The sequence below is a fragment of the Oryx dammah genome, unplaced genomic scaffold (genome assembly GCF_014754425.2).
Source record: "Oryx dammah isolate SB20612 unplaced genomic scaffold, SCBI_Odam_1.1 HiC_scaffold_13, whole genome shotgun sequence".
NCBI lineage: Eukaryota > Metazoa > Chordata > Mammalia > Artiodactyla > Bovidae > Oryx > Oryx dammah.
In genome coordinates this window covers 17,803,454-18,343,589 of record NW_024070197.1, presented here as the reverse complement: position 1 = coordinate 18,343,589, position 540,136 = coordinate 17,803,454, and the positions used below count along the sequence as shown (strand labels likewise).

Sequence of the window (540,136 nt, the reverse complement as noted above, 5' to 3'; positions counted from 1 at the left end):
CCAACCAGTTCCCAGGTGATGCTGGGGCTGCTGTGCCACAGACCACACTATGAGAAACTTCCAGTCTAAACCATTTTATCTTCAGAACAGCTCCACTGGGTAGTAGAGAGAATGCATATTAGTTCCCCATTTTATATCTAGAAAAAATGAGAGGCAAGTGACAAACTTGGTGTGTTATGGCTATTTTATGACTTCTTGTGATTATTTCAGTGTAATAAATGGGAGCGATGACTTTTGCAGACTTTGGCAAATATTCGCTTACTACCTCTTATATGCTGGCCATTAGATACATAATGAATACCAAAACAACATACTGCTGTCCTTTTAAGGTCTTACCAAGTGCTTTTGTGTGTGCTGGGTGGGGTTGGGGGAAGGTGGTGTAGGATGTAGTTGAAGATACAGGTGTGGAGCATATGATGTGAGAGTCATAGGCCATTGTGTCAAAGACTTGATTTGTTCTTAAGTGCCATGAGAATTTGCCAAAGAAGACTTAAGTATGGCAGTGTAATTGATATTTTGATAAGACCATTTGATGCTTTGTGAAGAGTGGGTTGAAATGGGATCAGGAGTATAGAGTCAGAGTGGCCATTTTAGAGGCTTGAGTAATCACTAAAGCAAGGTGATAAAAGTTTAAGACATGTTAACATTTGAGATGGGTGGAAATGGATAGTTCTGGTTTTTATTTGGAAATGAGTTGACCTATGAGTTTCCTGATAACAGGAAAACATCAAATACTCTGCCAACTTTTAATGTGTAAGGCTAGCTGATTAAGGTAGGGGCCATGGAGAAGCAGTTTAGGAGGGAACAGAATCAAGAATTTGAGGTATGTTAGATCTGTAAAGCTTGTTTGACAATAAGTGGGAATCAGAGCAACTCTTAAGTTTTGCACCAGAAGCCTTCAAACAGTATTAATGACAGGTGATAGGATAAGATCCTTGAGGTAAAGTATAGTATTTAGAGGAAGCAAGAAAGCTAGATTTGAGCCTTGGTACTCTCCTAAGTCAGAGGAAAGAAAATCAGCTGATCTCCTTTGCTAATGAGGTACTACAGGCCTATCAGAAGCCAAGTAGAGATGATCATTCTGTTGATTTTACCACAAATTAAATGAGCCAGTGTCCTTAAAACTTGGCAGTATAGAGGCCACTGTAAACCTGTTCAAAAACCTTTTTAGTGCATTGTGGGGGGTCATAAGTCAGATTGGTTTAGCATAAGGTAGACTGATAAGAACTTGGATCTGTTACCAGGTTTAAAAACTGTTACTGCCACTGTTTTTGAGGCTTTGTGCAAGTTTTGTAACATTTGTACCTCAGCTGCCTTATCTGTATATCATCTCATAAAGTTGTAAGGAGTAAGTAATAATTCACATTTTTAAGTACTCAGCATATAAGTGCTTAACAGATGTTTGTCATCCCTAGAGTGCTTAACAGATGTTTATCATTCCTAGAGTTAAAGGGTAAAGGTAAAGATAGGAAGAGAGGCAGCACGTGTAGATCCTTTAAATGTTTCACTGGAAGCCCAGAGGTTGGTTAGTGTGAGGCAAATGTGAGGTAAAGGGAGTTTGGTTCTTTGGTTTGTTATTAAAGCTGGGTACAGTATATTTGTAAACTGGAAGGTAACTTTGGGACAGAAGTATTTGAGAAGATAGGAGAAGATGAGTTGTTACACAGATGACTCAGAAAGTGGTACTTTCTCTGAACAGGAGGGAAGAGAATACAGGTGTCAAAGCAAGCAGATCTGAGAATTTGGTGGTAGGGAGAATAAAAGGAGTTCCTGTTTGGTTAACTGTATTTTCTCAGTGGAGTATCAGATGAAACTGGTTAGAATGAAAGAGGAGGGAATGTGCAAGATTGGAGATGAAAGGAAGTCTGTCATACTGAATAACTGAAGCATGCTTATAGGTCCCCAATAAACTATCTTAATGCTCTGGAATATTTCAGTAAAAATTCCTTTTCCCTCAACAGTCACCCCTCATTTCAGACATTCCTAAGATGTGTCCAGTTTGCACTGCATGCCCTGGGGGTGGCTTTTCTCTAATTATTTTTCTACCCTTAGAAGATCAGGAGAGACATTTATTCAGATATCCTGCGACATAAATGCGAATTTTGAGTGTGTGTTATTGAATGAAAGTTCTGTAAGAAAGTGCTAGTCGCTCAGTTGTGTCCAACTCTGCGACGTTATGGACTGTAACCCACCAAGCTCCTCTGTCCGTGGAATTCAGGCAAGAATTGGAGTGAGTTGTTTCCTTCTCCAGGGGATCTTCCTGACCCAGGGATCAAACCCGGGTGTCCTGCATTGCAGGCAGATTCTTTACCATATGAGCCACCAGGGAAGCCCTATAAAAGTTCTATATAATGCGATTAAGTACAGATGGTTGGAGGAGTGAACTCCAGGGCATGTCTGCTTTAGCTGGTTAGAGTTAATTAGCATAGGCAGCCAGGGAGTTCCTAGCAATGCTGCATCAGGAATCGTAGAACATAGAATCTTTTAGAAAATGTGTAAAACAGGAGAAAACACCGGAGACCAAACTAAAATACACTGAAGGTTAAACATTTACACAATGTTTAATATAAATGTTTTTATTAAGGAATAGTGACTGAAAACCATGATATAGTCTACTTTGTGGAGTTAAAAGAACTCAGATTTTGAGAGACAAACTTTTGTGACTGAGTTACTGGGTTAAAGCACTGTAAGATCCTTATATTTCAGGAAGATGCTAGATGTTTAAGTGTACACGCTGAAAACAACCAGGGTAGCCACTAAGAAAGGGAAGCGGGGGTGGCAGGGGGAGAGGAAAAACTAGAGGAAGATAATGGAGTAAGGAAAACACACACACACACACACAAAACCCAATCCAAAGAAAGGCAGGAATGTGAGGAGGAAACAACAAAAGCAAAATGGAAGGAAAGTAGAAACCACATAATGAATAGTGGAAATAAATCTAAGAAACAATCCAGTAAATGTAAAAGGCTCAACTTTTCAGTTAAAATTAAGGATCATGAAATAGGATTCTTTTTTAAAAGTAGCTATAGGCTATTTGCAAGGGAAATCTCTAAAAAGATAAGGACAGAAAAGTGAAAAATACAGAAAAAGATATATTAAGCACATGGGAAATGGCAACCCACTCCAATATTCTTGCCTGGAGAATCCCATGGACAGAGAAGCCTTCAGGCTACAGTCCATGGGCTCGAGTGGGACACGACTTAGAGACTAAACCACCAAACCACCATCCAAAAGAAAGCTGTTGTATTTAAATTCCAGACAAAATAGTCTTTAAGGAAAACATTACTAGAGATAAAGTCACCAGAGAAGGATAAACATTTCAGTTGACTAAGAAGATAAAATTCTAGTTTTGTATTTTGCTGAATAATATAGCCTGAGATTATTAATAAAGAACTACAGAGAGAAACTGACACATTCACCAGGTATTTTAAAACTATTAGCAAAGTCAATTCGAGAGAAACAATCATTGCTATTATTTTTTAAATCCCTTATGATCGAATGGCTAAAGGGATGGGAGATGGCCCAAACTGTGTCATGGCCTAGATCTGGCTCTTTCTACTCTAGGAATTATTTCCTCACCCATCAATTATGGATAACCATTCAAGCCTGGCCTTCTTGTAGTGTTAAGTGTAAGTTGGAAGGCTTTTGAGAATCCTTTTACCTGAAGTACTTTCAAGTAGGAATCTGCCCTCTAACTCTGGAGAGTGCCAAAAGCATGAATAGAGTGGGATGGGAAAGCACAGGGCACATTTCATTACCCTCAGGTCACTTTCTCCACTGCCCTTCGGGTATTTTTACATGCAATAAAAATACATCATCTTCTACAGTGTGATAGGGAAGCTAACAAGGTGTAAAGTAACCATTTCTAAACAAATACACTTTGTACAAATTCGGAATAAAATATGAAGGAGAATGGTTAGCAAATGTCAGAGTGATAATCCTGAAGAGCTGGGATTATGGATGGTTCGGGGTTTTTTTCCCTTCACCTTTTCTCTTTCCAGAAGTGTAGGTGTATTGTGTAATAAAAGTGAACAACAAAAGTCCACATACTGCATTCCTTGTATAATTCCTGCTTGGCTTAGTTGGAGTCCTACTGTAGTGAGTTTGGTAGAATTTAAGCTTTCAAATCTGACTACATAAATGAAAAAGACATATACTGTCCCTTTTCAACTTAAGTTTATAATATACATGATATATGCTCTTTCATTGTTCTCTACCACTGCAAAAGTATATGACAGAAGAGGTGGACCAGCCAACTGGGTAAGTTTTCCATGCAGGTAACCATAATGGAACTAGAGAGAAAGTTCAAAACCTGCTGTTGAAATTTTCAGTGACTGAGGACTGTGTTTATTTCCTAGATCTGCCATAGCAAAACACCACAAAACAGGCCACCAAGTATTTTGATAAGCCACCAAGTCTGGTATTTTGCTCTTCTCTCTTAGTTATGGAGGCTAGAAAGTCCAAAACCCACAGGTGTGATCAGCACCCTGCTCCCTCTGAAGGTTCTCGGGAAGAATCCTTCCCTACCTCACAGCTTTTGTAGCCCCAGGCATCCCTTGACTTGTAGTTGCATCACTCCAGTCTCTTCATATGATCCTATTCCCTTTGTCTCCTCTCTATATGACAGGAGTTACTAGATGTAGAGCCCACCCTCATCCAGTGTGATCCCAGCTTAGCTTGATGATATCTGCAAAAACCGTGTTCCTGTTTCCAAATAAAGTCTCATTCATAACTACTGGGGCTAGGACTTAAACATATCTTTTGGGGGGCTTCCCTGGTGGTCCAGTGGTTGGGAATTCATCTGCCAACACAGAGGACACAGGTGCTTTCCCTCGCCCAGGAAGATCCCACACTCTGCAGGGCAACTAAGCCCATGTGCCACAACTACTGAGCCCGTGCTCCTCAACAAAACAAGCCCCATGCACCACAAGAGAAACTAGAGAACTAGAGAAAAGTTGCTGCAACTAGAGAAAAGCCTGTGTGCATCAACAATGACCCAGTGCAGCCAAAATAAATATTTTTTAATTAAATAAAACCATATCTTTTGGAAAGGCATACTCTAACCCACAACCTGGAAACCAGTAAACCTGGTTGAAACAGTAGTTTCTATGAAAATGATCTTAGATACGTATGTCCTAAAACTACCAGCATGAGTTAGAGTAAGTCTAGCTGAAATGCAAGTTTCTTTTTTAAAAAACAAAAGCTTAGATCCATAAGGTTTTTTCAAAACTGTATTTCCAAAATGAGTTTTCAACAGGTTACAGTAGTTTGAAGTACAGGAGGGGATATAAGCATATGACATAGCTCTCACACTTAAAGACTTTTATTAATATATGAAAATTACTCAGCCATTAAAAAGGATACATTTGAATCAGTTCTAATGAGGTGGATGAAACTGGAGCCTATTATATAGAGTGAAGTAAGTCAGAAAGAAAAACACCAATACAGTGTACTTATGCATATATATGGAATTCATAAAGATGGTAATGATAACCCTATATGTGAGACAGCAAGAGAGACACAGGTGTATAGAACAGTCTATTGGACTCTGTGGGAGAAGGCAAGGGTGGGATGATCTGAGAGAAAAGCATAGAACCATGTATATTATCATATGTGAAACAGTCCACCAGTCCAGGTTCAATGCATGAGACGGGATGCTCAGGGCTGCTGCACTGGGATGACCCAGAGGGATGGGATGGGGATGGAGGTGGGAGGGGGTTTCAGGATGGGAAACACAGGTACATCCATGGCTGATTTATGTCAATGTATGGCAAAAACCACTACAATATTGTAAAGTAGCCTACAATTAAATTTTTAAAAATGAGGGATACAAATGTGTAGGTAGGTAATAAAAAAAATAGCACCCACCCTTTCTCTGGGCTCCATGGATGTGAAGCATGGGAAATACGCAACATCAACTCTAGAGGCCTAGAGAGGAAGAGAAATCCTTAGAAAAAGCATGGTTAAATTAAGGCAAAAAATGGAGGCAGAACCTTTAGAGTTGGGGTTTAACACATTTGCAGTGTTTGTGACACATCTGGCATTTCCAAGGGCAAAATGAAATATAAGCACAAGTAGAGCAGAGAGTGGGTTAGGATGTTTGACCAGTGGTTGCACTGACGGCCGAAAAGTAGGGCTGTCATCTACCCTTTGCAGACATCCATCTGTTTCACATGTAACCAGAATCACTAAAAAAAACTTTCTGGCTGCATCCAGTCTTAGTGGCAGTACATCAGATCTTTATTGCATCATGCACACAGACTGCGTAGCACGCGGCCTTGGTTGCTCTATGTCATGCGATTGGATCTTAGTTCCCTGACCAGGGATCAAACCTACATCCCCTGCATTGTGAGGCAGATTCTTCACTTCTGCACCACCAGGGAAGTCCCAACAAGAACCAGTTTTTATTCTCCCTAACTTCATTTAATGGAAACAGTTAAATGGTTGCCTGGGTTGCTGAGTGAATTGGGAAATGCCAGTCTGATACATAATCTAGCAAGGAGAATGCCAAAGAGCAAATTTTTTGAGATCATGGAGTGATGCAGAAAGTGGTCTTTGGATAAACATGCAGCCCCTAAAAATCTGAATGATAATTTTGGTTATCTCATTGTTGCCTGAAGAATAAATGTCTATCATTCTTCAGTTCCTGAACAGTCTGAACTTCTTACTGTATTATTCAAGGTCTTTCATATTTTGTTCACTTTCTACTTTTCAAGTTTAATCTATCACTAACTTAGAGCATATACTTTATATGTCAACTGAACATAGATTGCCTAATATTCCCAGGACTTGCTTTGCTCTTTTCCATGTTAGCAATGTTTCTCATGCCTTTTCCTGTTTTTGGAATGTCCACCCATTATAATTCTCAGTTACCAGCTATCAAAATGTATTCATCAAAGCCTGAGATCAGCTATAACTCTTCCATCAAGCCTTTCCTAGTCCTCTCCGCCTTTTTTCTCTCAGAAATCATAGGTTACCAGTAATTGAGTCTTCTATAATATGTCAAAATTCACATCAAGTTTACGAAGTGTAGATACTTATTTCCATCTTACAGTTGAGGAAACAATTTACATAGCTAGTAGTTAATCATTTTTATTTATTAATTTTTTATAGATGGAAAATAGAAATTTACATAGTTAGGAATTAACCGTTAGTTTTCAAACCATTATTGTAATAGTGCATCTTTAGAGATAAATTGGGAAGCTAAAGGCTATTTATTCCAATCCCTTTCTGAGTGAACAGAGGCCAATAAAACAAAGCAATTGGACTCAGCAACTATAATTAGCAAGATGGATCTGGCAGAGTACCAAATGAATTAATCCTAACAGCTTGATAAGGTTTGCAAAAAAAAATGACATTGAAATTATGAAAGAGGGACCTCCCTGGTGGTCCAGTGGCTACGATTCCACACTCCCAGTGCAGGGGGCCCGGGTTCAACCTGTGGTCAGGGAACTAGAACCCACATGCTGCAACTAAGAGTTCACAAGCTGAAGCTAAAGATCCACATGGTGCAATGAAGATCAAGGACCCTGAGTGCACCAACTAACAGCTAGAGCAGCCAAAGAAATACATTTTTAAACAAAGCATCCGGCAAGGTCTAAATCCACTTGCATTAGTACTTTTTTCCCCACCGAACTAGGAATCTAGGTATAGAAGACAGCATCTTCAAACTGTTTCATCAGACCACCCCCACCAAAACAAATACACTCTTCACATCATGCTTAATGGTAAAATATTGAATAATTTCCTCTTAAGATTGGGAGCAAGGCAACAATGCCCACTGTCATCACTTACGTTGAGCAATTATATTAGAGGTCTTAGCCATTGTAATAAAAGAAAAACAGAAATAAAAGGCATATAGATTAGAAGGAAAACTATCTTTTTGCAGAGATATTTGATTATTTACCTTATCTGTCAAACCAAAAAAAAAAAGAAAACAAGTTTGGTCATACACTTAAATATAAATGCCAAAACCAAAGAGTGATTATTGGCAAACGTAAGAGTTTTGAGATTTAGGGACAGGCAAATGTTTCTTAGATCACAGAAGACAAAAAACATTAAAGGTTAAAAGTGATAAAGAGTTCATCAAAATTAAAAACTTGTCACCAAAAGACATCTTTAGGAAAATAGGCAAGGAACAGACTAGGAGAAAATATTCACAAAACATATATTGATACATGACAAAGGACTGGTAAAGAGGATACATAAAGAACTCTACAACTCAATAATTTTTAAAAATCCAATAAAAAATGGTCAAAAGATTTGTATATTTTGTAAAAATATGCAAACAGCCAAAAATCTTATGAAAGAGAATGCAACATCATTAATTAGCAGGCAGATGCAAATTAAAACCACTAAAATGCCACTGCACACATACCAGAATGGTTAAAATTAAAAAGGCTAATAACTCCAAAAATTGGATTTTTGTATAACTGGTACTCTCAGATATTGTTGGTGTGGCTGTAAAATGGAGGAAGATCTGGAAAGTTTCTTATAAAACTAAATATACATCATTTTATGACTCAACAATGCCACTCCTGGCTCTTTACCCAAGAGTCTGAAAACGAGGGGCTTCCCAGGTGTCTCTAAGTGGTAAAGAATCTGCCTGCCAATGCAGAAGATGTAAGAGACGTGGGTTCGATCCCTGGGTCTGGAAGATCCCCCAGAGGAGAGCATGGCAACTCACTCTTGCCTAGAGAGTCTCATGGACAGAGGAGCCTAGTGGGATGTAGCCAGGGGTCCATGGGGTCGCAAAAGAGTTGGACACACTGAAGCGACTTAGCACACATGAATGAAAACCATAATCACAGACTTGTAAAAGAATGCTACTGAAGTTTTTAGCCAAAACAACCCAAGTATACATCTTTATGAGAACTCATAAACCATAGGTTGTGTGCTGTGCTTAGTTGCTCAGTCATGTCCGATTCTTTGCAACCCCATGGACTATATAGCTTGTCAGGCTCTTCTGTCCATGGGATTCTCCAGGCAAGAATACTGGAGTCGGTTGCCATGCCCTCCTCCGGGAGATCTTCTCAACCCAGGGATCGAACCCAAGTCTCCTGCACTGCAGGCGGATTCTTTACTATCTGAGCCACCAGGGAAGCCCATAGGTTAGTAAGTAATACAATAAAACACTACCCAGTGATAAAAAGGAATGAATTTCTGATAGCTCCAACAATATTTTATATATATATATATAAAATCTCAAAAACATGCTTATTGAAAGGACACTTACACAAACAAGTATATTTTGTGTGATTTCATTTATATGAAACTCTAAAGAGGCAAAATTAACCAGCTGTCCCCCTCTAAAAAAGAACGGTATTTGCCTCTGGATGGCTGGGTGTGAGTTTCTATGACATCTGAGACATGAAGGCAATTCTTAAGGAGATAGTAAACTTCTGTATCTTGATGAAAGTTTGGATTACATATACACATTGGTCAAAACCAAGAAAGTACACTCAAAAATTTCTGCATTTTTCTTGTATGTACATTGAAACAGCAAAGATTGAACTCATTATTATGCTTGCTAAAACATTTAGGAGATACTGTACTGATGTCTACAGTTCACTGTGAAGTGCATATAATAATTAGATGGATTAATGGGTGCATAGAGAAATGGACAGATATACGATAAAGCTAGTGTAATAAAATGTGAAGGATAGGATATAGGTGGTGAGCATATGTTCAGTGTAAAACTCTCTCAAGTTGGCTGTATGTTTGAAATTTCTCATTAAACTATTGGAAAACAAACAGATTTTTAAAAGTTATCTTTGAATGCCACCAGGCAAGATACAACTTTAGTTAGATTACTGCAATCCCAGTCAAGTGAGATCTTTCTTGCTCCTTATTTTCTCTTCCCCTGGTTCAATTCCAGGTGAGCCAGAGACCAGCTACAGAGAGGGATAAAGTAAAGGAGTCAAATAACAGACTGGTATATCAGAGAATAAACTAATTTTTTATTCTTTCCAAGTTGCAGAAGGTGGAAAGTTTTTGATTTAGAAGAACTATGAAGTAGTGACTTCTTCCCAGGAATATTTTAATTAGCAAAAATGATTATACTTACTGAGAGTGATCTCAGATTTATTATCTTACAGTGACTGAAGAAGTTAATCTGCCAAGATATCATCCGTACTCAGTTGTATCTGACTCTTTGTGACCCCATGGATTGTAGCCCTCCAGGCTCCTCTGTCCATGGAATTTTCCAGGCAAGAATAGTGGAGTGGGTTGCCACTTCCTACTCTAGGGGATCTTCCCTGACCCAGGGATCGAACCGGTGTCTCCTAAGTCTTCTGCATTGGCAGGCAGATTCTTTACCATTAGTGCCACCTAGGAACCCCAAGATTTCATCCAGGAGCAGAAAGAGAACACAGGTGTATTCACAGTGGTAGTTAATAAAATCTTTTGTTTGCAAGCAATGTGTGGCATCTTATTCAATTTACTGTATTTGTTATTAGTTGATAATGGAGTTTCTGGCTACACAATGCTATCATTTGGAAATTACAATAGTCTTACCACCTCCTTTTCAATTCTTACATCTGTAATTATTTTACTTACCTAATTGCCAATCACAATTCTGTAGGCTCAAATAAAAGCCAATATCAGATTCCCAGGCTTCCTAGGTGGCTCAGTGGTAAAGAATCTGCCTTCCAAACAGGAGACATGGGTTCAAACCCTGGTCAGACATAACAACTAAACAACAAATCAGATACCCAGCTAGTCACAGCCAGATACATTTTATGAGTTGCTCAATAGTCTGCTACCGTGCAACCCACTCCAGTACTCTTGCCGGGAAGGTCCCATGGATGGAGGAGCCTGGTAGGCTGCTGTCCATGGGATCGCTAGGAGTCGGACACGACTTCACTTTCACTTTTCACTTTCATGCATAGGAGAAGGAAATGACAACCCACTCCAGTATTCTTGCCCGGAGAATCCCAGGGACGGAGAGCCAGGTGGGCTGCCGTCTATGGGGTCGCACAGAGTCGGACACGACTGAAGCGACTTAGCAGCAGTAGCAGCATGCAACAGATACACAAGAGAACCACAAGTGTTCCATAACCATTATATAAATACCAACACATCTATAATAACTGACATATTCACAGTTACCTACTAGCTCATTCAGCCAACAAAACCACAAGCCTATGGCACCACATCATTCTCTACCTCATATAAGTAATTCCATAGTCAGAAAATACCCACAAACCACTTCTTGTTACTTCTCCAGTCACATAAAGTGCAAACACAACTCACACCTAATCCAAAAAAATAGACACACCAGAGTAAACACTACAGGGCAACATGCCTCCATCCACTGCCACAATCGTTGCAGAGTAGCTCAAGGTCAGACACATCAGGTCAGGCACAGGGAACCGCCCCTCCACACCACTAGTTGTGTGCTAGGTCCAGTTTCACACCCTAGGGTTTCCCCAGGGATAAAAACCCATCCTACTCACAACCCTGGACTACAGGCCTCATCCAGGTCACATCCAGGGCTGACATCAGCATTCCTACCTGGAACGAAAGGCGGGTACTCAGCACACACAGGCTTGACATTCCTAGTTTCCTCCCTGGCTTTTGCAGGCCTCTCTCCGGCTACGGCATCATCGTTCAACAGGCTACACCTGGCTGTGCATGCGCACTTCTACACGCTGAACCACCCCGGAGTCTGGGGCATTTCTGACTCTGCAAATTTTGGGGGAATAGCTTGTGAAGGATAGGTGTTAACTGCCCTCTAAATGTTTGTTAGAATATACCTGTGAAGCCATCTGGTTCTGGACCTTTGTTTGTTGGGAGTTTTTTGCTTTTTAAATTACTTCTTCAATTTCAACTGTTAATTGGCCTGTTCATATTTCTTATTTCTTCCTGGTACAGTCTTGGGATAGTATTCATTTCTAGGAATTTGTCCATTTCTTTTTGTTCATTTTATTGGCATATTTGTTTGTATTTTGTTTGTAATCTCTTAAGACCCTTTATATTTTTATGGTGTCAGTGGTAACTTTTATTTCTGATTTTATTGATTTGGGCTCCCTTTTTCCCTTGATGAGTCTGGCTAAAGGTTTATTCATTTTATCTTTTCAAAGAATCAGCTCTTAGTTTCATTCATCTTTTGTATTGTTCTGTATTTTATTTCTGAGCTGATCTTTGTGATAACTTTCCTTCACCTACCTTTTCATTTGTTCTTTTTCTAGTTCCTTTAGGTGTAAAGTTAGGTTGTTTTTTTGAAATTTTGATGCCCACATTTTAACTTCTGATATTGGGAACTTGTGTGTTCTCTCTTTTCTGTTGATTGCCTCTGATAGAGGTTTGTCAATTTTATTTTTTTTTCATAGAATCAAAATTTTCTCTATATTTCTAATTTTCTCTTTCCTTAATTTCCACTCTACTTAATTTTGTTTGCTTTGGGTTTAACTGATACTTTTTAATACTTAGAACATTGATTTTGAAGGTAGAATTTCCCTCCCTTCTGTGTAGTTCTATTCAGCTGTCACTCACAAATTTCAGTATGCTGTATTTTCTTTATCATGTTAAAAGTTTTATTATTTTCATGATTTCTTCTTGACTTATGGATTCTTTAGACATATGGTATTTAAATATTATTTTGCAAATTTTTCCAAGTATTTTTATGTTTGAGTTCTAGCTGAATTCCATTGTGGTCAAATAATATATTTTAAGCCCTTTAAATTTACAGGGACTTATTTTATGGTCTATTGTGATGAATATCTTTTATGCAGTTGAAAAAAAAACATATCCTGCTGTGGTTGAATGAAGTGTCTTATAAATGTAAAGTTGATATAAACAGCAGGTCAAGTCTTTATTTTTGTGTCTACTTGTCCTATAAATGAAAGAGTGTTGAAATTTCCAGCTGTAATTAGAGATTTTTCATTTTTGTCTGATTTTGCTTCATATAGTTTATAACTCCAATAATATATATGTTTTTTGCCTTTTTATGCTGTTTATGAGGTTCTCGTGGCAAGAATACTGGAGTGGTTTGCCATTCCCTGCTCCAGTGGGCCACATTTTGTCAGAACTCTTCACTATGACCTGTCTGTCTTGGGTGGCTCTGCATAGCATGGCTCACAGCTCCACTGAGTTATGCAAGCCCCTATGCCATGACAAGGCAGTGATCCACGAAGGGGCAGGATGTTTAGATAACATCACTGACTCAATGGACATGAAGTTGGCCAAATTCCAAGACATAGTGAGGGACAGGGAGGCCTGGCGTGTTGTAGTCCATTGGGTTGCAAAGAGTCGGACATGACTTAGCGACTGAACAACAAAAATAGGTATGTTGGACCTCCTGGTGTTAATCCAGAGGTCATTACTGCTGTGTCACTGTTTTTTGTTTTCTTTTTCCTCTGAGCTTTGTTTTGGATACTTTCTTTTGTTGTGTATTCTAGACTTTTTCTACTCTCATGTCTAATCTGTTGTTAATTTCATACAGTTCAGATGTTGCAGTTTCATCTCTAGAAAGTCCATTTGAGGTGTGTGTGTGTGTTTTTTTTTTAAATCTTAAATTTCTCTCACCATGTCCATGTTTTCCTATACACTGGATCTTATTTATAATGATTCTTTTAAACATTTTTGCTGTTTTTCTTCTCTGTCATTTCTGCATCTATTTCTATGAACTAATGTCTTTCTGCCTCTTCAAACATCTATTAACTCTTTGTTTCAAATTTATTTATTTATTTGGCTGCTCCAGGTCTTAGTTACAGCAATATGGGATCTAGTTCCCAGCAATCAAACCCAGCCCCCCTGCATTGGGAGTGCAGAGTCTTAGCCACTGGACCACCAGGGAAGTCCCAAATGTCTGTAACTCTTGATTGGATGTTGGATATTCATTTGCTGTCAGCAGAGAGGTCTCTATTCTGCTTAGACTTCCCTTCTCTGTTTTGCAAAATATGGCCTTCTAAATACAAAATTATTTTCCTTCTAACTTTGTCATGTAAATTCTTATACAAAGGGCATTATTTTCCATTTTTAAGTGGTCATACAATGTTCTAAGTACAGTAAGAAACCACTGGGGAAAAAAGGTGTTAAGCAGATAATCTCACAGAGTTCCCTGGTAGTCTAATGGTTAGACTTCTGGGGTTTCACTGAAGTGGCCCAGGTTAAATCCATGTTTGGAGAACTGAGATCCCATAAGCTGCACAGTGTGGTCAAAAAACTCAAAACAAGCAAACAAAACAGAGACTGTCAAACACTGATCTGGCTTTGATACATCTGAGGTAGTGGTTAAAAATATACAGATACCTAAGACTTATCCTTAAACTAAGATTGTGGCATTCAGTCCATGATCACTTCATGGCAAATAGATGGGGAAACAATGGAAACAGGGACAGACTTTATTTTCTTGGTCTCCAAAATCACTGTAGATGGTGACTTCAGCCATGAAACTAAAAGACGCTTGCTTCTTGGAAGAAAAGCTATGACCAACCTAGACAGCATATTAAAAAGCAGAGACATTACTTTGCCAACAAAAGTCTGTCTAGTCAAAGCTATGGTTTTTCCAGTAGTCATGCATGGATATGAAAATTGGACCATGAAGAAAGCTGAGCAAAGAATTGATGTTTTTGAACTGTGATGCTGGAGAAGACTTGAGAGTCTCTTGGACTGCAAGGAGATCAAACCAGTCAATCCTAAAGGAAGTCGGTCCTGAATATTCATTGGAAAGACTGATGCTGAAGCTGAAGCTCCAATACTTTGGCCACCTGATGTGAAGAACTGACTCATTAGGAAAGACCCTGATGCTGAGAAAGATTGAAGGTAGGAGGAGAAGGGGACGACAGAGGATGAGATGGTTGGATGCAATCACCAATTCGATGGACTTGAGTTTAAGCAAGCTCTGGGAGTTGGTGGACAAGGAAGTCTGGCGTGATGCAGTCCATGGGGTTGCAAAGAGTTGGATACGACTCAGAGACTGAACTGATATTGCTAACTTACCCTTACAGATTCTGATTTACTTGGTCTGGGTTGGTCTCTGAAATTAATACTTGCAACAGGTTCCTGAGTTGATTTTAATTGAACATTCAAATTTTATAATCAATGACTTAATTTATTTTCATTGTTACAGATCTCACAAAATATGCTTTCATTATTCTCTTTGCCCTCTTTAAATTGTATAATAACTTTATCAAAATTCATTTCTAATGTACTTTATTTTCAGTTTATCACTTATCTCTGCTGTCCCCCCACCCCCACCTCCTAGTACAGGAAAACAATATTTGTTAGTTTTCTTGCTTTATTTTTCCAGGTTTGGAGACCAGGTATGATACAAAGAGATTATCTCCAGAAGAAAACATTTCTGAAATAAATGTATCTAAATGGAAGATAAAAAAGTGAAATGCTTGACCTTGAGAATTCCATCATTAAAAATAGCTGGCAGAGTAAAGTCAAGACTGAGAAACAAGAACTTCAAAATGAATATTTTAGCCAAATGAAAATCATATATGAAAATATATCTATTCACAGAAAAGATACATCTCTCACCCTATATCACAGATCACAGAATTGCCAGTAGAGAAACATTTATGAATGTAAAGAATGTGGGAATACCTTTATTTATGGCTCAGATCGAATCAAATGTGAGAAAAATTCATACTGGTGAGAAGCCTTATGCATCTAAGGTATATGGGAAGGCCTTTAGAATTTGTGAACAACCAGCTTGACATTTGAAAGTTTATAATGAAGTGAAACCGTTTGTATGTCTAGAATCTGGAAAGGCTTTTAGTTTTGGCAGAGACCTTAGAGTACACAAAAATATTCATTCAGGGGAGAAACCCTATGAATGTAAAGAATATGGGAAGGCATTTTGAATACATCAACTCACTCAACATATAAAAATTCATAGTGGAGTGAAATCCTATATATGTAAAAAATGTGGGAAAGCTTTTAGTTAGGTAAAGACCTTAAAGTACAAAAGAATATTCATTCTGGGAAGAAGTTCTATGAATGTCAGATCTGTGGGAAGACCTTCAACTCTTCCAGATACTTTAGAGTATACCAGAAAATTCATACTGATGAAAGGAATGCACACTGATGCATCACAGTGATGAAAGCAATGCAAGGAATGTGAAAATCTTTAAGATTATGTGCACAACCTGGTCAACATCAAAAAATTCATACAGATGAGAAATCTTATGAATGTAAGGAATATGGAAAAAACCCTTAAGACTTCATTCATACCTTAAAGCTCAACACAGCATTCATACTAATGAGAAACCCTTAAGAAGGTAGGAAGGCCTTTAGGCAGAGGGCACATCTTACTAAGCATCAAAGAATTCGTATTGGTGAGAAACCCTATGAATATAAGGAATGTGGAAAGACCTACAGATGGAGTTCAACACAATCAACATCAAAAACTGCACACTAAAGAGAACCTGTGAATTTAAGATACACAGAAGGGCCTTTGAAGTTCATTCAATACTTACAGATCATTAGATAATTCATAATGGTAAGAAACCAAAAATATGAATGTGTGGGGTGATATGGGATGGCTTTCGATAGAATGAACGTTAGTGAATGTACATTAGTAAGAAACCCTGTGAATTTAAGGAATTTGGGGATGCTTTTCACACTTTATTGAACATCAGACACTTAATAATGTTGAGTTTAAAAATGTAAGACATGCAGGAAGGCCCAATATTCATGTCTCTATGAACATCTGAGAATTCATAACCTTGTAGTGTTGATATAAAAGTGCTTTTTCTTTCACTCAGCTCTTAACAGAATATTAATATTAGGGGGAATGTTTGGGAATTTTTTTTGCCATTCTTACAATGTAAAAGATTTCTTGCCAGGTATCTTAATCTAATGAACATATAAAATACTTCCAAAACTGAGACAGTAGATAGGCCCTAGGCTGAGCAGCTGGAGTCTGTCCCCTGTGGACAGATATTCCAAGACAGAAATAATGGCAGAAGTGAAGAGGAGGTGAGGCCCGCCCATATAAAAGATAAAGAGAACATATTATTTCTCATTCTTGAGATCAAGGAGACCTTCCCAACTACACATATGCAGAAAGGCTCCTCAGAGTCCAAAAAGGCCATCCCATAGGCCTCTGACTGGAATCCATCTGAGCTAAGAGATGTGCACGCACACAGGAGAGGACCCCCAATTATATTAAATATAGACTCAGAGCCAGCAAGATGACTGACCAGAGGAAACCCAGAAGAAATGCTCCATATAAGGAATTTAAGCTACCATGAAAGCATGACACTCTCTGGGCCCACCTGTGTGCATTTATTCACATGGACTTTTCTTTCCTCCTAGTAATTCACTACTTTCCATCTCTGTTGACATTCATTTCCACAAACCAGACAAGCCAGGGCCTTGTCACTGGCCCTTATGGTCTAGTGGCTAGGACTCAGGACCCTCACTGCCTCTTCCTGACTTCAACCCCTGGCTAGGAAAGTGAGATCCTGCTTCAAGTTGCTGCAGGCCAAGGCCACCTGAGATCAAAACCACTCAACTCCTGTTGGATGTCTGTAAATTTGTATAATCTCTTAATCTACCAGTTGTGGAACTGAAAGAAAGCCTTTAGTCACAGCCCATACCTAGTCTATCACATCATCAAGATATGCAGCAATATACTTATTAGCTCTGTGCCTCAGTTGTAAAACAGTGATAATACCGATCTAATTGAGTTTTTATGAGGACCTGTAAATCTTTGTTAAGATTATTTAACAAATATTAGCTACTGTTGATCAGATAAGCAAGAGCATTACCATTAGTGAATTCTTAAGAGAAAGACACTATGTTGGTAATGATCTTAGAAAAGCTTCCAATTACCTCCATCCTCCTATTCAACTTTAGATGACTGAATAAAGTCCTGTAATACAGAGAACATGTGAGATAACTTCATTCTTGAAGAGCTGCATCAGGAAACTGGTGCTGGAATAAACACTCTGGAATCAGTGGCTGTAAATATATATTGAGAATATAGCTAATTGCTGAAGTAGAAAAGGGTATGAAGCAGTTTACTATTAATAAACTGCTAATAAGAGATACCCTATAATCTACACTCTCTGCTCACAACCCAGAATTTATTAGAAATGATCAAAAGGATAACTAAGAGAAAACTGTCCATTAGTAAACATTCCAAGTTGCCATTATGAAAATTTTCAAACATACAGGAAAGTTTAAAAAGTACAATGGACATGTATTTACCATCCTACCCTCCACCTAGTTCAAAAGCTAACAGTTTATTATATCTGGGTTATCTTCCTGTAAGTAATTTTCAACATAACCCTACTATAACCACATCTTCTAAAATGTATCATGTGACCTATGTTCAGATCTTCCCAGTTGTCCCAAGGTTGACTTTAATAGTTATTTACTTTCATTTTCTAAAAAATTATTTTATTATTGTTTTTTTTTTGGTCATACTGTGTGTCATATGGAATATAAATGGATCAAACCGACGCTCCCTGCATTGGAAGCACAGAGTCATAACCACTGGACTACTAGGGAAGGCCCTACTTTAAAAAAAAAAAATCTAAAGTAAACTCTAGGCTCAGAAATTGCATTTAGTGATCTATCTCTTTTAGTCTAGTTTAGTTTTTCACTTTTATTTTTCTTCATGAGTTTTCTTCTTAGAGTCCATGTCACCTTGCAGGATGGTCCATATTTTGGATTGTTGTGCTTGTTTCCTAATGTTGTCATTTAATTTATTCTGCCATCTATATTGGAAATTAACACATTATTGACCAGAGACGTAGTAATACATCTTTTGTTACCCAAACACTGTGGACCAGAGTGTTTCAATATTCTTTACATGACAAATAACTGGCCACAGGCGTTGGTTTCTGCAAAACTTCCTGGTCAGCAATTTGTTAAGGGTAGAGAAAAGATTAAGTTTGAATCAAACAATTTTACAGAATATTTCCTAAATGATGTATTTAGTATTGTCATATATCAAGGTACAGATTGAAATCATGAGGCTAAATTTGAACATATGGTTAAGGTGGTGACTATCAACTCTCTCCATTTTAGAGGGCCTTTTTTTATTCTTACAATTAGAAAGTAACTTATGAAGTGATTCTAACCTCCTCTTGGAAATTTATATTTTATTTGTTTGATTCACAGAGAAAATCAGAACAAAAATAGGATACCACTCAGATGAGTGATAATGCATTGCTACATATCAAAACCTTTAAAAGGTGACCAAAGTCCTCTTGCTGTTGATGTTGCTGTCATGTCTGACTCTTTGTGACCCCATGGACTATAACCAGGCTCCTCTGTCCATGGGATTTCTTAGACAAGAATACTGGAGTAGGTTGTAGGTTGCCATTTCCTTCTCCAGGGGATCTCTCTGACCCAGGGATCAAACCCACATCTCCTGCATTGGCAGGTGGATTCTTTACTGCTGAGGCACCAGGGAAGCCTCAGGTCTTAATTCTGGTCAATTATCTGGTTTCTTTTTCCACACTTGACCTGTCCTAGGAAAGCCATCTTACAAGAACACTAACACTCTTTTAACAAAATTTGGGAAATCAAGATATTGTTTTGAAACAGTGTCTGTCACATAGTGGACACTTGATAAAACTGATGATGTAATCAAAACCCAAGAAATTAGAAAAAGAACAAATTAACCTAACTACTGCAGAATGAAATCATTTATATGGTTAAGATTAGAAATCAGTGAAAGAATAAATAAAACCTATTAAATTTGTGTGGAAAAAACACCCATCTAAATTAGACTTATAAATTTGATCTATGAAAAGACAAGAAATATGGCAGCATTAATAAGGTAATATATATATTTATGGAAAATTTAAAAATAATAATACTAAAGAAAATATTTTCTTTTTTTTTTTGCTCCTTTTTATTAATTTATTTTAATCGGAGGCTAATTACTTTACCTCCATGGTTTTTGCCATACATTGACATTAATCAGCCACAGGAGTACATGAATTAAATGAATTAAAATTCATTCAAGGTAGAAATCTGCATAGTATAATATACATAGCAGAAGAATAAAAATTTGGTCCAAGTTCGCTCTAAAAACAATACTTATATCATCACTTAGAAACTCTAAGGATAATCTCTAGAAGAATTTTACAAGCTCATCCTAGAAGTCTAAACACTAGATGAAGACAGCTTCCAAAAAACCTAAATGAACTTAATCCGTGAATATGAATGAAAATATTCTAAGGAAAATGTTAGCAAAACAAAACCAAACATAGAGGAAAGCATGACTTGAGAGGCAGAACTTTGGACTGAAACAACCTGAATCCCAAGATTCTGAGCCAAACTTAGAGATAGCTCCATAAGAAGGGATGTCTAGTTGGAAGAGTGACAGAAGGGATTTTTGTGGGGCAGAGAAGTGGAAGAAATCCATGATACCAGTAGCTTCCAGCAAGTACTTAAATCCCAAGGAAAGGCAATCCTATCTTACTAGTGGAAGTCTGTTGTGAAGAAGATGGAGAAAATCCCATTGCTTTTTTCTTCTTTATTCTCTCACTGGTTGGCCCTGGAGTAAGACCGAGTTGTGGCAAGGACACAGCAGAATGAGAAGACTAAATAAAGCCCTGTTGCTGTAACTAGAGCCAGGAAGGGGTCCTCTGAGAACTAAAAAGTTCTAGGAAGATAGGGGAGAGGAGGCAACTCAAGTTAGAGATCCCTTAAAGTATATGAAGCCAAGGGTGCACACATGTAGATCTGACACTAGGCAGCACACCAAAGGCCTTGAGAATTGAACTAGAAGGTAGACCATAAACCAGGTCTCAGAGTGGGTCCTGGGTGAAGCACTTGAAAGATAAAGCACACTGGCACTGCAAATGCTTTGAAAACTGAACTGACATTGGAAGCCCAGGGCTCAGAAAGTACTTTAAAACTTACACACTGAAGCTGAATTCAACCTACTAAGATAAGCAAACCAAAATTATGCCCCTCACAGGATTTAAAATAGATTCAAAGAATCAAATTATTAAAAATGTCTAGCAAACAATAAAAATGTATTCTGCATACAACGGAATAGGACAATTTTAACAACTCACAATGGAGAAGAAAAAAAGGAAAAGACATCAACACTGAGATGATCCACATTCGAATTACCAAAGACTTTTAAACAGCAAAAGACCTTAAACTTACAGATTTAAGAAATGTAGCATATCACAAAAAAGATAAACTATAAGAAACCATTGCTGAGACACATCATAACCAAACTGCTGAAAATCAAAGAAAAAAAAAAACCAAAAGCTTCCAGAGAATACAGATGCATTTTACATATAGGAGAACAATGCCTTGAATAACAGAACTCTCATTGAAAGTATGAAGGCCCAAGGGTAGTGGAACATTTTTAAAATGCTTTAAGGAAAGAAATGTCAACCCCAATCTTTATCCAGTGAAAATGATCAAGAATGAAGAATAAAAGATATTAGATAAAGAAAGACAATGAGGATTTGCTACCAGCAGGCTTGCTCTAAAAGAAGCGCTAAACAACACTCTTTAGATGAAAGGAAAATGATACCAAAGGAAAACTTGAAACTTCAAGAATAAGAGCTTATAGAAATGGCAAATTGCTGAGTAAAAAATAAAATTGTTTTTTTCTTTTTATAAATATTTCCTGTGCTAAAAAGCAAGGAGTATAACACTGTGTCATGAGGCTTGCAATGTATGTAGATATAATAAATATAATAATCGTAATAAAAGCGGGGAGGCTAAAAAGACATATATGGTGGTAAGATTTCTTTTGCTAAACTTGGTAGGTTTTCAACCATTAATGCCTTATAAATACTTTTTTCTTCCTGGCACTTTCTTTTTTCCTTTCACAGTCTCAGGGACGCAAACGCAGCACTGAAATGTAACTCGAGGTGCACTGTGAATTACACATGCCGTGTGTGTCGTAACACTCTCCAAAGCGAGTCACCCCACGTTGAGAGAAGTCTGAGAGATCTCTGGCAGTATCTACCAGAACTGAAAACCCTTTATACACACCCTGGGATTGAGTGATTTCAGTCTTTGTATAAAATCAACAGAAAGACAAGCATACGCACACACACAGACAGCCATATACAAGAATATTTACAGCCACGTTTTTATTACAACACAAAATTATAAAAAAAATACAAATACCCATCAAGAGGATTGATAAATAGCAGTCTATTCTTAAAATGGAATAGTATACAGAATGTACATGAATACACTACTGCCACATGCAATAATGTATCAATCTTTAAAATGTTGAGTGAAACAGCACAAAAGAATTTTTAATGAATAACAAAATACATATATAGTTTGAAGAAGAAAACTATTTCATGTTAAAAACTGGGAAGTGGTCAACTTTGGGGGTAGTAACAACTACATTTTATTCTGAAGAGTGCAAGAAGTTTACTTCATATTTTCTTCCTCTTATGGAGGCTGATGCTTATAAGCATTTTGTATCTTGCCTCTGCATGTACTATATAAGCACTTAAAAAAATAAACTGAGTCAGGAGAACTCAAAAACTTAGAAAATTAGCTTCATTGCTGATAAAAAGTTCAATATCAATGATCACAGCCATTTCATATGCTAGTAAACATAGATAAATATTTATGGGGTACAGTACATTAAGTTAATAATTATTATTACATTTGTGATTAAAATTACCTCATATATATATTTAAGCATGCTTTAAAAAAGACAAAGTTTTACAATAACTTAGAAAGGCTTCACAAAGAAATCACATAATTTATTACTGCATTTCCATGTTTTCTCCCTTGTGAGTTCTCTGATGGACAATAAGATTTCTCTTATAACTGAAGGACTTACCACATTCATTACAAATATACGGTTTCTCCCCTGTGTGAGTTCTCTGATGTACAATGAGATTTGTCTTCTGGCGGAAGCACTTCCCACATTCACTACACTTGTATGGTTTCTCTCCTGTATGAGTTCTTTGATGATGAATGAGATATGATTTCCTGCTAAAGGCTTTCCCACACTGCGGGCATTCATAGGATTTCTGCCCTGTATGTATTTTCTGATGTACAGTGAGGGTTGCTTTCTGGCGAAAAGACTTCCCACATTCATTACAAATATAAGGTTTCTCTCCTGTGTGGATTCTCTGATGTAAATTGAGATTTGTCTTCTGACTGAAGGATTTTCCACATTCATTACATTCATATGGTTTCTCTCCTGTGTGAGTTCTGTGATGATCAATGAGGTACGACTTCATTCTAAAAGCCTTCCCACAGTGAGGACATTCATAGGATTTTTCCCCTGTATGTGTTCTCTGATGTGCCACGAGGGTTGTCTTCTGGCGGAAGGATTTTCCACATTCATTACAAATATAAGGTTTCTCTTCATTATGAGTCTTCTCATGAAGAGCAAGGGTTGTCTTCTGGGAGAAGGACTTCCCACATTCATTACAAATATAGGGTTTTTCCCCTGTATGAGTTCTTTGATGTACAGTAAGGTTTGCCTTCTGATGAAAGGACTTTCCACATTCTTTACAAATATAGGGTTTTTCTCCTGTATGAATTCTCTGATGTAGGGAGAGTGTTGTCTTCTGGCGGAAAGACTTCCCACAGTCGCTACACTCATATGGTTTCTCTCCTGTGTGAGTTCTCTGATGACGAATGAGGTGTGATTTCAATCTAAAGGCATTCCTACATTGTGGACATTCATATGATTTCTCCCCTGTATGTGTTCGCTGATGATCAGTGAGGGCTGTCTTTAGGCGGAAAGACTTACCACATTCATTACAAACAAAGGGTTTCTCTCCTGTGTGAGTTCTCTGATGATCAATGAGATAGGATTTCCTCCTAAATGAATTTCCACACTGATGACATTGATAGGGTTTTTCTTCTGTGTGAATTCCCTGATGCAGAATCAATACTGATTTCCTGCAAAAGGACTTCCCACATTCAATGCATGTATGCTTTTTTTCAATATTCGTTGTTCTTCTTCTTTTATTATAATCAGATGTGTTTCCCCTTCTATAAGTTCTACTATGTGTAATTGGGCCTCCTCTTTTAAAAAAGGCTTTCTCACAGTCATTATATTCAAATGACTGTGCTGGTGTTTCCATCTTATGATATTGCGTGATTGTTTCATTATGACTGATGGTCCTCCCACGTTGATTATGAGATTTGACTCCAGAGTGAGCTGTCTCTGGTTTAGTATTGAGGAGTGATTTCCCATACCCATTACACTCACTAAGTCTCCTTCTTGTAGGACTTAGATTACTGATGATTAATTCTGAAACATTTTTAAAAATCTTTTCATGAGTGTCATATTCAGGAGGTAGCTTTTTTGAATTAATAGAGTTTTTACTTAAAGTAAATGTCTTTTCACATGTACTACCATTCTCATTAACCAGCTTTTTGTGGTTGATTAATATAACTGATCTAGAATACTTATCTTGCTGTTCCTTGAATTTCAATAAAAAGTCTTCGGCTTTCCAGTTTTCTTCTAGAAAAGAATATAATTAATAACAACTTGTGAATCTTACATATTTTCTATGAAAAGGAACTGTATATGTGTATGAGGCCAGAAAAGATCAAGGACAAACTATTCCTTGCCTGGGAAAAGACATGGAATATAAATTAAACACTCTGTCTCAGTGTGGAAAAAGGTGAAAAATAAGTAATGAATGCTAGTAACATTTGCACTTTGTACCAGAACTTCATACAGAAAGTGAAACAAAGACAAGAAGCAGTAAAGAAAAGAGGCCCAAGAATAGTGGAAGAGGAATTCATGCTTGGATAGGTGGATTTAGAGGCAATAAACTGAACCTATGGCATTAAGATTTAAGTAGGATGAACAAGACAAATTAGTGGAAAAGCTAGTTCAGGGAAAATTTTAGAGGTAAGTGTTTAAGAGGACACAGATTAGAGCTTTTAAATGTTCATCCCTAGATTGTGAGGTAAAATACTTCCAGTTGTCCCACCACCCCGCTTCCACACAGCTATCGATACATCTTTCCAAGCATTAATTATTTTCCTAGCATTTAGAAAAAAAAATCCTATAGTCTACACTCTAATCCTCTATATAACTGGGAATCATTTTTTCTTGTGAGGGAAGTACAAAGAAAACACTCCCAATAGGAACTTTATTTTTATTAAAAACAAATGGGTTTTTTTTCCACCAAATTGTGCAGCATGCAAGATCTTAGTTCCCTGACCAGAGATTGAACTCATACCCTCTACAGTGGAAGCCCAGACTCTTAACCACTGAATCACCAGGGAAGTCCCCCAACAGGAACTTTGAAACAAACTAGTGTTTTGTTTACTGGTGTATTCAGATTGCTGTTATTATTTTCTTTCAAAATTGCTCAGTAAGAAAACACTCATGACAATTAATTATAACTATTCTTTTCAACTGCTAACTTAATTTTTGAGGTTTAAAGAAAGAATCAAGTCTTTGTCCGATACAGTAACATTCTTAACTCCAGTTTTCCATATGTGGACCAGAAAGATTGCTCCCTGTGGTTCTAGATCACTCATTAACCTTAGCCTTTATTTCTCTTATAAATTTATAATTATATTTGAGATCATCCATATCTAGTGAAACAATGTTAAATCTAGGCTCAAAAGTCTGTTTCTTCCTGAGTCCATTGCCTCCAGTACTAACATACAAGGAATTTCTCCTGTAAACAAAACTTTACATCACCTAAACTCACTTTTTATATTCGAACAAGTTTTCAGGGTTGTCCACATATCTGAAAAATCTCACCCATAACAAGTAAAGCCTCATATTTATTGCTGTATATATACTTCACTTATTCCTAATCACATGCTTTACTTACATTCTTTTAATCAGCTGACTTTTTTCCTAGTCTTATTTCTAATCATATTTAGAGAATCTTCAAGAAAATGCTACCACTCCAAGATATCAAAACCCTTCACATATGCCCCACCATCAATTTAAGGATTGTTTCTTTATAACTTGAAAACAATTACAGTTTATAAAAATAATTCTAACAAATCTTTTTATAAGCTTATACTGTATCATAAATATTTCATTAAAAATGCAAACTTTGACAATAATCCTTTCTCATAATTCTTTATTGAAATTCTTTATTGGTTATTTTCTTTGTATTCTTCTGAGTTTACATTAACACTGCAGATCATAGATAGGTAGTGTCTGTTAGAATCCACCACTTCAATCAGATGTACAGAGCCATGACCTGAGCAAATACTTCTGAAAGGACTTATCAGTACATGCTTTGTGAATGGAGGACAAAGAGATCTCCCCTATACAGTTCCACAAACAGAAAAAAAGCAACTGACTACTTAACATGTATACTACAGCAAAGAAAATACAAAGTATATTATCTTTGAAAGAATGAATCCTTAAACATAAACCATGTACAGTCAAGTATCAAATTACATAATCTTTAAGAGTTGTATGTGTTACAGTTATAAGCAACATGGGAATGAAGAAAAAGGAGAGGTGGATATGCTGGGGAGTAGTCAAGGAAGAGCAAGGATAAGAAATCATGACTTCAAAGATACACATTATATGGAAGGGTGAACACAGTGAAAAGTACAGACATGATAAACCTTACATGTATAGAGGACATTTAGGAGACTAGATCAAGTGGAAATTAGCAAGTTTCCACAAAAGAGAAAAACTTGAAAAGACCACATGATGGCTTACTATGGTAGTCCTTGTATAAAGGAGACTTTCAATGTCATATAATTAACAAAAAGAAGTAGGGAACAAGTATCTTGTTAGGAAAGTAACAATATAAGTTGAAAAAATTAGGGCAAAAATTATATCAAAGCCAAATTGTAATTACAGTTTCAAGACATGAAATATAGTAGCTGTCAATTTGTATGATATTTATGTAGAAGTGAGAAAACTACAGTGAAAAATGACAATATAGGAGGATGTAAATATATTTAACAGGCTTACAAACACAAACTGTGAAGAGGTTCCCAAAAGATTATGACAGAGACAATCAAGCTGGTATCACAGCAGAAACAAAATAATCTGGAAATAGTTAGTGGGAAAGAATTTAAAGCTAGGAAAGTTAGAATAGGTAAGACATCAGAGTGCGGAACTTATGAAGGACTAGAGTGAAGGTGGGAGAAATGTGCCAAGTATGTCAGTGCTAGAGGTATCATATAAAACAAAGAGTTTAAATTCTCAGAATGGATGATACTACTATAATTAAAAGATAGATCTCTTGATGACAAATTAGAGAAAGAAGACTGAGAGTCTAGAGAAATAATATACATTAAAAAAAAAAAGATTTGTGTGACTATTATGTATAAGGCACTGTTCCAGGCAATGTGGCCAGAGTATAAAGAGAACAGACTAAGCTGGAAATAATCACTTAGAGAATCAGGGTTAAGAACAAGTCAATGTTTTACCCAAAGTAAGGGACAGTTTCAGGTAAGATGATCATCCATATACAATGAACCATGAAAACTTACTGGAAGAAAATAGTAACTATGGAATTATCTGTCTTGGCCAAGGCAAGGGAATTAATAGCTAGACTTGTGGTGAGAATGGGAACTCAGAGTTAGCATAGCAAACAAATCTGGAATGATACTAAAGATTTGGAGATAAAATAGACAGCACCTGAGAAATAATAACCAAGAATATTTTCTTTCTTAAAGATAGATAAGAATGCCTAAAAGAAACCTATACAATGGCTAGATGATAAGGGACTGAGAAAGCTAGAAAAGGACAGAAATGGATGAAAAGATCTAAAAGAAGGAAGGCTTACAGTACATTTTGATTAAGAGTGGCAATTAGGCAATTAATTAGGCAATTAAGAGTGGCAAGCAAATTAGGAGTCTATTATATAGGGTGAGTGATATTTGAAAGTGTGATTTAAGATTTTTGCAGGCACAGTGGTCATTTCAAAGGTTAGGATCCTTTAAAAGGATACTACCAAAACATTTCAAAGGTGTCGCCCACCACACAATCACTTTAAATTTATTTTTCACTAGATTTCATCTGCCTGAGAGTCAGAAACTCACCTAAGCGGGTATGACCTTTAAATGATGTCCACGGTTCTTCTCCTCGTTCCAACTTGAGGATCACATCAGGCTTGGTCATGTGACACCCTGATTAAGGGAAGATTTGGATTAAGTTGCTTAGATGTTAATACATTTGAAAAATCAATAAGCTGAATTTCCGTTCTGCAAAGTAAGATACTTTGTGTAAAAGTAAACTTAACACCTTGTACTAGGCAAGTGAAGACACAATTATCCTTTGTTGTCAACCAAAAAGAATTCATCCCTGAAATCCAAGATCACGTGTATTTTAGGCACTCTGAAAGGAAATGCATGCTACTGAAAGTTTCAAAGAATTTTTCTTACCTACAGAAATGAGATGGCAATAGTTTTCCAACATTACATCCATGTAGAGTGTCTTCTGAGCAGGATCCAGGTGCTGCCACTCCTCCTGACTGAAGTCCACAGTCACATCTTTGAATGACACTGATCCCTGTAATGGTTTGGAACTGTGATCAGAAAATTGACCAGAAACTGGGGACTAGTTTTTTATTTTATACCTTATTTTATCTTTTGGCTGTCCTATACGGCATGTGGGATCTCAGCTCGCCACCCAGGGATTGAACCGGTGCTCCCTGCAGTGGAAGTACAGTCTTAACCACTGGACTGCCGGGTAAATCCTTGGGGACTAGTTTTGATCCTGCTCCTTTCTGGCATTCACATGAAACTTGTAAATAAAGCCTACCATTTTTCTTGTTTTGTGATTTAGATTGTAAGGGAAGCAACAACAACAAAAAATCAAAGTAGGAGTACTTGCCACCGTATTTACTTAATAACTCATTCTAAAAATGTATTGTGAAGTCACTTTGTAATCCCAAATTGCATTAGTTTACTTGGGTGCCAAGATATGCAACACACAATCTCTGCTCACAAGAAGTTACAGCTGCAAAGCATGGGACACATACTTTGTCAACCCAAATCTACAAGACTGGTGGTAAGGGTACTACAACAGAAGTATGTTACAGTGAATTACAAGGGCAGAACAATTTTTCAGGCTTCACTAATGAGGTAATTTTTTTTCTCCTTTAAGATTAATGTGTTATGCAGGAAGAATATGGTTTTAAAATGCATGGCTGCGAATGGAGAGAGTAGCATGATAACACATATACTACCATATGTAAAACAGATAGCCAATGAGAATTTGTTGTATGACTCAGGGAACTCCAACCTGGGCTCTGTGACAACCTAGAGGGGTGGAATGGGTGAGAGGTGGGAGGGAGGTTCAAGAGGGAGAGGACATATGTATACCTATGGCTGATTCATGTTGATGTATAGTATAAACCAACACATTATTGTAAAGCAACTATCCTTCAATTAAAAATAAATTCTAAAAAATGCATGAATGTGACATATCTAGCAATAATAGAGTGAACTGGTCAATAAAACAATTCCTCAGATGATAATTTTAAAATGTGTACACAATACATAATAAAAGTAATAGAAGGCACTGGAAGGACACCAAAGTAGGCAAAAATTGGAGGAGAATTTATTCTTAAATGATAACAATGAGTAAGAATTCTTAAGTTTGTGGCTATTTTGCATGAAGGTACCCACCCCAAAGTCCACAGCTCCGCAGGCAGAAAACCAGTTTACTTCCTCAAAGGTGACAGAGGATAGAATTGAGGACTGGTAGATGAGCTGAAGATTTAGTGACATTTATCTAGAAGTGAGAAAACTATTGGAAGAATGAGACTCCAAATCTGAGTATAAACTTTGCCAGAACTCTAGTTTGATAGTTAAGCTAAGCAATTAAGAGAGATCAAAGGAGACTTAGGAAAAAGCAAACAAGACACGAGAAAAGAGTTTTGAAAACCAGAAGTGTACCGAGTGAGATTCCGAGATTTCTGCATTTTTGATTAACAGCATTACACAACCTGCTTATAAGTTAAGCAGAACCTAGAGCCTTATTGGACTGAGGTGTCAGAAAATTGGGGCTAACAAAGCAGCAGGAAGCATAAAAGGGTGAAACACTAGAAGAAAGAGTACTGCAGAAAGTAAGCCCTCAAATCTAAACATTAATGTATACCAATTCTTTGAGAGCTAAAAGTACATGAACATCACCCATCACGGGACCAGAGTGAAAAAAGCAGCAGGAGGAAGCTGAAGAGATCTAACTATCAGCAGCTTCACACTTGGGGTGGAAGTAAGAGGACAGGGAGGGCAGGGTTTCAAGCTTGATTCCAAGCAAGTTAATTGTCTACTAGAAGAAAAACAAACAAAAATCCTCAAAAAACGAGACACACAGAATTTAGATTACTATAATACATTATTCAAGAGATCCTGGTTTCTAGCAAAAATTACCAGATGTGTAAACAGAAAAATAAGAGGGGGAATATAACCCATATTTAGAAAAAGATAGTTCATGGAAACTAATTCCTAGTGAGCCTAGATGTTGGATTTTGCAAAAAAAAAAAAAAAAAAAAAAAAGGCTTCAAAATAGCTGTTCTAAAGGCGTCCAAAGAAGTAATGAAAAATCTGGCAGGGAATCTCAAAACATAAACTGATAAAAAAACATGAACTGAAAATTCTAGACCTACCAAGTATAATAAATGAAATGAAAATTTCACCATATAGGCTCAGTAGCATAGGAAAAGGAACAAACATTAACCTTGTAAACGCAGACATACCTTGGAGACATCACAGTTTCAGTTCTAGACCACTGCAATAATTATTGCAATAAAGCCAGTCACAAAAATTCTTTGATTGTGCACTGCATATAAAAGTTACATGTACATTAGATTGTAGTCTTATTAAGTGTGCAATGGCATTATGTCTAAAAAACAATGTATATGTCTGTCTGAATTAAAAAATACTTAGATAAAATGCGTTGATCATCACTAGAGCTTTCTGTGAGTTGTAATCTTTTTGTAATAGTAACATCAAAGATCACTGACTACAGATGATAACAAATACAATAATAATGATAAAGTGAAATATTTCAGGAATAGCCATCTTGCCAGCGACATGAGCAAATACTAAATACTGTTGGGAAAATGGCACCTACAGACTTGCTCAACTCAGGATTGCTAAAAACCTTCAATTTGTAACAATGAAATATCTGCAAAGTGAAATTTAAAAAAGCATAATAAAGTATGACTATACTGATCAACAGAAATTAAGCCATCTGAATAGAAAGGAAATGAAAAAGAAAAAAATGAATAACAGATTCACAGAGATTTTTGGGTCAATTTCAAAGTAATGCAAGACAGATATAATTGGAGTCCCAGAGAAAGAGAAAAAAAAAGGTCTGAAAAAATTTTAAGGAAATAATGGCATAACATATTCAAAATAAGCAAAAATTTGACTTACACATTAAAAAAGCTTAATGAACCCCAAAAGAATAAAAACAAAAGAAAACTACACTCAGAAAATCCTAATCAAACTGCTAAAAGCCTAAGAGAACATCAACCAAGAATTCTGTACTCAGCAACATTCAGTTCAGTTCAGCAACATTACCTATTAAAAACAAAGGCTACATAAAGCTATATGAGCAGATAAAGTCTGAAAGAATTCATCACTAGCAAAACTGTACAACCAAAAATGGTAAAAAAAAAAAAAAAGGTCTTGAGGCTGAAGGTAAAAATGACACCAAACGATAACCAAGGTCTTTAGGAAAGAATGAAGAGTCAGAGAAAAGTTTTATATAAAAGACTATAAATATTCATTTCCTTTTTTTTTAAAAGTTTTTAGCAGCAATTGGTGAACATTTTTCTGCCGTTTCAGCATGAAAACAACCATGGAGAATTTATGAAATGAATGAGCAATGTTGTGTTTCAATAAAACTTCATGTTTGGACACTGAGATTTAAATTTCAAAAACTTAAATAGGTCAGAAATATTTTGATTTTGTATTTTTTCCAACATTTAAACTAGAAAAACTATTCTTAACTCACAGTCTGTACAAAAATAGGTAGCAGACTGGATTTAACCTAATGGCTGTAGACCCTTGGTTTAAAGCAAGCATTTTAACACCATTAATTACAAACAGAAATATCACATACGTGGAGAATCAAAAAGCAAACCATGGAAGTCAGTAAATGAAAATACAATGTTGCAAGCTGATATATTTTACCTTAAGTAATTCAGCATTATCTCTAATAAATCATGATAAATTAAAGATACTATTCTATAGAAGCTGCATACTATAATCCCTAAAGAAACCACAAAAAATAATGCAAGATGATATAACTACAGATACAACAGAGAAATGAAAATGAATAATGAAAATTCATTATTGTGTCAGTATTGACTGACACAAAGTAAAATAGAATGTAGGAACAGATGCATAAAAACAGGTTAGGAGGAATCTTAAATGTGTTAAGAAGCCCAATCTGAAAAGGCTACAGAATGTAAGATTTTGACTATGTGACATTCTGGAAAAGTCAAAACTACAGAAAAGATAAAAAGATCAGTGGTTGCCACTATTATAGAGGAGAGGGAGGGATGAGTAGGCAGAGGACAGAGGATTTTTAGAGCAGTGAAATTAAGTCTGTATACTATTATAATGGCAGATACATAACACTATATATTTGTCAAAATCTATAGAATAAACAGCACCAAAAATGAACCTTAATATAAACTATGAACTTTGGATGACAATGATGTATCAGTGTAGGCTCGCTGATTTTAACAACATACCACTCTGGTACAAGATACTAATATTAGGGAAGCCTTTGCATTTGTCAGGGTAGGGAATAAATGGAAACTCACTGTGCTTTCTACTTAATTTTTCTCTGAATGTAAAATTTAAAGTATATTTAAAAGATTTAAAATAAAACAGGTCAGGTAATCAGAAAACAAAGAGCAAAATAGCAGCCCTGACTCCAACTTTAGAACTAAACACTCCCATGTGGCTTGTGGGATCTTAGTTCCCTAACCAGGGATTGAATGCCTGCCCCCTGCATTGGAAGCATGGAATCTTAACCACTGGACTGCCAGGGAAGTCCCAAGACTGAGATTATAAAAAATGTATAAAAAAGCAGGACTCAAAATATATTCCCTGGTGGCTCAGACGGTAAAGCATCTGCCCACAGTGCAGGAGACCTGGGTTTGATCCCTGAGTCGGGAGGATCCCCTGGAGAAGGAAATGGCAGCCCACTCCAGTAATCTTGCCTGGAAAATCCATCCCATGGATGGAGAATCCTGGTAGGCTACAGTCCATAGGGTCGCAAAGAGTCAGACACGACTGAGCATTTTCATTTTCACTTCACTTTCAAAATATATTCTGTCATCAAGAGACATATTTTAAATACCACAGACACAAATATGTTTCAAATAAAAGGATGGAGAAGGACATAAAAACATTAAACATGGGAAAGCTGATGTGGCTATAGTAAAAGCAAACAGAACGGATTTCAAGGTGAGGTGAGGAGTATTACCACAACAAATAAAGAACATTTCCTGAGGATAAAACAGTAAATACATCAGGAAGATGTAACAATTACAACTGTATATGTACTTAAATAACAATTTCAAAACACTTGAGGCAAAAATTGATGAAAGAAAAGTGAGATTTCAGAAAAGTCCAAAATTGATGTTAATGTTGATCACTAACTGAGAGAACTAGACCAACGGGGGGAAAATCTGTAGCCATTCAGAATCTCTAGAGAATACTGACGCCTGATGCTGGTAAAGACTGAGGACAAGCGGAGAAGGGGGTGACAGAGGATGAGAGGGTTGGATGGCATCACTGACTTAATGGAGATGAGTTTGAGCAAACTTGCTGAGACAGTGAAGGACCGGGAAGCCTGGGGTGCTGCAGTTCATGGGGTCATAAAGAGTCAGACAGACTTAGCGACTTAAAAACAATAACAACAACTCATTGGATATTTATAAATAACCACTTTCAATATTTTGCACAACACATTTTTTTCAAGAGTAAATGGACTATGCACCAAGATAGATCATAAGGAAATCTCAACAGATTAAAGAAAAATCACATGAAGTATGTTTTCTGACCACACATGAACTAAATTAGATATCAATAAAGATAACATATCTAGACAAGTCCCAAATGTTTGGAAATTAAATGATACACTTCCAAGTAATCAATTTAGGGTCAAAGAAAAATAAAAAAGAAACCTTTCATAAAATATATTAGGCTAAATACAATTTTGAAGAATAGGATAAGAGAAAAACTTATAAGTTTAAATGCTTGCTTATATTAGGAAACAAGAAAGATTTAATATCAATAATTTAAACTTTTATCTTAAGTAGCTTTAAAAAAGAGTATGCTAAACTCAACGCAAGTAAAGGAAATGGTTTGGAAAAAAGGAAAAATCAGTAAAATAGGAAATAAATAAGCAACAGGGGGGAAAAAAATCAGTGAAACTAAAAGCCAGATACTTTAAAGTATCATTAAAATGTAAAACCTCTAGGGACTTCCCTGGTGGTCCAGTGGTTAAGAATCCGCCTTCCGATCCAGGGAACGTGGGTTCCATCCCTGGTCAGGGAACTAAGATCCTGCGTGCCATGGGGCAACTACGTTGGTGTTTCACACTATTAATAGAGAAGCCCATGTAGCAATAAAGACCTGCAACAGTACCAAGCACAGCCCCCAGCCCCTCACAAAAAAAGGTAAAACACCAGTCAGACACTGAAGAAGTAAAGAGGGGTGCCGCACATGGCCACTATCAGATCCTGCAGATATTAAATAAAACAAAGAGACTACAGCATAAACAAATTAAAGGCAATAAATTAGACAGTGTAGATCAAATGGACAAATCTTTTCACTTAAAAACATGGTACCAAAGAAAAAGAAGATCTGCAAACCCTCAACTATTAAAGATCTGAGTTTGCAATTCAAGAAGTTTCCACAAAGATTTTTCCAGGTCCAGAAGACTTCAAGGTAAGTCCTGTGAAACATTTAAGAGTTAATGATAATACTACACTAACTTTTTCTTAAAAATAAAGGACTGAGGAATACTTTCCTATTTCTTTTATGAGGTGAATCTTATACAGTTACCAAAACCAGAACAGACCAATAGCCTTGATGAATACCAATTAAAAACCAAAAAATAAGAGTGAATTGTATAAAGGGATAATATAAAAAGCATAACACATGAACAAGTGGTGCTTATCACTGGAATGCAAGATTGGTATAATACCTGACAATCAATAATATAATCCTCATTATATCAGAATATAGTAGGAAAAGCCTATGGTCATTTCAAATGAAAAAAAAAAAAAAAGCATTAGGCAAAATTTAACATCTGTTATACTTGTATTAAAAACTCTCAACATTAGAAATAGAACTCCTCAACTTAATGAAATGCAACTACAAAAGATTTATACATAATATCATACTTATTAGTTAAAGGTTGCTTTTCCCCTAAGATCAGGAGCAAGACAAGGATAGCTGCTCCCATCAGTTCTATAGAACACTGCAGACAATGCATAAAGAATGAAAAATACAAGGCAAACAGACTGGAAAGGGCGAAGGCAAACTGCATTCACAGACATAACCAGATATGTAGAAAGTACAGGAAATAATAAGTGAATTTATCACGGTCACAGCTCATTTATCTCAAAATATTTTAAAAAATCAATTCTATTTTATATACTAGCAACAAACAATTGAGAATGAAGTTAAAAAATAAAATTAGGAAAATATTTGCAAGACCTGTGCACTGGAAACTACAAAACACTGCTGAGAGAAATTTTAGAAGACCTAAGCAAACATGGAAATACACTAGGTCCATGGTTCAGAAGACTTACTACTGTTAACCTAACAATTATCTCTAACCAATTTATAAATCTTTGAAAACTTAATCACAATCTACTAGGTTGTTTTATAGAGACTGATGAGTTGATTTGAAAATTTATAGGAAAATGTAAAATACCTATTATACCTAAAACAATTTGGTAGGTTCACATTACCTGATACCAGGACTTAATACCCTAACTAAAACTGTTATCTTGGTCAAAGTATAAATACACAAATCAATTAAGCAGACTATAAAAAATGCTTACACACATGATCAACTGATTGTCAACAAAGGCTCCAATATAATTCAGTAGAAAAAGGATCTCTTTTCACAAAAGACTCTGGAAAAACTGGATATCCATTGAAAACAGAAAAAGGGAACTTAAACTCTTACCTTACAGAATGAAACTGACATGGATCACTCCTTTAAAATGAAAATCTAAAACCATAATACTTACATATTAAAAAATAAAATATGCATAATGCTGGAGTATGCAAAGACTTCTGAGGTAGTGCACAAAAAGCCCCATCATAAAAACTTAAAACCTGGTAAACTGGATTTTATCAAAATTAAAAACTTCAGCTCTGAAAGACACCACTAAGAAAATTAAAAATCAAGTCACAGACTGGGAAAGATATTCCCAGTATTTCTATCTTACAAAAGACTTGTATTGAGAATGTATAAAGAACTCTCATAATACAGGAATAAGAAGACAACCAAATCAACTGGCAAAAGATCTAAACAAATCCAGTAGCTATATATCAATGACAAATATGCGAAATAAAAAATACCCACCAATTTTAATTGTTAGGGAAACAAAAAATTTCAAAAGAATGAAATGCCAATACACACCTGCTAGAATTAACTAATGGAGAAGGCAATGGCACCCCACTCCAGTACTCTTGCCTGGAAAATCCCATGGGCAGAGGAGCCTGGTGGGCTGTAGTCCACATGTCGGACACGACTGAGTAACTTCACTTTCACTTTTCACTTTCATGCATTGGAGAAGGAATGGCAACCCACTCCAGTGTTCTTGCCTGGAGAATCCCAGGGATGGGGGAGCCTGGTGGGCTGCCGTCTATGGGGTCGCACAGAGTCGAACATGACTGAAGTGACTTAGAAGTAGCAGCAGAATTAACTAAAATTAAAGAGTGACCATACCAAGTGTTGGTGAAGATATGCAGCTATAATATAATAACTATCATACATTGCTAGTGGGAAAGTAAAATGGTACAACCACTTTGCTTAACAGTTTGGCAAGTTTTTTTTCAATAAAGTTAAACATATATTTTTCACACAATTTACTGATTTCAAATCTAGGCAGGTTTTATACAAAAGAAATGAAAATATAATCCACATATGAGCATATCACTGTAACAGTCAAAAAGTGAAAAAAAAAAGTCTATCAAAAAGTGAGGGTATAACTAAAAAATTGTGGTATATTCATATAATGGAATAACAGTAGTCAGCAATATAAGGAATATTCTGATACACACAACATGAATTTCAAAAGAAAATTACATTGAGTTAAATAGGCTAATCCCCTAAAAAGCAAATATTCTACTATTCCATTTACATGAAAGTCTAGAGGAGGCAAAACTAATTTACAGCGACAAAAGCAGGTATGATTAATAATACCTTAATAAAGGCCAATGGTGGCAGTAGAGCAACTGGTTGTAGGGGGGCATGAAAGAACTTTTTGAAGTAATAGAAATTTTGTAATCTTGATTGTTGTGGTAACTGAATAAATCTTTATACCTTTCTCAAAGTTCCTAAACTTATTCAACACTTAAAATGAGTTGCCTTTTATTCTGTATAGATTATACCTTAAAAATTTTTGATTAAAAAAAAAAGGTATGTTTGGGCTTCTTCAAAAATGGAAGAGTGGCTCTTATTTCACATTTACTGTAGATAACAGCTCTAAACTCCAGAAAAATAAAATCAATGCCTCAGTTTCCATGGGAGATGGATTTCAGGACCCCCTGTAGATACCCAAATCTCAAGATACTCAAGTCCCTTACATAAACTGTGTAGTATTTATATATAATCTATTTTATATTGTTCCATATACTTTAAATCATCTTGACTTACCATATGTAATACAATGTAAATGCTATGTAAATAGTTGCCACTGTCCAGCAATTTCAAATTTTGTATTTTGGAACATTCTGGGATTTTTTTTTTAACATTTTCAATCTGTGGTTGGTTGAATTTGTGGATGTGGAAGGGAAGCCCCATGAATATGGAGTGCTGACTATAAAAAACAACTATCTGAAGGCACTTAAAAGTGACCCAAACAAACAGAAACTGGAGGGAAGGTTTTATACTTAGGAGAAGAACGACAGGAGAATTGCCAATTCACACTACTTTCAGCCTAAACACAGTTCCCAAGTAGACATCAAGTATGGAAAATAAAATTCAGGTGGAAATCCATGGTCCTACTGGCTTGAAGAAACAAAAGATAGAATTTAGGACAACAACAGTAATTGGAAAAGAAGTAGGGAAATCCTGAAGAAATGAAAGCCAGAGGCAGGAGTTGGGGGGAGCCCAAAAACACTGAACAAACTTTATCCACACCTTTAGCTGATACCCCAGTTAGGCATTCATGGGTCAGAATTTGAGACCTCTGGTTAAATATAAAAGAAATCAAGCAGAGATTCGAGCTGCCACTAATCAGAGAGTCTGAAGTTTAAAGTTTGATTTCAGCCTACTTACCTGTCCAACAAAACAAATCAACTTCTATGGAAATTAACTGATAGAGGAAATTCTCTTCTGCTGTAAACAATTAAAAAATTGTAAAAAATAGATTAAACATATGTTTTTAAGCACTGGCTGACAGTGCTTAAAAACAGAGCACAGTAAGCTCGAAAGGGAACAAGGTAAGCTTTGACTGCCCAGCTTATAGCTTATAGGCAATTTCCAGGTTACAGCACAGGGAGGGTAAACACAGAGCCCAGCAGTCTTTCTGAGTGGAAGAAACAGAGATGGGAGTTTGAAGAGTCCAAGATGGCTAGAACTGCTAAGCAAAATACTGAAGAGGAGGGAGCAGCAGAGAGAGAGAGAGAGAGAGAGAGACAGAGGCCTCTCCAGACATATGTAGAGTGATAGCCTTGAATCTACAGCTGAATATCGATCTCAAAATACATGGGCTCACCATCAACACAATGAACGGGCAACTTACAGAATGGGAAAGTTTCTGCAAATGACCAATAAAGGGTCCAAATTACAGGCTTCCCAGGTGGCACAATGGTATAAAGAATCCACCTGCCAACGCAGGAGACACAGGAGGTGCAGCTTCAATCCCTGGGTCAGGAAGATCCCCTAGAGAAGGAAGTGGCAACCTGCTCTAATATTCTTGCCTAGAAAATTCCAAGGACAGAGGAGCCTGGTGGGCTATATAGTCTATGAGGTCACAAAGAGTCAAACATGACTGAACACATATACATCCAAACTATTAATATATAAGCAGCATACAAATTCAATATTAAAATAAAACCCCAAATAACCCAAGTAAATAACGGGCAGAAGACTGAACAGACATTTTTCCAAAGAAAACAGAGATGGCCAACAGGCATATGAAGATACTCAATATCACTAACATCGGAGAAATGCAAATCAAAACCATAATGAGATACCATCTCACACCTGTCAGAATGGCTATCATCAGAAAGACCACAGACTAACAAACACTGACAAGGATGTGGAGAAAAAGGAACCCTTACAGTCTGCTCGTGGGAATGTAAACTGGTGCAGCCACTGTGAAAAACAGTTGGAAGCTCTCAAAAAAACTAAAACTAGAACTGTCACGTGGCCTGGCAATTTCACTCCTGGGTAAAATGTAAAAACACTAATTCAGACAGACACATGCACCACCCCAACGTTCAGAGCTCTATTTATAGTGGCCAAGATGTGAAAGCCACCTAGGTGCCCGTCAACAGAGGAACGGATAAAGAAGACACAGTGAATAGCCACACACACACACACACAGGAATATGACTCAGCCATAAAAAAAAAAGAACGAAATTTTGCCACCTGCAACAACCTGGATAGATTTGGAAAGTATCATATTTAGTGAAGCAAGTCAGAGAAATACACAAATACTATATGTCATCATGAATGTGTGGAATCTAAAAAATAAAACAAATGTATATAACAAAACAGAAACAAGACTTAGAGACAGAGATAACTAGTGGATACCAGTGGGGAAAGGGAAGGAGGGAGGAGTAAGATAGGTGTAGCAGATTAAGAGGCATAAACTACTAGGCATAAAATAAATAAGCTACCAGAATATACTGCATAGCACATGGAATACAGCCAATAAGTGTAATAACTATAAATGGAGCTTAACCTTTAAAAACTGTGAATCACTATGTTGTACACCTGAAACGTATGTAATATTGTAAATCAGCTGAAGAAAATAAAGAAAAGGTGGGAGATGCTCCAGGTTAAAAAGCATTTAGGATATTCCCAAAAAATTAAAATTAAAAATAAATACTAATCATAAGAATGCCAGAACGGCTATAACAGTATCAAACAGAATAGATTTTAGAAAAAAGAATATTATCAGGGATTAAGAAAGGTACTTTATTTTAACTTATTTATTTATTTTCTGGCTGCACTGTGTGGCATGGGAGATCTTAGTTCCCCGACCAGGGACTGAGCCCATACCCCCTACAGAGGAAGCATGGAGTCTTAGCCACTAGGTCACCAGGGAAGTCCCAAGTAAGGCATTTTATAATGACAGAGGAGATCAATTCATAAAAAGACAGAACAATCCTAAATATAAATTCATCTAAAAACAGAAATTCAAAATATATTAAGTAAAAACTTATAGAACCAAAAGTTAAAATAGACACAATTATAGCCACATGAATCCTACATGTAGCTCAGTCGGTAAAGAATCTCCCTGTAATGCAGGAGACCTGCATTCAATTCGTGCATCAGGAAGATCCCCTGAAGAAGGAAATGACAACCCACTGCAGTATTCTTGCCTGGAGAATGCCATGGGCAGAGGAGCCTGGCAGGCTACAATCCACGGGGTTGTAAGAGTTGGACGTGACTTAGCGACTAAACCACCATCACTGTCCTGTCAGGAGCATGTGATGTCTGGCTGTCCTGCTTCAGTGATGCCAAGGGTGATCAGCAGTGTCATCCTATTCCATCCATTTAAAAAAGCTCAGTCAGACTTTCCATTAATAGTTTTGGGCTTCCCTGATGGCTCACCTGCAATGCGGGAGACCCAGGTTCGATCTCTGGGTTGGGAATATCCCCTGGAGAAGGGAATGGCTAACCACTCCAGTATTCTGGCCTGGAGAATTCCATGCCAGGAGGCTGAAGGGCTACAGTCCATGGGGTCACAAAGAGTTGGACACGACTGAGTGACTTTCACTTTCACAGCCACACTTGTAACTTTTAAGATTTTGACTTCCTTTTATGTCATTGGTATAACAGACTGAAAATCAATAAGGATACAGAAAATTTTACCATCATAATCAAGCAATTTGACTTGATTATTTACAGAATACACCATCCAACAACACTAGAATATACATCCTCTACAAGTACATATAGAACATTCATCAGATGGTACTATAACCTGTGGTACAAAAGAAGTCTATAAATTTAAGAATGAAATCATGTACAGCATGGTTCCTGATTATAACCAAATTAAACTGGAAATCAATAGGAGAAAGCTATTTGGAAAATCCCCAAATATTTGAAAATTAAACAGACTTCCTCTAAACAAATGAGTCAAAAAGGAAAGCATGAGATAAATTAGAAAATATTTTCAAATGAATAAAAATGAAAATACAACATGTCTAAATTTGTTAGAGGGAAATTTATAGCGTTAAATGTCCTACAGGGAAAAAAAAGTCCAATATCAATGATATAACCTTCCATGTACAAAATAAGAGGTAATTAAATCCAAAGTAATGAAAGGAAATACAAAGTATAAGAGCAGAAATGAAGTAACAGGAAACAGAAAAACAGGAAATCAATGAAACCAAAGGTTGCTGCTTTGAAAAAAATCAGCGAAATTGATAAATCTTTAGTCAACTGATCAAGGAAATAACTAAAAGTCACAAATAATCAACAACAGAATGAAAGAGGGGCACCATTACAGATTACATAAACATCAAAAGGATAAAAAGAGTAGATTTTTGAACAACTTTGTGCTGATAAATTTTATTACTTGGATGAAATGGACAAATTGCTTAAAAGACATAAATTATAAAAGCTCACTGAAGAGAAAAAAATCGATAGCATGAAAGTGAAAGTGTTAAGTCATTCAGTCGTGTCCAACTCTTTGTAACACCATGGACTATACAGTATGCCAGGCTCCTCTGTCCATGGAATTCTCCAGCCAAGAATACTGAAGTGAGTTGCCATTCCCTTCTCCAGTGGATCTTCCCAACTCAGTGACTGAATTCAGGTCTCCTGCATTGCTGGCAGCTTCTTTACTGTCTGAGCCACAAGGGAAGCCTGAATAGCATTAATAGCCACAATTCTATTAAGGAAATTGAACTGATAGTAAAAAATCTTCCCACAAACAAATCTTGAGGCTCAGATGGCTTCACTGGTGAATTCTAACAAACAGTTAAGGAAGAAATAATAACAATTCTACACAAATTCTTTCAGAAAATAAAAGGAGAGAATAGTTCTCAACTCATTCTATAAGTTAGCATTACCTTCATACCAAAACTAGACAACAACATTACAAGAAAAACTACAGACCAAATTATTTATGAACCACAGACAAAACAATCCTTAACAGTGTGTTAGTAAATTCACCAAGCAATATGTGAAAAATGAATATATGAGTCTATCATGACCAAGTGGGGTTTATCCTAGGGATAAGCTGGTTTAGCACTTCAAAAATCAGTCAATATAACTCATCATATTAATTTTAAAAGGGGGAAAACCATAGAATACATAAAAAACAACAGAAGCATAAAAACTTTTAACAAAATTCAACATTCATTTGTGATAAAAATGATCACTAATCAAGAATTTCTTCAACCTGATAAATCTGATAAAGAGCATTTATGTAAAACCAATGTTACACTTAGTCAAAAACTACATCCCTTTTCCCTTAGTCAGGAATAAGGCAAAGATATCTGTTCTCATTACTTATATCAACACTGCACTGAAAGTTCTAGACAATGTAGTAAAGCCAGACAGAAATAAAAGGACTATAGATTGGAAAGCAAAGATGGACAACAGTAATGTTACACATCTGACATGATTATGTGTGAAGAAAATCCTAAAGAATCTACCAAAAAATTACTAGAATAAGTTTAGAGAGAAGGTAGGTTAATAAACAAAAATCAAATTGCATTTTCATATACTAATCAACTACATTTTAGCAATAAACAATGGGAATTTGAAATAAAAATGAATAGTATTTACAACAACATAAAAAACACCTCAGTATTAATACAACAAACATTTGCAAGACTGGTACACTGAAAACAACAAAACATTATGGTTACCCACTCCAGTATTCTAGTCTGGAGAATTCCACAGATTACAGTCCATGGGGTCAAAAAGAGTCAAACACGACTGAGCGACTTTCCCTTTCTTTCTCTTTGGAATGTGAAAAAGCTCTGGAAATAGATACTGCTGATGGTATAATACCTTTACTCTTTTTTCAATCCTCCAACTGTTCACCCCAATGCTCACTTATGGATGTTCGTGTTTCTTATACTTTACTGTTTAACTGTGTGTGTGTGTCTGTGTGTGGTGAAACATATGTGACATAAAATTTTATCATTTTAACCATTTTTCAGTATAAAATTCTTTGCCATTAAGTACATTCACAATGTTATGTAACCATCACCAGTATCTACTGGAGTGGGTAGCCATTTCCTTCTCCAGGGGATCTTCCCAATCCAAGGATTGAACCCAGGTCTCCCGCATTGCAGGTGGGTTCTTTACCAGCTGAGCCACCAGGGAAGCCCAAACAGAAACTCTGCCAATAACACTCAACAGTTAACTCTTATCTTACAGTTTGCCTAGTATTAAACCCAAAGCACATTAGAATAATGTTTAAGACAATCCATTATGGGAGAGGAAGATATTAAAATACACATTAACAGTTTAAATTCAAGGATCTCTTGAAGGATCAGAGGGGAGAAATAAGAGGATTCTTGGTTTTTGTACAATCTGCCAAGCATAGCTCTCATCTCAAAACCTCAAGACAGGACTTCTTGACACTTAACTAACAGCAATCTGTCAATTCTATCTTCATCCTGACTGCTCTTTTCTTTGCAAGAAGGTGCATGCTGTATTATGTGCTGTGCTGTGCTTCGCTGCTCAGTCACGTCCTACTCTTTGAGACCCTATGGACTGTAGAATGCCAGGCTCCTCTGTCCATGGGGATCCTCCAGGCAAGAATACTGGAGTGGGTTGCCATGCCCTCTTCCATGCAGTACTATATTCTCATTTAATTTGAGGAAATGCATTTTTGTTCTAGCACTGTTTCTGGGAGAAGACTGAGAAAAGATGTTGAATGATTACACCCACTTAATATGTGAACACTGGTTAAAATTAGAAGGAGCACTCGTAGAAGGTAAAAGCTTATCTGACCAATAGAACAAGTGGGTACTGCCTTCCTGAAGGGGAAGGCAAACAGGAGGATTTTAGTGCAAGAAAAGCAAGTGCTCAAACAGTCTTTAAACAAACAAACAAAACTATTTCAGAAAAGGGAGAAGAGCCATCATCTCACCTGAGCCATGGTTTTGAGATTTACAAGAGATGACCAGTCTTCCTTTGGGCTCTTCTTTTGAAAAAGGGTGGCTCCTAAGAAGGCAAAACCAACATGAAAAGAAGCCACATGACACCACATACGTCTTTCAGCTCTCATGACTTACGACTCAATTAAAATCGACTCCATTTCCTTTGCTTTGGTGCTTGTCCAGTCTGTCCACACAAATACAGGGGGATAATGAGCTAAACAAATATTATTTCATCCCCAAAGCTAGAGATACAGGATATTGGGGCAAAAAGTTAGATTCTGGGCAAGCCACTCTCCTCTCTAGTACCACTTTTCTCTCCGAAGCTGCCTACTACTACTTCCAAGCTCTTCTCCATTAAGGCTCAACCTACATCATGACCAACAATACATGAAAATACCTGTCACCCCATACCCTGAGTACCACTGATACAAAGTTCTCGATGCTTGCTAAAGTATACATTGTGATTCTAGCTCTTATTTTTCTCATTATGAGAGAGGATAAGCTTCTGAAGTTTAAAAAAAAAACTCATCTTTTTTTAAAAAACTAAAAGACAAGCCAGACTGAGTCAGGCCACCAACTCCCTAGTCTACAGCCACCACCAGGCCCTGCAGACATTACCGCAGTCCATCTTTAGTTTCCTGCCTGTAAAAGGTCTCAAAATTTTTTCACTTTTCTAATAACTATTTTCTGGATTGATACTAGATATTTTTTAAAGGAAGGAAATTAATCCTGTAAATACCTAAAATAATTTTTATAGCTTTTTTTAATCATATACTTTATTTCCTTTACATATTTGAGTATATCTGGACTTCATATTTAGTTCCACTGATCTTTTCATTTAACTGCCAGGACTGCTCTGCAGTTATTATAGTTTTAAAGCATATTTTAGTATCAGGTAGGCCTACTCCCCACCTCCATTATTTTTCTTTAACTGCTTCTGTCTTGTTCATTATCTCCTAACAACTTTGGAAAGTTTAAAAATTTTACTGAAATTTTACAGAAACTTCATGAAATATCAGTTTTGACACCATGTGTCTTCTGGTTCTTAAATCTTTAATTTTTGAGTCTGTCAGGAACATCAAATTTTTTTTTTACAAACCATACAACCTTTGTATCTTGTATTTTGACAGCCACTTCCCATAGTTTTCTGATACACACAGTCTATTGATTTGTTAATGTCTTTTCCAGCAAACCTCTGAGTTTTTTGTTGTCATTATTTTTAACAGGATGGTAAATAAGAAGTTTTCCTACCTCAGTCTCAGCAGATGTCTCAAAGATGGTGAGCAAACAAGCTTTTAATTGTCCCTCATGCTAAAATAAAGTCTTAAAAAGTAGCTGACTATAAAGTTTTGCTACCATTAACTCCAAGGAGGAAGAGGCTCCTTCAAGAGGCTAGAAGAGGCTAAGAAAAGGGAATGTCTCTTTAAGAGAGCAAATTATTTTTAGAACAGTTTTCTAGGGAGAAGAAAATTAGATGCTTCTTCCTCCCTTATAACAAACAAGGAGCTCCTTAGACCCTAGGTGAGGTGAAGTCGCTCAGTCGTGTCCGACTCTTTGCGACCCCATGGACTGTAACCAACTAGGCCTTTCCATCCATAGGATTCTCCAGGCAAGAATACTGGAGTGGATTGCCATTTCCTTCTCCAGGGGATCTTCCTGACCCAGGAATCGAACCTGGGTCTCCCGCATTGGAGGCAGACGCTTTAACCTCTGAGCCACCAGGGAAGCCCCCTTAGACCCTAATTCTACCTCTACTATAAATCAAAGTAGTGAGAGAATTTGGGGGAGAAATGTACATGCTTCCAGGATATGCGGGAGTGGAGCGGTGGTGACTAAGGGGCTAATTCTCATCTGACCTCCAGATGGGGAATCCATGGATGATGGAGCATGCCTAGGTTGGCTTAGATACTGTCCAAGAGGACTGACAGGAGAGAACAAGACCTACAAGTAGGTGGGTCACTGCATGCCAAGAGAGGTATCTGGAGAAGTGGTTGTGCCCATAAAAAGGGAACTGTATCTGGAAGTTCCCAACAGTGGGATCTCTCAGAAGGTAAGGTATTTGTTGTTGTTCAATCACTGAGTTGTGTCCGACTCTTTGTAACCCCAGGAACTGCAGCATACCAGGCTTCCCTGTTCTTCACTATCTCCTGGAGTTCACTCAAACTCATGTTCATTGAGTTGGCCATGCCAAAGTAAGATATGACTTACACTATATTATAATGGTACCAGTCATGTTAGCCTGTTTTTGTCCTTGACTTATGATTTCTCTTTTTCAGCTCCCAATCCATTCCAGCTGAAGACTATCAACCTAGAAGGAATAAAGAGGGGACAAACAGAGGGATTAGAGAAGAAACCGATCACATTTTCTTTCACACAGCAGACTTCCAGCAGGAGGAAGCGTCTTTGCTTTTAAAACAAGTTTGAAGTACTGATTTCTACAGTGAACATTCTATTCCGCTAATGAGGCTGATCTCGTGTTTAAATGTTCAGCATCTTTGTAATGACTGAAGAAATTATTGAACCTTTATTGTCCAGAAATTCACCCAAATACAAACTTTGAGAGCAGCAGTTATGGGAGAAAGTTTTTTCTGTGCTCCCAACAGTGTTCTACTTATGTCAACATACTGGTCATTAGTCAGTATGGGGTTTCCCAATACAAGATGGTACCACCTGAAAATTAATTTTACCTCCTCCTCTCCAATTAAAAAATATGTATTTTTTTACTTGTCTATTTGCCAGAGTCAAATTTTACAGGCATATAAAATGGCCGATATTCTGACAATCTAAATAATACATAGTACTTACTAGTCTTGAATCTACTTTCTCAAGTGTTCCATCTCAGTCACACAATGAACCAGCCACATTCACAGTCACCGTGAATTGTGTACTTACTTGTGTGCACAAATACTTTAAAATGTGACATATTCACTGTTGTACCACCCACTACACAATCCCAATCCCAGAACCACACGTCATGCATAAACTCATAGAGCCCATTACCTACTTCTAGGCAAAGTAGTAAAATTTTACTCACAAACCTCTTACTGTTGCTACTCCAAAGTTGCACAGCCTCAAACACAGACCCGCACCTAATTTAAAAATTAGACCACACAGAGACCCTCTGACTTTCATAAACAATAGGTTCCATAACATCGCACAGAGTAACACATGTCCACACACACACAAGAATAGGCACAAAAAGCTACACAATCAGGAAGCCTGTATGTACCAGGCCGAGGTCACAGCCGCCTCGGGCTCCCTGTTCTACCTCGGCGTTCCCAGCACTTGCTCCCAGTTTCTTCCCCTGCCAAGGTTCTCGCTTCCCTCCTCGTTTTCTCTAGGGCCCGGATTCTCGCTTTCCTTCCTGGCCTTCTCTCAGTCCAGGTTCCCTCTTCTTTCCTTGGGGTTCCCAGCCCAGGTTCCCACCTCCCTCCTAGGCAATGCCCACCAGGTCCCAACATCACACACACCCGCCCAGCACCCACTGGACCTACTAGCCTCACCTTCGAAAAGGGACAGCCGTCTGCGCCTGCGCACTCCCGCGCGAGCTCTGCCTCCCAAGGGTCTCAGCGGCCTGTCTTCTCCGCCGTGGCCTCGGCGCGCGCCTTCTCGACATCCGGGCTTTTGCGGCCTTGAACTACATTTCCCACAGTCCCTGGGTGGCTTTTGAAAAGAACTTTGATCTTTGGTTCATCTCAGGTTCCCCTCCAAAGTCCTCGCAGTCGTCGCCCTCTTAGTGGTAACCGGAGTCTGGGCACGGCGGGCACTCGCAGTGAGGAAGCCCCCACCCTCTGGCTCACACTGGGCGTGTGGAGCCTCCGGGTAAAAAGTGCGTGTGAGCGTTTGTGGCCAATACGAGGCGGGGGTGTGTGCGGTGATGAGGCCGTGACAGGTGCAAAATGTGGGACCCATTGGCTCTGATGTGAGGTAGGTGACACTGTGGGGCTTGAGATCTCCCTTCAGAAGACGGTGCTGTTGTTAACCTCAGTGAGATGGAACCCAGTGTTAGTCGCTCAGTAGTGTCTGACTTTGCAGCCCTATGGATTTGCTTACCAGTCTCCTCTGCCCACGGAGTTCTCCAGGCAAGAATACTGAACTGGGTGGCCATGCCCTTCTCCAGGGGATCTTCCTGACCCAGGGATCCAACCGAGGTCTCCCGCATTGCTGGCGAATTCTTGACCAACTGAGCCACCAGGGAAGCCCAATGGGGCTTTTAATTCTGTGACCGGGTGGGAGTTTGGTTGTGTCTGGGACAGAGCTTCATTTCTGCAGTTCTAGGTTTAACATCGGGATGGAGGGGGTCTGTTGAAGATCTTCCGGAGAGAATATCTGCTCTTGTAAAGACAGGCCTTTACGATGCCTGTATTAACTGGAGTCTCACTGAAGCATACTCTACGCTGCCTTTGTCAGGGCACCCCCACCTCCAGTGCCCAGACTCCAGTGCTTAACACAAAAGTGGGTTATCAGTGGAGTGAGTGTTGCCCGCCGAGGGCCAACTTTAGTTTCTATCCTTTCCTAGGATCAGTATCCTTGTATCACTGCTTTCTTTTTCCCCTTACTTTATAGCCAGGACCCCAGCTGCAGAGAAATGGTCCTCCTGCTAAGGGCCTGGGCACAGTCCTTCTTGAATGGATAGCTGGATTCCCTCCTTGCTTTCAGTAAGGTTGGAATTTGTCCAGCTTCTCTGTGATCTTTTATGTATGTGTGTTTGGGATCTGGGAATAGGAGACATAAAATGAGAGAAATGTTCTAAATTAGCACATTGGGAGCTCAGAGACAAGATCATCTCATTTTTTTTTTTTTTAAACCCTCTTATTCAGCAACATTCTTTGGACTGTGAATTTCTTCTTAAGTGGAAACAAGAAGAGGACTAATAAATACTCTGAATTCTAAAAAAAAAAGCCATGGCCCATGTAAGTTGGTGTTTTGTTCCTCATTGAAGTAGTCCTTTTTTTCCCCCTTTATAGGTCATATGCATATTTGCATTCTTTATCTTGATATTGTTACCTAACTGAATATCATATAACTTGCCCGTGAGTGGGTAAGTTGCTGCCATGCATCCTCCTCCATATTTTCTGAAAGCTTTTTTAAAAAAAAAATAGAATTGGTATAATTTCTTTCTTAATTGTTGGATAGTTTTTACCAGCAAAAAGCATCTGTGGTAGGCAGAATAATGACTCCCCTCCAAAAAAACTGTCTACATGCTAATCCTAGAACCTGTGAACATGTTACCTTATATGGCAAAAGAGACTTTGTAGAAATGATTGAATTAATGCTTTTAAGATGGGAAGATTCTCTTGCGTTATCTGAAGAGTCAGGGTTAAAAGAGGATGTAAGTATGGAATATGTATGCTTCTGTTTAAAAAAAATACAGCATTACTGAACTTTGAAGATGGAGGAAGGGGTCCATAAGTCAAGGAATGTAAGTAACCTCTAGAAGCTAGAAAAGGCAAGGAAATTGAACTGGAGAGAGCTGCCAGAAAGATGCATTGTCTTGTCAAAACCTTGATTTAGTCTAGTAAAACCCTTGTTGGACTTCTGACCAACAGATAATAAATGTGTTCTTTGAAGCTTAAGCATTTGTGGTGATGTGCAGTAGCAGGAGAAAACTAATATACCATCTGAGTTTACAGTTTTCTTCATGGGGAGATTTTAATTTCTTTAATAGATAAATGGCTTTGGTATTTTACTTTTTCTTGAATTAGTGTAGTAATTTGTGCCTTTCAGGGAATTAACTTATTTCAACTTAGATGTCAAATTTTGGGGCATAAAGTTGTTCATAATATTCCCTTATTATCATTTTAATGCCTGTCAGATCTATAGTAATGCACCCTTTTAAATTCCTGATATTGATAATTTATGCCTTCTTTTCTTGATCAGTATATCAATTTTATTGTTCTTTCTGAAGAACTAGCTTTTAGTTTTAGTTTCTCCCTAGTTTGCCCTTGCAGTTTCACTGATTACTGATCTTACTTATTCTTTCCTTCACTCTGTATATTCTAGATTTAATTTTATCTTATTTTTCTAGCTTATTTTTATCTTATTTGCCTATCTTTAATTTTATCTTATTTTTCTAGCTTAAAATACTCTTCTTCCATCCATGAGTTGTTTAGAAGAGTGCTCTTTAACTTCCAAATATTGGGGGACTTTTTCAGATCTTTCTGATAGTTCATTTTTAATTCTGTGGTGGTCAAGAGATGTACTGTCATTTCTGTCCTTTTAAGTTTATTGAGATTTGTCTTATGGCCTGAATTGTGGACAATTTGGTGAAGGTTCCATGTGCAGTTTAAAAAAAGGGGTATTATACTGTCTTTTGGTAGAGTGTTTATCAGTTTTGTCTGTAGTGGTGATCAACTCTTCTATATCTTTACTGATTTTTTGTTGTTGTTGTTACTTGGTCTGTCAATTACTGAGAGAAGACTATTGAAACTTATAGATATAATTGTGGATCCGTCTGTTACAGTTCTGTTAATTTTTGCTTTATAATAATTTGAAGCTGTGTTATTAGATGCATGTTATATCCTCTCGACACACTGATTCCTTGATCATGAAATGTTCCTATTGATAATACGGTATTCTTGTCTTGAATTCTGTTCTCTTTAACATAAATACTTTAGCTTTTTTTTATCATTTTTTTCATAGCATCTATTTTTTTATCCCTATTAAAAAATTATTTATTTAGCTGCGTTGGACCTTAGTTTCAGCACACAGAATCTTTGTTGCATCTTGTAGGATCTTTCTATGTGTTGCACCGACTCACTAGCTGTGGTACAAGGGCTCAGTGTTTGCCACAAAGGGGGCTTAGTTGCTCAGTGGCATGCTGAACCTTAGTTCCCCAGCCAGGGATCAAACCCATGTCCCCTGAACTTCAAGGCAGATTCTTTACCACTGGGCTACCAGGGAAGTCCCGCCATCCTTTTATTTTAGCCTATTTTATGTATATCTCATATAACAGCACATAGTTTGATTCTACTTTTACCCAGTCTGACAATTGTTGCCTTCAAGTATCTAGACAGGGGTTAGCAAACTGTGGCATACTGGCCAAATGCAGCTCACAGCCTTTTCTTTATGGCCTTCAACCTGAGAATGGTTTTGCATTTCAGAAGGGTTATAAGTAAGTTAAGAAAAAAAGAATATCATGGGGGCTGTATGTGACACACAGACCTTGAACTCTGTATAGGGTAGATTGCTTATCTCTGCTTCACTTAGTTCTTCTGAGGTTTTATCTTGTTCCTTCACTTGGAGGATATTTCTCTGTCACCTCATTTTCCTCAGTCTACTGTTTTTAATTTCTTTTTTCTGATAGGTTAGTTACCTTTTCCAGCCTTGGAGAAGTGGTCTCGTAGGGGGTGTCCTCTGTGTTTCAGCAGTGCTCCCCACTCTGGCCACTAGAGCTATATGCTCTAGGTGTGCCCTGTATTTGGACTGTGTGGGTACTTCCGTTGTGGGAGGCTGACTACTGTGAGCAGTCTGGTAGGCGTGGCTGCCTTCTGGTCTGGTTGTCTAACAACCCTTTAAAATGTCTATGTCGATATATATTTATTTATTTGGATGTGCTGGGTCTTAGTTTTGGCACACGAGATCCAGTTCCCTGACCAGGGGTTGAATGCAGGACCCCTGCACTGAGAGCGTGGAGTCTTAGCCACTGGACTGGACTATCAGGGAAATTCATGGCCCTGTCTTATGCAGAGGCTGATGGGCACTGGTTGGCAGAGCTGGATCATGAGACTGCTGGCAATGGGGCCTCAGAGGATCTCAGAACTAATGTTGGCCCTCTGGCATGGTGAGGGGGCAGAGCTAGGTTCTGGAGTGGGTGGTTGTGAGGCTAGGGTCCCGGATCTGGTGTTGGCATGCTGGTGGATGGGAGCAGTTCCTGACATGGTCCTGAAAGCTGCTATTGGCCTGCTGGTGAGTGGGCTGTTGTATCAAGATCATGTTGAAAAGGACCAAATGAGGTGGGAGATATACTCTGTCCATCTTTGGAAAATATAGTCTGCACTGGATGTTTACTAAAAAAATTTGCATTAAAAAAATGCTTAGTCATAATGGGGAAGAAAAATCTTCAGGTCCCTTTTCTGAAGATGGAGATTGTCATAAGATATTCTGGAAAAATTTAAAAACTTTCACCTATTTAACTTAGTTGGAAACCTCTCTTTATTTTCTTAATTTCTAGATGAGTGACTAACAGTTTTCCACCCTATGCAAGAGGATGTGTGTGCAGAAACTGAATTGTTTAAGAGTATATGCGCACTCTTCTTCAGTCTCACTAAATTCATTTTTGACCCACACAAGCTTCCAGCCTGTATACTCACTGTATCATCCCTTTCCTGCATTGACTTCTTTAGCACTGCTTTTTCCTTTGAAAAATGTTTCTTATAATTTCAAAAATAGTACTGTGATTTGCCATTTTAGGGGCTGGTGATGTTCAAAGATGTGGCTATAGATGTCTCTCAGGAGGAATGGGAATGCCTGAACCCTGCGCAGAGGAATTTGTACAAAGATGTGATGTTGGAGAACTATAGCAACCTGGTTTCACTGGGTAAAGTTATCTCTCTCTAATAATTCAGAATCTGTTTCTTGGAGTTTCTGCTTTCTGTGCTATGAATTTTAGGGCTGCCTTTCAAATAACAAAATGAATTTTCACTTTGTGTAGAAATGAGCACAGTTAGATGGAGTTACACCTTCATTTTCTCTATCCTCATACTTTTCTCTGGCATTGACTTCCTTCCTTAAAAATTAGGGAGCAGAATTAAAATTCTATCCATTATAGCATAACATGGTCAAAGAAACCAGGCTTTGTCGTTTGTTTCACTTGCAGTGTACCAAACGTGCAAATGTTCTAGCACAGATAAAGCTAAACACATGGGTCCTGGGTGTAAAGCTCATTAACCTTCTCAATTAGTGTAATGGACTGAATCAAAATATATCACTTACATTTACAGTTCAAAGGGACATTATTCCATTTACTGTAAAGTTTGTACTCTCTTTTAAACAATTTGCATTTGGAAATTACATTCTAAGAACTTTACATTTACCATGGAAAAATATCTGAGAATAAGTATTTCAGAAACTCCTTTTTTTCTCAAAGGAAAATAAGAAGAGAAAGCTTATATAATTTAAATAACATTTTACTTTAAACATTATTTGTTTCTTATGATCCTGAGTTTTTCTGTATATGAGAATTGGACTCTTCTTTCTTCTCTAGACCTTATTAAGTATCTTCTTTTCCTACAGGCTTTTTAAAATAAATTCTGAAACACAACATTTGAATACTTTAATTTTAACCTCATCTCCATTTCTTTTTTTATAACCAGGACTTTCTATTTCTAAGCCAGCTGTGATCACTTCATTGGAGCAAGGGAAGGAGCCTTGGATGGTTATGAGGGAGGTGACAAGGGAACGGTGCCCAGGTGAGTGAGCAGGAAGTTGTTGCAAGGAGTAGGCCAACTGGTCAGACTGTTGGGCTGGTAAAGTTATTTTAGACAGACTAATTAGGGAAAATCTGGTTTAAAAACTTATTACAATGTTATAGTAATCAAACAGTGTTATACTGGCATAAAGACATATATAGATGAATGGAGTAGAAGAGAGTCTAGAAGTAAACCCTCAGATATATGACAAGATGATTTTGGATAAGAGTGCCAAGACCGTTCTATGAGAGAAAAGACTGTACTCTTGGTTTTGGGGAAACTGGATTCTCTACATGCAAAGGAATAAAATTGTATCTCTACCTTACACTATATACAAAAATTAACTCAAAATGGGTCAAACAAGTAAATCCAAGACCCCAAACTATAAACCACCTAGAAGAAAATATAGGGGGAAAATTTCATTAACTTTGGATTTGGCAGTAATTTCTAGGATATGACACCAAAGGACAGGTAGTCAAAAAAGACAAATAAATGTCAAAGTTAAAAAACTTCTGTCCATAAAAAGATGTAATCAATAGAGTATTAATTGTTTTTAAAAAATTCATGCAAGTTCTTTTTACTAGGAGATGAGAATACAATTTTTAAACGTTATAAGGATGGGTCTTCCCTGGTAGTTCAGTGACTAGGACTCCACATTCCCAGTGCAGGGGGACAAGCTTCAGTCCCTGGTCAGAGGGGTGTGGGGGGACTAGATCCCACATGCTGCAACTAAGACCTGGCACAGCCAAATAAATAAATAGATAAAGAAATATTTAAAAAAATAATTTAGCTTTAAAAAATAAATAAATATAAATAAATATTATAAAGATATTTTCAATCTAGTAGTGGATCAAGAACATATGAATATATATTCTAATACAATATTTAGGAAAAATTAAATTAATAAGAAATTGAGAAAATTAAAGAAACTGACTGCATTGAGGAGACAGATGATAGAGGAATGATTGGAAAGAAATGATTGGTCCTAAGTAAGACCTTAGGAAAGTATAAGGTCATTCATGAGGTCATAATGTTCATTCCACAAGACCAAGTTCATTCCACAAGTCAGAGGTCTTTGATGATGTCTGTAACTCACAGTACTCCAGAGCTATAAGAAGAGTTTTCTGTTATTTGAAGCCACCCAGTTTGTGGTACTTTGTTAGATCAGCTCTAAGAAATTAATACAGAGGGGGAACATGGAAAAGTAATATATACTCTCCTAAGTGTTTTGCTTTAAGATGTTATTTTTATTATTTTTTTTTACACCTGGTGAGGCCTTTCCTTTTGCATAGGTGTGGTGATTTCTTTTAAAAAAATTTTATCTTGAAATATTGATTCAGCCTTACCGTGAGTATTCCACTTGATCATGATACATATTATTTTTTTATTCACTTTTGGTTTTGATTGGTAAAATTTAATTGAAGATTTTTTTCATATAAGTTGATGGGAGATATTGGCCTGTAGCTTTTTTGTGTGTGCATGTATGTGTGCTGCCTTTGCCTAATTTTGGTGTAAGAATAATAGTGGCTTCATAAAGTAAGTTGACAAGTATTCCCCTTTCATCTTGTGTAAAACATTCTGTAAAGGTTTGGTAAAATTCTCCAGTGAAACCATGTGGATCTGGATATTTTTTTAAGCCTCTTTTAAATTATAAATTCAATTTGTATTAATATAATAGTTATAAGACTTCCCTGGTGGCTCAGCTGGTAAAAAATCCACTTGCCATGTGGGAGACCTGGGTTCAATCCCTGGGTTGAGAAGATGCCCTGGAGAAGGGAATGGCTTACCTACTCCAGTATTCTGGCCTGGAGAATTCCATGGACTAGTCCATGGATCGCAAAGAGTCAGACCCAGCTGAGTGACTTTCACTTTCTTTCTTTCTTTCACTTTAATAAGACTATTCAGATTTCCTGTTTCATCTTTGGTAGTTTTGGTAGTTTGTGATTTTCAGAGAATTGCTTCATTTCTTCTAAGTTGTCAAAGTCATGAGTGTAAGTTATATGTGGTAATTATTATTATCCTAATGATGGATTTTATATACATATATATAAATGTATATATATATATAAAATATCCATGTATATAAAGGACATACATGTCCTTATAATCCTTCAAAAAATATTTTCTTTGAGATTTTTAATTTCACTCTTGGATTATTTAGAAACGTTATTTGGAGGTGTTTGGAGATTTTCTCGTCTTTCTTTTATGGTTTGATTTTATTCTGGTCTCTTGTGAAAGTTAGAGGAGGCTATCTACAAGAGTCTTCCCTCACTTCTGACATAAATTCCACTTTCAAGGGACTCCCTGGTGATCCAGTGATTAAGAATCTGCCTTCCAATGCAGAGGGGGTGGGTTCAATCCGTGGTTGGGGAACTAGGATCCCACATGCCATGTGGTGCAGCCAAAAGACTTTTTTTTTAAAGTGGCACTTTCAAGGGTTCCCAAGACCACTGTAACATTTGATAAGTCACTAAAAGGATTCGTAGAACTCACTGAAAGCTATCATCCTCACAGTTAGTTTGTTATAGCAGGAGACAGATTAAAATTAGCCAAAGGAAGAAGTACACAGGGCAGAGCCTAGAGCCAGAGTTCCAAGTGTGGAACTTCCCGTTGTCCTCTCCCAGTGGAGTCATGGACAGTGCTAACTTTTCCCATCAGCTATGTGTAACAATATGCATTTGGGCATATTGCCAAATAGAGAAACTCACCTGAGCCTTAGTGTCCAGAATTTTTACCAGGGTTCCTTGTTGGCTACCCATGTGGCTGACCGTTAGTTTCTCGCCTCTTAGGAGGTAAAGCTGATACCTTTATTCTCCAGTCTTTTTGAAGGAAAGTTGATACCTCATGGCTGAAACCTTCCACCATAAATTTTATGATTAGATTTGTCTGGTGGCGTTGGCCCTCAGGTAAGCAAAAGACACTTTTTGTAGAGGTCACCTCCCTGGAGATGAAGACAAAAAAACCTTTCTTCAGGTAAGGTTAAATTCTTCATTATATATCATAGAACATATTCTATATGATTTTGATTCTTTCAAGATTCAAGATTTGCTTCATGACCCAGAATATGGTCTGTCCTGGGGAATGTTCAATGTATGTTTGAAAACACTGTGTATTCTGCTGTTGTTGGGTAACATGTGCCATGAATGATGATTACATCATATTTGTTAATGGTCTTGTTTGTTTCTTCCATATTCTTGCTGATTCTCTGTCCAGTAGTTCTATCAGTTGCTGAGATTAGGGTGTTTGAGTCCCCAGCTATAATTGTGATTAGTGTATATCTTTCAGCTCTGTCAGTTTTTCCTTCATGTGTTTTGAAGCTCTGTTAGTAATGCTTATTAATTTCTTTACTCTGAAATCTACTTTATCTGATACTAATGTAGCATTTCTATTTTCTTTTGATTATTTACATGATACATATTTTTGAAATGAGTTTCTTGTAGTCACCATGTAACTGGGTCATGTTATTTATTCATTGTGTCAGTCTCTGTCTCTTAATTGGTGATATAGATCATGTACACTTAAAATAACTATTGATGTATTAGGCTTAAGTCTGCCATTTTGTTATCTTCTGCTGGTTCCCCCTGTTTCTTGTTCTTCTGTTTCTTTTATCTTGCTTACCTGTGATTTGGGCTTCCCTGGTGGCTCAGTGGTTAAGAATCTGCCTGCCAATGCAACAGACACATGAGATGCTGGTTAGATCCCTGGGTCAGGAAGATCCCTGGAGAAGGAAATGACAACCACTTCAATATTCTTGCCTGGGAAATCCCATGGACAGAGGAGACTGGTGGGCTACAGTCCATGGGGTCGCAAAAGACTTGGACACAACTTAGAGACTAAACAACAACAACCTATGAGTTACTCAAACATTTTTAGAGTTCTATTTTGATTTATAGTATTTTTTAAAAATATACTTTTTTTATTTTTTTAATTTCAGTGTTTGTTCACACACACACACGCACACACACACACACACATTTATTTATTTATTTAACTTGCTGGCACTGAAATTTAACCATTTCAAGTGAAGTGTAGAAAGATTACATCCATTTAGGTCCTCTACTCTTTCGATTTTTTTTTTAATTGTTTAAAGTATGTCTTCTACATAGATTGATCACTATGTAAGATACTGTTAGAATTTTTGTTTCAACCATAAAATAAGGTAAAGAAGCTTGTGGAGTGGGATAGTCTATTATGTTTACTTTCATTTTTTCCCATTCTTGTCTTTCTTTTCTGAAGGTCTCGCCTTCTTCTATTATTATTTTCTTTGTATTTGGAGAGCTATTTTCAGCTCTTCTGTAAGGGCTACTTGCAATAACACACTCTCTTAGCTTTCCTTTGTCTGAGAATGCCTTTATTTCTACTTCATTCCTCAAAGATAGTTTCACTGTGTGTAGAATTTGAGGTTGACAGTTCTTTCTTTCAGCACTTAAAAAGTATTGTGCCATTTCCTGTTGCTCAACATGGTTTCAGATGACAAATCCAGTCTTTTGAATTGGTGTTCCTCACTATTTTAAAACATTTTTTTCTTTGTTTAGTTTTCAGAAATATGTGTTTTGGTTTGATTTCTATTTATCTATTTAGGAATTTTCTCAGTTTCTTCAGTCTATAGATTTGTGTTTTGTATGAAATTTGGGAAGTTTTCAACCATTATTTCTTTGAATACTTTTTCAGTCCCATAGTCTTTCTATCCTTCTGGGATTTGGATGATATGAACGTTGGATCTTTTGCTGTTGTCCCACAGGAACTGAGGCTCTTTTTAAAAAAGTCTTTTTATCTTTGTTGTTCAGGTTAATACAGTTTTTAGTTTCACTTAATCTAGTGTCTCTGTCATCTCCACTCTACTCTTGAGACCATTCAGGTTGTCTCTTATAACGGTTATTATATTTTTCATTCCATTTACTTTGTATAATTAGTAATCTTTTAAAATATTTTATTTTATTATCTTTTGTTGAGGAATAGTTGACTTACAACAGTAAATTCTTCTTTATGGCTAAGGAATATTTCATTTCTTATTACATCTTCTTTACCCATTCATCTGTTGATGGACACTTGGGTTGCTTCCACATCTTGGCTGTTGTGAACAATGCTGCTATGAACACTGGGGTGCATGTAGCTTTTGGAATTAGTTTGTGTGCATGTGTGTGTTTGTTTATTTTTAGATACATGCCCAGCAGTGGAATTGCTGGGTCATATGGTAGTTCTGTGTTTAATTTTCTAAGGAACCTCCATACTGTTTCCTCTAGTGGCTGCACTAATTTACATTCTCACCAACAGTGTACAAGGGTTCCCTTTTTTCCACCTCTCCCCCAACACTTGTTTCTTGTAGACTTTTTGATGACAGCAATTCTGACAGGTGTAAGGTGATACCTTGTTATGGTTTTTATTTTCATTTCTCTGATAATTACAGATGTTGAGTATTTTTCTTGTGCCTGTTGACCATCTGTATCGCTTCTCTAGAAAAAATTTTTTTCATGTCTTTTGCACATTTTTAATCAAGTTGTTTGTTTTTTTTGGTATTGAGTTATATGAGCTGCATATATGAGCTGTTTTGTATATGTATCTTGGATATTACCCTATTGGTCATATCACTTGCAAATATTTTCTCCCATTCAATGGGTTAACTTTTCATTTTGTTGATGGTTTCGTTTGCTGTGCAAAAGCTAAGTTTAATTAGGTCCCATTTGCTTATTTTTGTCTTTATTTCTTTTGCCTTTAGAGTCAGATCCAAAAATGTATTGCTTCGATTTATATCAAAGAGTGTTCTGCCTGTTTTCTTCTAGTTTTATGGATTCAGGTCTTACATTTAGGTCTTTAATCCATTTTGAGTTTATTTTTGTACATGGTATGATGAAATATTCTGACTCCATTGTTTTATGTATTGCTGTCCAGTTTTCTGAGTACCACTTATTGAAGATATGGTCTTTTCTCCATTGTATATCCTTCCCTTCCTTGTCATAGATTAATTGATGATAGGTGTGTATGTGATTGAGATTTTAAATTATCTTTTTAAAATGAACCTTAGAATTCCCATTTTTGTGATATTTGCCTTGATTTCTCTAAAGAAGAGGAAGATCATAAAGACAGTGTGAGGGCAGAGTACTTTGTTTTCATGTTTCCCCTACCACTAGACTTTTTCTTGTTGCAGTTTTCATTTATGATTTTTCTTAAGTAATTGCCATTACCTGATCTTTCCACCTGGTTTTCACACTCATTTCATCTACTGGTATAAATGAGGAGGGGAACAAATACAATTGATTTCTGGTAGCATCTAACTTGGCTGTCGAGATTAGTGGGGAATGTATATACTCCAGCAGCTAGTACCGTTGAGTTTTCTGGGTCCTGTCATAATGTTTTCTAGAGAGAATGGAATATTCTGTTTAATCTGAGGGTCTTGTCTGTCTGAATTAGTTAAGAACCAATGCTGTAGAACCATCAATTCTGTGTGTTTCTCCCTGATTTCTATCCCTTGCTATATCCCCAGAGGTAATCATTATTTTATATTGTTATGGTTCTTCTATTTAAAAACTAGTTTACCACATTTTTGTATGCCCTTATACACAATATTGTGTTTTGCTTGTTTCTTTTATGAAAATGATAATGAGTATGTGTCTTTTGTGATTTAGTTATTTTGTACCACATGGTTTTACAAATTTTCCCAAATTACTTTATACCTGATTTCATTTTCACAGCTATATAATATTCCATTCCATATTTTTCTGGTTGTTAATTCAGTTCAGTTCAGTTGCTCAGTCATGTCCAATTCTTTGCAACCCCATGAATCACAGCACACCAGGCCTCCCTGTCCATCACCAACACCTGGAGTTCACTCAGACTCGTCCATCAAGTCGGTGATGCCATCCGGCCATCTCATCCTCTGTTATCCCCTTCTCCTCCTGCCCCTAATCTCTCCCAGCATCAGAGTCTTTTCCAGTGAGTCACCTCTTCGCATGAGGTGGGCAAAGTATTGGAGTTTCAGCTTTAGCATCAGTTCTTACAATGAACACCCAGGACTGATCTCCTTTAGGATGGATTGGTTGGCTCTCCTTGCAGTCCAAGGGACTCTCAAGAGTCTTCTCCAACACCACAGTTCAAAACCATCAATTCTTAAAAGAAAACAAAAACAAAGCATCAATTCTTCAGCACTCAGCTTTCTTCACAGTCCAACTCTCACATCCATACATGACCACAGGAAAAACCATAGCCTTGACTAGATGGACCTTTGTTGGCAAAGTAATGTCTCTGCTTTGAATATGCTATCTAGGTTGGTCATAACTTTCCTTCCAAGGGGTAAGCGTCTTTTAATTTCATGGCTGCAATCACCATCTGCAGTGATTTTGGAGCCCCCCAAAAATAAAGTCTGCCACTGTTTCCCCATCTATTTCCCATGAAGTGATGGGACCGGATGCCATGATTTTCATTTCCTGAATGTTAAGCTTTAAGCCAACTTTTTCACTTTCCTCTTTCACTTTCATCAAGAGGCTTTTTAGTTCCTCTTCACTTTGCCATGAGGGTGGTGTCATCTGCATATCTGAGGTTATTGATATTTCTCCCGGCAATCTTGATTCCAGCTTGTGCTTCTTCCAGCCCACCGTTTCTCATGATGTACTCTGCATATAAGTTAAATAACCAGGGTGACAATATACAGCCTTGACGTACTCCTTTTCCTGTTTGGAACCAGTCTGTTGTTCCATGTCCAGTTCTAAGTGTTGCTTCCTGACCTGCATATAGTTGTCTCAAGAGGCAGGTCAGGTGGTCTGGTAGTCCCATCTCTTTCAGAATTTCCCACAGTTTATTGTGATCCACACAGTCAAAGGCTTTGGCATAGTCAGTAAAGCAGAAATAGATGTTTTTCTGGAACTGTCTTGCTTTTTTGATGATCCAGCAGATGTTGGCAATTTAGTCTCTGGTTCCTCTGCCTTTTCTAAAACCAGCTTGAACATCTGGAAGTTCACGGTTCACGTACTGGCTGGGATAATTTTGAGCATTACTGTACTAGCGTGTGAGATGAGTGCAATTGTGCAGCAGTTTGAGCATTCTTTGGCATTGCCTTTCTTTGGGATTGGAATGAAAACTGACCTTTTCCAGTCCTGTGGCTACTGCTGAGTTTTCCAAATTTGCTGGCATATTGAGTGCAGCACTTTCACAGCATCATCTTTCAGGATTTGAAATAGCTCAACTGGAATTCCATCACCTCCACTAGCTTTGTTCGTAGTGATGCTTTCTAAGGCCCACTTGACTTCACATTCCGGGATTTTGGCTCTAGGTGAGTGATCACACCGTTGTGATTATCTGGGTCATGAAGCTCTTTTTTGTACAGTTCTTCTGTGTATTCTCGCCACCTCTTCTTAATATCTTCTGCTTCTGTTAGGTCCACACCATTTCTGTCCTTTATCGAGCCCATCTTTGCATGAAATGTTCCCTTGGTAGCTCTAATTTTCTTGAAGAGGTCTCTAGTCTTTCCCATTCTGTTGTTTTCCTCTATTTCTTTGCATTGATCGCTGAGGAAGGCTTTCTTATCTCTCCTTGCTATTCTTTGGAACTCTGCATTCAGATGCTTATATCTTTCCTTTTCTCCTTTGCTTTTCACTTCTATTCTTTTCACAGCTATTTGTAAGGCCTCCTCAGACAGCCATTTTGCTTTTTTGAATTTCTTTTCCATGGGGATGGTCTTGATCCCTGTCTCCTGGACAATGTCATGAACCTCTGTCCATAGTTCATCAGACACTCTATCAGATCTAGTCCCTTAAATCTATTTCTCACTTCCACTGTATGATCATAAGGGATTTGATTTAGGTCATACTTGGATGATCTAGTGGTTTTCCCTACTTTCTTCAATTTAAGTCTGAATTTGGCAATAAGGAGTTCATGATCTGAGCCACAGTCAGCTCCTGGTCTTGTTTTTGCTGACTGTATAAAGCTTCTCCATCTTTGGCTGCAAAGAATATAATCAGTCTGAATTTGGTGTTGACCATCTGGTGATGTCCATGTGTAGAGTCTTTTCTTGTGTTGTTGGAAGAGGGTGTTTGCTATGACCAGTGCATTCTCTTGGCAAAACTCTATTAGCCTTTGCCCTGCTTCATTCCATACTCCAAGGCCAAATTTGCCTGTTACTCCAAGTTTTTCTTGACTTCCTTCTTTTGCATTCCAGTCCCCTATAATGAAAAGGATATCTTTCTGGTGTGTTAGTTCTAAAAGATGTTGTAGGTCTTCATAGAACCGTTCAACTTCAGCTTCTTCAGCGTTACTTGCTGGGGCATAAACTTCGATTACTGTGATATTGAATGGTTTGCCTTGGAAACGAACAGAGATCATTCTGTCGTTTTTGAGATTGCATCCAAGTACTGCATTTCGGACTCTTTTATTGACCCTGATGGCTACTCCATTTCTTCTAAGGGATTCCTGCCCACAGTAGTAGACATAATGGTCATCTGAGTTAAATTCCCCCATTCCCGTCCATTTTAGTTCGCTGATTCCTAGAATGTCGATGTTCACTCTTGCCATCTCCTGTTTACCACTTCCAATTTACCTTGATTCATGGACCTGACATTCCAGGTTCCTATGCAATATTGCTCTTTACAGCACTGGACCTTGCTTCTATCAGCAGTCACATCCACAACTGGGTATTGTTTTGCTTTGGCTTCATCCTTTCATTCTTTCTGGAGTTATTTCTCCACTGATCTCCAGTAGCATATTGGGCACCTACCGATCCAGGGAGTTCCTCTTTCAGTATCCTGTCATTTTGCCTTTTCATGCTGTTCTTGGGGTTCTCAAGGCAAGAATACTGAAGTGGTTTGCCATTCCCTTCTCCAGTGGACCACATTCTGTCAGACCTCTCCACCATGACCTGCCCGTCCTGGGTGGCCCCACATGGCATGGCTTAGTTTCATTGAGTTAGACAAGGCTGTGGTCCATGTGATCAGATTGGCTAGTTTACTGTGATGATGGTTTCAGTGTGTCTGCCCTCTGATCCCCTGTCACAACACCTACTGTTTTACTTGGGTTTCTCTTACCTTGGATGTGGGCTATCTCTTCACAGCTGGTCCAGCAAAGCACAGCCGCTGCTCCTTACCTTGGACTAGGGGTATCTCCTCCCAGCCGCCCCTTCTGACCTTGAACGTGGACTTGCCTTGTTAACTAGAATGTTCATAATTTTTTGCTAGTATATACAGTGGTACTATTAATATTCTTACTCATCTCCTGAAGCACATAGTATGTCATTTACTAGAACTGGAATTGCCAGGTCATAAAACACATACATCCTCAACTTCGTATTATAACAAATTGTTTTCCTACATGTTGGTACTAATTTACATTACCACTGGCAGTGTGTAATAATTCTGGGTCTTCAACATCTTGACAACAATTCAGATTCTTAGACATTAAAAATTTTAGTCTGATGAGTATAAAATGTTATCTCATATCTTAATTTGAGTTTCCTTGATTCCTGATGAGTTTGAGCATTCTTGCATATGACTACTTAACACTGGTGTTTCTTCTATGAAGTGCCTATTCAGATTTTTTGCCCATTTTTCTTGTAGGTTATCTTTTTTCTACTTAGACTTGTATCTTTTGTGTCTTGTTTAAGAAATTTATGTTGTTGTTTGTTGTTGTTTAGTCATTAAATCGTGTCCAACTCTTTTGTGACCCCATGGCTCCTCTGTCCATGGGATGTCCCAGGCAACAATACTGGAGTGGGTTGCCATTTCCTTTTCTAGGGCATCTTCTTAACTCAGGGATTGAACCTGTGTCTCCTACATTGCAAGCAGATTGCTTATCACTGAGCTACCGGGGAAGCCCTTTTTATGTATACATATATATTGTTTTTCATCACAAGCCTTACAGTTTTTCCATTTAGAGTTTATGTATTTATAGTGCATGGTAGGGGTCCAAGTTAATTTTTTTTCTAGCTATAGCTATTTTTTCTAATATGATTCAGTAATTCTTTTCTCACTGATCTGCAATGCTTCCTGTGTGGATCTGTGGATCAACATGAACGAACTTTGTGGATATTATGCTAAGTTAAATAAGCCAGTCACATATAGGAAAAAAACAGCAATATTGTAGGACTCTAGTGATATAAGGTACCTAGTAAAATCCATAGAAATAGAGTGTAGACTGGTGCTTGCCAGAAACTGGAATAGGGAAGAATGAAGAGTTATTAATGGGTACAGAGTTTCAGTTCTGCAGGGTGAAAAAGTTCTGGGGATTGGTTGTATAACAGTGTGCACATACTTAACACTACTACACTATACACTTAAAAGTAGTAAGATGGTAAATTTTATGTAGTGTGTATTTTATCACAATTTAAAAAATATTTTTAGAGGTATAGGTAAAATTTAAGACTTACCAGTATATGATTGGTATTTAAGCCAGACTGTTATTAAAGGAAAGGGTGTAGATTGAAGGCTGACCAGAGCCTGATTTCTGGGACATTCCAACATTTAGAGGTCAGAAAGTGGAAAAGAATGCATTAAGGTGAACTGAATATAAGTAGAGATGTAGGAGGATAACCAGGAAAATATGGTATAAAGCGAGCAACTGGATTGATCAGTTGTGTCAAATGCTAGTAATGAGTCAAACAGAGTGATGACTGGTATTTGAGCACTGATTTTGGTAATTTTGTTAGTGACTTTAACTAGGAATATTTCAACAGAGTTATGGGAGTTGAAATATTTGTTGGAGTGGATTACAGAGAAAATGACTAACATACAAAGTCACTTGATCTAAGACAGAATCAGGGAAAGGACAGTCTTTTCAATGAAGGGGGCTGATATCTATTGAAAAATAGGAATCTTGATTTCTGCCACACACTAGGTGGATTATAGGTCTAAATAAGAAAAAACTTCTAGAAGATGATATGAGTATATTTTATGACCTTGGAATCAGACTGTTTTAGAATTAACTATTTCTGTTTATCAAAACATTGTATTAACAGAGCAAAGGGGCCAGCCTCAGAATGGGACAAGATACTTGCATTATGTACTTGGTTATATATATAGTTGCATTATGTAGTTAGATATATATATCCAGAATATATTAAGGATTCCCTACAACTCGAACTAAATCCTAGAACTACCCAAATGTCCCTTGACTGAAGAATGGATAAACAAAATATGATTTATCTGTACAGTGAAATATAACTCAGTCATAAAAATAAATGAAGTACGGATACATGCTACAACATCATTGAACCCCGAGAACATAGTGAGAACGGACACAAAAGGTCACATATTGTATAGTTGCATGTTTATGAAATTTCTTGACAAATTCATAGAGACATAAAGCAGATTGGTGGTTTCCAGGGCATGGGGGTGAAGAGGAGAACAGAACATGACTGTGGATGTGAGGTTTCTTTTTGATGTGATGAAAATAATCTGGAATTAGAGATCTGATGGTTGCAGAACATTGGGAATGTACTACAAGTTATTGAGTTGTACACTTCAAAGTGGTTAAAATGATGGATTTTATATGTACTTTATCACTCCTAAATTAATAAAAATGAATGAAATACTTTGATAGGCAATTTATTAAAGAAGATATCCAATTGTCCAATAAATATGTGGCAAAGTGTTCAATCTTGTTTGTCATTAGGGAAATTAAAAGTTAAACCACAGTACAGTATCACAACACATCTGCCAGGATGCTTAGATATAAGAATATTGGCAATAACAAGTGTTGGTGAGGATATGAGGAACAGGAACTCTTTCAGAGTTTGATGGAATTGTAAATTAGAAAACTGTTGCATAATGTCAAATGGAGCTGAACAAATGCGTATCCTCTGATTTGATAATTTCACACCTAACAGAAAGGAGTCCTATTTCCACCAAAAGAAATGTGCATGAATGTTCTTATTAGTACTAATCATAATAGCCAGAAACTGGAAACAATGCAAATGATCATCATTAGGAAAATGGAAAAATAAATTGTTAGAATTGAATGCTTTATGTATCTGTTGGCCTCAAACTTTCTTTTCTGAAACAACCTCTGAAAAGCTCTACGATAAGACAGAATTTGTAATATCCTAGTTGTTACAAGAGACTAATGGTGTTATGACACAATGAATAAAACAGAATTAGACTCAAAATGTGATTTTAATGCTAATCAGAGGCCTTATGTAAGACTCATGATAAAGAGTTGGAGTTTTAAAATTTCAGTTTAATGAGAGGCAGGCTCTATTAGTTTAGATATAGGTTTGGCTGTATGTGACAGAGACCCCAAAATAATTGTAGCTTAAACTGTATAGCGGACTCATTTTCTCTTGGATTAAAGCCTAGGGTAGAGTGCCAACTCTGCTCTGCAGAACCATCATGTGACAGACATGACATCAAATGCACATTGCAGCTGGCTTTGCTGAGGAAGCAGGAAAATAACAGATACAAGGGGTGGGCCAGCCAACTCTTAAGAAAGTTCTCAGAAGGTACTGTATAATACTGCATTTCTTTAGGCAGAATCCAGTTGCATGGCATATTCTCCTGCAGAGTGCTGGGACAGGCAATGTTTATATTGGGCAGCCTGTTCTCAACTAAAACCCATGGGTTCAATCAGTGTATAAAAGGGAAATAATAGGTATTTGAGAATAATTAGCAGATACCACATAATCCTTTGGCCTGATGGAGAGTGTTAAAACATACAGACTCTTAGAGATTCTAATTCAGGTGATCTAGAATGTTTTGTAAACATCCATAATGGCAACAAAATCCCATGGTGATTCTCAAGTGGATCAAAATATGAGAACCACTGACCTGCTGGATGATGCTAAAGCTGAAACTCCAGTACTTTGGCCACCTCATGTGAAGAGTTGACTCGTTGGAAAAGACTGATGCTGGGAGGGATTGGGGGCAGGAGGAGAAGGGGACGACAGAGGATGAGATGGCTGGATGGCATCACTGATTCGATGGACGTGAGTCTGAGTGAACTCCGGGAGTTGGTGATGGACAGGGAGGCCTGGCGTGCTGCGGTTCATGGGGTCGCAAAGAGTCGGACACGACTGAGCGACTGAACTGAAGTGAACTGACCTGTTAATGAACTCTCTCACGTTTCTCTCAACGTTCACCTTACCCTTTTTCATTGTTGCATCATGGTATTTAAGAGCTCCTTAAGCCTTTCATTTCTTATGTGAATTATTTCCAATTATCTCTCTTTTTTGCCTTCCCTGATAGCTCAGTTTGTAAAGAATCTGCCTGCAATGCAGGAGACCCTGGGTCGGGATGATCCCCTGGAGAAGGGATAGGCTACCCACTCCAGTATTCTTGGGCTTCCCTAGTGGCTCTGCTGGTAAAGAATCTACCTGCAATGCGGGAGACCTGGGTTTGATCCCTGGGTTGGGAAGATCCTCTGGAGAGTATTTTGGCCTGGAGAATTCTATGGACTGTATAGTCCATGGGGTTGCAAAGAGTTGGACATGACTGAGCAACTTTCACTCTTTTCTATCAGAGATATTTCATTTCTCTTCTAATACAAAACAGAAATTAAAATGTGCTTCTTTATGTTTCAGATTTGGTGTCCAAGTGTGAGCCCAAGAAGTTATCTCCAAAAAGGAACATTTATGAGACAGAATCATCCCAGTGGGCTATCATGGACCCATTTAAAAATGGTAGTCCTGAGAAATCCATTTTCAGAGACATTCAGGCATGCAAAAATCAGTTTGAGAGACAACAGGGAAAACAGGAGGGCTATTTCAGGCAATTTGTTATCAACCATGAACACATGCCCATTTTTAGCCAACATATTTTGTTTACTCAGGAATTTTATAATAGACAGAAAATCTTTGAATGTAAAGAATGCAGGAAAAACTTCAGTTACCATTTATTCTTTAGTCATCACAAAGCTCATTCTAAAGGAAAACTTTCTGACTGTAAGGAATGTGCAGAAACTGATGATACATCATACCTTACTAAACAGAGAATTCAAAATAGTAACAAGTACAATGAATGTAAGGAATGTTGGAAGGCCCTTATTCATTATTCACAACTTAAACAACATTTGAGAATTCATAATGGTGAAAAATGTAAAGAATGTGGCAAGGTCTTTAATTATGGCTCAGAACTTTTTCTACATCAGAGAATTCACAATTGTGAGAAACCCGATGGATGTAAGGAATGTGGGAAGTCCTTTATGCAGCTGTCACAACTTATTCAACATCAGAGACTTCACACTGGTGAAAAACCCTACGAACGTAAACAACGTGGGAAGGCTTTTATTTGTGGCTTTCAACTTACTGAACATCTGCCACTCTGTACTGGTAAGAAACTCTTTGAATGTAAAGAATGTGAAAAGACTTTCAGGCATCGATCACCCATTACCATACATCAGAGACTTCATACTCACAAGAAACCTTATGAGTGTAAAGAATGTGGGAAGGCCTTTAATTATGGTTCAGAACTTATTCTACATCAGAGAATTCACACTGGTGAGAAACCCTATGAATGTAAGGAATGTGGGAAGGCATTTAGGCAACGATCTCAGCTTACTCAACATCAAAGACTTCACACTGGTGAAAAACCCTATGAATGTAAGCAATGTGGGAAGGCTTTTATTCGAGGCTTTCAACTTACTGAACATTTGAGACTCCATACTGGTGAAAAACCCTATGAATGTAAAGAATGTGGGAAGACTTTCAGGCATCGATCACACCTTACAATACATCAGAGAATTCATACTGGTGAGAAACCCTATGAATGTAAAGAATGTGGAAAGGCCTTTAGCTATCATTCAAGCTTCTCTCACCATCAGAAAATTCATTCCGGCAAAAAACCTTATGAATGTAGTGAATGTGGGAAGGCCTTTTGTGACGGCTTACAACTTACTCTACATCAGAGGATTCATACTGGTGAGAAACCCTATGAATGTAAAGAATGTGGAAAGACTTTTAGACAGTGCTCACACCTCAGAAGACATCAGAGAATTCACACTGGTGAAAAACCTCATGCATGTGTGATATGTGGTAAAGCTTTTAGACTTCATTCACACCTTATTCAACATCAGAGAATTCATACTGGTGAGAAGCCCTTTGAATGTAAGGAATGTGGAAAGGCCTTTAGCTATCATTCAAGCTTCTCACACCATCAAAGAATTCATTCTGGGAAGAAACCATATGAATATAAGAAGGCCATTAATCGTGGCTTACAATTTAACCTACATCAGACACTTCATACTGTTGAAACACCAGTACGTTTTCTTCTCCCCACATCTTAGTGTAGCATCAGAAAATTCTTTCTGAAGATATACATTTCCTTTTTTTCTTCAAGGAAAATGTTGGTAAAATACTGGGTTTCATTAGTATTGATTTATTTTAGTAATCTTTGAACTTTTTTTTAAAGTGGGAAAATGAAGAAGTTATTAAAAGGGAAAAAACGCTCTGATTTCAATGCTGTTTCTGAGTTATTGTAATTATTAGCATTGGAAGTAAATTTTATAAAACTGTGTTTTCTCTGAAACCAGTGAAGTGGGAAAGAAATAAAATGAAAACAATTTCTTCCTCTCCTACAAATCCCTGAGAAAACCTATATGTGTGTGTTGCTTCTTTCTTCGTGATGAAACATATCTGCACATTGCATGTATGTTTTGCATGTGTGTGTAAGTTTTTAGCCTCTATAGTGACATATTTCATAATATTTGCCTTTTTCATTTAAATAATCATGAACATTTTCCCAGGTCAATACATACAGATCTAAACCATTCTTTTTAAAGTTTCAGAATATTTCTAGTATGGGATGTAGGCCAATATTTTGAACCATCTCCTACTGTAGACATTTGTTTCTACTTTTCCACCAGAAATGATGGTGTAATAAACATTCTTACATTGTCATATTTCTATTGGTAAATTCCCAATCATGAGAGTATGTATATGTTTTGATATATTAATTTTGTAGTTGAAAATATTAGGAAATAAAAGCAATACTATAAAATTCAAAAATTACCCAAAATAGGGCTTCCCTGGTAGCTCAGTGGTAAAGAATCTGCCTGCCAATGCAGGACACATGGGTTTAATTCCTAATCTGGGAAGATCCCACATGCTGCAGAGCAACAAAGCCCTTCCACCACAATTACTGAAACTCTTGAGCCTGGGATCTGCAACTATTGAGTCCATGTGCTGAAACTACTGAAGCCCACATTCTGCAACTACCGAAGCCTGTAAGCCTAGAGCCTGCTGCAACAAGAGAAGCCACTACTCACTTCAACTAGTAAAGCCCACTTGCAATGGAAACCCAGGGCAACCAGTAACAAATACATTTTAAAAAATATTCAGGGCATCCCTGGTGGCTCATGGTTAAGAATCTGCCTGCCAATGTAGGAGACACAGATTTGATCTCTGATCAGGAAGATCCCACATGCCACCCAGCAACTAAGCCCATATGCCATAACTATTGAGTCGGTGCCCTAGAGCCCAGGAGGCATAACTACTGAAGTACACTTTCCCTAGAACCCATGCTCTGCAATGAGGCCACCACAATGTGAAGCCCACACATCGAACCTAGAGAGTAGCCCCTGCTCTCTGTAACTAGGGAAAAGCCCACACAGAAACAAAGACCAAGTATAGACAAAAATAAACAAATTATTTTTTAATTACCCAAAATAATTGAAAATTAAAACCTCTCCTAATGAGTCTTATAGTCATCTGCTTTTGTAACTAGAGCTGTCACTTCTATTCTTCCAGGAATTAAATTTTAAAAATTCTTTGGACAAAACTGGATTAATCATAATCCATGATTCATGATATTCTCATCAGTCCACATTTAGCCTACTTTTTAATACATTAGAGAGTTTTATAAGCATAGAAGGATCTATTTATTGGGGCAGGCCTGGAGCCTAGGTCCATGGGTGCCAGACTGGTACCTGGGTCTGTAGGGCCAGTATGATGCTGGGTTGGGCAGCCTGGAGCTTGGTGTTTGGGTTCACAGGGGTAGGCCTGATTCTGAATCATATTGGTTTACCTGGGGATTCACTGGGGAAGCTAGTGCTTGGGTCTGTGACGAGGATGGGTTTTCACTTCACTTTCCTTCCCTCCGTGCAGAGGGTGCATCGCTTCATGCTTCACTGCACAGGCTTGAGGAACAAGTAACACAGGTGGTCTGAAATTGTCCTTACTATCCTCTTCTGTCTATCTTTCATTTCTGTGCTCCACCCAAGTGTTGTAATTTCATGGGGAAGGTTGTTCAAATTGTTCAAATTTCTATGAGACAAGTACTATTCCACAATCTTACAGATGTTACTACTACAATTCACTATTTTTGATATGTACACACTTCTATGATTTTTCACATATGTATTTTTATATTTATGACCACAACAGTATACAAAACAATTGAAACACCCAAAGGAATTCCCTCATGCATTCCCTTTCTATTCAGACACCCCTAATCCCTGGCAACCACTGATATAGTTTACATTTTCCATAATGTATAAGTGAAACTATAAAGTATGTAACTTTTTGAGACTGGTTTCATCCATAATGTTGCACGTGTCAGTAGTCCATTTTTGTTGTTGTTGTTGTTGAGTAATTTTATTGAGTGGATATACCATGGTGTGTCCATTTATCCACTGAAGATCATTTGGGTTGTTCCAGTTTTTAGTAATTATAAATAATAATACTATAGACATGCATGAATAGGCTTTTGTGTGAACATGTGTTTTTTATTTCTCTACACTAAATATAAGTGGGACTGCTGGGTCACGAGAAGTATGTTTAACTTTTTAAGAAACCGCCAAATTGTTTTCCAGAGTGGTTTTACCACTTTGCATTCCCATTCGCAGTGTATCAAAGTTCTAGTTGTTCCACACCCTCACTGGTACTTGATATTGTCACACATCTATGATTTTGAAAAGTCCAAGATTATAAACTGATGAATACCTTGTTGGGACCTAACAAATGCCATGATAGGCTTCAGGGACTAAGGTAGGTCTCATGGGAAAAGCTGAGTCATTGCCCAGTGGGGTCATCCCCGCGGATGCCAGGACTTGTCTAATCAGCATACTCTCCATAACCTGGTTTGAGTTTATCAGAACGTAAAAGACATCCCCCTGCAGCCAACTGCCAATTAGTAAATACCAGGAAACCCCTGCAGCCAATAAAGATTAGCCAATTAGTAAATACTAGGAAACTCCTGCAGCCAATCAGCCCTTGCCAACTCTCTTCGTTCTAAAACCTATAAATACTGCTGTAAATCTGGGCTCGGGGCTCTTGCTCCACTCCACTGCATTGGATGTGGCGGGAGCCCTAGCTCAAGCTAGAAATAAAACCCCTTCATGCTTTTTGCATTGCTGTGGACGTCTTATTCTCTCAGTTTTGGGGACTCGGACTCTGGGCATAACATATCTCAAATGGTACAACATCCCAGATGAATATTAGAGACCAGTGTTGATATCTGTATTTTAACTGTTGCATATTACTTATAAGGCAGGGCATGACAAGTCTGACTCTATTGCTAGACCACAAATTAAGTGGAGATATTCAAGCACTACCTGGCAAGAATCTTTCAGGTTTGAGATGCACTATGCAGATGCTGGGGACATGACAAGTGAGGCAACATGCTTGTTCACATACACAGATTATCAGAAAGTACACAGGAGATGTAGGAACCATGTCTGTAGGATGGATTTGATTTGTAGTTGGACTGGAAATTTGATTTATAATTGCCATGAATTTGAGTAAGCTCCGGGAGTTGGTGGACAGGGATGTCTGGCTTGCTGCAGGCCATGGGTTCGCAGAGTCAGACACGACTGAGTGAACTGAACTGAATCGGACTGGAAAACCTCTAACAGTATCTCCATGATGCCTGAATGTCTGGCATTGAGTTTGATTGACATAAGCCAGAGGGATACATAAGATGCTGTTTGAAGTTGAAATTTTCCCTGAAGACCCCCGGAGTCAATTCGTTTACTCATATAAATGATTAGAGAGCCCACTTTGACTATGTGACCAGTGAACAAAGGGGCATCAAAGTCCTTTTGGGGGATTTCTGCCTCGAGCTCTCCCAAGATTCACATAAATCTTCGTGGTTCTATCTGGAGGTAGAGTGCAGTCTCTGTGTGAATAAGGACACTACGGAACTTGCACCTGAATGATTCTGACTCCCCCCAGCCAAATGCTTACCTATCTTTTCTCTTGGTAAGCTACATCTTTTGCTTTTAAATGAAAGCATTAAATAGTATATGGGCTTCCCTGGTGGCTCACTGGTAAAGAATTTGCCTGCCATGGCAAGAGATGTGGGTTAGATTCCTGGGTCAGAAGATCCCCTGGAAAAGGAAATGGCAACCCACTCCAGTATTCTTGCCTGGGAAATCCATGGACAGAGGATCCTGGAGGGCTACAGTCCATTGGGTCGCAAGAGTTGGACACAATTTAGTGACTCAACAACATTAAATATATATACTCTGTGGAGTTTTGTTAGTCCTTTTGAACTGATGAAATCTTTGTACATATTATTAATTCTCTTGTGTCCTAGGACCTTGCAGTTAGGTCTACAAAGAATGAATTTGCAAATTAATTCCTATCCTGTCATATATATTTAGGAATAAGTGGATTAGAATGCCAGAACCATGTCCACTCCTCAGAGCTGCACAAACATCACTGACCAAAGTTAGATGAAAAGTTCTCATTTCATATATTAATTAATTCATAAAATAAGGACCCATAAAAATCAATGAAAAAGAACACTTTCAACTTCTTCAAGAAATCTTCACACAGGAGACTGAAAGATAGCCCAATTCTGGTTCATGCCAAAATAAAAACCATTGGGCTTAATTTTCCTGAGAAGTAGCTTATATGTAAATAATTGTTCAAAAGCAAAACTTTAGACTTTCTTCAAGGCATTCCAGGTTACCACCTACAAGGGCATGGCTGTACTTAATGTACATTGGATTCTATATCTTGATTTCTGTCTGCACCTTAGTTCATGAAATGACTTTGCAGAGGACCTTTCAAAGATAGACTTAACTTCCTTCTACATTGTCCACAGTTGGTATTTTGGGGCTAATTTTTTTTTTCAAAATTGGGAAGTATACATTTGAGTAAGTAATCAAGTTGATACCTGTAACTTACTACCACAGAAGGAGAAAAATAAAAAATATGTATATGAACTCCTCACTGAGTTGGTATTTAGGTATGTCGTTGTAAACAAAATATACAGCCCAAACTTCAGCTGTATTTCAGGGCCAGTTTTTGCTCACATCAAGATCACCTAGTAGTCACCACACTTTTGCTCTTTGACTCTGGAATCCAAATATTCATACCTTTATTTTTACAATACAGATACTAAGAGATTATTTTCTTACTTTAATCCATCAATTTAAAAATGTAACCATTTATTCTTGAGGGTCAGAAATTTGAGAAGGCCTCAGCTGAGCAGTTACTGCTTGAGGGCAGAGGGTCTCTTACGTGGTTCCAGTTGGATGCCAGCAGTGCCTAGTCATCCAAAGACTTGACTTGCCCCAGATTGGTCATTGATATTTAGCAGATAATGGATAATGACTTGGTGCTTAGCTGGGGCTATTGACAACTGACTCTCTAGCATCATGATCTTGGTATGGTTGGACTTCTTTCATAGAAACAGCTTTCCCCAGAGTTAAGAGTTGAAAGCCTCATCTGTTGCCTTGTCAATCTTTCTTTCTTTAGTATGAATTCTTTGCTACTGTATAGACGTGAGTTATGACTAATCATTCTTACAATCATTTCATTTGAAGTATTCACATCCATTGTGAATTCCCTAGTGATGTAAAGATTTGAGCTGTGGTTCTAAGCTTTTCCATACTCATCATTTTCATATGACCAGTAAGATAATGTTCCATCCAGTTAGAATTCTCTCATGTTGAGCAAGGAAGACACTAGGTCCCTCTCTTCCTACAGCATGACTTTGATTTCAAATAGACAATCTTATGGCTGAAGGCAGTCTCACATTTATAACCTGTATCTAGTATTTAGGATTTGAGTTGTCGCTAAAAATCTTTGAATATCCACTCTATTTGAATTCCCAGTTTTCACAACATTCATAGTTTCCCTCTAGTATGCATTCTCACATTTGAACCATCACCATGTTGATAATATATACAGCTATCTTCCTTCAGAGTGAATTATCTCCTAACATCAAAGTTATGCATTGTTTGGTAGTACCGGTATACACATACCCCAGGGCCCGGCAATTTCATTCCTAAGTATATATGTGTAAAGTATATACACAAGAGAAATGAATATATGTACACCTAAATATAAATATGTTTGAAGAAGCATTATTTATTATGACCCTAAGCTGTAAACAATAAAAAAAGTCCATCAACAGTTGGATAAACTGAAGTTGTCCATAGATAAACTGAAATGTATTATATAATGAAATTTTATACAGAATGAAAATAAATAAATTTCTCCAACATGTACTAATGATGAGTTTTAAAGACATAGTGATGGATGAAACAAGTCATATATGAAAGAATACATGATGTATAATCTACTTTATATAAAGGTTTATAATATGCAAAAACTAATTTATAATGTTAGGAGTTAGAACTGTGGTTAACTGAGGAGATAACTTTTATTCCATATTTGCAGTAAGAAATACAGTCACACCTCCTTTCTTTTAAAGCAGTTCTGTTCACAGCGTGGTCCAGGGACCACGGTCAGGTAGCCTAGTGCTTAATACCGGGTCACAAAAAGTTATATGTTAAAATTTTAAATAAGCAATTTTAAATGTTTTTAGCAACTTAACTTCAGAATTTATATATGGTGAAGTTAATAAAATTTTAAGCTTGTATTTTCAGTGACTTTTATCATTTATCTCATAATTCTTTTTATGTGTTTTGTGGGCTAGCAAATAGTAGATAAATATGCTACAGTACTTTAAACTGTTTAATATTATTACACTTGCAAGCAACCTCATGTACAGGATTTACTATGACTTTAAAAATTTTCACCAGAAAAGTCACATGTTTTAGTGAATTCTCACAGTTTCTATCTTGTGAGTTTTTTGATGGACAATGAGGTTTGACTTACAACTGAAGAACTTCCCACATTCTTTACATTCATATGGTTTCTCTCCCGTGTGAGTTTTCTGATGGCGAATGAGGTTAGATTTCCTACTAAAGGCTTTCCCACACTGAGGACATCCATTGGATTTCTCTCCTGTATGTATTCTTTGATGAACAGTGAGGATTGCCTTCTGGCGGAAGGACTTCCCGCATTCATTACAAATATAGGGTTTCTCCCCTGTGTGAATTCTTTGATGGAGAGTGAGAGTTGTCTTTTGGCAGAAGGACTTCCCACATTCATTGCAAATATAGGGTTTCTCGCCTGTGTGAGTCCTCTGATGTACAGTGAGGGTTGTCTTCTGGATAAATGCCTTCCCACATTCATTACATTGATATGGTTTCTCCCCTGTGTGTGTTCTCTGATGATCAACGAGGTAAGACTTCTTTCTAAAAGCACTTCCACATTGAGTACATTCATAGGCCTTCTCTCCTGTATGTGTTTTGTGATGTCTAGTAAGGGTTGCCTTTTGTCGGAAGGACTTCCCACAATCCATACAAATGTAGGGTTTCCCCTCTAAGTGTGTTTTCTCATGAAGAGTGAGGGCTGTCTTTTGACGAAAGGCTTTTCCACATTGACTGCAAACATAAGGTTTCTCACCTGTGTGAATTCGTTGATGTTCAATGAGGTATGACTTCCTTCTAAAGTTATTCCCACAGTAAGGACAATGAAAGGGTTTCTCTTCTGTTTGAGATCTCTGATGCATGATAAAAATGGACTTCCTACAGAGGAATTTCCCATATTTGCTGTATGAGTGGGGCTTCTTCTCCATAATATTTTGTTGGTGGACATTGAGAGTTGACTTTTCAATGAAGGCTGTGCCATCTTTATTGTATTCACAGGATTTTTCTCCTCTATGAGCTCTGGTATGCGTAAGTAACGTTCCTTTCATAAGGAAGGGTTTTTCACATTCATTATGTTCAAATGGTTGCTCTGGAGTTTGAACCTTCCGATGTTGAATAAGCTCTTGTTTACCACTCAGACTCCTATCTGTTTGTTTACAGAGATTCACTGCTGTATGAATTTTCTCATGTTTAGTGTTAAGGAGTGATTTCTCCCATCCATTACTCTCACTAAACTTCTCTCTTACAGGACTTATATTTCTAATGACTAATTCTGAAATATTTTTTAAAACTTTTCCATCAGGTTTATATTCACGTAGTGTTGTTTTTGAAATAATACGGTTCTTGTCGATAGTAAATGTTTTCCCCCAAATGTTACTTCTCTCTTTTATTAGTCTTTTGTGGTTGATGGATATAACTGACCTAGAATGCCTGTCTTGGTATTCTTTGAATTTCACTAAAACATCTTCAGCTTTCCAATCTTCTTCTAGAAAAAATACAATTAACAATAGTAAGCCTCCATGTAAACATTATGGATAAGATAAATAATACAAACAATCCATGGTGGGCCTATCACACTACTTTAGTCTACAGCAAGGCTAAAATAAATTACCTCTGGGAGGGCAAATGTATGTAACAAACACAAACCCTGCTACACTGTTAAAATGAGGAAAAACTACCATAAGCAAACAACACATATCTTTGGGATGTTGTAAATATAAGCTACACTGAGCAGGTATGATAAAAGGGCAAGTAAGTAGAAGACAAAGGATAGTGGATAGTGAAAGCAGGACTGTTCTTGGAACAGGCAGATTCAGAGATAATGGAGTGAGCCTATCAAGGGTACTAACAGTAAGTACTGAAAATGTTCAGGTGATGATGAAAAACTATATATTTATTCCCTAATGACTAAATAAGTGTTATAAAATACTTCCATTTGTTTCTTCCTCACTTGTATTGAGCCCATCCATGGCAAATGAACTTTTTCAGTCACTCATTTCCTAGTGCTAACAGACACACTAGTCTATAGTCTTGACCCTAACTCTCCACATAACTTTAATTTTTTTCATTGAAAGGGGTATTGGGGAAACAAAATTCCCTTAGGAATTATAAAATAAACCAGAGGAAAAGGATATTTGCAACATGAATATAATCACTGTTGTATTCTGATTGCTGCTACCATCAATTTATTCTTCCAGAGATGATCAATAACTAAATTCTCCTGACCATCAATTATAACTCTTCCTCTTTTCAATTTGCTAAATTACTTTTTCAGTTTTAGGGAAGGATGAGTTCAAGTTTTCCTCCCAATGCAGTGCATATGTGCTAAGTTGCTTCAATTGTGTTCAGCTCTTTGTGACCCTATGGAGCATAGCCTGCCAGGCTTCTCTGTCCATGGAAGTCTCCAGGCAAGAATACTGGAATGGGTTGCTGTATCCTTCTCCTGGGGATCTTCCTGACCCAGAGATTGAACCCACGTCTCTTATGTCTTCTGCATTGGCAGGCAGGTTCTTTACCACTAGCACCCTCTGGGACTCTGCTATTCCCTACTGGAGCTATGAAAGACTGAGTTCTTTAATATATGTGTATGGCACTGGTTGACCTATTATTTTTCTTAAAACTTCTTGGCTATATCTTACTATTTTACCTTACTACCACCCATATCTGATGGGGCAATTTAAAATATGGATTCATCTTACTTATGACTTGCATCTTATTTACAATAGCCTTTTTATCACATCAAACAAGTCATGAAAATGTAAACAAGTGATACCGTATCTATCTTTAAAATTGCTCCACCAGATATGCATGGTAGGATCATGTATTTATAAAATAGAATACTACCATGAAATGTATATAATGGAATACTATTCAGCAAAAAAAAGGAAAAAACCAACTGAAACATAATGACAAACGAAATGAATACCAAATATTTTTTAGATATAAAACTTCATGCAAAAGAGTACATATTTCATTTATGTGTAGTTCTAGGACACACAAAACTAATCTGTATCAGTAATGGGAATTATACTGCCTTCCTGACAACTGGAACCTCCTCCAGGGACATTCTACTATCCAGTTTATCCAAAAGCCTTCACATATTCTCTCTACTCTTCAATGTCTGAAATTAGTATATAATTTTATAGTCTGAACCATCCATTTCAAATATCTTTCAACAAGATTTGTTGCTATTTTAATATATTATATGTAAAATGCTCAATTTGATAATAATGCCTTCCCAACTAAAACTTACATTCTTTGAAGTCAATATTTAATTAACTGTCTTCTTTGAAATCTTCTGAGTATACATTAACACACTTAAGAGTGGTGAAGGGATATGATCATCTTGGCATGTATATATAAAAAGAACTTACCGTTTAAATGATTTCTGAATGGATGAAAAAGATAATTTCCTTGCATACTATCATAGGCCATCAATCAGGTAACTATTGAATGTCTAGCCTCTCTTACAAGCTACAGTAAGGAAAAGTAAAAGAGAGGACCTTATTTTGAGGGAATTGTTAATCAGATGGGAAAAGAGGCCTCAGATAAAACCATGTCGAATAAGGTAGCAAATTACTAGATCATATCAGAGGATGGTTCTGTTTGTGTGTTACAGACACTAAGTATAATGTGAATGCAGAAAAACAGGAGCTGACATGCTCTGGAGTCAGCAAGGAATATTTCATGTGGAAGTAAAATTTGTAACTCAAGGATATGTAGTACTGTGTCGGAAAGAATATAATTCTTACTCAAAGAGAAGTCTTGACATTTGCCTTCGTCTTCTGGGAGGTAATCTCTAAATCCTTGGAATGTCATGTCTTAGAGGAGTATTTATTTGCCTGGGAACCTTTGGCCAGCTAGAAAGTAAAAATGTGATTTAGGTTGGGGGGGTTCTTTGAGTCACACCAACAATATGATTTAAGTGGGGGTTTGGGTCACAGAACATTAGTTCAGTCTCTTACAGGGATGGAAACTTAGATCAGCCACATGGGCAGTCAGGCATCCTATGTGACGGAGCCCTAATATAACCAACTCTGGACTCTAGGCTTGTGCAAAGCTTCCCTGGCTGGCAATATTCTATAAGAACTGTCACAGGGAAGTAACGCTGTCCCTGATTCCACAGAGAGCAGACAACTAGAAGCTCTGTGTTTGGTACTTTCCTGGACTTTGCTCTATGCACTTCTCCCCTTGGCTAATTTTAATTTGTATTTTTTTCTTACAGACCATGAACTGTGAGTATTACAGCTTTCAGTAAGTTTTGTAAGTTCTTATAGCAAACTACTGATGCAAATCTTGGGATTCCTGAATTTACAGTTGGTATCAGAAATAAGGATGCCTTTGTGTGTACTGTTTTCCTCTCTTATTTTGTAACTGGTTGACTTTCCAAGTATTGCTATAAGTATACAGCAGCTGTCACATAATGAAAGGTCCAGCTGTACATTTGGGAGACTAGAACAGAGATGAGCAGGAGTTCTCAGTCAAAAAAGGAAATACATGTGGAATGAACAGATGGGATATTATTGTCAGCCCTTGAAAAAGAAGGGATTTAAATTTCATATAATAAGGGGTATCTTTTTCTGCATATTGACTGAAAGAAAACTTAAAGAACTAGAAAAAAAAATCATAGCAGCAAATCCAAATAGTAACTACAGTAGTCCACACCTGAAATAACATGGTTCTTACTTTGGAAGATGCCACTGGCAAATAAGAATATGATAGGATGTAAAGATATTTCATGGAGTGAAATAAACACAAATTGTTGAAAGCTAATTTTTAAAATATAGCAGAGATGATGAAATCAACCTGATATTATAAGAAGCTGAGTTGACTCATTGGAAAAGACTCTGATGCTGGGAGGGATTGGGGGCAGGAGGAAAAGGGGACGACAGAGAAAGAGATGGCTGGATGGCATCATTGACTGGATGGATGTGAATCTTAGTAAACTCTGGGAGTTGGTGATGGACAGGGAGGCCTGGCGTGCTGTGATTCATGGGGTTGCAAAGAGTCAGACATGACTGAGCGACTGAACTGAACTGAACAGTAATAAAAGATATAGAAACAAAGATAAGATAAAGCTCAGTCGTGTCCAATTCTTTGCGACCCCATGGAAGGGGAAAGGAAGGAAAGAAAATGAAGACTTAAGAGGAAGATAAATATAACAATGATTACCCTTTTATATTTTAGATTTATGAATGCCTATAAATAGAAGACTATAATAAAAGAAGAAAGATAAAGAGCTGAAATGTTAAAGAAAGAGACCGAAAAAAAAGAAAGGCCTAAACCAACAGTTTCTAAGAGATTCTTATGGGAGGTCTATAAAGTCAAAACTATCTTTGTTAATAATAACATTTCACTGGGACTTCCTTGGTGGTCCAGTGGTTAAGACTCCGTGCTCCTATTGCAGAGGAAATGAGTGCAATTTCCCTGGTTGGGGAATTAAGATCCAGCATGCTGCATAGTGTGGCAAAAAAGTAATAATATAATAACACTTCATGATTAACAAAAATAATAGTATTTTAAATTATGTTCTTATTTATACTAATGACAAAAGCAATAGTGGGTGTCTTATGGAATTTTAATTTATAGAGGTGACAGAGTGATGACACAGAGATGCTCATGTTGTTAAAAGAAAATTTCCTACTACCATTCCTGAGAGGAGGACCTATGCCATGCCATGCAGGAGCACATGGGGAAGCACCAGGTTTGGTCAGGAAGCAGAAAGAAGCAAGGGGAAAGTCTACACCAGAGCCTTTACTGGGGCTTACATCCACAGAAAGGCAAGGCAGGGCAAACAGCTTAGGGTCAGTTAGTCTGAACAGTGTTGGCATGCCATGGGATATAGGGGTGATCTCCAGTTGTCTGATACCTGGTCCTGGTGACTCAGGGCAGAGAAAATATTGCCTTGGTGTCTGTGAGTCAGATAAAGGAGATGGTTGAGGATATGAAATTGCAACTGGTTTATTTGTATATGAAAAGTTGGCTCACCAACAAGTTGTTTGTTTACTATCTCTAGGAATTGGCTAGCTCTGGGAAGGGCAATCTCTCATTAGCTAGTAGGCTCCCTAAAGATGTCAAAACATCATAAAATATAAAATTTTTAAAAATGATTGATACAGTGGGTAAAATGCTGGCACATTCAGTCAGTTCAGTTCAGTTGCTCAGTTTTGTCTGACTCTTTGCGACCCCATGAATCGCAGCACGCCAGGCCTCCCTGTCCATCACCAACTCCCGGAGTTCACTCAGACTCACATCCATCGAGTCAGTGATGCCATCCAGCCATCTCATCCTCTGTAGTCCCCTTCTCCTCCTGCCCCCAATCCCTGCCAGCATCAGAGTCTTTTCCAATGAGTCAACTCTTTGCATGAGGTGGCCAAAGTACTGGAGTTTCAGCTTCATCAGTCCTTCCAAAGAAATCCCAGAGCTGATCTCCTTCAGAATGGACTGGTTGGATCTCCTTGCAGTCCAAGGGACTCTCAAAGAGTCTTCTCCAACACCACAGTTCAAAAGCATTGTATCAAAGCACTGGCACCAATCTACAATAGGAAACACTGCATTTCTAACTACCACACACAAGGGGAAAAAAAGCTTCACTAATTTTATTAATTTATTAGATTTCTACCCTTGAAAACATATATTTATAATGTTCTATGTAAGTTAAGGGTACCAACCCTCTGCCTGGTCAAAAATCTGCCTATAACTTATAGTTGGTCCTCAGTTCCTCCAAACCCACAGTTCTACATCTGTGGATTCAGCCAACTGTGGACCCTGTAATCATATAGAATTTGCTGTTGAGAAAAGTTGCATATAAGTGGATCTGCACAGTTCAAATGTGTATTGTTCAAGGGCCAATCATATTTTGTGAGGAAAAGTGCTGGTATAATTATTTGAGTTGAGAACTGAGTATCTACAATTTGTGGAACAGCAGTTTTACTTGAAAAAACACTGACTATTATTCAGTTGTGGGTATCTGGTAGACATTTTCTTGAACAATGCGAACCTGTCTATTCAAAGAAAACACCTGCCAATACTTGTTACCTATGATAAAGTTCAAGCTTTTAAGTATAAGTAATTATGTAGGAAAGCTTGTATTTGCTATGGCTTGCTCATCAATTTACCAATACTTAAAAGACTTTGTAATGAAATTCCTGGTAATACTAACACATGTGGGTTTGAGGTTTTTAAAAAATACGGTATATGGAAAGATGTAAAAATTTGGCAGACCTGTATATACCAGTGAACCGTTACTTTCCAGATGACCAATATATAGTATTACAAAACAATGCATGGGGAAAATATTTAAATAGACCACTGAATTTTATGTAATAGTCTACACCAAAGTTCATTGTTATAATTTCAGATTTTATATTGCAACTAACTGTTTAGAAATAACCAGTTGTTAAATGGTACTGTTTAGGAACTACCAATTAAGCTTGGGTGTGGTATTAATTTAGAATACCCATGACAATCTAAAAAGATTTTTAAAATTTCTCTGTCAAACTACATAAATGCACGAAGGAAGATTTTCTCCACATATTTCAATTAAAATAACATATTGCAACAGACTAAATGTAGAATCAGATGTGAAAATCAGCTATCTTCTGTTCAGCAAGATATTAAATAAACTTCAATCATCTAACAATGTCCCTTTGCTCATTTTTTTCTTTTGGAAAAGATTTTTTTTGGTAAAAAATATGATTTTTACATCAACATTAGTTTGTTATTTTTATACTGTTCTTTTTAAATGAAATAAATGAATATTTTAAATTTTTGTTTTAATTTTGAATAGGGTATACAAACATGCACAAAGTCCTTTTAATTCTTAAGAGTATAAATAAGACCTAAGACTAAAAAGTTTGAGAACTGCTGATTTAGACATTCAGATTCTGGTAACAGCAAAGAAGTCTGTATCAAAAGAACCTTCCAACTGATAACAGTGATAACTATGGACCAATTATAAAAGACTAACTTCCTTGAAGGCACTAAAGAATGATCAAAAGCAGGCAGAAACTGGAATGGATACAAACTTTGAAAGAAAGAAACCCTACTGCAATAAGATCTACATTTATCCAGGTCTTCCACTGTATATTCTGGCAGTTCATGCAGCACACAGGGGACAGATCTCAAGTAGAAATAGAAATAGAAAGTAGGAGTCATCATGTGCTGAAAAATAAGACATCAGAGTTCAGGAGTAGCAGAGTGGCTGTAAACTGAGGACAGAATCCAAGAAAGAAGAAAACATAGAAGGGAAGCCCCAACATTAGCATAGACCCCTCCACAAAATGTTGGTTAACTTCATTTCCACAGGGTAAGACTACAAAGAGCAGAAAGGGAAAAGAAAGCTGGAACACCGTAAGAATCAAGCAAAGATTTCAGCAGTTAACTCAACTCTACAAAAATAGATTTTATTAATAGTTCCAGTCCTGTGCCAAGTTAGAAGAATCTGATTAAAACTTCAGTCTTTCTATTGAAATCCCATAATGGCCATGTATTAGGAATAAAGGCTGTATCTGAGGACTTAAGAGCAATAACATAAAACTAAAGGCAAAACTGAAATGGAAATAAACATGACCTAAACATTTAAAGAGCTTCCCTGGTGGCTCAGCTGATAAAAGAACCGGCCTATAATGGGGAAGGAAATGGCAACCCACTCCAGTACTCTCGCCTAGAAAATTCCAAGGATGGAGGAGCCTGGTGGGCTACAGTCCATGGGGTCACAAAGAGTCGGACACGACTGAGCGACTTCACTTTCACTTTATAATGGGGAAGACCTGGGTTCGATCCCTGGGCTGGGAAGATCCCCTGGAAGAGGGAATGGCTACCCATTCCAGTATTCTGGCCTGGAGAATTCCATGGACTGTATAGTTAATGGGGGCACAAAGAGTCCAACATGACTGAGTGACTTTCACTTTTCAAACAACTTAAAAGCAACCTGACAAAATAATTCATGTGAGCCTCCAGTAACTTAACTAGAGATACCAAGGGAACATTTCATGCAAAGATGGGCACAATAAAGGACAGAAATGGTATGGATCTAATAAAGCAGAGGATATTAAGAAGAGGTGGCAAGAATACACAGAAGAACTATTCAAAAAAGATCTTAATAACCCAGATAACCACAATGGTGTGATCACTCACCTAGAGCCAGACTACCTGGAATGCAATATCAAGTGGGTCTTAGGAAGCATCACTATGAACAAAGTTAGTGGAGGTAATGGAATTCCAGCTAAGCTATTTCAAATCCTAAAAGATGATGCTGTGAAAGTGCTGCACTCAATATGCCAGCAAATACGGAAATCTCAGCAGTGGCCACAGGACTGGAAAAGATCAGTTTTCATTCCAATCCCAAAGAAAGGCAATGCCAAAGAATATTCAAACTACTACACAACTGCACTTATCTCACACACAAACAAAGTAATGCTCAAAATTCTCCAAGTGAGGCTTCAAAAGTACATGAACCAAGAGCCTCCAGATGTTCAATCTAGATTTAGAAAAGGCAGAAGAACCAGAGATCAAATTGTCAACATAAGTTGGTTCATAGAAAAAGCAAGCGAATTCCAGAAAAACATCTGCTTCCTTGACTATGCTAAAGGCTTTGACTGTGTGGATGGGAAAATTCTTAAAGAGATGGTAATACCAGACCACTAACCTGACTATTGAGAAATCAATAGTGTCAATCAGCACACATGACCTGTGTGCAGGTCATGAAGCAACAGTTAGAAACAGACATGGAACAATGGACTGCTTCCAAATTGGGAAAGGCGTACTTCAAGACTGTATATTGTTACCTTGCTTATTTAACTTATATGCAGAATACATTATGTGAATGAAGGACTGGATGAAGCACAAGCTGGAATCAAGATTGCCAGGAGATATATCAATAACCTCAGATATGCAGATGACACCACCGTTATGGCAGAAAGCAAAGAAGAGCTAAAGAGTCTCTTGATGAAGGTAAAAGAGGGGAGTGAAAAAACTGGCTTAAAACTCAACATTCAGAAAACTATGATCATGGCATCTGGTACCATCTCTTCATGGCAAATAGATAGGGAAACAATGGAAACAGGGACAGACTTTATTTTCTTGGGCTCCAAAATCAATGCATATGTTGACTGCAACCATGAAATTAAAATATGCTTGCTCCTTAGAAGAAAAGCTATGACCAATTTAGACAGCATATTAAAAAGCAGACACTACTTTGCTGATAAATGTCCATCTAATCAAAGCTATGGTTTTCCCAGTAGTCATGTATAGATGTGAGAGTTGGACCATAAAGAAAGCAAAGTGCCAAAGAACTGATGCTTTTGAACTGTGGTGTTGGAGAAGACTCTTGAGAGTCCCTTGGACACCAAGGAGATCAAACCAGTCAATCTTAAAGGAAGTCAGTCCTGAATATTTATTGGAAGGACTGATGTTGAAGCTCCAATACTTTGGCCACCTGATGTGAAGAACTGACTCCTTAGAAAAGACCCTGATGCTGGGAAAGATTGAAGGCAGGAGGTGAAGGGGATGACAGAGGATGAGATGGTTGGATGGCATCACCAACTGAATAGACATGAGTTTGAGCAAGCTCTGGCAGTTGGTGATGGACAGGGAAGCCTGCGGTGCTATGGTCCATGGGTTTGCAAAGAGCTGGATGTGACTGAGCAATTGAACTGAACTGATAAGATTAAAAGTCATCAACTCTCAGAAGAAGAAAAATGATCTAACATCTTCACAACATGTTACCTAAAGTTTTCCTGAGAAGAAACAGGAAAATGGAGAATAAAAGGCAGTCAGACCCTATGCTGAAATTAGAAGAAATTTTAAAATAGCTAAATTTAAAATAATTTATATATTTAAAATAGCTAAATAGATAAATATGTTTACAAGTCTATAAGAAAAGATGAAAATAACGGTGAAGAGATGAAATATTCAGGAGAAATAAGGAAATGCAAACTGAAAAAAAAAAACACAATATCTGAAATGTAAGATTCACTGGATGGGTTTAATAACAAATAAATATAAGGGAATAAAGAATCAGTACACTGGAAGTCAGACTAACAGAAATTACTCAAAGTGAATGAATTTTTAAAATCCTTAGTGAATTAGAGGGTGGGATGAAATTATTTAAAATATAACTGAGAATATAGCAGGAAAAAAACTGTATAAGTTCAGACCAAAATTTTCCAAAATTTGGTCTAAAATATGACCAACTTGCTAAATTCACTTACTAGTTCTAACAGTTCTTTTCTTTTAGATTCCTTAGGATTTACTATGTACACAAACATGTCACTTACAAAGGAAGACAGTTCCCTTTCTAATCTATAGCCTTTAACTTCTTTTTCTTGTCTTATTGTACTGACTTGTGTCCCACACTGTCTAACAGAATTTGTGATAATGGACATCCTTTCTTTGATTTTGCTCTTATTAGAGGACAAGCATTCAATCTTTCACTATTGAATGTGATGGCAGCTGTAAGTTTTTCAAAGATATTCTTTATGAAGTTGAGTAAATTCCCTTAGATTGCTAAAAAAAGATTTATAATAAACAGAAATTGAATTTTATTATTTTTCTGCATTTAATGAGATAATTATGTGGTTTTCTTTTTTTAACCTCTTTTTACCTTTACATGGTGAATTATATAGCTTGATTTTTGAATACCAAATAAACTTTACTTTCCTTGGACAAACTCCTTTTGGTCATGAGATATCATCCTTTTAAAATATTGCTAGATTCAGCTTTAGAGTAATATATTAAACTTTATAATATTAACATTATATAAATTATTATAAAAATCCCTATATTAAGGATTTTTATATCTTACTTCACAAAGGATGTTGGTGTGTAGTTTTCTATACTTATAGTACCTTTGAATATAAATAATACTGGTCTTATAAAGTAAGTTGGGAAGTGTTCTCCCCTACTCCATTGGTTGGAATAAAATTATTAGGGAATACCCTAACTGTTTTGGACTGCAGCATGCCAGGATTCCCTGTCCATCACTGTCTCCTGAGTTTGCTCAAACTCATGTCCATTGAGTTGGTGATGCAATCCAACCATCTCATCCTCTGTCACCCCCTTCTTCTCATGCCCTCAATCTTTCCCAGCATCTTTCCCAATGAGTTAGCTCTTTGCCTCAGGTGGCCAAAGAATTGGAGCTTCAGCTTTAGCATCAGTCCTTCCAGTGAACATTCAGGGTTGATTTCCTTGAGGATTGACTGGTTTGATCTCCTTGCTGTCCAAGGTACTCTCAAGAGTCTTCTGCAGCACCACAGTTGAGAAGCATAAATTCTTTGGTGCTCAGCCTTCTTTATAGTCAAACTCTCACATCCACAGGTGACTACTGTAAAAGCCATAGCTATGACCATATGGACCTCTGTCAGCAAAGTGATATCTCTGCTTTTTAATATACTGTCTAGCTTTTATCATAGATTTTCTTTCATGGAGCGAGTATCTTTTTATTTTCACGGCTGCAGTCACCATCTGCACTGAGTGTAGAGCCCAAGAAAATAAAATGTATGGTTTATTAATTTTATTAATTTAATGCATCAGCATTTAGCTTCACTTATTTCCTCTATTCTTCTTCTGTTATGTATCTCATTGATTTTTGCTTTAGTCAGTTTTTTCCTCTTACTAACTTTTGAGTTTAAATTTCTTTTCTTTTTCTAGTTACTTCAGGTGACAATTTAACCCCGTTTCAGGAGGCCCTGATTTAAAGCGATAAAAAGTTTTTAATGCTGCTATAATTACATCTCACAGATTTTGATGTTGTTTTAATTATCATTCAGTTCATAATACCTTCTAATTTACCTTAGGATTTCCTCCTTGATTCATGGGTTATTTGGAAATGTGATTAAATTCCAAATATTTGGGGAATTTAGAGAAATGCTTTTTGATTTCTAGATAAATTCTACTGTGATCACAACATAGACTATTAAAATTTCATAGAGAGGACAATTAGAAAGAAAATCTCTAAAAAGACACTTTAGGTAGTGAAAATGATAAAAAGCTGAGAAAAACTGAAGGATTTTGAAGCTGTTGGAATTGTTATGATTTCTGATGAAGCGTTCTGCTTTATCACTGTAATATTCCATGTTCTGAAATCTACTTTGATCTAGAGCCACTCCCATTTTCTTCTTAGTGTTTGCATGTGTAACAGAGTCATTCTGTTTTTGATATCTTATGACTGACAAATTCCTAGACCCACTCCCTTTTTGTCCCCTCTTGCCCCACACCTGGGCAAGCCAATAAGGGAGCTTGCATGCTTTCTATTGGTGCTGGCAAGAAGTTTAAACCATGTAAGCTCTAGACCATGTGTAGAAGCCCGACCTGACCACCTCCGTAATCACAGTAAACACCAAAGACAGACACCCTTCCTTGCTCTCTCAAGCCATTTTAGGACCAGCTTGGGAATCCTCCCTGCTCTCCCTGCTGCTGCGGCTAAGTTGTTTCAATTGTGTCTGACTCTGTGCAACCCCATAGATGGCAGCCCACCAGGCTCCCCCGTCCCTGGGATTCTCCAGGCAAGAACACTGGAGTGGGTTGCCATTTCCTTCTCCAATGCATGAAAAGTGAAAGTGAAGTCACTCAGTTGTGTCCGACCCTCAGCAACCCCATGGACTGCAACCTTCCAGGCTCCTCCGTTCATGGGATTTTCCAGGCAAGAGTACTGGAGTGGGTTGCCATTGCCTTCTCTGCCCTGCTCTCCCTAGAAAGCTTCATTATGTTAGATTTCAGTCCTGACATCTGTCACATATTTTGAGTGGGTGGGGGGAGGGGGGAGGATGATTTCATCCCCATACAGTCAGTAGTGTCCAACTCTTTGTGATCCCATGGACTGCAGCACGCCAGTCTTCCCTGTCCATCACCAACTCCTGGAGCTTGCTCAAACTTATGTCCATCAAGTTGGTGATGCCATCCAAACATCGCATCCTCTGTCATCCCCTTCACCTCCTGCCTTCAATCTTTCCCAGCATCAGAGTCTTTTCTAAGGAGTCAGTTCTTCACATCAGATGGCTAAAGTATTGGAGCTTCAGCTTCAGCATCAGTCCTTCCAATGAATATTCAGGACTAATTTCCTTTAGGATTGACTGGTTTAATCTCCTTTGTGTCCAAGGGACTCTCAAGAGACTTCTCCAACACCACAGTTCAAAAGCATCAATTCTTTGGCACTCCACTTTCTTTATGATCCAACTCTCACATCTATACATGCTGCTGCTGCTGCTGTAAGTCGCTTCAATCATGTCCGACTCTGTGCAACCCCACAGACAGCAGCCCATGAGGCTCCTCCGTCCCTGGGATTCTCCAGGCAAGAACACTGGAGTGGGTTGCCATTTCCTTCTCCAATGCATGAAAGTGAAAAGTGAAAGTGAAGTCGCTCAGTCGTGTCCAACTCTGAGCAACCCCATGGACTGCGGCCCACCAGGCTCCTCCATCCATGGGATTTTCCAGGCAAGAGTGCTGGAGTGGGCTGCCATTGCCTTCTCCACATGACTACTGGAAAAACCATAGCTTTGACTAGATGGACATTTATCAGCGAAGTAATGTCTCTGCTTTTTAACATGCTGTCTAAGTTGGTCATACCTTTTCTTCCAAGGAGCAAGTGTCTTTTAATTTCATGGATGCAGTCACCATCTGTAGTGATTTGAAGTCCAAGAAAATAAAGTCTGTCCCTGTTTCCATTGTTTCCCTATTTGTCATGAAGTGATAAGACTGGATGCCATGATCTTGGTTTTTTGAATGTTGAGTTTTAAGCCAGTTTTTTTCACTCCCCTCTTTCACCTTCATCAAGATGCTCTTTAGTTCTTTGGTTTCTGCCATAAGGGTGGTGTCATTTGCATATCTGAGGTTATTGGTATTTCTCCCAGAAATCTTGATTCCAGCTTGTGCTTCATCCAGCCCAGCATTTCCCATGATGTGAAAGTGAAAGTTGCTCAGTCATGTCCAACTCTTTATGACCCCATGGACTATAACATATACAGTCCATGGAATTCTCCAGGCCAGAATACTGGAGTGGGTAGTCTTTCCCTTCTCCAGGGGATCTTCAAAACCCAGGGATCAAACCGAGGTCTCCTGCATTGCAGGTGGATTCTTACCACCTGAACCACAAGAGAAGCCCTCACATGATGTACTCTGCACATAAGTTAAATACACAAGGTAACAAGATACAGCCTTGATATACTCCTTTCCAATATTGTAACCTGTCCGTTTTTCCATGTCTGGTTCTAACTGTTGCTTCTTGACCAGCATACAGATTTCTCAGGAGGCAGGTAAGGTGGTCTGGTATTCCCATCTCTTGAAGAATTTTCCACAGTCTGTTGTGATCCACACAGTCAAAGGCTTTAGTGTAGTCAATAAAGCAGAAGTAGATGTTTTTCTGGAATTCTTTTGCTTTTTCTATGATCCAGTGGATGTTGACAATTTGATCTCTGGTTCCTCTGCCTTTTTTAAATCCAGCTTGAACATCTGGAAGTTCTCGGTTCACTTACTGTTGAAACCTAGCATGGAGAATTTTGAGGATTATTTTGCTAGCATGTGAGATGAGTACAATTGTGTGGTAGTTTGAACATTCTTTGGCATTGCCTTTGGGATTGGAATGAAAATTGACCTTTTCCAGTCCTGTGGCCACAGCTGAGATTTCCCTATTTGCTGGCATATTGAGTGCAGCCCTTTCACAGCATCATCTTTTAGGATTTGAAATAGCTCAACTGGAATTCCATCACCTCCACTAGCTTTGTTCATAGTGATGTTTCCTAAGGCCCACTTGACTTCTCATTCCAGGATGTCTGGCTCTAGGTAAGTGATCACATCATCGTGGTTATCTGGATTATTAAGACCTTTTTCGTACAGTTCTTCTGTGTTTTCTTGCCACCTCTTCATAATATCTTCTGCTTCTGTTAAGTCCATACCATTTCTGTCCTTTATTGTGCCCATCTTTGCATGAAATATTCCCTTGGTGTATCTGATTTTCTTGAAGAGATCTGTAGTCTTTCCCATTGTATTGTTTTCCTCTATTTCTTTGCATTTATCATTGAGGAGGGCTTTCATCTCTCTCCTTGGTATTCTTTGGAACTCTGCATTAAGATGGTTATATCTTTCCTTTTCCTCTTTGCTTTTAGCTTCTCTTCTTTTCTCAGCTATTCGTAAGGTCTCCTCAGACAACCATTTTGCCTTTTTCATTTCTTTTTCTTAGGGATAATTATCCCCACACAGGGCAATCACGAAACCATAAAGTTTCTGTTTTTTCATCATTTTTTGTTTCCCCTACCCGCGTCTTTATATTTTAATATACAGGACATAGTTGGGTCTTCTTATTCACTTCAGATACAATATAGTCATCTTTAGAAGTTTCATTTGGCTTTATTTCAGTGTTTGCTATCTTGCCTCATTATATTCATTCTTGCTTTACATTCTTTATAATACTCAAGTCATTCATAATGGTGTTTTAATATCCTTGTCTACAAATTCTATTACTTCTACCATTTTTAGGTCTGTTTTTATTGAGTTTTTCCCTATTGAATGATTTGTTTCTTGTTTATGGGTCATATTTTCCTGCTTCTTCATATGTTTAATAATTTTTGATTGGTCATCAGACATTATCAATTTAATCTTGTTGAGTTTAAGATATGGTTGTACTTTTATAAAGAATGCTGGGTTTTTTAATTTAGGTGTTTTTTTGGCATTCTGTGGCATCCATAGTTACACCACTAGGACATCCCTTCAAAAAGAACTTACCATTCATGTGCAAGAACTGTTAGCACCTTCAGGATGCTCTTTAGGTTTTGAACCAAGTCAGGGTGTCCCCAGAGAATCCATACCCAGTGATGAATACTGAGCAGGTACTAGAGAGTGGCCATTTCTGTCCACGAGGATCCCTCTGATGAACAATTTTTGCTTCAGAGGACTTAGATTAATTGAGCCTTTGTCAGATCTGCATAATGGTCTGAGGCTCTCACTTCTCAGTCTCCTTTGTTTCCACATGTCTATACCATGGTCTGCTGGCTGTTTCTTACTTCTCCCCTTTATTTTTCATGGATGTCACTTCTAAAAAATCCATTCCACTCCCAACTCCATCTCAGCATCTCCTTGGAGGAACCAACAGACAAGTTATTTTTGCATTAGTTTAATCCTTTTGATGCTTTTTTTAAAAATATATACTTTCAGTTATTTATTTTTGGCTGTGCTAGGTCTTTGTTGCTACATGGGCTCTTCTCTAGTTGCAGTAAGCAGGGGTTATTCTCTAGTTGAGGTATGTGGGCTTTTCATTGTGGTGGCTTCTGTTGCTGCAGAACATAGGCTCTAGGGTGTGAGAGCTACAGCAGTTGCAACTCCCAGCTCTAGAGCACAGGCTCAATAGTTGTGGCGCTCAAGCTAGTTGCTCTGTGGCATTTGGGATCTTCCTGGATCAGGAATCCAACCTATGTCTCCTGCATTGGCAGGTGGACTCTTTACCACTGAGCCAGCAGGGAAGTCCTAATGCTTTTGATGCTTTTATATAAGCTCTTTTATGACAAATCTTGTAGTCTCTAATCTATGGCTAATCAGGCCACATTTGTTAGGTCTGACTTTTCTAGGGTCTACCTAATGTCCTATATATTAACATGTTCTCTCCCCTCTGGCTGAAGGGAAATAAAATGATTTCTGGTGCAAGAGGCTATGAGAATTGTTTGTCTCACAACACTGTGGTAACTGTATTTTCCTTAGAACATGTCTTTGCCTGCTTTCATGGGGTTTCACCTACATACATGCAGACTTATCTTTAGCCAAAGACTCAAGAGGAACCTTCTCCACATTTGGGGAACTCTTTCTCTGCATAGCTCTCTCTTTTTGGGAAGTGTGTCCTGCAAATTCTAGCCACCTCAATTTCCTTGAATGCCAATGTTGGTCCCTTAAGTCAGTGAAATTGCCAGGTTCTTTTTGGATTCCTCTCTCTGCACTACAGTCTGGATGTTACCACCATGTCAAAGCCTAGAATGAGGTACGGTGAATCTCATTTATTTCCCTTCTCTCAGGAATCCAGGCCTGTGGTACTTGTTGTTTAGTAGTTTTGTTCAGTTTTCTAGTTTTTTCCTGTAGGAGTATAATTCTAGACTCTGTTACTTCCTCAGGACTAGAAGCAGAAGTCTTCAGTTATAAAAATGCAGGCCCAAATGGTTCCTCAGACATTAAGGAAGCAACGATGCCAAGCTTACAAAAGTTCCATAAGAAAATAGATGAAGGTGAAACACCCCCAGTCTGATATGGCTGACACATTTCTGGATACAACTTTTCGATGACATTACAATAAAACTATAAACCACTGTCCTTGGTAAAATCATGCACTAAAGCTTTCTAAAATATTAGCAAACCAACTTCAGCAATCTATAAGATGAATAGTTCATCTTGTCCAACTGGGGTTCATCCCAGGAGCCAAAGGTTGGTTTAAAATTCAAATTAATCAATATAATTATATACAGTAACAGATTAAAAAAGAAATAAATCAACAGAAGCTGAAAAAGCATTTATTAAGATCAACATCCATTCATAATTAAAATTGTCCAAAAACTAGGAAAAGAACTCCCAGAATATAACAAAGAGCACTTATGAAAAATCTAAAGTTAATATTAAGCTTAAGAATGAAATATTAAATGTCTCCCTTCTAAATTTAGTGAACTGCAAAGAATGCTCACTCTCGCTACCTCTATTCAACATTGTACTATAGGTCATAGTCAGTACATCAGGGTAAGAAAAAGAAATGAAAACAAAAAAGTATGCAAATGTAGAAGTGAAATATATTTCCAGAAGGCCTACTTCATATGTAGAAAATGTAAAAAAAATACCAAAACAAACAATGGACAACAGTAACAACAATAAAATTTAATGCCATCAATACAAGTATACAAAGTCAATATCTAAAAGTCAGTTGTGGCTATTCATATTAACAAAAGCCTGGATAAAGAAAATTTTAAAAGCTCACTATTTACAATAGCATAAAAAATATTAAAAGTTTAGAGATAAACTTAATAAAATATGTGTAAGAGCTTCATAGTAAAAATAATAAAACACTGCTTATAGGATTAGAGAAGGTAACTAAAAGATTAAGATATAGTATTATGAGAGACTGTGAGACTCAATATTGCTAACAAGATGTTTGTTCTCACGAATAAAAATCCCAGCATATTTATTTTAAAAATCAAGAAGTTGATTCTAAAATGTAATTGAAAAAGAAAATGAAAATGACTTTGAATAGCCAAAACAATTTTTTAAAAAGGAGGAAGTTAAGAGGACTAATTCTGACATCAAGACTTATTATAAAACTATAATAACCAAATTAATCATTAAGTCCTATTAATACTAGGACTTAAATTTTATCAAAGGAAAAAATACTCTAGAAATGGACTGACACAAATACAATTAATTTCTGATAAGATCATCAGAGCAATTTAACTTATTATTATTTTTATTTTATTTTTTTAGCAATTTAATTCTACAAGTGATGCAACAAATGGAAGCAAACAGACTCTTAACCCTTACCTCATACTATAAATAAAACTTAACATGAGATGGGTCACAGAACTAATTTTAAAAAAGCAAAATATACATAACATTTTTAGAAGAAAATACAGGAAATTATCTTCATAACCTAGGGGGAAGCAAATATTTGAGAGATCAAAGAAGTAATGATAAAAGAAAAAAACTATAAACTGGACTTCATTGCAATTAAAAATTTGCTCCTATTGAAAGACTATTAAAATGAGTAGGCAAGCCACATTCTAGAGGAAATATTTGTAATACGTGTATCAAATAAAAGACATATTCAGAATATGTAAAGAATTCCTACTACTCAAGGAAAAAATACATAACCCAATAAAAGATGAGTAAAACATCTGAACAGATATGTCTGAAGATATAAAAAGCACTTGGAAAAGTTCTTAACATCATTAGTCATAAAAGAAATCTAAATTGAAACTGCTAAGATATACTACTATTCTTAACAGAATGATATTTCAGAATGACCAAAATGAAAATATTGATAACATCAAAATGTAGAGGAGAATGTGGGAGCAATCAAAATTCTCATAGATTGCTGGTAAACATTTAAAATGGTATGATAACTTTCAAAAACTGACAGTTTCTACAATGTGATATATAAACCTGCCTTACGAATGAACAATACCGTCTAATAGGTGTTTACTAAGCAGAAATAAAAACATATGTTCACACAAATATTTTTACAAGAATGTTCACAGTAGCTTTATTCATAATAGACCTAGGGACCTTGGTGGTCCAGTAGTTAAGATTCCACACTTCCACTACAGGGGGAGTGGGTTTGATCCCTGGTCAGGGAATTAATATCCACATGCCACACAGCATGGCCAAGCACAAAAACATAATAGCCCCAAACTGGAACATTTCAAATGTCTATCAATAGATGTATAAACAAACTAATATCTCCATACAACTGAATACTATTCTGCAACTTAAATAAGCTATTTTAATATAAATACTGAAACATGTATTAATACCTCAGACATTAAGCTGAGTGAAAGAAAGTAGACATGGGTCTGGTTCAAGATGGTGAAGTAGAAGGATGTGCGCTCATTTCCTCCAGCAAGAGAACCAAAATTGCAACTAGCGACTACCATTAACAGGAGGACAGTGGAACCCAGTAAGAAAAGATACACCAGGTCCAAAGACAAAGAAGCCACAGCAAGACAGTAGGGGGTACGCAATCATGATAAAATCAAATCCCATACCTGCTGGTTGGGTGACCCACAGACTGGAGAACGATAATACCAAAGAAGTTCTCACATTATTGTGAAGGTTCTGAACCCCACACATCAGGCTTCCTAGCCTGGGGATCCAACAGAGGGACTGAGAATCCCCAGGGAATCTGGCGTTGAGGGCCAGAGGGATTTGATTATAGGCTTTCCAGAGGACTGAGAGAAACAGAAACTTGTCTTAGAGGGCACAAACGAAATTTCACGAGCACCAAGACCCAGAGGAGAGGAGCAGTGATCACACAGGAGACTGAACCAAAACTACCTGCTAGTGTTGGAGGGCCACCTGTGGGGGTGTGGGTCGGCAGGGGCTCATCACAGGGACGGGGGCACTGGAAGGTCTCCCTTGGCATAAACCCTCTTGGAGTTTGCCACTAAGCCTATCATAGAGCCAGTAGATCCTGCGCTGGATTGCCTCAGGCCAAACAACTACCAGGGAGGGATGCAACCCCACTCATCAGCAAATAATTGGATTAAAGCTTTATTGAGCAAGGCTCTGCCCATCAGAGCAAGAACCAATTTTTTCCATCCAAGTCCCTCCCGTCAACAAGCATACACAAGCCTCTTAGCCTCATCCATCAGGGAGCAGACAAAGAATCAAGAAGCACAGTCTCACAGTGGCTAAAATAGAAACCAAATTACAGAAAGTTAACCATGATGAAAAAGCAGAAAGTTTTGTCCCAGATGAAGTGACAAGATAAATTCCCAGAAATACAAGTAAATGAAGTGGAGATAGGCAACCTTCCAGAAAAAGAATTCAGATTAATTATATGATGATCCAGGATCTTGGGAAAAGAATGGAGGCAAAGATTGAGAAGATACAAGAAATGTATAACAAAGACCTAGAAGAACTGAAGAACAGACAAACAGAGATGAATAATACACTAGAAAGAATCAATAGCAAAATAACTGACGCAGAAGAACGGATAAATGACCTGGAGGACAGAATGGTGGAAATCACTGCCAGAGAGCAGAATACAGAAAAAAAGAATGAAAAGAAATGAAGACAGCCTAAGAGACTTCTAGAACAACATTAAATGTACCAACATTCACATTATAGGGGTCCCAGAAGGAGAAGAGAGAAAGAAAGGACCTGAGAAAATATTTGAAGAGGTAATAGCTGAAAACTTCCCAAACACAGGAAAGGAAATAGTCAACCAAATCCAGGAAGCACAGAGTCACAGGAAGGATAAACCCAAGGAGGAACACACCGAGACATACAGTAATCAAACTGAAAAAAATTAAAGACAGAGATAAAATATTAAAAGAAACACGGGAAAAATGACAAATAATATACAAGGGAACTCCCATCAGGCTATCAGCTGATTTCTCAACAGAAACTCTATATCCCAGAAGGGAATGGCATGATATATTTAAAGTGATGAAAGGTAAGAACCTACAACCAAGATTACTCTACACAGCAAGACTCTCCATATTTGACAGAGAAATCAAAAGTTTTCCAGACAAGCAAAAGTTTAAGAGAATTCAGCACCACCAAACCAGCTTTACAACTAAGGCAAAAGGAACTTCTTTAGGCAGGAAACCTAAGAGAAGGAAAAGACCTACAGAAAAACCCGAAACAACTGAGAAAATGGTAATAGGATCATACATATTGATAATTACCTTAAATGTAAATGTATTAAATGCACCAACCAAGAGACATATACTGACTGCGTGGATGAAAACATGTGCATGTCTGCACTTCCACCCATCACATCACTTTGATTGACCCCCCCCCAAAATTGTATGTAGTTATTTTAGATTGTTAAGTTAATCATGTTCCCATTATGGTTTGCAATTGTAATTAGCTTTTATTTTTTGTCTGGCTATTGATTGTGAAACTGATAAACATCTTTTACTTTGTGATTATGTAACTGTCACTTAATACCATTGTATCATGATTGGTCAACAACTAGTCAAAAATAATAGAACTCTGTATCCCCGGAACTAGGACCAAATAGAAAAACCTGTAATCACTTTTTAAAATCCAGATGCGTATTGGAATTACCTTGAAATTTTTTGAAAAGTACAAATGTTCAGGTATTGCTCTTTTTGTCCAGAGCTCCAGATATGTTTCTAATGAGCAGTCATATTTAAAAACAACTGGACTATATGATGATCTTTTACTTTTATCTAGTTTGTTCCACTTTTTCTATTTCATATTCAGTGCTTCCTTTTCATTTATGTTCTCCAATTTCTCCATCTCTTCATTTTTTTGATGTTTTTCTCAAAATCAAGTGTAGTAGAAAACTTTTGTATACATATATATGTATAAAATATATATTTTAGAAAACTTATGAATTTTTGCCTAACTAAAAAAATTATGACATTTTGATTCCACTTGTTTGACTTAGTACGAATAGAATCTAGGTTTCTAATTAAAAAATAGGTATGCAACAAGCAACAAAGGTCTCTGTATAGCAGAGTGAACTATAGTCAATATCTTGTAATAATCTATGATGGAAAATAACTTCAAAAATAATACATGTGTATTTGTATAACTGAATTACCTTGCTGTGCACTTGAAAGATTGTAAAAGTGAATGTGAAAGTCTCTCAATCATGTCCCACTCTTTGCGACCCCATGGACTATACAGTCCATGGAATTCTCTTAGGCCAGAATACTGGAGTGGGTAGCCGTAGGGATCTTCCCAACCCAGGGAAGAAACATTGCAAGTCAACTACATTTCAATAAAGTAAATATATTTTTTAAAAAGTATACATGAAAAAAAATAAATAAATAAAAAGTATACATGAAAAAAGTCCAGAATAGACAGAACTAATCTGTGTTGGTAGAAATCCCAGTAGCGATTATCCTGGGGAGGGACTGCCATGGAAGAGGCCTGATGGAACTTAACAGGTTAGTAGGAGTGCCCTTTATCTTAATTACAGTGTGACACATGGGTTTCCACTTCTGTCAGAATACAAAGAACTTTACACTTAAGATCTCTATGGACATTATATCTACAAAGCATGGAGTGGATTCTCAGTAAAAAACTAGCAGCCAATAGCTCATAAGTCACACAAGGATTTATGTAGAGATTAATATTAAAAAAATTTAGATTTTAGAGGCATAGAAGTCAGCCATATATAGGTAGGTACTTCAGAGATCTTACGCCTTTAAAAATACATTCCTAAATGAGATGGCTACTATCAGGAAAAAAAGAAAATAATAATTGTTGATAAGGATGCAGAGAAACTGGAACCCTTGTGGCTTGTTGATGAGAATGTAAAATGGTGTAGTCACTGTGGAAAACAGTATGGCAATTCCTCTAAACATCAGACATAAATTACCAAATGATCCAGCAATTCTACTTTTGGGTATATACCCAAAAGAACTGAAAGCAATGACTCAAACAGATATTTGTACACCCATATTCATAGTAGCATTAATCACAGTAGCCAAAACGTGGAAGCAACCCAAGCGTTCACTGAGAGATGAATGGATAAGCAAATGTCACATGCATCTATAATTTAATATCACTCAGCCTTCAAAAGGAAGAAAAGCCTGATACATACTATACCATGGATGAAACTTGGGGACATTATGTTAAGTGAAATAAACTAGTCACAAAAAGGACAAATACCATATAATTTCACTTATATGAGGTATCTACCACAGTCAAATTCATAGAGACAGAAAGTAAAATATTGATTGTCGGGGGCTAGTGGTGGGGAGTAATAGGGAGTTATTGTTTAATGGGTACAGTTTTACTTCTGACAAATGAAGGGTTCTGGAGATGGATAATGGTGATGGTTGCGTAACTATGTACAAGTACTTAATACTATGCTTAAAAATGGTTAAGATGGTAAATTTTATATATATTTTACCACAATTAAAAAATACAGATCTCCAAAAATAGTCACAGATATCAACTACCTGAGTCCACTGGACATTATACAGACTCACCTAGGTAACTCTGACTTTGAAAAATTTTCTCTGTTGTCCATAGTTCTTTCCCTTGTTCCAATTTGCAGATCATATCAGGCTTAGTCATGTGAAACCCTGATAATAAAAAATAAGACTTGGTCTAAGAAGCTGTTGGGCTTTAAAACTATTGAAGGAAGAGAAAGATACAGCTTCAAGGTGGCTATTAGACAAGGCTATTAATGTCCTCACAAAGTTAATACCTTGCACTAGGCAAGTGGGGACATAATCATGCTTTCTATTAACAAAAAGAGATCATTCATCACCTCTGATCTTTGAAATTCAAAGTTCCACATGTTTCAGAAATTCTTGAAAGGAGATGCATAACACTGAAACATGTAAGGAATTTTCCTTACCCACAGAGATGAGATGACAATAGTTTTCCAACATGACATCTCTGTAGAGGGCCTTCTGAGCAGGGTCCAGTTGCTGCCACTCCTCCCGGGTGAAGTCCACAGTCACATCCTTGAATGAAACTGATCCCTGTAAGGGCATACTCCAGTTCATCCTAAGGTAATTGGAACTAGTGAGAACCAGACACTGGAGACCATGTTCAGTGGTCAGACCTGGTTTTCTTGTGTTTTGTACTGTAGAAAATTCTCTCTGGAAATACATTCAATTGTATTTACCTATTATCTCACGCTAAAAATATATGAGATCATGCTCTTTGCCTTGAATGTGATTGGTTGCTTGATGCAGTGAAACAAATAAAACCTTGACTTTGCTCATAAGAAGTTACAGGCTAAAAGAGAGGCATATGCATAAATATTTATACTCAATAGACATTACAGATGTGATGACAGAAATATGTATAAGGGAAAATACTATAGAGTATTCTAAGATTCTGGATTCTAAGATTTCACTGAAGACATAAAGATTTTGTACTCACAATGAATTTATTTTGTAGCACTACATGTCAGTGGGCTTTTAAAATTCATTGGGAGAGTAAAACCAGTTAGTAAATAGCGAAAAGTACAGTATGTTAGGAAAGAATCTTTGGGCTTAAGAAGAAAAAAGTTTATGGAGCAAAGTAGTAGGCATATTTATGTAATAATACTGGATTTTTTTCCCTACAGAGTAGTAGTCTTTAAAATGCTCTAGGTACACTCCCAACATATAAATCATTAGTTGGCATTAATAGCAATCCACACTGTTAACAATTAATGTTCTTGAATGTAAACTACTAGTATCTTCCTCCTTTTCAGTATACTGTCTTGTACATTTTGTACACATGTCTTTTGTAACACATGCCCTACTTTGGATCTACTGCTTTATGGAGAATTAAAAACAAAGAAATGTTAAGTCAGCACATATGTGAAAAAACTTGTACTTTAGAGGCAATATTCTTGAACACTAGAGAAAGCCTGAAGTGTGTTAGGTGGGAAAGACAAGTACCCACTGTTGGAGGTCTGTCTGAGATTAAAGTGGTATTAATGGTCTAGACAGGAGACAATTGTTTGTTCCATGGTAAGTTTCAATAGAATCGGTCATCAATTACTTATAGAGTAGAAAAAGAGAGAGGTATAGCTCTTAGGTCATCTGCATAGCAAGTGGATAGGTGCTGAGACTAGAAAAAGGAAATGGGAAGCAGGAGAAAGAATAAGCTGGACCAGAGGTGATAATGAGGTAAACCCAGGTTGTGTCCTCGAAATGTCTATGGAACATACAGGCAGTGATAGCTGTTGGAGGCTGGATTTACGATTCTGATACTCTGGATAAAGGTCTAGGATGGAGAGCAGTATCTGAGGGTCACTAGAATCACATCAGTATAACCTTTGGAGTGAATGTGATTGTACATACACAAAAAGAGACACAGAGGAGAACAGAACCAGTTGGCATCTGGGGAAAATCCAGAATGGCATTTTAAAGATTGGTAGATAAAGAGGAATTTTTCTGAAAGAAAAATATGGGAAGAAGAGAAAGTACCACCTTTGATTCAAGAGTAGACTGTTATCTCAAGAGTGAATGAACACATGCATCTTCTTCTCCTGCACCCACATATAAAAATTAGAAGAAAATAATAAGATAAGAATACATCTATAACAGCACTGAAGTACAGAAAGGTTTTTCACTGGTGGGGCACAGTTTGTAGGAATTGCTGACAAACATGGATAAAACAGAAAGATCAGAGAGGAATGTGAAATTTCAGTTTTCTATATAAGCTTGCAAGCAAATCCCTATCTTAAAAACCTTACAAAACAGGAAATCTAATCACAAAATAATAATGTGACCTATTAATTTTACCTCCCACCATACCATTGCAAAACCTAGGTCAGTGGAAATTATCAAGATTTTGCATGTCTGCTCCTTGACTTCTTATAAATCTAGATCTCCAATCAGTGTCTACACAAGATAGATTCATTCAAGTAATATATTCCCATTTAAATCAAGGTAATACATTTCTGTTCCAGCAGTACTTTCATGAGAAGACTATGAAAGGAGATAATGAATGATACATCCAATCAGTATGTGAACATGGGCTACAGCTAGAAAGTGCATTTGGGGAAGGCTGAAGTCTATCCTGTTGAAATGAGAGAAACTGGGAATAGGGCTGTAACTAGGGTGAAGCAGGTGAGACACATGGGCACAAAATTTAGGGCTGGACAGCCCTGAGAGTCCCTCTTAAATTTTGTATGTAGGCCACTTGCTTGCCCTACTGGAAACCAGTTTGATGGAAGTAAATCCCAATATCCAGAAAATTTAAGGATAGGGAAGCAAATGTTCACATAACCTAAAAACAAGTTATTTCAGAAAGAGAGGAAACATCATCTCACCTGAAGCATGGCTTTGATGTTTGCAGGAGATGAGCCTTCTCTTTTGTGCTCTTCTTTGGAAAAGGGAAGAGTCCTGAGAAGGCAAAGATGGGAAGATACAGGAGCCATGTGAAACCAGATTTGACTTAGATCTCTCAGAATAACTCAGTTAAATCAGCATCTATTTTCAATTTTGGCACTTGCTCACTGTGTACCCCACACAAATCCAGGACAGAGGTTAGTAGGGAAATAGACCAACCCTGTTCCCTTATGGAGGGAATGATGCTGAAGCTGAAACTCCAGTACGCTGGCCACCTCATGTGAAGAGCTGACTCATTGGAAAAGACTCTGATGCTGGGAGGGATTGGGGGCAGGAGGAGAAGGGGACGACAGAGGATGAGATGGCTGGATGGCATCAATGGACATGAATCTGAGTGAACTCTGGGAGTTGGTAATGGACAAGGAAGCGTGGCGTGCTGCGATTCATGGGGTCAGAAAGAGTCGGACACAACTGAGCGACTGAACTGAACTGAAATGTTCCCTTATCAATCCCAGAAACCTAATCTCCTGGTGAAGGAGAAGAGATTCTGGGGAATCTGTTGTAGCTTGGAGAGAAGGAATATTGTTTTTTTCCCTCTGCAGCTCCACCTAATGTCTCCTATGAGAGACAAATTTATCACATATTTCCAAATCGTTTTCATGGACTTCCTACCAGTTTACATTGTCATCAGCAGTGCATGAGAACACCTCCACAAATCCTAATGAATGCAGCTGAAAATGATTTTAATCTCTGCCTATCAGATATATATATGTATGAAAGCGAAAGTGAAGTCGCTCAGTTGTGTCTGAGCAACCCCATGGACTATAGCCTACCAGGGTACTCAGTCCATGGAATTTTCCAGGCAAGACTACTGGAGTGGGTTGCCATTTCCTTTTCCAGGATATATATGTCTAATTCACATATTTCTTATATGAGAATAAGCTCCTTTTCTTTTCTGTGAAGACATCTTATAGTATATTTGTTTTTCTCATGGTGGTGTTTATTTTCTAGTTGGTTGACATGATCTCCTTTTTCAATTTAATAAATTAACCTTTTACCTATTTTAAGTTGAAAATAATTTCTAGCTGCTCATGTGACTATTAAAATGTTTTTGCCTTGTGACGATTTCTTCCCTATATGTATTCTTTAGCAATACTATGTACTAAAGAATCCATATTTTCTCAGTTGATGTGAAATGCCATCTCTATCATTATTACATATCCCTACATACTTGAGGATAATTGGATTTTCTATTTAATTTCTCATACTTGAGAATATTTGAATTTTCTATTTAATTTCTCTACTTCATCTCTTTATTGATTCACTTGTACATTCTAATTAGCATAATTATTGAAAATTAACCATTATTTATTAGTAACTTATTAACAGTAGTTAAAGTATTAACTACTGAACAATACTTTTTAGTAATACAGGTATAGCTATAGAAATTGATCTTTCCACTTTGTAGGTTTCCAGGCAGAGAGGAGAATATTTTGCTTAATGAAGTCTGATGCACTGATTGTTACAGTGAATGTTTTAATTAGCAAAATAATATTTTAATTACTAAAATGAGATTGGCCTTACGATTAAAAGTATACCTAATACTTTTATATCATGGAATGCCTGAAGAGGCTATTGACCTTGCCATAGATTTCATCCAGAAACAGGAAACCTTATTCATATATCACTGTTGAAAGTGCTGCTAGTGTGTGCTCAGTAGTGTGCAACTCTGTGACTTCATGGACTGTAGCCCGCCAGGTTCCTCTGTCCATGGAATTTTCCTAGCAAGAATACTGGAGTGGGCTGCCATTTCCTTCTCCAGAGGATCTTCCCAACGCAGGGATGGAATCCCCATCTCTTGGGTCTCCTGCATTGGCAGACAGATTCTTTACCACTGTGCCACCCGGGAAGCTCCTTATGGCTCAGACAGGAAAGAATCCGCCTGCAGTGCAGGAGGCCTGGGTTCGATCCCTGCGTCGGGAAGATCCCCTAGCGACAGGAATGGCTACCCACTCCGGTATTCTTGCCTGGAGAATCCCATGGACAGAGAAGCCTGACCGGCTACACTCCATGGAGTCACAGAGTTGGACACGACTGAACGAATAATGAGTGCCTCCCTGTTGAACCTTCCCTTACTCTGGGAATTATGAAATCTTACTTCTCCCTTTCCAGTACTTATACTTCTATTTTATTTGCTCAGTTGCTACCGAGTTACAATTTTGGAGGCAAGCTTAAGGATCTCTATTCAGATAATCAAATCTTTACCTATCTAACTAGTGGTCAGAGTTTCCCAATCAAAAAAACTATCACAAAACAGTAACAGTAGGTTACAAACACACGCAGAGTTCAATTCTATCATTTCAGAAAAGCACCATAGCACAGGCACCCGCGAATCATTCACAATCTCTGACAGCACATAATAATTACAGGCAAAGTCACAAAATCACATCACAAATCATTTCCCCTCTCCATGGTCACCTGCGGTCTCAAACACGACTCACACCTAATCGGAAGAGAGGCACATGCAGAGGAATCCACACGCAGCAACGAGACTCATTCAGTTTTACACACAGTCAACCGCAACACTGCACAGAGCAGCAGCACGCATCCAAAACGCTGCAGGTTGGGTACAGGCGGTCGCCTCCATTTGCTACCCACACGCCCGCTGTGTGAGGCCCTGCTCCTCGCGATGGAACTCCCTCGGGGTCAAAAGAGACAAAAATTTCCCTTCGCAAAACTCGCTCCAGGTCACACAAGATTGTCACCTTCAGGGTCACGCCCACAAGCCACGCCCGAGGCCGCGCTCTCACAGGTCTGAGTGTCTGGTTTACCAAGGGCCCGGTTCCGGTTCCGTCCTCATAATTACAGGCCCGGTGTGGACTCCCGGCTTCCCCCCTAGGCTCCTCATCAGGTACCGCTTCCCTAGTCGCTCTCCTGGGCCGGAACTCCCAATTCGCGCCCCCTCCTCTGGGCCCCTAGGACCTACCAACCTCACCCCAGCCAAGGCTCAGTCGTCTGCGCCTGCGCACTCCCGAACTGGCTGGCGCTCCCAGGAATCCACGCGGCGGCGGGTTAGCAGTGGCGAGGTCTGGGCTGCCGGCGCTTGATGTTTCTGCCAGGGTCCGCTTTTCCGGGTTGGACTACGTTTCTCACAGGGCCTGAGGGCACGAATGCACTTCGTCCTCTGGTTCATTTCCCCCTAGCCTTGTAGTCATAGTTTGCCTAGTGGTGAGTGGCAGTGACTCGGGTCCGGATGCAGGAAGAGCTCACGGCTGGAGTCCTGAAGTTTCCCAGGCACGGATGCGGCAGGTAGAGGCGGGAGTCTTAGGCTTTGCAAGTCACCTGCTGAGGAAGGTGATTGTGGGTGTGACTGTGTGACTGCGTCAGCGTAAGATGCGGTTATAAGTGCTAAGAGAAAGAGCAAGAGCGAGCGTGTGAGGGTGCGGAGCCTCTGACTGGTCCAGGTTGAGCGCCTAAGAATGTGGGCGGGGCCTTATTAATAACCTTGGTCGGTGGCGACTGTGAGGCGTTATATACTGTGACTAAGTAGCCATTTGACAGCACTATTAGGCTAGAGTCTGATCTCTCCTAAGGACTTCCCAGGTGGCCCAGTTGCTAAGATTTTCAGGCTCCCAGTGCAGGGGGCGGGGCTTGATCCCCGGTCAGAAAAGTAGTTCCCACAAGCTACAAATAAGAACCTGCGCAGACACATAAATAAACATCAAGCTACCATGACCTTTATTTAAAAAACAAAACAAAAACTGGCCTAATGGGTCTTTTTCACTTTTAGTAGGGTAGAGCTTCATTTTTGTAGTTCTAGCGTTGAGGAATCCGTAGACAAGATCCCTGTGTGACTGTCTGTTCCTGTTAAGACTCAGGCCCTTGTTAACCACGGAGACCCTCAGTTTTAAAGCATGGCCCCTGTTGCCTTCATCAATGTACCCTGACTCTATTGTCTAGCTTAAGAGCTTGATACACAGGCATTCAGTACATTAAGTGTAGCCTGTGTTGGCACTAATTGTCAATTCCATGGTTTTCTTGGAATTTGTTGGAATTCTGGGTTTTCTTTCATTTGCCTGTGTTTTCACTTTTTAGAGCCACGTTACACCAGAATGCTAGCTGCACAAAAAATAGCATTCTGGGTCTTCAGTATATTGAAAGGTAGAATGAAGGTTGAAACTAAAAAAAAAACAAAAACAAAAACCCCACACTTTTATGTCTTTGTTAGGACGATTTTAGAGCTGGAATTACCCCTAAAGCAGGGTTCTGGGAAATCATGATATTAAGGCATCGAGAGTAAGATTTCTGCTTCCAAAGATTCCTCTTGGAAGCTCTGTGGTGGCAAGCTGCATACTGCAGACATACAGTATTTTCATAGCTTTGTCGACAGGAAATTTCGGTGAACATAGAAAGAGATTCTGGTCCTAGGCTACAGTCAACTGATTTTTCTTTATGATACAGGGAAGGGTCAGCAGTATTCCAGTCTTTCTCATCCTTCCATTGGGTATATTGAACACTGATGATGAAGGCTTGCTAGCAATGAAGATTGTGTTATTTAACCTGTCTTGGTATGAAAGGCCTGGTATGTCATGATTCCCTTTCTCCTCCAAGTTTTGCTGTATTGTAAAAGAAGAGCCGTGAAAGGAAAATAAGTGTTGCAGTCACACGTCTCAAATCCAAGCTAGAGGTCATTTTTGAGCTTTTTGTTTCATGGAATGAATTAAATGCCCTGCCAAATAGTGACCAATCCATTTACCTGGTCTCCAGGCTTTCTCTTCTTAGTTAATGATAGTTATTAGTACCATGAAGATGGATCCCCTTCTTTCCCAGTTCCTCATCAAATGCCCTTCCTACAGTTAACTTTTGTATAACTACTCACCAGCACCTTGCCCATGTGCTCTTTTTGCCTGAATAGATTTATGACACAGAAAGTCCTCCGTTACATGGTGATTTGTTAAGGAAGAGACCAATGCTTAGGCAGAATTACACATTAGATACTTTAGATTTTATTCAAAGACATGAATGGGGAAATGGCAAGGAAGGAGATTTGATTTCAGTAACAGTCTTCAGTAAAAACGGTCTTCTGTTTTGGAGGCCTTTAAGAATATTATCATCCCCTGGAGAAGGAAATGGCAACCCACTCCAGTATTCTTGCCTGGAGAATCCCATGGACAGAGGAGCCTGGCAGGCTACAAAGAGTTGGACACAACTTAGTGACTAAACCACCACCAAGAATATTATTGGGGATATGTACAGAGACATCTCTTTGAAGGGCAGACCTTTACCAAAGGTTTAGGAGATTTATGTGGTACCAACAAGTTCTTGTATAAGATTTGCCATCATTTTTTTCTGAGTCACATAATTGTGTAAACTGAGAGTCAGTACTATATAATGGTCTGAGTCTTGAACAGAGGTCAGCAAACCATGACCCTGTAAGCCAAATCCAGCTTGTAGCCTATTTTTTTGTATGGCCTGTGAACTAAGACTAGTTTTTAACATTTTTCTGTCACTGAAAGCATATCAAAAGGACAATATTTCATGACATGAAAATTACAGAAAATTCAGATTTCAACGTTCACAAATAAAGTTTAGAATTCGGTGAAAACATTCTGGGGAAATTTGTTTTCTCTCTTTTTATATTAGCATCTACATAATATCCTTGATTTTGTCTTTTGGCTCACAAAGTCTAACATATTTACTATCTGGTTCTGAGAGGGTAACAGGCAGAAGGGCAGGGGTCTCCAAATGGAAAAAACAGGCTGCAAGTGTCAGACATTTTTTATCCTTCTCTTAAGGGGCAGGAGGAAACAAACAAGTGATATATATTTTTTTCCCTTCTCTATACAAATTTAAAAAGAGGTTTCTCTTAAAATACTGTGTTGCCATAATGACACCTGGTTCCAGCTGAAGTGATCTTTTCTCAAATCTTGAGTTAACCAATGCACTTTTCTTATGGAAATGTTTGTCTTAAGCTATGTTAATATACTTATACTATGCATTTATCCCAGACTCTGTCTTCAAGTCAGTTCCGCCTAATGGCTCAGAACTGACTTGACAAAACAGTACGTTAAACTTAGACAATGTTCCCCTAATCTATGTAAACGAAACTATTTGTGTGGTAATCTGCCTTTCCACAAGATTCAAGTCAATCATTTTATGGCCAGTCTCTGAGTTTTAAGACATTCCTTTCTTTCTGCCCCCTTCTGAGGCCTATGTCAGAAGCTTTCTCTATCTCCTTTACACTTTAATAAAGCTTTATTACACAAGAGCTCTGAGCGATCAAGCCTCGTCTCTAGCCCTGGATTGAATTCTTCTCTGCAGGCCAAAAATGGTAACCCACTCCAGTATTCGTGCCTGGAAAATCCCATGGATGGAGAAGCCTGGTAGGCTACAGTCCATGGGGTTGCAAAGAGTCGGACACGACTGAGTGAGTTTCCTTTCCTGCAGGCCAAGAATCCTGGTGTCTTTTCGTGGTTCAGCAACAACTTTTCAGTTCTTTACAGAAAAATTTACTAACCTTTAATTGCGGAGTCCACATGGTGCTAGTGGTAAGGAACCTGCCTGCCAATGCAGGAGACGTAAGAAGTGTGGGTCTGATCTCTGGGTTCGGGAAAATCCCTTGGATGAGGGCATGGCAACCCACTCCAGCATTCATACCTGGAGAATCTGATAGAGGAGCCTGGAGGGATACAGTGTATGGGGTTGCAAAGTCAGGACACAACTGAGCGACTTAGCAGGCACATGTGCCACATCCTGTATGCCTTGTGTCCTCAGAATCTTTCTGGTCATTTAGGGCTTGCCTGGTAGCTCAGCTGGTAAAGAATTTGCCTGCAATGCAGGAGACCCCAGTTCGATTCCTGGATCAGGAAGATCTGCTAGAGAAGGGATAGCCTTCCAGGGCCCGAAACTGGGCTCTTGTCTAACACTCGGAAATGAATTGTCCGAGGAGACACATGTGCTGACAAAGCAAGAGATTTTATTGGGAAAGCGCACCCAGGTGGAGAGCAGGATGGTAAAGGAACCCAGGAGAACTCTGCCAGGTGGCTGCAGTCTCCGATTTTACGGTGATGGGATTAGTTTCTGGGTTGTCTTTAGCCAATCATTCTGACTCAGAGTCCTTCCTGGTGGTGTATGCCTTGTTCAGCCAAGATGGACGCCAGAGAGGATTCTGGGAGGTGGTTGGACATGTGGCGTCTCCTGTTGACCTTTTCTGAACTCTTCTGGTTGGTGGTGGCTTATTAGTTCCGTGTTCCTTACCAGGACCTCCTGTCGTAAAACCCAGGACCTCCTGTCGTAAAACCCAGGACCTCCTGTCGTAAAACAACTCATGCAAATGGTTACTATGATGCCTGGCCAGGGTGGGTGGTTTCAATCAGTGTGCTTCCCCTAACAACTCCCCCGAGAGACTTCATACTCAAGATACTTTTAGGGAATTGGGGCAGAGGTGTCTTTCTTTTGTAACTTCTTTCTGTTGTGCATGGGTGTAGGCCTGCCTAGCAGAGCAAAAGTCTCTCTACCAGATTTAAGTCAAGGTATTTTTTTGTCTGAAACCAGCATTCATCCTTGTAATAACAGCAATTTAGTTTGAAACTTTTGGCTCGTCTCAGAGACGAAATAGACAGGGGCCAAAAAGGAGACCTAACAGGATGGTCATCACTCATGCCCAGAAACAGCAGGCAACATTTGGGGTGAGCGCTGCAGAGTTTGTGACTTTTTTTTTTTGATTGGTTGCTGGTGAGGCAACAGAGCTGTGTTTCAAGAATCTTGTGTTTAGAATGAAGTTATCATCCTCCACCTGGGTGGGGGCTCCAGTTTCATAGAACTCAAAGACATTGTTATGCATATTTCTTTGAATAGGAACCAGGACCCTGTCTGGAGGCTGTACCACCCTTTGATTGTTTCTCCTCTGTTTCCCCTCCCTTCCCTTATTAGCAATTGTTTGAATCTACCCTTTGGAACTCAGGGAAGGTCAAGGAGGCTGAATGAAGCCTATATCTTACCTGTAAGAAATGGAGAACACAGAACAGATTTGTACTCCAGAGCATCACAGAGTTTTGCTCAGTTTTAATTTAGAGAACTAGGCAACTATGACTGTGATAACTTCTGTCAAAATGGGGCATAGGACAGTCTCAGCTTGGAGAATAGATACTGAATTGGAAGTATTTCTGAGTTCGAAGTTCTAGATCTGAGTCTTGTATGATTAAAATCTCAATTTCTTGGTCTGCCATTTTGGTGTAACAGACCCAATTAGAAGTGGTTGGAGGAGTGATAACTGCAATTTTAATAAAGAAAATAAATCTCATTTCTTTTTAGAAGAATAGGCCTGAAACCCAGTCTAGACCTGGCACTTTGGGAAGACTTGTAGCCAGGTAGCCAGTTGTCTAGTTTTATAAAAAGTAAGGTTGCATTTACTAGTTTCTAGAAGACATTGTTTTGAGAATAGTGGCATCCAAGCCTGACATAACTCAGGAACCTCAAGTGTTTAGCAATACAAGGTCTAATCTGAAAGTATACCCAGAATTTGGCCTTGGAATATGGAATGAAGCAGGGCAAAGGCTAATAGAGTTTTGCCAAGAGAACGCACTGGTCATAGCAAACACCCTCTTCCAACAACACAAGAGAAGACTCTACACATGGACATCACCAGATGGTGAAAATCAGATTGATTATATTCTTTGCAGCCAAAGATGGAGAAGCTCTATACAGTGAGGAAAAACAAGAGCGGGAGCTGACTGTGGCTCAGATCCTGAACTCCTTATTGCCAAATTCAGACTTAAATTGAAGAAAGTAGGGAAAACCACTAGACCATTCAGGTATGACCTAAATCAAATCCCTTACGATTATACAGTGGAAGTTTGAAATAGATTTAAGGGACTAGATCTGATACAGTGCCTGATGAACTATAGACGGAGGTTCCTGACATTGTACAGGAGACAGGGATCAAGACGATCCCCTTGGAGAGAAATGCAAAAAGCAAAATGGCTGTCTGAGGACGCCTTACAATTAGCTGTGAAAAGAACAGAAACGAAAAGCAAAAGAGAAAAGGAAAGATATAAGCATCTGAATGCAGAGTTCCAAAGAATAGCAAGGAGAGATAAGAAAGCCTTCCTCAGCGATCAATGCAAAAAATAGAGGAAAACAATAGAATGAGAAAGACTAGAGATCTTTTCAAGAAAATTAGATACCAAGGGAACATTTCATGCAAAGATGGGCTCGATAAAGGACAGAAATGGTGTGGACCTAACAGAAGCAGAAGATATTAAGAAGAGGTGGCGAGAATACATAGAAGAACTGTACAAAAAAGATCTTCACTACCCAGATAATGACGATGGTGTGATCACTAATCTAGAGCCACACATCCTGGAATGTGAAGTCAAGTGGGCCTTAGAAAGCATCACTACGAACAAAGCTAGTGGAGGTGATGGAATTCCAGTTAAGTTATTTCAAATCCTGAAAGATGATGCTGTGAAAGTGCTGCACTCAATATGCCAGCAAATTTGGAAAACTCAGCAGTAGCCACAGGACTGGAAAAGGTCAGTTTTCATTCCAATCCCAAAGAAAGGCAATGCCAAGGAATGCTCAAACTGCTGCACAATTGCACTCATCTCACACGCTAGTACAGTAATGCTCAAAATTATCCCAGCCAGTACGTGAATCGTGAACTTCCAGATGTTCAAGCTGGATTTAGAAAAGGCAGAGGAACTAGAGATCAAATTGCCAACATCCACTGGATCATGGAAAAAGCAAGAGAGTTCCAGAAAAACATCTATTTCTGCTTTATTGACTATGCCAAAGCCTTTGACTGTGTGGATCACAATAAACTGTGGAAAATTCTAAAAGAGATGGGACTACCAGACCACCTGACCTGCCTCTTGAGAAATCTGTATGCAGGTCAGGAAGCAACACTTAGAACTGGACATGGAACAACAGACTGGTTCCAAATTGGAAAAGGAGTATGTCAAGGCTGTATATTGTCACCCTGCTTATTTAACTTCTATGCAGAGTACATCATGAGAAACGCTGGGCTGGAAGAAGCACAAGCTGGAATCAAGATTGCTGGGAGAAATAACAATAACCTCAGATATGCAGATGACACCACCCTTATGGCAGAAAGTGAAGAACTAAAGAGCCTCTTAATGAAAGTTAAAGAGGAGAGTGAAAAAGTTGGCTTAAAGCTCAACATTCAGAAAACTGAGATCATGGCATCTGGCACCATCACTTCATGGGAAACAGATGGGGAAACAGTGGAAACAGTGGCAGACTTTATTTTTTGGGTTCCAAAATCACTGCAGATGGTGACTGCAGCCATGAAATTAAAAGACGCTTACTCCTTGGAAAGTGATGACCAACCTAGATAGCATATTCAAAAGCAGAGACATTACTTTGCCAACAAAGGTCCATCGAGTCAAGGCTATAGTTTTTCCAGTGGTCAAGTATGGATGTGAGAGCTGGACTGTGAAGAAAGCTGAGCGTGGAAGAATTGATGCTTTTGAACTGTGGTGTTGGAGAGGACTCTTGAGAGTCCCTTGGACTGCAATGAGGTCCAACCAGTCCATCCTAAAGGAGATCAGTCCTGGGTGTTCACTGGAAGGACTGATGCTGAAGCTGAAACTCCAGTACTTTGGCCAGCTCATGTGAAGAGTTGACTCATTGGAAAAGACCCTGATGCTGGCAGTGACTGGGGGCAGGAGAAGGGGATGACAGAGGATGACTTGGCTGGATGGCATCACCGACTCGATGGACATGAGTTTGGGTAAACTGTAGTTGGTGGTAGACAGGGAGGCCTGGCGTGCTGTGATTCATGGGGTCGCAAAGAGCTGGACACGACTGATTGAACTGAACTGAACTGAGTTATTTTCCAGGATGTCTGAACCATAGCTACTCTATTTTGACTTTTAATTGTAAAATTTTTCTCAATAGCCAAAGCAGATTTCATTGTTAATGACGTCAGTGTTTTTCTAGGTATGAGAAGGTGGAAGAATTGGGACTCATAAAATCTTCTCTTGAAAAGATCTAACTATCTGAAGTCCTATTCTTCCAGTTTTTTGCAGAGCATGGAGTGCCTCATTCCTGATTTTCACCCCGAACTCCTTTCAGGGGAGTTGAAGGTCAGCCGTTGCAGTGGTCATGACTTAATTTTTTGTGGATGTAGATGGCAAGTGTCAGTTTTCAGTTGGCGGAGCCCCTTTTTGCTCATAAACTTGACCATGATTCTGAGGGGGGCATTTCATGACCATTTTATCCCATGGTGCTGAGAATGCCCATTCTCAGGTTTGGCAAAGATTTTGTTGACAGGCCAGTCAATGTGGTGTTACTGGACTAGTCCATAAAACAGTATCCAAAATTTTCTAGACCACCTGTCTTACTAGCCTCTTAGTCCAGGAAAACATTCCCTCTTGTCTCTTTCCATATCTAGATTTACACTGTTACCATAATTGATCTCATATGGAACTATATATTATTTTATCAGAGGCCTCAGTCACACATTTGATAGTGTAAGAAACAGCAATTTTGTAAAACAGGTAAAATACAAATAACATAACCAGCAGTATTAGTAAAGTCACAAGTAAGACTTAAGAGCTTTCATTAGATGTAGCCCAGTACATCCCAGGTTATCTGATTTGGTCTACTCTGTAGAATCTTTATCTTTCAGGGAAATTATATACTGGCACCGTCTATAAGGCATATAGCCCAGTTTTTTAGTGTTACTAGACTAATTATCTTTAGTATGATTTAATTGTTTTCAACACAGAGGAGACTTGAGATGTAAATTACCATAGCCTGGTGTTATCTATATAAATCCATCTCATAATTGTGGGAGATTTTTCCCTCCTTTGTTGAAACATTGTTTCTTGCTCTGATTGAGTTTAAGTAATAGAAGAAAGCTCAAATTTATGGCCAGAGTCAGAGCAGGCATTATTAATTTGCCTGGTGAGGGGATCCCATCTAGTAATATCATGACTTGAATATGACTATATATTTTTTTTTTAAGTAAATTTTTTCAGGGCCAACCAGTTAGACTCTTGTAGTAGAGAAATTCACCAAGAACTAGACACAGGTAATTGGCCACAAACCCAACAACTGGATTGATTTCTAAAACTAGTATAGGATCAGGCCTATAATAGAAAAGCATTTGCTTTATATGTAAAGGTCTAAGTAGTCAAGAAAACATTATAAATGATCATATGAATCAGGTCCAGTATCTTGGGCAAGCTGTCTACCTCTGATGTAGACATTTTCTCATCTTGGTGTAGTGTAGTCTTTCCTCTGTTTGAGCATCATTTTAAGGTGAAATCAAGTCAGCTGTCTTCTCTATAGACCAATCCAGTGTAGGGGTCTTTGGAAGTGGGAATTAATCTAAGAGTTAATTTCCCTTCAGTTTCATTGTGCATGAGCTAGTTAAGAGTACCTGATAAAAAAAGTCCTTCCATCCAGGTTGAAGACAATCCCTTAAATTATGTCTTCCCAGTCCTGGTTACAAGTCATGAGGCATCTGATCTTCATCTAAAGATAGATTACTGAGATAAGCTTTAGGAACAAACTTAGGGTGTTCTTTAATAATTTAATTAAATTTTACATTAATATCACATAACAGCAAAGAACTATCTAAAAATTAGTCTTACTAGATGTAGACCTCTATTAACAAACTGGAATTTAACATTTATCGAATCATCTTTCTTTTTTCCTAAAATTACCCTCATTTTTATCAAATATAACCAAATTAAGGCTAGTTTGTTTGTAAAATAGGTCTGTTCCCACTAAGTTTGGTCTGATGATTAATATAACCATAATTGATCATAGACTTTTTATTTTGCTGAAACATTTATAGAGTCTCAGACTGAACTTTTAAAACAGGGCTGGGAAACTCACACCAAAGGCTTATCACAGATTTTGCCTAACAAATCTAGGTGAATTTTTCCCTTTTTAAGGTCTCCAAATAGGAAAAGGAGTACGTCAAGGCTGTATATTGTCACCCTGCTTATTTAACTTATATGCAGAGCACATCATGAGAAACGCTGGACTGGAAGAAACACAAGCTGGAATCTAGATTGCCGGGAGAAATATCAATAACCTCAGATATGCAGATGACACCACCCTTATGGCAGAAAGTGACGAGGAGCTAAAAAGCCTCTTGATGAAAGTGAAAGAGGAGAGCAAAAAAGTTGGCCTAAAGCTCAACATTCAGAAAACTAAGATCATGGCATCCGGTCCCATCACTTCATGGGAAATAGATGGGGAAACAGTGGAAACAGTGTCAGACTTTATTTTTTTGGTCTCCAAAATCACTGCAGATGGTGATTGCAGCCATGAAATTAAAAGACGCTTACTCCTTGGAAGAAAAGTTATGATCAACCTAGACAGCATATTCAAAAGCAGAGACATTACTTTACCGACTAAGGTCCGTCTAGTCAAGGCTATAGTTTTTCCAGTGGTCATGTATGGATGTAAGAGTTGGACTGTGAAGAAGGCTGAGCACCAAAGAATTGATGCTTTTGAACTGTGGTGTTGGAGAAGACTCTTGAGAGTCCCTTGGACTGCAAGGAGATCCAACCAGTCCATCCTAAAGGAGATCAACCCTGGGATTTCTTTGGAAGGAATGATGCTAAAGCTGAAACTCCAGTGTCGGGAGCCAGCGTGAGGAATTCCACACGTGAGAAGGTCATGAGGGAGGAAGCTGACATACGCTAGGCCGTGCTCAGACTTCAGGAGATCCCCCTGGCATTTCCTGAGCATCCACCCCCCAAAAATAAGAATCTGCCTGCTTTTCCACTCTTCTGATATTCTCTGGAAAAAGTCAATTCAGGGCTTTAGTCTTCTGCATTTGAAAGAGTGTTTCAATCCAAAAACCCCTCTGATGGCTTTCTAGCCTGCCTGCAGGACTCGTACAGCTGCGCATGTGATTGAGGCCTCCTGACCGCAGGAGGCACAGGAAGCTTAAAACATCCTAGGAATGTAAGGGCTTCCGAGGAGTCAAAGTCATTAGAATAGGACTGATTAAAAGTTTCATTTGTTGAGCCAATACTTGCTGCCAAATTTTCATATCCTTTATTTTTAGATATAGTTGGTATATAGAAAAACAAGTAGTAGACCTGGTATTAGCAACATTAGATCTTTGAGTTAAGTACCTTCTTTGTTATAACCCACTGAGCCTTTGTTCTATAGAGATGTAACTTTAGCGCTTTAAGGAGATGCAGATTAAAGAAAAACACTTAGGGGAAACGAAATTAACATTCATTAAGAGAGCCAAAAAGTGTTAACAAGCCTCTTGGCCAAAAGATAACGTAAATCACCTGAGACCTTTTGTATACAAAAAGATATACAGAAAGAGTCTGGGCTGTTAACACTATATAATTTTGTATTACCCATTGATCTCTTTGTATAATCAAAAGTATAAAAGGCCTTGAAGGACAATAGAAGGAGAGCCAGTCGCTGGACTGGTTTCCCCCGTGTCTCTTTACTTTAATTTCAGGCTGAATTTCCATCTGGGGCGCAGAGGCTCGCCAAGTCTACTTACTTGCCCTGGCTGTTAAGACCCACGCGAAAGGGAGCCTAACGCGAGGCACCTTAGATATTCAAGTGAGCGCCGGTGGCCCAACGTAGATGGTGCAAATTCCTTGTCTGGAATTTTATTGGTTTTCCGCGTAATCCAAGCTATTCAGCCCTCTTTCTCCACTTAATCTTCCTACTACACTATTTCTTCCTAATCTAATCTTATATTAATAAATAAATAAGTCTTTCCTCACTGACTCCGTCCACCCTTCGAATTCCCTGGATCCACCGGGGATGGACCCCGGCACTCCAGTACTTTGGCCACCTCATGCGAAGAGTTGACTCATTGGAAAAGACTGATGCTGGGAGGGATTGGGGGCAGGAAGAGAAGGGGATGACCGAGGATGAGATGGCTGGGTGGCATCACGGACTTGACGGACGTGAGTCTGAGTGAACTCCGGGAGATGGTGATGAACAGGGAGGCCTGGCGTGCTGCAATTCATGGGGTCGCAAAGAGTTGGACACGACTGAGTGACTGAACTGAACTGAACTGAAGGTCTCAAAAATTCCTTGAGATTTTTGTATCTGTTAGTGAGATAACCTTTTTAACTCATTTGATAAACTTATTGGAAACCTAAGAGTTTCCAATTTCTGGAGGAGTCAGATAGAGAGAAAATATAATTGTTTTGTTTATAACATATAATTTTACTAAAGTATTGTCATAATTAGTTTGAAAGTAAGGTTTTCTCTTCTCCCAGAAAACATACGATTTAAACCCATAATTTTACAGATAGAAACCATAAAAGTCATAAGCATATTTGCTGGTTCATACAGTCTTTTTGTTAACTTTTGTGAAGTCATCAGGTTTTCCATTAGAATACCAGGACATATCAGAATGTTAAGAACTTCATATAATTTTTAGGATATCTGTATTAGTAATTTTACCATATATTATAATGAGTAGATTATTACTCATTTGATATAATCTTTTTCATGTAATTTAACCAATCAAATAAACACAGTTAGTTTAATATCTCTCTTTGGGATGTTTCAGGGGCCCTCTGAAGCAACCCAAAGTTAGCTAGAGGTCAAAGGAACTTTAAAATAATTTGATTTAGGAAGTTTTGTCAAAAAACTCAATTAAAAGGGTTTAGAACATTTGGTCAGATTTAGTCAATGTTGATGGGTATATTATTTAGCTTGTTGATATGTCACAATGGGAGTATATACCCGAGGCTCAAAGTCTAATGAAAGTCGACTCCATCATATTGGACCTATTTGGCTCTAATCAGTTTTCCTATGGCTGTGTCTTTCTTAATAAAATCCATTTATCTAATTGTAATCCAATTTTAGAAAATCCTGTTCATGTGTAACTCTTTTTAGTATTTTTTCGTATCTTTTTTTATTTACTGAAAACACACTTTCTACTTTTTTTTAGCAACCAAGAACTTTTATATTAGCATTTTATAGATTGGTGAGCATAAATACCAGTGATAATTTCTAAAACCCTTGCTTTCTTAAAACATTTTAGGATGGCACCAAACATTATTTATTTATAGTCTCAAATCTCTTTAGTTTTTCTGTAAAAGGAAATCAGTGTTTACTAGTAAATGTTTCAAAATCTTATTTTATTTGGAAATGACCTATTTAATAGACTTCCAACACTTAAGTTTAGCACAACCCTTAGAAATTCAAATCACCTCAATCTGGAGAGACTATTTTAGACAGATTATTTCTAAAGCATACTTATTCTTAATAGAGCTTATCTAAAAGCTCGTATCTCATTTACATTTTTTAGAAGTTTTTTTACTTGAGGTAATTTTCTTGTTGACAAACTTGTAACTGATATGATAATATTTAATTTATACTAAACCTAGGTACAATGAAATATTTTACTTAATGTTAATTATTTTAAGACATGTCTATATTAGAGAGGTCAACAAACATTAATATCAGGTATTTAATACTTAATATTTACCAGTTCACATGAACCTGGAATTTATTGTTTAATTTATAATTATTTGATTTGTAAGCACTTACCTTCTTTAAAGACAATTAAATACAGCTCATTTATAAGTTAATCTCAAAATATTATCTAGAGACAAAGACATACTGATACATTTTAGACAGATACAATGCAAGATCTAGCTTCATTTTTTAAGCTTAGTCATGAATTAAATATTATAATATAAAATTTACTAGTTTATAAAAAACAGTTGGAGCAAATAAAATTTTTTAAGTTTTTTTCCCCATTTTTCCTCAGTGTCAGGAGTTAGAGATGGTCTAGATAAATGTTCCTGAGATCCCTGGTCTCAAGGCCCAGGGAAAGAAAATCAAGTTCTAATGAAATGGCGGCAGGTCTAAACCTAATGGTAGCCAGACAAAGCAAAATGGCCATCAAAAATCATAACACAGAACACAGAGTTAAAACACACATATAGACCTAGCAGTCTTCATCAGACATTCCCTTAAATACAAGGATACAGTCTTTCAGAAAACCTCCTATAGATACATAAAACTTCAGATCCAAGTACTAACAGAGTAAATGAAAATATCTCAGGTCTTCAAACATTTCAAAGGGAGGAAAGTAAGCCAGGTTGAAAGAAGAAGGGGGAGGCGGCGGGAGAGGGAGGCGAAAGGGGTGGTCTTAGAGATGTCTCCTGCCACCTGCAGATACCCAGGTGTTATGGGACTTTACCCTGGACCTCCAGAGAAGGGAGGACTGGAACTCGGCCCTACCAGAAACCAGATCAGAACAGAACCAGAATTCGAGTTCTCTGCCAAGAGGTGGTGATCAGTCTCCAATCCTCAGCTCAGGCTGTGGCCCTTCAACCAGATTTCTGTGTCCAGGACTGGGGGATTAGAAAAAAGGGGAAGGATAGGAAGGGTTAAGGAGAGGAAAGAGAGAGGAAAGAGAGAGGAAAGGGGAGAGAGGTCAATAAAGTCTCTTGTTCCTTACCAGTTGGGGCACTCTGGCCAGTTGTCTGCATCAGGAGACTAGGGACAAAACCGGTCCCAGTTGTGGCTGCTGGATCTGGTCCATTGGCAGACAAACTGGCCCCTGAGTACCCCGAGTGGTCAGGATGTCAGTCACAGGGAAGAAGAGTCTCACCAGAGTTGCCATTTGTTGCAGGAAGGGGGGCCCCTTCCAGGGCCCGAAACCGGGCTCTTGTCTAACACTCGGAAATGAATTGTCCGAGGAGACACATGTGCTGACAAAGCAAGAGAGTTTATTGGGAAAGGGCACCCGGGCGGAGAGCAGGAGGGCAAGGTAAGGGAACCCAGGAAAACAGCTCTGCCAGGTGGCTTGCAGTCTCCGGTTTTATGGTGATGGGATTAGTTTCTGGGTTGTCTTTAGCCAATCATTCTGACTCACAGTCCTTCCTGATGGTGTACCCTTGTTCAGCTGGGAGGTAGCTGGACATGTGGCGCCTCCTGTTGACCTTTCCTGAACTCTTCCGGTTGGTGGTGGCTTATAGTTCTGTGTTCCTTACAAGGACCTCCTGTGGTAAAACTCATGCAAATGGTTACTATGGTACCTGGCCAGGGTGGGTGGTTTCAATCAGTGTGCTTCCCCTAAAATACCCACTCCAGTATTCTTGAGCTTCCCTGGTGGTTCAGCTGGTAAAGAATTGGGCCACAATGCGGGAGAACTGGGCTTGATCCCTGGCTGGGAAAATCCCCTGGAGAAGGGAAAGGCTACCCACTCCAGTATTCTGGCCTGGAGAATTCCAAGGACTGTATAGTCTGTGGGGTCGCAAAGAGCCGAACATGACTGAGTGACTTGACTTCTTCCTTCCTTCCTTAATCTAGAGTATCTGGATTAAAATCTTGGTCTTGTAATCACTTTATATTTATGCATTCACTTTTTAAAAACTGGAATGTTTTGAATGTTTTCATACTTTTTCCAAGTTTTGAGGTATAATTGAACATAATTTTAACTAAAATTTTTTTTATAACCTTGCATTTAATGACTAGTAGTCATGAAAGGATATTCTATATTTTAAGCCAATCAGTTGTTGTTAAAGCCGAATCTTACCTGGGTAATTCCTTCTACTTGCTAAGGGGCTCGCATGTCTTGCCCAACTTTTCCTCCCCTCCAGGACCTTCTGGGAACGTGTGTCTGTGACATTTCACATGCAGACATGTTCAGGAATGTGCCAATGGCTTCTGCTGGGTGGAAATGCATCTGCTCAGATGTATTAATATTCAGGGGAATAATGCAGGAACTGGATAGTTCACATTATTATCTGGGTGCCACTGAATAAAAATATCTATGTATCTCCCTATTCAAAATCTACTTGATTTTAATTTAAATCTTTTTTTCCTGACATCTTTTTGGGATTCACCCATGTTATGCATGTAGCAGGCACCTTTTTGTTTGCTTTATATTCCATTATAGGATGTTGCACAGATTACTTTTCTCTCCTGATGTTGGAAATCTGAATTGTTTCGAATTTTTCTTTAAGAGATATTACTGCTGTGAACATTACTGTATTGTATGCTTAGGTTTTGTCAACATAAGCTTTCTTTCTTGCTGTGGGAAAATGTCCTGGGAAAGGATCGCTGGGTTATGTAATAAATCTATGTTTAGTTTTATAGACACTGATGAATGTATTTCTAGGGTGTTATGCTCTCATACCCACTGGATGAGAGTTCTAACTGTAATAAGTTAAGCATAATATTGTAATCTTTATGATAACCACTAAGAGAATAATGTATAATAGTATAAACTAATGGAGAAACTATTTGAGTAATACAACAGGAGGTAAGAATGGTAGAATAAAGGTATAAAGAAATAGGGACTTCCCTGGTGGTCCAGTGGTTAAGCATCCACCTCAAAATGTGGGGGACGTGGGTTTGATCCCTGGTCGGGGAACTAAGATCCCACATGCTGCAGGGAACTAAGCCAGGGTGCCACAACTACTGAACCCATATGCTGCTACTAAGACCCAAAATAAATATATTTTTTTAAAAAGGAGGTGCTTCTCTGCTGGTCCAGTGGCTAAGACTCCATGCTTCCAAAGCAGGGGTCCCAGGTTCGTACCGTGGTCAGGGAACATCCCACAACTAAGAGTTCACATGCTGCAGCTGTAGATCCCATGTACCTCAACAAAGAGGGGACACATAAAAGCAAATGTTAGTATACCCAACATTATTAGTAATTAAATGTAATGGAAGTGGATTAAACATTCTAATAAAAAGAAAATTGTTATCAGCCTGGATGAAAAGTACAAAATCAACTGTCTGCTTATAGCAGCTGACATATATTAAGTATAATGATACGAAAACTTGAAATATGAAAGAGGTATAATGTAAATACTAACTTGTGGAAAGTTGGTGTCCCTATATTAAGATCAGACCAAAAAAAAAAAATCTTACGAGAAATAACTGTTTTATAGTGTTTTATAAATGATATAAAGGGGGGTGTTTTATATGGGGGGATGTTTTATAATGATAAAAGTTTAAATCTAAAAAGAAGATACAGTAGTCATGAATTTGTACCTAATCACAGCTTCAGGATCTATTAATACAAACCAAAGATTAACAAAGGATGAATCGATAAATCCACTCATTGTTCATAACACTGTACAGGAGGCAGTGATCAAAACCATGCCAAAGAAAAAGAAATGGAAGAAGGTAAAATGGGGGACTTTCCCGGTAATCCAGTGGCTAAGGCTTCATGCTTCCAGTGTTGGGGGCCCAAGTTTGATCCCTGGTCAGGGAATTTAGATCCCATATTCCACAACTGAAAGATCCTGTGTGCTGCCACTAAAACCTGCCACACCAAATTAATTAATTAAAACCGAGAAGAAAACAAAGCGGTTGTCTGAGGAGGCCTTACAAATAGCTGAGGAAAGAAAAGAAGCAAAAGAGTAAGGGAGAAAGGACATACCCAACTGTATGCAGAGCTCTAGAGAATAGCAAGGAGAAATCAGAAGGCCTTCTTAAATGAACAGTGCAAAAAAAAAAAAAAAAAAAAACAGAGGAAAACAGTAGAATGGGAAAGACTAGAGATCTCTTCAAGAAAATTGGAAATACCAAGGGAACATTTCATGCAAGGATGGGCATGACAATGGACAGAAATGATAAGGACCTAACAAACAGAAGAGATTAAGAAGAGGTAGCAAGAATACACAGAAGAACTATACAAAAGGGGTCTTAATGACCCAGATAACCATGATGGTGTGGTCACTCACCTAAAGCCAGACATCATGGGCCTTAGGAAGCATTACTATGAACAAAGCTAGTGGAGGTGATGGAATTCCAGCTGAGCTATTTAAAATCCTAAAAGATGATGCTGTGAAAGTACTGCAATCGATATGTCAGAAAATTTGGAAAACTCAGCAGTGGTCACAGGACTGGAAAAGGTCAGTTTTCATTCCAATCCCAAAGAATAGCAATGCCAAAGAATGTTCAAACTGCCATACAACTGAGCTCATTTCACATGCTAGCAAGGTTATACTCAAAATCCTTCAAGCTAGACTTCAGCAATATGTGAACCAAGAGCTTCCAGACGTATAAGCTGGATTTTAAAAAGGCAGAGGAACCAGAGATCAAATGGCTAATATTCATTGGATCGTGGAGAAAGCAACGTAATTCCAGAAAAACATCTACTTCTGCTTCACTGACTACTCTAAAGCCTTTGACTGTAGGCATCACAACAAATTGTGGAAAATTCTTAAAAGAGATGGGAATACCTTTCTCCTGGGAAACCTGTATGCAGTTCAAGAAGCAACAATTAAAACTGACATGGAACAACAGACTGGTTCAAAATTGGGAAAGGAGTACCACAAGGCTGTATACTGTCACTCTGCTTATTTAATTTACATGCAGAGTACATCATACGAAATGCCAGGCTGGATGAATCACAAGCTAGAATCAAGATTGCTGGGAGAAATATCAACAACCTCAGGTATGCAGAGGATACTACTCTACTCTAATGGCAGAAAGTGAGAGGAACTTAGGTTGTTTCCACATCTTAGCTGTTGTGAATACTGCTGTGGTGAAGAAAGGAGTCAGATATCTCTTTAATATCCTGTTTTCATTTCCTTTGGATATATCTTATACTGCTATTTTACTTGATCAGTAACAGTCATAATTCTGCAAGCAGAATCAAAATGACACATACCTAACTAGACACACAGAGTCTCTCATTCATTAATATCACTTATGATCCAGTTTCACAGTCAACATATAATGGAACACATAAAAATCATGATAAGTATGACTTGGTACAGCACATTGTTTCCTATGATCTCACCCACTGCACAAAACCACAACATGGATCCTACCTGATATTCCTAACTCCACTGAGCCCTTCGCATAATTCCACAGAATTCCAAATCAAACTAAGAAACCACTTACTACATAGTCACATAGTTTCCCATACAAATCTTAATCATCCTACAAGGTTTGTCAGCTTCTTAGAAAGTTAAATATAAACTTAATCTATTATCAGCATTTTTTCCCTCTAGGTATTTCCCAAGGAGAAATGGAAACATGCCATTGTTATCCTAATATATAAAACCTGGAAATACACCTACCTCTCATAAAGAGAAAAATGAAAAAACAAATTGTGCCACATGTGCACATTGGAATGCTGTCCGGAAAGAAAAAAAAAAAGAACACAACATTAATAAATCTTAAAGTAACAAGGATGAGCTAAAGGAGACAATTAGAATTGGAGAACTGACAGAACTAAATTAAGACGACACATATCAGAACCATGGCTGTCTCCCTGTGAGACTGACTGGAAAAGGACACCAGGAAATGGAAGTTGAAGCAGTGATGATATAAAACACTCACGAGGGCGGGCGTACACTCGGTACACTGAGTGTCTGCTAAGTGCTGATCTGGGTGTTGAGGCGTTCTCAAGGGGCAAACCTGACAAAAACAACAAAATCCTTGGTCCTCTGGTTCACGACCTGGGGTCACGCCGGTCTAAGTGAGGTTCTCGCCCGTGCCCTCTCCTTCCCGAACTCCCTCCGCACGGCTTCAGCCCTTCTTAGCCTGGCCTCCCTGGGCATGGATTCACGATTCCCTCCCCGGCCCTTTTCAGCCGGGATCCTGAGTCCCTCTGCCCGGGGCTTCTGATTCTTACCGGGCCCTACCAGAGCCAGGCTTTTTTCGTTTGCTTCCTCTGCCCGCCCCGAGTTTCCGGTTCCCTTTACTGCCCTCCCCGGCCCAGGTTTGCAATTATTTCCTCGGCTTGGGCTTTCCTTCCTTCTACGACCTCGCCTAGCTAACAGAAGAGCATCATCACCTGGCTCTTTGGCGTCTGAAAGGACTGCCAGCTCCAACTCCTCGCCATCGGCGAGCGATCAGCACATCCTGGAATTCCCGGGAGTCTCGAGGCTAGGAGGGGTCTCAGCTGCTGGTGGGCTTCACGCTCTGCTCGGAGGTCTGGGCGTTTTCTGTGTTGGACTACGTTTCCCACAGGTCCCAGAGCCTCGAATGAACTTCGACCTTTGGCTCCCCCTTCTTGTGTCAGGATGGTTATTGGGTTATGCCTGGTGAGTTCAGGTGAACCTGGTCAGGCTGCAGGAGGGGCTAGCGGTGATCGGGGAGGCTGGGGTCAAGCTCGAGGAGGACGGATGGGGCCTGTGGAGCCAGGAGCCTGTGTCTGCGTGAGCGGAGGACGACCAAGGTTGCGGGTGCTATTGTTCGTGACTGCGTCTTTGTGGTGTTCTCGCTTGTGCGTGTGTGAGAGCCAGCGAGCCAATGAGAGCTAGAGTGTTTCTTGGGGTCCTGGGGTGGCGTGACTGGTATCTGATTGGGTTCGTGGCACTGTCCGTGGGGGCAGAGCTTACTGTGTGACCGTGGTTCACATCACCAAGGCAACGAGGGTGTGTGACTGACATTGTGACCACGTGGTCCGATACCATCTCTGTTGTGACTGTCAAGAAAATGGAGTTTGTTTTTTCAATTAGCTTGTTGAAATTTTGAGGTTTTTTTCAATGCACTAGGAATGTGTGCATCTTTTTTTAACACGTGTGTGTGTAAGCTGTATCAGCACGTCCAAGTACCCAGACTAATGCTTAACACAGAGAGGACATCGGTGAAGTGAATGTTGCCCACCCAGGGTATAATCGTAGGTTCCATGATTTCTTGGACTGTGTTTCCCTGGATTCTCTTCTGTCCTCACACCATATAGCTAATTGGATCTAGCTGTGAAGAAAAGCTCACTAGAGTGAAAGTCATGAATTTCATTCTTATAATGAAAGTTCCCAATAGAAAATTATGTCTGAAATCATGGGATTAGAATTTAGGCTCGCATCTGTTTTCAACACAGGTTTCCGAGAAGACTTGAAGGGGGAGAGGGACACAGGTGTATCATCCCTTCCTGGGTTAAACTCCCCTGGATGCATTATGGAGGCCATTTGCACGTTTCAGAACCACAACATTCCCTGTCCTGTGCCCTCCAGAAACTGCTGTGAACTTCGATTCCAGCTTTGGGCATAGGTGGCGCTTACCTTTTTCTCTGATACTGGCAAAAGTCAGCAGTATTCTAATTTCCCATTTCCATCTGGTTGTATTTGTGGTGGGTAATGGGTCATGTCTGTTGGTGGACTATGTGTTCATCACAACTTTTAGCCAGTCTGGAGTTTCACAAGTCCTTCTTGGTCCTGTAGTTCTGCAGTTTCTGAGGCGGAGAGCGTTGCTACTTGTTTAATAGCCCATACAAGGTCAGTTGCTTTTTGTTATCATACACTTTTGTTTTACAGAGTATTGCTTTCCTTCTCCTAAGTTTCTCTAATTGTGACTTATCCACTTTCCTGGTTCTAGGCCTCCCCTTCCCAATTAGTAACGGGGCCAGAGAGATGGATGCCTTATCTTTTTCCAGGCACCCTTTACCTTTCCAGTTAATATTCCCATACCCATTGGGTAAATCATTCAGTAATCCTGTGTGCTCTTCTTTGGAAAGGAAGGCACAAAAATAGAACTCGTGGAGGATAAATGAAGGGCTTATTTTAGAATATGATTTGTTAAGGAAGAGATCTGTGGCTAGGTATAACAACATAGCATATACCTTTGATTTCCAAATACAGCAAGTAGGAAGTGGTTTGACTTCAATCAGTAAGTGAAAAGGTTGACTTTGACATTTAGAAGTGGATATATGATTGGAGTTTTGTGAAGAGAAGTATGTGTGTACAAGGGGAGGGAGTTTTTCCAGAAAATCCATGGGGAGTGTTGAGTGATGATAACCAAGTCTTGTTTGAGATTTGGCAGTAGACTTAGTTTCAGACCATCTCTCAGTGTAGATTGTGATAGGCAGTGTGGTATAGTGGTATTTGAGTCTAAAGCAACACTAGTGGAAATATAACAAAAGCCGCTTATGTAATTTTATAATTTCTATTGAACACAGTTTAAAAAGTAGGAGGAAACAGTTGAAATTAATTTTGATAATGCATCTCATTTGAACCAATATATCTAAAATATTTCAACATAAAATGACATAAATAAATTGAAGTATTTTACATTCATAGCTTCCTACTAAGTTTTCAAAATCTGGTGCATATTTTATTGTTACAGCACGTCTCAATTTGGATACTAAATTTTCAGTGGTTAAGGTGAAGTATGCGTGCATGCATGTTAAGTTGCTTCAGTCGTGTCTGACTCTTTGGGACCACATGGACCATAGCCCGCCAGGCTCCTCTGTCCATGGGATTCTCCAGGCAAGAATACTGGAGTGGGTTGCCATGCCCTCCTCCAGAGGATTTTCCCAACCCAGGGATCAAGCCCACGTCTCCTAGGTCTTCTGCACTGGCAGGTGAGTTCTTCACCAGAAATACCACCTGGGAAGCTCAAGGTGAAATATACTCGCATCAAAACAATAACATTGTGTTTAACTGAAAAACATTTTATATTGCTTTTCTATTTTAATTAAAACTAAATTTAAAATTCTGTTGCTTGTTCAAATTCACTGTATTTCAAGGAGGTCAATAGTTATTCAGTTCAGTTCAGTCTCTCAGTTGTGTCGACTCTTTGCGACCCCATGAACCGTAGCTCACCAGGCCTCCCTGTCCATCACCACCTCCTGGAGTCTACCCAAACCTACGTCCATTGAGTCGGTGACGCCATCCAACCATCTCATCCTCTGTCGTCCCCTTCTCCTCTTGCCCTCAATCTTTCCCAGCATCAGGGTCTTTTCCAATGAGTCAGCTCTTGACATCAGGTGGCCAAAGTATTGGAGTTTCAGCTTCAACATCAGTCCTTCCAATGAACACCCAGGACTGATCTCCTTTAGGATGGACTGGTTGGACCTCCTTGCAGTCCAAGGGACTCTCAAGAATCTTCTCCTACACCACAGTTCAAAACCATCAATTCTTCGGCCCTCAGCTTTCTTCACAATCCAACTCTCACATCCATACATGACCACTGGAAAAACCATAGCCTTGATTAGATGGACCTTTGTTGACAAAGTAATGTCTCTGCTTTTTAATATGCTGTCTAAGTTGGTCAAAACTTTCTTTCCAAGGAAATTATTATTAGGCTCTCTGTTTTGTAATTTCTTGTTATAAAATGTTCATAATAATCACATTAGTGCCTTATGGATTTTATGAAGATTGAATACATTAATCTGGGCATAGCTCTAGAGCACTTACTAAATACCTTGTACTTAATTAAATTCTCAAGAAAAAAAAGTTGCTCTTATGTGGAGATTCTAAATATTCCTCATAAATTTCTTAACTAAAGAGTAATGAAAATATAAAGTTAATTTTAAGAGGACTTAGAAGGAATTTTTAATAGCCAGATTTGTGCAAATATCCATAATAGAAATTCTTAAGGCAATTTAATTCCATTTTGGTACTCATAAAGGACCACAGATCTGTTGAAATTATGTTCAAAATTATTCTATATAATTCCTAACTTTTTTTTTGTATGTTTGGTTTTGTTTGCAGAATATCTGTAACTTCATGGATTTATATAACTGTATATAATCTTAAAAACTAATTTAATCACATTACATAAATGAGATATAATACCATGCAGATAAGACAAACTTTTTACATAGGAAAAGAACATTCCTAATTGTTAATACTGTATATGAATCTGTTTTACTAAGATTGCATTTATAATCAATCTTATATAGCTAAAATGATATTAGTTTTTGAATAATAAAGTTAAAAAATTAAGCCATATATAATAAATATATCCCTGCAGAAGGGAATGGCAACCCATGCCAGTATTCTTGCCTGGAGAATTCCATGGACAGAGAACCCTAGCAGGGTCACAAAGAATCAGACACGACTGAGTACACAGCACAATAAGCACACATGCTGTACCAAATACATTTCTGCCTCTTTTACATACATTTTCTTATTTAGTCTGAAAATGCTACTACCATCTCTAATTTTGTTAATTCAAGTATGTGTATAGTGAATGTATCCTATTGCATTGGTGTGATAAAACAAAAGGATGTTCACAAGTTTGTAGAAGTAATTTATTTCAGTCACAAATTTCCTTCATGTTCCCGCCCATTTTGAAGATCTTTTGTGCTCATTATGTTCCTAAACAAAAGGAAAGCTTATCTCCAACTCTGTTAAATCTTTTATGTAGAAATAGCTCTTTTATAGATGGGGAAACAGTGGAAACAGTGTCAGACTTTATTTTTCTGGGCTCCAAAATCACTGCAGATGGTGACTGCAGCCATGAAATTAAAAGACTCCTTGGAAGGAAAGTTATGACCAACTTAGACAGCATATTCAAAAGCAGAGACATTACTTTGTCAACAAAGGTCCATCTAGTCAAGGCTATGGTTTGTCCAGTGGTCACGTATGGATGTGAGAGTTCGACTGTGAAGAAAGCTGAGCACTGAAGAATTGATGCTTTTGAACTGTGGTGTTGGAGAAGACTCTTGAGAGTCCCTTGGACTGCAAGGAGATCCAACCAGTCCATTCTGAAGGAGATCAGCCCTGGGATTTCTTTGGAAGGAATGATGCTAAAGCTGAAACTCCAGTACTTTGGCCACCTCATGCGAAGAGTTGACTCATTGGAAAAGACTCTGATGCTGGGAGGGATTGGGGGCAGGAGGAGAAGGGGACTACAGAGGATGAGATGGTTAGATGGCATCACTGACTCGATGGACATGAGTCTGAGTGAACTCCGGGAGTTGGTGATAGACAGGTAGGCCTGGCGTGCTGCGATTCATGGGGTCGCAAATAGTCGGACATGACTGAGCGACTGAACTGAACTGAAACTAATTAAGTGAAATCTATCTCCCCTATCGTGTAAATCTCTAATATTGCTCCTTGGGGTATAGACTTGACTATTACAGTCACCCTTGGATGACAGTGATTTTGACAAGGCTCTTTGAGTGTCTCTTTACCTGACCACACCAAGCTGTTAAGATTCCCTAATTGTGATTGATAGCACTATTATTTTCAGTAATGCCCTGGGGATACACTGCTTCACAGACTAAGGAAATCAAGTCAGTATTTGAGATTTGTTCTGACAATAGGAAGGGCTCCCCAAATATCTTTCTCTGATCCCTTCTGACAAACTAGCCTGCCTACAATTTAGCATTTATGTCCAATGAATTTTTTTCCAATGAATTTTTCAATCTTTATAGCCTTTCACTAACCCCAATAGCTTTTCACTAAAATTTCCAGTTTTTGAGAATGTCCTTACCCTTGAACTTCTGCACACTCCATTGCAAATGCAGAGGGATATAGAGGGGGTTGCTCAGTAGTCTTAGGTCTCAGCTTCCCTCTCTTGGCATGGAACTCCTACCCCATGAGCCAAGGCAAAGATGATTGGAACCCCAGTATTCTCAGCAGTGCCACACCCAAGGTACAGCGTACAGTTCTTACCTGGCTGCTAGGCAGTTGCATCGCTTAGTTGCATTTGCCTGAGGAAAGGTAGCTGGGGGCAGATGAGAAATGCTGATGTTCTACTCCTCCCAGGAAGATAGTTATCTGACTGGGAGAAGGGATTGAGGAGGAGTGAGGAAGTTTGTACTAGTTTGGAATAGAATCTTTTTCTCACTAGGATGGAGGGATAAGGAAGAGTGCAGATTAGATTCAGATACTTCAGACTTTTATAGTTCTTAGTAAGTTTTACTAGATTTTCTTGACAAATGTTTCTTCATTTGCTTTGTTTTTATATATAATTTTCACCAGTTTCAATGGAGACAATCTCCATAGAACTCCTCATGCTGTCATACCAGAAGTGGAATTCCTTGATCAATTCTTTACAGTTCTAACCATGGACCATGTAAGTTGCTGTTTCTCTCCTTTGTGAACATTTCATTTATCTGAATCTTCCAAGAAAACAGCTTTAAGAGCCTGCCCCCCACATCTTCATGAAAATCCCCATTTTCACTTTCTAGTGAGAGTTGGAGTCAAACAGCACACTGTACCTTCTATGTGCCTATCTCTTTTCCAAATAATGTTCAGTATTCCTATGTGTAGATTTTTTGTTCAGAGCAGTTATAGGGTAGAAATGGAATCCCCAGAGGGAGGCATTTACCATCCTTTTACATACTCTTGAGAAAAAAAGCAAATGGATCCATTTAATAACATATGAGCAAACTCTACTTCTGAACAGATGTGATTTTCCAGATAGATTGGATTTGATGTTGACTAGTCTCAGACATAAACAGTAGATTATTATTGATTTCAGAATTGGAGAAGACATTATCCAACCTATGTCTAAGGTGAAGTCGCTCAGTCGTGTCCGACTCTTTGCGACCCCGTGGACTGTAACCTGCTAGGCTTCTCTGTCCATGGGATTCTCCAGGCAAGAATACTGAAGTGGATTGCCATTTCCTTCTCCAGGGGATCTTCCTGACCCAGGGATCGAACCCTGGTCTCCCGCATCGAAGGCCAATGCTTTAATCTCTGAGCCACCAGGGAAGCCCAAATATAATTAAGGCAGATATATTTTCACCAAGCACACTACTCTGCAGCCACTAAAAAGCACTTAATAAATAATTTTTCATTAGAAGTTATAATTCTTATATAATGTGAAATGGTGATTAACAGTGATGAACTTGGGGTTGTAAGAAATTTTAAAATATTGTCCATACCCTATTTTCTAAGCTATATATTTTTCCTGTACCGAGGAGCAAGGATGTAGAAATTCATTATCATTGATAATTCATGCCACAGGCATGTGACATACAATGTTCATTTACAATGTTGTGTTAATTTCTGCTATATAGCAAAGTGATTCAGTTATACAAGTATATATTCTTTTTCATATTTTCATTATGGTTTATTACAGGATATTAATAGTTCCCTGTGCTATACAGTAGGCCCTTGTTGTTTATCCATTCTATATATAATAGTTTAATTCTTTTTAATCTTTTAGTCAAAAATGTTTCCTTCAATTTTACATGTAATATGTGGTTTCTTGTTTTAGGAATTGGTGACATTCAGGGATGTGGTCATCAGCTTCTCTCAGGAGGAGTGGGAATATCTGGATTCTGCTCAGAGGGACTTGTACTGGGATGTGATGATGGAAAATTACAGCAACTTGGTCTCATTGGGTAAATTTGGCTGTTCACATAATTTAGAATATGTTCTATAGACTATCAGTTGACATTCAGTTAACTCAATGCTATCTTTTAAGACACTAGATGAATTTCTTCTCCAAGTTTCCAAATGTATGGATTGAGCATGGTTTTGGAGATGACACCTCCTTTTAGAACCTTCATCATTCTTCATATAATTTGTATGAATTCCCTTTTTAGTTTCTTCATATAATTTCTGCCTTCCTTGATACCCAGAGAGCTAGATCTGATTACAGGATACATAGAGTATATCCTTTAAGGTATCTATTGTATTTTGTTTGAGCCCAGAATTGCTTTAAGTTCTTTATATTATTTCCTTACCCACCTCTGGGAGAACAGCTAACATACTGTCTTGATTTGATATGATTATCAAAAGAATATGTGTAATTTATGTTGTTAGACTGGCAAACAGAATTCATATTCATTGCCTGATACAAGTATTATCTTACACCTTCTATGAGGTTAAAGAACTCTGCATTTAACATTAAGTCAGAATTCTAGCAAGGACCTCTTAATGTTTTAGAAAGCTACTTGTTTTCCTCTCAGCTCATGTAGTTCTTGCCTTGTACCAGGCCCTGTTTTAAGCCCTTTTAATATACTGAGTTACCTAATTCTGTAACCCTATGACATAAATACTACTTGCATTATTTTTCTTTGGGGAGATTGCTAAAACGAATATTTAGGCTACCTCTCCAAGGTTACATGGCTAATTAGTGTCAGAAGCAGGTTTTATTATGTTACATTTCTGTCTTGTAAGCAGGGTGTTACATTTCTGTCTGTAAGCAGGGTGTTCCATTTCTAAGCCAGTTGTAACTACCTTACTGATGGAAAGAAAGTTGCTCTGGAGGGTTGTGTGGGATGTGACAAGTAAATGGGGCCAGGAAAGTAAAGACTTGATGAAACAAGGAAAGTCATCACCAGAATAAAAAGCCTAGCCTGTCCAAGAGGAGGCAAGCCCCTGTGATGTTTTGGGGAAACTCCATTTGACTGACCTCTTCTTTATGTGTCATTATGGATTTGTTGATTTTTATTCATTTAGTATACTTTAGCCCATCACAGCCTTTGATTGTTGATACCTAGCTATATAAATACTGAGGAATTCCTTATGGATTTTTGTGTACCATTGACTTGATTCTTTATTTCTTGCATATATTATTGCTTTCTGAAGTTTTCCTAGGCTCACTCTGTATCTTCCCTATCCTAAACCATAAACCTCAGTTGGTTAAAAGTGAGTTCTTCTGGTCTCCCATGTTTTATGTTTTGCTTCTTCTTTAAAAATACTAGCTATAAAAATAAAAATAAAAATTCTAACTATAAATTTTATGTAGTTGTTTACTTAACATATTTTAGTACACAAAGTATTTTTCCCCCTTTTTCGATTCTTGCATTGTCAAAATGGTGGTCTCCTTCAGATAATTTTTGTGTCTTTTGTCATGACTCATTAATATTATAACATTCTTGCTTCTGTCACAACCGTCAAGGGCATATCTTCTACCTTCCCTGCTCCAGGTTATGGCTCAGATCTTTATTTTAGGAGCCTTGGCTCATTACCTGGCTTACTGCCACAACTTAGGCAATAGGCATGCTTATGATTTTTTGTTTCATGGGAGGTAAGTCTTTGACAATTTTATCTCTTTCTAGCAAATTGTTCTTTTTTTTCCCCCCAACTTTTATGGCATCTAGGGTTTTCACTGTTTATTTACCTACAAAATAATTTATGTCAACATTTTCCAATTGATTAGCAGAGGAATCTTATATCATTTTAAAAAATACCCTCTGTGATGGTTCTTTCCTTTCTTTGTCATTTACATTTTATATTTGTTAATTATACTCTTTACATGTTTCTAATTCATCACTTTTTGATTCTGTACTTATTCAATTCTCCCCTCATCTTTTCTTTAGGTCACTTTGTTCTCTCTATCTTCTTGAATGGGATGTATGCATTGGTTATTTTCAATCTTTCATTTTTATTAATATAAACATTTAAATCCTTTCTTTGTGACTAATGTTGTTTCATGGATTTTCAATATGTAATATTTTCAGTGCCACTATTCTCAGAAATTTCAATACATTTCCACAACAACTGAACAGTTGTTTGATAGAAAGCTTCTTCATTTCTAAAAGGAAGTACTTTTAATTTACTGATAAGGCATTCATTTATGACTTTATTGTTGCAGTCAAATAAGATGTTTGCATTATTTCACCTTAATTATACATAACATAATTCGGTCACAGGAAATTATTTTTGTTCTTTATCATACAGTGTGTATCAGTCACTTTGGATTTTCCTCAGGTTGTTCCCTCATTGATTGCCATTCTCTAGCTAGGTCCAACAGATTGTTTGTTACAAAGTGCCTTACACTATTTCCCACCTCCACCTCCCTTTTTTCCCACCTCCTACCTCCACTTTTACATAGCATTTCAGCCACAGCTTTACTCAGAACTGCATAAGCCTTAAAATATGGTATATACCTATTATAATAATATAAAACACTGATATTTTGGGGGAAATATAGCAATGGTTAGCTTTGAGTATAAGAAAATGGAGTATTTGGGAAAGAGCATGAAGGAAAACATGTAAATATAAACTAGGATTTCAATAAGATAGATGAATAATAGTGACAGTGCTACTGAAGAGAAGTAAATAAAATATCATCTTTATTGATATATGGGATAAAGAAACTCATGAGTATGCATAGGAGGAAATTAATAGCAATGATGGAGATAATATGTGTAAGTAGAGAGACAATTAGAAAACAATCATTTATAAACACTTATATATATACATATATCTTACTATATTAGAAATTTCATATGTATATAAATTTGTGTATATAAAATCACTATAGTGTTGTGTGATATTTTTAAAAGCATGGAGGCATGCTGTAACTATTGCACTATTCTTATAGTTACTTTGATAGCTGTATTCTCCAGTGACATATTTGTAATATTTGCTTTTATTCTTAGATTCCTTTCAACCAGTGATTTACTTTTCTTGTAACTGTCAACTACTATGACCTTGAGCCTTGATATTCAGTGGCACATAAAATGATTTTGTCTTTTTGAAGTTTAAGGAATAAGGAAATAAACAGTATGACAACAGAGAAAATTTCAGAATACAAAATTGGAAAAAAAAATGGGTATGAAGGCAAGGAACTAGATATTGGAATAGAGATGGATATATGAGCTTACTTAGAGTCAGCTAGTAGTACATCATTTCTAAGGGTACTAACTCTTAGACCTGGACAATGAAAAGGAGATGGTATATAAGGAGTCCATTTCTGAGAAATGAAACATCTGTGGGTATCTCTAAATGATAGGAAATGTGGTTTGAAGTAGGAGGTGAAAAAAGATTAGGTGAAAGGGGATAATGGATTAAAGTACTGTCTTATAAGCAGAACCTTGTTATCCATGGTAAAGTATTGGGATGGTATTATAAAAGAAAAAAGAAAAATCTCAGAAAACTGTTAGAATGTATAGATTATCAAATTTTCATCTGTATTCGCAGCATCTCTACAAGACAGCCGATAACTGAATTCCATGTTTGTAAATGTTGATTCAGTTTATCTGGATTATGGATTAGTTCATGCACATCAGTGTTTGACAAGCTTACTAGGTGATAATCCAACACCAAAATTTCAGACCCACTGCCAATCCATATCTCTTATCACAGACTTCACATCCTTATGTTATGCTCTTATCCTTCTCTGAGCTCTCTTTACCTTTCTTCCAACTTTATAACTATTTTAATCATTCATTTATGCTGTGAAATATTTTCAGTTTTTCTACTGTGCATTTTATAACTTTTATTTTTGTGACACATGAAAAAAGAAGTTTTTTTTCCCTTTCTTTCAGACTTGGAATCCAAGTACGACACAAAGACTTTATCTGTAGAGAAGGACATTCTTGAGAAAAATAATTCTCAGTGGGAAGTAATAGAAAACAGTAAATTAGTTGGCCTTCAGAACTCCATTTTTAGAAGTGATTGGCAAAGCCAAAGGAAGATTGAAGTACAAAGACCTGAAGTGGGATGTTTCAGTCAAATAAAAATCATCTCTGAAAAGGTGCCCAGTTACAGAAATCACAAATTTCTTACATTACATCAGAGGCTTCATGATAGCAAGAAGCCCTTTAAATATAAGCAGTATGGGAAGGTCCTTAGTTGTGAATTAAGCGTTGATGAATATGAGAAAATACATAGTGGTAAAAAAACCTCTGAATGTAGTAAATATTGGGAAACTTTTGGAGTAGATGACCCCCATACCCTACAACTGAATATTCATACTGGTGTGAAACCTTGTAAATGTATGGAATGTGGAAATGTATTTAGTTTTTATGAAGCCCTTAGTGTACACCGTGATAATCAGAAGTGCTATAAATGTAAGGAATATGGAAGGACTTTTAGAAGAATTGAAGAAATCACTTCATTTCAAAGAATTCAGGATTATAAGAAACCCTATGAATGCACTTTCTGTGGGAAATCTTTTAGAGTACACGCACAACTTACTAGACATCAGAAAATCCATACTGATGAGAAACCTTACAAATGTATGGAATGTGGCAAGGATTTTCGATTTCATTCACAGCTAACCGAACATCAGAGAATTCATACTGGTGAGAAACCATACAAATGTATTCAATGTGAGAAGGTCTTTAGAATTAGTTCACAGCTTATTGAACATCAAAGAATTCATACTGGTGAAAAACCTTATGCATGTAAACAATGTGGGAAGACTTTTGGAGTCTGTAGAGAACTTGCTCGACATCAAAGAATTCATACTGGTAAGAAACCCTATGAATGCAAGGCATGTGGAAAGGTCTTTAGAAATAGTTCATCCCTGACCAGACATCAGAGAATTCATACTGGCGAGAAACCATATAAATGTAAGGAATGTGGGAAAGCTTTTGGAGTAGGTAGTGAACTTACTCGACATCAGAGAATTCACAGTGGTCAGAAACCTTATGAATGTAAAGAGTGTGGAAAGTTCTTTAGACTTACTTCAGCTCTTATTCAACATCAAAGAATTCATAGTGGTGAGAAACCATATGAATGTAAGGTATGTGAGAAGGCTTTTAGACACAGTTCAGCCCTTACTGAACATCAGAGAATTCATACTGGAGAGAAACCTTATGAATGTAAAGCATGTGGGAAGGCCTTTAGACACAGTTCATCCTTTACAAAACATCAGAGAACTCACAATGGTAAGAAACCCTATGAATGTAAGGAATGTGGTAATGCTTTTAGTATGAGCAGGCACCTTACTTGATCCTGAACAAGTTATACTAGGGAGGAGTCTTTTGAATGAAAGACATGTATAAAGCCTGTTTGTTTCTGAGTTTCACTGAAAAAAACCTATGTAATTATTGACAAGATTCACTCTTTTAAAACTGTTTTCAGAATTTATGGCCATTCTAGAAGCAGAATTGTTCATTCATAAGTGATAAATACTTTCAGCTTTGTTCAATATTGCCAAATATTTCTCCTTTTTATATCAATCAACATTCTGAATATCCATTCACATAGGATGGTCCCTGTTAATCCATTTTTTAAATGTGTGAGAAATGTATTCTCCTAATTATCAATTATTTGAGTTATTTTCATATGAGTTTATCCATGGATGTTTTGCTTACAGTTACTTTTGGTGCTTGTGTTTTTGTTTTTTTTTGGCTATTTATTGTTTGGGGCTTACTGTTCTGTAATATTGCTCAGATATATCTTTTGCATTCTAATTTTTTGCTTGTTATATATGGTATACTTATCTTCTCCAAAGAGCCAGAACTCTCAGATACTATGGTTTTAAAGTATTGTGGTCCTGCAAGGTGTTTGTGTAGATTTCTTTTCTATTGATTTTGTTTTAATGGTAGATGTTTAAACTTTCCATTATCATCAAATGTTTGAGTTCTTTTTGAGTTTCTATGTTGTTTTGACACAACAGATTTCCCTAAATACCTCCTGCAACACAATTCCTTTAAGGAACCTTTTCACCTCTAGGCAGTACCAGTCAGGATCCAAATGAAATGGCCTTTTAAATATTTCATAAAATATTCTAACCCAATCTTAGCAGTCTCTTAGTAGCTTTAAATGGAGGGGAAACTTTATAGCTATTGCAAGGATTATAAATTGATCACTAAACTTAAATAAAGAGGGTTTATAAACACTACTATTGCATGGCTTTGATTGGGTTTTATAATTATAATTTTCCCTGTTATTCCCACTCAGTGTTGTCTTACTGTGGTTGGCAGTTGGACTATCAGTAGACCTTTGATTTTAGTAGTCTCAGCTGACTCAGAAAAAACAAATGAAAAAGAAAATAAGACAGCTAATAAGGTTGCAAATCTTAACCACCCATCATCTCTTTCTTAGGAAAGTGGACCTGGTTGTTAATCAAAGTGATCAAAAGCCAAACTGGTTAACAGATTTTTTATAAGAATATTTACCTGTTATATTTACATATATTTACATCACTATCATTCATTAGATTCTAATTTTTGAGATTGATGTCCTGCCCAGTTTTGCATGATGTAGTAAGTAAGCTGTTTTCTAATTGGGTATTATTGAGCTATGCTTCCCTTATATATTCCTTATTAGTATTTTATTTAAGCTAGCAGTTAATAAAAGTATATAACTGATAGGTAGTTTATGTCCTACAGAATAAAAGAATGAGTCTCTGTTACTATCCTTATTAGGATACTTGCTATTTCATATCTTTGAAATAGTTCAATTGTATTATAATTATTAATATTGTTATTAATACCTCACTCTACTTCCTGAGCTATCATGTTACCACACTGGTGAGTTACTCTTCTGTCCTACTCTACCTGGTTATTCTAAGTTACCATCAGTGCTGATTAATTTCCCTCTTCTTGGGTAGTACTCCAGAACTACTTACCCCACAATTCTTCATGTGGTTTAATATCTTTTGCTTGCTTGAACAAATTAAAACAGTGAGCTATCTAAACCTTATATACAGACTTAAAATTAATGACAAGTAAACATGTGTCTTGATACGTATTTTTTGAAACGCTAATGAATAAATTAAAAAATTAATACAACATTCTTATTGTCTCCCTTATTTGTAATTATAGCTACATTTTGGTCATATATCATTAATATTTTTCTTTGAACTTTGTTATGAGCTCTGTCACTTCACAGTCTGCTAATCTGATAAACCAGAATATAATTATTGTTGTAAACTGTTGTTTTTGATTCTTGTTCATGGTGCTCAAATTGACAAAACTTTACTTGTTTCCATTTTCTTTTTTTTTTTTTCATTCCCTCCTTTATCCTTTCCACATGTTCCCTACACTACTTGGAAGCTTTGTTTTTTTTTTCCCTTCAAATACAAGGAGATGTTCCTGACCTATCCTGTTTATTGCTGCCATGAACCATGAAATTCACTACCCCAAAGAAGGAATTCTGGTTCAATTTAATGATGAAGATTTCTACTTTATAAAGGGAATGAGGAAAATAGAAAATCACCATAATTTTATAATTATATAAAAAAATCCATTGATGGATGGTAAATATGAAGGTGAAAGTATAAGGGGAAAATGGGATATTAGAACTATCTCATAATATCTCTCTCAAGGATTTAATTACAAAGACAAAACATTGCATACAGCCCCTTTACCCAAATAATCACCAACAGTGACACTGGCATCAAGGTGATTCACTAACTAAGAAGGGCAAATACTTGGGTAGTGTTCTCGGCAAAACATGCATGTGCTATGTGCTAAGTTGCTTCAGTCATGTCCGACTCTTTGTGGCCCAGTGGACCATAGCCCCCCAGGCTCCTCTGTTCATGGGATTCTCCAAGCAAGAATACTGGAGTGGGTTGCCATGCCGTCCTCCAAGGGATCTTCCCAACCCAGGGGTTGAACTGTGTCTCTTAGGTTTCCTGCATTGGCAGGCAGGTTCTTTACCACTAGTGCCACCTGGGAAGACCAAAACATGTATAACTATGTCCTAATAATGAGAGAACTGCAGCCAGATCCAAAATGCAGAACCTTAGTTCTCCAAAGTTTAAAACCTTTCCAGGTTATAAAAGGCAAGGGAACAAAATACAACATAGGATTGTGAATTCAATTTTTGGAAGATTAGTGGAGAAAACCTGATGGAAGCCAGTGAAGGCCTGTCATTTGTTTGATAGTATTGTGCCCAATGTTAATATCCTGGTTTCCATCATTATACTATGGTAATGTAAAATGTTAGTATTAGGCAAATTGGGACAATGGTATATGGAAGCTCTGCTTTCTTGCAATTTTTAAGCACAGAGTTTTTTTTTAACATTGTTTGCAGCCAAAAATGGGAATAATACAGGCTGGATTTACCTTCTGACCTAAAATAACAAAACACTAGATAAAATATGAGATATACATGATTTCAGACATTGGACACCAGACAACATAATGGTCATGCCTAACAAAGTATAAACAAACAAATGTGGTCCATACATTTGACCCAGTGTACTGCTTAGAGAGCATTTCCACATCTCAGCAGTGGGAGGGGTAATATAAAGAAACTTTGTAACCCCCTTAAGTAGAAAAGATGGACCTGAGAGTCCAGGGAGGCAGTGATGGCTAAAGTTGGCAGGGCAGAGTTTTTAGTCAAGTTCTAATCACTGCAGGGGATCAAGGAGACCACCTATGACCAGCAAAAGAAATGCTTAAGAGTAAAGGCAATCCTTGGAGCTCACACAGCGTCAGGAATTGTTTGTGTCCCCCTGAGCAAGAATGGTAAACTTCATAATTCACAAGGCACCGGTTAGATTACTCAAAAAGCTATTGCCTCAGTAGAGAGGCAAGTTAGCACTAGACTAAGGCTTTCCTGGTCCCACCCAGCAGAGCTTAAAGCAAATCTTGAACAAACTGTTCTCAACTATCATAAGTATATTCCAGAACAAAACTTGAGAATATTTATAGAAATGTAAAAATACCAAGGATATTGAGGGTAACTTTCATACTCCCTGGTAGTAAATCAGTTTTATAAGCAGACACACATGACTAAATAGAAAAATCAATAGAAACACATCCAGAAGTGACAAACATAGATTTTGTATTTGACTTACAAGATTTTGTATTTGTTAATAGATACTAGCAGTACAAAACTATATCCTGCATGTCCAAAAAGAAACAAGAGAGATTGATCTTGGTAAGTACTGATGTGGAAAATATTTAAGACTCAAATCTAGACGTTAAAAACAATAGTGTCTGAGAATACATTTAATAGGATTAATCGATTAAACACTCCAAAAGCAAGCATTAGCAAACTTGAATAAAAACTGTTAAACTGAAACAAAAACAGAATGAGAAGAGAGCTGTGGGACAACTTCATCTTGCCTAATTATGTATAGTAAAGATCCCGAAAGACAGGAAGAAGAATGGGCAGGGGGCAAAAAAATAATTGGAGAAATAATTCTGAAAACTTTCCAAATTTGATGAAAACTGTAAACACACAGATCTAAGTTCAACCCATTCCAAGCACAAGAAACAAGGCAGAGGGGGATGGGGGTGGGGTCGGGGGTGCAACTATTCCCAAGGACTCATAATTACATTGATTAAAATCCATGATAAAGAGAGAATCTTAGAAGCAGGAAAAAAAAATCTCACATGTGTAAAGAGCAAAGATAAGAAAGAAACTGCAAGTTGGAAAAATGAAGGTCAACTGGATTGACCTTGGGATTTGAGGAAAAACTCAGCCCAGTGGAGAGTTCCCTGGGGGAGAAGTGGGTGTTTTGTTGTTTTGTCTTCCCATATATTCCAACCTGAGCACCTGAGAAGCTTGAAATTAGAAATACCACCAAGTGCAAATAACTACCAAAACCCTAAACAATAACAAAAAATTAAAACGTCCAAAGTATACTTGCTTTTTCTATCCAAAGGGCTGAGAAGGTTGCTGACCTGCAGAACAAAACCCTATTGACAATGCCAACTCTACACTGGCTAAACACTTAAAAAATGCCAATCTTTCACACTATTATACATGACACCTAGCAGCACCATCCTCCCTTTTTGCCAGTAAGTATCTGCGGAGAGGCACATGCAGATGCCATGTGTGTGAACAGAGACCCGACAGCCATCCCTGCTAATGGGCATCTATAAAGACTGTATATGTGAGTGGAACACTGACTGCCACCCTAGCCAAAGGATTGTGAAACACACCTCATTTCCTGGCTGGCAGGTCCACTGAGAGGGTGTAAGTATGACTGGGGCATTGACTGTTGTGACACAGCACTTATTAGGTGGTATTCCTCCCCTTCTTATCTGGTAGGCATTTACAGAGGCAATATATAAACTATCACTCCAAATGGAGCAGTAACATGCCCCCAATGTTCACAGCAGCACTATAGTATTTATAACAACTAAGATACAGAAGCAACCTAAGTAAATGTCCAGATGAATGGATAAAGAATGGATAAAGGAGATGTGGGTTATACACACACACACACACACACACACATACATAACTAATATTGTAAATCAACTATAAATCAATAAGACACACACATATATATACACAATGGAACACTACTCAGCCATAGAAAAGAATGAAATTTTGCCATTTGGACCAATATGGATGGACCTAGAGGGGATTACACTTAGTGAAATAAGTCAGACAGAGAAAGATAAGTACTGTAGGATATCACTTATTAAATAAAACAGATGAATAAATATAACAAACACAGATACAGAGGAGTAGTGGTTACCAATGAGAAGAGGGAAGGGGGAGGAGCAATGCAAGGGTAGGGAATAAAGATACAAATTACTATGTATAAAATAAATAAATTGTGAAATCAGATTGATTATATTCTTTGCAGACAAAGATGGAGAAGCTCTATACAGTCAACAAAAACAACACCAGGAGCTGACTGTGGCTCAGATCATGAACTCCTTATTACCAAATTCAGACTCAAATTGAAGAAAGTAGGGAAAACCGCTAGACCATTCAGGTATGACTGAAATCAAATCCCTTATGATTATACAGTGGAAGTGACAAATAGATTTAAGGGCCTAGATCTGATAGATAGAGTGCCTGATGAACTATGGAATGAGGTTCGCGACATTGTGCAGGAGACAGGGATCAAGACCATCCCCATGGAAAAGAAATGCAAAAAGGCAAAATGGCCGTCTGGGGAGGCCTTACAAATAGCTGTGAAGAGAGGAGAAAAGGAAAGACATAAGCATCTGAATGCAGAGTTCCAGAGAATAGCAAGAAGAGATAAGAAAGCCTTCTTCAGCGATCAATGCAAAGAAATAGAGGAAAACAACAGAATGGGAAAGACTAGAGATCTCTTCAAGAAAATTAGAGATACCAAGGGAACATTTCATGCAAAGATGGGCTCAATAAAGGACAAAAATGGTATGGACCTAACAGAAGCAGAAGATATTAAGAAGAGGTAGAAAGAATACACAGAAAAACTGTACGAAAAAGACCTTCACTACCCAGATAATCATGATGGTGTGATCACTAATCTAGAGCCAGACATCCTGGAATGTGAAGTCAAGTGGGCCTTGGAAAGCATCACTATGAACAAAGCTAGTGGAGGTGATGGAATTCCAATTGAGCTGTTTCAAATCCTGAAAGATGATGCTGTGAAAGTGCTGCACTCAATATGCCAGCAAATTTGGAAAACTCAGCAGTGGCCACAGGGCTGGAAAAGGTCAGTTTTCATTCCAATCCCAAAGAAAGGCAATGCCAAAGAATGCTCAAACTACCACACAATTGCACTCATCTCACAAGCTAGTAAAGTAATGCTCAAAATTCTCCAAGCCAGGCTTCAGCAGTACGTGAACCGTGAACTCTCTGATGTTCAAGCTGGTTTTAGAAAAGGCAGAGGAACCAGAGATCAAATTGCCAATATCCACTGGATCATGGAAAAAGCAAGAGAGTTCCAGAAAAACATCCATTTCTGCTTTATTGACTATGCCAAAGCCTTTGACTGTGTGGATCACAAGAAACTGTGGGAAATTCTGAAAGAGATAGGAATACCAGACCACCTGACCTGCCTCTGGAGAAATCTGTATGCAGGTCAGGAAGCAACAGTTAGAACTGAACATGGAACAACAGACGGTTCCAAATAGGAAAAGGAGTACGTCAAGGCTGTATATTGTCACCCTGCTTATTTAACTTATATGTAGAGTACATCATGAGAAACGCTGGGCTGGAAGAAGCACAAGCTGGAATCAAGATTGCCGGGAGAAATATCAATAACCTCAGATATGCAGATGACACCACCCTTATGGCAGAAAGTGACGAGGAACTAAAAAGCCTCTTGATGAAAGTGAAAGTGGAGAGTGAAAAAGTTGGCCGAAAGCTCAACATTCAGAAAAAGAAGATCATGGCATCCAGTCCCATCACTTCATGGGAAATAGATGGGGAAACAGTGGAAACAGTGGCAGACTTTATTTTGGGGGGCTCCAAAATCACTGCAGATGGTGACTGCAGCCATGAAATTAAAAGATGCTTACTCCTTGGAAGAAAAGTTATGATCAACCTAGATAGTATATTCAAAAGCAGAGACATGACTTTGCCAACTAAGGTCCGTCTAGTCAAGGCTATGGTTTTTCCTGTGGTCATGTATGGATGTGAGAGTTGGACTGTGGAGGAGGCTGAGTGCTGAAGAATTGATGCTTTTGAACTGTGGTGTTGGAGAAGACTCTTGAGAGTCCCTTGGACTGCAAGGAGATCCAACCAGTCCACTCTGAAGGAGATCAGCCCTGGGATTTCTTTGGAAGGAATGATGCTAAAGCTGAAACTCCAGTACTTTGGCCACCTCATGCAAAGAGCTGACTCATTGGAAAAGACTCTGATGCTGGGAGGGATTGGGGGCAGGAGGAGAAGGGGACGACAGAGGATGAGATGGCTGGATGGCATCACTGACTCGATGGATGTGAGTCTGAGTGAACTCCGGGAGTTGGTGATGGACAGGGAGGCCTGGCGTGCTGCGATTCATGGGGCTGCAAAGAGTCGGACATGACTGAGCGACTGAACTGAACTGACTGAAGGATATATTGTGCAGCACAGGGAATATAACCAATATTTTATAGTAACTTTAAATGGAATACAATTTTTAAAAATTTTGGATCTCTATATAATATACCTATAACTAATACAATATTGTAAATCACTGCTGCTGCTAAGTCACTTCAGTCGTGTCCGACTCTGTGCGACCCCAGAGACAACAGCCCACCAGGCTCCCCCGTCCCTGGGAATCTCCAGGCAAGAACACTATAGATCAATACAACAGTATTTTTTTAAAATGAAATACCTAGGAATAAATTTCACCAAGGAGGTTAAAGACCTGTACACTGAAAACTATGACTTTGACAAAAAAACTGAAGGAGACATAAATAAATGGAAAAATATTCTGTGCTTATGGGTTGTAAGAATTAATATTTTTCAATATCCATATTACCCCCAAAGATTTTTCAGATTCAACACAACTATATAAAATTTCAATGGAATTTTTCACAGAAATATAAAATAATCCTGATTTTAAACTGTATTACAAAACCTTAGGAAATAAAACAGTATGGTATTGGCATAAAAACTGACATGTAAATCAATGGAACAGAATAGAGAGCCCAGCAACAAACCCACACATTGTTATAACAAACCCACACATTGTTATAATTAATGAGAAAGAAGACAAGAATATACAATGGGAAAAGGATATTCTCTTCCCTAAGTGGTGCTGGGAAAACTGGACACAAGGATATTCTCTTCCATAAATGGTGCTCAGAAAATTGGACACCACATGTAAATGAATGAAACTGAGCCACTGTCTTACACTGTACACAAAATCAACTCAAATGAATTAAGGGATTGAACATAAGACCTGAAATCACAAAATTCCTTAATGAAAAGGGGGTCAGCTTTCAAACTTCAGTCTTAGCAATGATTTTTTGGATTTGACAACAAAAGCAAAAATAAACAAGTGGGACTACCTCAAACTAAAAAGTTTCTGTACAACAATGGAAACAACAAAATGAAAAGGCAACCTATGGAATAGAAGAACATATTTGCAGATTACATATCATATGGGGGTTAAATGGAAAATATATAAAGTTCATACAACTCAATAGCAAAATAATAATCCAAATAAAAAATGTGTAGATGATCTTAATGGACTTTTTCCAAAGAATTCTAACAAATGACCCACAAGTACATGAAAAGATGTTCAACCTCACTAATCATCAGGGAAATACAACTCAAAACCAGAATGAGATACTATCTTACATCTGTTAAAATAGCTATTATGAAAACGACAAGAAATAACAAGTGTTGGTGGTGAAGAGGTGGAGAAAAGGGAACCCTCGTGCACTGTTAGTGAGGATGTGAATTGGCACAGCCACTAAGGAAAACAGAAGTTTCTCAAAAGTTTAAAAATACAATTATCAGAGAATTGAGTAATTTCATTTCTGGGTAATGATTGAAGGAAACAAAATCACTATCTCAAAATGATATCTAGGACTCTAGAGCCCTTGAGCCCTAACTACTAAATGAAGCCTGCACTCTGCAACAAGAGAAGCCACATGCATTGCAATGAGAACCTCATGCACTGTAACTAGAGAGTAGCCCCCCACTTGCCACAACTAGAGAAAGCCCATGTAAAGCAGGTAAGACCCAGTGCAGTCAAAAATAAAATTTTTAAATATATAATTTTAAAAATTAAAAAAAAAAAAAGAACTCAAACTACTTGATGTACAGCAAAAATGAAGGAACTGGCTCTTGGAATATTTCCCACTCAAAATGGGCCCCTGCACTATACTGATCTATATAGCAGACTACTGAACTCAAACTCACTTTAAAACAGTGCTCAGAGAGGAAATGACACTCACACCAGGACAAGAAGACATCAGAAATAAAAAGCTCTCCCAAGATTCAGAACCTAAACTATATGATTATTTATAGTGTTCTCTTGACATACTGGACTTTTGCATATGAATCAAATGTTTTCTATCACAGGCAAAATCCTATGCAGAATTTAAAAATTAATCCAACTGTTGGGCTTATAGTCAATTACCTATGTCCAGAGCCTCTGAGTTACCTTAGTGGATTTCTGCTCTCCAAGGCAATGAGTTGATAGCCCTTAGGACATTTATTGTAGAAGAAAGAAGTTATAGTTCTGTTTGGGCCACTATTGATATTACTAGATGGGACCCCCTCAGCTGGCCAGTCAATCATACTTGCTCTGACCCTAGCCATAAATATGAATTTTCTTTCAAAGTTACTCAAGCTCAGTGCAACGAGCTAAATTTCAGTGAAAGAATATAAATTCTCAATTATTAGGAGGGACCCTCCTGTTACAGGATGGCTTTATATAGCTAACAGGCTACGGTCATTTAAGTTTAACAGAATAATATGTTTGTTGGGAACAATTAAATCGTACTAAAGATAATCAGCTTAATAACACTAGGAAATTAGGCTGAGTGCCTTATGAACAATACTTATATATCTTTAAAGACAGCAACTGGTAAGGAATAGACTGGGTCAGATGACTAAGAATATACTGGGCCATGCTGAATGGAAGTTCTTGGTTTAAATTCTTAGTTATGACCTTATGCTACTGGTTGTTCTACTTATACTCTGCCAATTTTACAAAATTATCGTTTTTTGCATTACCAAATGTCTGACTGAGCCTCCAATAAAGATAATGATGACTATGCAACGTGAACAATTAACCAAATATAGTGTTATATATCGGAGAAGGAAATGGCAAACCACTCCATTATTCTTGCCTGGAGAATCCCATGGACGGAGGAGCCTGATAGGTTTTATGTATATATATATATATGTGATCAAAATGATTGTAGTAGTATAACTCTAGATATGGGAAGAAGCAACAAGAGGGAATCAATTCCTAGACGATAACTGACTAGTACAACAGATGAGGGTACAGTAGTTTTATGACTATCATTAAACATTGCCTAGTCCAATAATTCTACACTGGGGAAAGATTGAAGGCGGGAGGAAAAGGGGATGACAGAGGTTGAGATAGTTGGATGGCATCACCGACTCTATGGACATCAGTTTGAGTAAGCTCTGGGAGTTGGTGCAGTCTGTGCTGCAGTCCATGGGGTTGCAAATGTCAGACACAACTAAGCGACTGAACTGAACAACGACCTGATCTAGGAATGAGTCTTCTAGCATTGTGGGACAAATTGGTCACAAACGTCTCCCAAACATTGGTTGAATTTATTACCAAAAAGGGAGAATTGCAAATCACCATCCAGTTCTACAAGAATCAAGTCATTAGCCTCTATAGTTGTTGACTACAATAAAACATCCTAAGATCATAAAGTCCTTATTGCCAAATTCAGACTTAAATTGAAGAAAGTAGGGAAAACTACTAGAACATTCAGGTATGATTGAAGTCATATCCCTTACGATTATACAGTGGAAGTGAGAAATAGATTTAAGGGACTAGATCTGATAGACAGGGTGCCTGATGAACGATGGACAGAGGTTTGTGACATTGTATAGGAGACAGGGATCAAGACCATCCTCAAGAAAAAGAAATGCAAAAAAGCAAAATGGCTGTCTGAGGAGCCCTTACAAATAGCTGTGAAAAGAAGAGAACTGAAAAGCAAAGGAGAAAAGGAAAGATGTACCAATTTGAATGCAGAGTTCCAAAGAATAGCAAGGAGAGATAAGAAAACCTTCCTCAGTGATCAGTGCAAAGAAATAGAGGAAAACAATAGAATGGGAAAGACTAGGGATCTCTTCAAGAAACTTAGATACCAAGGGAACATTTCATGCAAAGATGGGCTCGATAAAGGACAAAAATGGTATGGACCTAACAGAAGCAGAAGATATTAAGAAGAGGTAGCAAGAATACACAGAAAAACTGTACGAAAAAGATCTTCATGACCCAGATAATCACAGTGGTGTAATCACTCACCTGGAGCCAGACATCTTGGAATATGAAGTCAAGTGGGCCTTAGGAAGCATCACTACGAACAAAACTAGTAGAGGTGATGGAATTCCAGTAAAGCTATTTCAAATCCTGAAAGATGATGCCATGAAAGTGCTGCACTCAATATGCCAGCAAATTTGGAAAACTCAGCAGTGGCCACAGGGCTGGAAAAAGTCAGCTTTCACTCCAATCCCAAAGAAAGGCAATGCCAAAGAATGCTCAAACTACCACACAATTGCACTCATCTCACAAGCTAGCAAAGTAATGCTGAAAATTCTCCAAGCCAGGCTTCAGCAGTACGTGAACCATGAACTTCCAGATGTTCAAGCTGGTTTTAGAAAAGGCAGGGGAACCAGAGATCAAATTGCCAATATCTGCTGGATCATCAAAAAAGCAAGAGAGTTCCAGAAAAACATCTATTTCTGCTTTATTGACTATGCCAAAGCCTTTGACTGTGTGGATCTCAATAAACTGTGGAAAATTCTGAAAGAGATGGGAATACCAGACCACCTGACTTGCCTCCTGAGAAATCTCTATCCAGATCAGGAAGCAACAGTTAGAACTGGACATGGAACAACAGACTGGTTCCAAATAGGAAAAGGAGTATGTCAAGGCTGTATATTGTCATCCTGCTTATTTATCTCATATGCAGAGTACATCATGAGAAATGCTAAGAGAAATATCAATAACCTCAGATATGCAGATGACACCACCCTTATGGCAGAAAGTGAAGAACTAAAGAGCCTCTTAAAGAAAGTGAAAGAGGAGAGTGAAAAAGTTGGCTTAAAGCTCAACATTCAGAAAACTGAGATCGTTACATCTGTCCCATCACTTCATGGCAAATAGATGGGGAAATAGTGGAAACAGTGACAGACTTTATTTTGAGGGGCTCCAAAATCACTGCAGATGGTGACTACAGCCATGAAATTAAGATGCTTACTCCTTGGAAGAAAAGTTACGACCAACCTAGACAGCATATTAAAAAGCAGAGACATTACATTTCCAATGAAGGTCCATCTAGTCAAGGCTATGGTTTTTCCAGTGGTCATGTATGGATGTGAGAGTTAGACTATAAAGAAAGCTGCGCACAGAATTGATGCTTTTGAACTGTGGTGTTGGAGAAGACTCTTGAGAGTCCCTTGGACTGCAAGGAGAGCCAACCAGTCCATTCTAAAGGAGATCAGTCCTGAGTGTTCACTGGAAGGGCTGATGTTGAAGCTGAAATCCCAATACCTTGGCCACCTGATGCAAAGAGCTGACTTGTTGGAAAAGACTCTGATGCTGGGAAAGATTGAAGGCAGGAGGAGAAGAGGACGACAGAGGATGAGATGATTGGATGGCATCACTGACTCGATGGACATGTGTTTGCGTAAAGTCCAGGAGTTGGTGATGGACCAGGAGGCCTGGTGTGCTGTGGTCCATGGGGTCGCCAAGAGTCAGACACAACTGAGCGATTGAACTGAACTGAACTGAACAGAAATTCAGGATCAGTCATTCTATGCTCTGTGAAAATGAGCCTTTATTTAGAACTATTTCACAAGAATTTTTTAATGAACTTGGATTTTTGCATCTTCCCATACTTAGGAAAGCACTAAAATCATTAACCAAGATATCTATTCTTCATGATTGGCAATAACCGTCTACCAAGATGTGTCTTTAATCACATGTACACCTTCAGAGTAATTTCTCAGAGCTTTCTGAGAGGCTGTCTCCCAGGCTATAGTGCTCAGTAAGTACTCAAATAAACTGAAACTCATGGCTATCATCACATTGTGTGTTTTTCAGTCAACATTACCACAAAAAGAATTGAAATGCTACTATTTATTTCATGCACCTATAGGTAAATTTTGTTTTGTTTACCAAATAACGTTCATACAATATACACTATTTAAAATCCTCTACTTTCATTTAATATAATACTTTTAATTCTCTTACCCTTCCTTTCTTAGTGGATGCATGGTTATATGATGGCTGCTGCATGAACAGCACTATATCCACTTTCCAGGCAGGAAGGAGAAAAGGAAGAAGGCTAAAAGAATACATGTCCACTGAGCCTTCCCCACATTCCCCCCTTTAAAGAACCGTCTAAGAAATCCCATCTAACAGCTTTTGTTTACATCTGAAACATGTAAAGTGTTTTTTTTTCCTATTTGTTGTTTGACACAGTGCCCCCTCAAACAAAATCAGAATTTTTATAGCAATAAAGGAGACAATGACTATTGCATTAATCACACATGACAAAATAACACTGTGTAATATTAAAAATATTCTCAAATAACTTTCAATTATGTGGAAAGTTATATCACTTAAATGAAAATATTTAAAATGCATGTATATACATGTGTATATTCATCTACATGATTGCATATGTGTACATATGTAAAACCAAAATACTCAACATACATATTAATTTTAAAAATTAGGAAGTGCAAAGAAAAATACTAGGCTTTAGTTTACTTCATGGGTCTCTGTTAGAAGTCTGTCAAGAAAGGAAAAAAACCAACTCCAGAAAAAATAAAGCATTTTAGAAATAAAGGGAAAATACCAAGCCATCTTATATATAACTTATAGATATCATAACCATTATTTTCTCCTTCTTGGAGATCTCTCTTGTTGAAGAATATATTAGCCAGGCAGCAATAGGGAAAGGATGGGGTTAAACCAAAGTATGATTGTTTTGCAGAAATTGTTAAATTACAGAAAGTTCTAAACACTAGATGTTTCAAAAAGGTTACAGTGCACACAAACAACCAAAACACTTTGCTTGCAGTTTTTGGCAACCTAGAGCAGCTTTTGTCTTTTTACCATGCCTGCCCTTTTAGTACTATGCATGTGCTGCAGGTTTAACACTTCCGCATCCAGCTTTGCACAGACAGTGCTTTGAGGGCTGGCTCCCTGTCTTCTTACTGTCACAACTAATAAATGCTTCTGCTTTAATCAAAAGTACTTTATGTGGGACTTCCCTGGTGGCTCAATGGTAAAAGAATCCGCCTGCCAATGCAGGAGACAGGGGTTCACTCCCTGATCTGGGAAGATTCTCACATACCTCCAAGTAACTAAGCCTGTGCCCAACAACTACTGAGCCTGTGCCCTAGAGCCCCGGCACTAACCACTGACCTTTCCGGTCGTAACTGCTGAAGTCAGTGGGCCCTAGAGCCCGGTGCTCTGCAATAAAAGAAGCCACCGCAGTGAGAAAACTGCTCTGCAACTAGACAGTAACCCCGCTCCCTGCAACTAGAGAAAAGCTCAAGCAACACGGAAGATGCAGCACAGCCAATAAATAAATAAAATTATTGTTTTTTTAAGTACTTGGTGTGTTCACTGGCTATGAACCACAAGGGACAGACTCATTAAGCCTGGTTAACAGACATAGATGAGTCTAGGAGATAACAAACCTTTCCTGAGGTCCAGATGACAAGGATATCTAGCTCACTTGCCCCTCCCTGATCAGGGCTTCTCAGAGGAGATCCCAGGCTTCCATCTCAACTACAATGCCATACAGAAGAGTCAGGGTCTTAACTGGCAAAGGGCAGAACTATCCTGTGTCTCATATATGAGTATATGTGACACACCGACACAGTCTCTCCAGATTCACCAATCAGAAGACACGAAAGTGTAACAGTCTCAGTCACAGACTCCCCCTCCCTTCCGCACAGTGCTGCACAGTCACAATCCTCACCAGGGCGCAGTCACAGAAGCACAATAACAAAGCTCCCTATGCATGCCCACAAACAGGAATATATACAGTCACACAGAAACAATCCACACACCCACCACAGGGGCACAGAGTCACAGGATAACCCACACTAGCACACAGTATTACACACGATCGCACATTAACAATCATACCTCGCAGACTCACCTGCATAAAGCTACACACACGGTACCACACACTGTCATAAGAACACACCCATCACAAGGACATCCTGTCATACATAATAACCGACACTTCCCTCTCCAACCTCGCCCGTTCAGCCTGAACAGACAATACTCAGTCTCCATCCCCGCCCAGACCTCTGGATGTTTCACCTCCAATCTCCCCTGCAAGGCGTCAGTCGTCAGGAACAGCTCAGAAACTAACACCCAGCTCCCGTACCGCTCCGCGCAGAGCCGCCGGCCTGAGAACGCGGCGACCTCTGGGAAAGGTAGTTCAGCACCGCATTCGCGAGGGACAATATGGCCTCGGGCTGGATCCTAACCAGAGATCCCCGCAATCACTCCCCTCCTCACCGCTTCTCCCCACCCCCTACCCTCAGACCGTGCCCTGGAATTTTCTGGCTCTGCCTTGCACCGTGGTTCCTAGTTGGAGTCACCCCCAACTAGGGGTGAGCTTGAACTGAGCTTATTACCACTGCCTTCTCCCAGAGGTAGCCGGCACAGGTAGAGTATTACCTAAGTCAGGAGTCTCGGGCAATATACACTCCTCCCCCAATCAGGGAGATAGTCCCACAAGCTCGGGTGGAGTTGAGAAGGCGCGAAAGCTGACTCGAACCACCGAAACTTCTGGGAAATGTAGTCCACAATCAGAAAAGTGGACGCCCGACCAATATCGACCGATTCCGCCCGGTATTGAGCCCGGGCTCGGTGGAGCCCAGGAGACCTCTGGGAATGCTAACCAGCCGGCAGTGCGCAGGCGCAGACTGTCTGGCTCGCCATCGTCGTCTTTGTCTGCTGGTGAGTTTGGTTTTGGTTCTGCGAAGCGTAGATCTGGGTTGCTGGACCTAGGTTTCTGGGCTTAGAGTCTGGTCAGGTAGGTTGTAGGGGAGATTTCGCGGAGCCTACGACCGGGCTAGGGAAACTGAAGGAGAGGACTCGCCTTCTGTGAAGTGCAGCAGTGTTCAAAGCTTCTGTGGATGGGGGCAGGGGTACAGAAGGCAACGGGGGCGGGTTCATCGGTGGGTGACCTAGGGTGTGAGGGAGAGTGAGAGGGTTGCAGAGTTGCAGCCTGTGTGGTTCCAACTTCGTGAGAGTGGGTGGCGTTGGGAACTTACTGGGATAGTACCATTTAAACCTCACTTTTCTAGTTTCTAAAATAATGATAAAAGGGTGCATTTCTCTGCAACATTCGTTTCTGTAAAAGACGAGAACGGGAAAAGGCTAAGCAGTTGAGCGATAAGTGATTTTTGTATAAAAGCAGACCCATTGTGGAGTAGAAAACAAAATCAGCATTTTTTTTTTAAAGAGGAAAGATTTCCGGGAAACTTGTTATTGGATGTCTAGACTCCCCAGAGGTATTGACTTTGCTTAATTCTTTGGAGGACTTCCGGTGAGGCTGCTTAGAGAAGTCCTGGGCTAAGGAACAACTTTAAGAGGTAGTTTCCACTGGTGCTGATAGCGCAGAATTGGGAAGCAAGTTGTCTGGTCTTGGACGCACAAATCAGAAAATCAATTTAAGACTCCCTGATTTGTCAGTGAGCATGGCAATCTGACTCCTAATTTTACCAGATTTTCCCCAAACCTTTGTAAATATAGTGAAACAAATTTTTCTTTTATCTGTAAAAAGAATTTCTTCCAGTATTTTAATCACACAACACATTTTTCAATAAAATGAGAACGTACCACAATACAAAAGTTCATATATAGAAATAATATTTTTGATACATACAGAAAATAATCAGTAATAGTTACAAAGAAGACTCTTTACAATAGCAACAAATCAGATAAAACACCTAGGGATAAACAGTAAAAGTATAAAAGCTTTATGAAGATATTTTTAAATGTCAATGAAAGACCCCAAAAAAGACTTGACCAAGTGGAAATATATACCATATGTTAGATAGATTTAAAAAGTGTGATGTATTTTGTTATATGAAGAAAGTAAAGTGTATGTTTGGTATAACATACTACCTTTTTTTTTTTTTTAGTAAGTGGGGGTAGGAGTGTATATTTGTAGTTGTATGAAGAAACTTTTAAAGTTTACACAGAAAATAAAAATGGTTGTGAGTGGATGTAGCAGCTGCTCCTGCTGCTGCTAAGTCACTTCAATCGTGTCCTACTCTGTATGACCCTGTAGACGGCAGTCCACCAGGTTCCCCCGTCTCTGGGATTCTCCAGGCAAGAACACTGGAGTGGGTTGCCAGCTAGGGCAGGAATAAAACTCACATTTTGGCTTGCCTGTTTTGTACATTTCCATTTTTAACTGAGATGGAGTAATTAGATTTCTCTGTTCACTCCATTCCTTTTCAGTTGTTTATCACTGACTCATTCTTGAATGTTTCCTTGGCTTCCATAATACTTCTCTCATTTTTACAATTCCAGTGAAAACCAAGGAACAAGGTCCCCTCTCCCCCCAAAAAATCTCCATTAGTGAGTGATGTTTGTTTGTCCCTCAAATATTAGTGTTCCTGAGTTTCCGACTTTGATCTTTTTCACTTCTAAGAACTCTTAGGAGCAACCAAATTCCACTATGGCTTCAGCTGTGACACACGACTAATGAATGACCATTCCTATTTGAGGCTTGTCCTGAGCTGCTCAGGCATATATCCAACTGTCTAATGGATAATTCCATCTGGAGGTTGCATAGGAACTTTAATCTCTTCATGTCCAGAATGTCATACTTAGCTCTTCCCTCCTGTGTGTTGCCTCCATCCTTTCTGCCATGTGTGTTACCTGTTTTCATCAGTTCATGGCACTATCCGGCCCTTATGTAAGTGCTGGATAGTGCCCACTATGTACCCACTATGTTGGAGTAAGGGAAGAGCTTCTGAGCAAGTTTGACCCTTTTATCTGTCACACCCCATTACAAATTGAAGATTATGGTCTTTTCAATACACATAATAAATGAGAAATATGTTTGCTGAACCATTGAATTGAAAGACCATTTAATTATAGGACACTTAATTTCTCTTAGAGTAATATAACCTGGATAAAATATTAGGCTTCTAAAAATTTTAAGAACTCTGAGCCATGAATAATTTCAGAGTCACTTCCTTTACATTTTATCCATATCACTCAAGGTTGGTGACTTCACATTTATGAGAAATGTGTTGTTATGGGGGAAAATGATATTCAAAACTGTGACTGTTCAATCAGGAACAAGGTGTCACTTGTAAGTGACACCTGCTCAAAGGTACTCATGCAGGTTGTGATTCTAGAGAACTCTAGCAACTCACTGATAGTTTCTCTGTATAACCTAAATTCTGAAAATAAGATACCTCTGTTTGCCATTTTTTTGAAATGTATGGAGCCTTTAAATGACAAGATGAGTTTGACCTGAGATGCAAATTACAAATACTCTTTTTCCATGTGCTCACATGTATGTGTAGGGGCTTCCTTGGTGGCTCAGAAGTTAAAGTGTCTGCCTGCAATGCGGGAGACCTGGGTTTGATCCCTGGGTCGGGAAGTTCCCCTGAAGAAGGAAATGGCAACCCACTCCAGTATTCTTGCCTAGAGAATCCCATGGACAGAGGAGCTTGATGGGCTTCAGTCCACGGGGTCGCAAAGAGTCGGACACGACTGAGCGACTTCACTTCACTTACATGTATGTGTATGTGTGTGCTCTGGCTTCTACGCCAAAGGGTCATCATTCCTTTGTTCTTTTTCACAAGTCAGCTTCTTTGTGCATCCCCAGGAGCTTTACTTTCCTTATCCTTCAACTCCACTGAGGGTCCTAAGTGCTCAACCTGAATTCTGAGATGCTGCTTTAACCTTCATCCAAGTCCTAAGTCAGTATTTCAAATTTTAAAGTAACCAGTTCAAATAAGAAGAGCAACTGATGATAGAGGAAGAAATGTAAAGGAGGTATTCTCTGGGTAAGAGAAAACCTAGCAGGTATGAATGGAATAAAGGTTCATTACAGTTGCTCAGTGAGTTTGCAACATCTGAAATGTTTTGAAAATTTCTTATCAGCTCTTGTCTTTTGGAGTGAAAATTGCTAGGCATCCTTTAGATACATAGGTACCATTTCTAAATTCTCTTCCTGGTTTGATGCTCTTCTTTTCTCAGATTCTGGAGGACTAGTTCTCTCTCTAACCTTGATTCTGGATGCCAGCCTCTCTACCTTATTTTCAGCCTCCATTTTATAACTTCTACAGTCTAAATTTCATGCTTCTTCCTCTCACCAATGTTCTCCATTTTTCACTTCTCCCTATATGTCTACACTCCTTTCCTTCAGCATTCGGTCTTTCTTGCCAAAGATTAGAGATCTGTAACCTTTCAAATCTACAAATGTAGATTATTTTCTTTAAAATTTTACTATCATATTTCTCCCTCTGTCTATTGTAATATACCTCAAAGTTGAATTTTACCCTTTTATCCTTGTTTTTTTATTGTCTTACTTCCAGATATCATAGTATATTTTGTAAATCTATAGTATACAGATATACAAGTATATATCTATATACTATGTACACAGATATACAAGTATATCTATATAGTATATCTGTATACTATCTGTATATATACTATATCTGTATACTATACTATAGAGTATGTCTATACTGTATTCTATACATAGTGTATCTCCAGATATCATCCACCTTCTGCTTTTTAACAATAATGCAGGCCTGGAAATTGGTGCTGTATTGTACTGTTATTTTTAAAATCTAATACATATACATGATAGACATTAAAACAATAGGTATATCTCCTGTTCCTGGCTCTCAGTTTTCTATTTCTGCTCCTCAGAAGCAGCCGCAGTAAACATTGTATGCTTCTAAATATTTTTATGATTATACAGGGAGACTTATCAGAGAGAGCATGACATGATTTGCCTGTGACAAGATTACTGTGGTTGCTGTGTAGAGAAGAGTGTTAACATATAACAAAATGTTCAAATGTCAGGCAAACTCAGTGTATTTTTTTTTTTTAATTTTATTTATTTGTTTTTGGTTGTACTGGGTCTTCATTGCTATTGGGCTTTTCTCTAGTTATGGTGAGCGGGCGCTACTCTTCGTTGTTTTGTGAGGGCTTCTCATTGCAGTAGCTTCCCTTGTTGTGGAGCATGGGTTCTAGGCACATGGGCTCCAGTAGTTGGGACATGTAGGCTCAGTAGCTGTGGCACATGGGATTAGTTGCTCTGCGGCATGTGGAATCTTCCCAGACCAGGGACTGAACCTGTGTCTTCTGCATTGGCAGGCGGATTCTTTGTCATTGAGCCACCAGGGAAACCCAGTGTATTCTTTTTAAATGGTGACCTGTTAAAAGCAGAAGTTGGCAAACTCTACCCTACTATGTGTTTTTGTGAAAAGTCATTTTCTTGTCCATTCATTTTCTTACGATCTGAAAATACTTTCAATGCCTGAATTGAATTGGTATCTGCAGATACATAATATGTAAGGCAATGAAACAGGACTAAAGAGTGTTAATCAATCATGGTAAAGCTAAGTGAAAGTCACTCAGTCGTGTCCAACTTTTTGTGATCCCATGTACTTATACAGTCCATGGAATTCTCCAGGCCAGAATACTGGAGTGAGTAGTCTTTCCCTTCTCCAGGGGATCTTCCCAACCCAGGGATCGAACCCAGGTTTCCTACATAGCAGGCAGATTCTTTACCAGCTGAGCCATAAGGGAAGCTCAAGAATACTGGAATAGGTAGCCTATCCCTTCTCCAGTGGATCTTCCTGACCCAGGAATCGAACCAGGGTCTCCTGCATTGCAGGCAGATTCTTTACCAACTGAGCTATCAGGGAAGCCGCTATATAGTAAAACTAAGTGGTAAACCAAAGCTAAATGGTAAACCAGCACATTTGGGAGTTTAAAGCTAAGTGACTATAATAAACGTCCATATGTGCTGGTTTAAGGAATGTAAGAATTGATTTATTGGCTTATTTCTTTATGTGATGAGTAGCATGGTACCTTTGGTCTTTGTGGTGCTTTAAGATCCAGACTTCTTCCAGGTTGTCTCTTTATCATTTAGTTGTGGTTAAAGCTGGATTAACAATGTATCCTGGTTCCAGCCTAGTAGAGGAGAGAGGAATCACCACTCCAGGGTAGAAGAGCATCAATAAATTTTTTTGTAAAGGGCCAGATAGAAAGTTTTTTAGGCTTTGTAATCCATAGGATCTCTGTTGCAACTACTCAGCTTAGGCATTGTAGCACAAAGTTAGTATACTTGGCATTAGAGCATTTTGCTTTATATTTTAAAACACTTTTTAAAGCACAAGATAAATGCTGTTGAAAGGACCAGTTTGCCTGGTATTCAGATAATGTTGCCTAGTTCAGTTCAGGACTGTCATTTTGCAGTATAAAAAATTCAGTTCTGGTTAAGTATCTGTGAAGGATGTTGATATAATCCCTGTAAAAATACAAGGAGGGCTTTAATTACCAGGAGAATGTAATTTCTGTATTTTCTTTTGACTTACTAGTTATATAGAACTTAGTTCTAATCTGTTGTACATCATACTTTTGCAAATTTAATGAATTTAAGAATTGGAAAATTTTAAATAAATAGTATTATTGTACTTTGTTAAAAGTTTAGTAAAATTCACATCTTAAACCACACATACCTTGGACTTTGGGGTGATAAAATGAGAGAATGAGTGCCTCTATTTTTTTCTATGTTTGTTTTTCTGTTTAAATTTTCTTTTCTGGTCTAAGTTTTCAGAGATTATATTTGCTAGGTTTACAAGTTTATTTGCATAGAATTGAACAAAATAGTCTATAATTCTTGTTTTCAAATAATCATTTTTTAATTTAATTTTGCTTTTATTCTTACTCATGAATCTATTATTACTTGTAGTTTTTGCTTGTAATAATCAATTTCTCTTCCTATCTTTTCTAATTTTTGTTTTTCTTTTGTTTACTTTTCCTTATTGTAATTCCTTAGTTTGAATATTTATTATTATTATTTCTTTTTAAAATGATGTAACCATTTATGCTAAAAATGTCCAAGCATTTTTTTCAAGTTCTGATATACATTGTGTTCTGAATAATATTCTGAATATTATGCAATATATTTTAATTTCCTCTTTGACCAAATAGTTTGTTCAAGCCAGTAGATTTTGAAATTTACAAGTGGAAATTTTTAATTTGTTTAATTTATGACTTTATTTTTAGGGTATTTCTTCCATCCTTTTCTACTTTGTGGAATATTTGAAGCTTTATAGGCCTACTATGTGGACTTATTTGAGAATGTCCTCTGAGCATTTTAAAAGATGTTTCAGGATTTTCAAAATACAGAATAAACTAGTTAATTCTATATTATAAATTAGTATATATTTTTATTTCATGTTTCCATTTCATATATATTCTCATATTTCATGGATTTGATCTCCTAGGTTGAGAGAGGTAGTCTTCTCAGTTGCTAATGTTTTTGTATCTTGGATTTCCATAGTTTATATATTCATGATTATCTTTATTTTATTTCTAGTCTTTATTTTCAGCATTTCTGATATATTATTTTAGAATATATATATATCTTACATACAGATAAACTGTATAGATCTTATATACAGTTTGGGGGGGATTTGCTATATCAGTTGGAGAAGGCAATGGCAACCCACTCCAGTACTCTTGCCTGGAAAATCCCATGGGAGGAGCCTGATGGGCTGTCGTCTATGGGGTGGCACAGAGTCAGACACGACTGAAGCGACTTAGCAGCAGCAGCAGCTATATCAGTTGTTAAACTTTAGCATGCATCAAAATCACCTGGAGAAGGCTTCTTTGGTGGTCCAGTGGTTAAGAATCTGCCTGCCAATGCAGGGGACATGAGTTCGATTCCTGCTCCCAGAAGATCCCACATGCCACAGAGCAACTAAGCTTGTGAACCACAACTACTAAGCCTGTAAGCCTAGAGCCTGTGCTCTGCAACAAGAGAAACCACCACAGTGAGACGCTCACGCACTGCAACTAGAGAGTAGCCCCCACTCACCCCAACCAGACAAAGCCTGGACAAAGCAATCAAAACTCAGCTCAGCCAAAGAATAAAATACATAAGTATATAATAAATCTTAAAAAAAACCACAATCACCTGAAGGGCTTGTTAAATACAGACTGCTGGGCCCTGCTGCTGCTGCTGCTAAGTCACTTCAGTCGTGTCCGACTCTGTGTGACCCCATAGACGGCAGCCCACCAGGCTACCCCATCCCTGGGATTTTCCAGGCAAGAACACTGGAGTGGGTTGCCATTTCCTTCTCCAATGCATGAAAGTGAAAAGTGAAAGGGAAGTTGCTCAGTCGTGTCTGACCTCAGCGACCCCATGGACTGTAGCCTTCCAGGCTCCTCTGTCCATGGGATTTTCCAGGCAGGAGTACTGGAGTGGTGTGCCATTGCTTTCTCCTGCTGGGCCCTACCCACAGTTTTTTTAGATTCAGGAGGTCTGGCTTGAGGCCTGAGAATTTTCTATATGAGCCCATCATAGTTCTTTTAATATTATTATTTTATTTGCATTTGTTGACAGGAACAGTATGATTGGTATTGATTCTGATTTAATTTTCTGTACTGTTTTAAATTCTTTTTTTTTTTTTTGCCACACGTCATGGCTTGTGGGATCTTGGTTCCCTGACAAGGAATTGAACCCATGCCCTCAGTAGTGAAAGCACAGAGTGCTAACCACTGGACTGCTAGTTAATTCCCTACTGTTTTAAATTCTGCCTCATCTTTATCTTTTGCGGTAGGATCTTTATTTGTTGTCAACATATATCTTCCTGAACATTTGGGAAGTTTATTTTTTTTCTTTCTTGTGTTTGCCTTTATATTCATAATTTTCTTAGTCTTCATCCTTGATTTTAGACAATATATATTTACTATCACCAGGAGTGATGTATAGTTTATACACTTTCAGTTCAGTTCAGTTCAGTTCAGTCGCTCAGTCATGTCCGACTCTTTGCGACCCCATGAATCGCAGCACGCCAGGCCTCCCTGTCCATCACCAACTCCCAGAGTTCACTCAGACTCACGTCCATCGAGTCCGTGATGCCATCCCGCCATCTCATCCTACGTCGTCCCCTTCTCCTCCTGCCCCCAATCTCTCCCAGCATCAGAGTCTTTTCCAATGAGTCAACTCTTCGCATGAGGTGTCCAAAGTACTGGAGCTTCAGCTTTAGCATCATTTCTTCCATAGAAATCCCAGGGTTGATCTCCTTCAGAATGGACTGGTTGGATCTCCTTGCAGTCCAAGCGACTCTCAGGAGTCTTCTCCAACACCACAGTTCAAAAGCATCAATTCTTTGGCGCTCAGCCTTCTTCACAGTCCAACCCTCACATCCATACATGACACAGGAAAAACCATAGCCTTGACTAGACAGACCTTAGTCAGCAAAGTAATGTCTCTGCTTTTGAATATGCTATCTAGGTTGGTAATAACTTTTCTTCCAAGGAGTAAACGTCTTTTGATTTCATGGCTGCAGTCACCATCTGCAGTGAGTTTGGAGCCCAAAAAAATAAAGTCTGACACTGTTTCTACTGTCTCCCCATCTATTTCCCATGAAGTGATGGGACTGGATGCCATGATGTTCTTTTTCTGAATGTTGAGCTTTAAGCCAACTTTTTCACTCTCCTCTTTCACTTTCATCAAAAGGCTTTTTAGTTCCTCGTCACTTTCTGCCATAAAGGTGGTGTCATCTGCATATCTGAGGTTATTGATATTTCTCCCAACAATCTTGATTCCAGCTTGTGTTTCTTCCAGTCCAGCGTTTCTCATGATGTACTCTGCATAGAAGTTAAATAAGAAGGGTGACAATATACAGCCTTGACATACTCCTTTTCCTATTTGGAACCAGTCTGTTGTTCCATGTCCAGTTTTAACTGTTGCTTCCTGACCTGCATACAGATTTCTCCAGAGGCAGATTAGGTGGTCTCGTATTCCCGTCTCTTTCAGAATTTTCCACAGTTTCTTGTGATCCACACAGTCAAAGGCTTTGGCATAGTCAATAAAGCAGAAATAGATGTTTTTCTGGAACTCTCTTGCTTTTTCCATGATCCAGCGGATGTTGGCAGTTTGATCTCTGGTTCCTCTGCCTTTATACACTTTACAATGTATATATTTTCAGTCTCCCTCTTCCCTTCATTAAGTTGTGATTATTATTCCAGCTTTAAATAGTAACAGTTGTACCCTTCTTATCACCCCTGTTGTGTGAATGAAATTCTTGGCATGTTTTCCTTTGTGCAGTGATCTATTTATCAAAATCTTATCCACTGTTCAATCTTGAAGTTCATTTTTATTGAACTGTCTCTTACTTCTAGCCCAACCTCTCTAATCCTTGTATTTCCCTTCTCAGATGCAAAGTAACTTGGATCTTATGTATTAACATATACTCTCTTAGGTTTGTGTTTTTCACTACATTGAAATGTAAATTCACTACATTGTAAATTCGAGGGTGCATGCTGAGTTGCTTCAGTCATGTCCGACTCTATGTGACCCTATGGAGTACAGCCTGCCAGGCTCCTCTGTCCATGGGGTTCTCTAGCCATTCATGTTTTAAGTCTATTCTAGTCTTTTCTCCCATTTTAAAAACTAAATTGTTTTTATATTTTTATTATTGAGTTTCAGCGGTTCTATATATTTTGGAGAAGCCCTTTATTAGTTCCTCCCAGTCTATGGGTTTTGTTTTTGTTTTCTTAATTGTTTTTTAAAGGGCATTAATTAGTTTTTAGTTTTGATGAAGTCTACCATTTTTTCTTTTATATTTCTTATTAATAGTTTTAATGCTCATGCTATGGTCTATGATTCATTTTGAGTGAATTTTTGCTTATGGTATGCAGTGAGTGTTGAGGTTATTTTTTTCTAATTTTGGAAATTACAGCATTGATAAGAGAGGCAGCATATTACTAGTCAGTTCTTAAAATGATTTATATGAAAATGAGGATAAAATTTTGAGATGGATAAATCAGAATATTGTCAAAGGTTTCCAGAGAGTGGGTGGAAAACAGTTATAAAAGAAAGGACTTAGGCCAAGAAAAGAGTCCTTGACCAAAAAGAGCTTGGGTGCCAGAATATCAGGCATAATGAAAGAAGAAAAATAAATGAAAACTGAAATTTGATGGCAATGACAGTTTCAGTATCCAGAAATAATAGTATCAGTAATCAAAATGAAAATCAAAATCAGATTTGGAAGCAAAGATGGCTATTTTCTGGCATATTTTCTTTTTTTTTTCCTTTCCCATTAAATGTATATGTACTTTGCTGTTTAGCCCATGTGAAACTCAGTTGTAAGTAGGTAAAAAAGCACTGTCTATAGTTATTATATAATTATTTATAGATTGATTCAAGTTAGAAGGCCCAAGTCTTCAAGGAAATCTCTGTAGGTATAACAAATTGGAGCTTTTAGAAGTCAAACAGGATTATAGCTATGCTTACTCCATTCTTCCTTACCCACCGTTCTTGCTTCATGTAGACAGCCACTTTAAACTCATTTGACTGTGTCTATTGGTGTTTATTCTTGCATTTCATATGGCTGTTTTACCTGTTTTAAATGCAGTTAATTTTAATCATTATCAACATGCTAATAAGAAGATGGGGCTCAGAAAATTTCCTGCATTCATTTTTCATATTTTCTGTGATGATTATAATCAGTGTCCATGAGTAGGTCTGTTAAAATGGTGAGCTTCACTGTATGCATTCAGTTGGATATATAAGTCTTTCTTTTCTATGACTCCAAATGTCAGGATCTATCGGGGTTCTTATGATTTTCTCATTTTTTCAGACAAGAACCCTTCCATATCTGACACCTGGCAACTACCAGCATTCCTGTAGTCTAGCAGTAGAAAGAAGTTGGGATTTTATACTATATATAAACTTTTACTTATCACCCTCTTTCAGTATGGCGCTCTCATCTACTTTGTCAAAACTAAATTTGGAGTTTCTCAGTTACACTTTTCTGGATAATAAATTCCTATTTCTTCCAGTTAGGAGAGTTGGGTGCATCAACTTCTCCTTATATAATAATTTTATAAGCCACTTTCAATTCTTACCCAATCCATCCATAAAGTTATAGAGCCTTTTTGTCAACAGCTGTGTCACAAATTACCTTGCATCTAAGTGGTATCCTCATCTACTAGCATTTTATTTAAGTTTTGTGGTTAATTTAGTCCTTTATTCGCTTTCCTTTCAAAATTTCCTAATACTTTCATCCATTGTTGTTTCTTCAGCCTTTCAGTTTTTATGAGTAATGCCTTTCATCCCCTTATTGTCATTTTAATGGAGCTTCAAGAAGATGTAGAAATAAATATCTTATTTAACCACACGTCCGTTTAATAATACTCCTATTCATTTTTTATCCCTTCATCCTACACTTTCCAGTGTTAGGTTTGTCTTTCATCCTGTCACCTGTTCTTTGTTTTCCCTTATTTTACTGATTTATAAAGTAAACATTTTTTTTCATTTAAAACCAGTTTAAGCTAATGCACTCATGGGTGTCATTTGTATTTGAGTTTTCTTTTATACTGTTAGATTATGTTTGAAATTAAAAGTATTTTTAAATTGCACTGTTTCTTATTCTTTTGGCTGTGCTGGGTCTTTGTTGCTGCACTGGGGCTTTCTCTAGTTGCAGTGGGTGGGTGACACTGTTCATTGCAATGAGTAGGCCTTTTAGTGCAGTGGCCTCTCCTGCTGCAGAGCATGGACTTTAGGCACTTGGGCTTCAGCAGTAGCAACATGGGGGCTCAGTAGTTGTGGCTTGTGGGCTTAGTTGCTCCAGGCATCAAACCCATGTCCCCTGCATTGGCAGGTGGACTCTTTAACAACTGGATCACAAGAGAAGTCCCTAAATTGCACATTTCTGAGATTTTATTTAAAATAGTGGAAAAGTTCACAAGTGTGATACTGATGATGATGATAGCTACCTTATTAGATGTTCACTACATGCCAGGCATTAAATATTTTACAGTTAGTTACTCTTTTAAATGATGTTTTTTTTGTACTCCCTTTCAGAAAAGGCCTGGGAAATTTATAAATAAATAAAGATACAACAGGAAAGACCTTTGAGTTAAATTGCATCCTTCTTTGTGAAAATACAGCTAAGGAAAAACTCAGAAAATACAACTAAAAAACTCAAACAACTTCATAAAATACAGCTAAAGAAAAACTCAGAAAAGTATTTCCTCTGAGCACAGACATCGATTCTTTAAGACTACTATTCTGTGTATGGGACTCAGTTTAAAAATTTGGACATAACTTGCACTTAAACATGAGAGAAGCTATCTAAGAAAGAACCATTACGAATATAATGAGGATGCTACATTTCATCCCAATTTTATAATCATCTGATCTCAGGATAACCAGTGTGAAAAGTCTTTCATCATAAATTCAACTTTGTTAGATATCTGAGAATTATTATTGGAGAGAAACCATCTGCATATATTGAATGTGGGAAAGCTTTCATCCATGTCACATGTCAAGAGATACTAAGGAATTCTTGTTTGAGAAAATACCTGTGCATGATAAGAATGTTGGAAAGCCTTCGGCCTAAATCAAATCTCCTTCAGCGTGATCAAATTCATACTGAAGAGAAACTATATGAATGCAATGAATGTGGAAAAACATTTAGTCTGAAGCAAAACCTCACAGAGCATAAGAAAATGCATACTGCAGAGAAATCACATGAATGTACTGAATGTGGTAAAGTGTTCTCTCGAGTCTCATCCCTTACTCTACATTTGAGAAGTCATACAGGAAAGAAATCATATCAATGTAATAAATGTGGGAAAGCCTTTAGCCAGAAAGGAAACTTGCTTACTCATCAAAAACATCATACTGGAGAGAAACCTTATGAATGTGGGAAAACTTCTATTCAGATGTCAAGCCTTATTAAACAACAGAGAAATCATATTGGAAACAAACCCTATGCATGTAAGGAATGTGGCAAAGCCTTCAGTGGCAAATCATATCTCTCTGAGCATGAGAAAATTCATACAGGAGAGAAACCCTTTGAATGTAACCAATGTGGAAGAGCCTTCAGCCAGAAGCAATACCTCGTCAAACATCAGAATATCCATAGTGGAAAGAAACCCTTTAAATGTAACGAGTGTGGAAAAGCCTTTAGCCAGAAAGAAAACCTCATTATCCATCAAAGAATTCATACTGGAGAGAAACCTTATGAATGTAAAGGGTGTGGGAAAGCTTTCATTCAGAAGTCAAGCCTCATTAGACACCAGAGAAGTCATACAGGAGAGAAACCTTATATATGTAAGGAATGTGGAAAAGCTTTCAGTGGCAAATCAAACCTCACGGAGCATGAGAAAATTCATATTGGAGAGAAACCCTATAAATGTAATGAATGTGGAACAATCTTTAGGCAGAAGCAGTACCTCATTAAACATCACAATATTCATACAGGAGAGAAACCCTATGAATGTAATAAATGTGGAAAAGCCTTCTCTCGAATCACATCACTTATTGTACATGTGAGAATTCATACAGGTGATAAGCCTTATGAATGTAAAATATGTGGGAAAGCCTTCTGTCAAAGCTCATCTCTTACTGTGCATATGAGAAGCCATACAGGTGAGAAGCCCTATGGTTGCAATGAATGTGGGAAAGCCTTCTCTCAGTTCTCAACTCTTGCTTTGCATATGAGAATCCATACTGGAGAAAAACCTTATCAGTGTAATGAATGTGGGAAAGCTTTTAGCCAGAAGTCACATCATATTAGACACCAGAGAATTCATACTCATTAAAGCTCTATGAATGTCTTAAATTTAGGAAAACCTTCAATAGAAGTCATACTAAACAGTATATCAGAAAAGTTCATTCTACAGTAAAGTGACGTGAATATGGAAAAACCTACAGCAACAACTCAAAATGTAATACACTGAGAATTTAATAACTATCATACTATCATGAAAACCTATACCCCCAATATCCCCACCACAAACATGTTCATGCTGGACTTTTAGGAGCATTTTCATTAAGGATCCAGTCATGGACATTAATCAGCATGGTTCTAGAAGGCCTACTTGATATATTCAGACAAAGATATACAAGGTGTGAAGATGTGAAACAAAGACAAAATTGTCATTTTTTTGTTACATGTTTTACTACATGTATAACCATCAAAATTACTTGCTCTTGATACACTAATAGAAAATAAAGATTGTGACAGGATGTTATATCTAGAAATACATGCATGTTTGTAAGGGGAATTGGCAGTTCATAGAGGTGGTAATCTCAAATTGGTAGAAAAATCTGGATAATTAAGAAAATGGTCTCAGGGTAAATGATTCTTCATGTGGAAAAATTAGATCTTTGCTGTTGTCATACATTATAAAGTATTTATTAAAACATTCAAAAGTATTGAAGACTAGAACTCAAAGAGCAAAACTTAATAATAAAAGGGTTTTGTAGGAGAATTTTTTTTTCAGACTTTGGAGTAGGAAAGAATTTTAAAAACACATTCCAGAATACCCACTCTTGAGTATATATACATATAGTGAAGAAACTGATACATGTACCCAGGGAGTCCTGTATCTTTAATGTTCATTGCAGCATGAGTTATATTAATATAGCAAAAAATTGGAGACAAATGTCTGTCACTTTGGAAATGGTTGATAAAATGTGATGTAGTCACCCTGTAGAATATTCTCTAGCAGTTAACAAATTAAATCTATATGTATTAACAGAAAGATTTGAAAATCATGTAGAGTGAAAATGAAGTGATGAATTTAGTGTAACTATACCTGTGTGAGTTTGAATTAAATCAACACTAACCAACACTAGTATTAAAGCATTGGTTATGGGTAAACATTTTTATGTAAAACTATGAAGAATGAATTGGAAGTATACACACTCAATTCCCAAAAGTGGTTGTCTCTAGAAAGAAAGGGAGTAGAAGGAAAATGGGGCCAATAATAGTGGTTGAACAATACTTCAGTTTTGTATCTAAATATCTATCTCATTAAAAAACATTCCAAATAAATATAACATTAGTTGATTCTGGATTGTAATAATATGAGTTTATTCTATTTATGCTGTTTCTTTTAAACTTCTGAAAATTAAAAAAGGGATAAGAGTAGAGAGGCTACATGGAATACATGTTATAATGGACTTACATTTCCAATTAGATGCAGATATTTTGCAAAAAGTATATTTCTAAAATCATATCTTTAAAATATGAAATAAAATTTAAAATTTTAATGGTAACTGAACAAATCCATTTATTTAAATTTATTCTCAAATGTCCTATCAGTAATCTCTGTGGTCTCTGAGATCATGATTTTGCCACAGGTGATTGAAACACATTAAGGATCATAGTACTTTATAATACATGCACAGACTTGTTAGAAATAATTAGTTTTTCAGAAACACTTATCAGAAATTTTAATAGGCCACATAACCAGTTCTGGTATTAGAAAGTAGACATTTTAAAAATGAAGAAAACATGTTACTCTTTTTTTTGTATGACACCAAGTAAAACAACTGTTGCATTTCAGCTTCAGTTTTTAACTCAAACTAGTTATTTTCTCTAATTTGCCAGACATAGTCAACTCCCCAACCCCATCTCTAGTTTGTTTCCTTGGGGAAAATGGAACTGAAAAGGGAGATCTCAGACCTAAAGAGAATTCTCTTATTAAAAGCAAATCTTTTGGAGGATTTTTTATTCTTTCCCACAATAACTTGATATATAGAAACAGTTAATGCTCTTTTTGAATAGTGATAAAAGTGAGTATGTAACATTTAAACCTTAGGCTCCTTTCAAATATATTGATTTCTTTTAAACTCAGAAAAATACTATGCTAATATAACTGTAGCACTGCACTGCTTGTTACTGGCATTTTTGAAATTTGGTTTTAAGATTGTAAATGCCATAGGTTGACTTTGTGAGGTAATGTATCCAAGTAACATATATGTGTATCTATGTGAATCTAAATATCTTCTTTTCTTCCATTTTTCATTAAACATTCTCTGATATTCCTTAAGTATTACACCCTTGTGCTGGTACATCTTTGAAGTCACAGAGCAACTAGGAACTCTAATCCAGACCAAACTAGGATTACCATTCGGTGCATATAGTTGGCCAGTGCCACGGCCCAGCAACAAGAATGATTATAATGGTCAGGTAGAGTAAGATAGGCAGATGCTGCATGGTGGTCTATGATAGTGTGTACTGTGTATTTATTCAGCCATCCTCCCTGCTGATTCAACTTGTTACTATTTACCATGATAGACAATACAAGTAAACACCCTTACAAGTGGCCCTTACATTTTAGGTCTTATTTCCAGGGGATAGATTATAGGCAAGAGACTGCTAGATCAAAGGATATGTGCTATTTAAAAATTTTAGTAGATGCTATCAGTTATTTTCAAAATAAGTTTCCTCCAGCTATACAGTAGGTGGTATTATACTAAAATTCATGTTTGTCTGATGAGTATAAACCTCACCTGTTCCTAGATTTGCTTCTTTGTAAACTTGCATATTGTTAGCCTGTATTCCTATGGGATTATTTATCTTTTTGTCAGTTTTGGAGATCTTTTTCCATATTAGATATTAGGAAATGTATGGGTCAGTTGTAAAGATACTTTAATCTCTACATTATATATGTTATTTCTTAGGTTTTCTTTCAAGTTGTCTATTTCCTTTTTGTAATATATTAATGTTTAACCCTTTTAGAATTGAATTTTTAATGTCATTTTGAGGGTTCATATTTTTTTCTTCCAGATGGGTTGCCAGTTTGTTAAACAAGCACAGTTTGTTAAAATAATCCAGCAGTCAGTTTAGGGTCAAACAGCTCTGACACCTGCATGTCCACCAGAAGCCATCACAGATTTGAAGTGGCAAACAGAAAGAGGAAGAGAGATAACAGAATAAGCTTTAACCTAGCATTAGGTTTATTATTAGCTTTGTCCTAACAAGAAAATATCTTTACAGCATGTTCATCAGAAAGTCTTGCAAGTGCTCAAGCAAGCACAGCTTCCACTGTCCCAGCACTGCACAGAGGAGAAAAGGTCAGAATGGGTGTGGTTCACCTCAGCACTGGGAGACTAACATTCTCATCCAGCACATTCATCAAGCAGGGCATCTGCATGGTGTGCCACCATCAAACAGGGTGCATTCACTTGTAACAGGGATAACCACTTAAGCACAGGGAAGTTACTCCCTTGGTTTCCCAAGACTTATGATGCCTTAGTTATATAGGCAGTGTGTACATGCCAGTTCACAGTTCATCCCATCCAGGTACAGGCCACATATGAGAGATTTCCAGTATTTTCTTCAAGGAATCTAGAAGAAAAACAAATGTAATCTTTCCAGGGATGGGTCTGTGGGAATGGCCTCTTATTACTTTGATACCATACTTTCCTATTCAACTAAAATTCTGCTATGTAATTCTTTACCCAAATGATCTTTTCTTTATTCTACTTTAACTGGCTTATATTTTGATTTACACCAAGACTTATTTATATTCTCTTGCTTCATTCATCTATTTTTCTATTCCTATACTAACATTAATGGATAATGTTAACATTAGCCTTATTGTATTTTATTACTGTAAGTCCCCTACTCCTTGCTGTTTTCCAGTTTTATTGGCTAATCTTTGTTTTCTTTCTCTATAAATGAAGGTAGGTCTTCTCAAATTATAAAAGCCCTTTGATATTCTAATTAGAATTGCCTTAAGTGTATACATTTGGGGGGAAATGACATTTATGATACTATCTTCCTGTCCCCAAACATAGTAAACCTTTAAAGTGAAGTCGCTCAGTCGTGTCTGACTCTGCGACCCCGTGGACTGTGGCCTACCAGGTTCCTCTGTCCATGGGATTCTCTAGGCAAGAATGCTGGAGTGGGTTGCCATTTCCTTCTCCAGGGGATCTTCCCGACCCAGGGATCGAAGCCGGGTCTCCCACATTGCAGGCAGATGCTTTACCCTCTGAGCCACCAGGGAAGCCAGTAAGCCTTTGCATAGGTTCAAATTGCAATTCTCATCCTTCAGCATGAGAATTCAGAACAGAGTAAAGCCCATCCCTGCAAAATACCATTAAAGATTTTTGTTAGTTGAGTTGAATAAGGAACCCCAGCCCAGCCCAGAATTCATGCGCTGAAGCCCTAGTGCCTAGTGTGATGGTATTTGGAGATAGGGCCTTAGGAAATTATGTTTATATGAGGTCAAGAGGATGGTACAGTCCTTGTGGGAGTAACGCCCTCATAAGGAATGTGGCATTGTGTGTATACCAAGAAAAGGCCATGTGAGCCGAGTGAGAAGGCATCTGTCTACAATCCAGGAAATGGACCTTTTCCAAATCTGCCAGCACTTGCTATTGGGGCTTCTCAGCCTCTATAACTGTGAGAAATAAATTGTTGTTTAAGCCACTCAGTCTATGGTATTTTGTTATAGTAGCCCAAACGAAGACAGTCCCCTTCCTGCTTATTTCTACCCTAGCCAGTTAAATGTGAGGTAACCTTGTCAGATGTTTTAACTCCGAGCTCCCAGATAGAGTAAGACAAGTGGAAGTGAAAGTTACTCAGTTGTATCCCACTCTTTGTGGCCCCATGGACTATACAGTCTGAGGAATTCTCCAGGTCAGAATGCTGGAGTGGGTAGCTCTTCCCTTCTCCAGGGGATCGTCCCAACCCAGGGATTGAACCCAGGGCTCCCACATTGCAGGCGGATTCTTTACCAGCTGAGCCACAGGGGAGGCCCAACAATACTAGAGTGGGTAAGCCTATCCCTTCTCCAGGGGATCTTCGTGACCCAGGGATGAAACAGGTCTCCTACGTTGCAGTAAGACAAAGCCACTTCCATCAGAACAGTGTAAAAATAGAAGAAGCCACAGAAGAGGAAACTAGATGGACAAGCAACATTTGAAAAGCTCATCCTCACAAATAACCAAGGAAATGCCAAATGTTGTCCGTCTGGTTTCCTCTTCTGTGGATTTTCTGTTTATATACTGTTAACCTACTTTTTCTATATATGTTTTTTGAATTTACAAGAGTTCTAGTTCAAATGAAGAAATGGCAACCCACTCCAATATTCTTACCTGAAGAATCCCATGGACAGGAGCCTGGTGGGCTACAGTCCATAGGGTTGAAAAGAGTCAGACATAATTGAAGTGACTTAGCAGCAGCAGCTAGTTCAACTGACTTTAGCAGAGTTCCTACTAAATCTAGAGTTCATAATAATGCACAAGATAGATCTAGAAGGTTCAAATCTGACTAAAGTTTGGTCAAGTAAAGACTCACAGAATTATCATAGAACTATTGGCATTGGAGCAAAGCAAGACCTTGAGGTTAATTAAACTAATATGGTATTAATGACCCAATTCAGAGACTGCTGGATGCAAACTATACATTTTTATTAGCAGTCCAAAAGGATGCCCCAAGTAGCAAGGGTTGGTAGTGGAGCAGTGGTCTCATGAAGATGCAAGCAAGGTGATGTTAATAAAATATTGACTCCACAGGGTTTTGGCCATATCCATTGAGTTAACAGAACAAAAACCTGGGGAATGGCAGCTATTTTTTAAAATTATACCCTCTCTAAAGCCCTTCACATGCACACTGGGGGCCTCATACAGCCAGTCATCTAGCAAGACAGTACCCTGACCTTTGTCCCACCCAACTACCAGGAGCTATTAGTCCCAAGCCCTTCATGGATATATGCCAGATTCCTGCTAAGAGGGGCCTCTATAGCTCCACATTCTACTAGTATCCACAGTGGTGCTCCGACTCCCTTTAAATGTTTGTCAGCTTCTGCTCATCTAACTGCCTGGTCATGTCTGGGGACTGGGCAACCCAGCAAACTTCTCTGCCATCCAGTGGTCTTTCATGAAGTATGAACCCCTCCCTTTTCAAGTTTGTCCTTCCTTAGGTACACTGCCTCAGTGCTAGAGACCCCTAAAAATCCCTTTTCATCTTAACAGTATAGCTCTATATAGTTACTATCACTGCTTAATAATTCTTTATATTAAGCTTCCCTGTTTAAATTACTGTGTAGTTTCCTGTCTTCTGGTTAAACACAGACTGCCCTGGCCCTGCTTTCCTCTTCTGCTGTGGCCTCTGCCTGTCTGCATAGAGGGTACAGCATGCATTTGCCTAGGCCACACTATGGGAGTGGGGATTAAGAGTGTTTTGGCCATTGTCAAGGTTCACCAGGTCAGTCTCTTTATTTCTGGAATCCAGTTGGAAATACCGTTGGACTCCCACACAGACCAGCCTCCAGTTTGCATTTATCTATAATAAAGGTAATATTTAGCCTCCATGTGTCTAAACTCCTTGTCCTAAATTTCCATTCAACAACAATTCATGGGAGGAAATAGGGTGATATAGACTTGGCCTCTTCAGAAGCCCTAGCTCACAATGTCACATGCACACTGATATATAAATATTTCAGACTATCCTATGCTATTATGATCTTGTCTTATAGTAATTTCCATAAATAAATAGCTTTTAGAAGGAGAAAAATCCAAACTTGCCACAACACGATCTATAAGAATAAATAAGAAAACAATGCTCACTCTCCAGACTAAGGGGACTTAATACCTCGACCCAAGACAGTTGGAACTTGGAAGAAGTTTCTGTTAGGCGGTAGTGAGATGGACAGAATTGGAAGTGTCATGAGAGAGGGCTGCAAATGATTAGTAAGTACTTCCTGTGATACTCAACCCACCATCCCAGTGGTCATACCCACATTTTACTCACTCACTGAGCCCCATTGGAGATTAAGAATTCAGTGATTAAGACAGATTAAGAAGCCAGTGGAGGACTTCCCTGGTGGTACAGTGGAAAAGAATCTGCCTGCCAATACAGGGGACACGGGTTCAATCCCTGGTCCTGGAAGATTACACATGCCTTGGAGCAACTAAGGCTGTGCGCCACAACTAGCGAGCCTGTGTGCCTAGAGCCTTGCTCCACAAGAGAATCCACCGCAATGAGAAAGCTGTGCACCAGATTGAAGAGTAGCCCCTGCTCACTGCAAGTAGAGAGAAAAGCCCACACAGAGCAGTGAAGACCCAAAATAATTTTATTTTATATACCAAAAATACAATTAATTTTTAAAAAAAGAAGCAGTGGAGATTTGGGTTCAAGATGTTAACACAAGAGGCTCTTCAATATACCACCTCCACAGGCACTCCAAATCTACAGCTACCTGTGGAATAAATACTTCTGAAAGAAATCCAGAAATTAGCTGAGAGACTTTTCTGAAAGAAATCTAGAAAGTAGCTAAGTGACTCCTACATATCAGGAAAAAGAAAAAATCCACAGTGAAACAGGTAGTAAAGTCTGAGACACAAACTTGCCATAAACCCCAACCCTGGCACTGCGACTCATCAATCAGGAAAGAACCTAACTCCTAGCTTTTCCCCGAGGAGTAAAGGATTTGGACCATGTATTTGGTACCCTAACTTTTAAGAATCCCAGCTGGGAGACAGGCCCCCAAAATATCTATCTCTGAAATTCAATGTCCACAAGACCCACAAGGTTATAGTGAGCTGGGAAAATTTTCTTAACTGTCTCATGAAGAATCACTGTGGCTATTCTCCCAGGGCTTGGCAGCAGACTAATTTTGTCTTTGAACCTTCATGCTAGATTTATAAGTGATCAACCCACCACCATTACACCACCATTCTGAACTTAACTAAATATTTACCTTTACCAGTGAGATTTATACTTTCATATGTTTTCCTGTTACTAATTAGCACCCTTTCTATCATCTTAAAGGATGCAAATACACCTCTTTTGGGGGAAGACTAGGAAAGATAGGTGTTTCTGTCTGCTCCCTCTGTACTAATAACCCCTGAAGGAACAGCCCGTTAACAACTGTTTTGTGTTTGCCATTGAACCCATGAACACAAGCCCCACTGGCCACCAGAGTCAGGCTATAAGGACTGTGTCCTCTGGTCAGCAGCCACCATCCCGGGCTGTCAGACTTTTGCACAAGCTCCTTTCATGAAGACTCCAGCAAACCGTGCAGGGGCAGAAAGAAAGTGAAGTCACTCAGTCGTGTCCGACTCTTGGTGACCCCATTGCCATTTCCTTCTCCAGGGGATCTTCCCGACCCAGGGATCGAACCCGGGTCTCCCACATTGTGAACAGACGCTTTACCGTCTGAGCCACCAGGGAAGTGCAGGGGCAGAGGGAGAGTGTAAGGATGGGGCCACCTGGTGAGCTAGTCTCTAGGGAGAGTTGCAGTTACCCTCTGGATATGTGTTAAATGAGAAGCATGCCCCTGAAGCCACAGCTTTTTTTTTTTTTTTTTCTTTTCCTTTTTTTCTTAGGCAGCACTGTGCAACATATGGGATCTTTTTTTCTTAAAGTAATGTATCTTTATATTTTAAAAAATGAAAAAGGTAGGGATATTACAGTGATATTCTCTTACTTTTTTCCCCTTCATGTGGTATCTTAATTCCCTAACCAGGGATCAAACCCACATCCCATGCATTGGGACTGCAGAGTCTTAACCACTGGACAACTAGGGAAGTCCCAGGCCACAGCTTTTGAGATGAGCAAATTAAGTGTCTTGCACAGACAGGAGTTTCAAATAAACAATGTCACAACTCCAGAAATTAGAAGAACAAATTAATTAAGCCCAGGAGGAAGGAAATTATAATAAAGACAGAGTAAAAAAGGCGGGGGGGGGGGGGAATCAACAAAATCAAGAGCCGGGTTTTTTTTTTTTTTTAAAAAAACCAAAATTGATAAAACTTGAGCTAGATAAAGAAAAATAGAGAAAAGACTCCTGGAAAATTCTACCAAATTTTAAAGAAATAATGTCAATATTTCTCAAACTCCTCCCAAAAACTGAGAAGAAATACTTTGAACAAATTCCAGGAGATAGTGAAGGAGAGAGGAGGCTAGTGTGCTGCAGTCCATGCGGTCGCAAAGAGTCGGACAGGACTTAGCCACTGAACAACAATTCACTTCTGTTTTCAATGGCCGATACTGCCCATCAAATTTTATTTCTTAGCTCTTTGACCCCAGGGTCTGGGCTGTAAGCAAGAGCAAACACTCTAGCAAACACTCTACTTAAAAAAGAAAGGAAAATAGTCCCTTTCAAACAGACTTTCTAAAGAAAGCGCTTTTATTTCTAACCCATAATCGATAATTTGTTTTACATGAAAGTCAAGCTTTAAATCATTTATTAGCTCAGTTGCTGCTAAGTCACTTCAGTCGTGTCTGACTGTGCGACTCCACAGACGGCAGCCCACCAGGCTCCCCCGTCCCTGGGATTCTCCAGGCAAGAACATTGGAGTGGATTGCCATTTCCTTCTCCAATGCGCGAAAGTGAAAGTGAAGTCGCTCAGTTGTGTCCGACTCTTAGTGACCCCATGGACTGCAGCCTACCAGGTTCCTCTGTCCATGGGATTTTCCAGGCAAGAGTACTGGAGTGGGTTGCCATTGCCTTAGCTCAGTAATGTAACCTTTGTTCCATCAAACCTTAACAATAACAACAAAAATACTTCAAGGAAAACCTACCCTTCTTGTTACCGTTTTACAATGATGCTCAGAGATTATTTTCCAAGATACAATCATACACACGGTGATACTCAATGAAATTATCAGTTACATAGACACACAAAATCCTGAATCCAGTTTCTCCCTCTCCCTCCTATCACCACACATGTCATACGCCCCCGAGTTTTCATTACTTGCCTCCTGCAAAGTGGCCTCACCGCCTCCCCTTCTCCTCACTCCCCGAACCACACAGAAATCAGTTAAGTAGCACAGAATAAGATCAGCCCCCTTCCTAGCAGCAGAAATTCCTTCCCGTTTCACGTTTAGGATTCCTCCGCCTTCAACCTCCCCAATCGCGTTGCAGATTCCTGGTACCCCCTTCCCTTCGGCCTCCCAGACTAGTTTTGAGTCTCACAAGTTCAGATCCCACAGTTCCTCTACACTGAAGAACCCCTAAACCAAACTCATGGCCGAACAAAGGCCAAAACGGCGACCCAGGAAGCTTGCGCATGCCTTGGGCAGTAACACTCCCAGAAGTCTCCGCGGTGCGACCAGGCGCAGGCTAAGACCAATTTCAAACGGTCCATTCACCGCTCGCTTTTCCTGCTCCCTAACTACATTTCCCAGAAGGCTCGGCTGTGCTCTTTCTCCCCGCTGGCGGTCTAGTTCTTTTCTTCCAGAGCCTGTTCGACTCCCGGGGATAGTAAGCAAATCCATTTTTAAACGTTTCACAGTGGACTTTCTTGGGAGTCACGGCCCGAGGCTAAGCCAGGCTCTGTGAGGCCTCCGGTGGGCGGTTTGATGAGGGGGATGCAACCCTTTAGGCGGGGCCGTAGCTGATTTCTGATAGAAATCCGGTTGACCGGTAGCCATCTTGTCAGCCACAGGGATGTCTCTGACTACACTTCCCAGAGGACTCCTCGACAAGAACGTGATTCTCGCGTGAGTTCAGCCTCAAAGTCACGCGCTGGCGGGACCCTCAGGTCCGCACCAGCTAGTGTTACCTTGTTGTGGAAGGTTCAGCTTCTTAGGAAGCTGGGAGACCTGAGGTGGGGAACCAGAGGAGACGGCGGGGCCGGAGCTTAGGCCTTGTACCGCTGCTGAAGAGGTGAGTTGGAAACTGTGTGATTGTGTTTGCGTTGGTGTAAGTGATGAATGACCACGTGATTGTGTCTGGCTCTTCCGGTCGTCAGCGTGTGTGAGGTTCCAGTGATAACCGTTTGCTTAACTGTCTGAGAACCTGTGACTGTGCCGATGTGACGGGATGCGTCCTGGTCATGTGCGTCACTTGCGGCATTGTATGTGGGGATGTGAGTAGCTTTTGAGTCGGTGAATGTGATAGCATTTGTCCCCTTAGAGGGGTGTGATTGTGCGACTGTGGGCTGCAGATACCTGTGGGGTACCTGTGGATACTGTGTGACTTATCTGGGGTGTGATTGTGAGCGTACGGCCATGTGCAGATGTGCAGTAGCCGTGACAGTGCCGGTGTGACTGTCCTCTTGCGAAAAGTGTGACTGTGCTATGTGACCCTGGGTATGCGGCCCTGTGTTTGGGTTGTGGGTTATCTCTAGCTGTATGACACCTGATGGTTTAAATTTGTGTGATTATGTTTGTGTGACTGGAAAATTGTATGAAATTTTTTCACTTATGCATATATATCTCTTTAAGCTGTATACAGTAGTTTCCCCCTATTTTTAAACTTTATATGAATGCCCCATACTGTCTTTTATCTCTTACTCTATTTGTTCAACTGTGTTTTTGAGAATACCCATATTATATTTTAATAGTTGTTCATTTGTTTTCTTTGCTATATGCCATCCATTAAACTATTATTCATCCCTTCTAGTAATGACAGACATTTGCGTTATTTCTAGTTTTTTTACTTTATAGACTGTGCTGCCATGAACATTCTTTTACATAGGTTATCATGCACGAGTTTACCTACCAGTGGAGTTCTAGGAGTGCTAGGTCATGTATCTTCCACTTTCCCAATAGTGCCAAGATATTTACCAAAGTGAGTGCCATGTTTATACTTTATATCTGTGTATCAAACATCTCATTGCTCCATGTCCCTACCAAAACGTGGTTCTGATAGTTTTTTTTAAACATTTTTATGATATATAGCATATATACAGTAAAGTGCACAAATCTTAAGTATATGGCCATAAAACAGTTTCCTGCTGCTGCTAAGTCGCTTCAGTCGTGTCCGACTCTGGGCGACCCCATAGATGGCAGCCCATGAGGCTCCCCGTCCCTGGGATTCTCCAGGCAAGAACACTGGAGTGGGTTGCCATTTCCTTCTCCAATGCATGGCAGTGAAGTCGCTCAGTCGTGTCTGACTCTTAGTGACCCCATGGACTGCGGCCCACCAGGCTCCTCCATCCATGGGATTTTCCGGGCAAGAGTGCTGGAGTGCTAGATCATCATAATGAATTTTGCCAGCACCTCAGAAGATTCACTCATGCCCTTCCCAGATATTCCTCTCCCAACATCAGTATTCAGAATTCTATACCCATTAATTAATTTGATCCATTCATGAATTTCATATTTAAATGGAATTATATACCATGTATTCCTTTGTGTCTGGTTTCTTTTGTTCCACATTATGTCTATGAAGCTCATCTATGTTGTTGAGTATAATTGTACTTAGTTCTCATTACATTTGGGGGTATATTACAATTTATTAAATCCACTGTTCAGTTACTCAGTCGTGTCTGACTCTTTGTGACCCCGTGGACTGCAGGACACCAGGCTTCCCTGTCCATCACCAACTCCCAGAGCCTGCTCAAACTCATGTCCATCTAGTTGGTGATGCCATCCAACCATCTCATCCACTGTCGTCCCCTTCTCCTCCTGCCTTCAATCTTTCGCAGCATCAGGGTCTTTTCCAGTGAGTCAGTTTTTCACATCAGATTGCCATATTATTGGAGCTTCAGCTTCAGTATCAGTCCCTCCAATGAATATTCAGGATTGATTTCCTTTAGGATTGACTGATTTGATCTCCTTGCAGTCCAAGGGATTCTCAAGAGTCTTCTTCAGGACCACAGTTCAAAAGCATCAATTCTTCAGCACTCAGCTTTCTTTATGGTCCAACTTTCATATCCATACATGACTACTGGAAACATCATACCTTTGATTAGATGGACCTTTGTCAGCAAACTAATGTATCTGCTTTTTAAAATGCTGTCTAGGTTTGTCATAGCTTTTCTTCCAAGGAGCAAAAGTCTTTTAATTTCATAGCTGCACTCACCATCTGCAGTGATTTGTAGCCAAAGAAAAGAAAGTCTGTCACTGTTTCCGTTGTTTCCCCATCTATTTGTCATGAAGTGATGGGACCAGATGCCATGATCTTAGTATTTTGAATGTGTACTTTTAAGCCAGCTTTTTCACTCTCCTCTTTAGTTCCTGTTCTCTTTCTGCCATAAGGGTGATGTCATCTGTATATATAAGGTTATTGATATTTCTTCCAGCAGTCTTGATTCTAGCTTGTGCTTCATCCAGCCTTGCATTTTGCATGATGTACTCTGCCTATACAAGTTAAATAAGCAGGGTGACAATATACAGCCTTGATGAACCCCTTTCCCAATTTGGAACCAGTCTGTTGTTCCATGTCTGGTTCTAACTGTTCCTTCTTGACCTGCATACAGATTTCTCAGGAGGCAGGTAAGGTGGTCTGGTATTCCCATCTCTTGAAGAATTTTCCACAGTTTGTTGTTATCCACACAGTCAACGACTTTGGTATAGTCAATAAAACAGAGGTGGATGTTCTTCTGGAACTCTCTTGCTTTATATTGTAATCCAGTGGATGTTGGCAATTTGATCTCTGGTTCCTCTGCCTTTTCTAAATCCAGCTTGAGCATCTGGAAGTTCTCGATTTACGTACTGTTGAAGCCTCTCTTGGAGAATTTTGAGCATTAATATTCTAGCGTGTGAGATGAGTGCAATTGTGCCGTAGTTTGAACATTCTTTGGCATTGCCTTTCTTTGGGATTGGAATGAAAACTGACCTTTTCCAGTCCTGGGGCCACTGCTGAGTTTTCCAAATTTGCTGGCATATTGAGTTCACAGCATCATCTTTTTAGGATTTGAAATAACTCAGCTGAAATTTCTTCACCTCCACTAGCTTTGTTTGTAGTGATGCTTCCTAAGGCCCATTTGACTTCTCACTCCAGGATGTCTAGTTGTAGGTGAGTGAACACACCATCGTGGTTATCTGGGTTGTTAAGATCTTTTTTGTATGGTGGTTCTGTGTATTCTTGCCACCTCTTAATATCTTGTACTTCTGTTAGGTCCGTACTTTTTCTGTCCTTTATTGTACCATCTTTGCATGAAATGTCCCCTTGGCATCTCTAATTTTCTGGAAGAGATCTCCAGTCTTTCCCATTCTATTGCTTTTCTCTATTTCTTTGCATTGATCACTGAGGACGCAGATAAGTTCCTGCTGTTCTTTGGAACTCTGCATTCAGATGGATATATTTTTTCTTTTCTCCTTTGCCTTTAGCTTCTCTTCTTTTCTCAGCTATTTGTAAGGCCTCCTCAAACAGCCGTTTTGCCTTTTTGCATTACTTTTTTGGGGGGATGGTTGATCACTGCCTCCCGAATGATGTCATGAACCTCCGTCCATAGTTCTTCAAGCATTCTATCAGATCTAATCCTTTGAATCTATTTGTCACTTCCACTGTATAATTGTAAGGGATTTGATTTAGGTTATACCTGAATGGTCTAGTGGTTTTCCCTAATTTCTTCAATTAAGTCTGAATTTTGCAATAAGGAATTCATGATCTGAGCCACAGGCAGCGCCTGGTCTTGTGTTTGCTTACTGTATAGAACTTCTCCATTTTTGGCTGCAAAGAATATAATCAGTCTGATTTCGGTATTGACCGTCTGATGATATCCATGTGTAGAGTCGTCTCATGTGTTGTTGGAAGAGGGTTTTGCTGTGACCAGTGTGTTCTCTTGGTAAAACTCTTAGCCTTTGCCCTGCTTCATTCTGTACTCCCAAGACCAAACTTGCCTGTACTCCCGGTATTTCTTGACTTCCTATTTTCGTCCGTGATTACACTGTTCAGGGACATTTAATAGTTTCCAGTTTGTGGCTATTACAAATTGTGTTGCTGCTATGAACATTCTACTGTGGTTTTGATGAACACATAAATGCTCTTCTCAGGGCTTCCCTGTTGGCCCAGTGGTAAAGAATTTGCCTGCAATGCAGGAGATGCAGGTTCAATCCCTGGGTGGAAAGATCCCCTGGAGAAGGAAATGGCAACCTACTCCAATAATCTTGCCTTGGGAAATCCCATGGACAGAAGAACCTAGAGGGCTACAGTCAATGGAGGCACAAAGAGTCAGACACGACTGAATAACTAAAGAACAACCAGGAGGATCCCACATGCCAGAGAGCAGCGAAGCCACAACTGTAGAGCCTGTGCTCAAGACCCTGGCAGCACCAACTGCTGAGCCCATGCACTGCAACTACTGAAGCCCAAGCACCCTAGAGCCGCACTCAGCAGCAGGGAAAGCCATTGCAGTAAGACTGGGCACAGCAACTAGATTGTAGCTCCCACTTGCTGCAACTAGAGAAAAGCCTGTGTAGAAGCAAAGATCCAGCACAAACCAAGCTAACTAGATAATCATTAAAATAAATGCTCGTCTCTTGAGTAAATATTTAGGAGTGGAATTGCTAGATCATTGGGTGACCCCCATGGACTGGAGCCCTCCAGCCTCCTCTGCGCATGGAATTCTTCAGGCAAGAATAATGGTGTAGGTAGCCATTCCCTTCTCCAGGGGAATCTTCCTGACCTAGGTCTCCCACATTGCAGGCAGATTCTTTACCCTCTGAGCCATCAGGGAAATCCTAGATCACTGGGCAGGCATATGTTTAATTGATACTACCAGTATCTTATGTTGTACCAATTTACACTCCATCCAGTAATGTATGAGAGTTTCAGTTGCTCTGCATCATGTCTGTTATTTGAAATTATCAATCTTTTAACTATTCTGGTGGCTATATAGCAGAGTTTCATCACAGTTTTTAATTTACTTTTCCCTGATGTGTTACACTGTTTAGCATCTTTTCCTATTTTTATTAGCCATTCAGACATACAGTTTTTAAAAGTGTCCTCTGGTCCTTTTAATTTTTTTTTCACTTTTAAGAAACTTTTTATTTTTATATTGTAAGCATAAGGCAAAGGATTCCAATACACTCTTCACTCAAGTGTCCACAGTACAATTAGGAGAACCAGGAGATTTACCCTGGTACACAACTTTTGCTAATTTACAGACTTCATTTAAATTTTGCTAATTGTCTTATCAGTGCCCTACTATGTTAAAGAATCCTATCTAAATGCCCAGATTGATTTAGTTGTCTTGTTTTATTAGTATTCTCCCATCTGACATAGTTCTTTAGTCCTTTTTATCTTTTATGACTGTGACACTTTTGAAGAGCACTGGCCAGTTATTTTGTTGAATATCTTTTTTTTTTAAATTATTTATTTTAATTGGAGGCTAATTACTTTACAATATTGTAGTGGTTTTTGCCAAACATCAACGTGAGTCAGCCATGGGTGCACAATGTGTTCCCCATCCAGAACCCTCCTCCCACCTCCGTCCCCATCCCATCCCTCTGGGTCATCCCAGTGCAGCAGCCCTGAGCACTCTGTCTCATGCATCAAACCTGGACCGGTGATCTGCTTCACATGATAATATCCACATTTCAATGCTACCCTCTCAAATCATCCCACCCTCACCTTCTCCCACAGAGTCCAAAAGACTGTTCTTTGCATCTGTGTCTCTTTTGCTGTCTCACATATAGGGTCATCATTACCATCTTTCTAAATTCCATATATATGTGTTAGTATACTATATTGGTGTTTTTCTTTCTGGCTTACTTCACTCTGTATAATAGGCTCCAGTTTCATCCACCTCATTAGAACTGATTCAAATGCATTCTTTTTAATGGCTGAGTAGTATTCCATTGTGTATATGTACCACAACTTTCTTATCCACTTGTCTGCCAGTGGATATCTAGGTTGCTTCCATGTCCTGGCTATTGTAAATAGTGTTGTGATGAGCATTGGGGTACACATGTCTCTTTCAATTCTGGTTTCCTTGGTGTGTATGCCCAGCAGTGGGATTGCTGGGTCGTATGATAGTTCTATTTCCAGGACTATTTTAAGGACTCTCCACACTGTTCTCCATAGTGGATGTACTAGTTTGCATTCCCACCAACAATGTAAGAGGGTTCCTTTTTCTCTGCACCCTCTCCAACATTTATTGTTTTGATAGCAGCCATTCTGACTGGCGTGAAATAGTACCTCACTGTGGTTTTGATTTGCATTTCTCTGATGAGTGATGTTGAGCATCTTTTCATGTATTTGTTAGCCATCTGTATGTTTCTTTATGTCTGTTTAGTTCTGTGGCCTATTTTTTTGAATGTCTTTAAATTTGAATTTGTCTGCTGTTTCCTCAGCTAAATTTAGACTATACCTTTTTGGCAAAAAGATCACAGAAATAATTTCTTCTTCTCAATGTGTCATATCAGAAGCTATATGATATCTCATTACTAGTAGTGTTAACTTAGGTTACTTGGTTAGGGTGATTTCTCCCTGGTTTCTCCTTTGTAAAATTACTGCTTTTCCCCTTTTGATTAGTAAGTATCAGATGGTTTTTTTAAAAAAATATTTATTTATTTGTTTGATTGTGCCAGGTCTTAGTTGTGGCATGTGGGATCTAGTTCTCTGACCAGGGATCGAACCTGGGCCCCCTGCATTGGGCAGATAGTCTTAGCCACTAGACCATCAGAGAAGTCCTTCAAATGGTTTTTCTTTTTGATCCCTGGGTCAGGAAGATCCCCTGGAGAAGGGAATGGCAACTCACTCCAGTATTCTTACCTGGAGAATTCCATGGACAGAGGAGCCTGGCGGGCTACAGTCCATGAGATCACAAGAGTCAGACATTACTTAGGACTAAACAAAAATAACAAATTATCTTTATAATGTCAATGGCATCTGTAAAGATATTCCCTTTTCATTACTGATTTTGTTCATTTGTATTATCCCTCTCTTTTTCATCGTGCTGTTGGTAATAGGTCTTTTATTTCCTTTCTCCTTGGTTTTCAACGGTTTGACTCTAACAATTTGCTTGGTTGTAGTTTTGCTTTTGTGTGTTTGTTTACCTTCTTGTATATTAGTCTTCTGTTTGCTGAGCTTCTTGAAACTCTTGTTAGGATTTTTAATCAATTTAATCAAATATTAATTCCTGTCCAGTCTCTTTTCTCCTCTGAAACTCCACTTACATGTGTGGTGATCTTTTAACTGTCCCATATATCTTTTACACTCATTTCTGTTATTTATTTATTATTTTCTCTTGTACTTCATGTGGATATTTTTTGTTGGCTTGTCTGAGTTCAGTAATCCTGGTTTCTCAAAACCATGCAGTAATTTATTTCTTAATTGGCTGAAATAGTCAATTTTGATTATTTTTTATGGATTTCAGTTGTGTTTAGTTGCTTCATCTTATCATCCATCCATTTGCCTGTCTTTTCCTTGGTTGTCTTCAACATTTTAGTTGTAGCTATTATTACTTTAAATGGTTTGCCTACTCCAGTATCTAAATTGTCTTTGGTTCTGCTTGTTTTCTGTTTTTATCTCCTTGCATGTCTGGTAATCTTTAATTGTATGAGAGATATTGTGTCTAAAACAATCATGGGGGCCAAAGCCAGTCACTAACTACTTCTGCTTTCTTATTATATAAGAAAAATTAAACTGCTTTTCGGGTCCCTATTATTAACAGACAAGTACAATTCCTAGCATACAGGAAATTTTCAGGATACTGCTGGAAATAATTTAAAACATTACATTTTTTGATTAAAAGATAGGTTTATTATTTAGATGAGTGCAAAATTCTCACAAATTTGAAGCTACTTCTTAGAGTGCGAGACTCTTCTCTATAGTGTTATCTTTTGACAGTGCTCTTTGCCTCGGTGTGGTTGTGTTGCAAGCATACTGTGGTCTTGGCTACAGAGATCATTGGCTTTAAAAGAGAGGAGCAGATCCTCCAGATGGAAGAATTCAGCCTGGGAGGTTACCATCTAGGGGAAAAGATGAAGAGCGTTGGGAATGTGACAAGCATTATATGAAGCTATTGAGATGAGAAGTTTCCTGCCCATTCTGCTTGACAGGTACAACACCTGAGGAAGTCCCTTTATAATCAGGGAAAGGCCAGGAAGACAGACTAGAAGAGGGGAATTAAAGTGAGGAGTATAGGAGAAGGAATTCTTTTCAAATCTTTCTGGATAACTGTTGATTGTTTAGTGTCTAGGACAGTACCTGGTATATGATAGGCTGTGCAGTTGAGAAAAATACTAAGAACTTAGTAAATAATAATACTTAGGTTCAAGGAATGCTTTCAGGTTTTAAGGAAGAGGCATTTATGGATTACTTTGGTTTTCATGTCTGGAATTTGTTTACCTGTGGGGGGATGCAGTGAGTAACTAGGGGTAGTGGTAAAAGTAGCTATTAAATAATTGATACTGTGATACCATGAAATTATTTCCTGAATGGCCAGTTTTACATGAAATTATTGACAATTGATGATCAAGGAGCTTGATGCATAGTGGAATGCTCACTGCCCCTTATACTTTTATAATGTTCAGTTTATTACATTCTTACAGCCTATAAAGAGACAGAAATTTTCTTAAGCATTTAGACATTGATCACAAATTCAGTTATCCCCCTAAAACAGTTTAGGCTTCTATTAGTAAAGGAAATAGACAGAATATACAGTTTTCACAAATGTTATTACTATACTTATAGTCAAAAGCTATTGTAAAGCAACAGTGATATGGATTTAGTCCGTTTCTATGTTATTTCTGTGATTTTACTTCCTCTCTGTTGTTATGCTGATCTTAATATCTTCCCCAAATTACTGTAAATTCTGTAAATTCTGTAAAATTACTTTGTTTGATTTTTTTGGATTACAGTTTTCTTAAGTCAAGATTCATTAACCCCAAAAGTTTTCTCAAACTAGACAAGACTAGAGGATCTGGTTTATCAATCAAATGTTTCTTGGTCAGGACTTTGGACCTGATTGTACAATCCAAGATCACTGAAAATTGGTTTGACTGATGTATATCCAAATTAAAATGCATATGACCAGCTTTTAGGAATTAATCATTCAGAATTCATACACAGGTAAAATGATACATTAACATGTACAAGGATATTTACTATAGCATTGTTTGTTATAGTGAAAGATAGGAAACAACCCAAATGATAATTGGCAGCAGATTGGTTGAATAAATTAAAGTGTATCCATTTAATAGAATCCAATGTAAGCAAAGAGAATTGATTATGTATCTTTGAACGTACTAGTTGGGATCTGGTCCAAGATACTTTTAAGTAAAAATAGCAATGTGTTTAACAGTGTATGGGCTTCCCTGCTGGCTCAGTGGTAAAGAATCCTCCTGCCAATGCAAGAGTCGCAGATTCAATCCCTGGGTCAAGAAGATTCCCTAGAGAAGGAAATGGCAACCCACTCTAATATTCTTCCCTGGGAAATCCCATTGGCAGAGGAGGCTGGAGGGGTACAGTCCATATGGACACAAAAGAAGACATGACTTAGTGACTAAACAACAACAACAACTTAAAAGTGTATATAATATGATGCCATCTGTAATTTTTAAAAAGTATATCTTTGTGTATATATGAGTGTACATACAGGGCTTCCCTGGTGGCTCACATGGTACAGAATCTGCTTGAGTCTATATACAAGCTATATTCTCTAAGCTATATCAAGTGGTCCAAATCTGTCCTGTTGTAGTCAAGGCCTGAGGTTTCTGGAGTAGGGGTAATTAGAGATTTGCCCATTCTTTTCACAAATCGCTCCAGTGTTTGTGTGAAGTAAGCAGAGGGGAAATGATCATACTGGGAGCTGTGAGGCAAGTGGCATCTTGTATAACTTCTTTCTGTCTTCTCCAGCTCTGCTTCTTTCCAAAAAAGGAGCCCAGGGAAGAACTGGTCCTTTTCTGCAAATATCAAAGCCATGGCTCAGGTGAGATGCTGTTTCTTTTTGCTCAGATAGAGTCATTTCTACCCCTAGTACATGTAAATATTTGCTTTCCTTATCACGATGCTTTTTGGTGTTTAAAAACAACAGCAGCCTTCAGATAGTTCGGTTATACATAGTGTCAAAGTTCTCTTACTTTTGCTCTAAAGAAAAGGTCTCTAATAAGCCAATTCAAAAATTGCTGTCTTGGTGGAGATATTTATAGAAAAATATAAGTGGTTAGATAATCATTAAAAAAAGGAAAGAATATCTGGTTAAAGATCTTTATACTCTTAGTTACAGGTAACTGTTCAAGGGCTAAGGGGTTAGATACCAAGTTTCTCTGAAGAAGTCTTAATCAAATTAAAATCCATTAGAAAATTGCTTATGGATTTCATCATAAATCCTGATTTGTTCCCACATACTGTGAATTGCATAATATAAAAACAATCTGAGACTAGGTTTGGAAAAAATTTTTTTGCACTGGTTAACTTGGTCACCCTTCAGGAACCTGACCCCTATTTCCTCCTAAAACAACCCAGTGCCCTCCACAGTTCCTTCTTTTAAATAACGTTTACAATCTCATTTAATAAGTCTTTCACTATCTTCTGTCAGATTTGTGTCAGAAATCTTGGCAGAACAGAAATGTGTTTTCCATTAGTTAATGAATCTAATTTTCTTCGACAGTGATTGATGGGATGGAGATTGGTAGGATAATTAGGGCACCTCATAGGGAAAAGCCCTGATCATCTCCATAAACCTAGATTTTCCAGGAAGAAAATCTGTGGGATGGTTTTGTTTGATGTCATTCTTAATATACGGAAAGGTCTCTTAATGTATGAGCCCTTCAGGTTTGGGGGTATGACTGGTGGTTATAAAAGTCTTATGTCAAAGCTCTGACACCCCACGAGACCATCCATGATAAATAGACTTCAGTAATGCCATTGTGTGAAGCTGGATCATGCTCTGTCAATTTCCTGTAGCTTAGGAACAACGGGTATTTACATTGAGCAATGGGCAGTTTTAGGTAAAATTGGACCAACATTGGGAAGGTCTTTAAAGATCACCTTCAGCCTCAGTGTCCGAAAGCAAAGAAGTCATTTATTTCCATATTACAAAACATTCAGGGAAAAAAGCATGCTTATAAAAAGAATTTAACAAGAAATAACTCTTATTATATAGTTTATAATAGTGTGACATTGGAATGGCTCAGTCTTGAATTATATGCAAATTTAATTTTCTAAGATAAAATATTTTTAAAAATTATTTTGTACATGTTCACGAGTAAAGTAGGGCTATTTCATTTTGGCCCCACTACCAGTTCCATTCCAAAAGCTGCCTTCAATTCTTGAATATTGATTATCAGTTTTACTCATTATTTTTTGACTTTCTGCAAAGTGGAAAGGACATTATACTCATACATTGCACCCTTCATTTCCTCTGATCATGTTATTATATCACAATTTTTGGTTAAATCGATAGTGTACACATTGTCACAACTGCAAATATCCCTCACTGCTGAGCCAGATCATGGCTTTATTCTGTTACAGCCTGTCATTTTTCCTGGGGTTAATCGCTTTTTCCCCTCATTTGCTTAGTTGTCCATGTATTTATATCCAAAATCTCCAAATCACTGCCACGTGCAAGTCAGTATGTTTCCTGTCTGATCAAATACATCAATTCTTTTTGAACATGGAAACTTCCATCCCTGTTCCCTTTTGCACCCTGCTCCCATTTTGTCTAGTTGCTCTCTAGGCCTGTTTCTCAAAGACTTCCCCTTTTTCCCCTGGGATTTTCCTTCTCTGTTTTCCTGTGTTAATTTACATATTTATTGAATCTCATGTTTTCCTCTTCTCTGGTTTACTCTCTGATTTTGGTAGAGCACAACCTCTGATAGTTTCCTGAGAAATTGTGCTTGAGTCTTTTCATGTCTGGGAGTTTCTTTTTTCAGTTGTCACAACAGAATGACGATTTGGTTATAGAATTCTAGGTCAGAATTTCTTTTCTTTTGGGTGGAGTGGCGTGCCATGGCAGTTTGTGAGATTTAGTGCCCCAACCAAGGATCAAACCTGTGCTCCCTGGTTCTGGGGGGCATTGGGAGCATGGAGTCTTAACCATTGGACTGCCAGGGAAGTCCCCAGAATTTCTTCACCAGCATGTTGAAGAATTGTTCTTACTATTTCTTATTTTTAGTGGTTTTCTTAAGAACCCCATTGCCTCTGTGATTCTTGATGGCTTTTTTATCCAGCCTGCTCTCCTCTGGATGCTTTTAATGTCTTCTCTTTTCCCTTATTCTGAAATTATACTCTTAGCTATTTTGGAAAAGAAACTCACATGTATTCATAACATAGCATTTGCAAAGTGTTTGTATATACTACTTCATTGAATTGGGAAACTCATCTTGGCTGGATTTTATACCTCCCCAGACTTATCTGGATAACAGGAATGCCCAACTATCCACAGGTAGTTTTGCCTGGAGGAAACAGAATGACTTGGAAGCATAGTGATTCAGTCCTGTGTATTTGTTTACAGTCCTCCAGAGGCATCCCATTCACTTCCACTCTGTGTGCTTGCTATTTTCAATTCTTCTTTTATTTTTTTTCTTCTCTCTTTCCTTCACAAAAACACATGTTTTTATTAATCAAACCTAATTTTTAAAAATTTAACATGGTTGTTGTTCCAGGAGTCAGTGATGTTCAGTGATGTGTCCATAGACTTCTCTCAGGAGGAGTGGGAATTCCTGAATGATGATCAGAGAGATTTATACAGAGATGTGATGTTGGAGAATTACAGCAACCTGGTTTCAATGGGTAAGGACATCCATAATAATTTAGATTCTGCCCTGAGAAGGTCTACTTCCTCTGGTGTTATACTTACCTACTTTTCAAGTAACCACTTGCGTTTCTATCTACATTCTATTCCCAGAGGAATGTTTTTAATCTTGTAGAGCTAGAAAGAGGAAGCTGCACTGAGTTGTGAGGAAAGTTTCAAGTGCTCTGTTATGTTTCATAAATATGATGTATCTTCCTTTGACTCTTTCTTAATAATGAAAGGACTAGATTTGAATTCTGGGACATTCTCAACATAAACCTCTCCTTACTTCTTTTGTAAGCAGGACATTCTATTTCTAAACCAGATGTGATCTCCTTCTTGGAGCAAGGGAAGGAGCCCTGGTTGGTTGACAGAGAACTAACAAGAGACCAGTGGCCAGGTAAGTGAGGCATGGCAGGTGATGACCCAGTCAGTCAGTGGAGAGATTGCACCTTTGAAATGCAGTCTGGGAAGCTTTCCTTAAAAACTTTAGGCCTGTTGTGCAAAAAGTAAGCCTTTTCAGCATGACCTTTCAAATGACCTTACCTTTTCCCCTTACTTAACACACTCCTCCTGCTCGTCTCCTCTTATGCTTCTGTCCCAATTCTAATGAGCTGGTGCCCTCCTCCACCTTCTCTAATAAAACTTCTTTCTGTGCATAATTTGAATCTACTTCCTTATCAGCTTCTTATACTCTTTTGTACTTAGTCTTCAAAGAGCATCACTGTCTCCTCAAATACCATTTTTTTCTACATTACCAAAGACTCACTTCCTCTAGAGCTTATAAGATACAGTAGATACACTCATTGGTTCATTCATACTTTTAATGAACATTTGCTGGTTTTCTAATGTGTGTGAAGTACTCTGCTAGGTACAGAAAGATTAAAAAAACGAGTAAGTGGGAATTCCCTGGCAATCCAGTGGTTAGGACTCTGTACTTCCACTGTAGGGGGCACAGGTTCAATCCTTAGTCAGGGAACTAAGATCCTGCAAGCCACTGGCGCAGCCAGAAAAAAAATGAAGAATAAGCAGTTTCAGAGTTTATAGCTTACTGTTTATAACTCGTAAAATGTAGAAGCACAAGAGAGGTTAAAATAGGGAACTCAGCAGAAAGGGGAGGCTAAAGAGGTAGAAGAGTAGTTGATCCACATAGCTGTCAAAAGAGGGAGATTTGAACATACATGTCATTGAGTTTAGAGTGCTTGAAAAAAGAATCTGTGCTTCCATTGAGATCTTAAGGCTAACAAAGATATAGAAAAAAAGAAAGAAAAAAAAAAGACAGCATATTCCTTCATTCAGTATATGTTTTGGGTGATTTTAAAAAATTTTTATTTTACACTGAAGCATAGTTGATTAACAGTGTTGTGTTAGTTTCAGATGTACAGCAAAGTGATTCAGTTATACATATACGTGTGTCTTTTTCAAATTCTTTTTCCATTTAGGTTATTACAGAATATTGAGCAGAGTTCCCTGTGCTGTATAGTAGGTCCTTGTTGGTTATCTGTTTTAAAAATATAGCAGTGTATACATATCAATCCCAAACTCCCAGTCCATCGCTCCTCCCTATCCTCCCCCCCCCCCCCGGTAATCATAAGTCATTCTCTAAGCCTGTGAGTCTGTTTCTGTTTTGTATATAAGTTCATTTGTATCATTTTTTTTTTTTTTTTTAGATTCCACATGTAAGCAATATTATAGGAAATTTTGTCTTTGTCTGACTTACTTCACTTGGTATGATAATCCTCAGGTCCAACCATGATACTACAAATAGCATTATTTTGTTCTCTTTAATGGCTGAGTAATATTCCATTGTATGTATGTATCGTATCTTCGTTATCCATTTATCTGTTGCTAGATCAGTATATGTACATTGAATACCTATTGCATGCCCAGCACTACTGTCAACACTTGAAATTAGAGCAGTGAGTAGAATATGCAGAATGTCTATTCCCAGAGTTTACCCTCAGCTGCAGGGAGAGATACACAAATAAATGAATATATAATGGTAAGTGCTGAAAAGAATAAGTGGAGAAGTGGAGATGCTATTTTATGTGAGAGGGTACAAGAAACTTTCCAATAAGGTGACATTGGGACAGAGACCTGAAGAAGTATAGCTGTAAATCATTGTATGTGATTATTAGGAAGAACATTCCAGAGGAAGCCAAACATTGAAGGGCCTCAGGCAAGTATGCATTGGCTGTGTGTGGGGAGCAGCCAGGAGGCCCAGTGCTGCTTCTACCCCAGTTGTTATTCAAGTATTTTCAAATGCAAGACCTCTTGTCACTTCACCCTTGCATAACCTCAGTATGTAATTCTAAAAAACATGGGTGTTGTCTCCCTTACATAACTTGACTGCTTTGTCATCCCCAGTAACTTTTACACTGATTTCTTGGTACATCGGATTGTTTTAGTGTCATTCTACTGAGTACTAGTGAGAGGGGACATTTTCACCTTCATGGTGCTACTGTCTTTAACATGTTCACTACTATATTTTACACTTTTTATCTATCACTGCTCTAATTCTCCTCAGTCAATTTTTATAGACTTTATAAAATAAAAACATTGTATACCCATTTCCATGGGGTGTTTTGTACTTCATAAATTTTAATTTGGATTGGCATCTTTTAAAAAAATATTTATTTATTTGGCTGCATCCAGTCTTAATTGCTGCACTCAGAATCTCGTTGCATCCTGTGGAATCTTCCATTATGGCACACCAGCTCAGTAGTTCTGGCATATGGGCTTAGTTGCTCTGTGGCATGTGGGATCTTAGCTCCCCAACCAGCGATCAAATGTGGCTTCCCATGTACTGCAAGGCAGATGTTTAACCCTTGGACCGTTAGGGAAATCCCTGGATTGGCATCTTTAAGTGTATGCTCTAATGTGTTTGCAGTCATCTCTTTTGTGATTATTACAGTTTCTGATTTTAGAAAATTAACTGACCTCTACAAATTTCATAGATATCTTGTTCTTTAAAAAAAATTATTTTGCTATATTTTAAAATAATTTTATTAGTTAATTATTTATTTTTGGCTATGCTGGGTCTTCATTGCTGCTCCGGCTTTTCTCTAGTTGTGGCTAGCAGGGGCTACCCACTGGTTGCGGTGCTCAGGCTTCTCATTGCAGTGGCTTTTCTTGTTGCAGAGCACAGGCTCCAGGGCTTGCAGGTTTCAGTGGTTGTGGCACACAGGCTTGGTTGCTCTGCAGCATTGTGGGATCTTCCAGGATCAAGGATCAGATCTGTGTCTCCTGCTTTGGCAGACAGATTCTTTACCACTGAGCCACCAGGGAAGCCTCTCTGCTGGTTTTCTTTTTTTTTTTTTGCTGAAGTGATTTTAATCTATAGATGAAAGACTCTTTAAATGATACTCAGAGTACTTTATAAGCTTGGTTTTAAATTAGATTTGAGTCTAGAACAGGACTCACTCACAATGATTCCAGAACACAAGGTGGAAGTGCAACAGTTAGGTGATGACTTCTTAATTGTTCAAGGGGATAAAGATCTTCAAATATGGTTGGAAATTTATCTCTAAGAGTTATTCTTCTTTATAGACTACAATATTATTGTCGGTTTCATATACTTTTACTTTATAAAGAACTCCCACAGGAAGAAATGTCTGGAGGTTTTCCCAGATATGTAATGGCTACATTTTCTGTTGTGCTTACAATGTCTGCAAAATATGGCACATCTAGATCCAGATTCTTATGATCAAGGGGCTTCATAATTGCCTCCTTTATAATTGTGCCCATGGCCATTTGGGTGGTTGCACTTCCCAAATAATTTCAAGTTTTCTTCATTACTAACAGATTTGCTGTGGAGGTGGTAGGTTGCGCTGAAGGAGACGGGGCGCAACACGCGGCCGCCGGCGAGGGCCCGACCCTGCCTGGTCATGGCTCTACGAGCCCACGGCCCGGCCAGCGTCCTCACCCCTCGGCCCTGGCATCCTCACCCCTCGGCCCGCCGCCAGCCTGGATGGGTGGAGCCCCCTCTGCTGTTTTTAACAGCATCTAAATCCATTTTAAAGTTCTTTTACAATAAACTATAAATTGAGAGTCCAACTCAATCCCCCCTCCCCTGCCCCTAATGGCTTATTTTAGCACCATTTATTCAACAGCTGCTTATGTCATTGTTGTTTTGTCTGCCTGTTCGTTGGAAGTTCTGGTTTATGTTAATACTTTGTATTTCAGGGACTCTTTCTATTTCTTTGCTCTAACTATACACTTGTACCTTCAGAGATAGATATGCCCAGCAGACAGTTTAATATATTTTATTTCTTTTTATTGAAAATGATCTCAAATACAGAAAGGTAACAAACTATAAGTAGACATTCAAACAGTTATAAAATGAACTCACATGGAAACATCACTCAGATTTTAAGAACTTACAACACTATCAGCACATCTATGTCCATAGTTCTTTGTGTCCCCTTTTGCTTTTACCAAGTAAGAGAGCCACCACAACAATATAGTTCAGTTTTGAGTTTGAATATACATAGAATCGTACTATATATACTTTTATGTTGTTTTTTATTAATCATTTTGCTGTTAAGATTCATACATATTATTTCTTATAGTCAGAGTTGATTTATTCAATTATACCAATATTCTACAGTTTATTTTTCAGTTCTACTTTTCATAGAGAGTTAGGTTGTTTCCACTTTTGACAGTTAAAAATTGGCACTATGAACATTTTCTATGTGATTTGAATAGGAGAGAAATGAATGGATCACATGGCATCATATCTTTAGTTGTCCAGTTTTCAACTTTTTTATAAGTTCTTGGGTTATTGAGTATATTCCATGTTCTAAAAATTGCTAATGTCTTCTTCCACTCTGAGTTATCTTTTAGTGCTCTTTATGGTTTCTTTTTGTGAACAAAAGTTCTTAATTTTGGTCAGATTTATCAGTCTTCTGTTTTGGGCTTCACACTTATTTGGTCTTATGTAGGAAATTCTTCCTTGGTCTATTTCTGAATCTGATTTATAATACATTAAACAGAATCACACTATCTGTACTTTTTGTCCTGTTTAAGAAAATTGTTATTGTTGTGAAGATACTCTTTTATGTTTTCTTCTTGATGTCTGATTGTTTTTCTTTTATAAACTTTTCCTCTAAGGGACTAAATTTTTACTGTAATACATTCAGGTGTGGTTACCTTTATTTCTCCATATTTTGTTCCTGGTTGTATTTTTAAATCCAAGAATTTATATCTTTTTCTGGTGAGAGGAAATCCTTGGCAGTCATCTCTTTAAACATTACCTTGCTACCACTTCCTCTTTTCTCTCTTGAGCTCCTATTAAACAGACAATAAAACATCTGGATCACCTCTGATGTTTTAAATTCTTCATCTCTTTTTCTATTTATGCTGCCTTTACATAGAATTCCTTACTTTGGTACTACTCTACATAAGATAGATAACCAACAAGGACCTGTTGTATAGTGCAGGGAATTCTACTAAGTATTATGTGACAACCTATATAAGAAAAGAATCTAAAAAATAATGAATAGATGTATACATACATCTATGTATACATTTTGCTGAGTCACTTTGCTGTACACCTGAAATTAACACAACATTGTAAATCAACTATACTCCAATAAAATCAAAATGTAAAAAAATGCAGATGAGAGCAAAAAAAAAAATTCCTTGCATCAATTTGTATTGATTCACTAATATATTCTTCAGTTATGACCTTTTGACTCTTCAACTTATCCACTAAGTTTTTTATTAAAAAAAATAGTATAGTTATTTATAAAATATAGTACAATAAGATATATGTATCACATAATTAACATAAAATTCTAAGATAATAACATGTAAATACCTTAATTTGCATATGTAAGATATTGGCTAGGAAGTATGCCTAAGAATATAATTGCTGGGTCTCAGCTTACTGTTTTGTTTTTTTTTCAGTTCTATTAATTGTCGCTTTACTTTGAACACTTTAGGGGAAGATTTACAGTGAAAGGTATTTTTTTTCAGAGATCACAGTCTGGTTTTTGTTTTTTTTTTTTAACTTTTTTTTATTTGGAGGATAACTGCTTTACAAATATACAACGGGCAAAGGGCTGTCTTCAGTAAAAAACTGGACTATGTTACACCTTACTCAGAAATAACTCAGTATGGATTAAAGACTTGAATACGAGACCTGAAGCCATAAAACTTCTAGAAAACAGAGGGAAAGCTCCTTGACATCAGTCTTGTAGTTTTTGGATATGACACCAAAGCCAAGACAGCAAAAGCAAAAATAAATAGGATGACATCAAACTAAAAATTTGTATGGAAAAGGAAGCAATAAGCAAAATGAAAAGGCAGCCTACTGAATGAGAGAAAATATTTGCAAATCATGTATATAACAAGGAGTTAATATCTAAAATATATATACAAAATCCATATAACTCAATAGCCAAAAAAAAAAAAAAAAGATACATTTAAGGAAATATAGGGCTTCCCTGGTGGTGGAGGTTAAGAATCTGCTTTGCAGTGTAAGCGACACTAGTTAGATCTATGGTCCAGGAAGATCCCACATGCTTTGGGACAACTGAGCCCATGTGCCACAACTGAAAAGCCTGCACTCTGAAGGCCACGAGCGTCTGTGCTGCAACAGGAGAAGCCACCACAATGAGAAGCCCTCACACCACAACTAGAGAAAGCTCATGAGCAACAACAAAGAGCCAGCACAGCCAAAAATAAGTATAATGAAAAATAAAAGGAATAAATAAATAAATAATAAATAAAGTGAAAATTTTACAACTGAAAAATGGAGATAACAGGAAAATTAGTGAACTTGAAGGAAGACCAAAAGAAATTATGCAATATGAATTAACAGAAAAAAAGATCAAAAACTTAAAAAGAATGACTCAAGGGGAATTGCTTGGCAATCCAGTAGTTGGTTGGGATTAGGTGCTTTCACTGCTGAGGGCCCAGGTTCAATCCCTGGTTAGGGAACTACCATTCCACAAGCAGCACAGTGCTGCTGGAAAAAAAGGAAAAAGAATGACTCAGGGACATGTGAGATAACAACAGAGTTTTCATATTTATATCATTGAAGTCCCAAAAGGACCATAGACAATGAAAGAACCGTAAAAATAATGCATTACTTTTAGGGAAACAGTGAGTGGAACAACTGGATTTCTCTTCATAAACCATGGACATCGGCAAAAGTGCATCAGTATTTTTTTGGTAAAGAGCTGTCAACCCAGAATTCCATAGCCAGCAAAAACTTTTCATGAATGAAAGAAAAATTAAGAAAAGCAATGTTGCAAGTGTACAGGGAAACTGAAACTCTGGCCTAGCATCCATGTGGGACTAGGAGATAATGAGAGAGTCTGTACCCTGTCTCAGAGGAGTGAGCACTTGTTAAGTCTAGGAGACAGCTGTCATATGAGAACACAGACCTAATGCTGCCTGATAATCTGGTCCTTCAAGGAAAGCCAGAAACCCAGATGTTTGTATTAAATCTGATAATGTCAACACTGATAACTCATTTAAAACTTTAGAGAACTGTTGGGGCAACACCAAACAAACACGTGAGTAGGATACAACCTGATTCATTGGGTTATTACTTACATGGAGTTTTCTTTTTCTTTGAACCTCAGAAATTCTACCAAGATCTAGTTAAAACTCTTTCCTCCTAAATCCTGCTCAGCGCAGAATGGAACCATCTGATTACTAAATTTTCTTCAACTCTGGCAATCTGTCTTAACTGTTGCTTTTGCATCATCACCATATTCTCCTTCTAGAACTCATATCTTACATTTATTTTGTTTCCTATATAATTTTCTTACCCCATGACCCTATCGTCTCTCTTTTTTTCTTTCAGTTACCATTTCTATCCTTTCTCTTCTGAAAATCTTTTTTTTCAAGAGTTCATTGCAGTTTTAGTAATGATTGACTGTTCACTGGGGAATTTGCAGGTTTGTCTTACTTTAAACCCTCTTCCCTTATTCTTCATACATAGTATATCACAGTTTAATTATTGAATTTGCTTAATAACTATGTAAAATTTTTGTTGCCAAGCTCTGTAGTCACATTTCACTCCTTGTACAACTTTTCTTTTCCGTGAAGTTAAACTGTCTTAAGTGAGAACTGGTTAGTTTTCTGTTGTATCTGTCAGTAATCTCTTTTCAGACACATCAGGTAGCTATGGTTTGTTTTTTAACTGAAACATCCCTCCTCTAACCCTCTGTTCTTCTTCCTCAGGTGTGGTGTAACACAGCTGTTATTTTAGAGTTTCCCTTTATTGTCATCCAGTGGATTCCCTTAGGATCATCCCATTGATTCCCTTAACTCCTCCCCTTTGAATTCATTTGGATTCTCTTCTGTATTTTGCATACCTTGGATTCTTGTCTATACCTAGTCTGTTGGCTCTCCCGCCTTCCTTTTTCTTGATTTGTTTTCTTACTATTTTTTTTTAAGATTTGTTTTATATTTTGACTGCAGTAGTTCTTTGTTCCTGTGCTCAGCCTGTTTCTGGTTGCTGAGAGTGGGACTACTCTTGTTGCAGTGTAGGGACTTCTCATTGCAGTGGCTTCTCTTGTTTTAGAGCACAGGCTCTAGTGGACAGGCGTCAGTAATTGCGGCACGAGGGCTCAGTAGTTGCAGTGCAGTGGCTTAGTTGCTCTGGGACATGTGGGATCTTCCCAAACCAGGGATCTAACCTGTGTCCCTTGCATTGCAAGGCAGTTTCTTAACCACTAGACCACCAGAGAAGCCCTGTTTTCTTACTATTCTGAAGCAAAAAGCAACCAAGGAAAGAATGCAAATGAAGTAAATAGAAAGTATATTTTCTGAATCCCTGCATGAATAAAAATGTTTTCATTTCACCCTCATAATTTGATTGATAATTTGACTAGAAATATCAATTTAGGTTGAAAAAGTGACTTCAACTTTTCGAAGGCATTCCTCCAAGGACTTCTAAAATCTTCTAGTATCTAGTGTTATTGAGAAGTCCAAAACCAATTCAGGTTCTTAATTCTTTTAAGTGGTGTGTTTAAACTCTTTGGAAGCTTTTTGCATTTATTATTTATTTGTGATGTTCTAATATTTCATGTTGAGGTATCATGATACTGATTGTTTTTTTTCCGTTTGGCTAGACACTCATTCTGGAAACATTTTCTACTATTATTTTGTTGAAGGTTTTTTCCCTGTTGTTTTCTCTTTTCCTCTATTTGATAGATCACTTTTCAGGTCCAGTGCTTGCCATCATGTCTGACATATAATACGAACTCATTAAATTTTTTGAATGATTGAACATTCATAATTCAGATCTTAAATTTCTTGTGCTACCCCTATAATTTTTTTTTTTAATTGAAGTACAGTTGATTCACAATGTTGTGTTAGTTTCTGGTAAACAATGAAGTGACTCAGTTATACATATATATACACATTCTTTTTCATATTCTTGTCATTATGCTTTACTACAGGATATTGAATATAGTTCCCTAGGCTATACCTTGTTGTTTATCTCCTTTATATATAGTAGTTTGTATCTGCTCGTTCCCCCCACCCCCAGTTTCCATCTCTCTTTCTATGTTATACTTTCTGTGAGGTTTTATTAAGTTTTCATCTTTGTATTTTTATAAAATAGAAATTCTTCTTTCAGTATTTCTTTTCCTAGCATCACTCTCTTATGGGATTGTCATATAATATTGTTTTTAGAAGTATATGTTTTCTGAATTTTGGCTTTTTTTTCCCCTTTGTTGTCTCTCCTGAGTTCTTATTTTCTGTTTATTTTAAGCTCTGATGTTCAGTATTTTCCTGAAATAGCTAGTGACTCAAGGCCTATTTGGGCTTCTCTGGTGGCTCACTTGCCAAGGCAAGAGATGCAGGTTTGATCCCTGGGTCAGGAAGATCCCCTGGAAAAGGAAATGCCAACCCACTCCAGTATTCTTTCCTGGAGAATCCTATGGATAGAAGAGCCTGGTGGGCTACAAATAGTCCACAGGGTCTCATAGAGTCGGACACAGCTTAGCAACTAAACAACAACGTAATTTGATCAGAGGATCATAGGAGGCCTTTAAGTAGAGATTTGGCAAGTATGACCTTTAAGTAGAGATTTGGAAAATGAATAATAGTTATCAAGGCTAAGAGTAAAAGAAAATACCTCTAAACATAAGAAAAAGGACCTAGAAAGGTCTAAATAGAGACTAATAGCAGGGAGCACTTGAAGAACTAAATAGGGCCAGTGTGAATGAAGCTTAGAAACCAAAATGGAACATAGGGTGAGTGAGATTTGGTTGAAAGGCAGGCAGGAGCCAGATCATTCAAAGCTTTGTAAACCATATTCAGGAGTTTGGCTTTTATTGTGAGAGCAATGTAACCATCAAAGAATTTTAAGCAGAACAGTGGCAGGATAATGCTATTCTAGTGACATGGATTCAAGATTACAAAATCAGGATTACAAAGCTCAAGTTGGGGGAAGTAGGTAAGAGGCTATTCTAGTAATCCAAGAAAGAGCTATTTCATATTACATATTATATTGTATATAAATGGAAGAGTTTAGGATATACATGGGCAAAATTAGACAGTATTTGCTAAATAATTACATGAGAGGAAGAAGATGGTACTAGAATGATCTTCACTTTTTTGACTTGAAATTTTCTCTCTGGATCCATAGTGTGGTCTTCAAAACATTTCACTTGCCAACATCTCCATTTTTGTATGAAAATCCTTCCATAATATTACCTCCCAAATGCTAAATATGTATTTTTCACCAAATATTTTTTTATATAGTATTCCTAGTCCTCAAAATGATCATAAGAGTTAGTTATTTCTATCATATAGACAGACTATTGGGGGCTCAGAAAGATGAACTAATGTGTCCAAGAAAACAAAGAGGGTAATTAATGAGTTTAAGTTCAGAATTCATCTTATACCGCTATTCTTCCAGTAGCAATACACTGCCTCCCATTATATTCTTTTCCCTTATCTTTGAACCTACAAATACCCTTCCTGTCAGTTGGTCATCACTACTAAGTACTTGTGCACTTGTTAAGTCCTCCTTTTTTTCCCACAGTTCAGAATCACAGAATTCCAAGGCATAGTATTGTCATCAGACCCCAAACATATACCATGTCCAGCTACAAAAAAATCTTCCCTATAGTATATATGAACTCATATATACTCATTTAGTATAATGAACTCATGCTAGGTTCATTCAATACTCGACTTTTCTTAAGGTATTCTCCTGTCTGGATTGGTACTTTCTATTTCCCTATCATTGATTAAAGAGAAACTAAGTCTCTAGTTACTTAATCTAGAATTTTTCAGTGATGGTAGAAGTGTCTTATGTTTCTGATTTCCAGTATGGTAGATACTAGACACATTTGGCTATTGAACACTTGATAAATGGGTAGTGCCATGGAGGAACTGAATTAGAATTTTCAATTTTAATTATATTAAATTTAAATAGACATGTGCTAGTGGCTACTGCAGTGGACAACACAGAACTAAGCAGGGTCTGGCAAACTTTTTCTTAAAGGGCTAGATAGTAAATATTTTAGATTTGCAGTCAATGTGGTCTCTGTTGCAACCAGAACTCATAAACAGTCATAGATAATACATAAACAAATAAGTGTGACTGTGTTCCAGTTGGAAAAATTATTGCAGGGTTGCAGTCCATAGTTTGCGAGCCCCTGGACATTTTTTCCTTAGACATGTTCATTTAATCCTGACAACAGGACTTCCCTGGTGGTCCAGTGATTAAGCCTAGAGTTCCATCCTTGGGCGGGAATCTAGGATCCCACATACCATGCAGTGTGGCCAAACTGACAAGAACTCTATTAAGTAGATATGATCCCACTCCAGTATTCTTGCCTAGGAAGCTCCATGTTCAGAGGAGCCTGGCGGGCTACAGTCCCTGGGGTCACAAGAGTTGGACTTGACTAAGCGACTGAACAGCAGCATGGATGTGTGTTCTTTTAATCCCTGGCTGTAATCTTACTCACTCAGCCTAAGCTGCTGGCCATTATTCTTGACACTTTTTTGAGTGATAAGGCAACAGTCTCTGATCCAAGCATACAGGGGCAGGAAGAATAGAAGTAGAATGATGAGGCAGTTTTGTTATTTTTGTGGTAACTTTATAGCCTTTTAAAGTTATATTCTGTATGCTTAAACATATCCCTGCAAAAGACTGACCTATATAGCAATCTAAATGTGACTGAATTTTTCTTCTACTACAGAGTGGGAGAGAATTCCCTTTGTAAAACTATGAATCCAAATAAATGACTGTTTACAAAAAAAAAAAAATAGGTATGATCATTTCCTTTACAGTTCATGCCATGGGATGTTCTTATATGAGTGTTTGTGTATGCTGTGAGATTTTGTGTGTGTGTATGTATGATTAGAGTCATCCTGTAACAAGGAAGTTTAAGGCATCTGTGTATTGAGAAACCTCCCCTAAATAATTCTGATATATAGCAACATTTAGAAACCACAGACTTACTTCCTACCTTTATCTTACTATGTCATCTCTCCTCACTCTTCTTTTCTCATCCAGTTTTAAAAAATTCAGTTTAGTTTCTTTAATTTTAATTGAAGTTTTTATTTCTCCAAACAAGGAAAATGTGAGTGATTGCTTTCATATTTTCTTTCAGTCCTGGCGTCAAGATATGAGACCAAGAAATTATTTCTGAAGAAGGAAATTTATGAAATAGAGTCAGCCCAGTGGGAAATAATGGACAGACTTACAAGACACGACCTTCAGTGCTCCAGTTTCAGAGATGAATGGGAATGTAATGGCCAGTTTGAGAAACAACATGGCTCTCAGGAGGGACATTTCAGTCAACTGATACTCACCCATGAAGGCATGCCTACTTTTAGTCAACATCCATCCTTTACATTACAGCAAATCATGAATAATAATAAAGAGAAATACTGTGCAACTAAGGAATATAGGAAAACCTTCAGACATGACTCACAGCTTACCACACATCAGATCATCCATACTGTTGAGAAACCCTATGAATGTAAGGAATGTGGAAAGGCCTTTAGACATCCCTCAAGACTCAGTCATCATCAGAAAATTCATTCTGGCAAGAAACCGTTTGAATGTAAGGAATGTGGAAAAACCTTTATTTGTGGCTCAGACCTTACCCGACATCACAGAATTCACACTGGTGAGAAACCCTATGAATGTAAAGAATGTGGGAAGGCCTTCAGCAGTGGCTCCAACTTCGCTCGACATCAGAGAATTCACACTGGTGAGAAGCCCTATGAATGTAAAGAATGTGGGAAGGCCTTCAGTAGTGGCTCAAACTTTACTCAACATCAGAGAATTCATACAGGGGAGAAACCCTATGAGTGTAAGATATGTGGGAATGCCTTTAGTCAAAGCTCACAACTTATTAAACATCAGAGAATCCACACGGGTGAGAAACCCTACGAATGTAAGGAATGTGAAAAGGCTTTTCGTTCTGGCTCAGACCTTACTCGACATCAGAGAATTCATACTGGTGAGAAGCCCTATGAATGTAAGATATGTGGGAAAGCCTATTCTCAGAGTTCACAACTTACTAGTCATCATAGAATTCATACTAGTGAGAAGGCCTATGAATATAGGGAATGTGCAAAGACCTTTAATTATGACTCACAGCTGGTTCAACATCAAAATTTGTACTGGTGATAAAACAGAATATACAAAATGTGTGCGAAGGCTTCTGTTTACAGCTCAAAACTATTTAACATCAACTACTCAACAAAAGAGAATTTATCTTAATATTAATCCCTCTAAATAGAATAAGATAGAAACATCTTATTTGTTGACTATAGCTTGTTCAGCTCAAGAAAAATCATGTAGGAGAAATACCCTATGAGTAGAATACCTTTTGGAAGCCCTTTTAATAAAATCTACTTCTCAGTCTAGTAAATATTCAAAATGACAAGAGCACTTTGTGCATCTTTCTAACCTTATCTTAAACATCAGAGAACACATACAGAAATGTAATCCTGTAATTTTCATATTCCCCCCATTTTTCCTATAGTTGTTATATTCTCAATCTTTCAATCCATTAAAATTTACATGACTTAAAGTCCATCTGTTTACAGCATAGTTTGTAAAATACCTTTTATTTTTTAAGGTACTTTTAATACCCAAGAGAAATGACCTCTTTATTTTTGAAGATGGCTTACTCTTTTTACTCTTGACAAAACTTAGACTTTTCTTGTAAAACATTCATGAATGACTTACCTACCACCCAGTAAATGGAGATCCTTTACTATCCTTTCGCTGTTACCTTGTGTTGCTATAATACCATTTCATCAAGTCCCTATTGATAGACATTGTCATTTCCTCCAGTTTTTGCCATTAATACACAGTGCCCTGATGAGCATTCTCCCTAGGCATATTTTTGTATCATATCTTATTTTAATTGCTGAAATAATGCATCTATATTTTCCCTATAATCGATTAAAACATTACAAATAAGACCTTTGACCACTATCCTTGTTCCCATATCGCTTCCTAGAGGATAGTCTTTATTTGTTTAGTATTTATTCTTCCTGAGCATTTTCCTATGTTTCTATACATATATTTCTTGGTAGAAATGATAAAAATGGGGATAATTATAATACCTACCTCAGAATTCTGTGTGAGGATCAAATAAAGACACACAAAGTGCTTAGAATTGTGCCTGTCCTATAATACAGACTGTTTTTTGTTAATTGTATTCATCATTATCACTTTATTAGTATTATATGTTGAAAAGCAACTGTTTCTACAGACCATACTCAACATCAGACAGGATACACAATTGAAGACCCATTGAGGGTAATGAATTAAGAAATTTTCTATCATTTACTTCCTGTGGAACATGAATTAATCCTGGGTGTTGGTGCAGAAAATAATATGTGTAATGAGTAGGAAAAGCTGTGTATTCAGACTGGTATCCTTTCTACTACATTATAAAATACCTAATGTAAAGACAGACAATAATATAGACAAACATTGCTGACACTAGTGAAAAAGTATGAAAAGACAAACAGCACTATGTTTGAAAATAGATATGCATACATATAAAGAGAAGCTTTACAGTTACCAATTTTAAATGTTTAAATGAATACAGTGCTTCCAGTACATTTGAAAACCTAAACAAAATTTTTCACAAAAGTAAAACTTACCAGTATTGACACAGAAAATTAGAACTCTTGGGAAACTCTTATAAAAAGATAAAAGGGGAAATTTAGCGTGAGTTACAGTAGCTTCCCTGGTGGCTCAGTGGTGAAGAATCTGCGTCTAGTGCAGGAGACGAAGGTTCAGCCCCTGGGTTGAAGGAGAAGGAAAAGGTAACCCACTCTGGTATCCTGGCCTGGGAAATCCATGGACAGAGGAGTCTGGCAGGCTACAGTCTGTGGTGTCACAAAGAATTGGACACGACTGAGCAACTAAACAATAGCATAGTAGCCATTACTAATGAATCATCAAACCCAGTTTCTTTCCAGGCTCAAGTTTTTGTAAAAAATTGGGGTATAAATGACATCAATATTACATTAGTTTCAGGTACACAACATAGTGCTCTGATATTTGTATATACTGGGAAAAGTGTGTTAGTTGCTCAAAGATGTCCTACTCTTTACAATCCCATGGGCTATAGGCCTCCAGGCTCCTCTATCCATATGATTCCCCAGGCAAGAATTCTGGAATGACTATTCCCTTTGCCAGGAGATCTTTCCCACCCAGAGATCGAACCTTCATCTCACACGTTGCAGGCGGATTCTTTACTGTCTGAGCCACCAGGGAAGCCTATATATTGGAAAATGACCACCATAATAAGTTTAGTTAATATTGATCACCATCCATATTTACAGAATGCTTTTTCTTGAGGCAAAACTTGAGCAAGGAACTATTTGTTATATAGAAGTAGACATAACATACTTTAATATAATCCTAATGTTAGGAATGGATTAGGAGGACACAAACAAGGAAGCTATTTTATCAGGGTGATCCGTGAAGATGTATACAAGCATACTAAGAAAAAACAAACTTTTGTTGTTCAGTCTCTAGGTCGTATCCAACTGTGACCCCCATGGACTAGCCCACCAGGCTCCTCTGTCCATGGGATTTCCCAGCCAAGAATACTGGAGTGGATTGCCATTTGCTTCTCCAGGGGTCTTCCTGACCAAGGGATTGAACCTGTGTCTCCTGCATTGGCAGGCTGATTCTTCACCACTGGTATCTATTAAATGAATAACAGGAATGAACTTGGGTTGGAACAGTAACTGAAGAGGCTCTGCAGTGTCCAGTTCTAGCTAAAAAGTGCTATAAGAAAATGCAGCCCTTGTTTTGCCAGCTCTTCTGACTTTGGGGGACAATCCAGAAATATACCTTTTTTTCCCCATGTGTGATAGCCCTTGATTTTTTAAAATGGCAGCTGAGGGGTTTTTTGTTTCTGTTTTTTAAAACATGGTGTGGACCAAAGAAGATACATTGACTCTCCAAGTAGCAAGTGACTCATAGGTTAACTTTTGTTGTGGACACTAGAACAGTGACTGCAAAAGGAGTTTTTTATAGTGCAAATCTCTTAGCCCCAAGGAAATTTAGTGGAGGGAGGGCGAGGGAATAGTAACTCGCCCTCCAGCCATTTCTTAGATGTGGAAAATATTTCAAGAGATAAAGCTGATAAGCTCCAGATGTACAGATAGGACTTAATTCAGTCCCATATTTGCCACATGCAGTTTTTTTTATTCTCGGCATCATGTCAGTTAAAAAATAGGATATATTTTATACATTGTAATCCTATCTAATCTATATATATACACACACACACACAATTAAAAATAAAGAGTTAACCTATTCAGAAGAATAATTGCCAGGTCATCACTATTTTGCACTAGCTTAGCAAATAGGTCACTAGAATTTTGTATTGTGTTTTAGGCCAAGAGTCAGCAAACTATGTAAAGAGCCAGAAAGTAAATATTTTACCCTTTGTAGGTCATAATGTTTCTGTTGAAACTACTCACCTCTGCCTCTATAGTGTGGAAGCCTATTAAATTTTCTTAAGAAATTCTGAAGTTTAAAAAAAGTGTCCCATAATTTAGCTTTGTTTAGGGTTAGGTTGAAGGCTTTCCCAGTGGCTCAGCGGTAAAGAATCTGCCTGCAATGCAGGAGACAGTAGACATGGGTTCAATCCTTGGGTCAGGAAGATCCCCCTGGAGGAGGAAATGGCAACCCACTCCAGTATTCTTGCCTGGAAAATCCCATGGATAGAGGAGGCTGGAGGGCAAGAGTTAAAAGATTCCAAAGAGTTGGCCACAACACCCACCCCAAGGTTAGGTTGCTGCTAAGTCACTTCAGTTGTGTCCGACTCTGTGCAACCCCATAGACGCCAGCCCACCAGGCTCTGCCATCCCTGGGACTCCAGGCAAGAACACTGGAGTGGGTTGCCATTTCCTTCTCCAATGCATGAAAGTGAAAAGTGATAGTGAAGTCGCTCAGTCGTGTCCGACTCTGACCCCATGGACTGTGGCCTACCAGGCTCCTCCGCCCATGGGATTTTCCAGGCAAGAGTACTGGAGTGGGGTGCCATTGCCTCTCCAAAGGTCAGGTTAGTGTTTTGGGATGAGTCTTTCCTGTGCTTCAATTTTCACGCTCAACAAGCAGCTTCCTACATTTAGATGGTACCATTCTGTGGAAGGAAAATCCATATGTCCAAAGTTACTACAGGTCTATCCTTTGATGCCCCACTCTCCTTTTTTCTTAGGTCCCACGTTAGAGGACAAAACATTGAGCTACTTTATTTTTACCAGGCATGAAGAAGTAAAATATTTCATAATCAATTTGAGATAAGTTAGAGTGAGCAACATATATGCAGATGGGAGAATTAGTAAAGATGGGGCTATTTTGTTCTAATGTTTTGCATTATGCTAAAATGAGAACTGGAGCTTGCTTCTTGGTAGCTCAGTGATAAAGAATCTGCCTGCCAAGCAGGAGACTCAGGTTTGATCCCTGGGTTGGGAACATCCCCTGAAGAAGGAAATGGCAACCCACTCCAGTATTCCTGCCTGGAAAATCCCATGGACAGAGCAGCCTGGGGCTACAATCCAAAAGTTAGCCAAGAGTCTGACACAACTGAGTGACTAAACAACAACAAAAAATGAAAAGTAAGTGAAATTTTATATTCTTCAGTGTGCATATTTTAAGTCATTTATTGAGTTCCTCTTCTATTAGTAAAATTACAGAAGTAATGCATTTGTACCAAAACCAATGAAACAATGCCCCCCCAAAACACCAAACTTAATGTCTCTGCTTCTCTCCATTCCTCACTCCCTCCTGTGTCCATTTCCTTCTGAGTAATGTCTGCACCTCATGTATCTTCCCCATATATTTCTTCATGCTTAAACATTAACACAAATTATTTTAGTATATTTTTTGCCCCCAAAGTGGATGATACTTTATACATTTCTCTGTAATTTTCTTTTTTACATTCAGCTGTACATGTTGGATTTTCTTTTGAGTCAGTAAATGATGACTGAACTTAGTTGTTTTAATGGTTGGAGTATATTCCACACTCTACTTGTATTGATACCTATTCAACTACAGTATTTCCCCAGTTGTGATATTTCAGATTGTCTCTTCTTTTCCATTTAAAATTAGTGCTGCAATAAACAGTCACATGTTTTATTCTTGTCTATTTATTTTATTTCGATAAAGTAGGTTTCCCAAAATATTTCCAAATATGTTTCTTGGAAAAGTATTACTTACAGAAAATTTCAGAGGGCAAGAGGATAAAGGAAAAAAGTGAAGTTTTTCATATATATGTTTTATGTAGGTATGTACACACACAGTGGACATGAATTTGCACAAACTCTGGGAGACAGTGAAGGACAGAGAAGCCTGGCATGCTGCAGTCTCCATGGGGTTGCAAAGAGTCAGACACGACTTAGCGACTAAACACACACACAGATTTAATTGACCCATCTGGATTGATTATATGGTATGACATAGTATGTCACCTTTGTTCATAATAAACCAGTTATACCAGAAACAATTATTAAACTATTCATCTTCTGAATTAAAATGCTATCTATCATATGTTAAATGCTCATAACCTCAGATCTGTTTACCAGCAACCTTTGATTTATACTTTCCAGTAACGTTATTTGTAAATAAAAATACATATAAACACATAGTTTTTATTTGAAAATACAAATATTTCTTCATTAGAATTTAGAAATTTTTAAAATCCAGTAAAAATATCACTGGGATTATTAAGTTTAAATACAGAGTATGCCTGAGACTTCCGTGGTGGTCTAGTCACTAATACTCTGCTCCCAATGCATAAGACCTGGGTTCAATCCCTGGTCAGGGAACTAGATGCCACATACTGCAACTAAAGGTCCCCTGTGCTACAACCAAGACGTGGTGCAGTCAAATAAAAATAAATACAGATATCCCAAATGAGTGCACAACTGACACTGAATGGATATTCCTTAATATATGTATGTCTTGAAATTTCTTTGACAGCTGTTCATCCTTTTCTAATGTTTTTATAATGTACATAAAATATATATTCCTTAAAATATGCTAGTAATATCTGAAAGTCTGAATTTAACATTTTTATTTATTTTTATTTATTTTTGGCTGTTCTGGGTCTTGCTGTTGCACGTGGGCTTTCTCTAGTTGCAGCAAGCAGGGGCTACTCTCTAGTTGTGGTGCTTGGATTTCTCACTGTGGTGACTTCGCTTATTGAGGAGAATGTGTTCTAGAGTGCAGGTTTAATAGTTGTGGTGCAAAGGCTTAATTGCTCTGAGGCATGTGGAATCTTTCCAGATCAGGGATTGAACCTGGCTCCCCTGCATTGGCAGGCAGATTCTTAACCACTGGACCACCAGGGAAGTCCAAGTCTTGACATATTTTATTCAGGTATTGATTATAAAGTGTTAAGATTCTTTTGACCTTCTATAATGTGCAGATAAAGTATATAGCCGTCTCACACTATTACACCTTTTTTATTATTTTATGATGTAGACCTGATCATGGTGGATTTTGAGCAGGACTTTTTAACCAGATTTTCCCATTATTACAGATTGAAGAGTTGGAGTTTGAGGATTATTTCTGCTTCCTGTTTTCATCCCAGTGCTTGTGTGTTATAAAAGAAAGATTTATTACCTTGGTGAAATGTGTTAAAGCACATAAATTGCCTCCCTTTATTTGACTCTGAATTAGAGAATTCCTGCAGACCCATTCCTTTGCTGGTATATGTCCCAGTATCTAGGGTTCGAATGAAGTATTAGAATGTGGATTTTAACTCCCAATTCAGGCTGCCACTTTCAAATAAAGCCTTACCAACAAAAATGCTGTATTATTCAGTCTCTCCAGAAATCAGGAGAAGAAAGTTATAGTCAATTCTCACCCACAAAAAATTTTTCCATAGCCATCTTTGTTTTATTTCTATAATGTTAATGGAAACATACCATTTACAGTACATATGTTCTACATTTTATTAACTGGAATAGATAAGGAATTCATTCAGATGACATTGAGTTGCTCATAGAAAATCTTAGAATGCTGAAGAACAGAGATACAGAGCCAGAAACAATGCTCCAAATGATAACACAGAACTTGTGTACTGAGGTCGCTACTGGTGCTGCTGTATACAGACTCCTCAGCGTACATTGCTGACACCATGGATGCTGGGCTCTGGGTGTTCCTGCTACTGCCACCTGGGTACCACAGGTAACCCATCACCCAGATAGAATTTTCACAGCCCTTGTTCCTCTGCACCAAGAGCTTGCTGTTTTGAGGGGGATGTGTTTAAATGTCGAATCCTAGGTTCCTTCCCTGTGCATTAGCTACTGTGGAGGCTGAGACACATTTTCAGTTTGTGAGAATCAGCCCCTACTTCTTAAAGATGGATGTTTCCCATCAGAGCAAGTGTGCCCATGAACTGGGCAGCCAAACAAGTGGCCAGTGTTTACAAGCTGGCATCCTGTTAATCGTGCATAATTCTTCCCACAGCTGAAAATGAAAACTTCACTTAATATAGCCATTTCCCATTCAACCGAAAATGTGCTGGGTAAAGTCTCTACCTCCTATATATCTGTCAGGATCTCTTTGTAGACATTCTGTAAATTTTGTGGAAGTTGTAACAACTTACATAGAGGAAAAAGAGTAAAGAAATGTAATCATAATATATTGTTTTTCGGTCGCTAAGTCTTGTTGAACTCTTGCAACTCCTCCATGCATGGTAGCCCATGTAGCTCCTCTGTCCATGGAATTTCCCAGGGAAAAATACCGGAGTAGGTAACCATTTCCTTCTCCAGGGGATCTCCCTGACCCATGGATCTAACCCAAATCTCCTGCATTGGCAGGTGGATTCTTCACTGCGAAGCCACCACAATTATGTGCTGTGCTTAGTTGCTCATGTCCGACTCTTTGTGACCCCATGGACTGTAGCCCACAGGCTCCTCTGTCCGTGGGGCTTCTCCAGGCAAGAATACTGGAGTGGGTTGCCATGCTCTCCTCAAGGGCTCTTCCCAACCCAGGGATCAAGCCCAGGTTTCCCGTGGTGGAGGTGGATTCTTTACCAGCTGAGCTACCAGGGAAGCCCTCCCCACAGTTATAATAGATAGCTATATATAAATTAGATAGATGCTCCAGTCTTCTCTGTAAATGATAGTTGTGATACATCCCCCTTTTAAAAATGTATTTAATTATTTATTTGGCTGCGCTAGGTCTTAGGATCTTCGATCTTTGTTGCAGCATGCAGGATCTTTTGTTGTGGCAGGTGAACTCTTAGTTGTGGCATGTAGGATCTAGTTCCCTGACCAAGGATGGAACCCAGTCCCCCTGCATTGGGACTGAGGAGTCTTAGCCACTGGACCACCAGGGAAATTCCCACACCCAAACCTTTCATAAAGGATCTGAATCCTTATTGATTATTATAGTCTATTAACTTTTACTACTGAAAACAATAGAAGTAGGAGTTGACCCAGGGGAATCTTTGGGTTCTATCCATGTTCCATTTGGAAATTTCAAATCTGTCTTTCCCTTCAGAACCAGGATCAACCAGCCTGGCAAACACCAACCTACACCCTTCTTCCTTTCCCATCCCTGCCTTTGGTCTGTTGTCCAGGGTCATGAGGAGCTCTAAATAGCCAAGTTATAGTCTTACTTTGGGCTTCCTTGGCGGCTCTGTAGTAAAGAATCTGCTTGCCAGTGCAGAAGACATAGGTCTGAACCCTGGGTTGAAAAGATTCCCTGGAGAAGGAAATACCAACCCAATCCAGTATTCTTGCCGGGAAATCCCATGGACAGAAGACTCTGGCAGGCTACAGTCCATGGGGTTGCAAAAGAGTCAGACACAACTTAGTGATTAAACAATAGCTCAAGTTCCACTTTGCATTGTATTGGAATCACTTGTGTCCACTGGTGAAAGTATTTCCTCATGTATTCTCTACATTATCCTTAGACAATGTTTTTGATATTAGGTTTGACTTTAGAGATTTGATTATAATTTATGGTCTGGATATTAGAGGAGGGGAGCGTGTGAAAAAATAACACTCTTGCAAGATAACTACATCAGACAAACAGGTACCTCTAATAATGCATCTTGTCTTAAAGTTTAGGTTGTCTGCTAGTATAGTTACATGAACTTTCATGTTTATTGTTTGCATGATACAATTTAAATTTTTTGTGCCCTTAAGTTATAGATGTGTTTATAAACACAATATAGTTGCATTTTTTAAATTCAATGTCACTTTTTCTTTTTTTTAATGTATTTATTTTTAATGGAAGGATAATTGCTTTACAGAATTTTATTGTTTTCTGTCAAACATCAAAGTGATCTTTGTCTTTTAAATAGAGTATTAGATCCAGTTTATTCTGTATAATTACTGATATATTTATCTTTAAATCTGCCATCTTAACTTTGTTCTTTCCTGTTTATTTTGCTGATTCTATTTCTTTTTTTCTCTTTGTTTTCTTCATGATTTTAAAAATTATCATTGTTTTTTATCTCTATTATTGGAAATTTTATGTACTATTTCTGTACTTTAAGGGCTACTTAAGAAAATAACATGAATACTTCAACCTGTCAGATTCTAAAACCATTCATATCTTTATTCATTCATGTGACAACAGACCATACATAGAGTACTTTACCTACATTTATCTACCCATATCCCAATGTAGATTATTGCTATCTTGCATTTTATTTAACCTTCTAGACATTAACAGTTTTTTATAGTCAATGTTCATCTACGTTTGCCCCTGTAATTCCTAAATTGCTTTTCATTAATTCTTGTTTCTCAGCAGTACCATCTGGGATCATTTCCCCTATATCTCATTATTATTTTATTTCAGCCATCATTCCACTCTCCTAACTTTCACTGCTGCTGTGAAAAGTCAGCTGTTAGTCTATTGGCTAATATGAATGTAATTTATCTTTTTGTTTGCTTTTTTAAAAAAGATTTTCTCATTGTCTTTGATTTTATACAGTTTTTCCATAATAGATCTAGGTTAGACGATTTGAGTTGGTGGATTAAAGACTGTCATCATCTCTGGAAATTGTTCATTCATTGTTTCTTCTAATTTTGAAATTTAATTGCAATTCCAGTTCTGTCTGTTCTTGTTGTTCAGTCCCTCAGTCATGTCCAACTCTTTGGGACCCCATGGACTACAGCACTCCAGGCTCCCCGTCCTTCTATCTCCCGAAATTTGCTCAAGTTCATGTCAGTTGACTCTGTGATGTTATCTAACCATCTCATCCTCTGTCACCCCCTTCTCCTTTTGCCCTCAGTCTTTCCCAGAATCAGAGTCCTTCCCAATGAGTCAGTTGCTGTTCACATCAGGTAGCCAAAGTATCCAGGGGATATTCAGGGTTGATTTCCTTTAGGATTGACTGGTTTGATCTCCTTGCAGTCCAAGGGACTCTCAAGAGTCTTCTCCAGAACCACAGTTCGAAAGCATCAGCCTTCTTAATGGTCCAGCTCTCACAACTGTACATGACTACTGGAAAAACCACAGCTTTGACTATAAGGACCTTTGGCAGCAAAGTAATGTCTCTGCTTTTTAATACACTGTCTGGGCTTGTCATAGCTTTCCTTCCAAGGAGCAAGTGTCTTTTAATTTCATGGCCACAGTCACTGTCCACAGTGATTCTGGAGCTCAAGAAAATAAAATCTGTCACAGCTTCCACTTTTTCCCATTCTATTTGTATGAAGTGATAGGACCGGATGCCATGATCTTAGTTTTTTGAATATTGAGTTTTAAGCTAGCTTTTTTCCACTTTCTTCTTTTATGGCTCTCTAGTTCCTCTTCACTTTCTGCATTAGAGTGGTATCATCTGCATATCTGAGGTTGTTGATATTTCTCCTGGGCCATACTTTGGCCACCTGATGTGAAGATTCAGGAAAGATTGAAGGCAGGAGAAGGGAACGGCCAAGGATGAGATGGTTAGATGGAATCACCAATTCAATGGACATGAATTTGAGCAAACTCTGGGAGATACTGGAGAACAGGGAAGCCTGGTGTGCTGCAGCTCATGGAGTCACAAAGAGTTGGACATGACTTAGTGACTAAACAACAACATATGATATATACATACACACATACATGTTTACACACACACACAAATAATGGCTTTCTGACTCTTATGATTCCATTCTTGTGTTTTTTCCTCAGGGAGGAACTTTCTCCTGGAAAAAAAATTGGGGCTGTCTACTTTGAGAGCTCTCACAGACAGGACTTCAGAAGCCCCTTCGGAGCTTCCTTCATGGACCACTTGCACTTCATTCCCATTGGTGTGGCCAAAGCTGCATCCTGTTTCAGTTTTTGTTGTCAGCCTGGCCCACTGTGCTTTCCGGTGAATATCTGCTTTGGTGTTCTCTTATTTTCATATTACTTCAGATGTCCGGTTACTTCACTTGGCTTCCTTCTTCACAGATGCACAGATTCACCATACAGGTATTGCTATATGATTTTTTTTCCCACTTGCTTTTTAAAAAATATTCATTTATTTATTTATTTTTGGTAGTTTTAGCCTTGAGGAATCTTCATTGCAACTTGTAGGCTTAGTTTCCCCATGGAAACTAAGGATCTAGTTCCCTGACCAGAGACTGGACCCTGCATTGGAAGTTAAATTGTCAACCACTGTGCCACCAAGGAAGTCCCTCCCCACCTGCTTTTTTCGGGGGTTCATGAGGGTACCATCTGTATTAGTTTGCTAGAGCTGTCATAACAAATGACCACAGACTGAATGGCTTAAGCAACAGAAATTTATTTTCTCACAGTTCTGGTTGCTAATAGACATTCTGAAGGAGATCAACCCTGGGATTTCTTTGGAAGGAATGATGCTAAAGCTGAAACTCCAATACTTTGGCCACCTCATGCAAAGAGTTGACTCACTGGAAAAGACTTTGATGCTGGGAGGGATTGGGGGCAGGAGAAGAAGGGGATGATAGAGGATGAGATGGCTGGATGGCATCACTGACTCGATGGACATGAGCCTGAGTGAACTCCAGGAATTGGTGATGAACAGGGAGGCCTGGCGTGCTGCGATTCATGGGGTCGCAGAGTCGGACACGACTGGGCGACTGAGCTGAACTGAACTGAGGCCAAGATCAAGATGTCAGCAAGTGTTTCCTGCCTCTCTCCTTGGTTTGCAGATGGCTACCTTCTCACTACGTCTTCACATGGCCTTTTTTGTGCCATTACTTCCCTAGTGTTTCTCAGAGCACTTTGTACTCAGAATCCATCTGCTCATGGCAACAATGATGATGGAGAATAAGTGTGTTACTGTGATTTGTAATAAATATATGTTTGGTCTTCTTCCTGTTTCTGGTACAGATCTCTAAAACCCTTGGAATATCCTGTAATGAGGGTGATCAAGACATCTCTTGCTGTGTTAATGAGGTAACTTATGGACTACACCTAAAGCTGGAGGCTGGTTTCCAGAGCCAACCATGTGATTAGAGGGTTGGAACTTTCAGTCCCACAACCCTGAGCTCCAGGGAGGGGAGGAGGGCTGGAGGTTGGATCAATCACCAGTGGCCAGTGATTTAATCAACCATGCCCATGTAATGAGACTTCCATAAAAACCTAGAAGGATGGGGTTCAGAGAGCTTCCGATTGTATGAAAATGTAGAAACTCAGGGATAGTGGTGGGCAAGAACATGTGGGAGTTCAGCGAGGGCATGTAAACTCTGCCCTTTCCCTATGCCTTGCCCTGTTCATCTCTTCCACCTGGCTATTCGAGTTATATCATTTTATAATAAACCAGTAATCCAGTAAGTAAAATGTTCCTATGAGTTTTGTTAGCCCCTCTAATAAATGAACCAAACCCAGGGAATGGGTTGCTGGAACCTCCAATCTATAACTAGTTGGTCCAAGGCACAGGTAATAACCTGGACTTGCAACTGGCCTCTGAAGTTGGGGGTTTCCTAACCCTAACCCTAACCCTAACCCTGGCTCAATGGTTAAGAATCCACCTGCCAATGCAGGAGATGTGGATATGATCTCTAGGTTAGGAACATCCCCTGGAGAAGGAAATGGGAACCCGCTCCAGTATTCTTGACTAGAAATCTCATGGACAGAGGAGCCTGGTGGACTACAGTCCTGCTGCTGCTAAGTTGCTTGTTATGTCCGACTCTGTGCGACCCCACAGACGGCAGCCCATCAGGCTCCCCCGTACCTGAGATTCTCCAGGCAAGAACACTGGAATGGGTTGCCATTTCCTTCTCCAATGCATGAAAGTGAAAAGTGAAAGTGAAGTCGCTCAGTCGTGTCCGACTCAGTGACCCCATGGACTGCAGCCCATCAGGCTCCTCCATCCATGGGATTTTCCAGGCAGGAGTACTGGAGTGGGGTGCCATTGCCTTCTCCGGGACTACAGTCCATGGGGTCACAAAAGAGTCACAGATACAACTAAGCAACTAAACATCTTGAAGTTGGGAGTGGGAAGGTATAGGACTGAGTCCTTAACCTCTGAAATCTGACACTATCTCCAGGCACATAGAGTCAGAATTCAGTCAAATTGCAGACACCCAGCTGGTGTCTGAAAACTGCTTGGTGGTGTGGGGAACTCAACCCACACGTACACCCAGACATTGGAATTGAGAGCAAAACTCTTTAGTAAGCAAATATAAGGTGGGACTGGGCAATCTATACATAAGGAGTGATCAGTGCCTCCCTGCTTAGACACATACCAACCTGGGAAGCTCATCTTCCAGTGTCATATCTTTTTGCCTTTTCATACTGTTCATGGGGTTCTCAAAGCAAGAATACCGAAGTGGTTTGCCCTCCCCTTCTTCAGTGGACCACATTTTGTCAGAACTCTCCACCATGACCCATCCATCTTCGGTGGCCCTGCATGGTATGGCTTGGCTTATAGTTTCATTGAGTTACACAAGGCTGTGATCCATGTGATCATTTTGGTTAGTTTTCTGTGATTGTGGTTTTCTTTCTGGAGGCCATGGGATTGTAGTTCTTACTTTTTCTGTCTGCCCTCTGATGGATGAGGATAACAAGGAAGGCTGGCGTGCTGTAGTCCATCGGGTCGCAAAGAGTCAGACACGACTTAGCTACTGAACAATAACTCCCTGGATAAGGACCCAGAAACCACATAGGCTTTAAGCCCTCACCCCAGTAGAAATGGATTTGAGAATGCATACAAACTGCTAGCACGTCTTTTGTAATTACTCATCCACCCACTTATTGCCCTGCTTTGGAAAACCTATTCCCTGGGTACCTTTTTTCCACCAATGCAAGTGACATGGTGAGTGTCAAGGCTCTTTAAAGAAGAGAGGCTCTGCTAGCTGGTCACCATCAGGCAAGGCAAACATCAAGCCTTGGGAAAAATATCAGAGACTGATTTCAAAGAAAACTCAATATTGCCTGATAAACTGTGTTAAAATATTACCCCACCAATGGCTAGCCTTCATGTCATGAAGATGTGTTCATTTTAACAATGTCACTATCTTCCCTAACTGCAGGTGATAGGTGACATGAGAGAAAGCAATAAAATGAACTTGAACTTAAAGGAAGACACCATACTATACAAAATCCTCATCAAAACCAAATATTGTAAATGTGTTTGAAGCAGAGTTCACAGTCTTGTAAAACAAACTTATTAGCTGGCATCCTCCTATAAAATGGAGCTTTCCTTTTTCACTCCTTTTTTTCTTGCTTATGGATTTTTATATATTTGCTGGGTTATAATTAATTACAGAATTTATTGATGGCACAGGAAAATATTTCAAGTTACCTTTTAAACACTCTGTGTAAGTGGGATATACTGTAAAATAGGTAATGCTTATTTGCATTTTTCTCCCTAATAAATCTGATTAAATATAAAATAATTTCCCAGAAAAATCCTTCAGTGAAGCTGATGCTCCTTGAAGATGCGATATTTATTTCAGAGTTGAGAAGAATGAGGCTGTTGGTCACATCCAATCATGCAGACAGCCACCTCCTCACAATCCTGCAAGAACACACACTGACCACATAATCAGGCATGTCGTTTCTCAGACCCACATTGAATGACTCACATCCACGGTCTGTAAAGAAGGCCCAAGAGAAACAAATCTATCAAAACCGAGTCACGTTACAGACACGTTCACAGAAATGCAACCTCAGGCACTCTCACAGTAAGTCCCACTATCTCACAGGTCCCCACATTCTTAGTCCCACACCACCTGACACAATTCCAGTCCTAAAATCTTCTTTAAGCCGTATTCCAGTCCCCGCAGTCGCTCCATCTCAAACACAAGTCACAATGAAAAAATCGCATCCAGAACTACTCCAAAGATCGATACACAAGCACGGTCCTCAGTCACAGAACTTCTTGGTTTGCCCCACAAAGAGTTCTATTTATGCACGCGCATCATTCCCCTTTATAGTGCCAGTCGTTCGTCCCCGCCCAGCTCCAAGCCCTGCCGCGACTTCCTGAGGACAAAGAGCTGAGAACCCCACCCTCGCTGGGTACCAACCGGCTCTCCGGCTCCTTGGACACGACACCTTTCACTCAAATCAGCTCACTCACTGAGGCTCCGCCCTCTGGGGCTCCACCGCGCCTGCGCACTCAGAGCGTGCTGCCGAAGCTCCCAATAACCCCTGCGCGCGGCCCGTTAGGCCCTGGTGCTGTGTACTGACTTGAGCTGTGTCGCCCTCTCTTCCACTAGCATCACCGTGAGAGGGGTTCGGCGTCCCAGGTGACCAGTTCTGGCTCAGAACGTTTGTTCCGGCCGTCGGTAGGAAAGCCGTTGCGGCCCGGGAATGAGGATAGGGAAGGTAAGCGCTGCAGCACCTCGAAGTGTCTGAAACCCTCACCTCAAGCCACGAGTGTGCGTGAGAACCGCAGTGTTATAACGGTGTGCTGCTGTCTGGGGGCGTGACTGAACCGGGGTGTGTCATCGGGACTGTGTGCAGTTGTGAGGCCGGAACTAGTGGGTTTGCGTTTGTGTGACTTAATCGGGTTCAGAGCCTCTTGTGTGACCGGAGATTGAGGTGGACTGTGTGACTCCGACCCCAGAGTCAGCCGAAATTTTCTATCAGCCTTAGAGTAATGGCCCCCCAGTCAGATATCTGAGATCCAGAGAAAGGACTCCCAGCGAAAAGGCTCGAACCAGTCTTGGGATAAGAATGTTAGAACTGAACGTGCCCCCAGGTTCAGATACTCCCCAGGGAGTATCTCCACCGCACTACATCCTCGGGCGGGCGCGCGCGGACACACGGACACACTCCCACGCACACCCACATACCCCGCCACACTGTGTCCTCGGGCGGGCGCGCCCGGACGGACACTCACTCGCTCACCCACCCACCTACGCTTTCGCAGACAGCTCCAAACCTTCCAACTGTAGGTTTCGGAACTGCGGAATTCCCTCTCTGAAGTTTGATTCCAGCCCAGCACAGCCGTGACCCTGGCTTTTCTCTAATCCTGGGAAGGGTTACACTTACTTACTCCGGGCATGGTGGGTGGTGGGTGGTGGGTGGTGGGGACACGTGTGGTCGTGGCTTGCCCTATTCATCCTGGGTGACCTGGGCTCTGAAAAAAGGCCTATCTTAAGATTCCCTTCTTCCCCCGTCTTGTCAAACTAAGAAAAGGGCTGTGTTGAGAAGGAGAAACGAATTGCTGTTGCCCACCTAGAAGTCAAGGTCGAGGCCAGTGGGTGTTTCCTTTTGTTCTGTGAAACGCGTTTTTATTTTTTAGGACCTGGGAACATTTGCTTCCTTCTCCTCAGTATGACCTGCCCCTTAACTTGATATCCCGTCCCTGGTGTCTGTGGGTGCTCCCCTAGTTACTTAGACTGTAAAGAGTCTGCCTACAATGCAGGAGACCCAGGTTCATTCCCTGGGCGGGGAAGATCCCCTGGAGAAGTGAAAGGCAACCCACTCCAGTTTTCTTGCCTGGACAATCACATGGACAGAGGAGCCTGGCAGGGCTACAGTCCACGGGGTCACAAAGAGTCGGACACAACTGAGTGGCTAACACTTTCAGGGCCTGTGTGCGTATATCCATGTGGCAGATACTTCCCCTTGTGAGAATTTACACCTTTTAGGATTGTGGAGACATCCATGTTTTCTAATGCTGTTACTTAAGAAAAATAACATTCTTAAACCTAGTTCTAAACTTTACTGATACTTTAAGAAAAAGCAGTTGTGAAAAATCTCAAAAAAATTTACTAGTAAGGAAAAAAATGGTATTCTATTATTAAATTATTAAAGATAATTTATCAAAAATTTTAAATTGTAATGAAAAGTATTAAAGATGATATTATTTAATAAATAGAATGGACATGTCATGTTTTTCATTTTATTCAGTGTTTATAATAAGCCATTTTAAGTTCTTTATTATAAACAGTTAACAACAACCCTATAAGATAGATACTGTTATTATTTTAAGATAGATACTGTTACTATTCTCCAGTTTGTCTGTAAGGAAGCAGAGGCACTGAAAATTAAGTAACTGTCCAAAGCCTCCTTCCTGGTTGATAACTGTCAAGAGATTAGATTCGCATCCCGGATCCAGCCAATAAAACCTGTGAGAGTCAGTCACCTCCCAACATTGTATATGCTCTGTTTAGTCTGCTTAATGTACTTGGCAGTTTATCATGGATAACTTTCTTCATTAATTAATATGAACCAGTATCATCATTATTAATAATTTTATAGTATGCCATCATATAGTAGAACATAATGTATTTAGCTTATTGACTATTGTTTGGTATTCTTTTTATTATAAATTATTCTTTGAAGAACTTCCTTGCATATGTTTCTTTGTGTGTTTCTGAGCTCTGCATTCTGTTCCATCAGCCTATATGTCTAGTTTTGGGCGGGGGGGTGGGGGAATATCATATTGTTTTGATTACTATTGCTTTGTAATATAGTTTAAAATCAGGAAGCATGATACCTCCAGCTTTGTTTTTTCTCAAGATTGCTTTGGCTGTTTGGGGGCTTTTGTTGTTTCATGTAGATTTTAGGATTGTTTGTTCTTGTTCCACAGAATAGTCCAGTGGAATTTTGATAAGAGGTTGCATTTAATCTATAGATTATTTTGGGTAGTATGGACATTTTAACAATGTTCTTATAATCCGTGAACATAGAATATCTTTCTACTTGTGTCATCTTCAGTTTCTTTTTTCAGTGTCTTAGAGTTTTTAGTGTATAGGTCTCTAACCTCTGTGGTTGAATATATTCCTAGTTATTTTATCTTTTCATAAAATTATAAATGTGATTATCTCTTAGTTTCTCTTTCTTATAGTTCATTATTAGTAGATATACACAACAGATTTTTTAAATTTTATTTATTTTTGACTGTGCTGGGTCTTCATTGCTGTGTTCAGGCTTTCTTTAGTTGTGGTGAGTGGGGGCTATTCTCTAGTTGTAGTGCATGGGCTTCTTATTGCAGTGATTTCTCTTGTTGTGGAACATGGGCATGTGGGCTTTGGTAGTTGTGGCACACAGGCTTAGTTGCCCCATGGCAAGTGCAACCTTCCCAGACCAGGGGTTGAACCACCCCTGCATTGGCAGGTGGATTCTTAACCACTGGACCACCAAGGAAGTCTCACAACTGACTTTTATATGTTAATTTTGTAGCCTGCAGCTTTACTGAATTCTTTTATTCTAGCAGTTTTTGGTAGAGTCTTTAGGATTTTCTCTATATAATATTTTGTCAGCAAATAGAGGTAGTTATATTCTTCCTTTCCAATTTGGATGCCTTTATTTCATTTTCTTGTGAAAATTCTTGCTAAATAGATATGCTGAGAAAATGAATCCACACCTTTTATACCCTACGTTGTAAGAAGGAGAATGACAAATGAAGTCATACAGGAAGCAATGTAGATGATTCTGATTGAAAATAGTGATGAGCCCAGTGGATTCTGGAAGTTATTGTTCTGATACCAGGCAGGCAGAGCTGCCAGTGCAGTCGTTTGTCAGTTGGAAAAGACCCTGATGCTGGGAAAGATTGAAGGCGGCAGGAGAAGGGGATGACAGAGGATGAGATGGTTGGATGGCATCACCGACATGATTGACGTGAGTTTTAGTAGGCTCTGGGAGTTGGTGATGGACAGGGAAACCTGGTGTGCTGCAGTCCGTGGGGTTACAAAGGGTTGAACATGACTGAGCGACTGAACTGAACTGAATGGCTGCTAGAGATGATCCTATGAATTGCTCTCTTTGTATCTATTTAAGCAGATTTGTGAAACTTTGGAAGAAATTCTGGTTTAGATGATGTGGTCCCTTGAAATGTACAAGTTGGGATTAGATTTGTCCATACTCCTTCAAATCTCCCTCTGTGTGTGTGTGTGTGCGTGCGCATGTGATGGGGAGGTCCAGAGAAGAAAAAGAATGTATTAAATTGAGTCATTTTGAGAATTCTGAGGCCTATCTTATCTCATGGCCTCCTTTTTCTCCCCTCCCCTTAGCTCTGGCCTCTGTGAACTCTGCTTCTCCAGGCAAGTAAACCCCAAAGAGGACTGACCAGTTCTTGAATTTCTAAACCATGGCCCATGTAAGTTGTGGTTTCTTTCACCTTGTGGAAATTAAGGTCCTATGATCTTTTACTTATCCTGAAACTTCTTACTTACCAGAGCCCCATCTAAGGACCCATTTACTCCAAATCCAATGAGAGATGAGGCCAAATAAATAGTACAATGCCCTTCTTGTGAGTCCTCTTTTTTCCAGTTATTGTTCATGTATTCATAGAACAAATCATTCACCGTCTCTCTTTTTTAAAAGTATTTATTTCTTTGGCTGTGCTGGGTCTTAGTTGTAGCACATGAGACCTTTAGTTGCAGCATGTGGGATCTAATTCTCTGACCAGGGATCAAACCCAGGCCCCCTGCACTGGTAGCGTGGAATCTAAGCTACTGGACCACCAAGGAAGTCCCTCAGCATCTCTCTTATATGTGCTCAGTCTTCTGCTAAAAACTGCACTGAAGCAGAAATGAAGTCCCTTTAGGGAGATGTTTGGCCACCTCTTTTGAGTAGTTGAGAGAGCATGGGCTGATTTGATTGCTCATAGGAAAACTAAATTTTTCCAAACTTGAGTTTTGTAATTAGGTAAGATTTGCTGTTGGTTGACCTTAGCCTAGGGCTTCCCTGATGGCTCAGCGGTAAAGAATCTGCCTGCAATTCAATCCCTGGGTCAGGAAGATCCCCTGAAGAAGGAAATGGCAACCCACTCCAGTATTCTTGCTTGGGAAAATCCCATGGACAGAGGAGTCTGGTGGGCTACAGTCCAAAGGATCGCAAAGAGTCAGACACAAATGAGCAACTGAGCATGCAAAATATAACCTCAGCCTCAGTATATGCTGAGATCTCCTCTTGTTTTGTGTGGCTTTTAGGACTAGGTAGGGTTATGGTTGGGTCTATTATGCAGAGACATCAAGTATCTTCTCTGGAAATCCCTAAGAGCTGTACATCATTTGTTTTAGAACAGGATGAGCTAGTCTAGAATGACATCTTTGTATTTCTGGATTATTGGTATCCAGAATCTACATTATCCTCTAACTCAGGAACACGGAATGCATACAATGAGGGATAGAAAATGACAGAAAAGAAGATCATGCAGGCACATGAAGGCCTCAATTCCCCCTCAGAATTGAGGAGGACCTTAAAAATTCTGCATAGACAAAAATATTGGAGTATATAACAATTAGGTCTCACATACCCATTGCATACAACCAATTTTAAGTTCATTAAAGAATTTGTCATAACTGGGTAAATGCACATGATCTGATTCAATGATGACCTTGGAGGAAATTCTTTAATTGTATTCAGATCCTTTTCTAACTGGAATTACCAGGAAAACTTAAAAAAAAAATCTGTTCTTGGGGCTTCCCTGGTGGTCCATTGGTTAAGAATCTGCCTTGCGACACAGGGGACACTGGTTTGATCCCTGGTCTTGGAAGAACCCACATGCCGTATAGCAGCAAAGCCAGTGTACCACAACTACTGAGCCCATGTGCTGTAAAGCCCGTTCTCTGCAATAAGAGAAGCCACCACAAAGAGAAGCCCTTGCACCACAACTAGAAAAAGCCCATGTGCAGTATTGAAGACCCAGTGTAGCCAAAAATAAATACATAATTTTTTTTAAAAAAAGGATAAAACCATCATTTTTTTTTTTTTTTAAGCAGCAATCTGTTCTTTAAGAGGAAAGGGTATAAGAACACATTTCTTGAGAATTCGTGAGGGAGACATAGAACAGGCAGAAGGCTTATATACAGTATTTCATTTAATTAGAAAACTTTTTTTCCTTTCCCATATGTGTTTGGGTAGTTAAGATATGCCAGAGTATATAAAAGGCTTTATCTGTAGAAACACAGTTGGTCAAGGACCCATAGGCATTCTGCTGCAGGAACTCTCATTTCCTAACTCAGTGTTACAGGTTTCTAGCCCAAACCTGTTTGCTTGATTGGTTTCCAGCAGTATCTTTTTCATTTTTTTCCCTCTTTCCACCTTAAAACAAATTTTCTTTACTTTCAGTTGTATTATATGGTTTATCATTTCAGGAATCAGTGATGTTCAGTGATGTATCCATTGACTTCTCTCTGGAGGAGTGGGAATTCCTGAATTTGGAACAGAGGGATTTGTATAGAGATGTAATGTTGGAGAACTACAGCAACTTGGTCTCACTGGGTAAGGTTATCTGCCTTTAGAAATTTAGTCTCTGTTCTCTGTACTATCAGCTTTCTTCTCTGGAAATTTTAGAAATAGTTTTTAAGAAACTAAATATCTGCTCCCTTTTCTCAAGGGAATGGTTTGAGCTTTTTCTTTGGAAATGAGCACGCTCATTAAGCATATTCATCTTCCCCATCCTTCTGTGACCTTCTGTTGTTGTTTAGTCACTAAGTCTCTGTCCGACTCTTTTGTGACCCCATGGACTACAGCCCACCAGGCTCCTCTACCCATGAGATTTCCCAGGCGAGAATACTGGAGTGGGTTGCCATTTCCTTCTGCAGGGAATCTTCCTGCCCCAGAGATTGAACCCATGCCTCCTGCACATCTCCTGTTTGACAGGTGAATTCTTTACCACTAAGCCACGTGGGAAGCCCCAAATAGCTAGAACTAGTATCTTAGCTTTTCTCTGGCTATCAAAAGAAGATATAATTTTTTAAACAGTAACTTGTATCAACTGGATGTATTTATAGTTCAAGAATTTTTTCCTTTTGTTAATAAACATATTCGCTTCTACCTACTTGTATGATTGAAAGTTAAAAATTGAAGAACTTTGCGTTTAACGTTGTATGGATATTCCAAGGAAAAAAAATAGTAAATGCCTCAGGAAACTTCTTTTTTCTCATTAAAATAACAATGATAAATAATAACTAATAAAATCGATTCTAGGCAATGCGAACATTCATGTAAGATAGGTACTATAATTATCCCTATTTTATAGGTGAGGAAAATAAAGCATAGAAATAACTTGTCCAGGGTCACACTACGGGGATATGGCAGAGGCAAGATTGAACCAAGACAGTATCTCAACCACTATTGCTTTCAAGAAAAGGAGTACTTGTGTGAATATAAATTAAAATAAGACTTTTTTCTTTCCTTTATAATCTCCATTTCTTATGTAATTTTAACATGATATTTTTTAATCATCTTATTTTTCTTTGTTCTAAAGGGTTTATCAATTACAGTTTGACCTATAGTTTATTAAAAATTTAACCAAGACTGAATCAAAGTAATTTTGAATTTATTATTATTCCATGTCACCTATATTTCTTTCCTTCTGTCCAGGATGCTTCATTTCTAAACCAGATGTGATTTCCTTATTAGAGCAAGGAAAAGAGCCCTGGAAAGTAGTGAGGAAAGGAAGAAGACAATATCCAGGTGAGTAAGAGCCAAAAGATCTATGTTGATATATATGTATGAACAACCCAAGGTTTAGGATATTGACCCCCAGCATAGGCAAAAATCTACATATAACTTTTGACTACCCCCACACTGAACTACTAATAGCCTATTGTTGATCAAAAGCCTTACCAATAACAGTTGATTAACACATATTTTATATGTTATATATATTATATACTATATTCTTATAAGATTAGCATGAGAAAAGAAAGTATTATTAAGAAAATAATAAAGGAAAATACTTTATAGTGCTGTACTATATTTATTGATACCGTAGGTTTATGTTGTTTGTTTATAAAATAAATTGTCAGAACCTACATCATGTCTTATATAAAACACAGTAGGTATTAATGTATTACAAACACTGGACATCTAAAATGAAAAGATAATGTGAAAAAATTAATATTTACAGATATAATAACTCATGCATCGATAATGAAGAATATGATTGCTTTATGGTAGTCTAGTATAATTGATATGAATGCTTAATAGTGGCCTAGCCTATACAGTAATAAATGAATCAGCATAAAACTTATGGCATATAGTATTAGAGTCATATTCATAAAATGTATTGAAAACATTTTTTACAAAACCTCTTACCTGTTATGGTAGGCTGATATGTGGTTTCTCTAATTATGAGAGAGAGAAGCACTGTGTACAGTAATGTGATTCTTTGAAAGCAAAGTTATAAAACAGTAAGAAAGCTAACACATTAATTTTGTATTAAATATCACTCACCTTATGCCTATGTAAGGATAGCCTATCCACTTCAATACAAGTCTTGTACACAATATTCTACACATATATGTTTGTATATTTATTGAAAAAAGTTCATGTATAAGTGGACCTGTGCAGTTCAAACCCATGTTTTTCAAGGGTCAACTGTGTAATAAGGACATAGCTTTAGATGCTGTCAGTAGAGTCAGCCTTAGAGTTACTTAATCTAAGACCTCAGAGTGAGAAGGGGTCAGCCATGCAGATAGCCCAAACAGAAGATTTTGGGAAACAGAGCAGACTGAAAAGTACAATGAAAGTAAGTGGAAATACGTTCTAAGATCTGAAAAGTTGCCTCTCTGTGTGTGCATGTGTGCTCAGTTGCTTAAGTCATGTCCAGCTCTTTGCAACCCCATGGACTGTAGCTTGTCAGGCTCCTCTGTCCATGGGATTCTCCAGGCAAGAATACTGAAGTGGGTTGTGGCTTTTCCTGGTAGCAGTAAAGAGAACAGTGGTTGGAGGTGATGTATAGGTAAGCAGAGGTCTTTTAACAACAAGTTTGATTTTATTCTAAGAATAAAGAGAAATTGTTGAAAAAATTTAAGTATGAATTTTCAATCTTTCTCCATCAGAATGATCCTGAGGGGAATATTAAATACATTACTGTCTAGGACTGTAGAATCTGATCCATGTGGTTTAGGTGGTATCTAAATCATAGTATTTATAAAAAGCTCCCTTGTGATTCTGATTCATGGTCTCAATATGAGAACCACAGATTTAAAATGTTTACTTAATCATCAATCTTACTTTCCTATATGAACTTTGATTTTCCTGGTGTTGCCTTTTGTTTTTTGTTTTTTTTCCAAATTGTGTAGTTATTTTTAGAATTCCATTGGGTAGTACTTCAGTTGTCTTTTATTTCTACAAGAGAAATTTTACTTCTTTTTAAAAATATTACCTGCTGCAGTTCATATATATATTTTTTTAATTATTTTTTGCTGCGCTAGGTCTTCGTTGCTGTGTGCGGGCTTTCTCTAGTTGCAGTGAGTAGGGGGCTGTTCTTCATTGCATTGAGTGGGCTACAATTGTGGTGGCTTCTCTTATTGCAGAGCACAGGCTCTAGGCGCATGGGCTTTAGTAGCTGCAACACACAGGCTCAGTAGTTGCAGCTTGCAGGCACTAGAGCACAGGCTGAGTAGTTGTGGCGCATCAGCTTAGTGGCCCTGTGACTTGCGGGATCTTAGTTCCCAGACCAGTGACTGTACTCATGTCCCCTGCATTGGCAGGTAGATTCTTAACCACTGGACTACCAGGGAAGTCCAGATTTACTTCTTTTAGAAAAAGAAAAGCCATGTGTTCGCTCTCTTGTTTTCTTTCAGATTTAGAGACCAACTATGAGATCAAGAAGTTATCTTCAGAAAATGACATTTATGAAATAAACTTATCCCAGTGGAAAATAATGGAAAGAATTAAAAACCATGGCCTTAAGAGCTTCATTTTAAAAAATGATTGGGAGTCCAAAAGATTTGAAGGACAAGAGGAATATTTCAACCAAGTGAAAATCACATCTCAAAAAATGTCCCCTTACCAAAAACGCTCATCTCTTTCCTCACATCAGAGAATTCATTATGTCGAGAAACCCTATGAATGTAAGGAATGTGGGAAGGCCTTTAGAGTACGCCAACAACTTACATTTCATCATCGAATTCATACTGGTGAGAAACCTTATGAATGTAAGGAATGTGGGATGGCATTTAGACAGACAGCACATCTTACTCGACATCAGAGACTTCATTCTAGTGAAAAACTCTATGAATGTAAGGAATGTGGGGAATCTTTCATGTGTGGCCCAGAACTTAGAGTACATCAGAAAATTCATATTGGTGAGAAACCCTATGTATGTAAAGAATGTGGAAAGGCCTTCAGAGTTCGTGGACAACTTACTCTCCATCAGAGGATTCATACTGGTGAGAAACCCTATGTATGTACAGAATGTGGGAAAGCCTTTAGGCAGTATGCACATCTTACTCGACATCAGAAGCTTAATATTGCTGACAAACTCTATGAATGTAAAGAATGTGGGAAGGCCTTTTTGTGTGGGTCTGGCCTTAGAGTACATCACAAACTTCATACTGGGGAGAAACCCTACGAATGTAAAGAATGTGGGAAGGCCTTTAGAGTACGACAACAACTGACACTCCATCAGAGAATTCATACTGGTGAGAAGCCCTATGAATGTAAGGAATGTGGAAAGACTTTTAGTCGTGGTTATCATCTTATTCTTCATCACAGAATTCATACTGGTGAGAAACCTTATGAATGTAAGGAGTGCTGGAAGGCCTTTAGTCGTTACTCACAACTTATTTCACACCAGAGTATTCATATTGGTGTTAAACCCTATGACTGTAAGGAATGTGGGAAGGCCTTTAGACTACTCTCACAACTTACACAACATAAGAGTATTCATATTGGTGAGAAACCCTATAAATGTAAGGAATGTGGGAAGGCCTTTAGATTGCGCCAAAAACTTACCCTACACCAGAGCATTCATACTGGTGAAAAACCTTTTGAATGTAAGGAATGTAGGAAAGCCTTTAGACTTAATTCATCTCTTATTCAACATCTGAGAATTCATTCTGGTGAGAAGCCCTATGAATGTAAGGAATGTAAGAAGGCCTTTAGACAACATTCACACCTTACCCATCATCTGAAAATTCATAATGTAAAAATATGAGAATGCTTTGTCAGTCCTGAGTTGTAGAACAGTCTGTGAATGTAGTAATTAGTCCCTTTTGCTTCATTCATGCACCTGACTTGGCATAAGGGGGTTTATATCATTAACAGAATGTGTTAATTTAATGTATTCCATCATCACTCAGATCTGAGAATCTTCCCATTCATTCTACAAACTCATCTTATTAATATAACAAATGTGGGGAAGACATTTATCATCATCTCTAGCTCATCACTTTCCTACTTGTGTTATACTGAACAAGATGCTTAACTGCTCCATACTATAATTTCTTCATTTATAAAATTATAATACTGTGGCAGAGTAAAAATTGCTGCAAATTATTTGACACTCCATCTATCAAGAAGTAAAATCCACATGCTTTCCCTGTGAATCTGGGTCAGCTGACTGCTTTGAGCAGTAGAATAGTAGAAGTACTGCTGTGCTAGTTTCTGGACCCAGATTTTACTGGTAGATTTTACCTTATCTCTTGGAATACTCTCTCAAGTTGAGACCTTAAACTGTTATGTTAAAAAGTCTGGCTATTCTGCTGAAGACACCACATGAAAAGGCCCTGAGACTACCTAGAGAAGGAGAGGCACTCTACTGTGCCGTCTTCCAGATATGCCCATGAAAACACCAGATATTTGAGTAAACAGTTTTGGATGCTCCAGACCAGCCATCAGCTGAGTTCCTACAGGTGACCTCAGTTGATGCCATGTAGAACAAAAAAATTGACCATCTGAGCCCCTACCCAAATTCCTGACCCACACAATCATGAGATACAATGGTTGTTATTTTAAGCTACTGAATTTTGTTTTATTATGTTACTGTCTTGAAAATCCATATGAAAGACTATGAGCACAATGAATATAGAAATGCCTTCTATCAACACTCATCAGTTATTAAATGCCAGATAACTTATTCATTTTTAAAATATTTTTTATTTTTATTTATTTTTTTGGCTACCTCAGTTCTTAGTTGCAGCATGTGAGCTCTTGTTGTAGCATGTGGGATCTAGTTCCCTGACCAGGGATCAAACCCTGGCCACTTGCATTGGGAGTGTAGAGTCTTAGCCACTCGACCACCAAGGAAGTTCCAACTTATTCGTGCTAAAATTCTTGAAAGTAAGTTCTTTTTCAATTTGTTCATAAAAAAGAAGATATTCTAGGGACTCACCTGGTGGTCCAGTGGTTAAGATTCTGCACTTTCACTGCAGGGGAAACGGGTTCCATCTGTAGTCAGGGAACGACATGCTCTGTGGCATGGCGGAAAAAACCCAAACAAGCAAAAAAGAGAAGATATTCTACAATCGTATGTTCTCTGCCTCAGTATAGGAAGGAGGGATGGACCTAGAGATTATCCTACTAAGTGAAGTAAGTCAAAGAAAAACAAATATTGTATCATTTATATGTGGAAACAAAATAATACAAATAAACTTACTTACAAAACAGAAACAGACTCACAAACAGAAAACAAGCATGGTTTATCAAAAGGGAAATGGAGGGATAAATCAGAAGTATAGGATTAACAGATACACACTACCATATATAAAATAGGTGAACAACAAGGATTTACTGTATAGCAGTGGGAACTGCATTCAATATCTTATAATAACTTATAATGGAAAATAATATTTTAAAAGAATATATATATATTCACTATATATGTGAATATAATACACTGTATATATATACACATATGTGTGTGTATATGTGTATATATATATGTACATATATATAAAACTGAATCACTGTGCTGTACACCTAAAACTAACACAATATTATAAATCAACTATACTTCAATTAAATAAAGTATTAAAAGATAAGTTAAAAAGAAACTATTTAGAAATTAAAAATCACTTCTAAGTCCTGTATCACTTTTTAAAAATGCATTGTAGCCTTTTAAAAAAATGCTCAAATTAATCTTATCTTCAGCCAGTGGGGATTCCCTCAGCTTGGATCCTGTGTCCTTTTGTTGTGATTGCTATAGCCTTTGCTAGCTTCTTTTTTTTCCTGATCAAAAGTATTGATCAGTTACAGAGCACATTAGGGCATTTATTAATAAACAAGGAAAATGGAGCACTTCTCTTGCCTTTCCTTTATGAACTATATATTTCCTTTATGGACTAGATAAGACAACCAGAAGTTGGTGAAGGAAAGTTCTTTATTATTAGAGAATTCTAGCTAATAATGGTCAAAGGAATGATAGAATCCAAGCAATCACACTTTTTACTTATGAATTAGTGGATCTTGATGATATCAGTGGGTATGAAAACCATTAGGTGAAAGATTATAGGAAGATTTTAATGGATGGGGCAGAATGACAGCCCAGTAATCAATAGTAACATCTCTAAATCAGCAGAACTAATTGCTTCTTGATGCAATGCAATGGATGCAATACTACCTGTGGCATATTCTTGTCCAAAATATTGATTCAGAAGTGTAATTTGGTCTCTAAACCTACCAGTTTTCAGGAAACTTGGGAAATAAATGAACAAATTAATGACACAAAGCTAACAGCCAAATCCAAAATGTGGGAAATTTAACAAAATAAAAGGCCTACTTTCTTAACCAATATATGATAAGACAATAAAAACAATTTTACAAATTAAAAGAGACAAGAGATACATTAATTGAATATAGTGTATGCAATGTATTGAGATGCTTGTGTTAAAATGTACCCAGGATTTGCTTTAATCTGGTATGGTAAGATAGGAAGACATGGAAATGATTATCATGATGGAAGAAGCTTATTGGCAGAGATTTCTACTAACAGGAAGCACCACATGCATATAGGAAGAAATGCATATAGCTAGTCCTGTTAGGAGGCAGAAGGCAGGAAAGGGCAGCACATGACTCAGAAACTTTACTTGAGTTTTCCCAGGAAGGAATGGGTGATGTGATGCCAGGTAGGTCATTGAGCAAGTTTAGGACTAGATAGATTGAATAATTTTGTGGACTCAGAGCTACAGCGGTGGTCCTTAATTGTCCAGTACTTGGCTCTGGGGTGATTCAGAACAGGAAGAATATTGGCTTGGTGTCTGAGAGTTTGCTAAAGATGTTTGGTAAAGGGGTTTCAACTTTGGATTCGTTGGTTTGTATATCAAAGCATGCTCACAGGGGAGCCATTTGTCAAGGAATTTGCTATCTCTAGAAGGGATAGTTGCTCCAAGATCAAGTCTCTAAATGCCAGAACATCGAGAATACAGAAAATAAGAAAATATATTCAATACAATCCTGATTCTGACAAGCAAATTTTTTAAAAAAAAATTATTGTGAAAAGGTAAACCTAAGATGGATATTAAATTATATTAAATTATTTTTATTCATTTGTTGGGCTTCCCAGGTAGCTCAGTAGTAAAGAATCCTCCTGCAATGTAGGAGACATGGGTTCAATCCTTGGGTCAGGAAGATCCCCTGGAGAAGGAAATGGCAACCCATTCCAATACTCTTGTGGAAAATCCCATGTACAGAGGAGCCTAGCAGGCTACAGTCCATCGGGTTGCAAAAGAGTCAGATATGACTTAGTAACAACAACAAGAATTAATTTGTTAGGCATGATGATGGCATTCGTTTGGGTGTGTGTACAAATCCTTATGCATTAGAGACCCATACTGAAGTATTCAAAGATAAAATTATGTCATGTGTATGATTTGCTTTTAATATTGAGGAAAAGTGAAAAGTGGAAAGGATAGATGAAATAAGATCAGCAAAATGTTGCTAATTGTTGAAGCTTGAATAATGGGAACATAGGGTTCATTGTCCTATTTTTACTACCTTTGCATATATTTAAAAATTTCCATAATAAAGTGTTTAAGTAGAAATCTGAAATTTTAAACTATTCATGATAAGTGATAATTTGATACCTCCAGGTAAAAATTTGTGGGAAGTCACTAAAACGCTACTTGGTAGAAAAATAGTAAACTTGATGCATTTAGAAAACCTGCCTTTAGAATTAGTTCAGCACTCTGTTGCCATACCTACTGTGCCTGTCACACAGCAGGAAGTCGATAAATGTACTGAAAAAAAAGCATTTAGCTGAAGCCAGAAAAAATTTTTTTTTTTGGCCACACTGCATGGGTTGTGCAATCTTTGTTACCCCACCAGGACTGAACCCAGGCCCTGTGCAGTGAAAGCGAGAAGTCCTAAAACTGGACTGCTGGGGAATTCCCAGAAAACATTTTTTTTTTAAATTAAGGTAAATAGCAGGAAGTAATTCATACAATAAAGGTAAAAATACAATTTTTTAAAAGTATAAGTAGAATAAGAAACTAGTAGATTTTATCCAAGAATATTCTCCTTGAAAAGACCATTAATATAGAATCAACAGTTATTATTGAGGAAAAAAAAATGATTCAGTTACAGCTTTATGTATGGGAATTGTGAATAGTTATGTATATCAAAGAGATTTAAAAGTTTTTAAGTTCATGAATGTACTATAATATACATATATTTCATTATGTATAAAAATAAGGAGAATGAACTATTTAGAGAAACCTAAATGATCAAAGTTGACTCAAGATTCTATAGAAAACCTGAACACCTAAATGATCAAAGTTGACTCAAGATTCTATAGAAAACCTGAACAATCTACTTTATATTTCATTTATTTTATATTTTAAACAATTTATAATTTATAGATTTTGTAACAAGTTTTATAATGTAAGAGATCTGTAGGCAAGGGAAAATAAATATAGTTATGCTCTTATTTTTTTTAAAAACTAGGGTCAATAGTTTTGCAGGCAAGAAAGTTTTAAAGAATAGATAATCTCTAACAAAATTTTTCAGAATCATTCTACAAGGCAAATATCCCAATAATAAAATTAGATGAAGATAACTCCTAAAAAGCAAAATCTAGACCAGTATCATTTGAGATACATGCATACATTCCAAAAAGAGGTAAGTAAATTGAACTCAGTAGTCTAATAAAACAATTATAAACCATAAAATGGTTTACCAGGAATACCTGGGGCCTGACCTTTTGTGATTTAGTTAGGCATCCAGATTTTAGGTTTTCTAACTTGAGCAATGTGACAGTGTTGGGGGAAATGATATGATCTAGCCCATTATCTTTTAGATTGCTTCTCTTCTTTTTGTTGTTTGTGTTAGCCTCATTAATTTTATAAAAGGAATGAAAAATTACTATGAAAAATAGGCATTCAATACTTAAAAATTAATACCTTCAACAGGAGAAAATGAGAAGTGCCATAATAAAGAAATTTATTTTTTTTTCAGTCAAACTAATGCCACTCTTATATTGACTTGTACCTCCAAGTACATTTTGCTCAAAGTGGGCAGACTGGCTAGATGTCACTGAATAATCATTCATTTAGAATAGCAAATCTCTCCCACTCATGATTTTAAAATGCTTTTAATTTGTAGACAGTGCACAGTGTTTACACAAAAATGTAACACAAGTATTTTAGGTGCTATAATAAAATTAGGTTTTTCTAACAGGTCAGTGTGTTTTTGATAACATTTTCTTGTTAATAGAAGTGTTTGGGGCACAGTACATTAACTCAGAATTTGTTGAAGTATGTTCCACAAGACACTGCTACTTAATGATTCTTACAGAAAATGATTTTGTGCTCTAATAAGCATGTTGTTCAGTCGCTCAGTTGTATCCAACTCTTTGCAACCCCATGGACTGCAGCATGCCAGATCTCCCTGTCCCTTGCCATCTCCGGGAGCTTGCTCAAACTCATGTCCCTTGAGTCGGTGATGCCATCCAGCCATCTCATCCTCTGTCATCCTCTTCTCCTGCCTTTAATCTTTCCCAGCATCCAGGTCTTTTCCAGTGAGTCAGCTCTTTGCATCAGGTGGTCAAAGCATGAGAGTGCTGTATTTTGTATTTCTTGAGGGGGGAAAAAATCACATTAAGTGCCTATCAAAAGACTATGAAGTGTTTTATTTTATCTAATGCAATGTATCTCATACTTCAGTATAGAACTCCCATTCCCAATACCTATTGTAGATATAATTCCACTTTGGCAGATGTTTCCCTTACCAAAAAAGAGAGGCTTCAGGGATGGAAATGTCAGCATTATGGCAGGTGTATGGTTATCTGGTGAGGAAAGCAACTCACAGCATGCTGTCCAAACAGCTGCTTGCTTTATTTTGGATTTAACGTGCTTTTCAGTAGAATTGAAAACCCCTAGCCCTGTTCTAAATACATAATATGTATTTAAGCTTTTTATTGGTCAATATTTAGGTTACATATAATTTCTCACGGAAAAATCTTATTAGATATATATTTCTTGCTATTCATAAGCAAGGTTTTCTCTGAGATTGGTAAGCCACAGGTTATGTTCACTTTCATCCTCACTAGATATTACCATAGAAGAGAACATTGGGGAACTTACCTGACAGTCCAGGGGTTAAGAATTCACCTTCCAATGCAGGAAGTGTGAGTTCGATCCCTAGTCAGGTAGCCAGGATCTTACATGCTTGCAGCCAAAAAACCAAAACATAAAACAGAGCAGTATTGTAACAAATTCAGTAAAGACTTTAAAAATGGTTCACATCAAAAAAAAAAAAAAAAGAGAGAGAGAAACTATCACTGTAGTGCCAGTTTACAACCCCTTCAACCTTACAGCCTCATTTCTGGTATGTGCTTTAGTATTTTCTTGGTAAATAAGGAGTTGAGCATCTTTTTTCATTTGTTTATTACAAGATCCCCAGTCTCCAAGAAAATCTGGAAAGCAGATAACCAGTGAGTACCTAACTTATAAAACTTCAGATATTGATAAGGGTCACAAAGAGAAATATACTGGGAAGGAGAATTACTGAAGGGGAACAATTCAGTTAATCTTTTAATCTGAAGTGTATAAAGTACCCATAGTGGTAGCAATACAGGTTTTATGTAAGAATAGCCTGACTAACACTGAAAAAGAAAAGCTTCAAAGGGGATACTAGTCCAAGGAGAATGAAGAATGCTGAAAAGTCCCTATAATTGAAACACTGTGGTACTCATGCATGAACAGTGAAATAGAACAGAATTCCATAAATAGACCAAATACACAGGGAATTTTAGTACATGAGGGGATAGGGAAGTGACACATTCTTTTTGTGTGTGTGTTTTTTTTTTTTTTTACTTTGGGGACCATATGAATGTTTTGCAAATTTTAAAAGTCAGTAACAACCAAAGGGAAAAGTAGGGAGTAATAAAGAGTATGGGACTAACAGGTGCATACCACTATATATAAAATAGATAAAGATTTGCTGTATAGCACATGGAACTGTATTCAATATCTTGTAATAACCTCTAATGAAAAGTAATCTGAAAAATATATATATATAAATAACTGAATCACTTTGCTGTACACCTACAACTAACACAATATTATAAATCAACTATAGTTCAGTTTTTTAAAGTGAATCACAGAAGAGAGACCTTAAGTTGGAACATAAGCAAAAACAAATGTTTCCTTCATACTAAATGGGGAAAAAAGACAGGCAAGCAACTTTTGAAGACAATTTGACTATATTTCCTCAGGCTACAGACAGAACAAAAAGAACACGTAAACAAATAATTAACTCTAGTTAGTAGGATTGGTTCATACAGCTATATAGATTAGTAATTCTGAAACTAATTCATGTATTCTAGAATCAGGCAAAAAAGTATTAATGGGAGTAAATAAATAGGAGCCAAATTTATTGTTGCTGGAGAAGGGAGTTACAACATGGAGAGGAGGAGGCTAGAATGAATTCTGTGGTATTGGATCGCAGTTGGGAGTATCACTTTTTAAAGTGATGTTTTAAAAAAATAAATTTAGAAATACATATAGCAATGTGTGTATGTATGTCCCTCTAGCAGAAAGAACATAGAAGCAATTACACTTTGTAGCAATGAGAATATCCAGCACCCAGATCCAAGGAACAAGGACTCGGAGAAACAGCATAAAAGGCTGAGCAGAGAAAACATAAGATGTGGTTGGAACATTCTGTGGAAGTAGAAAGTAGGGAAGTGCTCAAAAAATGGATGAAATATGTCAGAAAATTACAGTATTTCAAGGAGTTCTCACTGGCCAAATCTGGACAATCTGAGCATCAAAATAGGTCATGATAGTAGCAGACTGAGTAAAATCATTGACTAACCCGGTGCAATAATACATTTAATAGCTGAATGCCAACTTACTAATGTATTAATAGAAGGCATGGTGAAATTAGAAAATCACCATCAGTCAGCCATCACAGTAATCATTGATTCTGCTAGGAATCATCAATGTTGGGGCTTCCCTGGTGGCTCAGTGGTGAAAGAATCCACCTGCCAGTGCAGGGGACACAGATTTGATCCCTGGTCCAGGAAGACTGCACATGCGACTAAGCCCACGTGCCACAACCGATTGAGCCTGTGCTCTAGAGCCTGGAAGCCGCAAACACTGAGCCCGTGTGCCACAACTACTGAAGCTTGCACGCCACAGAGCCCATGCTCCCCAACAAGAGAAGCCACTGCAATGAGAAGCCCATGCCCCGCAACTAGAGAGTAGCCCCTCGCTTGCCACAGCTAGAGAAAAGCCTGCACAGCAACAAAGACCCAGCACAGCCAGAAAAGAAATAAATAAAATCTAAGAAAAAATCGTCAATGTATGCCAAACTAGTGAGTGAAAATTTGATGAGAAAATAGAATTTGATACCATTTTAAAGTCTGTCTCCACAAATATTGATCACAAAGGGGAAAGTAGTAATTTTACAGTAAAGAAACCTGGCAGATAGCACCTTAACCAGTAATCAAAGTTAACATAACCATTGTCGTACAAAATGATATCCTGTACCTCCTGTTATAATTCATTGAGAATAACAGAGCAACTCCTGTGATATTCCTAACAAAGGGCATACCAGAATTTAATCATAAGGAAATCACAGAAAACTGCAATTCAAGCAATGTTCTACAACTGGCCTTTACTCTTCAAAAATGTCACTGTCAAGAAGGATCAAACTTGAGGAACTGTTTCAAGTTAAAGGAGACCAAAGAGACATGACAAGTGTAATATATGATCCTGGACCAGAAAAAATTTTTTCTATAAAGGCTTTATTTGAACAATTGTGAATTTGTTGAATGCATGTAAATTTCATAATTTTGATAATTATAATAATGGAAATTATGAAAGAGAATGTCTGCTTTTAGGATGTATACACTGAAGGATTTAGGGAAAAGGAGCCTTTATGTGGGCAACCGACTTTTCTGAATAAAATTCCAATTGTTCAAGCAAAAATAGGATTGTAAAATAAATGTGGTAAATGTTAGCATTTATAGAATCTATGTGAAGGGTATAGAGAAATTCTTTGTGCTGTTTTTGCAACTTTTCTGTTTCATATTATGTCAAAATAAAAAGTTTTATTAAAGCAGGTTTGCATTCTGCCTCCTCTACTAATTGCTCTCTGACTTTGGTCAGGTTGTTTTCCCTCTTTGGGCTTCTGTGTCTGTCACAGGATCAAAATAGTACTGACACAAAGAGATTGTTCTGAGAAATAATTAATGCATCTAACATTTTCAAAAATAGGCCTGGGGAAAAAAAAGTACTTAAAATTTTACCTTTTATAATTTTTACTTGAAAATTTGTGTCTTTTTCACCCCCAAGAAAATTTATCTGCTTTTTTCTTTTTTTCCTTAAAATTCCCTTTTCTTCCTTATTATTGGTTTCTCCTTCTAGAATTTCTGTTAAGCATTAGAATTTCTGACACTGCCTTTCACGTGTCATTTTCTTTCATGTTTTCCACTTTTATTATTTTTTTAAATTGCTGTTGTTCAGTTGCTAAGTTGTGTCCAACTCTTTGCAACCCTATGGATTGTATCACGGCAGGCTTCCCTGTCTATAGCCTCATACTTTATTTTAAATAAGCTTTTTCTTTTAGAATGGTTTTAGACCTACAGAAAAGTTGCAAAAATAGTTGAGTTCCCAAATAATGAGAACTCAGTTTTTCCTTTTAACATCCTACACTAATATGGTACATTTGCATTAACACATTCTTATTAACTGAAGCCCACACTCCATCCCTGGACAGCAAGGAGATCAAACCAGTCAATCCTAAAGGAAATCAGCCCTGAATATTCATTGGAAGGACTGACGCTGAGGATGAAGCTCCAATACTTTGGCCACCAGATATGAAGAGCTGACTTATTAGAAAAGGCCCTGATCCTGAGAAAGACTGAAAGTAGGAGAAGAAGGGGATGACGGAGGATACCATCACCAACTCAATAGACATGAGTTTGAGCAAGCTCCAGAAGATGGTGAAGGACAGGGAAGCCTGACATGCTGCATGGGGTCGCAAAGAGTCGGACACGACTGAGTGACTGAACAACAATACTCAAGTCAAATGTCCTTAGTTTTTACCTAATGTCCTTCTGTTCCAGGATACATTATATTTAGTCCTCTGTATCCTTATGCTGCTCAAGACTGTGACAGTTTCTCAGGATTTCCTTGATTTTTTTAAAATTTAGTTTTGGTTGCTTTGGGTCTTCGTTTCTGTGCTTAGGCTTTCTTTAGTTGCAGCCAGCGGGGGCTACTCTTCCTTGTGGTGCATGGGCTTCCCATAATGGCTTCTCTTGTTGCAGACAAGGGCTCTAGAGTACGTGGGCTTCAGTAGTTTTGTCCCACGACCTTAGTTGCTCTGTGGCATGTGGGATATTCCAGGACCAGGGATGAAACCCGTGTGCCCTGCATTGGCATGAGGATTGTTTACCACTGGACCATCAGGGAAGTCCCAGTTTCCTTGTTTTTGAGGTCCTTGACAGTTTTGAGAAGCACTGGGTAGTTTTATAAAATGTCCCCAGAGTTGTAATTGTCTAAAGTTCTTTTCCTAGTTAGACTAGGGGTTTAAATCTGGGGGAAGAAGGTCACACTAACTGCCATTCTTACAACATCATATTAGAGGTACATGCTATCAACATATCACTGATGATATCAGCCTTTAAAAAATTATTTACTTTTGGTTGTGCTGGGAATTCATTGCTGCATAGGCTCTTTAGTGCTTCAGTAGTTGCTGTATGCAGACTCAGTAGTTGTGGCTCATGGGCTTAGTTGCCCAGTGGCATGTAGGATGCTCCTGGATAAGGGATCAGACCCGTGTCCCCTGCATTGACACATGGATTCTTAACCACTGGAGCACCAGAGAATCCCAAGAAGTAACTTTTGGAAAGCACCCAAGGATGGGATCCGTTAGCCGTGTGACTAGAGGTTGAAACTTTCAGACTCCCTTTTTCTCTCCTTTGTCACCGTCCCACCTCTGGGGATGGAGAAGGGCTAGAAATTGGGCTATGTAATGAAGCCTCCATAAAAACCCAAAAGGAGGGGGTTTAGAGAGCTTCTAGGTTAGGGAATCAGAATGCATCAATGTGTCACTGTGCCCTGTAGGCCCCAAACTCCATGATAACTTTCCCCTCCATATCTCATTTGGCTGTTCATTCATATCCCTTAATATCCTTCGTAATAAATTGGTAATCTAGTAAGTAAACAGTTTTCCTTAGTTCTGTGAGCCATTGCAGCAAATTAATCAAACCTGAGGGATTAATTAGTTTGAGGGGTTGTGAGAACATAACCAACTGGTCAGAAACACAGGTAACAATCTGGGCTTACAATTCGCATCTAAAGTGATGGGAGTGAGCAATCTTACAGGACCAAGCCCTCAACCTGTGCAATCTGATGCTATCTCTGAGTAAACGGTGTCTGAATTGGGCTGAATTGTAGGACATCCAGCTGGTGTCCAAAAATTGCTTGGTGGTGTGTGGAAAACTCTTCACACACATTGTAACTGGTGACCAGAACCCTCTTACCTTCCCTGCTTGGTGGTCTGGAACCTCCCACTCCAAGACTGAAAAACCTGGCTTTCATTGTCTTTCATCCATCTATTTGTTTGTTTAATACCAGTATACATGTAGTGGTTTCAGAACTGTTTACCCAGACACCATTTATGTACATTTATCTCTAGACTTACAGTTTCTACTCATTTCCAGAGTTACTTAGATCAGCTTCTTTTCCCCCCATACTCTTCAGTGAAGTTTATCATACATTTTTAATGCAATGGGTACCTGCGTGCATACCAGTCACTCAGTCGTGTCTGACTCTTCATGACCCTGTGGGCTGTAGCCCACAAGATTCCCCTGTCCATGGGATTTCCCAGGCAAGAATACTGGAGTGGGTTGCAATCCCCTTCTCCAGGGGATCTTCCTGACCCAGGGATCCAATCTGAGTCTCTTAACATCTCTTGCATTGGCACGTGGGTTCTTTACCACCATCACAACCTGGCAAGCCCAGAGTGACTGTCCTAAATAAAACAGATGTCAAGACAAGAGACATAGAAATGTTTCATAATAGAAGGGTTAATTCATTAGGAAGACACACAATCATAAATGTGCAATACTGTACTAACAGCTTTAAAATACTGTTACATGAAGCAAAAACAAAATGAACTAAAAGTAGAAAGAGACAAATCCACTACCATAATTTTCATTTATCTTCTACTCCATATACATTTAGCTGTTAAAAAAAGTGAGATTTAAGATAAGCCTAGATATTTTCAGATGTTTCCTGAAGTTTTTTGAGAGACGAAAAACTCTTCTATCTATGAACTAATACATAAACATTTTAATATGAGAAGGATGCTGCAGTGTGGTCCCCAGCAGGCTTATCCAGTTTCTTTCCTGAATGAACTCAGCATAGGACAAATTCAATTATTACTCATCTGAGGACACCGTTCCTAATGTTTACTTTTCAGACCTCATCATCAGGAACAGTCATAAATGTATGTACTTAACAGGGCTTGAAAATACTTGAAGCAAAACCTGGTGGTACTAATAGAAATAGACACCCTATCTCAGTAATTACTAAAACTAGAATTTTTTTAAAAAACGGTAAGGACAAACAATATCTAAATGACAATATCAACCCCCTTAACCTAGTAGGCTTTTATAGAATTATACCTTCACAAGTGTAGGAGGGAAAAAGGGAAAAAACCTAAAGAGAGGAGGAAGCGGGGAAGGGAAAGAGTTAGAGCGCGAGCAACCTCTGTGTGTCCAGATTCTGCTAAGAGTTTGGGGATACTTGATGCACCTACGTCCTGCTTGGGTGTATATATATAAGAGCACCTGTCGTACGTCTAGTACATGTATTAGGCGCTGCTAGTGCCAAGACGTCTCTCTAAACCCCAGTAGCAGTTCCGCAGAGACACCTCAAACCCAAGCTGGCAGCGGGCGCCTCATTCATCCCCGTGCAGCCTCGAAGCCGGTGCCGCTTCAGCTGAACTCCAAGCCGGGAGGTCCACGGCGCGCTCCCGCCCTGCCCACTCGCGCCCGCGCTTGCGCATCCCACGCAGCCCGTTAAGGCGAGGACCAGGCCCTCCCTACCCGGGACTGCATTTCCCACATGCCTCTGCGCCTAGTTTCCTTCCGGCTTCCTTGCTGGTGTCGGCTCGGAGAGGTGAGTTGGTCTCGTGCACTGAGGAAATGGGCGCGGGGGCGGCGCGGGGGCGGCGCGGTCTCTGTGTGCACCCGGCTGCAGTGACTGTAGTTTGTGACGCTGCCCGGACACTGGGTGCTCTGTTGCGTCCTCTGTCCTCCTGCTTCAGGGCCGCGCAGATGCAGCGGCCCAGAATGGCTCCGAGTTAGATTTACGAACCCCACGGTGAAGGCCTGTAACAAAAAGACGCAGAACAACAGCTCTCAGAACCGCGGCTTAACCAGAGCTCCCTCCCAAGGCAGCGCTCTTGAACTCGGAGACAGCTCCAGCCCTGGCCATTGTGCTTCGGCCATTCTCTCCGATGCCGGGAAGGCACAGCTTCACCCCAGGCTCCCTCTTATTTCCATCGGGTAGTGTGTGTGATGGATGGTGGGAGCGAGGGTCGTAGCGGGGGTGTGTCCTTAGTCTGGCCCGGCTGAGCTTGGGAAAAAGGCTTACTGCGTCGATTCCCGTCACCGTCTCCCAATCTTCAGAAAGGAGGAAATCTATATGATGTTTCCTCTTTGTTCCATGAAGTGTAATTTCAATTTTTTTTCTAGACCTGGGGATACTTGTAAGAAGTGAAAAATAGGTCAGACTAAGACAAAAAGCATTCCTGCCGTTAATCTTGTTGAGAGAGAAAAGACAGACAAAACCAACTACACAGTTAATAGAAAACGTTGCTACTGCACAGGTCAGGCAGCAGTTGTAAAATGCCATAAAGACTCCCTTTTTGAGAGTTTATAGCTTTCTTACCAGTGTTGCTCCAGACCTGCCTTGACTGTTTTTATTTTATTTCGGGAGATACCGCTTGCTAAATTACCCTTACTTCACTAATAGCACTCAATCTCCAGTTAATCCTTACCTATCTTGTTCTCTCACTTCAGAAGCAGCGGTCATTCAAGAATGGTTCCTCACAGCCTCAGAATCCTTCAGTTGGAGCACAACTGTTTACAGAAGGGCTTTTGTTATCCCTGTCCTCTCTCACATTCCAACGAATTTCCTCCCTCTCTTGAGTCAGTCCTATTTTGTTGGACTCTGCAGGCTTATTCCAGGTAGTCTTTAGCTGGTTAGGCTTTGACTAACCAGCTGAAATATCCTAACCATTGGCCTGGTATTTTGTTCTTCCTCTCCATTGGCTATTCAGATAAACACTTGGCGGTCATTTAATTCCGCCTGTGAGCTGCTGCTTTCTAATAGTTTAAATGATCTGCAGGTCACACAGGGAGGCTAACTGCATAGCATTATTTTAGGCTGTCATTTATTGAGAAGATTACAGTTTAGTTGGAATCATACCCTAGGTGTCCTTGATCTTTTCCGCTGCCCTGAGGTCAAAAGCAGGAAAAGACAGGAGAATGTTTGATTGGTGACAAAGTCTTAGCTTTTCAGTCTTAGCCTTTAGGAGTTTCAAGGTGATAGATTTTTAACAGAGAAATCTGTGTTAACGAGAGAAGGGAAATAGTAGGAAGGAAGGAAAACTGTATAGAAATTTGACGAGTGACTTGAAGTTTTTGACAGCGTGTGTGTGTTTCAGATCACGTATTTATGTGATCTTATGAAAGGGAGTTTAGTATAGTGGCAATAGGATGAGTTATGGAGCTGAATTACCTGGATTCTAATCCTAACTTGCCACTTAGAACTGGGTGAAGTTGGGGCAGTTCATTTCATCTCTTTGCAACACTATTCCTTCATCTGTAAAAGGATAATAATAGAACCTACTGCATAGGATTGCTATGAATAGGTGAATTAACATATGTAAAGTCCTCAGATAATGCTTGACACATTAATGCTCAGTAGATTTAGTTGTTATTATTAAATTGTAATTCCATGTTTTTCCTCATCACCCAGATCCAAAAATTATGAGGATTTTGCCACGTGTGCTTCATCCATCCTCATACTGTCTGTCTTTTTGTAAATTGTTGTTATTCAGGAGGAATTGCCTACCAACCTGAAGTTTTGAAATTTATTAGCATTATGAGGAAGAGTGGGGCTGAGAAGCTCAAATTTTTCTGTGGAAGAATAACGAAAGAGCAGAAGAGAATTTTCTTTAATAATTGTGGGAAGAAGTATGTAGTATTCTTCGTTTTCAGTGATATAGCTGACTTTTATTAAATGTTTATTTACAACTTTAGTGCATATATATGTAGAGTCTTATTTAACACTCATAACGATTCTTTGGGATAGAATCTATAGTTATCACCATTTTTTATAGGAGGACTCTAAGACTGCAAAGTAACATGTCTAAGGTAACACAGTTTGATAACTATGAGAGCTGAGATTTATATCCTGGAAGTTTGACAGAAAAGCCTATGTTAGTAATTGCAACAGTATACAGATCTCATCATGATGTATACTTAAATCTTTCCCACTTTACTTAGTAATCCATCATCAGTAGTAGTAATGCGTAGTCAGTCATGTTCAACTCTGTGACTCCATGGACGGTAGCCCGGCAGGCTCCTCTGTCCATGGGATTTTCCAGGCAAGTATACTGGAGAAGGCTACCATTTCCTCTTTCAGGGAATCTTCTCAACCTAGGAATCAAACCTGTGTCTCCTGTGTCTCCTGCATCGGCAGGCGGGTTCTTTACCACTGCACCACTTGGGAAGCCCAGTCCATCATGAGGGGAAGATATTGATCTAATGATAGCAAACACTGTCAAGTTACCTCCAGAGTTTAGCTATGAGGTCTCTATGGAGGTGTGTGGATTTCATACAATAAGGTTTATGCCTTACAGTTTTTATTTTGATGATGTTACCTGCACAGTTAGACTAGTAGGGCAAGAAGATCTAGTAGCAGTTGGAGGACTTCATAAGCATCTTGGCTCAAAGTATTGGTTCAGAAGCAAAATAAATGCATTTGCCAGGATGCTGTGAAAGGAAGCAGTCATGAGACTGCTATCGGTGCTAAAAGACATCAGTCAGGGACTTTCTGTCTTTCTTTTATAGGTAGTATTCTTAACACATGGGCTTCACAGGTGTCTGGGTGGTGAATCCGCCTGCCAAGCAGATGCAAGTTTGATCCCTGGGTTGGGAAAATCCCCTGGAATAGGAAATGGCAACCCCACTCCAGTATTCTTGCCTGGGAAATCCCTTGGACAGAGGAGCCTGGTGGGCTAAGGTCCATGAAGTCACAGAGAGTGGGTTGAGACAGAGCATGTGCACACATCAAAGCTTAGATTTCTTTAGACTCTCTGTGCTCTCCTCCAGTTTGAATATGAGCGTGGTGAGGAGTATTTTGGAAGCAGAAATGGAAGAGGAAAACTTATAAAACTAACCTAAGTCATTTGGGGGAGCTCTGAGGCACCTCTGGTTTTATTGCTGCTTTGTCTTCTTCCAGATCTGGCTTATCTGAACTCTGCAGATCTCTAACAGAAATCTTGAAAAGGACTGACCAGTGCTTGCAGTTCGAAACAATGGCCCATGTAAGTTGTTTCTTCTTCCTTTTTGAAATATTACCCATTTTTAGACCATGTTTACATACTCATTCCTTATTCTGAAACTTCTGTTTAATGGAACACCATTCAATAACCTATTCTAGTCCCTCTCATTCCTGTGAGAGTTGGAGACAAATAGTCCAGTGTCCTCTCTGTGTGCCCTTCTCTTTTTTTCCACTAATGTGGACCATCTTCTTTCAAGAGCCATGAGGGAGCAAAAGTAAATTGCCTTAAGAAAAAAGCAGGTAATTCCTGCCAAATGTCCCCCTGTTAACATTTTTTATCTTAGTTTTTTATTTTAATACCTAAACTTCAACGAAAGCGTATTTCTCTGAAAACAGTGATTTTTGGTCTGGTTCTAAATGGAAACAATTTACATCCCCAGGGACTTCCTTTGTGGTCCAGTGGTTAAAACTCTGCACTTCTAACTACAGGGGACATGGGTTCAATTCCTGGTCGGGGAAATAAGATCCCACATGCCATGTGGCATGGCCAAAAACAAACAAACAGCAGCAACAAAAAATTATATCCCCAATATAGAATTTAACATCTTTTAAAAGTTTTTTAGAACTTTTTATTGATGCAAAGCATACATAGAGAATAGTGCTCAAATCCTAAGTGTGCAGCTAAATGAATTTTCATAAATTATTTCTGTTGTATCAGCTCTCAGGAAAAGAAAGAATGTTATTGGCATTCATATACCCCTCTTTCAGTTACTTTATACCCACCTCGTCCAAATGTAACCCTGACTTTGATTACCCTATAACAATTTTGCTTATTTTGAGGACTTTATATAAGTGAAATCATATAGTTCAATGTAACTTTTTTTATTTGAAAAACAGAAAACAATATACAGGAAGTCTTGTTGTATTCCAAATACAATTGCTGAACCATCAGAACCATCTGCAGATGTTTTGAAATGCTTGCAAATATCATCAAAGGGGATGTGTATAATTGGTGTTGCTGGCAGAAGGGGAGGCATAAGAGCATCATACAGGGTATTGAGTCATTCCTCTGTTACGTCCTTATTAGAAATGCACTTTCATGGTGCATTTCCCACGTAGCCCCTGCTTTTGTCATTTTGTAAAATGAGTTCCTAAGAAGTTGGAAAAGTGTTGATGAAAACTGTGGAGAAACAAAGCAAGTGAGAAAAAAACATTTGGTAAAATAAATAGCAAAGCTAAAAGAAAATACGAAAGCCAAAGGTATCATATGTGCATGACCCATGTGTACTGGAGTTCTGTCCTGGGGGAAATGTGAAGCTAGTGGGAGGGTTGGAATTAATGTATAATGCAATACAATTCTTTGCTTTAAAATGGTAGGAAAATAGGCACCCACCCAAAATGGTGGGAAAATTATGTAGTGTTAGAATGTCTTGATTTTCAGCAGTGGATTATTGATACTAAGTGGGAGATCCCTCTTTGAACTTTCCTTGAAAATCTTGTGGTTTGATGAAAGAGAATTTCGTCTTATTTGACTGCTGCTAGGGAAAACGCCAAACTTCTCCACAAACCTGAGTTTTTTATTTTTTTATTTTATTTTTATTTTTTATTTTACTTTACAATTCTGTATTGGTTTTGCCATACATTGACATGAATCCACCACGGGTGTACATGCGTTCCCAAACATGAATATGTAACGAGATTTCGTGTTGGCTAAAATATCAGTGCATTGAAATATTATGGTATGTAAGGCTTTGTAGAGGGTGGAAGAGGTAGGGATTTGATTGAGGCCTCATTTTGTGAGGCTTAAAATTTCATATGCTGCCTTGATACCTTGTCAAGGCTCCAGAGACCTAACTAAGAGTTTCCCTGCTCTCCCCAGATGGGCCCCCATTTACCTGGCTAGTTCCTCTATTCGCCAGACCAGCTGAACCTCTCCTGGTCCTTAACCTAGTAAGTCACCTCCTTGCCAGCCCACAGAATTATTCAAACAAGCCATCACATCATCCTGCATTGGCCACGGAATCCATCATCCTCTTTTCACTATAAAGCCTGCGTCCCACAGATCCTGCTTGTTCACCCTATTCCTGAGTACATCCCCTGTGTGGCCAATGACGTGTAATATCTTCCTTTCCTGGGCTGGAGTACATGTGACTAATAAACTGCCATCAGTCACATCTATCAGGTGGCAGATATTCAGTCATCTCATACTGTTTAGGATCCCTCCCTCACAAGCGGGTTGAGTAGGAGGTGATCAGAACTGGACAGCAAATAGGTCAAGAATTATCTCCAGGAAACCCTGAGAGAAGAATACTAGGAGCAGAGTCCGTTGTACAGTTTTATCAGATGTGCTGGTTTCGAGCAGGGTTTCTCAATTTTGGAACTACAGTTGATCTTTGAACAGTGCAGGGATTAGGGTGCTGACCCTCTGGGCGGTTGAACATCTGGTCCTCTGTGTATGCCATCCCTTCGTATCTGGAATTCCTCATTATCTGTAGTTCCACATCCACAGATTCAGTGAACCTAGAATTGCATCATACTGTAGTATTTATGACTGAGAAAAATACACATAGAACTGGTACCATGCATTTCAAATCCTTGTTGTTCAAGTGTCAGCTGTACTAATATTTTAAGCCAGAGAATCGTTAACTCTGGCGGAGTGTCCTCTGCATTGTCGGATGTCTAACAGTATCCATGTTAGACATTTATTGGATGCTTCTAACACTCACACCCCCTCTCCCCAGTTGTGCCAAACAGAATTGTCTCCGGACGTGGCTGGATGTCTTCTTGGAAGTAAAATCACTCCTCATTGATAATCATGATCCAGAGTGCTATTTTTAACACTGGGGGCTTCCCTGGTGGCTAAGATGGTAAAGAATCTGCAATGCAGGAGACTCGGGTTCAATCTGGGTCTCCCTGGGTCGGCAAGATCCCCTGGAGGAGGAAATGGCAACCCATTCCAGTATTCTTGCCTGGGAAATACTGTGGACAGAGGAGCCTGGTGAGTTGCAGTCTGTGGGGATTGCAAAGAATCCGACACGACTGAGCGACTAAACACGCACACACTCTCTAACTCAGAAGTGAGGAAAGATGTTCAGTGAGGGATGATGAATGATAAAGAGCTAAGAAGATCATACAGATGCATAAATAATGTGTTATTTGTGCAGATAACTCAGTTGCTCAGTCGTGTCCGACTCTTTGTGACCCCATGGACTGTAGCCTGCCTCCGTCCATGAGTGTAAGTAATAGTGTAGAATGTGAGCGTTGAGTAAGATTTTTGAGATTGTATTGAATCCAGAAATCTAAAGAGAGAGTGAAAAAAGATTGAATTTAATGCATCCGAAATGTCGACTGCCATGTAGCAAATTTTAAAAAATAAACCAAAGAATTGGTCATTATAGGCAAAGTGCTTATAATAAAATCTGACTTTATGATGAACTTGAGTCATTTTCTTAGAGTACATTTGGGAGAAATTTTTATCAGTATTTTTTCATTATCAGTGAAGGGAAAAGAGGATAGAAGATCTCATACTTCTTAAGAATTTGTGGTGGAGAAACAGCTTGCTGAAGGCTTGTGTGCACTGTTTCATTTCATTGGGACTTCTTTTGGTTAATTTATTCCTTTGCAGATATTTTTGGGTAAAAATTTAATCTTATCTGCAGTCACAGGACAGTTCATAACATGTAGCACTGTCTCAGTGATGCTAATTTTCTTACTGTCTCATTCACATGGCATAAATTTGCTTGCTCTGGGCTTCCTCTGGTGGTCCAGTGGTTAAGAATCTACCTGCCAATGCATGGGACATGGGTTTGATCCCTGGTCTGGGCAGATGCCACAGGGCATCTGGGCAACTAAGCCCATGTGCCACGACTACCAAGCCTGCAAGCCCAGGAATATGTGCCGGCAACAAGAGAAGCCACTGCAATGAGAAGCCCATGCACCACAACTAGAGAGTAGCCCCCAATCACTGTAACTCGAGAAAGCCAGAGCACAGCAATGAAGACCCAGCACAACCAGAAATAAATAACAAATAAATAAATGTGCTTGCTCTGTGCTCCCTCCATCTCTGTAATGCAATCATTGATCCCCTCTCTTTCTATTTATAAAAAATATTTCATGTATTTTCACAAGTAATACATGAGTTTTATTTTTTTCAGGGTTCAGTGACTTTCAGAGATGTGGCCATTGACTTTTCACAGGAAGAATGGGAATTCTTAGACTCAGCACAGAGGGACTTATATAGGGATGTGATGTGGGAGAATTACAGCAACTTCATCTCACTAGGTAAGGCAGTTTATCTCAAATTATACTTTCTCTTCTGTCAATTTGAGGATTGTGTTTTGAGAAACTAAACAAAATTTTTCTCTCTGTTCCAAAGGAATGGTGTAAGCTTTGTTAGGTTGGAATTAGGACCCTCCTTTTAACACTTGTCATTCTCAGGCTCAGCAGGCTAGCTCCTTCAGACTGTCTTCAGGCTTGGTTGTTTCCATGTTTCCTTAGTACACAGGGGCTGGGTTTGAATTCTGGATTTTTTTTTTTTTGACAGAAACATTGTTCAAGAGACCAGAATTCACTATGTATTTGAGCTAAGAATTGATGGGGCTTCTTTCTGATCCACCCGTGAAGAGAATACCTAGACACAGGGATTCTGAATCTCTCTAAAAATAAGAGGAGCCTGTAGAATTTACATAGTAGGAGATGAATCCCTATAGTTCATCTAAAACTCAAGTAAATGCATTCTGTTTTGTATAACAGACATATTTAGTTCTACTTGCTTTGTGGTTGAAGGTTAAAAATCTAAGAACTTTACATTTAATATTAAACAAATATCCTAGTAAGTATCTGAGGATGTCTCAGGAAGCCTCTTACTCTTCTCTCAGCCAATTGATAACAATAGAAATCAACTGCTAATGTACACATATATTATGTGTATATATAACAGGCTTCCCTGGTAGCTCAGATGGTAAGGAATCTGCCTGCAGCGCAGGAGACCTAGGTTCAGTCCCTGGGTCGGGAAGATCCACTGAAGAAAGGAATGACTACCCACTCCAGTATTCTTGCCCAAAGAATTCCATGGACGGAGAAGCCATGGACTGGCAGGCTACAGTCCATAGGGTCACAAAGAGTTGGACACGACTGAGTGACTAACACTTTCACTTTCGTATATATAAATGCATATATTTGTACTTATGTACTATTCTGAACATTGTATATTATTAATTAATCCTCACAACAACTCTGTGAGAAATGTACTATTATTATCCTTACTTCAGATGAGAAAATTTAGGCACAGAAGGTTAATAATTTGCTGAGGCAAGATAGCAACAAAGGCAGGATGAACCTGTACCATCTGGATCCATATTTTGTGTTCTTAGCTGTTAAATAAGACTGCCTTTCAGCAGAGCTTATATGAGTTTAAATTGTTTTAAAACCTGTTCTTAACTATCTGGTGTCTGTTCTTAGTGGTCCTCAGGTTACCCTAGTGTGAGTGTTTTTCAACTTCCTAGCATTTCTTTGTGCTTAGACTTTATATATAAAATACTATTTTGAACTACTAGTTTATTATAAATTTAACCAAATCTGAACCTAAGGACTTTGGGGTTTATAATTTCATGTCACGTTATATTTTAAGCAGGTCCTTCCATGTCTAAGCCAGATGTGATTACCTTATTGGATGAAGGGAAGGAGCCCTGGATGGTTGTGAGAGAAGAAACAGGAAGACACCACCCTGGTGAGTGAGGGCTGAGTAGGCATGGGAAAATCATTACTGTAGGTAATAGCCAAGTATGTCAGGGTAGAGACATTCCCTTGAGATTTACAGATCGCTCTTCAAAAGCCTGTAAAGGCCTGGGACCTAGGCAGCAAATTAAAATCTTTTAAACCTGGGCTAACAAGGGAATTTCCTACTGGCCTTGATTACAACTCTCTATTTCTCACATCATATTTCTCTCCCACTTCAAAGAAAAAAGCTGTTCTCAGTAAAAAGAAAAATGATAATGTAAGAGTTAAAATCAACAGAATAGAAAAAGAAAAGAAGAGAAACTTAACAGAGCTTAGAGTTGATCTCTGAATAAGATCAACAAAATTAATAAACACCAACTTGACTAATCAAGAAAAAAAGAGAGACAACATAAATTACTAATACCAGGAAAGAAAGAGGTTTTCGCTTAACATGTTATATCCATTAAAAGAATAAGAGTGCTCACTTCAGCAGCACATACACTCAAGTTGGAACAATACAGAGAAAATTAACATGGCCCCTGCGCAAGGATGACATGCAAATTCATGACATGTTCCATATTAAAAAAAGAGTGAATACCATGAATAACTTTATGCCAGTAAATTTGACAACTTAAATGGAAAAATTCCTTGAAAAATATAAACTTACCAGATCTGACACAGAGTAAAAAGAAAATATGCATAATTTCATATCTACTAAAGCAATTAACTTCATTATCAGAAGTCTTTCCAGAAAGAAAATGCTAGACTCAGATAGTTTCACTGGTGAATTCTATTAAATATTTAAGGAAGTAATAGTACAGTATTACACATATTCCTTCAGAAAAAGAATTCATTCCAACTCATTTTATGAGGCTACTTTAATTCTTACACTATGTTCATGAGGGATGTAAGTTTATAATTTCCCCCTGCCCTTGATAATTTCTATCCTTCTTGAACATAGATGTAAAATGCTTAACAAAATATCAGAAAATTAAATCCAGTAATATATAGTAATGATGACTAAATAGGGTTTACCCCAGGAAATTATGCTTGGTTTAACATTTAAAAATTAATCAGTGTAATTTACCATATTAACAGAAATGTGAGAAATCATTTGATTATCTCCATGGATGTAAAAATAGTTTATGACAAAATTCAATATCCATTCATGATAAAAACTCTCAGGAAACTAGAAATCGAAGGGAGCTTCCTCAGTGTGATAAAGGGCATCTGCTGAAAAAATACTACGCCGTTAACTTTATCATACTGGATTGAAGAGTTCCCTCCTAAGACTGAACAAGGCAAGGATGCCCAGTCTCCCTGTATCTACTTAACATTAAATTGAAGGTCCGAGCATTCCAGTAAGGCAAGAAAAAGAAATAAGAGATGTAAAGATCAAAAAGAAAGAAGTAAAACTATTTGGAGATGGTATAATTATATACTTAGAAAATCCTAAGGAATCAAAGCAATATCTACTCAAACTAGTAAGTGAAGATCACAGGATACAAAGTTAAGTTACAAAAATCAGTTTTGTTTTTATATAGGAAAAAGATTGGAAAATTAAAGTTAAGTCAATTAAGAAAAAGTAAATTAAGTCAGTTTACACTAGGGTCAGAAAACAAAATCCTAAGGAATAAATTTGACAAAATGTGCAAGACCTCTACAATAAAAGCCATGGAACATTGCCAAGATGATCCGATGAATAGAAAGATACCATTTTGGGGATGAGATGCAATACAGTTCCAGGCACAATCCTAGGAACCTTTTTTTTTAAATTTTGTAGATACTGACAAACTTATTCTAAAATTTATATGGAAAAGCAGTGGACTTAGGATGTCTAAAACAATCTCAAAAAAGGAAGAACATGTTATAGAACTTAGACTACATAACTTCAAGATACTTTGAGATATATTATAAAATTACTCAAGACATTGTGGTATTGGCTAAGGAACAGCAAACAGAACAGAGACCCTAGATGTAGACCTCACTTGCACTTAGTGTCATTTATTTACTGACAAAGGTGTCAAAGCCTTCCAATGGAAAAAGGAAAGTATTTCAACAAATGATACTGGAATAATTTGGGAAAAAAATCTTGACCTCATATCACAATTAATTTGAGATCGATTTTAGACCTAAATATAAGAACTAAACATTAAAAAATCTTAAAAGTCAAATATAAAAAATAAAAATTTAAAAACTAGGTATACATTTTATATGTAAAAAATACAAAAGCAAAATGTAAATGGGCTTCCAAGGGTGGTGCTGGTGGCAAAGAACCTGCCTGCCAGTACAGAAGACTTAAGACACAGGTTGGATCCCTGGCTTGGGACAATCCCCTGGAGGAAGGCATGGCAACCCACTCCAGTATTCTTGCCTGGAGAATCCCATGGTCAGAGGAGCCTGGCGGGCCACAGCCCATAGGGTTGCATAGTCAACATGACTGAAGGGACTCAGCATGCATGCAAAGCTTTTAGAGGAAAACATAGGGGAATGACTTGATATTAGGCAAAAGTTCCTTAGGAGAAAGCAGTAACCATAAAAATTAAATATTAATGTCATAATTTATCCAAATAAAAAACATTATCTCATCAAATATACTAATAAAAAAATGAATAAGCAAGTCATAGACTGAGAGAAAATAGTAGTAAAACAAACGACCAACATCCAGTTGATACACTACAACTCAACACTATAATGATAGGCAACTCAATTAAAAATGGGTAAAAAGTACATCCATACCATGGAGTAACACTCAGCAACAAAAAGGAATATATTCTTAATACATGCGATAATTTGGGTGAACCTGGAAGAAATTATGTTGAGTGAAAAAAATAATCATAAAAGGTTATACCATATGACTCTAATTAATATTTATGAAATATTAAAATTATAGAGGTGTTTCTTGATTTCCTACTTTTGATTTCCAGTCCCTATAATGAAAAGGATATCTTTCTTGGGTGTTAGTTCTAAAAGGTCTTGTAGGTCTTCATAGAACCGTTCAGCTTCAGCTTCTTCAGCGTTACTGGTTGGGGCATAGACTTGGATAACTGTGATATTGAATGGTTTGCCTTGGAAACGAACAGAGATCATTCTGTCGTTTTTGAGATTGCATCCAAGTACTGCATTTCGGACTCCTTTGTTGACCATGATGGCTACTCCATTTCTTCTAAGGGATTCCTGCCTGCAGTAGTAGATATAATGGTCATCTGACTTAAATTCACCCATTCTAGTCCATTTTAGTTTGCTGATTCCTAGAATGTCGATGTTCACTCTTGCCGTCTCCTGGTTGACCACTTCCAATTTGCCTTGATTCATGGACCTGACATTCCAGGTTCCTATGCAGTATTGCTCTTTACAGCATCGGACCTTGCTTCTATCACCAGTCACATCCACGACTGGGTATTGTTTTTGCTTTGGATCCATCCCTTTATTCTTTCTGTAGTTATTTCTCCACAGATCTCCAGTAGCATATTGGGCACCTACCAACCTAGGGAGTTCCTCTTTCAGTATCCTATCATTTTGCCTTTTCATACTGTTTATGGGGTTATCAAGGCAAGAATACTGAAGTGGTTTGCCATTCCCTTCTCCAGTGGACCACATTCTGTCAGAATAATAGAGTTTTCCCAAGAAAATGCACTGGTCATAGCAAACACCCTCTTCCAACAACACAAGAGAAGACTCTACACATGGACATCACCAGATGGTCAATACCAAAATCAGATTGATTATATTCTTTGCAGCCAAAGATGGAGAAGCTCTATACAGTCAACAAAAACAAGACCAGGAGCTGACTGTGACTCAGATCATGAACTCCTTATTGCCAAATTCAGACTTAAATTGAAGAAAGTAGGGAAAACCACTAGACCATTCAGGTATGACCTAAATCAAATCCCTTATGATTATACAGTGGAAGTGAGAAATAGATTTAAGGGACTAGATCTGATAGATAGAGCTCCTGATAAATTATGAACGGAGGTTCGTGACATTGTACAGGAGACAGGGATCGAGACCATCCCCATGGAAAAGAAATGCAAAAAAGCAAAACGGCTGTCTGATGAGGCCTTACAAATAACTGTGAAAAGAAGAGAAGTGAAAAGCAAAGGAGAAAAGGAAAGATATAAGCATCTGAATGCAGAGTTCCAAAGAATAGCAAGAAGAGATAAGAAAGCCTTGCTCAGCGATCAGTGCAAAGAAATAGAGGAAAACAACAGAATGGGAAAGACTAGAGATCTCTTCAAGAAAATTAGAGATACCAAGGGAATATTTCATGCAAAGATGGGCTTAGAAGATATTAAGAAGAGGTGGCAAGAATACACAGAAGAACTATACAAAAAAGATCTTCACGACCAAGATAATCACGATGGTGTGATCACTCACCTAGAGCCGGACATCCTGGAATGTGAAGTCAAGTGGGCCTTAGAAAGCATCACTACGAACAAAGCTAGTGGAGGTGATGGAATTCCAGTTGAGCTGTTTCAAATCCTGAAAGATGATGCTGTGAAAGTGCTGCACTCAATAGGCCAGCAAATTTGGAAAATTCAGCAGTGGCCACAGGACTGGAAAAGGTCAGTTTTCATTCCAATCACAAAGAAAGGAAATGCCAAAGAATGCTCAAACTACTGCACAATTGCACTCATCTCACATGCTAGTAAAGTAATGCTCAAAATTCTCCAAGCCAGGCTTCAGCAATACGTGAACCGTGAACTTCCAGATGTTCAAGCTGGTTTTAGAAAAGGCAGAGGAACCAGAGATCAAATTGCTAACATCTGCTGGATCATCAAAAAAGCAAAACAGTTCCAGAAAAACATCTATTTCTGCTTTACTGACTATGCCAAAGCCTTTGACTGTGTGGATAACAATAAACTGTGGAAAATTCTGAAAGAGATGGGAATACCAGACCACCTCACCTGCCTCTTGAGAAATCTGTATGCAGGTCAGGAAGCAACAGTTAGAACTGGACATGGAACAACAGACTGGTTCCAAATAGGAAAAGGAGTACGTCAAGGCTGTATATTGTCACCCTTCTTATTTAACTTCTATGCAGAGTACATCATGAGAAATGCTGGGCTGGAAGAAGTACAAGCTGGAATCAGGATTGCCGGGAGAAATATCAATAACCTCAGATATGCAGATGACACCACCCTTATGGCAGAAAGTGACGAGGAACTAAAAAGCCTCTTGATGAAAGTGAAAGTGGAGAGTGAAAAAGTTGGTTTAAAGCTCAACATTCAGAAAATGAAGATCATGGCATCCAGTCCCATCACTTCATGGGAAATAGATGGGGAAACAGTGGAAACAGTGTCAGACTCTATTTTGGGGGGCTCCAAACTCACTGCAGATGGTGACTGCAGCCATGAAATTAAAAGATGCTTACTCCTTGGAAAAAAAGTTATGACCAACCTAGATAGCATGTTGAAAAGCAGAGACATTATTTTGCCAACAAAGGTCCATCTAGTCAAGGATATGGTTTTTCCAGTGGTCATGTATGGATGTGAGAGTTGGACCGTGAAGAAAGCTGAGCACCAGAGAATTGATGCTCTTGAACTGTGGTGTTGGAGAAGACTCTTGAGAGTCCCTTGGACTGCAAGGAGATGCAACCAGTCCATTCTGAAGGAGATCAGCCCTGGGATTTCTTTGGAAGGAATGATGCTAAAGCTGAAACTCCAGTACTTTGGCTACCTCATGCAAAGACTTGACTCATTGGAAAAGACTCTGATGCTGGGAGGGATTGGGGGCAGGAGGAGAAGGGGACGACAGAGGATGAGATAGCTGGATGGCATCACTGACTCGATGAACGCGAGTCTGAGTGAACTCCGGGAGTTGGTGATGGACAGGGAGGCCCGGCATGCTGCAGTCATGGGGTCGCAAAGAGTCGAACACGACTGAGTGACTGAACTGAACTGAAAATTATAGAGATGGAAATTGGATTAGTGGTTACCCAAGGTTAGGAGTGTAGGGAGGGGAAAAGATGGCTGAAGCTACAAAGGAATAAAACATTGTGGTTATGATACAGTTGAGTCCTGATTGTGGTGAGGGTTAGGCAAGGCTATTGTTATGTTATGTGTTAGTGACTCAGTCGTGTCCAACTCTTTGTGACCCTACAGACCGTAGCTCGCCAGACTTCTCTGTCCATGGGATTCTCCAGGCAAGAATAGTGGAGTGGATTGCCATTCCCTTCTCCAGAGAATCTTCCTGACCCAGGGATTGAACCCTGGTCTCCTGCATTGCAGGCAGATTCTTTACTGTTTGAGCTACAGGGGAGTCCTCAGGCAAGGCTATCAGTTCAGTTCAGTTCAGTCGCTCAGTTGTGTCCGACTCTTTGTGACCCCCCAAAACCACAGCATGCCAGGTCTCCCTGCCCATCACCAACTCCTGGAGTCCACCCAAACCCATGTCCATTGAGTCGGTGATGCCATCCAACCATCTCATCCTCTGTTGTCCCCTTCTCTTCCTGCCCTCAATCTTTCCCAGTATCAGGGTCTTTTCCAATGAGTCAGCTCTTTGCATCAGATGGCCAGAGGATTGCAGTTTCAGCTTCAACATCAGTCCTTCCAATGAACACCCAGGACTGATCTCCTTTAGGATGGACTGGTTGGATCTCCTTGCAGTCCAAGGGACTCTCAAGAGTCTTCTCCAACACCACAGTTCAAAAGCATCAATTCTTCCGCACTCAGTTTTCTTTATAGTCCAACTCTCACATCCATACGTGACCACTGGAAAAACCATATCCTTGACTAGACAGACCTTTGTTGACAAAGTAATGTCTCTGCTTTTTAATATGCTGTCTAGGTTGATCATAACTTTCCTTCCAAGGAGTAAGTGTCTTTTAATTTCATGGCTTCAGTCACCATCTGCAGTGATTTTGGAGCCCAGAAAAATAAAGTCAGCCACTGTTTACACTGTTTCCCCATCTATTTGTCATGAAGTGATGGGACCGGATGCCGTGAAATTAGTTTTCTGAATGTTGAGCTTTAAGCCAACTTTCTCATTCTCCTCTCTTACTTTCATCAAGAGGCTCTTTAGTTCTTCTTCACTTTCTGCCATAACAGTGGTGTCATCTGCATATCTGAGGTTATTGATATTTCTCCCGACAATCTTGATTCCAGCTTGTGCTTCCTCCAGCCCAGCATTTCTCATGATGTACTCTGCATATAAGGCTATACATTTGGTAAAATTGCATAGACCTGTCTACAAACACATACATGCTGCTGCTGCTAAGTCACTTCAGTCGTGTCCGACTCTGTGTGACCCCATAGATGGCAGCCCACCAGGCTCCCCCGTCCCTGGGATACTCCAGGCAAGAATACTGGAGTGGGTTGCCATTTCCCTCTCCAGTGCGTGAAAGTGAAAAGTGAAAGGGAAGTCGCTCAGTCGTGTCTGACTCTTCATGACCCCATGGACTGCAGCCTACCAGGCTCCTCCATCCATGGGATTTTCTAGGCAAGAGTACTGGAGTGGGATGCCCTCGCCTTCTCTGAAACACATACATGAGGGTATGTATAACTGATAAAATCTACATCAGCTGTATGGATTATTCCAAGGGTAAATTCTTGGTTTGAATATTGTACTATAGTTTGTAAGATGTTCCCATTGAGAGGGAGGGTGAAGGGGTTGTGAGACTTCTCAATACTTTTCTTTGTAGCATCCTGTGAATCTGCAGTTATTTCAAAACAAAAAGTAAATAAAAATGTCCTGTTGGGGGTGATAGGTAAAAGATTTGAGCCAAGAGAGTAGCTACTCTCTTTCTTGATCAATGACTATAATTCATCATGATCTAAACCTGTACTAGGCAGCTCCAGCTGCCATAACAAAATACCATAGAATAGGTGACTTAAACAACAGAAATGTATTTTCCCACAATTCTGGTGGCCAGAAGTTCAAGGTTAAGATTTGGGGACCTGATGAGGGCTCTCTTCTGGCTTGCAGATGGCCCTGTTCTCACACTGTCTTCACATGAGGAAGAAAGAAAGATCTCTCTCTTCCTCCTGTAAGGCCACCCGTGCTGTCCTGTCCTGTTCTGTCCAGCAGTCCTGTGAATTAGGATTCCACCCTTATTACTTCATTTAACCTTAATTGCCTCCTAAAAGCACTGTCTCCAAATATAGGCACATTGTGTATTTAGGACTTAAGTGTATTTTGGAGGGAGAAAATTCAGTCCATATCAATGTCTATATAGGGTCCAGTTTCTTTCCAGTCTAACTAGTATACATACACTTGCTTGCCTAAAAATATGTTCATTTATTCAGCAATACTTGGATGCCCAATCCGAACCAAGCACTGTGCTACACACCAGTGGACCAGTTGTGAGCAAGAGTGGTAGATCCCAGCAGTCTTCTGGTTTGCATTTTAATAAGAGTAAGGACATTAAGTTAACAAGTAAATGAATAGTATTATGTAGTGACAAGTGTTATTAAGAAAAGTGAGCAGAACAGTTCAGTTCAGTTCAGTCACTCAGTGGTGTCCGACTCTTTGCAACCCCATGAATCGCAGCACACCAGGCCTCCCTGTCCATCACCATCTCCCGGAGTTCACTCAGACTCACGTCCATTGAGTCCGTGATGCCATCCAGCCATCTCATCCTCGGTCATCCCCTTCTCGTGCCCCCAATCCCTCCCAGCATCAGAGTCTTTTCCAATGAGTCAACTCTTCGCATGAGGTGGCCAAAGTACTGGAGCTTCAGCTTTAGCATCATTCCTTCCAAAGAAACCCCAGGGTTGATCTCCTTCAGAATGGACTGGTTGCATCTCCTTGCAGACCAAGAGACTCTCAAGAGTCTTCAACACCACAGTTCAAAAGCATCAATTCTTAGGCGCTCAGCCTTCTTCACAGTCCAACTCTCACATCCATACATGACCACAGGAAAAACCATAGCCTTGACTAGACGGACCTTAGTTGGCAATGTAATATCTCTGCTTTTGAATATACTATCTAGGTTGGTCATAACTTTTCCTCCAAGGAGTAAAGCATCTTTTAATTTCATGGCTGCAGTCACCATCCACAGTGATTTTGGAGCCCCTCAAAATAGAGTCTGACACTGTTCCCTCTGCTTCCTCATCTATTTCCCATGAATTGATGGGACCAGATGTCATGATCTTCGTTTTCTGAATGTTGAGCTTTAAACCAACTTTTTCACTCTCCTCTTTAACTTTCATCAAGAGGCTTTTTAGCTCCTCTTCACTTTCTGCCATAAGGGTGGTGTCATCTGCATATCTGAGGTTATTGATATTTCTCCCGGCAATCTTGATTCCAGCTTGTGTTTCTTCCAGTCCAGCATTTCTCATGATGTACTCTGCATATAAGTTAAATAAGCAGGGTGACAATATACAGCCTTGACATACTCCTTTTCCTTTTTGGAACCAGTCTGTTGTTCCATGTCCAGTTCTAACTGTTGCTTCCTGACCTGCATACAGGTTTCTCAAGAGGCAGGATAGTTGGTCTGGTATTCCCATCTCTTTCAGAATTTTCCACAGTTTATTGTTATCCACACAGTCAAAGGCTTTGGCATAGTCAATAAAGCAGAAATAGATGTTTTTCTGGAACTCTCTTGCTTTTTCCGTGATCCAGCGGATGTTGGCAATTTGATCTCTGGTTCCTCTTCCTTTTCTAAAACCAGCTTGAACATCAGGGTGTTCACGGTTCATGTATTGCTGAAGCCTGGCTTGGAGAATTTTGAGCATTACTTTACTAGCATGTGAGATGAGTGAGGAGAACAGGAGATAGAAATTAGGAGATGTAGACAGAATTTTGGGTGGTTGGGGCTTTTTGAAGAGATGATTTTTGAGTGGAGATATGAAAAAAGAGCTCAGACCATTTGAATATCTAAAGCAAGAAGCAAGAACAGTCCTAATGAAAGAGTAAATGCAGAGACCTTGGGCCAGAGGGCAAAGACTTTGATGTTTGAGGAATAGCAAAAAGGCCAGCATGCAAATTTTTGTCATCCTTACCTGTTTTCTAGATGATCTTACTTGCAAAGCAGAAATAGAAACACAGTAGTATAGAGAACAAATGTGTGGCTACCAAGGGGGAAGTTCAGGTAGAATGAATTGGGAGATTGGGACTGGCATATTTACACTATCGATACTATTATAAAATAGACAAATAATGATAACCTACTGTATAGCACAGGGAACTCTACTCAGTGCTCTGTGATAACCTAAATGGGAAGGAAATCCCAAAAAGACAGGATATATGTAAACATATAATATGTAGCTGATTCACATTGCTGTACAGCAGAAACTAATACATTATAAAGCAAGTGTACTCCAATAAAAATTTTAAAAAGAAGAAGAGGAGGAAGGTCAGGATGATTATTCAAAAGGTAAGTGAGAAGTAGAGTAACAAGATGAAGTCAGAAAGTTAGGTAAGGGCTAGGTCATGTAAAATTTGAGTATCATAGGGGAAGTCATTGTGATAGAAAGCCATTGGAGATTTCTAAGCAGGAGAATGTCATGAGCTGATTTGTCTTATAAGTATCACTCTAGAGAATAGATCAAAGGGGCAAGATGAATAGTAGGAAGACCAATTAGAAGGCTATTTCATTTGTCCCAGTGGAATATGGTAGTGGCTTTGATTTGAATGTTACTGGTGGGAGGTAGACAGATATTAGATTCATGGTGGGTTTGCCCAGAATATACTGCTGGGCTGCTCCTCGGTCTGAATCCTCCACACTTGAGGCTGCTCCCACACGTGGATGTTTTCTTTACCCAGATTGAACTCCTCATACAGCCTCCTCCCTGTGTGGATAAGGAGCATCTTTGTCTTTTAGTTGGTGCATTTTATCCACCTGCAGTTAAGTAATTTTCTTATATGTGCTGTGCTTAGTTGCTCAGTCACGTCTGACTCTTTGCAACCCCATGCACTGTTGCCGGGCAGGCCACCCCATGGACTGTTGGCCCGCCAGGTTCCTCTGTCCATGGGGATTCTCCAGGCAAGAATACTGGACTGGGTTACCATGCCCTCCTCCAGGGGATCTTCCGACCCAGGATTTGAACCCAGGTCTCCTGTATTGCAAATGAATTCTTTATTGTCTGAGTCACCAGGGAAATATATAAACCTTATATATTTAGGTTTAAATCCACCTTCTTTTTTCTGTTTGTTCAGCATTCTCTTTTTTTCCCCCTCTCATGCCTATTTTGGATTAATCAAAATATTTTATTTTAGCTTTTGCCTCTTGAGTGTGTTAGTTATACACACCTTAATTTTTAATAGTTGCTCTAGAGGTTAACACATGCATTCTTCACTTACTGCATTGTACCTTAAATTAGTTCCTCTATATATTTCTAAATATTGTAGAGACATTAATAACATTTAAATGCTTTTTAGGTATCCTCTACTTTTTCTACTGTTGTTAGTTATCTTAACTCTGTATACATTTAGATCCTCATAGAGTATTAATTTAAATACTGTTATTAATACTGATTTAGACTTACCTACACAGGTACCTTTTACAGTGCTCCTTTTTCTTTGCTGCACTGTAGTGCTTCTGCTTAGAATCATTTTCTCTGTTCCTGAAGAACTTCCTTTAGTATTTCTTTTATTGTGCCTGTTGGCAATGAATTCTCTTAGGTTTTATTTGAAACTATCTTTATTTTGTCTTCATTTTTAAAGGGTACAGAATTTTGTCTTCGTTCTTTGGAGTACAGAACTCTGGATTGGCCTTTATTTTCTCTTAGCAGCTGTCTTCTTGTTTTTCTGGCTTCTGTCATTTTCATTGAGTAGCAGTTTGTCATTCATGTTGTAATTCTGTTGGAGGTATTGTTTTGGAGATATTTTTCCTATTTTCCCCATAAACTTTAATATTTGGTGTGTAATTTTACAGAAGATAGGGTTTTTTTAGGTACACATACGTGTTATTAGCAGGAATATAGTGTCTTCTAGAGATGTCTAATCCATTCACTGGTAATGATGTTGAAAACTCAGCCTCTGCATGCTGGTGGTAAATCAAATCTCAGAGACAGAGTTTTGGGTGAAGTAGAAAAGAATAGCTTTATTTCTTTGTCAGGCAAAGGGGGACACAGTGGGCTTGTGCTTTAAAAATTGTGTGTCCCAACCTGGGAGGAGTTGGTGAGAGTTTTATAGCAATAGTTCAAGATCAGGGTTACTCATAAGGATCAGGGGGTGTGCAGGGCCTGTATTCCTTTCATTTAATCTGGCCTCTGGTGGTCTTGTGAAGAGCTTCACTGGTTCCTTTAATCTGGCCTCAGGTGGTGTCTCGTTGAGCTTCGCAAAGTTATCAAACTGTCACCTCTCTGGAACATCTTCCAGTTGCTGGGGGTTTTAGTTCTGCAGAAGAGCTGTATCCCTTGTGGTGGAACCAGGACTCTGACCCAAGGTTGCAGTATTGTTTCTTGACTGCCCCTTTCTTGTTTCTGCATCCTCTCCCTTCCCTGATTAGCACCTGTTCAGATTTTCCCTTTGAGAATCTAGGGAAGGTCCATGGAGGCTGGAGTCTATTCTCTGCGGAGAAACAGGGGACACAGAAAGGCTTCCATGCCCAGGAGCCCCAAAGGGTCCTACTTGGTTTCAGTAATAGGCATTATTTTAGGTGCGTTTTATTTCTGTATAGTTTTCTTTCTTCTGGAACAGAAAAACATTGTGTGTTTGCTTTCTTGTTTTCTTTCAGACTTGGAATCCAGATACAGTGCCAATATTTTATCTTCAGAAAAGGACATTTATGAAGTATATTCATTCCAGTGGGAGATAATGGAAAGAATTAAAAGCTATAGCCTTCAAGACTCCATTTTTAGAAATGATTGGGAATGCAAAAGCAAAATTGAGGGGCAAAAGGAACCACAAGAGGGATATTTTGGGCAAGTGAAAATTGCTTCTGAAAAAATGACCACTTACAAAAAGCATAATCTTCTTGCTGAATATCAGAGAGTTCATAATGGAGAAAAGTTATATGAATGTAAGGAATGTAGGAAGACCTTTATTCGTCGCTCAACACTTAGTCAACACCTGAGAATTCATACTGGTGAGAAACCTTACAAATGTAAGGAATGTGGGCAGGCCTTTAGACAGCGTGCACACCTTATCAGACATCACAAACTTCATACTGGTGAGAAACCCTATGAATGCAAGGAATGTGGGAAGGCCTTTACAGTCCTCCAAGAACTGACTCAGCATCAGAGACTTCATACTGGTGAAAAGCCCTATGAATGTAAGGAATGTGGAAAGGCCTTTAGAGTACATCAGCAACTCGCTCGACATCAGAGAATTCACACTGGCGAGAAGCCCTATGAATGTAAGGCATGTGGGAAGACCTTTAGGCAGTGTACACACCTTACTCGACATCAAAGACTTCATACTTCTGAGAAGCTCTATGACTGTAAGGAATGTGGGAAAGCCTTCGTATGTGGTCCAGACCTTAGAATACATCAGAAAATACATTTTGGGGAGAAACCCTATGAATGTAAGGAATGTGGAAAGACTTTTAGGATATGTCAACAGCTTACTGTCCATCAGAGTATTCATACTGGTGAGAAACCCTATGAATGTAAGGAGTGTGGGAAGACTTTTAGATTAAGGCAACAACTTGTTCGCCATCAGAGAATTCATACTCGTGAGAAACCCTATGAATGTATGGAGTGTTGGAAGACCTTTAGTAGTTACTCACAACTTATTTCCCATCAGAGCATTCATATTGGTGAGAGACCTTATGAATGTGAAGAATGTGGCAAGGCCTTTAGACTGCTGTCACAACTTACTCAACATCAGAGTATTCATACTGGAGAGAAACCTTATGAATGTAAGGAATGTAGAAAACCTTTTCGACTGCTCTCACAACTTACTCAACATCAGAGTATTCATACTGGAGAGAAACCTTATGAATGTAAGGAATGTGGTAAAGCTTTTAGACTTTATTCTTTTCTTACTCAACATCAGAGAATTCATACCGGTGAGAAACCCTACAAGTGCAAGGAATGTAAGAAGGCCTTTCGACAACATTCACACCTTACTCAACATCAGAAAATTCATAATGTAATTTAATACAAGGCTTTCAAATGCACATTATGTTACAGAACATCAGAAAATTCGTTTGTGAGAGAATTTGTTTGATGCTCATCATTAAGCATAAAATATTATGTTACAGAAAAAAATGTTGCTTTAATGGTTGCTTCCACCACCATTCAAGCATTGTCTTCAGCATATTCTTATGAGAAAGTAATATAATGAATGCAGGAAAATCTTTAGCCTTATGTATCTTATATCACCATTTCACTACTGTATTACCAGTATATTATTGGATAGGTACTTAAATTTCTGTGCCTCATTTTGCTCACTTGTAAAATGGTGATAGTAGTATCTATGAATATTAGCTATTTATTGCTTCATAATAAAATACCACAAACTTAGTAGCTTAAGATAATACACATTTATTATCTCAGTTTCTATAGGTCAGGAGTCTAGGCATAACTTAGTTGGGTCCTCTGCTTCAGGGCCTCTCGCAAGGCTAAAATCAAGGTTTCAACCATGACTGAGTCTCATCTGAAGGTTCAACTGGGGAAGAGTTCCACTTCTAACCTCATGTTGTTGTTGTCCAAATTAATTTCCTGAGGGCTGTTGCACTGAGGTCTTCAGATTCTAGCTGGCTGTTGGCTGAAGGCTGACTTCAGTCAGTTTCTTGCTACATGAGCCTCTTCAGCGTAACTGCTTGCCTCGTCAGAGAATGCAATCCAATAAAGCAAGAGTCTGCTAGCATCGAAGAAGCTATCATCTTGTGTTTCTAATCACTGAAATGACATTTCATTACCTTTGCTACCTTCTATTGCTTGGAAGCAAGGAACTAGGCTGCCCTACACTCAAGGGAACAGGCTTATAGAAGAGTATGAATCCCAGGAGGAAGGGATCACTGGGGCCAATTCAGAGTCAGCCTGCTGTATCATTGTGAGGATTGAGTAGTTAATACTTGGAAAAACAGCAGCCATATAGCATGTTTTCTGTAAATATCTATAGTTGTTATTAACATCATTAGTGTTAGTGAATTCATATGAAAGGAAGATCCTATAGAAGTAATAAATATAGAAATGCCTTCTGTCACTGCCCAGCACTTACTAAACTTAAGATTATTCTGGGTAAAATCTAGGAGGTTATATTGAATATGAGAAGTTCTTCATCACTTGAGCTGCATCAAAAATTTCATGCTGAAAAAAAAAGTGATGAATTTCATGAATATGAGGTTAAGAATATAGTGGTTGAAGAAGCAAAGAGAAATATGAAATTGTTTTCCCATAATAAATTACAAGGTAAATGTTTTATAGTCTGTAGTCTCTGACCACCACTCAAAATTAATTAGAAACTATCAAAAAGATGGCAAAAAAAGAAACTAACCACTTGGAAATATAATTGTGTATGTGTGTGTGCACGTGTGTGTGTATGTTACTCTTGTAGAAAGAAAACATTCCATTACAACTAGTAAACTTTTTGATGCTCATAGTATCCCATCTTCAACCAGTAGGAGTTGGGTTTTTTGACATGACCCCAATAGCAGTTTGATAGTTTACTTGGTTATGGCTGCCTAATTTGGTAGGCTTGGGAAGGTGCTTGGGTACCAGCTCATCATTCTGAAAACTAATAAATAAAGGGAAAAGTATTTATTTTGTTTTTTCCATGTGAATCAAGTCTCAGGGTCACCCAAACTCATCAAATTTGAATTTTTAAAAAATTTAATCTTACCAGTAAATACAGAAGAAAAAATGATATTTGGGTTAGAAAAATCATTTTCTAGTTCCTAATTTAAAGAATAATGTCCAGAAAGTGATCTTCAAGGGATATTAAAACTATTTGGGGAAAGAGTTTATAGTGAGAACTTTATATTGGATTTATCAAGCTGACCATCTCTAAGCCCTTTGGTTGATTTTAACGTCTATAAAAGTGAAACTGTCAGACAATATGCACCTCCTGGTATAATGCAATTAGGAAGTACATGTCACTACCTATGAAGTTTTCTTGCCAAAATAATGAACAGAATGAATCAAACTTTTAAAAGTTTTTTTAAACCCAAGAATTTGAGAAATAGATGAACAAAGTAAATGATACCACAGGAAGCAGCCAAGCAGATCCAGAATGTATAAAATTTACAAAACAATTCCCAAAAATGAGCTGATTTCTTCAACTATTGAGTGGCATGAAAAAGAAGGGCACTGTTACCAGATTTAAAAAAAAAAGACTTGAGGCACATCAACTAAATTCAATATGTGGGCATTATTTGGACCCAGATTGAACAAAGTGTAAAAAGACATTTTGGAGACTGGGGAAACTGTGGACATGTACTGAGTATTAAATGATTTTTAGAAATACTAGTTTTGTTGTTTAGTTACTAAGTTATATCCATGGACTGTATCCCACCAGGTTCCTCTGTCCATGGGATTTCCCAGGCAAGAATACTGGAGTGAGTTGCCATTTCCTTTTCCAGGGGATCTTCCTAAATAGGGGATCTTCCCAACACAGGGATCAAACCTGAATCTCTCGGGTCTCCTGCATTCTCAGGTGGATTCTTTACCACTGGTGCTACTCGGGAAGCTCGATAATAATATCAATGTGGTTATTAAAAAATAAAAGATTTTATGATTAGAAATAAATATATAGGAAATGGTAAGATACCCAGATTTGTATTAAAATATTCCAGCAAAAGAAAATTGGCAAAGAGCTAGAAAGTATCAATAGATTGGTAAAATAATAATTACTGAAGTAGAATGGTTGTTTATGGGGGGTTCATTGTTCTAATATTTTTACTTTTTTTAATGTGTTTGAAAGTTTCCATAATAAAATATTTAAAATCAAATTATACACTGCTTCAGAAATCATTGTTAATAAGATGCCTGCATATATGAACTTGTCAGATGTCACCAAAGTTCTACTCAGTGAGGAACTTATGCCCCTGAATGCATTAAGAAAATCTTGTTTGTAGGCCTAGGCTTCATCTTCAGTTTTCCACAGCCATCAAAGCTGGGCCTGTCACATGGATAAATGTGTTAAAGGAATGAGTAAACCTTTGTGTCAAGAAACCAGAAAAAGAACAAAGTAAAACCAACAGAGGAGAAGCAAAGTAAAACTAAAGTTAGAAATTAATTACAGGGTTAGATACTAGTAGACTTAATCCAATGTTAATGACTATATCTTGGCAAGTCTAATCAATGAAAAGAAAAGGAAATATGAAACAGCATTAATGTTAAAAGGGACATAACTACAGATTATCAAGAAATTTCTTTTAATTCTAAAGTAACATTATTTGTATGTACAAAATATATTCCAATATATGTCAAAACATAGAGGGATTACATTTTCTTCTCTAAGAATGTTACCACAACTGACTGCTCTAGAACCCAAACAGACCAACAAATAAATGTGTGTGTATGAAGTTGCTGTTGAAGGAAAAAAATCTGATAGTTGCATAGGTGAAAGTCTTAAGAAACAGATAATCCTTAACAGGATTTTAGCAATTAATTTTGCACAGGTAAAATAGTCCTGATATAAAACTAGACATGGATAACTCCTAAAGAGCAAAATCTAGACCAGCTTCATTTATGACGATTCTATTAATTCTAAATAGTTGTATTTAGAATTTATTATAAAATCAGTCTTCATTAATAGGTTAGTGTTTTGCCTTTTCCAAACACAAAATATCTCCAGAAGGCCTGTGTTTAACCTAGCACAAGACCTTAACCCAACATTCTCCACAAGTTTGTTTCAGGGATACTAATCCATGAGGATATTTGAAAAAAAAAGGTATCATGGGGAAAATCGTGAATGAAAGCAAGGATAAAGTATCTATTTTGGGGGGAAATCCAAGTACCTATTACCAACTTGTTAAAAGATGTGTTCAAGATATATTTTCATTTAACACACTGTATCTCAAATTTACTTCGCTGTGCAATTCTTTCACTCCAAATATCCCTTAACACCTTTAGAGTGTGAACCATTCTGGTAGATGTTACCATAAGCACTGTGAGTGTCTTGCAGGATGTTATTTCAGACATTATGGTGAGTGAGTGTGTTGCGGAAGGGTGAGGAAGTACACTTCTCCGCAGCTCACATCACATCATACTCTGAAAGCAGCTTCCGGCTTGAATACTGGGCTAGTGCTTTTCTACAGAGTGGAAACGATTTTAGCCTGGTCCTTGGTAGTGTATATAGTAAACATGCTGAAATACTCCATTAAACAGTGATTAGAACATAAATGATTTTTCATTGAAATAAAAATGCTGTATTAAATATCATTTGTGTATTTTCTCTTTATAGAGTCAAGATTTTCTCAAAGGTGCATATCTAGAAGTGCTGTGTAGACTTTGCTTCACATATTGCCAGATTGTTGCCCCATCCTTGCACCAGTTTTGAATCCCTTCAGTTATTAAAGATGAGTGTCTGTATTTCCCGATTACAAGTGAATTGAGCACATTTTTTCATATGTGTTTATTGACCAATCATATTTCCCTAAAAGTGCTTTTTTATTCACGTACTTTCTCTGTTTCTTTTTGGGTTTTCTCATTGATTTTTTTAGGACTTAAAGTAATCTAGGTATTGATAATTCCAGGTATTGTTGTCGTTCAGTTGCTCAGTCATGTCTGACTCTCTTTGCAACACCATGGATGGCCGCATGGCAGCCTTCCCTGTCCTTCACTATCTCCTGGAATTTGCTCAGACTCATGTCCATTGAGTCGATGATGCCAGGTATTACACGTGTATAAATGTTGGACTTATTTTCTTCACAGATAGCATGTGTTGTGACTGTGACAGTGTTCATTGTTCTGCTGACATTAAGTTTAGGTAGTTTTCATTTGAAAGTGGAAAGTGAAGGTGAAAGTTGTTCAGTCGTGTCTGACTCTTTGCAACCCCATGGACTATACCAACTGAGCTATTAGAGATGCCCATAGTTTTCATTTTAAATCATACCAAATAATCGTATTCAAAAGATAAGAAGGACCTCTTATGATTTACTCCTTTTTAAATATGTTTTCTGCCATGCATCTGCAAGTAGAAATAAATTCCCCCAATATTTTATTTATTTTATTTATATTTCTCAGTAGATAAAATGACATCAAGCTGTACACTTAAGATTTATGCCCTTTATGTACCATAGAAACAGACAGCCCCTGATGTGCTGGAGCTGCTCAGGTCCCTTCAGCTACATCTTGGTGTTTTCCTGGTGACTTCCAGTGACCTCACTTCCCTGGTGGCTCAGATGGTAAAGAATCCGCTTGCAATGTGGGAGACCTGGGTTTGATCCCTGGGTTGGGAAGACTTCCTGGAGAAGGACATGACAACCCACTTCACTTCAGTATTCTTGCCTGGAGAATCTTGTGGACAGAGGAGCCTGGCAGGCTACAAGTCCGTAGGGTTGCAAAGAGTCAGACACGACTGAAGCAACTTAGCAACAGCAGATAGGCAACTATGTGACTCCAATGGGTCAAGACAAAAACAAGATCTGTAAAAATACTGAAACAGATAAAACTGGAACATTTTTCAAACCACAAAATGCCAAACAGGCTCCTGGATAATAGGAATGACTGGTATTTCTTTACCAATTGCAATTTTAACCTTGCTTTATTCTGCACACCCCCCCCAGACAAGATTTATTAATATATGTAGTCATAAACAACAAGGTCCTACTGTATGGCACAGGGAACTATATTCAATATCCTGTAGTAAACCACAATGGAAAAGAATATGAAAAAGAACACGTGTATGTGTGTGTATATATATATATCTGACTCACCCTTGTGCACCAGAAACTAACGTAACATTGTAAATCAATTATACTTCAATTCTTTAAAAAAAAGCCCTAATTCCTGACTACATCCAACCCAAAACAAAGCCTCACTTCCTTAAACCTTCTCTAAATCAATAAACACAAGAACAAGCCTTCTAGCACCTTCTCGTGGACACACCCCCATGGTTCCCAATGGTGTGTGTTCTTTGCTGCAACAAACAGTGAACCCAACTTGTTCTTTTACAGGAATGTTCCTGGTGGTGGTGGTTGGCTGGAGGACACCTGTATAAGTATATGAATCTTAACAATAAAAATATATTTTTTAGGGTTCAGGTTTTCAGCTGACTGACCAGAAGCTAAGTTGATTGCAACACTAAGGAAGTTGTGAAGTGAAAGTCACTCCGTCGTATCTGACTCTTTGCGACCCCCATGGACTGTAGCCCACCAGGTTCCTCTGTCCATGGAATTCTCCAGGCCTGAATAGTGGAGTGGGTAGCCATTCTGTTCTCCAGGGGATCTTCCCAACCCAAGGATCAAGCAACCCAGGTCTTCCGCATTGCAGGCGGATTCTTTACCATCTGAGCCACCAGGGAACAATTATTTATTTAATCAGAGCCTTAAGATCATCTGTAACAGATTTTTTTTTTCATCTGTAACAATTTTTTCAATCAATTAAAACAGGATATAGTTAATTCTCAGCTTTGCTGATGCATCTGCCATTAACAGGATATTTTGTTGTTGTTCAGTGACCAAGTCCTGTCTGACTCTTTGTAGGGGATTGCAGTATCCCAGGCTTCCCTGTCCTTCAGTATCTTCCACAGTTTGCTCAAGCTCTTGTCCATTGAGTTGATAATTCTATGTAACCATCTTATCCTCTGCCACCCCCTTATCCTTTTGCCTTCAATCTTTCTCAGCATCAGGGTCTTTTCCAATGAGTCCACTCTTTGCAGCAGGTGGCTAGTATATTGGAGCTTCAGCATCAGTCCTTCCACTGAATATTCAGGGTTGATTTTCTTTAGGATTAGGCTGCACAAATCGGTTCTTTATTCTTTTTCAAAATCCACTATTTCCCTTAATGTAACATTTCCATGTGGCTGCATTTGGAAAGAACTCTTTAAAGAGCCCCTGATAAATTCACCAGACTCTAGCATAGTTTGCATAAGAAGTCATAATTTGCATAAGAAAGCAAGATTCCCTGTACTCAGATAAGGTGATAAACTAGCCTGAGTGATTATTTTTTCCATTCATAGAAGGAATTAAAAAATTGAGGAACTTCTCTGGTGGTCAGTGGCTAAGACTCTGGGCTCTCAATGCAGGGGCCCAAGTTCAATCCCTGGTCAGGGAACTAGATCCCACATGCCACAACTAAGACCTGGCATAGCCAAAATAAAAAATAAATTTTTTGAAAATATTGAGGATTGTCAGAGGCTCCGCATCTGGATACCCTGTCACGTAGGCTCCTTACAGAATTGGTTGGGGGAGGGGGAGAAGTGCAGGGGAGCCACTGAAGCCCACCCAGGCCGTAGTGTTTACCCAGACCTGGGGCCCCACCTGAACCCAGGGTGGAGCTGGACAAGAGCTGAAAAGAGCTTTCTGCCCATGGGGCACAGTGCTTCCCACCCATCAATTTCCAGGTATCAGGATCACCCTAATTTCCAGAAGCCCTGAACTCTCTGCTCCCCAATCTCTCTGTGGGAAGATTCACAAATGAGTGTCTGGGAAGTGCATTTGTTGAAGTCTTTACTGCTCAGGGAAAAAAATCCTGGAGCAAAATGGAAAATGTTTGGCAGTCTACTTGTGATTTGGAAAGACTTCGATAAAGAAGTTTGTGTTTGCCCTGGAAGGCAGCAGCCAAACAAATAAAATCCAGTCACCAAAGGAGAATAAGCTGATCTTATTGATTCTTATTGGTCTGATCCAGAAGCTTCTTGCATTTTAGGTTTACACAATCCAGGGACAAGATCTCTCCACTGTATTGCTGTAAGATATAAAGAACTTCTTTCAATGTTTTATGTGTATTAGACATTTGATCAATTAAAGCAGTAGGAACAGTCATTAATTATAAGTGGTCATTTTTGCATTAAAGAGCAATGACTTAGCCAAAGATTTCTCTTGGTAAATGTCACATTGCACTTGAAAATATGTCGGTTATCTTCAAATTTCTTTTCATATTGATTTCCAACATAATTCCACAGTGATAGGAGAACAGACTCTATATGATTTCAATACCTTTAGACCACAAAATTTTTGCACCTTATTTTATGTCCCTGGATATATTCCGGTACCTCCTGGTTTATAGTCTATGGGAACTTGAATAGAATTTGTACCCTGCTGATGTGTAAAAATTGTATAAATCTTAATTATGTTGAATTGGTTCACAGTGCTTTTCAGGTTACTATATCCTTCTACTTTTCTGTGTATTCATTCGATTAATTTTTGAGAGCTTGGTATTGAATCCCCAAATAAAAATCTTAAATGTTTTTATTTATTTTATTCGTTTATTTTTGGCTGCGCTGGGTCTTCCTTGCTCTGCTGGCTTTTCTCCAGCTGTGGTGAGCAGGGGCCACTCTTTATCGAGGTGCGTGGGCTTCCACTGAAGCAGCCTCTTTGTGTGGGGCACGGGCTCTAGGATGCGTGCACTTGAGTAGTTGTGGCACATGGGCTTAGTTGCTCCATGGTATGTGGGATATGACCAGGAATCATACCCATGTCTCCTGCCTTGGCAGGTGGATTCTTTACCACTGAGCCACCAGGGAAGTCTTCCAACTAAAAGTCTTAATTTATCTGCTTAAAAAAATAATTGTAATATAGAGTGGAACATCATATATGTGACTTTGTTCTATATTTTCCAAGTCTCCTATAAATGTGTTATACTTTGGTCATTTAAAAAAGAAAAACAAAAAAATTTTTTTAAAGATCAGTGACTTATCAAGTTGACATGAAGTAATTAAACTATTTCTCAGATATACTATAGTCTGGCATTTCCCAAGGGAAGAAAGCAGATTTTATCTGTTTAAGAAACTATCAAAGAATTCTGAATTTGACAATAAAGAGCCTATAATTTCAAAAAATAAATAATCCAAAAGTTTGACATTTTAGTTCAAATGAGAGGTGATGTTATGTTTTGTACTGTCTGCTATTGGAAACTATGTTTGATTTAAAACATTGCAATACCTTATTTTAACATTTTATTTTTAATTTTACTGGTATATAGTTAATTTACAATGTTGTGTTAGTTTCAAGTGTACAGCAAAATGATTCAGTTATATGTATACATACATTCATTCTTTTTCAGATTTTTCACCCATGTTGGTTATTATAGAATATTGAGTAGAGTTCTCTGTGGTATACAGTAGGCCCTTGTTGGTTATATATTTTAGATATAGTAGTGTGTATGTTAATCCCAGGCTCCTAATTATCCCTCTCCCCACCATGTTTTCCCATTGGTAATCATAAATTTGTTTTTGGAAAAAAAAAACTGAATGAGTCATATCAGGGACTGTCCCAATTCAGTAGAGAATAAATTGTAGTCATTCAATTTTTCCATTTTTATTGAGATATAATTCATTGCAGCTTTGGATAAGTTTAAGTATACAGCATAATGATCTGACTTACATCTATAATGAAATGATTATAACAGTAAGTTTAGTGAACATCCATCTCGTATAGATACAAAAAGAAACAATTAAAAAATATTTATGTATTTGGCAGAGCCAGGTCTCAGTTGTGGCACTTTGATTGTTTTGCAACATGCCAGTTCTTTAGTTGCAGTACATGGGATCTAGTTCCATCACCAGGGATGGAGCCCAGGGTGAGGACAGAATCTTAGCCACTGAAGCACCAGGGAAGCACTCAGAAAAAAATTTTTTTCCTTGTAATGAAAAAGAACTCCTACTATTTACTCCTCTAACAATATTCATATATAATATACAGTAGTGCTAATGCTATTTATCATATTATACATCATATCCTTACTAGTTATTTATCTTGTGACTGGAGTTTCATAAGATAACTGGAGTTATCTTATGAAGTTTCTACCTTTTGACTACCTTCATCCAAGTGCCCCTCTCCCTATCTCCTGCCCGACCTGTGATAACCACAAATCAGATCTATTTCCATGAATATGTTTGGTTTTTTGTTTTGTTTTGTTTTTGAAGTATAGTTGTCCTACAACACTGTTTGTTCCTTTTTTTTTTTTTTTTTTTTTAAATTTTTTGGCCTTGCTGCGTGGCATGTGGGATCTTAGTTCCCTGACCAGGGATTGAACCTGCATCCCTTGCATTGGAAGCACAGAGTCCTAACCATTTGACTGCCAGGGAAGTCCCTGTTTGTTCCTGTTATACAACATAATTATCTGATATATCTATATATTTCAAAATTATCACCATGATAAGTCGAGCTATGATATGTCACCACACAAAGATACTACATAGTTATTGACTATATTTCCCACAATATATATTTCATACCTGTGACTCATTTACTTTGCACCTGAAAGTTTGTGCCTCTTCGTCTCCCTCACCTATTTCTGTACTCCTCCCATCCCTTCCCCTCTGGCAACCACCTGTTTCTTCTCTGTATCTATAAATTTGTCTCCGTTTGGTTATGCCAATTCTTCTGTTTTGTTTTTTAGGTTCCACATGTAAGTGAAATCATAGAGTATCTGTCTTTCTCTGTCAGACTTATTTCACTCAGCATAGTACCATCTCGATCTATCCATGTTGTTGCAAATGGCAAATTTGCATTCTTTTGAGTAATATTCCATTATATATAAATTACCACATCTTTATCCATTCATCTGTTGATGATGCTTCCATGTCTTGGCTATTATAGATAACGCTGCAATGAACATTGGGGGATGCATGTATCTTTTCGAACTAGGTTTTTCATTTTCTTCAGATATATACTCAGGAGTGGATTTGCTGGATCATATGGTAGTTCTGATTTTAATTTTTTTCAGGAATCTCCATATGGTTTTCCAGAATGGCTGCACCGATTTACAGTCCCACCAATAGGGTTCCCTTTTCTTGACATTCTTGCTAACACTTGTTATTTGTTGTCATATATATATTTAGTTATTTGGCCGCATCAGGTATTAGTTGCAGCACACAGGATCTTTCATTGTGGCCCACAGACTCTCCAGTTGTGGCATGCAAGCTCCAGGAGCTGCAGCACGTGGGCTCTCTAATTGTGGGCCCTGGGCTCCAGAGGGTGTGCCTCAGTTGGGACATCCAGGGTGGGGTTTTAGTTCCCCAGCTGGAGATTGAACCTGCATCCTCTGCGTTGCAAGATGGATTCTTAACCACTGGACCACCGGGGAAGTCCCCAAAGCATTCTGACAGGCCTGTGTCGAGTCAGGTCATTCAGGATGGCTGTTCTCTTGCTTTGTGCAGCCCCTACTTTACCAGTTCCTTCTTCACCTGCGCCTTGCTCACATGAATGTGCTAACCTGTGCCCCCGCTAGCAATTCTTCTAATCCTCCGGCCAGAGTGGTTCCAGCTGCTACGTTATAAACGGGAAATATCTGCCCTTGTGATGGTTGTTAATTTGAGAGGCTGTGAGGGACATTCCCCAGCTGCTGGTTCCCTTGGTAACTGATGCCAATCTGATGTCAATTCCCCCTGTAAATGGCAGCCTCCTCTCCCCTGTGTAGTAGGTGTCAGCTGCTGTGTTCTGATGCACACAGTGGGCATGTTACTCCAGGGCCTTACTTCAGGTCTGTAAGATCCTCTTGTCCAATAAACCACTGATGTCTCTGTCACTGTCTCTGGGCTCATTGGTCAGTCTCCGGGCTGGGCATCTACAAGGCTTGCAATTCAGCCAGCCAAGAGGCTGAGGAAACTCCACTGATCACCAAGAGATCAGGATATAAAGAGGGGGAATAGAAAGTTGTGGTGGGGGGCGTTGGCTTGCTCCAAGGCTGAGGCAGGGGCAGCAGGTTGGAGGCACGGGCTGTTGTGCTCTGGTCTCTCTCCTTGCCCCTCCTTGGCAGGTAGAAGAGGCCAAAGCAGTGCTGGGTATGCTCCCCTTTCTCTCCCTCCAGCCACCTCTCCTGGCCCCCTTGTGCTGCGGTTTCTGCAACACAGGACTGAACCCACCTGGTTATAGCTTATTGATGGCAGAATATTCAGTCTCAGCAGAAAAATGCCAAAAAGCAAGTTGGACATAAGAAACAAGGACTTGATGAAAAGGCTGCTGCCTTAATATTCCATTTAATATAATACTATTAATATATATTAATAAATATATTAATATATACCTGCACTGTCTGTAGGACACACTTTCCAGATCTAAGACCTTTAAACAGGGGATTCAGTGGTAAAGAATTCACCTGCCAATGCAGGTGATGCAGAAGACGTGGGTTTGATCCCTGGGTTGGGAAGATATGGAGCAGGAAATGGCAACCCACTCCAGTATTCTTGCCTGGAGAATTCTATGGACAGAGGAGCCCGGCGGGCTACAGTCCATAGAGTCGCAAAAGAGTTGGACACGACTGAGAGACTGGGCATGCACGTACAAGATCTTTAAGCAGCGCTTTGAGAGCAAATATCCTAGCTCCTCTTCCTCTAGACTTAGCTGATGTTCAGGCATAAAATTGTTTACAGGTGAATTCATGACACCTCTGACTCTTCTACTGTCTCACACCTTAGTTAACACATCTGTAGCTGCTTTTCTAATAAACTTGATCAGCAAAAATAAAGGGGCTACAGAAACACTTTTTTCTTACTCTACTCATATTTTAATTTACACTATTTTTTTTAAACTTTATTTTGCACTGGGGTATAGCCAGTTAAGAATGTTGTGATAGCTTCAGGTGAACAGAGAAGGGACTCGGGAATACATATACAGAAACACTCATATGTTGCTTCCTTTTGGACTTCATGCAAAGACAATTCTGTGTAAATGTACAGTTGACTCTGATTTGGAAATCTGAAATTCACTCTGTCCTTGTTATAACATTTTTTTTACAGTTGTAATTATGTTGTTTTATATTGTGTAAAATAACTCATTTAATAAAGTATTGCTTTGATTTTTTAAAGAAAGTTAAATCGTGAGGGTAATCCCCAGGTGGCTGTTCACTAGCATGTGGGGCCCTGGGGAAGTTGACTACCAGGAGAGATGTCTTTCTCTTCCATTATTTCAATGATATTCCAGTAGCTGCAGTCTTCTTCCAGTAGCTGCCCATGCTTGTGGCTTACCTGACTGCACATGGATGACAATGAATACAGACAAAACACAAGAACCTGGATTATCTACAAAGACAAGCATGCCTTCTGACCCCTCACCCCTAAACAATTACAGACAGAGGGTTTAGGGATATTACCTCAAGGATAGGCTTGTGAATTGGACATAGCCAGTTACCTGGAAGGGTTTGGTTGGGGCCTAGGGCAATGCAAAATATTAGTAACCTTAGGTCTCTGGTCCCAGCTAGGGAAGTGGCAGAGCAACGATATAGTGAGTTAGAGAAACCTCTATATGCAGTCTACAATGTGTTACAACAGGTGGAAGACATTACAAAAGGCCTACCAGAACTGTGTAGCAGTGTCAACAACCACCATTATTTGGGGTCTAGAACGGCTGTGTGAAACATACAGGACTCTCCCTCACCACAGACATCAACAGCAGCCAAGGAATCCACTTCACCAGGCATGCTGTTCAGAAATGGGCTGATAAAAAATGACATTCGTTGGCATTTCCACCTACCTTACCATGCCATTGCTGCTGGGCTCATGGAAAGGATAAAGGGACTCCTTAACAATTGAAATGGAAGCCCATGCTCTCAACGTGTGGACCAGAAACTAACTCAAGCCCTACGAACTATAAATTCAACATCCCAGGAACAATTATCACTGAGCCCAAGTCATTTGAACCCTGAGACAACTAGTCAACACAATCTGAAATCAACTGTTGCTCACCAAAAGACAGTAGAAACTATTGATCAGGACACTAACTCACTTTTGCCCTTACCACTGGATCTACCCCCAGGGGAACATGTTATAAAATGGCCCTGGGACTGGCAGGTAAGGCCTGGGTGGTTAGGGTTTGCCATCTTGTGGGGGATAGGATTAGAGAGGAACTGAATGGGACTTCCCTGGTGGTCCAGTGGCTAAGACTCCATGCTCCCAATGCCAGGGTTCAATCCCTGGTCAGGGAACTAGATCCCATATGCCGCAACTAAGACCTGACACAGTCAAGTATTTTTTAAAAGAGAAGAAAGGGACTGACAGATTTTACCTGTCTCCTGCCGGCCCACCTACAGCTATTAGTAATTACCCGGGAGAATGCACTGTCTTACTGGAGACTGCATCATCTTATTAACCTTGTGGTTCGTGGGCACACGGCCTGTGTTGGGCACTGGCAAAGGGCTGAGGGTGGGCCAGTGGAATGGTAATGCAAGGCTGGACAAAAACCACAGGCAGGGGTGGTGTTACCTCACAATGAATGTTCTTTCTGCTGAATTTTGCTTAATGGTCATAATCTTCCCTGGGTGATGCCTGTTAAATGCCTTACACTTTATCCCTAGTCTAAGGGGAGGGTGTTTGTGGGCTCGGCAGCAATGGCGCCTCACTGTGAAGTAAAACTGACTGCTGGATCTACAGCCAGATGCTGTCAGCATCCACCTCTGGACTTCCGTGACAAATTGACCCTATAAGCATCTGGCTACAAAGTTTGCATGCCTCATGGACTCTTGAGACCCTAACTGCTGTTGTTATCACAGAAAAAAAGTGAAAGTGTTAGTTGCTCAGTCATGTCTGATTCTTTGTGACCCTATGGGCTGTAGCCTGCCAGGCTCCTCTGTCCATGGAACTCTCCCAGCAAGAATACTGGAGTAGATAGCCATTCCTTTCTCCAGGGGATCTTCCTGACCCAGAGATCAAACACAGGTCCCCCACCTTGCAGGCAGATTTTTTACCATCTGAGCTAGGAGCAAAATATCAGAATTATTTTTTATTGAGGTATAGTTGATTTACAATGTTTATTACTGCTGTACAGCAGTGATTCATACTTTTTCATATTCTTTTCCATTATGGTTTATCACAGGATATTGAATATCCTGTGCTACACAGTAGGACCTTGTTGTTTATCCATTCTGTATATACCAGTTTGTATCCACTAATCCCGAACTCCCAATCCAATCCACTCTCACCTCTCTCCCCCTGGGCAACCACCAGTCTACAATCATTTCTTAACATTCATTACAACTTTTATTATAACTCAAAAAATATCAGAAACTGTAGAGAAAGTATAGATAAAATTTAGTAATCATTTCCCTCTTTTAAAAAATGCTTGAATTTTTGTTGTACATTGTACATTGACTGGTTTAGTTATGACCAATTTAATTTGTTGCATAATATATGTGTACATTAAAGTATGTATTTCTGAAGCATGGGCAAAGGTGGAATCTGATGGATGGTGATTATTCCAAAATCTGTGAATATCTACAGATGCACAATTAATGGACAACCTCATAGCAATTGAGTATCATTTGCTGTTAACAGTTTACTATTTTTGGTGGATAAGTTAAGGGTCTAGTTTTCAATGTGCAAACACTACATTTACACATAACAGTTTCTACAAACTGACAGGTCAGGTCATAAACCATTTTATTTCAGATTAAAAACAAACAACAAAAAAAAACCACCACCACTCTGTTTTCTTTTAATGGGCTGCTAGATTTGACTTGCTATTTTAATTGGAACATTTATATACCATGAGTATACTGGATTATTTTTGTAGCCAATTGGACCTGGATGCTGTCCTTTTCCAAATTTGGTACAGGGGTTATGCTAGCCTCATAGCTGATACTCTTTATAAAATCTTGAAGAGTTAGATTTTATCTGTAAGTTACTCTAGTACTAGAAGAATAAAATGTTGTAGCGCTTTCATCAGTTTTTTTCCTTGGTTCTTACTATATTCAGGAAAATACGACTTTTCCTGGATTTCAGACATACTATAAAAAAACTGAATATATGCATACACTGTAACAGGCCGAATGTAAACAAGCATTTCCTACATCTTGTCGAAGTTGTAAACATATACACATACATATGTTTAAGAAAATACTTAGGAAAATGCTTTTCCCATAATCTCACATATACTATAAAAAACTAAATGTAAACATTTTCTGAACATTTATCTGAAGCATTCTGAATATATGAATATCTGAAAAAGATCTGAAATCAATCCTGAATATTCCTTGGAAGGACTGATGCTAAAACTCCAATACTTTGGCCACCTGATGCAGAGAACTGACTCATTGGAAAAGACCCTGATGCTGGGAAAGATTGAGGGCAGGAGAAGGGGATGGCAGAGGATGAGATGACAGAGGTTGGATGGCATCACCAACTCGATGGACATGAGTTTGAGCAAGCTGTGGGACTTGGTGATGGTGGACAGGGAAGCCTGGTGTGCTGCAGTCCATGGGGATGCAAAGAGGTGGACACGACTGAGTGAGCGACTGAACTGAAACTTTTTTTTACTAATTAAAGTTGAATAAACATGTATATGTATATATACTATATGTGAAAATACTTTTCCCAGGACTCAGATATACAAAGTTGAATATAAATGTTTAACAGAGAGGCATGGAATTTATTTCACATACAACCAAGCATAGAGCAGTTCTGAATTGTTTAATCAGCTCTACAGTGTCAAACACACAAGCAACTCTATTGCCTGTGCCAGTCTCAGCTTCTTGCATTCTCTGGTTTTAAAGAGGCTACAATCCCAGATATCATACAGAGATGTGTCCTGTATAAGGGAAGGCCATTTCCTCCTATTTTGTAAGTAAAGAAAATTTAACTGAAGCTCACTTGCAGTCTTTTGCTTAGACCTTCGGTGGTCAGCACTGCTACCCGTATGTGTACTGTACTGTGCTAAGTCACTTCAGTCCTGTCTCTTTGCAACCCCATGGACTGTACCCCGTCAAGCTCTTCTGTCCATGGGATTCTCCAGGTAAGAATACTGGAGTGGGTTGCCATGCCCTACCCCAGGGGGTCTTCAGGCAGGTTCTTTACCACTAGCACCACCTGGGAAGCCCATTACACATATGCTGCTGCTGCTGCTGCTAAGTCGCTTCAGTCGTGTCCGACTCTGTGCGACCCCATAGACGGCAGCCCACCAGGCTACCCCATCCCTGGGATTCTCCAGGCAAGAACACTGGAGTGGGTTGCCATTTCCTTCTCCAATGCATGAAAGTGAAAAGTGAAAGTGAAGTCGCTCAGTCGTGTCTGACTCTTAGCGACCCCATGGACTGTAGCCTACCAGGCTCCTCCGTCCATGGGATTTTCCAGGCAAGAGTACTGGAGTGGGGTGCCATTGCCTTCTCCGCATTACACATATGCTCAGTTGCAATTAGGAGAGCAAGCATCTGGCATTTAGATTTAGGTGAGCAGCAGGCATCTAGAAAAGGGAGACTGGTTAATACCAGTGGATAGGCAACCAACAATGTCTGCCAAAATACTGCCTTATTTCTTGATCTCTTTAATTGCTTCTTTTTTGGTGTGAACCATTTAAAAAGTCTATTAAATTTGTTACAATACTGCTTCTGTCTTATGTTTTCATTTTTTGGCCATGAGACATGTGGGATCTTAGCTCACCGACCAGGGATTGGACTGGCACCCTCTGTGCTGTAAGGCTAAGTCTCAACCACTGGACCACCAGGTGAAGTCCCTTTGATCTCCTTCATTTCTGCAATTATACATACTTTCTCACTTATGATGCTTGAATTTTTTTCTGTCCAGGGTACAATCTCTTTAATTTTAAAAAGTTTTCAAGGTGTCTTTTGAGTTTTGCACTTACTTTGCTAGAGCGCCTCAAGACTACAGCTGGATGCTTGTTGAGCAAGTGAAGGCACTCGCTCATTCCTCTGGTCAACAAACGCTTACTGAGAACCTCTTAGCAACTGGCAGGGGACTAAGTATTTATAATAAAGTGAGAATGAATCCTGGCTTTTAATTGTCCCCATTTTCTATACATACATTGAAAGAAGTTAAATTCCCTGAGTAAAGCTTTGGTTGCATCCTACAAATTTTAACATTGTCTCTTTGTCATTCATTTGCCGAATAATTTGATTTCCTTTTTAATGTGAAACTTATATAGCTATCTTAAATTTCCTTGTAGAGAAATGGATTTTGTATGAGGCTTTATTTTCTAATTCACTAAAATAGAGGTCAGAGATTGTGGCATGTCTGTTTTTTGGAAGGTCTTAAATCATCTAAATCTCTCTGACCTTACAGTAGCTCACTTTTATTATACTGGAGTTCCTTACATTATGAATCCCCTGGTGGGGGAGAAAAGCAAGCTATGAAAAGCTTCAGTTTTAAAATTTTTCTCCAGGAGGAACTATCTAACATTCTAGAAAGAAAGATGATGTAAGATGTTTGTATAGTCACTACACTGTAAGGCCTTCCTCTTACAGGATTTCCAATACAAAACTAGGAAAACAAAAAAGTTAAGAATATAATGCAGCTCTCATTTAGCACATTTTCAATATGAGTCAGATAAGGGATACAATGTACACAATGCTAAGAAATATGATCCTAATATTACTAATTGGTTAAGTAATTAGCCCTATAAGAAATGAGCAATAATGGTGAAGTAAATGTTGGTTAAATCCTTTCCCACTCTGATTCGGTTCAGGTTAATTTTAGCAGATAGATGTTTCATCTATATGATATTTGTATTGTGACACTTGATTTCCCATAAAGGCTAATGACCCTTCATGTTCAGAAAAGTTAGACTGATTTCTGTGTCTAACATTTTCACTACCTTTCTAAGTCTGCCCACTTGGCTTATCTTCATGGAGTTTTTCACTTTTTCAACTGAACTCTGATGTCTAATAAATTTTGAAATACAGATACACCCCTCCCAATTCCTAACATTTATAAGATTTCTCATCAGTAATACAGGTCAAGGGGCGGCGACTGAGAGCACCAGGCTGCGACGGCACAGGAGAGGCCAAGAGGAGCTATCCTACGTCCGAGGTCAGGGGCAGCATCCGAGAGGAGCAACCCCATGTCCAAGGAGCGGCGGCTGCGTGGGCGCAGGAGGGCTGAGAGGAGTTACTCCACGTTCAAGGTCAGGAGGGGCGACCTCATCCAAGGTAAGGAGCAGCGGCTGTGCTTTGCTGGAGCAGCCGTGAAGAGATATCCCACGTCCAAGGTAAGAGAAACCCAAGACGGTAGGTGTTGTGAGTGGGCATCAGAGGGCAGACACACTGAAACCATACTCATAGATAACTAGTCAATCTGATCACAGGGACCACAGCCTTGTCTAATTCAATGAAACTAAGCCATGCCATGTGGGGCCACCCAAGATGGATGGGTCATGGTGGAGAGGTCTGACAGAATGTGGTCCACTGGAGAGGGCAATGGCAAACAACTTCACTATTCTTGCCTTGAGAACCCCATGAACAGTATGAAAAGGCAAAATGATAAGATACTGAAAGAGGAACTCCCCAGGTCGGTAAGTGCCCAATATGCTACTGGAGATCAGTGGAGAAATAACTCCAGAAAGAAGGGATGGAGCCAAAGCAAAAATACCCAGTTGTGGCACTGACTTGATAGACATGAGCTTGGGTAAACTCCGGGAGCTGGTGATGGACAGGGAAGCCTGGCATGCTGCGATTCAGGGGGTTGCAAAGAATCGGACACGACTGAGCGACTGAACTGCATACATATCAAATTCTGGCCCTTAATTAAAGGCCTCATATCCACAGTATGAAGTGTGATATTAAGCTGTTGTCCTTAAATGCTTTCCCACATTCCTGACAATTACATAGGCTTTTGTTTTACTAGCACAAATTTCCAGATGTCAATTTTTATTTTTAGTTCTACCTGTTTATTGCTACCAGCCATCTCCCTCCAACACCTCATGCGTGTGCGCTCTGGTCATGTGACACCATGGACTGCAGCCCACTAGGCTCTTCTGTCTGTAGAATTTTCCAGGGAAGAATACTGGAGTGGGTTGCCATTTCCTTCTCCCAGATGTCAAATTTTGGTTTCCCATGTCTTCACTCACTCCTCTGTCCTGCATGAATTCTTTGATGTTGACTAAGGTGTGAGCCATGAATAAAGGCCTTCCCACATTGCTCACATTCATAGGGTTTCTCACCAGTATGAATTTTCTGGTGTCTAAGCTCTGAGCCACGGCCAAAGGCCTTCCCACATTCCTTACACTCATAGGGTTTTTCACCACTATGATTTCTCTCGTGATGAGTAAGTTCTGATCGTCGAATAAAAGCCTTCCCACATTCCTTACATTTATGGGGTCTCTCACCAGTGTGAATTTTTTGATGCCAGATAAGTTCTGTGCTACAAGTAAAGGCCATTTCACATTCCTTGCATTTATAAGGTTTCTCACCCGTGTGAGCTCTCTGATGTCTGGTAAGTTCTGAGCCACGGTGAAAGGCTTTCCCACATTGCTTACACTTGCATGGTTTCTCCCCTGTATGAACACTCTGATGTCGGACAAGATGTCAATCGGAAATAAAACCTTTCCCACATTCCCTACATTTATGAGGTTTCTCACCAGTATGAATTCTTTGATGTAGGTTCAGTTGTGAGGCACAACTGTACACCTTCCCACATTCCTTACATTCATAGCGTCTCTCACCAGTATAAATTATCTGATGAAGACTAAGTTGTGTGTCATAGCGAAAAGCTTTCCCACAGTCCTTACACTTATGGGGTTTCTCACCAGTATGGATTCTCTGATGTCAAAGGCGTGAGGGACGGGTAAAGGCTTTCCCACACTCCTTACATTTGTAGTATTTCTCACTGGTATGAATCCTCTGATGTAAATTCAGCTGTGAGGTAGATGGAAAGGCCTTTCCACATTCCATACACTTAAAGGGTTTCTCACCTATGTGAATCTTTTGGTGTTTACTAAGTTGTGAGGTAGAATGAAAGGCTTTCCCACATTCCTTACATTTATGAGGTTTCTCAGCAGTATTAATGCTCTGAGATTTCATCATCTGAGAGTCACGAATAAAGTCACCTTCCTTATTTTCATTACTTTTTTGGCTTTCATGAATTCTCTGATGTTTCATCAAGTCTGACCTACTATTAAAGGCTTTCTCACATTCTCCACATTTAGAGTCTTTCTTCTTATTATGACTTCTTTCATGTTGACTCTGGTTGGTTGGGACCTAGAAGTCTTACATTCCTTGGATTCACAGGATTTTGCTCCAGTAGGAGCTGTCTGAGGTGCTCTAGGATCTGTGTACTGAATGGAAGTGGATCTTTCTTCAAAAGTTATTATGGCTTGTCTGAAATGTTCTTCTGGTAGCCTCTCCAAGTGGCATCTGATTTCTCTGGTATTTCTGACTCTAGGACACTCAAGATTAGAGCTTACAAGTCTATTATCTCCAGTTGCAATGACTGAATTTCATAACTGTCCTCCTTTAAAGATAAAGTCTTGGCTTCTCTTCTAGATTCCCAGTCTGTAAGATAACAAAGAAAAGAGTATTTTCATGTTGCAGGAGAAAGGAAAGTTCCAAGGCAGAAACAACAAACTAACAATAGTGAATAGTTTAAACTGCTCTTAACCCTGCATTATAATTTGGAAAAAAAAAAAAAGGGATGGGAGGGGAATAAGAATAGAGAAAATGAGAGCAGCTTATGAAGAAAGTGATTTTTTAAATATTTATTTATTTGGCTGTGCCAGGTCTTAGTAGTAGCATGTGAACTCTTTAGTTGGGGCATGTGGGATCTAGTTCCCTGACCAGTGATTGAACCCAGGCCCCCTGCATTGGAAGCACTGGAATCTTAGTCACTGCACCACCAGGGAAGCCCCAAGGAAGTGACTTTTCACTTCTGGTGAGAATCAGCTGGGGAACTTGTTAAAAATACAATGTCCAGGACCTCCCAGGTGGTTTAGCAGTTAAGACTCAGCACTCCCAACCCAGGGGGTCTGGGTTAGATCCCTCATTGGGGAACTAGATCCCACATGCCACATCCAGCAGTTGGTAACTAAAGATTGAAGATCTTATGTGCCACAACTAAGATCCAGCATAGCCAAATAAATAAATTATAAATATTTTTTTAAAAATATGTAATGTCCAGGAACCAACCAACTAAACGAGAATCTAAAGGAGTAGGACATTATCTAACAGCAAGTCCTCTCATCTCTAGCCCCAGGTTTTGATTACTTCTACTAGTATCTCTAGTAGTAATCACCTTGTCCAGAGCCATCCTCACCAAGATTAACAAAACATCCTCCTAGCATAGTATTTCCCTATGGAATACTATGAAAGTGAAGTGGCTCAGTCGTGTCTGACTCTCTGCGACCCCATGGACTGTAGCCTACCAGGCTCCTCTGCCCATGGGATTTTCCAGGCAATAGTACTGGAGTGGATTACCATTTCCTTCTCCAGGGGATCTTCCCAAACCAGGGACTGAACCCGAGTCTCCCACATTGTAGACAGACACTTTACCATCTGAGCCACCAGGGAAGTTTTATGGAAATACTATGCTCCCTATGGAACTATCCCATCCCCAACACGGTAGCCAGAGTGCTCTTATTAAAATAAGTTCGATCATGTCATTCTTCTCAAAATCATCCAATGGATTTTCTTCTCACCCAGAGTAGAAGTCAAAATCCCTCAGTGATCCACAGGGCCTTTCCAGAACTTGTCCTGCACTACCTCTCTGACCTTACTGCCTTATCCCCTCCCATGAGCTGACTCTATTCTAGCTCCCTGACCAACCAGATGTTCACATTTGCCAAGCACACCCTTCCTTCAGAATCTCTGCCTACAAATATCTTCCCTAAGATATCAACATGGCTCTTTCAATTCCTTCATTCTGACCTCTATTTAGATGCCAACTTAAGAGACCACTCTCTACAAAACAGGACCTTCATCAATCTACTTACTGTACTTTTTTGCAGTGTACTTATCACATGTCATTTTATCTCTTCCCCCAACATTATGCTTGAAAGTTTTCATAACACAGAAGAATGAAAAGAACTAGACCGTGAACTCCCATAATCTCATCACCTAGATTCTACAATAAATGTTTGGGTCTACTTGCCTTATTATACATCTATCTACCCCTCCAAACATCAAGTCACCTTGCAGACATCAGTATACTTCACCTCTAAACTCAACAGATTGTATTTTAACTTGTTTACTTCTGTACTGGCTGTCGACCCTTCACTGTACCTGCACAAAGTAAATAATAGTTGTCTGCCAAATGTATGGCTATTGGTATGTTTTTCTATCTCCCTCACTGATTTCTGAGGCAACTCAAAATGTGGGACTCACTGTTTAAATGCAGTGCCTTCCCCCTGCACCTGAAATACAAAATTCACTATCAGACCTGCAAAATTCTGCAGCATCTGGCCCCCGCTTCCCTCTTCAACTTAATTTTGAGGTACTGTCACCTTCACTCACCATGAGTTCACTATACTGGCCTCCATTCAACCTGTATGTCATGCCAATTACAGTCTCATCTTTCAGGAAATGTTTTGGCTCCTTTGCATGCTCTCTGTTCCAGGATATCTGCCATGGCCAGCTTCTTTCATTCTAAACATCTTAATTTTCTATCCTATATCCTTTTCTTTGCCCTCATAATCTTTTTCTCAATTTTTATAATTACATACTTGTTCATCAGTTTATCTATTGGTATAATTTCTCCCAAGGCTTCCCTGGAGGCTCAGTGGTAAGAAAACCACCTACTGGTCTGGGAAGATCCCACATGCCAAGGAGTGACTGAACCCGTGCACCACAACTTCTGCAAGAGAAGTCACTGCAATGAGAAGCCCACACACCACAAGTAGAGGGTACCCACAAGTAGAGGGTACAGTGGTAGTTGAAGCCCAGCTTGCCACAACTAGAGAAAGCCCACGCAGCAGTGAAGACCCAGCATAGTCAAGAATAAAAATAAATAAAAATTATTAAAAAAAAAAATCAGAACAAAATTGGACCCAAAGTGTGGTGAAAATGGTTATCTCATGGAAAGGAGGAATGGAGGAAAGCAGAAAGGCACTTCCTTTCTGAAATCAGAGGGAATATGAGAAACAGCAGCAAGAAATTGGAAGACATGTGAAACATCAGTCTCACATTACACATTACTCTCTTCTCCAGATCTCAGGCTTCTTGGGGAGCTTTCATAACAACATCTCAGATGTGCTGCCTGCCTTCTCACAGGTCAGGAGAGTGACATCTGCCATGGCGTTTCCCATGTGAGTCTCTATTACTCACCTGGGCACCATTCTTCTGTCTCCTTGCCCTTAACCATCCAGGGCTCCTTTCCCTGCTCCAATAAGGAGATCACATCTGGCTTAAAATTGGTGAATCCTGCTCAAGAAAGAAAAAAAGGATCAAGTTATGTTGTGGGTGTCCCAGAATTAAAATCAGCCCACGATTATCATGAAAGAGGAGTAAGAAAATTAAGGGTAAGAGGAAAGGGGGATGAAGATAAAGTTCAATGGAGCAGCTGATTTCTTTTTCTTTTTATTTCAGGTCCTGAATATTTATTTTTTGTTTGTTTTTCCTAGGCTGCATGCATTAATTATTTTATTAATTTATTTTTAATTGGATGATAATTGCTTTACAATGTTGTGTTTTTTGCTGTACAACAACATGAATCAGTCATAATTATATACATATATCCCCTCTCTCTTAAGCCTCCCTGCTCTCCCCACACCACCCCACTAGGTTGTCACAGAGCACCAGGCTGAGGTCCCTGTGTTATATAGCAGCTTTCCACTAGTTATGTTTTACACATGATAATGTATATAGGAACAGCTAATTTCTAACTTCACAAGGGACAAAGCATTCTTTGGTAAGCGCTTAGGAAGAATTGTTACTTCAGCCAAGCACTTAGGAAGGACTCACAAAAAATTGGGATTCCCTTGTGGCTCAGCTGGTAAAGAATCTACTTGCAATGCGGGAGACCTAGGTTCAATTCCTGGGTTGGGAAGATCCCCTGAGAAGGGAAAGGCTACCCACTCCAGTATTCTGGCCTGGGGAATTCCATGGATATATAGTCCATGGGGTCACAAAGAGTTGGACACAACTGAGTGACTTTCACTTCTTCACTTCACAAGAAATTATTATAATAAATATAAAAATTTAAAACCAATTCTGAATTTTGGAGGACAAATCAACTTACCCAGTGAAATCAGGTTGTTTTAATTCTCCAGCATCACATCTTGGTACAAATTCTTCTGAGCAGAGTGCAAGCATTCCCACTCTTTCTGAGAGAAGTAAATGACCACATCTTTGAACGTGAAATCCTGAAACCACAGATAAAAATACACAGAAATTAATCGGCCAAAATCTTTACAAGAAAATAGAAGAAAATTAAGAGAGCAATTCAATAGGAAAATGCTGTTTGGAAAAAAAGGACACACTGGACCTTTCAAAATGGTAAGTCAACAGCTCCATATCAAAAACAAACAGCTTAATCAAAAAATGGGCAAAAGACCTAAACAGACATTTCTTCAAAGAAGACATACAGATGTGCAAAAAGCACACGAAAAGATGCTTGAACATCATTAATTATTAGAGAAATGCAAATCAAAACTACAGTGAGGTATCACCTCACACTAGTAAGAATGGCCATCATTAAAAAGTCTATGAATAATAAATGCTGCAAAGGGTGTGGAGAAAAAGGAACCTTCCTACACTATTGGTACGAATGTAAATTGGTACAGCCACTATGGAAAAGTCTGGAGGTTCCTTAAAAAACTAAAAACAGAGCTACCATATAATTCTGCAATCCCACTCCTGAGTATATGTTTTGAGAAAACCATAATTCAACAAGATACATATACCACAATATTCACTGCAGCACTACTGACAATAGCTAAGACAAAGAAGCAACCTAAATGTCCATCAACAGATGAATGGATAAAGATGTGGTGTATTTATACAATGGAATATCACTCAGCCATAAAAAGGAATGAAACAAAGCCATTTGCATGTTTTGGACATCCATCCAACATGGATGGACCCAGAGATTATCATACTAAGTGAAGTAAGCCAGACAGAGAACAACAAATAAGATGTTATTGCTTATATGTGGAATCTAAAAAAAAAAAAAAAATGATACAAATGAACTTATATACAAAACAGAATTAGACCCACAGACATAGAAAATAAACTTATGCTTACCAAAGGGGAAAGGTGGGAGGAGGGATAAATTAGAAGTTTGGGATTAACATATATATACTACTATATAGGGCTTCCCTGGTGGCTCAGGCAGTAAAGAATCTGCCTGCAATGAGGGAGACCTAAGTTTGATCCCTGGGTTGGGAATATCCCTTGGAGAAGGGAATGGCAGCCCACTCCAGTATTCTTGCCTGGAGAATTCCATGGACAGAGGATCCTGGTGAGCTACAGTCCATGGGGTCACAAAGAGCTGGACACGACTAAGCTACTAACACACATACATACTACTACTATATATAAAATATAACCAATAAGGATAGCACAGGGAACTATACACAACATTTTATAATAACTTTTAAGAAAAAGAATCTGAAAAGATACATATACGTATAACTGAATAACTTTGCTATACACTTAAAACTAACAACATTGTAAATTGACTATACTTCAATTAGAAAAAAAAAAAAAGGACAGTTCAGTGTGGAAACAAGGGTGATCACAGTACACATTCTTGGTGTACACACCATTTGTTAAAAAAACTGAGATGTAGTTGATATATAATACTGTATGTTTCAGGTATATAACATGGTGATTCAAAAAATTTTTAATTATTTTCCATTTATAATTATTATAAAATATTGGTTACAGTACCTGTGTCATTCAAATCATTCTTAAACATTCCTCCAACTACAGATAAACCCTCTCTGGTATTATCCTTTTTCATTATCCAGCCAGGTCTGGGAATAAACAAAGTCTAGATAATCGGTGTTTCCCAATTAAATAAAACTGTACATACAAGTACATAACACATGCTATGTTGTGTGTTCAGCACACAACACTGTGACCATCTCCTTGCATTTACCCATTTAAGAAATTTGTTTAAAAGTCTGAATCATTCAAAGGTACCTTTAAAAACCTCTCTCTCTGAAAATAGGATTTGAATATAGCTTATGTGATTTAATTATCTCTTAAAAACTCAGTGAAGTAAGCCAGAAAGAAAAATACCAATACAGTATACTAACACATATATATGGAATTTAGAAAGATGGTAATGATAAACCTGTATGCAAGACAGCAAAAGAGACACAGATGTTTAGAACGGGCTTTTGGACTCTGTGGGAGAGGGAGAGGGTGGGATGATTTGGGAGAGTGGCATTGAAACATGTATACTATCATGTAAGAAATGAATCGCCAGTCTATGTTCGATACAGCATACAGGATGCTTGAGGCTGGTGCACGGGGATGATCCAGAGAGATGATATGGGGTGGGAGGTGGGAGGGAGGTTCAGGATTGGGAACTCACATACACTGAGACCCACAATGAGCAAACATTACACAAGTTCAAAATGGACCCACAGGTTCCGTGTGGACTATCACATAACTGCATACACAGAATCTATCAAAAAAAAAAAAAAAAAAAAGAATCTATCATATGTCTATCATATCCTCAGTCCCCCAAAAATCTCAGAGCCAAAAATATGAGCAAATACTAAGAATCCAAAAAATCAGTATCAACTACCTTCTTGTCTAATTGGAAACCCCTGGAAAAAGAAATGGCAACACACTCCAGTATTCTTGTGGGGAAACTCCCACGGAAGAGAAGCCTCGTGGGCTAGAGTCCCTGGGGTCACAAAGAGTCAGACATGAATGAGTGACTGGAATGCATCCACTATAATTGGGAAACCCAAGTCTGCAACATGGAGTCTCACTTAACCACTCACCTCCACTTCATCAAAGCACAGCTCTAACAAGAGAGGGACAACATTTCCAGCAAGAGTTGGTTTTCCCATTCCATCAGTACTCCCAGTGGAAGCATATACACTTATGGAATGCTAAATGGTTTCTAAATAAACAGTTACACGTTTGTTGGAGAAGAGAGAGACACTTAGGGGACAGCAGCATCATTCATTAGAATTGGAAGAACTGGGGAACAAGTTCTTCGGAGAGGCTCAGGGAAGCAAGCAGTTCCAGGAAAAAGAAACCCACAGTTCAAATCTTCCAAAATAAAAAAATGCTCTTGATGTAGGAGAGAGAAGAAACATCAATTCACATAAGCAATGGCTTTTAGGATTACAAACTAGATCATTTATATCCTGGGTTCACCCAAGAGAAATACAAGTTAAGAAGACAAAGGAGGAAGAGGTAAGAACAGCCCTGAGTCACCATACTGACCTCAGAGTCTGCAAATGAAGTTTCCTCTCTCCTTCCCTGTTCCTAATCTTCCTGCTTTTGGCAACCCAGTGTGTGCACACACAACAGAGAGTCCCTTTCTCTTTCTCCATCTGAGGGAGAGTAACAAACCTTGGCTTTCCCTGAACTCCAGAGAATCCAACTGTACATAATGTGTTCAGAAGAAATAACTTTTCCACCATGAGGAGCTCATCTGAACCCAGAAGAGCCTGCTCTGATCTGCCCCAGGTAGACCCTTGGTCTATCAGGAAGATGCTAAGTTCCTCAGGTGAGGAGCATCTTAGAGACATGAGGACATCCGCAAGCCCAGAGCACAGGACACTTAGGCAGGCCCAGCACTGGACAGATTCCTCAACAGAGGCCTCCAGCCTCCTCCATGCCTAAGATTCAAGTATTTCCTTGGCTTTGTGCCCATATCCCAGAACTAGGGCCCCGAGAACCCAATCTAGAACCTCTTTCCACAAAGACCCTGTCCAGAATCACCAATACTGGGCCAGACAACCAATATGATCAGCAGGTTCTCAGCAGCCTCAGCCAAGCTCAGCTACCTGGATGCAGGCTGCCACGGCTTTTGTTGTTGTTCTGGTTGTTCAGTCACCACGTCCAACTCTCTGTGACCCTATGGACTGCAGCAGGCTCCCTTGTCTTTCACTATCTCCTGGAGTTTGCTCAAATTCATGTTCATTGAGTAGGTAATGCTATCCAACCATCTCATCCTCTGCCATCCCCTTCTTTTGCCTTCAATCAGGGTCTTAATGACAGCTTTCAGTTCAGTTCAGTTCAGTTCAGTCGCTCAGTCATGTCCGACTCTTTGAGACCCCATGAATCGCAGCACGCCAGGCGTCCCTGTCCATCACCAACTCCCGGAGTTCACTCAGACTCACGTCCATCGAGTCAGTGATGCCATCCAGCCATCTCATCCTCGGTCGTCCCCTTCTCCTCCTGCCCCCAATCTCTCCCAGCATCAGAGTCTTTTCCAATGAGTCAACTCTTCGCATGAGGTGGCCAAAGTACTGGAGTTTCAGCTTCAGCATCATTGCCTCCTAAGAAATCTTCAGAATGGACTAGTTGGATCTCCTTGCAGCTTTACATGAAACCATAATTTTCAGAATCCTCATGGTCTGTACATCCTGGTCCCCAGCCACGATCATCCATGGCTTTCTTGCTTTTCATTCCTACCCTCAGCCTTACTGCTGATAGGCAGTGCTCACTGAGTCTCAAGCACAATAACTGTGCATTAAACACTTTCAGTCCCTGGTGTCTTATATGTATTAATCTTCAGGAAAGGCCCATGAATCTTTAGGTTAGTGAAGTAAGTAATTTACTCAAGTTTGCAGTAAGCAGTGGCACGGCTGAGCTTTAAATTTAGATTTCTCCAGCCCTCCAGATGATGCCCTTCCACTCCTGACCCTTGCACATGCAGCCAGGGATTTCCTGATCCTTTGCAAGAACGCTGAGCTGGACTCTGCACCTAGGGAAGCAGAAAACACTTGGTTTGCTCTGTTTATCACTGCAGAGCACAACACTATGAGGGGAAATCAGAGGTAGAAGGATAAGAGAGGAAAGAAGCAGTTCTGTAAACAGAATTCCTTTGAAATGAACTAACAGTGACTTACTTAAGTTGAGGGGTATGTGGAAAATTTCACGTAACATGTAAAAGATTGACTGGGGCCCAGAAAAAGAACAGAACTCCAACAAATGAAAACAGACTTAGCAGCATTCCAAGAACAGTGAATGTGCTAAGTTGGAGGTAGAGAGGGAGAAAAAATTACATCCTGTGTGTCTGAGGAACAGATAAGTTAATGGGGATAACTGGTGAGGGATTCTGGGAAAGAAGTAGACAGCCGTGATGGTGAAGAAATCTGAAGGGGCCAGAAAAGAAAGGCCTTGGATGATGGTCACTTTGCCAGGACTAAAAATATCATCTTGACTTACCACTCTAGGCCAATACTAGGACTCGTGCTCTAGTAAATATAGATATTTACTATAATAAATAAACAACAGTGTGAAAGAGCTGGGGTTTTATCCTGAAAGTAACAGGGATTCACTGAATAAAGGAAGTGATGCAACTGGACTATCTTATTTTGGAGGAATAAACTAGAGTTAGGGAGTCCAACTGAGGTTCCCCTGGTGGCTCAGTGTTAATGCCTCCAATGCAGGAGACATGGGTTTAATCCCTGGGTGGGGAAAATCCCCTAGAGAAGGGAATGGCTATCCACTCCAGTGTTCTTTCTTGCCTGGAGAATTCTATGGTCAGAGGAGCCTGGCGGGCTACAGTCCATGAGGTCAACAAGAGTCGAAACAACTGAGTGACTAACACTTTCAGGGAGTTCAATTAGGTAAATGCACTACCCGTGCCACAAAAGTTTCACCTGGCACTCAGACAGTGAGGTGGGGTCGCAGGGCGTGAGAGCAAGGAGCAGGAAAAGAGACAGATTCAATGGGCTCTGCCACCTCACTGATGTTGGGGAGCCCAGGAAGCAGGAGTTAGGGGACCTCCAGGTTGCCAGTGTAATGGCACATTCAGGTGAATTTCCATTATCAGCATATTCCCCAAAGTCTGCAGACTACATTATACGGAAGTTTTGAGGAAGTTCATGGTCAGAGAGCTAAGAAATGGCAGAAACAAAGGTAGGCTCTACCCTTTTGTGCAGTGCAAATATCATTAATACAGAGAAAGGACAACAAGAATTCTAAGAGGAGGAAATAGAGGGAGAAACAGACAGTCAAAGGTTGAAGGGCAAAGGGAAGCTGGAGTTCCTTCCTCACCAAAATGTGCTGAAGAGTTGAGGGGGAAGATATGGTCCCTTTCTCAGAATCTTAGGAAGGTTCTGACCAGAATGGAAATATGAAGACAAACTCAGTAAGTTTCCACAGAATTCGGAAAAAAAGTCAAAGACAAAGGAAGAAACAGATTTATCCAAGGGAAATTAAAAAAGAGAGAGAGAGAGAATTTCTTCTTTCTTTCTTTTTTGCTATTTATTCTTTAGAAAAGAATATTTCTAAAGAATATTTAGCCTAAATATTTCAATACTAAAGAAATATGTAGTTCTGAAAAGCAACTGGACAGAATTAATAATAAAAAAAAAGAGTTCTAACTCAGACACATCAAGGGGGAAAAACTCCCAAACAGTCAGACATGCCAGAGCACATACACACACAGGAATTTTACAGGCAATGTTCTGTAGTTATATCTCAAATCAGACACCTTAAAGATTAAACTGTTTAGACAAAAAGTACTTTAGAAAAATGAGTGACTTTTATATTTTTATATTAGAGAAGACCTTCTGCCATGACATAAAGAAAACAATTTTTGAAAACACACACAAAATAGATTAACTGTGAAAAAATACTTCTAAAACAACCTATATATGACTGAGTAGTTCTGAAAAGAACTTTGCTTAATGTATGCTTCAGTTCAGTTCAGTTCAGTCGCTCAGCTGTGTCCGACTCTTTGCGACCCCATGAATCACAGCACGCCAGGCCTCCCTGTCCATCACCATCTCCCGGAGTTCACTCAGACTCACGTCCATTGAGTCAGTGATGTCATCCAGCCATCTCATCGTCTGTCGTCCCCTTCTCCTCCTGCCCCCAATCCCTCCCAGCATCAGAGTCTTTTCCAATGAGTCAACTCTTCGCATGAGGTGGCCAAAGTACTGGAGCTTCAGCTTTAGCATCATTCCTTCCAAAGAAATCCCAGGGCTGATCTCCTTCAGAATGGACTGGTTGGATCTCCCTGCAGTCCAAGGAACTCTCAAGAGTCTTCTCCAACACCACAGTTCAAAAACATCAATTCTTCGGCGCTCAGCCTTCTTCACAGTCCAACTCTCACATCCACACATGACCACAGGAAAAACCATAGCCTTGACTAGACGGACCTTAGTCAGCACAGTAATGTCTCTGCTTTTGAATATACTATCTAGGTTGGTCATAACTTTTCTTCCAAGGAGTAAGCGTCTTTTAATTTCATGGCTGCAGTCACCATCCACAGTGACTTTGGAGCTCAAAAAAATAAAGTCTGCCACTGTTTCCACTGTTTCCCCATCTATTTCCCATGAAGTGATGGGACAAGATGCCATGATCTTCGTTTTCTGAATGTTGAGCTTTAAGCCAACTTTTTCACTCTCCACTTTCACTTTCATCAAGAGGCTTTTTAGTTCCTCTTCACTTTCTGCCATAAGAGTGGTGTCATCTGCATATCTGAGGTTATTGATATTTCTCCCGGCAATCTTGATTCCAGCTTGTGTTTCTTCCAGTCCAGCGTTTCTCATGATGTACTCTGCATAGAAGTTAAATAAGCAGGGTGACAATATACAGCCTTGACGTACTCCTTTTCCTATTTGGAACCAGTCTGTTGTTCCATGTCCAGTTCTAACTGTTGCTTCCTGACCTGCATACAGATTTCTCAAGAGGCAGGTTAGGTGGTCTGGTATTCCCATCTCTTTCAGAATTGTCCAGTTTATTGTGATCCACACAGTCAAAGGCTTTGGCATAGTCAATAAAGCAGAAATAGATGTTTTTCTGGAACTCTCTTGCTTTTTCCATGATCCAGCAGATGATGGCAATTTGATCTCTGGTTCCTCTTCCTTTTCGAAAACCAGCTTGAACATCAGGGAGTTCACGGTTCACGTATTGCTGAAGCCTGGCTTGGAGAATTTTGAGCATTACTTTACTAGCATGTGAGATGAGTGCAATTGTGCGGTAGTTTGAGCATTATTTGGCATTGCGTTTCTTTGGAATTGGAATGAAAACTGACCTTTTCCAGTCCTGTGGCCACTGCTGAGTTTTCCAAATTTGCTGGCATATTGAGTGCAGCACTTTCACAGCATCATCTTTCAGGATTTGAAACAGCTCAACTGGAATTCCATCACCTCCACTAGCTTTGTTTGTAGCGATGCTTTCCAAGGCCCACTTGACTTCACATTCCAGGATGTCTGGCTCTAGATTAGTGATCACATCATCATGATTATCTGGGTCGTGAAGATCTTTTTTGTACAGTTCTTCCGTGTATTCTTGCCACCTCTTCATAATATCTTCTGCTTCTGTTAGGTCCAGACCATGTCCGTCCTTTATCGAGCCCATCTCTGCATGAAATGTTCCCTTGGTATCTCTAATTTTCTTGAAGAGATCTCTAGTCTTTCCCATTCTGTTGTTTTCCTCTATTTCTTTGCATTGATCGCTGAAGAAGGCTTTCTTACCTCTTCTTGCTATTCTTTGGAACTCTGCATTCAGATGCTTGTATCTTTCCTTTTCTCTTTTGCTTTTTGCCTCTCTTCTTTTCCCAGCTATTTGTAAGACCTCCCCAGACAGCCATTTTGCTTTTTTGCATTTCTTTTCCATGGGGATGGTCTTGATCCCTGTCTCCTGTACAATGTCACGAACCTCATTCCATAGTTCATCAGGCACTCTATCTAAACTGACAAATGGGCAAGAGAAATCAGTAGGCAATTTAGAAATTCCAACTGTACCATTTATTAACTGTAATTCTGGAGTAACTGACTCAACAGAATCTATTTTCTCCTCTGTCAACTTAGAATAATACCAAATTTCATCAAATCTGACATGCCACTGTTTGTAAATCCACCATTACTTTATGTACCAGGAAAGAAATGAATGTCATCAATTAAACTATAACTTGCCAGGAACTGAAAATCCCATCCTGGCTTCAAACAAGTTAAAATGTGGGGAGGGGGGCGGAATCACAGAATTCACATTCATACCTGACTGATAGGGTTGTTATATGGATCCAAGATAACATACCAAGAACTTTCAGCTACAAGTGGCTCAAAGTGAACACCCAATAAGTTAAATTGCTTCTATTAGTAATTTGATCCCATTCTGATAACAAAATTACACAGCCACACATATGTGCAGATAAAATAACTTAAAAATATTAATAATGATTACCTCTAGATAGTAGGACCATGGGCATTAAACTTTAATAACTTACTCAAATTTTGAAATTTTTACAAGAAATCTATATTACTTTTGGAGAAGGAAATGGCAACCGACTCCAGCACTCCTGCCTGGAAAATCCCATGGATGGAGGAGCCTGGCAGGCTACAGTCCATGGGGTCACAAAGAGTCGGACACGACTGAGTGACTTCACTTATTGTATTACTTTAATCATCACAAAGAGAGCAATTAGGTTATTTCTATTTGGGCGGGGATGGAGAAATATCAGGATCTGAAAGGGGCTGGCAGGCATTCCATGCTGTTAGAAATTTGGAAGCAAACAGGCTACAGTGAATCTGGACCCCTAAAATTTCTTTTACAAGAAAGAAATTAGTAAGAGAAACACAAGCTGGAATCAAGATTGCCGGGAGAAATACCAATAACCTCAGATATGCAGATGAGACCACCCTTATGGGAGAAAGTGAAGAGGAGCTAAAAAGCCTCTTGATGAAAGTGAAAGTGGAGAGTGAAAAAGTTGGCCTAAAGCTCAACATTCAGAAAACGAAGATCATGGCACCCGGTCCCATCTCTTCATGGTAAATAGATGGGGAAACAGTGGAAACAGTGTCAGACTTTATTTTTTGGGGTTCCAAAATCACTGCAGATGGTGACTGCAGCCATGAAATTAAGAGACGCTTACTCCTTGGAAAAAAAGTTATGACCAACCTAGATAGTATATTCAAAAGCAGAGACATTACTTTGCCGACTAAGGTCCGTCTAGTCAAGGCTATGGTTTTTCCTGTGGTCATGTATGGATGTGAGAGTTGGACTGTGAAGAAGGCTGAGCACCAAAGAATTGATGTTTTTGAACTGTGGTGTTGGAGAAGACTCTTGAGAGTCCCTTGGACTGCAAGGAGATCCAACCAGTCCATTCTGAAGGAGATCAGCCTTGGGATTTCTTTGGAAGGAATGATGCTGAAGCTGAAACTCCAGTACTTTGGCCACCTCATGCAAAGAGTTGACTCACTGGAAAAGACTCTGATGCTGGGAGGGATTGGGGGCAGGAGGAAAAGGGGACGACAGAGGATGAGATGGCTGGATGACATCACTGACTCAATGGACGTGAGTCTGAGTGAACTCCGGGAGTTGGTGATGGACAGGGAGGCCTGGGGTGCTATGATTCATGGGGTCGCAAAGAGTCGGACACGACTGAGCGACTGAACTGAACTGAAGTAACTTATTCTGTTCTTCAACCTCCCTACCAAATCACACAAGCACATTCTTTCAAGACTGTTATGTTGTTGCTGTTTAGTCGTTCAGTTTTGTCTGACTCTTTCATGACTCCATGGACTGCAGCCCACCAGGCTCCTCTGTCCGTGGGATTTCCCAGGCAAGAATACTGGAGTGGGTTGACATTTCCTTCTCCAGATGATCCCGGACCCAGGGATTGAACCCATGTCTCCTTCACTGGTAGGTGAATTCTTTACCACTGAGCCATTAGGAAAGCCCCCAAGATTGTTATAACACTGAACAAAATCCAGGGAAATAGAAATTCCAGATGAGAATATATGCACAGCAGATAGCCCACGTTTAACCATCAGTGGTTTCTCCAAATCACTACTGTTAATCTGGATGAAGTGAAGTGAAAGCCGCTCAGTTGTGTCCGACTCTTTGTGACTCCATGAACCATACAATCCATGGAATTCTCCAGGCCAGAATACTGCAGTGGGTAGCCTTTCCCTTCTCCAGGGGGTCTTCCCATAGAATCCTGAAATGATAGTGTCCTGAAAACCAACAAGTTTCCCTTTCCAAGAAGAGAATGGCAAACAATTTACCTCCTCCATCATGACTTTTGATGCACAGAACTCTTGTCTTCTCCTCTTCTGGATTCTTAGAGAAGGAAAAAAATAGAAAATGGTTAAGAAACTATGAGACTGCAGGTCCTTCCTGGAGCCTGGGGGAGCCCAAGGCAGAACAAATCCCTGCTCCACCCCAGGCACTGAGAGGGAGCCAAAAGCAAAAGAGGCCAGCTCCCTCTCTCATCATCAAAAAGAAGAGCAGACAACCTTAGGGGCCCAGATGGGAGTCCTGGGAAAGACTCCCAGACTGTAGCCTCTTTTTTTCACAAGAGCCTGGCTTTGGGTACTTCCAGACCCAAATTGAGCCCAGATCTGTGATACAAAGAAACATCCTAACTGGATCCACCTGCTGGAGTCCCACATTTCTGTCCTCTAGGCTGGGGGTATGTGACTGGGCCTTGGCGGCCACAAGGTGAAAAACAGAAGTGGAAGTAGGAGGAGAGTCCCAACCCAAAGCTCTAGAAACCCCGTGCAAGCGTGCTAAGTCGCTTCAGTTGTGTCCGATTCTTTCCGACTCCATGGGCTGTAGCCCACCAGGATCCTCTGTCCATAGGATTCTCCAGGCAAGAATACTGGTGTGGCCCGCCATGCCCTCCTACAGGGGATCTTCCCGACCCAGGAACCGAACCCGCGTCTCTTACATCTCCTGCATTGGCAGGTGGGTTCTTTATCTCTCTCTAGCACCACCTGGAAAGCATCCTAGAAACCCCCGACACCATGAACGGCCCCAGGAGAACGCCATTCACTGCGCTGGAGAGGGAGCGGCTGCAGTTGTGTCAGTTCTTGGGCCGAAGAGTGCAATGGGAGCGCGATCCTGGCCTGAGGCAGGCGTCCAGGACCCACCCACCCGCGGACCCCATTCAACACCTGCCAAAAATGTACAAAAAGGGCGCCATTCCCAGCTCCAGCCCTAAAGGCAGAGTCGGCGACGTGGCCATATTTGGAGTGCGCGCGCACCCACCCACACACCTACCCATACACCCACGCACAGAGCCAGAGTCCAGCTTCGACAGGATACCCACCACAACCCCGCTAGATACTGGCTGCCCAGCACCGGATGTCTGGCGCACAAACCACTTCCAGGGAGCATCTCACGGGCTTTCCCCAGGCAGGCAGCCACACAGCGGCGACACTCCTGACCTTCAGACATCCGACCCCGAGCCAGCCTGAAGCCACACCCACCCGTGCTGGCACTCGGCCGACACCTCCCACCCCTAAGTGTGGACTGGCGGCCTGGATGCCACCCCCTCCCCGTCAGGCTTTATTTTTCAAGCGCCGGCACGTTGCTTGGACATGGCCGACAGCCACCATACTTAAAACTCCTGACAAACCCCAGACCTACCCCGGGGCCCCTCACCGTCCACTTCTCTGGGGTCCTCTCAGGCCAGTCTGATGGAATCCGCCCCAACCAGTGAGCGAAGCAACCTCGAAATGCCTCAATCCTTTGCGTCCGAACTCCCGCCAACTCACAAGGTCCAGCCAACTTCGTCCGGAAGCCGCACATGCCCAGGGGCCCTCGGGGAAACGTAGTCCGGAGGAGGAAAAATGCAAGCAGGGCCTGGGCAGGCACAGCCTTTTCCGTCCCGAGTCGCGCCGAGTTCCAAGCTTCAGCGAAGCCCAGTCCCGGTCGCCCAGCCACGCCTGAGCAGCCTCCAAGGATCGGGGCGAACCGACCGGTCCAGGTAGTAACAGGTGGCCTTGGATGGGTAAGAAAGGGTTGTGGCCCGTGGAGGCTTCTGGGAAACGTAGCCCACAGTCGGGGTAAGGGGGTGCTCAAGTTTCGGTTTAAGTTTCATTCGTAGAGGTCCCCGGCGTAGCCCCCAGCACAGCTCTGGGTCTGGAACGTCGAACCCTGCAACCGGAAGTCAAGGCTTTTCCAAACGACTTGGGCGGGGTCCCAGAGACGCCCGGTAGGGGTTGGACCCACCTTGGAGGCGTCTGGGAAATGTAGTCCCAGGCTAACGGGTTGGAGGTCGGGTTGGGGAGAGACTGAAGGGGAGCAATCGAGTTCTTGATGGGAGAGTCCGAGAAGGGCCTGCGGAGGTTCAAGGACAACCCTGAGTCCCGGAATGGACTACCAATACTAAACTTAATAATGAGTAATACTGTTAAAATATGTCATACTGTTTTCAAACATTTTGTAAGTACTTAAATATAGATAAAAAGACAAGTAGGTAGTAACATCTCCGGAAAGTCACACTAACATTTAACAGTAGTTAATTTCTAGGATGTACGGTTGTTTTTTCTTTTTACTTTGAGTAGTCCCTTATATTTGGGCCATTTTCATGTCCTTCTTGTAAAACATTACTTATTAAATTTTGTTAAATATAAAATGAACAACTATTGTGGATGCAAAAAATCAGTAAACAACCTACAATAAGCAATAGAAGAAGGTTTTACTTCAGCTGTACGGAGAACCATAGTGAGGATTTAGCTTGTCAGTAGTTCTGAGAAACTGGTCTGGGAAGCATGGCTTTCAGCATAGTTTGTATTTTGTCAGCAAAATACACGCATCAAACATGACATGAGAATATTCCTTCAAAATTTCAAGAGACAGATTAGCACGTACACAGGGAGTCAGTACAGCCTTGGTGTCTGGGAAAGGAATCTTATCTTTAAAGGAGTACTGAAAGTGAAAGTCGCTTGGTCATCTCTGACTCTTTGTGACCCCATGGACCATACAGTCCCTGGAATTCTCGAGGCCAGAATACTGGAGTGGATAGCCTTTCCCTTCTCCAGGGATCTTCCCAACCCAGGGATCAAACCCAGGTCTCCCACATTGCAGGCAGATTCTTTACCAGCTGAGCCACCAGGGAAGACCTAAAGGAGTACTGGCATGGGCTTATAGGAGAGGAGGTGTTTGTTTATTCGCACCTTCCAAGTGAACAGTCTTTACTTCTGGATCATGCATTTTTTTTCTCTTTAACTGTTAAAGGAGATGAATAATGTATGATGGTGACTGCAGCCATGTATAATGCAGATATATAATGCAGATGGTGACTGCAGCCATGAAATTAAAAGATGCTTGCTCTTTGGAAGAAAAGTTATGACCAACCTAGACAGCATATTAAAAGGCAGAGACATTACTTTGCCAGCAAAGGCTCAGTTCAGTTCAGTTCAGTCACTCAGCCGTGTCCGACTCTTTGCGACCCCATGAATTGCAGCACGCCAGGCCTCCCTATCCATCACCAACTCCTGGAGTTCACTCAAACTCGATGAAGCTGACTCTCAAGTCTTCTAGGTACGTCTAGTCAAAGCTATGGTTTCTCCAGTAGTCATGTATGGATGTGAGTTAGACTATAAAGAAAGCTGAGTGCCAAAGAACTAATGCTTTTGAACTGTGGTGTTGGAGAAGACTCTTGAGAGTCCTTGGACTGCAAGGAGACCCAATCAGTCCATCCTAAAGGAAATCAGTCCTGAATATTCATTGGAAGGACTGATGCTGAAGCTGAAACTCCAATACTTTGGCCACCTGATGTGAAGAACTGACTCATTTGAAAAGACCCTGATGCTGGGAAAGATTGAAGGCAGGAGGAGAAGGGGACGACAGAGGATGAGATTGTTGGATGGCATCACCGACTCGATGGACATGAGGTTAAGTAAACTTCAGGAGTTGGTGATGGACAGGAAGGCCTGGTGTGCTGCAGTCCATGGGGTCGCAGAGTCGGAAACAACTGAGCGACTGAACTGAACTGAATTGATAATGTATGAAAAACAGGAAATAAAGCTATTTCAGTAACATAAAGTTCAGGCCAAATTAGGTATAAGCCAGAACTATTTTGTTGCCAAAACTCAGCCTCTGTTCACCAGTGCCGAATAGAAATGTGGAGAGAGTTTTGGATGAAGTAGAAAAGAATAGCTTTTAGTGCTTTGCCAGGCAAAGGGGCCCACCGTGGGCTAATGCCCTCAAGACTGTTGACTCACCCTGGAGGAGGCAGTGAGGAGTTCTCTAGTGTTCAAGGGGCAGGGCATGATCGGCTCATGGACAATTCTTGGGCTGGTTGGCATCAAGGTATAGTTTCAAGTCAACCTTCAGTTTCAATCAGTCTAGGATCTATGGTTGGTAGTTTTCACCTGTAGGGGTCTGCTTCCTGTAAAAACAACTTAGGAATGTGTGTCAGGCCTTTATCTATATCTTTCAGGAAATGAAATTCACTGATTCTGCTGTGTCACAGAATTATAGTCTAAACTTTTACCAGTTCCCTAGCCCAACAGCTGTTCTTTGTTTCTACATCTTCACATTTCCCAATCATTAACTCTTGCACCAGAATTTTACTTCAAAAGACAAGGCTGCAGGAGCTTGTACACAGTTTCAATTTCCCTATACCTCAATATGTGAAAATTTCTTCTGTCAGTGTAGATTCTGAAATTCTGATATGGATGAATAGTGGGCCAGATTTTTAAAATTCAGTTTGGTTCTAAAAGATAAATGAAACACAATATTGATAAATGAGAACAAAACAAAAACACGAGAAATGTGGAAGGTTAAACCATAGACATTACGTTTAAAATAATTTTGAGGACTTCCCTGATGATCCAGTGGTTGGGAATCCACCTGCCAATGCAGGGGACACAGATTCGATTGCAGGTCCAGGAAGATCCCACATTCCCAGAAGCAACACACCTATACACTGCAACTACTGAAGCCCACCAGTCCTAGTGCCGGTGCTCTGAAACAAGAAGAGCCACCTCAATGAGAAGACCACAATGAAGAGTAGGCCTGGCTCGACTCAACTGGAGAAAGCCTGACGAAGCAACTGAAGACCCAGTGCAGCCAAAACTAAATTAATTGATTAATTAAATTTAAGAAATAATTTTGAAGCTATGTGCAACTTTATAACCACAGTAGAGGGACTTCCCTGGTGTTCCAGTAGGTAAGACTCAGCACTCCTAAAGCAGGGGGCTCGGATTCAATCCTGATTAGGGAACTAGATCCCACGTGCTGTAACTAGAAGATCCCACGTGCCACCAACTAAGACCCAGTGCTGCCAAATAATAAAATATTTATAACCACAGTAGAGGTAACTGGCTTTTCTGTGTGTGTTTGTGTGTGTGCTCAGTCATGTCTGGCTCTTTGTGACCCCATGGACTATAGCCCATCTGGCTCCTCTGTCCATGGAATTTTCCAGGCAAGAATACTGGAGTGGGTTGCCATTTCCTGTCCCAGGAGATCTTCTTGACTCAGGGATCGAACCTTCATCTCTTGTGTCTCCTGCGTTTGCAGGCAGATTCTTCACCACAGAGCCACCAGGAACCAGCCTCATAGATTTTCTAGTAAAATTTAAATTACTAACTTCTACTAAGGAGTAGAACACCTAGTTTTACCTAATTTTTGAACTAATAACGATTGTTCAGTTTATTCAGAGCCTAGGAAAAGAAGGAATGCTCTCTAATTAACTTTAACTGGTATAGAAGCTGATAATGACAGGTCAAAAGAAAAGCACTACTCAATTTCCTTTGTGTCAAAAGATAAGCTGAGACAGAATTTTTAAAGCATTTACTTGAGTATACATCAGTTTGAACCAGGCAGCATAAAGTCAAAAGTGGTTAGGAACATTCAACAAATAGGAGCTGATGGAGAGGTTTTTATAGAGAAGACCCCAAAGCAAAGCAAGGAAATCATTTGATTGGCTATACCTTAACCAGTGGTGGTCACATACAGTTGTGCTGGGCTGTAAAGAAGGCAGAATTGAATTCAAACAATTCAAAATTCACAGTTTGAATTGATGCCTTCAAACTGTGGTGCTGGAGAAGACTCCTGAGAGTCCCTTGAAGTACAAGGAGATCAAACCAGTCAATCTTAAGGGAAATCAACTCTGAATACTTGGAAGACTGATGCTGCAGCCAAAGCTCCAGTATTTTGGTCAACTAATGCAAATGGAGAGATGTTACTTCAAAAGCAGAGACATTACTTTGCCAACAAAGGTCTGTCTAGTCAAGGCTATGGTTTTTCCAGTGGTCATGTATGGATGTGAGAGTTGGGCTGTGAAGAAGGCTGAGCACCAAAGAATTGATGCTTTTGAACTGTGGTATTGGAGGAGACTCTTGAGAGTTCCTTGGACTGCAAGGAGATCCAACCAGTCCATTCTAAAGGAGATCAATCCTGGGTGTTCTTTGGAAGGACTGATGCTGAAGCTGAAACTCCAATACTTTGGCCACCTCATGTGAAGAGTTGACTCATTGGAAAAGACCCTGATGCTGGGAGGGATTGGGGGCAGGAGGAGAAGGGGACGACAGAGGATGAGATGGTTGGATGGCATCACTGACTCGATGGACATGGCTTTGGGTGTACTCCAGGAGTTGGTGGTGAACAGGGAGGCCTGGCGTGTTGAGGTTCATGGGGTTGCAGAGAGTCGGACACGACTGAGCAACTGAAGTGAACTGAACTGAATGCGAATGGCCAACTCACTGGAAAAGTCCCTGATGCTGGGAAAGATTGAGGGCAGAAGGAGAAGAGGGCATCAGAGGATGAGATGGCTGGATGGCATCATCGATGCAGTGGACAAGAACTTGGGCAAACTTTGGGAGATGGTCAGGGACAAGGAGGCCTGGCTTGCTGCAGTCCATGGGGTCACAAAGAGTCAGATATGACTGGGTGACTGAACAACAACAACAACCTTAAACAATCATCTTATCTGGGAAAGCTGAGTTGGCTGTTAGTGACTGGTTGTCCCTAAGGTTTCTTTTCTTGGATTCAAGTGCATTGAATCTGGATTAAGGTTTTGGTTTGCTTACATAGGTGACCAAGGCATTAGGGTCACCTCAGTCTAAGAGCCTCTTCCTTTAATTACTTTAACTCTGTGATTATAGAGGGCTTCCCTGATAGCTGAGTTGGTAAAGAATCCACCTGCAATGCAGGAGACCCCAGTTCAATTCCTATGTCGGGAAGATCCACTAGAGAAGGGATAGGCTACCCACTCTAGCATTCTTGGGCTTCCCTTGTGGCTCAGCTGGTACAGAATCCATCCGAAGTGTGGGAGACCTGGGTTTAATCCCTGGGAACCAGTCTGTTGTTCCATGTTCAGTTCTAAGTGTTACTTCCTAAAGCAGAGACATAACTTTGCCAACAAATGTCCATCTCGTCAAGGCTATGGTTTTTCAGTGGTCATGTATGGATGTGAGAGTTGGACTGGGAAGAAAGCTGAGCGCTGAAGAATTGATGCTTTTGAACTGTGGTGTTGGAGAAGACTCTTGAGAGTCCCTTGGACTGCAAGGAGATCCAACCAGTCCATTCTAAAGGAGATCAGTCCTGGGTGTTGTTTGGAAGGAATGATGCTAAACCTGAAACTCCAGTACTTTGGCCACCTCATGTGACGAGTTGACTCATTGGAAAAGACTCTGATGCTGGGAGGGATTGGGGGCAGGAGGAGAAGGGGACGACCGAGGATGAGATGGCTGGATGGCATCACTGACTCCATGGACGTGAGTTTGAGTGAACTCCAGGAGTTGGTGATGGACAGGGAGGCCTGGCGTGCTGCAGTCCATGGGGTCGCAGAGTCGGACATGACTGAGCGACTGAACTGAACTGAACTGAACTGAAGAGGACAAGGCCTTAGGAACAGGAATCACTCCTGAGAGGATCCCCTGGTAAAACCTGTGAGGTAAGGGCCAAGGTGAGACTGTCCTGGAAGTGACAGAGGCTGGTGCTGTTTGGATGTTATTACCAGGGTAGAATTAAGAGTGTAGACTCTAGGGCCTATGGACAGAGGTAAGAGTGACAGGTAGATGGCAGCTGGGTAGCACAGAAGAAAACTTTCTATTCAACAACTTAAAGAGCTCACTGGTCATAGAAACTGAAAAATGCATTATACACAGTGTTTGTTCAAAGTGTGTTTTTTATAGACATGGTATGGAGAATTGCTATTTCCTTTATGCTTTCTTTGTTATGATTACAGAACTACAAAAGTTATAATAGTAATTTTGTGTCACCCCTATGCACACTTGAATGAACAATGTGAAGTGTTTAATATTATTTTCTTTTCCCTGTTATGTTTGTTCTGATTATATTTATGAAAATATAATTCTATGCTTATTAATCTAGAAATGACATAAATTAGAGCATGTGTTATATATGTCTTTTTTACTTTTCAAGAAATTTATGTCATAAAAATATATAATATATATAACAACAAAATATAATATTTTCCAAAAGTCTTGGTCCATAACAGGTTGCTAATCTTAAACAAAGAAAGAAACAAGATCTTGTCTTTCACCACAATTTGAGAAGCATTACTTTAAAAGACAAAATATGGAATGGGATATTTACGTAGTTGTTTTTCAAGAAACAGCGAATAGTTTTCTGTATTCTAGTTAATATAACCAAAGAAAGAAAATAAGATTACATTTTTATCCTTATTGAAAATTTCAAGCCCAGCTATAATCTCTCTCTTGTAACATTTGTATCTCCTCAGATAACTAAAGACCAAACCAGTGTCCTAGGATTGTGTAAAAGATAAATTCCTTTATTCAGAGGTACCCCTCTTCCACCTCTAATGTTAGGGGTGTCGGTCAGCCCATGGGACATACCTTATTTTTCTTCTGCTGCAAGTTGCACCACCACCTTTTATGTCTACCTTCACTTCACTGTTTCCCCCCCACCCCCAATTCATTAGTTTTATTTGGCTGTGTCAGGTCTTGTTGCAGCACCCAGGGTCTTTGTGGTTTCCTGTGGGATCTTTTGCAATTTAGCTCAGTAGTTGTGGCACATGGGCTTAGTTGCCCCGAAGCATATGGAATCTTCCAGAACCAGGGACTGAATTCATTCTCCCTGCCTTGCAAAGTAGATTCTCAACCACTACATCACCAGTGCCTTCACTTCACTCCTGAGAGTGAGCTTTTTATTTAAAGATCAGACCAGTTCTGGTGTCTCATATTTCAAGTAACACTTGTGACTTATTCTGTGTCTACAGTATTTGTCCTTTGAAGGAACTTCCCAGACATAGCAGAAATCACACTTGCCTGCTAGACACTAGGAGATCTTAGAAAGTTATTGTCCAACATGCAACAAGAAAATAAAATTTCACAAAGGTTAAGGCTGATATAAACATATGTGACTTGAAGCAATGTGGAAATGGGGAAGCACTCATAGTATAGCTCTCTGCCAAGTTCATTTAACAGAGACTATATGAGGAGTATGACATAAAATGGCTGCTCATGTTGCTCTCAGTTGTCAAATTTAGCTAGAGGAGAAATGGCAGCTGGTTATCTGGGACCACTGAAACAGTCATTAATTATGCCCCAGAAACAATTGCTGAAGCTTTGCCTTGGCTTTGACCCTCTGAGCTCTGCCCAAAGACTGGTGCAGCTGACGTTCATCTGTATTTATTGGTCACGAAGTTATCAGTCGAAACTGCCACTTGTATACAAATGTGGCTAATATTTCCATAGGTTGCCAAGCTAAGAAAATGAAACTACTAAGACTGAGTTAGCAGTATCTAAAATTTAGCACTTTCATACATATACCTTCTATATCAGTGGTCCCCAGCCTTTCTGGCACCAGGGACCAGTTTCGTGGAAGACAATTTTTTCACAGACAGGGGTGCAGGGAGATGGTTTTAGAATGATTCAAGTGTACTGCATTTATTGTGCACTTTGTTTCTATTATTATTACATTAGTCCCACCTCAGATCATCAGGCATTAGATCCAAGAGGTAGGTTGGGGCTCCCATTCTATAGGACCCAGCCAACCTACTTCTAGTTATTTATCCAAGAGTAGTGAAAACAGAGATCTACACAAAGACTTGTTTACAAATGTTCATGGTACTTTTTTTCCTTTTTTAAAAATATTTATTTATTTATTTATTTGGCTGCACCAGGTCTTAGTTGCAGCATGTGGGATCTAGTTCCCTGACCAGGGATCAAACCCAGGCTCCCTGCATTGGAAATGCAGAGTCTTACGTCACAGGACCACCAAGGAACTCCCAAGGTAGTTTTATCTGTAACAGTCCCAAACTGGAAACAATCCAACTATTTGTCAACAGGTGATTGGATACACAACTGTGGTACTCTAACTCAGCAATGAAAAGAAATAAACTGCTACACACAACAATATAGATGAATCTTATAACATTTGAGCAAATGAAACAAGATACCAAAGACAATGTAGGATTCCACTTATATGGAGTTCTAAAACAAGCAAAACTAGGACTTCCCTGGTGGTCCAGTTGTTAAGAATCCACCTGCCAATGCAAAGGATACAGGTTCGATCCCTGGTGCAGGAAGATCCCATACGCCGAAGGGCAACTAAGCCGATGTGCCATAACCCCTGAGCCTGTGCTCTAGAGCCAGGGAGCTGCAAATACTGAAGCTCCATGTCTAAGGCCTGTGCTCTGCACAGAGATGAGAAGCCACAGCAATGAGAAGCCTGTGCACAGCAACAAAGACCCAGCACAGCCAAAAAATAAATAAGTAATTTTAAAAATAAAGCTATAAAAAATAAAACAAGCAAAACTAATCTATGGAGATGGAAGTCAGAAGAGTGATCACCTCAGAAGAGGATGAAAGTTATTGTCTGGGAAGGAGCCAAGGGAATGTTCTGAAGGAATGAAAAATATTCTATTTGTTGATCTGGGTGAGGGATACACACTTATGTGCATATGATGCATACTTAAGGTTTGTATTTTATTTTGTATAAATTATAACTCAATTTTTAAAAAGAGAAAGAGTGAAAAAAAGAAATTAAAGGACTTTTAGTCATTAAGGAAGTGGGTAGGCAAGTTTTAGAGACATGAGTCAGGGATGGAGTGAAGGATAAAGTAATGCTGGGTGAACAACCTGATACCTGTGGACTATTCAAGAGCCTACAAATATCTCAGATCTATGTGTATAGGCTTTAAAAACATGAGAACTACAATATAAAAATACCATTTATAGTCCAGTGTCTCTAAAATTCAATTTGATATGTTTAATACTCAACAGAATTCTATGGAGCTACATAAAAATAATTTTCATGTAGGCTCTATGTGTTTTTGTACTGCATTTATTTAAGTGTGCTGAAGCCTTCAGGCATCCTTAAAGTTTATTTTAATCTTAAAGTAGCGATGACTTTCTTCATTTCCTCTCTCCCCTCTGTGTTTTGTCTCCCTCATCCCAGACTTTTGAATTGAAAATAATCTTTTATCCCAGGGATCTTGGCCTCTGCCTTCTACATTTCAACTTGGTTCAACATACCCAGTTCCCATTCAACTCCTGGTAAAAGAACTTTTCAACTAGGCCCAGTGGTGACTAATAGGACATGGGGTTCTTTTTTATTAAAGATCTTCTTGAACCCATTTCCTCTGGTCAACAAGCTCCCAAAACACCCAATTTTCCCACAACAAGACTAACCAAACTATAGGGCCTTTGGCAAACTTTGAGCCTATTACATTAAATCCAAAGAGAGAAGCCAATGTAATATGATTAAATAAAGCATGTGCCCATGCTTCTTACTTTAGCAAAACTACATATATATACATATATATATATACCATATACATATATATAAGCCATCCTCCTTCCTCTCCAGGTAGAGTAATGGACCCTGTGTTCATCAGTCCTTTGCTTTGTTTTTATGCAGTTTTACTGTGTCTATATATTTTGATAAAAAAGCATATTATTATTTAGTTTTTTTAACTTTCTAAAAAAGTTAAGTCATTATATTTCATCATTGGAATTTACTTTTTCTTCTAATATTATATCACTAAGGCTTTCTGCACTGTTGTGTGTCATTGCAGTTCAATCATTTTGACTGCTATATAATAAGTATTACATTGTGAGAGTAAAGCAGTTTCTCCTGGGACTTCCCTGGTGATCCAATGGTTAAGAATCTGCCTGCCAATGCAGGGGACTCAGGTTCGATCTTTGGTTCCAGAAAGATCCCACATGCTGTAGGGCAATGAAACCTGTGTGCCACAACTACTGAGCCTGTGCTCTAGAGCCTGCTAGCCGCTACTACTGAAGCCCACTTGCGCTAGAGCCCATGCTCTATAACAAGAGAAGCCACTGAAATGAGAAGCCCGTGCACTGCGATGAAGAGTCGCCCCTGCTTGCTGCAACTAGAGAAAGCAGGAGACATGGGTTCGATCCCTGGGTCAGGGAGATCCCCTAGAGAAAGAAATGGCAACCGGTTCCAGCATTCTTTCGGAGAAATGCCATGGACAGAGGAGCCTGGTGGGCTACAGTCTATGGGAGTCACAAAGAGTCGCACAGCACTGAGCACGTACACATGCATACTCGCAAATATCTTTTTGTTGTTGGTTTCATCAAAAAAGGATCCAAACAAAGTCGACATTGTATGTTTGATTATTAAGTCTCTCAAGTTTATTTTTTAATTTTAAAATGAAGTTTATTTTTATTGAATTTAAAATTTCTGAATTTTGTGGTTCAAGTTTCTTTTCATCTAGATTGTTCCTCTCTTTGTTCTCATGCCATTGACTTACTGAAACTGAATAGATCAACTGTCCAACAGAATATGCAACATTTGGGATTTGCCTGATTGCTTCTTTTTGGCGTTACTTAACTTTTCCTCTACATTTTCTGTAAATTAGAAGTTTAACTTTTTTGAAGAACTGCCAAACTCTTTTCCTCAGCAGCTGCACTATTTTACATTCCCACCAACAATTCACAAGGATTCCAATTTCTTCACATCCTTACCAAACCTTATTTTCCATTTTTATATAGTCATCCTAGTCTATTTTTAAAATAATAATCATCCTAGTGGGTGTGAAGTGGTACCTCATTATGGTCTTGGAATTTTCATTTCTGTAATGACTAAAGAAGTTGAGTGTCTTTTCATGTTCTTGTTAGTTATCTGTGTATCTTCACTGGAGAAATGTCTATAAAATTCACTTCCCAATTTTTGAATTGTTATTAGTTGTTAGAAATTCTTCATATATTCTGGGTGTTAATAATTTGTTTTAAATATTCCATTCTGTGGGTTGTCTTTTCACTCTCATGATAGTGTATTTTGATGCACAGTTTTTTATTTTGATTAAGTCCAATATATCTATTTTTTCTTCTACTGTCTGTCCTTTTGGGGCCATAGCCAATCCAATGTCAGCTTTTCCTCTACATTTTTCTTCCTAAGAGATTTATAGGTTTTTCATCATTTTGCTTGGTTAGACTAGTTAGGGTTTTATCAACATATTGATCTTTTCAAAGAATTAGCTTTTGTTCCCACTGATTATTCTCTATTGATTTCCTGTTTTTAATTTCAATGATTTCTAGTTCTTATTATTGCTTTCTTTCTGCCTGCTTTAGGTTTATATTGCTCCTCTTTCATTTGCTAAAGTGGGAGCTTAAATTACTGATTTTAGATATTTCTTCTTTTCTAATATAGGACTTCAATGCTATACGTTCTCTCCAAGTATTCATTTCACTGCACTCAACAAATTTTGATAAACTGTATCCTCATTTGGTTGAAAATAATTGTTTTATTTATAAATGTGTTGTTTAGGGTTTCCCTGGCCACCTGATATGAAGAACTAACTCATTGGAAAAGACCCTGATGCTGGGAAAGATTGAAGGCAGGAGGAGAAGGGGATGACAGAAGATGAGATGGTTGGATGGCATCACCGATTCGATGGACATAAGTTTGAGCAAGCTCCGGGAGTTGGTGAAGGACAGGGAGGCCTGGTGTACTGCAGTCCATAGGGTCACAAAGAGTTGGACACAACTGAACTGAACTGAGGGCTTCCCTGGTGGTCCAGTGGTTAAGAGTCTGCCTTGCAATGTAGGGGACACCAGGTTGATCCATGGTCCAGGAAGATCCCACATGCTGTGGGGCAACTAAATCCTGAAGCCCACACACCATAGAGCCCAGACCTGTGCTTCCTAACAAGAGAGGCCACGGCAACAAGAAGCCCTTGCCCTAGAGAGTAGCCCTGCTTTCCAGAAATAGAGAAAACCGGTGAGCAGTGACGAAGATCTAATGCTGTCAAAAATAAATAAATAAATAAATATTAAATGTGTTGCTTAATCTCCAAATATTTTGTGACTTTTTTCAGCTTTCTATAATTGTTTTATAGTTTATCTGAATTGTGGTCTAAGGCCATACTCTATATGATTTCTAGTCTTTAAAATGTGTGAGGTGTGTTTTATGGGCAAAAAGTTGTCTATTTTGGTGAATGTTTGAAATGAGTTGAGAAGAATGTGTACTCAGCTGTTTTTGGATGAAGTATTCTATAAGCAACAAGTAAATTCAGCTGATCAAGGGACTTCCTCTGTCATCCCCCTCTCCTCTGCAATTAAGACCTGATACAGCCAAATAAATAAACATTTTTAAAAATTCAGCTTATCAATCCTCTTATTCAGTTCAATGGTATGTTCTTACTGATTTTCTGCCTGATAGATTTGTCAATTATTGAAAGTGGGATGTTGAAGTATCTTACAGTTCTATTAGTCATTTTTATTATGATAAAATTCACATTTTATCCATTTAAAAAGTGTACAACTCAGTGGCATTTAGTACATTCACAGAGGTATACAACTATCACCACTAATTCCAGAGAAGTTTCATCACCCCAAATGGAAACCCCATGTCCATTTAGCAGTCACTCCCCAATCCTTCCTCCTCAGTGTCCCTGGAACCATTCATCTGCTTTCTGCTTCTACGGATGTGCCTATTCTGTATAATTCACATTGATGGAATAATCATACAATATGTGGTCTTTTGTTTCAGCTTCATTCATGTAGCATAATGTTTTTGAGATTCATCTATGCTGTAACATATATCAATGCTTCATTCCTTTTTATGGCCAAATAATATTCTATTGAATGGATATAGCATATTTTTTTCTGTTAGTGAACATTTTCATTGTTTCTACTTTTTGGTTATTATGAATATAGTTCAATCAGTTTTTGCCTCATGCTTTTTGATCCTCTGTTCCTAGATCTATATACTTTAATGATTGTAATGATCCATAATGTTTTCCATCATCTGGCGGCTCAGTGATAAAGAATCCACCTGCCAAGCAGGATACGCAGGTTCAATCCCTGGGTCGGGAAGATCCTCTGGAGAAGGGAATGGCAACTCACTCCAGTATTCTTGCCTGGAAAATCCCACAGACAAAGGAGTCTGGAGGGCTACAGTCCATGGGGTCACAGAAGAGCTGGACACGACTCAGTGACTAAACAGAAACAACAGCAGAACACTGTTTTCCGTAATGGCTGTATCAATTTATATTCCTACCTAAATAGTGTACTAGAGTTCCCTTTTCTCCACATCTTCGCTGACACTTGTTATTTCTTGTCTTTTTGACAGTAGCCATTCTGATAGGTCTGAAGTAGTATCTAACCTGTGGTTCTGACTTGAATTTTCCTGCTGATCAGTAATGTTGCACATCTTTTCGTGTGTCTATTGGTCATCTGTATGACTCCTTGGAAAAATGCCTATTCAGGTCCTCTGCCCATTTTTCAATAGGTGTTTGTTTTTGCTCCTGAGTTGTATAAGTGCTTATTATATTTTGAATATTATCCTCTTATCAGATGTATCATTTGTAACCTCCCATTTAGTAGGTTGCCTTTTTGTTTTTTTATGGTTTCATTGCTATGCAAACACTTTTAAGTTTGATTAGTTCCTATTTGCTTATTTTTACTCATTTCCCTTACCTAAGGAGACAGATCTAAAAAGAAAAAAAAAAGGTTACTAAGACCTGCAAGAGTGCACTGTTTTTCTTCTAGGAGTATTATGATTTCAGGTTTTACAATATGTCTTTAATTAATTTTGAGTTTATTTATGTATAGGGCATGAAAAACTGTTCTAATTTCATTCATTCTTTTACATGTAGATGTCCAGTTTTCCCAGCATCACTTATTGAAAAGGCTATCTTTTCTCCACTGTATATTCTTGCTTCCTTTGTCATAGATTAATTGATCAAATATGTGTGGGTTTACTTCTGGACTATTTTGTTCCACTGATCTGTGTGGTCTGTTTTTGTGCCAGTACTAACCATACTATTTTGATTACTGTAGCTTTGTAGAATGCTAGGGTTCCCCCCTCAATACTTTAGATGTTTCACTCCATTCTCTTTGTGCTTACATGATCTCTGGAGAGAAACCCAATGTAATTTTTATCCTTGTTCCTCCATAGTTAAGATTTCCTCACCCCCAACCCTGGCTTTTTTCAAGATTTTTCTCTTTGTCTTAATTTTCTCCAGTTTCAATATGATATACAGTTGCTGCTTGAATAACATGGATTTGAACTGCTAGGGTGCACTTATACACAGATTATTTTAAATAAATATAGTATCTATATTTTCATTTTTCATTAATTTTGGAAACTTCTCAGCCATTATTTCATTTTACAAATCTTTAAATTAAGTGTGGGGAAAGGTTTTTATTCGAATAGAGATCACAATATGTGTAACCAAAAGAAGTAGGGTTTGAGTCCTGGTTCTATCCAGACTGTTGCAGCCTCCTGCCCTTGGGTGAGTCATTTATCAATTCCCTTGTTTTTGAGGCAGAGATAGCAGTATGTGGATTTTTGACTGCTCCAGGGGTCAGCACCTCTAACACTTGCATTGTTCAATGGTCACCTATACATAGGTGTAGAATTTTTGGTATTTCACTTGCTTGTTATTTCCTGAGCTTCCTGGATCTGTGATTTAGTGTTATTAATTTTGGAAAACTCTCAGCCATCATTATTTAGAATGTCTCTTTTATCTCTTCTCTTTCTGGCATCCCAATTATATATATGTAACATCTTTTGTTATTTTCTCACAGTTCTTGGATATTCTGCTGTGGCTCTGTTTTTTAATCATTTATTTTTTTCTCTTTACACTTGCTTGGCAAATTACTACTGACACAGCTCCAAGCTCATTGATTGTCTTTGACTATATTCAGTCCATTGACGAACCTATCAAAAATGTTGATTTCTAGCATTTTCTTTTAATCTTTTGTTAGAGTTTTCATCTCTTTGCTTGCCCTACCTGGTTTGCATATTGTCTACATTTTGCATTAGAGTCCTTTAGCATATTAATCACAGTTATTTTGGATTTGCTATCTGATAACTCCAAAATATAGCTCATATCTGAGCCTGGTTCTAATGCTTGCTTCCTCTCTTCAGACAACTTTTTCTTGCCTTTAGCATAGATTGTAATTGTTTGTTGAGAGCTGTATATGATGTATTGGGTAATATGTGTGTCTGTGCTCAGTTGCTCGGTCACATACTCTTTGTGACCCCACTGTTTTCTCTACGGGATTTTCCTGACAAGAAAACTGGAGCGGGTTGCCATTTTCTCCTAGAGTGGATTTTCCCAACCCAGGCATCAAACCCGTCTCCTGCGTCTCCTGCATTGCAAGTGGATCCTTTACCCCAAGTCACTGTGGAAGCACACTGGGTAACATAAACTGAAGTAACTAGACCTTAGTGTGAGATGTTATGTAAATCTTGCCAGTAGCTGGACCACGTTTAGTATTTGCTACAGCTATAGGTGCCAGAGGTTTCAGTTTTCTCTAGTGTCATTCAGTTCAGTTCAATTGTTCAGTCGAGTCTGACTCTTTGCAACCCCATGGACTGCAGCATGCCAGGCTTCCCTGTCCATTACCAACTCCCAAAGCTTGCTAAAACTCATGCCCATCGATTTGGTGATGCCATCCAACCATCTCATCCTCTGTTGTCCACTAGTGTCATTGTTTTTATTTGATCATTTATTATCTCTGGCTGTGCTGGGTCTTCCTGGAAGCACACAGACTTTCTCTAGTTGTGGAGAGCATGGGCTACTCTCTAGTTGTAGTGTTCCAGCTTATTATGCTGGCTTCTCTTGCTGCCAAGCACAGGCTATAGTTGCATGGGCTCAAAAGTTGCCCTGTGCAAGCTTAGTTGCCTCCTGGCATGAGGGATCTTAGTTTGTGGACCAGGGCTCAAACCCGTGTTGGAGGGAAGTCCCTCTACTGTTAATGTTCTCCTCTCACGTTGTCTTTGGGTTTCCTTATATCTCCTCCTTAAATCAGGTCTGTATGTGTGGCTCTTTCCATTGCAATCCACTGTTATTGTACAGGAGCCCTATCAAGGTGGTGCTAAGGTATGGGGGATGGGGAGCACGCTATAATCTTATATTTAAAATCTCATTTTTTAATGCATCTGAATAGTTTGGAAGTATTTCTCCGCCTTTTTTCCCCTTCTCCCTTTCAGTGAGACAGGGAGATTAGAGGGGGCTGGCACTGGCTAGTTGCCCTTCCCTCAAGGAGATGAGGTTCTTGTAATCTAATTCGACTAGGAGAGCAGGCCTTTGTAATGGAGAACTCTGTGTGTATTTCTAAAAGCTTGCCCATTCCTAGCCTACAAACATGGGGCAGGGATGTTTCTTAGATCTTCACCTTGAGAACCTGGTGGGGTTCTTGGAGGTAAAATCCATGGAAGTGCAGGGATTCTCTTAGGCTGGGCCCCCAGAACTTCTCACATTCAAGTTAATCCACACTCCCCTTCAGCAATGCATCAAAATTATCATTTAAGTACTGGAGAAGGAAATGGCAACCCATTCCAGTGTTCTTGCCTGGAGAATCCCAGGGACGGCAGAGCCTGGTGGGCTGCCGTCTGTAGGGTAGCACAGAGTTGGGACACGACTGAAGCAACTTAGTAGCAGCAGCACCAGCAGCAACAGCTTATGAGGGCTTCCTTGGTAGCTTAGCTGGTAAAGAATCTGCCTGCAACATGGGAGACCTGGGTTCAATCCCTGGGTTGGGAAGATCCCCTGGAGGACAACATGGCAACCCACTCCAGTATTCTTGCCTGGAGAAGCCCCATGGACAGAAGAGCCTGGTGGGCTACTGTCCATGGGGTCACAGAGTCAGACATGACTGAGTGACTAAGCACAGCATAGCACAACAGTTTATGACTCATGTGGCTTTAGCTCCAGGTAAGCTGATTTTGGCTGTTATCTAGATTTTCCATCTCTTCACAATTCACGGTGGTGGTTTTCCCTGCCACCTCACTGATAGGTTTAAGAAAAGTCGTTGATTTTCACAAAGTAAGTAAGTCTATGAGCTATTAAGCCATAAAAAAGCACGGAGGAAATTTACAGGCATATTTTTACATGAAAGAAGCCAATCTGAAAAGGCTACATACTATGTAATTCCAACTATATGGAAAAGGCAAAACTACAGAAACAAAAAGATCAATGGTTGCCAAGGGTTGGAGTGGAAAAGGGAATAACAGGCATAGCAGAGAGGATTTTTAAGGGCAGTATCTGTATACTGTATGATACTATTATATAATTGTGGATACATGTGGACATTTGTCCAAACTCATGAATGTACAGGGTTTCCCTGGTAAATCAGATGGTAAAGAATTCACCTGCAATGTAGGAGACCCAGGTTCAATCCCAGGGTTGGGAAGATCCCCTGGAGAAGGGCATGGCTACCCACTCCAGTATTCTTGCCTGGAAAATCCCACGGACAGAGAAGCCTGGCAGTCTATCATCACAAAGTGTCAGACACGACTGAGTGACTAACATTTTCACTTTTCATGAACATACAAACCAAGAGTGAATTCTGATGCTGAACTTTGAACTTTGGTTGGTTAGGATGTATCAATGTAGTTCCATCCATTGTAACAAATGTACCGCTCTGATGAGGGATGTTGGTAATGGGGTGGCCAGGAGGTGCAGGGGGCATATGGGAAACCACTGTACCTTCCCCTCAATTTTGCTGTTAAAACTTCTCTTTAAAAGATTTTAGAGGGACTTCCCTGGTGGTCCAGTGGCTAAGACTCTGCACTCCCAATGCAGGGCATCTGGGTTTGATTCCTAGTCCCATATGCTACAACAAACACCCGGAGCAGCCAAATAAATAAAACTTTAAAAAATAATAGTTAACAATTGCAGGTTCCTAGAGTTGAGGGAGAGAAAGTCATTCATTTTCAGTTTGTTCCTATTTTTTTCTCCTTGTTTGAAGGATGGGAGTGATGACTTCCAAGGTCCTTAAATGTCAAAGCTGAAACCAAGTCCTGGATTTTAAAACTGGTGTTAACATTTTAATTTCCACAGGACTCATACATTTCACATCCTTACCAACAATGCTCAGTATTCACTTACTGGCATCATTACCAGTGCTGGAGGTCATACGTCTTTGTAATTTCCCAGCTGGCTCTGCAGCTATTTCTGTTCTTGTTTCTAAGTGCTAGCCAACAGTGTGTGAAAGAAGGTAATGTGTGTGATGCTAGATCCCTGTTCTTAAAGTAAACTGATATGCCTCTTTGCCCCCTATTCTCCTTGACTCCTGGGGATGTGAACGTGAGTGTGCCATATTGGGCTGTGTGACTAAGACCTCCCTAGGAGTTATGGAAAACAAGAAAGAGAATCTGTACCAGTTCTGTACTACCTAACTGCAGACTAATTATTAAATGTGCAGATAAAAGGATCAACTTTTAAGGCACTGTTATTTGCAGTCTCTTACATTCTACTGAATCTATATTTCAAAACACTAGCTCTGTCTTGCAAAGAGGAAGACCTGGGTTTGATCTCTGGGTTGGGAAGATCCCCTGGAGGAGGGTATGGCAATCCACTCCAGTATTCTTGCCTGGAGAATCCCCATGGACAAAGGAGCTTGGCAGGCTACAATCCACGTGGTCGCAAAGAGTCCCTCTATCTGTAACAATAAATGGACTTGAAAAACTTTAAATCAAAGTCACATCAACTCTGTGAATTATATGCCGGTGTTTTCCAGTAATTTCATTGTTGTTTTTAATATCATAAGTCAATTATGCTATTCTGTTCCACTGTATTTGTTTCCATTTACTCCCATTTTAACATTTTCTTTGCCCACTATTCTTGTTTCTGAAATCCTCCATCTAGGACTACTTAGATTACTAAATAGCATGCCAATACCCCTCCTCAGTCCTCCTCCCTTCATATCCCTTTAGTCTTTTAACAATGAGTTTTTGAAGAGACCAGGCCAGATGTCAAACAGTGGTTCTTAAAAGAGTGGTCGGAGAATCCTCAGGGGTCTCTTAGGTCAAAATTATTTTCGTAGTAATTTCAAGAACTTTCTTCCTTTTTCACTTTCATTCTCTCCTGAGAGTAGTTTCCTGGTCTACGCAACATGCAACATTGCTACAGAATGAATGCAGAGATGAGAATCCAACTGTCATTCATTAAACTATTAAAGGTATTTGAAAATTTATATAATTGTCATTGTTTTCAAATATACTTTTCATAAAATGTTATTATGTTAACATGTGATGAGTTTATTTATAAATGAATTTAAAATTTTTGTTTCAGTTTGAGACTTGCTGTTGTCCCCATCTTAGGTCAGGTTCCCTGGGAGACAGAATCTGAAATGAAGCAGAATTGGGTGGAAGGTGAAGTTGAACTGTGACAGGGTTGCAAACTCTCAGGGAGTGCTAGGACTCGGAGGGCTCTTTGTTCTTGCTCTAAATTCCCCTTGGGGAGGCAGTGTAGCCATGCATGATGCAGCTCTCTGCATCCAAGGGCAATTCTTACAGAGGAACTCAGTGGTGAGTTGTCAGCAAAGATTTTCAGCAGTTAGCACAGAGAGAGGGGAGTATAAGGAAGAGCTTACATTCTAGAATTCCCTTAGTGATCTGGCTGAAATGACAGATGGCAGGACTACAGCTGGAGATGATGCCCTTAACTTCTTTCCTGTCCCACTTCCTTCATGCCTTTACCACTCTCTCTAGGAGCACTTCCTTAATAAATCACTTGTGTAGGAAATCTCATCTCAAGATCTGCCTCTGGCAAATTACAGGTAAAAGAATGTCCACAATATAACTCAATTCCATCCTCCTATCTTTACTCCCAAACATTTCTCCTTAGTCTGCTGCATTTTTAGTAAGTGGTGACCATCCAGCTGGTGCTCTCCACAAAAGTGTAGTTTTCCTTTATCTCTCTTTTCCTTATCTTTCAAATCAGCAAACTTCAAATTAAGTCTGAAATCGAAATTATCAGGCAGTAACAGTTCATGTGTATCCAAGTGGAGAGGGATTTATTGTGATTTGATTGATTTTTTAAATATGTTATCTCAGTCACTTAGACCTTATTTCTACTCTTCAGGATAGGAAAAAAATTAATTAAGAAAGACAAGATCATGTTCTTGTTGACATACAGTAAAACAGCCTTTCTAGACTTGAGATTCAGGTTTACTCTCAGGCACTATACCTCACCCAATCAGCACAGCCACTCTTAGTGGGACAGGCTACAAAGGCACCTAAGGTGGTTGTTATGAGTGTAAGGGAAATTTAAAAAATTTCTGTTGACTCCAAAGCTATGTAAAGAATGGAACAGAAAAAAAGTGAGATATGAGCCAAATAAAGAAGCATGAAGAAGAAAATCAGAGTGAAAAATGAGTTTAGATCCCCCCAAAATTTTGCAACCAAAAATATTTATACAGATTTTGTTGTGTGTGTAAAACATAAACTTTGAAAAGTACTTTTTAAAAAGTCTACAAAAGACAGGAGCTGTTCCCAAGATGGTGATCCGTGTGTATATTGCATCTTCCTCTGGCTCCATGGCGATTAAGAAAAAACAGCAAGATGTGCTTGGTTTCTTAGAAGCTAACAAAATAGGATTTGAAGAAAAAGATATTGCAGCCAATGAAGAAAATCGGAAGTGGATGAGAGAAAATGTACCTGAAAACAATCGACCAGCCACAGGATACCCCCTGCCACCTCAGATTTTCAATGAAAGCCAGTATCGTGGGGATTATGATGCCTTCTTTGAAGCCAGAGAAAATAATGCGGTGTATGCCTTTTTAGGTTTGACAGCCCCACCTGGTTCAAAGGAAGCAGAAGCTCAGGCAAAGCAGCAAGCATGAATCTTAAATATTCTGCCTTAAGCATCCTAAAAAAGGAGTCTCTACTGCTTTTTATAAAATATCAAAATTATCATGGCTTCAAAAGAAGTAGGCTTAATGTTGAAATAATTGATTAGTTGGTACTTTCACATGCAAACAGTTAAAATGAATACATAATTAAAATGTTAACATTGTGATGAGGAAAATAGGAAATGAACATGAAATTTTAAGTAGGTGTCATGGAATACTATTGCTGTCTGCTAAGGCATTTTATGTACTTCAGTGATTTTAAAAAGCAAGCACCTGTTCCCTTTTTTGGTATTATTATTGCAGTTTAATTATATCTGTATCTCTACATTGAATAATTTTAAAAGGCGAGTGAGAATTTGTCTCTTGTTCCCAAATTGCCTCATTAATTTTAGTGAACAAAAGTATGTACCTTTTTAATGTGAGATTATTGTGACTAAAAAGTAGTTGCAGTTAATGTTTATGATATGTCATACATTGTAATTTCCTGTGGTATTTATAACATTCCCATTCCTTTGTAGTTAAAAGTTTAAAAAAGTTCTATGTACTGAATCACAGGTTTTCTAGGCTTCTAAATGTAGCCTTTCTTTGCATATTTCAGTGACCAGAACAGATGATCTCCCACACACACACAAAAAAAAAGATGTATTCAGTTGAAAAGTTTCTTGCTTAACCACAAAATTTCTTGCTTTACTTTCATGCAATCATGTTGCTAAGCTGCTTGTCCTGGAGAAATATGTATATGTATGTTATGGAAGTGGGGTGGCAAATAAGTTTAAAATGACATCCTTTTGCAAAGAACTCAGACTTTTAATTAACTTTTAAAATAGATTGGAACTAAGTTTCCCCTTTTAAAACAACTTATGATCATGAATGCCACTATCTCTGACATATTTGACATTTTTGTTTCAGCTTATTGTATGAGTGCATTAATCTAAGCAGAGAGAATCTTTTCTATGCCTCTATTCCAGTGAATACCATAAGTATCAGACAAAAGGATCAATTTTTTAAATATTAATTTTGAGAACTTCTTAGAAGACAAGAAACATTATGCCCTACATCAGCCAGAAGACATGTATATTGTGCTTTAGCTCCGCACTACTATTGTAATTTGGTTCCACATTACTGAAAGCAAACACATTTTACTTTAAGTTACTTTATCATATCATTTGATGTATGCAAGTCTGTGCTCTTTGCCAAAATCAGCATATAATGAAGACATGGCTTTGCTGAAATTCAAACTTGATGCAATGTTTTAAAATAAACTCACTACTTTCAAAAACATAAAAAAAAAATAAAAATAAAAATAAAAAGTCTACAAAAAAGTGTGCTTGCAAAATTGGACTTACCACAAAACCCATGAAAGAAGAGATTATGAAGTGACAACACATTTAGATATTTCAGTTTTGCGAAAGTGCTGATTTCATAAATATCAGTGCCTGCTATTTATAATTCTAAGTCACTGTCAGTCTTCAAAAATGACTATTGAAGTAAAACTGAGCTTAGTCATGCTTGTACTTCATAGTCTAAGAATGATTTAATTTTGTAAAATTAGCTTCCAATAAATGCAACTGACATTCAAACATTCAAAGCTAAAGATTTCTTTTGAACAACATTCCCAATCATAATCACCTTTTTAAAAAGACACTAATGGTTTTCTGTGCATCAAGTAATACCGCAGAGATGGTACAATTAAAAAAACACCTGAAGGGCTGATTCACTTATTGTTTAACAGAGAATGAGATCCTTTCAGAGGAACTGTTATTACTGCTCAGGGTCTTAGACCACATACTGCTTTCAACCAAAACTAGACAGGTACATAAATCAAAGGTTGTAGAAGAAATAAAATGATCTGTAGATTAAGAGTGAAGCAATTTTACATAATTGCTTAAGGCTATCTCAAGAAAATAAAAGGTTTTCTTGTTTCAAAATATTGTAATAATTAATGATTATAATGCTTATGCTGGTTGTATGGAAATGTACAGAGTAAGAAGACTAATATTGCAGAGTTATTTTCTGAAGATTTTTTTCTCTCCATAATGACTCTAATCATATTACTAACTCATTAGTTATGAACTCAACAAATGGTCAAATAAAACAAGACACACTGAGAGAGTAGGGATCATTAGATCATGATACCCTAAAATTCTAAATAAAAATCACATTTGATTTGTCACATTGCCCTCTTATTTTCAAATTTTTAACAAATAATTACATGCTTCTTGAATCTAAGATATAATTGGTTGAAAATTAAGTCCTAAATAAAGAATGTGAAAAAAAAAGCATAAGACTGATGAGACATGCTAATTTCATATTAAATAGTAAACAGGATTATCACTTTTAATTACTAATTTTCTGGAAACATTTTTGACAAAACAGTTCAGCATCTGATAGAGCACATGAATCTAATACTTTCCTCTATGCACTGTCATACCCTAACCCATAAATTCTGTGAAGTACAAAAACGATATTAAGACATCCATTATCACCATCATGTATCATTAACTTTTAAGATTCATTTTATATGCTATTCATCTCTTTTTAAGGCATAAAAATTACAAGTAAAGCTAAAAGCCCCCTTCGATCAACACCCTGAATCCTAATCTCCTGCCAGAGATAACACTATCAATAATTTAATGTGTTTTTTAATCCATTTAAAATAGTTTTACATACATATTTCAGTAATAAAAACATAGTTCTATCCTTTGTGGATGATTTCACTCCAATTTACATGAATGTTATTTTACAGTATGCTTCATCTAGATCTTAAGTTTTTTCCACTCAATATTATTTTAGATAACAACCCATGTTACACAATACAGACCAAGTTCATTACTTTTAACTGCTGTATACTATTCCATTATTTTAATATCACATTTTATTCATTAGCCCTTCAATATATAGGTTGTTTTCTATCAGATATATATATTTCTTATGCATAGTTGTGAATTTCTTTAGGGTGTATATCCAGAAAAGAAACTACAGGGTCCTTTTAAAAAATGTTTCCCTGCCTCAAAGTCACAGACAGCATCCTGTTATTTCCTTCCAAGAAGTTCAGAGTTTGGCTGTTCACATTTCAGTGTTCAAATCCTCTGGAATTCTGTTTCTTTATATGTTGTAAGGTTGTATGTAATTTTATTTTCCCCAGTATGGAGATTCAAGTACTCCAACTATTTTTATTGACTAGGCTGTTCCTCCTACTGATTCATGATGTCATGCCTAATATACAACTTCGCATATATTTACAGGTTTATTTCTAGGCATTCTATTCTGTAAAACTTTTCTATCTACCTATTAATGTACTAATATTACACACTATTAAATGACCATAACTTCCCTATACATGTAGTATACGGTAGAAGGTATGTCCTATCTGTTCTTTTTCAATATTATCTTAGCAATCCATAGACTTTTATTTATAAGGTTTAGAATCATTTTATAAAGATCCTAGAAAATTCCTGTTAGATGTTTGGAACTCTAGCAGGTCTACAGATTAAGTTGGGAAGAACATTTTATAATATTGGGTTTTTCCATCTACATTCTCTCCTTTACTCCAATCTTTTGCCCTTCAATAAAGCTTTACAATCTTTTCGTAAGAATCTTGTTCATTTTTTGAGATTATGCCAAGATATTTTAAAGTTAAGTAAAGCTTGGGTTGAGTTTAAAAGAAAGTCTTATTCATTTAGTACACTCGGCGTTTCTCACCTGTATGACCTCTCTTATGTATAGAAAGGGATGCTCTTTGAGAGAATGCTTTTCCACATTCATTACATTCATAGGGTTTCTCACCAGTGTGAATTCTCATATGTATAATAAGTAATGAGCATTGAGAGAAGGCTTTTCCACATTTATTACATTCATACGGTTTCTCCCCTGTATGACTTCTAACATGAAGAGTAAGGGATGAGATTCGAGAAAAAGCTTTACCGCACTCATTACATTTAAATGGTTTCTCTCCAGTATGAATTTTTTCATGTTCAAGGAGGTTTTGTCTCTGACTGAAAGCTTTTCCACATTGATTACAATGATAGGGTTTCTCTCCAGTATGAATTTTTTCATGTTCCGTGAGATTTGATTTCTGACTAAAGGCTTTTCCACATACCGTACATGCATAGGGTTTTTCACCAGTATGAATTCTCTGGTGTCGGATGAGGTTTGACATCTGAATGAAAGCTTTCCCACATTCATTACATTCATAAGGTTTTTCTCCAGTATGGATTTTCTGATGTGTAATGAGATTTTCTTTCCGGCTGAAGGCTTTTCCACATTCATTACATTCATAAGGTTTCTCAGCTGTATGATTTCTCATGTGTACAGTAAGGGATGAACTTTGAGAGAATGCTTTTCCACATTCACTACATACATAGGGTTTCTCACCTGTATGACTTCTCATATGTATAATAAATACTGAGCACTGAGAGAAGGCTTTTCCACATTTATTACATTTATAGGGTTTCTCCCCTGTGTGACTTCTCATATGTAGATTAACAGATGACATCCGAGAAAAAGCTCTACCACATTCATTACATGCATAAGGTTTCTCACCAGTATGAATTTTCTCGTGTTCAATAAGATTTTGCTTCTGGCTGAAGGCTTTTCCACATTCCTTACATTCATAGGGTTTTTCTCCAGTATGAATTCTCTCATGTTCAATGAGATTTGATTTCTGGCTGAAGGCCTTCCAACAATCCTTACATGCATAAGGTTTCTCTCCAGTATGAATTCTCTGGTGTCTAATAAGGTTTGACATCTGAATGAAAGCTTTTCCACATTCATTACACTTATATGGTTTTTCCCCAGTATGAATTTTTTGATGTGTAATAAGATTTTCCTTCCTACTGAAAGCTTTTCCACATTCCTTACATTCATAGGGTTTCTCTCCAGCATGACTTCTCTCGTGTCTAATGAGGTCAAATCTATGACTAAAGTCCTGTCCACACTGATTACACTTAAAGGGGGTTATGACATGGGATGAGCAATGGTAAAATGGTTTCCCATACTTATTACATTCATAACTTTTCTTTTTTATAAAGCCTTTCTCATAACTAAATAAGTCTAAACTATGTTCAAAATCCTTATCAAGTGAGTCACATTCGAAGAACTTTTGTCTTGAAGTAACAATGTTTGAGTCCAGAGGAAATACTTTTGCAACATTTTTATATTCAAGGGCATTTTCCTTAATCAGAGTTTTCTTGGAGATGGATGTGACATTCCTCACAAGGGTTTCCTGTTGCTTCTTCATCTGTTCATCAACTTTCCAAACTTCTAAAACGGAGGACCAAAAATTATTACTTTTGAATATTTCTCCTACTGCTCCATTGATAACATTTCAGAAATTTGCTAAAGTGGGGGGACTTCCCTGGCAGTTCAGTGGTTAAGACTCTGTACTTCCACTGCAGGGGGTGCAAGTTTGATCCCTGGCCAGGGAACTAAGATCCTGCATGCCATGCAGCACAAACACATACACATACACACACACACACACACACACAATGGAGGATTTAGGTACTTGAAAGGCAGGGAGAAGAGTGGGGCTGAGAAAAAAGGGATGAATTTAAAGTCCGGAGTTACATACTGATTTGAAGGCAGGAACACATCTACATCATGAAGGTACATAAAGGAAAAAGGAGTCCATATGTAATTTAGAACTAGTTTCAATAATGTTCTTGAGGGCTGGAGAAGAGGAATTATATAAAACACAGTTCATAAGGAAATAAGAAAAAATAAACAAATGGAGGAGAAATCAGAATCCTTTAGAGAAGAGTAAAGAAGACATTTCTAAGAAGGGTGATCCCTAGGATCAAATACAGAAGAGACGTTCCTGTTTCAACATGGTGGAATTAAACATCTCTATCTTCTCTCCTCTCTGCAAACATGAAGAATAAACAGAAAAAGAAATATGTGTTCAGTTATACTAAAAGGCAGCTAAACTGCAATTCCAAAGTATAAGGAAAGTCAGAGGATAGACAGAAATAGGTAGGAAAGAAACCAAGAAACAGTGGCTGTTATTTCTTGTCTCAGAGAGAAAGCATGGTGAACAGAGTTCTCCAAAACAGAAGGCACACCCTGTGGACAGAATGAATGAGTCATTTTTTACAACAATGGAATCTGGATGTGTTAAGTCTGCCTGGTGGAACATAATCATCTTGTTCTGGCCCTGTCAAAAGGTAGGAAAGACAGAACTAAATAGATGCAAATATCTGCAGAGATGCAAATGCTATTATTCTCATATAAGCAGGATATTGACATAGGAAGGTAGAAGAGAAATTGAATGTTAGAGAAAGCATGCAACTGATAATCTCTGATTCAGAAGAAGTAAAGGATAAACCAACTCTTAACACAAAACTCTGTGTGACAAAGGAAGTTGATACAAGCAACAGAGGCTTCCTACTAGCTCAGAGTATTTTTCTGGACAATCTCCAACACTTTTTCAGTAAACAGTGGGTCCAGCAGAAAAAATCCTTATTCAAGGATGAGGAATGACAGGTATTCAGGTCTATATGACACTACAAGAACCAAAATATATGAGTATAAAAGCTGAAAGGAAAAACTGATATTGACTGATCAATAAGCCTCATAAAGTTCTAAAGCTTTAAAGAAAAACAAACCTATGGGCATCCAGACAAACAAATCAAGTCATGTATGAAGGAAAACAATCAGGCTTCAGATTTCTCCAAGCAACATTCAAGTCCAAGAAGCAGTAGAGGACTATCTAAAGTCTTCAGGGAACTGTCTACAAAAACCTCTAGAGAAGACAGTGTGGCCTAAGAATTTTATACATAGCCAACTATCAACTAAATATAAAGGTTTTTTTTTTAAAGATATTTTCTTAATTTCAAAATCTCAGGAACTCTAGTTCCCACTAAATTATAAGCTCCCTGAAGACAGGACTTTGTTTTTTTTTTTTTTATTGTTTTATGCCCATGTCCAGAATAGTACTTTATCTATATTGTTACAACTATTAATGTGGTTTCCTTTTCCTTATATCTTCTACCTGGTTGTTCAAGTATACATGAAAACAACTGATTTTTACTTGTTAATTTGATACCTTACCATATCACTGAATTCTCTTTAAGTTTGTTGAAGTTGATTCTCTTGTGTTTTAAGGGATATCATCTTATCATCTGTAAATAAAGATGGTTTTATAGGGTACTTTCCAATTCCGTTAGCATTGCTTTTTTTCTCTTGTCTATTACTTAGGTATAAACTTAGCAAGAAATTTACAAAAGGTATAAAGGAAACCTTGGAAAGCATTTCTGAAGGGTACAAAACAGGCAGATCCGAACAAAGACAGAGAACACGATCTTGGATAGAAAACCTTGACAGTATAAAGATGTCAGCTCACTGAAAGTTCATTTATACTTCTGACACATTCCCAGCAAAAAAATCCAACAGGTCTTTCCCTGGAAATAGATAGTTAAATCTAAAATTTATACAGTGAAGGGGCTTCCCTGGTGGCTCAGTTGGTAAAGATCCACATGCTAATGCAGGAGATATGGGTCAGATCCCTGATCTGAGAAAATCCCACATGCTGTTGAGCAACTAAACCCGTGCGTCACAACTATTGAGACTGTGCTCTAGAATCCAAGAACCACAGCTACTGAAGCCTGAGTGCCCTAGAGCCGGTGCTCTGCAACAAGAGAAGCCACCACAATGAGAAGCCCGTGCACACCAAAGAAGAGAAGCAAGCCCCTGTTTGCTGAAATTAGAGGAAAGCCCGCATAATAACAAAGACCCAGCACAGACCAAAAAAAAAAAAATTCCTTAATTCCTTTAATAAACTGTTCCACCTGAGAATAAAAAACACCAATAAACAAAAAATAAATTAAAAAATAAAATTCACATAGTGAAATAAACAAGAATAGTCAGCACGACTCTGAAAAAAAAAGTGTACTTAACTTGGAAAAAAAAGGGACTGAATGTGAAGGGTAAGAGAGAGACTCACTTGTTAATGTTACCTTTTGGATTGTTAATATTTTTCAACCAAGGATGCATATATTATATTTCAAAAAAATTAAAGGAATGAAAGGTGTGAATAAGCAAGGAGGAGGTAACAAACTGTAAATCAGAGACTTTCAAGCTATATTGGATTGTTAGAGTTGTGAAGTTCAACAGAAAGTGTGAGTATTGTTACAAAACAAATCTGAAGCTTTTCAAAATAGAAAGAAGAAAAGAAATGAAAGGGAATTTAACTCAAATACTGAACACACAAAAAAGAAAACCTGTGACTACAAAGGAATGAGAAAGCTTAAGGATCATAGAAAGGGACACTAATCCTGAAAGTAAGGCTGTAAATGAGCTAGGAAGTTTTAGTATTCAAAATTTGAAAAAAGGAAGAGAGCTGCAACATAAGAATAGTATCTAGGAATGTCACCATAATTCAAGGCATTCATATCTTCTGTCATTCTGGAAGACTTAAGCAAATCTTGGAAAATGTGAAATGGCATCAACCTCCTGAACAACTGCTATGTGGCTTTCTCATTCAGACCTGCCTTTTCACTTATTCACCTGGACAGGGCCTCCCAAGCATTTCTTCTTCTACCACCCATGGCTCCTCTTCCTGCTCCAACTTGAAGATCACATCTGGTTTGGTGACTTGACAACCTATTTTGAGAGACAGCAAAGGACCTGAATGTTAATGCTGGAGACAACCATCCAGATCTTGGGTTGAGTCCTTGGGACTGGAGGGCCTATGAAAGATGATGGAGGAACTTTCACAATGACACAAAATAATTAGCATTTACTCTAAAGACTAGCACATACAATCATATGAAGAAAGGAAATGCTAGTTAAAGACATATGGCAAGTTGAAGTCTTCACGTATTTCAAAAACAGAATTCTGTGTAAGACTGCAAAGCTACCCTTACCCACTGTGACTAGGTTGCTGTAGTTCTCCAGCATCACATCACGGTACAAATTCCTCTGAGCAGGTTTCATTTGCTGCCATTCCTCCTGGGTGAGGTCCACGGCCACATCCTTAAATGTCACTGTTTCCTGTTAAAACACAATTTGAAGTCATCAAAGCTAAACACTGTGGTCAAAACATGCAAGAACTCATTTAGATAGTATCCAGGGATCAGATACCATATATTAAGTTTTCTAATTTCTAAATACTTAATTTTGTATTTATATTGTGGGAGAAGATATACCATAATAGAAATACCCTGTAGGAATGTGTTATTACTGAATCAGCAAACTTATTAATTCATCATTTATTTTGCAGGAAGCTGGAAACAGTTGTCACTGATTTGTACTAGGCTGTGAAATAGATGACACAGATATGATTCACAGGCTCAGAACCTGTCCAAGCAGTTGTGTGTTCTAATAAGAAAGAGGACATGGGAATAGTAGCGAAGTAATAAAGACAGAAGGTAAACGGGTAAATAAATGGTGGTACACCCAGATAAAGGAATATTACTCTGCTAAAAAGAAATGTGCTATCAAGCCATGAAAAGACATGGAGGAATCTTAAATGCATGTAACTAAGTGAAAGAAGCTGAGCTGAAAAGGCTATCTACAGTATGATTCCACTATACGACATATTGGAAAAGGCAAAACTATAAATAGAAACAGTAAGAAGATTAGTGGATACCAGACATTGGAGGAGAGGAAAGAAATGAGTAGACAGAGCACAGAGGATTTTTAGGTCAGTGAAAATATTCTGTATGATACTATAATGATGGATACATGTATATATGTGTGTGTATATGTTAGTTGCTCAGTCACTTCCGACCCTTGGTGACCCATAAACTGTAGCCCACCAGGCTCCTCTGTCAAGGGAATTTTCCAGACAAGAATACTGGAGTGGGTTGCCATTCCCCTCTCCAGGAGATCTTCCGGACAGAGGAATCAAACCCTGGTCTCCTGCGTTGCAGGCATATATATATATATACACACACACACACACACCACTCTTTACCAATGAGCTACCAGGCAAGCACCCATATTTATACACACACATATATATACATGTACTTACATTTGTCCAAATTCATAGATTGTACAACACCAAGAGTGAGTCTGAATGTAAACTATTGGACATTGGGTGATCATGATATGTCAATATAGGACCATCAATTGTAACAACTGTACCACTCTGATGGGGGATGTTGATAATGGGGGAGGCTATGCACATGTGGAGGCAAGAGGTATATGGAGAACCTCTGTACCTTCCTCTCAACTTTGCTGTGAACTTGAAACTGCTTGTTAAAAGCAAACAAAATATATATACATATGTAAAGGGTTACAAACCATTACCAAGTGGGATTTATCCCAGGAATGCTGATTTAACATCTGAAAATAAACTAATGTAATACACAATGCGGACAGAATAAAAAACAAATTCATATGATCATCTCAACAGCTGCAGAAAAATCACTTGACAAAACCCAATACTTTTTCATGAGAAAAATGCTTACACCTGTTAAAAATAAGACAACAGGGCCAAAAATGGAGTCACTCATGCTAAGCCTCACATCACCAAACTGAGACTTAATTAGTTTCAGCCTCTGCTAGAACTAGACTATTAAACTAGTCAAGCAGAAATCACCTGATGATCATTAGTGAAGTAATCTGTCTGATAGACCCTATCATCCCCTAAGGGAAAGTAATCGGGCCAGGACCAATCTGCTCTTTGCTATTGTAACTTCCTTGCCCCTCTCCCTCTGCATGTAAAATTAACTTGGTATAGCTCCTCAAAGTTCCTGTATATCTGCTAGATTGGAAGTTCTCTGACTCATGAATCATGAAATAAAGCCAGTAAGATCTTCAAGTGAAGAGGAACTAAAAAGCCTCTTGATGAAAGTGAAAGAAGAGAGTGAAAAAGTTGGCTTAAAGCTCAACATGGAGAAAACGAACATCATGGCATCTGGTCCCATCACTTCATGGGAAATAGATGAGGAAACAGTGTCAGACTTTATTTTTGGGGGTTCCAAAATCACTGCAGATGGTGACTGCAGCCATGAAATTAAAAGACGCTTACTCCTTGGAAGAAAAGTTATGACCAACCTACATAGTGTATTGAAAAGCACAGACATTACTTTGCCAACAAAGGTCCGTCTAGTCAAGGCTATGGTTTTTCCAGTGGTCATGTATGGATGTGAGAGTTGGACTGTGAAGAAGGCTGAGCGCCAAAGAATTGATGCTTTTGAACTGTGGTGTTGGAGAAGACTGTTGAGAGTCCCTTGGACTGCAAGGAAATCCAACCAGTCCATTCTAAAGGAGATCAGCCCTGGGATTTCTTTGGAAGGAATGATGCTAAAGCTGAAACTCCAGTACTATGGCCACCCCATGCGAAGAGTTGACTCATTGGGAAGGATTGGGGGCAGGAGGAGAAGGGGACGACAGAGAATGAGATGGCTGGATGGCATCACCAACTCGATGGACGTGAGTTTGAGTGAACTTTGGGAGTTGGTGATGGACAGGGAGGTCTGGCGTGCTGTAATTCACGGGGTCGCAAAGAGTCGGACACGACTGAGCAACTGAACTGAACTGAACTGAAGATCTTCAAAATGCACTCAAGTTGAATTTGTATTTTAACACACCCTTTGACTCGGTCCATGTACTCCAGTGATCAGGCAAGTGAAGAGCTTGCCCCAGGAAGCTGCTGCCCGTTCACCTGAATGAACACAACCTGGAGGAGCTAGGAGCCCATGCCACAGCCTGTGTCAAGACCACGCGATCTGCAGCCCAAAGCACAGCCCAAAGTCCACAAAGGCAACCTGCGTAAGGATAAAGACCTGTTGTTCTACTCAGATAAGAAGCAGAAAAGCTGAAAAGAAACCTGATTTAACACATAGTTGATTGAAAATTTTTCAAAGAAGTAAGCTCTCAAAATGAAACCGGATTTAGATATTTTTACTAGTCAACAGGCTGTAGAATCCAACATCATGAGTTCAAATCCTGGCCTCAAAATTTACTAATTTTGTGGGAATTCCCTGGAAGTCCAGTGGTTAGGACTTGGTTCTTTCACTGCCTTGGCCCAGGTTCAATCCCTGATCAGGGAACTAAGATTCCCATAAGCCTCTCGGCATAGCCAAAAAAATTTTTTTCTTTTTTCTTTTTCTTTTTTTAACGAATTGTGTAAACTCAACAAATAGCCAAATTTGAACCTCATCTGTAAAGCGGCATTTTCCTCAAAGGGGTGTTATGAGGACTAAATGAGACCAAAAAAATGTGAAAAACGCAGAACTGAACCTAGCACCCAGTAACCATTTAATAAATGTTGAGGAATAAATAACCCTTATAGGGCTTCCTTCGTGGCTCAGACAGTAAAGAATGCACCTATAATGCAGGAGATCTGGGTTCGATCCCTGGGCCAGGAAGATCCTCTGGAGAAGGAATGGCTACCCACTCCAGTACTCTTGCCCAGAGAATTTTAAGGATAGAGGAGTCTGGTCCATAAGGTCTCAACTAACAGTTTCACTTTTCATGGAATATGAGCCATTAAAAAAACAGGGAACAAGAAAAACCGTATTTTTCACTACCTCTAGTAAATACCATTAGAACATTTTTCCCACTAACTAGTGTATGAGCATAAATTTCATATCCAAAAAGACTTGACAGAAACTGTAAAAGAAGTAACAAAAGTAAATATGGGTTAATTTCTAACTGTATACAGTGATGAATCAGTGCTTTATAACAGTCTATTTTCCTAAGATATTGATGCTGTTTACATGTTTATATGCCAATAATTCCATCTTTGGAGCAAGGAACAAAGGGGATTGTCAAAAAACATAAATTTAGTTTGTTTCATTAAATTTTTGTTCCTTTTCCTATCAGACAGAACCAAGAAAAAGATGAGAATCACCCTAGCCCTGACAGGAAGCCTTAACATTTCCAGGAGTAATGGTAATCACAGCAGTCTCCTTCTCCTTCATTTTTAAGATACTTAATATGATAAATCTTTTTCAAAAATAAAGTTTACAGTGAAGGCATAAAGGTAATTACGTATCAATTCTATGGTGTATATGCTGACTGGCAACTTTTGGTAAAAGGATATTTTTTCCTTAAAGTTGTACAAATATTAAATAAATGTTATTCTTTCTAAAACTTGGAGCATAACACACAGTATTTTTTCATGTTTTTTTCTTGGATATTATATACATTTTTATTTTCCAAATGTCTTCTACACTCAGCTTGAACAGAACTGCCTTATTCTAAAAGGCGTATTTAGAATATCTGAGATTTCAATAAATCTGAAGATTAAAGAGAATTCATATTGATTTAATAATGACAATTTTATTTTTAAAAAGTATATATTAAAAATTTACTCAAACCCTCTTCTAGGTCTCAGTAATGTTTTAAAGGTTTCTTTCTCCCATATACATCTTTTTTTCCTTTAGGATTTTGTTATTACTCTTAACATCTTTCTTCCATTTTATTTTATTCATTTTTAAAATTTATATATTTTTTGGCTGCCCCACAGGGTTTTCAGGATCTTAGTTCCCCAACCAGGGATTGAATTTTGACCATGGCAATGAAAGTGCTGAGTCTTAACCACAGTACTGCCAGGGAATTCCCAGCTTCCATTTTATTTCTGAACTGGTTGTGGTTTGTATTAATACATAGAAATGCTATTAATTTTTGCATATTAATTTTGTGTCCATACTGTTTTGAATTCTCTTGTTTCATCTTCAGGTATACACACACATAAATGTATCCTCTAGAAATAATAATTTTGTATGCACCTTCCCAACTTTTATCTTTTTTCTCTTTTCTATATGTATATAGTGGTGGTGGTGGTGTAGTCGCTAAGTCATGTCCAACTCTTGCAACCCCACAGACTGTAGCCTGCCAGGACCCTCTGTCCATGGGATTCTCCAGGAGAGAATACTGGAGTAGGTTGCCATTTCCTTCTCCAGAGGATCTTCCCAACCCAGGAATCCAACCCCAGATCTACATTGCAGGAAGATTTTTTACTGACTGAACTATGAGGGAAGCCCTATATGTATACAGAATTTTAGTAAATAAATGTGGTAACATTCCTGACTTTAGTAGGAATATGTCGCATTTTTCACAGTAAATATGATTCTGGCTTTTAGCTTATTATGTACGTAGAATGATTTTTTAAAATATCATGTTAAGGAAGTATCCTTTTACTTCTATTTTATAAATATATCCTCCTAAAAGTCTCACATTCTGATTTAAGAAAAATTAGCAGTTCTATGGAGCTGATTATATTTTTTCTTGAATAGGATAAATTATATTAGTGGATTTTCTTAAAATGAAACATCTTTGTGATAGAAAAAAATGTTTCAATTATTCTCTGATTACAGATAGTCCCTAATGTACAATAGTTTGACTTATAAATTTTCAACTTTACAACGGAGAGAAAGTGAAGAAAATGTAGATAGCTCAAATTTTTTATCTTTTCTAATGTTAGCTATATGTAGTAGAATATTCTCTGGTGATGCTGGGCAATGGCAGCAAGCCATAGCTCCCAGTCAGCCAGATGACCACAAAGGTAAACAACCAATAAACTCTTGCAACTATTCTGTACCTACTCAGCCATTCTGTTTTTCATTTTCACTACAGTATTCAATAAATCACATGTGATATTCAACACTTTACTATAAAACAGGCTTTGTGTTAGATGATTTTACACAACTATAAGCCAATATAAGTGTTCTGAGCACACTTAGGGTAGGCTAAACTAAGCTATGACGTTTGGTAGGTTGGATGTGCAGGCTAAGTCCCTCAGTCATGTCTGACTCTTTGTGACCCTATGGACTGTAGCCCACCGGCTCCTCTGTCCATGGGATTCTCCAGGCAAGAATACTGAAGTGGAATTTGGAACTATAGCCAAATTCTTCCCTGGAGGTGGGAATCTGGCTATAGTTTGCTTCAAAATATTGCTCATTTTTTCCACAAAGGATTGGGGTCTCCATGCTGCTTGAAGGGAATATTTTATCCCCAAGCTTTCAGCTACTTGTTGAGTAATTTTAGAGGTAAAGGCAGGTTCAGTATCACTTTATATAAACTGAGATAATCTGAAATGTGGGATTATCTCCTAAAGCAAGTTTTTTGTTACCTCCGAGACCTGTTCTGTCCGTGTGGGGAAAGTTTCTATTCATCCAGTGAATGTGTCTTCCACTACTAATAAATAATTGCATCTTCTGGACTTGGGCATCTTATTAAAATTAATTTGCCAATTTTCCTCCACGTTGCTTCCTTGGTGTTGAATGGGTCTAACTAGTGGAGGAGGGGGTGACGCTGTTCTAGGATTATTCTGTAAACATGTATCACATGATTTGGTAACCTGAGCCACCACCATTTTTATTCCTTTGCTTACAAACTTTGCAATAAATTCCAAAGGGCTTTCCAAAAAGCCTTGTATCCATAATGGGTGGTTTCACATAAAGTCTTGATTACTTTCCATTGCTGAACTTGTGGAAACATAAGGTTAGATGTATTAAATATTATTATATATATTTTCAATTTATAATGTTTTAAAATTATGATGGGTTTAACAGATGTAAGTCAGGAAGGTCTGTAGTCTATAATTCTTTGCAATTCCAATTAAAATCCCAACGGCTTTTTTTCCTTAGATAGGAAATAAACTGATTTTAAAATTCAAAGAGAAGCACACAGGTCCCAAAGTAGCTGAGAAATTTCTTAAAAACTAGAACACTGTGCAGATCCCTGTCAATCAAACAGGGTTATTATAAAGTAATTAAAACAATGTAAACACATATACACACACAGAGTATAGTATTGGTATAGATGTAGACAAATAGATTAAAGAAACAGAATAAAGAGCCTAGAAATGGGCTTCCCTGGTGGCTCAGTGGTAAAGAAGCCACCTGCCAACAGAGGGGACATGCATTTGATCCCTGGTCCAGGGAAGATCCTACATGCTAGGGAGCAACTAAGTCTATGCACAACTACTGAGCCCACATACCACAACAACTGAAGCCTGCCTGCTCCAGAGCCTGAGCTCAGCAACAAGAGAAGCCACTGCAATGAGAAGCCCTAGTACCGAAACAAAGAGTAGCCCCCGCTTGCCACAACTAAGAAGCCCGAGCACAGCAATGACGGCCCAGCGCAGCCATAAATAAATAAATAAACCTTCAAAAAGTAAATAGCCTAGAAATGATTAAGCATGTATATGGTAAAAGTGGCATCACAAAGGAAGTATTTATTTAACAAACAGTATTGGAACAACTGGTCTCCTACATGCAAAAATAATTTTACTGATATAATTAGCAGCCAATTCCTACCTTGGGCCAATTACAAAATTAAATTCCATGTGGATCAAAGACTAAATATGAAAAACAAAGGTTTGAAAAGAAACTATCCCTATATTATAATATTAAGAAGGATATCTTAGAAAAGACAACATTGGCAACTCATGAAAGAAGACTTCATTAATGTTGCACAGGTCATTTCAAAGAGGGCTTATGAGACCAAAACCAAGAGCTCTTAATGTTGTGACCAAAGATTGAAGTTCTCCATAAAATATAACAGTCACTCAATTTCCTGAGGAGATAAGATTTAACCACTCATATACAGGATTGGTGATATAGGAAAGTAGAAATAAATGTCCCCCAAGTTTAACAACAATAAAAATTAATGTTGCATATTAATTTTGATTGAATTCTTATTGTATGTCATACCTGTCATAGGCTAGATATAACTATTCAAATTTAAAGTTTATATACGATAAAAGATGCATGATAATATGTAACTGACAAATTAGAAGATACCTGCATAAATCCTAATGCTGAAACAGGCATTCTTAAAATTCCTTAATTTCAAGTAGAAAAAGGATTAACAACATAAAATGGACAAATAATATGAACAGTCAATTGGCAAAATTTACATTTCTTCACTTAGGAGTTGGATTTCCATTTGTACGGTATCATAAGAGGGTGGTCCTAGAGTCAGGCTAAGTGGGTTTGAATCCTCTTTATTATATACTTCATGCATGAAGTTATGAAAGTTTCTTAATCTCTGTGCTTCATTTCCTTTTTCTGTGAAAATTAAAATAATATCGACTTCACAAGCTTCTGGTAATGATTACAGGAAATAAGCTATGTAAAGTTTATAGCACAAAATAACTAATACATAATAGGTACTCAATAAAGCTATTATACTTATTGCTGTAGAAGATTTTTTTACCTGCTATGTAGTCTATTCAAATATAAATAAAAGCAGCCATGGAATATAATTTTAACCATATTCTAGAATGAATTTAGGTCTACATGTCCAGAAACATAGGCAGTCCATTTCTAGTTGATAATCCAGACCAAAACGTCTGACTCTGGCATCTGAGAGGAACTACATAAATTTTTTGAAAGCTTAGAGTATCCTATATGTAGATCCCCACTCGTTAACTCCAGGTTTTTACTTTCTAAAGAAAACTCACAAAGAACTATTTGGAATCCTCTAAAGGATAATCATTACCCATGAACTCAAAATACATCTAAAAAAAATATCTATCTATACAAATCTGACAGTCTGTTTGTGACATTTTTATATTTTAAAGTATTTACTGGCCACTTGCATTTTTTCCAACTGCTTGCTCATGTTCTTCACCCAATTATTTATATTCTTAATTACTGATTTTTAAGAATTATTAGTTGTTTTCTTTTTAATTTTTGGCCACATGCTGAGGCATATGGGACCTCAGTACCCCAACCAGGGATTGAACCTACACCTGCCACAGTGAAAGGTGGAGTCTTAACTACTGGACCACCTGGAAAGTTCAATATACTTTTATGTTACAAAAAGTGTTTACAGTTTTGCCTTATTACAGTGTTTATGGCAGGTTTATTGAAGAAAAGGATTACTTTTGTGAACATGAATAAGGCATCTTCTCTTTTATCAGTTTTATATGATAAACTAAAAAAGTAGGCCAATGAATACAGTTAACAAAAGAAAGTGATATAGATAATAATTATTAACAATATTTATCATTTATGGAGCACTTACTTGTGCATTTAGCCCTCCCAATATTCCTATGGAATAGGTACATTATCTACATTTACAGATGACATAACTAAGGCCAAAGAGATAAAGAAACTTGCCCATAATCATACACTTAGTAAGTCCCTCAGCCAAGATTTGAACCCAACTCTGTCTAGGCCCAGAAAAATCACTCTGCCAAAAGGAGAAATAACTGGATGAGTCACATGATCATACGGTCAATAGAAGTGCATATGTGTGTTTCAAGATGGAAAAGATACGAGCTGAGAAAAAAAGAGCCAGTAAAGTGGGAAATATTTAAAATATAAGAGCGTGAGGGATTCCAGAGTTGGAAACAAAAAGAATCAACAGTAGAGGAAAATGAGTCATTTTGTAAAAATATGAAGAATACTGTTATCTTTTGAGACCATAAAAAAAAACATGAAGAGCTATGGATATCAGAACTACAAAACATTTTGTCATAGAATATTAGTATATATTATAGTTCAACTTTAAAAATCTCAACTGAAGAAAATATTAGATTTTAAAGAAGTATTCAAATTACTCTGCCATATAATTCTAATTTTAACCTATGACCAAGAAAGACTTTTAGTAAACTGAGCTTAAAATCATTAGAATTATGGAATTGTTTTGGATTTCTTTTTGATCTGGGTGTCAATGAAAAGTTTTTTTCTTTCCTGAATTATAAGTTTTTTCCTCAAAAACAGTGTAAGCTATCAGATGAACTTTATGTTTCAGTTTGCTTTTGCTTCTCCAGATCATATTCAAATTTGAACTCAAGTTTTACAACCCTGTATGGACCTGTTTATGCATAGCCATATCTCACATCTCCCATGGTTCTGATCTTCTAGCTGTGTTTCTCCTTACCATGATTTTTGACTCATTTTTTTCCAACTTACTGGTAGATTAAGGTAACTCATTGCAATTGGTTGTAAAATAATACAGGAAACAAATACATGCTTAAAACATACAAGAGAACTGGCCATATCCTCTTCTTCCTGGAAAAGGGCAGAGTCTGGAGAATGCCAAGCTGAGGAAAAAGAAATAAAAACCTATTTACTTTAAAGCTCCAGATAAAGGACTACAGAAATCTTCAACATCAGCTACAAGATTACCTGTAACGACTCTCAGAGCTTTGAGAAATATTCACCACCACCAGGCTACAGACACACTGCAATGTACACAGATGGCTTATAATTTAATCCTATAGAATTCTATGGGAATTTCTAGAGGGCTAAGTCTAGGGTGCCCAATGAATCTATTTCCATAGGATCCTGATATAAGGATCCTATTCCTAATAGGAGACATATTAAGTACATAATAATAAATAAACAGAGATTTAAGAATTAAATTATTTATGAAGTACTATAAAGAATGTGGAAAAGCTTTAATCATATACAGGTTATAGGCACTGTGGAATATTCATATGATGAAATGAAATACAGTTATAATTCTAAAGACATTTTAAAATAACTTAATTGACATTTTTTACCCTAAAAAAATCAGGTCCTTCAGGTTAGAAATCAAAGACTGAACGCTTGTATTTATTTCTGTTCTCTCTGAAACACAAGCAAAATTAAAGAAACAAAAGAAAAAAATCTCACAAGGACAAAGAATATAGAAGACTTTGACAGATAAGAAATGTCAACACTTCCTTTTCCAGTAAGCAGCCTCAGGTGACCTCTAAAAATGGTGGTCTATTCACTCGACCCAGAAAACCCCACAAAATCATGCAAATCAAGAGGTTCAAATCTTTGTGTTTACTTTAAGAACACTCGTGAAACTGCCCAGGCCATTAAACGGTATGCATATCAGAAAAGCCACCAAGTATCTGAAGGAGGTCACTTTAAAGAAGCAATGTGTGCCATTCCGTTGTTACAACAGTGGACTTGGTAGGTGTGCGTAGGCCAAACAGTGGGGCTGGACGCAGGATCAGTGGTCCAAAAAGAGTGCTCAATTTTTAGTGCACATGCTCAAAAATGCAGAGAGTAATGCTGAACTTAAGGGGTTAGATGTAGATTCTCTGATCATTGAGCACATCCAGGTGAACAAAGCCCCCAAGATGCAGCACAGGAATTATAGAGCTCATGGTTGGATCAACCCACACATGAGCTCTCCCTGCCACACTGAGATGATCCTTACTGAAAAAGAATGGATTGTTCCTAAACCAGAAGACAAGGTTGCACAGAAGAAAAAGATATCCCAGAAGAAACTGAAGAAACACAAACTTATGGCCCGGGAATAAATGCCGCAAAAAATAAATGCAAATAAAAGTTAAAAAAAAAAAAAAGAGAGAGATGTCAACAAAATTTTGAAAGCTAGAGAGCAGACAGACGACTGGTTTCTAACTTAGAGAAGGGTGAAGCTTAACTGAGCTTCAGGTTGGGGAAACCATGGCAGAACACTTGAAAGCCTCAGGAACAGAGGCACTAGTTACTTCTGCAAGCAGGAGATTGGGATGGGGCTGAAAAACAAGGAACTAAATATAAGGTGGGGTTGAAGCAATGTAGAGAAAATAAGGGAATTAAGTGAAAGTTGTCAGATTGAAAGATGAGGTACTCCACTCAACTTTTTCCCTTTGTTTGCCTCCCAGTGTTCCAGCTTACACTCCTCAATCTGCCTAGGACTTCTTGCTGGGAAAACTGACTAGCTCAAAAGAAAATGCATATAGATCCTGACACTGGTCAACCTTCAACCTCCAACAAAACACCATATTAGAAAGAAGGGAAAGAACAGTGGGTGGGAGTCAGGATGGGGAGAGGGTGATGAGGAAGGGGTTAGGCAGAAAACACCTCCACCTCCACTGTCAAAAGTCAATAGGAAATATTTAAAACAGAAATAAAACATTAGCAGTATGAGGATGTTATTCAGGAAAGCAGAGCTGAATACCAGAATATCCAGAAAAAAAATGTTCCAAGTAGTTGCTGATGGCTAGTGGGCAGAGGGTATGGGAAGGAATGGAACAGGAAACTTTTGTGTTTCTTTTTTTTTTGAAACTTTTGTTTATAGTTATATATTTAACAGCACTTTAAAAAAAATCAAAATGTATTTAAGAGAAATATAAATTACATGAAAAATTTATTTAAAAAGCACTTATCAAGTGAATAAAAACCATCGACAAAGGGACCTCCCTGGTGGTCAAGTGGCTCCATGGTCCCAAAGCAGGGGGCCCAGGGTTAATCCATGGTCAGAGAACTAGATCCCAAATGCCTCAACTAAGACCTGGTACAGCAAAATTATAAAACAAAATAAAACATGACAACAGTCAATAACTTGTGTAATTTCTTGGTAGGAGTACTGAACTTCTCTTTTTACATCCTCTCTCCTAAATTCTGCCCATCTCTGAGCCACCTCACCTGTCCTTTCCATCCTCCGAGTCAAACGCTTCATTGTCACACTGCTACTGTTGATCTCTGAAGGTTAAAATGTCGTTCAGTCCTTCCACAATCCATACAGAGGGGTTAAGATAGGGTGCAGGTCTAGCAATTCCAGGGTCCACTCTATCTCAGGACTCCCCAGCTGGTGGGGAAGGTCTCAGATCAGGAGGTCTCCTTCCATAACAGATACCTGCTCTTCATGCTTCTTTCTCCTTACATCACAGATCTGTCTTATCTTTGTGGAGCCAGGACCTGTGGGTTTATGATATAAATTCAATTTACCTCATGTCTTCTCACTGCATCCCTATCCCTATGGGAACCAGCTTCAAGGTGCCCCCAGGGATCACTATCTTCTGGTATTCATGTTTCTCATACACCCCTCCCACACTGAATAGAGTTGACCTGTCTAACCAATAGGATATTGCAGAATGACAATGTGTGACTTCCAAGGTTAGGTCATAAAAGACATTGTTGTTTCTGTCTTGCACATTTTTGGATCATGTACTTTGGAAGAAGCCAGCTACCATGACATGAAGATATTCAACCAGCCCTAGGGAGAGGCCTGTGCCAGCCACCAACACCAATTTGCCAGCCATCTTAGAAGCAAATCCTCCAATCCCCATTAGCCTTCTGATGACTGCAGCTCTGCCAACAACTGACTGCAACTTCATGAAATACCTGAGCCAGAATACCCTCCCCACTTCCCACAAAAGCTGAGATAATGTGTTTATTGTTGTTTAAGCCACTAAATTTTGAGTTACCTTATGATACAGTAATAGAGAACTAATATAGGCCCAAACAACTGACTTCCTTGCTTCTAATTCACAGTCCCTGGAGTCACTGCCCAGAGATACTGAGATAGCAGGAGTTTGGAAGACAACTCAGACTCAGCAACTCATGTTGAACCAATAGAAACACCAAGAGTCTAGAAACAAAGGGGATAAAAATAGTCATGTTCACATAAGATCTCCTCCCCAAATATCTTTTGTGAGCATAAAGGTATAGGCCTAATGCAGTGACAGATATAAAGCTGAGTCAGAAAACATTCAGATTTTCAGGAACCCCAAACTTGGAGTGAAAGAGATCTGCATTAAAAGTCCAGCTATTCCATTTCTTATCTATCTGGACAACTGAGGTAAATAAGAGTTGCAATTTAGAATTCCCATACTCATTTGAAATGAGAACTATACTCATGTCACAGTGACACTGTCACATGACATTAATTTATCATCTATGGTAAAAAAAAATCATATACAAGAGAGGAGACTAATCCTTGTGCTGTATGACAGAAAAGAAATAAAAACAGAAAAAAAACATTCAATTATAATAAATTTTGAGAAGCATTATGCCTGGGATATACTCCTAATATCCCTCACACCATTTCTATGTTTTTCCAAAGTCCATTATCACTAACAAATTATATAATTTATCATGCATGTTGTCCATCCCCTCATAAAATACATGAAAACAGGGATTTATTTTTGTCTGTTTTGCTCCTGTTAGTAGGTGCTCAGAAAATATGTTGATAAACTGGCATAGCCCCTAGGGAAAACAGTATGGCAGTCACAAAAATTAAGAACAGAATTAATATACAATCCATAAATTCCACTTGTGGATATATATCCAAAAGAACTGAAAGTATACAACAGGTATTTGTATACTCATGTTTGTAGCAGCATTATTTGCAATAGTCAAAAGATAGAAACAATCCAACTGTTCATTAACAGAGGAATGGATAAACAAAACATGGTATGTACAATCAATGAAATACTATTCAGCCTTAAAAAGGATGGAAATTCTGACACATGATTTAACATGGATGAACCTTAAAGAGATGCTAAGTTAAAATAGTCACAAATGGACAAATACTGTATGATCTGGTATACAGAGTACATAATGAGGTAACGTCAAATTCACAGAGACAGAAAGTAGAATCGTGGTTGCCTGGAACTGGGGGAATGTTAGGAACGGGGACTTATTATTTAATAGGTACAGAGTTTCTGTTTCACAAGATAAAAAAGTTCTATGGGTGGACAGTGGTGATGGTGGCATAGCAATGTGGATATAATGCCACTGAACTTGAAAGTGGTTTCAAGAAGACTTGAAAATGGTTAAGACAGTAAATTTTTGTAGGTTTTTTTTTCCTTTATTGAGGTATAACTGATTCACAAAAAACTGCACAAGATTAGTGTATATGTCCTGATGAGTCTGGACATATGTATCTATGATACCAATACCGTGACCAACGTACTAAACATATCCATCACCTCCAAAAATTTCCTTGTGCTGTTTAGTTTTTTCAGTAACAACACTGAACATGAGACCTACTCTCAACATATTTTAAAGTGCATAATACCATTTTAAAAATATAGGTACTATGTCATACAGGTCTCCAAAGTATATTCATCTTACATAACCGAAACTTTGCACTCACTGGAAACCAATTTCCCATTTCCCTCTCTCCCAGCCCCTGGCAATAACCATTCTACTCTGTTTCTTTGAATCTGATTATTTTTGATAGCTCATATGAAAGAATTTTATTTTTGATAGCTCATATAAAAGAACTGTGTAAAGAAAAAAAAAAAAGAACTGTGTAGTATTTGTCCTGCAACTGGCTTCTTTTACTTATTTCACAATGTCCTAAAGGTTCATCCATGTCGTCACAAATGACAAGATTTACTTTTTTCTTAAGGCTGAGTAATATTCCAATGTATGTATATGCCACATTTTCTTTATCCATTCATCTGTTAATAGAAAGATGTTTCCATATCTTGGCTATTTCAATAATGCTTCAATGAACATGGGAGTAAGGATATCATGACAGCAAATTTTATGTCATTTGTTACATTCTCTCTACTTTCCCATAATTTTAAATACACACACATACACACAGAGTAGGCCCTTGAACAACATGGGTTTGAACTGCCTGAGTCCACTGATACACAGGTTTGCTCTCAATCAATCATATTACAGTACTACTACACAATCTGAGGTTGGTTGAATCTGCAGTTGCAGAATCTATGATACACAGAGCCAACTGTAAAGTTCTACTTGGATTTTTGACTGAAAAAGAAGGGGAGGGGATTCACATCCCCATACTGTTCAAAGGTCAACTGTATATCATGGGCAAATGAAATACTACTAATTTCAGGTAATTAAAATTAGAGGAAAGCAATATAGCAGATAAGAAAAGAAATGGGTGGATAGTTTGGAGCTCAAGTGTTCTAAAATCTTATTTAGTTTGTGTTTTGATAAACATGCATGTTAAAAATTCAAGGATAGGAAACCAAAGAGAAAAAAGGGGGTAAGAAAAGGGGATAAGGTAAACCTGCTCAAATAAAAAGGTGGCATAATAGAAAATAAAGCAAATTTTTATCAGCAACCACAATAAACGTAAATGAATTAAACTCACCTATTAAAATAAGTCAAACAGGATAGAAGGGGGGAAAGCCCAGCAATATGCTCTTTATAAGACAGACCTGAAGTATAAAGACATAAAGGGAAGGGGTTGTAAAATGAAATTCCTGGAAAATACTGTAACAAAACCCGAAAAACAATATTAACAGACAAAAGAGAACTGTGGACTAAAAGACATTCACCAGGATAGAGAGGCATGTTTCCTCATGATGCAGATTGAAATCTTAGTCCCAATTCTTCACCCACCTCTAACAGGATTAGACATTCACATTTTTTGCCATCTAATTTTGCCTTGCCCTCTAACTGTGGGTATAATTAATGTTAAGCTCAGGCATCTGTAACATTAGTATACTTGGGAGCAGAGGTTTTTATGATTATCTTGTACTCTGGTGATCCACCAAGAGAAGAACATGCCCTGGTAAACACTGTCCTTTTTTCCTGAGTTGCATAAAGAACACACGTGGAGCAGGTCTGAGTGGATTCTGCAGCCCAGCCCCCCAGGCAAGCCCAGCCTACATAACCTGAACACAGAGATTCTGCAAACCTGTGAATAAGAGAATAAATACTTGCTGTTGCATGCCACTGAGTTTAAAAGTGGTTTGTTAGGCAGCATTACTATGATCACAATAACTAATACAAATAATAAAAGAAGCCATAGGAAGATGAAATAATACATCTGAAAAAGATCACCAAGGGAAACTGGAAAGTAACAGAACAGGGCTAAGTATGGCTAGGGGCGGGGTGCAAAGAGGGCTGGGAAGCAGACTAAGGAAGAATGACCAATGGGGAGGAAAGACCACGTGAAACCAGATACAGAAATTTCTTTCAAGCGGTTGCCAATTACGCCAAAAGGCGACAACAGAAGTCAACTGAGGTAAGACAAGAACCACTACACATCACAATCACAAACATTTCGTCACATTCACACACACTGTACATCTGTCTGATAATCACACAGACAACACCGCACGTTATCATACATCACAATCACAAACATCACATGACACAAACATCCCATCGCATCACACCCACATAACCACACCCCTCATCATCCTCACATCACAGTCTCTCTCTCTCTCACACACACACACAGCATCGAAAAGCCACAGACCATCATAATGACAGACACACTCTAACTTTCCACCAGTTTCTTGTTCTAAGAACTCCAACCACTCTCCAGGGGCGTACTCCCACCCGGAGCACTCCGCACTGCCACTATTCCACTCTGGGCCTCCTTAAAGGCTCCGCCCGCCAGCCTTGTTGCTTCAGCCAAGAATGTTTCAGGGCCTCCTTAAAGTCCCGCTCCGAGGACGCGGTAGCGTCACCTGCCGGAAACACCCGAATGCGCATCTAGCGCGCAGTGTCTGGGACGCCGGGTGAAGGCGACACTCGGGAAGGTCAGGTGCGGGTAACTCCGAACCATCCCTCCGCGCCCGCCTCCCAACGGACGTTCCACAACACAACACCTCCCAGAAGGTCCCGCGGCCGGAGTCAACTTCCGGCCAGAAAGGAGTAGGCGCTTCCTGTGTGAGGGAGGGGGTGAGCCAGGGTCTATCCGGTAGCTGAGCCCAAGCTTGCTGAGATACCGCGAATTGCAACTCCGAGACCTGGCTAACCTCTGAATTGAGGGAGCAGTCGTTTCGGGTGGGTCCAGGCAGGGCGCTGAGAGGAATCGGCCGTGGGGACAACTCTGGACCACATTTCCCAGAGGGCCTAGCGGCCTGTCACTCTTCTCGCGGGAACTCGAAATTTCATCACGCCTGGCGGGACCGTTAGATCCGTGAGGCCAGAGATCGTGGGCCCCTGGGGACCTGGTTCAACTGTGCAGGTTCGGACCTCGGGGGACCCGAAAGATCTAAATTGAAGAGACTGGGGACCGATACGGAGCTTCTGTGCTGGCGGAATGGAGTGAGAAGGAGGGAAGTTATGCGACTCCTATGCAGATATACGATGCCTGTCATTGTGGAATTGTGACTGTGTCCATATGGTGGTTCGTCCTCGTAACACCAAGACAATGGGGTGCCTGCAACTGTGTGAGTGTAATTGTGCGTCCTGTGGTGAGTTAGCAATTGTGTCTGTGTTACCACGTTTGACTCTGTGTGTGCGGATGTGCAGTTTGTGTTAAGTATGACTGTGCAGAATGTATGGGCTTCCCCAGTGGCGCTAGTGGTAAAGAACCTGCCTACCAATGCAGGAGACTTAAAATACGCGGGTTCGATCCCTGCGTCAAGAAGATCGTGCGAGGGCATGGCAACTCACTCCAGTATTCTTGCCTGGAGAATCCCATGGACAGAGGAGCATGGCAGGTTACAGGCTATAGGATTGCACAGATTTGGACACGATTGAAGCGTCTTAGCATGCATGCACGTGCGGAATGTACGAGTCTGATCAGCTGTGCGGTTGTTACTCCAGAGTTCAGTTCTTAGGAAATCTCTGTGAAGTTTGGTTTGATTGGAGTCTTCAACAGTAGTAACTTGAGCTTTCTCCTGAGACACTGGGAATGGACGGGATATCCCATTTTCCTCTGATCTCCTTTACCTGTGTGTATTGAGGGGCGGGGATGAGGATGGGGCTGGGCTGGGGCTGACCTGTGACTGACCAGTGTCTTACCATTACTTTCTACTCTCCCAGTTCTACCCTTCTCCAGGTGAGGCTCAAAAGAGAAGGCAAGAATGCATGATGAACTTCTGTAAGCAGTGTCCAAGGTATGTTGGGATTTCCTCATTGCTTTCTGTCTTCTGAAAGTTAATGCTTAATAAAGGTATATCATTTGATGATAAGTTCCTATGATTTTCCTACTGGAGAAAAGGATAGTTGAACCTACTACTGAAGCACAGTAACTCCCATATACCTAATGTTTACTTATTTCCACTTCTGTTTGTCAAATTTTTTTCTTTTTAAATGTAATATTTATTATGATTTTGAAAGCATGACTATTTTAGAGAGTATAAAAACAGAATTACCAAGAAAAAATAACATAGGACCACTCAAAAACTAGTGTTAATATTTTTGTGTATTTTCATTGTTTTTCCAAAATCAAATTACACTTCATTTACCATTTTGAGTGATAGTCACTCAGTCATGTGTGACTCTTTGCGACCTCATGGCCTGTAGCCTGCCAGGCTCCTCTGTCTGTGGAATTCTCCAGGCCAAAAAAGTATTCTCCTCTGTCATCAAATGATCTTTGTAAATACAATTTTTCAAAGGTACATATTATTTTTTCATGAATGAGTTATAGTTTATTCTTCAAATCAGTTGTATGAGACATGAAGTCTTTGCTTTATCTCAGGAAGAGGGTGGAGGGCTGGCAGGCAGCTAGGATTTTGGAGTCTCCTTCTAACTAGAAGAAACAAAAATATCTTTATTCACTTATGTTTCAACATGTCTCATCTTGGGGAACTCACCAAATCACAAGGCTATCAATCATGTTATTATTTTTTTTATTTGAGTTTTAGAGTGTACCCAGGTAGAAGAGTCAGAATAGGGATGCTATTTTCTTTTTTTTTTTAAATAGTTTTATTTTTGTGTACAGATTTGCTTAACAATCACTCAATTTCTAGGCCAGGTTCTGGTAACTGAAGAGCCTTTATAAGTAGTTTATATTGTCTATACCCGAGGTATGCAGCAAACCCAGTCTAGAGCAAAATGGGAAACAACATCTTTCTAAAGACAGGCTTAGAAATCCTAATCCAGTAATTTAAGATGTTTCCTTTCTCTGGTAGCAGGGCTGAATTATACCTAGCTGCTAGGCCACCATTCACAGGGATAGCCAAGAAAACACGGTACAGGCCACCGAAAACAAGACCAACCAATCCGCCTCATGTTACGGTGCAGGTTTCACAATGCAGATCACCTGTATTCAAAGGTAAACTTACAAAACCTTTGTAAGATCCATTCGCTGTCAAAAATGGGATCACTGCCCTTGGTAGGCCAGTAGCTATACGAGCCTGTGTCACACATAAGATGCGTCGAAAAAGACTATTTGCTATTAGGCCACAGAGCGCAGCATTAAGCCCAGCATATGTTGATCCATTTCAAGCAGATTCTTTTCTGCTTCTGGGAGTTGGTTAATTTTTCTGGCTATGACATCAATTAAGTTCTTCTTGATGGTGGTACCATCTGGTTCATGATTTTCCATCTTGAGCCTTATGAGCTCCTCTGTGCAGCCACAGCCTCCGTGGGTCTCCTCCAGCCCCGCCAGGGCTCACGCCACGCTCTGCTCGAGTCGCCCGGGTGTGGCCATTTTGGGCGCTATGTGACCAGCCCCAGGGATACTCTTTTCTCAAGGTATAAATTTGGAGCTGAAATTCAGTTCTCATGGAAATAAATTTAGAACTCTCAATTTTAAGAATGTGTGTTTGGTGCAGAGGCAAAGAAAATCAGGATGAGAATCAGTCTTCTCAAATAAGCTTAAGGCGTTTCTATCTGAATTTCTTCAGAAAGAGTTGAGTCCTTCCAATCCATTCTCCTGTGCCAAAGCCCAAACAGAGCATCTGGTTCCCCTCTCCCATCAACCTCTAATTACACTCACCAGCTGTACATTGAAGATATTGCCCAATATTAATATTAATATTCTAGGGAGGTAGTATACTGCAGTGGAGAAGGCAATGGCACCCCACTCCAGTACTCATGCCTGGAAAATCCCATGGGCAGAGGAGCCTGCTAGGCTGCAGTCCATGGGGTCGCTAAGAGTCAGACATGACTGAGCGACTTCACTTTCTCTTTTCACCTTCATACATTGGAGAAGGAAATGGCAACCCACTCCAGTGTTCTTGCCTGGAGAATCCCAGGGTTGGGGGAGCCTGGTGGGCTGCCATCTATGGGGTCGCACAGTCGGACATGACTGAAGCAACTTAGCAGCAGCAGCAGCAGTATACTGCAGTGGGGAATAAATTGAAATTTGTTTTCAGAAGCTAACCTAATGTTTGATCTGGAAATATCTGAAACATTCCCAGTAAAATCAGAGAAAGACAAGGGTACACACCATTACCAATGTTATTTAACATTGTTCTGTAGGCATTAACCAAAGCACTTAAACAAAAGGAAAAGTTAGGTTAAAAATTAGAAAAGAGGATGTAAGATTATTACTTTTCGCAGATGACATGACTGTGTACCTGGAAAACCAAATCAGCTTATAACCAACACTCTGAAATAAGCAATACTTCATAGGAAGCAAGGAAAAGAATATTTTTTTCCCCAAATTTCCACTCTCAACTCTATGGCTAATTTTTTGGTTGCCCTGGATAAAAGCTTGTGCAGTCCCTGTAATTGTTTTGATCACTCTTCGGTATTTTTTGGTTATTTTCAGTCACAAGATCAGTCTTATTTTAGGAATTACACTCTCTTTGAGTGTGCTGCTGCTGCTGCAAAGTTGCTTCAGTTGTGTCCGACTCTGTGTGACCCCATAGACGCAGCAGTAATATGCAAATTTTATTTAAAGCCTGCTCTCTGATCTCAGGCTTACTTCAGGCTAGAAGCTTGCATTGTGAAAAGGAAGACATATGGTCCTAAGCTGCTTTGTTTCTTTAACCTGAACTCCTTTCTTTGCTCCGTAGTCCATTTCTTTCCCATAGTCCTTTATCCTCCTATTCCTAGGTATTACTCTCTGGATCTGCTCCCAGACGTTATCCTGGGCCTTGCCTTTTACAATTATACTGGACTTCATTCACCATTCTCATGTTAGTTTCCTAGCTTCTGAATATAATACCTTTCATTTGCTTATTCTCTAGTTTTAATGGAACACATAAGCCAGTACCTTCCCAAGAAAAGCTGGACAGGAAAAAATTTAACGTCCATTCTCTATGAATTTAGAATTGTCTTGAGCTAATCTTCATACTAGCTTGGTATTTAATCTTACTTGGTATATAATCTTCATATTAACTTTGAGTATTGAATTCTCTGCCAAAATTCGTTGTCCTTTGTAATATTAAAGGAATTAGAGACTTCCCTAATGTTCTAGTGGCTAAGACTCTGCACTCCCAAAACAGGGGACCCAGGTTCGATCCCTGGTCAAGGAACTAGATCCCACATGCAGTTAATTAATTAATTAAAAAATAAAGGGATCATTTCATTTTCTTATTTTAAATAGTGCTGTTGAGTCATCCATTGCCATTCCAATTTCTGAAAATTTTTAATGTGATCCACAGAAGCTTTTAAAAAGTTCTGTTTTTCCCTGATATTCTGAAATTTTACTCCAAAATATAACGTAAAGTATTTTTTAAAGTCTATCACATTTCCCCCTCTTTTAGGGCTTAAAGGGAACATGGGAAGGGACTCTTATTTATGCAGACTTTACTGTGGCCAGGCACTGAGCTGCAGGCTTGCTATTGCATCTCATTGGAAAAGTCTACTCTATTTGCACGCTCCTAGACAGATCCCTCTGTACATAGCAGAAATGGCTTGGCTGATGTAATAGGGTCCAGCTCCTTCAATTTGCTTAATAATCTGTCCTTTGCTGTAGAGCTCTCTACCATCTCATCTACTACCATCATATTCTTCTCTCCTTCCATTGTGAAAGCATGTGTGTCATTTTCAGGGGTCAGTGATGTTCAGGGACGTGTCTGTAAACTTCTCTCAGGAGGAATGGGAATGCCTGGACTCTGGTCAGATGAATTTATACAAAGAAGTGATGTTGGAGAATTTCAGCAACCTGGTTTCAGTGGGTAAGGATGACTGTCCCCCCAATTCAGAGTCTGCTCTTGGGAATGTCTCCTTTCTCCACTGTGAATTACTCATTCCAGGTAACCAGCTAAATTCCTGCTCTCTGTCCCCCAAGGAATGGTTGAGTTGGAATGGAATGAAAGAGCTGGAAATGGGCAGCTCTATTGGGATATGGCTGAAGCTTCATCTTCATCTTTTCTCTGGTCCTTCCTGTAGTGGCATCTCTCTTGATCACCAAAGGACTGGATCTGATTTCTGGGACACCAACAGCATAACCATGTCCCATGTCTTTTCTTGTGATCAGGACTTTCCAGTTCTAAACCGGCTGTGATCTCCTTATTGGAACAAGGAAAAGAGCCCTGGATGATTGACAGAGAACTGACCAGAGGCCTTTGTTCAGGTAAGCGAGAGATGATAGTGCAGGAGTAGAGCCTGAGGAGATATTACCTGTAAGATGTTATCAGGAAACTGCCTTCAAAAACCCAAGGCCTCTTCCATAAAAGATATATCTTGTTTTTTTTCCTCTTATACTTTTTTTTCTGTCCAATGTAGCAAGTATTAATGCCTTCCTTCTTCATTTCCAAGGCAGTTATTCTACCCACTTTTTAGATTTCATTCCTTCATAGGATATGCTGCATTTAGACTTATGTAACAGTAGATATTCCCACCCTAAGAAGTGTGTGTGTGTGTCTGTGTGTGTATATTTGTGTTTTCTCTTCCAATACTGGTTTTCATTTTATCTACTTTCCAGAAAATTACTAGCTGTAATTTTCAGAACCCTTTCCCAATCACTCCCCTTTTTGTCCTCCCCAAAAATACACACTATCTTGACTTCTAACTCTATGAAGTAATTTTTGCCTGTTTCTGAGTTGCATATAAGTGGAATCATACAGTACTTATGCTTTTGGTTTTTTTTTCTCAACTTTATGGGATACATCATCCATGTTATTGCATATCAGTTCAGTTCAGTTGCTCAGTTGTGTCCGACTCTTTGCAATCCCATGGACTGCAGCACACCAGGCTTCTCTGTCCATCACCAACTCCCAGAGCTTGCTTATGCTTGTCCATTAAGTTGGTGATGCCATCCAACCATCTCATCCTCCATCTTCCCCTTCTCCTCCTGCCTTCAATCTTTCCCAGCATCAGGGTCTTTTCAGATGAGTCAGTTCTTTGCATCAGGTGGCCAAAGTATTGCAGTTTCAGCTTCAGCATCAGTCCTTCCAATGAATAGTCAGGACTGATTTCCTTTAGGATGGACTGGTTGGATCTCCTTGCAGTCCAAGGGCCTCTCAAGAGTCTTCTCCAACACCACAGTTCAAAAGCATCAGTTCTTTGGCACTCAGCTTTCTTTATAGCCCAACTCTCACATCCATACATGACTACTGGAAAAACCATACCTTTGACTAGACGGACCTTTTTTGGCAAAGTAATGTCTCTGCTTTTTAATATGCTGTCTAGGTTGGTCATAACTTTTCTTCCAAGGAGCAAGCATCTTTTAATTTTATGGCTGAAGTCACCATCTGCAGTGATTTTGGAGCCCCCAATAATAAAGTCTGTCACTGTGTCCGTTGTTTCCCCATCTATTTGCCATGAAGTGATGGGACCAGATGCCATGATCTTAGTTTTCTGAATGTTGAGTTTTAAGTCAACTTTTTCACTCTCCACTTTCACTTTCATCAAGAGGCTCTTTAGTTCTTCGCTTTCTGCCATAAGGGTGGTGTCATTTATGTATCTGAAGTTATTGATATTTCTCCCAGCAATCTTGATTCCAGCTTGTGTTTCATCTAACCTGGAATTTCTCATGGTGTACTTTGCATATAAGTTAAATAAGCAGGGTGATAATATACATGCATTTATTGCATATAGCTAATGTTGGTTCATTCTCAGTGCTATGTGGTATTCCATTCTATGGATATATTTTATATTATTTATTCTGTCTTGCTAATTATTATAAATTAAGTGTCCTTTCTACTATTGACTGTTGGGTTGTTTTCCAGTTTTTAGCTGCTTTACATAATGCTGCTGTGAACATCTGTGTACATGTACTTTGGTGCATATATATACACGTTTCTTTTTGGTGTATACACAGGAATGGAGTTACTAGGCAATAGGATATGTGTTGGTTCAGTTTTAATAATGCCAGTTTTCCAAAGTGGTTATGCTAATTTATATTTCCAGTAGCAGTATGAATGTTGCTATTGCTCTGCATTCTTGACAGTTCTTGATATTGCTAGACCTTTTAATGTTAGCCATCCTGTGGTATGTTTATGTGCGTGTATGTGTGTTCTGTGACTTGCCCATTTAAGTTTCTTGGTTCTGATCATTGGGTTGTCTTTCTTTCTCTTAGTGATTTAAAGGAGCTCTTTGTATATTCTGAATATGAGCCTTTGTAAATATCTATCTCTATCACTTACTTTTTTATTCTCTTAGTGTTGTCTTTTGATGTTATTAATTTTAAGAAGACAAGCTTACCTATCTTTTCCTTTATAGCTGTTGCTTTTTGTGTTTTGTGTAGGATTTATTGGCTACTCCAAAATCATGAAGATACTTCCTGTGTTATATTCTAGTAGCTTTGTTGATTTACCTCTTACATTTAGATCTCCAGCTCCTTGGAGCTGATATTTGATGTAGTATGAGGTAGGAGTCAAATTTCATTTTTTCCCCCCATGTGAATATGCAGTTGACCCAGCAAGGTCTACTGGAAAGACTTTCTCTATATATAAGGCTACTTTGCCATAAATCACATGTTGCCATATCTATAAATCTGTCTCTGGACTTTATTATGTTCCATTTGCTTGACTACCTTTGTCTGAATACCATATTACAATGGTACTATAGCATTTTCAAAAACCTGCTCACTGTTCTGTGTTATTGACATTGTTTCCTCTTTTTCCATTAGCACCTGTATTTTTCAAAATTTCTTCTATAACTATAGTCCACATGTCCTAGTGACATTGCCCTTTGGTAAAATTGCCTCCTTCCCAGTACTTTTAATGTATATTAGGAAAAAAAGTGTTTATTAGACATACTTAACAGGGCATTACACTCTAGTTTTGAAGCTTTTGTTTTTCCTTTTTTCCTTTAAATGCTATTTAAGTCAGTAAAGAAATAATACTCCAAAAGTACAAACCATAAAGCAAAATCACAAACTGAAAATACATCAAAATTAAGAATTCCTGTTAAATGAAGGACACAACAGATAAATTTAATGCAGAGTAGTTTAGAAGATAGTTGCTAATTAATAGGAAGAAGTTAGTGACCCAATAAAAATACTGATAATAGTTAACGAGGTTAAAATGCTAATTAATAAGCCTTTCAGATATTGACACTTAATAATTACAAATGCAAATGATGACAATAATGAAATATCACTTTTCACTTACTATACATGGGAAAGTAGGAAGCTGGATAATGACAGCTGTGAGTGGGGACATAGAAATTCTTATGTATTCTTGGTAAAAGTATAAAATGGTATTGCCTTTCTCATCTGTTACTACTTAAACTGGTATACATATGCCCCACTTTTGAGTATATATCTACAATTGAAAATCATACAAAAGGGTAAATACTTAATGTCTTTCCAGTGCCATACCAGTGTATTTTTCACGTTCATTTGAGGATTATTTAATTACCTGGGGAAATGTATCTTTGTTTCACTTATTATTTACTACTCATTAGGGACCAAGTTCTCTTAAAATTAGATGTTAAATTTTAAAAGATTGGTAAGTTGCAAATGATTTGTCTAGTGGAAAAGGTAGCCTGGTAGGAATAGGATAATATCTTATTATCTTATTTTTATCTAGTAGGATTATCCTATTATCTTAGATTTTTATCCTTTTTTCTGTTAATGTGGCTGATCAGCATCTGCTTTTATGCTTGCTTCTGAACATCCTGGGCTTGAAATAAAGATATTGTACTACTGCACTCTATAGTACTGTACAGTAAAATATACTAAAGCATAACCACTTGTAGAGGATGCACACATGTGACAGTGTACACCAGACACATGAGTTATGTGATTGGACATGTGAAAGATGTACTTTTGCATTTTTGAAAGTTTGCAGCTTGAATGTTTGTCTGTAAGGGGCTTACTCTATTGTTTTCTCCATTCAGCCATTCTCTTTTGATTTGAGAGTTTAATCCATTTACATTTAAAGTTATTGTTAATAAGTAATAACTTACTATTGCTATTTTATTATTTTCTGTCCTTGTAGTTCTTTTGTCCCTCTTTCCCTCCCTTGCTGCCTTCATTTTCTTTCTTTATTTGTATTGATATGCTTTGAATCCTTTATTTTTCTTTTGTTTATCTTCTGCAAGGTGTTTTCTTTGTAGTTATCATGGGGCTTTCAGAAATATAACAGTATGTTTTATGCTGATAATAGTCACATACAAAAATAATTTTACTTCTCCTTATCCACTCTTTGTGCTATTGACCTTGTACCCATCTGGTACATAGATTAGTTCACCAACCAGGAAGCTTCCTCCAATCCTTCCAAGTATTTTACTGGAGTGTCATTATTTAGGCAAGTGTGACCAGCCCCATCCCTTGAAACAAAGGATCCACTGTGAATCACCTCTTTATCATAAAGTCAGATATGATCAAAAGACCCTTGTTGTGAATAATGAAAGATAGTCCAGTGGTTTTTGAAGCTCTGCCAGCAACTGGAAACAAAGACCAGATACATTTTTTTTTTTAATCACAAGTATGTATATTTTCTGTTAATTCTTTCTTCCCAGTTAAGTACCAATGTCCCTATCTATGCTGGATGTTCCTGACTCCAGATTTTCTCTGGTTCCATTTTTCTAGATTTCCAGTTTTCTTTGAGAATGGAAAACTATAATCATCCTTTCCTGTGGGATGGGGAGGAGATACACTCTTTGAATTCATCCTTCAGCTTTTACTCTGCTCTGCACTCTGCTCTTAGAAGTGCCTGATGCCTCCAGTTCTTATGTATTTGAAGGGATTTGCACCATGAATCAGTACTGTGGAATTCACCCACTGGAGCTTGTTTGGTATTCTCCGGTCTGCAGTCACTTATCACTCATCAGTTGACTTTTCAGTTTCCAAGTTCTGTTTCTTCTCCAGGATCTTTTATCCTCATGGGGTTTTCCTTTCCCCTTGTTAAGCTTTTAGTGTAATTTTCTTATGGATTCATGAAAAGCATTGATAAACGTATACCTACAGTCTGCCATTTTTAACAGAAATTATGCCCCCTTTTAAAAAAATACAGTTGTCCCTCATTAAGTCACAAATTCTATATTTATGAATTCACTTACTCACTGAAATTTATTTGTAAATCTCAAATCAGTACTTACAGTGTTTTCATGGTCACTAGCAGATATAATGCAGAGTGGCGGAAAATCCTCTTTTCTCACAGAGACTATTCCATTCTTATTCTCTTCTTTCTCACACTCAAGCTGCCTCCCTTCTTGGTGACTGCCATGGCTTGAAGATTCCATTTCTCTCTCCCAGCATCAGCGTTACAGAATTTGAAGGCAAACTGTTTTCCCCGCACCCCTAACATGTACCAGGCTCTATTCACAGAAGTGACTGAGCTGTCTACCATTCTCACCAGTTTCATTCAGCACCCTAGACTTGCTGTGGGCTGTCCCCCAATGTGAATTTGCCAACAGTATACCCTTTGCTTAAAGTCACTAACCCTCCACTATCCCCATTTATACATTTCAATACATTTATTCCTCAGTAGTCCTGAAAGCATAGACAGTTATCCACAAATTACAAGACATAGTACGGTGCTCTGTGAGTATGTGCTTATATAAATGTGTATATGCTTAGAATCACTATGTAATGTGGAGGATAGCCCTGAATAGTGTGGACTCACTGAAGTTGCCGGTGATTCTGATCTCCACCAGGTTCTCTTCAGCTTCCTCTCTTGCCTCTCCTTAATGTCTGTGCTTTTCTTACCAATTTTACAAATTGCTTAGCCATGTTTGAGAACTATCTAACTGTTTACTTTCCCAAATATTATTTTCAGTTTCATCTTTGCATTTTTCAGATGTTTAACCTTTCCCAGAATAAGAAAAATAAGCATATGCTTTTCTGTTGTCTTCAGATCTGGAATCCATGTGTGAGACCAAGTTATTATCTCTAAAGAAGAGACATTTTAGTCAAGTAATATTTACCCATGAAGACCTACCCACTTTTTTTCAGCCGACATTTCTCATTCCACATCAAAAAACTATTAATGAAGAGAAATCTTGTGGATGTAAAATATGTGGAAAGGCCTTTAATCAAAACTCACAGTTGATTCAACATCAAAGAATTCATTCTGCCGAAAAAAACTATGAATGTAAGGAGTGTGGGAAATCCTTTAGTCGTGGCTCACTTGTTACTCGACATCAGAGGATTCACACTGGTGAAAAACCCTATGAATGTAAAGAATGTGGCAAGGCTTTTAGTTGTAGTTCGTATTTTTCTCAGCATCAGAGGATTCACACTGGTGAGAAACCCTATGAATGTAAGGAATGTGGAAAGACCTTTAATTATTGCTCAAACCTTAATGATCATCAGAGAATTCACACTGGTGAAAAACCCTATGAATGTAAAGTATGTGGAAAAGCCTTTACTAAGAGTTCACAACTTTTCCCACACCTGAGAATTCATACTGGTGAGAAACCTTATGAGTGTAAGGAATGTGGGAAAGCCTTTACTCAACATTCACGGCTTATTCAGCATCACAGAATGCACACTGGTGAGAAACCTTATGAGTGTAAGGAATGTGGGAAGGCCTTTAGTAGTGCCTCAACACTTACTAACCATCACAGAATTCACACTGGCAAGAAACTCTATGAATGTAAAGAATGTGGAAAGGCCTTTATTCAGAGCTCAGAACTTATTCAACATCAGAGAATCCATACAGGTGAAAAACCATATGAATGTAATGAGTGTGGAAAGGCTTTTAATAAAGGCTCAAACCTTACTCGTCATCAAAGAATTCACACTGGCGAGAAACCTTATGACTGTAAAGAATGTGGAAAGTCCTTTGGTAGTCGCTCTGACCTCATCCGCCATGAAGGAACTCATAATGGATAAGTGATAGTTCCTTTTGATAAATTTGATAGTAATATTTTTAAAACAAGTGATAAAAAAAAAAAAGCAAGGGGAAAAGACTGAAGGTTTTTCTGTGTAATAGTTTCCTAGGGTTGCTGTAATGAAGTACCAAGTACCACAAAACAAGGTAGCTTAAAACAACAGAGCTTATTCTCATAGTTTTTGAGACATGAAACCCAAAATCAAAGTTGTTGGCAAGTTTGGTTCCTTCCAGGGACTCAGGAAGAATCTGTTCCACACCCATCTAGCTTCTTATAGCAGCGATTTTTGACATGCCTGGGCTTATAGAAGCATTGCTGCTATCTCTGCCTCCATCTTCACACTACGTTCTCTGTGTGTTTCTGCATCTGTTCTGTAATACAGACACAGGTCATATTGGATTAGGGCTCACCAAAAGGACCTCATCTTAACTAGATTTTATCTGCAGAGACCTTATTTCCAGGTACTGTCACATTAACATACCAGGGGTTTGGACTTCCAACATAGTTCAACCCAGTACACTGTTAACACTATTTTTTCTAATGTGTTTGTAATTTTATATATAACATTAATCAAATGTATTTAATAATGTGAATTAATAATAATGTGAATTTAATAATTCAAGGTCTAAATTAAACCCCCTTTTCCCTCAAAAAATTCTGTCCCCCAAATTCTCTGTTTTAGGACCATCTTTTCTATTTCTGTGGCCTATAACATACTACACTGTAAGTTGTGTTGCATAGGCTATCTTTGAATTCATGGTAGAATTATCAATTTGTATTCGAAGAAAGCTCTATTCTTTTTTCCTTTTGTTTAGTATTTTCTTGTTAAAAAACAGAGGGCACAAAGAAATAAAAATTTATAAGCCTGTGAAACAGAAATGACTGCTTTCAAATTATCATAGTATATCCTTGCAGGCTTTATTTCATGTAATCATGACATACATGTTGTACATATGGTACATGTTGTACCATAACCTGCTTTTATCACGCTACTGTTTAAGTACAGATGTTTATGTATTATTATTTTTAATGGTGTCATAATCTTTTCTGTGGTTGACTCTCATTTTGCTAAATAACTACTGATAAATATTTTGGTGCCTGTTTAAACTTTGGCAGTTACAGAAGTTGCTTTCTAAATGCAACTTTAGTACTTGTTTTGTTTGAAATTTCAAAACATTTAATTTCAATGTTGAAATAACTAATGAGTATTTTCTCCCTGTAAAAAATTGCCAATAATCCCTAATTCCCTCATAATCACTATTATGAATTTATTTTTATCCGTTGAAACCTTTTTTAAAAAGTTTTTTACATGTATGTGCACATAAAACCAAATATGTAATCAGTTTAGAAAAAGTGTTGCTTTATACTTTTTTTTGTATAATTACTAATGATGGTTATGTTGGATTGTTGTAAGGATTTAACTCATTTGAGTTAAGTGAAAAATGGGAGTCTTACATATAGTAAGAATGTAGCTGGTAGTTATCAAAATTAACATTAATATTTTCAACATTATTATTTATGGAAAGGACTTTAACCGTGTTTCATCATAATTTATATCAAAGAATTTATAATGAAAAAAGGACCTATGGTTGTAATGTGTGCAAAAAAGCATCTTAGCAACACTTACTCCTTATTCAACATAAAGTATAAAAAGAAAAATAAAACACTAAGAAAGCTCAGAGACAAAGAATGGGTGAATAAGCCTACATTAACACCTTGTACTTCATGCTGCACAATTATCTCATACCCAGCAAAAAACTTATTTATCAAGAATAGTTGAAAACCCATTTGTCAAAAAAGAGACATGAAATATTAAGTTAATCACTTCCTTCTCAGAAAACCTGTACATCATATTCTTTTCCAGAATGGGAAAAAATTAAACTATGATAGACAACAATATCTAAATATTGACAATGCTCCTCCAAATGTTGGGGCTTCTCTGGTGGCTCAGTGGTAAAGAATCCACCTGCCAAGGAGGAAACGTGGCTTTAATCCCTGGGTTGGGAAGATTCCCTGGAGAAGGAAATGGCCACCCACTCCAGTATTCTTGCCTGGGAAATCCTATGGACACAAGAGCCTGGCGGGCTACAATCCGTGAGGTAGCAAAGATCAGACACAACCGAGTAACTAAGCACACACACGCCAACAATATAAGCACATTCTGTAGGAAAACTTTTGAGGGTTGGCAGGCAACTAGATCTGTATTTAGATTAGAATGTATAGACTGGGACTTCCCTGGTGGTCCAGTGGTTGAGAGTCCACTTGCCAGTGCAGGGAAAAAGGGTTTTATCTTTGGCCCAGAGTCGGACATGACTGAAGCGACTTAGCAGCAGCAGCAGGTTTCACGTGCTGCAGGGCAATTAAGCCAGTGCACCACAACTAGTGAAGCCTGTGCACCCTAGAGCCTGTGCTCTGAAACGAGAAGCCACTGGAGTGAGAAGCCTAAGCATGGCGATTAGAGTAGCCCCTGCTCCCTGTAATAAGAGAAAGACCCCTGCAGCAACAAAGACCCAGCGCAGCCATGTACCCTGCTTGTGTGCTTAGTCACTCAGTCGTGTCCGATACTTTGCGACCCCGTGGACTGTAGCCCACCAGGCTCCTCTGTCTCTGGGGATTCTCCAGGCACGAATACTGGAGTGGGTTTCCATGCCCTCCTCCAGGGGATCTTCCCAACCCAGGGACCGAACCTGGGTCTCCTACATTGCAGGCAGATTCTTTACTGTCTGAGCCACCAGGGAAGCCCAGTGCAACCATACATAAATTAAAAAATATTTTTAATGTATTGGCTTGCTGATAATATCAGGAAATCACTAATAAATGAACTAAATATATAAGACAAAATGTCAGAATAATGAAAGCAAACTAAATTCAAACATAGAAGAAAAGACTTCCCTGGTGGTCCAGTGGTTGCCACGCCAATCTTCCAATGCAGGGGATGAAGGTTTGATCCTTGGTTGGGGGACTAAGATCCCACATACCTCTTGGTGAGGAAAAAATAAGATTGTCAAGAGAATGAGAAGGCAATTCATAGGATGGTATAAAATGTCTACAAATCATGTATCTGATAAGAGATTAATATCTAGAATATATAAACAATTCCAAAAGCAATATAAAAAGGGTTTCCCTGGTGGTTCAGTGGTAAAGAATCCGACTGCCAGTGCATGAGATACAGGTTAGAACCCTAAGCCAGGAGAAATCCCACATGCCTTGAAGCAGCTAAGCCCGTGTACCACAACTATTGAGCCTGTGCACTAGATCATGGGAGCTACAACTACTGAGGCCTGCTCCTTGGAGCCTGCGCTTGGCAACAAGAGAAGCCACTGTGATGAGAGGCCCAAACAATGAAACTAGAGAGTAACCCCAACACTGCAACTAGAAAAAAGCCCAAGCAGCAACAAAGACCCAGAACACCAAAAATTAATTTTTAAAAAACCTGATTAAATGGGCAAAGGTCATGAATAGACATTTCTCCAAAGATAGTATACAGATGGCCAATGAACAGAAGAAAAGATGCTCAATCATTCAGTTCAGTTCAGTTCAGTCGCTCAGTCGTGTCCAACTCTTTGCGACCCCATGGACTGCAGCACACCAGGCTTTCCTGTCCATCACCAACTCCTGGAGTTTACTCAAACTCATGTCCATCAAGTCGGTGATGCCATCCAACCATCTCATCCTCTGTCATCCCCTTCTTCTCCTGCCTTCAATTTTTCCCAGCATCAGGGTCTTTTCAAATGAGTCAGTTCTTTGCATCAGGTGGCCAAAGTATTGCAATTTCAGCTTCAGCATCAGTCCTTCCAATGAATAGTCAGGACTGATTTTGTTTAGGATGGACTGGTTGGATCTCCTTGCAGTCCAAGGGACTCTCAAGAGTCTTCTCCAACACCACAGTTCAAAAACATCAATTCTTCGGTGCTCAGCTTTCTTTATAGTCCAACTATCACATCCATACATGACCACAGGAAAAACCATACCTTTGACTAGACAATTTGTTGGCAAAGTAATGTCTCTGCTTTTCAATATGCTATCTAGGTTGGTCATAACTTTCCTTCCAAGGAGCAAATGTCTTTTAATTTCATGGCTACAGTCACGATCTGCAGTGATTTTGGAGCCCCCCAAAATAAAGTCTGCCACTGTTTCCACTGTTTCCCCATCTACTTGCCATGAAGTGATGGGACCAGATGCCATGATCTTCATTTTCTGAATGTTGAATTTTAAGTCAACTTTTTCACTCTTCACTTTCATCAAGAGGCTCTTTAGTTCTTTACTTTCTACCATAAGGGTGGTGTCATCTTCACATCTGAGGTTATTGATATTTCTCCCAGCAATCTTGATTCCAGCTTGTGCTTCAGCCCAGCGTTTCTCATGATGTACTCTGCATATAAGTTAAATAAGCAGGGTGACAATATACAGCCTTGACATACTCCTTTCCCTATTTGGAACCAGTCTGTTGTTCCATGTCCAGTTCTCACTGTTGATTCCTGAGCTGCATACAGATTTCTCAAGAGACAGGTCAGGTGGTCTGGCATTCCCATCTCTTTAAGAAGTTTCCACAGTTTGTTGTGATCCACACAGTCAAAGGCTTTGGCATAGTCAATAAGGCAGAAGTAGATGTTTTTCTGGTACTCTCTTGCTTTGGCATTGCTTGCTATCCCCAATACCAAGAACAGTGCCTGGTTCATGGAAAGCACTCTGTATCCACTTGTGATAAATGGATATATTACTTCTATTTGGAGTTCAAGAACTCTCAGGAAGGGACTTTCCTGGCAGTCCAGTGGTTAAGACTTTGAGCTTCTACTGCAGGGGGCTGAGTTTGATTCCTGGTTGGGGATCTAAGATCCCACATGTCCTGTGGTGCAGCCAAGGGAAAAAAAATTTTTTTTTTAAGTCCCATCAAGCATATCCAGAATACATGGCTCACTCAGCCTTGTTTCAGCACAGTCGCCTTCTTGACTCTTCCCTACTTTCAAACCTATTTCCCTGGTGAGGTGGGTAGGTTCTAAGCTGCCTGCAGTGACCACTACCTCCTGAAAAATCTGGAAGGAGGAATTCCTCTTGTTAGGCAAGCATATACTCTTTGGTTCTGTCTTGTCACAAGAAAGATTTGGAGTGATGGACATTAAAGCCCTTGGTGTGTCACAGCTCTCGGGTCTTGGACAGACCGTGTTATAGCTCTCAGGTCTCAAACGGACTGTGTTATAGCTCTTAGACAAATCAGTGTTACAGCTCCGTGTTACAGCTCTATTTTATTTAGATAATAGCAGGAAAATCCATCCTTGAGGTGTGAGGGAATGTCAACCCAAAGACGCAAAGAGAGCGCCCCAGCGTGTGGGAGAGAGAAGGAGGGAGCGTGCTTCGGCTCCTCTTTTTATGTGGTTTTTCCTCCCCGCCTGGGCCTGCCCTGTGTAAATTGGGTTAGCCAGGAGTGTTGTTTGTTCTACCTGAAGTCCTCATTCCGGTCCTCGGACCTTCTTTTGACCGTCCTTTGTTCTATTTTCGCGGGCTTTTCCCTTCCTTGTCTTTTAGTCACCGCCATTTTGGACTCCTGTTTTCTGTTCTAACTACCTAACACCGTTATGTAATTTCCTCCTTTTGAATGTGACTGGGAACTGTGACTTGCATCAAACCGATAAAATAACAGCAAAGGATGTCACATGCATGACAATAAAGTGTAACTTCTGTCTTGGTGAGTGTGTGCTGAGTCGCTTCAGTCGTGTCCAACTCTTTGCAACCCCGTGGACTGTAGCCCACCCGGCTCCTCTGTCCATGGGGATTCTCCAGGCAAGAATACTGGAGTTGCCATGCCTTCCTCCCGACCCAGGGATTGAACTTCCTTCCGACCCGGGGACTCCCAACCCAGGGATTGAACCCTGATAGTGAGAGGGTAACAGGCAGAAAGGCCAGGGGTCTCCAAATGAAGGAAATAGGCTGCAAGTGTCAGACATTTTTTATCTCTCTCTTAAGCAGCAGGAGGAAACAAACCAGTGAGATATATATATATATCACTATATATATATCTTAAAATATATATATATTAAGAGATAGCTCCTTTTAAATTTGTATAGAGAAGGAAAAAATATGTATATATATATCTCACTATATATATACATATTTTTATATATCACTATATATATATATACATTTTTTTCCCTTCTCTATACAAATTTAAAAGGAGATTTCTCTTAAAATACTGTGTTGCTATAATGACACCTGGTTCCACTTGAAGTTAACTATTCCCAAACCTTGAGTTAACCAATGCATTTTTCTTATGGAAATGTTTGTCTTAAGCTATGTTAATATACTATGCATTTACCCCAGACTCTGTCTTCAAGTCGGTTCAGCCTAATGACTCAGAACCGACTTGATAAACCAGTATGTTATACTCAGACATTGTTCCCCTAATCTATGTAAACAAAACTATTTGTATGGCGATCTGTCTTTCTACAAGATTCAAGTCAATCGTTTTATGGCCTGGGATGACTCATCTGGTGCCAAGATTATCCCAAAATACATTTTATGGATGAGGGGCCTGGTGCCATTCTGAGTTTTAAGACATTCTTTTCTTTCATTAACAGACTGCTAGTGACTATATAACATCCAGCTAAAAACTAGCAGAGGGGTAGTCTTTCCTTCTGGTGTCTATGTCAGAAGCTTTCTCTATCTCCTTTATACTTTAATAAAACTTTATTACGCAAAAGCTCTAAGCGATCAAGTCTCGTCTCTGGCCCCAGATTGAATTCTTCTCCTCAGGAGGCCAAGAATCCCGGCGTCTTTTCGTGGTTCAGCAACAACCTTTCAATAGTTCAGTTGGTAAAGAATCCCCTTGCAATGCAGGAGACCACAGTTCCATTCCTGGGTCAGGAAGATCCACTGGAGAGGGGATAGGCTACCCTACCCACACCAGTATTCTTAGGCTTCTTTTGTGCTCAACTGGTAAGGAATCCACCTGCAATGTGGGAGACCTGGGTTCGATCCCTGGATTGGGATGATCCACTGGAGAAGGGAAAGGCTACCCACTCCAGTATTCTGGTCTAGAAAATTCCATGGACGTCTATGGGGTGCACCGAGCAACTTTCTCTTTGACTCCTTCATTGCAGGCAGATTCTTTACCACTAGCGCCACCTGGTGTCTGTATTGGTACCTGATTCCTTATTTGAAGCAAGCTGCTCTGTTGTGAGCTGTACATTGGAGAGACCTATGGCAGGGAATTGGAGAAGGCAATGGCACCCCACTCCAGTACTCATGCCTGGAAAATCCCATGGATGGAGGAACCTGGTAGGCTGCAGTCCCTGGGGTCGCTAAGAGTCGGACACGACTGAGCAACTTCACTTTCACTTTTCACTTTCATGCATTGGAGAAGGAAATGGCAACCCACTTCAGTATTCTTGCCTAGAGAATCCCAGGGATGGGGGAGCCTGGTGGGCTGCCGTCTATGGGGTCACACGGAGTCGGACACGACTGAAGCGACTTAGCAGCAGCATGGCAGGGAACAGTGGGTAGACTTTGGCCCACAACCAGCACAAAATGGAGGTCCTCAGTCCAGCAGTTCCCATGGAATTGAATTCTGCCAACAACTATGTGATTCTGGAAGCAACTTCTTCCCTAGTTGAGGATTGTGTGGTCAACACCTTGACTGCAGCTCTGTGAGATCTTAATTCAAGGACCCAGCTGAGTAGTGTATGTATTGCAGGAAGGGGGACCCTTTCTAGGGCCCCAAACTGGGCTCTTATCTAACACTCGGAAATGAATTGTCTGGGGAGACACATAGGCTGGCAAACCAAGAGATTTTATTGGGAATGGGCATCCAGGCGGAGAGCAATAGGGTAAGGGAACCCAGAACTGCTCTGCCATGTGGCTCACAGTCTCAGGTTTTATGGTGATGGGATAGTTCCCAGGTTATCTTTAGCCAATCATTCTGACTCAGAGTCCTTCCTGGTGGTGCATGCCTTGTTCAGCCAAGATGGATATCAGTGAGAATGGTTGGACATGTGGTATCTCCTTTTGACCTTTCCCAAATTCTTCCGGTTGGTGGAGGCTTATTAGTTCCGTGTTCCTTACCAGGACCTCCTGTCGTAAAACAACTCAAGCAAATTGTTACCATGGTGCCTGGCCAGGGTGAGCAGTTTCAGTCAGTGTGTGCTTCCCCTAATATATGGACTCACAGAAACTGTGAGAAAACAAATGAGGGTTGATTTAAGCTACTAAATTTGTGATAATTTGTTAGGTAGCACTAGATAACTAAAATACTTAGGTGTGTTAGTTGTCTAGAGACCAGGGTTCACAAATGTCATAATTGTTTCTCATTATTACCTGTTATGTGAAGAAGGTGCTTTGTATCAAAGCTAATGATTAGGAGTGTGATCCATATCAGAGGTCCACCCTTGTCTGACCATCAGAATTACTGATGATGCTCAAAGCCTCTGTCAGAGCTAATCAAACATAATCTCTGGGGCTAATGTGTGCACGAATGCCGAGTTACTTCAGTCGTGTCCAACTCCAGCTATGTGCGACCCTATATGGACTGTACCTGCCAGGCTCCTCTGTCCATGGGATTCTCTAGGCAAGAATACTGGAGTGGGTTGCCATGCCCTTCTCAGGGCTAATGTGTAATTTTTTTTTTTAATTATTGAACTTCTCTGGTGGTCTAGTGGTTAAGAATCTGCCTGCCAATGGAGGGGACATGGGTTCTATCTTTGGTTCAGGAGGATCCCACACGGCTCAGAGCAACTGAGACTGTGCGCCACAATTACTGAGTCTGTGCTCTAGAGCCTGTGCTCCGCAACAAGAGAAGCCACTCAATGAGAAGCCCTCACACAACTAGAAGGTAGTCCCCGCTTGCTGCAACTAGAGAAAGCCCGTGCACAGCAATGAAGACCCAGCATAGCTGAAAATAAATAAAATAAAAAACAATAAAAACAAATTATCTGCAAAGTATCTTGCCCTAGATATTAACTACAAAGGCAGAAATAGTAGCTTTAGAGTAGGGAAATCTGACAGTGAGCACCCTGACCAAGGTTAACATCACCAGTAAGATTTATCACCATCATGTGCCTGCTGATATGATGAATAGAAGATGCATCTCTTCGGTACTATTAATGCATAACCCACTGAATCAAACCCAAATGGAGGGATAGTCTACAAGATAACTGGCCAGTATTGTTCAAAAGTGTCTAAGTTATGAAAAACAAAAGACTGAGGAACTATCACAGAGTGGAGGAAACTGAAGAGAAATCACAGGTAATGTGGGCTCTGGACTGGATCTTGGACTAGACGAAGAACATCACTGGGAAGGGCTTATAATGGTATAGCAATGTTAGTTTCCTGGTTTTGATCATTGTATTATGATTGTATAAAGTATTAACATTAGGGGAAGCTGAGTGAAGACTATTCGGGAACTATTTTGCAATTTTTTTGAAAGTCAAATTATTTCAAAATAAAACCAAAAAATTCTCTCTACTTGAGGGATTTCTTGAAGTATTGCCTTTTGCTCTTTAGATCTACATGTCTTCTTTTACTCTGGTGATATCCCAAAAACTGGATTAGGGGAAAGATAATAGACCAGGCCAGGGTGCCATCTTGTCAGAAAACGAAAACATTTCCCAGGCTTCATGTATTTCAAAACACGTATTTCCCCTTTATTTTGTTTTTCAAATTACAAAAGTTAATGTTTGTAACAAGTCAAACCTTTAATACAAAGGTATATAAATTAAACAACTATTTCTGTTCCCCACCAGGGTAATCAATGTTAATTAACACCTTGTTTTATATCCCTCCACACTTTTCTTTGTCCATATAAACACATGCATGCATATATACACATATAGGTATTTTAATTTTAAAAAATAGATTCATATACATTATTCTGAAATTTTCTCTTTTAAACTTAACAATATACCACAAATATCTCCACAAATGAAAGTTCTACTAACCCTTCAAATTTCTTGATCATATATTGGACATATCATATGTGGTTCAGATATTTACATATTTTTTCTTCTGGGCTTTTCCCCCCTAAATCTCCCATTAACCACCTGCATCACCCACCTCCCCCCAACCCAATGCATACTCTTTTATACTTTTTCCATGCATATGAAATCTTACACAAACATATGATACATGTTTATCACTCATAGACACCTAGAAGCATTTTGTAACTGATTTACAAAAACAGAGTCATGTTTTACACACTTATTTTTATCTTACTTTTTTCACTCAAGAAAACATTGTAGAATTTCATTCAAGTTCACTAGCATAGTTTTAACCTGTCCATCTTAATGGCTATATATACATCCTATGGAGTGGACATACTATAGTTCCTTCCCTCTTCTAATATCCCTATCTCCTTCCCTCTTCCAATTTCCAGTATTTATTTTGATGTCAGTGTTTTTTGCCACTAGGAACAGCATCACAATAAATGTAGATGTCCTTTATGTATTGGGGTTTTATTTCTAAGAAAAAATCCCCTAAAGTGAGTACTTTCACTTATAACAGATGTACTTTCAGTTATAATAGATGTCAGATTGCTTCTCAAAAGAGCTGTAAGAATTTATGTTTCTACCAGCAGTAGCTAAGTTCATTCTTTGTTTCTGACAGCAAAAAGCATTCCTGCTCTTTCTTGCCAGCCTGATTGTATACCGTTATCTCATAACTTTAATCTGCATTCCCCAGCAATTACTAAGCCTAAACATTTTTTGATAAGCCCATCAGTCACTTGGATTTGCTCTTCTCTCAACTATATTCTTTGCCATGTTTCGTTACTGGGCTATTTTTTCCTGCAATATGACGAGCACTTTTTCTCTGACTGCAAATATTTTTCCCCCAAGTCATTGTTTATTGGCTGTTGATGGCATCTTTTGCTGAGCAAAAGACTGAGTTTTTCATGTAGTCAAATACTCATTTAACAGTTTTTGAGTGTCCTGTATTGGTAAAGTTAATCTCCCCCAGTTTCTAGATTGTACATGTAATCTCCTTTTATTTCAAGAATTTTATTGTTATTTAAAAATTTTAAATCTTAAGTTCATCTGGAGTTTTTTTTCATATGGTTTGTGCTGTTAGTTCAACTTTACTTTCTTCTTGATTAAAAGCCAGTTGCGCCAGAATTTTTTTTTTTTTTTTTTAGATAAACAGTTCCTTTCCCCTATGGTTTGAAACTATACGCTTTCCATATGTGATAAAACTCATATACACTGCAGTTTACTCAGTATTTACTATTCTGTTCCATTGATGTATTTATCAGTTCTTTGGCTTCCCTGGTGGCTTAGAGGTTAAAGTGTCTGCCTTGAATGCGGGAGACCTTGGTTCGATCCCTGGGTTGGGAAGATCCCCTGGAGAAGGAAATGGCAACCCACTCTAGTACCCTTGCCAGGAGAACCCCATGGAGGGAGGAGCCTGGTAAGCTACAGACCATGGGGTTGCAAACAGTCGGACATGACTGAGCGACTTCACTTTGCCAATACTACGTTAATTTGCTTAGAATGACTTCATCTTATATTATGACATTGGCATGAAAATTTCTCTTTTATACTTGTCTAGATTCTCAGGCATTTATTTTTCCATATGGAATTTAAGATTATTTCCCATAAGTTTTTTTTTTTTTTTTTTTTTAAAGGGAGTTCCTTGGTGGTCTAATGAATGGTAAGGATTCAGTGCTTTCACTGCCATGGCTGGAATTCAATTCCTGGTCAGAGAACTGAAATCCCATAAGCAGCGGGGGGGGGGGGGGGAAGAAAAATCAGTGGGACTTAATGTAATTCCAAAAGAAGTGCATGCAAATTTAAAGATGTTTATGGAGAAAATCTCTTGATTTCTATACCCTGTCTTCTTAGAAAATTACCTTTTTAACTCAAAAAAATCTTAAGTCTCTCCATATATTGATATACAATCCCATCATCAGCAACAGGGAACAAGTTTTACCTTTTTTTAAACCTTATTCATAACAATTATTCTATTTTCTTTCTTATCACCTTCACTGGAACTTCCAAGATAATCTTTAGTAAAAACAGATGACAGTGGACATCTATTAAACTATTAAATTCTTGGTTTTAAAAAAATGGTTTCAAAATAAATAAATAAGAAACTCTAGTTAGTTATCATTGCTTATAATTTAATTTGTATTTTATTAGATTAGAAATGTTTATAAATTTCATTAAATGCCTTATCAGCAACTTTTGATAGCATCTTCTCTCCTAAGTTAATTTTATTGATATGTTTCCCATTACTATTGTATCGGCTCTTCATATCATGATGACTTTTCCTTGGTCATTATATTGTTGTTTAGGTATACTGGTAAATTCTGTTTTCTATTATTCTCATTATAGTTTTTGTTCCTATATCCATGAGTAAGGATGGTCTGGAGTTTCCTGTTTTCTAACTACCTTTATTTGGTTTTGGTGTTAAAACTTGTTTTGGTTTCATAAAATAAATTGGGGAGCATAGTCTACAGGATGAAATATTTTAACTAACATTGGAATTACTCTTTCTTTAAAAGTTAGATAGAACGAATCATGAAATCTTCTAGGCCTGGAGAATTTTTCAATCATGAACCTTTCACTTTTCCAAATTCTCCAATGGTAATTGTTCCATCAAGTTTTCCACTATGTACTGCAATTTTCATAGCTTGCATTTTGCTAGAATAGCATCTATTTCCTGTTTCAAAAATATGTTGATCTACAGTTGCATAAAATATTTTATCATTCTTTTTTTTTCTTTTCTTGCCATGCCTTCCAGCTTGTGGGATCTTAGTTCCTCGACCTGGGCCCCTGGCAGTGAAAGGGTGGAGTCCTAACCACTGGCCCACTGGGGAATTACCCTTATCATTCTTTTAAATACATCTTTATCTTTGATTATATTTTCTCTTTCATTCTGGATTAGGCACTCTTACAAGGAGACAAATCTTGAACAATGTGACCATCTGTTTTCTTATATAAAAGACATGGCAGCTCAAAGAGATAGACTTGAATTGGAATGATGAAAAAAGCTGGATATCAGTGTCCAGGACACTAGCAGGGAAATTTATAGGGAAGGAAAAAAATCAATGTTGCTGAATTAATCTGGAGGGAAAAAAGAAAGGAATTCTCCTTCATTGGTCTGTGCATGAAATATTTCTCAATTATAAGACTCATAAAAAGTGTCTCTCCTACTAATTTGCTGCAAGGTATTTTAAGCAAGACTAAGAAAACAGGAATAATGTACAATATATCAGGGCCACACTACTTTCTGTGCACATGTGCTAAATTGCTTTAGTCATGTCCGACTCTGCAACCCTAGGGACTGTAGCCTGCCAGGTTCCTCTGTCCAAATCCAGGCAAGAATACTGGAGTGAGTTGCTGTGCACTCCTCCAGGGGATCTTCCTGACCCAAGAATCAGACCCTCGCTTCTTACATCCCCTGCATTGGCCGGCAGATTCTTTACCACTAGTGCCAACACTACTGTCTATTAAGTAATGAATATGCTGAGTCATCATTTTGTTCACTGAGTGTTAAGTTGTAAAACTATTCCTTAGCTTTGTCTTTACCATTAAAAAAGGCAAAACAAATAATGTTTACTTATTTAATAATATATTTACATACTAAAATAATAAAGGCAAAACAGTGCTTTTTTAAAGTTAAAAACGTTTAATAAAGTTTTTGACTAATTTAACAAAAGATATTAAAAACATTATTATTCAGAAAATGGACCAACAACAAATATTATGGCCATTCACATGTATAATAAAAACACAGAGAAAATATACTGGTTTAATATGTTAAAGCTTTTTAAAAAAATAGTTGGTCATGCTATTATTATTATTGTTGCTGCCTGTATTGTTAAAGGGTTTCTCAGGTGGCTCAGTGGTAAAGAATAAGCCTGCCAATGCAGGAGATGTGCATTCAGCCTCTGGGTTGGGAAGATCTCCTGGAGGAAGAAATGGCAACCCACTCCAGTATTCTTTCGTGGAAAATTCCATGGATAGAGGAGTCTTGTGGGCTACAGTCCATGGAGTCACAAAGAGTTGGACACAACCGAGCACGCACACATGTATGTAAAGACACCAAAAGACAATGGTGATATTTAGAGTGAAAAAGTTTAGTGAATGGCATTCTAAATATGTGCTTGATATTCAACTTAAACTCACATTTATAATTCTAAAATATAGTGCTTATTATGTGGGTCACTATGAGACATACCATAATATACTTTCAATTTTCTTCACATATATTTTGTGTTCTGTAATCATTCCGTTTAATATATTTTAAACTTTCATAAGCCAAAGTGATCATGTTTATGTTTTAAATATAGAGTATTTTCTATAATCTTTTGTATAAAATTTTCTATCACAATTGGAATATGACTTGCCTTATGATGAAACACCTGGTCAAAATTCATTAAATATGAGATTTTTCCTAAGGATGAATTCCGCCACATATAATGAAATAGGATATCTTGCTCAAGGCTTTCCTACTATTTTTAGGTCATTCCTATAAGCATTCTTCCTAGCATGAATTTTCTGATGTCTGCTGAGGTTTGGCTTCTGATAGAATGCTTTGCCACATTCACTGCATCCATAGGGTTTTTCTCCTGTATGAGTTCTCCAATGTTTATTGAGACATGACTTTTGACTGAAAGATTTTCCACATTCTCTACAACGATAGGGTCTTTCTCCTGTGTGTATTTTTTGATGTACATTGAGGTATGACTTCTCACCAAATGACTTCCCACATTCATTGCACACAAAGGGTCTCTCTCCTGTATGTGTCCTCTGATGTTCTCTGCGGTGTGACTTCTGGGTGAAGGCTTTTCCACAAAAAAAACATTCAAAGGGTCTAATACCAGTGTGTATTCTCTGGTGCTTAATGAGGGTTGACTTATGTGAAAAGGCTTTTCCACAGTCAGTACATCCATATGGCTTCTCCCCAGTGTGACTTCTTTGATGCCTAATGAATTCAGACTTGTAGCAGAAGGCTTTTCCACATTCAGAACAGACGTGGGGTTTCTCTGTAGGTGGAATCCTCTTACGTTTATACACAAGAGAATTGGTTGCTGGGGGTTTATACATAAGTGCTGGGCTATGGCTAAAAGCTTTTTCACAGTGACTGCATTCCCAGAATTTTTCTTCATTTTGTCTTCTATCATGCTCTGTATGTTGTAACAGTTTTCCATATCCATAGCACTCATCTTGCTTTTTTGAGTAGTTTTTCTTAAAACCATTTAAGTCTAAATTATTGTTCACACTCTTTCCACAAGAGTCCCAGTTACTGGAACTTTGAATTGAAGGAAAAAGGTCAGTGCTCAGATGTGAAATTTTCCCACACTTATTACATTCATGGCTTCTTTCCTTGGGGAACGTTTTCCTGCTGATGAATGGACCTTGCCTCAAAAGCGTGTCTTGCTGCCTTTTCCTGTGGACATTAACTTGCCAAATGTTTTCTGAAGAAAATATAGGAAAATTTTCCTTATTAATCTGTGATTATGATCTGAAATAAAACTATTTGGGAAATGCCCTAAAAATTTTAAGGGTGTACAGTATATGAATAGAGGGCATGGATCATAACTAAAGGTACCAATGCAGGAAAGTGTCATATGGGAATAGAAGATTCAGAAACTGGCACAAATGGAATGGACCATGACATAGAAGATAGGAATAATTTTAAAGAAGAGAGGATATTATAGAGCAGTAGTTGGCAAATATGTTCTTAAAGAATCAGAGAGTAAATATTTTAGGCTTTTTGGGCCATATGGTCTTGGTCACAATTACTTAACTTTTCCACTGTATGGCAAGAACACAGACAGTATGTGAATATAAGGGTACACCTATGTTCCAATAAAAACTTTATTCACAAAATTTGGTGGCTAACCTATGGGGTGAAGTTTGCTGATCCCTGTTACAGAGGAAAGAGGTTTAAATATCATATAGCACTTTGTTACCAGCGCATGGTTCTCAATGGTCAGCATCAGCCTCACCTGGGAACTGATATCATGACAGCTATGTGGAATCTTGGGCCCCACCCCTAAACCTACAGAATCAGATTCTGCATTTTAACAAATTGCCAATGCTTATCATATTACGATTTGACAAGCATTGATACAGCAGTCAGAGAGTTTATCATGTTGAGCTAGTTAGACATAATATAAATGGCCAGGGCTCTAAGATGAACTAGATAAAAGAAGGAATTAACCAAACTAACTAGAGTTTAAAGCAGGAGTTCTTAACTTGGTATACAGAAATCTGGGGAGCTGTGAACTTGGATAGGGGAAAAAATTACAGCTTTATTTTCACTAAGTTCTAACTACAATTGAGCATTTCCTTTGATTATGAATGTGAATACCAAAACACACTAGTATTAGCTCCTGTAACTTTGTGAATAAGGTATTTTCATGTCACATTATAGCTGTCAAAGATTCTCAAAATGTATTTACAATCATCTCTATTTTGAGGTCATGACAATTACTTGACCTGATAGATCTCACTATTTATAATAAGGAAGTATATCTACTATTACCCACTAATATCATTAATATTTTGACATTGCATTTTCCAACTTTATTTCAGTTATTACTGTATTTTAGTAATTTGTTCTTCATGTAATCTTAAGGATTTTTTTGTTTTACATGCTTCACCAGAATGCTTAAGAGCTCTATGGCACAAAAATGATTAAGAATTCCTGACTTAAAGACATTCAGGCATGAGATAATTTGGGTTCAATTTTAGGAGAAGTCAGTGGAAAATGAAAAGTAGACAGAAAGATTTAAAGTCATTTTTCAAAGGGAAAGAAACAGAACTAGCACATACACATAGAACTATTAATAAGTTCACAGTAGCAAAACACTGGAATGAGAAGTAAGCTGAGGTAGGTATATGCGTGCACTTGTGTGCATGTGGGGTGGAGGGGAGGTAGCAAGTAGAAAAGAGGATGACTTCAGTTTTTGTCCCCAAAAAACAGGGATGAGTGGCTACAACTATGGAGATGATCCACAGACTGGCAAAATGGTGGGCAGGGGAGCCTAGGTGGTACAAGGAGGATAAAAGTTGGTAAAATGGCAAAGAGGCTAGTTGTGAGGATCTTATGGTTTCAGAATGGATGAACTCTTTAAGGGAGTTACACCATTGAGAAGAGAATCAAGTCTAGAAGACAGAAAATACAGCATTCCCTTGGAAGTAAAAGGCTAGGTTGCAACAAGGGTATTAATATGAGAGGATATAGATCACTTAGAAAGGAGGGCTGACTGGATAACTTTTTTACAATTATATAAAATTCTTGAAAGATGAGAAAGAAAAAGTTGATAGCCAGGTTACAATGGCTTCAGGAAGGTTGATGAGCAATTTCATGAAGCAAAATATACCTCAGAGGGCACTAGACTGTGATGGTTAAGAATACTGGTTCTAGGGACTTCCCCAGCAGTCCAGTGGTTAAGACTGCAAGCTTCCACTGCAGTGGGTACAGGTTCAGTCCCTGGTCAGGGAACTAAGATCCTACATGTCATGTGGCATGGCCAAAAAAAAAAAAAAGAATACTAGTTCTAGAGCCTGACCACCTGAGTTCAAATCCTCATTTGGTCCCTTACTTTGTTATATGTTCTTAGACAAGTTTCTTAACTTTTCTGTGATGCTTCCTCATTTGTAAATGGGATCATAAAAGCTAGTAATAAACACCTCACAACTGTTTTAAGGGTTGAATGAGTTGATATATGTAAAGGATTGAGAAAAGACCTGGCACAAAGTGAGCACACACTAAGTGTTGGCCAGGAATTCTAATGCTGTTTTGGTCACTACTACAACCAGTGGAAAGCTGGATAGTGGTAATCCTAAAGACATTATTTCAGAGAGAAGCATGGAAATGACTTGAATGTTTGAAGGTTTTATTTACTATTTAATTCAACTATGTGATTACAACACTAAGTATAAATGGCATAAAATGATCTGGAAACAGATGGCACTGGCTCTTCATGCTAAACTCATGACTTCATTGAAGAAGCAGAAATCGAGAGGCATCCTAAAGAGTAGGCTACCAACACTCAGAGTACCAGGGATTATTGTTGAGAAATTTTATAGAGCTGATGGGAGAGGGGCAGTTATTCTGAATATTAAATAGAAGGGGTTAAGACAGGCTATCCTCAGCCTCCTTCACTACCCAACTGTTCCTGGTCACTTCCTGGAATTCACTGCTTCCTCCTCTGTGACTTAAGGAAATTAAGGGACTCAGGGATAACTTAAGGGATTCAGAAAGGATAGGAAGTGAGACTGAGTATGGCAGGCAGGTCTGGTGCCTTTTACCCCAAAACCGTTAGAGTAGAGGTTAGAAAGGGACCAGTAAGAACAGAAGACTCACAAAGCTTATTTGCAAGAATCCTTAAATGTGAAAGAGAATGTACTGATAACCTCGAGAGAGAGAGAGATCAAGGATTCTGGAGAAAGGGAGATGGAGCAAGCACATGGAGTGGGATGCATGGAGCCTGAGGGGTCACCACGAAGGCTAAATAAAGCTCTCAGAGAAATGTCTCCAGCTGCTTCAAAGCTCTAAGGCTTTGAAGAGCTGGATCCTGAACAAAATTCTAAAGCTGCCAGCCTCCCATAATACGTCTTTTGCTGGATTGATCATACTTACCCCGACAGTGGCAGCCTGAGCATGCTGCCTCACAAATCCAGGGTGCTTCTTCCTGCTCCAGCCGGAGGATCACATATGGTTTGGTGCCTTCATAACCTGTTCCAGAGAAATGATCCAGGCCTTGGGCTGAGCTCCGTGATCTTCAGGGCCATTCAGGCAACATTAAAGGCTGCACAACAGACATTGTACTTGGGAGGAGACTATACACACACCTTGTCTGGAACTCAAAAGGAACTAGTCATCCAGGACCACTGAAACTCAAGCCACACTTGCTGAGGCAACACAGTATAAGGGTTAGGAATGAAAACTGTGCAGCCAGACTGCTGGCATTCAAATCCCACTTTGGCTCTGCTATGTACTAGGTGGGTGACACTGGGCAAGAGACTTAACCTGTTTGCTTCAGTTCCCAAATGTGTAAAAGAGTGGTACTAACAGTACCTACCTTGTAAAGCACTTATGAAGATTACACAAGTTAATATTTTTCAAGTGGCTAGGGACTTCCCTGGTGGTTCAGTGGTTAAGAATCCTCCCTGCAATGCAGAGGACATGGGTTTGATCCCTGGCCAAAGAACTAAAATCTCATATGCTGCAGAGAAACTAAGTCTGCACATTGCAACTACTGAAGCTCATGCACTCTGGAGCCGTGCATCCCAACTACTGAGCCCCTGCAGCACAACTAGAGAGTTCCACATGACACGATGAAGATCCCATATGCCACAACTAAGACCTGACACAGCCAAATAAATAAATATTAAAAGAAATAATAAACAAAGTGGCTAAAAGTGTCTGGTACATCGAAAATGTTTGGTACTTCAGTTACTTTTTAAAAAATATTAAATAATTTATTTAATTTATTTTAATGCACCAAGTCTTAGTTGCTGCATGTGGGATCTAGTTCCCTGACCAGGGAATGAACCTGGGCCCCCTGTATTGGGAGCTCGGAGTCTCAGCCATTGGATCACCAGGGAAGTCCCGGTACATCAGTTACTTTTAGCAACTGAAAGAAGAAAGGTGGTCATTCAAGCGTGATATAGATTGTGCAGCAGAACTGTTCTTACCCACTGAGACGAGGTTGCTGTAGGTCTCCAACATCACATCCCGGTACAGGGCCCTCTGTGCAGGATTAAGCCCATGCCACTCCTCTTGCGTGAAGCCCACTACCACGTCCTTGAATGACACAGGTCTCTGCTGAAGATGAAATGACATTGGGTCACACGGGGAAAATGCAGGCAGGAGTGGATGGTCCTGCCTTTTTATAATGTTCATAGGTTAGAGCTTATTTTTTAATCACTTACTTAATTTTTTGGCTGTGTTGGGTCTTCCTTGCAGCACGTGGGCTTTCTCTCGTTGCAGCAAGCAGGAGCTGCTCTTTGATGCGGTGCTTGGGCTTCTTATTGTAGGGGTTTCTCTTGTTGTGGAGCATGGGCTCTAGACAGCAGGCTACAGTAGTTGTGGCACATGGGCTTAGTTGCCCTGAGGCATGTGGGATCTTCCCGAACCAGGGATCAAACCCATGTCCCCTGCATTGGCAGGTGGATTCTTATCCCCTGGACCACCAGGGAAGTCCCAGGTCAGAGATTATTCTGATCATTTATCTTTTTTACCTTTTCTATTCCTGGCTTTGGGCTCTATATGGTGGGATTGGAAGCCACTGTCGTTTATACATTGGGTCAACACATATTGACTGAAGACTGTGTGTATGCCCCAGTCCTGGTCACTGGGGACACAGTCATGGATGGCTCCTGACCTCAAGGAGCTCACAGCCTGGCTGGGACAGCAATGTGTAAGGCCATCAGGGTGAGATGGTAAGGGATGTAACAGCAGGGTATCTGGGCTCTAGTATGCAGAGAAGTGAACTGTCCACTAAAATTATCAGGGTCTAGGACTTCCCTGGTGGTCCAGGGAAATGACTCTGAACTCCCAATGCAAGGACCTGAGTTCAATCCCTGGTCAGGGAACTAGATCCCATATGTTGCAACTAGAGATCCCACGTGCTACAGTGAAGACAGAAGATTCCATGTGCTGCAACTAAGACCCAGTGCAACCAAATAAATAAATATTTAAAAAAATTATCAGTGTAGTAAGGCTTCAGTGCTAAGAGATGTGTGTGCAGCTGAGTGTCCTCTGTAGAGATGGAGAAACTGCCTTCCTTGCAGAGGGAACAGCATAGGGCAAACAAAGGCATAGAGCAAACAGTGATATGTAAAGGCAGCAACTTACTCAGTTACAGGGGAGAGTACACGGGCCTGTGAGATATGATGGACTGGAAAACAATAAGAAATCTATCTAGGAAGTGGTGTGTGTGGAAAGCATATTCTAGAAGGCATGTGAGTTTCCTGCATCCTGTGCCGAGTGGTATAATGCTAACTCTAAGCAGACTGTGAAAAGATGAGTACATACACTGTATCCCTACAGTAATCACTAAACTCATAGTGCAAAGAGGTGTACTGAAGTAAACAAAGAGAATTCTAAGAAATATCCCATTAATCCACACAAATACACACACACAAGAGAAAAGAAACAGAGGAACAAAAGCAAATGGGACAAATAGAAAACCTAATACCAAAGATATAAATCCAACCATACCAATAGTTACATTTATATTAAACTATATTAAATTATTGGAGAAGTAAATGGCAACCCATTCCAGTATTCTTGCCTGGAGAACCCCATGGACAGAGGGGCCTGGTGGGCTACAGTCTATGGTCGCAGAGCCTGATATGACTTAGCAACTGAACAACAACATATTAAACTAGAAGGTTTATTTAACACATGATTAAATGCTCCAAAAACTCAGAGACAGTTAGACTGGATAAAAAAGGAATACTGCCTACAAGAGATACAGAACTCACAGATAGTTCGAAGGTGAATAGATGGAAAGAGCAATGTGGTGGGCGACCTGGAGGGAGGAGAAAGGAAAGACTCTGCACTAATGCAGATGGAAGATGATGCTCCTAAGTAGGACACAAACAGTGAGACAGAGAAGGATCACTGTGAGGAAGAGCTGAACCTGCACCTTAACTGGTTGTGGGGGGTGAAGGTCTAAGGTTGACACTCAGGTATCTCAAAGGCAACCGGGTGATGGTGGTGGTAAACTGGAGTTGACAAAAACAGCAAAAGTGAAGAGGGCACGCTGTGTTGGGGACACACAGGTGGAGACACTTGACAGGCAGCAGGATGAATAGATGAGCCATGTCAAGATCAAGGTCAGGAACAGAGCTAAAGCTACAGGAGGTGCCAGAACAGACGTGGTAGCTTGCAGTGTGGGATCTCTCTGCAAGGAGACAGGATGAGCAGAGCACTCAGGCCAGAGCCCCAGGGCACACTAATGAGTAAGAGGCCAGTGGCAGGAGAGTTCAGCTAGAGACCCAGAGGAGGAATATAGTTTGGGAAGGAGGCTCCATAGCCTGGCAAGCCTCAGATGATAATGTTCATGCAGTCAGTCCTCTGATTTAGGGCACAGAGAACAAATTCTTCAAAGAGCCCTGTGCCCTGGGACAAGACAACTGCTGAGAGAGCTCCACTGGTACTAACCTAAGAAGACATCTGTTGTGATATTGTGATGTATTAAGAAATATATATATTTGGTCTTCTTGCCTGATTCCAGGCACAGAGCTTCTTAAACCCTTGTAACTTCCAGAGTAACAGGAGTCATAGGAAGGTCCTTTATTATTAGTAACAAGCCCATGTCAATCATAACAGAGTTTATACTAAGGATGTAATTCTTTGAGGATGGGGTCTGGTTACCAGAGGAACCAACCAGGTATTAGTTGGTTGGGACCTACAGCCATATAGCCCCCAGCCTCTGAGGACAGGAAAGGGATTTGCGATAAAGCTAATCATCAAAGGCCAACAATTTAATTAAGTATGCCTATTAATGGAACTTCCATAAAAACCTTGGAGAGCTTCCAGTTTGATAAACATATCCAGTTTGGGGTGTGCACGCCAAATTCTCTGGAGACAGAAGCTCCTGTGCTCAGGACCCTTCTGTATCTTGCCATACATACCCCTTTATCTGGCTGTTCATTTGTGTGTGTATTAGTCACTCAGTCGTGTCTGGCTCTGCAACCCCATGGACTGTAGGCGGCCAGGCTCCTCTGTCCGTGGAATTCTCTCCAGGCAAGAACACTGGAGTGGGTTACCATTCCCTTCTCCAGGGGATCTTCCTGACCCAGGGACTGAACCCATGTCTCTTGCACTGCAGGCAGTTTCCTTACTATCTGAGCCACCAGGGAAGCCCAATGGCTGTTCCTTTATATCCTTCATAATATCCTTTAAAATAAATCTGTAATAGTAAGTAAAGTGTTTCCCTGAATTCTGTGAGTAATATAAAATTATCAATGGGGAGGTACCCCAATTTATAGTTGGTTATGAAACAGGAAGGAAGGGGACAGGACACAACCTTTAAAAGAATGACACAGTTACGGAGGCTATGACAAAAACTGGTCAGAACTGATGAGGTCCAAGATGGCGGAAGATTCCATTTCCAGTGGACCTTGAGCCTCGTTATATGCTCATTGTAATACATTAGCATATGTTAAATGACACACCCACATGTGCCATGACAGTTACGAGGCCAACCATAAAAGGCCAGAAAGGTGAGTGGCAGCCCAATTTCTGAAAATACCTCAGTTCAGTTCAGTTCAGTCGCTCAGTCGTGTCCGACTCTTTGCGACCCCGTGAATCGCAGCACGCCAGGCCTCCCTGTCCATCACCAACTCCCGGAGGTCACTCAGACTCACATCCATCGCGTCAGTGATGCCATCCAGCCATCTCATCCTCTGTCGTCCCCTTCTCCACCTGCCCCCAATCCCTCCCAGCATCAGAGTCTTTTCCAATGAGTCAACTCTTCGCATGAGGTGGCCAAAGTACTGGAGTTTCAGCTTCAGCATCATTGCCTCCTAAGAAATCCCAGGGCTGATCTCCTTCAGAATGGACTGGTTGGATCTCCCTGCAGTCCAAGGGACTCTCAACAGTCTTCTCCAACACCACAGTTCAAAGCATCAATTCTTCAGCGTTCAGGTTTCTTCACAGTCCAACTCTCACATCCATACATGACACAGGAAAAACCATAGCCTTGACTAGACGGACCTTTGTTGGCAAAGTAATGTCTCTGCTTTTCAATATGCTATCTAGGTTGGTCATAACTTTTGATTCTCCAGGCAAGAATACTGGAGTGGGTTGCCATTTCCTTCTCCAGGGGATCTTACCTAACCAGGGATCAAACTGGGGTCTCACGCATTGCAGGCAGATGCTTTAACCTCTGAGCCACCAGGGAAGCCCTCCAAGGAGTAAGCGTCTTTTAATTTCATGGCTGCAGTCACCATCTGCAGTGATTTTGGAGCCCCCCAAAAATAAAGTCTAACACTGTTTTCACTGTTTCACCATCTATTTCCCATGAAGTGATGGGACCAGATGCCATGATCTTCGTTTTCTGAATGTTGAGCTTTAAGCCCACTTTTTCACTCTCCTCTTTCACTTTCATCAAGAGGCTTTTTAGTTCCTCTTCACTTTCTGCCATAAGGGTAGTGTCATCTGCATATCCCTACCCTTCCCCAAAATAGACGGAATAATCCTCCCACTCATTGTTTAGACACTCAGTCATGTCCGACTCTTTGCAACCCCATGGACTGCAGCACTCTAGGCTTCTCTGTCCTTCACCATCGCCCAGAGTTTGCTCAAATTCATGTCCATTGAGTCAGTGATGCCATCTAACCATCGCATCCTCTGTCATCACCTTCTCCTTCTGCCTTCAGTCTTTGCCAGCATCAGGGTCTTTTCCAATGATTCGACTCTTTGCATCAGGTGGCCAAAATATTGGAATTTCAGCTTCAGCATCAGTCCTTCCAGTGAATGTTCAGGGTTGATTTCTTTTAGGACTGACTGGTTTGATCTTGCAGTCCAAGGGACTCTGAAGAGTCTTCTCCAGCACCACAGTTTGAAGCATCAATTCTTCAGCACTCAGCCTTTCTTACTGTCCAGCTCTCACATCCATACATGACTACTGGAAAAACCATAGCTTTCACTATATGAACCTTTTTGGGCAAAGTAATGTCTCTGCTTTTGAATATGCTATCTAGGTTTGTCATAACTTTTCTTCCAAAGAGCAAGCATCTTTTAATTTCATGGCTGCAGTCACCATCTGCAGTGATTTTGGAGCCAAAGAAAATAAAGTCTGTCACTGTTTTCACTGTTTCCCCATCTATTTGCCATGAAGTGATGGGACTAGATTCCGTGATCTTGGTTTTTTAAATGTTGAGTTTTAAGCCAGCTTTCTCACTCTCCTCTTTCACCTTCATCAAGAGGCTCTTTAATTCCTCTCCAATTTCTGCCATAAGGGTGGTGTCATCTGCATATCTGAGGTTATTGATATTCTCCTGGCAATCGTGATTCCAGCCTGTGCTTCATCCAACCTGGCACTTCACATGATATACTCTGCATATAAGCAATGTGACAATATACAGCCTTGATGTACTTCTTTCCCAATTTGGAACCAGTGCATTGTTCCATGTCTGGTTCTAACTGTTGCTTCTTGACCTGCATACAAGTTTCACAGGGGGCAGGTAAGGTGGTCTGGTAGTCCCACCTCTTGAAGAATTTTCCAGTTTGTTGTGATCCACACAGTCAAAGGTTTAGCATAGAAAATGAAGCAGAAGTAGATGTTTTTCTGGAATTCTCTTGCTTTTTTGATGATCCAACGGAAGTTGGCAATTTAATCTGTGGTTCTTCTGCCTTTTCTAAATCCAGCTTGTATATCTGGAAGTTCTCGGTTCATATACTATTGAAGCCTAGCTTAGAGAATGTTGAGCATCACTTTGCTAGCATATGAAACAAGTGCAATTGTGTGGTAGTTCTTAGGCACTGCCTTTCTTTGGGATTGGAATGAAAACTGACCTTTTCCAGTCCTGTGGCCACTGCTGAGTTTTCCAAATTTGCTGGCATATTGAGTGCAGCATTTTAACAGCATCATCTTTTAGGATTTGAAATAGCTCTGCTGTTATTGTATCACCCCCACTAGCTTTCTTCATAGTGATGTTTCCTAAGGCCCACTTGACTTCGGACTCCAGGATGTCTGGCTCTAGGTGAGTGATCACACCTTTGTAGTTATCTGGATCATTAAAATCCTTTTTGTATAGTTATTCTGTGTATTCTTGCCTCCTCTTCTTAATATCTTCTGCTTCTGTTAGGTCCATACCATTTCTATCCTTTATTGTGCCCATCTTAGCATGAAATGTTCCCTTAGTATCTCTAATTTTCTTGAAGAGACTTCTAGTCTTTCCCATTCTATTGCTTTCCTCTATTTCTTTGCATTGTTCACTTTAAAAGGCTTTCTTATCTCTCCTTGCTATTCTTTAGAACTCTGCATTCCCTCATTAGCCTATGAAATTACCTAGTCCATAAATACTAACCACCCCACATTCAGTGTCTCTTGCCTTCTGAGATGGCCCCTACTCTCTCTGTGGTGTGTGTTTCTCTCAGGGCCATTCTCACCTTATGAGAGGGACCATATTCTATGGAATGTGTATCTTTGTAAATAAATCCACTTCTTACCTACCACTTTGTCTCTCACTGAATTCTTCCTGTGATGAGACATACAGAACCTGAGCTTCATTAAGTTCTGAGACTGGACACGTGATTTCAATGAAAAGACAATGGATTCAAGTCCCAGTCTGGGTTTTGGCTGGGTTGAAGTCCCAGTCTGAACCGTGTGGTTACAGTTGGTCAGAAGTTCAGATGATAACCTGGGATTTGCGATTGGCATCTGAAGTGGTAGTAAGAGGGCAGTCTTGTGAGACAGAGCCCCTAACTTGTAAGGTCTGCACAGAACTGGACAATTGTTTAGTTTGGGGAAAAAAAACCTCCTCTACTCTTGTGAGTAAATAGATCTTCCTTTAGTACTTTAGATATATCTTGAAGTGACCTAGAGAATTTAACTTTGCCCAAGAAAAGGTCAACTTCACTTCAAATAGCAAGAAGAGATAAGAAAGCTTTCCTCAGCAATCAATGCAAAGAAATAGAGGAAAACAACAGAATGGGAAAGACTAGAGATCTCTTCAAGAAAATTAGAGATACCAAGGGAACATTTCATGCAAAGATGGGCTTGATAAAGGAAAGAAATGGTATGGACCTAACAGAAGCAGAAGATATTAAGAAGAGCTGGCAAGAATACACAGAAGAACTGTACAAAAAAGATCCTCATGACCCAGATAATCACGATGGTGTGATCAGTCACCTAGAGCCAGACATCCTGGAATGTGAAGTCAAGTGGGCCTTAGAAAGCATCACTACGAACAAAGCTAGTGGAGGTGATGGAATTCCAGTTGAGCTATTTCAAATCCTGAAAGATGATGCTGTGAAAGTGCTGCACTCAATATGCAAGCAAATTTGGAAAACTGAGCAGTGGCCACAGGACTGGAAAAGGTCAGTTTTCATTCCAATTCCAAAGAAAGGTAGTGCCAAAGAATGCTCAAACTACTGCACAATTGCACTCATCTCACACGCTAGTAAAGTAATGCTCAAAATTCTCCAAGCCAGGCTTCAGCAATACATGAACCATGAACTTCCAGATGTTCAAGCTGGTTTCAGAAAAGGCAGAGGAACCAGAGATCAAATTGCCAACATCCGCTGGATCATCGAAAGAGCAAGAAAGTTCCAGAAAAACATCTATTTCTGCTTTATTGACTATGCCAAAGCCTTTGACTGTGTGGATCACAATAAGCTGTGGAAAATTCTGAAAGAAATGGGCATACCAGACCACCTGACCTGCCTCTTGAGAAACCTATATGCAAGTCAGGAAGCAACAGTTAGAACTGGACATGGAACAACAGACTGGTTCCAAATAGGAAAAGGAGTACATCAAGGCTGTATATTGTCACCCTGCTTATTTAACTTCTATGCAGAGTACATCACGAGAAACACTGGGCTGCAAGAAGCACAAGCTGGAATCAAGATTGCCAGGAGTAATATGAATAACCTCAGATATGCAGATGACACCACCCTCATGGCAGAAAGTGAAGAGGAACTAAAAAGCCTCTTGATGAAAGTGAAAGAGGAGAGTGAAAAAGTTGGCTTAAAGCTCAACATTCAGAAAACAAAGATCATGGCATCTGGTCCCATCACTTCATGGCAAATAGATGGGGAAACAGTGGAAACAGTGCCAGACTTTATTTTTGGGGGGCTCCAAAATCACTGCAGATGGTGACTGCAGCCATGAAATTAAAAGACGCTTACTCCTTGGAAGGAAAGTTATGACCAACCTAGATAGCATATTGAAAAGCAGAGACGTTACTTTGCCAACAAAGGTCCGTCTAGTCAAGGCTATGGTTTTTCCTGTGGTCATGTATGGATGTGAGAGTTGGACTGTGAAGAAAGCTGAACGCTGAAGAATTGATGCTTTGAACTGTGGTGTTGGAAAAGACTCTTGAGAGTCCCTTGGAGTGCAAGGAGATCCAACCAGTCCACTCTGAAGGAGATCAGCCCTGGGATTTCTTAGGAGGCAATGATGCTGAAGCTGAAACTCCAGTACTTTGGCCACCTCATGCGAAGAGTTGACTCATTGGAAAAGACTCTGAGGCTGGGAGGGATTGGGGGCAGGAGGAGAAGAGGATGACAGAGGATGAGATGGCTGGATGGCATCACTGACGCGATGGACGTGAGTCTGAGTCAACTCCGGGAGTTGGTGATGGACCGGGAGGCCTGGCGTGCTGCGATTCACGGGGTCGCAAAGAGTCAGACACGACTGAGCGACTGAACTGAACTGAAGGAAAGGTCTGACCTCAGTTCCCAGAAGTTAATCTCTAAGCCCCTGGAATGTCCTCCTAGATAAGAGTGTCTTGGTTTATCTGGGGCCTTGGCTACAACAGATATTCTAACAACATGATTTCTAGGGGAAGCTCTGGCTCACAGGCATCAATTAGCTCAGCCTCCACTAGCAGGCAATCATATCTACTTGACCAACCCTGAATACAGCTCTGGACACCAAGGCTTAGGTGAGCTTCCTGGTTGGCAATACTCTGTACCATCACACGTGGTTGTTGGGAGAATTTCTTACTGTTCGCACTCACTGGGAGAGGACACATGGAAGTTCAGTGTGTGGAACTCTCCTGGACTCTGCCCCAAGCACCTCTTTTCTTGGCTGATTTTAATCTTTGTAAATCTGCTGTAATGAATCCTAACTGTGGATACATCATTCTGCGGGTCTTTCTAGCAAATTATCAAAACTGAGGGTGGTGTTGGAAACCTCCAAACTTACAAATGCTGCCAAAATGAGGGTGGTTTTGGGACTTCCCTGGTCGTCCAGTGGTTAAGAATCCGCCTGCCAATGCAGGGTACAAGGGTTTGGGCCCTGGTCTGGCAAGATCCTACATATTGCAGTGCAACTAAACCTGTGTGCCATAACCTCTGAAGCTTGTGTGCCCTAGAGTCTGCTCTGCAACAAGAGAAGTGACTATAATGAGAAACCCTTGCTCCACAACTATAGAGTAGCCCCTGCTCTCTATAACTAGAGAAAGCCCATGCACAGCAATGATGACCCAGCAGAGCCAAAAATTAATTAATTAATTTTTTAAAAAAGAAGCAAAGGTGGTTTTGTGGACTGCTGTCTAACTTTACAGTCACTGACAGACACAAGAGGCAATAGGGCAGATCAGCTAAAAGCATGGACTTTGGGGCTGGACTTACTGAGCTCAAATACAGGCTATACCACTAAACGCATGACCCTGGGAAAGCTATTTAACGTCTCTGCCTCAGCTTTCTCATCTGTTGAATGGCAACAATAATAATGTATGTCTTTCAGTTACTATAGTATGAGGTTTAAATGAGTTAATATATGTCAAGCCTTTAAACTGTGCCTGGAATATGACTGTGCCACATAAAGGTACCTATGTTACTTAATGAGGAAAAAGACTGTAAGTCAATATTTTAAAAATCTGTTAAGAAAGGGAAAACAATTCTAAAGGACAGCAAAAGGGAGGGTGTTAATGGGGTGGAGAGCCCTAGCGCACTGCACAGTGGCAGCAGCACCAGCCCACCCGCCTCTGGGAGTGGCCAGAGGAAAGAAGCATTGAGAGGGCCCTGCAGAGACAGAGGGGCTGAGAGCAGCCACTCTCCACTCCCAGGAGACTGCAGGTCTCCTTGATGAATGCTAGTGTGGCACTTGAGGAGTGGCCCATGTAAGTAGATGTGAAGACAGGACCAAAACCAGGATGGACGCAATGGAAGCTGGCACCTGGGACCCTAAGATTCACACAAAGGCCGTGGAACAGAGAAGGTGCCAATTAGACACCCTCACTGATGCCAAAACAGCATACCGTGGTAGCAGGTGAGCAGCAATCAGGCTTCATCTTAGAGCACAGGGCGTAGCTCTGGGTGACGGGCTCTGGGTCAGTATTCCCCAAACAGAGCTAACTGGAATGGGATGAAATAGGATGGAGTAGAGTGGAGTGGGATGGGATGGGATGAAACAGCATGTGGGAGCGGGAATAGAACAGAAGAGAAAAAAGTAGAAGAGACATAATTTGGCACCTAAAGGGCCATGCCATTTATATAGGGATGAAAAGGATGGATGAAACACTGAAGCTGTAAAATCAGCAAGACTTAGGTCTCCTGCATTGGCAGGTGAGTTATTTACCACTCACGCCACCTGGGAAGTCCTAAAATCAGGAAGACTTGGTGACTGAGTGTGAGAGATAGAAGGTGGGGAGATGTCAAGGGTAAGTCTCAGGGTCTGGGCTTGCCTGGGGGTTTGGGTTGGTATTATCTCCTGAGATGAGAAACAGAGAAGAGACAGAAAAAATTCAACTTTGCACATATTAAACTGAAGGCAGCCAAAGGCATAGATGTTAGACAAAGGGGTCTAAAGTTCTTGGAGGAGGCCTGGGCTTAGATATGGAGGAGGGAGCCACGTGCAGACTCACCAGCACCCACCTTAAGAGTGGATGAAACCAGGACTTCCCTGGCGATCCAGTAGTTAGAGGACTCTGAGCTTTCACTGCCAAAGGCAGTGATCTCTTCAATCTCTGGTTAGGGAACTAAGATTATGTGAGGCAGCCAAAACAAAAGAAAAAGAGTGGCACCCCAGAGACCCCAGAGAAGGTTCAAACCCACAGGAAAATCAGTGTCTGAGACATAAGAAAATGGAAAGAGAAACCCCAGAAGATGTAGGGAAGCTGTAGGGAAGCACTATCCCTGGCATGAAGGAAGGAGGCCTAAACTTAGTAATAACAAACACATAATAAGGACAAATAGTCTATTTCAAGCACTCTACACATATTAGTTCATTTAATTCTACTCTCTGAAGTAAGTGCCATTATTCCCATATTAAAGAAAACTGGAGCAGAGAGGTTCAGGGACTTGCCAAAGTTGTATAGATGGTAAGGATGGGGATTCAAACTCAGCAATTCAGTTCCAGGTTCTGTGCTCTTACCCAGTATATGGTGCTGCCTTTCAGACACAAGGAGGAGGCAAAAGGTACAGTCTTAATTCAGTAGAACAATCAAACAGCATCTTCTAACTTTAGCCTCAGCAAGGTCACCTGGGACTTTGGCCAGAAAAGTTTTAGTTAAGTGGGAAGAGAGGATTTTGGACTCAGGAAAGAATGAGAAGCAGGAGTGGACACATTAAGAGCAGGGAAATCAATTCAGAAGATGAAGGAGATCAGGAGAGAAAGGAAAGGACTTTTTGGGTTATAAGCAGTAATGGTTTCCAGGGTTGAAGTTACTGACAATGGTTGTAGGGATAAGGAAAAAGACCTAGGAAAGGGGGCAGGCATGGATAGGTTTCCAGAAAGAGATGCCCTTGCTTGAGAAAGGACTCCGAAAGGTGGCAATGCAGGAACTCAGGGGCTGAGAAGGAGACCTTCACCATCAAAAGTCAGTGAGGAAGGTGGGGTAACTGGTGACATCTCACACTGAAACTTGCTGAGGATAAGATGTTCAACTGTTTGCTGCAAAACTAGCAGAGACACTTACAGAGGAATGACAGTAATTCAAATAAAGAGCAGTTCATCGTTTCCTCAATGTAGATACCTTGGACCAAAATCAGAACTTCTATAAACTTGGAGGAATCTTCCTACCCCCTCACCAGCCCCACCAAAAGAAATATTTGTATTTTTACTTTCTTATAATGGAAATTGAGCATTTTCCTGCCATTACATGTGGGCCACAAAGCACAGAGGAGTTCAAACTTCCTGCAACTTTGATAGAAAACATTGTTACATCATTGGGAGGCTAAGACATGATGGTTTTGGCCACCTGGAGAACTGAGTTTTGTTGTAGTGCTAACACTCAACTCCAAGGGAAGAGTTGAACCACTGTTGAAAACATGCTTCTGTATTTGTCAGTGATTGTTAAAACTTCTGTTCACTCTCTCCGTGCTTCTCACACTTTCAAGCACAAATGGATCACCCAGAGCTTGTTAAACAAAGATTCTCAGGCCCCACCCACAGTTAACCTGATCCAAAAGGTCTGGGTGGGGTTTGCCACTCTGGATGTTAACAAGCTTCCAGCAGGTGCCTATGTCCTGGGACCACACCAATAGCAGCAGTGCTGCCCTAAGAAGGTTGCTCTCAAAAAGAAGTGCCCTGAAAAGCTAGTTTTTTCCTGGAAATAACAATATGCTCCTTCCTTATGTCCAGTGGAAATCATGGGCCATGTCTGCCTGTTTGCTGGGCTACCAGGAAGTCCACTGACTCTCGTTGGACTTGCTCCTTTGTAAATCTGTATTCCAACAAAGGATGTTTCCTGCATCGTTGCTTGAAATATCAAACCTGGACACTACCCGAATGTCCACAGTATGGAGGATGGGTTAAATAGTCCATGCATATGATGGAGCATTATGTACACTGTTTAAACAAAAAAAAATGGTTCTAGGTATAATGGTAAAATGTCTGCTGCTGCTGCTGCTGCTGCTAAGTTGCTTCAGTCATGTCTGACTCTCTGTGACCCCAGAGATGGCAGCCCACCAGGCTCCCCCGTCCCTGGGATTCTCCAGGCAGAAACACTGGAGTGGGTTGCCATTTCCTTCTCCAATGCATGAAAGTGAAAGTGAAGTCGCTCAGTCATGTCCGACTCTTTGTGACCCCATGGACTGCAGCCCACCAGGCTCCTCCATCCATGGGATTTTCCAGGCAAGAGTACTGGAGTGGGGTGCCATCACCTTCTCCAGGTAAAATGTCTAGGATAGTTGAATTAGGCAAAAAGGGGAGAGTAGTATGTATAGTAAGTATCTGATCATTATGTCATTATGTGGAGAGAGAGATTGTGGTGTTCCACCCAAATCTCCCTGCAGTACCGAGGTACTTCTCCCAGCTGCTAGGAGACAGCTGGCTATTGCAAGTGTGAAACCTATTGGGAATTTCCTCTGGCCAAAGGGAGCTACTCTAACCAATGTTATGTCCCCTCCTGGGGCAGCCTAAACCAATGACTGGTTGATTTCAGAATACAAAGGCTTCCTTGCCTCCATTCAGGACAACATTGAGGACTATCCCTGGTGGCTCAATGGTAAAGAACCCTCCTGCCAAGCAGGAGACATGGGTTCAATCTCTGGATCAGGAAGATCCCCTAGAGAAGGAAACTACAGCTCACTCCAGTAGTCTTGCTTGGGAAATCCCGTGGACAGAGGAGCTTGGTGGGCTACAGTCCATGGGGTGGCAAGTCAGACACAACTGAGCAACAAAACAACAACTACCACCAGCTATAGAGCATCTTATAAGATCAGCTGATGCCTCTGTTCAACAACTCCCTCTGCCCACCTTGCCTCCTCCTTCACTGACTTACAAGTGTTCTAAGAGCCTCCCTAGTAAACTTCCTGTGGGCAAATTTTCATCCCCAAGTGTTTTCCTGAGAACCCAACCTATGACAAAGCATACGTGGTTGAAATGCATATATTTTCCAGTTTCCCCAAGAAGGGAAAGTAGGCTCATTAATGTCGCACTTACCTGGTACTCGATCATTTTCTGTTGTTCTTGGGAAAAGATCTGCAGCCTGTGAAGATGGGGGTGGAGAGGAGAATGGAGAAAGAGAACAGAGCTATGAGGGACCAGGCTTGTTTCAGAACTTGCAAATTCCCTATGTAAATCTTGGACAAAAACCCATGCTTTACATCATTGTGGTAGAGGGAAAAAAGGGTGCCATTCAACTTAGAATGTGGATACATACAACAGACTTTCCAGGAAACAAAAGTTGCTACCAAGTAAGAACTGAAAGGGAATAAAAAACAAACTCCTTAAAATTTAAACACCTGGCCCCAAGTATATTCTGGGAAAGAAGCGTCTATACCTGTTATGAAAATATTACAAAAGGAACTCAAAGCAAAGTACAATAACTGTGCAACATTAATAAAACTAATGGTTACTTAAACTGTGGTGCAAACAATTACTGAAAGGCTAAACTTTGTTATTCATCCAGCAGATTATTAAGTGTTGTCATTAAAAAAAATTTTTTTTCCCCTACCATTCTGTGTGGCTTGCAAGACTTTAGTTCTCTGACCAGGGATTGAACCCAGGCAATGAAAGTACCAAGTCCTAACCACTGGACTGCCAGGAAATTCCCTAAAAGATCATTTTTAACAGATGAGAGCAAACAATTGTTAATTTTAATTAAGATGTTTAATTAATGAAATAACTATAAGGCTTAAATAATTTTTTAAAAAGTAAATCATAGTTTAAGAGTATAAGTAAATTCTTTGAATGTCTAATGTCAGAACTATATTAAAATTATCAATGGGATAATTCACAATTAAAAAAATTTTTTTTAATTAATTAATTTATTTTGTTGCTTCATGCAGCATGTGGGATCTTAGTTCCCAGACCAGGGATCAAACCTATGCCCTGTGCAGTGGAAGCAAGGAGTCTTAACCACTAAACCACTAGGAAAGTCCCAGTTTCCTCTTGACTTGATAAGGTTTGCTAGCAGTTTAATCTATATTACTGACTTTTAAAAAAAATCAGATTTATCAGTTATCCCTTTTTCCTTTTTTAACTGATTAATTTCTCCTTTTGTATCTACTGACATCTTCCATTTTTCATGTGTATTTTCTAATTTCTTTGACTAAATGTTTAATCAAGACCGAAAATTAAAGCACAGAAAACTACCCACAGTTTGGCAAAACTCAACTGAAGAAACTATCCCACATAATCTCATCTGACCTTTTCCACCTTGATTTTTTTAAAAATGCAATATAATTTATATAATTTACTGTCACAGAATCAACAAAACCACGACTTAGCTTTCACAACATGTACGGATCATTTCATCAGGTTTTGACAGTTCTACTACATTTCTGACAGTCCATATCTTTTCCTTCTCTCACTCCCAAATCCCTCACTATGACAGTGCTTTAGAAATCTATCTGACCAAAGTGGGACCCTAGAGGTTTCCTGTCTATGTGGTCATTTGTCACATGATCTGAGAACTCTTTCTCTGTAAACTGGTCAATCTCTCAAGATGTTTTCTTTGAGATTTAGAAGATCTGAGCTCTGGTTCATGATCTAACTCAACATTTTAAACAGACTGTAAGTTTCCAATGTGTAGCTTCTCTTTTTGTTTTTCAATATTTATTTATTTGTTTGGCTGCATCAGGGCTTAGTTGTGGCATGTGGGATCTCTCTAGCTGTGGTGCCTGGGCTTAGTTGCCCCGAGGCATGTGGTATCTTAGTTTCCCGACTAGGGATCGAACTTGCATCCCCTGTATTGCAAGATGGATTCTTAACCACTGGACAACCCAGAAAGTCCCATAGCTTCTGTTTTATATATAACTAGGGCACACTCTTTTATTTATACTGATAAATACATGGGGGATAAAGGAAAGCTCTGACTAATCAATGAAGAAGGAAGGAACTAATCAATATAGAAGCAATTAGAAAAATCATCATTTGGCAACCATAACAGTGGTAACTGATTCAGGCAAAAGTCATTAAAGGATAATACTAACACTAGTGAGTAAGGGACTTTCCCTGTGGTCCAGTGGCTAAGGCTCCTCGTTCCCAGTGCAGGGGGCCCAGGTTCGATCTCTGGTCAGGGAACGAAAAACTGAAAGATCCTGTGTGCCACAAGGTAGATCAAAGATCCTTCATGCTGCATTGAACCCGGTACAGCCAAATAAATAAATATAAAAAAAAAAATACTAACACTAGTAAATGAAAGTTTGAAGTTATTTACATGGTCTCAAAAAATGCCCCCATAAGATACTTACTAACATAACTTTATAGTGGACAGCCCTGGTGCATATAACCTTAACCAAATGATCAAGGTGAACACTACCACCAGTTCAACAAACCAACATCAGGCATCTCCTGATTTGGGACATTGAGAACACACCATTGTTCCAGTAGCAATCATGAATGTACATGACTCTAGACATGAGGAAAATCAGAAAAATCCAATTGATGGTCATCTTATAAAAATAACTGGCGTGTACTCCTCAAAACATCAAGGTCAAAAGAGGCAAAAAATGACAGAGAAAATATTCCAAATTAAAGGAGTCTAAAGAGATATGACAACTAAATGCAACATGTATTTCTGAATTATATTCCTGAACCAGAAAAAAAAAATGCTATAAAGGACATTATTGGGACAATTAAAGAAATCTAAATAACATCTGTGGATGACACTGCTGTAAACAAAGAATGTTGTTCACCATTTCAGTTCTACAAGTATTAAGTCACTAGCCACTGCCAGTGCCTACCAACAATATGCCCTGAGGGAAAAAACAGGAGGCACTCTGTGCTTCGGATGAAGGGCACCTAGATAGTTAAGATGCATATCTAAGAAGAATTTCAAGGATCCCAGATTGTTCCATCTTCTAAACACAGAAAAGCACTAAAATTATGAGCTGTCTTTTCTTTGTGATTAGCAGTCATTTTCCACACTTGACTACATGTATTTCCCAGTCCCTCCAAAAAATCATATATATATATATAGGCTTCTCCTCTACCTCTTCAGAGCAATTCCTCAGAGCTATCTGAGAGGCTGTCTCCTGGGCTATAGTGCTTAGCTATATAGGTAAGACTGAATAAAACTCAATTCACAATTTTAACGTTGTGCATTTTTTTCCTTCACTTCACACTACTATAATAACAACAATAGTAATACTGCTTCAATGTTAACTTTCCTGCTCTTGATAATTATCTTGTGGTCACAGAATAAAATGTTCTTGTACTCAGGAAATTTATATTAGGGGTAAAGAGACATCATGTCAACAACTTACTATCAAATGGCAGGCAGGCAACCTCATGGAGTTTCTTTTTTTTGACCATGCCCCATGGCTTGTGGGACCTTAGTTACCCAAGCAGGGATCCAACCCAGGCCACAGCAGTGAAAGTGCCAAGTCCTAACCACTGGACCACCAGGGAATTCCCTGGAAGTTCTTAGCCTTATTCAGGTCACTGCAGCCAATGGTTAGTCTCCAAAGGCTAAGAGATTTTGACCAGGGACTCTTAGGTCCCCATCCAAATTACCTACAAAGAAGAACCAGCCTTAACTTGTTAACTTCATTAACAGGATTCTGACTCCAAATCTACTCCAAACCAGAGGATCCACTTAAATGTTCATGTGTTTGGATCCCAAAGGAAGTAACAGAAAACAAGCAATCTCAAATGGCCAAGAAGTGCCATAGAATAAAATTTTGCCCTGGTGTGTCTGGTTTCAGAATTTCAAGACAAAACTTCCACATTGTATGAATGGCTTTTGGCTTCAAATAATTTCTATGATTCCATTTAACTCAAGTTCAAAAACAGATAAAACTAATCCATTGAATTAGACCCAGGGTGGCAGTGGGTATTGACTGATAAGGAAGGCTTAAGAGTGCTAGAAATGATGGATATCTTCCCAGATTTTTTTTTTTTTTTTGGTTGTGTTTTGGGGCATGCAGGTGTCTTAATTCCCCAACCAGGATTTGAACCCAGGCCCTCTACAGCGGAAGCTGCTGCTGCTGCTGCTAAGTCGCTTCAGTCGTGTCCGACTCTGTGCGACTCCATAGACGCCAGCCCACCAGGCTCTGCCGTCCCTGGGATTCTCCAGGCAAGAACACTGGAGTGGGTTGCCATTTTCTTCTCCAGTGCATGAAAGTGAAAAGTGAAAGTGAAGTCACTGAGTCATGTCCAACTCTCAGCGACCCCATGGACTGCAGCCTACCAGGCTCCTCCATCCATGGGATTTTCCAGGCAAGAGTACTGGAGTGGGGTGCCATTGCCTTCTCCACAGTGGAAGCATGGAGTCTTAACCACTGGACCACGAAGGAAGTCCCTGAAGTGATGCATATCTTGATCTAGGTTGTGTTTACACAGTTCTTTGAAATGTAAAAATTCACTGAGCTGTAGCTTCAACCTAAGAATACTTGACTGTCTGTGTGTTATACCTGGAAATGATCTGGAAAAAATGTTTGTTCCCTAAATAAAATGAAACAATCTGGATTCAAACTTAAAAAAATTTTTTCAGATGAGTCACTTACTGCCACCCCATCAGGTATGAATATTCCTTTTAATTAGAGTTCAAAGACAGACAAAACTAATCTGTTATATAAGAACTGGGAAAATAGTTCCCTATGGTAGGGTAGTAACGGGGAACGGGTATCATAGAGCTGTCAGGGTGTTATAATGTTCTGTTTTCTGATCTGAGCACATTACCCAGAGGTGTTCCCTTTGTGACAATTCATTGAGCTAAATGTATATTATTATATGTATTTTATATCTCAATTTTAAAAATTATGTTAAAAACTTAAAAAAGTATTTGCTCCCAAACCTGGCACTAGGCATAGTATAGGTGAAGGAAAAGAGCACTAAGAAAAAGAAAATGCCCCAACTCCTTACCCATACACATGCGTGTTGAGTCACAGAAACTACCTGTTTTGGATTCTGTGCATGTAAAAAGCAGGGGCTATCTGCTTTAAAAATGAAAGCTTGACACTGACGGCTTCTAAAAGATGTTACCTGCCTTACTTCTTAACTTCCTTTGTTCCTTAAGATGATATACTCATGTTTTGTCTAAAGACTACAGAAGGATTGATTGTAACATATATAAAAATAAATACTGTTTCAGCATTTCACCCTTTTATCAAGCTGATGGTTAAAATCTTATTTCCATTACATCTGTGATTTTGTCTCAGTCCATCTTATTCACCATTAGCTTGATTTTAAGTTCAGTGAAGAACAGTTTCTACAAGTAGCTTTAACTTTTGTCTTTGTGGTTGGTTGTTATTATGGTTTTATCTTTACTGAATTGTTCTACCAGGATTTTATAAGGCACTGATTCATGGAAGTCAAATGTGCCATGCCTAAAAAAAAACAACCACAGAACAAGGCAAAAAAAATTCTTAGAACACAGTAACTTCTAGGTCCAGTTTCTTTTCTCTCCATAATTCATATTTTCCCCAGCCTTATAAAAATATAATTGGCAGATAATATGGTATAAGTTTAAGGTATACAATGCCCTGATCTAATACATGTATACATTGCAAAATGATTACCACAGAAGGATTAGTTAACATCTTCATAATTACCTCACATAATTACCTTTCTTTTCCTTTTTTTTTGGTGTGGTAAGAACATTATTTTTAAGTTAAGCCCAGATTAAAATAATTTCCAAATGTTCTCAAGGTTTGCTCCTTCTACAAAATCTTTTACATTAGACTTAGGTACTTACTCAGTAAATTCTTTGTTTTCTAACCACAGGCAAAGTTACATCCATCCTAGCTGCCATGGAGTCAGAATAGATTTTTAGAAACCAGGCTCACTCTCAAGATGCTGTCACAGATGGACATCTCATTAGATTTTCGAGAAAGAACCTTAAAGGAAATATTAGGAGAGATATGCATTAAATCCTTGGCAAAAGCAACAGAGGCCACATCTTAAATAACATGTTACTTTAGATCCTTTTAGAGTACTTTCATTAATGTAGGGAACAAAAAAAAAGAAAGAAAGGCAGAAGGAAGTTTATTTTTGTTTTTCTTTTTTGCTTGTTTGTTTGTTTGGCTGCTCTGATTGGCTTGCACGATCTTAGTTCCCCAACCAGGGATTGAAACTGGGACCTCAGCAATGAACTTGGGGAGTTCAAACCACTGAAAGGCCAGTGAATTCTTGGAGAGGGAGGTTTCAAAAATAGTTTGAGGTGGGCTTTAGCCTTCACAACTTAATGGAACTGGCTGCTAATCAGTTGGGGAATGTCACTCTGCAGAGATGCAGCCTCAACTCCTTGCCTCTCCCATCCCCAATTTCTGCATTTTGCAAGCCCCAGCATCAACCGGCAGTAAGCCTCTTAGTCACATACATAGCCGGTGTCTCCAATATACAATTCTCAGTGGCCCTTGTGGTCACAGATATCCCAGAATGTCCAAATATGACTGTCAAAGACTACAAAACTCACTGATCCACTCCGATTGCGGAACAGTGAATTAGGCAGATCTCTGATGGCAAACCCACACTGATCTCCAATGATATCCCAATGACTGGGAACCAATCACTGACTTTCACTGTCCCACCTCCCTGCACAATGACTGACAGTCCCAAATCACGAACCCCCTCCTCCACTGACCCCGCTATTCCCCATACTCTGATCTACACAAGTCGGGTCACTGATATCTTCAGATTCCTCTCCAGCGACGATCCAAAGGGAGTCTCCATCACTGACTGCCTAAAGCGTTTCTCCAAACATTGATCCTCACTGACCACCCTCAGTGAGTATGAACCTCGAAGTTTCCACAATCACCAGGTTCAGGTACCTAAACAGAACGTAGAACCTCCAGTCACTGACCCCTCAGGCTTCTGATCACTGAGTCCTAACGCCGATCAAATCAGCGTCTTCGAAGAAACTCACTTGTCCTCAAGACACTTGACTATAAACTGACTTCCACGCATTCTGTCAGTCAAGAATCCTAGTTTATTGATTCCCACATACTCCCAATCCATCTTCTTCACAGACTCTAACGCTGATTCCCATAAACCCGCCACCACAGACTCTCTCTCCCAAGAGGCTCAGACGCCCAATCACTTAACCCTTCAGTCCCCTCAGTCTCTGACCCTTACGGGTATCCATGACTGACCCAGTCGGGCCACCGTAGTCGCCTGATCGCCATCCTACACACGTCTTGAATTTTAACTGCTTCTCACATTGATCTTTTCCCATTTTCCCCGCATCCGCGCCCATAACCTGAAATTGACTGCCGTACCACGCTGCCTCTCCACGGTATGAGCTCTTCCCAAAACGAGTGGCCGTGCGCAGACTCAGTCGCATCTTTGAGGCTGGCTGCCGCCACCTGGCATCTTTCCAGAGAACGGGATTCTGGGTTTCTGAATGTTAAGAGAAGGTATTATGGCCGCGCCCACTAGCCAGCCGCTTGCAGGGGGCGGCCATGTTTGAATCTGCACCGTACAGCGGATGACTAGACCCTTTGTTAGGCTATTAGGCTATTTTAGGGCGGGAAGAAGCAAGTGTTTCTGGGTCCCTAAACACAGATGTCACTGCTGCTTTTAGCATTTCAGAAGCCCAAACCTCCTGAGGTCAATATAGCGGCTCCCTGACCTGGAAATTAAGATTTCGCTGTCTCCAGTAGGGCAGACAGTGAGGTAAGATGGCCGCGTACGTTTTATACAGCTTAAGTGCGGTGTGTGCGGCCATCTCCCAGGAGGAACGTCCGTAAAGCAAGGTACAACTTTGTCCGGGCCAGCTTTGTATGTTGATGAACAGCGGAAGAGAGAAGCTTTTCTTTTGGGGAGCCTGAGGCCCCGGGAGGAAGAGGAGTCTTTACTAGGGGGGCGGAGCAGCAAGAAAGGGCAAGTAGGAAGTTCTTAGCTGGTTATTGAAAGAATACGTGAAGAGCCTGGTCTTTATCATAGGTAGCTTTACTCTATTCACACTAAAAATAAAATGCCCAGTTATTTTACCAGAAAATGGGTTTATTCTAGAATAGCAGGGAACTGCAATTCACTGACAAGCAAGCTACAGCAAAACTCATAGGCAAGTCCAACAAACGAGGAAAAGAAACTTAATTTTATAAAGAAAAAGGAAGGTATTTGGGGGGTGAGAGGGAGATTGGCGGGGGGCGGTGGTTTTGAAGGAAAGTCCCTTGGAGAAACGTGAAAGTTCAGAGTGATGACAGTTTCTCATTGGCTGAGTTGCTGGGGTAGTGGATTTCTTGTAGGAGGTACAATGTACATCTCTTCTTGTTGAGGCCTGTGAATGATACCTATTTCCTTCTGATTCCTCTGTTGGGCTCTGTAATTGACATTTCTTCCTGTAATTGACATGGGGTGGTACTGCCTGAGATCTCCCCCTTCAGGCCTCCCTACTCTATTTGAGTGAGATTTTCCTCTATTTTCATGCTCCAGAAGACACAAGGGTGTGAGTGCAAGCAGTTTGTTTATTTGACAGGTAGGGGATGGGTGAGACCTCGAGGGATGAAAACCCACACAGAGTGCATCCATGAGTAGAGTAGTCCTGAGCAATGGGGGCTCAGTCAAGGGTTGATGAAGATGAGATAGTTATATGTCATCTCTGGTTCCTCATTGTTGAGGCCTTAAAGCTGTAGCACTTTCAGCCTGCCTTATGAGCAGGTCTCAGGCAGAGTCTGTAGGTGTGTTCAGGAAGAAGCCAGCCCTCAGCATATGGGCATGGTACAGACAGCATTTACCAGTCTAGTTTTTAATACCAGCCAAAGCGGTGCTCTGCACATCACAGTAATTGTTTTGGAACATCTCTTGAAATGATTGCTTTGTCCTATGAAAATACTTTTTAAAAAATAAACCCATAATTCTATTTGGTGGTCAAAATAGTTGTAACATCTGACTTCTAAAATGACTCCTGGACTTCCTTGGTGGTCCAGAGATTAAGAATCTGCTTGCAGTAGCAGGGAACACCAGTCAGTCCCTGGTTCAGGAAGATTCCACATGCTTAGGGGCAACTAAGCCTTCATGGCACAACCACTGAAGTTCATGCACCCTAGGACCTGTGCTCTGTAACAAGAACATATGAGAAACCTACAAACCACAACTAGAGAGTAGCTTTTGCTTGCTGCAACTAGAGAAAGCCTGCATGCAGCAATGAAGACCCGGCGAGCAAAAAATAATTTAAAATAAAGTAAAAATAAAATGAAAATGACTCCCAACAATTCCTATCTCCTGGCATTCACACCCTGTGTACCCCCATTCCACGTTGTACCAAGGCAGATCTGTGAGGTTGATAGTATACAGTAGAAGTGAGAGTAAGTTGTAAATGACACCCCAGCTTCTGACTTTGAGGTGTTCATGCTCTTTCCCTCAAGTAACTTACTCTGAGAGAAGTTAGTTGCCATGTCATTAAGGACACTGAGACAGACTATGAACAGGCCCATGTAGCAAGGAGCTGAGATATTCTGCTAACAGTCAGGGAGGAACTGATGTCGTCTTGTATCAAGTGGGTCACCTTGGAAACAAATACTATACCCTAATTAAGCCTTGAGATGACTGCAGCCCCCATCAGTACACAGACTGCTACCACATGAGGGACTCCGAAACACCCAGCTAGCAGCTTCCATATCCTTTACTGTCATAAATATTTGTTTTTAGCCACTGAGTTTGGGAGTAATTTGTTATTCAGCAGTAGTTAATTTAGATACTTTTGGTAAAAATGCTCTAAGTGATCTCTCTGGATTTCTTAAGCTCCTAAACTTGTGATTGTTCTATCAAGTCAGAGGGGATTTTTAGCCATTTCCTCTTCATTTGCATAATACAGAAATTAAAGGTTCTGTTAGATATTTAAAATTTAACAAAGAGTTTAAGAGTCTTGCTTCATTTGAATTAATACAAGTGGGTTTATGTGACACTTTTGAAATAATTATAGTAATTAACAAAAATGACCATTTAGAGAATGCCTGTGACATACCTGGCCTGTCACTGGCCTTCTCACTTCAAGGGCTACCCTCATTCTAGCACCAGTCATAAAGGTAAAAGGAAAGAGAGTCTTGGAGTGTCTTATGCTTGGAATTAAATGCTCTGCCTCAGAAATGACACAAGTCATTTCCTCTCACTACTCACTGAGTAGTCACCCAACCACATGAAATACAATCTTAACATAGAAACAGAAATACAATCTTAGCATAAGCTTGAAATGAGGAGAGCTAGAAATATTTAAGATCCCCTGGAGAAGGAAATGGAAACACACTCCAGCATTCTTGCCTGGGAAATCCAATGGACAGAGGAGCCTGGCAGGCTACAGTCCATGGCATTGCAAAGAGTCAAACACTAGTTAGTGACTAAACCACCCACCACAAACTTCAGGATATCCACAAACACTATGAGAACAGTGTTATCATCACCATCCTAAAGAAAATGCAGCATAGAGATGAAGTGACCAATCCATAATCTCTCAGTTAATAAGTAAAACAGAAGGACTCAGAGCCAGGTATGTCTACTTTATACAAAGGTAAAGGATCATCACAGGCTTCCCAGGTGACTCAGTGGTAAAGAATCTACCTGCCAGTGCAGGAGATGCAGGTTCGATCCCTGAGTCAGGAAGATCCCCAGAGAAGGAAATGGCAACCCACTCCAGTATTCTCGCCTGGGAAACTCAATAGACAGAAGAGCCTGGTAGGCTACATCCATGGGGTCACAAAAGAGTCAGACAATGGCTTAGCGACTAAACAACAACAAAGATCATTAGCATTATTGTTAATTTTTTTTTCTTGTTAAATTTTGCTTCAACATATCTAAGGCACTGAATTAGGGAACAGAGGACTGAGGTCTCTGATAAAATAAAGGATACTCAAGATGTTGCAGCCTGGTGGGGGAAAGGAATACACAAGAAAATGAGTAAAAAGAGTGTTTAAGAGTATACACTGTAGGATTCAATTTATGTGATGCTCAAGAACAGGCAAAACAAATCTACTGAGTTATAAATCAGAAAGCAGTTGACTCTAGTAACTATTGACTCTGAAGAGAATCTCTTGGGTGATGAAAATGTTCTATATCTTGTTTAGGGTGGTGGTTTCAAAAGTCTGTATAATCATCAGGACTCATCAATGTAAACACTCATGATTTGTGCATTTATTATATGTAAATTGTAGCTTAATTTTTTGAAGCCAAAGAGTGTTCAGGGTATTGAGAGATCATGTTAGTATGGAAAAGAGAGAGATGTGAAAGAACTGACAAAACTTTACCCTAGTTTGTGGAAAGATGAGGCCCTGGTGAGACCATCACAGCACTTATGGCTTATGATAGTGCCCTCTCTAGACAGAGGCATTAGAGAAACAAGTCTCCAAGGATTCATGGTTTGGCAAATTAAAGGCTCTGGGCTAACCTAGCCTGCAGTGACCATCAGCTCTTATTTATTCCCTAGGCTGATAGGTCTCAGCCTGTTGAACCAGATATGGTGACCTTCCACACTGTCATCATTTAAAGGGATGCCAGGCCCCAAGTTTGGCATAAAAGGCGGCATAGCTCCTCCCTACTCTGGAGCAGAAAGAACTGTGCCTTGGCCTGAGCAGAAATAGGCCTTTGCCCTTGCACGAGTGAAGACTGTTCTCGATCTAGGTGGAATGTGACCTGTTTCCTGGATCAAGATAGATCTTGAGAGTAGCCTGGCATGAGTGAAGACCACACCCCATCCTATCCTGTCTTGAGTCAGGGGTGTTGGTGGTGGTGGTAATTGGTGATACAAGTCCAAAAGTATAATTTTCAAAAAGTTAGAACTCGTACAGATACTCATTTAACTTATTAATGAAGGAACTAGCAGGATTTGAGATTTGGTGCAAAGTAGGTTTGATTTGGTTTAAAGTAGTTTCAATCCCTATGTTGGGAAGATCTGCTCAAATAGGAAATGGCAACCCACTCCAGTATTCTTGCCTAGAAGATTCCATGGACAGAGGAGCCTGGCAGGCTACAGTCCAAGGGGTTGCAAAGAGAAACGACAGCATCACACACACACACACACACACACACACACACAAATAGGTATATAGTCAGTGGAATAAAGAATCTTGCAATAAGACTACAAAGTTAGATAGATATAAAACTAATGTCCTATAGGGCAATAAAACCATAAGCTTGAAGGTAATCTTTTCTTCAGAGAATCAGTTTATATAGAACAAATATATGAAATGTACCAACTGCCAAGTTAACATTTTATCTATGTAGTCTGCATCCTAATTAGTGGTAAAAAGTGACCCAAACAAGGGTACATTCTACCAGAGCAGTGGGTTCTCAAACTGGTAGAGTTTTAATCCCCAGGGAACATTAAGCAATCTTTGGAGACAGTTTAGGGGGAGGAGTGGATGCCATGGATGCTTTCAACCACACAGAGAACAACCTGGTACAACAGAGTTATTTGGCCCCAAATGCAAACAGTGCTGAGTTTAGGAAAGCTTTCTCAAGAATGGTTTGTTAGACTTTGGGTGGGTTTGTTAGACCATGCTCTAGTATGATTTGAAAAGGCACACAGGATGATACAGTATAGTTTCCTTATTTCCGAGTTTTTGATAATTTTTCTTAACACAAAGTTGGGAAAGTGTTGATAATTGTTGGATCTGGGTAATGAATACTTGGTGATTAATCTTTTCTATTTTTTTGTATGTTTGCATAGCATCTTAGTTCTCTGACCAGGAACTGGGAATTGAACCTGGGACCATGGCAGTGAAAGTACTGAGTCTTAACCGCTGAACCACCAGGGAACTCCCTAGGATGGACTTAATGAAAAATAGTACAAGCCATGTGATTAAGTGCTAATAAGAAAAAGCACAAACTTAAAATTGGACATATTTAAGAATGAAACAAACATGGTCATATTGCAGATGATGTCACTGGACAACAGGAATAAAAAGACCAAGAAGATCCAAGAATGAATTCATCCCACTCTATATGAGGCATCCTGAAAGAGGATTTTGCATTGAAACAGAAAGTAATTCTGGGACTTCCCTAGTGGCACAGTGGATAAGAATCCATTTGCCAATGCAGGGGGTCACAGGTTCGATCCAACCCACCCTCCTATCCTCTCCTTCCTTCCCACAAATTTAGTTCACTCTGTGTGGAGCACTCGGTCAACCTCAGTGCTATTGATATCATTAATCCATTCATTTAACAAACTTGTACTGAGTCTCTACTCTGTGTTGGTACCATGCTGGGTGCCTTGGACACAGCAGGAGGAAGACAAAGTCCTGACATCATGAGGGTTATGGTCCAATGGGGAGGGAAGAATGATAAATCAAAAAAAGAAACAATATTAGGTCAGAGGGTGGTACCTGCAGCGCAAATATAGTACAAGATAGGGAGTGACCCGAAGAAGTGTGTTACTTCATACACAGTGGTGTGTGTGTAAACTCTCCAAACAAAGAGAGGACAGCAAGCTTCATGGAGACTTGGGGAAGTAGAGTCTCAGAGAACACAGCCAGGCAAAGGCCCAAAGAGAAACAAGCTTCCGTGATGTTAAGAGCAGCCAGAATGGGCATGTTGACAGAAAATAAAAATGGTGACCAGCTACAATAAAAGGGTTTTCCAACCTCATGTCCCCTATTATAGTTATAACTTTACACTATAAACATTAAATGTAAACTTGTAAAAATACAAATAACCAAAACTGTATGTGAAAAAATATGCAAAATAGAAAGTGAAAGTGAAAATGAAGTCGCTCAGTTGTGTCCGACTCTTTGCGACCCCATGGACGGTAGCCTACCAGGCTCTGCCGTTCATGGGATTTTCCAGGCAAGAATACTGGAGTGGGCTGCCATTTCTTTCTCCAGGAGATCTTCCCAAACCAGGGATCGAACCTGGATGTCCTGCACTGCAGACAGACGCTTTACCGTCTGAGCCACCAGGGAAGCCTGGCTTCCAAAAAAGCCCGGCTTGCAAAACAGAAAAATTTACATATTCTAATATATAATCATATAGTACATATTATATATCATATAAAATATTTTTATTGTAATAGGAATATACAATAGATATTGCAGTGTACTACATTATATACAATGTTATAGTATATGATATGCAATATAAAATTATAACTAATGTACAAATCTAATTATATATATTTATCATCTAATTTTTAATAAATAATCTTTTTTTTTTTTTACAGACTTACTGATAGTAAGGTTTATTCAGGATATATCTTTTTTTTTTTCTTTGTACATGCATTCCCAAACCTGAACCCCCCTCCCACCCCACCCCCCACAACATCTCTCTGGGTCATCCCCGCATACCAGCCCCAAGTGTGCCAAATCTTTTATCAAACATAATTTATCATACAGTAAAACATTAATACTTCTGAGATTCATCCATGTTGGAGCTTGTGTCATAACTCAGCTTTTTTATGTCTGAGTAGTATTCCACTGTATAGATATACTATACTGTATTTAGTTATTCACCCATTGATGGACATTTAGGCTGTTTCCAATCTTTTGGTGATTATGAATACAGTTCCTATGAACATTCAAGTACATACATAATTTCTCATTTCTCTATGGTAAAAACCTAGAAGTGGGATTGCTAGGTCATAGGATAAGTATATAGTTATCTTTGTAAGAACTTGTGAAACTTCTGTCCACAGTGGATATACTACTCTGTATCATTCCCACAGAAATACATGAAAGGGTCTACTGCTCTACATTCTTGCCAACTTTTGGTACTATGTTATTTATTGACTGACATTCTAACAAGCATGTAATGGTATGTCATTATGGTTTTTATTTGCATTTTCCTGATGACTATGTCCAGTGTCTTTTCATCACCATACTTTCATTTGTAACTTATACAACCATATGGATGAATCTCAGATATTTTAAATGAAAGAAGTCAGACTCAAAAGGAGATACATACTTGCATATTTATATGGATACACACACATTCATGACATGTGAAAAAGGCAAAACTATAGAAACAGGAAACAGATAAGCAATATCAAGGGGTTGGGAGTAGATAGATTTATCAAAAAGGGATAGGACCTTTCTACCATGTGTAAAATAGCTAGCGGGAACCTGCTGTATAGCACAGGGAGCTCAGCCTGGTGCTCTGTGATGATCTAGAGGGGTGTGATGAGGTGATGAGAGGGAGGGGATATATGTATACATACAGCTGATGCAGGTTGTTTTACAGCAGGAACTAACACAACATTGTAAAGCAATTAAACTCCACTTAAAAAAAGAACATTTAAGAAAGAAATACTCATAATTTTTTAAAGAGATAGGAAGGAATTTAGGGTAGTGAACAATCTGTTTTCTTGATTGTAGTACTGACTCCTTGATTGTATGCTGCATTTGTCAAAAACTCTCAGAACTGTACACTTTTAAAGGTGATTATTACTGTGTGTAAATGATACCTCAATAAATCTAACTTTTAAAAATACCTCAGTACTATAACACTGGGCTTCCCTAGTAGCTCAGCTGGTAAAGAATCCACCTGCATTGCAGGAGACCCCAGTTCGATTCCTGGGCTGGGAAAATCTCCCGGAAAAGGGATAGGCTACCCTCTCTAGTATTCTTGGGCTTCTCTGGTGGTTCAGACAGTAAAGAATCTTCTGAAATGCAGGAGACCTGGGTTCAATCCCTGGGTTAGGAAGATCCCCTGGAGGAGGGCATGGCAACCCAGTCTTCTTTCCTGGAGAATTCCCATGGACAGAGGAGCCTGCTGGGCTATAGTCTACGGGGTCACAAAGAGCCAGACAGGACTGAGCAACTAAGCATAGCACAGCAGCACTATGATACTATGTTACAGTAAATATAAAAGAGAAATAGTTGAAAGTAATTTATAAAATAACATACATTTCCCTCTGTGAGGTTTGGGTACAGCCATTCAGAGGTTGGTCTTGTGTCAATTTATAACTGGTAATATTATTAACAACCGGGACACTCTTATTGGTCTCTACTAGCTCTGCTCCCCTCATGTGAACCATATTAAATCCCTTCATCTTTCATAAATCTATTTTACAGGTGAAGCAATCAAGGCTCAGGGGAGGTTACTGGGCATCAGGATTTTAATCCATGTTGACAGCTTTAGCTATATTGCTTGCATCAGTCCTCATGTAGTAAGTCAGTATCTCAGCATATGATCTCCTGGGGTCCCCAGACCTCCCCAGCCTACTCCAGGCCAACAATTCCCTGGACAGTGTGTATGAGGCTAGAACCCTCTCCTTATCCCTTCTCCATCCCCACTGGGTTCCTGTCCATGCAAACAGTGGGGACTTGGACAAGCAATGCTGGGGGACTTGCAGCAGCCACACTAAGTGGCCCGATGAAGCGATGTGAGCAACGAGGAGCCAGTAGACACTACGTTATTGGGGGACAAATGGGGAAATAGGTATTACCAGGATTTAATGGAAGAGTCACAGATACTGTATTAGTGGGTAATGGTCATCGAGACTTTGTACGGGTTGTTAATGGGGGTCCTACAGAGATGGCTAATGTGAAGTCTATGATGTCTTATCAGTCATTGCCCTTACCTGGGATAGGGAAGCAGATGAACAGAACACACCAATGTTCAGAGTATTGGGGGCATCACCACATACTGTGTTGGGGATGGTTACAAACACTGCTGTGTGGGGGTAATGGAAGACTGTCACTATCACTATAAGAGACAATTAATGGAGGGAAACAAAAGCCATCCAGATAGAGGTGTCAAAGAATCAGGAGGTAATATTAAAAGTTGGATTTGGTAGGGTATACTATGGTTTCCTACTCCGAGGATTGTTGTAAGCAGTCATCAGTCATGATTTAGGTGAAAATGGGAGTAAATCAGGAGTATGGAGGTTACCAGACTGTTTCACAAATGGGGCAAAGTAATATACATTATGCTGGAGGTTAACTGGGAGATGTAATGAAGAAGCTCTCCAGACATTATTTCCTGGCATTAGTAAGAGGTGACACAGTGATGGAATAAGGTGAAAGGAGGATAATGGAGGGTGTCCAGACATTGTGAATTAAGAAAGGGATAATGGTGAGATCTCCAGACATCTCCTGAGGAGTTAGCAAACACTGTCCCCAGTTGGGGGATAATGCTGGGTCACAAAACATTTAGTGAAGCCCCAGAAGCAATACTGGATGCAGTAAAAGGGGGTAGTGGGTCACCAGATATTGTTCTAAGATAGTGGGTTCATCAGTTACTGTGAAGCAGTGAGATAAAGAAGAGCTAATGATGGATTAGACATCATCATTAAGGTAATGGGACATGCCACTAATCACTGCCCAATTTGATTATTGGAGATTATATGAGAATCCTTAATCCTGCTCCCTCAACCAGGTTCTGTCCCCATTCTCAATCCCCATGCTGCTATTCACAATGGTGAGAACAATTCTGTACCACCTATTGCTCACTCTCAGTGTTGTCAATGGACTGACCTGAAAGAACCATTCTGCTGGTTCCAGTTTGGCCACCCAACAGCTGATCATTCAATCAGATCCTCTGCATGCATTTGTGAGGCCACTGCTGCCCCAGTCTTAGGCTGCCCACCTGACTTCCAAGGAAAGGCAACCCCTCTCTCTGCTCTTGGTCTCTCCAAATTAGCAGCTTTGGACAGACCTGTCAGGGCATGATAAGCAGGTGTGTACATCAGCTTATGAGGTAGGGAAGGCCCTGTCAAGGTGCAGTTGGGGTAGGGCAGGGTTGTGAATGCGTGGGCAGAATGAGCATGCTCTTTGTGATCACTTTGGAGCTGACTGAGGTATTTTGGAATCATTGAAGGGAATCTTGAAACATCAAGTATCTATGTGGGACTGATTTCCTGTGCCTCAGTCTCTTTTGCTTAAATGGGTAGGCATCAGACCAAAAGGTTTACAATGATGTTACAACTTTTGGGACAGGAAGGAAGGACTGAGGGTGAAAAAGCCTGCTGTGTATTAGGTAAGTTGGTTCTCCTCATCAGAGTATCTTATGCTGCAATATAGAAAGCACTGGGCTTCCCAGGTAGCTCAGTGGTAAAGAACCTGCCTGCTAATGCAGGAGACACAAGAGATGGGAGTTCAGTCTCTGGGTTGGGAAGATCCCCTGGAGAGGGAAATGGCAACCCCTTCCAGTATTCTTGCCAGAAAAAAATCTCATGGACAGAGGAACATGGTGGGCTATAGTCCATGGGGTCACAAAGAATTGGACATGACTGAGTGACTGAGCACAGCACACACATAGAAAGCACCAAAGGGAAATCGTGAGAAGAGCAGGGTCAACAGTGCATTAATGTACATTCATGGAAGGACTGCTGTATGTTAGGCATGGGTCTAAGTTCACTATGGTGAACAAAATGGGAAAAAAAAATTCTAGAATGCAAACCATAGACAAACAAGTGAAATATACAGGGTACTGTGGTAATAAGTGTTATGGAGAATGATAAAGGAGGAAGAGGAGAGGGATGGAATTTTAAGTCAGATAGGTAGGGAAGGGAAGGCCTCTGCAAAGAGATGCTGCTGGATGAAAGACATGAAGGAATAAAGCACACAGATATGAGGAACTGTGCTCTTTGAAGAGGGCACTATAAATGCAAAGGCCCTGAGGCAGGACCTAATTTGATGTGTTTGAGGGACATGGGGGAGAAGGTCCTTGTGGAGTGTATGGAATGAAGATGGATAGAAAGAAGACAGTGAAGGTAATGTTGAGGTTTGTTTTTATGAGTTAGTGATTTATTACTGTCATTATACAAGGCAAGTCATTAAGGAAGGCAAATGAGCTGGAAGAACTATGACAGCAAACGGGAGACTGAGGTGAAGAGTTGACTGAGATGACCTGAACATTCTTATTTCAGCTTTTCTGAAGGTAATGGGAACTCACAGGACATTATGCTGAGGGGTAATTAAGGGTCAATAAATCTGGGAGATAAGGGTAGTCAGCAGACACAGTATTTAGCATGAATGGGCAGTCATAATGCAATTATAGCAGTCAGAAGACAATGTGCTGTATGGGAGTTGAAGACATCTACTGATAGCTAACGAGGGGTGCTAGAGGATAATGGGCCAGTCAACTGTATACAAAAATAATTTCTCATTTATTGTGGCATCACTTTCTTGATAAAAATATGCAACAGGGAATTGGATAGACAAGACCATGTTAGATTCAGCAGAAGAATGTCACCCAAAATTCTGTTAGACAATGTGTTCTGCAACAAACACCTCACAGAACTCAGGGCTTATCATTATCATATATATTATGTTGTTCTACCATTCAGCTTACTGGCATGTTACTTATTCCACAGTAAACAGGGTTATCATTAACATGACTTCACATGTTTCCAGTGCAGAATTTGGTAACAGTGTTCCATTATAGTTTTCATGAGAAAAACTCCACTAATGTATCAAGTTGACAAAGTTCTTTCTCAGTATAAATGCCTCAGGGTTTACTGAGGCTGGTGACAATGTGGAAAGGGGCCCTCTCTTTTAGGGCCCTTTCAGAGGTCCTCTTCTGTATACTAATATGTGACATTATGATGGAACATTTCTATTTAAGATAATATGCATATTTTCTGCTGCACAAATTCCATAATATAAAATCAGATCTGATCTGAGGTTTCTCTCAGACTGTTTCTCTCAAGTGTGAATACTCTGATGCACATTGAGCACTGACTTCTGAACGAAGCCTTTCCCACAGACAACACACTTATAGGGTTTGTCTCCAGTGTGTGTTGTCTGGTGTTTATTCAAATTTGACCTGTCAGTGAAGGCCTTTCCACACTCTGCGCACACATAAGGCTTCTCTCCTGTATGAATGCGCTGATGCACCTGGAGCTGTGATTTCTTAGTAAATGATTTACCACAGTCACTGCATTCATAAGGTTTCTCTCCAGTATGAACCCTATGGTGTATAATCAGTTCTGACTTTTGTCTGAAGGTCTTTCCACATTCAGAACAGATGTAGGGCTTCTCTCCAGTATGAGTTTTCTGGTGTTTACTGAGATTTGACCTGCCACTAAAAGCTTTCCCACATACAACACACACATATGGTTTTTCTCCTGTGTGAATTGGTTGATGCACCAGGAGCTGAGATTTGGAGGTGAAGGATTTCCCACAATCACTGCATTCATAAGGTTTCTCCCCAGTATGAATTCTCTGATGAGTAATAAAGTTTGACTTCCGGATGAAGGCTCTTCCACACTCAGTGCACACGTAGGGTTTCTCTCCTGTATGAATTTTCTGATGCACAATGAGTATTGACTTCTGGTTGAAGGCTTTCCCACATTCATGGCATTCATACTGCCTCTCTCCAGTGTGAATTTTCTGGTGTATATTGAGGTGTGACTTCTGAGTGAAGGCTTTTCCACAGGTACTGCATTCATAAGGTTTCTCCCCAGTATGAATTCTCTGATGTGTAATCAAATCTGATCTTTGAGTGAAGGCCTTGCCACATTTAGGACATATATAGGATTTCTCTCCTGTATGAGTTTTCTGATGTGTAATGAGATTTGATCTGTTAGTGAATGCCTTCCCACATTTAGTGCACGTATAGGGTTTTTCTCCTGTGTGAATTCGTTTATGCACGTGGAGTTGTGACTTGGAAGTAAAGGATTTCCCACAGTGACCACATTTATAAGGTTTCTCTCCTGTATGAATTATTTGATGGGCTATCAAGTGTGCCTTCTGGATGAAGGCTAGACCGCATTTCATGCATATATATGATTTTTCTCCTGTATGAATTCTCTGATGCACTGTGAGTGCAGATTTCTGAGTGAATGCTTTTCCACAATCACCACATTCATAAGGTTTTTCTCCGGTGTGAATCCTCTGATGTATAATCAACTCTGACCTGTAGGTAAATGCCTTACCACATTCAGTACATATGGAAGATTTCTCTCTAATTTGAACCTTCTTATGTGTATTGAGGTTGGAATTATTGTTGAAAACCTTTCCATATTCGCTGCACATAGACAGTTTCATTCTTGTGTGAGTTCGTTGATGTACCTGCAGCTGTGACTTGGAAATGAAGGACTTCCCACAACTACTGCATTTATACGGTTTTTCTCCAGTGTGAATTCTTCGGTGTGCCATCAAGTGGGTCTTCTGGATGAAGGCTTGTCCACATTCAATACATATATAGGATCTCTCACCTGTATGAATTTTCTGATGCATCTTGAGCGTGGACTTCTGCGTGAATGCTTTCCCACAGTCACTGCACTCATGGTGTCTCTCTCCAGTATGAATTTTCTGATGTATACTAAGATCTGAGTTATAAGAGAAGCCTTTCCCACATTCACTGCATTCGTAGAGTTTTTCTCCAGTATGAAGTCTCTGATGCCTGAAAAGAGAAGATACTTGGAAAAAGGCTTTCCCACATTCACTGCACTTATAGGGCTTCTCTCGAGTATGAGTTCCCTGATGTGTGATGAATTCTGGCTTCTGTACAAAAGCTTTCCCACAGTCAATACATACATAGAGTTTTTCTCCTGTATGAACTTTCAGATGTACTTTAAGTTGTGAATTCTGAGTGAAAATATTTCCAAATTCAGCACATTTGTAAGATTTCACCCCAGTATGAATTTTCTGATGTTGAGAGGGTACTTGTTCATAGCTGAGAATTTTTCCACTTTGATTATGGTCCTGTAATTTCTCTCCTGTTGGAGTACACTCTTGTTTAGTATAGGAAGAAATTTTACCATATTCAGTAATCTTATTAATGTTCTTTGATCCACTGTTTCTATTATGATTGCATAAATCTAAATTACAGCTTAAAGCACTTCCAAATAAGTCACATTGATGATGAGGTCTCTTTGGGGAAGGAATGTTTTGGCTCACACGAATTATTTTTCTTATGCCCTTATATGCATAATCCCTCTGTATAGTCAATACTTTCTTGACGAAAGCCACATTTCTTAAAGATCTGTTTTCTCTCTGATGATAGCTCTCTATCTGGTCACCAATCTCCCACAATTCTTCTACAATAAAATACAACAAAACGTCATTTGTAGCATCACCTTCCCTCTCAATATAGAAAGTTTCTGAGGTTTGAAACCCAAAGTCTCCTTCTCAAAGGAGAATGATTTTAGCTCAAAGAACAGCTAGCAAAGGCAAGATGAGAGGCTCATATGGTTTATCCAAGTTGAACACACTGAAAAGAGTGATGAGGGTGAATCAATGACTTAGTAGACTTGGTGACAGGGGTGATAGGAAACACTGTGGGATAGAATTCAGTTTATTTAGAGAATAAACTTTATGAACTCAATTCACTATGTGCAGAAGTGAAAAAAGGGCAAAGAACAAGATATACAGCACAATAACATTTATATAAATTAATAATACATACCTCAAGTCATTTTAAACTTTAAAAGACCATATATGAACTGAAAAATATCTTTCTATCATGAGAAACAATTGCCTATGATGGGAAGTGAGATGAATATGGGGGAAAGAAGAAAAAAGGAATAAAAAAAAAATTATAGAGAATCCTTACTCATACTGATGATGATAGTGCATCCTGAATGAAGACATGATCAAACTCAAACCTCATCTTGCGAAGTACAGAAATAAAGCAATTTCAAAAAATATCAGCCAGGCAGAGACTCCCCAGTCACTATGAAGTCTCAAGTAATTTTGGAAGGAAAAGTCAGAAAGGTACTCCTAACAGTTAAGTGACAGTGAGCCCTAAGTAATCAGTTGGATGAAAGGCATAGGGAATGGGAAAGTGAGAAATCTTAAGTCAGTGACTATGGAGAAAATAGGAAGAGAGCATGACTGGAGATAAAGTTTAGAACCATCTCACAATAAGAAATGAGAGAGGACTAGCAGGAATGGGAGTGTGTGACACATAGTAAGTTTTAAAGAAAGCAAATCCACAAACAGCTGAATACAGAAAGAGTGAATCTCAAACAATGGAGAAAGCAGAAAGAAAAGAGTGTTAGAGAACGTGAGCATAACCAAGAAAAAAAGAAAATATTTAATGAGGCAGATTGGCATGTGATCCAGAGCCCAAAAAGCCAAGGAAGAAGATAGTTAGAATTGGCAAAGGCATTTATGTAGAAGGCATTTAATTATTTGAGAGGCCAATGTCAAGGGCTCTCAAAAAAAAGAAAAAGATCAGAACCTTCCAGAAGAATCATACTAATAGCAACTCAAAGATGCTAGCCTTTCTCAAGATGGCTGAGATTTACTTCCCTGTGTCCCATCAGTCTGGGTCACTCTCACTCACCTGGACAGCTCTGATATGGGCCCTCACCTTGCAATGCCCATGGCTCCTTTCCTTGTTCCAACATGAAAACCTCGATTTCAGGAACTTGATATCCTGTTCATGAGAAATGATAAAAGGTCTTGCTTGCTTCTGCCTGTGCTGTCATGTCTGACCCTTTACGACCTCATGGACTGTAGCCCACCAGACTCCTCTGTCCATGGGATTTTCCAGACAATAATACTGGAGTAAGTTGCCATTTCCTTCTCCAGGAGATCTTCCCGACCCAGGGATCAAACCGGGGTCTCTTGATTGCAGGCAGATTCTTTACCGTCTAAGCCACCAGGGAAGCCCACCATAAAGTATAAACAAATCTATTCTAAAAAGTTAAAATTTATCAAAATTTATGCACACAAAAACTTATAACTGTACATGGCACCATTCACAGAGCACAGAAATGTAGACAAACGTAAAGATGCAATAATAAATTATAACTGCATAAACTGTAGTACATACTGTACTACTGTAATAATTTTGTAGCTACCTCCTATTGCTATTTCAGTAAGTTTAAGTGCTGTGAATAACCACTTAAAACACCCTAATCATCACTTCATGAGCAATCCCTCTCTCCAATAAATTGCACATAGCACTAAAAACTAATCTCCCTGGGTTGTCATGTACTTTTTCATGTTCACTCAGTACCATAAACCTTGAATAATATCATGGAACCCACACTAAGTGCCATTATAAGAAAAAGTTGAATTGCTTGATTAAGGTCCAGCTCATTGTGTTTCAGTCCATGGGGTCGCAAAGAGTTGGACACAACTGAGCGACTGAACTGAACTGAATTGTGTTTCTGAGCCCAATCAGTAAAGTCTTATTGTTCAATGAGGCTTTGTTTTTCAGGAAACTAACCATGTTTAGTTAGAGAACAAAGTACAGTTAATCCTTGAACAACAGAGCTTTGAACTGCATGGGTCCACTCACATGGATTTTATTGAAAATATTTTCCAAGCTAAAGCTGTGGTTGCCAGCCATTTCAAGATAAACCCAGTATGAGGACCATTCTAAAAAGAGAAAAAGAAATTCATAAAGCATTGCTGTAGCTAAACCAGAAGATACAAAAACCTTGCACTTTTTAAGAAATACTTTTTTATCTTGTATTAAAAGTGGAGTTTGGGGCTTCCCTGCATAGGGAAGTGGCTCAATAGTAAAGAATTTGCTGGCCAGTGCAAGAGACACAGGTTCAGTTGCTGATCCTGGAAGATCCCACATGCTGTGAAGCAACTAAGCCTGTGTGCCACAAAAACTATTGAGCCTGTGCTCTAGAGCCTGGGAGCCACAACTACTGAACCCATGTGCTGCAACTACTGATGCCCTCTGCAACAAGAGAAGCCACCACAATGAGAAGTCTGCACACTGCAACTAGAGTAGCCCCAGCTCACCGCAACTAGAGAAAAGCCTGCACAGCAATGAAGACCCAACACAGACAAAAATAAACTTTTTTAAAATGTAGTTTTTATGTGGGTTCAGAACTGCTATAAGAGAAGTATATCTAGAAACTCTAATACTATTTGAGAAAAAGCAAAGTAATTATATAATAAAGCAAAAGGAACATGAAGGGCCTAAAGAGAGAGGATATAATCCCAGTAAAGGATGGTTTGATAAATTTAGAAAGAGGTTTGGCTTTTAAAAAAGGTAACAGGACAAGCAGCTTCTGCTGACCAAAACGGAACACATGAGTTCCTAGATGCCTTTAAGAAAATCATCAAGAGCCACCAGTCTTTTGGCTATAAAACAAGAAGGCCTGAACAGCAAGAAACTTCTGGATTGGTTCCACTGATGCTTGTCCCTTAAGTCAGGATGTATCCAGCCAGTAAGAGACTGCCTTTTAAAGTTCTGTTGATATTGGACAATGCCACTGGCCACCCAGAACCCCACGAGTTCAATACCAAAGGTGATAAAGTGGTCTGGTCCCCAAACATACATCTCTAATGTAGCCCCTAGATCAGGGGGGTCACAAGGATCATTAAAGCTTATTACACATGATAGTCCATGGAAAGGAATGTCAATGCTATGGAAGAGAACCTTGACAGAACATCATGAAAGGCTGGAAGGATTATACCACTGAAGATGCCATTCTTGTTATAGAAAAAGCTATAAAATTCATCAAGCCTGAACCATAAACTCCTGCCAGAGAAACTGTGTCCAGATGTTGTGCGTAACTTCACAGGATTTACGGCAGAACCAATCAGGGAAATCAAGAAAGACATTGTGAATGAGGCAAAAAAGTTGGAGGTGAAAGTGTAAAGGATTTGAAGATATGGATCTTAGAGAAATTTAAGAGCTAACAGACATCACACCACAGGCTTGGTAAATATGAGGGCTTCTGAATCAGTGCCAGATGGTAGGAAACAGATATAAAATAAGCAGTGCCAGAGAACAAACTGACATGAGACAGTCTAACAGATGGGTCCCACTTGCTTAAGACTGTTTCTACCTTCTTTTACCACATGGACCATTCTATGATATGAGCACTAAAACTAAAGCAAATGGTGGAAGAAGGATTGGTATGATATAGAAGCATTTTTAGAGAAATGAAAAAGCAAAAAAGTTAAGACAGAAATTATGATGTATTTGCATAAAATTACACTGAGTGTGCCTGCTTCTCCGGCCTCAACTCTTCTACCTCCCCCACTTCTGTTGCCTCTGCCACCTCTGAGACAGCAAAACCAATTTCTTTTCTTCCTCCTCCTCATCCCACTTAATGTGAAGATGATGAAGATGAAGACTTTTATGATGATCTACTTCCACCTAAAAAGCAGTAAATACTCATCGTGCTATACAGTTAATAAACTTATCTGTTGTATATACCTGTGTCTTCCTGTGAAAATCTACTGATAAGAACTATATGAGGAGTTTTAGTTTCATCATCATCATTGTATTTATCACCTAAGTATTCATCATGTAGAACGTCATGCATAAGACCTGTACTGAGGATGACAGACTATTCTTACATAGGCATAAGGTGAGTGATATTTAACATAAAGTTAATAAGGTCTTAGTTTTCTTACTGTTTTATAACTTTGCTTTCCAAGAACCGCATTACTGTAAGTGTGCCTCTTTTGTAATTGTTTTCTCTAGCTTACTTTATTATAAGAATACAATATATAATACATACAATATACAAAATATACATTGACTATTTATGTTATTGGTAACATAAATAAAACAGGTAAATAACATAAAAAAATAAAACATATAAGAAAATGAATAACATAAATAAAATAGGTAACATAAGCCTAATAGGTAGGGATTCTCAGGTGGCTCAGACTGTAAAGAATCTACCTGTAATGCAGGAGACCCAGGTTCAACCCCAGAAGATCCCCTGGAGAAGGGAATGGCTACCCACTCCAGTATTCTTGTCTGGAGAATTCCATGGACTGAGGAGTCTGGCGGGCTGCAGTCCATGGGATCACAGAGAGTTGGACACAACTGAGGGACTAACGCTTTCACATGTTACTGGTAAGTCTTCCAGTCACCAGTAGGCTATTAGTAGTTAAGTGTTTGGGAAGTGAAAAGTTATATGTAAATTTTCAACTGTGCAGGGGGTCTGCGCCCCAACCCCTGTGTTGTTCAAGAGTCAACTATAATATTCACAGTGCCCAAAAGGGAGAAAGAATTCTGGACAAATAAGGGCAAAACCATCATATAAGTCAGATGTCTCATAGCATTCAGCACCTGAGAATAAGAACACTCTCAGTGGGGGCTTCCCTCAGACACCCAGGTGACTGTGCTTACCTATTGAGAGCAAGTGGCTACAGGTCTCCAGCATCACATCCCGGTACAGGTTTTTCTGATCAAGGTCCAATTGCTGCCACTCCTCTCTGCTGAAATCTACAGCCACGTCCCTGAAGGACACTGATACCTGTAAGGGCACATTCCTGTTCAGCATGAAAAGTTAGCTTTGGAGGATGGAGACACTTTATTTAGGAATATAGAACTTGAGTTTTGTAGTTATTAGTTTACCTTTTTTTTAAAAACCTCACCCCCCTCATTTCCTTAAAAATTTATTATGAAATTTTATACAGAAGATTTAAAAGAATTACATAGGGAAAACCTATAATCTATAACCACTAATAATCTATCACTAACATGTTACCCTACTTGCTTTTACCACATATTTACCCATCCATCAATCCATCTTACTTTTCTGTGCATTTCAAAAACTACAGGTGCCAGTATACTTCCTTCTAAATACTTCAAAAATGAAAATCATTAAGTAGAGTATAACATGTTTTTATCATTTTTAAGATAAGTCTTACATACAATGAAATGTACAGACCCTCAGTACCATTTGAAGTTTTGACAAATGCATATACTTGTGTAATCCAGGAACATCTAAAAAATATTTCATACAGTGTGTGCATGTGTGTGTGCTAGTCACTTCAGTCTATACAGTGTATATTAAATATCTAGTTCTACATAATATTTTATGGAAGAAAGAAGTCCAGTAAAGAATTTCTGCTATTGTTCTATACTGCTGCTGCTGCTACTGCTGCTAAGTCGCTTCAGTCGTGTCCGACTCTGTGAGACCCCATAGATGCCAGCCCACTAGGCTCCCCTGTCCCTGGGATTCTCCAGGCAAGAATACTGGAATGGGTTGCCATTTCCTTCTCCAATGCATGAAAGTGAAAAGTGAAAGTAAAGTCACTCAGTCGTGCCCAACTCTTAGCGACCTCATGGACTGCAGCCCACCAGGCTCCTCTGTCTATGGGATTTTCCAGGCAAGAGTACTGGAGTGGGGTGCCATTGCCTTCTCTGTTGTTCTATACTATGATCAGTCAATTACTCACTTTTCAAAACTTAAGATTGAAATAGGCTCTCTTGTAGTTTTCTAGCAACTGGATGAATAACCTAAAATATAATTTCTGATTAATTTAGGCCAACCCATTATGCTAGTCCTGGAACCACAAAAATAAATTACTTATGTTTCTAATCTTCTAGCAACTTAAAAGACTTAGAAAATAAACAAGACCTATGATTTTTAAAAAAGGAAGTCACAAATTCACTAAAGGGTTAAAAAGTGAATCTCCATGTAGAAAACACTGGGGTCCCCCAAAAGGAAAAATACATTCTACATGGGGTTTGTAAATTTACATTAATTGAGGAATTTAAGTTAGAATATGAGAAGTATAATACAGAATGAGGGGGTGAGGGAGGTCATTTCCCAGAAAAGACAAAACCAAAGGTGTGGATATAGGAAAATACACGATGAGTTTGGATAACAGTAAATAGCTCTATGTAAATGAAGAGAAGTCTGCATGACATGCCAGGAAGGTGGTTATGGGAAAAACAGTTTGCTCATATAAGAAGTATGAATTTTCCACTTTTAAGTAAAGGTAATTAAGCTAATTAGATTTATATTAAAATTTTTTTGCATTGCAGAATAACCAAATAAATGATGAGGAACAGTTTCTTATAAAATGCTTTCTGGCTGATTAATGAAGAAGTTAGGATAGAATCAGAATAACATCATTTCATAATTCATAATGAAATAATAGACAATAATCACTATAGGTTGCTCAACTGTTTCATGTGAAAGGCTGAGAAGTTTAAAATGAATGAATGAGCTAAGAACATCTGCAATGAACCAACAACCATTTTAACATCATAAAAAGAGATAACCAGGAATTATGTGCCTCCTGATATGATATATAAAGAAAAATACAACCTGAAACTCATTAAGCCTCTGCTCTCGGCTAAGTCACTTCAGTCGTGTCCGACTCTGTGTGATCCCATAGACGGCAGCCCACCAGGCTCCCCCGTCCCTGGGATTCTCCAGGCAAGAACACTGGAGTGGGTTGCCATTTCCTTCTCCAATGCATGAAAGTGAAAAGTGAAAGGGAAGTCGCTCAGTCGTGTCCCATGGACTGCAGCCTACCAGGCTCCTCTGTCCATGGGATTTTCCAGGCAAGAGTACTGGAGTGGGGTGCTATCACCTTCTCCGCATTAAGTCTCTAGATCCAACAAATTATTCATAAGTAAGGCCTTGGTGCCTCAGGGGCAAAGAATCCGCCTGCAATGCAGGAGACGGGGGTTCACTTCCTGGGCTGGGAGAAGAAAACGGCAACCCACTCCAGTATTCTTGCCAGGGAAATCCCATGGACAGAGGAAACTGACAGGCTAAAATCCATGGGGTCACAGAGAGTCAGACACAACTTAGTGACTAAACAACAACAATGTGAAGTGTAGAGAAAAATGTTCAACAATATCAAGACTAAAACATAAGCTAAATCCAGAAGGTAGCAAATGATCTGTTTTTTTTCAAAAAATACATCACAAAAGAAAAAATATGGAGGGGAATCTTTTTTTTTGTTTTTTAACAGTTTTTAATGAAAGCTGTAGACAAGATGACTTTATTCCTGCATCTTCTCAATTGTTTCTTCCTTATATTTGCCCTTTTGCTTTCCTACTTGGAGAGATTTGGCTTTACCTTTGAGGATCTTTTTGCGGTCTTTGTCCAGTGTTAGTCCGGTGATAACCACCTTGCTGGGGTGAATGCCCATATGGACAGTTGTGCCATTAGCCTTCTCCTGCTGCACTCATTCAATGTAGATGACGTATTTCTTCCTGTAAACCTGAACTACTTTGCCAATTTGCTGCCCTTTGTAGTGCCCTCATACAACTGAACTTCATCATCCTTTCGGATGGGCATGGATCGAATGATGTACTTCTGTCTTAGCTTTTTAGAAAGAGGAGAAGACATAATTTTCCTGCGAATGTGGGAAGGTGCATTGAAATGCCTTTTTCGATTCTTGCTTAGGTCAGAAGTCACAAAGGGACTGAACTTCATTTTGGCTGCTGGCGTTTCAGTGATGGCCACAGAAGGGAAGAGGGGAACCTTTTCTTTATTAAAAGAGACTAAGAGAAGTCCCTGGTGGTTCAATGGTTGGAAGCTGGAGCTTTCACTGACAAGATCCCAGGTTCAGTCCCTGGTTGGGATCTAGGATCCCACAAGCCTTGTGCTGTGCTCCCCAACTCCCCCCTCCAAAAAAAAAGACTTCAGAGCCATACTAACCAAGTGCAACTTATGGACCTTGTTTGGCTCTTAATTAAAGCAAACCAACATTAAAAAGATACTTATGGCATGTTTGTATGTATGTCTTTGTGCATATTCAGTTGTGTATGACTCTTTGCAACCCGATGGACTGTAGCCCACCATGCTCCTCTGTCCATGGGATTTTCCAGGCAAGAATACTGGAGTGGGTTACCATTTCCTCATCCAGGGGATCTTAAGAGAAATTCAAATAAAAACTGTATATTCAATGATATCTAGAAATTACTATCACTATGTTATAGGTGTGATAATGGCTTTATGGTTACATTAAATAAAAAGGAAAAAAGAATTCTCATATCTTAAGAGATATACATCAAAGTATTCACAGATAAAATGGTTTTTGGAATTTACTTTAAAATAATCTGGCAGTTGGGAAGGAGTGTGACTTTACTTAATATAAAAATGACAGAGTATTGATGACTACTAAAGCTGAGTGATCAGTATAATAGATACAAGGGTTCCTTATACTATTCTCTTTACTCTTGGATATGTTTACATTTTTTTTTCATAATAGTTTTTTTTTTTTTTTAAAAAAAACATGATCATTTAAATTTAAAAATTCTAGTCTGGAAATGCATAATTGAAGGAATGACTTATTTCCACCTGGAGTCATAAACACTTAAAAAAGGGATTATAGGAACTTGAACATCCCACACTCAGCAAATTGCAGAAATAACAGAGAGGGTATTATCTATGCTATAGAAAAGTAAACACCATCTAATCAATATTTATAGGATACTCCAACCAAAGAAAAACACACATTCTTTTCAAGAACCCACAGAACAATGACCAAGACAGACCATATCCTAGGGTGTGAAACAAATCTCAATAAACTGGAAAGAACTGAAATAATGCAAAGGTGTTCTCTGAAAATAATAGAAGCCAATTAAAAATCAGTAACAGAAAGACAACAGAAAAATCTCCAAAGGAAGTATGTTAGAAAATAATAACAAAAACTGAAAAGTCACAAAATATCTTGAAATCAATCAACACACTGCTAAATAAACTACAAGTCAAAGAGAAATCCTCAAAAGAAATTTAGAAAATACACAGAACTGAAAGAAAATGAAAAATACTACGTATCAACTCATCTTATCTCTCATTACCATTAAGTGCTGTCCTTTTAAAATCTTTGTCATGCTGGGCAAAAATCGTAATGCATTATTATCTTTACAGTTATTTGATTACTAACTAAATCAAAACTTTTATGTTTATTGGCTGGTAAATATGTAACATATCAAAATCTGTGAGATGTTGAAAGGGAAATTTATAGAAAAGGGGAAACAAACTCCAAATAAAAAATGGGCAGGGGATCTGAATAAGGCATTTTTCCAAAGAAAATATACAGACTTCCAACAGATATATGAAAACATGCTCAATATCACTAACAATCAGGGAAATACAAGTTAAATTCACAATAAGATACCACCTTACACATGTTAGAATGGCTATTATCAAAAAAACCCACCACACAAAACAAAAACAAAAAATACCACAAGAAATAACAAGTGTTGGCAAAGATGTGGAGAAAAGGGAATCCTTGTGCATTACTGGAAGAATGTAAACTGGTACAACCACTATGGAAAATACTATGGAAGTTCCTCAAAAATTAGAAATTAACTGCCTTGTGAAAATTAATAAATATCTTAAAGGTTCTCAACACAAGAAAAACATCTGTAACTACATGTGATGAAAACTAGATTTATTGTGGTGACCATTTCACAATATATACAAAGACTGAATAATGTTGTATACCTAAAACTAATGTGTGATATGTCAATTACATCAATTTTAAAAAAAAAGAAGAAACAGGGGAAAGTTCTCAAGTCAATAATCTAAATTCCTACCTCAGGAAAGTAGAAAAAGAAAAGCAAAATAAACCCAAAGCAAGCAGAAAAAAGAAAAATAATAGAAAGTAAACATCAATGAAATTGGAAAACAAATTTTTTTTTTAACTAGAGAAAAATCAATAACACACAATGTATTATTTGGGGAAATAAATAAATAAAATTGCTAAATCTTGCTAACTGACCTAGTAATCAAGGATTAAAAAGATACAAATCACCAATGTCAGGAATGAAATAGGACTATGATTACAGATCTGGCAGCCATTAAAAGAAAAATAAGGGAATACAAAAATTCTATGCTGGTAAGAGTCAGCAATTTAGAAGAAATGGACCAATTCCTCAAAAACCACAAACTACCAAAACTTACATTATGGCATAGATAAACTGATAATCCTACAACCATTCTATTAAAATCATAATTTAAAATCTCCTGAAAAAAATCTCCAGGCCCAGATAGTTTTACTAGAGAGTTCTACTAAATTTTTAAAGAAGCGTTAGTCTCATTTTTACATAATCCCATTCAGAAAGTAAAGGAGGGGGAAGCTCTTCTAATTAAGCCCAACTAATTTTATGAAGTCAGTATTATTACCCTGATACCAAAACAGGACAAAGACAGTATCAAAAAGAAAACTACAGACCAGTATCTCTTTTATGAATTTAGATGCAAACATCCTAAATAAAATACTGGCAGACTGGATCGAGCAATGAATAAAAATAACCATGTACCACAATAAACAGGAATTTATGAAAGAATTCTCTGTATTATATTCTGCAATGTTCTTTGAATCTATAATTATTCCAAAACAAATAAAAGTTGAAAAACTATATTGAAGAAAGATTATTCTCATAAGAGAACATTCTGAAATGAGCAAAACTGGAAAATATGTCATGAAAACCACCGCATAATTCAGGTGGGAGAATAAAAATTTCTTACTTACCTAAAGTAAGGCTGTAGTAAGGCTATAGAACAGACTGATATTAATTATTAAGGAGGTAAAATTGATCCCAAATGTGAAGATAAGATAATGGGACTCAAGTAACTCTCAGTTATCAGTTTTGTGTTGCTACAGATTCTAAGGTCACAGTTGAATTTAAGGACTAGAGGTGGAGGATGGGGGAAGAAGACAAGAATTAATAAATTTTGTACATATTGAGGTTTAGGTGATAAAACATATACAAGGAGGGACACTAGGCAGATGGATACAGAGCTAGTATGGAGATGACGATTCAGTTGTACTAAAGCAGGTCACTGAATTCAGAGGAGGGAATAAGCATGTAGGGAGGAAAGGACAGAGAAAGTATTAAAGATACTTAGGGCTTTTCATTCCATGGGGCAACTAAGCTTGTGCACCACAACTACTGAAGCCTGTGTGCTCTAGGGTCTGTGCTCTGCAACAAGAGAAGCCACCACAATAAGGCCACATATCACAATAACTAGAGAAAGCCTGCTGGCACCAATGAAGACCTAGCACAGTCAAAAATAAATAATACAAAAAAAATTTTTAAAGATGCTCTTGGTTTTTAATGTCTAAAATTATGATGTTTAAAAGCTATCTTTTTTATTTCTTCATTTATCTGTCTTCAAAGATTCTAGTTTGCCTCTATGCGATGTGTTTATTCTGTTTAGGAGGCTTAAAACATTATCATTTCTTTGAAAATGTCCCCTATATACTTGAAAAGACTATATATGCTCTAATCTTTCTCTTTCATACACTTGCACATTCACAACCTATTTCACACTAAAGTCCTGGTCCCTGAACCCTATGCCATCAATAATTAAATAAGGAATCAAGAAGATGTCATATCCGTGGCTTTGACTCCACAGCAAATGAGCTTCTTATAAACAATCTGTCCAGGGAAAAAAAACCTCCTTACTTAAAGATAACAATAAAAATCTAATGTACAAAGACACTATAAGCAAAAAGAATAAAAGAAAAAGGAGATTTAAAGGAACATGCTAGAAATAAGCTGCCACACAAACACAATCACCATGAATTCAAGGAATTCACTAAAACAAGCAACAACTTAATTAAGTAAATAGGGATATAAGAGTCCAAGGGATAAATTCTGGAAAAACAAGTTAAGAAATTGTTATTTAATTGTTAAAAAAAATGGCAGATCTCAGTAAAGAAAGAAAAAGTAACACAGAAATGAAGTTTTCTCTGAAAGCAATAAAAACATTCTGTGAAAAACTGGCATTGGCCAATCTCAATCTCATTAAAAGTAGAATTTTTAAAATAAAAGTCATAATACCTACAAGGGAAAATATAGTAAATGGTAATTAAAGGTTTGATGGGAAAGTTAATATATTCCTAGAAATACACCCATTTCATCTGCAATTTACATTTTATTTCTTTGAGATAAAATTATTTCTCTAGATTATTTTTCCCTGGAGAAGAAAATGGCATCCCACTCCACTCTTGCCCGGAGAATTCCACGGACAGAGGAGCCGGATGGGCAACAGTCCTTGGGATCAAGAGAGTCAGACCCGACTGTGTGACTAACTTTCACTTAAACTTTTCCAGATTATTTTTAAGCATTGTTTTGCTGTGAATAGTTAATACATTTGACTTCTGACTCTATAATTTTCAATTCTTTTACTATCATTGACTGGTTGGGACATCAAGGTTACATAGTAAATAAAATGAAACAAATATCAAAAACAAGGTTGGGAATAACTTTAGGTATCATCTTTATCCAAAACTTTGTTGTAAAGATCAAACTACTCCCAGAATGAATTTCCACCCACTGGGATTCCTCCTCCTCACCTCACATGAGCCACCACGTTCCTCTGGAGCCAGGCTCAGGGATTTCTGGGGAGAGGTCTGATTGGCTGGCATGGTCATGTTGGGTCTCAACCTTTATTCTCTAAGCAAACTAAAGTTTGGTGCACATATAAACTCAAGCAGAGCCGCTGAAGAGTGGTGAGGTGAAATCTGGAGGAAGATCTAGTCCAGAGGCTTCTGGAAAGATAATGTTCACATGGTCAGTCATCAAATCAACATTTCCAAGGAACTCCAAGGTGTAGTTTCCTGAGCCAGACACCACAGAACAGTGGTTCTCAAACTTGAGTGTGCATTTGAATCACCTGGAGGGTCTGTTAAAATATTAATTCAGTTAAAAATCTGCACATTCTAACAGTTTCCAATTCAGCAAGTCTAGGATAGGGCCCAACTCAGACTATTCAGGTTGTTCTAACAAAATACCACAGACTCGGTAGCTTATAAACAACAGAAAGTTACTGCTCACAGTTCTGGAAGCTGAGACGTCCAAGATCAAGGTGCCAGCACAAACATGTTTTCATGAAGTCACTCTTCCTGGTTTAAAGTCAGCACCTTCTAGCTGTGTTTTCACATGGTGGGAGGGACTAGGGAGCTCTGTGGTGTCTCTTTTGTATGGGCACTAATCCCATTCACCAGGGTTCTACTTTTATGACCTAATCATTCCCCAAAGGTCCCATCTTCTAACATCATAATTTTGGGTGTCTGGATTTTAACATATGAATTTGGGAAGAACAAATATTCAGATCATAGCAGGGCCCCAAAATCTCCATTTCTAACTAGTACCCAGGTGATGCTAATAATGCTGTTTCAGGAACCACATTTTGAGAACTAGCACTGTGGAGTACAGGCTTCCCAGTTGGCTCAGTGGTAAAGAATCCGCCTGCCAATGCAGGAGACACAGGTTCAATCCCCGCGTCGGGAGAATTCCCTGGAGGAGGAAATGGCAACCCATTCCAGTATTCTTGCCTGGGAAATCCCATGGATAGAGGAGCCTGGTGGGCTACAGTCTGTGGGGTCACAGAGTCAGATGCAACTGAACATACACGCACTCTGTGAAGGACAGAAAGTTTAACAAATCCTGTGATAAGTTATTCATGGTAAAATATGGGGAAAAACATGAGATACAGAGAAACAGTATTAAAGATGTGAATTGCAACTCAGCTATTTTTTGGCTATGAGACAATGAAGTTATTTTAGCTTTAGTTTCAAAAATAAGAATGAAAATGCCTACCTCATAGAATTATGAAAATTAAATGAGATGGTGCTTGTAAAGTACTCAATACTTCCCTGGAAGAAGCATGCAATAAATATCAGCAATTACCATCACTATTAGATATTAAAACAATATAAAAACAATATAATCAAAGCAAGGAAAACAACAGACCAGACAATGATTTATGTATGTATTACTTAATGATTTATGTATGTGACATTCAACTAAATGTACACAAGACATTCATTGCATAAGCAGTGTTGATGTAACTGGCCATCCACCTGGAACAAAACAAACTAGATCCCCATCACACACTATACTTTAGATTGATTTCCAACAGGAATAAATACTTTTAAGTATATACATTTTTAAAACCTCAAAGAATATTAAAATAAACTTTAGGAGAATATATTTGTATAACATTCTGGTGGAGTAGGAGGGATCTTACTTATAAATATCTAACTTATAAATGAGATCTAACTTAAAAATGAGAGAAAACCCAGAAACTATAAAAGAAAAAACAAATATTTCTGATTATAAAGATACACCTTAAAAATAAAAATGAAGATATATATATATATAATTTTTCAATATGTGATGACAGGTTATCCCTAATGGTAAAAAAAAAAAAAAAAACCAAAATTTGCAATCAAATAGATTTTTTAAAAAGTGACAAAGGACACACAAACAGAAAAGGAAATTTAGATGGCCGACTGCATTAGAACAATTAGATATAATTTTACCCTCAGAACTGTAAAAGCTTTTTTTAAAATGCTGGAAAGCATTTTGGAAAATGAGCTCTTTTATAAATTAGTGGTGGGTGCTTAAGTGGCTATAGTATCTTTTGAGTTATTTAGGTTCAACTACTACTAAAAATACAAATAACTGTTCCTAATAATAGTTTCAAATATACACACCAGAAACTGGCAGAAAGAAGGGCAAGAGGACAAATAACCTTTCCAATGTGAGTTTACCTGTCTCGGTAATTAATTAAGCAGAGAAAACAATATGGAAATACATTCGCTATTAAACAATGTAATTATTAAAGAACACACATTGTTTTTCGTAAAAGATGTGTGGCATTTATGAAAACTGACCCTGAACTGGGCCATAAGCAATTTTTACCCTCGAGCCTCACCCAGAGGCATTATTTGAAATAAGAATGCCCTTCTGAATAATTCACGGGTAAAAGAAAAAAATTGGAAAAAAAAAAAAAAAAGACAAAAACCCAAACGCTGAGATGTGAGCAAAGGAAAATGCTTGTGAATGTTTAGAAAACAAGCTCATGACAGACCCCATGCTGACGCCCCAAGCCCTACCACTGACCACAGACTTCCATCACTGGGCCCAAAGATCCCAGTCACTCTTCTTAAAGATACTCATTGTTGCCCAGAACCCCATCACTGAACTCTTTGATACCAATCAAGGGACGCCACAGACACGACCCCCCACCACTGAAGCCGAAAACCATCATCACTAACTCCACGGACAAGCCTTCCATCACTGACCTCACAGAATTCCTAATCAAGACCAACCAAAATCACCAGAGACCTCTCGGAAATAAAGTGTGAAAAAGCTCCCCACACTAGCAGCAAAAAAAAAACAACAAAACACCTCCGCAGGCACTTCCGCTTCCAGTCAGACCTCTAGCACTGCCCCTTACGGACGCTTGGCATTGCGCATGCTCCGAATTACTTTGACAGTCGCGTTCAACAAGGCGAAGGGACGTTAGAAAGACTTTGTGCAGTTTCCCGGCGAGGCGGGGGGCGCTGTTGGGTAGAGAACATGGCTGCTCCCAATGGCGCTTCTGCGAGCGGGCGGCCATCTTGGAAGTGTGTCCATTCCGTACACCGGAGAACTAGGCCTCGGTGGGTTTTTAGAGTGAGGCAAGGGTTACTACCCCTCCAGTATTCTTGCCTGGAGAATCTCATAGAAAAGGAATCTGGCGGGATACAGTCCATGCGGTCGAAGAGTGGGTCACGACTTAGCGACTAAACAACAGCAAGGGACTGTGCCGGGACAAGCACTCAGGGAGTGTGGAGAGGTCAGAATGGGAGTCCACCCCTGGATGAAACGACGTGACAGAGAAATGTTAGAATGGGCAATCCGCTGAGGAAGGGTGGTACAGCCTTTAATGCGAGAAAGCACTGGGGCAAACAGGGTTAGAAGTTAGAATATAGTCCTTAGCTCTCTGGTGGCTCAGACGGTAAAGAATCTGCCTGCAATCTAGGAGACCTGAGTTCGATTCCTGGGTAGGGAAGATCCCCTGGATAAGGGAATGGCAACCCACTGCAGTGTTCCTGCCTGGAGAATTCCATGGACAGAGGAGCCTACTGGGCTGCAGTCCCTGGGATTGCAAAGAGTCACACACGACTGACTAACACAGGAAGGGCTGGTGGGGGGAATGGAGACTTGAGTCCCCATTAATCTTCACTAGCCTTCACCTTAACAACTACAAGGAATACTATAATAGGCAACAAAAATAAAATAATAACAGTCTTTAAGATGGTTGTGCATGTGCTAAGTTGCTTCTTTCCCGTGCAACTCTTCGTGACGCTATGGACTGCAGCCTACCAAGCTCCTCTGTTCATGGGATTCTCTAAGCAAGAACACTAGAGTGGACTGCCATGCTCTCGTCCAGGTCAACGTGTGGCTAAAAGTACTTAAGGAAAACTATTATTTTTATTTACTTCTTAATTAAAATCTAAGTAATAACAATGTCCTTACTGTATAAATGAAGCCTTAAGTCCCATCTGTGACTCCTCTGTAACTTCTCCAACATGGAAATTCTGGAGCAGCTAACACTCTCCCCATCCCCATCCCCTGTTTTTTTCTGGGGGGGGGGTGCTGTGAGTGTAAAGTCCACAAAGACAGTAGTTAACAATACTGTATTATATACTTGAAAATTGCTAATAGAGTAGATCCTAAATGTTCTTACCACACACACACACACACACACACACACAAAAGATAATTATGTGAGGTGATGAATGTGTTAACTAACCTCACTGTGGAAATTATTTCTCAATACATCCATGTATCAAATCATCATGTTATGTGACAATTCTATCTCAACAGAGCTGAAAAAAGTAAATTATCTCTCATCTTAACTATAATAACCCCTGTATGGTTTACTCACAGCTACATGCAACCTAATATATCACCTTTATTTTTTCTCCTTAATAACAGAATCCAGATTTTAACTGAAGCAGCAATGTGCCCAGCTGAAGGATTATCCTGCCTCCCTTGTATCTCCTGACTCCCATGGATATATTCATGTGATTAAGTTTCCATCCCTGAGATGGAGGCAAAAGTGTTGTATAGTACCTTCTATAATATCTCCTGAGAGGGCTGTTTGAAGCGAGATGACCCAAATGAAAGGTCCACACTTCTTATATTCTACCAGCTTTTTCTTTCTTCCTTCTTCCCAGAATGCAGATATACTTGCTGTAGTGGCAGTAGGCTTTTCAGATCATGAGGTGACCTTGAAGATGGAAGTGTAAAAGAAAAATTGCATTGGACAAGTTAAACAGGCAAGGAAGACCTGATCAAAACTATTGCAGTAGGGTTCAAGTCTATTCATATAGGAGAGAGAGAATGAACTCAGTTCTAAATACAATAGGGACAGCTCAGGACGGCTAACAGGCAGATCAAAGAAGTCAATGGATGGAAAATTACTAAGAAGAACTTGGTTATAGATACTAAGAATTGGGGGCATTCTTGTTAAACTGGTTTGACAGTCTTCTTGCTGAACTGGGTTCAGCAGGCTAAGGACAGACTGCCAAGGCCTCAGAGAGTTCTCGTTCAAGTTTTTGGTCAAGGAGGGAGTCCTTGTCAGAGCTCCATGTTAAGATAATAGAGCGGTAAGAAAGGAGCATGCATTCTTAAGACAAGGAAAGGAAATAGGAGGTATCAAAAATCACAAACCCCAGAAGAACAAATGAAAAAGAAATATAACTAATAAACTGATTTGGCAACGATGGAGGGATTAAAAGAAATCAGCTGTAAACAAAAATTAATTGTATGTCAGCAATAATCCATCAGAAAATAGAAAAGAAAAAATATTCTATTTGAGCAATTTTAAAAGTTCCAAGAAATAACTGTAAGAGGAAATTTCAGAGATTTTCATGTATAAAACTGTGAAATCCTAATGAAGGACCTAAAAGATCTCAGTAAAGGGATGTATATCCCACATTTATGGAATGGATGCTTAATATAGGAAAAATGTCAACTCTTGCCATATTTAATATAGATTCAAGACAATTCCAATGAAAATCTCAAAAGGATTTTTTATTATTTGACAAGATTATTAAAGATGGGTATACCAGTATGTTTATGTAAGAAGCATAGCAAAGAATATTCTGATGAAAGGAGAAGAAAGGGACTTTATGTTATAAGATATTAAATTGTAAAACTAAACTTTAAAAACAGAATATTTTATATAACAAATGAAATAGTAAAAGAATGTGAAAACCAAAAACAGAATCGTGTGTACCTGAGAATTCAGTAATTCTGTAACTATTTATCCTCTTTCCTCTTATTTTTTCATCTTATTTAGGAAATCCCTTCCCACCTCAAAGTCTTAAAGATATTTACCTGTATTTTCTGCTATAGGTGGAAAATGTGATGTAATATAAAATAACCAGCATAACTTTCAAAGTATTCTTACCAAAAGTGTTCAACCTGAATTTAAACAAGGTATCAGATCTAACTTCCAGGTAATATACGTCACAAAGGAATAAATTAAGAAATACTTTAAGTTTAAAGAATCAGAAAAATTCAGAATGTGGAATATTCTGTAAGACCAATGGCACAGACTCTTAAAATTTTGTATCAGAAAAAAAATGGTTCTAGATCAAGAGGGATAAAGTAACAGAACAACTAAATGCTATGCATGTATCTTGACTGACTTCTGGTTCCCTGTACTGGCTTAAAAAAAAACAAATCAGAAAATGCTCTTTTAAAAAAACTGAGGACTTCCCTGGTGGTCCAGTAGTTAAGAATCCACTTGCCAATGTAGGGGACATGGATTTGATCACTGGTCTGGGATCATGCCTTGGGGCAGCCAAGTCCTGCACCACAACTACTGAAACCCAGGCACACTAGGGCCTGAGCTTTGCAACAAGAGAAGCCATCACAATAAGAAACAACAAGAATAGCTTAGAGAATAGAGAACAGCCCCAAAGCCCCAGCTCGCTGTAACTAGAGAAAGCCCACACGCAGCAACAAAGATTCAGTGCAGCCAAAAATATAAATAAATTAATTTTAAAAAATAATAATACAAAAAAGAAAGAAAAACTGAAAGTAATTTGGGGCACAAATGGAAAAAATTATTAACATGGACTGAATATTATATGATACTTCAAAACTATTCTGCTTTTTCTTAGGTGTGGCATGGTAATATTCTTGTGGTTAGATAGAATGTTTTTATGCTTAGCAAATACATAATGAAATATTTAGGGGTGAAGAATGATGTTTAAAACTATTCAAATCAGTCAGCGCACCTCACAGAAAACCTGCCAGTTAAAGTTTTCTAGGATTAGAATTCCTCTTGATTTTGATTTTTTTATACCAAAACTTCATAGAATATATTTAATCCCTAATACAACCTCTTCCAGCCAATGATTAATAATAAGGAGGGAAAAGTAACAAAATGATGTATGGGGAAAGCCCCTATGTACACTGTAAATACAAATGGTACTCCATCAGAATAAGGTATAGATAGTATAAAAAGTGTTTCTTGTTGTTACTTAGTTGATAAGTTGTATCTGATTCTTCACGACCCCACGACCGTAACCCACCAGGCTCCTCTGTCCATGGGATTTTCCAGGCAAGAATCCTGGAGTAGGTCGTAACTTCCTTCTCCAGAGGACCTTCTCGACACAGGGATTGAACTCGAGTCTCTTGCGTCTCCTCCATCCATCTGGCAAGCAGATTCTTTACCACTGTGCCACCTGGAAAACCCATAAAAAGTGTGCCAAGGGACGCATAGCCATATTAATTGCTATGAAGTAAGATGTTAAACACTTTAAATCCTAATGTGACAGTTTGTTATTTATAAGCATTGTATTCTGTTTTGCTTGTATTTTAGAAAATTGCTTGGGGAATTGGGGCTATCTTGAAAAGCAGAGACATTACATTGCCAACAAAGGTCCGTCTAGTCAAGGCTATGGTTTTTCCAGTGGTCATGCATGGATGTGAGAGTTGGACTGTGAAGAAAGCTGAGCGCCGAAGAATTGATGCTTTTGAACTGTGGTGTTGGAGAAAACTCTTGAGAGTCCCTTGGACTGCAAGGAGATCCAACCAGTCCATTCTGAAGGAGATCAGCCCTGCCTTCTTTGGAGGCAATGATGCTGAAGCTGAAACTCTAATACTTTGGTCACCTCATGCGAAGAGTTGACTCATTGGAAAAGACTCTGATGCTGGGAGGGATTGGGGGCAGGAGGAGAAGGGGACGACAGAGGATGAGATGGCTGGATGGCATCACTGACTCGATGGATGTGAGTCTGAGTGACCTCCGGGAGTTGGTGATGGACAGGGAGGCCTGGCGTGCTGCGATTCATGGCATCACAAAGAGTCGGACACCACTGAGTGACTGAACTGAACTGAACTGGGGCTATCTTCAACATTTAAATTTTATAATAATAAAATAATGAGAGAACTTCCCTGGCAGTCCAGTGGTTAAGATTCTGTGCTTCTACTACAGAGGACTTGGGTTCAATCTCTGTTTGGGGAAGTTCAGCATGCCCCACAATGTGGCCAAAAATAAGATAATGGGAAATGACTTCTTGTTTGGTATTTTGTGCACAGATATTTACACACACAAATATATACACAGAGCTAATAATTATACCAAATATCAATAATTGTTGCATTTAAGCAGTAGATACATGTCAGAAGATGTTTCTTTCAAGTTTTCCATTTGAATTTTTCAAGATAAAAAGTAGCAAAAAGATTAAAAAACAGTTTTAAATTATATATATTTATGACTATGAAGAAGTCATTTTAAACAAACAAAGTAAGTCAGGGACCTCCCTCGTGGTCCAGTGGTTAAGAATCTGGCTGCCAGTGCAGGAGACATGCATTGCATTCCTGGTCAGGGAAGATTCCACATGCTGCGGGGCAACTAAGCCCATGCTCCATGATAAGAGAAGTCACAGCAATGAGAAGTCTGTGCACCACAATAAAAGAATAGCCCCCACTCTCCTCAACTAGAGAAAGCCCATGTGCAGCAACAAAAACCCAGAGCAGCCAAAAATAAATAATTTCTTTTAAAATAATAAAATAAAATACTACAGAAAAAAATTCAGGGAGGACTAGATGAAACAAGATTGGCAAAAGGTTGATAACTGTTAGAGCTGAAAGGTACACGGGTTGGGTGGGTAAGAAGGGAATGTTGGTACTATTCAGTCTACTTTTGTGTTTGTCTAGAAGTGTTTGAGATAAAAAGTTAAAATAATACATGTTTTGTTTGGCCAGATTATATACGGACACATGTACATATTAAACTATAGAAATAATTAATATAAAAACAAAGTGTATGTAAAAGGAGAAGGGGGTGATGGCTCAGAGAAAAGACAATGTAATTTGCATTTGCTCTCAGTGTGAATTGTAAATGTCCTTTGCTTTCTGTTATTCTGCTCTGGTAGAATACAGGGCTGTCTCACCAGAGTATGAATTTCTATTTCTTCAGAGTCCTCTATTACTCACCGGTCTCTTTTTAGGTCTTGGGGTTCTTCTTGTCTATAAACAACTGAAAAACCAAGACCAGCCTCCAAAATGTTCAGAAATTATGTACTGTTGTCAGTTTCTTCACTTCTGAAGCAACTAAAAAAAAAAAAAATCTAATGGTCCCTGGGTTGCCTTCAACACAGCTAAGGCTGCAGCCATTTCTCATTCTGAGTTATCTTTCCTTCTCGTCTTGTCAGTTAACCAGTGTTCTCTGGGCTTTTATTTATTTTTTAACGTTTCTTTTCTCTAAGGCTTGATTCCAAACCCATAAATTCTGAGGTCTGGCAGGGCCTCCTTTGCACAAGACTACCTTTATTGCTTTCCAGATGACCACCTGATAACCCAAAGTCTCACTCCCTTACCCCTTGGTATGACTCAGGAGGAAAAAAAAAAAAAACGAATGCTGAGAATTATGAAGCATCACTAGTGAGTTTCAAGAAGTTCAAGGTGGCTAAGAGCTGTCCTAATCATTAGGCCCACAGTGTGGGGGAAAGCTGTTAAAAACAGTCTGTCCTTTCCATGTGTCCTAAAAAAAATGACATTGTTAGTTCATTTGCTCTTCAGATATTGTGTAAACATTTCAGGATGATGGAAATGTTAAAAAAAAAAAAGTTCTTCCAAATATTAAGTTTGATACTGATAAATCTTTAAGTTTTACAAACTTTTTATTTTTAGTCATCCTCATGCATGCGTGCTTAGTCACTCAGTTATATCCAACTCTTTGCAACCCTTTGACTCTAATCTTTCTTCCAGGCTCCTCTGTCCATGGGATTTTTTCAGGCAAGAATACTGGAGTGGGTTGTCATTTCCTTCTCTAGGAGGGCTTCCCGATCCAGGGATCGAACCTTGGTCTCCTACATTGCAAGTGGATTGTTTACGGTCTGAGCCACTAGTCATCCTAGTGTGGGTGAAATTCTATCTCATTTTGGTTTTGATTTGTATTTTCCTAATGCAAATAACAGCTAATGGTGTCGAACATTTTTTAGCGTGCTGATTGGTTATTTGCACATTTGTTTTCTTTGAAGATATGTCTATTCAAATATTTTGGCCATTTGAAAATTTGAGTTATTTATCCTTTTCTAGAGTTGTAACCATTCTCCATATATCATGAATACAAATTCCTTATCAGATATATGATTTGAAATTGGGTTCTCTTTTCACTTTCTTAATGGTGTCCTTTGAAGTACACGGGTATCATTATCAGGTTGAAGGAGTTCTCTTCTATTCCTGGTTTGAATGTTTGTTTTGTTTTTTAAACCACGAATTGTTATTGGGTTTTATCAAATGATTTTTTGAATCTGCTGAGATGATCATGTGGCTGTTGTTTTCATTCTGCGAATATAATGAATTATTTTGATTGGTTTACATATGGTGGACCACGCTTGTATTCCTAGAATAAATTTGGTTTTTTGTATCGTATTCAGTTCAGTTCAGTTGCTCAGTCATGTCCGATTCTTTGCAGCCCCATGAACTGCAGCATGCCAGGCCTCCCCATCCATCGCCAACTCCCGGAGTCCACCCAAACCCATGTCCATCGAGTCGATGTCCATCCAACCATCTCATCCTCTGTCATCCCCTTCTCCTCCTGCCCTCAATCTTTCCCAGTATCAGGGTCTTTTCCAGTGAGTCAGCTCTTCACATCAGGTGGCCAAAGTATTGGAGTTTCAGCCTCAACATCAGTCCTTCCAATGAACACCCAGGACTGATCTCCTTTAGGATGGACTGGTTGGATCTCCTTGCAGTCCAAGGGACTCTCAACAGTCTTCTCCAACACCACAATTCAAAGCATCAATTCTTCGGCACTCAGCTTTCTTTACAGTCCAACTCTCACATCCATACATGACTACTTGAAAAACCATAGCCTTGACTAGACGGACCTTTGTTGGCAAAGTAATGTCTCTGCTTTTCAATATGCTATCTAGGTTGGTCACAACTTCCCTTCCAAGGAATAAGCGTCTTTTAATTTCATGGCTGCAATCACCATCTGCAGTGATTTTGGAGCCCAGAAAAATAAAGTCTGACACTGTTTCCACTGTTTCCTCATCTATCTGCCATGAAGTGATGGGACCAGATGCATGATCTCAGTTTTTTGAATGTTGAGCTTTAAGCCAACTTTTTCACTCTCCTCTTTCACTTTCATCAAGAGGCTTTTTAGTTTTTCTTCACTTTCTGCCATAAGAGTGCTGTCATCTGCATATCTGAGGTTACTGATATTTCTCCCAGCAAGCTTGATTCCAGCTTGTGCTTCCTCCAGCCCAGTGTTTCTCATGATGTACTCTGCATAGAAGTTAAATAAGCAGGGCGACAATATACAGCCTTGATGTACTCCTTTTCCTATTTGGAACCAGTCTGTTGTTCCATGTCCAGTTCTAACTGTTGCTTCCTGACCTGCATACAGATTTCTCAAGAGGCAGGTCAGGTGGTCTGGTATTCCCATCTCTTTCAGAATTTTCCACAACTTATTGTGATCCACACAGTCAAAGGCTTTGGCATAGTCAATAAAGCAGAAATAGATGTTTTTCTGGAACTCTCTTGCTTTTTCCATGATCCAGCAGATGTTGGCAATTTGATCTCTGGTTCCTCTGCCTTTTCTAAAACCAGCTTGAACATCTGAAAGTTCACGGTTCATGTATTGCTGAAGCCTGGCTTGGAGAATTTTGAGCATTACTTTACTAGCGTGTGAGATGAGTGCAATTGTGCAGTAGTTTGAGCATTCTTTGGCATTTCCTTTCTTTGGGATTGGAATGAAAACGGATCTTTTCCAGTCCTGTGGCCACTGCTGAGTTTTCCAAATTTGCTTGCATATTGAGTGCAGCACTTTCACAGCGTCATCTTTCAGGATTTGAAATAGCTCAACTGGAATTCCATCACCTCCACTAGCTTTGTTCATAGTGATGCTTCCTAAGGCCCACTTGACTTCACATTCCAGGATGTCTGGCTCTAGGTGAGTGATCATCTTTTTAATATGTTTTTGGATTCCATTTGCTAGTAATTTTTGTGTCTGTGTTCAAAAACATTATTTGCCTCTGGTTCTTTTCTCTCCTAATATCTTTATCTGATTTTGGCATCAGGGTAATACTGGTCTTAAAAAGATAGTTGAGATATTTTCAATAGCTTTTGAGCCTTTATTTTGTATAAGTGAATCCACACATTTTCCCTGATCCAAATGATATTCCTGAGAAGAAGATACATTTATCAAGATTTTTGATAATGTTGTGCATACAGCACAAGTCATTTACTCAAGGTCGCAAATAGTAATTTTCAGAACTGGGATTTGAATCTCAGGCTTGTCATAATCTGAAGCCTAGAATCTTCCTGAAAGTTTTAGTCGCTCAGTCGTGTTCAACTCTTTGTGACCCCATGGACTGTAGCCTATCAGGCTCCTCTGTCCATAGGATTTTCTAGGCAAGAATACTGAAATGGGTTGCCATTTCCTACTTCAGGAGATTGCCATTTCCTACTTCTTCCTGACATGGGGATCAAACCCTGTGTCCCTGTGTCTCCTCATTGGCAGTCAGGTTCTTTACCATCTGAAGCACAAAGGACGCTCACAATCTTCCTAACAAGCCATTTTATTGCACATGTTTCTCTGTTACCTAGTTCTTTTCTTCCCTCATCTCTGGTGTATCCATATTCTACTTTCTTGTCCTAAGAATGTTTCCTGCAAATTCTGCTTCATCAAGTCCTCCTCATTCTACTCTCCTTCCTCTATCTTCTTCCACTTATGCCAGGCTCAGCTAAAACTTTAGTGTCTTTTTTCATTTGCTCTAGTTTCAGCTATTTTTACATTTTAATCACCATCCTGTTTATTCTGTTAGAAGAAACCAGCCTATCCTTTATAGGACTGTCCTTGCTTCTCAAGTCACCCTAGTTCACATCCTCATTTTAGGGTGATCCTAAATTATACCTATACCTGAATTTCAACTTGATTGTTAACAAAAATATTTGACATTCATTCTCTTGATTATCCTCTTGGCTTTGTTCCACTGATTTCTGGTGCTAAATTTTATCGAGTAGAAACTTGACACTAGCATATTTCTCTCCTTTAAGCAACTGAAGCTTTTCTCTGATGCTGGAGTCTTCTTCTAGCTTACGGATCAATAACTGAGACATATTTAATTTTATGGATAAATTTTTCTTTAAACATGACTCCTGATCTTGACGCATGAGTTCCATATGTTATTTTCCTTGACCTTTACTCTCTTCAAGGCAGTTCCCTCTCCTAAGTTTATCCTTCAAGATAAACACCTGCTGCTGCTGCTGCTGCTGCTGCTAAGTCGCTTCAGTCGTGTCCGACTCCGTGCGACCCCATAGACGGCAGCCCACCAGGCTCCGCCATCCCTGGGGTTCTCCAGGCAAGAACACTGGAGTGGGTTGCCATTTCTTTCTTGAATGCATGAAAGTGAAGTCGCTCAGTCGTGTCTGACTCTTCGAGACCCCATGGACTGCAGCCTACCAGGCTCCTCCGTGGGATTTTCTAGGCAAGAGTACTGGAGTGGGTTACCATTGCCTTCTCCGAGATAAGCACCTAGTGTTCCTGAAATGATTTTTCCGCCTATGTCTGGAGTCTTCTTTAATAGAGGTTATTAGCTTCTAAGCCTCACTCTCACTTCTGCTTACCAGTCCTTATTCTCTGAGATGCTTTTACCTAATCTCAACTGTATTGGGAACTGCTTATGTGTATTTTGGTGTTCATGGGCTTTTCCATTCTCTGAATTTCACTGAAACTTGAGTTTTCTGTTTTGGTCTCCATTTGTGGATTTTAATTGATTCTAACAGATGAAAAGGGTAGGATTCATACCTAAGCTGTTGTACTGATCATACTAATGAATCCTCCTACCCACCCCCACGCCCACCCCCATCTGCTGGGAGAGTCAGGGATCTAACTATGGAAGACTGGAAAGGAATAAAGTATAACTCTAAATGCTGCAAAGGGAGACTGAAAGTTGTGAAAGGAAAATTAATATTCAATCAATTTTACTAATAGAGATCTGGAAAATGGAATGGGGAGACCACGGAGAAAGTATGATTTATATGCATCTCAGAAAGTATGACTTATGATAGAATCTTAACTTCCAGAAACTCAAGATACTTAGAAAACCCTGACTCTAAAATAACTCAAGAGCCTGTCTACTTATCAAACTCTTCCCCTAAAATAACTCAGAGACAGCCTAGTCCTTAACAACAAATATTTCCTTTTCTAAAGTCAAAGTGTTGTAGCCACGCATTCTGGGAAACAAACTCACTCAGGACAATGCAGATAGTGGAGTGCAGTTTATTACACCGGCGGGCCCAAGGCAGAGTCTCCTCTTAGCCAAGGACCCTGACCAGATTTTCCTAAAAACCTTACATACCCTAAGTTTATGTGCCCAAACCCACCTCCCCAGATTGCCTGAAATTACTTTGACAACAAAGGTCTGTCTAGTCAAGGCTATGGTGTTTCCAGTGGTCATGTATGGATGTGAGAGTTGGACTGTGAAGAAAGCTGAGCGCCGAAGAATTGATGCTTTGAACTGTGGTGTTGGAGAAGACTATTGAGAGTCCCTTGGACTGCAAGGAGATCCAATCAGTCCACTGTGAAGGAGATCAGCCCTGGGATTTCTTTGGAGGCAATGATGCTAAAGCTGAAACTCCAGTACTTTGGCCACCTCACGTGAAGTTGACTCATTGGAAAAGACTCTGATGCTGGAAGGGATTGGGGGCAGGAGGAGAAGGGGACGACAGAGGATGAGATGGCTGGATGGCATCACGGACTCGATGGACGTGGGTCTGAGTGAACTCTGGGAGTTGGTGATTGACAGGGAGGCCTGGTGTGCTGCGATTCATGGGGTCACAAAGAGTCGGACACATTGGTTTGCTTTTTGCTTCTCCAAAAGTCAAAACTGATAGTACCAGAACATGCACCCTAAATGGTCACTGTTTTCCAGATGAAGAAAGTGAGGTAACTCCAATTTCACCTGTGGCTTTACTCACTGGGGCCATTATCAAAGTCAACATTACCATGCACAACAAACAAACTGCTGGACGCGCCTGATAATCCGTGTTCATCCGCTCCATTCCGGAGTCTCTGATTGGTCTCCTTTACTTTCCTGCTGAGGGTTCATATCTGAGACTCCTAGGTTTCCACTCCCAGACTAGCACAGATCACACACCACGTTAATCCACAGAGGAAGGCAAAAATGTTGCTTTAGTCAATCTGAAATATTCTCAGAGTAAGCTACAACTCCTAGAAGAGTCTTGGGCGCCACTCTGTCCTCCACCGCAGAACGCTCTGTGCAAAAAAACAACCAAGACAATCTTCTACTTAGGCGGGCGCGTCACCCGTTCTGGTTCTAGACTACATTTCCCAGAAGTTCTTGCTTCTCTAACCTACTTTCGGCGCGAATCTAGCGACATTTTTCTATTTCTCAGGGGACATATGACTCCATGGGATTGGCCTGGCCCTTGGAGGAAGCTTGTCCCTCGGATGTGGGGACTGTATCTGTATCTCAAGATTCTTGGCAGCAATTCCGAGAGGGGAGAAGAGGTATAACTTGGCCGCAGGCGGTGCAGAAAATCCGAGAGCGAGAAGCCATCTTGTCCCAGCGGATCTGGCTCCGGACTACATTTCCCAGAGACCCTGGCACATACACGGCCGACCCATCCCTTGCCTGCGGGACCCTCGGCCTCCGGGGAAGGGGAAGTGCAAGGTGAGCAGCCTAGGTCCTGGGGGCTCGACTAGATTCCGGATGTGCGTCTCTGAGGGTCTGAAGGGACAGTCTAGGCGGGTCCGAAGTCTTGGGCGTGTATGATTTGATAGGACTGGGGGAGGGGGAAGTGTGGGAATCCATGTGTGTGATTGTGACCTTATGTGACCGTGCGGCGTTGTGTGTGCGTGTCATTGTGACTGACCATGCGCGCGAAACTCTGTGTGCAGGTGTGATTGTGGATATCCTCGCTGTGGTGTGTAATTGTGACAGTGTGCGGCTCCGACCCCGTAATGGGACAAGTGATTGTGGGTACCCATACAACTTTGTGCCGTGTGTGTTGGGGTGGGGAGTGTAGAATGTGATTGTGCTGCTATGACTGTGTTATCTGAGGGCTGCCTCTGATGGTGGTTTTATGAACGTTAGCAGTACTAAGTGTACTGGATGTCTGTGACTGTGTAAGGATATGTGAGTGTGATCACATATCACATGTAAGTTTTTGTGGCACTGTGTGTGCGGTTGGAGAGTGCCTGTAATTGTGCCAAGCTGACAGTGTGTGTGTCCCAGTGGTTGATGTGTGAGATCAGGACAGATTTTGGTCTTGAGCAGCAGACTTTTCCCCTTCTGCAACCGGGAATACTCAGGACAGTCTCCACTCCTCTGACCTCTCTCCATCCCTCCTTCCCATGGGTAGTAGGTGTGGGTCCTGTAGAGTAACCTGTTATCTAATCAGTCTGAGCCATAGAAAGACCTGGCGTTTCATGATTCCTTTCTCCTTCCTCCAGCTCTTTCTCAGAGAGGTCCCCTGAGGAGAAAGAGGAATAGCTGTTGACCAAGCCCAATACAAGGTGCACTGGGGTTTCCTTTTTGTTTTATAAGTACCCTGCTGCACATGTGCATGCGTTCATAGCGTACAAACATACCAATAGAGTTGCTAGGCCAGAAGATATGTCTGTATTTTCACATTTCCTAGATAATGCTGGACTGATATGGTTGTATCTGTTAAATTCTTACTAGCAGTTTATAAGCATAGTCATCCTGTATTCTAATACTTGGTCAGTTGGTGTTTTAACTTTTGATGACTCATCAGATATAATGATATATCATGTGGTTTTAAAAGTATAACATACATTATGGTGTGTTACATAGTAGTTTCACTGCCTTAAATATCTTCTGTGCTTTACCTATTCATCCCTCTTTGCTTCCTTCCTCCTAACTCCTGGCTACCATTGATCTTTTTACAGTCTCCATAGTTTTGCCTTTTCCAGAGTGTCATATAGTTGGCAGATAGAACTTTTCATATTGACTTCTTTCACTTAGTATATGTCTTTTCATGATTCTGTAAGCCATTTTCTTTCTTTCTTTTTTTTTTTTTTTGGCTGGATAAAATGGCATTGTCTAGATGTACCACAGTTTATTTAACCATTCACCTACTGAGGGACATCTTGTTTTTCTCAAGTTTTTGCAATTATGAATAAAGCTGCTATAAACATCTGTGCACAAGTTTTTGTGTGACATAATTTTTCAACTCTTTGGGATAAATATCAAGGTGCTTGCTGGAATCATATGGTAAGAGTATGTTTGATTTTGTAAGAAGCTGCCGAAACTATCTTCCAAAGTGACCATTTTGTATTCCCACCAGCAATGTATGAGAGTTCCTGTTGTTTCACACCCTGGCCAGAATTTGGTTGTCAGTGTCCTGGATTTTGGCCATTCTCATAGGTGTGTAGTGGAGGAGTCTTTTAATTAGACATTAAAATATATTTGTAAATTATAATAAATAGAGAATGTGATACTGGCAAAATAATAAACAGATCACTGAATCAAAGTAGAATCACAAATCCAAATGTATCATCTATGATAAGGGTAGCATTTATTTTTTAATATTTATTTATTTGGCTGTGCAGGGTCTTAGTTGTTGCACTTGGGATCTCTGATCTTCATTGCAATGTGCAGGATCTTTTAGTTGTGGCAAGTGGGATCCAGTTCCCTTATGAGAGATCAAACCCTGGCCCCTTGCATTGGGAGCTCAAAGCCACTGGACCACCAGGGAAGTTCCAAGGGTAACATTTAAATCAGTATGGAAATATATATTCCATAGTCATCTGTTCTAGGGCTCATTTCCACCACCACCCCCATTTCAACATATATAAAATAAGGTTATTAAGGTTATGTCTTAAATAGTTCCTCCTTTCTTAGGAGCAATAAAATAATGGTCCATGTTAAGTCCCATGGAATACTATATTATTTATATGTGATTTTGGTACATTTGGGTAGCCCTCTCGGGGGGAAAATGAAGTAGGATTCTTAACTCATATCTTTTACTAAAGTAAAATTGTAATTGATAATTTCATGCCATTGTCTTTTACCAAATAATACCAAAATAAAAGTAATAGTTGATTAAAGGCTTAAATGTAATGAAAGCATTACAATTGCAGAAAAAAGAAAAATAATTTAATATAAATATGTGTGGGTAAGAAAGCTCTTACCCCAGAACTAGAAGAGTTGACATTTTAACTTTTGTGTGGCTAAAACACATAAGCAGAGGTTTTGTTTTTGTTTTTTTTTTAATATTTATTTGGCTGCACTGGGTCTTAGTTGCAGCACTTGCAATCTTTGATCTTTAGTTGCAGCATGTGGGATCAAATGCTCCTGCACTGGGAGCACTGAGTCTTCGGCCCTGGACCACTAGGGAAGTCCCTGGTGGTTGTTTTTTTAGAAAAAAACAGAGCTAGTGTATAAGGAAAGGAGTGCCTCAGTGTGAATATGAGTGTAGTTGTGTGTTGGGGGAAGTTAACCTTCTCAGGCTTGGAAAATGAGGATTGCTTAAGGAAGTCTTTAGCCCTAATTGGGCTTCCCTAGTAATTGAGATGGAGAAGGAAATGGCACCCCACTCCAGTACTCTTGCCTGGAAAGTCCCATGGATGGAGGAGCCTAGTGGGCTGCAGTCCATGGGGTCTCGAAGAGTCGGACATGACTGAGCGACTTCACTTTCACTTTTCTCTTTCATGCATTGGAGAAGGAAATGGCAACCCACTCCAGTATTCTTGCCTGGAGAATCCCAGGGATAGGGGAGCCTGGTGGGCTGCCGTCTCTGGGGTTGCACAGAGTCGGACACGACTGAAGTGACTTAACAGCAGCAGCAGCAGCAGTGATTGAGATGGTAAAGAATCCGCCTGCAATGCAGGAGACCCAAATTTGATCCCTGGGTTGGGAAAATCCCTTGGAGAAGGAAATGGTAACCCCTTACAATATTCTTGCAGGAAAAAAATCTCATGGACAGAGGAACCTGTGGGCTACAGTCCATGAGGTCACAAAGAGTCAGAGCAACTGAGCAACTAACACTTTCGCTTCACACTTAGTACTAATTAGAATAAACTGTGTTTCTGGCCACAGGCACCATTTAGGTAAAGCTGGCTTAGGGACCTGAGGGCTACAGAGGAGGGGTCCACTCAGAGCAGGTCATAGCAGCTCTGTCTTGGGTTCAGAGCAACAGCAGCACTGAGATGGGGCAAGGTCTTGCCTGGATCACTTGGCTGAGGCAGGAACCTGGGAAACAGACAGAGCTGGACTCCATCTTAGGCCAGGCTGCGAACATTAGGCTACATGCATGGTCACCCTCCCAATGGACTCTGAACTTTGTGCCCGGTGTCTATAGAAATGGCATACCAATGGAAAACCAGACCCCCTGATAAAAGAGCCTTTGGACTTGTACTTGGACTCTCAGTTGCCTAAAAGAATATGCTAATTATTTCTGTAACAGAACAAAGTGGTAACAATATGAAGGAGAGGAATTATGACTCTTCATTCCTTTGGATCAACTAGCTGGGATCCATCTTGCTACAGCAAAAGCCTGGGATTTCTGGAGTTGAGGAATGAGGGGGATTTATTCCAGACTCCCACTCACTAACTAGAGTTATATCCTGAGACCAGGGGAAATGGAAGTAATTTTGCCTGGAGAGTCCAAAAGCTGTAAGGCCAGAGTTGCCTCTAGATATTTCTTTGATTTTCCAGGCCTGCCTTCTCAGAACACTATCCTTTTTCAAGAGAACAGCCCCAAGGAGGACTGATCATCTCCTGTGATACTGAAAGCCATGGCCCAGGTAAGTTAGCTGAGGCTCTTTCTTACCTTCCTGACATTCCGTTCTTTCTAAGAAAAACAAACAAAATTTTAAGGGTATTTGAGCCCAATTTCTTACTTTGTAGGTAGCCTTTCCATCTCTTTCCTTTCTTTGCAATTTTTGTTGTTGTTGTTAGAAAAGAAAAAAAAAAGACTCATTTGTCTGCTATTTGGATTTTGCTGATTTTTTCTCTGGGGTATCATGTAAATGTTTCCTGAGAATTAGTATGTAGGTCTTGATCAGATTCAGTTGGGATTCTTTTGTCAGGAATATTTCCTAGGTGGGGATGTGTGATTCCATTAGGAGGTGTATTATTTCTGGTTCTTTCTCCTTTTGTAATGTTAGCTACCAGTGAGGATTATTGTCTAGATTCATTAATTCATTAGAGGTTGCAAAATGATATTTAAATTCTGTCATTCATTTTCCATAGATTAGGTAGCATACTGTGTTTAAAGTAAAATATCTCATCAACTCTTTGGTTACACTAAAGGACCATTTGTATGGGAAAGAATGTTTGATTCTTTCCCCTTATTTACCAGTTTTCATTTTATTATTTATTTATTTATTGGCTGTGCCTGGGTCTTCGTTGCTGCTCACAGCCTTTTTCTAGTTGTGAAGAGCAGGTGCTTCTCTTGTTTCAGAGTTCGGACTCTAGAGCGTGGACTGAATAGTTACAGTGCATGGGCTGAGTTGCTCCAAGGCATGTGGAATCTTCTTGGACCAGGGATCAAACCCAGGTCCCTTGCATTGGAAGGTGGATTTTTAACCACTAGACTACCAGGGAAGTCCTTTACCAGTTTTTAAAATAATGAGTTGGTATCTTAGAATCCTACAAAGATGACTAGTAATTTCTTATTCAATATTGTTAGGAGCTGATGGATTTAAACATTTTTGATCTAATCAGTCCATTTCATTTGAGCCTCCAATTATGCTGTCTTTGGCCAGTGGGAGGCTTTTCAAGTTGGCTTTTGAACCCTTTTAACATGGTGCCAGTAGTTTTTGATAGCTCTCTTCCTTTCTGAGAGTTTTCAAATTCATCCGCTGCATTTGACTCAGTCCTGAAATTGTCTCTTTGCCAACTTTTGTTCCTTTTATTTGAATACAGTGCTTAGAGATGAACAAACTAGCCACTAGGGATGTTCATTGCTACTGGGTTAATTATTGTTTCTGGGCTTTTTCTATAGACTGAGTCAGGAATTTTTTTTTTTTTTAATACGAAATAAACTGATAACTCTTGCATCTACTTCTAGGGTCCAAAGATACTGGTTCTCAATGATACCAATGTAATTGCTGTTTGCTTTACCCCCAGATATAAGCACATTAGTCTGTGAAATGTTTCTTTTTGTTGCACAAATAATACACGTGTATTGTTTCAGGGATCAGTGGTGTTCAGTGATGTGTCTATAGACTTCTCTCAAGAGGAGTGGGAATTCCTGAACCCTGCTCAGAGGGACTTGTACAGAGATGTGATGTTGGAAAACTATAGCAATCTGGTGTCAATGGGTAAGGACATCTATACTGGTAATTTTGAGTTCTCCCCTGGAATGTCTCTTTCTTCTGCAGTGAATTTCTCAGCTACTTTTCAAGTTACCAGCTGAATTTCTGCTCCCTGTTCTCAAATAAATGGTTTGAACTGAAATGGAAAGTAAAAGTGGGAAATGGGCAGCTCCTACTTGGCTATGGCTGAGCCTCTTCTTTGTTTGACTGTTCCCACAGTAGCATCTCTTCCTTGATCATCAAGGGACTGGTATTACATTCGGGTCTTATTTACCCACAGCTTAACCATGTTCCATATCTTTTCTTGTGAGCAGGACTTTACATTCCCAAGCCTCAAGTTATTTCCTTATTGGAACAAGGGAAAGAGCCATGGATGATTGGCAGAGAGCTGACAAGAGGCCTGTGCTCAGGTAAGTGAGAAATGACTGGACCAAGGCAGGGCACTGTAGGTAATAACTCAGTTGATTCATGATGAAACAGCACCCTTGAGATGTGATCTTGGAAGCTCCCATCAAAACAGTAGGCCTGTGGGAAAAACTAACTCCTTTGAGCATGAGTTTACAAATGACCTGTTCCATTCATTTCCTCACTTACTGCTCTTTCTGCTACTCTTTCTCCAATACCTTTCTTAATTTCAAGTAGAAAGTACCCTTCATATCCCCTGCAAAGAAAACTCTTTTACCTGTACTTTTTTTGTTTCCTATTTTTGGGCCACGCCACATGGCATGAGGAATCTTAATCCCTGACCAGGGTTCGATCCCATGCCCCCTGCCATGGAAGCATGTTTGCTTAACCACTGGACCTCCAGGGAAGTCCCTACCTGTATTTTTAAATTTTAATTAATTTATTTATTATTTTGGCTATGCTGGGTCCTCATTGTTGCATGCAGGCTTTCTCTTCATTGTAGTGCACAGGATTCCCATTGCGTGGGTTCTCTTGTTGGGAGCATGGACTCTAGGTGCATGGGCCTCAGTAGTTGCAGCTCGTGGATTCAGTAGTTGCAATTCCTGGACTCTGGAGCACAGGCTCGATGGTTATGGAGCACGGCACAGGCTTAGTTGTCCCTCAACATGTAGGATCTTCCTGGACCCATGATTGAACCCATGTCCCCTATTTTGGCAGGTGGATTCTTAACTGCTGGACCATCAGGGAAGTCATCCTACCTATATTTTAGATTGTTTCCTTGCTAGGTTTTCTTCCTCTTAGACTCAACTAAATGTTTTCTGTTACCACTCCCAAAATAGTATACCTGTGTGTGTGTGCACGTTTGTGCATGTCTGCACGTACCTGCCCCAGCTCCAAGTCCTAGTCTTCATTATAGCTCCCCGCCAATGACTGATTTTTTTTTGTTTGTTGTGCATTTTTCTTTTATCCAATATTTTTTATTTCCTAATTTGTGCAAAGGAGTCTGCCATATGATGTATTTTTCTTTTTTTTTTACCATCAACCCTGCTTTTCCTTTATTCTGTAGTTGTTACATATATTTACATAGGTTATAAACACAATAAATGCAATTTATAATTTCTTTTAAACAACAAAAGAATTATTTTTAAAAAGTGAGACATAATCATTTTTTAATTGACAAGGTTATTTATCATTTTTATTTTATTTTTATTATTATTATTTTTTTTACTTTACAATACTGTAATGGTTTTGCCATACATTCACATGAATCCACCACAAGTGTACATGAGTTCCCAACCCTGAACCCCCCTCCCACCTCCCTCCCCATATCATCTCTCTGGGTCATCCCAGTGCACCAGCCCCAAGCATCCTGTATCCTGTATTGAACCTAGACCAGCGATTCGTTTCTTACATGATAGTATACATGTTTCAATGCCATTCTCCCAAATCATCCCACCATCTCCCTCTCCCTCTCCCACAGAGTCCAAAAGTCTGTTCTTTACATCTGTGTCTCTTTTGCTGTCTCGCATACAGGGTTATCATTACCATCTTTCTAAATTCCATATATATGCGTTAGTATACTGTATTGGTGTTTTTCTTTCTGGCTTACTTCACTCTGTATAATCGGCTCCAGTTTCATCCACCTCATTAGAACGGGTTCAAATGTCTTCTTTTTTTAATGGCTGAGTAATACTCCATTGTGTATATGTACCACAGCTTTCTTATCCATTCGTCTGCTGATGGACATCTAGGTTGCTTCCATGTCCTGGCTATTATAAACAGTGTTGCAATGAACATTGGGGTACACGTGTCTCTTTCAATTCTGGTTTCCTTGGTGTGTATGCCCAGCAGTGGGATTGCTGGGTCATAAGGCAGTTCTATGTCCAGTTTTTTAAGGAATCTCCATACTGTTCTCCATAGTGGCTGTACTAGTTTGCATTCCCACCAACAGTGTAAGAGGGTTCCCTCTTCTCCACACCCTCTCCAGCATTTATTGCTTGTAGACTTTTGGATCGCAGCCGTTCTGACTGGTGTGAAATGGTACCTCATTGTGGTCTTGATTTGCATTTCTCTGATAATGAGTGATGTTGAGCATCTCTTCATGTGTTTGCTAGCCATCCGTATGTCTTCTTTGGAGAAATGTCTATTTAGTTCTTTGGCCCATTTTTTGATTGGGTCATTTATTTTTCTGGAATTGAGCTGCCTAAGTTGCTTGTATATTTTTGAGATTAGTTGTTTGTCAGTTGCTTCATTTGCTATTATTTTCTCCCATTCAGAAGGCTATCTTTTCACCTTACTTATAGTTTCCTTTGTTGTGCAGAAGCTTTTAATTTTAATTAGATCCCATTTGTTTAGTTTTGCTTTTATTTCCAGTATTCTGGGAGGTGGATCATAGAGGATCCTGCTGTGATTTATGTTGGAGAGTGTTGATATATTTTTCTAATTGTGTCAACTGTTAAAAACTTGGAGTCAAAAAGTAGTGCTAAACAAATGAACCTCTCTACAAAATAGAAACGGATTCATAATACATAGAAAACAGACTCATGGTTGCTAAGAGGTAGGAAGGTGGGGGAAGGAAGGACTGGGAGTTTGGGATTACCAGCTGTAAACCCTTAATATTACATATAGGATAGATAAACAACAAGATCCTACTGAATAGCACAGGGAATATAGTCCTTATCCTGTGATAAACCATAGTGGGAAAAAAAAATCTATGGGAAATCTAATGGAAAAGAAACAATGTATGTGTATAATTGAGTCACTTGGCTGTATAGCAGAGATCATCACAACATTGTAAATCAACTCTACTTCAAAAAAAAAAATTAAAATTTTTTAAAAGTAGTGTTAAAATATATCCATAAGTAACTTTCACAAAGTAGTGCCTGGTAAAAGAACCAGATGGTGGGGAGCTTAGCAGAAAGTCAGGGGCTAAATATTCAGAAATGGATTTAATCTATACTGAAATAGCAGTTGGAGCCTCGCAAGTGATTGCAGTCACTGTCTAAAGAGATGATGTTGGGAAAAACAAAAAGGTCTTTGCCTAAATTGGGAATGAACGGGGCAGAGAAGAAGAGATTCGGTATAAAGTAGGAGAACCAAAAGAAAACTTACGGAACAGTACTATATACTAAGCTTTGGTTCAGATGCTGCGATCATAATATTGAACAAAGCAGTTAAAATTCTGCTCTCCTGGAGCTTATATTCTAGGGGATGAGAGAGAAAAAGTATATATCATATATATATATATGTCAGATGATGATAAATGCTATGAACGAAGGTAGAGAAGGCCTTTTTAGAATTATTATTATTTTTCTTTAATAAATCTCTTTCTTACTTTCCTGTATTTATTTGGCTCTGCTGGATCTTAGTTGCAGTACATGGGCTCTTCGATCTTTGTTGTGGCATCTTCTGGTTGTGGTGTGGAAACTCTTAGTTGCAGCATGTGGGATCTAGTTCCCTGACTGGGCCCCCTGCATTGGGAGCATAGAGTCTTAGCCACTGGACCACCAGGGAAGTCCTGAAAGGTCCTTCTGATGAGGAAGGAAGTGAGGGAACAAATAATGTAGATGTCTGGTAGAAGAGATTCAGGCAAAAGGATCAGGAAAAACGAAGTTCCTGAGTTAGGAGCTTTTTGGCTCCTGTCTTTGTGATTGGAACAGAATGAGCCAAGAGGGAATTATGTGAAAGGAGATCAGCAAAGTAGCAGGATGTATGTGTTTGTGTGCTCGGTGCTAGTGGGAGGAAGGGTGTATCTGCAGATAACTTGAGGTCTTATGGGCCTTGGTATGGGCTTTGAATTCTATTTTGTACTCAGTCGCTCAGTCATGTCTGACTCTGCGATCCTCTGGACTGCCTGCCAGGCTCCTCTGGGATGTAAAGCCATTCCATTCTGAGTGAGGTGATTTGAACAGGGGAGTGGCTTCATGTTTTTAAAGGATCTCTCTAACTCAAAGTTTGCTAGTTTTGGATTCCTTTGGATAGAATTGAGGAAACTCATGAACTTGGATGAAAAAAAAATGCATCTTTATATATAGTAATCTGTAATTGAAATTTAGCATGTCTTCCTATTATGATGTATGCAGCAAACCATGATAGTATTAGTAGTTCCTGTGACTTTGACATGAATAGAAACCACAGATATTTTCATATCATTTTACTGTTATTGTAGACATACTGAAATATCATTTGTAGTCATCACTATTTCAGAATTACAGGCTCACTGCTAGGACTTACTACTTAATTTTACTTATTTATTTATGGCTGTGCTGGGTCTTCATTGCTGCTTTCTTTAGTTGTGGTGAGTGGAGGCTACTCTCTAACTGTGGTGAGCAGGTTTCTCTTTGCGGTGGTGCGGTGGTTTCTCTTGTTATAGAGCATGAGTTTTAGGGCGCACCAGCTTCAGTAGTTGTGGCACACAGGCTTACTTGCTCCTTGGCTTTTGGGATCTTTCCAGACCAGGGATGGAACTCATGTTCCCTGCATTGGCAGACAGATTCTTAACCACTAGACCACCAGGGACATCCAGTCTTAGATATGTTCATAGAGAAGAAAACTCCAAGCAAAGGGAAGAACCCCTGTGCAGGCCCTTCTAAGAGGGGAAGGGTTGGTGTGTTTGAAGAACTGAAAGAAGTCAGTGTTGTCACCCACAGGAGCAAGCTAAAGCAGAGCATGACTTGAGATTGGAAAGAAAGTAGGAACTACATTATTCAGTCTTTGATGGATTTTGAGCAGTGGAAGCCTGGGCCAAATGTCATTTTGGCCCTTGAATAGGTTAGAGAGTATGAAAACTTGGTGGGGATCTGGGTTAGGAGTCTGCTTGAGTGGTCTGAGTTAGAGATGATTCTGGTTTGAAAGAGGGCATTGGCAGTGGAGATTAAAAATTACTGAGGAGGTTAACTGGATGAAATTGCTGAAAGATCCTATGAAGGTAGGAGGAAAAGAATATACTGAAATGAATTCCCTGTTTCTGGCTTGAGATATTCTAATAGGCTCCATTTTGGTGTCTTCAAACTGTTTAATTTGCCTAAAATATCCATTAGCTGTCATGTACTGAACACTTTATTCAACAACATTTACTCTTTTCCTCATCTTCCTAGTAATCACAAATTAAGGATTAGCTCCCTTTTACAGATGAAGAAATGGGGACTAAAAAGGTTAAATAATTGCACTGGAACCTGTTGTGAGTAACTGTCAGTTTTGGGACTCAGCTCTCATTAGTCTGCTATAACTCCTGTCATCCTTCCATGGCAGTATCTTGCACTGTGTCTTATTATTATTTACAATCCTCATGTGAAACTCCTGAGAATTTTTTTTTAATTGAAGTACATCTACTGGATCATCAAAAAAGCAAGAGAATTCCAGAAAAACATCTATTTCTGCTTTATTGACTATGCTGAACCCTTTGACTGTGTGGATCACAATAAACTGGAAAATTCTGAAAGAGATGGGAATACCAGACCACCTGACTTGCCTCTTGAGACACCTATATGCAAGTCAGGAAGCAACAGTTAGAACTGGACATGGAACAACAGACTGGTTCCAAATAGGAAAAGGAGTACGTCAAGGCTGTATATTGTCACCCTGCTTATTTAACTTATATGCAGAGTACATCATGAGAAACGCTGGACTGGAAGAAACACAAGCTGGAATCAAGATTGCCGGGAGAAATATCAATAACCTTAGATATGCAGATGACACCACCCTTATGGCAGAAAGTGAAGAAGAACTAAAAAGCCTCTTGATGAAAGTGAAAGAGGAGAGTGAAAAAGTTGGCTTAAAGCTCAACATTCAGAAAACTGAGATCATGGCATCCGGTCCCATCACTTCATGGGAAATAGATGGGGAAACAGTGGAAACAGTGTCAGACTTTATTTTTTTGGGCTCCAAAATCACTGCAGATGGTGACTGCAGCCATGAAATTAAAAGATGCTTACTCCTTGGAAGAAAAGTAATGACCAACCTAGATAACATACTGAAAAGCAGAGACATTACTTTGCCAACAAAGGTCCATCTAGTCAAGGCTATGGTTTTTCCAGTGGTCATGTATGGATGTGAGAGTTGGACTATAAAGAAAGCTGAGCGCCGAAGAATTGATGCTTTTGAAATGTGGTGTTGGAGAAGACTGTTGAGAGTCCCTTGGACTGCAAGGAGATCCAACCAGTCCATCCTAAAAGAGATCAGTCCTGGGTGTTCTTTGGAAGGAATGATGCTAAAGCTGAAACTCCAGTACTTTGGCCACCTCACGCGAAGAGCTGACTCATTGGAAAAGACCCTGATGCTGGGAGGGATTGGGGGCAGGAGGAGAAGGGGACGACAGAGGATGAGGTGGCTGGATAGCATCACCGATTTGATGGACATGAGTTTGGGTAAACTCCAGGAGTTGGTGATGGACAGGGAGGCCTGGCGTGCTGCGATTCGTGGGGTCGCAAAGAGTCGGACACGACTGAGCAACTGAACTGAACTGATAGATGATTTACAATGTTGTGTTAGTTTCTGGTATAGAGCAAAGTGATTCAGTTATACATATATATGTATATATACACATATTTTTATCAGATTCCTTTTCATTATGGTTTGTTGTTAGATATTAAATGTAGTTCCCTGTGCTATATGGTGGGAACTTGTTGTTTATTTTATATATAATAGTGTGTATCTGCTATTCCCCAATTCCTAATTTATCTCTCTTTTTCCCCTTTGACTTTTCCCCTTTGGTGACCATAAGTTTGTTTTCTAGATCTATAAGTTTCTGTTTTGTAAGTAAGTTCATTTGTATAATTTTCTTTTTTTCGATTCCACATACAAGTGATATCATACAGTATTTGTCTTTCTCTGTGTGATTTACTTAGTATGATAATCTCTAGTCTCTCCATGTTGTTGCAGATGACATCATTTCATTCTTTCTATGGTTGAGTAATACTCCATTGTGTGTGGGTGTGTATATGTGTATATCACCTTTATCCATTCATCTGTTTATGGCCGTTTAGGTTGCTTCCATGTCTTGGCTGTTGTAAATAGTACTGCTGTGAACATTGGGATGTATGTATCTTTTTGAATTATAGTTTTCATCTTTTCTGAATATATGCTTAGAAGTGATATTGTTGGATCATATGGTATTAATAACTATTTTCAGTTCTTTAAGGAACCACTATACTATTCTCCATAGTGACAGTACCAATTTATGTTTCCACCAATAGTGTATAAGGGTCTTCTTTTTTTACACCCTTTCTAGCATTTATTCTTTGTAAATTTTGGATGATGGCCATTCGGACAGATGTGAGGTGGTATCTTACTGTGGTTTTGATTTGCATTTCCCTGGTGATTAGGCTAAGCACCCTTTCATCTGATGTCTTCTTTGGAGAAATATCTATTTAGATCTGCCCATTGTTTGATTGGTTTTTTGTTTGTTTGTTTGATATTGAGCCGTATGAACTATCTGTATATTTTGGAAGTTAAGCCCTTTTCAGTCGCATCACTTGCAAATATTTTCTCCCATTCTGTAGGCTGCATTTTGGGTATTGTTGCTTATGCTGTTGCATTGTGTCTTTTTCCTCTCTGTATGCCTTAAACTTCAGTGGTCTCCCTTCCCAGTCACTGTGGTGGTATTAGTACACGAGCAAATCTCTCTCTTGTCCCAGGATCAGCATCACAAACGTCGAAGGCAAACAGTACTTTCACTGAATCTCCAGCACATGACATACTCTGAGTCTTCCCTATCTGCTACACACATCAGATTAGTTCACTACCTTAGACTTTGGGCTTCCCCGGTCCACAGCGGTAAAGAATCCACCGGCCAGTGCCAGTGATGCAGGAGACACAGGTTAGATCTCTGGGTCGTGAGGATCCCCTGGATGAGGGAATGGTAACCCACTCCAGCATTCTTGCCTGGGAGATCCCAGAGACAGAGGAGCCTGGTGGGCTACAGACCATGGGAGCAAAAAGAGCTGAACACATCTGAGTGACTGAGCACGCATTCACTTTAGACTTATCTCAGGCTAGTCCCCCATGTGGCTAACTCTCTGATCACTTTCAATATGTCCTCACATCCAATATGTCCTTTATTATGGACCCTATTCTTCTTTATCCCCAGCTGGGTGAACTGCAGTTAACTTCTGACTCCCAACATCCCAGAGTCAGCATAAAGCCCACAGGTTAACAGTCAGCCTTATACAAGGCTGTGCTCTCACTCCTGACCCCAGCTGTGAGTCCCACCCACACTTCTGACCAACGGACTATAAATTCAGGTATTTCCATGCCCCCTTGCAGGCTCAATAATTTGCTAAAACAATTCAGAAGGCTCAGGGAAGCACTATACGTACAATTGGAGTTTTACTATAAAGGATATCAGATGAGTTGGGAGGCTTTGGGTGCAGAGGTTCCACACCCTCTCCCGTGAAATCAAAGCGTGTCAGCCTCCTGGTGAAGCACCGGCCACAAAACTCCACTGAACTTTAGTGTTGAGTTTTTACTGGAGCTCAATTACATAATTATATTTAAGCAAAATTAATTGGCATAATGGATTAGGGCATCAGCCACTCAATCTCTGGCCTCCCTCTCTTTCCCAGGGGTCAAGTATCTGAAAATCCAAGCCCTCTCATCATATGTTGGGTCTTTCTAGTGAACGGTCCCCATCCTAAATCTGGGGACCCACCATGAGTCTCCTCATTGGCACAGTGAAAACACTGCTATCACTCAGTAAATTCAAAGGGTTTTTGAAGCTCTTTGTTAGGGACAAAAATCAAATTTATACTTTATTATACCAGCCAGAGAGCCCAAGAATCTTTCCCTGTATGCTTTTATTCCTCTTAGGAGACCTTTAATGGAGGTAAAAAAAAAAAAATTAGCCACTTTGTAAAATACATATAGTATGATGATATATTTTGTTTCTTACATATACATTTAAGCTCATATAGATGTATATACAACTAGTCATCTTTTATGCCTCAGTTCAGTTCAGTTCAGTCGCTCAGTCATGTCCGACTCTTTGCGACCCCATGAATCGCAGCACACCAGGCCTCCCTGTCAATCACCAATTCCCAGAGTTCACTCAGATTCATGTCCATCGAGTCAGTGATGCCATCCAGCCATCTCATCCTCTGTTGTCCCCTTCTCCTCCTGCCCCCAATCCCTCCCAGCATCAGAGTCTTTTCCAATGAGACAACTCTTTGCATGAGGTGGCCAAAGTACTGGAGCTTCAGCTTTAGCATCATTCCTTCCAAAGAAAGCCCAGGGCTGATCTCCTTCAGAATGGACTGGTTGGATCTCCCTGCAGTCCAAGGAACTCTCAAGAGTCTTCTCCAACACCACAGTTCAAAAGCATCAATTCTTAGGCGCTCAGCCTTCTTCACAGTCCAATTCTCACATCCATACATGACCACTGGAAAAACCATAGCCTTGACTAGATGGACCTTAGTTGGCAAAGTCATGTCTCTGCTTTTCAATATGCTATCTAGGTTGGTCATAACTTTTCTTCCAAGGAGTAAGTGTCTTTTAATTTCATGGCTGCAGTCACCATCTGCAGTGATTTTGGAGCCCCCAAAAATAAAGTCTGACACTGTTTCCACTGTTTCCCCATCTATTTCCCATGAAGTGATGGGACTGGATGCCATGATCTTCATTTTCTGAATGTTGAGCTTTACGCCAACTTTTTCACTCTTCTCTTTCACTTTCAAGAGGCTTTTTAGTTCCTCTTCACTTTCTGCCATAAGGGTGGTGTCATCTGCATATCTGAGGTTATTGATATTTCTCCCAGCAATCTTGATTCCAGCCTGTGTTTCTTCCAATCCAGTGTTTCTCATGATGTACTCTGCAGCATTGTATATTTATCAACTTTTCCAAATGACTCTGGTCCACATCAATATTTGAGAATTATTGTGGTTTTCTATTTCCATAGATTCTGCCTGCTGCTTCCTGCTTTACATCTCATTAATTTTTGTGTATTTCTTGTCCATTTTTCAGATTCAGCAGATATACTTGAAAATTCTGTGTCATTTACTACCGCATATTGTTTTTACTTTAATTTTTCCATTTCTCTTATAGAAGTTTACCTTTTCACAAATGAGATGGGAGAAGCATATTTACCTTTCATTTTCTTTCAGCTCTGGAATCAATGTGTGAAACCAAGTTATTATCGCTAAAGAAGGAAGTTTATGAAATAGAATCATGCCAGAGGGAAATGATGGGACTTAGAAAATATGGCTTTGAATACTCCAGTTTCAGAGATGTTTTGGAATATAGAAGTCACTTTGAAAAACAGCTGGGATATCAAAATGGGCATTTCAGCCAAGAAATACTCACTCGTGAGTACATGCCCACATTTATTCAACAGACATTCTTTACTTTACATCAAATTAACAATGAAGAGAAACCCTATGAATGTAAGAAATGTGGAAAGGTCTTTAGTCAGAATTCACAATTTCTTCAACATCAGAGAATTCATATTGGCGAAAAATCTTATGAATGTAAAGAGTGTGGGAAATTCTTTAGCTGTGGCTCACATGTTACTCGACATCTGAAAATTCATACAGGTGAAAAACCCTTTGAATGTAAAGAATGTGGAAAGGCCTTCAGCTGTAGCTCATACCTTTCTCAGCATCAGAGAATTCATACAGGTAAGAAACCCTATGAATGTAAGGAATGTGGGAAGGCCTTTAGTTATTGCTCAAATCTTATTGACCATCAGAGAATTCACACTGGTGAAAAACCCTACGAATGTAAAGTATGTGGAAAAGCCTTTACTAAGAGCTCACAACTTTTTCAGCATGTGAGAATTCATACAGGTGAGAAACCCTATGAATGCAAGGAATGTGGCAAAGCTTTCACTCAGAGCTCAAAGCTTGTACAGCATCAGAGAATTCATACAGGTGAGAAACCGTATGAGTGCAAAGAATGTGGCAAGGCCTTTAGTAGTGGCTCAGCACTTACTAATCATCAGAGAATTCACACGGGAGAGAAACCCTATGATTGTAAGGAATGTGGGAAGGCTTTTACTCAGAGCTCACAGCTTCGTCAACATCAGAGAATTCATGCTGGTGAGAAACCTTTTGAATGTCTTGAATGTGGGAAAGCCTTTACTCAGAACTCACAGCTTTTTCAACATCAAAGAATTCATACAGATGAAAAACCATATGAATGTAATGAATGTGGAAAGGCCTTTAATAAATGCTCAAACCTTACTCGACATCTCAGAATTCATTCTGGTGAAAAGCCCTATAACTGTAAGGAATGTGGAAAGGCATTTAGTAGTGGCTCAGATCTCATTCGTCACCAGGGAATTCATACTGATGAATAATAAAAGTTAAAGCTCTTTTCACCTTCCTGATCTTTTAAACAAACAAAAAAATCAGGTTTGATAGTTACCCTCTCTCACTATTTTTTGTTTATTTTATAAAATATATATATATTAAAAATATATTTCTTAAAATATATTTAATCCAAATATATTTTACTCTAAGTTAGGAATTTGCATTCTAAATTGATATTTGTTTGTCTCCACCCCTCTACTCCCCCACCCCATCTTGTACTAATGTCACATCAACAGTTTTATCCTTTCCTATTGTTTTGTTCTGCCTTCTTGGTGATATATTCTTGTTTATATTTGCTTGAGTCTCAAGGCTATTCTTCTCTTATCTATATGTTTGTGCTTACACCAGTATCACACTGTTTAAACTGTGTGACTTTGTATTTTTTAATTCTTTGTAGAATTAATTATAATCTTGTTTTTGAAGTAAGTTTTAGTCCTTTTGTTTCATTTCACACATTTATATTTTCTTACTAGAAAACAGAATATCAGAAAACTAGAAACTAAAAAAGCCAGGATTAATTGTAATTATGCTATCTATAGATAATGACTCTCAATTGGTAGAGCAAATCCTACCAGACTTTGTTTTTAAAGAAAATGTAGTCATGGTATACACATGTTGTACCTTTACCTGCTTTTTTATAATATAGTCAAAAATATTGCTATTTCAGTATATAGAGATTTTTACTATTTTTATTGATATACTTAATGACATTTTTTAATGACCTTATTATACATGTTATGGTTGCATCTAATTGTTTTTGGTTATAAAATCTTCCTTGATTAATATGACCCAAAGTTTATCTTTGGATGTTTTGGCTTTTTCCTTTTAAAACATCTACTTTAGTTGGTGAAATTATCTACATTTTGTCCTTATAAACTGTCTTATTCCTTTCACCAAGCCTAACCCCAATCTCATATGAGAAAGGTAATTAACCACCATTATCAATATTATTTATCTTTCCAGATTTTAACTTTTTACTTAAATATGTTAGTGACGTTTTCTTTTTCATGTATTAGTAAATATAATCATGGTGTATGTGTTGGTTTGTTGTGATGATTCAATGAATTAATAAATATTCAGAATTTTTCCTATCATGTGGCAAATATCTAGTAAAAGTTGTTCATTATTATCATTGATACACTCATTTTCATAATTGCCATTATTATTTGTGGAGGGCTTTCCTGGTGGCTCAGGGTAAAGAATCCGCCTGCCAATGCAGGAGACTCGGGTTCAGTCCATGGGTCAGGAAGATCCCCTGGAGAAGGAAATGGCATCCCACTCCAGTATTCTTGCCTGGAGAATCCCATGGATTCTCTGGAATCCCAGAGGAGCCTGGCAGACTATAGTCCATGGGGTCACAAAGAGTTGGACAAAACTGAGTGACTTAAGCAACAATTATTTGTGGAAAGGATTTTAACCATGTTGTTTACCTTTATCTAAGTCAAAGAATTCATAATGAAAAAAGACAAATGAGAGACTTCCCTGATTGTCTAGAGGATAAGACTCCGTGCTCCCAATGCAGGAGGCCTGGGTTTGATCCCTGGTTGGGGAACTAGATCCTACATGCTGCATCTAAGAGTTCCCACGCTGCAACTAAAGATCTCACAGGCTGCAATGAAGACCTGGTGCAGCCAAATAAATAAACAAATATTTTTTTAAAAAGAGAAAGAGAAATGAGTGTAGTGAACATAGGAAAGTTTTTCCTATCCCCATTATTTGGCTTGAAATTTTAAAAGGGAAACAAAGTTTTTGTGGGTAGTCTACATTCAGACTTCATTTTTATGCTTCACAAAGATTAATACCCATTTGAAACCCTATGGATATAATGATGGGTTGGTGAAAGCATAACTGTCAAATAAGCAGGAAGAGATAAGAATATTTTTCCTAATTATGCCCCCAAAAGTAGAAAATATACAGGGCACATTATTTAACTAGAATGAGCGACACAGTAACAAAACGATAGCCAACAAATATCTGAATATTGATTTAGTACCCCTCTTGATTAACATGGGTTAAGGAACTAAATCCTTAGAATACACATTATTTAAATGTGAATGAATATGAGAACACAATTGAAAAACCTGTGAGTGGCAGGGAAAATTGAATTGGAAGTTTTATAACTCAGTATGCATTCATACATTAAAGTACTAGAAAGATTATTAAAATGAATACAGAACCTGAAGAGCTAAAACAAGCAAAAATATATCTAAAATAGGGGCAGAGAAAGGCATTGTTAGTTGTCAAATGCAGAAATAAATGACAAAAGTAAATAATTTAAAATAGAAAATGTATCTGATTGAAAGTAGACAAGCCACTGATTCAGGTTGGGGAGTACAAATGACAGCTGAACAGTACCATGAATGAGAAACTGAAATGACTTTCAGTAAAGAATCTGTCTACATTGCGGGAGACCCAGGTTTGATCCCTGGGTTGGGAAGATCCCCTGGAGAAGGGAAAGGCAACTCACTCCAGTATTCTTGACTGAAGAATCCCATGGACAGAGGAGTGTGGCAGGCTACAGTCCATGGGTTCGCAAAAGAGTTGGACACAACTGAGTGACTAATATTTTCATACTTACTACCTATTTAAATGTAAAAGGACATTATCTTTTTGGGTGATTAAAATATTCTGGGATTGGCAGTGTATATACTAAAAACCACTCTATACTTTAAAAGGGTAAATATATACAGTATATGAACTTTATCTCAAACTTAAAAGTACTATAGATGTTTTTTAGAACATATCCGAAAATCTGGACAAAGTGTATGATTTTTTAGAAAGAAACTGGATTGACTTGATATCAGAATTGACTAGAGAAGAATAAAATCTTTAATAGATTCTCTCCAAAAGGAACATTTTTTAAACCAAAAAAATAAATATCAGGGGAATTCCATGGCAATCCAGTGGTTAGGACTCCACGCTCCCACTGCTGGGAGTCCAGACTTGATCCCTGATGAAGGAACTAAGATCCTGCAAACCATGTGGTGAAGTAAAAAATTAAATAAATGTCAGCTACACTAAAGACATACATATATTTATAGATTAAACTGTGAAATGTGTTAGGAACTCTTCCAGGACACAGACTGAGGTAGCAAGTTATCTGATTTTATGAATCTGTCATAACCCTAATGATAAAACTTGCTGCAAGGACACAAAAAGATAATATGCCCAGAATTAGTTATGAAAATATGCAATGTTAAAAATTAGCAAGCTAAATCTTGTAATCTATTGAAAGGAAATAAATACTTGTCACAATCTGAATTTTGGAACATTTCTAAAAAATCTTTATTTAAAGTTGCTATTCACTTTTTGAAACTTGGAAATCAAATCAATTTAGTTAATACAATGTTCCTTAGTATTTGAACTTGGAAACCTAATAGACTTGGATAGCAAGGGGTTCTTGGAGTACAACACAAGATAATTCACATGGAATTTCTAGAATTTAAATAACTAAAATATTATAAGTGAAAATATATTATCAATCCTCAATGTCTTCTAGTTGTACCTTTCTTATCAGTATTTGACAGAATGGGATATATTTTATAAATAAACAAGAGTTATCTGACCTGCTGGAATATCATTGTGTTCATTTATACCCTGTCTACTTCTCTTTTGAAGAGTCTTTAAAACAGCTAATGAATCCAATCATTGACACGCATTTAGTACAGGGATGTAGTGGGAGGTGGGAAAGAGGTTGTTAAAACAACCACAGAATTTCAACTCTTATTGCAGTTTGAATGTATGGTATGAAAGGTGTTTGTTCCCATGATAGCAAGAAAACCAGGGTCATACTTAGGAATAAGTTTAGTAAAAGATATGAAAGATCTTTGTATGGAAAACTGCAAAACATTGCCAAGGGAAATTAGTCAAGATTTTTTTTTTTTTTTTTTTGGCCCCGCTGCATAACTTGTGAGATCTCAATTCCCCAACCAGGGATTGAACCTGGGCCCTGGCAATGAAAGTGCAAAGTCCTAACCACTGGACCACCAGAGAATTCCCTAGAAAAGATCTAAATAGATGGCAATACCATGGCTATGGATTGGAAAATTCAATGTCTTTAATAAAATTTCCCCAAATTTACCTATAGATTCAATACTCTCCTAGTCAAAGTACCAGAATGCTTTTTTAAATTTTAAATTGATAAAAAGCATTCTAAAATGTATGGAGAAATCCAAAGACCTAGAACAACAAAAATCAGTATTGAAAAAGAATAAATTGGAGAACTAATTTCAAGACTTGCTATAGAGCTATGATAAACCAATAAAGACTGGTATTTGTCTAAGGATAGACAAATAGGTCAGTGGAGTAGAATAAAAAGTACAGAAATATACCACAACAGACACCAGAGCTCAACCTGTATATTCTAACATATCACAAAGTAATTTGACCATGAAAACTTTTCCCTCCTACTTGTCATTAACATTTGTGAGAAATGAACACATCTGGGAAATGTTTACTTAACTAAAATATATGAGTAAGAAGTTAAGTTTAGGAGATTATTGTATGTAGTTAAAGCATTTTGGGTTAGGAGTTTTCCATGTCTGTAATATTGGATCCTGTAGAAAGCCTCTAAGTTAGTCCTGCTCTTTTCACTGAGACAAATTCTCAGTCTGAGTTAGTCTCAGCCCTAATACTCTACTTGTGCAGAATAATCTTTATCAATTATTATCACTTTGAACCTAATACTCAAGGAGGGTAAAGGAGGATAGCTTCATTTTTGTCTTACATTGTCATTTTTTGTTTGTTTGTTTTGGCCACACCACACAGCTTGCAGAATATTAGTTCCCCTACCAGGGACTGAACCTGAGCTCTTGACAGCGTGGCATCCTAACCACTGGACCACCAGGAAATTCACTCTCATTATCACCTTAAACATGCTCAGTGGAGCTAGGTCTTCTCTGATCCTCTTAAAATTTAATTAAAGATCTTGATTTTTTTTTGATCACTCCTACTTACTACAGATAATTTCAGCTCACTAATATAAATATCTTCTTGATGAAGGTGTAAGAGGAGAGTGAAAAATACAGCTTGAAACTCAATGTTCAAAAAACTATAATCATGGCCTCCAGTCCTATCACTTCATGGCAAATAGATGAGGACAAAATGGAAACCGTGGCAGATTTTATTTTCTTGGGCTCCAAAATCACTGAACAGTGACTGCAGCCATGAAATTAAAAGAAGCTTGCTCTTTGGAAGAAAAGCTATGATAAACCCGTGTTTTGTGTTAGTTGCTCAGTCGTGTCTGACTCTGCGACCCCATGAACTGTAGCCTGCCAGGCTCCTCTGTCCATGGAATTCCCCAGGCAAGAATAGTAGTGTGGGTTGCCATTTCCTGCTCCAATGATAAACCTAGATAGCGTATTAAAAAGGTGAGACATCACTTTGCCGACAAAGGTCTGTATAGTCAAAGCTATGGTTTTTCCAGTAGTCATGTACACATGTGAGAGTTGGACATAAAGAAGGCTGGGCACCGAAGAATTGATGCTTTCCAATTATGGTGCTGGAGAAGACTCTTGAGAGTCCCTTGGACAGCAAGGAGATCAAACCAGTCAATCCTAAAGGAAATCAACTCTGAATATTCATTGGAAGGACTGATGCTGATGTTGAAGAGCCAATACTTTCGCTACCTGATGAGAAGAGCCAACTCATTGGAAAAGACCCTGATGCTAGGAAAGATTGAGGGCAGGAGGAGAAGGAGGCAACAGAGGATGAGATGGTTGGATGGCATTATCAACACAATGGACATGAGTCTGAGCAAACTCTGGGAGATAGTAAAGGACAGGGAAGCCTGGCGTGTTGTAGTCCATGGGGTCGCAAAGAGTCAGACATGCCTTAGAGACTGAACAGCAATATAAATATCCAGTCTTCATAGCAGAGTGAAATTAAAACTACTTTCTCTGCTTTGATCTCTGCAGTTCATGGCAAATTGTATTTTCCAAAAATTGCCATAACTATATTTTTGTTTCCACATGGTCTTCCAGAACCTTGTTATTTTCCCATCAGGAAGTGGAGTGCATGTTCTTTCCCTTTGAATCTGGATGGGCTTTTAAAACTGTAAGTACAGGGGAAATGATGCTCTGTGATTCTGAGACTAGCCATAAGAGGTGATTCATCTTCCATCTGGATCTTTCTCAGGATTTTGAGCTGCAGTGTAAGATGTCTGTGTAGCTCAGTTGGTAAAGAATTTGCCTGCAGTGCAGGAGACCTGGGTTTGATCCCTGGATTGGGAAGATCCCTTGGAGAAGGAAATGGCAACCCACTCCAGTATCCTTGCCTGGAAAATTTCATGGACAGAGGAGCCTGGTGGACTGCAGTCCATGGGGTCACAAAGAGTCGGACACGACTGACCAACTAACACTAACACCATGCTGTTAAGAAGCTCAAACTAGCCCACACAGAAAAATCACATGGACAAACCCTTGAGATTACACGAAATAAGAGATGTCCAGCCAGCTTCCAGTTGCTCCTGGGACTTCACACTGTTCCAGGTTTAGCCATCAAGAAAAGTCTGAGCCAGAACTGTCCAGCTAGGCTGTTTCTGAATTCCTGACCCAGAAAAACCATGAAAGATAATAAATGATTGCTGTTGCTTGAAACCACTAAAGTTGAAAGAACAGATATACAAACAGACGATGCCAGATTGTATATTATGATAGAACTCTGACCCACAAAATCTGCAGACACCAGAAAACCAAACTACAAACTTGGCAGCAATCAGTGCAGAACTCTCAGGACTTGGTCAATAACTGCTAGCTTCCCTATCTTTCGCCTCTGCTTCCAACTCAGAACCAACCAGAGAAAACCAAACCACACACAACCAACCACAAAAGTTGCACTTTTTGTACTTGGCCCACCTCTAGCTTCTCTTGGATAATGACCTCCGATCAAAATACACCTGAAGCCTTCCCTTTTTTTTCAGTATAAAGCTTTGCCCGTTCCCTGCCGGTTTCCTGCTTTTGAGTCAATGACAAACATAAGCAGTGGTGGCTGCAATACTAGTAATTTGAAGCAACCTAACAAAAGTGAGATAATGCGTTAATTACATAGATGGCATGTAGAATTTACAAAACATTGCGGAATAACACAATGTTCAATATACATGATTTTAAAAGCAGGTTAAGAAGACAAATAGTGAAGGACAGGGAAGCCTGGCATGCTGCAGTTCATGCGGTCTCAGAGAGTCAGTCGGGACTCAGCGACAACAAAGAGGACAAATATTTATATGAAAGGATATAAGCTTAAGAGCCTCCTGGCTGGTCCTAGTGGTAAAGAACCCGCCTGCCAACGCAGGAGAGGCAAGAGAGGTGGGTTCGATTTCTGTATCGGGAAGATCCCCTGGAGGAGGGCATGGCAACCTACTCCGGTATTCTTGCCTGGAGAATTCCGTGGACAGAGGAGCCTGGCAAGCTACAGTCCATAGGGTCGCAAAGAGTCCTGCACGATTGAAGTGACACAGCACTGCACGCATGTAAGCTTAAACATAGTTATGCCTGAATCGAGAAATTACAGGTGTTTTGTTATTTCTGGTTGTAGACAATAAGACGAGGCGCTTGTCTGGTTTTGTGTTTGTACGCCCAGCCCTCGCAAGCTAGCTGTTTCCACGTGAGACCCGGAGCTCACCTGCGCTGGCCTCGCCACTCCCGGATCGCGCCTTGGGGCGGGGCTTGGAGAGCTTCCAGGCCTGCGCAGGGGCTTCTGGGAGATGTGGTCCAGCCGCCAGGCCTCCGCGCCCGCTTGCGCCCAGACCCCATCGTCTAGGCCTTCTGGGTCGGCGGTGTGGGTGTATCGCGCTCATTGCGTGGAACGAAGGCTGGTGAAGGCCCTGTGACGGCCTCCATGCCCAAGACCTCCAGGCCTAGAGAGGTGAGTCCCCCAGTTTTACTGGCTGAAGGCAGCGCGAATAGCCGAAGGTCCCCGGATCGTGCGAAAGGGGAAGGCGAAAACCGAAGGTCCGAGAGTCGCGGGGTCTGAGGGGCAACGCAGGGAGCATCTTGGTTTTATTGAAATAGGGGTGAATCGCTACGACGTGGTCCCGAGGTTGGTGGCCTGCAGGCATCCATGGGTTGAGGGGCTGGAGGGCAGGTTTCCTTGCATCTGGGAGACAGCCTGTGCTGGGCATTTTGGTTGGCGAGGCAGCTGGGGCTTTGCAACCCCAGGTTGTTGGGGAAGGGACAGTGGGGAAGGGCTTTTGAGAGTGTTGACTGGGAAAAAAACGCACAACCTAAAAGTTTATGTTTTATCTGGTAGCCTTTCTCAGATGGCTCTGAGGGACTGCTCTGAAGAGCTAAGGATTATAGGGGTTTTGTGAGAAAACCCAGGTAGTTAGAACAAGAAACGATTACTGATAATTAGAAAAAAAACGGACAGCTAAAGTTAATGAACTAAGCGATTTTCTTTGTATGAGGAAGTGCAGGAGTCTGGGCTCCCTGAAGTCATTCCTTTGATACGCACCTTAACTATGTAGGGTAAATGTGCCTGTCTCCGGCTTGATTCCGGTCGGGGTGCACAGTTGGAGCTGGCTGCAGTGGCTGCTGACTAGCTGGCCACAATATCCTTTGTTTACTGATATGGCAGGCAGCATTCTTAGTCCAGAGGGGCAGTTTATGGGGCTGTAAGTTCTTAGGTGTTTATGAGGGCAGCTAGATGCGTGGAGCCGTGGAGAGGAGTTAGGAAGTGCCCCTTGGTTTGAGATGTAGTAGGGGTCAAGAAAGTGTTAGTCGCTCCTCGTGTTCGACTTGTGCCACCCCATGGACTGTAGTCCACTAGGTTCCTCTGTCCATGGAATTCTCTAGGTAAGAATACTGGAGTGGGTAGCCATTCTCTTCTCCAGGGGATCTTCCTGACCCAGGGATCGAACCTGGGTCTCCTGCGTTCCTGGCAGATTCTTACTATCTAAGCCAACAGGGACGTCGTGAGGTTTGGTGTTTATGGTGACAATATGTTCTGGTGTCTCTTATTTTGGAGATAACTTGGACTTTGAGGAGATGTGGCCAAAATCTTGTATCCTCACTTTTGTTGTAGGTGCTCCTGTGAAACCACCTTCATCTCTGACTCAATGGACTTTTATTTTTTTAACACGTCTTTTAAAAAAAATTATTTTAATTTGGCTGCGCTGGGTTTTAGTTGCTACACACATGATCTTAGATTTTCCTTGTGTCATGCGAGATCTTTAGTTGCATCATCAGAGCTCTTAGTTGTGGCATATGGGATCTAGTTCCCCGACCAGGGATCAAACCTGAGCCCCCTGCATTGAGAGCACAGAGTCTTAGCCATTGGACCACCAGAGAAGTCCCTCGGTGGGCTTTTTCTATAAGTGAGCCTAGGGATCTGTTATCAGAGGGATGGGCAGATTGTCTTGGACACCAGGATGGGCTCTTCTCCAGCCAGGCTCTCTGTGGATTGCCAAAGGCTTGCTGCCACTTTGCATCTGAGAACCTCCTGAGCTCAAAGTGGTCAGCAGCTTCTCTAAGCTCCCAGATGCTTTGGAGTTAAATGACGTTCCCCTGGGTACTTGCCTCTGGGGTAGTGAAGCCAGGAAGGTCACACCTGTGGTCACTTCCATGTGTGTGCATGCTTAGTCGATCAGTTGTGTCCGACTCTTTGTGCCCCTGTGGACTGTAGCCCACTGGGTTCCTCAGTCCAGGGGATTCTTCAGGCAGAAACACTGGAAATGCTCTGGCCATGCTCTCCAGGAGATCGTCTCAACCCAAGGGTCAAATCTGCATCTCCTGTGTCTCCTGCATTGCAGGCAGATTCTTTACCCACTGAGTCATTGGGGAAGCCCTCAATCACCTCCCCAGTTATCTGCAAAAGAGAATTCTCCACACTCTTGACCAGTGAGGGCCGAAGGGGAGTTGTATGTCCTTTCTTGTCTCAGTGGAAGTTACGGTTCCAGGTGTAAAAGGTGGAGGTATCCCAGTTGCGAGTTTGGTATCACACGTGACATGTGAGTCACAGGCCTGGTTATATCTCTGCAAAGCCCTTCTGAGTACAGACACATGATAAACTACGTGTATTTAAAGTGTTCAATTTTATATATTTTGACATTTCAATACACTCTGAAACCATCATCTCAGTCAAGATGACCAATATATCTTATCACCTCCTTAAGTTTCCTTGTTCACTTTCATAACCGTGCTTCCTGACCCTACCTCCCCCCTCCATTTGAAGGACACAGTCAAATTGTTCTCCCCCAGAAGACTGTACCTACTTACATTCTAACAGCATAAAAGACTGATCATTTTCCCACAGCCTCTCTAACGAGAAGGTTTTCAGATTTTGAAACATTTATTGATCTGATAACAAAAAAAAAAGAGAGAAATTCAAGAATTTCACAAGTTTGCCTTTTGAGAATTATAGGTCTGTATCCCAAAGGGCTTCTCTGGTGGCTCACGTGGAAAAGAATCTGCCTGCAATGCAGGAAACCCTGGTTCTATCCCTGGGTCGGGAAGATCCTCTGAGAGGGAAAGGGCAGCTCACTCCAGTATTTTTATCTGGGAATTCCCATGGACAGAGGAGTCTGGTGGACTACAGTCCATGGCGTTTTGAGAAGTCAGACACAACTGAGCAACTAACATCCCAAAGTGGGGCTTCCCAGGTGGTGCAGCGGTAAAGAATCCGCCTGGCAACGCAGGAGATTGCAGGAGACACTGGTTTGATCCTTGGGTCAGAAAGATCCCCTGAGGGAGGAAATGGCAACCCACTCCAGTATTATTGCCTGGAGAATTTCATGGACAGAAGAAGCTGGTGGGCTACAGTCCACAGTGACACAGAGTTGGACATGACTGAGTGACTGAGCATGCACGCATGCATCCCACAGTGGGAAGTTTTCAGGAAATCTTCACGGAGGTGGCAGCATTTGCTGCCATATGACTGGATCAATCTGTGAAGCTACAATCCTAAGAAAGTCAGAGCCGGGTACCCCTGCGAAGTAGGGGCATGCCTTGTACACAGTGGATGCTTAGTAAATGTTTATTACCTTAACTATACTTTACTTCATTAACAGCATCCTCACTTAAATAGAGACGTCCAGGCCCTAGCCTGAAGTCTGGGCTGCTGGGACATCTCCTCTCCTGCCTACAGGAACAAAACAGCTACCTGAGCATGAAGGCCGCAGGAGGCCCCCCACATGCAGGAGTTCCATCTTTCGTGGAGACAACACCTCCTGAAACTCCCTCTGGATGTTCCAGGTGGAGCTTGGAGAGGCTGAAGAGAGATTCCCCCAGCAGAGCCACTGGGCTGCGGGGATTCCCTTCCTAACAGGGCGGGCAGGATGTGGGACCACGTTGAAGCTGGAATGACCTCAGAGGCTAAGGAGAAAGGTGAGTTAAATCACTGCTGAAGCACATAGTAGGTATTCAGTGAGTGTTTGGGGGGCTGGGGAGAAAGTATCAGGGTCGAAAGGCTATTTGTGAAAGTACAAAGAGGAAAACTCTTTCTAGGGGAGGGTGTGTCAGGTAATGGTAAACGAGAACCAGTGTCACCAACTGAATATAACATGCCCCCTTCTCCTTTCTTGGTAACTAAGATACTGGTCTATTTCAGTGAGCCAAGTTCATTTTTCACAGCTTTTTTCTTTTTACCCAGCACTGCCTTCTGAAGACTCTGTCCTTCTTCAGGAAGAGGAGGAAATGCCCAGATTACAGGTAAATCAGAGTCTGCCTTCTCTCCCTGAAAATATCACCCACATACCTCATTTTGGGAGTGTTAGAGGAGGAGAGCAAAACAACACGTACATTGTGCTGGCTCTGGGCTAGACATATGTTACTCCAGTTTCTCAAAATGTCTGAGCATTGCTGGTAGGAGTGTAAAATAGTATAATATAGTTTGGAAAACAGTTTTAGAGTTGCTTATATAATTAAGCACATACTTAGCATTGACCTAGAAATCCCATGGTATTTACCCAGAGGAAATGAAAATATATGTCCACACAAAAATCTGTATGTGACTAGGGGCTTCCCTGGTGGCTCAGTGGTGAAGAATCCGCCTGCCAATGCAGGAGACACAGCTTCAACTCCTCGTCTGGGAAGATCCTACGTGCCGTGGAGCAACCAAGGCTGTACGCCACAACTATTGAGCTTGTGCTCTAGAGCCTGGGAACTGCAACTATTGCACCTCCTCAAGCCCATGAGCCCTAGAGCCTGTGCTCTGCAACAAGAGAAGCCTCCACAATGAGAAGTCTGTGCACTGCAACTAGACAAGAGCCTACGTGCAGCAATGAAGACCCAGCACAGCCAAAAATAAATAAAAATTTATTTAAAAAAACTGTATATGACTGTTAGCAACTTTGTTTATAAGAGCCCCAAACCAGAAATGACCATCAACTGATAAGTAGATAAACAAAATGTCTTAATCCATATAATTAAGAACTACTCAACTGAAAAAAAAAAAAAAAAAAGAACAAACTGCTGATACATGTAACAACTTGAATAAATATCAAAAGCATTAGGCTGAGAAAGATAAGCCAGATATGAAAGATATGCCAGATAAAATGTAAGGTAAAAGATAAGCCAGATATATGCTGTGTGCTTCTGAGACAGGGTGGGACCTGGGGCCCTTTGCTCCAGTGCTGCAAGGCTTACACCTGGACAGATGTCTCCTTGAGCAACAAAATGCTAAGAAAATATAAGAGACTAAAAATAACTGCAATAACTGTGCATACACAGTTGGGGCAAATTCTGGACAAAAGGTCAAAAAGGGCAAAAAACCCCAACTGCCAGCTCTGAAGAGCTTGGAGCAAAACCAGGGTGTTGGGAGCAAAAGCAGGTCTTACACATGCCCCTTGCACACAGCATCAACAAAGGGGTAGACAGAACACCTAAGCCATTCCTCCTGCCCAACCACTGGACACACCCCTACTCTCATCCTGTATAAGGAACCAGCTCAGGGAGGGAGCCAGTGAGCGAGCAAGGGAAGGCTTTACTTGCTTTTATTCTCTGCTGCTACAGGGAACCCAATAAGGCCTTGCTTGAATTTCTTGTCTAACCTCTTGTCATTTTCTGTTGGTTGGGAAAGGCCAAGAATCCTGGTCGATATCAGTTCCATTTATATGAAATTTAGAACAGGCTGGATTAATCTACAGTGACAGCAGATCATTGGTTGTTGAGAGCAGGGAGTCAGGGCAGGGAATCAACTAGGAGCAAACAACACAAGGGAACTTTCTGGAGTGATGGAAATGATCTATGTCATGATCGGTATGTGAGTTACACAGGGGTATTCTTTTTTCAAAACTCATCAACTGGTATACTTAGGGTTCATGTTGGTTCACTGGGTATTTAACCTAAATGAGAAACAATTTGTGAACAGAAACAACATAAAAAACAACTCACCTCTCCAAAAAAAAAAAAAAAATATATATATATATATATATATCTGTATGGTATACAGGAGATAACTATTTCAGAGAAGAAGAAGGAGGTTCAAAGAAGGATTTCTGGGTTTTTTACCCAGAATCACCTGTTTTTTAGTGCTTCAGCTTTGCGCGAAGGACCATGTAGTCTGGCTTGACACTCTGCTTGCCCCTGTGTGCTCCCATCATCCCCACCTCATGAGTTAATAGCCCTTTGCAAATCCTCTTTTCCTTATTCTTTATTTGGCAGGCTTAACATTTAGGCCAAAAATGGACCAGAGACGAGGCTGCTGCGGTGTGACACCCTTCTGTTGTCTGATCCTTGCACCATCCTTGATTTCCCCTCATAGCCATTCTGTGTCTTCACTTTATGCTCTGAACAAACCCCTCCCTAGGAAAAAACCCCTGCTTCCCATAATGATAGCCACTATTCTGACTTTTCATACTGTAGTATGATTTTGAACTTTTAAAATAGAAGCTGGATACATACAGTACTCTTCTGTGCCTGTCTTTTCTCAATATTTGTTGTGAGACTGATCTCTGTTATTTCATATATATATAGTTTATTTTCATTTCTTGTAGAGCAGTAATTTCCAAAGCTTTTTGGTATCAGGACCCCTTTACACTTTTGAAAGTGGCTTTTGTTATGTGGGTTATCAATATTACCAGATCAGAAGTTCAAACTAACAAAACTTTAAAGTATTTATTAATCCATTCAAAAATTAATCCATTATAGTCAATATCACATTAAAAAAAAACACCTTATTTTCCAAACAAAAAAAATTTAAAGAATGGAAATGTTTTATATTTTTGCTAACATCTTTAATGTCTGCCTTAATAGAAAACAGCGGTAATCTTATATCTGCTTCCTCAGTTTCTTTGTTGCAAGACTGTACATCAATGTAGCCTCTGAAAAATTCTTCTCTTTAACAGAGAATTATAGTGGATAAGCCCAATAATATCTTAGAATTATTATTGAAAATAATATTAACTGTACAGACACCACTGACAGGAGCTTGGCGATCCTCATGGGTCCCTGAACCACACTTCGGGAACTGCTACTGAATATTAATCCTTCATGCAACTGTACCAAGAGTTTGTATATCTTTCTACTGTGGATGTGTGAGTAGGGATTCGGAGTCCAAAATAAATGTTGTTAGTATATAATCATCAAAGGGAGGTTTCCTAGATAACATTTCTCATTAACCAGAGTCCTTATTTTAGATCTTTGACTTGCTTCTTCTCACACAACTGTCCACTCCTTTTTCTTGCCAGCTGGAATTCCCCACTTTCCTCTAGTCACATTTTAACCATCCCACAAGGCTAGTACCTGGCTTTCTCCAGGGTACCTGCCCTTCTCCAGGGTACCTGCCCTCATGGCCCCAGTCTACCGTAGATTCTTTCTCTGGGCCCTTCCCTGAGTAAATCTCAAAATTGAGATTTGTTGTGTGGATAGTACCTCTGGAATTATATAGCCTTTCATGTACTCTGGTTGAAATTGACTCTTCTTACCAGAGAAACTCTAAGGGCGGAAGAGTTTTGTTTTTTCTTTTTGTTAAATCTGCCTCTTGTATCTTTTCCATGTTCTATATAAGCAGTCCCCAATCTTTTTGGCACCAGAGACCCATTTCATGGAAGACAGTTTTTCCATGGACCGGTACGGGGTGGGGGTGGGGGATGATTTTAAGATGGTTCAAGGAACATTACATTTATTGTGCTTTATTTTTATTATTATTACATCAGTTCCATCAGATAATCAGGCATTAGATCCCAGAGGTTGGGGCCCACATTCTACATAATACAAACAGATACATGGTTGTGTACCTAAGTGAGTCTGATTCAGGATCCTGGAGACTGCCAGGACCACATATAGATGTCAGAATTCATTGGTGCTCGTCAGCTGCATTCCTCTGTGGGGATAGGTATACCTGAGGATAACCATGTTTGTTCTTTTAGGAGCTAGTTACATTCAAGGATGTGGCTGTTGACTTTACCGAGGAGGAGTGGGAGCATCTGGATCCTTCTCAGAGGCACCTGTACCGAGAAGTGATGTTGGAGAACTTTGGGAATCTCATCTCCTTGGGTGAGAATCACATCTTCCAGAACCCACCTGGTCTCCTGCTGGTTCAGTTGTATGGAATAAATCCTGAGGGGATTTGCATTTAGCGGTCCACATGTTCCTGATCCCTTATGGTAGTGGGTATCAGATTTGAGAAAGCATAAAGATACCTGAGATGAAGGCAAGAGATGCCAGTTCCTATCCAAATTAAAGGAGACTAAAGAGATAAGACAGGGCTTCCCTGGTGGCTCAGATGGTAAAGAATCTGCCTGCAGTGCAGGAGACCTGGGTTTGATACCTGGATATCGAATTTGGGCACAGAATCATTACTGTTCAACCCATTGAGAATTATTACTGTTGTATATTGCTAATAGGGCTTTCCACGTGGCGCTAGTGGTAAAGAACCCACCTGCCAATTCAGGAGATGTAAGAGATGCAGGTTCGATCTCTGGGTTGGGAAGATCTCCTGGAGGAGGGCATAATCCCATGGACAGAGGAGCTTGATGGGCTATGGTTCCATAGGGTCGCAAAGAGTTGAACACAACTGAAGCAAGTTAGGACACACACAAATTACAAATAGGCCTCTTCACTGAAGTTCCCTGGAACTCCTAGAACAACTTCTTGTTTTGAGAAGCAAAATATATATTTATTTGTTTATTTGTGTGTTTTTGTGTATATATATTTATATATGTTTGTGTGTGTGTGTATATATATATATGGGATTTCCAGGTGGCTCAGTGATAAAGAATCCGCCAGCCAGTGCAGGAGCCACAAGAGACTCAGGTTCAATCCCTGGGTCAGGAAGATCCCCGGAGAAGGGCATGGCACCCCACTCCGATATTCTCCCTGGGAAAATCCCACGGAGAGAGGAGCCTGGTGGGTTACAGTCCATGAGGTCACAAAGAGTTGGCCATGACTGAGCCACTGAGTTTGCATGCCTCTGTGTGTGTGTGTGTGTGTGTGTGTATATATGTATATGTGTGTATATATATATGTGTGTGTGTCTATATATATATAATATACATAAATATAAAATGTGGTTTTTATGCCTAACGGTTTTATTCACCTTTCCCAATGTTGTGTTCACCTTTTACGAATACCAGAAGATAAGATTTGACTTGTGGGAGGGTCCTTGTCCATACCACATTGCCCTAATCAACATGTCTTTTCTCTCAAGCAGGGCATCTGCTGTCTGAACCAGAAATGATTTTCCATTTTGAACAAGATGTTGTGTGGATGGAAGAAACAATACCAAGAAGCTCTTATTCAGGTGAGTACCAGTCAGCCAGAAGAAAATGCCGTTAATAATCCTATGAATCCACAAAGGGGTGGGTAGCAACTTTAAAAATATGTATTATTTGACTTTTTATGCCAATAATTTAATTGAAAATATTAAATATTTACTTGATTGGACGTTAAAAAAAAAAAAATATATATATATATATTTTTTTTTAAGCATTAAATGCCTAAACTCCAAAATGCCTTTGGAACCAAACTTACCATCATATTGGTTCCTCATTATAACTCTTGACAGAGACTTCCCTGGTGGTCCAGTGGCTAAGACTTTGTGCTCTCAATGCAGGGGGGGCCCAGGTTTAGTCCCTGGTTGGGGAACTGGATCCCACATGCCACAACTAGGAGTTCACATGCCATAACTAAGACCTGATGCAAATAAATAAATATATTAACAACAAATACTTTTGACAGATGTTCACTCCATATTTGTATGAAAGTTCTATTTTTAACTTTTTGATAACTGTGCTTTGACAGCATTAACCCCTTTGTAGCTCATGGAATTTGACTTCGTGTTTCTAGTAACATTAAGTTTCCTTAACTAAGGAAAAGCTCTGACAAACCTAGACAGTGTATTAAAAAGCAAAGATATCACTTTGCTGACAAAGGTCCCTATAGTCAAAGCTATGGTTTTTCCAGTAGTCATGTATGGATGTGAGAGTTGGACGAGATGGAGAGAAGGCCGAGCGCTGAAAAATTGATGCTTTCAAGTTGTGCTGGAGAAGACTCTTGGAAGTCCCTTGGACAGCAAGGAGATCAATCAGTTCTAAAGGAAATCAACCCTGAATATTCATGGGAAGGATGATGGTGAAGCTGAAGCACCAATACTTTGGCCACCTGATGCGAAGAGCTGACTCATTAGAAAAGACCCTGAGGCTGGGGAAGATTGAGGGCAAGAGGAGAAGGGGGTGATAGAGGATGCAATGGTTGGATGGCTCAATGTACATGACTTTGAGCAAACTGTGGGAGATGGTGGAAGGACAGGGAAGCCTGGCATACTGCCAGTCATGGGGTCACAAAGAGCTGGACCCAACTTAGTGACTGAACATCAACTACTATGGAAAAGGTTCTCAATGATCTTCCCCATACCTTTGAAGCAGAAATGGAAGATGTAAAGTAAGAAAAACAGAGACCAGCAGCAGCACTTCTTTATTCAGTGAAGTTTCTTTGCCCGACCACTACTGCCTGAGAGTATTCAGGACCACCGTGCAGCCTTAGACAAAACCACTGCTCACTTTCTTTTTTTCTTTTTCCTTAATATATATATTTTATTTGTTATCTATTTATTGGCTATGTGGGATCTTTGTTGCTATACACTGGCTTTCTCTAGTTGTGGCAGGTGAGGACTACTCTCTAGTAGTGGTGTATAAGCTTCTCACTACAGTTGCTTCTCTGTTGCAGAGCCCAGGCTCTAGGCATGCAAGCCAGTAGTTGCAGCTTGCCAGCTCTAGAGTATGGGCTCAGTGGTTGTGGTGCAAGGGCTTCGTTGTTCTGCAGCACATGGGATCTTCCCAGACCAGGGATCAAACCCATGTCCCCTACACTGCAGGGTTAATTCTTAACCACTGGACCACTAGGGAAGCCCCCCGCTGCTCACTTTCATCATCTAATTTCCTTTGTCCCAGGAGTCAGGGATGAGAATGATGGGATCCTGTCTTGGCCAGTATCTCCAGGAGAAAAACTCTATAACTGTCCCCAGCATGGCCAAGACTTCAGCCAGCTCAGAAACCTTCTAATTCACCAGCAAACCCATATTGGAGAGAAGCCTTCTCCATATGCCGGGTGTGGAAAAGCCTTCAGTGAAAGGACAGCGAACCTTAACCTTCCTGTGCTCCTCCCAGGAGATGAGCCCTACCGATGTATGGAATATTCTGGAGTCTTCCACTCAGGATCTGTTCTGAGAAGGCACAAGAAGGAGCACATGGGAAAGAAGCCTCACACGTGTGAGGAATGTGGAAAGGACTTCAGCCGGAGCTCCAACTTGTCCATCCATCGGCGAGTGCACACAGGCGAGAAGCCCTATAGATGCAGTGTGTGTGGGAAGGACTTCAGCCGCAGCTCCAACCTCTCCATCCACCAGCGCATCCACACAGGTGAGAAACCCTTCAGCTGCCGTGAGTGTGGAAAGGACTTCAGCCGCAGGGCAGCCCTGCAGATCCACCAGAGTGTCCACACGGGAAGGAAGCCGCACGCCTGTGAGGTATGTGACAGGCGCTTCACCTCGCGCTCTGCACTGGCTCGACACCAGCAGGGCCATGCAGGAGACAAGGCCTATCTGTGCGACACATGTGGCCGGGGCTTCAGCCAGAGAGCCAACCTCTACCTGCACCAGCGTGTTCACACGGGAGAGAGGCCATTCCGGTGCGAGGCCTGTGGGAAGTGCTTCAGCTGGAGCAAGGACCTGGGTATCCACCGGAGAGTCCACACGGGTGAGCGGCCCTACAGATGTGCGGCTTGTGGCAGGGACTTCAGGCATCACTCAGCCCTCAAGAGGCACCAGAGGGTGCACACAGGGGAGAAGCCCTACCCCTGTGCTATATGTGGGAAGGGCTTCAGTCAGAGAGTCCACCTGCAGATGCACCAAAAGGTGCACTGACGGGAGAGGCTTCCAGGATTGGGCTCTGCACGTGCAGCTGTCTTCCATGGGCAGGGCCAATGCCAGGGCATAAGTGCTGAGGTGCACAACATGGATCAGGCTTAATGATGTATGGCATTTGTTAGTATTTTTACTGAAAAGAAGGGGCTTCCCAGGTGGCTCAGTGGTAAAGAATCTGCCTGCCAGTGCAGGAGACACAGAAGACGGGTTCGTTCCCTGGGTTGGGAAGATGCCCTGGAGTAGGCAATGGCAACCCACTCCAGTATTCTTGCCTAGACAATCCTATGGACAGAGGAGCCTGGCAGGCTGCAACTCGCTAAAGATGGACTCGACTGAGTGACTGAGCATGCTCTCATATATAAAAGAGGACACATCAACAGCACTTAGATAGATGGAGAAATAGTGAAAGAACACTTCCCGCCCTCCCAGAAGATCTTTGTGTGCTCCTTTCCACTCACTGCCCCACAAAGGGAATCACTAACCTGACTTCTAAAACTATAGATTGATTTTGCAAGTTCTAGAATATCATATAATTGAAAGTACACAATATGTAATCTTTCATATAGGACTTGATTCACTCAGTGTTTGCATCCATGTTGTTGCATGTATTTAGAAGTTCATTTATATTATTACCGAGTAGTATTCCATTGTATGAATGAACCAGAGTTTGTCTATTCACCTATTGATGGACATTTACATTTGGACTATTTCTAGGTTTTCCAGGTTTTGATTGTTATGAATAAAGCTGCTGTGAGCATTTGGGTACATATCATTGTGTGGTCATAAACTTTAATTCCTCCTGGGTATATACTTAGGAATAGAATTGATGGGTATTTTAAAACTTTTAAAAGACTGGGCTTAGAAAATTTCAAACAAATACAGAAATAGAACAGTAACAAATACTCATGTCCCCATCATCTAGCTTCAGTAATCAAGTCATGATGAATTTTGTTTCCTCTCTTCCACCCTGAAATAGTTTACAAGCAAATCCTATTCCAGGATATTTTGTCATCTTTATATCTTCAAAAAATAAAGACTTGTTTAAATTTTTTTCCAAAGACTCACTCTACATAAAACTTTTTTTTTTTAATTAAGGTAAAATTCAGACAAGAAAAAATTCACCATTTTAACCATTTCAAAGTATATTATTCAATAATTTTTAATACATTCACAGCACTCTTGCCTGGAAAATCCCATGGACGGAGGAGCCTGGTGGGCTGCAGTCCATGGGGTCGCTGAGAGTTGGACACGACTCAGTGACTTCACTTTCACTTTTCACTTTCATGCATTGGAGAAGGAAATGGCAATCCACTCCAGTGTTCTTGCCTGAGAATCCCAGGGACGGCGGAGCCTGGTGGGCTGCTGTCTATGGGGTAGTACAGAGTCGGACACGACTGAAGCGACTTAGCAGCAGCAGCAGCAGGGTTGTATAACCATCACCACTATCTGATTCCAGAATAATTTCATCAGGCCAAAAAGAAACCCGGTTACTATTAAGCAGTCATTCCTCATGCTCCCCTTCCCCCAGCATCTGGCAACCACTAATCTACTTTCTATTTCTATAGATTTGCCTGTTCTGGACATTTCATATAAAAGGAATCAGTCAATATGTGCGCTTTTATGTCTTGGCTTCTTTCATTTAAAATAATGTTTTCAAGGTTCATTTATGTTGCAACATATATTACTACTTCATTCCTTTTTATCGCAAAACAATATTTCATTGTATGAATATACAATATTTTAAGATTTATTCTTTTTTTGTTGTTGTTTTACTTGACTGCACTGGGTCTTAGTTGTGCCACTCAGGATCTTCAATCTTCCTTGTAGCATGTGGGATCTTTAGTTGTGGCATGCAATATATTTAAGAGAAAACCACTTCATGTTGTCTAATGTTCATTTTTTGTTTTTGATAATTGTACTATGGTTATTTCTGATGCTAACATTTAGGGAAAGATGCCAACACACAGAAACTCTCTGTACTATTTTTGCAACATCCAGGGTACCTTGTAGTAAAAACTTGAATACTGGACTTCCCTGATGGACCAGTGGTTAAGAATCCACCGGCCAATGCAGGGGACATGGGTTCACTTCCTGGTCTGGGAAGATCCCACAGGCTGTGGGACAACTAAGATTGTGTGCCACAGCTATAGAGCCCTTACGCTAGAGCCCATGCTCCACAACAAGAGAAGCTACCACTGTGAGAAGCCCATATACCGCAACCAGGGAGTAGCTCCTGCTCACCGCAACTAGAGAAAGCCTGCATGCAGCATCAAAGACCTGACACAGCCAAAAAATAAATAAAGGTTCTATAAAAAAATTTTTTAATTGGTTACTTATAAAACCAAGGGGTGGAAGTAATAAAGCAAATAGGACAGACTGTTAGAATGAGCCTAATTACACAGAGATGTGAGAGGTTATTACTTCTTTAAAAACGGTCAGCAAAATAATTTGGAAATAAAAAATGATATCACTGAAATAAAAACAGTATAGTAAGTGGGCTGGATGGAACAGTAAACAGTTTAAGTTGAACTTGTTGAACAAGAAAATAGATCTGAGGAATTTGCCGGATACAGTGGAAATGGCAAGTATTAAACAACAGCTGAAGGTCGTGGACGAATCTGAAGATCTACTGTATTCTCATCTCACAGAATTTCTAGAAGAAAAGAACAGCCAACAAGAAGGGGAGGAAAACATGGTCTCTATTCGCATTGCAGACAAATGGTCCAAGGGGCCACAAACAGTCCTGAGTGTCATGTGTTGGCAGCTGTGGTAGAAATGGACACCCTCATGGGTGGCTTCTGGGATAGGATGTTTACAGACAGTCTCAGTGCCCATTAAAAGTTGAAACTCACAGGCTCTTTGGTGAGTATTTCCAACTTAGAACTATAGTCACGCATCACATAAATGAACAAAGGTAAACATTTTTTAAATGCTCAGTACAGCATTGCAATGAAAACAAAGCATTGAAAATAATTTAAATATCCACCAGTACAGGAGTGGATAGATAATGGCTCATTTTTACTATGAAACAGCATGAGGCTTAAAACCAGAAATATCTGTAATATTTTTGTGTATCAAGATGGGAAAATTCCTAAGAGATAATGTTAACTAATCAAACCAGGTATAAAACAGTATGTATAATTTATGTACATAAAATAAAACTACCTATTCTATAAATATTGTATACTATTAAGTAAGATTATTAACAGTTCAGTTGGTCAGTCATGTCCAACTCTTTGTGACCTCATGGACTTCAGCATGCCAGGTTTCCCTGTCTGTCACCAACTCCCAGAGAGAGCCTACTCAAACTCATGTTCATTGCATCAGTAATGCCATCCAACCATCTCATTCTCTATCGTCCCCTTCTCCTCCTGCCTTCAATCTTGCCCAGCATCAGGGTCTTTTCCAATGAGTCAGTTCTTCACATCAGGTGGCCAAAGTATTGGAGTTTCAGCTTCAGCATCTGTCCTTCCAATGAATATTCAGGACTGGTCTCCTCTAGGATGGACTGGTTGGATCTCCTTGCAGTCCAAGGGACTCTCAAGAGCCTTCTCCAACACCACAGTTCAAAAGGATCAATTCTTCGGGGCTCATCTTTCTTTATAGTCCAAGTCTCACATCCATACATGACTACTGGAAAACCATAGCTTTAACTAGACAGACCTTTGTTGGTAAAGTAATGTCTCTGCTTTTTAATATGCCATCTAGGTTGGTTATAGCTTTTCTTCCAAGGAGCAAGCATCTTTTAATTTCATGGCTGCAGTCACCATCTGCGGTGATTCTGGAGCCCCCCAAAATAAAGTCTGTCACTGTTTCCATTGTTTCCCCATCTATTTGCCATGAAGTGATGGAAGCAGATGCCATGATCTTAGTTTTCTGAATGTTAAATTTTAAGCCTACTTTTTCACTCTCTTTCACTTTCATCAAGGGGCTGTTTAGTTCTTCTTTGCTTTCTGCTGTAAGTGTAGTGTCTGCATATCTGAGGTTATTGATATTTCTTCCAGCAGTCTTGATTCCAGCTTGTGCTTCATCCACCCCAACATTTCACATGATATACTCTGCATATAAGTTAAATAAGCAGAGTGACAATATACAGCCATGATGTACTCCTTTCCTGATTTGGAACCAGTCTGTTGTATTAACATATACACACTATCATATCTAAAATAGATAGCCAAGAAGGACCTACTGTATAGCACAGGGAATATACTCTTTTGTAATGACCTATAAGGGAAAATAATCTGAGAAAGAATATATATAATACAAATATATATTTATAACTGAGTCACTGTGCTGTACACTTGAAACATGGCGTTGTAAATCAACTATGTATTCATGCTCAGTTGCTCAGTCTTGTCCAACTCTTGCAGCCACATGGCCTGTAGCCCATCAGGCTCCTCTGTCCATGGGAAAATCAAATATGCTTCATTAAAAAAAACAAAAACAAATAAGACCAACACTAAAAAATGTACACACAAGTAACAATTACTTAGACAATGTAATAAATAATCACAATATAAGTCATTATAAAGCTAAGTAAAAACTTAGAATAGGTCTGAGATTAGGTCTTAGAATACAGCCTCAGAATAGGTCTTAAAAAAAAATTACAGAAGATCTATTTGAATAAATGTTTAAGATTTTACTGAAAGACATAAATGGTCTGAATGAAAGGAAACAAATACCATAGTTCCTGATAGGTGGATTTAATGTTAAAAGTGTCTGTTCTTTCTAAAATAATCTATAAATTCTAGGCCATTTCAATCAGAATCCCAGAATCATTTCTTCAGTGGAATTTGACTAGCTCATTCTGATACTCATTTGGAAGACAAAATGGGCCTGCAGAGCCAGAAAAATTTTGGACGATAATTATATAATGGAAGGACTTGCCCTACCAGAAGTCAAATTGTCTGCAGAACTTCACAGTGGTATTGGAATGTTAACAAACATGGAAGAGAGAGAGAAAAGGTGACTCTAGTAAATTGTGTTTGGACAACTGTTTATCCATCTGGGAAAAAAATCGTTACACCTCTACCTTGTGCTCAGTTGCTTCAGTCATGTCCAGTTCTTTGCGATGCTATGGACTGTAGATCACCAGGCTCTACTAACCGTGAGATTCTCCATGCAAGAATACTGGAGTGGGTTGCCATTTCCTTTTCCAGGGGATCTTCCTGACCCAGGGATCAAACCAGGGTCTCCTGCATTGCAGGAGGATTCTTTACTGTCTGAGCATATACATAAGATATACATAAGGATAAACCTAAGGAAGTTAATTAATTGATTTTGAAACTCTATACAACAATTGTAAAGGAGATAAAAAATGTATGGATTAAAATAGAACAAAAACATATTCTAGTTAAAATCCTGTTTTCCCCATCTTCTGGTGTGGGGTTCTGTACTGAAGAATGGCAAGGTTTTTACCCCTATTTTCTGCATATTACTATACTATAATAATATTATTTGGGGAACAGTCTCCTAGTGGAAGAATGGGGTTCTAGACTCAGTGGGTAGGGGTTAAATCAAGGGGCCTGATGGGTCTCTGGGGAGGCCAAAAAAAAAAATGCAGGAAGGCCAACGTCCACTTTGAAATAAAAAAATTTAAATACCCACACAAAGAGGAGTTTACTGAAATGAAAGCAGTCGGTTGTTGTTGCCTATAAATGCAGCGTTGTGCTCAGACCTGAGGTGAACTGTGGAACACTGAAATGGCTGTCACTTGAATTAAATGCAGTGTCTGCTGCCAGCCGACTCTGTAGTAATTGCTGGTTAAAAATGTGCAACCTGCCCCTGGGTTCAGTTTTGCAAAGGGGCCCTTCACTGAAAGCATCTGTTTGATCTCTTGCATTAATATCTCCACTGTCCTTTCCTTCATTTTATTCCTTCTGATTTATTAGCCCATTGATGAGACCAGCTGTACGCAAAATCGAGTCTCATTGTTAACAGGGTCTTAGCACTTGGAAAATGCTGGAGGGTCTCCAGCGTCAAATGTAAATTTCAGAGAAGGAGCAGCCCACAGCGTGAAGGGTTGACTGTCAAGTCAGACTTGGGTGTCCAGCACAAGAATTCTGGTGCAGAGATCCGCAGAAGAGCTTTTGTTAACGTTTATAGGCACATACCGTCCCAAAGAAAAAATCAGTGCAAGAAGGCAGTGTGGCTGTCTAAGGAGGCCTTTCAAATAGCTGACAAAATAAGAGAAGTGAAAGGCAAAGGAGAAAGGGAAAGATATATTCAACTGAATGTAGAGTTCCAGAGAATAGTGAGGAGAGATAAGAAAGCCTTCTTATGTGAACAATGCAAAGAAATAGAGGGAAACAATAGAGTGAGAAAGACTAGAGGTCTGTTTAAGAAAATTGGAGATACCAAGGGAACATTTCATGCAAGGATGGGCACAATAAAGGACAGAAACGGTATGGACCTAACAGAAGCAGAAAACATTAAGAAGAGGTTTCAGGGATACACAGAACTATACAAAAATGGTCTTAATGACCCAGGTCACCATGATGGTGTGGTCACTCACCTGAGCCAGACATCCTGGAGTGTGAAGTCAAGTGTGCCTTAGGAAGCATTACTATGAACAAAGCTAGATGGAATTCCAGCTGAACTATTTAAAATCCTAAAAGCTGTTGCTGTCAAAGTTCTGTACCCAGCATGTCAGCAAATTTGGAAAACTCAGCAGTGGCCACAGGACTGGAAAAGGTCAGTTTTCATTCCAGTCCCAAAGTAGGGCAATGCCAAAGAATGTTCAAACTACGGTAGAAGTGCGCTCATTTCACATGCTAGCAAGGTAATGCTCAAAGTCCTCCAAGCTAGGCTTCAGCAGTACATGAACTGAGAACTTCCAGATGTACAAGCTGGGTTTAAAAAAGGCAGAGGACCCAGGGACCAAATTGCCAACATTCATTGGATCACAGAGAAAGCAAGGGAATTCCAGAAAAACATCTGCTTCCTTGACTATGCTAAAGCCTTTGACTGTGTGGATTACAACAAACTGGAAAATTCTTAAAAGAGATGTGTATACAAGACCACCTTATCTATCTCCTGAGAAACCTGTAAGAGGGTCAAGAAGCAACCATTAGAACTGGGCATGGAACGACAGACTGATTCACAATTGGGAAAGGAGTACTGCAAGGCTGCCTGCCGTCCACGGAGTGGCAAGGAGTCGAACAGTGTCAGCGAAACCTACTCTCCCTTGCACTTCCGTTGACGTAGAGCGCCGTCTATACTTGAAGGTACCTGCTTTCTTGCAGCCTTTGTGTTGCCTGGAAACCGTATCCTAGCAATAACAGTCGATCGTGTTTCCCATTGGCTACCGTTCCCTGAAGCCCTCCCTCACAAGGTGCCCAGACGAGAGCAGGGCCAATCCTGGCTGACTGCGCTAAACGTGAGTTGGAAGCTGTGGGTAATCCTGGCAAGGGGCTACCGAACGTGGGAGGAAGGAGGCTGGCGGGCAGGGGGACCATCCCCAGGGTCCTTCTGGGGAATCGGCTCTCACGGGGGAACTGGGGACTCTGGCTGGGAACACTATTTACCACGAAGTGGTGAATTTCGAGCTATGTCCAAGCCCTTCCCGTTTCAAACGGCACTTGGTGGGGGCCCAAGCCCTTTGGACAGATCCACGTGGTTTCCTAGCTTCCAATTCGCAGGGACTCGGATTAAAAGTAAAATCGGGAGGTTTTTCAGCTCACTTGAGTAAAGCACCCTTTTGTTCTTCCGCAGGTGTCTTCTGTTGCAGAACACCCTGGGAGGGGGTGATGGTGGTGGCAGGGGGTTTGGGGGTGGGGTGGGGGAATGGGAGGGTTAGCCGACGGGTTCAGGTTTATTAAATAAAATAAATGCCTAATTAAGAGTGTGTTAGTACTCTGTGTATGTAGCTCCTCAACATTTAAACAATCCTATTCTTGCTAGTTGTATTATTTAGTGGGATATCTTCTAATAAGTGGCTTTGGGATGTTGTTGTTGATAAGACAAATTTTTCGTTTTGGTTGTCCTAACAAGTTTTTAGGTTTCATAAAACCTTGCTTAATTTGAGAAGTTGCTGTGAAAGTCCCAGAAAGTTACTTTGGACGTTTTTTCTTTTAAAGGAAAATACATTTCTGATTTTGATATCTTATTATTAGTAATGACACCCAGTTTCTTTAAAATTTTATTTTTTGGCAGATATATAGAGAATGGCTTTGACAGTCAGATGAAGGTTTGAGGATTTTTGTTGTTTAAAAAACGTAATCCTGTAAAAAACAAGGTGCTACTGTATAGCACAGGGAACTATATTCAATATCCTGAGATAAACCATAGTAGAAAAGAATATAAAGAATGTATATGTACATACATACATACATATACATATATATATGTTTAGGTCCCTCCTGTTTCAAACTGAACTTGCTTGGCGGGTGCCCAAACACTTTGGACAGGTCCACATGGTTTCCTAGCTTCCAACTGGCAGTGACTCGGTATTAAAAGTAAAAACAGGAGGTTTGCAGCCCACTTGGGTAAAGCACCCTTTTGTTTTTCTGCAGTGTTAGTGTTAGTTGCTCAGTTGTTTCTGACTCTTTGCGACCCCATGCACTGTAGCCTGCCAGGCTCCTCTGTCCATGGTATTCTCTAGGCAAGAATACTGGAGTAGGTAGTCATTCCCTTCTCCAGGGGATCTTCCTAACCCAGGGATCAAACTCAGGTCTCCTGAATTGCAGGCAGGATTCTTTTACTGTCAGAGCCACCAGGAAAGCTGATGTGTATGTGTGTGTGTACATATATATATATATATTTATATATATATACAACATAATCACTTTGCTGTAGAACAGAACTCAACAAAACATTATAAATCAACTATACTGCAATAAAAAATGCATCCCTGGTTTTGATTCTTTTAATAATGGTAATAAAGCTCTTTTAAGACATTACTTGGTAGATCCCTTATTTTCATGGGATTTCATACACTTGGATGAGCGACCTCATGTGAGTTTTAAGTCCCTAACTTCATAAAGTATAAAGATTTGGGGGCTTTATAAAGTCGCCCTTACCCTCTTCACAGGCCTTGTCCTTAATTCTCAGTATCCCTCAGTTCCTGACATTGTACCTAAATTTAAATGGAGTTTTTGTTAGTTATGTGAGAGTTGTAGAAATATCTAGCACTCAACCACTGTCTCTCCCTGGTATTTCTTCACATACTGAATCCATTACTCAAATAGATGTCCCTTTTCCTGGATCTCTGGAAATCGTAATTGGACAGCCTTCTGACCTCCCTGCTGAGTTATTGTTCTTTCTCTCTCTTCTCTCTTTTCTTGTCCAAACTTGAGTTAGTGACCTCGGCTCCTTTATGATCAGCCTTTTGATGCCTTTGGCTCCCTCTAACTCAGGAGTCCTTATTCCCAGTTCCATGAGCCAACTCTGGATTCCTACTTATCCCTAGTTCCATGAACCAAGTTTTAGAGGACCATGAGAAAACCCCATCTTAATGTTCATCTATGACAAACCTAGACAGTGTATAAAGAAGCAGAGACTTAACTTAGCCAACAAAGGTCCATCTAATCAAAGCTATGGTTTTTCGAGCAGTCATGTATGGACCTGAGAGTTGGACTATAAAGAAGGCTGAGTGCAGAAGAATTAATGCTTTTGAACTGTGATGTTGGAGAAGACTCTTGAGAGTCCCTTGGACTGTAAGGAGATCAAACCAGTCAATCCTAAAGGAAATCAATCTTGAGTATTCATTGGAAGGACTGATGCTGAAGCTGAAGCTTGAATACTTCGGCCACCTGATGTGAAGACCTAAATCACTTGAAAAGATCCTGATGCTGGGAAAAATTGAAGGCAAGTGGAGAAGGGGATGACAGAGGACGGAATGGTTGGATGGCATCATCGAGAAAATGGACATGAGTTTCAGCAAACTCCAGGAGATGGTGATGGACAGGGAAGCCTGGCATGCTGCAGTCCATAGGGTTGCAAAGAGTCAGACACAACTGAGCAACTGAACAACAACTGAAATGGAGTGTCCCTTCCATCCTGAATGTAGGCCATCTGGGTATGGGGCTTTGTTAGCAGTGGAATCCATAGCAGTTTTCATGGCATGATACAACATCTGTACATAGGCTTGATAGTTGTCCCTGCTTCCCTATGACAGCCTGCCACTCAGTGTTGTTGTTCAGTTGCTAAGTTGTTCCCAACTCTTTGTGACCCCATGGACTGCAACATGCCAGTTTTCCCTGTCCTCCACTATCTCCCTGAGTTTGCTCAAATTCATGTCCATTGAGTTGGTGATGCCATCCAACCATCACCCTCCATAGCTCCCTTCACCTTTTGCCTTCAATCTTGCCCAGGATCAGGGTCTTTTCCAGTGAGTTGGCTCTTCACATCAGGTGGCCAGAGCATTGGAGCTTTAGCTTCAGCATCAGTTCAGTTTAGTTGCTCTGTCACTCAGCTTCAGCATCAATCCTTACAATGAATATTCAGGACTGATTTCCTTTAGGATGGACTGGTTGAATCTCCTTGCAGTCCAAGGGACTCTCAAGAGTCTTCTCCAACATCACAGTTTAAAAGCATCAATTCTTTTTTATGGTCTTCTTTATGGTCTAATTCTCACATCCATACATGACTACTGGAAAAATAATATCTTTCACTATATGGATGTTGGCAAAGTGATGTCCCTGCTTTTTAACACATTATCTAGGTTTGTCATAGCTTTCCTTTCAAGGAACAAGCATCTCTTAATTTCATGGCTGCAGTTACCATCTGCAGTGATTTTGGAGCCCAAGAAAATCTGTCACTGTTTCCACTTTTCCCCCTTCTATTTGCTGTGAAGTAACAGGACAAGATGCCATGATCTTAGCTTTTTGAATGTTGAGTTTTAAGTCAGCTTTTTCACTCTGTTGTTGCTCATGTATTAAAGTGTTAAAGTGGCTGGTCCAGGGGACTATGTTGCATAAGAAATTTCACCCAAATTTGTGCCGCAAGCAAAATATTATGCTCATGGGTTTTGTAGGGATAAAGAATTAAGACAAGACACAAGTGTGGCCAGCTTTTCTCAGTTCCACAATGTCTGTGGCCCTCTCAGCAAAGAAGACTCAACAGCTAGCAGCTGGAACCGTCTGGATATTCATTCCCTCATATCTGGTGCCTAGGCTGGAATGTTTGGAAGCCTGGGCTCAGCTGGGACTGTCCCACTGGAGTGCTTATGTTTGACTTTTCCCTATGGCCTTGGTGTCCCCAGAGCCTGGCAGTCTCAGGGTAGTCAGACTTATTACATGGCACAGGGCTCCAAAGGTGAGTGTTGCAGTGATTGATCAAGGTGGAAGCTGCATGGTCTTTTATGAAAGCCTTGTAAGTTACATAGAATCACTGCTGTACTCTGTTAGTTTCAAACAACAGATCCACTCAAGATCAAGGAAACAGGTTGTGGACCCTACCTCTTAATGGAAGGAGTGTCAAGAAATGTGCAGCCATTAAAAAGAAACACTGCTAAATTGATAAGTCTTTTAATATATCCCCTCAAAATTGTGATAGATGCATTTCTATGTAGTTGCTTGAAATCCTACGAATTTCATGTCATGCATTTTATAGCATTATTCTGAAAAGGATTCAAGGACTTTCTCAGATGTCAAAGGGAGTGCTCAGACATAGAAGGGGCTCAGGCTTCTTCCCTGGGGTGCACAGTTTCTTCCCTGGTTTGTTGGTCAGGGCAGGACTTTTTGTTTTTTTTTTTTTGTAATATTTATTTGACTATGCTGGGTCTTGGTTGTGGCATGTGGGATCTATAACCAGGGATGGAACCCTGGTCCCCTCCATTGGGAACACAGAGTCTTAGCCAGTGGACCACCAGGGAAGTCCCCAGGACTTTCTAATTTGCCTTGGACTCAGCAGTGGTTTAGAAATTGATCTGTGATTTTTTTTTTTTTTTTTGTCTAATTTCCTTCTTTGTTTTCACACCTCAATAGAGGTTAGGAGGTTCTTTTCCAGCCCTGTTCTTCTGTATTGGATACATTTGAGGGCAAACTTCCTTCTAAGCTAGTCTTTGGACTCATTTTTCTTGTTTTGTCAAATGGCATTTTCATCCTCATATTATGTTACATGTTTTCTTCTTTGACCATTCATCACTTTTAAAGTATGTTTACTTTCCTGAGTTTTCATTTTCTTATTTTTCTTCTGTCATGTCTAGCTCACAGAGGAACCATCAACCAAAAGAATAACTTGAGAGATGTGGAGAAATACTTCTTTGCACTTATCACCAAATGATGTTGATTTTCACTTATTGAGCATTAGGCACAGGCCTGGGAGGCCAATGGCCTCATTTAAATCCCAAATCCAGTCTTTATTACCTGTCTGACCTTGAACGTACCAATGAACCTCTCTGTGGCTTTAATTCATTGTGGGGGAAATGGCAATCCAGAGGTTGCTGACTGCCAGGTTTACACTAACGACCCAGGAGAAGTGCCTGGCCTTCATCTGTTCCTTTACTGCTCCAACCTTTACCCTGTTAATTGAAGAATGCTGTTATGAACACTTGCTGGAGGTGTGGCTGGCATTTTATTCTCCATACAGTTTACAGAAAAGCTCCTTCACATTTTTAGCTTTTCCCCCTGCTTTCTGTCATTTGTAAACCACCTCACTCAACATGGTGTAATTTTTTTTTAAACTATTTATTTATTTGACTGTGTCGGATCCTAGCTGTGGCATGCAGGATCTTCACTGCGTCATGAGGGATCTTGCATTGAAGTGCACAGACTCTCCAGTAGTGGCACACGGGCTCCAGAGTGTGCGGGCTCAGTAGTTGTCACAGGTGGGCTTAGTTGCTCCGCGGCCTGTGGGATCTTAGTTCCCTGACCTGAGATCGAACCCATGTCCCCTGCATTGCAAAGCTGATTCTTAACCACTGGACCACCAGGAAAGTCCCTGGTGTGGTCTTAATTGTATGTGTTTGCACAGATTCAGTTTTTGCTTATGTGTCTCCTCCAAGCCTGATGCCCACCCCTGACTTCTACCAGTGGAGTTTCTCAAGACCTACTCCCCAGTTGATCCTTAGAGTCTCCTACCTACCTCTGCCCACCAACAGTAACTTTATTGCTTAAACATTTCATGTTGGGCATCTCTTCCTGACTTTGTATTAAATTATATTGGGTTATTGTTCTCTGTGTATCTGTGCTGTGCTATATACTTCATGGAGGCAGGTAAGCCTGGTAAGAATTTGCCTTCTGCTCCTGAAGGAGGCTCATGAGTTGCTGTTGAACAGAGGGCAGAGACTGGACGGTTGTTACTTAAATTTTCCCCTCAGAAGGCTGAGGCTGAACCTTTTCAGGCAAATCTTGGTTTTTTATTCTTTCAGGTCAGAATTTTGGATGCATCTTTCTAGAGGTTGAAGAGGTAAGTCTAAGCTTTCAACATTCACCCTGAGAAAGCCCCGGGAAGTGACTTGAACCAAGTTTGGAGTGGCAAAACTGGATAGTAGGAAAGTAAATATAACAGAGAAGGGAAAGAGAAAAGACCCTCAGAAATCAAGGCAAAAGAGGTAGTCAAGAATCTGCCCGCCAATGCAGGGGACACTGGTTCTATCCCCAATCTGGGAAGATTCCACATGCCTTGGAGCAGCAAAGCTCGTGAGCCACATGAGCCCTCTTGCCTAGAGCTAATACTGCATAACAAGAGAAGCCACCACAAGGAGAAGCTGAGCACCACAAGGAAGACACCGCACAACTGAAAACAAGTAAATGCATAAAATCAAGGCAATTAAAATGCATAAAAATCAAGGCAAAAATTCCAAAGTGTCTCTTTCTCCATGTAATTGCTGGAATGTGGATTCCTTCCCTCTTCCCCCTCCTCTCCCCCCAAAAGACAAGAGGCCACAGATTGCAATACCAGTGAGGGACAGAGGAGCTCTGGGCATGAGAATTTGATCCCTCATTCAAATGCACACCCAGATACATGTGTGTCACCTCTTGATGTTACCCCACGGGATAAGTGCTTCTCCAGACCTAGCATATTTCGGTTGAGACATCCAGTCTGTGTGGTACCTGATAGAACGGAAGGTGTTGTGTGGGTGGCTGTCTGATTGATCGCTAGTCTTGCCTCTGGACTCAAGTTCCCACATGTGTGGATTTAAGCACTGGTTTTCTTGAGGAGAGGATGCTGCTCATTTTCTTTATCTCCTCTTGCGGGGCTGTTTCCTGTGTTTATTGACTCTTCATATGTGCCCTTACTTGCTAATGTTATCCATACTGTCCTGTCTATGCATAGGATGGGAAAGGCTCCATACTCGACTCTGGTTTTTCATCCAATGTTAAGTCCTGAATATACCCTCCAGGGGTATGTCATCTTCCTTCCACAACTAGCGTGATCTTCATGTATCCACCTCTCCAAGGACTGTTTCTTTAAAGTGATTTTATGCACAAACTCCACATGTTCTTCCTGTCTTCTGCATCCCCATAAGCAGCTCCCCCTGCTCTCATCTAATTGTTTCTTCCCTCTCTCATATCCTGCTGCTGCTGCTGCTGCTGCTAAGTTGCTTCAGTCATGTCCGACTCTATGCGACCCCTCAGATGGCAGCCCACCAGGCTCCCCTGTCCCTGGGATTCTCCAGGTAAGAATGCTGGAGTGGGTTGCCATTTCCTTCTCCAATGCATGAAAGTGAAAAGTGGAAGTGAAGTCACTCAGTCGTGTCTGACTCTTCACGACCCCATGGACTGCAGCCTACCAGGCTCCTCCATCCATGGGATTTTCCAGGCAAGAGTACTGGAGTGGGGTGCCATTGCCTTCTCCCTCTCATATCCTATTTTGTTGGTTTTCTGATCTGAAAGTTGACTGCTAGCGTCTTGGTTTTCTGCCTTAATTTCTAAGTCATAGATTACTTTTGGGCTAAAAAGTTTCCCTCTAACCACTGTTTCGGTCATCATCATTCATTGGAAACTAAATTTGTAATAATTTGACTCATCAGTGATTTAATTTTTTTAATATTAATTTGGGTTCATCAGATCTCAGTTGTGGCATAAGGGATCTTTCATTGCAGTGCAAGCACTCTAGTTGTGGCACTCGGGTTCAGTAGTTTCAGCACTCCACCATAGTTGCTCCAGGCCATGTGCGATCTTAGTTCCCTGACCAGGGATCGAACTGGCATTAGAAGGTGGATTCTTAACCAGGGGACCACCAGGGAAGTCCCTCATCAGTGATTTAGACTAGCCCCTCCTCCCCAGTTCTGGAGTTTTGTTCTTCCCTTTTGTGATCATTTTTATCCAAAGTTTTGACCTTACTGAAAGTAGAACTTAAGTTTTTGCCTTTTTTATTTGGCACTGAGGTAATTCATTCCACAAGTTTCAATCTGAAGTATTTCACTATTGTTTCTTCCAATGATTTTGTAGATTGCAGGTCAGTTTCTCATTTGACTCATCAGTAACACTGTAGTTTGTATAGCTTTTCGTTTCAAAGAATATTTTTTCACTTTTTTCCTTTTTAACTGATTTTTAGCTGACGTTAATTTTAACCAGTTATGTTCCCTAAATAGGCATGACTAGATTTTTTCCCATTGTTTATAATTTAAAGGGATTTTCACATCTCTGAGCTTCAGAACCCAGAGAGGAATGTGGGAAGTGGGACTCCTCAAAGCACAGAGATTAAATCTCAAAGCTCTGAGATTTATTAAGTAAACTCAGGTCCAGAGTTAAAGGGTTTTGTACCCCCAATTCCAATGTGTGGGGATTTTTTTCCCTCCACATATCTAAGCCATTCTGAGACACCAGGTAAGTATCCTACAATTCAACTCAATTCTGACACTGTCTACCCAGAGATAGCATCAGATTCCACAGGTTATGGGCTCAGTCCTACAAGACTGTTCCCCACTCCCCCAACCCAAGATACCAGTCATAAGTCCAGGTTTTCACCTGGGCTTCTAACCAACAGGCTATAGATTGGAGGCCCCAAAGGCCCCCTCCTTGTTTAATTTGTTGGAGTGGCTCAGAGAATGTCATTTTACTTACTAGAGAACCAGTTTATCATAAAAGATTACAACTCAGTAACAGCCAGATGGAAGAGATGCATAGGCCAAGGTATGGGGAAGGGGTGCAGAGCTTTCATGTTCTCAGAACACGTGCTTCTCCTGAATCTCTACCAACTTGGAAGCTCTCGAAACCCCATCCTTTGCAGATTTTGCTGTTATTGTTTAGTCACTAAGTCGTGTCTGATTCTCTTGAGACTCATGGACTGTAGCCTGCCTGGCCTCTCTCCATGGGATTTCCACGTAAGAATACTGGAGTGGGTTGCCATTTTCTTCTCCAGGGGATTTTCCCAACCCAGGGATCAAACCCAGGTTTCCCACACTTCGGGCAGATGCTTTACTGTCTGCCACCAGAGAAACCCTTATAAGGATCTGGATTATCTCAGGATCCCACCTCCACAGCTCCCCTTCCCCTTCTAGCCCTTCTCTGACACTTTTCAGTCCCTCCATTTCATTTGTGCTCCTCTCTGTGCCATGCCTAACTCTGGGGCCCCTTGAGTTCTTTTATAAGCATTCCACATTTATCGACATGAAATCCATGGGGAGGGCTGTCAAGAACTGGAATAGGGTGCTGGGCTGATCCTCCATTCTGAATTCCTATGCACTGGGGGAGGCTGATATTAGCATGCAGGCCTTGTTTTTTTTACTTCTTCAGACAAAGAGATACTGAAGAAGGTTCTGAAGTAGAGTGTTAAGATTTAAGAGTAATCTTTGAATATTTGCACCACGAGGTCTAGGAAGTCCCTTTAGGGTGGTACTTTGAGTGGAATGGTTACTAGGAAATTGCGGATGTTAAGGAAGTCAGGAAAGTAAAGGTCACTCAAAATTCAACAATTTAGGCTAAGAAGGGTAGAGCAGAGTGACCCTAAATTCCTAAGACTCACTGTTCTGGAGTGTGTCCTAAAGGACTGGCTACTTAAAGCCCAGAAGTCAAGCCCTCACCTCTGCTCAAAACTACAGGCCAGTAGGTGCCAATGAAGTTCACTGAGCGTCCGATCTATTTATGCCTTTCCTTAATGTGGGAATTTTGAGTACAGAATTTAAGGAAGCACCAAAACCAGTCAGTAAACAAGACAAATATTTTACTGTTATCTTAAAAATGATGATGAACAAAATCCACCCGCCCCGCACCCCCCCAACTATGATGAACAAAACTGTCAAACTATGCCTACTTTTCACCCCTCACGCCCTCACCATCACCACCACCACCACCACCAGCTCGGGAAGTTTCCTCCGAACAGTATCTGTCCCAGGGATTTCTGGATCGAGCTCTTTGCCCAAATTCAGACTCTCCACTTCTCAAAATCTCGGGCACACTAGACCAGAGGCACTCCCACTGCCATTCTGTGAGCTGGCCCAACCCAATCCTGCTCTCTCCAAAAACAGCCCTGTCTATAGCGGCGCACCCTCCCACCGTCGGGGCCGCAAAGCCGGTGTCGCTCCTGTCTGGGAGTCCCAATGGAGTATCACCCCGCAGCCCTATCCCCCAAGTACTTTACTCCGAGCAGCTCCCACACCCACTCGGCTCAGGCCCAGCCCGTGACGACCCTGGTTTCAGCTCCGGGAAGCGGACACCGGCAGAGGCTTGAGTAGGGGAACTTGGATCCCCACATCGCTGAAAGGTCAGCGTGCACAGTCTGGCCAGCTGGCTGCAGGACCGCCTTTGCTAGAATCCTCGGGTGTGTCCAAGCCGGTGTGTAGATCTCATTGACCCTCAGTGGAGGAACTTGTGAACCCCACAGTCCGGGCACCTTAACAACGGGCTCCTAACGTCGGCTGTGTAAGAAGAGGCACAAACGGCCGCGGCACCTTACGTGGGAGGGACCTACGCCTCCCTCTTCTCTATCCCAAGATTACCCTCCCGGGAACCCTCCGCGGCCACTTCCGCCGTCCCTTCCGCTCGCCCCTTAGCGTGTGGAATTGACGTAGCAGGAACAGTTCCGGGTGGTGGATCCCGCCCATTAGGTGTGTTGGTAGCCGTCGGTATTTCCCACACCCCTGCTCTTGGTTCCCGAGCTTCATCCTCAGGATTGGCAGCGTGCACCCCGAGTTCCGTGAGTGCCCCACAGTCACGGCCTCGTCCATTCAGGACGTTCCTCTGCTTGTCACTGTTTTACTCACGAGGGCACAGGCTGCGTCTGAACTCGGGAGCTCTCATGTAGGCACCTCAAGACCATCCATTTTCCTTTCATTCCAACCCACAGGGATAGAGACAAACCCTTACTCTGCTGCTAGGGGACATGGGTTTCACTCTCTGGCCAGAGCTGGGGCTGAACTTGAGAGGCTCGGTCACTCTCGGCCCTTTCTCCAGGGCGCTGGATGGGAATGGGTTTGTGCTGGTGATTTCTGTGACACTCCCAACCCTCAGTAGTGAGCCTCTGGAGCAGACCCAGCCTACACGTGGGAAGGGTTTTCCAACTAGACGTGCTCTCATTTCTCTTCACATCCTCAGATTTGCCTTCTGAGATTTGCCCTTCTTTAGGGAGAGCACTCAGGAGATCCAGGAAAATGACCACGGAGCTCCTGAAAGCCAAAAAAGAGGTGAGAATATGTGTAAAATTGCATCTTGGCTGTCGAGAGAATGGATACATTTCCTTTTCTTGCTTTGGAGGCTGCCTTATTGGTAGTTGGGCAAAGCTCACTTTCTGGGTCCTGGAGAAGTGGCTTATTCATACATGGAGTCCCTCAACATTTCTTTCTGCCCCATCCATGTTTCAGTCATTTTCTAATTAAGTTAATTGTGAACAGCTCACATGGGGCATAAATTAAAAAACAGGGATGAAACCTCTGTTCCTAAAGGAGTACCTGGCACGCATGATATGTTTGGTGCGTGACCTTAAATAAATTAATTTGAAGGAACTAAGTCACAAGGGAGTTTCTGTTGTTTGTTTTGATATGTTATTTGGGGGCATATCATTAACCACATTTCAGGGGGGTTGGGAGGAATTCCAGGTATTCTAACATACATGACATCTGAATCCCACAAAACAGCTTAAGAAAATCCACAGTAGAATGTTAATTATCACCACCTGAGAGGATAAATTAGGCTTTGTAACAAATGAGTTGGATTGGTAGGCACACGATGTTACTAATTCTTAGCATTTTCTCAGTTGATTCTGTTGAACAAATTTGCTGAATGTATACTGTTTACAGAAACTAGATAGACTACATTCAATGATAGATAAAATACAGCCTGCACTTCTATGAGTCTTCCATTTTATTTTTAGATTTTTTTACGTTGGGATTTGGTTTAATTTTACACATACACACGGATGGGGCTTCCCAGGTGGCACAGTGATAAAAGAATCCACCTGTCAACACAGAAGACAGGAGACATGGGTTCATTTCCTGGGTTGGGAAGATCTCCTGGAGGAGAAAATGGTAAATCACTCCAGTATTCTTGCCTGGAAAATTCCATGGACAGAAGAGCCTGGCAAGATATAGTCCATGGAATTGCAAAGAGTTGGATGGGACTGAGTGACCGAGCATACATGCACACGCACATTTTGACAAATCTTAATGACAAGATCCTATTGTTTTAAAGCTACTGACGGTGTATCTACTCAGACCCATTTTCTTTCTTTCTTTTTTTAAGGTTTATTTATTTTTGGCTGCACTGGTTCTTCGTTACTGCGAGAACTTTCTCTGCTTGCAGTGAGCGGGGCTGCTCTTTCTTGCGATATATGAGCTTCTCATTGCAGTAGCTTCTCTTGTTGCAGAGCATAGGCTCTAGGGTGCATAGGCTTTGGAGTTGTGGTGCAAGGGCTTAGTTGCCACTCGGCATGTGGGATCTTCCCGGAGTAGGAATCGAACCTGTGTCCCTCGGATTGGGAGGTGGATCCTTAACCACTGGACCACCAGGGAAAACTGCAGACCCATTTTCTAATAGGTGAAGGAACAGCCAGAATTTATCCCACTGAAAGTGATTTCTGTAATAGTGCTTTGAATGAATGATCCTATTGACTGTTTCCCAACTGAGGGAAACATTTAACTTGTTCCCAGTGTTTAAACTGTTGCAGATAATGCTTCTGTGATCAACTTTGTGCATGAGATTCTTTTATAGATTGGTATTTATCCTCAAAAATATGACAAGGTGAAGAGAAATAAATATTTTAAAGCAGTGACCACTCATGGCAGTTGGAGCTTTCTAACCCCGCCTGTTCTAAAACATTTGATCTTATCAATTATCTCTTCTTTGTTTGAGATTCCCTTTTCCCATCACGTTTTGCTTTACATGTTGCACTTTTTTTTTGTTTTTGTTACACTGTGCAGTGTTACATTCTCAGGATAGACCTGCTAGTATAGATCTTTTTCTTCTCTCATGTGAGTGTTCACCATAATGTCCCGATTTGTTTCCCCATGTTGATATGTTCCTTTGTTACTCATTGTATCTGTAATCCTCATTCCCCTTGAACATGAAAGTTATATCAGTGTTCTGTTCAGTTTGGTGTGTCATAACAGTGTCTTAGATATTCAGGGCAGTCGTCACTTCAAATGTATTCTGTTTCTGACATCATGTTCTAATTATTCATTCTGAAAGCATGTTTACTGACACCAAAGTGGAATATACATATACATCATATACATCTTTAATTTAGATAAATTCACTTTTTAGGCACTTGGCTGGAAAAAAAGAAAAAAATAACTTTCAAGTCATTCAGATGACTCTATCCTTTATCATCTAATGACTTCATGCCTGAAAGTGAGAAATGGGAAGACTGAATCTGTTGCTCTCGAAATCTGTCTCCTTGATCCAGGAAATCCTGCCTGTCCTTTAAGATCTTATTGCCCTCTCATGACACTGTCTCTGATCTCTCTATCCTACAGTGACCTCTCTCTCTTGAGATTCCTCTGACGTGGTGATTCGCAACCATGACTATTCTTAGGAGCTCTTAAAAGTATAAAAGTCATATCCCTAAAGAGTCTGATTTTATTGATTTGCAGTGGGACCATGCTGGGGGCACTTGATATTACAATCAGTTGTTCAATTACTCAGTTGTGTCTGACTCTTTGCAACCCCGTGGACTGCATGCAGCACACCGGGCTTCTCTGTCCTTCACTATCTCCCAGAGTTTGCTTAAACTCATGTCTATTGTGTTGATGATGCCATCCAACCATCTCATCCTCTGTTGTCCCTTTTTCTTCCTGCCCTCAATCTTTCCCAGCATCAGGATCTTTTGCAGTGAGTCAGCTCTTTGGATCAGAGGCCAAAGTATTGGTGCTTCAGCTTCAGCATCAGTCCTTCCAATGAATATTCAGGGTTGATTTCCTTTAGGATTGACTGGTTTGATCTGCTTGCTGTCCAAGGGACTCTCAAGAATCTTTTCCAGGACCTCCCTGGTGGTCCAGTGGCTTAAGAATCTGCCTGCCAGTGCAGGGGATATAGGTTTGATCCCTAGTCTGGGAAGATTCCACATGCCTGAGCACCACAGCTACAGAAGTCTGAGTGTCTAGAGCCCGTGCTCTGCAGCAAGAGAAGCCACCTCAATGAGAAACCTGGGTACTGCAAAAAATAGCCCCCACTTGCCGCAAGTAGAGAAACCCTGTGTGCAGCAACGAAGACACAGTGCAGCTATAAATAAATAAATAAATATTTAACAACAACAACAACAAGTCTTCTCCAGCACCACAATTCAAAAGCATCAATTCTTTGGTGCTCAGCCTTCTCTATGGTCCATCTCACATCTGTACATGACTACTGGAAAAACCATAACTTCCTGTAAGATGTTACAAAAGAACTTCAACAAACTTTTTGGCCAACCCAGTACTTCCATTCCTCAGGCTTGGGGAGAGCAAGTGGCAAAGTGAAGGGGGGGAAGGACTGAGCCCTGCCGTGAAGTATACATAGTGCTGGGTCATTCACCCTTGCCCTAGAGGCTGAGCTGCTTCGTGTAGAACGTTAATGCATAGACCAAATAGTCTCTCACATTCTTCAAAGTCAGCAAGAAGATTATATTTTTACTTTAATTCATTGTGTATGGTGTCCTCCTCTTCCTGCCTACATTCAAAACTGCCAGTGTGAAAGAACTTTTGTTTTGCTTTTATCCCCTGTAGCAGCAAGCCTAGCATGCTGACAGTGATAGGTGCACAACAGTGCTGGCTGGATAGAGATGGGAGAATAATGGTCTCTGAATTCTTGGCACCAAGGACATGTAGGGGAGGAGAAAAATTCTTTTTTTCATTGGGTATAAATTAGACAAGAGACATTTTTGTGAGAAAAACAATCAGAAGTTTATTAATATGTGCATCATGCATACACATGGGAGTACTCAGTGATGGGTAACTCAGAAGGGATGGTTAGGACTTGAGTGGGGCTCTTTTGAATTGTGTATATACCTTTATAATTGTTAAATCATTCTGATTTATTGCCCTTTTGTCTTTATGAAGTGTCCATCTTTTTCTCTAGCAATAATCCTAGTCTTGAAACCTACTTTGTCTGTTATTAATATAGTAGCCATTCCAGTTCTCTGGTGATTATTGTTTGCATGGTATATCTTTTTTCATCCTTTACTTTTAACCCACTTGTGTTTTTTGGATCCAAAATGTGTCCCATGTTAATAACACATTGTTTGATATTGCTTTTTTAATGTAGTGGGATAACCTCTGCCTTTTGTTTGGAGTGTTCAATTTGCTCATATTTAATATAATGATTAATATAGCTAAATCTGCCATTTTGCTGTTTTTAAAAATATGTCTCAGGTCTATTTTTATACCTCCTTTTATGGCATATTTTTTTTTTAATTTAAGTGTACTATTTTAATTCCACTCTTGATTTTAAATTTGTTTTGGAGTTTTCTTTTTTTAAAAAAATAAATTATTCATTTTAATTAAGGCTAATTACTTTACAATATTGTAGTGGTTTTGCCATACATTGACATGAATCAGCCATGGGTGTACATGTGTTCCCCATCCTGAACCCCCCTCCCACCTCCCTCCCCATTCCTCTGGGTCATCCCACTGCACTAGCCCTGGCATATGAGTCAGCCCTGAGTACTCTGTCCCATGCATCGAACCTGGACTGTTGATCTGTTTCACATATGATAATATACGTTTCAATGCCATTCTGCAGTTATTTTCTTAATGCTGCTCTTGGAAATAAAATATACACAATCTACTTATCCCAATCTACTTATAATTAATACTTAGTTCCAATAAAATATTTATGTATATATTATAAGCCCACAATATAGTATTATATTTATTGCCTTTATAATAATTTTATGTGTTTTAGAGAAATTAAGAGAATAATATACATGCATTGTCTTTTATATTTACCCAGAGATATTTAATAGTTTCAGTGGTCCTCATTTCTTCTTGTGGATTTGACTTAGTATCAGTATATCTGATGTCAATTTCTTTTCAGCCTGAAGGACTTATTAAGTATTTCTTATAAGGTATGTCTGCTGGCAGCAGACATTCTGAGTACTTGTTAATCTGAGAATATCTTTATATCAGTTTCATTTTTCAGGGCTAGGTTTGTGAGAGTTCTTCATTGATAGAAGTCTTTCCTTTTTTATTTCAGCACCTTAAATATATTATTCCACTGCCTTCTGGTCTCCATTGTCTCTGATGAGAACTTGTTGTTGTTCACTCTCTAAATCATGTCCAACTCTTAGTGACCCCATGGCATTTCTCTGTCCTTCACTATCTCCCTGAGTTTGCTCAAACTCATGTCCTTTGAGTCAGTGATGCCATCCAACCATCTCATCATCTGTTGCCCCTTCTCCTTTTGCCCTCAATCTTTCCCAACATCAGAGACTTTTCCAGTGAGTCAGCTCTTCACATCAGGTAACCAAAGATGAGAAGTTAACACAAGTCATATTGTTTTTCCTCTTGTACATGTTGAGTCATTTTTCTTTTGCTGCTTTCAAGATTTTCCTTTTGTCTTTTTTTCCCTGATGGCCAACATTTTGGCTATGATGTATCTAGCTAGGGCTGTCTTTATGTTTATTTTTGGGTTTGTTGAGCTTCTTAGATATGTAGATGAATGTTTCTCATTCAATTTGGAACTTTTTAAGCTATAATTTCTTCAGATACTTTTTCTGCTCCTTTCTCTCTGTCTTCACCTTCTTGAGTTACCATTATACATAGGTTTGGTTTACTTGATGGTGTCTTACAGGTTTCTGGGACTCTTTGTTTTTCTTCCGCCTTTCTTTAACTCTTCTCTTCAGTTTTTAGGTGATTTCTATTGATTTATCTTCAGGTTCACTGGTTCTGTTTCAAAGCCAAATATGCTGTTGTATCTCTCTAGTAACTTTTTTTTACTTTTTAATTTCAGAATTTCCTTTTGTCTCTTATTAATAGTTTCTGTTCTTGGGACTTCCCTGGTGGTCCAGTGGTTAAGACTGCATGCTTCCAATGCAAGGGGCATTGGGTCTGATCTCTGATCTAGGAACTAAGATTTCGTCTGCTGCATGGTACAGCCAAAAAAAAAAAAAAGTTCAAAAAGTTCTTATTCTTTATTGATATTCTCCATTTTGTTATAGTACTTACCTTTAATTTTTCACATATTATTTTCTTTAGTTCTTTGAATATATTCATAATATCAGCTTTGAAGTCTTTTTTTCTCCCTAAATCAGTATTCTACTGGCTGCAATTTTTTTTCTTAACTATGTCACTCTTTCCTGTTTCTTTGAAAACTGGATATAATAGATATTATATTATAGCCATACAAAAAACAGATTGCAGGCTGGATTTGGTCCACTGATCAAGTTTACTGTTTCCTACAATAAAAATGTGATGCATAAAGTGAAATGCAAAATAGATCTTGGGAAGGATGGCTGAGTGGGAGATAGCTTGTGATGTAAACATATTATGAATGACCAGTGGGCAAAGCACAATGGCCAAGGCAGCCCTACCTATGACTAAAAGCATTCTTTGTTTAGCAGGATCAAAGCTAGAGATTTAGCCTTGTCTCACCTGTCCTTTGGCATTCTCTTGCCAGCAAGCCCTCATCCAGCATGTGTGGTTCAGTCATCTCCCTCAGTTATTCTCAAGCTTAGGTGCAGGAAATCATCTCCATTCAGGGAAACACTGTTCAGAAGATCACAGACAGCAGCAGGAGCAAATCTCTGATCAAACCTGCTCAAGCCATCAAGCAGAAATTCAAGAGAGAGAAGAAGATTCCAAGCTTTTGTTCAGGAGAATAAGTAAAAGCAGCACTTCAAAGGCAATCTCCAGCCCCCTGGAAGAACAGCCAGTAACATCCAAGGAAGACAACACAGTGGTGGATATAGGGCCCAACCTGGCCCAGAGGACAGACCTTGAGGAAACAGACAAAATATTATGTGGTTTAGAAATCTCAACATTTGGAGCAATCAAATATGGAGAGTTTGAGCTAGGCTTTATCAAGGAGTCAAACCAGCTCAGCCTCCAGAAGACACACACAGAAGAGATCGCTTACATGTACACTGAGTGGGGACAAAACTTCAGCAGTATGTCAGTCCTCATCAAAAACCAAAGGACACATTCTGGGCAAAAGCCTTATGTATGCACGGAATGTGGATGAGGCTTTACCTGGAAGTCAAACCTCAGAACACACCAGAGGATACACACTGGCAAGAAATCATATATGTGCAAGGAGTGTGGACGAGGCTTAACTTGGAAATCAAACCTCTTCACACATCAGAGGACATACTCAGGGCTCAAGCCTTATGTGTGCAAGGAGTGTTGCCAGAGCTTTAGCCTGAAGTCAAATCTTGTCACACACCAGAGGGCGCACTCTGGGGAGAGGCCTTAACATTTGCAAGGAGTGTGGGTATGGCTTTCACCAGTATTCACACCTCAACAGACATAAGAGGACACACTCAGGAGAGAAGCCTTATGTTTGCAGGGAGTGTGAGCAAGGCTTTAGCCAGAAGTCACACCTCATTCGACACTTAAGGACAAAAACAGGAGAGAAACCTTATGTGTGCACAGCATATGGAAGTCATTTTAGCTGGGAATCAAACCTCAAGACACACCAGAGGACACACTCAGGGGTTAAACCTTACATGTGCCTGGAGTGTGGGCAGCACTTTAGTCTGAACTCAAACCTCAACAAACACCAGAGGTCACACACAGGGGAGAAGCCATTTGTGTGCAGGGAGTTCAGGCAAGGCTTTAATGATAAGTCTACTCTTGTCTCACACCAGAGAACACATTCAGGGGAAAAACCTTTCATACGCAGGGAGTGTGGTAGAAGGTTTAGCCAGAAGCCAAACCGGTTTAGGCACAAGAGGGCACACTCAGGGCATAGCCCCTTTGTATGCAGGGAGTATGGACAAGAGTTTTATGATAAGCTAACTTTCATTATACACCAGAGGGCACACTCAGGGGGAAACCTCATGTGTGCAAGGGGTGTGGGCAAGGCTTTAGCCGGCAGTCACACCTCATTAGCCATCATAGGATACATTCAGGAGAGAAAGCTTAAATTTGTAGTCAGTGTGGGCGAGGCTTTCGTTGGAAATCAAACCTCATCAGACATCAGAGGACACATTCAGAAGAGAAACCTGTGTGTACAAGCAGTGAAACCGTTAGCCAGTAGTCACACTGCACAAGACAACGGAAGTCCCATCCAGGGCTGTAGCTTCAGTAATAAGTCAGCCATCGGCTGACACTAAAACAGAGACATCTATGTGTGATGGGAGTGTTCATGAGACTAATGGTAAGGGTCAGTATCTCCATTCCACCTGAAGGAGAATTGTTGCTGGCCTGTTTTCAGGGGCTCTGGTTTTCCCTACTGGCGATGGTAGATTTTGGAAGATCTCTCAGGTAACTTGATGGAGAGAGTACTTAAGTAGGTTGAAATTAGAGAATTGATATGATTCCAATATACTTCCCAAGTATACATGAACACTCCTTCCACAGTATCCTGGATGTTGTAACAGCAGTTTTAAAGCCCATGTCTTGATGTCTGTTTGACTTGAGAACAAGAGACAGAAACCATGGCTGATTTAATGCTGGTTCCACAGAGCATGACCCAGCAGAGTCAGCTTCAGTGAAAGTTTGGAATATGGTCAGCTCATGGGGATAAGAGATGACGCATGGGTAGAGGGTTTTGTTATACAAAGGGCTGACAGGTAAGAAAGATTGTAAGTATTCTAGCTCTAAGTTTGGGAAGAGTTATCCATTTTTGGAAATATCATCTTTGCTTGCTTCCTGGGACTCTCTGGTTTCCAGGTTGAATCCATACTGTAGATACTTTTGTTGACTGGGTATATTTAGACTAGAAATGTATTATGTAGTGTTATAAAGAAAATATGCACGCATATACAGAAATGTAAAATGAAATTATTTTCTATTCTTTTTTGAGTTACAATATCCCATTAGTAATTATTTGGTTTAAATTTTTCCAACCATTGTAAAACATACTACTTTTTTGGTTGAGAATAGTCTCTTTTTGGAAATGGCAGTGTCCCACAAATTTCCTTAGACTCTTGTCCCAAGGCCCAGTTTTTTTTTTTTCATGAAACTTGACTAAATGATTGTGAATTATATTTGGAAAATAAGTTTTCTAAGGATAGGAAAATATAGGAATTGTATTATAACTTATTTTCTTGATTTGTGTACAGGTATTTAGAATAGATCTGAAAGCCATAGAAAAACAAAGTATATGGGTAGTTAGAAAGTGGTGAAGCAGGATTTCAAGTTCAGTACTCAGTGCTTGGCTTTCAGTTTTGTTGTTGTTCAGTCATTCAGTTGTGTCCAACTCTTTGCAACCCCATGGACTGCAGCACGCCAGGCTTCTCTGTCCTTCATTACCTCCCGGAGTTTGCTCAAACTTATGTCCATTGAGTTGATGATGCCATCCAACCATCTCATCCTCTGTCATCCTGTTCTCCTCATGCCCTCAATCTTTCCCAGCATCAGGGTCTTTTCCATTGAGTCGGCTCTTCTCATCAGGTGACCAAAGTATTGGAGCTTCAGCATTAGTCCTTCCAGTGAATAATCAGGGTTGTTTTCCTTTAGGATTGACTGGTTTGTTCTCCTTACTGTCCAAGGGACTCTCAAGAGACTTTCAGTTTATGGAAAAAATAAACAGTGGTCTCAAAGCCTTGATAGCCAAAGGAGATAGAGTTAGATTCACTGTCTCAAATAATATGAGGTGTAAAAGTCTTAATTTTTATTCAAAATCTTAAGTTTGAGTGGAGTGAGCAGAACCTGGTGAAAAATTATGAAATACTATCTTTGATGGAGCAGTTGGCCTGGCCTCCCCCTCTTAGCCTTCCCTGTGGTAAATCTTGACCTCATGCTCTTACATTTCCTCAACAGAAAAGTATCTTTTGAGTTTTAATCACTTTAGGTCTTAGAACTTAATTACTCTTTTCCATAAAATCATGTCATGTCACAAACATAAGGATTCCAAAATTAAACATACCTTTTACTGTTTAACTTTCAGAAGGAACACTTCCATTTTCAGTGTAATTGATTCATAAAAATGAAAGATTTTTGCCACAAACTGTTTAAAACTCTCAACAGGAAAAAATAGAACACTGCTGGTGTATGAAGCCTTAAATAGATTGAAAATAGATACAAACCTTGGGAAACATTTTTATGGAGCAGAACCAAACAGGAAGTCCTGGAAATGTTCTGAGAAAGGGGTAGAAAGAAGCCCTATACTTTGGTGCTCCCCACGCCCACTGATTCTTAAACCTACATCAGGCCTTCTGCTTAGAACCTCTCATAAGAGACAAGAGTTAAGACAGGTAACCTGAGGTGTCTGCCTGGGCCTAGCATTAAAATCTGTGCAAATCTGGAAACTGATTAGGAGATAAAACACCACATGGTATTCAGAAATGGAATCCTCAGTCTTGTTTTTGCGGGTTTGTTTTTTTTTTTCTAATCTCTGGAGGATTCACTACTGCCTCATATTTCATAACCTGAGGTGATTTAAAACAGGTGTTTAAAACAGACAGAAAAATTGCCCCAGAGCAATCACTACCCATCCTGCCAACCTTCTGGTAAGTAGTAGACTACATTGCAGAAAATTGTGAAGAAAAGATGATAAACAGTATGAAATAATGAATACTGCTTCAAATACAGTCATCATGGAAATGTTCCATTTTAAAAGGGGTAGCAGTAAATGTTAATGGAACTGTTTCATTTAATTCAATTTTGACTTCTTATTATGGATCATTGGTTCCCTAAGTGTGTGGGGCCCTTTCAAGTGATCTGCATGGTCAAAACAAATTTCATTATAACACTAAGACATTACTTGCTTTTTGCTCGAATTTGTACTGATGGTGCAAAATCAGTCAGCAATCGTAGGTAAAACCGCTCGGCTCTTAGCATGAATCAAAGCAGTGACACCAAACTGTTGTTCAGTCGCTCAGTTGTGTCAAATTGTGACCCCATGGACTGCAGCAAACTGTACTACTAGCATTATTGTATTTTTTAACCACCCCCTATTTGTGGTAAAAAATGCAAGTTCCACTTAAGAATGTTCTTCATAAAATAGAATTTTGATAGATCTTGACCTTTGAGTACAGCAGTTTAAAATTATAATTTAAATTTTGAGATAACTAACACAGTTGCAAGAAATTATATCAGGAAATCTCATATATTCTTTACTCAGTTTACTCCAATGGTAGTGTCTTATAAATTATACTATAATATCACAGCCATGATACTAAAATTGGTATGTATACATCTTTTAAACATTTTGTGTGATGAAAAGAGAAATACATGTAAAGTCCTTCAAGCTGAAATAAGCTGTTTCAAGGAGATGCACTTGTATGATTGTTTAATTTGTGAGCTGAACCAGCCACCTTTTTATGGACACCAATTTTATTTGAAAGATCAGCTGACAAGTTTTGGATAAGGTGACTCAGACTTGGATGTTTGGTAGACATTTTGTCAAAAATGAAGTGATTTTTTAAAAAAAATCTGCCAGCGAAGAAAACTGATGGTAATTTCTGTTAATTTGACTTTCAAACAAAGGATCAGAATATTGAAAAACAAGTTACCTGCCACGATGAACTTGACAGTTTCCCAGTACTTAGCCCTTTGTGATAAGATTGGTGATGATATTAATGAGCCTGATTTTATAATACCATATAATGAAATATGATGATGGAAGATCTGCCTAATTCATTGAACCAGTATTTTGCAAACAGTTAGTACATAATGCTGCACAATCATCTGTGGGTATATTAAAGTATAAGATAGACATGGATTTCAACAAGATAAAAGCCGGATTCCATGATTTTTGATGAAGTATAAAAGGATAATGTTGACAGTTACCTGAAAAGAATATTAAAACATTCCTCCATTTTCTTACTATGTATCTGCATGAGGCCAGATTTTATTTATGTGAACACATTAAATGCAGGAACACAAATAAAATACAAAGTATATTCTATTAAATTGAATATTAAAGATTTGCAAACACATAAAAAAGTCACCCTTTTTTTTATGATGGAAACTGTTCAAACCCAAGTGAAAGTCAAACACTTTGTTTTTCACCTTTAAGTGTGTTGTTTCTAGATATTTGTGGTCTATAACCCATACTGAAAATACTGGACACACACACAGCAGAAAAAAGTTATGTGTTATAATACCAAACATTTTATTAACATCTGTGCTTTATATAATTTAAAATAGGCATAGAAGAAACAAACGCCGAAAAATGCTTAACATCCACTGACAGATGTAAACCTGCAATCTGAGGTATGCTGCTCTATCTAGACAGAACACTGAAACATGGGCCATATTCATTTCTAGAACTACATGGTATGACTACTTAATGGCTAGGTTTGTGGCTATGTCTCTAACTATTCTTGGCAATCATTTTTTTCTGTTTTTTTTAGTCAAAGAAGCAGCTTTATGCTTTCAATCATTTCTTCAGTGTGTCTTTTTTATACTTGTTAATTTCTGTTAATATTTACTAATCTCAAGCTTTCTTTTTTGTTGTATTGCATTTTCAGTCTTATTTAATCATAATTTGGTTTATTTATTGCCTTTTTACTGTCCTGAAAGTCAGTTCATTTCTAAGTGGCTTATAGTTTTCATTTTCTTTTATATAAGAATTATTATTTCAGAGTGCTTACAAGGGGCTAGATGGACATACTCATTTTTACAATATCTTAGTATTCAGCTTTTTATCTTATAGCATTGTAATCAATGTATTTTGTGATTTCTTCCATTTTAGTTCATAAAGTGTAGTTTTGAATGTGATTAAGCTTGAATCTTAAAGTATTTAATGTGTCTACATATCTATTTTAATAATATGCCAAGATTAACACAAACTTGTAAACTTTTATATTTTCTATATAGTTATTTTATTCTCCTTTTGTCTTGTATTAATGATCTGTCTTTATTTTTATTTATTAATTCATATTATATGTTTGAGGGACTTCCCAGGCAGTGCTAGTGGTAAAGAACCTGCCTACTAGTGTAGGAGATGTAAGACGCAGGTTTGATCCCTGGGTTGGGAAAATCCCCTGGAGAAGGGCATGGCAACCCACTCCAGTACCCAGGCAGTATTCTTGCCTGGAGAATCCCATGGACAGAGGAGCCTGGTGGGCTACAGTCCATGGGGGCACAAAGAGTCAAACACAACTGAGCGACAAACACTTCGAACTCTTTCACTGGGGCTTCAGCTATTAGAGGACTCTTTCTAGGAAGGGATTGGAGAGGATCTCCAGAGATGTGTTTTTATTTCAAGAACTTCTCTTTACTTCCACATATACCAAGATCTTGACTTGGGTGCACCTTCCAGATTTTTTTTTTTTTTTAACTTTCACTGACAAAGACTCTCCTTGACCAAACTTTAATCAGACTCCTCAGAACCTTCTTCTCAACTAGGCTTCAACCTTTGGGCTTCAGTGTTTGTCTTTGCATCACCCAGTTTTAGCAAGAATTCTGTCAAGTCAGTTTAGCTCATGTTCTTGATATCTGATCACTCAGTATTTAAATTCCTCATCCACCCAGATGGTATGTGATCACTCTGGCCTTCCCTCAGCAAGAATCCTATTAGTCAGCCTAGCAAGAATTCCCCCCTATCCCTTTATGTCTCCTTTTTATAATTTTCCATAAACTGACCACCCCCCCCAACCCTAACTTGCTCCTTGTCTATAAATCCTCTCTTGCTATATTTGGAATTGAGTTGGTTCTGTGCTGAAGTCTCTTTTCTCCTACAGCAATAGTTCCTGAATTTAAGAAAAAAAAAAAAAAAAACAGGCCCCTTCAAGTACCACTCAGTTCTTGTTTTCTTTAACATTACTCACAGGTTCACATTGTTGGCCTGTTGACTGTTGATAGTTTTCTTAAAGCTGGGCCCTAAATAAAGTTGTCAAGGTTTGTCATAGCTTTCCTTCAAAGAGCAAGTCTTTTAATTTCATGGCTTCAGTTACTGTCCACAATGATATTGGAGCTTTGACAAACCTAGACAGCATATTAAAAAGCAGAGACATCACTTTGCCAACAAAGGTATGTATAATCAAAGCTGTGGTTTTTCCAGTAGTCATGTTTGGATGTGAGTTGGACTATAAAGAAGGCTGAGTACCAAAGAATTGATGCTTTCAAATTGTTGTGCTGAGAATTGAGAATCTCTTGGACAGCAAGGAGATCAAACCCATCAATCCTAAAGGAAATCAACCCTGAATATTCATGGGAAGGACTGATGCTGAAGCTGAAGCTCCACTACTTAAGCCACATGATGCGAAGAGCCAACTCATTAGAAAAGACCCTGATGCTGGGAAAGATTGAAGGCAAGAGGAGAAGAGGGCAGCAGAGGATGAGATGGTTAGATAGCATCACCAACTTAATGTACATGAATTTGAGCAAATTCTGGGAGATAGTGAAGGACAGGGAAGCCTGGCATGCTGCCGTCCATGAGGTCGCAAAGAGTTGGACCTGACTTAGTGACTGAACAACACCAAAACAACAACAAATTAAAGTTGTAAAGTGAAAAGTTAGGAACAGTAATAAAAGAAACCCCAGAGCTCCTGGCTACAACAATATAAATGGCTTTGATACAAGTGAGCATCTTCCTACAACTGGAATATAATTACTTTCTGTGCCTGCCATCACATTAGCGGCAAGTAGAGAAGAGATATGGGCTTCCAGGTGGCACAGTGGTAAAGAATTTGCCTGCCAATGCAGAAGACGCCAGGCTCGCAGCTTCCATCCCTGGCTTGGGGAGATCCCGGAAATGGCAGACCAATCCAGTATTCTTGCCTAGAAAATGCCGTGGACAGAGGAGACTGGTCGGGTACAGTCAGTCCATGCGGTCGCAAAGAGTCTGACATGACTGAGTGACTGAACTGGTGCGCGCGTGCGCACACACACACACGATATAAAAATAAGGATAATATTGACCCCGCCCTGGCCGGGGTGAGAGGTTGGGCAGGGATGAGAGAACAGCTGGACCTGGAGACAGACAGACAGACAGACACACACACACAGGACACACACAGACTCCTCTCCCACGGACTCAACTTTAAAGACAAGCCCAGAAACAAAGCTCCATCGCCAATAGTAAGAAAACCTCTGTGAATCTCTGGGCTAAGAACAGTTACAGAAACGTCATGCCCAAGTCAGCCACAGTCCCTTACACATCCATAATCACTTTCCCATTCTTGGCAGATCCACAATCTCACACAATGACCCACAATCACGGGGCATGATTTAAAATACACAAGCTGACTACAACTGACGGAACACGTCGCCCCGTGCACAAAAGTGTGCAGCGACAGTCACAAATCGCCACCCCTGAGCACTCAGTAAGTCACGGACACGCGCAGCTTCAGCATTCCCTCACACACAGTTGCCCAGGGTCACTTAAATGCCCATTCACCATATCCCAGGTTATCACACAGTTCTCTGGGTACTCGGACCTGTGGCCGTGGCATCCGGTAGTGCAGCCGTGATGTTGGGGCGTGCTTCGGGGCCCTCTGGGAAATGTAGTTCATTCAGCAAGGAGGTCGAGGCGCAAAGCGTCTGGGACTTGTGGTCCTCAGGGTCGGAATGAAAAACTGAGTCGCTAGTCTAGTTCCTCGCAGCTAAATGTTTCCCCAGCCGAACCCGGGGTCCGGTGAGCGTCAGTCCGCGTCCCGCTCCGCCCCGCGGGGGATGCTGGGAGGCGACGTCGCGGGTCTCGGGTCGCTGGGCGGGTTTCCAGAGCCAGGGATGCCGGGAGGTGAGTTGGGCCTGGCTGGCGCGAGAGCCAGAGATCAGGGCCGGGCTTGGGGTGGACCGGCAGGGATCGGGTTGGGGACCAGGCGGGCGCCTCTGGGGAGACTGTGTGTCAGACTGTGTGTCACCGTGTATGGCTATGTGACAGTGTGTGTGTGACAGTGTGAACTTCTCTGTCACTGTATGATGAACACAACTGTGACCATCTGTCTCTGGCATAAATGAGTCTGTGTTTCTGTGTTACTGTCTCCGCAGGTGTAATTGTGTTATTTGTGTATACTCTCTCCGCAGGTGTAATTGTGTTATTTGTGTATGGGTTTGTGAGAGACTGCAGGTGTGACATTGTGTGTGTGTGTGTGTTGCTGTGTGGATGTGTGTGTGACTGTTTGACCACTTGTCCCTGTGGGTGTAACTGCGTTTGAAGGTGTGGTTGTGTACCCATGATCATCAGTCTCTGCAGGCATAATTTTGTATGAGTAATTGTGGCAGGATGTGTGACCTTGTGTGGTATGTCACTGTGTATGAGGTTATGTGTGACTGTCTCTCTGTTGGAGTAATTGTGTATCATCTCTCTCATCAGTGGCATTAATGCCACTGTGTGTGTATGTGACATTATGTTTGTGATTGTGTGGCCATGTTGGTATGCATATGATTGGGAGAGAATTTGTATGTGTAGGTCAGACCTAGTATGTGATTGTGAGACACAGGAAGATTAAAATTGCTCACCCACCTTCACACAGTTACTAAGTGACAGAACTGGGACTTTAGCCCAGGCTATTTAGCTCCAGAGTCTTTGCTTTTTTCAACTCTTGATCTTTTCCACATTGTGAGAGTGAAAAATGGGGGCCCTGGGTTCTGAGGGTGTTGGAGAGGATTGTCTATGGTCTTGGCCCAGGACCTTCTGGACATGGAAATTAATTTGGATCTCTTCCTTCCGTCCCCTTGTGAGTCACAGAACCCAGTCTAAAGGCATTGTAGTAAGACCATTCTCACATTGGCTGCCTTTGTGGGAGGAAAGCCCAGCCTTCCTGTCCTTAGGCCATCGATTTTGAGATTTTAGGTTTGTCTGTGTCAAAACTCTTCCATGTTTAGTGCTGAGAGAGGCTAATCCATGGCTCTTTGTCTCACATACTAAGTGAACTAAGTTTTTGGTTCTGACTTTTTAGTAAAGAAAGATGTTCTCATTTCCTTTTCAAACGTGTGTGTAAAATCTAAATGGCAACAAGGGTGGCACTTCTCTGTGCCAGGAATTGGCTCAGGCATTTTAACAATGAGGAAAGTTTCTGGCAGTTGGATTGATTTGCCCAAGGTCACCTAGCCAGTGAGGAAAGGACTGGAGAGTCAATGTGTGCCTGGGGACTATATAAAGCCCACATCTTTTCCATCACCTTCTTTCAGAGACTGATGGTTCTTTCAAACTTGAAAAATATTCGTGATGCACAGCTATTTGAAACAGAAATTTAAAAGATATTTCTTTTATGTAGATGCTACTTGGAGCTTCCCAATTCTGAAAAGACTTAGTTGATTTTCTTCTCAGGTTGCAAAGGCCTTTGTGGACAATTTCAGGCTGCATTGAACTAAGGAAATAAATAATTTTCTTGGAGATTGAGTTGACTAGTGCAGAGTAGCCCAGAATTAGGGGGTTGTATATCTTAAATTCTAAGTCAAACACAACTGTCTTTGTTTTCAGAGTGAAGAAATGTTGGCTCTGAGAAGACAAGGAACTTGTTTCAGGCTGTGCAGTTTATTGGTTTGCTGTTGAAATTTGGCATGTTTAACCTCAGGCTGAATTTCTGTGGAGAAATTAAGGTAACATCTTCCACCTCCAAATATGCTTCTCTAAAAAACATATAGCACTGATTTCTCAGGTTATGTTGATTATTTCCCATGCAAACACTGTGGTCTCTTGAAAGAGAACCAATTTTTTTTTTTCTAATATTTATTGTTGCCGTTGTTCAGTCACTAAGTAGTGTCTGACTACTTGTGACCCCATGAGCTGCAGCACGCCAGCCTTCCCTGTGTCTTTGACTAACTCCTGAAGTTTGCTCAAACTCATGTCTATTGATTTGGTGATGCCATCCCACCACCTCATCCTCTGTTGCCCCTTTCTCCTTCTGCTCTCAATCTTTCCTAGCATCAGTGTCTTTTCCAGTGAGTCAGCTGTTCACATCAGGTGGCCAAAGTATTGGAGCTTCAGCTTCAGCATCAGTCCTTTCAGTGAGTATTCAGGGTTGATTTCCTTGCAATCCAAGGGACTCTCAGAGTCTTAATATTTATTTTGTTTATTTATTTGGCTAGGCCAGGTTGTAGTTGTGGCATGTGGGATCTAGTTCCCTGACAGAGATTGAACCCAGGCCCCCTACATTGGGAATCAGAGTCTTAGCCACTTCACCATCAGGGAAGTCTGGAGGACCAGTTTTTGAGTCACCCTGCAGTTTGACTCTTATGAATTTGAGTAAGCTGTCTAAGCTTTCTGAACCTCAGTTTCACTTGATGGTAAAATAGGGGAAATAATACCTACCTTTGCAGTTTTGTGAAGATTAACTAAGATAATGACATATACAATATGTGTAACATTGCTATTTATATTACAGGAGCCTCACTGAGATTTATTTATTTGTCTATCAAATCTGTTTTGAGCGCTTGCAGTGGTTCTGGCATTATTCTAGCCCTGGAGATACATAGGGACTTCCCTGGTGGCTCAGAGAGCAAAGAATCTGCCTGCAATGTGGGAGACCTGGGTTCGATCCCTGGGTTGGGAAGATCCCCTGGAGGAGGGCATGGCAACCCACTCCAGCATTCTTGCCTGGAGAATCCCCATGGACAGAGGTACCTGGCAGGCTACAGTCCATGGTGTCGCAAAGAACTGAGCAACTAAGCAACTGAGCAGTTAAGCACAGCACAGAGATACACAGTGAACCCAATAAATCCTGGCTGTCTTAAATCTGGTACTATTATTTGGGAAGACAACAGAAAAAAAAGAAAGTAACATGTGCAGTGATGTTAAATGCTAAGAAGAAAAAGAAATCAAGATAAGTGAAAATAGTAACTGGGAAGGAGATTCTCTTTAGGTAAAATAGGGAGTTCCCTCCAATGTGATGCACAGCCTGGTTCATATAAGGAAACTAGGGACCATAAAGGGGCAGGAAACCTCTCTGTGAGTCTCAGCATAGGACTGCTGTTCCATTTTTTGTTGTTGTTGTTGTTCTTATAACTCCCCCTTTCAGGACTTTTTTCTCCAAAAGAGAAAATTGAAGAAGGAAGGAAGAATGGCTGTTGGACTGTGTAAAGCCATGTCCCAGGTAAGTTGATGTTTTCGATTTGTTTTCAGAAATTCCATATCAGTTTTTAGGGCTTTGGAGAGTCCCAGGTGGTCCGGTGAGCACTCTCTTCACTTCTCCCTCTCCACTGTTTGTTCAGATAATCCTTCTACAAAACATTTAGTATCTTTTTTTTTTTTTTTTTTAACTCAGTGTTGTGCCGAAATGTATAATGGAACAGAATGTTTCATCTTTAGATGGATTGTGATTTGTTGTGTTGGAATGAAAGGATAGAGTGTGATTATCGAGTGCCCTTTTAACAGGGAGGTCAAGGAATTTTTGTTTGTTTGTTTGTTTTTGGAAGTGACATTTAAGCAAAGAGAAACCTCAGTGGACATAGGGAGGAAGTTTTGTTGAGATCTGGGAAAGAGTTTTAAAAGTAGAAGGTGTGATGGGGTGGGGCAGGAGGGAAGTCCAAGAGGGAGGAGATATATGTATGCAAATAGCTGATTCACTTCATTGTACAGCAGAAACTAAAACAGTATTGTAAAGCAATTAAATTCCTATTTAAAAAAGACAAAAAATGGTAGAAGAAATAGCAAGTGCAAAGTTACTGTGGTGGGAGCATGTTTGATGTATTTCAGGGATAGCAATAAGCCAGTATCATCAGAGGAAAATATGCACTTTGAGATTAGGGGAATAGCTGGGGACCAAATTAAGCAGGCCCTTGAAAGTCATGACCAGAGCTTTGATTTTTGTTCTAAGGCTGAAGGAGAACCACTAGAGTGTTGGTGATGTGATCTGATTTATATTTTAAAAGGAAGGAAAATCAAAAGCAAGGAAGTAAGAGTGGAAGCAAGGAGTCCAGTCCGGAGATGCTTAGTAATCCAGGTGGAAGGTGATACCTGCTTGGATCACGGTGGTGGCATTGGAGCTTGTGAGATTCTGGGTATCTATTGGAGATAGGAAATATGGCATTTGATCAGGGTTTGGTTGTAGAGTGTGAGAGAAAGAAAGAAATCATGAATAACTACAAAGATTTTTGACCTGGGCAATTGTGTATATGGTCATGCTATTTACTGAGATGGGAAGATGGGTTGGGATGAGATAAGAATCAAGATTTGAAAAAAAAAACAAACAAACAAAAAAAAAGAATCAAGATTTGAGTTCCAGATAAATTAGAGAGACCTGTTGGATATCCAAGTAGAGTATTGGTTATGTATCTAGAGTTTAGGACTGGAGATGTGAATTTGAGAGTTTTTAATGTATTTAAGGGCTTTCCTAGTGGCTCAGTGATATAAGAATCCATCTGCAATGCAGAGATACAGGAGACTTGGGTTTGATCCCTGGATGGAGAAGATCCCTTGGAGGAGGGCATGGCAACCAATTCCAGTATTCTTGCTGGGAAAATCCCATGGACAGAGGAGCCTGGAGGGCTACAGTCCATGGGGTCACAGAGTTGGACATGACTGAACTGACTGAACACAGCATAGTTAAAGCCATGGGATAGGTTAAGATTATCTTGAGGGTAGGTTGTCATGAATATAGGTAGGAAAGAGGTCTAGGGAGTGAGCTTAGGGCATTCAAAGACTGACAAAAGGCTGACAAGAAGAGGAGGAACCAGCAAAAGAGACTGAGAAGGACTGATGTAGAAGGAAATCCAAAAGAGTGTGTGGGCCTTGGGAGTCAAGAGGAGAAAGCATTTCAAGGAGGAGATGATCAATTGAGTTAAATTCTTCTGATAGAGATGGAGGAAGATGCTTGGACTGTCTGGGAATACTTGGTAAACAAAAATTTTTTTCTTTTTCTTTTTTTTTTGTTCGTAACATGTAGTATGTGGGATCTTAGTTCCTTGACCAGAGATTAAACTCACACCCCCTGCACTGGAAACATGGAGTCTTAACCACTGCACTGTTTGGAAAGTCTCAAGAATTTTTTTTTTTAATTTCAGGGATTGGTGACCTTCAAGGATGTAGCTCTGAATTTTTCCCAAGAGGAATGGGAATGGCTGGACTCATCTCAGAAGGATTTGTACAGAGATGTCATGTTGGAGAACTACAGGAACTTGGTATGGCTTGGTAAGGATGTATACCCCCATAATTCAAATCTTCCCTATGAGATGTATTAGTTTCCTCCATTGGGAATATCTAGGGCATCTGAAATGCTTAGCTGGATTTCTACTTCTTGTTCCCAGGAAATTATTCAAAGTATTTTCACAGAGTTATAAATGTAGTTCCTTTTGCTACTGAATGATGGTTTGAAATAGCAGCATGAGTATGTCGTGGAAATTTTTAAAATTGCAAATCATGGGGTCCCATTATAGACCTACAGTGTCTGGGAATAACCCCAATAGTCTGGTTTTAATGAGCCCTCCAAATGGTTCTGATGCTCATTAATATTTGAGAACCATTGTGATTTCTGATTTGGTAGGGTCTGGGTTGGGGCAGCCTGAGAATTTGCATTTCTCTTTGGTTCTAAGACAACGGTTCTTTTCTGCTTTAGTACTTTGAGAATTGCTGCTATGACAGAAGCTTTGTCTTTCTCATCCTCCTTACAAGCTTCTTTTTATTCTCTGGCCCTTTCTCTAATATCCTTTCTTGCCAAGTGACCAAGGGATTGAGTCACTGGAACAGCAATAGCAAGGGGATTTGTTTATCTATCTGTCTGTCTCTTGCTTGTTCTCATTTTTCTTCCCCTATAAACAGGACTCTCCATTTCTAAGCCCTACATGATATCCTTATTGGAACAAGGGAAGGAACCTTGGATGGTGGAGAGAGAGATGTCAGATGGTCAACATGCAGGTGAGTGACAGGGGACTGGGCAGGAAGGGCCGTTGTAAGGTGGCAGCCAAAGCGGTCATGAAAAGACTGCCTTGCACTTGAGGTGGCTACCCTGGGCATCAGGGGATTGCTCCTGCTCTATTTCTATCAAGTTATACTCTCAAGGATGTACGTATGTGTGCTAAGTCACTTCACTCGTGTCCGGCTCTTTGTGATCCTGTGGACTGTAGCCTGCCAGGCTCCTCTGTCCATGGGATTCGCCAAGCAAGAATTCTGGAGCGGGTTTACATGCCCTCCTCCAGTGGATCTTCCCTGCCCAGGAATCAAACCCACGTCTCTTGCATTTCAGGTGGATTCTTTACCACTGAGCCACTGGGGACCCCCTACTTCTACCTAAACCTTGAATCTTCTTCCTTTACACTTCTTTCCTCTTTATGGACAGAATTATATTCATTTCTAGATTTCTTTTTTTTTTCACTTCTAGATTTCTTTATAGAGTTTTTATCAAAGTTATACATGCACATTAGTTGAAGAGACAAGGATTCGCATCTAAGTATCCACTTACATGCAGATTTTTTTCAATAAATACTACACAATTTGAGATTGGTTGAATCCATGGATGCTGAACTGCAGATTTGGAGGGCTGACTGTAAAGTTATGTCCCTAGCCCCTGCATTGTTCATGGGTCAGCTGTACAGGGAATCACTCCATATTAGCTCCTGGAGAGCTTCTTCATTTTTCTAATGGCTGCAGAATACCCCATCATGTGGATATTATGGTAATTTATTCAATACTCTCTAGTATGTGGACATTTAGGATGTTTGCAGTAGTTTAAATTACAAACAATGCTGCAATAACTAACCGTGTGCATATGTATTTTCCTGTTGTTGAAGTGTTATTTTCAGGGTCGTTTCCTAGATGTAAGATTGCTAAGTAAGTGGATATGTAGTATTAGGAAATGCCAAATTCCTCCCCCAAAAAGTTGTACCAGTCTGCTTTCTGTATTAGTTTCTTATGGCTGCTGTAACAAATTACCATAAATTTGGTGGCTGAAAAAACACAGATTTATTATCTTATAGCTCTGGAGGTCAGAAGTTGAAAATGGATCTTGCAGGGCTAAAATCAAAACATTAGAAGCCTGCTTTCCTTCTGAAGGCCCTTGGGGAGAATCTGTTTCTTGCTTTTTTTATGCTTTCTTTAGGGCCTTTACCCATCTTTTTATTTTCAACAGTGTAAAATCACTTTGATTTAAACGTGGGGTTTACATGCAGTATATCAGTCTGGATATCATTTCAATTTAATAAGTGAAAGTCCAGCCACATTTTTTATATGTTTAGGCTTAATTCTGTGTATTGTTTTATATTTTCTGATTTTTACAGTTTTTAAATAAGACTTTCACTTGTCTGTTTTCCTAGCCTTTTTTTGGTCGTGTAATACTGTAATTTTTATAATAATTAGATTTTTCTTTTGATCTGGTGTTTACCTTCATGTTTCTTTCAACAGTGTTTAAAGAAAAACATAAAGAGACCTTCATGTTTCTTTAAACAGTGTTTATTCCTTCTATTACTTGATTGGTCAGCTTTAAAAATTAGCCTTTGATTTTTTTTTTAACCTTTTACAGATGAAAAAGGTAAGTTATCCTTCCTTCCTAAAAAGCTTCCTTGATAGCTCAATTGGTAAAGAATCTGGCTGCAATGCAGGAGACCCTGGTTTGATTCCTGGGTCGGGAAGATCCACTGGAGAAGGGAATAGGCTACCCACTCTAGTATTCTTGGGCTTCCCTTGTGGCTCAGCTGGTTAAGAATCCACCTGCAATGTGGGAGACCCTGGCTTGATCCCTGGGTTGGGAAGATGCCCTGGAGAAGGGAAAGGCTACCCACTCCAGTATTCTGGCCTGGAGAATTCCATGGACTGTATAGTCCATGGGGTCGCAAAGAGTGGGACATGACTGAGCGACTTTCACTTTACAGATGAGTCAAAAAGTAGCCTTATTATATTCCTCACCCTCTCTTCCCAAATTTTGTTAGTTGTATGGTTTTTACATTGTCCAGGCATATTATATTTACATGTTCTGGTGGCTCAGATGGTAAAGAGTCTGCTGGCAGTGCAGAAGATCCAGGTTCAATCCCTGGGTCAGGAAGAACCCCTGAAGAAGGAAATGGCAAACCACTCCAGTATTCTTGCCTGGAGAATTCCATGGGCAGAGGAGCCTGGCAGGTTACAGTCCATGGGGTCTCAAAGAGTCAAAGATGACTGAGTGACTAACACTTTCACTTTCTTTCACTTATTTTTCTGTCAAATTTATCCTAACTTTTTCTTTTGTTTTATTTCTGTAGCTAAATATATTTAGTGTTTTCCACTAGTTTCTTTTGTTGAAGTTTCTCTGGACATCTGTTGATTGACTGAAATCTGTTCTTTAGCAATTTCCTCAAAAAGAGTTCATGCAAATGATGTCCCCTAAGCTCTACCTTGTTCATAGTTGGCCATTCTTTTCTTAAGTTTCTTATAGTGTATTGGTATTGAATGTTGTTACAAAGAATCCTGATGCCAGCTTGATATTTTCTCTTTTGTGTAAGTACCTTTATATTTTGTTCTTATCTCTTAGAAGGTTCTTTCATTTTAAAGTCATTTTAGTGGGGCATGTTTCAGTCTTGACCATTTTGGGTCACTTTTTCCTAGTAGATATATTCTCCTTCAGGATGGAGATTTGAGTTTTTATTTCAGGAAATATTTTTTTATTTTTTATTGATGAATTAAAAAACATGAAAGTATAGAGAATAATAATATAGTAAAGGGTTTCCTACTGATGAACAATTTATGTATTTCTCAGTTGCTTACTTGGTTATGTGTATTATTCATTTAATATATTACCTGATTCAAGTTTTGATATTTAAGAATCTTGCCTTTTATCTATGAGACTGGTCTGATATAAGAACAGTGAAATAGGTCAGTGGAACAATAAAGAAATTTCAAAAATATACCCATGTATATATGAGAATTTGGTATTTGATAAAAATAGCTTTTCAAATTAGTGGTACAAAAAGACTTTTGTAAAAGTTATGGATACTACTTGCATAATATTGGATTTTGGAAGTCTTTCTTAAAATGACTGCAAAGCCAGACTCTATAATGAAAAGACTGGGAGATTTGAGTTCAAACTTTATCAGAAGCGTTATAAATGAAGATGACCTGTGACAATAAAAAGTGATGATTTCAGGGAGAAAAATAACTTATAAAGCCATACCACCTTATTTATAATGACTTCTATAAACCACTTAAAAAAAGATGCCAGTATAATTAAAATATATGCAAAAATATATAAAAGGTACAAAAATGTATATGAAAATGCTCAATTTTCAGAGACTTGCAAAATAACACAATAATGAGGTACTCTTTACTTGAAGGGACAAAGATTTTTAGAATGATGTTAGCCAGTGTGAATCAGTTTGAAGACATGTATTTCATGTTGCTGACAGAAATGTAAATTGATTTAAAAAAAAAGTCAGAACCACTACTTTCTGCCCTCTTTCCCTCAAGTAAATTCTTTAATTCCTTCTATAATGATTTTCTTTTTCCTTGCAAAGGTGAAAAGGAGACATTTGTTTTCTTGATATTTTTCAGACTGGGAGTCTTGGTATGAGATCAAGGCATTATCTCCAAAGTGGTACACTGATGAAGAGGAAATATCACAGGGGGTGATAACAAAAAGACTTACAAGTTATAGCCTTGAATGTTCCAGTTTCAGAGAAGGCTGGAAATATGAGGCTGAATTTGAGCAGCATCAAGGAAATCAGGAGAGGCGTTTCAGGCAAGTGGCAACTCTTGAGGAAATCTCTGCTGTGGAGAGAGACAGTGAATATAATAATTCTGAGAGAAACATTCTCTTGAAGTCAGTACTTTTAACACAACAGAGAATTCCCCCAGTAGAGCAAGTACATAAATTTGGTATTTTTAACAAAATGATCCCCCCAAATTCAGTTCTAATTGAACATAGAAGACTGCATGCCGAGAAGGAATCTTTGATAGGTAATGAATGTGAAGAATTCAACCAGAGCACATACCTTAGTAAAGATGTAGAAGTTTCTCCTGGGGAGAAATCTTACGAAAGTAATGATTTTTCAAACCTCTTAAGTTTCCATTCATTACTTACTCAACATCAAGCAACTCATTTTGGAAAATCACCCCATGGATATGATGACTATGGCAATGCCTTTAGCTGTTACTCGTATTTTACTCAACCTCAGAGAATTCACAGTAGAGAGAAACCATATGCATGCAGTGACTGTGGCAAGGGCTTCAGCCATGACTTTTTTCTCAGTGAGCATCAGAGAACTCCTATTGGGGAGAAACCATATGAATGTAAGGAATGTAACAAAGCCTTCCGACAGAGTGCACACCTTGCTCAACATCAGAGAATCCACACTGGAGAGAAACCCTTTGCATGCAATGAATGTGGGAAGGCCTTTAGCCGTTATGCCTTCCTTGTTGAACATCAGAGAATTCACACAGGAGAGAAACCATATGAGTGTAAGGAATGTAACAAAGCCTTCAGACAGAGCGCACACCTTAATCAACATCAGAGAATTCACACTGGAGAGAAACCCTATGAATGTAATCAATGTGGAAAAGCCTTCAGCAGACGCATAGCCCTTACTCTGCATCAGAGAATTCATACAGGAGAGAAACCCTTTAAATGTAATGAATGTGGGAAGACCTTTGGCTATCGCTCACACCTTAATCAACATCAGAGAATTCATACCGGTGAAAAGCCCTATGAGTGCATCAAATGTGGGAAGTTTTTTAGGACTGACTCACAACTTAATCGACATCATAGAATTCATACTGGAGAGAGGCCTTTTGAATGCAATAAATGTGGGAAAGCATTCAGGGATGCTTTGGTTCTAATTCATCATAAAAGAAGTCATGCAGGAGAGAAACCCTATGAATGTAACAAATGTGGGAAGGCCTTCAGTTGTGGCTCATACCTTAATCAGCATCATAGAATTCATACTGGAGAGAAACCCTATGAATGTAATGAGTGTGGGAAGGCTTTCCATCAGGTCTTGTCCCTTAGGCTACACCAGAGAATTCATGCCGGAGAAAAACCCTATAACTGTAATGAATGTGGGAACAATTTTAGCCGTGCTTCAACCCTTAGACGACATCAGAAAATTCATAATATAAAAACTCTCTGATTATGTGTAATAAGAAAACATGTAGTCACCACTTGGTCCTTATTAAATAAATATCAATGAATTCTTCAGTTAGTAATTCTACTAATATGAATGTAGTAAATATGGAAAAATCTCCAGTTCACAAGCATCCTTTATTTGAAATAACCTGAGTAGTAGCCATCTATTACTTTTGGATCTGTCTATGCTGCATTTGAGACTTAACTCATCCTCAGTACCTATCATTCTGATGAAATTATTTAATCAGGGAGAGCAGTCATCAAGTATTTTCCTCAACCTAACTAGAAATGAGGGGTTTTCAAATGGCCCTGTCTAGACCAGTAGAGCCCTAGGAAGGTACTGTTACGGGTAATGAGAAAAGATCTTTTCTTTCTGCGCCCTCCCCACCCCCACTGGAATTGCAAATGTCAAGGATTTGATAAAAACTCACCAGTAGCCTTTCTGTTACGACACAAAGCCTTCCCAAGATAAATCCAATACAAAGAAATTGGAGATAATAGACAGAAATATGAGGATGTTGTTTGATCTGGATCCAGTCATGTCTGAAACCTACATCATCTTTGACAATTTCATTTTTGTGATCCAATAAATTTCCTCTTTTTTTGCTTCAGTTAATTTGATTTGAATTTTTGCCTCTTGGAATTAGAGTCCTGATGTGTATATCCCATGTTTACTACACATGTGAAAAGGCCTTAAATCTTTTATATGGCATAATTATTTATCCTGAAGAGAAACCTCATAACAAGTACATGAAAGTTAAATATACACCCTTCATAAAGCTGAAAGAATTGTTATGTTTTATTTGTTGATAAAATAATATTTGTTTGTTTCACAGTAAGAATTTTTTTAAATTCATGTAATAAAACTTATTACCAGGCTTTCTCCTAGGGAATTAAAATCATTTCTGGCAGGGACTTGCTATAGACCTTTAAAGAAATATTGGGGGACTTCCTTGGTGGTCCAGTGGTTGAGAGTCCACTTTCTAATGCAGAGAATGCGTGTTTGATCCCTAGTTGAGGAACTAAGATCCCACATGCCATGAGACAACTAAGTCAGCATACCTCAACTGGAGAGCCTGCATGCTGCAACTATGAAACCCATGCCTTTGGAGCCTGTGCACCACAATGAAAGATCCAGCAAGTCACAATAAAAAAAAATTTTTTTTAATTTATTTTTGGCTACACTGGGTCTTCATTGCTGTGTGATGGCTTTCTCTAGTAGCAGCGAGTGGCTACTCTTTGTTGAGGTGCTTGGGCTTATTGTGATGGCCTCTCTTATTACCTAGCATGGGCTCTAGGTGTGTGGGCTTCAGTAGTTGTGGCACAGGGGCTTAATCACTTTGAGGTGTGTGGAATCTTCCTGGAGCAGAGATGGAACCCATGTCCCTTGCGTTGGCAGGTGGATTCATTGTTGTTGTTTTGAGGCAGGAGAATTTTTATCCACTGCACCAGCAAGGAACTCCAGTGAAATACTTTTTAAAAATAAAGATTGGCCAGCTAAGAGAATAATGGATCTTTCAGTTTAATGAATGTCTCTTCATCTTACAGGGATTATTTGGTTTTCTACTTTCAGTGTGGACTTAAACATTATATGATAGAATATAATAAGATAGAATTGTAAATGAAGTCTTCTTTTGTGGATGGGTTGTAAACTTGGTTTAAGAAGCTTATGGGTAACTTCTTTGAAACTGGAGATATTAGGTAAGACATTGCTGGCAGAAAGAATGAGCCATTTTCAACTAACGGTTAAAGTAAAGCAGTTGGAGCCTAAAATTTTTGGAGTGTGAGTCATTTCTATTCAGAGTAATGAGAAATAGAAAGGTGTGGGGAATATATTCCTGTTTTATCTGACTGGATATATGAAGGTAAACTTTGATATGGAGAACTTGCCACTCTGAACAGTTAGAACCAGTTAGAATCTTGGGCATTTTCTGGAGAAATCTATAAAAGTAGATCAGGAAAATGAATTATGAAAAAGTGATAGATTCACATGTGTATGTATATGCATGGAATGAAACAACTACTAATGCAATAATTTAATAGTCAGATTATATAATCAGTTCAGTTCCGTCACTCAGTCATGTCCGACTCTAGGTGACTCCATGAACCGCAGCACACCAGGCCTCCCCATCCATCACCAACTTCCAGAGTCCACCCAAACCCATGTCCATTGTGTCAGTGATGCCATCCAACCATCTCATCCTCTGTCATCCCCTTCTCCTCCTGCCTTCAATCTTTCCCAACATCAGGGTCTTTTCCAATGAGTCAGCTCTCCGCATAAGGTGGCCAAAGTATTGGAGTTTCAGCCTCAACATCAGTCCTTCCAATAAACACCCAGGACTGATCTCCTTTAGGATGGACTGGTTGGATCTTGCAGTCCAAGGGACTCTCAAGAATCTTCTCCAACACCACAATTCAAAGCATCAATTCTTCAGCGCTCAGCTTTCTTTATAGTCCAACTCTCACATCCATACATGACTACTGGAAAAACCATAGCCCTGACTAGACAGACCTTTGTGGGCAAAGTAATATCTCTGCTTTTCAATATGCTATCTAGGTTGGTCATAACTTTTCTTCCAAGGAGTAAGCGTCTTTTAATTTCATGGCTGCAGTCACCATCTGCAGTGATTTTGGAGCCCCCCAAAAATAAAGTCTGACACTATTTCCACTGTTTCCCCATCTATTTCCCATGAAGTGATGGGACCAGATGCCATGATCTTCGTTTTCTGAATGCTGAGCTTTAAGCCAAGGCAAACCATTCAATATCACAGTAATCCAAGTCTATGCCCCAACCAGTAACGCTGAAGAAGCTGAAGTTGTTCCTCATAATGAGGTACTGAATTTTGTTTATCTGCAGCTATACAACCCATTGTCTTATTGTGATATATTGGCTTTATCTTGTAGCATTGTTAAAAACTCATGCCTTACTAGTAGTTTGTAGATGTTAGGACCATCTAGAGACTTCCCATCCTAAGAAGATGAGAGTTTGAGTCTGGCTGTTAATTCTCTTTAGGACATGAACTAATTCATTTAGGGCACACTGATTAGACCTTTTCCATTTGGTTAGTGTGATCAATGGCAATGAACTTTTGGATTTCCTTTTTTAATCTGGTTATTGTGCTGAAAATATCTTTCTGCTCTGTTACAGTTTATGCAATTTTTGCTTGTCATGTATGAGATTTTCTTTATTTACTCTTGATTAAGCAGAAGGTTTGTATTTGTGTGTGTGTGTGTGTGTGTGTGTTATTTAAAATTTTTGTATCAAATGCCTACTGTGTGCCAGCCTTTGTTCTAATCCAGGCTTTAGAGATAACAGTTTTGTGTGTTTAACAGAATTAAACAGAAATCCTTGCCTTCATGGAGCTAATTTCTAGTGAAGAAGATAGACATTTAAAAAACTAAGGAAGTGTTATACTATGTATGAGAGTAAATTCTAAGGAGAAAAAGATGAAGAGCTGGGTGACGAGGTTGATATTTTATATTCTGCAACTGAAGAAGGCTTTTTTTTTTTTTTTTAATTTTGGTTGAGTTGGGTCTTAGCTGAGACATTCAGTATCTTCATTGTTTCACGCGGATCGCCTGGACTCTCTAGTTGAGACACGTATGCTTAATTGCCCCGCATCATATGGGATCTTAGTTCCCCCAGCAAGCATGGAACCCGCACCCCCAGCACTGGAAGGTGTGTTCTTAACCACTGGACCACCAGTGAAGCCCCTCACTTTCTTGATAATGGCCTTTGATACACAAAAGGGTTTTTTTAAAGTTTTTATTTTTATGAAGTCCATTTTACCCAACCAATGAGATGTGAGCAAAAGGGATGATTAGTATTTCTGTGCCTGCTTCCTCTGCCCTTCCTCTACTCTATTACCTGGGAGATACTGAGAATTTTAATACTCACCTTTGCCCCAAAGATGGAAACTACTTGTTCAGGAAGACAGAGCTATCCCACCAGTCCTGGACTCCTCACCCCTAGACTCTTATATGAGGGAGAAATAAATGTATGATATTCAGATCATAATATCTTGGGGTCTTTATTATACCAGCTTAATCTACACCCTAACTTATACAAGTCCAGTGTACCATGTATTACCATTTTCTGTTCTCGCCCTGGTAAAGGTTGGGAAGCATCATGATCTGTACCACTTCTTCTTGGTCCTTTTTGGTAGCCCCTTCTCTGTGTTATCAAGGGGGAAAAATCCTTTCCTTCCCATCCATCCAGTTATTTAGCTTATTCTGATCCCAAGATATACATTGAATACCCCTAATTCTAGAAAAGTTGAGCATATAATGGGCGTTGGCCAGACGAAGCCATTGCCTTGCATTGGGTGGTATATGGGATAAAGACTGGTGAGACCTGGTGCTGAAAGTCCCCCTCCATCACCACCCCCAAGGCATCCAACACCCATGAAAGACTGTAACTGGGTCATGGGTTGCCCTGGCATACTGTTTCCTCAAGGGTTTCCCTCCTATTTGGAATATAAGCTCTACCTCATCCAAGAAGACATTCTCATTGGTTCTGCAGCCCTGACAAGTTTTTTTCTCCTGCTCTGCTTGGCCTGAGACAAACAGTGATAACAGGGAAAATGAGCCTGTCACAGTTGATCATTCAACTCTGAGCCTCCTTATAATGCAGTACACTACCAAAATTAACGTGAACTGATAGCTCCTTGGCTTCTTGGTTCCCCTTGGACGAGCATACCTGAGCCCTCCTCTCCTAGGAAGACCCTCCCACCTCTGGAGCCTGACCCCTTTCTTCCTGTCTCACTTCCATCTTCCTCTCCATCTCACCTTCCCCACTTCTCTAAATGGAGCTCATTCCTTTCCACTTTTTTTTTTTCTAATTTTAATTTTTATGTATTTATTTGGCTGCACCTGGTCTTAGCTGCTGGCATGCAAACTCTTAGTTGTGGAACATGGGATCTAGTTCCCTGACCAAGGACCCAAGGGTGGGGGTGGGAGGGTGCTGTTTTGGAAGCACAGAGTCTTAGCCAGTGGACCACCAGGGAAGTCCACATACCTAATTTACAGTAGTTAGCAAAGTATACATAAACCAAATATGGCACTCTAAACAATCATGAAACATAGGTGATGAGTATGTGCTTGTTTTATTGCTCTCCTTTGTATATTTGGGACTTCCCTGGTGGCTCAGACGGTAAAGCGTCTGTCTACGATGTGGGAGACCTGGGTTCGATCCCTGGGTCAGGAAGATCCCCTGGAGAAGGAAATGGCAATCCACTCCAGTACTATTGCCTGGAAAATCCCATGGACAGAGGAACCTGGTAGGCTACAGTCCATGGGCTCGCAAAGAGTCGGACACGACTGAGCGACTTCACTTTCACTTTGTATATTTGAAATTTTTCATAATAAAAACGTTTTTTAAAGGCATAGGTAGATAATTTTCTTTTTAAAAGACTTTTAGAGACAGTTTAGGTTTACAGCCAAATTAAGAGGAAGGTACAGAGGTTTGTCATATACCCCTTACCCCTGACACATGCGTAGCCTCCCCCACTGCCAACATTACCCATCAGAGTGGTACATTTGTCACCATTGATAAACTTACATTGACACATTATAATCACCCAAAGTCAGTAGTTTACATTAGGGTTCACTCTTTGTGTTGTACAATATATTTATCCATTGTTATATAATCATACAGAGTATTTTTGCTACCCTAAAAATTCTCTGTGATCCACCTATTCATCCCATCCACATCCCTCATCCCTGGAAACCGCTGATCTTTTTAGTATCTTCAGAGTTTTGTCTTTTCCAGAATGTCATATGATTGGAGTCATACAGTTTATGGCTTTTCTTTTTTAGATTGGCTTCTTTCACTTCCCTGCATTTAAAATTTCCTCCTTGTTTTTTCATGGCACGATGATAGCTCATTTCTGCTGAGCACTGAATAGTATTCCGTTGTCTGAATATACCGCAGTTTTGTTTATTCCCTTATGAAGGTCATCTTGGTTGCTTCCAAATTTTGGCAATTGTGAATAAAGCTGCTATTAACATCCATGTGTGGACATAAGTTTTTAGTTCATTTGGGTAAATACCAAGGAGTGATGGCTGAATCAATGGTAAGAGCATGTTTAGTTTTGTAAGAAATTGTTGAACTAGCTTCTGAAGAGGCTGTTTCATTTTGCATTTCCATCAGCAATGACTGGTGTTGCTTATCCTTGTCAGTTTTCTAGATTTTTAGCTATCCTAATAGGTGTGTAGTAGTATCTTGTTTTAATTTGCACTTCCCTGATGACATACAATATGGAGCATCTTTTTCATGTGCTTATTTACCATCTGTTATCTTTATTGGTGAGGTGTCTGTTCAGATCTTTTTGTCTTTTTAAAATGAGGTTGTTTTCTTATTTTGATTTTTAAGAGTTGTTTGTATATTTTGGATAACTCCCTTACCAGATATATTTTTTGCAAATATTTCTGATGTGCAGCTTGCCTTCTCATTCTCTTGACATATTTTTCCTGTTTTTGAAATAAATCACTTACAATAAGTAGTATCATTAGGGAAAATATTAGATGACATACACAGCAATAAACCAGACTACTCCAGAAATTAAATTGTTTTTAAGTAGTATTTATGGAGAAATGTGTGTTGTTGTTGTTCAGCTGCTAAGTTGTGTCCAACTTTTTGTGATCCTGTGGACTGCAGCACACCAAGCTTCCCTGTCCTTCACTGTCTCCCAGAGTTTGCTCAAACTCATGTCCATTGAGTTGGTGATGCCATCCAACCATCTTGTCCTCTGTTGCCCTCGTTCTCCTCCTGCCCTCAATCTTTCCCAGCATCAGGAGAAAAGTATAAACATTTTTAAAGATCTTATAAATATGTGTACTGTGAAACATTGTTGCCCACCAATTGACTGGAAGAAATTCAGGACAAAAAACAGGGGATAAGATACACCAGCCTTGTAGTCTTTGCAGGGGTTGTGGGGGGGGGGGTCTTCTCTGGTCCCCACACAGGCAACCAAAATGTTGACTTAAAACAGACTGCCAGATGTTTCCCCAAATGGATGTATTCAGGATCAGCAGGGAATTGCAGTTTGGGTCTGCAATCATCATGAGCCTTATGTAAGAACCCCCCATGGCAATGGAGGGGAAAGGATGTCGAAAGGGCTGTAGTAAACAAAGCTAGGCAAGAAGAGTCTTGCTTCTGTTGAGCTCTGTCATTGTGGGGTTGTGGTGTGAGAGCTCCCGCTTCTGATCTCCTGACTCTTTAATCGAGGTTTCTGTTTATCAGTGTTTTACATGTTGAACTGGTGAACACAAGCCCCGCTGGCCATCAGAGTCATGCTATGAAGGGATGTGCCTCTGGGCGACAGCTACAAAAGCTGGGGCATTCAGTGTGTGCACACATTTTTTCTCAGAGATACCTGTCGGGCGGGGCAGAGAAGGGCATGAAGTTGGCAGCCATCGGCCTCCATATTAGCTGCAAGCCTCTGTGGTCCCTGGAAAGGATTGCATTTGGCCCCTAGAAGTGTGTTTAATTAGAAGCCTAGCCCTTGTGCCACCATTATAAAGCTAAGCTCATAGACCTCTTTCACAGAAAGACTGAGCATCTCAGTCAGTTCCGTCTGCACTGTGCCCGGGGAGGGAAGGGGCATGGCTTGTTACAAACTTTTTCTCTTGCTACAGTCCTATAGAACCTGTGAATGTAAGCCGTGCTGGCTACCAGAGCCAGGTAATCAAGATTTTGGTAGCAGCCACAAAATCTGGGACTCTAGATGTGTGCACGAGCTCCTTTCTGGGAGATGCCAGCAATGTGGAGTGAGGCAGGGGGCTAGTGCAAATGTGGACTGCCAGCCTTTCTGCTCTTTAC

At 39.4% G+C, this 540,136-nt stretch overlaps 16 protein-coding genes, 2 long non-coding RNA genes, 4 other non-coding genes and 4 pseudogenes across 60 annotated transcripts; 15 read left to right on the top strand and 11 right to left on the bottom strand.

Moving 5' to 3' along the window:
- Positions 1–22,015: 22,015 nt before the first annotated feature.
- ZNF567 (zinc finger protein 567) lies at positions 22,016–48,023 on the bottom strand. Of its 3 annotated transcripts, XM_040252927.1 has the most exons (6): positions 47,904–48,023; positions 46,609–46,708; positions 44,391–44,464; positions 28,264–28,390; positions 27,922–28,008; positions 22,016–24,397 (listed from the first exon to the last, which is right to left on the bottom strand). In XM_040252927.1, exons 3-6 carry the CDS (start codon positions 44,397–44,399, stop codon positions 22,677–22,679), a joined length of 1,944 nt encoding a protein of 647 aa, XP_040108861.1. In that variant the 5' UTR covers positions 44,400–44,464; positions 46,609–46,708; positions 47,904–48,023; the 3' UTR covers positions 22,016–22,676. The 3 variants fall into 3 exon arrangements, with proteins under 3 accessions (XP_040108861.1, XP_040108862.1, XP_040108863.1); XM_040252928.1 differs by lacking the exon at positions 47,904–48,023 and having other exon boundaries at positions 46,609–47,896; XM_040252929.1 differs by lacking the exons at positions 46,609–46,708; positions 47,904–48,023 and adding an exon at positions 45,652–45,765.
- Positions 46,053–46,125, bottom strand: TRNAW-CCA. The gene has a single exon. It is a non-coding gene; the product is annotated as a tRNA-Trp (tRNA).
- Positions 48,024–48,074: 51 nt separating the features above from the next.
- ZNF461 (zinc finger protein 461) lies at positions 48,075–70,315 on the top strand. 4 transcript variants are annotated; one of them, XM_040252932.1, is made up of 6 exons: positions 48,117–48,327; positions 49,221–49,313; positions 52,090–52,183; positions 52,813–52,939; positions 53,715–53,810; positions 68,305–70,315. In XM_040252932.1, exons 3-6 carry the CDS (start codon positions 52,181–52,183, stop codon positions 70,002–70,004), a joined length of 1,926 nt encoding a protein of 641 aa, XP_040108866.1. In that variant the 5' UTR covers positions 48,117–48,327; positions 49,221–49,313; positions 52,090–52,180; the 3' UTR covers positions 70,005–70,315. The 4 variants fall into 4 exon arrangements, with proteins under 4 accessions (XP_040108865.1, XP_040108866.1, XP_040108864.1 ...); XM_040252930.1 differs by lacking the exon at positions 52,090–52,183; XM_040252931.1 differs by lacking the exon at positions 52,090–52,183 and having other exon boundaries at positions 48,075–49,313.
- Positions 70,316–75,019: 4,704 nt separating this feature from the next.
- On the bottom strand, positions 75,020–109,837 carry ZNF382 (zinc finger protein 382). 8 transcript variants are annotated; one of them, XM_040252958.1, is made up of 5 exons: positions 107,115–109,837; positions 104,110–104,182; positions 101,692–101,858; positions 101,318–101,413; positions 75,020–78,153 (listed from the first exon to the last, which is right to left on the bottom strand). In XM_040252958.1, exons 3-5 carry the CDS (start codon positions 101,840–101,842, stop codon positions 76,730–76,732), a joined length of 1,671 nt encoding a protein of 556 aa, XP_040108892.1. In that variant the 5' UTR covers positions 101,843–101,858; positions 104,110–104,182; positions 107,115–109,837; the 3' UTR covers positions 75,020–76,729. The 8 variants fall into 8 exon arrangements, with proteins under 8 accessions (XP_040108892.1, XP_040108888.1, XP_040108894.1 ...); XM_040252954.1 differs by having other exon boundaries at positions 101,692–101,843; XM_040252960.1 differs by having other exon boundaries at positions 101,692–101,818.
- A 21,975-nt stretch (positions 109,838–131,812) lies between these two features.
- ZNF260 (zinc finger protein 260) lies at positions 131,813–172,464 on the top strand. 2 transcript variants are annotated; one of them, XM_040252988.1, is made up of 3 exons: positions 131,813–132,838; positions 133,988–134,114; positions 137,994–141,193. In XM_040252988.1, exons 1-3 carry the CDS (start codon positions 132,830–132,832, stop codon positions 139,403–139,405), a joined length of 1,548 nt encoding a protein of 515 aa, XP_040108922.1. In that variant the 5' UTR covers positions 131,813–132,829; the 3' UTR covers positions 139,406–141,193. The 2 variants fall into 2 exon arrangements, with proteins under 2 accessions (XP_040108922.1, XP_040108923.1); XM_040252989.1 differs by lacking the exons at positions 131,813–132,838; positions 133,988–134,114; positions 137,994–141,193 and adding exons at positions 155,212–155,731; positions 167,865–172,464.
- Positions 172,465–179,965: 7,501 nt separating this feature from the next.
- Positions 179,966–218,928, top strand: ZNF566 (zinc finger protein 566). 15 transcript variants are annotated; one of them, XM_040252999.1, is made up of 7 exons: positions 179,966–180,421; positions 188,333–188,490; positions 190,289–190,361; positions 193,039–193,165; positions 193,471–193,566; positions 205,760–206,617; positions 217,783–218,928. In XM_040252999.1, exons 2-7 carry the CDS (start codon positions 188,459–188,461, stop codon positions 217,965–217,967), a joined length of 1,371 nt encoding a protein of 456 aa, XP_040108933.1. In that variant the 5' UTR covers positions 179,966–180,421; positions 188,333–188,458; the 3' UTR covers positions 217,968–218,928. The 15 variants fall into 15 exon arrangements, with proteins under 15 accessions (XP_040108933.1, XP_040108945.1, XP_040108931.1 ...); XM_040253011.1 differs by having other exon boundaries at positions 193,468–193,566; positions 205,760–206,365; XM_040252997.1 differs by having other exon boundaries at positions 193,468–193,566.
- LOC120872985 lies at positions 196,499–203,779 on the bottom strand (annotated as a pseudogene).
- Positions 218,929–222,195: 3,267 nt separating the features above from the next.
- On the top strand, positions 222,196–233,731 carry ZFP82 (ZFP82 zinc finger protein). 2 transcript variants are annotated; one of them, XM_040252978.1, is made up of 5 exons: positions 222,196–222,387; positions 226,026–226,111; positions 228,114–228,240; positions 229,345–229,437; positions 231,555–233,731. In XM_040252978.1, exons 2-5 carry the CDS (start codon positions 226,103–226,105, stop codon positions 232,907–232,909), a joined length of 1,584 nt encoding a protein of 527 aa, XP_040108912.1. In that variant the 5' UTR covers positions 222,196–222,387; positions 226,026–226,102; the 3' UTR covers positions 232,910–233,731. The 2 variants fall into 2 exon arrangements, with proteins under 2 accessions (XP_040108912.1, XP_040108911.1); XM_040252977.1 differs by lacking the exon at positions 226,026–226,111 and having other exon boundaries at positions 222,230–222,387.
- LOC120872609 (zinc finger protein 383-like) lies at positions 226,041–487,188 on the top strand. Its single transcript, XM_040253116.1, is given in 5 exon segments — positions 226,041–226,111; positions 455,875–456,001; positions 456,310–456,405; positions 466,495–467,643; positions 486,290–487,188. Coding segments are annotated over 5 exon segments (2,193 nt in total). The 5' UTR covers positions 226,041–226,102; the 3' UTR covers positions 487,102–487,188.
- Positions 246,290–272,225, top strand: ZFP14 (ZFP14 zinc finger protein). 2 transcript variants are annotated; one of them, XM_040252976.1, is made up of 5 exons: positions 246,290–246,323; positions 249,678–249,762; positions 253,874–254,000; positions 255,352–255,447; positions 268,060–272,225. In XM_040252976.1, exons 2-5 carry the CDS (start codon positions 249,754–249,756, stop codon positions 269,424–269,426), a joined length of 1,599 nt encoding a protein of 532 aa, XP_040108910.1. In that variant the 5' UTR covers positions 246,290–246,323; positions 249,678–249,753; the 3' UTR covers positions 269,427–272,225. The 2 variants fall into 2 exon arrangements, with proteins under 2 accessions (XP_040108910.1, XP_040108909.1); XM_040252975.1 differs by having other exon boundaries at positions 246,291–246,323; positions 255,349–255,447.
- Positions 255,915–256,021, top strand: LOC120873374. The gene has a single exon (XR_005723448.1). It is a non-coding gene; the product is annotated as a U6 spliceosomal RNA (small nuclear RNA).
- LOC120872574 (zinc finger protein 568-like) lies at positions 288,965–290,294 on the bottom strand. The gene is given in 1 exon segment (XM_040253077.1): positions 288,965–290,294. A coding segment is annotated over 1 exon segment (1,038 nt). The 5' UTR covers positions 290,198–290,294; the 3' UTR covers positions 288,965–289,159.
- Positions 327,589–328,589, top strand: LOC120872592 (SH3 domain-binding glutamic acid-rich-like protein). The gene has a single exon (XM_040253096.1). It carries the CDS (start codon positions 327,613–327,615, stop codon positions 327,955–327,957), a length of 345 nt encoding a protein of 114 aa, XP_040109030.1. The 5' UTR covers positions 327,589–327,612; the 3' UTR covers positions 327,958–328,589.
- ZNF568 (zinc finger protein 568) lies at positions 331,674–353,722 on the bottom strand. Its single transcript, XM_040252952.1, is given in 7 exon segments — positions 331,674–331,845; positions 331,847–333,228; positions 336,472–336,567; positions 336,831–336,957; positions 346,863–346,921; positions 349,248–349,520; positions 352,681–353,722. Coding segments are annotated over 6 exon segments (1,779 nt in total). The 5' UTR covers positions 349,282–349,520; positions 352,681–353,722; the 3' UTR covers positions 331,674–331,764.
- On the top strand, positions 344,343–344,458 carry LOC120873406. The gene has a single exon (XR_005723474.1). It is a non-coding gene; the product is annotated as a small nucleolar RNA SNORA25 (small nucleolar RNA).
- LOC120872582 lies at positions 347,540–348,166 on the top strand (annotated as a pseudogene).
- On the top strand, positions 353,860–366,543 carry ZNF829 (zinc finger protein 829). 4 transcript variants are annotated; one of them, XM_040253028.1, is made up of 5 exons: positions 354,307–354,675; positions 355,333–355,390; positions 359,221–359,347; positions 359,650–359,745; positions 365,420–366,543. In XM_040253028.1, the coding sequence occupies exons 3-5, from the start codon at positions 359,230–359,232 to the stop codon at positions 366,397–366,399; spliced, it is 1,194 nt and encodes a 397-aa protein (XP_040108962.1). In that variant the 5' UTR covers positions 354,307–354,675; positions 355,333–355,390; positions 359,221–359,229; the 3' UTR covers positions 366,400–366,543. The 4 variants fall into 4 exon arrangements, with proteins under 4 accessions (XP_040108963.1, XP_040108962.1, XP_040108964.1 ...); XM_040253027.1 differs by having other exon boundaries at positions 354,337–354,513; XM_040253029.1 differs by lacking the exon at positions 359,221–359,347 and having other exon boundaries at positions 353,860–354,513.
- Positions 356,196–356,823, bottom strand: LOC120872572 (annotated as a pseudogene).
- On the bottom strand, positions 377,985–407,293 carry ZNF793 (zinc finger protein 793). Of its 5 annotated transcripts, none has more exons than XR_005723270.1 (6): positions 407,136–407,293; positions 405,614–405,755; positions 399,913–399,958; positions 386,036–386,165; positions 384,978–385,146; positions 377,985–381,801 (listed from the first exon to the last, which is right to left on the bottom strand). XR_005723270.1 is itself a non-coding variant. In XM_040253022.1 (6 exons), the coding sequence occupies exons 3-6, from the start codon at positions 399,925–399,927 to the stop codon at positions 380,822–380,824; spliced, it is 1,221 nt and encodes a 406-aa protein (XP_040108956.1). In that variant the 5' UTR covers positions 399,928–399,958; positions 405,614–405,755; positions 407,136–407,263; the 3' UTR covers positions 377,985–380,821. The 5 variants fall into 5 exon arrangements, 4 of the variants coding, with proteins under 4 accessions (XP_040108956.1, XP_040108959.1, XP_040108958.1 ...); XM_040253022.1 differs by having other exon boundaries at positions 384,978–385,073; positions 407,136–407,263; XM_040253025.1 differs by having other exon boundaries at positions 384,978–385,073; positions 407,010–407,138.
- Positions 381,040–420,193, top strand: LOC120872623. The gene is made up of 3 exons (XR_005723293.1): positions 381,040–381,138; positions 410,392–410,402; positions 420,135–420,193. It is a non-coding gene; the product is annotated as an uncharacterized LOC120872623 (long non-coding RNA).
- LOC120872501 (zinc finger protein 585A-like) lies at positions 418,876–437,777 on the bottom strand. The gene is made up of 6 exons (XM_040252909.1): positions 437,469–437,777; positions 435,979–436,034; positions 434,733–434,927; positions 426,799–426,925; positions 423,022–423,114; positions 418,876–421,771 (listed from the first exon to the last, which is right to left on the bottom strand). The coding sequence occupies exons 3-6, from the start codon at positions 434,808–434,810 to the stop codon at positions 419,433–419,435; spliced, it is 2,637 nt and encodes an 878-aa protein (XP_040108843.1). The 5' UTR covers positions 434,811–434,927; positions 435,979–436,034; positions 437,469–437,777; the 3' UTR covers positions 418,876–419,432.
- LOC120872583 lies at positions 429,376–434,255 on the bottom strand (annotated as a pseudogene).
- On the bottom strand, positions 471,622–471,693 carry TRNAE-UUC. The gene has a single exon. It is a non-coding gene; the product is annotated as a tRNA-Glu (tRNA).
- LOC120872612 lies at positions 474,019–482,708 on the top strand. Of its 2 annotated transcripts, none has more exons than XR_005723281.1 (5): positions 474,019–475,004; positions 475,234–475,563; positions 478,890–479,021; positions 479,287–479,345; positions 479,699–482,708. It is a non-coding gene; the product is annotated as an uncharacterized LOC120872612 (long non-coding RNA). The 2 variants fall into 2 exon arrangements; XR_005723280.1 differs by having other exon boundaries at positions 478,783–479,021.
- Positions 487,189–511,547: 24,359 nt separating the features above from the next.
- Positions 511,548–514,679, top strand: ZNF875 (zinc finger protein 875). Its single transcript, XM_040253031.1, is given in 2 exon segments — positions 511,548–512,702; positions 512,704–514,679. Coding segments are annotated over 2 exon segments (1,191 nt in total). The 5' UTR covers positions 511,548–512,369; the 3' UTR covers positions 513,562–514,679.
- Positions 514,680–520,904: 6,225 nt separating this feature from the next.
- Positions 520,905–532,930, top strand: ZNF527 (zinc finger protein 527). 2 transcript variants are annotated; one of them, XM_040252935.1, is made up of 6 exons: positions 520,905–521,087; positions 522,774–522,892; positions 524,311–524,385; positions 526,295–526,411; positions 527,049–527,144; positions 530,745–532,930. In XM_040252935.1, exons 4-6 carry the CDS (start codon positions 526,342–526,344, stop codon positions 532,316–532,318), a joined length of 1,740 nt encoding a protein of 579 aa, XP_040108869.1. In that variant the 5' UTR covers positions 520,905–521,087; positions 522,774–522,892; positions 524,311–524,385; positions 526,295–526,341; the 3' UTR covers positions 532,319–532,930. The 2 variants fall into 2 exon arrangements, with proteins under 2 accessions (XP_040108869.1, XP_040108868.1); XM_040252934.1 differs by having other exon boundaries at positions 526,295–526,421.
- The last annotated feature ends 7,206 nt before the right edge of the window (positions 532,931–540,136 follow it).

Bases quoted from the DNA above. Each gene is read 5' to 3' on its own strand.
- ZNF793 (XM_040253022.1), bottom strand. The intron at 385,074-386,035 runs GTAAGAACAGTT...TCTCTGGAACAG, and splicing joins CAGCAACCTCGTCTCAGTGG to GTTATGAAGGCACCAAACCA. The intron at 381,802-384,977 runs GTAAGTATGATC...TATTTTCTTCAG, and splicing joins CTCAGGCTGCCACTGTCGGG to AAAACATTTGGCAAGTTAAT.
- ZNF829 (XM_040253028.1), top strand. From the start codon at position 359,230: ATGTTCAGGGACGTGTCTGTAAACTTCTCTCAGGAGGAATGGGAATGC. The intron at 359,348-359,649 runs GTAAGGATGACT...TCTTGTGATCAG, and splicing joins CAGCAACCTGGTTTCAGTGG to GACTTTCCAGTTCTAAACCG. The intron at 359,746-365,419 runs GTAAGCGAGAGA...TGTTGTCTTCAG, and splicing joins GACCAGAGGCCTTTGTTCAG to ATCTGGAATCCATGTGTGAG.
- ZNF461 (XM_040252931.1), top strand. The intron at 52,940-53,714 runs GTAAAGTTATCT...TTTTATAACCAG, and splicing joins TAGCAACCTGGTTTCACTGG to GACTTTCTATTTCTAAGCCA. The intron at 53,811-68,304 runs GTGAGTGAGCAG...TTTATGTTTCAG, and splicing joins GACAAGGGAACGGTGCCCAG to ATTTGGTGTCCAAGTGTGAG.
- ZNF527 (XM_040252934.1), top strand. From the start codon at position 522,854: ATGTTTAACCTCAGGCTGAATTTCTGTGGAGAAATTAAG. The intron at 526,422-527,048 runs GTAAGGATGTAT...CCCTATAAACAG, and splicing joins CAGGAACTTGGTATGGCTTG to GACTCTCCATTTCTAAGCCC. The intron at 527,145-530,744 runs GTGAGTGACAGG...GATATTTTTCAG, and splicing joins GTCAGATGGTCAACATGCAG to ACTGGGAGTCTTGGTATGAG.
- ZNF260 (XM_040252988.1), top strand. The intron at 134,115-137,993 runs GTAAATTTGGCT...CCTTTCTTTCAG, and splicing joins CAGCAACTTGGTCTCATTGG to ACTTGGAATCCAAGTACGAC.
- ZNF567 (XM_040252927.1), bottom strand. The intron at 28,009-28,263 runs GTAAGAAAAATT...TCCCTTAATCAG, and splicing joins TTGCCATCTCATTTCTGTAG to GGTGTCACATGACCAAGCCT. The intron at 24,398-27,921 runs GTGAGTTTCTGA...ATTCTTTTCTAG, and splicing joins TAAAGGTCATACCCGCTTAG to AAGAAAACTGGAAAGCCGAA.
- ZFP82 (XM_040252977.1), top strand. The intron at 228,241-229,344 runs GTAAGGTTATCT...CCTTCTGTCCAG, and splicing joins CAGCAACTTGGTCTCACTGG to GATGCTTCATTTCTAAACCA. The intron at 229,438-231,554 runs GTGAGTAAGAGC...GTTTTCTTTCAG, and splicing joins AGGAAGAAGACAATATCCAG to ATTTAGAGACCAACTATGAG.
- ZNF566 (XM_040252997.1), top strand. From the start codon at position 188,459: ATGAGAAGTTTCCTGCCCATTCTGCTTGACAG. The intron at 190,362-193,038 runs GTGAGATGCTGT...TTGTTGTTCCAG, and splicing joins ATATCAAAGCCATGGCTCAG to GAGTCAGTGATGTTCAGTGA. The intron at 193,567-205,759 runs GTAAGTGAGGCA...ATTTTCTTTCAG, and splicing joins AACAAGAGACCAGTGGCCAG to TCCTGGCGTCAAGATATGAG.
- LOC120872501 (XM_040252909.1), bottom strand. From the start codon at position 434,810: ATGACCATGCCAGCCAATCAGACCTCTCCCCAGAAATCCCTGAGCCTG. The intron at 426,926-434,732 runs GTGAGGAGGAGG...GTGCCCTTACAG, and splicing joins AACGTGGTGGCTCATGTGAG to GTATCAGTGTCCTTCAGGGA. The intron at 423,115-426,798 runs GTAAGCACAGTC...TCTCATGAACAG, and splicing joins TAGCCACTTGCTCTCAATAG to GATATCAAGTTCCTGAAATC.
- LOC120872592 (XM_040253096.1), top strand. From the start codon at position 327,613: ATGGTGATCCGTGTGTATATTGCATCTTCCTCTGGCTCCATGGCGATT.
- ZFP14 (XM_040252975.1), top strand. The intron at 254,001-255,348 runs GTAAGGCAGTTT...TTATATTTTAAG, and splicing joins CAGCAACTTCATCTCACTAG to CAGGTCCTTCCATGTCTAAG. The intron at 255,448-268,059 runs GTGAGTGAGGGC...GTTTTCTTTCAG, and splicing joins AACAGGAAGACACCACCCTG to ACTTGGAATCCAGATACAGT.
- ZNF382 (XM_040252958.1), bottom strand. From the start codon at position 101,842: ATGAACTGGAGTATGCCCTTACAGGGATCAGTTTCATTCAAGGATGTG. The intron at 101,414-101,691 runs GTAAGGAAAATT...TTTTATTATCAG, and splicing joins TTGTCATCTCATCTCTGTGG to GGTTTCACATGACTAAGCCT. The intron at 78,154-101,317 runs GTGAGTCTGTAT...TATTTTTTCTAG, and splicing joins TCAAAGTCAGAGTTACCTAG to AAGAAGATTGGAAAGCTGAA.